At 39.3% G+C, this 576716-nt stretch overlaps 1 protein-coding gene and 1 non-coding gene across 6 annotated transcripts; both read right to left on the bottom strand.

Annotated features, from left to right (window-relative positions):
• Positions 1-38209: 38209 nt before the first annotated feature.
• On the bottom strand, positions 38210-431548 carry LOC126184979 (protein tramtrack, beta isoform-like). Of its 5 annotated transcripts, XM_049927690.1 has the most exons (7): positions 431257-431533; positions 430390-430946; positions 419362-419556; positions 328954-329089; positions 283299-283352; positions 131175-131442; positions 111261-111411 (listed from the first exon to the last, which is right to left on the bottom strand). In XM_049927690.1, exons 2-7 carry the CDS (start codon positions 430918-430920, stop codon positions 111390-111392), a joined length of 1206 nt encoding a protein of 401 aa, XP_049783647.1. In that variant the 5' UTR covers positions 430921-430946; positions 431257-431533; the 3' UTR covers positions 111261-111389. The 5 variants fall into 5 exon arrangements, with proteins under 5 accessions (XP_049783640.1, XP_049783665.1, XP_049783647.1 ...); XM_049927708.1 differs by lacking the exons at positions 111261-111411; positions 131175-131442 and adding an exon at positions 94671-95570 and having other exon boundaries at positions 283267-283352; positions 431257-431526; XM_049927699.1 differs by lacking the exons at positions 111261-111411; positions 283299-283352 and adding an exon at positions 119244-119313 and having other exon boundaries at positions 431257-431532.
• Trnat-ugu (transfer RNA threonine (anticodon UGU)) lies at positions 237339-237412 on the bottom strand. Its single transcript has one exon. It is a non-coding gene; the product is annotated as a tRNA-Thr (tRNA).
• Positions 431549-576716: the final 145168 nt, after the last annotated feature.

Genomic DNA, 576716 nt, shown 5'->3' on the forward strand with positions numbered 1-576716 from the left:
TGACAGTTCCTTAAAATTTTATAACTAAGCTACCATGCTGATTTCTGTCTTTGATCATTATTCATTATTTTTCAAAATTTAATGTTGCTCTCATTATGTCACACTTGTGACCATCTGTGATGCCCTTCTTTGTGTGCACCTATATGGTGTGGTAGTCCTACTGGTTGTGCTTCCCACACACTTCAACAATATTCTAAGATATTATGTTCAAGTATTTTCTGGGCAGTCTATTTGAAAAGTGACTGAATTTTGCAGATATCCTACTAATAAACCAAATTCTGCCCAGTGCTTTACCTACAACAGTACCTCTGTTATCATCGTATTTCTCATCCATAAAAATTGTTACACTCAGGTATTTGTACAAGTTAACTGATCCCAGCTGTGTGTCATTAATATTGTAGTCATAGAATGTGTTTTATGAGGTGCAAAATTTTACATTTTTGTAAAGTTAAAGTGGGAGTTTGTATGATTTGCAGTTGTGAATTACTGATATTTTGGTCACAGGATATCATGCTTATGCATTTATAAATTCTGTAACTTTATATTTCTAGCATTTAAAACACCTCTTTGTGATCTTATTGAGATCTGACTGGATATTTGTGAAGAGTTTTTTCAGGCAATACTTTATTATAGATAAATACATCATCTCCAAAAAATCTGTAGCTGCTATCAATAGAGCCATTCAGGTCATTAATGTATAACATGAAGAATAATGGTCCTGCAGCACTTCCCTGCAGCACCCTTAAAGATAATTCTATGTCTGCCAATGACTCTCCATCCAAGATGACAGGCTGTGTCTTCCCTACCAATAAAATGAACAACCCAGTCACAATTTAAGCATCTACCTGCCTTCATTGATCCATTTTTTCATGACGTCATGTGGGAAAAGTATGAGTATATCCAATGCACAGGGTGATTGTAATTAAGATTCTAGTTTGAAAAAACTGTAACAAAGGAACCACTGTTCGGAATGACATCAAATTTAAGTGGAATATTATCAGGAAAGGAGAAAACATAATAAGAACAAAAAAATATATAAAGAACATTTTAACACTAGACAGCACTGCAAGCTGCAGTGACATAACTAAAACTATGCAAAATAAAAGACACAGGAGAACACAGCTATTCCTCAATTTGTGGCTTAGACACTTAGCCGAACTGTCTCAATGCAGGACTGTGTGCTGCTTGTAAAACTCTTTCACAAAACAGAGATTGTGTGCCTGCCAGCAGCTTTGTGGAAGTTCTGGACACTCAAGATCTGAAAAAAGTAATTGGCCCAGTGACTGCCAAGGATCTGGAGAAAAAGATCATAAAATCAGAAAAAACAAGTTCTCTTGAAGTTAAATCTGGTCAAGGAAGGAAAACACTTGATCTGATGTCAGTAGAGGATATGCCCACTGCATTTCAGGTGGTGGTGCATGAACATGCAGAGCACGAGAAATCACTTGAACTTTATACATGCCAATGAGCACAGTGCATAAAATTCTATGAAACATCATGCATTACTATCCACACAAAATTACCTACATTCAAGAGTTGCTTCATACTGACATGCAAGTAATACAAATGTTTGCATTAGAATTTCTTGCTTGTGTAGAAGTAGACAGCGAATGGCCGTGGAATATTCTGTGAGCAGACAAAATCCATTTCCATCTTTCGTGACATGTCAATAGACAGAACTGCAGAATACAGGCAAAACAAAATCTGCTCACACATCAGCTGGTACTGCTTCATTCTGAAAAAGTGACTGTGTGGTGTGTGTTGGTGGCATCTTTTATCATTGGGCCATACTTTTTTTGTAGAGATGGGTCTTGTGTTCATATTACCTGTAGTGTAACTGGTAAACATTATGAGAGCCTTTTGTGCACCAACATCTTTCCAACTCTTCACCAGACCAGATGTGTGGGTAGGACCACTTTTATGCACTCTGCACAAGAATGAGGATTGGGCAGCTTGGCTCTGAGTCCAAATCACCAGGATATCATCAATGAACCTGAAACAGATCAGTGGTTTAGGGTTCTGCTAGGCTAGCAAGGTTTCCTCTGTATGGCCCAAAAACAGGTTGGCATTAGAGAACGCCACGTGTGACCGAGCGAGGTGGCGCAGTGGCTAGCACACTGGACTCGCATTCGGGAGGACGACGGTTCAATCCCGCGTCCGGCCATCCTGATTTAGGTTTTCCGTGATTTCCCTAAATCGCTCCAGGCAAATGCCGGGATGGTTCCTTTGAAAGGGCACGGCCGACTTCCTTCCCCGTCCTTCCCTAACCCGATGAGACCGATGACCTCGCTGTCTGGTCTCCTTCCCCAAAAACAACAACAACAACAACAGAACGCCATGTGGGTACCCATGGCTGTGCTGTGGATTTGATTGTATACCTTCCCTCCAAAGAGAAGTAATGAACTATGTCCTAACTCCTCCTTTGAGGGGAAGGTATACAAACAAATCTGTGGCACTGCCATAGGTGTCTGCTTGGCACCCTATTATGCTGACCTGTTTATGAGTCATTTACAAGACACCTTCCTTGCCTTGCAAAATGAGAAATCCCTGCTCCGATTTAGGTTTGTTGATGATTTCTTCATGATTTGGACTCAATGTCAGAACATCTGATCGTCATTCCTTCACAAACAACAAAACCTTCTTTCTCATCCACTGCAACTGGTTCTCCATAGCCCAGCATGTCATCTTCCTGGACGTTAACCTCTTCCTCTCTGATGCCTCCATCAACAACTCTGTCCACGTTACACACACACACCAACTACCAACATTACCTGCATTTCAACAGCTGCCATCACTTCCACACCAAAAATTCCCTCTCATATAGCCTGGTCACCTTTGTATGGTGTTTCTGCAATGACAAGAACTCCCATTCCCAGTATATTGAGGGTCTCACCAAGGCATTCACAGACAGGCACTATCCATCAGACCTATTCTGCAAACACATTTCTCATGTCATATCCCCACACACCACCAATCCTTCCACCACCCTCAAGAACCAGGCATAAAGGAATGCACCTTCAACACCCAGTACCACTCTCAACAGGAACAACTAAACCAATCCTTAATCAGGGCTTTGTATATCTATCACTGTGCCCTGAAGTGAGGGACATCCTACCCAAGATCTTTCCTACCCATCCTAAAGTGTTCTGTCACCCACCCAAACTCCACAGGATGCTAGTCCATCCTTATGCCATTCTCAGTCCCAGCCCCTTGCTACTCGGATCATATTGCTGTGGAAGACCCAGGTGCAAGACCTGCCCAATCCACCCACCCAGCATGTTGTATTCCAGCCTTGTCACAGGCTTCTCTTCTCCATCAGAGTATGTGCCACATGCAAAAGCGGCCATATCGTATAGCAGCCCTGCTGCAATCATTGCACAACTTTTTATATTGGTATGACCACCAATCAGCTGTCCACAAAGATGAATGGCCACTGTCAAATTGTTGGCCAAGAGTGAAGTTGACCACTCTGTGGCACAACATGCTGCCAAACGTAGCAAGCTTCCTTCTAATGGCTACTTCAGAGTCCGGGCCACCTGGATTCTCACCCCCACCAACAGCTTTTCTGAAGTACATGTTTCACAGTTATCCTTGCAACACATTCCCCAATGCCAAAATTTTCCTGACCTGAACCCTTTGTAAGTTACTGTCCCCAAACCCTCCACCCAACAGTTTCCGCACCTTCTGTTCTATAACCTCCTTCCAATTTGCATCCCCTCACCCTCATTGTGCTCACTCTCTGCAAGTACACCAGCTAGTTTGTTGCCCTCTCTGCTCCTATCCTTTTCAATTCATTGTTCCCCCTCCCCTCCCTCCCCAATAGCCTCCAGTGCTACCCCTTGCAGCCTTATCCTGACATCTTCTGTCCCTGTGCACCTTTTGTTCCTTCAAATTTCACCAAACAATGCTCTTCTCTTCCCCAACCTGTACCTGTACTCTGCTATCCCTCCCCCTTTCCTCCCTCACTCTCAATGGCTGCTTTCATTCAATGCACCAGCTACAGTCTGGCTGGAGTGGCTTGAGACGTGGTCATGTGTCTTGAGATGTGCCTGTTTGTGTGAATGTGTGTGTATTTCTCTTCTTTTCTAAAGAAGGCTTTGGAAAAAAGCTTCATGTATAACAGTCTTTTCATTTTGTCTGTCTCCTGCATAACATGGTATCATCTTTACAGTGAGTAGCAATCTATCCTTTTCATAATTGTTGATATTTATAAATACAGCTTTCTTGAAGTTTTCATGTGTACAAGATGTGTGTATAAAGTAACCAGACTGACAACACTGTGAGTGATCTGGCAACATTATGTTGTTCTACTTGTGTAGACCAGTGTGTTCACCCCTTCCAGATCCTCAGTCAGAGTTGCAGTTCTGTACAGCCGTCACAAGATTTTTGAGAGTGCCAGCAATGAAGTTGTGTTGTTGTTGCATTTATGAAAATGGAACAGCAGAATTTACAGCAATGTTACCCCATCAATGTTTTATGTTATACTTGGGGAATCCATGACTGTGATCTTCGAAAAGTCAAACAGGACTAGGGGGTACATTCTGTCAGAACAGCACAAGTTTTTCACTGTCACAACACATTTTGGAAGCCCAGGAACACAGTGAAGATGAACATCACTCAGGGAGACCTTTCACATCAAAAACCAATGAATATGACTATATGTGCTTGCCCTTGTGAAATTAGACTGATGTTTAAAAATAAGGACAATGTGTGACCTGTTACACTTAAACACTTTCTCTGTATAGTAGATATATTATTGATTACCATTGAGTTGTCTTCATATATTTTCATAGGCATGTCAGGCTTTAATATTCAAAACACCTAGAGTTAACTCAATTTTAGTGACAGCTTCTGACAGTGCTACATACTCAGTAAAAGCAGAAGATTTTGTAACACTTTCAAAATATTGTACCTCCTATAATCTAATTACATAGCCTAATGGGGGTTTACAATATACAGAGTTGCATATCCAATCTGTATCTGCAAAACAATCTAAGAAATCAATATCTTTAGACCTTTCATATGTTAACTGTAGACCTTTTGTTGAATATAAATATTCCAGTACTCACAAGGCATTCATAACGTATCATTCTTAAAGTTTTGATATTTACTCAAATTATTCAGACTGTAACTTCTCTCTGGCAGTGTTCCTGACCTAATGTACAGGAAAGCCCCTATCAAGTTCTGGTACTGAATATCATGACTTTGACTGTTTGCTACTTATAGTTTCAAGTTTACTCTCATTGGAATGATCTAGAACTAACAAATGTCCAATGTGATATTTCTAAGCTAGTGATCCAATACAGCTCTCCTGATTCAGAGTTATTACATTCTTTGTATAATTATAATTAATATTTATACCAAGATAGTTCTTTACTTTCCCTAAGCCTTTCATTTGAAATCATTTGGATAACGTAATATTCATTTCTTGTATTTTCCCTTACTTTTACAACAAATTATCAACAAAACAGATAAGTAGATCACATAATTTGTAATCATGACTACATGTAGGCAATAATCATTTTTACTTCTTTTAAAACCATTTTGTTTATGATTGTTTGGACGCCCTTTGATACACCATTTCCTCCATTTGTTTATTTACTGATTCACTGAACTGATAATAAAATTAATAAAAAGTCTACACTTTTGCACTTAGAATCACTAAAATGATCACTTTCTGAATCACAGTCCTTAATATCACTATATCTGACATCTTCTGCAATATCAACATTTCTGGCAATGTTAACTTAATTGTTAATCATCACTCTGTGTCCAGCTTCACTGTACTCTTCTTCTAGAATTCCCAAGTCTGCTTTATGATCACACTTTGACTTTTTAAGCTGTTACAGCACACATACAAAAAGACTACTTCCATACAACTTTAAATGTTTAATATTAGATTTCTTCCCAAACAATATCTTCTCATGAATTTTCCTTTCAATAGTATTAGCTTAAGTTCTGTTTTAAGGTATGCAGCTGCACAAACTGCTTCAGGCCAAAATTCCTATCTATATCTATCTCTGCTTCAGCTACAAGTATCTTGATATATCCATAGTTGACCTATTGTATCTTGCGGCTATACCATTAATTCATGTACGTATGGAGGACATGCATTTAAAATGATTCCTTTCAGTCTTATAAATTGATAACATTTAAATTTAAATATTCTTTCCCATTGTCACAGCTCAATTTCTTAATAGTTTTACCAGCTGAATTTTTGGTTTCATTAACATTTTCCTCAAAACAATTGTAAACTTAATTTTTAGGTCTGTGTGTGTAGACTCTAGTTGCTTTACTATAATCATCAACAAAACTGAGAAAATATCTTTCCCCAAGCAAACCATGATTTGAGTGAGGCCCTTCAAGTCGGTATGAATAATTCTTTGCTTATGTTGTTTCCAAAAGGTAAATTATGCACTTAAGTTTTAAAAACAGACTTTACATTTAATGAATTATGATTTTAAATTTGTTAGTCTGCTAACTGATGTTTACACAGTGTGTGATGAAGCAAGCTTGGATATTTTTACTTCCCCTTTTGTTTTGCCATCTGCCTCCTTGCAGTTTATTTTTTTTTTTTTTCATTTTTGAATTAATTACCATTAACATACATGAATATAATCTGCATTTTCGTAAAAGAGAAAGGCTGGTTCTCAGTTTTAAAGAATATACCACCAGATCCAAGTTTGTGCTTAGTTTTATGTGTGTAATTGTTTTTGTAATTTATTTTGATTATGCCTAGTTAGTATCTTTTGTTATTGGGTGAAACCAGTAATTGTTCTGTAACTTAAATTCTATTGTTGACTTATAAACAAATATAAATTCTATAATAATTGTAAAAATTTGGAAGATGAAATGCTAGTAACCTTTAAGTATCCATTTGCCTCTATTTGACACCATGTTAGCAAAGCCAGCCCTTAATTAATTCCAAAGGGTGTATACGTGTACAAGGAAAAAAAAACTCCCAGATTTATCCTGGATCTCCCTGTTAAAAATACACTTTCTCCTGGGTAAAAATACACTTTTTCCGTGTTAAGTGACAGTATACTTTCCCTCAGAACTGTAAAATTTGTCAATAATTTGAATGGTTATGGTTTTATACAGCCACTTAGTATTTCCCGGCACTTTAGAAAACGAAACACAGGACAGAAAAAACATGTTTTGGAATGTTCTCTGATGTGCAGCAACATCTACGCCGCATATTTTCGTATTACGAAAGTATAAATTCGCATTCCACCAGACACCGCATGTTACTTTCCGTAGCATTGAAATCCAGATTGTGATGCAGTTTTTAAGCCAGTCGTAGCTCATGTCACATGATCCTGCCAACCGATAACAGCAGATATTCAGAGCATAGGACATGTGTGTAGTCAGCCAATAGCAACATCACTGTTAAGTAGCGCAAACACACGGACAGGAAAAGTTAATGGTTTTTAATTAATAATATACATAGTGTTGCTGCAAGAAAAGCAATGCTTTCATGTATAATATTTGTCTCTAAGATTAATAAGCTACAAGAGAAGCTAAGCTTTCACATATAATGTTGATCTTTTTTGCGGATTTTACACTTTAAAATACAGCACACAAATCTGCCAGTAAAATGTTTAATACTGACATAAATCTGTGATCTGGGCTCGAAATTCTTCTGAATGCCTTGTCATCAAAGAGTTGATTTTTAAATGAGAGTCAAGAGCTCTGTGATTTAAGATATTCATCGCACATTCTTGAACATAGTTAATCTTGCCTGAAAGGAAATTTACTTCAAAAATAATGCTTTTCAAAACACAATTCGAAATATTTTCCCGCGAACTGTTAGAAATATGTTCGTTCCAGCAGTTGCCAGAGAGTGCCAGATGAGAGGCGTCACTACGCTTGCGCAGCTATGGTGACGTAGGAACCCCTTATGTTCGTATGTGTAAAACATTGAAAGATCTTAAATTACGTCATAAAAGAAACAAGACATCAGAGGTTACTCCAAGAGCATCGGAATTTCATGAACCATACTAAAATGAATAAGTCACCTTAAAGTGCACATTCAAATATCCAGATTCCCAACGAAGTACGCCTCGACCTGATATTAAGCTTTTCAGTGAGTTTTTCGGGATTTAAATTTTTCTTGGAGCACCAGTACTGTATTATCTCATGTTTGGTTCTTTATTATGGCATAATGCCATACGTGCTAGCAGATGAAAACGTGCACTTGAAATGCAGCGAACAGTTGAAACTAGCCAATAGCGTGGAATTAAACACTTAGTTTCAAATAAATTGGCTGGCATAGTGGAAGAGATAAATAAAAGCCGAATTTCTTTAGCAAAGTGACAAAACTAACTTCATTGTTCTGCAAGGCGATTAATGCTTGACTGTCAGAAAGGTGGAAATAAAATACAATCTGAAACTAATGACGTATTTTAGCCCTCTGTCATTATGTGAATGTATTTTAATTCACTTGATAGCTCCCAGCCACAGAAATACCTTTTTTTCCATTTGACGTGAGAGCAGTAAACGAAGAGAAAACAGCAAAATCACTAAATGTAAACATGGATCACATGGAGACTATCCCCTAACCCGCCCCCCCCCCCCCCCCCACCCCCCTCCACACTGTCACTCAGACTGCCCTGTGCAATAGCCCCGGATCTACAATAATACTAGATGGTGACGTCCCCCTCCCCTCCCACCCCCACCCCCTGTCCTCTGCCCGACAAACCCTGCCAGAATCACCAATTTAGTTATCCAGCAATTATTCTCCGGTTAGGCATTATTACATGTTCGTACAATGCTTGTTCTGCGCTACTCTCAGAATAGAACTTCTGTAGCTGCTAGCTGGGAACTGTACAACTTTCCCTGTCTACTGTAGCAACCTGGCCAAAAATTTTCTGTCAGAATTTAATTTTCTTGTTTACACCAAGAAGATAATATGTAATCTTTCTTACCTGTTAGTCATTTAATTCCACTCTGGTAGTCTGAATCTATGGACTTCACTAGTAATTATAACAACGCTGGTCATTCGCATAACCAATCAATCGCATAAACAAACAGCAGTTGTCACCCGTTCGGCTTTATTCTGCTCAGCTCGTATAACCCCATCCCCTTTTGTCTGCAGGAAAGTTTATTTCTAGATGGATTCCCCTGGCAGAGACAGAATGTACACTACGCACGCATTCAGATACCAACTTATGATTCATTCATAAATCAACTTAGAATGTGTTCAAAAACCAATAGGGATGTTTTTCAAAATCATCTTAATAATCAATAGACCAATGTGCGCTTTGTGAAACAAGATTTTTCTCCTCAAGAATATGAATTGCTCCCCGGTTCAGATACCCCGGTTTGCTGCTTACACAGCCAACAGCGACATTTCTGTAGCCAGAAGCGGGAGAAGGTACTACTGAACTCATACACGATTCAACTGCGCATGCGCATGAGCTCGCTCGTAACTGCTTAAATGAATCTAATGTAAACAATTGTGACGTCACGCTCATAGAAGGTAATTTGTTCTTAAGAAGCACTGCATAATCTTCCTAAAGCCTTTCACACATTTTGCTGTTGGAAATGCTCTGTGCTCTGTGCTCATTCATATGGCGCTTTTCCTTTGCAATTTAAGTTGTATTCTCTCATTCATGTTTTGTTGCTGCAGTATTATTCTACAGCAGCGGGATACAGAAATAGACATTGTTAGAGTATCAGTTCTTACCAGTCAAAATTACAAAAAAAAAATAACTGAAAACTAAAACAATGAAAAATTCCCAGAATTCTAAAAACTTCCCAGGCTTTTCCCAGTTTTCTCCCAGATGAAAAAATTCATGGGTCTTTCCCGGAGCTCCCAGTTGTCCTGGGTTGTATACACCATTAATTAACAATTTTTTTTTAAAAAAAGTGTCCGATTCCAACTGTCTGCTTTGACCCATGACGTCGTCAATATGGCGGAAATAGCTATCTTAAGCGTCCCCAATATGACGTCTATGATGAAACTACATACAACAGTAACAAACACAAAAATACATGTAAATAAGACAATAACATGTCCCTCCAAAAATTCAATCAAATTAATGTGACAACCGAGCGAAATTGGGGGGTTAGGTTGAGGACAAGCTATACCAATAACTACAACTAAAACTACAAAAATTGGAATTGGACATTTTCCTTGAGCTATGCAGGTCAACCACAGATGACGATACCAAAACATTGTCACCAACACCAACTATGAAAATGGGAATTGGTCATTTCCTGTGACTTATGTAGGACACCCACAACGATTGATACCAAGAAACCAACACCCACAACAACGAAAAATAAAACCTCAAAACTGTAACCTCAAAAATCCACAAATAAAACATCCTTACATAAACTAAAACACATTCAATACACCATAAAACACAAAACATCACAACTCGAGAAGAATAGGGGAAAAAAACTATTACTTACCACCAACAAATTCCGGCGCTGCAAACTAGGTTGGCCAGCCCAAACCCCCACCTCCCCCCCCCCCCCCCCACCCTTCACACACACAAAAATTAAATGCCTTACTACACTGCAAATGACAAACCAATAACACTGAACAAAAATGACAAACACATAAACAAAACAAAATTGATAATTCATTGAAAAAACTTCCAAACCTTACAACTTCACACATCCAGCACCAAGGCTCATATGAACCCAATACAACACACACACACACACACACACACACACACACACACACACACACACACACCAGAGGGCACCATGAAACACAACTACATCTATAAACACAACCAATTCATAAACACCATGCCATAATGACATCACACACCACAACACCCTTACGTCACGGGTCATAGAAGGTGGGTGGAATTGGACGCTTCCATTATACGGGTTAAATTGGACATTCCCATTGACACATGTTAATTTTATGATATAAACAAATAACTCTGCTTAACCCTTGTACTAGAAGAAACTGTTAAAAAGAACCTATTTTTCGATGTATTCAATTAATGTAGTGAGTTACATTTTAATTGTAATTTCTGTAAATTTAACTTTGAACAATGTGTAAGTTCAGTACCTATTATTGTGAGGATATATAAGGTTTTTGGTTATGAGACAGTCAGTCGATGGCTGAGTTTCAGACGAGGAACCTGTGCTGATTAGAACGTCAACAATACATCAACTTAACTGTGAAATAAGTGTTACACAATTAGGTCATGTGTTAAGACAATGACAGTGTCTGCTTCATACATACCTTTTTTATTCTTCAAGAAATGTGAACTATGTGGTTAGGTTTTTTATTGGTTATAGATATTCAAGAAATGGTTCAAATGGCTCTGAGCACTATGAGACTTAACATCTGAGGTCATCAGTCCCCTAGAACTTAGAACTACTTAAACCTAACTAACATAAGGACATCACACACATCCATGCCTGAGGCAGGACTCGAACCTGCGACCATAGCTATTGCGCCATTCCAGACTGAAATGCCTAGAACTGCTCAGCCACACCGGCTGGAGATATTCAACAGTAAACTATTGTAGCAGTATGTGGATGTTCACCTGAAAACTATTAATGAGGCTTATCAAAAGTTAAGTTGCATGTTCAAGATTGCTCTGTATATAAATTTCATTACAGTCAGATTTTCTTAATCCCAATTATCTGCCTTGGGTGTATTTGTTGTCACTATTGTAGCCACTGTATAACATTTCTTCATTTTCAGATACATTTCCTTTCTCTGTTTCCAGTTCCAATAGTCTTCTCCATTACACACTGATATCTTAATTTCAGCTCTGTCCAATTTCACAAAGCATACTTTTTGGATAACAATCTTCTTTTTAGTTCACAACCAATCACAACTTTTCCAAATAACACTCTTCCTTTTTTTAGTTTACAATGGCCGACTGCTACCATATTAAAAATATTTATTTAGAAAAAAGGTAAATACATGTACATCTGTCTCTACACAGTGAATACAGCATGGAACTAACTGATTATCTGCTGTGCAGTAAAATTATAATACTCATTGTTGAGATCTCTGTTGACACAGTCAATACTATTGAGATAAATGTACCACATTCCAACTGTTTATATTATTCTCCAATTTCTCTCACATATTTCTCAGTTGGATTGCTTAAAGGATATGAACAGACATTAGAATGTGATTGACTTCCTCTGTTTCAATAAAGTTTTTCCAGGACTTAGAAGTAAATTGGTTTGCATTATCCGATAATATTGCCTTTTCTATTCCAGCGTTTTGAAAGCAATCTCTCACAGTTTTTTAAATTATGGTCTTACTGGAATCTTTCTTAATTTGGTCTAGTTCTACAAATTTTGTAAATAAATGCAACGGGAGGCCCCCCTCCAGTCTTTTGGTAATGGCTCATAAATATCCACTGCTCCTAAATCCATTTGTTTCTTTGGAATTATGTTTTACATGAACCTTCTACTAATTTAGTTGAAAACTTTAACTCTCTGACACCTATCATGGGATACACATTTCCTCCATACTCCTGGCAATTACAGATATACATATTTTCCTTAACCTTTTTGATTCATTTTAAAGCCCCATCAGGACCAAACTTCTCATGTACATATTTAATCAAAAGATCTGTAAACTGATGTGGAAAAAATAATTCCCAGCTTTCACTATCAATATTAGTTCTTCTGAAGGGAATTCCCTTATGTACTTTGAACTACTGATCATCTTTTTCATCCTTTTCATGTCCTTTCTTTCCCACGTTACTCTTTACTAATGTCCAATTTAAGTAATGGTTTTTATTTCTCCTCATATTATTTCAGTTACTTTATACTATTGATCAACCTTTTCATGTCCTTTCTTTCCCATATAACCTTTTACTATTTTTAAATTTTGTAATGGTTTGATTTCTCCTTACATATTCCAAATATTTATAATTTCATTCTCTTAATTAATAATTTTCAAGTACATTATTTGAAGGGTTTAAAATAGATTATATAAGGGTAAGACAGAGATTTAGAAACCAGGTTATAAATTGTAAGATATTTCCAGGGGCAGATGTGGACTCTGACCACAATTTGTTGGTTATGAACTGTAGATTAAAATTGAAAAAATTGCAAAAAGGTAAGAAATTAAGGAAATGGGACCTGGATAAACTGAAAGAACCAGAGGTTGCAGAGAGTTTCAGAGGGAGCATTAGGAAATGGTTGACAAGAACAGGGGAAAAGAATACCGAAGAAGAATGGGTAGCTTTAAGAGATGAAATAGTGAAGGCAGCAGAGGATCAAGTAAGTAAAAAGACAAGGGCTGGTAGAAATCCTTGGGTAACAGAAGAGATATTGAATTTAATTGATGAAAGAAGAAAATATAAAAATGCAGTAACTGAAGCAGGTGAAAAAGAATATGAACGTCTCAAAAATGAGATTGACAGGAAGTGCAAAATGCCTAAGCAGGAATGGCTAGAGGACAAATGTAAGGATGTTGAAGCATATATGACTAGGTATAAGATAGATACTGGCTGCAGGAAAATTAAAGATACCTTTGAGGAAAAGAGAACCACCTGTATGAAAATCAAGAGCTCAGGATGAGATTTTCACTCTGCAGTGGAATGTGTGCTGAAATGAAACTTCCTGGCAGATTAATACTGTGTGCCGGACCAAGACTCGAACTTGGCACACAGTTTTAATCTGCCAGGAAGTTTCATATCAATTGCACACTCTGCTTCAGAGTGAAAATCTCATTCTGGAAACATCCCCCAGGCTGTGACAAATCCATGTCTCCACAATATCCTTTCTTTCAGGAGTGCTAGTTCTGCAAGGTTCGCAGGAGAGCTTCTGTAAAATTTGGAAGATAGGAGACGAGGTACTGGCAGAAGTAAAGCTGTGAGGATGGGGTGTGAGTTGTGCTTGGGTAGCTCAGTTGGTAGAGCACTTGCCTGCGAAAGGCAAAGGTCCCGGGTTCGAGTCTTGGTCTGGTACACAGTTTTAATCTGCCAGGAAGGATCATCAAGAGCTCAGGTGGAAAACTAGTCCTAAGCAAAAAGGTGGAAGGAGCATATAGAGGGTACTTCAGGGCAACATTATGCTTATGGAAGAGCATGTAGATGAAGATGAGATGGGAGATATCATACTGCATGAAGAATCTGACAGAGCACTGTAAGATCTAAGTCAAAACAAGGCCCAGGAGTAGAGAACATACCATTAGAACTACTCATAGCCTTGGGAGAGCCAGCCATCACAAAACTCTTCCATATGGTGAGCAAGATGTATGAGACAGACGAAATACCTTTAGACTTCAAGAAGACTTCAATAAGTTCAGTCCCAAACAAAGCAGGTGTTGTTAGGTGTGAAAATTATTGAACTATCTGTTTAATAAGTCATGGTTGCAAAGTACTGATACAGATTCTTTACAAACAAATGGGAAAATGGGTAGAAGCTGACCTTGGGGAAGATCAGTTTGAATTCTATAGAAATGTTGGAACACAGGAGGCAATACTCACCCTATGACCTACATTAGAAGATAGGTTAAGGAAAGGCAAACCTATGTTTCTAGTATTTACAGACTTAGAAAAAGCTTTTGACAATGTTGAATGGAATACTCTCTTTCAAATTCTGAAGGTGGCAGAGGTCAAATACAGGGAGCAAAAGGCTATTTACACTTTGTAGAGAAATCAGATGGCATTTATAAGAGTTGATGGCATGGAAGGGAAGCAGAGATTGAGAAAGGAGTGAGACAGGGTTGTAGCCTATCCCCAATGTTATTCAATCTGTGTATTGAACAAGCAGTAAAGGAAACAAAAGAAAAATTTGCAGTAGGAATTAAAATCCATGGAGAAGAAATAAAAACTTTGAGGTTTGCTGAGGAGATTGTAATTCTGTCAGAGACAGCAAAGGTACCTGGAAGGGCAGCTGAACAGAATGGACACGATCTTGAAGGGAGGCTATAGGATGAACATCAACAAAATCAAAATGAGGATAATTGAATGTAGTTGAATTAAATCAAGTGATGCTTAGGAAATTAGGTTAAGAATGAGATACTTAAAGTAGTAAATGTGTTTTGCTATTTGGGGAGCAAAATAACTGATGACAGTCAAAGCAGAGAGGATATAAAATGTAAACCGCATAAGGGCAAGGAAAGTGTTTCTGAGGAAGAGAAATTTGTTAACATCAAGTATAGATTTAAGAGTGAGGAAGTCTTTTCTGAAAGTATTTGTATGGAGTGTAGCCATGTATGGAAATGATACATAGATGATAAACACTGTCGACAAGAAGGGAATATAAGCACTCAAAATGTGTTGCTACAGAAGAATGCTGAAGATTATATGGGTAGATCCTGTAGCTAATGAGGTGGTACTGAATAGAATTGCGGAGAAGAGGAATTTGTGGCACAGCTTGACTAGAAGAAGTGATCAGTTGGTAGAACATGTTCTGAGGCATCAAGGGATCACCCATTTATTAATGTAGATAAGTGTAGAGGGTAAAAATTGTAGAAGGAGACCAAGAGATGAATACACTAAGTAGATTCAGAAGGACATAGGTTGCAGTAGTTACATGAAGATGAAGAGGCTTGAACAGGATAGAGTAGCATGAAGAGCTGCATCAAAACAGTCTCTGCACTGAAGACCACTCAGCAACAACAATTTTGAATTTGTTTTCACAACCCTCACTGCTATCTTGTAATTCATACCCACACATTACCTCAGTAAGGCATATGTAATTAAGTTTTATTTCCTTTTTATATACTTAACAGAGTAATTAAATTGTCAGAGGAATAATGGCCCTCTAGTAAGTCTGCTATGATACAATCCACCCTCCTGAAGGCAGTGCCATTTGATCTGAGCAGACAAAACTTTGAGACTCAATAAGCAATCCTTAAAGTTGCTGAGAGTCGAGCATATAGCTAAAAGGTCTTCTTCTGTATTATTGTAGGCCTGCCTTATTTCATATCTCTCAAAGTTATATGTATAAATGTGAAATAAATGTTTTCCCTTGCCTGTTCCACATCTGTTAGTTATAAGGCGAAAGGTAATTGATAAATGTAATCTGTATAAAGTTATATTTTTACAAATTTATTTCTTAACCTCCAGGAAAGCCTCCTGGTAACTATTACTGCAAACCCAGATAGAATTTTTTTTTAATTATTCAGATGTGGTGCATTTAAAGCCAGAGTATTACCAAATTTTCTATTGAATCCACAAAGTCCAAGGAATGGTTTTCAATGCTTCTTAATTATTGGAAGTGGAAATTTTTCATTTTCTTCAGTTTTATCTTTTTTGGGAAAAATTATGTCCTCTGAAATGATGGATCACTGAAATTCTAATTTTTTCACACTTCTTTCATTTAAAAGTTTGATGAACTCCTTCCTTTAATTTTTTACAAATTTTGCTTAACAAACCAAAATGTTTCTCACACTTTTTCCCTCTAATTAAAATATTATCAACATTCACCACCTGTTGAAAACTTGCAAGACTAATTTTATTCTTGATATATAAGCATCATTACCATGGCCACTTCAGTGGCAGCATGAACTAAAAACTGCAAATGACATGTGCATTTGATCAGTCAGTTGTGATCAGGCAGTGATAAGTAGTGGACATACACCTGTAGATAATCAGCATTGTTGCGTCATAAATCACAATGGAGCAACATCTTTAAATCAAGTGTCCAAGACATGTGCGTTTGAGTTGAACAACAGCCCAAAGAAGAACTTTTATGACCATTTCAGATAGTTGTATGAATGTTCTGTACATTGTTCTCAAGTGCCAGGAGACAGTGCAGAGTACCTGAAGTATTAAAATCACAGCCTCAACATTTCTCTATTTTTTTTATTAATCCAGTCTTTTAACTTTGGACTGATGGGGTAAATTGCTAATTTAGCAAGCAAATATTTTCCCAAGAGAAATTCAAAAGCAAGAAAAAATTAAGCAACATATAGATTAACTGCAAAGGTTACTAGATAATTTTGCTAACATTTACCTCATGAAGGAAAGTAGTGTATTTTCTGGAATCATGCTCAGAGGAATTTAGTGAAGCTATGGTGCATGATCCAATCTAGTCATGGATTTAATTGGTTCAGATTTGTGTAATAATTCATCAGTATCTTCAGGCTGCTCTGTTTCTCTCTGAAAAAATTTACTGAGATGTCTAGAGTCAAGAAAAAGTCTTACACCTACATTTTTTTGGAGACAACTGGAGGATTTTTGCAATAACCACAGCTCCTTCCTATTATCCTCATGATTTCCACTTTTTGTGACTCTCTCCCAACTGCTTCTCTTTTTGCAAAAGTAATACCATATGCTTTCATAAAGAAAGGTTGATAAGGCTTTCACTGTAACCTGGATTCATAGCTTCTAGTATTTACTGGTTTTTCTCCACAGACATCATAATATTCCCATAGCGGTTCTCTCTGTTTTAATTTCTGCTCTAATTATAAGCTTACTGCCTCTTCTAGTTTGGAGTTATTATATCTTTATATTGCTCAATGAATAGTTCATCCCATGTTGAACCAACACAATCAAAATATCTCCTTTCAATAGCTCAAGTCTCTCCCCCCCCTCCCCCTGAAAACAGTCATAATTAATGCTATTTCCACAATTTTGAAAAAAAAAATATTTTTGTCTACCAATAAATTCTGCTTGTAGATCAGTAAACATTAATTCTTTGTTGAACCAGTCAAACAGACCTCCAAAATAATACCATGATTTAAATCTGGAATTACTGGACAACCTTGTGAGAACTTTCTCCCCTCAACAATAAATGATAATAGTAAATATCTTTTCACAATTTTCCTATGTCTCCCAGTAGCTACTCTAAGTCCAGCACCCATTACTGTCATTTCTAAAAAATCTTTGTTTAATTTTATCCCTTAAATTTTGAGAAATTTCCCAAATTGAACTACAAGTATTTACCAAGCACCTACCTCCATTATAATCAATTAGAACATAAATATCTGGTCATCCCACTAGTTCACAATCTTTTCCAATGTTACCATCATTTTTTATTTCTTTCAGATTTATATTTTTACCCTTGGACTCTTCTACCAGTTTCTCCTCATTTCTATGTAGTGCACTCATTGCAGTACCAGATTTCACCTGATTTCCACAAACTGCAGTAACAGAGTGATCGTCATATAGATGCCTTCTCAACATCCAACTTATTCTTTATTTTCTTCCATCAGTCAGAATACATTTTCGTACAATTTTTCTCAAATCCAGCCCAAAATTTATGGTCTCTGTTGGCAAAACACTGCAATTATTCCACACTGATTCAAAAATTTTATTAGCTTTATTTCTTCCATTTTGTTCATTAACACAATTAACATGTTGGTGATCAACCCTGAGTATAGCTTGGGCCACAATGATGTGTTCAAAAGACTACACCTGAGTACAGCTCAAGCCATGGTTTTCTCAATGTGCAAGTCACCAGTCACTCGGAAACTAGATTCATTTCAAATGCGAACATACCTAACCTTGACAGGTGCTGCCTTCTATTGCCAGTTTCTAGAATTACTATGAAAGAAACAGTAGAGAACAAAAGAGCTGTTGTCATGACCAGTTGAGCCAATGTGTACTCACACTGTCATGAGTTTTGTGTGTGTGCTCGTTAGGTTTTGCAGTTTGCTATAATTCTGTTATGAAAGCTCAAGAGGAAGAATTTAATGTTTCTACATCAAAGAGAGTAATATCTCTGTAGTAACAGGCTAAAGAAAATTTATAATCAGGTAAGCTGCATTCCGCTACAATTATTCATCATTAATATTATTGCTACAGATTATTTTGCTGTAATTGCAATTCATGTAAGTCCTTATCAGTAGTTCAACTTTCCCTATAATCTTCAGCACCCTACTTCAAACCATTATCCTCTATTGCTCCTTTCTTAATTTCTATACTAATCATACCATCTGTCTCCTCAGTATAATCAATTTCATCAGTAACAACATTATTCTTATCAACATCAGTATCAATAGTAACACTATCATCACATGACAAACCCCCTCCCCACAGTATATGATTTTCACAACCCACCGGTTACCAATTCAGAGTCAGGTAGGTCACATCATACCTTTGCTTGCTCTTTATTCATCAATTCATTCCTCCAAAATTTGCTTCAAACTGACACTCTCCCATTGGAATAATCATTTCCTTTGTTATCTGATCTCCTACTACCATATAAATTTCATTTCATTTATTATCATCCTTTGCATCATTTACATAGTATAGGAGTTGTTATAATACTGCCCAGAATATGCACAGCAGAATATTACAAATTTCTATCAAATATAAAATTAACATTATATAATATGTTGAAAATTAAAACATTGAATTAATGGGCTGTTCTTTTACATGCTCTTATAAGATGTACCACATGCGATGGGTTTATATATATTTAGTATATTTTGGAAAACACATATTACACATAATTTAGAGTTAAAAGAGTGTAAATGAGACATAGAACTGACATTGAGAACAACGTGATATTGACAATACAAGTATCAGTTAGTGATTTAAGGATTCAAAATATTCCTAAATGGTATGAAAACATTTATTTATCACACACTTTTTTAATTCTGACTTAAATTTTGCTTCATCTTCTGTTTCCCTGATACAGAGTGGCAGAGCATTATAAATATTCCATAGTGGCTCACATGTTTTTGAGTTTTTGTTTTTCTTGTTCTTTCTACATGCAGATTCTTACTGATATGTGTATTGTAGTCATGAAGATCTGAAATTACACATAAACTACTCAAGTGTGTTCTTGTATGCAGTATGCTTTTTAATATGTAAAAAGATGGTACTGTAAGTATGTTTAGCTGCATGAACAAGGGCTTGCAGTGTGTTTGTGGAGAGCTCTGCATAATAATTCTAATGGCCCTTTTCTGTAATTTAAAAACCTCTCTCAAGTGACATTTAGTTGCACCCCTGAATGTTATTCCATTGGATATAATAGAATTGAACTAAGCCATATACACTAATCTTGTACACTCTGCACAGCAAACTCTAGAAATTATTCTCAGTGCAAAACATGCTGAATTGAGTTTTCTGGATATGTTTGTGTCATGGTCTTTCCTGCTGAAGTGCTGATCAATGTATATGCCCAAAAATTTTGTAGAACAGACTTTCTCTATTTCATGACCACTCAATCATAAATGGTGATCATCCTTATCATTTACTATACTATACTGTATGTAATTTGTTTTATTTAAATTGAGTGTTAACTTATTAGCTAAAGCCACTGTTGCACACTCTTTAGAACTTTTTCAGCCATAGTGAATAAGGATTTGCTGTCAAATAATTATGCTTGTATCATCTGCAAATAACATAATTTTTGATGATCTGCTGGGCCTTTCAATGTCATTTATATAGATTAGAAATAATACAGGACCAAGAACACTACCCTGAGGGACACCTACCACCACTTTCCTAGCATCACATACCCACTTTATTTTTTGCTTATTCTGAGATGAGGTGAGTTCCACAAGTTGAGTTCTATCTTGGAGATAGGATTCGAACCATTTCCTCCCAATTCCTCTGATGCCTATTGCCTCCAGTTTGTCAAGGAGAATTATTGAAGGCCTTGGAAAGACCTAGGTTGATTCCTACCACACATTTGTTATTGTCTAAATTTCTAATAATTTCTTCCGTATAGGTCTGTGTAGCTGTTTCTGTGCTGTGACCTGTATGAAAACTGTGCTGATTACAATTTAGAAGATTGAGGGTGTCAAGGTAGCTCATGAGTCTAATTTTCATCAGTTTTTCAAAAAATTTTGATAAAGATGGAAGGAGGAAGGAATATAGGTCTATAGTTTTCTATCTTATGTGTATCCCCATTTTTGAATATAGGTTTAACCCTAGCCTTTGGGGGAACACACCTTCATTGAATGTTAAACTGGCAATATGAACCAGTGATTCCAAGATTTGTGTGAGGTGACTTTTTTTTATTATTGCCACTGGTGCTTCATCCAGTCCTGGAGACATTTTGGGTTTCATACTGTTAATTACTTTCAATATTTCATATTTATTAGTGGGACTTATCATCACGCTACTGACTACTTTTGGTGCTGTTGTTTTCTCTTCTTTGGTAAAGCTCTTGCTTAGTTTATCAGGCACACTTAGAAAGTACTTGTTAATATAATTGGGTAATACTTCCCTCTTTATTTCAATGTTATCACTAGATTTAAGTACAATATGCTGGTCTTTGGAGCTTTTTCCTATTTCTCTTTTAACAATTTCCCATGTGGTCCTTGATTTATTGTCTGACTTCCTTATTAGTCTATCATTACTTAATAATTTTGCTAGATTAATTACCCTTCTATATACCTTTCTGTAGTTACTAACATATTTTTTTAAAATTAGGGCTAGTATTAGTTTTCATTTCAGAGTTTAGTCTTTTCATAGTCTTGGAAGAGTTTTTAATGCCAGACGTGGGCCAAGAATTTTTGGGTCCATGGCTAGAAGAGTTGATTTTAACTAATCTTTTTGGAAAGCACATTTGCAGTTTTTGGGAGAGATAATTCTCTATTACATATGATGTACTGTTTTTGCACGTATTGGAACTGTGATCACTTTTATAATAAGTGTGTTATGATCAGATATTCCTAGGCCAATATTCAAAACTTCTGTATCTGGGCTTTCTATCTTTGAAAATATAATATTAGCTATAAGACTTTTTGAAGTGTTTGTCACCCTTGTAGGACTGTTTATATTAGAATATAGGTTGAAACTGCATAGAATATTGAGGAATTTAATTTTAAATTAACTATTACCAACATATTGACATTTAAGTCCCCATATACAATTATTGATGACTTCTCATCATGTAAGATGCTCAGCAGTTCTTCAATCTTATTTTAAAAAATTTATGGGTCACCACATGGTGATCTATACACTGGCACAACTGTAATTTTCCTATTTTTTTTTTTTTTTTTACATTCATTTGCACTGCTGTTGCCTCAAAATGTTTTTCTATGCTCAGGGTTCAGCTTCAGGCCTGTTTTTCACTTTAATATCTGATTTTACATAGATGCAAACTCCCCCATTCTTGGCTTCCTTCCTAGAAAAATGACTAACCTATGTATATGGGGAAATATTAATTACTCACTTCCCAATGTAGTTTTCTGTTCTCAGATTCTCTCTTTCCATTCCTACCTCATTCATTTCAATCAAAATCTCTTCTATTCCCTCCTCCACCTTTCCACTTTCATTCTTTAATCATCATCACATCTTCTCCCCCAATTTCCACAATTCAAGTTTCCACCCTCAATACCCATAACCACCAAGTTTCAAATATCTCTGTGGGGCTCTATGCAACAGATCAACATATTTCACAAATTGTACGATTGAGTTATAAGGATCATATACTATTCTCATTATATAACTTTTAGTAATCTCCCTTTTAATGCATCAATCTGAGTCAGTTAATCAAAAGATTTAGCTAAATAAACTAATCTTCTAAGTTGTTTTCTGCATCAATCCTTTGTGCTACCACTTTGCTCTCTAAAATTTGGCCAGTTTAAAAATTCACATTTTACTCTTCCGTGTTCTGACTCTGAAGAAAATTTTCACAAAAAACGCTGTCAAACTGACTATAAAACAATTCTGAACCTTTTGATTTGATTACAATAGTGCTTTCCCATACAAAAACTTACTTCCAAACTTAATCTGAAACATATAAATCATTTCAGTATCAAAGTTGGTATTTGTTGCTGCTACCTGATAACTTAGATTTTAGCCTGATTTGTCAGACGTGTCTGCTAACCAGTGACGTAGCATGGTTGTAAAGGTTGGGGAGACTCTACAGTTATTATAGGGAGACAAAATAGTACAATAAACAATAATTTAAACAAATGAAACAAAATGCATCAAATAAAACAATAACAACAACAACAACTACCACTACTACTTCCTACTACCACTACCACTACCACCACCAATAATAATAATAATAACTAACTTGATCAAGAAATTATGACAAATTTGTAGAACTCCAGCAGCAAGAGAAGAAGCACTTATATTTTCTTGTACACAAGTGCAATGCGCCAGTCTTTTCTTTCCATGACCAAGTCTGTAACTCGGCCTACAAAGATCTGGTCACTGGATAGCTCTCCAAGTGGTGTCTTTTCTATTGCTAATGTGTTCAAACATGACAGCTAGGTGTTGAACATCGAATTCCTTAAATAATTCTTCACTCATTTAAGGGTACTCATGCTTTGTTCACTGCTTGCTGTAGTTGCGGGCAGGGTCAAACCCAAATGCAGGAACTTCATTGTTTATTCATAAACAGAGTCTAAATAATTGTTGACAATGTACTTTAAAATGATTCTTGGAGATAAGTGTTTTTTCTCATCAGCATACATGTTACACATTTCATTTTAAAGTAGTTCTTGTTTGAAAAAAGGGTGCTGTTCTAATAACTGAGGCAGTTTCAACTTTGGGAATTCTTTTTGATAGTTCGGGAAACACTTTTCATTCAAAAGTTCAACAAACTGAATTTGGGGAAAGTCTTGAAATCTTCTTTCCATCTGAACATTTTGCAAATCCAGTATCTCGTAAGTTAGTGCCCTGAGAGATGTCTTTTGACTGTCACAGAACAATAAGTTGCCATTCAAACACAAGCTGCATTTAATGCATTCATCAGCGAATGTTTCTGTTCTTAATTGCTGTAGGTTTTTCAAAACAGTTCTTATTTCATCATGGCAAGCAGTTACACTGACAGATTTGACTGAAGTACATTAAAGAGATGATCAACATAAACAAAGCACCCTCGGTAGAAGCAAAGCAAGTAGACAAACGCAGGATCATCCATCCGTCATTTCATTTCCACAGTACAGCTCAAAGATTCTGGGTCCCACTGAGAGTCTGTATCATCAATTATATAATTAAAAACACTATATAGCTCTGAGAAATAACTAGGTATTGTTGAAACTGCTCTGGAATGAAAGTTTCAGTGAGTGTTGCTTCCATGTGGCAGTTTAAATCCTTTCTCAGTTAGCAATACAGTTCGTTTTGATGATTTGGTGAAAAACGAATGGAATGCATTAAGATCACTTACAAACATGCATAGTCTACTTGTCGTATGATTTTGGAGGCATAGAACAGTACCAAATTCAGTTGGTGTTCATAACAATGAAAAAACAGTGCATAGGGACAGAACTACTTCACCAATTGTTGTAGTCCTCTTTCTCTGCCCGCCATTACTGAAGTGCGATCATATGTTTGACTAACCACTTTTCCTTCCACATTCCATTCTTTCAATACTGCATGAATAATGTTTGACAAACCTTCAGCAGTTTTATCTCCAGAAACATCGTAAAATCCAACAAATCTTTCCTCAATTTTGTCTCTACAGTACCTGAATATTATACTCATTTGACTCTTGCATGACACGTGTAATGTTTCATCAGCCGGAATCGAAATGAAATTGCAGTTTTGAATTTCAGATTTTATTTTCTCATTAACTGCCAGAGTTATGAAATCTGTTACATCATTCTGCATATCTGGAGAAGTTCCTTTAAAGGTTGAAGATGATGACAGACGGCCTTGGATTAACTACTCTCCTTGTGCCACTAAATCCAACATTTCCACATAGTTACCTTTGTTGCTGTACGATTCGTCTTCTTGACGGCCACGAAAGGTTAGTTCTTGTTTAAAAAGAAATACAATGGCCTGAATAAGAAGAGTCAACACTTTCCTGTTGGATGCAACTTGTTCATTGTATTTTATTACTCTCAGATGAGCGGCTTCGGAAAGGGTGTGCTCAATTCCACTTTTGCCTAAAAACTGTAATGAATCTTTGTTCTGCAGGTGACGTTTTGATATCTAATGCTTTTATGCTTTCCTGTCAAAGTTCTTTATTGTACAAATGCCCCCATTGCAACTTTCCTTTTCTCCACCAAACAGGAGACATATATAACAATATAATCTGTTATTAACTGCATTCGCAGTCAGTCAGGTATACTTTTCATACCAGGCTGTCTGAAAAGTGCGCTTTTGTTTGGCTTCACTTAAAATTACACTGAGTATAGGAGTAGGTCGTTTGTCCTTCAATTCGACTTTTTTCCATATGTTAATGTACAAAAAGGCATTTTTAATAATTAATTTTTTCCGTTGCTGGCTCACTCACGTTGGTGACACAACGAAAATATGCACTAAATCACAGAAAAATGACTATGAACACACACTGCGCAACTGTTCACTTCCTTGTTAAAAGCCAGCATAGAAGTGGGAAAGACTAGTCTCGATACCTACTAGCAAGTGCAGCGCACCAGCCTTTGTGGAAGAGGGGACGTGGAGGGGAGCCGAGAATGCCACTAATGCGCAGGTGCATACAGCCAGGTAAGGCAAGGGAGGCAGGGACTGAGAGCATTCAAGTCTCAAGTAGGCAAATACGCCAATACTCAGGTGCGGCGCGGGCTACAAAACTGATGTCTTCACACATTTAGAGCTCTTAGTAGAAAGTTGTTTATATTTTTGTTATGAATTACTATTGCATCTTTTTTAATCATGAATACAGGGGAGACTAAGTCTCAAAGTCTCCCCTCACACTACGCCACTGCTGCTAACTCACAACTCAGTTCACTTTCCAGTCATTTTAGACCTTGAAATTTTGTCTATAATTTTGTCATTCATAGTTCTCAGATCCCTCATAAGCTGTTCCCACAGAATGTTTGTTGATTTAATCATAACCCAAATCTGACCCCTTGGAATTCTCTTTTATTTATTTGATTGTTAATTTCTGCATTCATGTTTTTCATTCCTCTTTACTTTCTATGATGAAAATAATGGAACTCCATACACAATTCTTCCCCATAAGGTACCTTTTCACTGAATACAAAAGCAATAAAAAATTAATTTTGACTACCTATCTTTTTAATTATTAGTAAGGCAGTAAACAATTTGGTACAAAACACTTATGGAACTCCAGTACATAGTGGTGGTGAATGATAGGTAACACAGCAGTACCAAGTAAACAACACACTTTATTTTATAGAAACTCAGTATGTACAAGAATACATGACATAACACACTCAACTCAGTTGACATAGTCAACTGACTTGCTACCATCAACCATCAGAGAAAGACTGCCAGTCATTTTCTCTGGCCAGTGATGCTAACATTCCCACACACACATCCAGTCTTTTTGTTTGAGACCAAATACTTAGTAATCCAAATCACATTCCATTTCAGTCTTTCATATTATCTGGAAATTCAGAAGGTACGCATTACAATGCTACTTCTAAACACCAATCCCAGCTCCTCCATCACTCGTAATATTTATATTCTCATTTAGGTGTCATTTATTTTTGGAAATCAGTTTATACATTGCTTTGTACTCTAAGATATTAATGAGTGATTGCAACAATTAGGATTTTTTTAGGATACATTAGTATCTTGGTACTTAGCTTGATGAGCTGAGCAAGTTCATTGTTGAACAAATTAGATCATCTTTATCATCCGTTGTACTTCCATCTTTTGGAATTGGACTATATTCATATGAAAATCATTTACTTTTTGAAATGAAAGTTCAGCATACATGGTACTTCAATTACCCTTTTTCAACAGAAATAAGAATGGGTGGTTTGCTCTACTGATATTTGAAGGCTGGTTCTGTGCAATAGCTTTTCCCTATTAGAAGAATCAAAATGGACCAACAGTGATGACTAGGGACAGCTTATCCAGTCATGTGTCATTGAGGAGTGTGAAGTGAATAATATTTCAATCATTCTCCTTCCCTCTAATAGCACTTGCCTCCTCCAGCAGCTGGATGTAAGATCCTTCAGACCAGTGAAAGCAGTGTGGTGAGCTGTACTAACTGAATATAAGAAGTACACTCATGGGACCACTTCTAATGATGCTTTCTATCTTTTTTGAAGTAGACACTGACTAAGATTTCAGCAAACTCCACTGAAAACATAGAGTGGATATCATACCACAGGCCTAATCCCACTTGTCCAGATCATGTCTCACAGAAACTGCCTGACAATGTGAGTGCCAGCAAAGCAACACAGAGGCATAGACTTCCAGTTATGAAGACATGTTCAAAGAAGTTCATTATCCTGCAATTAAGCCCAGTAGTTCCCACTGTTGCATACTAAATATTCCTCCTCAGAAATTAATTATGGGACATGACTTCAAGGAAGATGAAAACAGCATGGAAACAAGAGATGGTGCTTCTAGCAGTAGTGAAAGTGAAAATGACCCATCACCCAATCAAGTTTTACTGCTGAAGGGAGAGGCTTTCTTGTTGGAAGTATAAATACTCATCCAGAAACAAGGAGCTTATGAGGCAGTATTTTGGAGTGGCTACAAATATTGGTGCAAGGGATGTATGTCTGAAATTCTTGCACCTACAGAACAACAGTAGTAATGTATTTGTGTTTCTTAATATCCCTGATGAAGACACAACACAAAAAGAACTAGCTTTGTGAGTATTTTTTACACTAGTTGACCAGAGAAGGATGTTTATTTTTACTGAAGATGTGAATTATTCATAGGCCATCGTAACTTTACATCCAATGTTTGAAATGATTGCAACTTAATTTTGAATGTGGAATAAGAAAACTGATTTTGATATTTTAATAGAATTTCTTTGTTTTCTTTCTATTTTTAATACATAGATATAGAACTTCAAAAATCTATGATTTAATTAATTAGAAAATAAATTATCTGAATCTTTATCATTTATTCATAATTTAAAGTGTGTTAAGAGTCACTAAAGTCAAATACGAATAATGTAATGTCAGTTTATGTTCAAGTCTACCTCCTCCCTAACATCTGATAGAGACTTAAAAAAATATGTGTGTCTAAAATCACCTGAAAGCACACTGTTTGATAGTATTTTTAATGTCAATTTAGTTATGTAACTAACATCCAATTTTAACATATGATGACGTCAACCACCATTGTTGATGTCAGCCAACATAGTGACCACAGCAGTTATGAGCATGGTTTATTTGTAGCCTAAGTTTGTGATCTCTGATCACCAGTTCCCACTTGTCTCTCAAACAGTGCACATTGCAATACCATTTCTTTTACATCTTTGTTTTATGTTCAATTCAATAATGTGTGGAATACTTTGTCAAGGTGTCTGTACATCATTCTGCTCAACACTGGTTGCCTGTTATTCCTATATTGGTGTCAGCAGACCACAGAACATCTGTTGCACACTTACCAGACACACAGATCACCACCAGGACAATGAATACCATGACCAACAGGGAATTTTCAGACCACTTGTTCAGCTTGATAGTGTTCTTCACAGACTACATTGTGCAACAAGCAATTTGGGACAAGCAAAACAGGAAACTGTGAGCAAACATGACTTATTCTTCTCTCCCAGTTGTGCTCTCAGATACTTCATCCCCACATGCCACTAGCTCCAGTGGGTCACATCAACCCACATTTGGATCCAGAATGGGCTGCTGCAAACCTCTGTCACTGGATCTAATTAGATCTTAATCAATGGACACCTTCCCTACAACTCCTCAACAGTGCCACGTACATCTTACACTGTCTCCACTCACAGCAGATGAACCTCTTACCTTGTTTGCTACTGCTAAATCAGTATTTACTGCACCCAACATGTTTGATGAAGCATTTTTTTGTGTCATTTAGGTGAACATGCCACCATGAACAGTGACATCATGTCTCCACCTGACTTAACAAGTTTGAGGCAGCCAAAACAGTGTTACTTCTGAGATTACACAAGAACCCCAAACAACAAGGACTGGAAGCCATCCACATGGAACTATTAAATGGATGTCCATCTTCACAGGCACGGTGTCTTTTATGCGCCACAGTGGACTCCTCAATAATGCCCAATATTTCACGGTTGGCCATATGGTTGAGCAAATTGCTACACAAACTCCAAGCTGTGCTAATATGCTATATGAATTACTCCCACTGCACCATAAATTACAATTAGCAGATTGCATACTCACTTTGCAAAATGACCACCTACACTATCCAGCAGTCACCAATGGCAGCAATGTTGCACAGGGAGTTGGCAGATGGTTTCCAAATGACACCGACTCTTTCTGAGGTTACCCAGAGTATTGAGCATGGAGCAGCTGCAGCCATCTTGCCCTTTCCATGATGCCACCACTGATCAGTACTGACCTCACACAAGGTTTTCTGGCACATCATACATGGAGCAGTGGCAACATTTTACCTCCCTAGCAGCAGGCCATGACCAACTGCTATCAGACCTACCCAAAGCCATCACTGCCAGTCGTCAGCACTGGCCGGCCCCAGCCACACTGCACCCTCCACAGCTGATGTCAACAGACAACATAATGCCACCTGTGCTGCAGGATATAGGCAACAAACAACAGGCTGTGCAGTGGTGCTAGTTTGAAGCACACTTTGGCAACACCACATGCAAGTTTCCCCAGCCCTGTCAATAACCATAAGCCTCCCACGACCTTCACTAGACATCAGAGGCTGCAATATCAGCAAAGTTTGCCACACACGCTACCCAGGTGAACCAAACCAGTTTGTCTCACCCACCCATTGGCAACAACTTCAGGCTCTATATGCAAGATCATCACACCAAAGAGTACTTTTCGGTGGACTTGGGGCTGTAAATCAGTACAATTCCAAATACCACCCTACCCCTTCTCACACCTGACTCTGCACCCATACCACAAGCAGCAAACTGATTGATCATTACCACTTAAGGAATGTCACCTGCAACACTAACCTCAGTAACACTTCACATGGACATTTCTTCACATCACTGTCAAGCATCCACTGGTCTGGGCCAATTTCCTACAGCAGTTCCATCTCTGCCCAGATTTACAGGAAGAAATATTACTCTGCAGACCAAATAATGTCACCACCATGGATGCCATTGGATGACCACTGACTTCAGCTACATCACAATACAAGGATCCAGGAAATTCACAAGAACACAATAAACACTTACTTGAACTCTTAGATAACCTCAACACACGCCTTTAACTAGAACAAATAAAGCTCTCTGACTCTCACATTAAAGTTTTGTGTCACACCAAACACATCAGCGAAGACCTTGACCACTGACCCCAACCCACTGACAAAATCAGTTTTTGACAGCATTCATATCCTGTCACATCCTATTTGCTGCACTATGAGGCTGATACAGTATATGTTTCATTTGGATGGGGGTTAAAGCAGACTGTAGGAAATGGGTGAGGGCATGTGTCCCATGCCAGCACAGCAAGACCAGATGGTATGCATCCCCACCACAAGACACATTCAGGGTACATAAATGATGCTTTTGGCACATACAGTCCCCTACCTGAGTCCAAAGGCATCTTATCTACCATTGTCCACATGACCCACTGCGTAAAAGTGAAGCCCTTACACGACATAATAGCTGAATCAGTGGCATGGGCGTTAATTAACTGCTGGATTTTGCATTTTGGTTGCCCCCTATCCATCACAACCAACCATGGCCTGCAATTTGAATCTAATCTCTTTGCTGAGCTGTGCAAACAGTCTATCACCCACAGAGCAATAGGTTAGTGGAAAGATGACACCAGACTTTAAAGGTCTCCTTAATGTGTCACAACACACACTGAGCCTGCCCAGTTAGCTGTGCAGTCTAACACACTGCTTTCCGGGCGGGATTAGTGATGAGGTCCAGTGTGCTGGCCATTCTGTGCATGGTTTTTAAGGTGGTTTTCCATCTCCCTCAGTGAATGCAGGCTAGTTCCCCTTATTCCACCTCAGTTACACTATGTCGGCAATTGCTGCGCAAACACTTCCTCCACATGTGTGTACACCATAATTATTCTACCACACAAACACTGGGGTTACACACACGTCTTGTGTGAGACATTCCCAGGGGGGGGGGGGGGGGGGGGTCCACTGGGGGCCAAAATGCACAGTAACCCTGGGTTCAGTGTAGGGTGGTGGTGGGGTGAGTGGACTGCTGGAGCCTGTTGTGGGGTTGTGAACCACTGAGGGCTACGGCGGGAACAAAGCCTCTCCATCATTTCTAGGTCCACAGTTCCATACAATACAGTACAATACACACATTGGACAGGCACTCTGCCATGGTTTCTGCTAGGTACCTGGGCACCATACAAGGATGACCTCAAGACATCACTCATGGAGGTTTTGTGTGACGAATGCCTTATGCCTTACCCTCACAGTAGACATTCTCTTGCTGCACCCCCCACTTATAACCACAGAGCTAACTGTCTTAGTACAGAATGTCTCACAGCATGTTAACAATTCCGTCATAGCTCTACCATATGCCCATGTCTTACAACCAACCTTCATCCACGAGGGGCTAAGTAAGTGCTCTCATGTGACGCTACATGATGACACAGTCCATGCCACACTCCAGCAACCATACACCAGCATCTACAACAAAATCTGATGAATCAAACATGCTCAATAATGCAAAAGGGCAAACCCACTGGCTTAAACTGGCCTGGGTTCTAACAACAGAGGAGATCACTGACATTTCCAACTCTCCGAGCTCCCCCAACCCCAGCCATCCTGACATAGAGCTTTGCCCTGATACAACAACATTGACACCAGGACAAGAGATGCTTCCACATGTCGCAAACATTGCTGGTGGTGACACTCCATATTCCTGCTATGGTACACCTCCTCCACCACCTCCACAGTTTCCACAGGACTATGAATGAGGGTGAAGACTGTCGCCTTTTCCACTACACACAGCTCCATGCTGGAAGGAGGGGGGGAGGAGGAAGGGGTGGGGGGGCTCTGTGGTGACATCAACCATCAGTGTAGGCACTAGCCAACATATCAACTGCAGCAACTACTGACAAGGCTTATCTGTAGCCTACGTGCATGACCTTTGATTGACAGTTATTGCTTGTTTCTGGAACAGTGTGTATTGTGATAACATTACTTGTACATGTTAAGCTTTTGCTGATGGAAGGTGTCATAAATGGTCTTTTTTTCCACCCAGAAGCTAACTACATTTCCATAATCACAATGGAATTATTTAAATACTGAATAATAAATTGTAGTCTAGAGCAGCTTAAAAAAATTTCATCATTTAGCCAACTGTGGTGATATTTGCTAAATATTTTTAAATTTACGTTCCCATCAAACCTTTTTTATTTTATAGTGAAATTTTAACAGGATGACTACTTTTGTAAAATATTATGTTTTCAAACTTGAAATGACAGGAATGTTCTTATTATTCATAAACCTCAAATACAATTGTTAAGGGACTGATAACCCAGCAGTAGTCCCTTTCCTCCCCAAACCAACAACTGTTATTATTAAAAAAGCTCCAGCATATTCAGCACTTCATCAAAAGCTAAGCACTGTGCCTTTCAAAACTAAAATGGCATCTAAAACTTCAAATCCAAGAGTGGTATCAAACAGTTCATTTCAGTAAACTGGTGTAAATCTTGGTTCTTTGTTTCCAAGATGCAGCTTGACACGTCACTCATAACAGTACAAAATTAAATATGTAAAGGTAATTTCATGAGTATCTCAAGGATAGGGCAGTTACTGTTTGCAATACATAAACAAACTAGTGGACAATGTTGGAAGCTTCATTAGACTGTTAGCAGGTTATGTTGTTGTCTATAAGAAGGTACCAATGCAGGAACACTGTAGTGAGCTGCAGGAAGAGACGTACAGGATTGATGAACATTGCAGGGTTTGACAGTTGATGCTAAACATAAATATATGTGACACATAGTGCAGAAGTAGGTGAACAAATCCACTACTGTATAATTACACTGTTGTCAACATATTGATGGAAACAGTAATTCCCATAAAATACCTAGTAGTAACCAATCAGAGTGACTTAAAGTGGAATGACCACATAAAACCACACAAGAGTGAGATGACCAGTGAGGTCCATAGGAAGAATCTTAAGAAAAAGTAATTCATCCAGAAAAGAATTGGCTTACAAAACACTTTGTGGAAAGTTCTTGAGTATTACTAATCATCTGGGACTCATACCAGGATATATTAGTAGAAGAGTTAGGCCAGATACAATGAAGAGCAGCATGTTTCATCACAGGATTGTTTAGTAGATGTGAGAACATTATCGGTCTGCTCAACAAATTCCAGGGGCAGACACTACAAGAGAGGCATTGTGCATCATTGACTGATTTACTATTGAAATTCTGAAAGAGTACATTCCAGGAGTCAGGCAACATATTACTTCCTCCCACATACACCTCATAAACCAACCACATAGAATAAATCTATGAAATTGGAGCTAATATGGAGATTTACTTACAGTCATTCTTCCTGAGCACCACTCACAAGTAGAATAGGGAATGAGTACCCTCACCACACACCACATGGCGGATTTTATAGTATCTATGTAGATGTAGATCAGATTGGATATAGTTGTGCTTGTCAGTTCTGCAATGTTGGAGCATTTTGGTTTTTCAGCATTTAATCTTTGTATTAAGTTATTCATTTTAAAATAGCCACTAAATACTGAAAAACTGTACAGTTGATAGTGTTCTTTTGTTTACAATTAACTGATGTCGTTTAAAACCTCTGTTCACTAGGTAAATGGAATATTCTGTTATTTTTTCTTTTTCTTTTCAGAAGGAAGCATGGCAATTTCTGTGCACACGACACTTCACTTCTCTAAGCATTAAATTATTAATTACACCACTTAATATTTTTTGTATTATATGTGTTTGTCTGAGCAACTTTTCTTGAGACATTTTGTCATTGTCAAGACCCAAGTGTTTGTCAAAATCAATCTGTTGTTTCTTTGTAATGAAATAAATTTTCTCTATTGATTATAGAACATTCATTACTTGTATTTATTGTTTGGTTTGTTAATTTGAAAATAATTTTATTTTGTATTTTATGTCCAACAAACTGAGATTTTTAGTGACAGCATATCACACAAGATTTGAATCTCGAGTCAGTCAATTAACAGTCTAGCATTAAACTGTTTTTCATAAAATTTCATGTTGTTTTCTATAAAAATAATGTGGGGTGCATCATTATATTGACCATGTGCACATGATTTGTTTCTATGCTTGGTTACATGCTCCCATTTACAAAATATTACATAAATGAGATTTAAATGCAATTACAAAAATGAACGTCATAATCTATAGCAGTCCGCCCCAGTAGCTGAGTGGTCAGCGTGACGGATTGCCGTCCTCCGGGCCCGGGTTCGATTCCCGGCTGGGTCGGAGATTTTCTCCGCTCAGGGACTGGGTGTTGTGTTGTGTTCATCATCATTTCATCCCCATCCGGCGTGCAGGTCGCCCAATGTGGCGCCGAATGTAATAAGACCTGCGCCAAGGCGGCCGGACCTGCCCCGCGAGGGGCCTCCCGGCCAATGACGCCAAACGCTCATTTCCATTTCCATCTATAGCAGTGCCCATGCAGTGAGTGAAATATATTTAAAATAACTAACAAAAGTAGATACTTATCTTTTATACTGCCTGTTGCAATAGTTCTCAATTAAAAAATAGCCTAAAGAATACCTTAAAAAGAGTATGAAGAAATTTCCATCAAATATGAATTAACTGCAAATTTAAAATATGCTTAGGTATCTGTCAAATTTTTTTATGTTATAAGGATAAGATAGATAGCTACTCATCATAAAGATGACATGTTGAGTTGCAGACAGGCACAACAAAAAGGCACTTAGACATTAGCTTCTGGCCAGAGCTTTCTTAAAAATGGATACACACACGCACACATTCATTCACACATGGAAGCACATCTCACACACATGCAGCAGCTTGGACCAGAATGTGACTCTCCTTTAGAATGGAAGCAGCAATGTGGTGGATGGAGAAAGGGAAAGCAAATCATGCAAGTACTGCTAATCTGGCAGTGAGCACAGTGTTGGTAACATGTGGGGTATGGAAGTGGGGAGGGAAGAAGGGGCGGGGGGGGTGGGGGTGGGGGGGGGTTGGGACCGAAATAGGAGCGGAGCAGGATAGGGGTAAAAAGGGAAAGATGGGTGGGTGCATTAGCAGACACTTCATACCAGCATACAACCAGACTTCCCCCCTCCCCCAGAAGCATACAACCAGACTTCCCCCACCCCCTGCCCCCCCCCCCCACCCTCCCTTCCCAGCGTACCATCCCTCAGTCACTATCCAGGAATTCCTACCCTTACTCAGGTGCTTTCCTCACAACACCAGCCTTTCAGCAGAAGAAAGGACAGCCACATACAACCTTAAAACAAATCCTGATGTAATCAACCTACTGGCAGACGAAGGTTCCACCACTGTTGCACTATTGTTATGAACTGCAGTAGCTACCTGGCAGAAGACCTCCGCCAGTTACCTGACTCCTCCTCCTATAAATTCTGCCAGAATAATCACATCCCAAAAGTTCTACATTACCTCCAATCCCTGCTTAAATCCTTAGGCCCTTCCCAGAACTTCTCCCCTGAATCCACATCCCTCCTCATCCCTATGTCACTCCACAAACTTGCCTTCTATATGCTCTCCAGAATCTGAAAACCCAAAAATCATGGATGCCCCATCGTAGCTGGTTATTGTTACCTGCTGAAGGAATTTCAGCCCTCATTGTCCAACACCTCCAATCAACTGCCATAACCTAGCCTCCCACATCCTTCACCAGCTCTCCACCATCCTCATCCTGTTACCCCCTGAATCCCTATGCATCACTGTCGAAACCATTTGCCTGTACACAAACATTCCTCATGTTCATGTTCTTGAACATTACCGTTAAAATGCTCTTCAAACTCCTAATCCACTATCTCACTCTTACTGACTTTGTACTAACTCATAACTACTCCTTTGAAGGGAAAGTATACAAACAAATCTGGAGCTCAGCCATGGGCACTCACATGGCATTCTCTCATGACAGCCTGTTTATGGATCATCTAAAGGAGACCATCCTAGTCTCCCACCACTTGAAACCCCTTGTCTAGCTCAGGTTCACTGACAACATCTTCTTGATCTGGACTCAGGGTCAGGACACCCTACCCTTATTCCTCACAACCTCAACACCTTCTTTCCCACTGGGATGAAAATAAAAACTGATTGTTGAGGACTGCACTGAATGAGAGTTGAAAACCTGAGAGCTTAAAGGTAGAAGACAAGGTATATGCAAGATAGAGATAACTGCTAAAACATAATGCACAAGTTAATAAGAGTGAAAGGTTAAGAGCACTGCATGTTATAGAGGTGGGAGGGTGACAGTGGAAAATAGACAGGTCAGAAAATGAAAGAAGTAGGAAACTCAAAAGGAAGTGAAGAAAGGAATAGTTGCTGTGAAGAAATGCCGAGACCAAAGAAATTAACATAAATTATGGCCAGGTGGGTGTCAATCAAGAACCAAGGACACATTGTAGCACCAGTTCCCAGCTGTGGAGTTGTGAGAAACTGGTATCTTGGGGGAGAATCCAGTTGGTACATGTGGTGAAACACGCACTTAGGTCACAACTGTCATGTTGTAAAGCATGCTCTGCAACAGGATATTGTGTGTTGCCAGCATAAACCCTCTGCCTATGCTCACTAATTCTAACTAATAATTTGGTGGTAGTCATGCTGATGTAGAACACTCAACAGTGTTTACATAACAGCTGGTATATGACATGTGTCATTTCACTTTGATAGTATATGTTTCCCCAGTTACAGGGCTGATATAGGTGGTGGTAAGAGGGTGCATAGGGCAAGTCTTGCAGTGGGGATAGTCCCAGGGGTGGGAGCCATAGGACAGGGAGATGGGTTTAGAAGGACCATAGGATCTGACAATGATATTGCAGAGATTAGAAGGGCAACAAGAAGCTGTTCTGGATGTGGTGAGCAAAATCTCTGGCAGGATGGACCTCACTTCAGGGCATGATTTTAAGAGGTCATCGTCTTTCCAAAGTAGCTGATTAATACACTCAAGAACAAGATAGTATTGAGCGACCAAAGGTGAACTCCTAAGTTATTTTTTGGAGGGATCAGCAGTACCAGGATTGGATGTGATGGCCCAGGGAACCTGCTTTTGAACTAGTCTGGTGGTGTAATTATGTCTAGTGGACCATGACATGAAAATGGTGCTGTATTTCTGTAAAGTGTCTGCATCTGAGCAAATATGTTTGCCTTGAATGCCAAGGTTGTGTGTGAAGAATGGCAACTATCAAAACGTAAGTACTGTTGTTTGTTGGTAAACTTAATGTGAACAGAAGAGTGTAGCGCTGACCTTTGGTGAGGATGAGATCAACATCAAGGAAAGTGGCATGGGATTCAGAATAGGATCTACACAATTCCTTTTATATTAACAGCACACCCTGCTATAGAGGGCAAAAAGGAAGCCAGCAGAAAAATGCTCCCATCAGAGTAATGGTGAAAGAGAGAGGAGACAGTGCCAGTGAGAGGGAAAGAGAGAGGAGACAGTGGTTGTGGGAGAGAGAAAGTGGCAGTAAAAAAGAAAAAGAGATGGACCAAGATAGAAACAGTCAGAGCAAAAGAGAGAGGAGGCAGTGGAAATGAATAGTACAGATGCCTGAGCACTATACTATGCTTGGGGCTTCAGATCCTCCCTCACTGGCGAACTTTAACATGTAGGTATAGAAAATGGTGAATTTTGGACTGAAATGTTAAACACATGGTGTAGAGGGAAAAATAAATTGGATCCCCCAGAATTTTTGAGCTTCTGGGGTATGGTGTAGGCAGTGTCAATGGGAAAGAAACACAAAAGCAAATAGTGTAAGTGAAAGAGCAAATGGTGGCAGTGAGATATATTATAAATCAATGGGAGTATGAATGCTTAACTACAAAGAGAGGCTAGGTAAAAGAATTTAGAGTGATCTGTGTTGAAAGAGAGTGAATATTTTCCCACGTCAAACATTTGCGGTGAGGAGGCAGAATGAGGATTGAGGCAGCTAGTTCCCTACTTTTTTGTCAGAGTCTTTTAAAGAGGAACATACACACCTTTATTGTGCTCCAACAGGAGCACTTTTTCCATTGGCATAAATATGTATGTGTGTGTACATGTATTTTAGCTCAAAAAAGGATTTATTTGAAAGCTAGTGATGTTTTGAGTACTGTTTGTGTGCCTATCAACAATTCAGTGCCTCTACTACTAAGTGAGTTGTTTAAGTATCAGTAAATAATAATTCACTAATAGCCTGTTCCAATGTGTATCACACAAAACACTGCACTAGACAGTGGCTACAGCCAGAACTGTTTATGTGTGCTTCTTCCACACTTTCCAGTTCAAGGGCTGGTCCCTGTTTCTGCCACTGGCATTGATTTTTCACACAAGTTATACATAGAGAATTTTATTTGTTAATTTGTTTTGTTTTCTTATTGTTTATAATTATTTAGGATAGTAATTACATACGCCACATCAAATACTACAATGAATAGTATCTAAAATTAAAAGATCACACTGCAAAGTATAACAACTTTGATAGTAATTCTTCATTAACTGCTGAACATTATCCATCTCCTTACTGTATACATTTCTGAAACTTACAGTTTTGTATTTATTCAAAGCAAAATAAAAATTCTAATTTAGTTCTAATAGACTTCGTTTACTTTCTTTAAAATTACCAACATAACATGCTCGACCAGGATTTGAAAGATGAACTGTCAAGTACGCTTGTCTTGAAAAGACTTTGTTACAAGTGGAACACTGATATTTAGTCACATGGAATTTGTTATTATGTCGAGATAAAGATGCCTGAAATTTAAATACTTTTCCACAGATATTACAGTGAAAATTGTGCCTGATATTCATTGAGCAGTCTGAAGTTTCATATTCTTTGTCCAGAAGTTCTTCCTCTGTGTTATTTTGCATGTTGGTGGAAATAACAGCAATTTCATTATTTCTATCAGACTCATGCATTACTCCAACTTTTGAGATGTAGTTTGAATCTCCGTCACATCTGTCTGCACTAATTGTACTCATACCACAAGTGGAAAAATTCATAAATTCATTTCTTCTTCCCTTTTTTGTGGATTTTATTGTATCTTGATCTTGATTTTGAGGATCTTCAAGTAATGTGCAATACCTGATATTTTCTGAATTCAGAGAAGCCTTGTCTAAAGGTGAATTCATCAGTTTGGCTTTCTGGCACACTGAATTATATTTTGGTTCAGACACTTGCAGCTGATCATTGTAGTTGCTGTCATTGTTATAATATTCACTCTGGGATTCGTTAATTGGAGGAGAATAGTCTGAAACAGATAAAGATGAAGAAAAATCAAAGGTAATCATGTAACAATACGAAACACTGTATCTGATTCCATAGTGATGACATTGTAAAATACATGGAAACTCATCATATCTGGATATACATCATTCTATGAGCACTTTGTTAGATAATAAAAATTACATCAATTGTTATAAGCTGTGTCATGTGACAATTTATATTAGAGAATTCTGATCATAAAAATCATTTCGCATAATTAAATTTGTACTTAAGAAATATTTTAAAAAAACATTGTAGATTATTAAAAATGTATAATGTGTGTTGTTAGCAACTAATGTCTTTTTACTTACTATGCACATTTAGTATAGTAGGAGGCATAATTAATTAAAATTTTAGAGAATTTGGATGGTCACAGGGCACCAAATTTATTACACAGAGCTGCCATCTCTGCCAGCAACAACAGCTCTATCTCAGTTGGGCATTGAGTCTGACCAACCTTGGATGACAACTGCAAGTACCTCATTCCATACCACTTTAACTTTGTGCCATAATTCATTGCTTGTAGTATCTTGCAAATGGTGTTCCTGATGCCAGTGACCAAATGTTTTCAATAGATGGGAGATCTGAAGAACTTGTTTACCATGAATACTGCACAACACACTCGGTATCAAGTTCGATCAGGACAGCATGGGCAACATATAGTCTTGCATTATTTTGTTGAAGGGCAATATCACAGAGGCACTGATGACAAGGTGAAGACACTGGCCTTAGGGTGTCAGACATGTAGCAGATCCTGTCCAAATTACCAGCTATACAAACCAGAGATTATCATATAGCATATCAGCAGTACCCTGCATCATTACACAAGGTGTGTGGATCCATATAACAATGAAGAATGAAGAATGCAATATGGGAATGTTCATTCTCCTCAGAGCCTCAGCTCACAGCTATATCTATTGTGATGCTGTACACAGAACTGGGAATCATCTGGAAAGATGATGTGGTGCCCCTCATCTGTCCAGTCATCATTTGGTGTGCAACTGTCGGTGCATCTGTCTCTGTGTTACATTTTCAATTGATACCATGACAATTGGTTGCTGCACTTACAGTTCATAGTGTTCCAAGTGTCATCACACAACCATGTGGATATTTGTCTTACAGCAAAAAAGCTCATTTCCTGACTCAAAGTATATGACATGGATGTATGATTCTGCAATGCCATGCAAACTATATGTTTGTCCTTGCCAGCACTGAATCCTGCATGCCATTGAATATGACCTTCCTAAACCCACCAATCCCATATTTGCATGACAAATTATGGGATCCCTATCAACACAAGATGCAATACTGTGGAACAATACACTGCAGACTTGACTGACCACAATGTTGCTGTTGTCAGATTCAAACATGTGGTAGTAGACATTTCTCCTACTTAAATGAGGAACAAGACAATCTTCTCACAAACAACCAACATATAAATGAAGTTTCTGAATGAGAAACCCATTGCTTATTCTTTCCTTGTCTATGGAATTGAGATGATGTTTCTCTCACCTACTTTGGATAGTTTTCCTTAAATACTAATAATCTACATATTCAAGCATGTTGCATGCTCTTCATGCCAATTTGACATTTGTTGCATGCTATCTTCATGGTGCTACAGCCATGGTCAGCAGTGTGGTATCTTTCCCATCATGGATTACATACAACTCAGTCATTGTAAATATTTATTCTGCATCTAAATCTGTACTCTACAAACCTCTATGACGTACATGGTAGAGAGCAGATGTGGCTTGGCAGTAAAGGCTCTGAGGCAGAGCTGCCCCAAAACATGCATTAAAATAAATTTCTCAGTAATGTATTTCAAAATTTAAATAATCAGAAAGCATTTCACATATTTCCTACACAGATTTAAGTAATGCCAGTCAACATTTTTAGAACTGTTGATGTCTGATTTCACATGATGTTTTTCGAATAGGTAGTAGCTAGTCTTACAGCTGTGTCTTGAATTCCTGCTTAGCTCTATATAGTAGAGGTTTGGGGGTGCGGTTTCCTCAGAGTGCAGCTCTTCTGGGCGTCTGGTGTTTCGGCCTAAGTGTGCCCTACCAACCTGCACTCAATTTTCACCTTCCACTGCTTGCATTAAAAGGAAATGAACAGAGTTCCTGAAACTTCGCTATCAAATCACTTTCTCTGCATCCCTATTATGAGTTGATACATCTTTAATCAACATTTAGTATTATTGTTTTGATAGTTTTAGACAGTTTTTCTGTTTCTGCCATTAGCAATTCTATCCAATGTTGGAATATGTTTGCCAATGTCTCACCAGAGTGCACTATAGTATGGTAACAGAAGTATCACCACCTAGTGAGAATTTCATGAATGATTAAAGGAAAAAGCATCCAAAATATACCCCTTGTATGAAATATGTCCCATTACCTTAGTTTCCTTGCTTTCTGACTGCAGGTAACATGCATTTTGTAAGTGTATTATGCATGAGTTTAGAGAGTCTTCTTTCTTGTGAATAACAGCAGCATACCAACTGTTTGAAAATGACAGATTATGAATTCAATATGTAATTTACCATGCAAAATTTTGTGACATGTCATTAGGATGAAAGTGAAAGAACTTTCTGCAGCCAGATTCGATATAGACATTAATTGAGAACAAAAATAGTGTAAATCCAAGCAAGGGTACACACGCAATTTTAACAGAGCAACATACAATGCAGCTGAGTGGTTGTGTGCACTGTATGATTTAAAATGCATATTTTTGTGATACACAAGTGTAAATATGACAAATATAGTCTGCACATTTGCATGGAAATTGTTCAGGTTGGTCATGTCAACCAATCAATCAAAAGTTCAATGACATCATGGAAACATCACTGTTACATCACACAAAGTCATAAACACTGTGGTTTGAGTGTACAAAACATTAAACATCTGAAGTTTAGAAATGAAAATACCAAAAACTACAAGCATGCAATGAAGCTAATATATGCCACATTAAAGATTTCTCCAAAATTTGCCTTTTATTATGATTTGTTGTGGTAAACCATTGGGAAATGTGCCACTGGGGGATAAATAAGCTACATTACCTATAGATTTTATTTTGGAGTTAGCTTTTTATGTTACTCAGATATTGATTATGAAACAGAAAGAAGATACAGTATGTAAACATTTGGTTAGTGTGATATTGCCACCCCCATTCTGCTGAATTCATGGTTGTGGTGACAGACTGCTCCATAGCATAACCTGACGTTTAGGTTACTTCTGTCCAGTAAATGTCACAGCCTTCCCCACTAGGGAGACCACAAGCTCTACCTGGTAGAGATTATGCCATATTGTACCAATTATTAGGGCATTTTGCCATTCCATTCACATATGGAACATGAGATGAATGATTGAATGAATGCCACTGTGCATGCTATAATTAATCTAATCTTGTCCTCTCGATCCCTGATAGAGTGAGAAGTAGAGGGTTGTAGCATATTCCTAGAGTATCATTTAAAGCAAGCACTTGAAATTTTGTAAGTGGGATTTCTCAGTATAGTTTATATCTATCTTCAAGAGTCTGCCAATTCTGTTCTTTCCACATCTCTGGAACACTCTCCCAGGGATGGAACAAATCTGTGATGATTCATGCTGCCCTTCTCTGTATACACTCAATGTCCCCTGTCAGTCCTATTTGGTATGGGCTCCACACACTTGATCAATATTCTAGGATGGTCCACACGAGCAATTTTTAATCCATCTCCTTTGTAAACTGATTGCATTTCCCTAGTATTCTACCAATAAAACAAAGCCTGTCACCCACATTACCCTCAACTGAGCCTCTATGACTGTTCTATTTCATAGCTCTACAGTGTTACACCCAGGTATCTGTATGAATTGACTGATTACAGCTGTGACTCATTAATCCTATAGTCATAGGATGCTACGTTCTTCTCATTTTGTGAAGTGTACAGTTTTACATTTCTGAAAATTTACAGCAAGTTGCTAATCTTTGCATCACTTTGTAATCCTTTCAAGCTCTGATTGACTGTTTGTGGAGTTTCTTTCTGACTGCACTTTATTACAGATAACTGCATTGCCTGTGAAAAGTCTGAGGTTACTTTTAATTTTGACCACAAGACAGTTAATACGTAACATGAACAGCAAGAACCCAACGTCTTCTCCAGGGCAGACCCAAAGTTACATCTACATCATTGCTGACTCTCCATCCAAGGTAACATGACATGTCTTTACCAGGAAATTCTGAACCCACTTACAAATTTCACTTGGTACCCCATACAATGGTACTTTGAAAATAAGCATAGATGTGACATTGAGTCAAATGCTGTTTGTAAACTGAGAAATACTGCATTTACCTGACTGCCGTGACCAATGGCTTTCATTATGTCATGTGAGAGAAATGAGGATCAGTTTTATATGATCGATGTTGGTAAAACCCTGCTGGCTGGCACATAGTAGGTCAAGCTCTTCAAGGTACCTAATCATGCTTAAACTCAGTATGTTCTAACAATCTACAACAAATGAATTTCAAGGATGTTGGATAGTAATTTCATGAGTAACTTCTGCTATCCTTCTTGTAGACATGTGTGACCTGTGCTTTCTTCCAACAACTGGGCATGGTTTTTTATTTGAGGGATCTACAGCAGGTTGTAGTTAGAGAAGGTGCAAACTATTTCAGGATAGAAACTCATAGAGAATCCATTGGGCCCTGGAGTTTTGTTCGTTTTTAACAATCTCAACTGTTTCTCAACACCACTGACATTAATATTTATTTTACTCATCCTGTCAGTGTTCTGAGAATTAAATTTGAAAAATTCTCCTTGGGTTTCCTTTTGTAAAGGAAGTTTGAAAACAGAGTTAATCATTACTTCTTTCAAAGTACTACCCACAGTTTTGGTTCCTGTCTCAACTCTGAGTAACAGGACATTAACTGTGGTGCAACTAGTAGCCTTTACGCATGACGAGAATTTCTTTTGGTTTTGCAAGAGATCTTTCGACAGTATTCTGTTTTGGTAGTCAGTGAAGGCTTCATGTATTGCTTTCTTGAGAGTCAAATGTGTTTCATTAAGCATCTCCCTATCTATAACCCAATGACTTGTTTCACACCAATTATGCAGCACTCTCTGCTTTTTCAGAAGTTTCTTTATGCTCATTGTCACCATGGAAGCTCCCCCTCCATGATTAACTGTTTTATTTGGTACATATCAATCCCGTGCATGATCAATTATTCTTTTAAATGTGTGTGATAGGTAATTTAAATGACAACTTCCTCAATTGTCACTGATATCAGTTTCAATGTGAGCATCCTCAAAGAGGTCTGGTCTATTTGTTGCCATTAGAGCTAATACATTTCTATCATGGGTGCGCTTCGAAACTACCTGTTCTAAGTAGTTTTCAGAGAAGATATTTAGTAATGTTTCACAGGATGTCTTGTGATACCCCACCACTAAGAAAACTGCAATTATCCCACTTGATTGTTGGATAATTAAAGACATCTTCAGTGATTACAGTATAATCGGGGAACATATATACAAGAGAGCTGAGGGTTTCTCTAAAGTTTTCAGTGACATTAAGAGGTGAGTCTGGTGGACAACAAAAGGATCCAGTTATAATTTTATGGCACCCCTGATACTGAGACTTGCCTAACCAATTTCACATGTGGCTTCAATTTCTATCTTGGTAGATTTGAGTTCTTTGTCTACTGCAATAAATATACCACCTGTTTTCCAGTTGCCTATCCTTTTGATATACAATTCAATTTTTCCCAAAAATCCCACTGATGCCAGCTTCAAGTTTTAATCAGCTTTCTATACCTAGTATTTTGTTTGCTTTACTGCTTTTTAGGAGTGATTCAAATTCTGGAACATTATTGTGAATACTTCAGCTGTTAGCCACTAGAATTTTAATACTCTCTCCTGTGGAGGACATTTTTTTGAATCTTACACTGCTACTTCTGGGTCTGCTCTACAACTATCATTATCTGGACTGGATGGTTCATTCAAACCCTGAGGGCAATGATCATTTTGGGAGACAAATGCTGCAGCAACTGAGCTTTGTTGAAACTGAGCAATACCTCTCTGCCAGTCATAAGAACGATCCAAGTGTGACTTTGGAACCCAGATGACAGGCATCATTTGATCCAATGTGCTCTGCAATATGTAGTAGGTTACACTCAGTTCCCCTAATGGTTGGCTGAACAGCCTCTTCAACAAGCTGAATGAGTCCCCAGGCATATACACTGAGTGCACATAGTGTTCTTTCCCGCCCTTTGCTGCCATTGTTCCCTCAGTGACTCTCACAAAATTGCCTTTTCATCCCATTGAATGAGGCCCACAGGCATAGACAATGAGTGCACATGCTGTTCCTTCCCACCCTTTGCTGCCATTTTGCTGATGGGTAACGTCATGTTTGAACTGCTGACAACTAGCCCCTTTGTGTTTACCTCCCCTTGGTGCAGGACACAGCACTTTTGCCAATATGTAAAGTAAGTCTCACTGAATCTGTTTTAGTTTTGGTGAAAGAGGTCTCCTTGGACTTGTTGGTTAAGGGGTTGGATATAACATTCTGAGACCTCCCTTGTCCCTATTACTCCTTCACAGGCTACCTGGACCTACCATTGACACATCACTTGTGGTCAAGTAGATAAGTAATGATAGTTCCTGTGCTTCCTGTATAGGACACAGTATTTACAGGATGGGCACTGATAACCATGCAGTTGAACACCCCACAAACCAAACATCATCATCAGTATTTACAGGAGAGGATAGTATATGAGGTACCATTGGTGTCTCTGGTACATGACTATCAGTAGCCCTTCCAACACACCCATTCATAACAGCTTCCAGTTGCTTTATAGTAGTCAGGTTGATGTTCAGCTGGTTACGAACAGAAACTAACTCATCCCATGTCTGAAAACAGAAAATACAGTTGGGCTACATTGTACCTGGGGTAATATTTGACAGAACAGTAATTAAATAACTGTAAATTAGTCTCATTGATTCTTTTTTAATTAACAAATTCTATAATAGATTTAATTTACTATAAACATGCCTGTTGAAAGAGAAGACCAATGTGACATGATGTGTCAGTTAACTGCAGTGACAGTAAATCACAAATGATGATTTACTACAAAGTAGGTTATGCCCAATGCTCTTAAATTTTAAAAATATTTGTTTGCAAGAATCACAAAATTCTCAGAAGTATATCTTTTTCAAATAAATATATAATTAAATTAAGGAACTATTAACTTTGAATGAGGATATTGTAGCCAAAGGTTTCTAAAACACACAAGTAATATCTAGGATTGATATAATACACAATATATCAAGACACAAGCACAATTTTGATACAATAAACATAACACAAGTGAGAATTTTGTTACAGCCAACACAAAAAAATGTTTAATTTTTATGTCAAACTTTGGACCTAAGTTTTCAAGACAGTTTTATCTGATACACATGATTTTACTCAGACACAATGGAAGCCAGAAGCTGGCTTATATACGTAAGTATAAGTAAATAAATGTGTGAAAAATATATATATATATATATATATATATATATATATATATAAAAAGAAAGATGATGAGACTTACCAAACAAAAGCGCTGGCAGATCGATACACACACAAACAAACACAAACATACACACAAAATTCTAGCTTTCGCAACCAACGGCTGCTTCGTCAGGAAAGAGGGAAGGAGAGGGAAAGACGAAAGGATGTGGGTTTTAAGGGAGAGTGTAAGGAGTCATTCCAATCTTGGGAGCGGAAAGACTTATCTTAGGGGGAAAAAAGGACGGGTATGCACTCGCACACACAGACATATCCCAATTTACAATATGTGTGTGTGTACGAGTGTATACCCGTCCTTTTTTCCCCCTAAGGTAAGTCTTTCCGCTCCCGGGATTGGAATGACTCCTTACCCTCTCCCTTAAAACCCACATCCTTTCGTCTTTCCCTCTCCTTCCCTCTTTCCTGACGAAGCAGCCGTTGGTTGTGAAAGCTAGAATTTTGTGTGTATGTTTGTGTTTGTTTATGTGTCTATCGACCTGCCAGCACTTTTGTTTGGTAAGTCTCATCACCTTTCTTTATATATATAATAGAGGGAAACATTCCACGTGGGAAAAAATATATCTAAAAACAAAGATGATGTGATTTACCAAACGAAGGCGCTGGCACGTCGGTAGACACACAAACAAACCCAAACATACACACAAAATTCTAGCTTTCGCAACCAACGGTTGCCTCATCAGGAAAGAGGGAAGGAGAGGGAAAGATGAAAGGATTTGGGTTTTAAGGGAAAGGGTAAGGAGTCATTCCAATCCTGGGAGCGGAAAGACTTACCTTAGGGGGAAAAAAGGACGGGTATACACTCGCACACACACACACACATATCCATCCACACATATACAGACACAAGCAGACATATATGTCTGCTTGTGTCTGTATATGTGTGGATGGTGGGTATGTATCAATATTTTATACCATTAAGAAAAAAGTTATTGTATAGACACCAAACATACTATCTTTACAAGTACTTCAGTAAATTTAAAATGCACATTATTAGTGCAAAGCACACTTCTGAGGCCTGAAACATTAATTCCTTATGTAACTCAGAAATGCAGTAAATAATGTAATCAGATGACAAACTAGAGAAATGTTATGCATATCTTGTACCATGTAGAACAATGGATACTGTAGAGAGAAAGAGAGAGAGAGAGAGAGAGAGAGAGAGAGAGAGAGAGAGAGAGAGAGAGAATGTATGAATGTGTGAATGCAAGAAAATTGTGGTAATGAATGTTTGAGTGTGTGTTTGTCAACTCTCTTAAGAATGACTAACACTGCTTTCTGATGCTCAATGCATTTCAGATTCAATGAGCAGCAAACTGTCATCACACAATTAGTTGTGTTTCTGTATAAAAAATGGTTGTCAAGGATGGTTGAACTGATTGCCTTTTACCAACAATCGATACAAGAGTAAAAATGTAGCTCCGATTTAAAATTACCATTATCAGAAACATGAAAGTCATTAATAAACTGCATGCAGTGTACTTTTATAACCAGCATTGAATGTAATTATTTTCATAACTGATACATGATACAGAAACATTCTAATAGTATGATTTCAATTAAAACTGGATAATTATCGTGACCCTCCCTCCAGGAAGCATACCCCTGAATGTAGTGGCATGGTGTGTAGGCTTGATAGCACAGATGGTTAAGAATGTGTTCTGTGTATGTTTGTTAACTTTCTTAAGAATCACTGATGTTGTTGTCAGCTGCTGACTGCTCAATGCCTTTCCAATTCAATGAGCAGCAAACTTTCTTCATACTGTTAGCTGTCTTCTTATATGGAAAATAATTGCTGAGGGTGACTGGATTGATTGCTGTTACTTCTGTGTATGAAATCACATTGGAGAGATCCTGTTGAGAGGCTGGAGTCTTGAAGAAGGGCAGGAGACTTGTCAGTAGATATATGGGCAACAGTGCTGTCAAAGCAGAGCTACTAAACACAGCCTTCTGAAATGCCTTCACAAAAGAAGATGAAGCAAATATTCCAGAATTTGAATTGAGAACAGCTGCCAACATGAGTAACATAGAAGTAAATATCAAATATCCTTGGAGTTGTGAAGCAACTTAAATCACTTACTAAAAACAAGTCATCTGGTCCAGACTGTATACCATTTAGGTTCCTTTTGGAGTATGCTGATGCATTAGCTCCATACTTAACAATCATATACAACCATTCGCTCGATGAAAGATCTGTACCCATAGACTGGAAAGTTGCACAGGTCACACCAATATTCAAGAAAGGTGGTAGGATTAATCCACTAAATTATAGGCCCATATTATTAACGTCATTATGCAGCAGGATTCTGGAACATATGTTGTGTTTGAACATTATGAATTACCTCAAAGAAAATGGTCTATTGACACACAGTCAACATGGGTTTAGAAAACATCATTCATGTGAAACACAACTAGCTCTTTATTCACATGAAGTGGTGAGTGCTATTGACAAGGGATTTCAGATTGATTCTGTATTTCTGTATTTCTGGAAGGCTTTTGACATGGTTCCACACAAGCGGCTCATAGTGAAATTGTGTGCTTATGGAATATCGTCTCAGTTATGTGACTTGATTTGTGATTTCCTGTCAGAGAGTTCACAGTTTGTAGTAAATCTGCATCTACATTTATACTCCGCAAGGCTCCCAATGGTGTGTGGGGGAGGGAAAGTTGCACAGGTCGCACCAATATTCAAGAAAGGTAGTAGGATTAATCTACTAAATTACTGTGCAACTGTAATTGATTGAAAGTCATCGAGTAAAACAGAAGTGATTTCTGGCATTCCACAAGGTTAGTGTTACAGGCCCTTTGCTGTTTCTTATCTATATAAATGTCTGCCCCCGGTAGCTGAGTGGTCAGTGCAACAGACTGTCAATCCAATGGGCCCGAGTTCGATTCCCGGCTGGGTCGGAGATTTTCTCCACTCAGGGACTGGGTGTTGTTTTGTCCTAATCATCATCATTTCATTCCGATCGACGCGCAAGTCACCGAAGTGGCATCAAATTGAAAGACTTTGACCAGGCGAATGGTCTACCTGATGGGAGGCCCTCATCACATGACATTTCATTTCATCTATATAAATGATTTGGGAGACAATCTGAAGAGCGGTCTTCGGTTGTTTGCAGATGACGTTATCGTTTATTGACTATAAAGTCATCAGAAGATTAAAACAAACTGCAAAATGATTTAGAAAAGATATCTGAATGGTGTGAAAAGTGGCAGTTGACCCTAAATAACAAAAAGTGTGAGGTCATCCACATGAGTGCTAAAAGGAACTCGTTAAACTTCGGTTACACAATAAATCAGTCTAATCTAAAAGCTGAAAATTCAATGAAATACCTATGTATTACAATTACAAACAACTTAAATTAGAAGGAACGCATAGAAAATGTATTGGGAAGGCTGACCAAAGACTGTGTTTTATTGGCAGGACACTTAGAAAATGTAACAGATCTACTAAGGAGACTGCCTACACTACACTTGTCCGTCCTCCTTTAGAATACAGCTGCGCGGTGTGGGATCCTTACCAGATAGGGCTGACGGAATACATCAAAAAAGATCAAAGAAAGGCAGCATGTTTTGTATTATTGCAAAATGTGGGAGAGAGTGTCACTGAAATGATACACGATTTGGGCTGGACATCATTAAAAGAAAGTCGTTTTTTGTTGCAACGGAATCTTCTCATGAAATTCCAGTCACCAACTTTCTCCTCCAAATGCAAAAATATTTTGTTGACACCAACCTACATAGGGAGGAATGATCACCACAATAAAATTAGAGAAATCAGAGCTGGTACGGAAAGTTATAGGTGTTCATTCTTTCCGCCCGCTATACGAGATTGGAATAATAGAGAATTGTGAAGGTGGTTTGATGAACTCTCTGCCAGGCACTTAAATGTGATTTGCAGAGTATCCAGTAGATGTAGATGTAGAACAGTCAGGATATTCGTCTGATGAGGGCCTTATAACATTAGCCAATATGGACGTCCGATGTTGGTACTATGAATGGCCAACTGCAATGAGAATACAGCCATTATATTTCCCAATGTCATGTGGCTGTCCCATATCATTTAATAATGATACCATCCACCTGGGGTAAATTATCTTGGAGATAAAATAGTTTTCACTTTGAATCACCAGGGAGGGAATATTTAGGAAGATGTTTTCATTCTGGTGTTTTATGGGTCAGAGTATGAAATGTTAGATCCCTCAATCATGTAGATGCAATGCAGAATTTGAAAAGAGAAATGTATAGATTGAAGTTATATGCAGCAGGAATCTGTGAAGTGCAATGGTAGAATGAAAAGAATTTCTGGTCAGCTGAATTCCAAGTTGTCAACACAAAATTAAATACGAGTAATGCGTGGCGGGCGGCGTGGGCGGGGGGGGGGGGGGGGGGGGGGGGGGGGGGGGGGGGGGGCAGAAAATCAATCTCAGACATCCCCCCCCCCATTCAGACATGAACCCCAAAAACCTAGGGCAATGTCAAGGAGGAGCTTCATGTGCACAACATCAGCAGTTCCATTAGCACCTGGAACTTGCCAAAAAAAGCTATGGTGAAATTTATTAAGTGAAAGGGTTCTGGAGAATGTCAAAGAGGAACCTGCCATGGGATTTCATCTACTGTACATGACATGGAAGGCACTAAATTAATTGAGAACGTGAGTGTCACAATGCAAGCTGAACCTTAGAAAGTAGCATTTCATGAATAAAGATGAATCCTGTGAGCATGCTGACCAGCAGGGCCCACAACATCTCCTATTCTGCAGAAACCTGCCTAATCCTTGGACCCCACAAGACCTATATGCATCAAGTGATAAGGTGGACTTACAGTCCATCTAATTCCTGCAAAATTGTTATTATTTTATATTACTGTATTGTAGTTTTATCTGTTGTTTTGGGTGCCCACAATTAAAGTTCCAATTTCAGACTGCTGTAGAAAAAGAACCACAGCTCAGTATGATGTTAGATTGAACAGTATATAATTGATGCAGGGAGAAACATCATGGAACAAAAAAATTATCAATAATTTGACCAATGCTTTAAGCATAAGAATATGTACACTAACAGATGTATGGAACATTACTGTTCCTCAATTTGCATCCGAGATGCCCAACATGACTGTCTCCATGAACAAGAATTGTGTGCCAGTAGTCCCACAGAAGTTCTGGGCACTCAAGAGTATGAAAAAAGTCATTGATATGATGTCTGCTAAGGTTCTGGAGAAAATAATTACAAAATTTGAAAAGACAGGTTCTTTTGAAGTTCAATGTGGCGGAGGAAGAAAAACAATTTATTGAATGACTCTTGAAGATATGGCCACAGCATTGCAGGAGGGGCCAAGCAGTGGTGTACAAACATACTGTGCACAGGAAATTGCCCAAATATTGGACATTCCTCTGAGCATGGTGCATAAAATCGTACTGCAAAACATCCTACATTGCTATCCATACAAAATCACCAAGGTTCAGAAGTTGCTTACTGCTCACCTGCCAACAAGACAAACATTCACTCTGGAATTTCTTGCTCATATGGAAGTGGACAATCAATGGTCATGGAAAATTCTGTGGAGAGATGAAGCCTATTTTCACCTCCAAGGACACATCAACAAGCAGAATTGCAGAATATGGGCCACAGAAAATCGGCACACACATCAGATTGTACCACTTCATTCTGCAAAAGTGACTGTGTAGAGTGGGTTGACAACATCATTTATCATAGGTCCATATATTTTTCATGGAGAAGAATCCTGTGGGTCCTGTTACCTGTACCACTGATGGTAAATGCTATGAGAGTCTTGTGCACCAATGTCATTCCAACCTTACAGCAGCATGGATGTGTGGATAAGACCACTTTTATGGAAGATGACACTCCTCCACAAATTGCACTGCCAATGAAGGAGCTGTTGCAGAGGCATTTGAGAAATGCTAAAATTATCAGTGATCATTTCCCTAAAGGTTGATCTTGCAGATTACCTGATCTTAATCTGTGTGATTTCTGACTGTGGCTTTATCTGGAAGATGTTGTGTTCAGTTCTCCAATAACGAACACTGTAGTACTGGGTCACACACTGCACAACACACTCTGAATGTGACCCCTGAGACACTCTGATCTGTTGTGGAACATGCTGTTTCTTGATTTCAGCTTAGGGAAAAAAACAGGAAATGGTGGACAGTAAACTGAACATATTTTACACTAGTATGACAACAGTTAGAAACCAATGTCGTTTTGTTTTTTGTGCAGTTTTTGGCTGCAGGAAAATTAAAAATTGATGTTATTTTGCTTTGCATGTAGATTTTGGCCTCAGGACAGTTAAAAGCTGATTTTTCCTATCTTATGTGGTATGACCTTGCCAGGGCAGATGGGCTAACCTAAGAAGCAGTGCCACAGTCAAAACATAATGATTTCATGCTCACTGCAACCAAGACTGTTGATATAATTAGGGCAACATGAGAACACACAGAGATTGTCTCCAGTGGAGTTTCATGTTCAACATTGTGCACTGAATGGTGTGTTCTGTAACACCTATGCCTGAACCAGCATTGTACTCTGTTACCAGATCTGGCACAGATCTATCCTGCTGTACGGAGCAGGAAAGCCTCCAACGTGCACTTACTGTGATTGGGCATCGACATCCAACACCTTGCTGCCTGATTGCAGTTTCACCAGCTTCAACCACATCCCCTAGTACTCACAGTAGCACTACTTAATCACCTAAACAGCCAGCTTCATGATTTTCAAGGTGCTCCCCCATGTGCTAGGCCATAACAGCCTGCCCTTTATCAAAATCACTTACGTGAATGGATTTTTCCCAATTACAGCCCATATTGTTGCTGGAATCATTCCCCATTCACATCTACTCCACTTCTATACTTTCCTCACTGCATCACATGCTTGCAACACCACCAGCTGGGATTCAATCTTGTGACTCTCCACACCAAGTAGCTGCTCATGTTAAAGTACCCTGAACACAAGAAGGCACCCCAGGGCATTAATGGTGAGGGCCAGTGTGCTGGGCAGTCCAGATGTTATTTCTAGGCAGTTTCCCCCGCCTCTCCCCCAATCCCCCCTCCCAATCGTGCCCCCCCCCCCTCCCCCCCCAAATGGGTGAATACTGTGTTGGTACCCAACTCCCACCTCAGATAGTTGCTTCACAAACACCTTTATTACATATATGCATCCAGTTTACTGTAAATGCAGACAGATGGGGTCCATTGATTCCATTCATGAGTGTGAATGGGAAGCTCTTGACCTTAAATTTTTAGTCTCCTTTGCCCCACAATCAGCAGCAGTTGTCAGTCTTGTGGTGGGCAGTGGTCATAATGTTTTGGCTCATCGGTGCAACTAAATTAAAGAAACCCCTGAAGAAAAGAGAATCAATTTTATGAACATGAAGACCTCAAATGAGAGGCCAGTACTAAGCTAAGAAGGGAAGCCTGAAATGTGAGATTAATATAATGATCAGTCAAATGAAAATGAGACAGATGGAAAAAAGTAAGTAAAATGTTTGTTATTTCAAATGTAATCACCATAACTGTTAACACATTTATCCCCTGTGCAATAAGGTGGTTGATACATTCACGGAAAAATATCTGCTGTTGCCTGAAGAACTATAATTGTACCCACATGTGTTCTTCTTCATCTTAAACAACTGATGGCCATGAATGTCTTTCTTAAGGGCTTCAAAAATATGGAAATCACATGGGGAGAGATTGGGACTGCATGGAGGTCTTCCCAGGGAAACTTCTACCACAGTTGTTTTCTGTAAGCAGTGGAAGTTTTGCTGGGAAGCCCTTAACAGCCTCTGTATAGTCCAAATCTCTCAACATGTGATTTCCATATTTTTGGAGCTCTGAAGAAAAATACTTGTGGCTGTTGATTGCGTTGGATGAAAATGTGCATGCCTCGATAAAGTTGTGTTTCCATAGGAAAATGTAAATATTTTTCCATGAAGGCATTGATAATTTTGTCTCACAGTGGGATAAGTGTATTAACAGTTATGGTGATTATTTTGAAATAATGAACAGTTTACTTATTTTGTTGACATTTGTCTCATTTTCATTTAACTTCTCTTTATATACAGAAGCACTATATAAACAAAAGAAACTGGCAGAGAACATTATGGCCAAGAAAGAGCAAATTGATGAAGACGGTATATGAGATACTGTAAAGGTTTAAGGTACAAGAGATCATTTTAATTGGTATGATTATATTAATAACAGTTATGTGTGTCACCCTGTTACACTGAAAAAACAGCTACTAGAAAATTTTATTTGCCTTTCCCCGTTACAATATATAATAAAAAAATATTTCGGAATAATTATTTCAGTTCACAGAATTATTTTTCATACTCTCAAATTATTGTAGCAATTACACAAAAGAAACTGAAAATGATTAATTGCAGTAGTTAACAAGAAGAATGCATTTTTCATGCTGCATATTAACTTTTTATTTTTTTTCTGCACCCAGAAGCATTTTACACTTTAAAAAAGCCATCTTCAGTTTTTTATATAAAAATACTTCCATGAACTGTATTAAATTATGACTTACACATGATAGTGAAATTGTGTGAACACTACTTCATGAGGTAACATTTCTGGTGATCAACTTCGCTCCAGAGCAAAAGACTCTTTTAAAGGATAGCTGGTCTGATGACATCACTCTGATCAGAAGCTTGTATGCCCGTATCATTAAAAAATATTGTTCTTCAGAGAACCAGGATCATGTTGTTATTCATTTTAATCATCTCTTATACCCTTTGGATCTACATTGGTGATGCCCAATGATCATGGTCAAATATAAATTCAACATATCTGACTACTGCAGGACGACAATGCTTCTGTAGTGTCCAAATTGAGCTGTGCAGTTTTCACTGTCAGTCTCTATGGATATCACCTTGCATGCAACTTGAATGATAAAAAGTGACAGTGACACCCTCTTGGATGGTGCTACATTAGTGTGCAACAGTGCAGAACAATGAAGTGTGCCACTCAATGTACTTTGTGATTTTGCTCAGAACCGTAGAACTACACCTGAGCCGTAACAATACAATCTGTTGGACACATGTTTAATTGCTTTTGATCAGACAGCTGTGGAACATGTAAATATGATCATTCAGGAACTCATGCAGCCAGCTGCATCACCTACCATGCCACCCTCTGTGCACTGTATCATGCTGCTTACAGATTATATGTGCTCAGCTGTATTCCCCCTGTCAACATCATCATGGTGATCTATCAACTACAGGTTACATATCAAACTGCCACCTTCCCAGCTGGGGTAACCTATTTTGTAGAATGTCATTGCAGACAATATCCTCACATCGAATGGTGCAATCGGTGATTCCACCAAGTTCATCATGCTAGTAACCGGCTTGGGGGAAAATATAGATACAACAAGTGATATAAAACTAGGCCCTCCAACAGGCAATAAATATGAATCTGCAAAAACTGCTCTACTCTGCCATCTGAGCTGCTCCCTGGAAGAGCAAATTCACCACGTCATTTATGACGAAGTGTCAAGCGACAAAACCCCATTATAATTTTGGTGTCATCTTCATACACAGATTGACATCCATCTCATGCCAGACAACATGTTATGAACTCTGTGGATTGTCAAGCTCCTCATGCAAGTACAGATGGCAGTGGTTACCCACAACCAGGAAACCTTAGACACTCACCTTAAACGTATGGATTGAATACATTAAATCAAACAACACAGTCAATGCATTAATAATGTTCACAACAATGGAGGCAGGCATAATGTAACTTATGCAACATGGCAACTTATGCAACAGCCTGCCAAGCACCAGCTGAGCTGTCTTCCACCAACTCTGATGTTACTGCACCCAGCCAACAAGATGACCTACATGTTACATCAACAAACCCTCACCTGACTGCCATCCGTGTTGTGCCCACACTTGTTCAGAACACTGCCAATGGCTATGCCTCTGCACATATGTGACATGCCACTGACCTCACCAAATGCATGTCTGCAAAGATTAGATTAGATTAGATTAGATTAGATTAGATTAGATTAATACTAGTTCCATGGATCATGAATACGATACTTCGTAATGATGTGGAACGAGTCAAATTTTCCAATACATGACATAATTAAGTTAATTTAACAACATACTTAAGTTAATATAACAACTCTTTCATTTTTTGTGTTTTTTATTTTATTTTTTTTTTATATTTTTTTGTTTTTTTTTTTAATATTTTTTTTTTTTAATTTATATATAAAAATTCCTCTATGGAGTAGAAGGAGTTGTCATTCAGAAACTCTTTTAATTTCTTCTTAAATACTCGTTGGTTGTCTGTCAGACTTTTGATATTATTTGGTAAGGGACCAAAGACTTTAGTGCCAGTATAATTCACCCCTTTCTGTGCCAAAGTTAGATTTAATCTTGAATAGTGAAGATCATCCTTTCTCCTAGTATTGTAGTTATGCACACTGCTATTACTTTTGAATTGGGTTTGGTTGTTAATCACAAATTTCATAAGAGAGTATATATACTGAGAAGCTACTGTGAATATCCCTAGATCCTTAAATAAATGTCTGCAGGATGATCTTGGGTGGACTCCAGCTATTATTCTGATTACACGCTTTTGTGCAATAAATACTTTATTCCTCAGTGATGAATTACCCCAAAATATGATGCCATATGAAAGCAACGAGTGAAAATAGGCATAGTAAGCTAATTTACTAAGATGTTTATCACCAAAATTTGCAATGACCCTTATTGCATAAGTAGCTGAACTCAAACGTTTCAGCAGATCATCAATGTGTTTCTTCCAATTTAATCTCTCATCAATGGACACACCTAAAAATTTGGAATATTCTACCTTAGCTATATGCTTCTGATTAAGGTCTATATTTATTAATGGCGTCATACCATTCACTGTACGGAACTGTATGTACTGTGTCTTATCAAAATTCAGTGAGAGTCCGTTTACAAGGAACCACTTAGTAATTTTCTGAAAGACAGTATTGACAATTTCATCAGTTAATTCTTGTTTGTCAGGTGTGATTACTATACTTGTATCATCAGCAAAGAGAACTAACTTTGCCTCTTCATGAATATAGAATGGCAAGTCATTAATATATATTAAGAACAACAAAGGACCCAAGACTGACCCTTGTGGAACCCCATTCTTGATAGTTCCCCAGTTTGAGGAATGTGCTGATCTTTGCATATTATGAGGACTACTTATTTCAACTTTCTGCACTCTTCCAGTTAGGTACGAATTAAACCATTTGTGCACTGTCCCACTCATGCCACAATACTTGAGCTTGTCTAGCAGAATTTCATGATTTACACAATCAAAAGCCTTTGAGAGGTCACAAAAAATCCCAATGGGTGGTGTTCGGTTATTCAGATCATTCAAAATTTGATTGGTGAAAGCATATATGGCATTTTCTGTTGATAAACCTTTCTGGAAACCAAACTGACATTTTGTTAGTACTTCATTGTTACAGATATGTGAAGCTACTCTTGAATACATTACTTTCTCAAAAACTTTGGATAAAGCTGTTAGAAGGGAGATTGGACGGTAATTGTTGACATCAGATCTATCCCCCTTTTTATGCAAAGGTATAACAATAGCATATTTCAGTCTATCAGGGAAAATGCCCTGTTCCAGAGAGCTATTACACAGGTGGCTGAGAATCTTACTTATCTGTTGAGAACAAGCTTTTAGTATTTTGCTGGAAATGCCATCAATTCCATGTGAGTTTTTGGTTTTAAGCAAGTTTATTATTTTCCTTATTTCAGAGGGAGAAGTGGGTGAGATTTCAATTGTATCAAATTGCATAGGTATTAACAGCCTAGCATCTTCTAATGAACACCTGGATCCTACTATATCCACAACATTTAGAAAATGATTATTAAAAATATTTTCAACTTCTGATTTTTTGTTCGTAAAGTCTTCATTCAATTTGATGGTAATACTGTCTTCCTGTGTTCTTGGTTGACCTGTTTCTCTTTTAATAATATTCCAAATTGTTTTAATTTTATTATCATAGTTGCTGATTTCAGACATGATACACATACTTCTGGATTTTTTAATAACTTTTCTTAATATAACACAGTAGTTTTTATAATGTTTGATAGTTTCTGGGTCACTACTCTTTCTTGCTGTCAGATACATTTCCCTTTTCCGGTTACAAGATATTTTTATACCCTTAGTAAGCCATGGTTTGTTACGAGGTTTCTTACGAGTATATTTAACTATTTTCTTGGGGAAGCAGTTTTCAACCTCATTTGGTCTGCACAACTGCAACACATGGTGACCATATCACACCCCAGTGAAACTGTTTCTGCTAGTAACATGCAACATACACTGTCACTGCTCACAGCTGCAGGCCACCATGTAATTTCACAAACTAAACACATGAAATGTATGATGAGATAAAAAAAATATTCAGATGGTGAAGGGAGATGAAAATTTAATAGTCATTAGTGACTGGAATTCAATAGTAGGAAAATGGAGAGAAGGAAACATAGTAGGTGAATATGGATTGGGGTGAAGAAATGAAAGAGGAAGCCACCTGGTAGAATTTTGCACAAAGCATAACTTAATTATAGCTAACACTTGGTTCAACAATCATAAAAGAAGGTTGTATACATGGAAGAAACCTGGAGATACTGACAGGTTTCAGATAGACTATATAATGGTAAGACAGAGATTCAGGAACCAGGTTTTAAATTGTAAGACTTTTCCAGGGGCAGATGTGGACTCTGACCACAATCTATTGGTTATGAACTGTAGATAAAAACTGAAGAAACTGCAAAAAGGTGGGAATTTGAGGAGATGGGACCTGGATAAACTGAAAGAACCAGAAGTTGTAGAGAGCATTAGGGAACGATTGACAAGAATGGGGGGAAGAAATACAGTAGAAGAAGAATGGGTAGCTTTGAGAGATGTAATAGTGAAGACAGAAGAGGATCAAGTAGGTAAAAAGATGAGGGCTAATAGAAATCCTTGGGTAACAGAAGAGATACTGAATTTAATTGATGAAAGGAGAAAATATAAAAACTCAGTAAATGAAGCAGGCAAAAAGGAATACAAACATCTCAAAAATGAGATCGACAGGAAGTGCAAAATGGCTACACAGGGATGGCTAAATGTAAGGATGTAGAGGCTTATATCAGTAGGGGTAGTATAGATACTGCCTACAGGAAAATTAAAGAGACCTTTGGAGAAAAGAGAATCACTTGCATGAATATCAAGAGCTCAGATGGAAACCCAGTTCTAAGCAAAGAAGGGAAAGCAGAAAGGTGGAAGGAGTATATAGAGGGTCTATACAAAGGCGATGTTCTTGAGGATTAAATGGGAGATATGATACAGCGTGAAGAGTTTGACAGAGCACTGAAAGACCTAAGTTGAAAAAATGCCCCAGGAGTAGACAACATTCCATTAGAACTACTGACAGCCTTGCGAGAGCCAGGTCTGACAAAATTCTACGATCTGGTGAACAAGATGTGTGAGACAGGCGAAATACCCACAGACTTCAAGAAGAATATAATAATTCCAATCCCAAAGAAATCAGGTGTTGACAGATATGAAAATTACTGAACTATCAGTTTAATAAGCCACTGCTGCAAAATACTAACACAAATTCTTTACAGACGAATGTAAAAACTGGTAGAAGCCGACCTTGGGGAATATCAGTTAGGATTCTGTAGAAATGTTGGAACACATGAGGCAATACTAACCCAACAACTTATCTTAGAAAATAGATTAAGGAAAGGCAAACCTACATTTCTAGCATTTGTAGACTTAGAGAAAGCTTTTGATAATGTTGACTGGAATACTCTCTTTCAAATTCTGAAGGTGGCAGGGGTAAAACACAGGGAGCAAAAGGCTATTTACAATTTGTACAGAAACCAGATGGCAGTTATAAAAGTCAAGGAACATGAAAAGGAATCAGTGGTTGGGAAGGGAGTGAGACAGGGTTGTAGCCTATCCCCAATGTTATTCAATCTGTATATTGAGCAAGCAGTAAAGGAAACAAAAGAAAAGTTCGGAGTAGGAATTAAAATCCATGGAGAAGAAATAACAACTTTGAGATTCGCCAATGACATTGTAATTCTGTCAGAGACAGCAAAGGACTTGGAAGAGCAGCTGAACGGAATGGACAGTGTCTTGAAAGGAGGGTATACGAGGGAGATCAACAAAAGCAAAACAAGGATAATGGAACGTAGTCGAATTAAGTCGGGTGATGCTGAGGGAATCAGATTAGGAAATGAGACACTTAAAGTAGTGAAGTAGTTTTGCTATTTGGGGAGCAAAATAACTGATGATGGTCGAAGTAGAGAGGATATAAAATGTAGACTGGCAATGGCAAGGAAAGCATTTCTGAAGAAGAGAAATTTGTTAACATCGAATATAGATTTAAGTGTCAGGAAGTCATTTATGAAAGTATTTTTATGGAGTCTAGCCATGTATGGAAGTGAAACATGGATGATAAATAGTTTAGACAAGAAGAGAATAGAAGCTTTTGAAATGTGGTGCTACAGAAGAATGTTGAAGATTAGATGGGTAGATCACATAACTAATGAGGAGGTATTGAATAGAATTGGAGAGAAGAGAAATTTGTGGCACAACTAGACTAGAAGAAGGGACTGGTTGGTGGGGCATATTCTGAGGCATCAAGGGATCACCAATTAAGTATTGGAAGGCAACGTGGAGTGTAAAAATTGCAGTGGGAGACCAAGAGATGAATATGCTAAACAGATTCAGAAGGATGTAGGTTGCAGTAGGTACTGGGAGATGAAGAACCTTGCTCAGGATAGAGTAGCATGGAGAGCTGCATCAAACCAGTGTCTGGACTGAAGACCACAACAACAAACAACAACAACAAACACATGGTTTGCAATTGAGTGAGGTGGCACAATGGTTAGCAAACTGGACTCACATTCAGGAGGATGATGGTTCAAATCTGCATCCAGCCATCCTAATTTAGATTTTCCATTATTCCCCTAAATCACTTCAGCAAAAGCCAGGATGATTACGTTTGTAGGGCATGGCTGATATCCTTCCCTAATCTGAAGGGACCAATGACCTTGGTGTTTGGTCCCTTCCCCCAAATCAGCCAACCAATCAGCATGATTTACATGAGGCACACCAGATATTTAAGTCACCTTGAGACTCATGGAGACAATAGTGGATCAAACCCATCCCACTTACATTACAATAACAGTTTTTTTTGTGTGTGATCGCACCAGCAGCCAATTATATCTTATCAACACAGGCTCTGAGGTCAGCATTTTGCTGCCTTCTTCATCAGGTGCAACACTCATCTACAGACCTGTTCATCTCCACATGGTGAACGATTTGACAGTCTGAGTACATGGCTCACAGGTTCATACACTCAACCTAGGCCTCATTGAACAATTCAACTGGACGTTTATCATTGCGGATGTGGCAGAACACATTATGACTGCTGATCTTCTCTGAACTTCAGCTTGATCACAGATCACTCCAGCAACAGTCTCATTCACAAGATCAGTGGCCTCTCCATGGATCCCTTGAAGAGGAGTCCCTAGGATGTGGAAAGAGTCAAAAGTTTTTTTTTTCCCACTCAGATACATGGATATTGTACAATTCTAATGCAGACAGAGCTATGAGCTATAATCCTTGTGAAGATACTCATCAATGGAGTAGAAGGAGTTGGCCAACAGGAAGTTTTTTAATTCACTCTGAAACCAATCTTTATCACTTACAAGACATTTGACATGCTCTGGTAAGTTATTGAATATATGAGTACCCATGTATTTGACTCATTTTTGTACTAATGTTAAGCTTTTATTGTCCTTATACAGACTGTTTTTGGTTCTGGTATTATAATCATGTTTTGTACTATTTTGTGTAAAAAGAGACATGTTGGAAATGACAAAGGACTTCAATGAGTATATGTACTGAGAAGTAGTAGTTAGAATACCAAGTTTCTTAAAGAGATCTCTGCATGATGATCTAGGACTGGCACCATATATAATTCTAATGACTCGTTTCTGAATTTTGAAAATGTTCTCTTTGTGAGAGGAGTTTCCCCAAAAGATGATTCCATAGCTCATTAGTGAATGGAAGTAGGCCAAATAAACTAACCTCTTCATTTTTAAATCACCTATTTCTGCTATCATTGAGTCTAGAAAGTGAGTTTTCCAATTTAGGTTGTGGTCAATTTGTAGCCCTAAAAATTTGACACTGTCTGCAGCTTTAATTTCATTGTTTGAATACATTATACTTTTAGGGTCAGGTATTCTTTGTGAGGTACTAAACTGTATGTACTGGGTCTTGTCAAAATTCAGTAACAATCCATTTGCTGTGAACCACCCATTGATACTTACAAACATTTCATTAGCTGATTGCTCAGTGAGATCATGGGTACTGTTTTTTATACAAATACTTGTACCATCTGCAAATTAGACAAAATTTGCATTTTGCGACACTGCATCTGGAAGGTCATTAATACATAATAGGAACAACAAGGAACCTAAAATAGAGCCTTGAGGCACCCCTTGTCTGATGGTTTCATATTTTGAATGACTATTGTTATGTGGTAAGCCTGAAACAGACATACACTGTTTCCTATTAAAAAGATAGGATGAGAACCATGAGCCTGCTACTCCTGTTATCCCATAATATTTTAACTTTTGTATAAGGATAACATGCTTAACACAGTCAAAAGCTGTAGCGATATCACAGAATATTCCAAGTGGTGATAACTTTGATTTATCGATTCTAATATATCATTTGTAAAACTGAATATAGCTTGATCAGTTGACAATCCTTTCCAAAATCCAAACTGATTGTGAATGAGAATGTTTTTCTACACTAAGTGTGTATAAAGTCTGTTGTACATAACCCTTCCAAACACTTTTGAAAATATTGCCAATAATGAAATGTGACGAAAGTTTTCCACAGGTGATTTGTCTCCTTTTTTGTGTAATGGTTTGACAATAGCATATTTAAGCCTATCTGGAAAAGTACCACTGTGGAGGGATTCATTACATAAGTAACTCAGTATGTCACAAAGTTCTGAGGAGCAACTTTTAATTATGGTAGTGCTGATTTCATTAAGAGAGCTAATAATATTAGAAATCTCTTTCAGTGAGGTAGGATATAGCTGAATTTTGTCAGACTTCTGCAGAAATGCATTTTTAAAATATTTTAAGCTGTCTTCTTAGGAACTATGCAAACCTAAGTTGTCTTCTACTGAAAGGAAAAATTTGTTGAAAGGTCTGCAATTTAGGAGGTATCTCTAATCAACTCATTATTTACATTTAACATAATTTCCTCATTTGCCTGATTAATTTTCCCTGATTCACTTTTTATTATGTTCCATACAGTTTTTATCTTGTTATTAGAGGCCTTTATTTTTTCTTGAAAATAAATACATTTTGAGGTTCTCATTACTTTGTTTAAATTTTTACAATATAATTTGTAATGTGATTTAGTTCTGTAGTCATTGTTTTCCCTTGACATTAAGTACAGTTTTCTTTTGTTTTGCAAGATACTTTTATTCCATTTGTAATACAAGGATTTGAAACATTTAATCTATTTGCTTTGATTACTCTCTTAGGGCAGCAGTTTTCAATGTGACCTATGACTGTATTAGAGAAACAGTTATACTTTTCATTTATCCCGGGTGAATTGTATACATCTATCCAGTCTGTATTCCTCAAACAGTTTTTTATACCTTCAATTCCTGTTTCATTTATTATTCATATAGTTTCCCAGTTCCTGTTATTAGTTGAATCAGACCCCACTATATTAAATGTAAGCAACTGGGCATCATGATCTGAAAGGCCATTAAATATTGGATTTATACGATTATTTGCTAGTGTGGTAGTATCTATGAAAATGTTATCAGTAGCAGTGCTGCTGGTACCTGTAACCCTGGCTTTGAACTGTACTAAGGGAATGAGATTATAAGAAGTGGTAAGAGACTTTAGTATGGATCTTGAGTAACTATCCTCCAGAAAATTGAAATTAAAATCTCCTCTTAGTATGAGTTAATTATTTTTAGAAGTTAAGAAATTTAAAATTGCACAAGCTGTATAGTGAATACTGTATCTGGAAATTACCAGTAGGAGCCCTGTATATTGTGATTATAAGTATTTTTCTTTTGTGTGTTTCTATTTGTGTGGCACATGCTACAAAATGCTGAGCACTACAGAATTTAAGAATGTCAATGTTTTTATAATTGTGACCCTTTCTAATGTAAGTGGCAACTCCCCTTTCTCCGTCTCTTTTCTACAATACTTTGAAGCTAAGGTATACCCTTCCAAATTAAGCATTTCAGTTTCACTACCTAAATGATGTTCAGAAATACAGACAATATCAACAGGATTTGTAGACTGTAGCTCATCTAAACAGATCTGAAGTTCATTAATTTTGTTTTTTAAACCTCTGATATTTTGACGTAGTAAATTTACTGTTACTTTTTTTGTCTTCACAAGTATTATGCCTAACATTTTCAGATACAGCTTATTTCAATATTGAATGTTTAGATAATGAGCTTAACCTAAAAAAGTATTACTTCCATGAGTTGCAGTGTCCCCTCTTAAAGAATTTGCTATCAACCTAGGCAGCATATCCTTCCCTATTCTATTGAGATGCAGGCCACGCATCTGTCATCAGTTCCTTCAGAAGTGCCTCTGCTTGTCAGACATATGTGAAGTAAACTGTCAACTATGTCACAACAGCAACACTATCAGAAACAAAATTCAGAAATCAAACATGAACTCCTCATGACATAGCAGTATCTCAACTGACTCACCAACCACATCCACTCATCACCTCTTCCTCATTGACATACCCAAAACACACTGACATGACACCTTTTTGCCACCCACAGAGATGACCACAACATTGCTTGCAGCAGTAACTTCAAAGAACAGCACAGCACCACCCATTTACTCACTCACCACTGAGATTTTAATGTTACCTTGCAAGTGTGTGTTAGACAGTGTGTCATTAAGATCACAACAGTCCATAAAATTATCACCACATCTGGCTCCACAGTACGCACAGACCATGCTGATTACCACCTGACCAACTAATCATTGCCAAAGCATCAGCGAGTGAACTCTTACAATGATGCACATTCCATCCCTTCAAGACTATCTGGGCTTCACCCATAAAACTGGCCCCAAGGAAGAGGGTTTTGTCAGGATGTCTGGTGACTATAGAACTCTCAATCAGATTTATGCAGAAAATAGTCAAAGTTGCAAAATTCAGTAAGTTTGTATGTTTGTCCTGCCAATGGTCACTGGAAAACATGAGTTAGACACATGTATGTACAATATTAACATTGTTTGAATGTTATCTCAGAATGCACCATCTTTTTCTGTTTGGATAGTTTGAGAATCAGTTCTGGTACCCCAAACTCATCACTAATTTAAACTGAATTGAATTTCACAACTATGGCTGTTTTCTACATCAAATTAGTTAATATATGTTGCTGTCCTGTTATTAGCCCTGCATGCTGGAATCTGAAATGCTTGCACTGTCATAGACAACTACCCTGTTCCAAACACAGAGGCGATCGCCTACTATTTAGAGAACACCTCAATTTTTAGTATCATTGATTGTAAAGTGGGATATCTACAGACACTTATGTGCATGAATGACATTCCAAAAACAGCCATAGTCACATCATTTAATCTATTTGATTTTATGTTCATGCTGTATGGACTTAAAAACGTGGCACAAACAGTGCAATACTTCATCAGTGGGTTACTCTTCAAGTTCCCATTTTCTTGTGCCCACCTGAATGAGGTCTTAATTTTCTCACCTAACAAGTTACTGCACAATAACAACCTCAAACAAGTTTTTGACACCCTCTCTCACAACAGTATCATAATAAACAAAGGCAAAAGTCTGTCTCAAAAAATCCTTGCACACATTGTAAATGCATCAGTAAGAAGACCCACACCACACTGCGTCAAGGTTTCCAGACAACTGCCTGCACCACAAGACTTCCAAGAACCACACATTCATAGACACGACAAGTTTCTGCAGAAGACATCTTCCACAAGCAGCATCTTTGCAAGCACCACTAACTCAAGCCCATGCTGGCAAACATATGAGTGGCAAATGTAAAATCATGTGGACAGACCATATGTAGTCAGGATTTGAATGCCTCGAAGACTGCCTCACCCAGGTCATCTCACTGGCACACCACCTCCCCAATACACAGCTCATCATAACAGCAGACATGAGATACATTCAGGGCTGTGTTACAACAAGAAATTCATCCTACAGTTGCTCCAGTTCTTCTCTCGCAAACTCACTCTGTCCCAAAGCAACTATTCCACCAACAACATGGAGATCCTGGCACTCTACCAGGCAGTATGATATCTCAGGCAATATTCTGAAGAACATCCCCTGATTATTTACACTGATCATTGCTCCTTGGTGTACTCTATTTACAACTCACCCAAAGAGCCCTGATCTCAATGGTATTGGCACTTGGACTATATAGCCCAGTTTAACATGGATGTCTGCCACCTCAAAGGCACAGAGTATGTCATAGCAGACTATTTTATGTGCATCAGCACTTTGTCATCTACCATTGATGACAATCAGTTCACTGACATGCAACAAAATGACTAACAGTTATAAGCACCCACCCATGATCTGGGCACAAACCTAAGAATCAAATTTTGTCATATCGCAGGTGTGACCCATCCCATATAATTCATATTTCTCAAAATAAGATACGTGCTCTTGTACCTCAATACATCTTTGAACAGCTTCACAATCTGGTGCACCTCAGAATTTGCCCTCCATTCAATTAGGGACAGATCACTCACTTTGTGACTGATAGGTTCATTTGGCCTAACATAAAAATGACTGCAGCCTTTGGGCTCATGCACATATAACATATCAAAGAAGTAGTCTATGTCATGGGCAAAAACCACTAATAGGTCAGTTTGATACCCTAAAGGATGCTTCCAAAACGTTTATATTGACCTCTCTGGCCCACTACCAGCCTCCAATGGCTATCTCTATATCATCTCAGACACCAACTAAGTCACACAAAGGACAGAAACAACCCCACTTTAACAAGTCAAGACCAAAGCATTCACTGAAATATGGATATAAAGATTCAGCTGTCTAGTGTCAATCAGGACAGACAGTTTGAGTCAGCACTCTTCTTTAAATTATGCAATTTTCAGGTACTATGTGATCAAGTGATGGCACTACACATTAAAAACAGCCCTCATGTGCCACTTTCCAGCACTCCTTTGTATCATGCACACAGTGGGTTGTTGTTGTTGTGGTCTTCAGTCCTGAGACTGGTTTGATGCAGCTCTCCATGCTACTCTATACTGTGCAAGCTTCTTCATCTCCCAGTACCTACTGCAGCCTACATCCTTCTGAATCTGCTTAGTGTATTCATCTTTTGGTCTCCCTCTACGATTTTTATGCTCCACGCTGCCCTCCAGTACTAAATTGGTGATCCCTTGATGCCTCAGAACATGTCCTACCAACTGATCTCTTCTTCTGGTCAAGTTGTGCCACAAACTCCTCTTCTCCCTAATTCTATTCAATACCTCCTCATTAGTTATGTTATCTACCCATCTAATCTTCAGTATCCTTCTGTAGCACCACATTTCAAAAGCTTCTATTTTCTTCTTGCCTAAACTATTTATCATCCATGTTTCACTTCCATACATGGCTAGACTCCATACAAATACTTTCAGAAATGACTTCCTGACATTTAAATCTATACTCAATGTTAACAAATTTCTCTTCTTCAAAAATGCTTTCCTTGCCATTGCCAGACTACATTTTATATCCTCTCTACTTCAACCATCATCAGTTATTTTGCTCCCCAAATAGCAAAACTACTTCACTACTTTAAGTGTCTCATTTCCTAATCTGATTCCCTCAGCATCACCCGACTTAATTCGACTACGTTCCATTATCCTTGGTTTGCTTTTGTTGATCTTCATCTTATACCCTCCTTTCAAGACACTGTCCATTCCGTTCAGCTGCTCTTCCAAGTCCTTTGCTGTCTCTGACAGAATTACAATGTCATTGGCGAATCTCAAAGTTGTTATTTCTTCTCCATGGATTTTAATTCCTACTCCGAACTTTTCTTTTGTTTCCTTTACTGCTTGCTCAATATACAGATTGAATAACATTGGGGATAGGCTACAACCCTGTCTCACTCCCTTCCCAACCACTGATTCCTTTTCATGTTCCTTGACTTTTATAACTGCCATCTGGTTTCTGTACAAATTGTAAATAGCCTTTTGCTCCCTGTGTTTTACCCCTGCCACCTTCAGAATTTGAAAGAGAGTATTCCAGTCAACATTATCAAAAGCTTTCTCTAAGTCTACAAATGCTAGAAATGTAGGTTTGCCTTTCCTTAATCTATTTTCTAAGATAAGTTGTTGGGTTAGTATTGCCTCATGTGTTCCAACATTTCTACAGAATCCTAACTGATATTCCCCAAGGTCGGCTTCTACCAGTTTTTACATTCGTCTGTAAAGAATTTGTGTTAGTATTTTGCAGCAGTGGCTTATTAAACTGATAGTTCAGTAATTTTCATATCTGTCAACACCTGCTTTCCTTGGGATTGGAATTATTATATTCTTCTTGAAGTCTGAGGGAATTTCACCTGTCCCATACATCTTGTTCACCAGATGGTAGAGTTTTGTCAGGACTGGCTCTCCCAAGGCTGTCAGTAGTAGTAGAGTGGGTTCAGCACATAAACATGATCTTGGATCATCACTGGCTGAACTGCTATAGGATGAGACACTGTCCCTCCTGGCAGATTTTGTACTTCAAGGTCTGACAGCTACACCCACCGATCTATCACACCTAGTCACTCATGTCAAAAAACACATAGCACACCTCTTAATACCACCACCTCTTCCACTCTCAGTGCAAAAAATGTTCATCCACAAAACTCTTGCAGATTGTGACTTTATCATGTTGAGAGACAACACAGTATGTCCTGCATTATCATCCCCTCCCAACCTCCCATCCCACCCACCACTACCCACTGCACAGGATCTCACAAAGTGCTTCAATGAGACAACCTGAACCTCCTTCATCCTATAAAATGGAAAACTAATAACTGTGTTTAATAACAGAGTGAAACCTGCATGGACATTAAACGATGCCACATTGGATGAAGATGCCTGCTGAGCACCCAATGCCCAATGACCTTCACATTACTAAGGCTATATCACTGACTCTTTTCTGAGGATCTCACCACCAACGTTATAGACAATGAGCTCCTCTTCAAAGGACAGGGCATGGACTGTCAGACTACAGATGGCTCCATTATGCAGCACTTTCATTAAGACCCTCGCATTGTCTCATGACACTGATACAGCAGCCCTAACTTCCCACTTCTCCAGTGATGGCATCCTCACAGTCACAGGTCCATGTCCACTTCTATCCTTTCCAGTATGACTCATACATGATGATGCACTGCCCACTCTCCCTTCTCCTAATGCCACCACACATTCATACTACGGCTGGGTCCACTGAATGCTGGCCCAGCTCCACAATTTTCACCCGTATGCTTTCCAGCATACCTCACCACCTGACATCCTCAACACTGCAGCTGATAACATACACAGGAGGCCTACTCGACTCTGCAGTTGATGTGGCTCCAGCACAATAGACTCTTCGAAGGACAGTCCATTCAATTACTTCACTGCACTCAGAGGTTTGTCTGCTCGTATCATAAATAAATTTTGTTTTTCAGAGTATTGGGATCTTATGGCTATTTGTCATAATCATCTCTTGTAGCATGTGAATCTACAAAACAATTACATAATATTCCAGGACATGCACTGAAGATGCCTTCCTAAAAACAGAAAAACATCAAGGTGCACAAATAAAAAAAAGATATGCAGCATGCAAAAGGCATTTTCTTGTAAACTACTGCATTTAAATACAGCTGCTGTTAAAATGGTTACAAACTATAAACTCAAGAATGATTACTGTTTGTCAACTTCTAAATATCTTTGTATTGCATTTTCTGTGAGTGTAAAAATATCTTTGTTTTCTACTTCGTGGCTGGAGTTTTGGCATAATATGCTGTTGTAACCCAGTTCTTGTTTGGCAAGCAGTCTGTATAGTCATGACAGGTGGGGTTGAAGACATTAAAGTATGACTACCATTAAAAGATGTCGTGGATGAGTAAACGGAGTAGAAAGATGTGTTTTAAATAACATGTATTCAAGCAAATGCGAATAAATATGAATTTATATCTAAAAACAAAGATGATGAGACTTACCAAACAAAAGCGCTGGCAGGTCGATAGACACACAAACAAACACAAACATACACACAAAATTCAAGCTTTCGCAACAAACGGTTGCTTCATCAGGAAAGAGGGAAGGAGAGGGAAAGACGAAAGGATGTGTGTTTTAAGGGAGAGGGTAAAGAGTCATTCCAATCCCGGAAGTGGAAAGACTTACCTTAGGGGGGAAAAAGGACAGGTATACACTCGCACACACAGACATATCCATCCGCACATACACAGACACAAGCAGACATTTGGCCTTTACAAATGTCTGCTTGTGTCTGTGTATGTGCGGATGGATATGTGTGTGTGTGTGTGTGTGCGCGCGAGTGTATACAATTAATTCAACAAAGATAAAGTATGTTGGTTGACTTTCACCACATATACTATATACAATTTGTGAATTGACAGTTCTTTGTTTGCTACTCATCACCCAAAGTATATTTTTTTTTTCTGTGATGTCACTCTATTTTATTAATTCTGTAGCAGAGGACACAACCATTTCATTATTATTTTGACATTGGCTTACCAATTATTTTAGTCTATTTAACTTCTGAAGATGGCAGTTTAAGCTGTTTTTAGTATTGAAGTGAACCAAATAAAGGTTTTCGTGTGCAATTGATGAATGACTTCTTATCTCTGTTGAAATAATATGCAGTTGCTGAATTACATCTATGAACAAAACCACTGCTAAGTGCGTTGCAGAAACTATGTCCCACTGTACCAGGTATTAGGGCTCCCTCCCATCCCATTCATGTATGGAACACTGCAGTAATGACTGTTTAAGTGCTTCTGTACACATTGTATTTAGTTTGATCTTGTTCTCACAGTCCCTGTGAGAGTAATATGTAGATCATTGTAGTATATTCCTAGAAACATCATTTAATTCTGGTTCCTGAAACTTTGTACATAGACTTTCTCAGAATAGTTTACATCTATTCTCAAGAGTCCACCAGTTCAGTTCTTTCAACATCTCTGTGACACTCTCCCTCTCATCAAAGAAACCTCTGACCATTTTTGCTGCTCTTCTCTGTATATGTTCAATATCCCCTGACAGTCCTATATTGTACAGGTTCCACACAGTCGAGCAGTATTCTAGGAAGAGTTGCACAAGACATTTGTAAGCAATCTCCTCCATACACTGATCACATATTCATAGTATTCTGCCAATTAATGGAAGTCTACCACCTGCTTCACCCACACTTGAGCCTCTATGATCATTCCATTTTGTATTGCTACAAAGTGTTAAACCCAGGTATTTGTTTGTTTGAGTTGACTGATTCCAATTGAGACTCATTGATATTATAGTCATATAATACTTCTTTTTTCATTTTGTGAAATGCACAGTTTTACAGTAAATCAAATTGTCAGTCTTTGCACCAATTTGAAATCCTGCCAAGATTTGTGCAATTTCTTTCCAACTCTAGTTCACTATAGATACCTGCATCATATGTGAAAAGTCTGTCATTACTATCAGTGTTGCCTACAAGCTCATTAATTCATAACATGAGTAGCAAGGGACCCAACACACTTCCTCGGGGAAGACCTGAAGTTACCTCTACATCCATAGACGATCTCCATCCATCCTGTGTCCCATCCATCCTGTGTGCCATCCATCCTGTGTCCCATCTTCCAAAAAAATCCTTAACCTTTTCACAGCTAATGGCATACATATATGCCCAGCAGGTAGAAAGGCCAGATAGCTACAGGCGTATATGTACGCCCAACGGGTAGAAAGGTCAGACGGCTATGGGCATTCATGTATGCCCGGCAGGCGGAAAGTCCAGATGGCTAATGGCATTCATAAACGCCCAAGCTCAGGAGCAGGTAAACATACACAATACAATGGCTACTTGCTGTTGTCCACGTTTCTGACAACAGTGCCATTATCTAGTCTTCTCTGTAATGTAGGAAAGCGCTTTAGTTTTCACTTTCCCTGGGCCCTTTCTGCTTATGAGTCTAATATTCAGTCAGTCCTCTTTTCACTTCTGGTGAGATGAAAGTGTTCACGTGTGTAGCCTTTGCCATGTCAGGACACAATTTATCAGACAAGGAAATCATGAATATTCTTTTGAATAGTAGCAACATACATTGTAGTGACACTTCTTAGCTTTCTTGGATGCGTCTGGATATATTGTTGAATCCTTGACGTCATGAAGACGTCATGACGGAAGATTCTTCCTCTGAAGACCAAAAAGAAGATGAAGTAAGTATGATGGAGAATCATCCAGTGACAAAATGACACTGGAATATAAAGCCAGCAGAATTTTATTGCTTCCTAGTGTGTTCTCTGCTTATGACTAGAAGTAAAAAGTTAGAAGTGAATGAATATTGGTAGACAGATTCTTTGCTTCAAACACCAATATTTTCTAACATAATGGCCAGGGACCAGTACAAGTTTATCCTGCATTTATTGCACTTCAGTGACAATTTCACCACATCTCCAGATATTCTTGTAAAAATAGGTCTCACTGTATATCACACAAAAAATAAATTGCATGAGGCAGTAGCACCCTTTGAAAACCTACTGATTGATGAAAGTCTGCTACTTTTCAAAGGAAGGCTCCGATTTAAGCAGTACATACCAAATAAACAAAGCTGTTTTGGCATTAAAATTTTCGTGCTTTGGGACGTACAAACCAATTATATTGTCTACAACAGTGCCACCATGGAAATAGAATCCGGGAATGCTGATAGGGTGTTTTAGTAACTGTGTACTTTCAAGTAAAGGAAAGCAAAAAATAAAAATAAAAAAGTCAATAAAAGTAAACAAAAAATGGTTTTTAACTCAGCCAGTGGCAGTCCGAAGGCTGTGTCACAAATGAGGCTTGGAAACCATTAAAGTAAACTGTATTGAATGTGATGAGCTGAAAAAGAAAACAGCGAGCAAGAAGAAGGTATACATTTACTGTCTGATTTCTTACTGTGGAGAATCAACTTTAGGCTTTAGTTACAAACGAAGCCATGGGTCTATCACAAAATGAGTTATCCAGAGATATTCTTTGTTTAACTTTGAGTCTGGATACATGACACAATTTAGTTTTAAATTTCTGTAAATATTTTTTTATTTATGATAGTAGCAAGGATTGTCTGAGATTTGGGTGTTTTTGCTATGCACTACTCACTTTAAAATTATATGTCTTGAAACACATTCGTTTGATGTTAATGAAATTTTAATTTGTTGTAGATGAATCCATAGATTGGTGTAAGTCTCAAGTTGCAGGAATTACTGTTATAAAAGTTCCCATCATTTTTCTAAGCCAACTGTTTTTCTGCCCATAATAAACATATAACTGAAAGTGTTGGTTAATTTCAAAGCTCTCTTTCATGGTTTTCAGAAACTGTAACTACTGTGACCACACCAGATATACTGTTTTTAGGAAGAACATTACTGAACAGTGGTTCTTTGCACACGGGAACATGTGGGAAGCCTGCAGTGGCTGTAGCCTCCAGCGACCACAGGGCTGGGTCTGCTGCCCGTCAGCCAGGCAGACACTGCATTTCCTCCCATCAGCCAGGTGGGCAGCCAGGATGCTCAGTCCTTGTAGCCGCAAAAGGGTTAATCCAGTCACAAATTTTTGTTTAATATACCATATGATACTACTTTTGATAATAGCATAGGTATGGTACTGAGTCAATTGCTTTTCAGAAACTGAGAAATACTATACCTGTTTGACTGCCTTGATCCATGGATTTCAATATGCCATGTGAGAAAAGTGTGAGTTGGGTTTCACATGAAAGATGTTTTCAAAATCTGAGCTGATTGGCATGTAGGAGATCCATCTGTTCAGCATAATTCATTGTGTTTGGACTCAATATATTCTAAAATTCTGCAACAAATCAATGTTAGTTGATGTTGGAAGACAGTTTTGTGGATTGCTTCTGCTGTCCTACTTGTAGACAGGTATCACTTGCGCTTTCTTCCTACTACTGGGCATGGTTTCTTGTTCAAGGGCTCTATGATAGTTTGTAGTTAACTGAGAGGCTACCGCAGCTACAAATCTGGTACATAAATTAATAGGTATTCACTGGGCCCTGGAGTTTTGATCAGTTTTAAAGATTTCAACTGTTTCTTAACAAATTTGACACCAATATCTATTGTACTCATGAAACATCCTGGCAGATTAAAACTGTGTGCCCGACCGAGACTTGAACTCGGGACCTTTGCCTTTCGCGGGCAAGTGCTCTACCATCTGAGCTACCGAAGCACGACTCACGCCCGGCACTCACAGCTTTACTTCTGCCAGTACCTTGTCTCCTACCTTCCAAACTTTACAGAAGCTCTCCTGCAAACCTTGCAGAACTAGCACTCCTGAAAGAAAGGATATTGCGGAGACATGGCTTAGCCACAGCCTGGGGGATGTTTCCAGAATGAGATTTTCACTCTGCAGCAGAGTGTGTGCTGATATGAAACTTCCTGGCAGAGTAAAACTGTGTGCCCGACCGAGACTCGAACTCGGGACCTTTGCCTTTCACGGGCAAGTGCTCTACCATCTGAGCTACCGAAGCACGACTCATGCCCGGTACTCATCTTTTCAGTGCTCCAAGAATTAAAATGCGGGAATACTCCTGGATTTTCCTTTTGTAAATGAACATTTGAAAGCAGAGGTAATCATTTCTTCTTTTGATTTGCTACTCTCAAATTTAGTTCCTGTCTCGCCTGTGAGTTACAGAGCGTTGGTGCCACTAGCCTTTACATACAAAAAGAATTTCATTGGGTTTTGCGAGAGATGTTTTGAAAATATCGTGCTAAGGTAATCAATGAAGGCTTTGCACATTGCTCTCTTGGCAGCTAAACTTATTGCATTCAGCACCTCTCTATCTATAGCCCTTTGATATGTTTCACTTCAGTCATGCAGTAGTCTCTGTGTCTTTAGAAGTTTCTTTACATTAACTATATACCATGAAGGGTCCCTCCCATCATTAACTGTTCTAATGGGCACGTATATGTCCAGTGCATGATCAACTACTCTTTTAAACTTGAGCCATAGTTCCTTTATTGCTCTTGACTTGCACTAAAAATTTTATTTTCCTCATTAAGATGAGAGACTATTGCTTCTTTGTCTAGTTTACCAAACATACAAATATTTCTACTTGTTTCATTTGCCCTTTGTACTTCAGTATTCATTGTTGCTATAGCTACCTCATGATCATTTATACCAGATTCAGTGTAGAGATGCTCAAAGAGGTCTGGTGTATTTGTTGCCATTAGCTCTAATATATTTCCATCGAGAGAGAGGTTCTGAACTATCTGTTCTAAGCCTTTTTCAGCGAAGGCATTTAGTACCTCATCTTTTCTCGGTTATTTCAATGTACAGAACATAATGAACTATTTAGGGGGACAGCTCCAACAGCCAGTATGTTAAGAACATATCTGCTATATACATGCTCAACACCTGTCCTCAATTTCCATAAAGCAGCCCCTGCACTCACTACACAACTTAATCTCAACAGTCAGTCAGTGTTTGTCTTGCACAAAGTAAATGCAATAAGTTTTGCAAAGTAGTGTGTTTGTAATACTAAACTCCATCCAAACATGCCTTGAAAGGCCAATTGGTACCGACCGGCTGCCATATCATTTTTAGCTCACGGGCGTCATTGGATGCAGATATGGAGGGGCATGAGGTCAGCACACCACTCTCCCCTGGCCGTATGTCAGTTTACAAGACTGGAACCACTACTTCTCAGTCAAGGAGCTCCTCAGTTTGCCTCACAAGGGCTGAGCACACCCCGCTTGCCAACAGCACTCGGCAGACTGGATGGTCACCCGTCCGAGTGCTAGCACAGCCTGACAGCATTTAACTTCGGTGATCTGACAGGAACCGTTGTTACCACTGCAACAAGGTCATTGGCCATGACTGTAATAGAGGTGGGAAAGACAGTCATGGTACACTGTATATGTATGTATCTACACTTCATTTATGGTCTCAAAAGCAAGATTATTACAATTTTATGTGCTGGGAGAGAGGAGAATAAAGGTGAAATATCAAAATCTAAAAGATGTTGGGGCCTTGTTAAAAGAGCATATGGGGGTGCAATCTATCATGACTTGCAGCTGCAGACATATGAGTACCCAGCCCAGTTCCTATGGCTATGCAACTACATGTAAAACCTTTTTTGTTCAGTCCTAAGCTGTCAACAGTTGATCTACCAACCAACTTTATGGTTGTTTTAAAAGGTTTCTTTTGCCCACATTCATTGTAATAACAAAAAAAGAGGCATTTTGGATATACTAATAGAATAGTCTTTCCTCTAAGGTATAACATTAATCTACCTTTAAAAAATATTGGCTGGATAACCTGCAGTTAAATAAGTTACAGTGACTTTGTGTGTTTCCTATCAAATTTATGTCTTGAGGTAGGCCTGTTTCTCAGACTCAGCAAAGGTATAAGCAAAGGGCACTTTTTTAATCATGCCTCCTCTTGTACAAATTTCTGTGGTCACCCATGCCCACAAGTGTTGTAACCGATTCTTGATATCCTGGATATTGGCACTGGGATAAACCTGGCAGTCAAGATGGTCCTGCACACATTCTATTGAGGGCAGATCTGTGTATCTTGCTGGTCGCAGTAGTACCTCAACATCATTTAGACAGTTCATAGAGACATGTGCCGTATATGGATTGGCATTGTCCTATTCAAAAAGGCACCGCAAAGCTGACACGTGAGAAGTAACACATGATGACACATGATACCTGTGACATACCTCTCTTCTGTCACAGTTCCCTCAAGGATTACCGGCTGTGACCTCAAGTCATACCCAATGGCCCCTCACACCATGACACCAGAAGAAACACCACTCCGCCTCTCCAAAAGACTGGAAGAATGGAACCTCCCCACCCCATTGCTGCCTTACTCACTGTTTATGGTCATCCAGGATATTTCAGAACCTTGATACATTGCTGACTACAGTGTGATGCCATCCATCTTCAGTCCATCCTTCTTGGGCACGGCACCACTCCAAATGTAGCCATTTGTGTTGTGGTGTTAACAGCAGCCTATACATGGGGCAGTAATTACATAATCCAGCTGCTGCCATACTCATTGAGGATAGTCATCAAGGATATTCCAAAACCTTGATTTATTTCTGTACAGAATGCAATACAATTCATCAGCAGTCCCTGTTTGTTCATCACAGCACCACTCCAAATACAGCTCTTTGTGTTGTGGTGTTAATAGCAGCCTGTACATAGGACAGTAATTCACTAATCCAGCTGATGGCTAGGTTGCAGCCAGTGGTGCAGGATGGCTTAGAATGTTGCAAGGAGTCCATTACTTGTACTTGGTGCACAATATGGTGAGCTTCCCTTTGGGTGATCAAATGTGTTTAATCAGAACCTCCCTTCATGTTCCTGTGCAGTCCAACATTGGGCTGTTGCCACATGCAAATGTCCCACAAATCTGGATACTGTGTGATTCATCCAAGTGTCCAAATGGAGATCCACAATGAGACCCCTTTCAAACTTTGTCAGGTCTAATAACACTGTCTCACGTGAGTATGCAGCATATCTATCTCCTTCACAGTGATCACTTAACATCTGAGGCTGTTCACACCACTTACATACCCTACCAGGCATCATAACAACACTAAACATGAATAGCATTAATGTACTCTGGTGGCTATTTGAGCTGTCACAGAGAACTGCAATTCTAATCACAGTAATCATGAACATACCTGCTGATGGTGTGAACACACACAAAGTTTCATTGATAACTGACCATGTCTTTTGGGCATTTACTTTTTTGCCAGGCAATGTATTTATGTAATATTTTGAAGAACGAATCTTCAAGTACACAGTTTGAAAAACTTCTTTAGGCATGTAAATGATACCTTTGTTATCTGGCCTCACTGCAGGGACAATTTTTGTATGATTCTGCAATGATATAACTCAATCAACTCAAACATTTACTTAATGATGGGGATAGAGAAATATGGTTGCCTCCCTGCTCTTGATGTCATGATCAGAAGGAAAGATGATGAGACACTGCAGCATGCAGTTTATAGGAAGCTTACTCACACTGACTTATACCTCTAGCTGTATACCTTTTGCAGGAATGTATACAGTGAGGAACAGATAGAACACACTTTGCACTGTTGACTTGCTGTAAGTGCAGATGGTAAAGAGAGTGAGAAGTCAATAGCTTTTCTGCCAGTTGCAGGCTGAATTTCAATAAAACACTCATTATATCTTAAAGAAATATAATGTTCAGTGTGTTTTCAGACTTCCTTAAAGGTCACAATTCTTTTATGGTCCATGGAGGATGATCTAGCTCTGTGGAAGAAAGGTAGGTAGTTGTCCTTTCAAATTCCTTGCAGTTGTGGTTTGAATTATATTAGAACGTAAGTGTAGAACATAAGTGCTAAACATGTTTACAACTGCCAAACAGATTGGTGATTGCAGAATACTGCCTCAATATTAGCCATTGCATTGAGTAAAAAAATGCAAATATTTTGACCTCAACTTCTAACTCTTGCAACAACATTGTAAAGGAATCCATTGAAACAAAATTAGCATTGGACATATTAATAGGGACAAATGGTTTTGTCCAAATTTTGCATTGGTTCCTGTTCTTTCCCTAGCAATACAGTATAGGGATAAAGTGAGAATCATTCCTTCATCTGTATGCTAGTGTTTACTATTGACACATCTTGGAAATAGCAGTCCATTTCTGGCATTGATGCTATTGTTGATTTGTTTACTCTATCCTTCTCTGTTTCATTTGAGCTTGCACAGCCTGTTCACCATGGGTTTATATTCTTGGGCATCAGCAGGTTAGTCTACAGTTTATGTTTTGAGATGATATGGGACGAGGGAGAGGAGTGTCACCAGTTGAAATATTAACGGTTTTTGATAAATTTGCTGTGTTTCCTTCTTGTGAGTTATGTGACCATTGTACATTCCAGATAAAGCTTAAAGTTCATATTTATTTTAATGTCAGTAAATAGCTGTTCCAACAGAACAGCCAGCTAGGAATCCAAATTCTGATTAGCTAAGTACCCCATTATTACAAAGGCAGTTAATTAGCTTTTGACAGTATCATTAGCCATTATATCATCATTGCTGTGTAGATTAATAATGAGTTTATACTGTACTTCTTAATTTTTTGTATTATATCAATTCCTCCTCTTTCCAATAATTTATTTGATTGTCTACCAAACCTTTTTTTACTTGCCTTAATGTTGAAGGCCACCATTTGAAGGTCACTTTGCTCTTTAGTGTATATTAAACTCAACATTTCCATTGTTCTCTTTTTTTTTAAGTAACTGAGTGTTGCAAATGGCCTTAATTTTTAGGACAAAAGCTCTCTCAATATATATGCTAGCAATTTTATAAATTCTGTGATATTCTAATGCAACCAATATTTTGTGTACTAAGGCCAAACAGAACAGAGTAATTCCCAATCAAATATGAAAAAAATTCACATAATCACACAATATTTGGATGTAAAGGCCACAGTTCATGCCACAGTTATAAATTTTCAAAGTCGTGCCTCAAAGTGAAATTAACACAGTTTAAAACTCTGCTAACCATCTCTAGAGTGACATTCAACCAAAACACCCAAATTATAATATCAAATTACCCCATGGCTTTACATGTAAAGACATCACTGTAAAACCTGCACTCATGACATCTACAGCAGCAGATTTTTTGTCATACCACAGCCCTTGCATAATTTATCATGAGGAGATAACTTTTGCAAATATACATTTTGTTATGAACTGGTTCACACATTTCATTTAGAATGTTACACTGTCAGTCAGATTCTGCCTTTCTAGCAATGCTCAATACCATGTTGCTGAGTGTCCTAGAGTTGATAAACAATAGGATGCTGTCCAGGCCTACCATTTTTTCTTTTCCTTTTTTACCCACATGGGGCACTTGGTTTCTCATGCTCATCAAAAATGCTTCCAGACTCCAGAGGGCAACTGGCTCTTGAACATTATAGTGTCTCTTGTCAGCCACTGGGCCATAAGTTAAGCTAGTCTCTATTTCCCTTGTTTACTTCTTTCTTAATACTTTAACTTTTCTTACCTTTTGCATTATTTTACCTGTTTTTATTTTTATTTTAAACCTAAATTTTTCATTTATTTATTTATTTCAAATTTAAGTTGTATGTTTGATTTATCTGCCATTGCTCATTCTCAGAAGTATCTTGGAATATGAATTTGGACTGTCAGTCTAGTATTAGTTGATACCAGTTTTATCCTGGTGAAGGAATTTAAGAAAATTCTAAAATATGTTATTGAGTCATAAATATCTGTTACTGTCTTGGGATCATTTTTATTGTTTAACTCATTTAAAAAATTTACTTTAAAATGACAATTAAATTATAAACAATAGAGCACGGCAATCAGTTGTCCTTTCTTTTTCAGGTTTTATAATGCAAATCCAGATTTTGGCTAGTGCCTTGCCATTATCAGCACACTATTTTTTAATCTTGATGCATGTTAGTTCCCTGTTATTTGGGTGTCAGTCACAGTTCTTAAAAATAGAGCACTGATAATGAATAATGGCTAGGCATGCTAGCCGAAATCTAGATTTACATAATAACACCTGCAAAAAAAGGATGACTGATTGCTGCACTCTATCATTTATAAATTACATAAGAGTCACAGATTGCACCTACTTTCCTAAAGTGAGGTAACCTGATGACAATTAAATTAGTTGCAGTTATTGCCATTAAATTTTCATGTATTTCTAAAAAGTCATATATAAAGAATGAAGTATTTGAGATATGTGTAGTTTTGATGAATGCATCAGCCACTCCTTTGACTGTTCCTGTCTGTTACATGGTATTATTATTCATAAAAGTACTTGTCAGTCATTTCCCATTTCTCACCCATATCTGTAATCATGTGCCCACAGTACAGGTTGTATGTATCATTAGCAGATGGAAATCAGATGTTAAAGCTGAGCAGGTAGTCACACAGTCTCAGAGGGACTTCGTCCTTCTCCTTACCATTTATGTAGCAGGTGTGGTCACTATTATGATTTCTACATGTAGCCCTCCAGGCCTTTCCCCATCTCTGTACTTGCCAGTACCATTTGGGGCTATGGAACCATAGTTCTACAGCATTCTATCACAGGACCTCTCTGAAAGATGTTGCACGAAGTTCTCACAGCGTCTTAGTGTTGTGATCGTTTATTCCTACACAATCCCCAATATTGTTTCTTAAAATTCCCAAATTGAGACTAATGTTGTTGTGGCCAGCTCCTAGAAAGCATTTTCCCATGTTTGTATTGCAACTGTCCAAGTTGTTCTAAAATAGGTGGTGTGTGAGAAAAGTAATGAGACTGACAACACTGTGAGCAGTCGGGCAATGTTGTGTAGTTCTACTTGTGTAGACTGGTGTGTTTATCCTGTTGACATGCTCAGTCTGAGTTTCAGCTCAGTACAGCCGTTATGTGATCCCTGGAGCACCATCAGTGAAGTTGTGTTTTTGTTGTGTTTTATAAAAATGGAACAGGAGAATTTAAAGCAAAGTTATGCCATGAAGTTTTAAGTAAAACTTGGGGAATCCATGAGTGTGACCTTTGAAAAGTTAAAACAGACCTATGAGGAGCAATCCTTGTGAAGAGCACAAGTTTTTCACTGGCACAAATCACTTTTGGAAGACCAAGACCATGTTTAAGATGAACCTCGCTCAGGGAGACCTTCTTAATCTGATTAAAAGTGTCAAATGTATGTGTGCTCTTGTGAGCACACACTGTTGTTTAACAATAAGTATGATGGATGACCTGTTAAACTTAAACACTTTCACTGTACATAAAATGTTAACTAAAATTTTGCTTATGTGAAAGGTTTGTGCCAAAATGATACTATAAAACCCCACAACTGAGCAGAAGAACAATCAAAGAAACATGTGCATCGATCTTCTTGAGCGGACTGCCAATGAAAATGAATGGTTCAGCCATGTGGTCACAGCTGATTAATCCTGAGTAAAATCCTGAGACAAAGTGTCAAAGACCAAAGAAAACTCAAATGAGAAAATCAAAGAACAAAACCATGCTGATTTGATTTTTTGACAGTAAGGGTATCATGCATAAAGAACTTGTTTCTCCAGAACAAACTGTCAATCAAGCATTTTACAAAGATGTCCTCGAAAGGTTCAGGAAGATGGTGAATTGAGTGAGACAGGACACTGAAGATAAGTTGATGCTGCATCATGACAATGCCCTATGTCACCTAGTCACTTTCATTATGGAATTTTTGACCTCAAAACATATTCCTGTTGTTACACAGGCCCTCTGTTTATTGGAACTGAATCCTTGTGAATTTTTTCTTTCCTGAAATTGAAAAATGTCTTAGAAGGACATTATTTTGGGGCTCTGGAGAACATTCAAAAGAATGTGACTCATATATTAAAGGCCCTACCAGTTAAAACCACTTTGGAGGGTACAGTACTGATATTTGAGGAAAATAAAAACTTTGGTAGATAAGAAATTGGTCCCTTTATTTTTCTCAAACATCTCATATAAGCTGATTTCTAGGTCATTTTAAGAAACCTTGTGAATAATTGTATTCAGTTTGTACAATGCACTTCCTTTTCTCACTTTCATGGTCTATTTTATTCTGGAGAAATTTCTGTTAGCATCTGTTGCAAATGACAGCCTTTTATCCTAGCATACCACATGATCCAGATTTCCTGCGTAGCTATTATCTCTGTCTTTATCATTTACTAGCAGTTCATATATGGGCAATACATTCTCCTATTCATCTGAATGCATTTTGAACTAATCTGTTGCTTCACATTTGGAAAAAAATTGTAAACTCTTCTACATGTTATTGTAGTGTCCATGAACATTGCCAACCTTATGGGAGTCACATTTCAGTGTTCTCTTTGGTGGACACTTATTTTCTTGTGGTCTCCTTTGTCTTTGACTCTCCCTCTTGTTTAACCATTACTCTGTACTCTTCCCTAAAATTGTAAACCAGAAGTTGTGTTGGTTTCACCAGTTACAGCCTACGTGCCCCAAACAACTTCTTCATATCTTGCCGTAGTTGTTAGAATAACCTCATAGTATATTATGACAGTATGTAATGGGAGTTTGAACATATTCTGCCTAATTTTCACTAAATTGTGAAGTCATTTGTAAAGACATATTGGATCTAAGAAAAGTTTTGTCTCTTGTCCATTACCAGTAGCCTGTGGGAACATCCACTGCAATATACATTGCTGATGTACAATAAGTGGAATATCTATGACTTGACCAAAGACAACAGTGTGTTCTGCCTCAAGATGACTGGGTGTTTGTGTTGTCCTCATCATTTCATCATCATTCATGAAAGTAGCAAGATTGGACTGAGCAATGCCTGCACAGAACATCACCATCTGTAGGGCATGCTGTGCACACATCTGTACAGAATACTGCCAACTGACTTGTGCCTCCACAGCTGCAATATGTGAACAAGTATGCAACACCTGAACCATTTCTACAGGTATCAGGCAAAACATAAATCACTGCCACCACTCAGCACATTGATCTCCACCCAGCCAACACAAACGACCAAGCACTGAACTACCACACCCCAGGGCCTGCCACATCCATATTGAACAGTTTGATGACATTGCAAGTGACTGTTGCTTGTCTTGTGGCTCCTCAATAGTGCATGCAACAAGTTCATCTGCTCAAGAAGACTATACTAGTCACCTCAGTGCTCTGCATGGCAGTGAATCTTCTATTGCACACTCCGATTGCAGACGTGAACATGATCTTTTCATCGACTTGCACTCTGAAAAAGTGTTCCACGAGGCTTCCACCTCCACTGGTCCCACAATGGGAACCATGTTTTCAACTGTGCTCCTTGCCTCCTTCCATCTGAAGAATCACATTTTGGCAGACACGAGATCTGACATCAACTCTCTACCACTCAATCAAGGATGGCCTTAAAATCACATTTGGGTACCAGTTCACTGTTCGCAACACACAGAGCCGTGACCCAGACACTTGTCACTGTCTTGCCTCCTCTCAAGTACATTCTCTTTTATGGACTAGGCCTTAGTATGGAATTTTTATGGCTGTTCCACCTCTCCTTGGTCGTACAACACACTGTGCTCCTGCACATCGACACAGGCTGCAGCATCCCATGACCTTTGGCCCTAGCACCATCACCCCTACCTGGAACATCAACCATTCAAGACAAACAGCAGGAAAACAATCACACACCTGTCAACACACTAAGGGGGTTTGGCTCCACAGGTGATGAGCTTCCAGAGGTTCACCTGCACTCCATACAAAGAACATGTGCTCCTGTAACATATTTACAATGTATCTGCTACTCTCACCCTGGCACGTGAGGAGCTCATGGCCTTGCAACACAAGTGTCATGGCAACAAGAGTGGGAGCACACATGTGGCAGTGGGTCCACTAACAGGTCATGATCACCTGATGTCCAGCTACAGCCTCCTCCTGCTCTACATAGTTCACACACACCATCAACCCCGGACATACAGCTAAGCACAAAAATTAGTGCACCATCCCCTGTCTCGCCACACAGATAACCTACAGCTGGTATCATCATGAACAACCCTCCAGCTGTACAGCACACCATCACCACATCTCTTCCACATGATTCATGACCATGTAGCTCGACTGCTGCCTAATGCTGATCTTCACACAACTATACCAACCTCACTGTCTATGTTCACATAGTTCCATGTTTGATTACCACACACTGATAATTGGTTGAATGTGCTCTACAATGCCACATTCAGAACACATCAGGGGGAAATGAATGCAACACGACACCTTTTAAACCACTTTTAATCATACAATTCACTTTCATCTGTCACTTACAATTTCAGCACATCTACACAACACTAGTTCACCACAAAAATGCTGGATTCTGTGATTGCATCTCTGTCCATACCAACTTTAAATATGATCCAAAACTAGTTGCTACTGTGTGTTCCTGCTTCTCCACAGCCCTCACTCTGCCACAGATAGTCATTCCACAGACCACATCCATTGAATTTTGTGCCAGTAATCAAATTACCAGCTCACATGAGCCACATTTCCTCTCAAAATATGCCATAAGTCTCTCTGTCTCACCAGGATGTCAACATCCTGGCCACCTACACCCTTCTCCCACCTCTTTGGTTGTACCACTGGTATACTGTGTGGACTCACTGGACACTTCCCACATCTTCACAGCCATACCACCTATTCAGCATCATACAATGCCCACGACAACTTTGAGAAGTAGTGCAGTTGTGTCTCGTGAAAGCATCAGCCATGACATGACTGGTCAAATTCATAAATTTTTGGACAACACAGTTGTATGGAGATAAACAGCAATTAATTTACTTATAATCAATTATTCAAAATTACAGTCACAATCACATTATTTATTTTGCTGCCAACCAGTTTCAGCCCGCGATGGGGTCATCTTCAGGGCAATTTACACTGTAAAGTTATAATATTAGTAAGTAATCATGTATGTAATCTACAAGTAATTAGTCAAAGTTACATAAATAAACAGATTTTTATCCCCATTTGTTCACTCACTGGAGTCATCACCCTACCTGTGCGTGGTTGGTAACTATGCATGGTTGGCTCTCTGCATGAGCTTAAATAACTGCCAACAATTTCACCTGCACAGCATCACCTCAAGAAACAGTCCAGTCTTTTCTTGCACAAGTGCCAGCCACGGTATGACTGGTCATGTGCATCTGTGTAGAATTACTTTTGGAAATGGTTCAGTGATGTCTGACAATACTGCCACCCACGGCTCTACCAGTCATTAACATCGCTGTTCACCACTCAATCAGTCACTGACACTACTCTCACCTTCCCTTCAGTGCTCCAAACTACAGGAAAGGGGGTGGGGGGGTGGAGGTAGTTTGGTGGGGGGACTTTGTCAGGGGCTCTATGGGAGCATCCACTGTGATATACGTTGCTGAAATGTAACAAGTGGAAAATCTGTGACTTGACCACAGATAATAGTGCATTCTTAGCTTACAAACAGAAAAGACATGTACCTTTCACTGTGTAAATATTTGTGCAATAAAAATGTGAACTGTACTGTGCTGTACTTTAGTACCATCGTACCTGCAACATATAACTTCTACAAACCTTTATGTGCAAGATTTTTGTCTATATAGCTGTTTTGAACAAAGTGAGTTGAGATTTACATTACAGGAACCCAGTAAACCATCCAGTGTATGGCCAACTGGAGGCTGTACATGCATCTTGCAGTTCACATGACATGTAATTGCAGTTGTCTTGTAGTTTGTACCTCAACTATCCGCAATAAATTGTATCTGTCTACACAGTATAACCTCTCATTTGACTTGTTCCAAACTTTTCCATGATGGGTCAGAGACCATGTCCCATAAGACTGAGTTGATATCCTGTCATTAATTTTCTTCTAGGATATGTTTGTGTTTTTCTAAACATGAAAAAATATTCTGACAATTTATAATATCTAACAGTCTTCCTTTAACATGTCTGTCTGCTACTTAGTGCCTCCTCTTTGCAGATGACACAAATGTGTTAATAAAAGGAAGGAACAGAGAAGAATGACTGCATGAGATTAAAAAGTGTAACAACCACATTACAAACTGGTTTTCTGGGACCAATTTAGTAACTAACACAGAAAAACATTTACAATGCACTTACACACAGTGAAAAATAAATTTCCACTAACACCAGATGCACAATTGTTCACCAGAACCCCTGAAAATGTAAGCTCTACAAAATTTCTTGGAATAGGATCCAAGAAGATCTAAGATGGATCCAACATCCAAAATGCATTACAAATAAACTGAATACCATTTGTTATACTATTAAAATTCTTTATGCTTGCACATCAAAAGAGACGCTCAAATGTATACTTGACCCAGGCAGAACCTTACTGTAATATGGCATAATCTTTTGGATAAATGGACCTGCCAGCAAAAGTTGTTTTATATGCCAAAAGAGAATTGTAGGAGCCATAGAAAATGCTGCCTCAAGAAGCTCATGCAAGCCCTTATGTAAGGAACTCCACATCCTTCCACTATCATGTCTATATATCTTACAAGTAAAAATATTTGTTAGGAAAATCTTAGAAAATAGCAACAATCTTATATCAACTGACCAGAGCATCCATCTGTATAATACAAGGAGAAAGCAGGATATACATGTTCAGCACGCATACACAACACTAAAACAGAATGGACCACTGTAAACAGGAAAGAGACTATACAATAAGCTACCTAATAATCTTAAAACAATAAAAGACACTTCAAAATTTAAAATGGCTGTCCATAAATATTTATTGCAAAAGTGTTGTTATTGTATAGATGAATACCTTAAAAAATAAAAATTTGCTGTCAAATATTTAAAAAATGATATATGAAATGTTAATCAAAAGTTTTATGTAGAAAAACTGAATTACTTGTGTTAAGCATTATGTATGAAAGCTGAATTTTCAGTTGTGATAATATTGAGCTTAAATCAATGTAAATATTCTTGTATAATTTAAAAATGTGTATTGTAGAGCACAATGACTTGTCCAGAATCATGTTGTATTATGTGTTACCATTACACAAAAAAAAATTAACAGTGTTTTCTGTTTTTATTTTACGTTTTCTTTCATTTCATTTAAAAAAGTCTGTTATCAATATTAAAGTTCACTTACCACAATGTGAAACAATTCTTGAAACTTTATAACACAATAAAAGTATGAGCCGATACAGGTTGCAACAATGTATATTGCAGAAGTGAAGCAATGTGTTCTGACAACAGTAGTGATCCCATAACAAACAGAAACTGATTGTTATAGCAGTGTAATACAACAAGATGTCATGCACACACAGTAATGGTAAGATATATTCCCAAAAGCTTTGGAACACCCCTAAGTTGGTTTGCAGCTGTCAGTCTGTCTTTGATTACTGCCACAGGTTCAATGTAAGTGCAAGATATTGTCTCTCATAGCATAATACTGTTCCCACCAGCCTGCATCCACAGTGTGCTGCATATTATGAGCTGACATTCACCTAAATGACTGTGTTTGTGGAGACAACCATTGACCTAGAATAGTAAAAATGTGATTCACATGAAAAGACAACACATTTCAATTGATCAATGGTCAAATCCTGATGGTCCCATGCCCACTGCAAACATAATTGATGATGTCATTGGGTCAACATGTGAACATGTTGGGGGTGTCCACTGCAGAGCTCCATGTTCAACAGTGTACAATGAACAGTGTGTTTCAAAACACTTGTGCATGCATCACCATTGTGCTCTTTTAGCAGGGATGCCACAGATCACCATCTATCCTACTTTATAGAGCAGACAAGCCTCTGAACCCCATGCTCAGTGAAGAGTCATGGACATCCAACCATTTAGTGTCTAGAGGTAGTTTCACTGTCCTTCTACCTCTTTTCATAGATGTTCATGACAGTAGCGTGTGAACAATAAACCAGCTTTGTGTTTTTGAGACACTCATTCAGAGGCTCCATGTAATAATAATTTGCCTTTTGTTAGAGTCACTTATCTCAATGGATTTCACCATTTGCAGCCTGTATCTTCGCTAGGGTGATCCCCCATTCATGTCTGCTCCACTTACATATTTTTGTTGCAGCACCACGTATCTACAATGCCACCAAGCAGCATCCAATGTTGCGCTGGGCAGTGGTCATAATGTTTTGACTTATCAGTGTAATCTGCACTGTAAAATTTTATACTGGATGATTAAAAAATATGAATGTTCATGTCTCATGTTCAAAATTAGAACACTGGACATGTGATTAAAAGTTTGCAACTTACCCAGGACAAAAGCTGAAAATTCCACATTGTTCCAGCTAAAATTGTATGCCTGGCAACCCATGTTTAGCTATTAGTGCTGGAACATGTATGTTTAATTTTAGACTCTGCAGATATATACCTAATTTTTTAAAGGAATGATCATCTTGTTGATTTTGGTGGGACATGTGGAAGTTCGTGCTTACACATTTTTCATTGTTTTATAAGCCTTTTTTTCAAACCAGTATGCTAGTGCCATCAGTGAAGTGTCTTTTGATGACTGAAGGCCTTATCTGTCTCACCCTGTAATCAAAATTCTGGTCTCATCTGCAAATGGGATTTTCTGTTTCACATGAACAGTGTCACTCAGCTCATTTATAAGCATGGATCCTCCCATTCTATGGCCATGATGCAGCAACTGTGACATATTTTCAGTAAAAAGAACAGTGTAGGTTGCAATGGTGTCAGAAGATTTATTGTCATGTATTGCCTTTTTGAGGCATCTTCAGAAAATTTTTAGGAACTGCAGGTAACATAGTGGTCATAAATAGCCAAATATTTTTGTACACACTTTTGGCCAAGGTATGCAACTATGCCAAGATAGGGACATACATCTAATCTTGACATTTGTTGCATAACAGCAAACACATTGGAAAAGTACAGAAATATTCTGGTAGCCAATTCCTTTCCATCTATAGTTTTTAGGACAGCATGTAGGTAATTATAGGTAGCAATCATTATGAAACTATCTTGCCTAAAGCAAGCTGATGATTTAATAGCAATAAGTTTTATTTATAAACTCAGGCAGCCTATTATGAAAGAGATTCTCAAAGTTAATTGAGAAACTACTATGCTGTGCTACAGCCTGTAATTGTTAACATTATCTGCTGCTCGCTTTTTGTGCAAAGGGGTGTCTGTTGCTCCCTTTTTGTGTGATGTGGTGACCGTGACACCCAACAGCAGCTTTGGAAAAGTTCCTAAAGTAAAGGAGTGATTAATTATATGCCTCAGAGATTCTATATTATAATGTATTATTCTTTTTATAATAGAGTGTGAAATGTCACCAAATCCACAACGCCAATATGAGCTCATCATCTGTGTGAGAATCATTGGTTCCGTTGGTATGTCGGAGGGGGAGGGGGGGGGGGGGGGGGGGCAGGGTTGCCATTTCCAGTTTGTTAACTGTTAAGAGTGTGAAAATTATTTAGTGTAAGAGCATTTGTTAGTTTCCCAGAGTACGCTTAGAAGAATATCTGCAACTGAGCTGCTATCAGATATTTGTCCATTTTCTAGCTTCAGACTGATACATTCTGTCATTGGTTTTTTCTGCAGACCTGATGATGCTCCATGTGTTCTGGGCCTTGTTTTTCTTTATTTACATCTTTATTCATCTCTATTCATGCTTGATATCTTCTCCAACAGTGATGTCATCCACAGCAGTACAATTGTCAACAATTCATTGCAAGCCATCATGTATTTTATGTTTTAGAACTGATTTCTTTGTGGAAGTGTGTTTTTAAAATGGATGGTAATGTGATAAGTCCCATGAATGGTAAATTAGATATACTACCAGCACACCCTGTAGTAGAAGACTGCAAGTGTTTCATCAGTTTGTGAAAAATAATTTCCGAGATTGCGGTCAGTTCCAGGAAACACATATAAAGCAAGGTGTGTTGTCTGTGCTGAAAAAGCTAGATAGGGATTTTCGATTTCACATGGCAGCATAACTGATGTTGGACATCATTATGACAGTATTAACCACAAATGCAGATGCTTAACATCAATACAATCTATGCTGATGAAATACTCTACAAGGCGGACTCAGTCAAAGCAGACAATGAATGTAGTAGATGCATGCAATTTCAACATTTCTGATTTTCAAGGTAATAATAGGACTGTTTAGAAAATTATAGAAAGGCACTTTTAATAGTGCTTTATTTTTCATTTCAGATAACTATGTCTGAGCTTATATTCATATTTCACAGAGTTAAACATCTTCTTAGCTGTGTCAGCACAAAGTGCAATGTGAAAATACCACCTTAGTTATTCCTGGATTTGACAATTGCAAATAAAATAATGTGTGGTGATATCAAACATTAATCACTGGTGTTTTGGGACCAAATAGCATCAATAATTTAATGCCAAAGTTTAGGAGTTCCTGCCAAAGTTTAGGGGTTTCTGGTTTTTTTTGGTGTGGGATTTGACACATCTGACATAGGTAATGAAAATCAAGCAATGGAAAATCCAGGAAAGAACGTAACAATGTAATGAAAAGGAAAATTTCTACTCATCATATAGTGGACATGTTGAGTCACAGATAGGCACACCAAAAAGATTGTCACAAATGAAGTTTGTTCATCAGAAATAGATGACAGTTGCCTGAGACTGCAGTCATGTATGTGAGTTACATTTGTGTGTGTGTGTGTGTGTGTGTGTGTGTGTGTGTGTGTGTGTGTGTGTGTATTGTCTATTTTTGATTAAAGTCTTACTAGATGAAAGCTTTATTTATGACAGTCTTCATGTTGTGCCTACCTGAGATTCAGCATCTCCACTATATGGTGAGTAGCAACTTTCCTTTTCATAATACAGGTAATGAAAAGTGTTATCCTATTTATGTACAGTAGTTTGATGTCCAAGCATGTCCCCCAGAATTCTAGATTTCTATGCAGGCTCTGGTGAACTTGCATCAGCAATGTCTGAGCAGATCTTAAAAAGGATCACAAAACATGAGTTGAAATTGTCCCAGGTTTAAAGTTTTCTACATCTACATCTATACTCTGCAAATCACGGCAGAGGGTACACCCCAATGTACTTATTATTATGGTTTCTTCCTGCTCCATTCACACATGGAGTGTGGAAAGAATGACTGTCTGAATGCCTCTGTGCTTGCAGTAATTATTCTAACATTGTCCTCAGGATTCCTATGTGAGTAACACTTGGGGGGTTGTAGTATATAACTGCAGTAATTGTTTAAAGGCAGTTCTGCATGCAGCATGTGGCACATCCCAGAACCAACACCACAGAGAAAGTGGTGGATGCTTATTTTGTGCAGCCTTCGATCAAGGAAGATTAGCAGACTTGGTCAGGTGCTTGTATCCAGTGCCAATGCAGCAAAGTGGATCACCATGTGCATGCTCCAATGGGCCATTTCCCAATATCTACATCACAATTTGGACATCTCCACATCGATTTTGTTGGGTCCCTCCTCCCTCCAATGGCTATAGGTACTTATTTAACCTCATTTACAGCAGAAGACCATTACACTTGATGGGGGGTTATAAAAAATCTATCCAGAGATGCCAATTCGAATCACCACTTTTCCAGAAATTGTCAAGATTATGTGAATTTCAGTGCAGTCAAACCACAAGCTACCACTTGGCAAGCAACGGCATGTTCGAAAAGGGGCACAGCATCTTAAAGGTTGTACTGATATGTACCAAGAATATTCCCGCAAGCATGTATTGCCACTGGTGCTTTTAGGTCTACATAACACACTAAAGACTGACACTGGTTGCTTGTCAGTGGCATTGGTATACAGAGTATCACTACATGTCCCAGCTGAATTTGTAACACCAGATCCACTCCCTGATGAAGTGTAGTTATCCAACCAGGCGCAACAGCTTTTGAAACACATTGCAGAACTTTGGGCTACTCTAGCATCACAGCATGGTATTCAGCCAGTTTTAGTGCACAAGTCTCCCAAAAACTGTTCCAACATCAAGATTTGCATGGACATTGTATGCTCCCCATTATAGTCTCTATACAGTGGCCCATACCTTGTTTTATGACAAGACACACACACACACACACACACACACACACACACACACACACACAATGGACATTCTTCTCCAGGGAAAGCCAACCAAGGTTTCCATCAAGTGAGTCAAACCCACTTGGGTGCTTCCGACATCTTCCAGCACTTCCCCAACATCCTCACATGCCCCTGCGACAGGAACTGTAACACTGGTGTCTCCACTCAGCTGTGACATGCCTGAGCTTCATACCAAAGGACTGCAGGCATTGTCAGAGTTATTCACCAGCCCAACTCGCCATGTGCACGCCGCGAGGTCAAATTTAAATCATGACATCCATGGGGCTCTACATTTTGAGAAGTGAGGGGTGAGGAGGGTAGTGCCTTGTGGGAGTGATCCAATAAATAACTGACAATGCACCATTTGCAGGGTATCTTTATAAAACTCCATTCTTTGATTATGGAAAATCCAGGATGGAATGTAACAATATTGTGAAAAGGAAAGTTGCTACTCACCATATAGCGGAGAAACTGAGTCGCACATAGGCACAACAAAAATCTCTCACAAATAAAGCTTTCGGCCAGCAAGGCTTTTGTCAAAAATAGATGGCAGGCACACACACTGCTGTCTATTTTTGATTAAGGTCTTACTGGCTGAAAGCTTTATTTGTGACATTGTTTGATGGTGTTTTCAGTTGACATTTACTCATGATTCATATATGCTTTTGTATTGATTGGGCTAATAAAGTCAGTTTTTGCTTTACAATATGTGTGTACACATTTTTTATGTTGTAGGAGTGGTCCTACACATACAATATGCATAATGGTGTACTAACAGTGAAAACTTCAGACTCGGATACTGAAAACTACTCTGGGAAAACCTTAAATTATAATGGTGTCAATACATGCTCAATTCTGTGGTTACTTAAATTTCCATTTGAAATTTTGATTTGGCGTTTTAAAGATCATTGTTTGAAGCATCCAAATAATTTCAGAGAGCACCTTTACAAATAATCTAGAAAAGCACAGTACAATAACAGTACTTTGCAAAGAACAGGGTATGCAAGAAAACATTTTGTGTAGGAATTATCAAATGGCACATATTAGTAACTACTATGAAATGAACTGTTTAAGTTGTAAAAAGAGCAAAATACATAATTTCCAATCATTTTCGGCACATTTTGTACATATTACATTAAAGTAAACATGCTTATTTAGGAACTCATATGTTGGAAATATCATGTCAGATATTGTCAATGTAATTTTTAAATACTTTTATTATAGCAAACTACATGTACATATTCAAAGACAGTTTAACACAGATCTTGTTTTTATGGTTAGTCACTTCAATTTGATAAATATATTATGTATTGGCACTATCAAAACTATAAAGATTGTAATACAGACGAAATTTTCCAATCAAAAGACTACATCATCTATCATACATCAACTTTGTTAATTATAGTCTCATTGTCAATATAAAACTTGTGAAGTAATTAATACACAATCAGTTAAAACACTACCACACAAAAAGAGAATGCAATTACTGTTAGTACTACTTGTCATTTTCAAACATCTTTTTTTAATATTGCAATACAAAATGACATACATCAATGATCTATTGATACAGTTATGATACTTCATGTCCAGTAACGTTATACAGTTAAAGACTCATCATTTGCACCAGTACTGCATTTGCCTAAGTACTGTCCACAATTTAGAACAATGGTGTCCTATTAATGTAAATCATCTACATCAGTAACACTAAATAGTACTCAGTTTTTAAAAATATCACAGACATTTCAGATATTCCTCATTCGAGTATTCAAATATGTGGCAGAAAAAGTACAGGTCATAGATTGCATAATGTTGAGATATAATGATAATTATATTTCAAGAAATTAATAGAAATACAAGTTATGTGCACATTTGTTATGAGGCTAGATTACAGTATTCACTTGACTTTTGGTCTATAATGTCTCTGTGCTTCTGACGGATATGGCTTCGTAATGTGTCAATGCGACTATATGATGCAGAACAATAAGGACAAAGTGATCTTTGAATTCCATGACTGTGATAGTGATGCCATCGATTTGTAACTTCCTTCCCACAGAGTTGACATTTCCACAGATTAAAGTGATTTGGGACAGCTTCATATATACTGTGATACAAGGGAAGCTGATGACCTGCATGTGGAAAGAGAGACATTTACATATGTCAGAATTTTTTGTGGTGAAGTATCGTCTAAAGCATGAAAAAATAACTATTTTACAAAAATTTAATAAGACACCAGCAGTCAATTACAGATTGTTATTAATGTAAGGAGTTGAATCTCAAACTTTTCTGTACAAATCATATAATACAAAAACACAATTATTGTTTTGAAAGTAACAGCCTTATGCAGAAATATGATAGCTTAAGAGATATCTAACAGATCTTATTACTCTTTATTTTTCATCTAATTTTTGAATCTGGTGAGTTTGTAAGCACACTATCTGAAATCATATCAGATGATGAATGTTGTATATTTCTCAGTTCAGCGTAACTATGTTCTCCTTTAATAGTTATGCATATATGTATATATGTGTGCCTACTGCAAAATAATATAAGTGTTTAAATTGCAAGTTACTCTGTAACTGTAAACTGGAAGTATACATTGATGTGTCCAATATTCCACTCAACAGTGATCAAAGAATGAATAAATAAATAAAAACATATGCATTGTTATCTCAATGATCAATTATGTAAATAACAGTGTTATGATAATGGCAGTTCCAGGAGGGAAATAACATGCAAAAAAAAAGAAAATGATAGGCAACAGACAGTTCATCCTTCATATAAAATAAGAACAGTTCAGGGATAAATGTAAAAACAAGATAATTACCAGTTTCAAGATCTCTCTCTCTCTCTCTCTCTCTTTCTGTGTGTGTGTTTTTGCAAATTAAGTCAAGGAAATAAAAAGAATAAAAATTTGAAAACTAATGATTATTTTATCTTTGTGTATGTTGATTCACCACCAAAGTTTCATCTGCAGGTGAGTGAATGCCAGTGCCAACTATGCACATCACACGTGGGATAGTTGGAGAGCTATTACATGTTTCAAATTCAGATGAAAGAGTTATATCAATAATAAGAGAAAACAATAAGTATACTTAGCCATTAACGTTGTACAGTTCTTGCAATTACATCTGATCCACAATTTATCCGTGGTGTTGAAATGAGACTAACTAGTTATGGATAGCAATGACAGTACTGAAAATTATTGTAATGTGTCATGAGTCTGAATTTTTAACATTGTCACATATACTGTCAATATTTGTGCTTGGATCCATGTAATGAATTTGCTTACATGGCACTCTTTTTTACATTTTTCTGTTTTCCTCCACATCCTCTCTCTCCTCCTCCCTCCCCCTCCCCCCCCCCCCCTCTCTCTCTCTCTGTCATCACTGCCATGTAAAAAGAAATTCATATATTTCACACTATTATTTTCTTCATAGAATAAAGTATTGTTGTGAATGTGGTGAGGTAACATCTTGGAGTCTGTAAATAAGGATCGCTGCCCCGCAAGGCAGTGGGAATTAGTATGCTCTGTATGCTCATAATACTTCCACATGTTTTGTATATGTGCTTACTGATAAATAGTGTGGAAGACATATCTCTATGCTATGTCAGTATACTGCTATATGTATGCACTTTAAGTGTTCATTGCACATTTTAGACATCTTCGGAAATGCCATTTTTGACTGTGTTATGATGATTTGAAAATGGGTGTCAGCCCAAATCTAGTCAGAAAGTGAATAAAAAGTAAAAATTTGCAACCAACTTTGGACTGGTTTTTTGTTCTACTGATTAACGTTAAGTTGACCAAGCTACTCTAGCATACTAGAAGTTCATGAATACGAAATTGCCGAGACACTACTTGCTACAATGACTAACACGCACGCCTGAGCAGCAGCTACATCTCTTCATCATTGAGACTACCTTGGGCAACAGCATGCCATATTCACTCTGGCACTGCTTGCAAGTTCTAATTGACCCAATGCTCCTACCTGATCATGTGTTGTGGACACTTTGGCTCCTAAAAAGGCCAGAGAACATCCAAAAAGCGATTTTAGCACATGAGGAGGCACCATTGGAGTTTAAACTTCAGCTCGCTGACAGAATGCAGGGACCATCACAACACCACATTCTAATCAACTGCTAACAGTGTTACACTGCAGTCTACACTCAGTATGCCTACACTGAAGCCAATTTTGCATGATCCTGGTCAAGCTGCCCCATATTTTGCACAGCTGAAAACTGTCCGATGATGGCTAGACTGACTTGAACCAGGCTGTGCCACCTGCCTCTACCATGCTAAGTCCCTTTCATGGCTCCAGTGGACAACAGTCATCTACCAAGACAGCCCAGGTTGTCACCATCCCAGCTGGCCACTGCCCCGACTCTGAGTATAAACAAAAGCCGTGCCAATCAAGTGCATTGCTTGCTTCTGTGCCCAACACACAATAATGTTACTGCAGTTTGTGACATGATGTAGGTGCACAAGGCTACTTTTCATTAACAAGACACCTCTGCACACCACAACAAAACAGCACCGACAGAGTGTTTCAATGGGCAGATGGTCCACAACTATTTGTCCACTGACACCAGGGCCAATTTGAGCACTCAACCTTCTGCTCTCACACCTACTACACTGTCACCATCACTACTGGAACTGTGCGCTACCAATGACTCTGTAATCACAGTTTCTGGAACTCCACACATCACGCTTGACCTTGGCACAGATACACAAATACTTTGGAGAGTCCTAGTGGCGGTGATGTTGAACCAGTCCTGGGAGCTAACTTCCTCTGGAACTACCAATTATTACCAAATTTAAATCTCATGCCCCTATTACAACTGGATGGCCATTAGTTGGTCTGTGGTGTGGTCAGTGATACACTACCTGCTGGCACTGCAATGACTTTGGTCATGCTGCCATCACTCAACACACCATTTGTCCTGAAACTACAAAGTGAAGCACTTTTCAACCTGATGTGCTTAAAGGCAGCCAAATTTTCACCACTACACCATGAAAATGAGGTCATGTGCCTCACTAACAAACAACTACAGAGACAAATCGTGGATGCCACAGCATCACTACATGCAGCTCAACAGCATCTTGATGAGATTTATCATCTCAATACTGATTACTAGCATCTGCCGATACTACGGACACTTCTCAGGATGGTGAAGCATTACAACCCTCACTCAAGTACACTTATGAAACAGTGCTGTGTGACACTAACAGTGACGGCAAATCATGTCATGCCTCACTTCCTGGACTCGCTCCATGCTCCCCCATTATGCTTCCTGGACTTGTTCCATGCTCCCCCATTAGATCACACACCATTTGTACCATGCGGGATGGTGCAGTCCTCCACATTACAACCACACCAGATCCCCTGTCCTTCATCACCCACGTTGTCTGGCTTCCCACAAACTTAGAGCAGCAAAAGCTGTGTCTGATGAGCTTTTGCAAGCTGGCATAGTCAGGACATCAGATAGTGCTTGGGCCTCCCCAATTAAACTAGTTCCTAAAACAAATGGTACTTGGCACCTATGCAGTGACTACCACTACCTCAATGCCTGTATAATCATTAACAGCTACCCCATTCTGAAGTTGCTTGATTTTTCCCAAATAGTAGCCTGGTGAAAAAAAATTTTAGTGTTGTCGATTGCAAAACAGCATATCTGCAAATTCCAATTGCAGATGAACACACATAAAAAACTGTTTAACTGTTTCAATCATGCCATGAAGTCTCTTCAAGTTCCTCTACATGGGGTATGGACTAAAAACGTGGCACAGAGATGGCAAAGGTTTATTGGTAGTGTACTGTTGAATATGCTTTTTTTGTTATGACTATCTAGATGACATCGTAACCTTTCACAAAATGAACTAGACCACCAGCATATCGTCCTTGATAAGCCGGCCTTTCATGGGGCTGTGATAAACAGTGACATGCACCAACTTCTGCAACCCCATGTGACCTCTGTCAGACACCCTGTTGATGCATCCGGGGTGTGTCCTACTCCTGAGAAAACTGACTAGATACACCTCCTCCCACTTCCCAACAACTATCTAGAGCTGTGTAGGTCTTTGGGGGTCATAACTTTCTACAGGAATCAATTGTCACACACTGATGAGACTTTGCTACCACACCCCTAAGCATTGCATGACAAGACTACATCTGGTAAAAGATACCTAAATTGGGCACTGCAAATGCAGGTGGCCTTTGAAAAAATAAAAGAGCACCTGTTGCACACTATGACCCTCACCTATGCATCACCTGATGCAAATCTAATTATCGTATCTGATGCTAGCGACCTTTTGATCATGACTGCTTTACAGCAAGAGATCAGTGGAATCACTGAGCTGCTCATGGTTTTTCTTACGCAAACTTACTGACAACCACAAAAAATGGTCTACATTTGACTGTGAATTACTAGCCATATATGAAGCAGTCTGTCGCTTTTAAGATGACTCTGAAGGGACACTCGTTACCACACATATAGACCAATGCCCACTGGCAGATGCATTCCACAACCCTTCAGCGGATTCTGCACCCAAGAGATTCCTCCACCAAGATTTCATACCACAGCTCACTACCAACTTGTGATATGTTAAATGTGCTGATAATATTGTGGTAGACTGTCTTTGCCATATCGCAGCTACCTCTGCCCAGCTAGACTTCAATAGAATCACTGATGCAGAAGTGACAGATGATGAGCTCAACAGCTTGTTTAACAAACCAGACAGCAGACCCCAATTGCAACACACTACCTGACATGACCAAACAAATTTGGTGTGATGTGTCAGACAGACAGATCCGACCAGTTGTCCCAGAGCCATATTGCAGAACAATATTTGACTTTCTCCTCAACCTTGCACATCCGGCTTTGTGCCCTGCTGTATGCCTCATCATGGAATTGTTTGTGTGGCCTAATATTAAAGAGGACCGTGCCACATGAACAAGGACTTGCATTCCACGCCAATGGGCAAAAACTGGCTGCCACACAAAGACCCCATTGGCTAAATTCCTGATTCCAAATGAGCAGTTCCACCACATCCACATTGACATCACAGGGCCACTCCTGGAACTGCATGGCTACCATTACATTCTATGAGTGATAGATCGTGTGACACAATGGGTGGAGGCCACACCCATTTCTGGCATATCAGCAGAGACAGTAGCAAAACTTTTTGTCAACAGTTGCAGAGCCAGATTCAGCTCCCTGGCCTCCTTAACAGTACACCAGGATCAGAAGTTCCAATCCCAACAGTTCAATGACTTATGCCCCCATGCGGATGCCACCAGTACCATGCAACTGCCTACTACCCCAATCCAATGGCCTTGGGTACAGTGTCATCGGACAACGAAAGATGCTCTTATGTGCCACTCAGAGTCATGGGTGGAGGCTCCTTCCATTGGTTCTCCTGGTCATTCGCTTGGCACATAAAAATGACCTTGACATGTCACTTGTCAAAATACTATACAAGGAGCCCCTCACTCTTCCAGCTGAATTCGTAGCACAAGGAACAGTCCTCACAGACAAGGATGTACTAGACTTTGTTGCGCACATGTGCACACATATACAAACCATCCATGTGCCACCCCCCTCCCATCATATGAAACAACGACTTTTCATTTGTAAAGACCTGGCCACATGTTCTCATGTGATAATACGTACAAACACAGTGAAACATACCCTACAATTGCCATTTACAGGACCACACTGAATGTTGAAATATGATACAAACACTTTTAATATAGTAATTGCTGGAAAACAAACAACAGTGTTGGTGAACTGGCTTAAACCAATGTGACTTACTGGATTTGTCACAACCGACACTTCCCAGCCCACCACCTCCTGCGCACATGCTAGTCAATTTACAAGTGTGTGCGAATCACCATGATTTTCTACCTGATGGCATATCCGTCACATTATTTGATACTGATCTTGTAGTTATCGCTACCTACGAGAACGTGCACTCAGGTGCAAGCACTGTCATACACTGTTTCATCCACACACTCTTGTCCCACCAGAAGTTGACATGTCAGGACTCACCTCCCATTTCTCAGCAGACGGTACACTCATTGTCACTGCACCAGTTACACTGCCACCAGCTCCGCAATGTGTCCTCTGTATGCAACAATGCAAGACAATGCCATCAACATGCATCACTCTTTAAAGGCCGCCACTGAGTCACCAACTATAAAAGACACCACCGAGGCTACTTCCTTATCTGCTAATGCTGCTGGTGGCAACCTGTTAATCACACCACTGACGTCGCGATTTGGGTGTGTCCTGCACCCTCCGGTGCACCTTGCTGACTATGATGTGCCTCCCATCACATTCACCATAACACAGCTGCCTACATCACTTACAACAGACGATGCCCCACCACAGTTTCTCCTCACATGAAATGAAGATCGTTGCCCTGCGAGGAAGTGGGAGTTAGTATGCTCTGTTTGCTTGTAATGTTTACACGCTTTATGTACATGTGCTTACTGACAAATAGTGTGGAAATTGTACAACTACACTGTGTCACTAATCTACTATCACACCACTGGTACCCCACATCTCACAAATGCATTGAGTCACATTGTGTATGTAATATCAATATCATGAAAAGGAAAGTTGCTTTTCACCATACAGTGAAGATACTGATTCACATATAGCCACAACAAAAAGACTGTTCCAAATAAGGCTTTCAGCCCGTAAGGCCTTTGTCAAAAATAGACGACACACACACACACACACACACACACACACACACACACACACACAAATGCACAACTAACACACATGACTGCAGTCTAAGGCAACTGTAGCCACTCTGTGAGCAGCAGCAGTACATGATGGGAGTGGTGGCTGGGTGGGGATAAGGTGGAGCCTAGGGTGGGGAGGGGGAGGGATAGTAGGGTAGGGGTGGCAGACAGTGCAGTGCTACTAGGGAGCATGCAGAGATGAGGTGGAGGGGGTAGGGCAGCTATATGCAGTTGGGAGGTTAGACGGAGGGCAGGGGAGAGGTGGGGAGATGGGGGTAGCAGAGAAGGAGAGAAGTAAAAAGACTAGGTGCGATGATGGAATGAGGGCTGTATATGAGGGGCGTTTGAAAAGTCCATGCAAAGTCTGAGAGATAGCATCAACAGCACGTATCGAGGTCATGTTTAGTTAGTAGCATCTTTGGAAAGAACACAAGCCAAGTTTCAGCCATATTGGTCGATTTCTTTGTGTTTGGCATTCTTGTGAATCAAGGAAGTCAAGTAATTGTCAAAAAATGGATGAACAATAATTTTGTGTGGTGATTAAACATTACTTTATGAAAGGCAAAACGCCTCAGGAGACTAAAGAGACAAACATTACGGTGACTCTGCACCTTCAATTAGAACAGGTTATAAGTGGTTTCAAAATTTCTGGAGTGGCCATATGGGCACAAGTGATGCTGAATTTTCTGGACGCCCTGTGGAGGTTACAAGGATTATAAGGTTGGGATCAGATTGTAAATGGTGGACTGCAATTCTTGCTGCGGATGTAAGGTCAGTTTGCACATTGAAGGACTTGGGGAATAATAGTGAGGCAAGGTTCGAGGATAAGAAATTCTGGAAAGTTGACAGGGGATGGTTTGGGGGCCTTGCGGGTGGATCATGGTTAGATGGAGGAGTGAACTGAGTTAGGCACTCGCTACTCCCATCATGAGCTGGTACTACTGATTTGTGTGTGTGTGTGTGTGTGTGTGTGAGTTCTGTTTTTGACGAAAGCTTTATTTAGAACAGACATTTTGTTGTACCTATCTGTGACTCAGGATTGTTGCTATATGGTGAGTACTAATTTTCCTTTTCATAATATTGTTACATTCCATCCCTGGATTTTCCATTGTTTAATATCAATACCTTCATTAGGTATGCAATAACAGATTAAACAAATTTTAGTTCATAAAAATAAAATTAGAATAAAGCAAGTCATCAGTCATTTATAATATCTTTTCTGGATATTTTATTTACCTGTTAAACTTACTGGTGAACTTCTGCTAAGTATGAGAAGTGCATTGCTACCCTATCTCAGAGTTTTGCTAGCCCAAAATGGCAACTAATAGGATTGTTGGAGGTAGCCAATCGCACAAGTGCTGGCTTCTAATGTGTCTCAAATAGGAGAGCCTGAGATTAACAGTGCCTACCATGCAGCATCATATGTTTTCTGGAATTCCCAAAAAATGGGATACACGTGCATCAATGCAGTGTTTATGTCATGAAATTAATGGATCAGCTTAAATCAGACATTGTAAGCCCATCCAATAACTGCAGTGGAACTAAAATTCATTTCACAATAAAAATCTTGTGTGCTCAATGTACTACACATATAGCTTTGCTTCATGTGAAAAGATTTGTAATAACCTTCAAGTATCATTTTTGATTGCCATTTTAAAATATATGTAACCTCAGTCACTCCAAATTTTCTCCCAGTAATTAATGCTCTTCCTGCACTTAGTTTAACAGTATGTACCTATTAAATTTGTTTCAATTTCAAGATTTTTCTGGAGTACATGCGTACCATTGACAAAACAGAAATAAAAGCACTATGTCTATCAGAGACAGCAAAGGAGTTGGAAGAGCAGTTGAACGGAATGAACAGTGTCTTGAAAAGAGGGTATAAGACGAACATCAACAAAAGCAAAATGAGGATAATGGGATGTAGTCGAATTAAATCGGGTGAAGCTGAGGGAATTAGATTAGGAAATGAGACACTTAGAGTAGTAAATGAGTTTTGCTATTTGGGGAGCAAAATAACTGATGATGGTTGAAGTAGAGAGGATATAAAATGTAGACTGGCAATGGCAAGGAAAGCGTTTCTGAAGAAGAGAAATTTGTTAACATCGAGTATTGATATAAGTGTCAGGAAGTCATTTCTGAAAGTATTTGTATGGAGTGTAGTCATGTATGGAAGTGAAACATGGACGATAAATAGTTTAGACAAGAAGAGAATAGAAGCTTTTGAAATGTGGTACTACAGAAGAAAGCTGAAGATTAGATGGGTAGATCACATAACTAATGAGGAGGTACTGAATAGAATTGGGGAGAAGAGGAGTTTGTGGCACAACTTGACTAGAAGAAGGGATCGGTTGGTAGGAAATGTTCTGAGGCATCAAGGGATCACCAATTTGGTACTGGAGGGCAGCGTGGAGGGTAAAAATCGTAGAGGGAGACCAAAAGATGAATACACTAAGCAGATTCAGAAGGATGTAGGCTGCAGTAGGTACTGGGAGATGAAGAAGCTTGTACAGGATAGAGTAGCATGGAGAGCTGCATCAAACCAGTCTCTGGACTGAAGACCACAACAACAACAACATGTCATACAGAGGCAGAAGCACTCAAATGTACACATTCACTTTTTTAGTGAGATAAATCTATATTTAGTTGGCTTCATTACTATAAAACATTTAATGATCACTTTATTTTTCTCATTTAAATAAGTGGTTTAGAGTCAGTTGTTCTGAGTGAACTGATTCTTAATATGCCACATGAAAAATTCTTTCAAAAATAAATACCAATTCCTGAATAGCAGTAGCTGCTACTGAAGAATGATCTAAGATGATATCTGCTGCACTTGCCCACCATCTGAAGAGTTGATCACTGCATGTCTCTTGAAGTCTCACACATTGGGCTTCATGTCAGATGGATTTTCAATTAGTACATACAATATTATTGAATACAGTGGCAGAATTCTCAGCACTTTGAACTTCTGTCAGTGAGTAACAGAGAAACTTGGAAATATGCTACTTCTTCTTAAATCACTCTTGGCATCAATGTTATTTTTTCCCTACTTGTCTGTTCCTGTTTTGTTAACAGTACACATATAACACTCATTCAAAATATCTTTATTACTTATTTAAGTGATGATATTCAGAACTTTCTTATTTCGTTTGTAATTTCTCAGTTAGTGAAGATAATCTTGTTTCCAAAAAAATATTCATGTTTTACTACATTTGCAAACCATGTGAATGTGAAATATTCTATAAGCAAGTAGTTGTTTGTTTCTAAATTAGTACAGATTATTTGAAAGTGTCCATTCTCCTATTTGTTACTCTTTCCAAAAATTTTGTATTTCAAAAATTATTTGTATTTGGAAGTTCCAGAACATTAATATCTTAAAATTTACTTCTTTTCATCACAATTCACTACCATAGTTCCATAACCCCAATTTCTGTTTGTCCAAAAATGCAAATTTGCATAAAAATAACTTGTCGGTTAGTTAATTATTCCAATCAGAAAATTTCACGTTGTCTAAACTTTTTGGTGGGTTTGAAAATCCTTGTGTATCTTAAAATCAACCTCATAAATAGTACCTATTATTTTTAGCGTTTTCTGGATATCCTCTATTAGTTAAACAAACTTACATCACTGACTGTCGTCTCTGTTTCTTTTCATTTTCCTGAGTTTTATGTTACTACCTATGTAACATGTTACAAGCTTGTATTTCAGGAAATTGTTATTTTCAATATTATGCTCATGTATAAAGAGGCATAACATATAAAATCTTAGACAGTCGAATCCTGCCTCGGGCATGGATGTGTGTGATGTCCTTAGGTTAGTTAGGTTTAATTAGTTCTAAGTTCTAGGCGACTGATGACCTCAGAAGTTAAGTCGCATAGTGCTCAGAGCCATTTGAACCATTTTTTTTTAGACAGTCGAAATTCAGCATTTAATACATTAATATCATTTGATTACTTATTATTACATTGAAATCATGTAGTTATGAGTAAGACCTCACTATGTAACTTTTCAGCCCTGGACTACTAGTGTAACTGCAAACTTCACTTGTTTCTCAATCAGTTAACTCCATGCTGTTAAAATGTGAAGTCAGTATGTTTATCAGAGTCATGTAAAGGAATATGTTAATTTGCCACTAATGAACTTCGTGAATGTTTTTCAATTAGTGTAATTTGCTGATCTGGTTCAAATACAGAGACTCACATATATCACAGAGTTGAACATCAGAAAAGGAATATTATGTGGCATAAATATGGAAAAAGTGAAAATCATTTGCTACTGTGTTGTGTATTTAATTTAACGAATGTCCACTAGGACTATTTATAGCAGGAGGATGACCTAAAATGGTAGGTTACGTTGCACCAGGTCCATGTCAGTTGAGTTACAGGTGGATTGTTAATAAATTTAATTCTGACTTGTCAAAATTGATATACACCATTCTACTTGTGCTAAAATGCGGCTACAATAATAGTACACAGGTACAGAGTTGTTCATACATTTATTTCTCCTGTAATGATTATCATCCAACAAAAGTTACGTGAGCAAGAAATATGCACAAAGGAATGCCATGCACATCTTCACTGCAGATGAACACAATGATATTAACAGAAAATTTGCTATACTGAAAGAAGACCTCCCAATATTTTCAAAAGAATGTAGTGTTTCCAAGATGTAATCACTCAAAATCATACATTTCTTACTCCATCTTTGACCCAATCTTGGCATACATGTTTGTTATATTGCCTTCAGTAGGAAAAGAAGTCATGTATGATTCCTGCTTTGAATTTCTGGATGTGGCAGTATCTGACTATGAAATATTCCTGAAAAACCTTCCCATAATAGTGAAGTCTTCAGTAATTAGTTCAACAGGACACACCGGTACAACCAAATTGGAGAAGAGATACTGTGATTTATAAAGGTGAGTTTCTGAAAAAGTAAGAAATTGCACTTTTTGTCAGTGATCTCAAATACAAATACCTGACATTTAGTTATAGATTTTAATGTTAATATGACTAATAAATCAGACCATTGGCCCCATTCATGTAGTAAACAGACAATGAGTTGAACTGCAGTGTGAGTTGGTGTGTCTGTCATGATTCTGATGTAAATTCTTGATATTTCTTTTTTAATGTCAATCACCCACGGTGAGTTCTTATGAAAGGTGCACTGAAAGAAACGGATGGGAAAAAGAGTTTTTCTGATGTCTGTTACACCAAGACTTCTAAAAATTACTCAGTTTTTGTACCAGAAGCATAGAAACTGGATAAATTTAGTGGACATGTCAGCATCAGATGTTTTTATGTTGACGTTTTTCAAAACACTTCTGTTATGTCTTGACAGTACATACAGTATATACAGGGTGTTTCAAAAATGACCAGTATATTTGAAACGGCAATAAAAACTAAACGAGCAGCGATAGAAATACACCGTTTGTTGCAATATGCTTGGGACAACAGTACATTTTCAGGCAGACAAACTTTCAAAATTACAGTAGTTACAATTTTCAACAACAGATGGCGCTGCAAGTGATGTGAACGATATAGAAGACAACGCAGTCTGTGGGTGCGCCATTCTGTACGTCGTCTTTCTGCTGTAAGCGTGTGCTGTTCACAACATGCAAGTGTGCTGTAGACAACATGGTTTATTCCTTAGAACAGAGGATTTTTCTGGTGTTGGAATTCCACCGCCTAGAACACAGTGTTGTTGCAACAAGACGAAGTTTTCAACGGAGGTTTAATGTAACCAAAGGACCGAAAAGCAATACAGTAAAGGATCTGTTTGACAAATTTCAACGGACTGGGAATGTGACGGATGAACGTGCTGGAAAGGTAGGGCGACCACGTACAGCAACCACAGAGGGCAACGTGCAGCTAGTGCAGCAGGTGATCCAACAGCGGCCTCGGGTTTCCATTCGCCGTGTTGCAGCTGCAGTCCAAATGACGCCAATGTCCACGTATCGTCTCATGCGCCAGAGTTTACACCTCTATCCATACAAAATGCAAACGCGGCAACCCCTCAGCGCCGCTACCATTGCTGCATGAGAGACATTCGCTAACGATATAGTGCACAGGATTGATGACGGCGATATGCATGTGGGCAGCATTTGGTTTACTGACGAAGCTTATTTTTACCTGGATGGCTTCGTCAATAAACAGAACTGGCGCATATGGAGAACCGAAAAGCCCTATGTTGCAGTCCCATCGTCCATGCATCCTCAAAAAGTACTGGTCTGGGCCGCCATTTCTTCCAAAGGAACCATTGGCCCATTTTTCAGATCCGAAACGATTACTGCATCACACTATCTGGACACTCTTCGTGAATTTGTGGCGGTACAAACTGCCTTAGACGACACTGCGAACACCTCGTGGTTTATGCAAGATGGTGCCCGGCCACATCGCACGGCTGACGTCTTTAATTTCCTGAATGAATATTTCGATGATCGTGTGATTGCTTTGGGCTATCCGAAACATACAGGAGGCGGCGTGGATTGGCCCACCTATTCGCCAGACATGAACCCCTGTGACTTCTTTCTGTGGGGACACTTGAAAGACCAGGTGTACCGCCAGAATCCAGAAACAATTGAACAGCTGAAGCAGTACATCTCATCTGCATGTGAAGCCATTCCGTCAGACACGTTGTCAAAGGTTTTGGGTAATTTCATTCAGAGACTACGCCATATTATTGCTACGCATGGTGGATATGTGGAAAATATTGTACTAGAGAGTTTCCCAGACCGCAGCGCCATCTGTTGTTGACAATTGTAACTACTGTAATTTCGAAAGTTTGTCTGCCTGAAAATGTACTGTTGTCCCAAGCATATTGCAACAAACGGTGTATTTCTATCGCTGCTCGTTTAGTTTTTATTGCCGTTTCAAATATACCGGTCATTTTTGAAACACCCTGTACGAGGTACTAGTGGCTTAATATAATAGGTACCATAATAAAGATGCACAATCATATACTACTTGAGTTTGATGAAAACCTTACCAATTTTTTTTTGAAATTCATTAACTTTTACATTAGCCATTACAGACAAGACTTCAAAGTCAATTATGAAAGGCACAAAACTAAAACTTCAGGCACACAGATGAAATTTCTCACTTTTGAAGTTGCAGAGAAACATGCAAAATGTGTACTCATGTGGTATATTCAGTTTATCATGACATATATCATCAGAAAACTTCTACAATTCATATATTGTATAGGAAAAATATTAGCTCGTTTGCTGCATGTGAACCATCATGTTTCCTATTGCACCATTCAGAATATGTGCAGATTAACAGAGACATTGTAAAAATAGAAAAAAAATTAATGCAAAACACAAAATCCACAACAATGATGCATTTTTATAGGGAAAGAAACAATACTATCTTCCCAGCATACTGTTATTTTAGGAAGGTAAAGGAGGAGGTGTATAATGTAAGGACGGTACACTTAAATGAATGCACAATGCATGCTCTCTGACATATGAAAATGAATGTCTAGAAAGAATAAAGTGTTGTTGTCTGCCAGAATAAATTATGTTAATGGGAACAAAACATGATTAGGAATGTCAATAACAATAAAACAGAGAGACTTCAATATGAAAACACCCTAGCACTCCTGAACAAATGTGCAGTGTCATTAATTGATTACTATATTGTAAAACAAGAGTAACAGTTTTACAGTAAAAAGTGCTACCATCCGTTGGCAGTATTCTGTTAATGCTCAGAACTGGAGAGAGCTACATGAATATAAAGTGTACTTCAAAAAGATTTCAGAGATGTGAGGAGGAAAGTAACTTTTCTTCTGCACTATACATGACTGGGTGATTTTGTGATAAGAAAAGTAACTTTTCTCTTGTACAATATGTGACGGGATACTAATTAATGAGAGGTAGAGAATTAGGATGTCTGCCTCTGTAGCTGAGTGGTCAGCTTAGCAGACTGCCATGCAGAGATCCCAGGTTCGATCCCCAGTACTGCCAAGGATTTTTCCTTGGTGAAAGGACTGGTACGGGGTGCACTCACCCTCGTGATGCCAATTGAGGAGTTACTTGACTGTACAGTAGTGACTCCACAGTCTGGAAAGTCTGCAAAGCAGTCAGGAGAGTGATTTACTGACCACATGCCCCTCCATACTACATGACATGCCAGCTGGTTGACGACCCTTGGGCCTTCACAGCCTGGATGAGGAGCTCATTTATAGAATTAGGATATGGATGCACAACTGGATCTCCATCATAAGATTGTTGCTTTTCCTTCTTTTGCTTTAAGGTGTGAAAAACTCAGATAGAAATTAAGCACTTTAAAAGACAGTTCAGAATAAGATACAACTGTAGTGCAGATACATTATTATTGATAGTACCAGCTGGCACAGAAATGGCCACTACTCTAACTCTGCTTGTGTTGAATAATTTATGCACTAGGTGACTCACTAAACAAACTATGTTAAGGTACTCTCATTAGGTACTTCAATTACTGACTGACTCATAAACTGATGATCTTATTCTAATCAAATTACTGCAACACTGGAGACCCAGAAATGAACACTGATTAATTAAATGTAACTGAAAGTAAAGCAAATGTTTCTTTTTTATGTAACAAATATTTACAAAAAGCAATTCTAATAGTGATATAAACAGCAACAAAGATAATTTTAGTAAAGTGTCATCATTAAATAAACATAAATTTTTGAGCTAGGCCAGCAAATAAAAATTAGATAATGCTACAATGTTTTTGGTACTTTGTGAACTATTTTGGCTTATATAACAAGACTTTTTTCTTTAAAAACATCTGATATTTGTACAAATGATATTCTTTAATTTATAAAAAGTCATAATGGTGGCCACACATTAGCCTCCAGGTCATGAACTGATTACATTTAAAGGAACAAGATAACACAGTGACTCCACACAAAACATACATTTATGACAAAGATTTTTACATCGGTTCCCTGCAGACACTCAAAAACAGAAAGTATTTATTGTTCAGAGATGATAACTAGACACTTGTAAAGTGCGCAGGGAATGTCAGGTGCTTTGTCCGGTAGTGGTAGCGAAGCGAGTCACTCCGTGAAAACACACTGGGGCAGTGTGCACAACGATATTGGCCAGGAAAGTGAACATGATAGTGATTCCACAGATGTGACACAGCTTTACCACACAATTTACACGTGTGAGTGATACTGCCTGCCACTTGCTCAAACAAATTCCTATAGTTCCAAGCCCTTATTCCTGCAATGAGGAAACACTATTTCAGACAGGTCAAAATGTATTTCTCTTCCATGAAAATGCATCCAGTTTGTATAACTACAATCCATGAAGCAGCATAGAAATTACCAAATTACAGTATCTGTTTTATAATCATATAGGCACAAATTAGATAAGAAATTACACATAATAATAATAATAACATGAAAATTAGTGTCTCTATGTTATTAGGAAACTGATAGGAGCTATTTACACTTCATACTACAGATATAATACTAGGATGAAAGAAAAACCTGAATGTTACTACCAAGAGGGAAGAAAGCATCAAAAATACATGAAAGACACATTAGTTATACTATACAAACAACATACAGGGATTCTTTTATTGGGGCAGAATTGGAAAACTGTCACTCTTCACAAGGTATCAGCTTGTAGATCTAAAACCTCTAAAATTTTGAAAAATATGATTATGAAATGAGAGTGTTGTTTTTTGCTGGTGTTGACAGCATAATCACAGAATGTTCATTCATTTATAAGTTTATAAGGAATGTGCCCCATACCGTCCCCCCCGCCTACCCACTATTATTTTACACAAGTAGCACTAAGTGCCTACAGCCAGTGGCTATTCTGTATATGAATGGATATGGACAAACACCTCACTAGTTCAATGTGGGATGGCGACTGCAGTATTACCATGAGTTGCAGTAACAGCCAGGCATTGCATTTATTTCATGCTTCAGTGTTGCTTGGAGAAGCAGGGTGCAATGCTGAGTAAAGAGCATATCACGACAATACTGATGACATCACAGTGAACAAAAGATGTACAAAGATATGTCAAAAACAGATTATTCTCTTGTTGTGCTGTCATATGTCACCATAAAATTTACACTGAGATTGAGACTCAAGTAATCATTGCAACATTCCTGGAGAAAGTACTGTTCATGATGAAGATATTTGTATAATAGTGCAAGAACATGCATCACAATGAATGGAAAAGTATCGTATTTATTTATGTATTTACAGAGTATGCTAAGTTCTGTGCTTCCAATGCCTACTGCAAAATATGAAGAAGAAATCTGAGTTTTTTTAGAATACATGGTCATGAAGAAATAAAACAGTGCAACCTACTACATAATATCAGCTAGTCAGAGCTAGCAGACAAATTAGTTACTAACATCAGTGATATTTACATTACTGTGTTCTAGGAAAATCATCCAGAACAATTACTGCTGGAAGTTAATTAAATTGATGAATAAAAATAAACTGAATTATTGAAGAAGATTTAAGATTTTTAATCAGAGATTTACAGGAAATTGTCACTTTTGCCACTGATAATTGATTCAGTAGTGAAGGCCCAAGTAATCACAAGCATTACAAGTGTTGAAACTAGAAATAGTTTGTCAACTGAAATTAAATAAATTAAATAAAAATATAAATGTTGCCAAATAATTTAATAAAGCTGTAACTTGGGAGACTGTTGGCCAGAACTACAAAGGACTATGACTGTGTCATCAGATCCTATGCCACAGCAAGCAGCAGCAATATCAGGAGATTAGTTGAAAATTTATTATCTTTTAAGTGGCATGCCAGTAACAACTCAGAAAAAGGAGGAAATTTTTAAAGCCACATCTGAGATGAATACTTGACTAGAAAATGTAGATTTAAAAGCAGATTTAAAGGCTCAAAGAGATGAATTAAAAGTCAAATTACAAGTAACTAACTAGAAATTTGATTAATATACGAGGATAATCCCAATAGTAAGGTCTCCTGTTTTCTTATAAGTACATAGACCTGTTTATTTCTACAATGGTTTACATCAGTTTACAGCTTGAATATTTAGCTATTTTTTGACATAATCACCATCTCTGTCAATGCATTTTTGTAGATGCTGTGGCAGTTTTTGTATGCCCATGACATACCAGCTCACTGCCATGCTGTTCATAAAGTTATGAACCTCTTCTTTCACCTTGTAGAAATAAACTGGTCTATGTATTTATTAAAAAACAGGAGACCTCATTTTTGGGATTACCCCTGGATCACAGAGTCTCATAAAGAAAACTTAGAAATAATAATAAAATATTGAATTGGAAAATACCATCTTAAATAAAGCAGGAGAGTTACATTCTGATGTATCTGCACAGTCTGATTTGATCATAGATCCATCAAACATATATGCTATTGATTTAAATACAGTATTAATAAAAATCGTACAGTGGAAATGTTGAGTAACAAAGCACAACAAAAAGACTGCTAATTGTCCACTTTGTCAACTTTAGAGGTAACAATTAACACACCTCTTTTGTCAGACTTTGTAGCTGATAACCCTATTTGGGAAAGATTATTTGATTTTAATGCCTGGTGGAAATCAAACTGGTGGAACATTTATGTGGCAGATTTTAGTCAACAGTTTGGAAATAATTGATTTTAGTTGTCTACTAGCATTTGGCTGACTGCCATGTGGGGGACCTAGGTCTGATTCTGCCAGGAATTTTTTCTTGGCGAGGAAATTGGTGTTGGATGCACTTAGCCTCGTGGCACCAACTGAGGAACAACTTGACTGATTAATAACAGTTCCAAGGTCAAGAAATCTGACAATGTCTGGAAGAGCAGTGTGCTGACCACATGCCACTCCATACCATATCTGATTACACCTTTGGCAGAGGATGACATGGTAGTGGGTTGGGTCCGATTGATCTATCCATGGCTAAAATGTAAAACTTTACCAAAAAAAAAGAGAAGCAATTGGAGTTAATTTAAATGATATAAGACTAAGTTCAAATGACTTAGTGTTAACATTTAGTGAAATGATTACATACAAAAAGGACAGAGTCAGGTTTGGCTATACATCTATGTTTGAATGCGAAGTTACAAGGGGCGACTGAAAAGTTTCTGTTTGAATACTGCACAGTCCATAATCAGTATGCCAATCAGGAAAAGTGCTGCCAAAGCAGAGTTACCAAACACTTCTTCTTCTTCTTCTTCTTCTTCTTCTTCTTCTTCTTTCTTGGCTCTAAAGCTCATGATGAGCCTTGGCCTCTTCTACAATTTACTTCCATCTCTCTCAGTCCTTTGCCAATACTCTCCACTTTCTATAGCCCATCTTCCTAAGATCTTCAATTACTCCATCTTCCCATCTGGCTCTTGGTCAACCACGTCCTCTCTGCCCTCCTGGCTTTCCTTGTAATATTCTTTTTGGTACTTCTGTATCATTCATGCGACCCACATGTCCTGCCCACCTCAGTCTGGATGATTTCACTATCCTTCTGATGGGTTGGTCTTTGTATATGGTATACAACCCATGGTTGTATCTCCTCCTCCATCTTCCTCTTTCACAGATTGGGCTGATAATTCGTCTAAGTACCTTTCTTTCAAATGCATCAAGTGTTTCAATATCTTTAGCTGTTAATGTCCAGAGTTACTAAACTCAGCCTTCCAAACTGCCTTCAAAAAAGAAGATAAAGTAAATATTCCAGAACTTGAATCAAGAACAGCTGCCAACATGAGTAACACAGAAGTAAATATCCTCAGAGTAGTGAAGCAACTTAAATCACTAAATAAAAGCAAGTCTTCTGGTCCAGACTGTATGCCAGTTAGGTTCCTTTCAGAGTATGCTGGTGCAGTCGGCCCATAATCATATACAATTGTTCGCTCACCGAAAGATATGTACCAAGACTGGAAAGTTGCAGAGGTCACACCAATATTCAAGAAAGGTAGTAGGAGTAATCCGCTAAATTACGGGCCCATATCGTTAACATCGATATGCAGCAGGATTCTAGAACATATATTGTGTTCGAACATTATGAATTACCTTGAAGAAATCAGTCTATTGACACACAGTCAACATGGGTTCAGAAAGCATCATTCCTGTGAAACACAACTAGCTCTTTATTCACATGAAGTGTTGAGTGCTATTGACAAGGGATTTCTGGTTGATTCTGTATTTCAGGATTTCTGGAAGGCTTTTGATGCTGTACCACACAAGCAGTTTGTAGTGAAATTGCGTGTTTATGGAATATCATCTCAGTTATGTAACTGGATTTGTGATTTCCTGTCAGAGAGGTCACAGTTTGTAATAATTGATGGAAAGTCATCGAGTAAAACAGACGTGATTTCTGGTGTTCCCCAATGTAGTGTTATAGGCCCTTTGCTGTTCCTTATCTATATAAACGATTTTGGAGACAATCTGAGCAGCTGTCTTCGGTTGTTTGCAGATGATGCTGTCCTTTATTGACTAATAAAAGCATCATAAGATCAAAACAAACTGTAAAGCGATTTAGAAAAGATATCTGAATGGTGCGAAAAGTGGCAATTGACCCTAAATAACAAAAAGTGTGAGGTCATCCACATCAGTGCTAAAAGGAATTCATTAAACTTCGGTTACACGATAAATCAGTCTAATCTAAAAGCCGTAAATTCAACTAAATACCTAGGTATTACAATTACGAACAACTTAAATTGGAAGGAACACAAAGAAAATGTTGTGGGGAAGGCTAACCGTTTTATTGGCAGGACACTTAGAAAATGTAACAGACCTACTAAGGAGACTGCCTGCACTACACTTCTCCATCCTCTTTTAGAATACTGCTCCACAGTGTGGGATTTCTACCAGGTAGGACTGACAGAGTACATCGAAAAAGTTCAAAAAAAGGCAGCACGTTTTGTATTATCGCGAAATATGGGAGAGAATGTCACAGAAATGATACAGAATTTGGGCTGGAAATCATTAAAAGAAAGGTGTTTTTCGTTGCAATGGAATCTTCTCACGAAATTCCAATCACCAACCTTCTCCTCCAAATGCAAAAATATTTTGTTGACACCGACCTACATAGGGAGAAATGATCACCACGATAAAATAAGGTAAGTCAGACCTCGTACAGAAAGATATAGGTGTTCATTCTTTCCATGCGCTGTATGAAATTGGAATAATAGAGAATTGTTAAGGTGGTTTGATGGCACTTGAGTATGATTTGCAGAGTATCCATGTAGATGTAGATGAAAATCACCAAGAGCATGGAGAAAATCATCCCACCAATGCACCAGGTTGAAGACAGGCACTTGGTAAAACACCGTGTTCTGCTGTGTGAAGAGGTCCATAATTGTCTGCTGCACATCCTCATCTGACAGGAATTATTGACTCTTCAAGGCCTGTTTTAAGGGACTGAAGGTGAGATAATCGCATGGGGAGAGATCAGGATTGTAGGGTGGATGCTCGAGTGTCTCCAACTTGAGTTGGCATAATTTCTGTGTTACAAAATTTGCAGAATAGAGACATGCATTATTCTTAAGCAGCAGCATGGAAGCTAGCACACCATTCCATAATACTGGATTGACAGACATGCTGCCTCATACATATTCTTCATTGTCCTGTGAATGTCTACTGGCATCTGTCTTTCAGCAGCAAAGAAAAGAATAACAGTATGTTGCCCCTGTTTGGATTCGTTGGGTTATAATGTCACCGTACTTCATTTTCCCCACTTATCGTATGCACATTGGAAACACATAATGCCACAATAATCCCTTACCTACATATTGATGTTTACATACTCACTTCAGAGTCATGCTAAGTTGCATATATGCTGCAGCAACATCCTCAAATGAGAACTTTTTGGTCACCCCTTACACATCAAATAGTGATTTTAAATATTTGTGGAAAATCAAAAAGAAATAAAAAGGGAAGTTTGAAGTGGAACGTTGACAGCCTCATACATATACTAAGCAAACTAAGGTACATGGTTTACAAAATCGTTTGTCAGAATACTCTCTTCGATCCCACAGTCATGCACTGATTACAATTACATGTCATTAATCTCAGTGGGTTCTCAGTCTGTTTGAACTATGTAGAGCAATGTTTACAACACTGTAGTTGGTCATTATAGTACTTCATATTTTAATTTATGTATAGTAATTCTTCACCTTTTACTATTCTATCTCCTATAGTTTCTTCTACTATTGTTATTATGCTAGAACTATAAGGTACTAGGATATGGTTTAGTTACAACCGGGAAAATGTTTTCTCTCAGAGGCACTGTTCACAACTTCTGAGTAGAAATAATTAAGCAAGGGCAACTTTAAACTGCCACTTTTTGGTTTAAAAGCAACTGTTAATACTAGTTTTTGGTGTAGTATTTTGTGTGATGTGTTATGTCATAAGTGCAGTAAGACTGTAGTACACTCTTTCAAAAGTGCCACACGCTGTTCAGGAAACAATAGTTCACATCCACAAAATAACCTACACTAAAATTCTGTACAGGGTTCGGAAACTTTGGGGTCCTCACAACTCAAGTCTGTATTCCTGTGCCCTGAAGACCACAGCACTTTGGCTCCACACTGTCCCTCCACATCCAAATGTGGCAGGTTCTATTTTGTCATACTAGTAGACATACTCTTTGCACAACTTCCAACACATGCTTATGTTGCAAGAGAGTCATAATTACCAGAGTATTGAGTATTTTGGAGCCCTGTATGTTCATTTTATATTGGCAGAGTCATACCTATCAGTGGTCTGAGTGTTTTTGCAGTCAAATATGCTTACATTATGTTGACAGCGTCATACTTATTGGATGTACTATTTTATCTGTTCATAAATGCTTGTAACATAAGGATTGTTTTGGCAACAGGTAGTTGCTTTTATCATATGAAGGGGTCATACATAAATATGCAGAGGAAATTATTTGCTGCAAAATATATTGTCAAGCGTTCTGTTCCGCTGGTTGTACTTTGAAGTGTGAATGGAAATATTTCCTGCACCACACATACACATGACTTACGATACACCAACAATGTGAATAAGATTTACTTATATAGCCGCAAGAATGCTACCCTCTAACCGGGTTTCCTAGCCAATTATGAGTACAAATAACTCATACAACCATAAAATAAACACAAACAATACAGTTATAACATAGATATTGCTCTGCTCTTGCTGATACTTATTTTAGTGCTTTTTTATTTGAGTGAGATGAAAATAGATGTTACTGCAAAGCCACAGCCACACAGACCCAGCATTATAATGTGCAGATATTAGTGACATAATGTTGAGGAGAGAAAGAAAGGGTGGAAACTAATACATTTAGATTAAGTCCAATGATGTGCTAACATCCAGATTAGATCCAAATGAGACCATTAATGTCCATATCACACAGTTGGTGTCATTTTTGACAAACCAATTGAATTCCGTAAATAGGGATGGGAAGTTGCCAATCAGGTATTGGTTCTCAATGGTGCAGGAGTAAGTAATCTCAAAATAAATTAGTAAAGGGAAGGGAAGAGAAGTATATACTTACAAGCAGGATGTGCACCCTTTTATAGATTTATGGAGTGAATAAGGTAGCTGTATCAATGAAGGATGATCTGCACCCTGAATATGTGTGTGTGTGTGTGTAACGTTATAAGGTGTGTGAGTGTACGTCTGCAGAAGGGGGTGTCACCGCTAGTTCCAATAGAGTTCGAATACTGCTGCATTTGAGGTTTACTCAAGGGGCGAGGGGTGGGGGGGGTGGGGGGGGTGGGGAGGGGGGAGGGACGACCTACCTGAGTTGTAGTAGACAAAGACATGTACTGCATTAGAAAATAATTAACAAAGATATAAGTGCCTGAACTTCACAGCAGACATAATTTGTTGATATGAACTGTGACAGAGATTCCAAAAATCATTGGGTCATTGACAAGTAATAACTCTTTGGTTATGATGTTATTGCCACCAAAGTATTAAAGTCTGGTGTTGACTTGGTACCATCTCCTTTGAGTTACTTTTGTAATCAATGAGTCAATGCATATTTACTCAATGATCCCTAATGGATTCTCCACAGATCAGATGAATTTGGTGGCCAAGACATCCATGTGAGTTCACTATCATCCTCTTCAAACCACTATAGAATGATTCTGGCCTTGTGCCACAGACAGTTATCCTGCTGGAAGGTTCCATCGCTGTCGGCAAAGACATCAAGTCATCAAACAATGGAAAATCCAGGATGGAATGTAACAATATGAGAGAAGGAAAGTTGCTACTCACCATATAGCGGAGATGCTAAGTCATGATAGGCACAACAAAAGAGATTCACACAATCATAGCTTTCGGCCATTAAGACCTTTGTCAGCAGTAGACACACATACACACATGCACACACACACTCATGCAAGCACAACTTGCACACACGTCTGCAGTCTCAGAGAGCTGAAACTACACTGCGAGCAGCAGCACCAGTGCATGATGGGAGTGGCGACTGGGTGGCGATAAGGAGGAGGCTTGGGCGGGGAGGGGGAGGGATAGTATGGTGGGAGTGACGTACAGTGAAGTGTTGCAGGTTAGGCGAAGGGTAGGAGAGAAGGTGCGCAGGAGGGAGGAGGTAAGTAGCGGAAAGGAGAGAAATAAAAATAAAAATAAATTAAAAGACTGGGTATGGTGGTGAAATGATGGCTGTGTAGTGCTGGAATGGGAACAGGGAGGGGGTTGTATGGGTGAGGACAGTGACTAACAAAGGTTGAGGCCAGGAGGGTTACAGGAACATAGGATGTATTGCAGGGAAAGTTCCCACATGTGCAATTCAGAAAAGCTGGTGTTGGTGGGAAGGATCCATATGGCACAGGCTGTGAAGCAGTCATTGAGGTGAGGGGTATCATGTTTGGCAGTGTGTTCAGCTACAGGGTGGTCCACTTGTTTTTTGACCAGTTTGTCGGTGGTCATTCATGCGGACAGACAGCTTCTTGGTTGTCATGCCTACATAGAATGCAGCACAGTAGTTGCAACTTAGGTTGTAAATCACATGACTGGTTTCACAGGTAGCCCTGCCTTTGATGGGACAGGTGATGTTAGTGACCGGACTGGAGTAGGTAGTGGTAGGAGGATGTATGGGACAGGTCTTGCATCTAGGTCTGTTACAGGGGTATGAGCCATGAGGTAAGGTATTGGGAGCAGGGGTTGTGTAAGGATGGACGAGTATATTGTGTATATTCGTGGACGGCGGAATACCACAGTAGGAGGGGTGGGAAGGATAGTGGGTAGGACACTTCTCATTTCAGGGCACGACGAGAGATATTTTTTCCCATTTTTGCACCACCATGGATCCTTGCTCCTTCCATCTGCGTCAATACAGAAAAGTTTCCTTATCCTTAGCCAGATCCCAGTCCCACATACTGTTCCTGTGTTGTTGCTTGGCTCATGAAATCCCTGCTAATGGCCTCACCATCAAATTACCCATCTCTGGTGCCACCCCTCCTTCCACAATGACCTCCACCTGTTCAGATTCTGCCAATCCTTAGCCCTCACCAACAAAGTCCTGCAAAACCATATCAACCAAGCCCAATCCTTCTTGCAGTACCTTCTTTCCACCCACAAAATTCTCCTGCTATGTAATCCCAAATTCCTGGAACCCATAACACACATTGAAACTCTTGCCCTGCAGGAACCTGAGCAACATGCACAACGCCACCTCTAAAAGCTCTCCATCCTGCTCACTTCCTACTCCCGCCTTGGAGTACCACTGTCCACCACTTCTACAACAACCTCCAAACCTCCCCCATGCCCCCTCATAGTTGACAAACCTTGTCTTGCAGACCTACTACACTTACCCATCCCTCCAAAACTCCCTCTCACCACCACACAGAACTCAAAACCCAAACAGACCTGCAACACAGTCATGAACCTTTCCTCTAGAAGCCTTAGTCCCACAGAAATATCAGTCCTTTCTAAAGGCCTCACCTTTTCCCCACTCCTAAATTCAACCATGCAGGACTAGTTAAAGACCTTGTTTCTTTCTCCCGGTCCCTACAGACCTGTCCTCCTACCACTACCTACTCCAGTCCAGTCACTAACATCACCTATCCCATCAAAGGCAGGGCTACCTGTGAAACCAGTCAAGTGATTTACAAGCTAAGCTGCAACCACTGCGCTGCATTCTATGTAGGCATGACAACCAAGAAGCTGTCTGTCCGCATGAATGACCACCGACAAACTGGTCAAAAAACAAGTGGACCACCCTGTAGCTGAACACACTGCCAAACATGATACCCCTCATCTCAATGACTGCTTCACAGCCTGTGCCATATGGATCCTTCCCACCAACACCAGCTTTTCTGAATTGCACATGTGGGAACTTTCCCTGCAATACATCCTATGTTCCTGTAACCCTCCTGGCCTCAACCTTTGTTAGTCACTGTCCTCACCCATGCAGCCCCCTCCCTGTTCCCATTCCAGCACTACACAGCCGTCATTTCACCACCACACCCAGTCTTTTAATTTATTTTTATTTTTTTTTCTCTCCTTTCCGCTACTTACCCCCTCCCCCCTCTGCACCTTCTCTCCTACCCTCCGTCTAAACTGCAACACTTCACTGTCCGTCACTCCCACCATACTATCCCTCCCCCTCCCTGCCCCAGCCTCCTCCTTTCCCCCACCCAGTCGTCACTCCCATCATGCACTGGTGCTCCTGCTTGCAGTGTAGTTTCAGCTCTCTGAGACTGCAGACGTGTGTGCAAGTTGTGCTTGCATGAGTGTGTGTGTGCGTGTGTGTATGTGTGTCTACTGCTGACAAAGGCCTTAATGGCCAAATGCTATGATTGTGTGAATCTTTTTATTGTGCCTATCGTGACTCAGCATCTCCATTATATGGTGAGTAGCAACTTTCCTTCTCTCATATTGTTACATCAAGTCATCAAGTATATAGGGATGTAGATGGTCTACAGTAATGTTCACATAGTCCACAACTGTCTCAATGCCTTCTGTTACTACAATAGGGCCCCATGAGAGCTCAGGCAACTGCCCCCATAATCAGTACTGCCACCACATGTCTGCCTCTGTGGCACATTGCATATTTTGAGCAGCTGTTTATGTATCTGGACATGACAACCAAGCTGGTGTAACAAGAAATCTGAGTCATCTGAAATGCAACATGTTTCCATTGATCTACAGTCAAATCTTGAGGATCCTGTGCTCAAAGCCATCATAATCGATGATGCTGTTGGGTTACTGCAGGAAGACATAGTGTTTGTCTAATGTGGAGCCACATGTTCAGCAGCGTACAATGAATGGTTGGCACTCAAAACACTTACGCCTGTGCCAGTATTGTACTTCATCATCATATCTTCCAAAAATCACTACCCATCCTGCTTTATACAGTGGACAAGCTAATGACCTCCATGTTCTTTGATGAGGCTCATGGTTTCACTGTCCTTCAATCACTTTCCATAGGTGGTCATGACAGCAGCAGCTGACCAGTTTCACTGTTTACAACGTGCTTGTTCCCAGGTGCCAGACCATAACAATTTACCCTTTGTCAAAGTCAGTGAGTTTTCCAATCTGCTGCCTGTATCATCCCTAGAAAGATTCTTCATATGTCTCTGCTCCTCTTATATACTTTCCTACTGCATCATGTGTCTGGAACACCAACAGGTGGCACTGAATCTCACAGTGGACAGTGATCATGTTGTTTTGGCTTATAAGCATTTTGTGTGAAAATCATAAAGAACAACTTGGAAAAACCTCTTTGAGGATCTAGGGATGTTTACTTTACTTCCCAATACATTTATATCCTAATGGTATTTACAGTTAATAGCAAGAATGAATTTATTTATGCATTTGTTTCATCTCACAAGGTTAAGGTCTTCACGTAATCCCTTACATCCAGCCAGATATCTTTAGTAAGTCACATACAATTCACATGCTACAACATAAATTTAAGACTAACTATACAATTTTCAACTGTAACACTGTAAAGAAATTTATAAATAAACAGAGTCTACTGCATGTTGGGTGTAAAACAAAGCAAAGGGCTATAAGTACATAGACAGAGAGATGCTAAATGACATGCATTTGGCTGTCAAGAGTGAAGTGTGTGAAGCCTTCAGTTACTACCATATCAAAATGCTGTCAAATGATGTTTAACATAAACCACAGGAATTCTGGTCATATGTAAAGGCTGTCAGTGGCACCAAAGTTAGCATCTAGTGGATGAGACAGGAACTGAAACTGCGGGTTGCAAAGCAAATGCATAAATGTTTAACTCAAGTTTCAAATACAACTTGCAAAAGATAAAACAAGAGAACTGCCCCAATTTAACCCTTGTACCACTGAACAGATGAGTGAAATCAGTTGTAGTGCCAGTGGCATTGCGATACAGCTCAAATCATTAAAACCGAACAAAGCTCCAGGGCCCGATGGAACCCCTGTCAAATTCTGTACTGGATTTACTGAACTTGGGACTGAGTTAGCCCCTGTGTTAACTATAATCAATCATCAATTCTTCAAACAAAAAAACCATTCCCAGTATTTGAAGGAAGTACAGGTCACACATTTACAAGAAGGGAAGTGGAACTAATGCACAAATCTATCATCCAAGATCCTCAGTATCCATTTGTTGTAGACTGCTCATAACCTTATGGACAATATTAATGGTAACCTCAGAATTTTTGCAGAGTATGCAGCTGTCTACAATGAAGTAATGCCTGAATGAAGCTATATAAATATTCATCCAAATCTTGATAAGTTTTCAAAGATGCAAAGATTGGAAATTTGATTTAAACGTTTAGAAATGTAAAGCTGAACAATGAAACACCCAGGATGGAATGAAACAATATTATAAAAAGGATAGTTGCTACTCATCATATAGTGGAGATGCTGATTTGTTGATAGGCACAACAAAAACACTGTCCGAAAGGGAGTTTTCAGCTAACAAGACCTTTGTCAAAATTCGACAACACACACACACACACACACACACACACACACACACACACATGTAAATGCAACTCACACACATATGACCACAGTCTCTGGCAGTTGCCTATTTTTGACAAAGGCCTTGTTGGATGAAAGCTCACTTTCTGACAGTATATTTGTTGTCCTATTTGTGACTCAGCATCTCCACTATATGACGTGCAGAAACTACCCTTTTCATAATATTGAAATGTAAAATTGTGCACTCCCAAAAACAAAAAAAACATATTACCCTATGACAATAACATCAATGAGTCAGTTGGAATCGGTTAGAGTCACATGTGGAACCAGTTAATTTATTATAATACCTGGGTGTGTTACTTTGTAGGAATATGAAATAATATGAGCACATACCAGGTGCAGAAGTATGAAACCAGAATTTGGTTGCAATAATTAGAAGTCTGTTGTCTGAAACTGATAAACCATATTTTATTCAAAATAATCTCCATTGCTATTTATACATTACTCCCACCTCTACAGCAGGCTATGAATGCCATGCCAAAGAAACAGTTCTTCTTTAGAAGCGAACCAGACAGCAAGCCATTTTCGTACATTTTCATATAAATTGAAGTGTTGTTCAGTGGGAGCATGTCCCAGCATTGCAAATAGATGATAATTGGATGGAGCCAAGTCTAGAGATTAAGCCGCATGCCCTAGTGCTTTCCAACTCAACACCCAAATGGTTTCCCTGACCTGTTTTCTTGTGTGTGATGGGGCGTTATCATGGGGCAATATGACTTTGTATTGCCTTTTCCATATTCTGATCATTTTTCAAATAATGCTCAACTTAAATCAATCATTTGTTGCTGGTAGCGATCAGTCTTAACTGTTTCACCAGTTTTAAGCAGCTCATAATAGATGACATACTTCTGATCCCACCAAACACAGAGCTTTGTCGTCTTTCCAAAGTGATTTGGTCTAGCAGTGAATGTTGATGGTTTTCCTGGATTCAACCAAGATTTACAATGCTTAGGATTCTCAAAATATATCCATTTTTCATCACGTGTCACTATTCGATGGAGAAATGACTTTCTGTTATATCTAGTGAGCAGCATTTCACAAGTGTGCTTTCGATTTGCTTGCTGTCTTTCATTCACTTCATGCAGAACCCATTTTACCACTTTCTGCACCTTACCCATAGCTTTCAACGAAAGAGAAATGGCTTTCTTCATCACATTCAATTGTTCTGTGAGTTCCTGTTGAGTCTGAGTACCATCTTCATCCAATAAAGCCTGCAATTTGTTGTCTTCAAACTTTTTTGGTGGTTTCCCACACTCGTCGTTTCTCACGCCAAAATCACCACCTTTGAATTTGTTGAAATACTCAAGCCACTTCTATTTTCCCAAGAGCATGTTCACCAAAAGCTTTGACAAGCATTTGATGCAATTCTGCAGCAGTTTTCTTCAAATGACAACAAAAACCAAATGCTGTCTGCAAATCATAGTTCACAGGCACAAAACTCAACATGTTTATGGGTTTGAAACACATACCAATGTATGGAACTTGCGTTACCACATGTTGACATTCGTCATCAGCTGTTACAGGTGACAGGTGGCACTGTAGACGTGGTCTCACAGGCCCTACACTGATGGCTAGCACCATCTATAGGGAAATTCTGGTTTCATACTTCTACACCTGGTAGGCTTAGTCATGGGTAAAATAGGCAATAGACTTCCATTTATTGTTAAAATACTGGGTAAACACAATCAGTCTGTAAAGGAAATTGCTTACAAAACACACATGCAACCCATCCTAGAATATTGCTCAAGTGTTGGGACCCGTACAAAATAGGACTAATAGGGGATATTGAATGTATACAGAGAAGGGCACCACAAATGGTCACACGTATGATTCATGGGAAAGTGTTACAGAGATGCTGAAGAAACTGAACTGGAAGAATCCTCCAGGTAAACATAAACTATCCCAATAAATCCTACTTACAAAGTTTCAAGGTCAACCTTTAAATGATGGCTCCAGGAACATACTATAACCCAGTAAACATCACTGCTGCAGGGATCGTGACAAAAAGATTAGATTAATTACAGAATACATGGAGGCATTTAAACAATCATTTTTCCTGCATACTATACTTGAATGGAATGGATAAAAGCCCTAATAACTAATACAACACAACATACCCTCTTCCATGCACTTCACAGTAGTTAGCAGATGACAGGCAAGGATGAAGAAGGAAAAATAATTTACATGTAGACTATGCATCCATACCAACAGTTGATAATCAGGATTTATATTCTGGTGAAAAGTCCTACAGTATAACATGTTGCTCATAGAGATCAGGCAGGAAACTGGAAATCCCAAATATTCCAAGAACTGAGAGATCGCAGATATAAGCTCTGCTTAACACTAACGTTCATATTAAACAGGTCCTGATTTTACTGGTATATGTTGTTGTTGTGGTCTTCAGTCCAGAGATTGGTCAGATGCAGCTCTCCATGCTACTCTATCCTGTGCAAGCCTCTTCATCTCCGAATAACTGCTGCAATCCACATCCTTCTGAATCTACTAAGCGTATTCATCTCTTGGTCTATCTCTACAATTTTTACCCTGTACACTTCCCTCCAATACTAAATTGGTGATCCCTCAATGCCTCAGAACATGTCCTACCAACCAATCCCTTCTTCTAGTCAAATTGTGCCACCGATTCCTCTTCTCCCCAATTCTATTCAATACCTCCTCATTAGTTATGTGATCCACCCATCTAATCTTCACCATTTTCTGCAGAGCACCACATTTCAAAAGTGTCTATTCCCTTCTTGTCTAAATTAGTTACCATCCATGTTTCACTTCCAAACATGACTCACTCCATGCAAATACTTTTTGGAAAGGACTTCCTGATATAAATCTATACTTGATGTTAACAAGTTTCTCTTCTTCAGAAACGCTTTCCTTTCCATAGCAGGCTACATTTTATATTCCCCCTACATCAACAGTCATCAGTAATTTTGCTCCCCAAATAGCAAAACTCATATACTACTTTAAGTGTCTCACTTCCGAATCTAATTCCCTCAGCATCACCTGATTTAATTTGACTACATTGTATTATCCTTGTTTTGCTTTTGTTGATGTTCATCTTATATCCTCCTTTCAAGACACTGTCTATTCCTTTCAGCTGCTGTTCCAGGTACTTTGCTGTCTCTGACAGAATTACAATGTCGTCAGCAAAACTCAAAGTGTTTATTTTTTCACTGGGGATTAATTCCTACCCCAAATTTTTATTTTTATTTCCTTTACTGCTTGCTCAATATACAGATTGAATAACATCAGAGATAGGCTACAACCCTGTCTCATTTGCTTCTCAACCACTGCTTTCCTTTCATGTCCCTTGACTCTAATAGCTGCCATCTTGTTTCTGTACGACTTGTATTTTATCCCTACCACCTTCAGAATTTGAAAGAGAGTATTCCAGTCAACATTGTCAAAAGCTTTCTCTAAGTCTACAAATGCTACACGTAGGTTTGCCTGTTATATAGGCAGCTGATATTTGTCTCTATAAAATTACATAAATTATTTGTTGAAATATTAGATAACAACAGCAGCTGAGTATTATATAAGAAGTCTTTTTTATTTTATTTTTTCAAAATTACTATTTTCCTCTAATAAAAAACTTAAGTTAATGACGAAGTAATTCCTGTAATTTTATTACGAGTGTGGGTAGATAAGTACTAGTCATAATTTTGTAGTTCTTTTTATACTTTATAGAGGTAGTCTGCAGTGGTTGCTTCCGCCATTTAATGGGAGACTCATTCCCCGCCTGCAAAGGCTCTTCTTCAAGTTGAGATTTACTGAACAGGACAAGTGAGTGAATGAATGAATGAATGAGTGCACTTGAATTTTTTTTACTTGCCCTCCAGCTGTCATTTTCACTACTCTACAGTATAAGATCACTTACTTTTGCATAAATTCCAGCACAGATACATGAAGCTAAAATAATCATATTGTCCTCATGCTACTGCAGTATGGTATAAGATGAAGGAAATCTGTTTACAGAGAACTGCAAGAAAACTAAGCAAGGTGGATTTTCTAACAGACATGGCATGGAACTTATAAGAATTTATGATTTCTGAATACATCATTCACTTTCATCTGTATTTACATGTACATCTATATCTCTACTGCAAATGCCACTCTACATCTCTATTGCAAATGCCACATTTCAGTGTGTGTCAGACAGTACTTCTGATGCGTATCAGCTTTACCCCCTTTGCTCTTCCAATCATGAATGGCGGACATGAATGAAAACTACAGCTAAGTCTATATATGAGCACAAATTTCTCTGATTTCTGTGTCATTTTGCAAAATGTTAATATGAAATTTAAGTCTTTGTAATCAAGTTACATAATTCTTATAAAAAAGGACAATTCATGTTATGAATTGGAGAAGGACATTTAAGATTAGACATAATTATGCTGTCTTACACATCACAACAATTATGAAGCAATTCTGACTATATTATAAGTGAATGAGTGGCAAAGAGCTGCAAGAGACCAAGTCCCTTGGTGCTCTGTGCTGTTCTTTGTATTAAAAAATTCTTGTTTGTCATAATAAGAAAAAAAAAGGACAGTTACGGAGGTGGTGTGGTTTTTTTTCCCCAGCTAGGCCATTATTGTTGGCCTCCCACCATGTTTAATTTCAGATTTATTTGAAGTTTTCTGAAGTAGTACGACATTATTAAGTGTAGAACGTGTAAATACAAAGTGATTTAAGGTGACTTTTTCACTGAACATGTCATTCTGTGATATTCAACACAGAACAGACTACTGCCTGGACAGTTGGATTCCGAATGGACTGATTACCAACATGAACCTGCTTGTGGTCTGGCTTTCCAAACTAAGAAATGTTTCCCCAGCATAGTCATTATTTTCAAGATTCATTTTACTGTCTTTAGTATCAATAATCATCCAAATAAGGGACAAGCTACATACACTTGTTGTCTCCAAATAGCCATTGCCTTTCTGCAGAATCTATGTCAAGTTTTATATTGTTCAAGCAGCGTTTAGCTGCAGTGTTGTGGAGCCTCAAGGGATTAAGGCTATCGGATTATTTATTTGAAGCTCTATGCGACTTTCAGCAGCATGTCATTCAGGCACACTAAGAAAACAACTACCATTGACCATCCTTTTTTGTGGAAAGAACATTACTAGAGAAACTTCGATTCAGTATTAGGATTAATATTTTTTTACAACCAGTGACATTTTCTATTCACACCAAACAACAGGTTTTTTTTTCTTGAGCTCCAAGTGTATTTAGTAATATCTCTTCTGCAAAGCCCACAGTTCTATGTCTGTCAGACAGTACTTCTGATGCCTATCAGGTTTACCCTCTTTCCTCTTCCAGTCATGAATGGTGGACAGGAACAAAAACTGAAGATAAGTCTCAATATCAGCACAAATTTCTCTGACCTGTGTCATTTCACAAAATGTAAATATAAAATTTAAGTCTAATTTATGTAATAGACCATTTGCCATGCCGTTCAAAGGTTAGACTATAACTTTAAAGTTGGTAGTTGAGAGACTCCCTCAGTTATGAGTGATTTCCAGCACAGCAATTATCTGTTCTAGTCAGATATATATATTATTACATTTGAAATTGATTAATCTCATAGATCCATTTCAGTTAATAATTACTAAGAAGTAATTACTAAGAAGAATATCTTATTTAGCTTCTGATTGCCCTGGATGATGATACCAGAATGAACTTCCCATTACGCATCCTCACCCTGCAACCACATACGTGCAGGAGAAGCTTGTCCTCTCCATTCCTCCATCTTTTAGGACTCCAGAAAAAGTGCAAGGACAGTAACTCTGAGGATTTTTTCCTTTACCTTTTAAGCATCTTTACTTTTACTGGGATTATTACGGACATTTTTGTTCATATTTGGAGCATTGCCTTTCTTCCTGTCATTAGCTGACATTTTGAAGAATAATAATAATAATAATAATAATAATAATAATTTTATTGTCATTCGGCCATTACAGCAATAGACAACGTCATATACATACTAAAATACAATTAATAATTTGAAAGAAACAACAGGTTTCTTGTTAACATTATAGTATTATATTACAGTTGATAAATTCTCTTATGTCATAGAATGGGTGGAGGACTAGCCAGTCATGAATTGTTTGTTTGAATAATTGTTCAGGTAATTCTTGAACAGATTGAGGAAGATTATTAAATAATTTGTACCCCATGATTTCGTAGCTGTTGAGTGACTTTGACAATCTGTGGTAGGGAATATAGAGGCACCTATTCCTTCTTGTATTGTGGCTGTGTACATTTTCTCTGGTTTTTGTTTCTGGTAATTTCTTCTTCGTATAAATTAGAACATAGTATATGTACAAGTTTATAACAGTCATGATTTTCTGTTCACAAAACAGTGGTTTGCAGTGTGCCTTATATGCAGAACCAGTAATTATCCTAATAGCTTTTTTTTGCAGTATTAATATGTCATGTACACTGCTAGAGTTCCCCCACAAAATAATTCCATATGTTATTATACTTTGAAAGAAGGAAAAGTAGGATGTTCTAACATATTTTTCAGGAACACAATCCATAAGTCGCCTTAACAGGTAAATAACTCTTGACAATTTACCACTAATATATTGTACATGTTGACCCCAAGATAATTTATCATCAATGTATACCCCCAAAAATTTGACATAACTTGGATCATCTGACAGGTGATCAATAGAGACATAATTTTTTGTGCTGTTCAACTTCTCTATCCACAAATAGTACATAGTAGATATCAAAATTATTTCAGAGTGAGAGGCATGCAATGGAAATGTTATGCCTTGTAGTACACATTTTCTATATAATTTATTAAACATGATAACACTATTGTGTTAATCTTTACTTAACAAGTCAGTTAATCAATAACTGCTGTGTATTAAACATATCATATTACCTAAAAACATGGCTTTCATTAAGACTTCTAATTGCAAATATTACATTACAAATTTCTTCATTAACTATCAAACAGGCAATGTAATTTCACCCAGTAGAAACAAAAACTAATCAATGATGAAGACAAAGTGCAAATCAGGGTACTGCTAACCTTTCTCCATGGGTCATGTTGTGCTTTACTTTCATGTGTGTTTTTAGGTGATCTCTCCGGTTGTGAACTGTTTTACACAACAAACATTTGAAGTATTTTGGGTTGTGGTAATGATAATGGTGCCACTTGTTAGAAACAATTTTACCACATAACTGACACTGGTGAAGAGATGCGCTATTATAACCGTCCCCAGGTAATGTCCTGAAGATGGAGTTAGTAGTTCCTCTTTTATTATAACTTGAGTTTTCGAAGTCTTCTGGATAATTTCCTGAAATGTAGAAAGCAACGAAATGATACCAGTTGCTGATGGTGAGAACAAAGGACAACACTCATATTCTCTGGCAAGATTACAATTCTATAACTGAAGTGCCAATACCTGATTTTCTTTTCTTTCACGAAATTTTGTGAAAACCATTACCATTGACCCACCAGCTACCAGGTTTTATGAAGAAATTTTTGTTATTTACATGAGTATGCAAGCAACAGCTTTTACTATTCTGTTTCATTAATGGGTAATCTAAAGGGGTATGTCCTAATGATTTTATAGATTGCAAAGGGTATGATGAAAACACTACATTAAGCAAAAATTACAGCTGGATGTTAAAGCAATTTTTTTCTTAAGGACAGTGAAATTAAGTGATTGTGCATCACAAAGGGAAGCACAAAAGGTACAGGACTGATGGGAAGAAGATGCACTACACAAGCTTAACAATGAGTGCAAGAATATATGTATATCAAACTAAATATCGATCTCAGTTTTTGTCTCAGCAAAATAAAGTTAAACAAAAAGTCTTCTTTGTGGCATGATGGCTACCTCAGTCCAATGTTGACAAATTTGATAAGTGAGTCTTTGAACTCTGAAAACACAATATTGCTCTGTAGAGGAGAAAAAAGAAGAATATGTGCAACTTTTAAATTATTAAATCAAAGAGTTACCCAAGATGCATGATGGTAGGGAACTCCCAATAGAGGACCATAAATCTTAATGTACCATTCAAAATAGTTGACAGTAGTGGACAATGGAAAATAGTAGACTACTATTTTGGTATTGCTGGCAAGTATGTCTATTACTACAGCCAAACTCATCAATAACTTTCAAAATCTATCTTAACTATCCAAAACTTGGATGAATCTCCTAAAAAGCACTAAAGATACATTCCTTTCACAATACCCTCCATCCAAGATTTTAGTCCCCTTCTGGCTGTTCATTCATTGGTTATCTTAATAAACATACTGTCACTGTTAAGTGTTGTATTTGTCAGATTTGGACGTGATTCTGGTGACAATGTGAGAATGGTAGAGTGCCGGGTACTTCAAAACATCTGCATCACCATGGCACCAATTATTCAACGTAAAAACCATCACCTACATGGACAGGAACCAGAATACAAGCAGTACACCATTCCTAAACAGCAGTAAGTCAGTTGTGCATCATGCATCCATCAGTGTTCTTTGCAGATGCTGGTCACAACCTGATGAAATGGCTGAAAGGATTTACAACCGAGTCACCAGGTATAACAGATGTAATGACATGTGTTTGGCGAATGTGATCTTTTACTTGGATGGTACAGCTCTGCAGTAGTGTGAGAACAATGAGAAGCTCAGTAACTAAGATAAGATTTGATGACAACTAACAACATGTCCACTCAGCAGAAGAATAATTGAAGAACTGGGCCCAATGTCACATGAAACAACACAGTCCCACATACAGAATGTTTTAGCTCTATGCCACATTGTGGATCTGAAAATGACAGGAGCTGAGAAAATTTTGGTGAAAGAGGTCACAGAAGGCATGTACCAAGCCCTCCTGTCAGCAACTGCTCATATCAGTATCTGTGTTTGTATGTTTGTGTCTATGTTCTCAATGGTGTGATATCTCAGATTCTAACCATACCAATTTCTTGGCCTGTTGGTTGGCACATGTTTCATCCTAGTGTCAATGGTGACACTGTACATCTTGTAAGAGCCTGCTCTCAGTGTGCCACACAACAAGTGGCACTCTCTCAGTGGTCTGCACCACAGTCTCCATGGGAACATGTTTATGTTGATTTTGTGGTATCCTTCCTAAATTCTTACTGGTTGTTGGTTGTTAATGGTTCCTCTAAATTGCCATACATAATCTGCTGTCCTTCAGTGTCATGCTTGGTAATGATTCTGGCTCCCACCAAATTTTGTTTTATTGACGGATTTCTTTATAGGCTTGTGACAGATAATGGTCCACATTTTGTGTCTGAGGCCTTTCACAGTTTCTACATCCATTAAGGCATTCGCCATATGACTGCTACTCATTTTCACCCCCCCCCCCCCCAATCTAACATTGAGGTGGAACATCTCATCCACACATTTAGCATTGAAATGAAGAAGTACATCACAGACTTCTGCATGGACGACACCTTTACATGCATATTGAGTTCCTACAGGTTTACGTCGGTGAGGATCAGAGTCCAGCAAAAATGCTCCATAGTTGCTAGCAACACACCCCCTCCTACATCTGCTCATGTGCCCCACCAACACCCATTAGCATGGCTCTTATTGCGGTTCGCTCCTGGCTCTGCAGTCTGGGCTCAGGAGTTCAGCTGCTGACCAAAGAGGATTCCAACCAAGGTCCACAGCTAACGAGGCAGCCACCTCCGTAGGGCGTGTGCTAGTGATGGGCTGCTGGCACACCATCACAGCAATGGCTGTGGGTGTGCCGGCACTGCCTATGCCTGCGTCCCTACCCTAAGTGCGGATCTGCCCTCTTATTCAATGTCACCACCTCCTACCTCTCCTCTGGTGTCCAGCCCCCGATGTCTACTGCCAGACCTTCCCACAACGCTTTGCTGCCACCAGCTGGGCTGTCACCTTTGGATCCTGTGACACCAGCATCCCTTGTGACACTGACAGATGACTGGCACCATCAATGTCAGTGCTGTTCCATCATGTCGGATAACCAGATATCTAGATACTACTAGCACTTTTTTCACTGATCCTTTCTTATGATAATTCACATTGGAGCAGCTGCAACATGATTCCTCAGCCATGCCACATCTACTCCTCTTCACTGGTTCTGGCCTGGAACCGCCTTCTGCTGCTACTGTCATTGCCTAAGGCAGCCACCACAGAAGCTACGAATGTCTCAGTAGTTGCCTTGATGCCCACATTGGTGGAGCAGCCTTTCCACTATGTGGAGGGGTGCTATAATCTTGTATGTAATACTTTGGGTATATGCTGTGGCACCAGACTGTTGGGGCATTACACTGTGAATATTCAAGCAACGGGATCTGCACAGGCTGCAACCAGTGGTCAACCGCAGTGGACAACATGACTTTCGCACCACTGTGCCATCATATTGTGTTGATACTTACTGACAGCAACTGCTTGTATCATTACCTACATTGTTTCTGTGCTGTTGTGTATGTTCTCAAGTGTTGTTTGCTTGTAGGTGGAAGGAGAATAAACTTTGGTTCATTGTGGCCATGCTGTTGCTTGTGTCTTACAGTACAACAGTGATGTTGTAGGTGAAAAAGCTGGAATTTCTTCATCTACTTTAATGCTTTAACTGTGGTTGCAGCAACATCATTGGAAACTCTGCTTACTCTGTCCTTGTTTAAAGCAGTGGGCTTGAACTGGTGATTTTCTCTCATCCCAGAAATGGTGTGGCCTTTGGCAAATCTTATTTCCTGATCACACTGTATTTGTTCAGTTTCTTTCTGTGCAACGCAAAAAAAAAAAAAAAAAAAAAAAAAGATGATGCCTGAAATGTTATCATTGCAGAACTTAAATAGATCATGGGGTGTCTACATTCGTTTATCTAAAGGCTTCTACTACCTACCATGAGCTCCCAGTTTTTTAGCTGTTCCTCCAATTCCCCAACAAGTAAATTTTCTATGGCTGGTTCCAAAGAAATTTCATTCAGCAGAGATACCAAAGTCCTTTTCATGCAGGCCTAAATTCACAAAATTCTTAAACATTTTGTTTGGGGCGGCAAATCTATCACTAAAGTTGTGGGTGTGCTTGATTTCTCCTATCATTATCCTCAAATATTTAATCAGACTCATTATGAATGCATGAACTGTAGTAAATTCATGATGAAGGCAGCCACTAGGGCCACAGATGCTCATATTCTTTACTACCAAAGTAAACCACAAAGAGATGTAATGTGGCCTGGCTGTTCTCCCAATGAAAACCTTGAACAGCTTCATGAATAACAGATGAATAATTCTCAGCAAAATCCATCAAAATGATCACTTCACCATTTGCAAGATTTTCTTTCAGGTGGCTCAGATATGAACTTTTTTTTAATGAAATAGTTGCTTGTCAGGCCATGAATTTTTAGAACCAGTACCTCTAAATGCTCTTCTACAGTTGCATGATAAAGTTCTAGTCATCCGTCTCAGTATCAACCCATTGTTTGTATTCTATAATTTCAGTTATAACCGATTTTATTATCTGTTTACTCATTAATGTCACATTCAAACAAATACACTGTATATGGAAAATAATAAATTCAAGCAATTATTTTCTGCCACAAGTGGGCAGGGGTCAAAAATTAAACAATATAGCTTCTGAATCTTGAAGAATTCTAATTAAGAATATAGCAAGATAAAAAAGATCAAAGAACATAGAGTTGAGATAAGGGATCCCAAAACTATGCAAAATTTGTCACTCAAAACTTTTTCATCATATTTGTTGGTGCATATATTTTTATAGAAAAGGAGAGAGGCTATGGTACAAAAATCACAAGGAGGCAGTATGGCTGTGTGCAATATTACCAATTTCTTGGCTGAATCCCTCCATAAAATTATCATTTACAGCTGGTTAAAGAAAAACCCTGCAAGTTGTACAATGAATTATCTGCTGTTTTTCAATAAGTACAGCTATCACCAGATGTATTTACAAATCTTATCAGTAAGGACTCCTTATTCAGCACAAAAGTTGTTTAAGTATACAAAAGCAGGAGCTTCTAAGGTAGGAGTAACTTTCATGAGAATTATGCAAAGTTGGTTCTTTGGACTGCACATACATTGTGAAAATTTTGGGCCTCTACCCATGAGAGGCTGTGGAATGGAACCATATGAGGTATCAAGCAGAAACTTTGTACACATCATTCCCATACAATTTCATTAAATTTGGAAATGGTCAAGTGGGAATCCTTGGTTCACTTGACATGCAATGACCTGTTGTATAGTCTACTTAAGAAAACCAATGTATTTTAATATAGAAGAAAGCAGACATGTTCCTGAAGAGACAACTAGGATAAAACATTGCAATATTATAATCCAATAAATTAACTTATGTTTGTGTGAAGATACTCTTCAATGGAGTAGGAGGAATTACCCAAGAGAAAGCTTTTTAATTCAATCTTAAACTCAATCACATGTTCCATAAAATATTTGACAAGCCAAGTGCATGGTCAGTGATTGAGGGCCAGTTAACAGCAGCTGCCTCCAACTCATTTCCCCCAATCAAGAAAAAAAATCTCTGGCAATCAAACTAGCATCCTGTCCCATTAAACATACAGTATCAGTTTTAAGAAAACCAGAACATATAAAACACAATGTCTGGTACAAGTGTATCCATGAGCTACTACTCCCTGCCTCACTCCAACCTTCTCCTTACTTCAGACCCTGATATGTTCTTGTAACATGGTATAAAAGATTGTTGAATATGTGTAAATGAGTATATCCAATTCCTTTCTATAGCAATTTTGAGTCCTTGAATCTTTGTACAGGTTATTTTTGCCTCTAGTAGTATATAATGTTTTTCACTATTATTTAGAAAAAAGGGGATGTTGAAAAGATGAAGGATATTAAAAGTATTTGTGTAATGTGAAACAGTTGTAAATCACAAAACACTTTGGAAAGGGAGCTGAGTCTTGTCAAAATTTGATGTAAACCCATTCGTCTTGAACCATCGATTGTCGTTTTAAAATATTTCATCTGGTACCTTTTGTTAAGATAAATGGTATTACTTTTTATTTCTGTGCTTTTATCATCTGCAAAGGGGGAACAATTTGCATCTCCTGACAATGCAAGAGGAAGATCATTTACACAGTGTCCCAGGAAGAATGGTCAGTATTGATGGACTTGACAGGAATGCCCATTTGACACAAAATGCTTCATAAGGGCATATGCTCTATTCTGCATAGTTTCTGAGATAGAGTGCTTTTAATGTGTATTTGTTTTGGGGCTGGTCATTTTAAAAGCACGAATCATGAGACAGAATTATATGCATGTCTTGGGAAATTTGTTTATTGAACACCTTGAGGACATTCCGCTGGCCACACGGTCTGCAATACACTTTCAGCATGATGGAGCCCCTCCACATTTTACATGATGTACGAGGGAACATCTTAACTGCACTTACCTAATTGTGGTATTGGTTGTGGTAGTACCATTAATTGGTTACCAGGAACACCAGACCCTAAATCATTAGACTTTTGTTTATGGGATTAATTGAAATATATGGTGTACAAATGAAAGGTGAATATGCAAGATGAATTGCTCAGTCACATCATGGATGCCACTGCCCTCATTAGGGAACATGCAGATACACTCAAACAAGCAACACAGCATGTTCTCCCAAGAGTGCACAAGGGCATTGGGATAGCTGAACATTTATTGCTGTAATGTGGCATGTTCAATAATGCTTAGAGGTGAATGTGTTAAAAATATGTAGTTTTCAATTGATACCCCGTAAAACACAAACTGTAATGTTTACTATGCATTGTACATGTGTAAGTCTCACAATGTACTGAATAATATACAAAAAAATAACATATATTAAATGTGTTCTATATTAGGAACTGTTCAGAAAATGGCATATGCCCATATAAGGGTTTTTTTCTTTGCTTCAGATTCCTGAAAATGATAATTCATCCAGGTACAGCCTGTACAGATCAGAAACAACAGTGAACCCAAAATAGAACACTGTGGTACACCGTGCCTGATTGCTTCAAATTTCATGTGCCTATTGCTGTACGATTGATATGGAATTGACCTTTTGTCAAGCAGATAAGATGAAAAACATGAATCTGCTTCATCTATTATTCAATAACAGTATAACTCTAGGATGAAGATACAGTAGTTCACATAATCAAAAGTCTTTGGTAAGTCACAAAATATTCTCCATGGTAATAATTTCCATACAGAGAATCCAATAATGGTCACTTCTGTATACTGAAATATTCCAGCATAAATGCAGTATTACTTGGGCACAGAGTTTTGAGGGTCAGTAAAACTATGGCATCTTTCAAAATTATCACGTCTTCCATAGCCTTAAAAAAAAAAAACTGGTTTTACTGAAAATTCAACCCTGCCATTAACAGATTGCAGCCCTTTTCACTGTCAGTACGTTCTAACACCACCAAGAGCCAACTTGGCATTCAGAATAAATTAAAATGATGACCAAAATGTATACAGTTCATTTCTACAACAATATAAAGAAGCAGAATTTTTCCTAATACATCAATATTCTCAAAGGACCACATTTATACAGATATTTAGAATGAAAATCATAATATAGTTTTCCACCCAATCTAAATAAATTAACCCCATAAGACATATGAGAAATAAATAAATTCTTATTAAAATAGTTACCTTTGGCTAAGCTTTTCATTAGAAATCTGCACATCAGTAGGTTGGGAAAACTTTGGGACAAGCTGATGCGTTAATGACACTGAAACTGGATAGTCTAAATTCAAAGATGTAGTTAAGAACACTGCTGCATAATAGATAGGACTCAGAGGTATTAAATAAGAGAAGAAATCTCTTCACATTTGGAACAAGGAACATGAGGAAGCAACACAAAAGAAGAAACAGTTTTGTTAACATGCGAGCCAGGCAAAAATTGGAGGACTGGGAAGAGTACAAAACATATGCAAGAACAGTGAAAAAGCATGTGAAGAAACTCCATAGAGTGTCTAGAGGAGTACACTATATGCAATTATTAAGCCTGAACTTGATATGCATGGGAGACAAAAAATCAACAAATAAGATGATGAAATATGACAGTAAGGAGGAAACAAATGCCTTAAATCTCATTTAGTTTAATCCAGTAGCTTGGAGTTGATTCTGTAAAGAACTCTTGTGTCTGAGGCTGACAAAGTTACATGGGGATGGGGGGAGTTTTAGTATGAGAAATATAAATAGTACTGAAGACAAAGAACTGCAGAAAGCACTAAAGGGAAGATGACTTCCTGAAACTGATAATATGGATATGGTACTATAATACATATTTGAAGAAGCAAAGCAAGGATTGTTGGAAATCATCAGTTAGTGATGGATGCAAGTGATGATTCCAAATCAGTGTAAAGATGATGTATTAGTTCCCATACTCAAGACAGAAATCACAATAACAACTGAGGGATCAGCCTTCTAATTAAGGCAGTGAAACTTGTGTCCAAGCCACAAAAAATAACAAAACATAGAATTCACCAATGAACCGTAGAAAATGTATTCTAAAACATGATGGAAGACAAATAAAAAGGAGTCACAGTGCAGGAAAGCCAAATGCATGGTGTACTAAGTTAAATCTGTGGTTGGTTTTGGTTTGCAGCCACAGGACACAAACAATATAAATAAAAGGAAAAATAAAGGAACACCCACTGAGGATGTCACAATTGTGGTGAAACATATTTGGGTATTAAAGCACAACAATAATTGCGTACTTGCAAAAAGGCATAAAATTCCAATATGATAGTCTTTAAACTTTGTATGTTAGCTTTAAAACAGGATGGTCAAACCTTCATCCTGCCAATGAATCACACAGTTTCTGTAAAGGTACATGCTACTTTGAATTTTTTAAATGAATCCTTCCAAAAAGGAGAGAATGGAACCACAGCACCTGTGTAGTATTTGTTAATGATGTTAAAGCTTTTTGTACAGTAAGGAGCAGTAAGTTGTAGGACAGGTTGGGAATCCCAAACTACCTTGCAGGGGAATGTAAAATCTTCATGACAAGATTTAAATATGTGTGATCATAGTCCAGATAAAAAATAATCGCAGTGTGTAACTGTGAGTGTATCACAAGGCTGTGCTATGTCACTGATTTTATTCTAATTGTACACTGAAAACAGTATACAAGAACTGAAGACAAAACTTTTAAAATTAGGTTTTAATATGAATAATGACCATTTTGATCTGACGATCCAGATTGTAGATGATCAAGTAACAGTTTCAAGCACTGAAGACATTGCAGCAAACTCTCCTTGAATCAAGAGACTAATGAAAAAGAGTAATTTTGAAATATTGCTGAATCTATAGCATTTTATGGTCCACCCAAAGACTGCTGTAAGTTAATTATTAATAAAATAAATCTATTTAGTTGGTTGAAACATTCAGATTCAGTTTCTTGGAAAAGAATTTTTCTTAAAATTATGTGTTTCTTTTTCTCAGTCATATCAATGTCTGTTTTCCTGTTCAAAATCAGTGTTTCTTATCCATAGAGGCATTCTGGTCTAATTACTGTATCATAACATTTTAATTTTATGTCTTTGCAGATACATTTCTTGTTGTAGTTATTTTGAGTAAGTCCATATGTAGTTTCCATGGCATCTAATTTCATTTGCTTTTTGTTTCAGCTCCATTTTCCTAAATGGTTTTACCAAGATATTTAAATAGTGGGACTCATTTTAATTTTGGTCTTTGAAATTTGGTTCTTGTTTGTTTGAGATCATGTACCCTTTCTTTTGAAAAAACCTCTAGAGATTACTTTTCCTGCTTTTTTTTCATGATTGCAAGTGTTTACAGATCGATACCTCATTCTTTTAATTTTTGGAAGAGCAATTTACAGTCAACTGGGTCAAATGTCTTTCTGAAATCAACAAATGTGCAGACTAATTTATTTTTTACAGATTCTCTAAGTCTTTAGGTTCAGGATCTGCTTTGGACATGAACGGCCTGGTCTGAATGCTGACAGATCTCCAAATTTTGGTTGAAGTTGTTTCTGTGCACCATCAAGAAGATATTGTGATAGAATTTTGTATGCTACTGATATTAAACTACATTAATAATCAACTATTGTTAAACTACTGTAAAAAGCAAAACTAAGTTACCAAACAAAGTAAAATTGTAACTTGGAAAAATGTGCACTTTCTCAGTTACATGAAATAGCTGCTGTTTATCTCCTGAATACATTGACATTCATCATAGTAAAAAGAGTTCTCTGTTTGCCCTAAGAATGGAGGCCTGTTTATGGTGATAAATGATACTTTCTGTTCGTATAACATGAACATGTGTTGTTATTTATTTTATTAATATGGACTCTCAATTTCTTGCTTCATATTAAATGGGAGATTGTTACAGATCTTCAGTCTAGACTAACCTCAAACCTTAAACCAATCTACGTGAAGATTATTTTTTGCCTTTTGTTTGGCAGTGTGTGTCAGAATTCATGTGAGATTTTTTTTATTATTAGCAACAATCACCATTAATAAGTCAATGTACTTGGGAGTGAGTGCAAGAATTTGAATAACTTTGAAGACACCTGCTAGATGTGCAGGTATACAATTTATACAGTGTTCCCATTGTTTGCTTTGTTGAATGAATACTTTCTTTAGTTTGAGTGCATTGCAGCAGAAACTGATTTAATAATGATTTGGATTTCAACTCCTGACAGATATTGAGAATTTTGAATATAAATACTGTATTATGGAACATGTTCTGTGAAATATTAATGATTGGTAGTGATCAGTTCAGTGTTGATTTTTTCCATTAAGTGGAATTTGTTAGTGTCTCCTATACATACAAAAATTATGATCACAGGTGAACAATGTTATAGAAATCTTCCAGAAAATATCTCCTAAGGTATTTATGGAAATAGCTGCATTTTATTCAGCACTGACAAACTTAAATTTGTTATTCCACAACATGAGGTACATCTTAGAATCACAGCTCAGCAGTAAACTGTGGAAAGTAGTTTCTCAATAGCTTTTGAAAATATCTGTAAAGAATACTTCCCCACGTTTGTGTTAGATACGGCTTTTTTTAAATGTTTGACTGTTCTCAAATGTCATCTGTCAACAGATTTAAATTAGTTATTAAATGCATTGTTTTGTAATAAAAATCACGTAAAGCTTAGAGGCACTGTAATAACAAACTATAAATTACTGCACATTTTGGCTTACATAACAAGACCCATTTCAGTTTCTGCCTGTCAAATCACATATTGCCATATAAAATACTTTATTAGAAGTACGGCTGAAACACGCATGACTGTTTACAAAGAGGAGGAGAGAACCAATGACTTTATCAGAATTTTTTTATTAATCATTGTATTAAAATTGTTACAAAAATTTTTATCTTTAGAAACATGTTATTGCACATTTATCAATATTAGCACCCATCCAGGATTATCACATTCTTGCACATTTATATGTGCAGAAATTCAACAAGACAAAACAGTTTTAAGAAATAAATTCTGCATTAAACCATGTAATCTGAAATATCACAAAATCTGGCCCATTCAAAATGGAACATTCAGTAAGACACCAGTCCAACAGTTAAACTGTCTCTTTCTTTTACAAAAAATCTTACCATATCAATTTAAGTGATATAAAACACAACCTTGAAATCAAAGCTCATTCTCATATCTATAGGTACAGATAAAATAAAACTATAAAGCTGAAATAACCAAAATAAACATTGAATATGAACTGTCAAAAACAGATACAAAACTTAGGTACAACTCAGTACTGGCAGAACAGAGTACATAAATATGATTCATAAATAATCATACAGTAAGTATAATTGTATCAATCATGAAATAGATTTTTGCACTTATCTATTTATGCTGTCTGTGACAACAGTAAGCTGGCACAAAATAAACAATTACGATCTATGAAACAACAATTCTCTGCACCATAAAGATAATAACACAAACATAATACTGAAACAGAGAGATTTATTTACCCCTCAACAGTTCAACTTGCTAAAGACCAGATGACTGAGCAATTTGTAAAATGTACTGAAAATTGAATAGTAAATCGCCCTTTCACAAAATTAATTTTACTGTTAGTGTCTTCCTCCAAAATCAGTCAATGGTTTTGATTTATTTAAATAAAAGATACTGTGACTGAAGACACATCTTCAATGCATAAATATAAGTATGTAAGATCTGACAAACAAGAGCTTTTGCTGTTAAAAAATTAACATAGATAATTTTACAGTTGTGGAACAACACTACAGGAAGAAATTTGAAGTTAGAGTCATTAGATGTAATATACTGTGTGATTCTGTCATTAGTATTGCTCATTATTTCAAATCAAACAGAAGGAGTGAAATAACAAGTGGTAAATAGTGGTGCTTTTCTATGTATCTGAGGACCTGTCACTGTATACATATTTTTTTCAACTTCTATACTGCAATAGTTTCACTTTGGTCTGCTCTTTTATGAACATTGTCTTGAATGTTTTCATTCATCAGCTCACAATTTTTAAGTGAGTAATGTGTTCAGGTAATATTTATTCTCAAGTTTATTTTTTTCAGTTACAAGTATAAAGTGTGGATTATGCAGTGTTGAGAAGCCACTTCCAGTGCAAGGGGACAGACATATATCATAAAATAATTCTGCTAACAAACAATATTGTATAATAATCAGTCACTGGGCTGCTTCCTGGGCAAGTTGAACAGTACACTGTAGCACACTGCCATTCCAAGAAAGAAATGAAGGAAAGAAAATTAGGGTTTAATATCTCATTGATAGTTAAGTAATTACATATGGAGCACAATCTCAGATTGCAGAATGATGGAGCAGAAATCAGCTACTTCCTTTTATATAGGAACCATCTGGTATGCACCATAAGTGATTTATTAAAACCATGGAAAACACAAATGTTGATGGACAGGAAGGGATTTGAACTGTCATCCTCATAAATGCAAGTCCAGTGTCTCTCCACTGTGCCACCTCACTTGCTTCTGTTGTTCCTGTGTTGCAATTTTATGAATGTAATTTTCTTACGATATTCAGTGAGAATACTAAGGAAACTGTGGTACAACAAGAACAGCCTGACCCATCAAAAACTAACTATACAGAAAAATAGTACAATTATGTATGGTGCCTAGCAATTCTGTCTCACATTATATAAGTAATCTCTCTTTGTATACAAATTGTATGAATTATGGTAGATTGGTACTCACCACATAAAAGAGGTATTAAGCAGTAGACAGACAAATCTCAAAGTGGATTGTTGGATATTATTAAGCCATCAGACAAAGTCTTTCACCAGATACAGAAACACACACATATTCATACGTATGCAACTGACACATATGACCACTGTCATCTCATGCACTGTAGGTCTTGACTGGTGACAACAGTGGCCACATATTTATGAGTTATGAATTGTATGCATGCATGTGCATGTGTGTGTTCTTCATCTGATGAAGGACTTCGTCTGGTAGCTAAATAATAATCAACGGTCTACTTCAAAATGTGACACTCTTGTCACTTAATACCTCTCTCTCTGTCATGTGTGGCAATCTATCCTAATTCTTATCATTATTCCTCCTCATATTTTTGCTGTTTGTCTGCACTCACCCCAACTACACATGAGACCCTCATACTGGATTCTGACTGACATACCTTTTCTTTTTAATGCTCCTCAATCTCTCTCTCTCCTACCTGTGAAAGTAACAAATAGTTCCGATAGCCACCAGTTTAGTGACACGTTTAACAGGGAGAGCAAAACACAAAGAATGATCAGTACTCCAGCAGCTGCATGGGGCAGGGCAGTACATGAGACTAGGCAAGTTTGTCAAGTACTGCTGCTGGGGTACTAGTTAATCTTCATGTTTTACAATCCCTTTTAATAAATATAGATAAAACAAATATTGCTTTGGACTAATTTGGGACCAAGAGCACACACAGGCGACTGTTAAAACTAAGATTTCAACAACAGCCACAAGTTGCACTTTATATTTTTTTATTACAACTGGTTTCACTCTTAAAACGAACAAGAGCATCATCAGAATATACAGTTTAAAGTTGTCTGACAGCATTAAAGATTGCCTTTACAGCTGTCTGACTGCTCTAAAGATTAATCTGACTGTACTAGAGTACTTAAACTTATGTTTAAAGTACTTTTGAAATACAGCAGTAAATGATGACATTTACATTAATAGCACCAAATATGAAATTACTACTGTACTTTAAACGTAAATTTAAGTGCTATAGTACAGCCAAATTAATCTTTAGAGCTGTCAGCCAACCGTAAAGGCAATCTTTAATGTGTCAGACAACTTTAAACTGTACATTCTGATGATGCTCTTGTTTATTTGAAGAGCAAAACTGGTCATAATAAAAACACAAAGTGCGACTTGTGGCTGTTGTCGAAAATTCAATTTGAGACTGCTTTATTGAATGAACTCCACTTAAAAATCATTTTGATTGTAACCAGAAACAAACTAATGTTTTCCATTAATGCTGGGAACACCTTGAAAAATGTGATAAGCAGTATTTATTTAGGACGACTTCAGCTACACATTACAAAAAACGAGTTGCAAATATTTTGTAAAACCCCAGAGAAAACATGCCTGATGACTTCTGGTAGATACACTCTGTGTGTGTGTGTGTGTGTGTGTGTGTGTGTGTGTGTGTGTTTTTCTTTCTTTCTTCTAGCTGTTAGTGTCCTCATAAGTAGTGTCAACAGAACACTTCCATATTAATGTTGTGTGATAACAAGCACTGGGTGCAGCTAGGCAATAAAATCAATCTTAACAGCTCAATTGCAACAGTAACAAAAGATAAGCCATAACAGGCTGATTTTAATGGAAGTCAGGACACTTCAGGCATCAAAGAATATGCACAAGCAATGTACGCTAAAGCCTCTTTCAGGAAGGCATATAAACAATAGGTTCCTAATTTTGCACTGTAAATCAAGCTATAAAATGTGTAAGCAAACTGGCAAAATATATCTTCACAAAGTTTTTGTTAAAACTATCTGAGAAATGTCTGATAATACAGATACTGCTTAGTAAACAATGTTCAAGAGAAACTTTTAAAATGACAGAATATAATATAAAATTTACCACATTATGTTATGAAATAATAACAGCAATTACCTTCATTAGGTGAACATCTCAACATCAACAATGAAGGAAAGAGGCAAAATGTCATAACATATTTGATGCTACTAGGGCTACAGCAAAACATGAAACATATGACTGGAAGATAAGAGCTAAAATATGTTGAGTATGCTAATTATTATATAGTTTTCATTTGCAATAAAGCACAGTGCCTACACTGTCACCATATAATGTCGTGTAAAGGTGTTTCTGTTACAACACAAACAAAACATGAATGTATATTCTTATGCAAAGATTTTCAAAGTCAAGTGTGGTAGTGAGATGATATAGTTAACAGTGAGAATGCTGAATGTAATTTACCCTTTTCTTTTACTATTAAGTGCAAACACTTATTTTAATTAACACTCTCTGCAGTTATCACAACAAAAACATTATTTATAGAACACTTTACTAATGGCATGATTTTTATGTTTCGATAAACTCATATTTCATTAATAAACATCGCCGTTATAAAGACAAAAATATTATTTAAGGAATGGAATACTAACTGGACATATTTTTATGTTTCTGTACAATCTATTAAAAATATATCTAATGTAGTACAGTGTAAATGGTAACATAACATAAAAATCAATTTTCACTGTACTATTACAATAAATATATCTCCATAAAATAACAACTGTTGACATAAAACATGAATAGAAGTTTCTATCAACTTCATAAAAAAACATATTCTTAGGAGCTCTTATAAATCTCATCATTGTCACATAGTATTGACACTTACTGCTTGCATGTTGTGTATATTACTTTCACAGTTTTTACATGACATGCAAGACTGAATATGGTTGTAGTATGAGTACAACGATTTTCTGGCACTTTCATACATTTCTCTCACAACAATAATTAATACGGATCAACTTTAAGTCCCAACCAACATGCTGAGAAGATATGCAAACTTACACCAGCAACAACAGGCACATAATTATTTTCATACAATGTTATCATGTACTTGTGTTAACGTTCAAAAGACATACAGATAAAATAAAACAACTTACTGAATCAGAAATGAATACACATTAAGTCTGAGTTTACCAGTAAGAACTTACACAATCAGATACACTATTTGTAAACATAATGGTTATCACAAATATTAGCTGAACTTTCAGGCTGGAAATCCCACATTGTTCACGAAATGAATGATCGACCTTCTATTCGTACCACCAAGTACAATGGGCCAAAACATTAGGATGAAATGTAACTGAATGATCTAAGTAGCATAAAGTAATATTAGTTCTGCTAAGTTTTACAACCTGATGATAAGACTATTGTCTCTTGCAATGTATTGTTGTATTGTGTATAGGACAAAAATTATGGCTGAGTGCTACCAATTATTACTGTAGTACCAAGATTATCAAAAAGGGAATTCCTGCAGAGATACACAGATGAAATCAAGCAGTAAGAGAATGTAAGTAGCATGAGGACCCTGAAAACAGTGGCATTATTAGCCAGAAAGATGAGAAAGACCAGTCCTCATCAATACACAGGAAAAAAAAATTGCATGTGTACTTATGCAATTTAAATATGGTGCAAAACAAAAAGTTTGTAGTCATCTAGAACATGAAGCACAAAGCATCAAGAACATGTCTAGGCAAATATAATTCATAACAAGTGAACAGATAACTAATATGTTGCATTCTTAACACTATTTACTTTTGTGGTACAAACAATCCTCCTGAAACTATCCAGAGTGTGTGGGACTCAGATTCAAAACTTGAAAAAAGTGGCAAGATGACATTTATGAAATGCATTATAATAATCCCTTATCCACTGAGGATGAATATGCAGGAAGATCAGAAGGGTTTTGTATGTGAAATAATCTATCAATTATTTGTCTTGCGAGAGATTCCACTTGTGCTCTTTGTGGTACCATAAAACATGCTGATGCATATTGGTACAGTTGTACTATTCATTAATTAATGATACCATCTGAGTAATGGAGGTAATCACCACCAAAATAGGGACAGCTGACATATGAAAAGTTATGCTATGATAACCTGCATTTTACTAGAATGGCAATATAATAAATAAAATATTTTTTGCATTGTTACTTTCTGAAGTATTGCTAGCTCTTAACCTTATCTGCAATAATATTTGTTTGTGCCAAAATTTTAAAATAATAAATTCATTTTTCTGTTGATGAGCACTATGAGAATGGATAAACAACAGTGTTTGATACATCCGTAATAGGAATATGGGAATGCCTCCATTTAATATGTTGTTTAAGGTGGTCTGGTCGTGACAAGACACTTAAACAAATTGGGCACTGATACCTAGCAGGATTATGGTAGAGGTAGTGATTCTTCATATTATTCACAACTTTACCACAGACTTTGCATTGTCTTGCAGTTCCTGTTAGTTTCACAAACAACATCTTATAGTTGGTTATTTCATTCATAAGCACCGACTCTGCTCTCCCTGGAAGAAGAAAAATGAAATGAAAATCACTACCTCTACTCTTTTACTGTACACTAACTCTCTCAGCTTTAAATAAAAATAAAGAACATTTAAAATATAAATAAATCATTTCACATTTTTGCAATGCTGTTATTCACATATCATTCATTACTTCTCTGTTTTCATAGAAATTTCTTAAAACTTTTGCAGACATAAAATTCACATAAAGTGAGATAGTAAACTGAAGCATGAAATAGGCTTCTGTAAGGACCAATCATGGTTTCTCAGTGCTTCTGTTTAACGGGGCAGCTTTTAGATCAGAACTGCAAGGTGGTGACTCAAACTTTCTAGAGTCTGGATTAAACATTGGATGTTTAAATCGGCAATGAGTACGTAGGTTATCACTGCGTGTGTAAGTGGCTTGGCACAGAGGGCACTCAAACCTCCCTGGGAAGTGAACATGATAATGGTTGCGAATGTGTGTAACAACTTTGCCACAAAGTTTACAGCGATGGAGGTTGGAGTAGCCAGGGATCTTGTCAAACGTTAGCCTCATGTGCCAGGCTTTTGATCCTGCAAAAGGAAAAAAATAGTGTGTGTCACTTAATGTAAAACAGAAGTCTAAAACTGAGACAATTTTCTGATTAACAGAAAATACTGGTTACGAGCTCTTTACTGTAAATATTTTTAGTTTATGTCCTCTGATGCACATTCATGTGACTGCAGTTATATTTAAAGTAACATATTGCTTATAAATAATGTGACACATACTACTTTACAGTACTGCTTTACACTAAGTTTGCAATATACTGGTTTTGGCACTTTTTACATTAATGCAAATATGGTTTTTACAACATAGTACTGTTTATAGTCTAGACAGAAAACTAATAGTAACTGATTTATAGTACAATATTATGAAAAGGAAAGTTGCTACTCACCATATACAGAAGATTCTGAGTCACAGATAGACACAACAAAAGACTGTCACAATATAAGCTTTTGACCAAAAAGGCCTTTGTTGAAAACACACACACACACACACACACACACACACACACACACACACACACACACGACTGAAGCCTCTGGTAGCTGCCAGAGGATGCTGTCGTGTGTGTGTGTGTGTGTGTGTGTGTGTGTGTGTCATCTATTTCAACAAAGGCCTTGTTGGCCAAAAGCTTATATTGTGACAGTCTTTTTGTTGTGCCTATCTGTAACTCAGCATCTCCACTATATGGTGAGTAGTAACTTTCCTTTTCATAATATTGTTACATTCCATCCTGGATTTTCCATTGTTTGATTTATTGTACAACATTTACTTGAACATTTCACACAAAATATCTTTAACATTCACTTTTAGGACTGTATAAAGCTGTCAATACACAAATAAAACAACTGCTTTTTTGACAGGAAAGTGAGAGAACAAAGTGGTGTAAAAGATATAAACTACGGAAGACACTGAATAATAGTTGATTGCTATGGATAACTATGTCAGTAGGAATATGTAACTTGGTAGCCAGGCACTTGCATTTATTAATAAACATGTGACACCATATGATTATCTTATAGTGAAGATTAAGTGCAGTACTTTCATGAAAGAAAGCACCAGTTTTTATCATTATTCTGGCCTACAGTAATAATTGAGGCATCTAGCACCAAAGTCTAAAATTTACAAAAATGAATTCAAGTACCAATTTAGAGTAGAAGTATAACACTATCAGGTGAAACAGTCTTTTGCACTAATATCTGCATTCACAGGCTTCTTACTGTGATCGGCAACAAAGGAATCCTATTTCCTGTGAGTTTGTATTTTGTCATTATTGTGAGAGTAACACGTATATTATTCCGAATAGTGAACTGAAAAATTGACTTTTGTGCTTCTGATTGGGTTACAGAAATACAGATACTTTTCCCAGTTGCAGGTCTTCATTTTTTACTCCTGACTGTGCTTTTGAAAACTGAAAAAGAAGTGGGAGGGGGTGGGTGTGGCTTGTAAGTTGAATGGTTGGAAATCTCAGGCTGCTCATGTGTCAAAACCTTCTTATCAACAGAATTTTCATTACCTAAGACTAAAAGAAATATTATGAAGAAAACAGAGAAGCCACAAAATTCTGTCCACATAAAAAATGAGGTTCCACAATAATGATATTGGGAAGTTCCAAAGTCTGTGTGAAACAGGAAAATCACTGACTCAAATGACTTCTCAAATAGTAATAAAACACATTACTCTCCCCATCTCTAAAACAAAAGAAAAAAAATCTCCTGTAGAAACACTTTGGTCCAGCAAGGGAAGAGTTTCAGTCACTGCTGTTTTATAAAGCAATAATATTAGCTAGTTAAACAGCTTGCACTGGTAATAAGAGTTCTCATACAGTCTCTGAAGTCTGCTTTAAAGGTTCACGTAAAATCTCTGATACTGTAATCTAAATGAGAGCAAACCGAAGACTTAAAACAATGAAATTATTCAGCATGTCTAAAGCTGGGCCTGGTGGTTGAACGGTAAAGTGCTTGCCTGGAAACCGAGAGGTCATGGGACTGAATCCCGGTCAATCCATGAATTTTTCAGTCTTCGTTCTAACCTAGCCTTCACCTCTCAACAATGTGAAGAGTCACCAGAAAGGACAAGTGGTTCAGATTCTCTGTAGAACTGTGGGTCCCCTTTCCCCAGCTAGATAGCTGGGATAGGTTTGGGACACGTTAGTCGCTGAAGTGGTAACGATTCTATTAACATAATATATTGATTTCTTGCAGTCCGCCCCAGTAGCTGAGTGGTCAGCGTGACGGATTGCCGTCCTCCGGGCCCGGGTTCGATTCCCGGCTGGGTCGGAGATTTTCTCCGCTCAGGGACTGGGTGTTGTGTTGTGTTCATCATCATTTCATCCCCATCCGGCGTGCAGGTCGCCCAATGTGGCGCCGAATGTAATAAGACCTGCGCCAAGGCGGCCGGACCTGCCCCGCGAGGGGCCTCCCGGCCACTGACGCCAAACGCTCATTTCCATTTCCATTGATTTCTTGCAGATCAATCTCTTCTAATTGTGTTCAGGATCTAAGTGAACAAGCTTCTAGTGAAATAAATCCTATTTTGCATTCTCTTCAGTTTGCAAATGTTCGTCTTTATATGTTGTTATACAATTTATGCTGAAACACTTTTTTATTAGTATAAAGAAAAGTAATTACAATGTCTCTTGATTTTCTTTACTTGCATTACTCACGATGTTTAGGAATTTAAAAACAGCAAAATTATATAAAATTGCAACAAAAAGGCCAAGTCAAAACATAAACTAACAAAAAAATGGATTCATTATGAATGAAAGCTCACTGAACAAGAGAACTTAAATAATAAACCATTAAGGATGGAACTATGAAATAAAATCATTTGTGACCATCACTGTTTTGTCTCTAGAGGTTTTTCATCAAGATTGAAAAATATCCCTTCAGTAATGTGGCTAGTTTTGATACTAGATGCCTCAATTATCCACAGCTTTTTGTTCACAATATTAGACTCTTAATTTACTAAGCAGGCATAAAAGAAAAAAGTACTTGAAATCCATGGGCCTCAATTCTTTATCAGGAACACTTCTAAGAATTGTTGGACACAACATCGGACTCTACCACTTTATAACAAATAAGATTGGGTAGTTCACAAAGAAGTTTACAGAGGTCATGAAACTGGAAATAATAACTCAAATACTCCACCACAGCCAACAAGTGAGTGAGAGATGTTTTAACAAACAGTTTAAAAATTTAATTTATGAAAGTTACTGATTAAAACTATGGCTGAACCAGGACTCAAACCCAGACCCTTGCCTTTCATGGAAAATTCTCTTACTGAGTGAGCTATCCAGGCATGATTCACGGCCCACACTTATATCTCCAATTTTTTCAGCACCTCTCGCCTACTGCCCAAACTTCACTGAAGCTCCCCTGCATAACTTGCATGGCTAGCAATCCTGGATGGAAGGATATTGTGGAGAAATGGCTTAGCCACAGCCTTGGGGAATTTACCCAAAATGATTTTTCACTGTACAGTGGAGTGTATACAGACTGAATTTGAGCCCCACACTGGCACTAAGGTTTAATCTGCTGGTCAGTTTTAAAGGAGCACACACTCTGTCGCAGAGTAAAATTAATTCTTAAGATTAAAACTGTTTTCCAGACTGGGACTCAAACATTTAGGGATTTGCATTTCCCACAAGATTTCCAGAGAGCTTTCATGAAGTTAGAAAAGTAGGAGAGATGTGAGTGTGGGTAGTGACTCTTGTTTGAGTACCTCAGTCAACAAGAGCACTATCCATGAAAGGTAAGGTTCTGGGTTCAAGTCTGTCAATGTTTTGAAACAGCACACACTCTCCTGCAGACTGGAAGTTTCATTCAGCAATTTGATTTATATTTCTTATCAGATTCAGTTATCCTCTGAGGCATAAAGTGTAGAAACAAGATAGATAATGACAGTCAGGCGATGTAGGAATTCATCATTATGTACAACTATATATCTGATTACAATTAAAAACATATTTTGATATACAGGTCCTGCAATATACTTATGTGATCCATGTCTGGACAGTTAAATACCCTAACAATGTAAATTTCTGTTAATATAATAATCAAGAAAGCTGTAGCTGGTTATATGCCCAAAAACATCCAACATAGTTCCCCCCCCCCCAACTCTGAATATGAAAAATGTTTACTGAATCGCAGCAACAAAATTACATTTCAAAATTGTACAAATATGAAATGTTTACTTTGAATTACATATGATGGTTTTATAAATGATATCCCAGATTTTGTACAGGAAAAGAAGGTCATACACATTTTATGACATCATACACAATAAACATGTCTAACTATGAATTACTCTCCCTGCAACTACTGTGCTTTTAGTCTGCAATCCCATACCACATATAAGAGGGGCAACAACTGCAATACATGAAATGCTTTTCATGACAAGCAAGGGTCAACTGAGATGAATACTCCTTTGGAACAAGAATATGGACTCCCTGAATATGTAAGGAGTGAACGTGTGTTCTGCGTACTTGCCATCTTATTCTGTGTGCACTGTAGCTAAAACGATAATCATTTCATTTCATTCTCAGTTGTTTCAGGTCACAGTATTGGTCACATGCATATAGAGCACACATATCCTCTCTGGAAGGTAATATAAGAATGGTTTGTCTGATATTCATACACATAAATAATCCCTAATTTATAAAACTTACACAAGAAAAAAATAAGAAAGAAAAATAATAATGTCAGGATTTGCAGAAAATAACAATGAAAAAGTGAGAATTTAATGTATTTTTAAGAATATGTCTTACTTCAAATTGATACAAGGGTTAAACGATTTTATTCTGTTCATTTTACTAACTCAACTTTTCATCTAGTCAATAGAAAAAGCATCGAAATAACTTCAAGTTATAGATAAAAAAGGAATATTTCTCTCAGAAATATTTATATCTGCAGTACTGCTACAATAATGAAATACTGCTATAATATTGCTGTCACCTACTTAAGAAGAAAAAGTGCCATATTGTATACAGATGTAGGCAACTGCCAAATTGAGATAACTTTTTACTAGGGGTTACGATCAACCTGACCATTCAATTTTGTACTCTACATCTGGGATGCATTGTGGAAGCAAATGGCAGCCCAGAGGCAGCTGCCTGTCTCTAACAGACCTCCATACAGGTGAAAGCCTGTCTTCAAATATCTTGACCTGCATCATCATAGAGAGAACATTATTCTGATGTCAAGCATGTGTGACAGCTGTGTGTTGGTGTGTGGAGTGGATTAGTGTAGTTTACTTATTTGCATGTTCCATGGGTCATAACTGTAACCTTTCACTTTCATGTGGAATGAGGCTGTTTTACAAACACAATACACTAGCTCGTAAAAAAAAAAAAAAACAACGGGGGCAACATTTGAACATTCAATGATTGTCTTAAGTTACACTTTTGTTTTCTACATACAGTGACTTCTCCCACACACACACACACACACACACACACACATATATATGTCTGCTTGTGTCTGTGTATATGCGGATGGATATGTGTGTGTGTGCGAGTGTATACCTGTCCTTTTTTCCCCCTAAGGTAAGTCTTTCCGCTCCCGGGATTGGAATGACTCCTTACCCTCTCCCTCAAAACCCTCATCCTTTCGTCTTTCCCTCTCCTTCCCTCTTTCCTGATGAAGCAGCCGTTGGTTGGGAAAGCTAGAATTTTGTGTGTATGTTTGTGTGTCTATCGACCTGCCAGCGCTTTTGTTTGGTAAGTCTCATCACCTTTCTTTTTAGATATATTTTTCCCACGTGGAATGTTTCCCTGATGAGACTTACCAAACAAAAGCGCTGGCAGGTCGATAGACACACAAACAAACACAAACATACACACAAAATTCAAGCTTTCGCAACAAACGGTTGCTTCGTCAGGAAAGAGGGAAGGAGAGGGAAAGACGAAAGGATGTGGGTTTTAAGGGAGAGGGTAAGGAGTCATTCCAATCCCAGGAGCGGAAAGACTTACCTTAGGGGGAAAAAAGGACAGGTATACACTTGCACACACACACACATATCCATCCGCACATACACAGCAACATCTTTGTTTTTAGACATATTTTACCCACGTGGAATGTTTCCCTCTATTCTTCTATGTTCTATGGAGTAGAAGGAGTTATGAAGCTTGCAGTTAATTTTATTATGTATTAAATTCTTTAGATAATTGGGTACGCAGTCAAAGATTTATATGAGAGAATATCTTACTCTTTTCTACATTAAGTCTGACTAATTGAAGGTCAAAGTCATTGTCACTGTTGTTTTCTGTTATTGATTGTTGACAACTAACTTCATAAAGTGCCAAATGTACTGTGAAGCTGTTGTCAATATGTCCAACTGTTCAAAGCAATCTACAAGAGGCTCTAAAATGGACACCACATATAATCTTTATTACATGCTTCTGTGCAGTGAAAATCTATTTTACTCAATGAAATTTTACCCCAGAATACTATGCTGTTACAGTGATGCATTTTGGCACTTGTGTGTTTTGGATGAAACAGGACTTATTGGAAACTTGGAAGAGGCAGGTTATAATATCAATTCTGAACATTGGAAAAGACCCAGATATTTCCTCTAACTATCCACTAATTGTGTTGTCATATTCTGCAGCAAAACCACTTGAGCAAATGTTTGAAATGAGATTAGAATGGTAGTTGAAAAGTGTAATTTAATGTATTCGCTTGCTGTGGGCATCACAACAGCCTTTCGAATGGGGACAGGGAGGAAAGGGAGGGAAACTGGTGTGACCACTTTTCTTGAACAAGCTGATGGATTTTGGTATTCCTTCGAGGATGGTATAAAGCATCAGTTGCATCGTCACTCAAAGAACAGTCTATATAAGATTTAAAGGAAACAACCTTGGTCCATTTCTCGTCTCTCAGGGCCTGCCCCAGTGTGCATTTTTAAGCCCCCTCTTGCATGTTCTCTTTACTTATGATTTAGTGTGAATAATCACCCTCTGGACAAAAATTTTTCAATATGCAGACAATGTTTATTCAATTACAGACTCATATCTTCAGACTAAAACAGAATTACTCATCGCTACAGAACAAATTGAGGAATAGCTATTTAACAGTGGGTTGGAGATCTCGGCTGAGAAACCGGTGACTGCACCTATCTACAAATTGAACACTGCTCGCATCACTGATCATGCCACATGCAAAAAGTATGCTTTCCAGATAAAATCTTATGCTTGCCTCCTTGAAATGATATTTGATTCTTGGCTCAGCTGGGTGCCTCACATAAAATCTATCATTAATAAAAATGAAAAAGGATTTAATGTAATTCGCTCTCTCCGCCATATAATGTGGTGAACATTCTGCTTACAATGTACCAAAAGATTATTCAATCTAGACTGGACTATGGTTGTATGCTGTATCACAACATGCCTAAGAGTTACCTCTCAAAATTAGATATTCTTCAGCAGATGCCCTTAAGCATTAGACATCAAATACTGCACGGACAAATTTTTCATTCAAGGAATGGCCTTCATGAACGTCCTGTCTATACGAGTAGAGACTGCAGTTACCAATTATGGAATGCCTCCAACAGAAGAACTAAAATTCCGCCCGTCTGCACAAGCTTTGACTCTTGGCATCCAACCAAACATTATATGTAAGCTTCTTCACCTGTGCCTTTATTTGAATATGATCTTGACAGACTCAGCTGCTAGATTTCAGTCTATTCTTATAATACGGCAGGCTCACAGAGTGTTAACATAAACTGAAGATTTAACTGTCTCAATGAAGCTGAGTGGCCTGGTTATGTCTGAATATATACCGAAAGATCTAAAATTCCGCACAAGGAGTATACTGGATATGTTTTCATATACCATCACATCCAAATCAGTAAAGCCTACAAACTGCCTAAAAGTGCTCCAGTTTTTACAGCGGAGACTGTGGAAATTTTGGAAACAATTAAGTTTGAATCTTCAGCTTCCTCCTTACAGACATTAGTCATATCCAACTCCAAAAACTAAATTAAACTCCGCCTGAAAAGGCCATGAAGGCCCAACGGTACTGACCGGCCGCAATGTCATCCTCAGTCCACAGGCATCACTGGATGTGGATATGAAGGGGCATGTGGTCAGCACACTGCTCTGCCGGCCGTATGTCAGTTTACGAGACCGGAGCCGATACTTCTCAATCAAGTAGCCCCTGAGTTTGCCTCACAAGGGCTGAGTGCACCCTGCTTGCCAACAGCACTTGGCAGACTGGATGGTCACCCATCCAAGGGCTAATACACATCGACAGCACGTCACTTCAGTGACTTGATGGGAACCGGTGTTACCACTGTGGTAAGGCCATTGGCATATCCATCTCCAGAGTGTTCTTATAGTATTCAACATCAAAGGTGGAATAAAACAACCAATCATTATATTTTGGAGGTTGTATTGAAATATATTCACTGTAAATGGAGAGTTCAGGCGATCACTCTGCTGTGTGTGCATTCCCACACTAGCATATTCTATACTGAGGAAGCTGATGTCTTAGCAAAGTAAGCTGCATCTATAGGAACTATTGTTGATTTAAAATTACCATATACAGGCTATTTATGTGAAGTCAAGAGCCATGGAAAACAGCAAAGGCAAGAGTTGTGGAATGTGTCCCAACAAACGAAAGGTAGGTATTATGTGGCATTACAACCTCAAAGTCCTACGAGACCATAGGTTATGAGGACACATTTGGACCAGTCTACAATTTACACCATCATTCAACTCCACTTTAACCATGTCCCATTTCCCGTACATCTGCAGAATCAACATTTATGGTTCCCCTACCCATGAGTGTGATTCTGAGTCAGAAGCTGATGTGAACCACATCTTGTTTTCATGTTCCAAATTTTACACTGAATGATCAGAATTTCCGAAGACTATGATCAGTACGGATTTCCTCCCTCCTCAACTAGCATCTACTCTTTTGGTTTCTAAAGACATTTTCCTGTATAAAGTGATTGTCAATTTTCTTAAGAGTATAGGGAAAAATCTCTAGGACTCATGTTTTCATTTACCTGTATTAGTTACTACAGAATTCAAGAAGTAGTGTGAACTGATAAAATAAATATGTCTAGTTTACTTATCACTCTAATTTGTTAAACATTTGCTGCGGGAAAAATTGATGGCTGGAATTTTTCAATTCTCTAAATATTCTTTTATGTATTTTCTCTGTACAATTATGAACTCTACGTAAACATGTGTTCTTGATGGTTAAGTAAAACAGAAACTCTGGAGGCCAAATAAAACAAACAAACAAAAATGAACAACATGCACATTTGTTATCTTTTATGCACTTTTTTTTCTTTTCCATACTATTGTAAGTTCAGTGCTTTTCATTATTCTTCTTTACTGACTGCTCTTGTACATTTTTGTTGGAGAATAAAAGGTTAATTCCATAAGTTTAAAAGCACCTATCAGCCCACACAATTAGTGACCCATTTTTAGAACATTTGTGCCTTGCCAAGAATGGTATTCTTGACAAATGGCTGAAATACCCATGGAGACATTGGATAAAAATGACAGGATATTCCATGACATCACTGACAATATTAACAAACTCCACAATGACATACATGTTTTGGAGGTTGCTTTCCTGTCAAATTCGTACATGAAAACAATGCAGTGCAACATAAATGGCATTAATTCTGCAACAACCACAGACCACAGTGCAGTGAACAATTCTGCTGAAAGGGAAGACAATTTTAAACTGAACATAAATAGTCTGTAAGCTCAGGTAAATTCTTCCGTATTGTAACCATATGTCATGATAAACCCTACAACAGAACTGCGAATGCAGACAAAACAGCCAGAGCAACAAAATGATGGAGTGAATTTGCCCACTAAGACTGAGAATGTGGTTATACCAGACTCAGAAACTTTAATGGTAGTGGTGACCTAGTAGGTACCATTACCAATGTCCATACAAGTGAAAACTTGGCTTGTAATAATGGAAAACATGTTTTGACAACAATAAATAGTTGAGCTTACAAGAGACTAAAAGTTGAGCAATTTCTCACTGTACAAAATCCATCGACTCAGAAACAGACAAGCGATATATCAAGAGAAATGTGGTGACAAGACATCATCAGTGTTCTGGTACTTTAGTAGAGAGCTCCACAATACCCAACGATTTGTTACTACATGTTTGGCAGCAATAACTACCAGCACAAGTAGAGAAAGCATTGGCAGTATATGACAATAAATCTCATGACAAATTACTGTGAGTCAGGGTCTATGTCACACAAGTCACCTGCAACAGTTGCCATGACAACATTGCCAGACTAGCTGGCCAAACCGACCAGTGTCTACTGAGCTCACCCTCGACGACTACGGACTGTGCAGCCATCATGTCACATTGTCCGCGCAGTGTTCCCGAAAAAATTCAAAGCATAAAAACCTCAATGGAAGTGCTGGCAGCATATGCATGTGCTGCAGAAATGATGGAACAACTGGACCAGTTCAACCTGGCACACCACCACAAGAACTACAGTGCCAGCAGAGCATCACCCATGGTGTACGCTGGTATCACAGAAGTTTTGGCTGACACACTGCAAAGTGTACTTCACTGTGCAGCTACACAAATAGCCCCTGCATCCATAGCAGCAGCGCAGTGACTACACACTGTCCTCAGCAGTCGTCTGCATGCACACATTCCACTGCATCAAAACAACTTGTGTCAGAAAGGCACACTTTACAATGTTCCTCATATACATTGGCTCTGAAGTCAGCGTGCTTCCTATCAGCTATGCACCAGACAACAAACAGGATGTTTAAGCAAGCTGAAAGAGGTTAACAACTTTGCAATCAATGGCCACAAAGCATCTGCCTTCAATGTCAGTCCCTCCGATCCTTTTACTTGGTCATTTATAGTGACCAACATCTCCAAACCTATATTTTAGGTGTCAAATTCCTCACACACTTTGTGCTAACAGTTGACCAGCATGGAACACTTTTATTGATGACAACTGACAACAGTGTAGTATCAGGGACCTGAGGCCGCCTTGCTGACAGTGTATTACAGAGAATCAACAACGCATATGTCTCCAAGCGACACATCACAGCTTTAACATGGAAGCCTTCCAAGAAACACACAATTAGATCATCAAGTGAATTACATGTTCATCACAATGGCACCCAGCACAATAAAAAGCACCACATCCACACACCACCCACACAATCCATTTCACGACGCATATGGGAATTGAACCTGAGTGGCTAAAAGAGATAAAGGCAATTTTTAAAGATGTTGCAGTCTGGAATCAATCATCGGTCCACAGCCCATGATCTTAACCCCCACACCTTGTCTACAAGAAAGATGCCTCATGGAGACCACAAGATCATTACCATTTCTTAAATGCAAGAACAATTCCAGCAGTTATTTGGTACCCAACATACAGAATTTCACATGAGAGCTAGCACTTGCAAACAGTTTTTGCATCCTTGGCTCTTGAAAAGCATATAACCAGATACCAGTAGCAAATAGCAACATCCCACGGAGGCTGCGGTAATCACACCACTTGGTTTATTCGAATTTTTATTTATACCTTTTGAACTCAAAATGCTGTACAGACTTGGCAACGTTTTGTGGGTGAGATACTCAAAAAAGACCTGTTTTGATCAATTTACTTGGACATCAATTTGGTGTTTTCCCCTAATGCTCAAGAACGCAAACAACATGTGTGCCATGTGCGACAATAGCTATTTGACCATGGAATAGTCTTAAGCGACAACAAATGCATCTTTGGGAAGATGCAAGTCACTTTCCTTGGCTGTACAGTTTTGGCCAACAGCATTTGCCTATTGGCAGAGAAGATTACAACACTACAATATCTGCTGAAACCAGCACATTACTAGCAACTGAGACTCTTTTTTGGTATAATAAATTTCTATCGCCATCACCTCCGACAATGGTGGCTCTACAAACATCGCTCACAGATGCAAGTGTCAGTTGCGACACCACAGGGTCAGCGACCTGTTAACAGACATAGCATTTTGCGGCCACTGGGTGAGGTGAAGTTAGGAAGTGCTCCTCGCCATTTGTTACCTTATGCTCACTTGTCTATAGTTGTTGATTAAGGCAGCAACTGATGGAGCAGTCCACCAACAGGTAGATGAAGACTGGAAACCACTGAAATTTTTCTATAAAAAGTTGTAAAGAGCCAAACAAAAGTGAAGTGCATTCGATGGAGAGCTGTTGGCAATCTACAAGGAAATCTGATAGTTCCAACCTCAAATCAAAGTTCAAGGAACGAGTATTTTTACAGACCACACACTAATTACTTCCACATTGAAGAACATTAATTAGAAGTGCTGACCTAAGCATTTCTGACATAATGAGTTCATAACCCAGTTCACAAGACACATTCACTACATAAAATGTGCTCAAAATTTAGTAGTTGACTACATATCTTGTATCTGTGGTTTGGTGTAGGCTATAAAATACAGAGAACTCACAGTCCTCTTCCACCCTCAGATGGATACAGGTACTTGCTCACAGCCATGGAGAGATGTACATGGTGAGCAGAGTCAATCCATGTTGCTGACATCTCAGCTGGAATTACGACAAGAACATTTATTTGTCTATGGATTGCACACTGCAGTGCCACTGCACTGCATCAATAGCCACTGCCTGCACATCTCTCGTCACAGCAACCGTCAGATGTTTGTTCACAATGACACAACTGTTCGTATGTGATGCTGAATATGGAATCAGTCAGAATGCCCCTACAGCCACCATACACTGATCCCTTTCTAGTGTTGAGTAGAGGGGGTCACAACATAAGACATCCTATACAATGGCTTGCCCTTGAAAGCATACACCGAATGTGCCAAACCAGCATGGATTTTGTCTGCAACTGTCCCAGACACCACACAGATGCATCACACCACAATCAGTCCAGATCACACTTTCTGGACACTGACCAACCATGCCTCACAGCCTGGACATCGTCGCCACCATGAATTTGACCCACGTGAGCCAGTCAATGCATCAAGTGTATTACCGAGACATTCCAGGTGCTCAGCACTACTGGGGAGGGAGGGGTGAGGCTATGCGGCAGTGATACATTTTGGCATTTGTGTGTCGTGAGGATAACAGTGCGTAATTGTGAAGTCTGAAAGAGCTGTGAAACATCAATGAATGAAAATAGTCAAAGTAAGTCAAGTTTCTGATATTTTCATCTCCAATAACTTACTATCCATAACACCAAAGTTACAGAACTTAGATGCTGAAGAAGATCTTTAACACATGACTTCCAGTCCACATTCTTATCAATATAAACAACCAAGAATTTAGAATAATCCATTTCATCCACTGATAACTCCTCATGCATTATTTCCATAAACGTGCTCAAGCCTTGCGCACTACTTATTTGCATGTGTTGTGTTTTATCTAAACTCAGTGATAGTTCAGTTACAGAGGACAAGTGATTAAATTTCAAGAGAATATTTTTGTGTACTGAACTGAAGTTCTAAAGTTATTCCATTAGGCTTGATTATAACACATGCACCATCAGTAGAGAGAACTACTGTATTTCTGTTTCTTGGATAAATGATGGTAAGTCATTTATAGTATTGGCCATTAAAGTTGCAAAACCATGCAACATAGCAAACAGCAAGTACACACATTAAATTTGTAGGTGATCCTGCATGGTTGAGATAACAATATGTCTGTCCTCTAGACACTAGTTGATAGGGTCTGTTGAGATCCTATACAGCAATGAACCCATCAATTGCACATTATTATGACAGTCCCGGGATACCAATAAATGAAAGCAGCAACATTGTGAAACGATAAAACCCAGTCTCAATAAGCCATGATCCTGCCACATCCAAATTTTGACACATGCTGGTAATGTTCCTCCTTCCTAAACAAGGTCTAATGTGTTCTTCTCACAAACAAACAAAATTCAAATTCAATTTCTGAATGACAGACCTGCTACTTCTCTTATATACAGAACTCAGATAGTGATACACCTACCTATTTTGCACAGTTGTGCTTAAGTGATAATCATTTCCATAACCAAGCATACAGTACCATTTGTCTCAGTTTGACCTTCTTTACGTGTCTGCTTCATTGCCACATTGTCATATAATTTTAATAACCACCAGTGTACAAGAAAAGGATGGACCCAATATCTACCCATGTTGTACATCTGTAATGACTTTTCCCCATTCTGAAGATATGTTTCATTGTGTTCATTCCCTGAATTTCTCAGTAAAGAACTCTGCATTTTTTTATAGGAAGATAAGATGACAACCAGTTACCAATACCATAATATTTGGACTTCTTTCTGCAGGAGAATAATGCGAACTGTGCGATCAAATACTTTTGACAAGTAATAGAATGTATCAATTTGCAGCATTTTGTCATTCAGACTTCGTTTAATCTGATTTGTGAATTAAAAAATAGTATATTCTGTTGAGAAAGGCTTTTGAAATCCAAAATGAGAAACTGATTAAATATTTTATTTTGAGAAAGGTGTCTTATGGTTCTTGCATACATAATCATAACCACCACCACCACCACCACCACCATCATCACTAGGTGGCAGATCCAGTTTCCTGGGCACTGGTGACAAGCCTCTTCCACATTTTTCTGTCCTTGTAGAACTCTTCCTCTTGGATCCTATCCTAAAGGAAACAATTTTTGGTGATATCCTTTTTAACTACGTCAACCCATCTTCTCCTTGCTGCCCAACAAATATTTTCCTATTTACAGTCATTTCAAGGAATTTCTTGGCTATCATGGTTTCTTCCCCCCATTTCACATGATCACATCAACCAACATACACTATAGACATGCACCAAGAGACAGTTAATTACATCGCTCACACAGTGGAGTTTCAATTTGATGAGATTAACGAAAATGAAATAACTGAGATACATTAAAAGAACTAACATTGAGCTGGATGGGATGGTATGTCAAGTGTTGTAGTTAAAAAATGCAAAAAAGAATTAGTTAAATCACTAGACTACCTTATAAACCATAGTATTAGGGAAAACACTTATTCTAATAGTATAAAAGATAAGCAATGTTAAACTGGTGTATAAGGAGGGAAGTACAATGAAGTCTTCAAATAACCATCCGATATATAGGGTTTTGAAATGATTATCCTTCCTCAGCTCTCTGCTTATTTTACAAAAAACAAATTCTTAACAAGATTATAGAATGGCTTTAGGAAAGATTGCTGTGCAACAATTGCAGGTACTGAATTTCTCCATAAAGTGCACACCCTCCTAGAAAAAGGAAAGAAGACAATGGGCAAATTCTTAGGTCTTTCTAAAGGCTGTGTCTCAGTCAACCATTGGCTACCCATTAAGAATTTGAAGGCTTACAATAGCAAAGACTCATCTAAGAATTAACTGTCCACATACTTAACAAATTGTAAGTTGTGTACTAAACTTTCATGCAGAATAGATACTAATGTCATAGCTTTCCAGTCTTCTAGAGAAAGAATAATCCAGGAGGGGTGCTGTAGGAGTCAAATATTGGTCTCTTCCTCTTCTTGATTTACATCGTTGACATGAAACAACACTTTAAATCGCATCTGGTAAGTTTTGATGAAGACACCTCCCTCTTATTTTAAAGAAAGACTTTGAGGCATTATAGTCAGTCGAAACTAAGGGTGTAATGGCAGAAACAACATATTTTCTACACCAAGGCCTAAATATTAACATCAGCTAATAATACTTAAAACAACTGGCTCTCACGAGGTTCAAATAAACAATAAATGTGGTATTACATCAGTAGAAACAGAGAACATTAAATTTCTGGTGTCCATCTGGGCAGAAATATTCAATGGGTAAACCATATTCATTCTGTTTATGAGAAAATCAGCAGTAGCTTTTATCTGATAAGCCACCTGGCAAAAATAGTTCCACATCAAACCTCAAAAATAGTTTACTATGTAACATTCATCCATTTCTTAACTACAGTATTGAACTGTGAGGCTACATGGCAGACCTGCACCTGAATAGAATATTAGTATTACAGAAAAGAGCAATTAGGCTAAAGCATGGACTCAGACCCAGATAGTTCTGTCGTGAAACTTTCATTCCAAACAAATATTTAATGATATATTGCTCATATTTGTATAAAATTATTACATTTTTGTGAATTGTAGGAACACCATACGCAAGTGCAGTGATACACATAATTATGGGACTAGAAGTAAGGGTAAATATTTCAGGCAGACAAAAAAATTAAAAATAACGACAATAGTCCTTATATTAATGGGCAGATATCATTCAACAAGCTTCCACCTACTTTAAAAATTTGTGAAGCAAAGTTGTTTCACAGGGAGTTAAAAGCTTTTCTAGTAAATAAGCATTTGTATTCACTCAGCGAATTGTAAGTTACATGTCCTCTGTTGTAACATATACTATACTTAGAATGTTAAGATGAGTGTACCACTACTATTTGTAAGTGTTATTTAGATTAATTTACTACACAACCCATGCATGTCACTTGGAAAAGTCATCAGGTTGATGGCTAAATGCAAAAAAATATAAAGAAATAAATAGTCCACTGGTGGAATTTTTTCCAGTACACTGAGCTTTAAACCTGTCTCTATTCTATTCTTATCATTCCTTATCTTATCCTTTTTGGTTTGTTTCAACATATATCTAATGAACTTCATTTCAGATAAGCAATCAAGTAATGAGAACAGACTAATTATTATCATCTGTCTTACTACCATTCTTGTGGATGGGTCTTATGGTAGTACATTTCAGTCTGTCTAAAAATACTGGCTATGTAACTGAATACTTTGTGTGTGTATATGTGAATTCCAGGATTTGAATTGGTAGAGTATGGAGTAATTATGATTTTTGTGAATGATTATGACAACGGTTCTTGCACTATTGCTGTTGTTTTATCCCCTTCTGAGCTTGTTCATGGAAGTGATTAATGAATATGTTTAATATCTGACTGCTGTCATGTATTTTGATTGTTTTCTTTAATGACATGATAATTACATTCATTAACTGATTTTCTAGTTTATCTTTTAACTATTACCCATACAGATTTAATTTTATTACCTGGACCCTTAATTCCAGACATTGTAAGGTGGCTTCCTTTAGTTTTAATCTGTCCTTAACATTAAATCAGTCTTATTCTGTTTCCCTTTTTCCTTGCACATCATATTTTGATTCATTTGGTAATTCACAGCTTTTCGATGTTTTACTAGTACCATATTTTGTTTTCTTGGCAAAGCAGCTGCCAAAGATTGATAGAAACCCATCTACAATAAAATTAAATTTTTAACTGATGTATATTACAGACTCCTTCCAGCCAGCATCCTGTAAGTTTGCCTTGAAATGTTATGTTGTCTCTTCTTTAATTACCTTGTTTTCCATGATATAACTCCACTATAGTCTGGTAAATTACTTGTATGGCAGCTGGCCAGAGAGGCCATTCGATGCTAGATAAACACTGATTAAGTGTTTGCCTGCAAAAATGTTTTCTATTAGTATACTGATCTACTATGTAATTTTGGTGGGAAAACTAACAACAGAACTCATGTTATGAGAGTTATGTACCACTTCTAATTTTTTTAAATTTTAGCTTAACCTTCAGAACATTAATATTAAACTTTGCACAATTATCATTTTTTTCTTTTATCCTGTTAGGCGGCATAATAATAACTAATATTTTTCTAAGAATATCTGAAAGTTTCCCAGTGGGGATCCATATACTGTAACAATAATATTTAAGTGCCTTTTCCACTAGCAGTAGTTCACAACCACAAGCTTTCAACTGAGGTGTTCTCTGCAACAATGACTTAACTGAAATCCAAATCAGTCAGTAATATATTACACTATCATTTCATATATTCTGAAACTAAAATATTTCATTTGTTTGCTGACTGATATTTAGTCCATGTGTGGGAGCTAAAAAGAATAAAAAACTATTTAAGAAGTTTGATGCTCTGTATCTCGATCTCAATATATTTCAGTTAACTTGTTGTTCCAAAGAATGCCTCAGTTGTTGAACTACTGGTTTCAGTAGATTTGAGCTTGATGTTATTTTTAAAATATATGACAACACTTCCATTCTCTATATTTTTCCTATCACTTTTATTCTTCACATTTTTCCTACAGGAATAGTTGCTAATTTATAGTACTGTAAGTTCAACATATAGATTCCTGTATTTACAAGGTCTCAAACAGACATAATACAACTTCATTTTGATATTCCAGATTAATAACACCAAAGACAACCACACGTTAGAGTACACAATATTTGGAAGAGTGTCCTGTGAAGCTGGGCACTGAATGTTCACAAAGAATGTTCGTTTGTAATATTTATTAGGTGATAGTGAACCATATTTGGATTTAATGCTGAGGGGGGCGTGTTGACGCAAATGAAAGAAATGCAGTTATAGCTTGTATAGTTCTAACAGATCATCTGAGAAATCACATAGAAATTTAATGAAATAAAAAAGTTGTTGGAGAAAATTATGATTTATTGTCATTATGATTATTAACTGTAATATTAGAGTACCCCTGCAAGCTTGTGTTAAGTCATATTCATAACAGTTAGTATGGTTTTGTATAAATAATTATTACATTAGTGTGACTCATCCAATAGTTTGTTTCACAATAGAAACAGTGATTTTGTGTTTTATGTGTATATCTGTAGAAGGCAAAACACATTTTTTTATTTGTCAGAATGAAAGCCACTGTAAAGGAAATGAAACTGTATGACTGAGACTTTTTCTAACGGTAATAACATATTGCTCGTGAAATGTGAAATTTGATGCTTGTGCTTTGGTCAATTACATAAGCCTCAATATGCTTGACAGTAGAAGATATCCACAGAAAGTTTTGGTATAACTAGTACAGAACCATTGTGGTCAGTAAGTGTAACGTGTACCCATTGAATTCTGACATCTTTTTATGATAAATTTTGTGTCTTAGAGAGAAAAATAAAAATATAGGAAGAAAATGGAAATAAGAAAGAAAAGCGGCAAATAGGAAATTAAATTAATAGCTAGAAACTTTGTAAGTGGGGGTAAGACTATAGTAATTGTACAGGTTAAGAGAGAGAATGGCAGAAAGAGGTTTACAATTTCAAAAAGAATGGAAAGATAAGTTTGGGCCGAAATTAATGCTGCTAAAGAGGTTATAAATCTCAGAGACAAATGGGTGTGTAAGGTGATGAGATACACCGAAGCTGACTAAAATGGTGATTCAATGAAGGACCAGATATTGAATCATACATTTTCACAGGCTTGTTGTATAAGTAAGAGACTGTATTAAACAAGTTAGATGCAACTGTGCCAACAGGCCCATTTGGGCTTTTTGTTGGGCAGAACAGGCATGACAGAGTCAGTTTACATATGTCCAGAGGCTTTTTCAGGAGCACAGAGCAAGATCTGTTCTGTATGTCACAAAACCACTACAGTTTAGTGAAAAGTGTGATGATCAAATCAGAAACAAGTATTCAAGACTAGTTGCTGTACGTATAGTTAATAATAAGCAATAAGAAAGATAACCGGTATTGCAATTATGCTTTGAGGAAAATAATTGCGCAAGTTAAATAAAATTCAAGAACATGATGAGGACAGAGGTGACCTCTGATAGTAAGAGGTAGATGACACTGTACTATCAGAGGCACTTTGACATCAAGTGGAAATAAGTGGAGATGGTAATTGGGTGTAATTATATCAGCTCTGCCTAGTGTGTATAGTAATTACATTTTCAATCCAAGACATTATGAAAATAGGGCTTAGGTGAGCTCGAATCAGCACAAGTCTGGTGAAAACGTCAAAATGATGTCACATGTACTTTACAGTTATAAGAATTGCATCACTTCTCTCTGTAAAATATTGTAATTGTTTTACTGTAAATCAGTTATTATTCTGAACCACTGAGTGCTTAGTGGCAATGCAGTGTTCCCTTCCACATGTAGGGTGTAATGATCTGCACCACTTGCAATGTGGGCTGTGCACTACTCTTCTGAACTCTCACACCTAAAATACATTTATGATGAGCCCACAAACAATTTTACTTTTACTTTGCCACATACTTTGAGTACATGGCTGTCTTTCATATTCTGTGGATGTCACATCAAACAGGTAAGGGGCCAAAAACATTCAATCACTTGTGGTGTGGTGATGGAAGTTCCTTGATTGTGGCATTCACCATGGAAGAATGTTGAATTTGTGGAGTCTGTCAAGAATGTCAATATGACAGCAAATATAAGAAATTTACTGAATTATAGAGGATCAGCACAAGTTCGGTCGGGGGGGGAACCAGAGTTGGTTGCTGTATTGTGATGAATAATGAACATAACAGGATAATATAACAGAAACAATTAACTAACTTATAGGTGTTTCCTTTTAAATCTAGACTAAATGCAAAATAAATAAAAGAAAGAGTGTTAAACATCTGACTCATGTAACAGCACTGCAGAAAACAGTCAAGAGATTGTGATTGTAAGAACTTCATGGGGAATTATACTTCAAGTAAGTGATAAGAACAGTTTTACACAGAAAAACTGCATCACCATAAATGTTATAACAGAGAAGAATGCATATTCATCTGCAACTCCAGAATCACAATGTGAGGTTTCAAGCTAGATGTATACTTACTTGAAGTGTCATTGAATTGAGAAAAGTTTTGGAGAACATTTTTTGCTTAAAGAAATATGAAGGTTATCATGTTGACACAATCAAAATACTAGACTTTGGTTTGAAAGGAAAGAAAAAGTATTTATTGTCTACAGCAAGTTCCCCATTGTTGGGACAGAAAATTCAGCATTAATGTAGATACTGAATTCAGCCTTTAGGTTGATGATGGCCTGAAGCAGTTAACACCGAGTATGAAATGTGCATATGCATTAATGTTTTGATGACAGAATCCCAAATCATTTCAAAGACAATGTCATTTTTCTTTTGGCTGGAAAATCTGTAAAAAGATAATGGGTCTACACAGGTCAGCCAGAGTCACTGGGTGAAGAAAAAATCAGAGCACTTTCATAAGTGTGACAGCCATAGTGTGAAGAATTGAATCATTGAGAACAAAAGTACTGCAGAGAAATTGTCTGAGCATCTTACATTACTGATGTATGACACCAGACATAATTCAGTACACGGAATAGTAGAAGTTGCAGTGTCATTGAGTACCAAGAGGAGTGCAAGACGTCTCAACCACTGCAGAGATATGGCACAGTAAAGTGGTACCACGAGGTGCCAATGAGATGCTAGAAAGAAGCCGTGCCTCCCGTAGTTCCAAGGCCTTTTCTGCCATGGAACAGTGTCACCAGAGGCCAGTTCTGTTCGTGGTAGAATCCTGTCAACTTCTAAGGAGTTCCTGTCAGAGTAACTTCATTACGCTTCTTACTCACCATAACACAGCCCATGTCAGCTGCCGGGGAGTGAAGAGACTTTTGTCTCCTGTGAACTGAGCCTATGCACCGAAGCTATAGAACTGTGTCAACAAGTGTCTATGACTTTGGGTTTATTAGTGACTGTAGTGAGGCCATAGCACAGTCATTCTGAACTTGTATTGATTCACCACTCAATAATCACAGCTCATTTACTGTGATCAGAACAGCAAGTATGCATGTGAAGTTTCATAGCTACAGCCGAGCCCGGTGAGCAAAGATAAGTTTTGTGGTAATTAACAAAGTATTACTTATTCAGAGTGTCCTAATTAACTGTATTATTACTAGTCACCTCAGTGTCTCAGAAGTCAGACACAACAAGTAAATTGATGACGATAATGCAACTCAGGAATAGATCACTGTGGTGTATTGTGTAACTAACCTTCTCTTGCAGCAGCACTACTTTTCTGTCTGTGTGTGTTGCCATACTGAGCGTTCACAATATCTCTTCTGGATGTGTCTGTAATGCAAGCTATGCAATTTTAGGGACAAAGGATTGAACAGTTATTACAAGTACTGCAAGGAATTGTGGCACCACGACAAAAAATTGCTAGCCCAGCCTGTTCAATTGCAAACAACTCTACAAATGGTTCAAGTGCCTAAATTCAGAGTGTTTCTGCGGCAAAGCGAAGACTGGACTGATTATGCTGCGCAGTTGATGGCACATTTCAATGCCTATGGCATAATAAGTAAGCAGCATATTTACCATTTTCTCTCCCCCATAGGATCAGATGTATTCTGGTTGGTAGTAAAACTGTTTCCAGATTGCCAACGTCATGAGGTCCCCTACAACGAGTTAGGTGATGAACTGTCAAATCATTTTAAATCACAGGTGCATGAGCGGCTGCTCAGTATAAGCTTTTCAGATTAAAACAGCAGGCAAGACAGTCCTACAAACAATAGGTAACTGAACTTCGTGTTTATTTGGATTAAGTTACAGAGGCACTATTTTGAGAGATGTGATTACTCAGAACATGACTGATTCTTGAATTCATGCTGCCATACTAAATCATCCAAACCCTGACTTCAGTACAGTATTATTAATTATTAAGTTATAGGAAACTGTTGATGAAACTGAGCACAATTTTCAAGCACCTGTTGTCAAGAGTAAGACAATTCAGGGGTCAATACCCCACACTCATGTCAGACATTGCCCAATGTCTAGGTCATGTGTGAACCAGTCACACCATCAGGCCACGGTGCAGCCTGCACAGTCGCAAAAATCCTGTCTGTGTTGCTTTCAAACACATAACAGGGCACAGTGCCCATGACACAAACCATGTGTTTCGCATGTGGCAAACAATACCACAGACAACTGATACGTTTAATTGCAGATGGTGCTGGGCAGCTTTCAAATTCCATTAGAGACAGTGATTCTAATGAGGTGGATGTTTTGTCAAAGTACAACGAACAACCTATCCAGTGCTTGGAATGTGCAGTTTACCAGCCGCATTCCATGCTACAACTAAAACAGTGTTATTTCATGTGTTGTGCTCTCACGAATCTACTAATTTTTGGCATGTGTAGCTCTGACTTTTTCAGATGGTCTGTTCACGGGAAAGTGTCACAAATTAATTCATCTGGGTTTCTGGGCAATATTAGTGCATTATGTGACATGTACAGTTTCTGATAGTTTAGGCGGGGCCCAAGGGTTCGTGGCCCACGTGACAATAAAGGACAATGTGCACCCGAAGTTTTTTCATACTCGTCCTATCCCTTATGCCTTACAAGACCAGACTGCCACATAGTTGTAGTGGTTGCAGGACAGTGATGTCACCAGACCTTAGTCGCCCAGCTAATGGGCATCACCCCTGGTGGTTATTACTAAACCATCGGGCGAGTTGAGACTCTGTGAAAACTTTTAAGTCAACCGTCAATCCACAACCTGTTGTTGATTCTTTTCCGTTGCCCCGTCCTGATGATCTGATGGACAGATTAGGTCAGGGTCATTTCTTTTCAAAAACTCATCCTCAGGTGGCCTACCTGCAAGAGCCTATAGAAGAAAAGCCAAGGAAGGATTTTGTGATCAACACACATGAAGGATTATTCAAGTTTCAGCAGTTACCATCCAGTAGCGTTCCACTCCATCTATTTTCCACAGGCACCTTGAGCAACTTATGTTACAAGTATCTTCTTGTTCTAACTATTTGGATGACCCAGTTGTCTCTGGTCATAAACCAGCAGAACACTTTCAGAAGCATTGTTTCAAGTGTTGTCCAAATCAGGACTGATGTGCAACTGTTCTAAGTGTTCCTTCTTTCTCACTGAAATTGAGTATCTTGTCAAGTGATTAGTGCACACGGCATCCATCTGTCACAGTCGCACTTAGTGACCATTTGCGAATTGCCTGCACCAACAAATGTATCAGAATTGCAGTCTGTAACAGGGAAGCCAACCTATTACACCTGTTTTATCCTGAATGCTGCTCAGATCATGGAACCTCTAAATTGGCTGCAGCGCAAGGGTGTTCCATTCATATGGTCAGCTGATTGTCAGACCACTTTCCAGCAGCTGAAAGATGCACTACTAAGTGATTGGTGCTTGGTCCACTTCAATCCCAGGAAGCTTGTCTTTCTTGCAGTAGATGCCTCACCTTGTGGCACTGGTGTGGTGTTGTCACTCCGAGTGAGCTCCAATGACAGGCCAATTGCATTTGTGTCAAAGGCATTTACCAAGGCCCCACACATCTATGGACAACTTAAAAAGAAGGCGTTGGTTATCATTTATGGGATCATGCACTTCCATCAGTACATGTACAGCAGCCATTTTTATCTAGTTACGGACCACAGACCACTGATGGCTCTGTTTGGATCCTCCCAGCCTGTCCCAGCCATACAGCACAGAAATTGCAATGGTGGGCCCTTCTCTTGTCCAGTTAGCTTATCAGTCCATTACCAAACACTCCAGTGCCGACCTCCTGTCGAAGCTCCCTACTGGCTCTGATGCTGAGATTGATTCTTCCAAGGACTCCTGTCATTTAAATTTACCCATGCTATATGGATGTTGTTCGAGGTCTTTGACTGTATTATAACATTATGTGGAACAATTTTATACTACTGCAGTCACTTTTTACTAATACTTTATTAGCACAATGCATTTCGGCAGCATGCTGCCATCATCAGGTGCATTACACAGTTACTTATTAGTTGTGTGTGCCAGTGGGGTTAAGAACTGAAAAATAAACATTTTTGTTGGCGATTTCATTTTCTGGTACACAGAGCACAGTAACATGTCAAACACGTTCATTCAGAAGAAATCTGGTTTTCGCAGGATTTTCTGGTCACCTCCTGCCATGTGGCACTGGAGTTATCAGACCCAGTGTTGCAGATGGTGCTCACGCTTGTTTGTCATGGGTGGCTGCAGAGTCTGAAAGAACCACTGGCCATCCAGTGGTTTGTTGCTACTTTACTCAATGGTGTATGATCCCTGTACTGATGGGTGTCCTGATGCACACTGAAAGTCACAATGCAAGCGTCATTGTACTTCAGTACCTCCAGCAGGAAGTTCTTCAGTTGTTACACCAAGGACATTGGGGTGTTGTCCACACCAAGCAGTAGACAAGGCGCCACTGTACACAGCAAGGAATGAATGTGCAAACAGATGATGTGACTTCACAGTGTGCGCAGAGTATCAGTCCACTCCACAAGAGTGATACTTTGACTGGCCACATCCTGACGGACCTTGACAATGCGTGTGCACAGGTTTTGCTGGGCCATACTGGAATATATGCTGGCTAGCAGTTGTCGATGCATGCAGCAAGTTTCCTTTCAACGTTCCTATGAAATCTACCACATCAGTCGATCTTGTGCACTGAAGGCTTACCTCAGGTGATAGTGTCAGATAGTGGGGTTCAGTTCATGTATCAAGAGTTTGAACAGTTTTGTGCAGACAATGGTATTCAGCATGTCAGTCAAATGCTGAAGCCAAACACCTCGTAAGAACATCCAAATCACAGATGGACAAGTTGTGAGCCATCCACACATGGGGACCTGGCTTTGAAATTTTTTCTGTCATCGTATCACTCCCTGCCCAAAGATGCGAAGTCACCAGTTGAGCCTTCTGTATGGTCAATGCCATAGGATTCAGCTCCATTTTCAACATCTGCTGCAAACACCTTATTTTCCTTCGTCCAAGTTACAGTTTTGGCCTAAGTAACCAATGTTCTCTGATGTGTTTGGCGGGGTCACAGATGGGAACAAGGAGTGGTGTCTGAGGTGTTGTCCTGTTCCACCTACATCATCGATGGTCCGATAGGGTTGCTCAGGTGGCATCAGAACCAGCTTCGGCCAATCCATCCACTCAGGAGATTCTACCGTCCCCTTTTTGTTCACAAATTCAGCATGCAGCCAGGGCATGTAGCAGCCACTGTCACAGTCACAGACGTCACCTCTGGCAGCACGGTCTTCTCCACACTGGGAGATGCTCATGGAAGTCAACCTGGCACCACTGCCATCACCGCAGTTGTGCTGGCAGCCCATGATGCAGCCAGCAACAGGGCATGCCCAGTCACCCGGTTGAACACCCCAGAGGGATGAGACATCATGTCCAGTGGCCCGCCAGTCACATCATCTGCCTCTACACCTACAGTCGCCAACATGCATCCTGTTGTGGGTTTCCCGATTAGTGTTTCTAGCCAACGTGCGTGGTGGATCACGGGGTGTGAATAGGTGTTCAGCGCTGACTGAAGTTACAGCACTTAAGGCTGAAAGTGCATTGATGCTCCATCCTCCCCTCTGCCATCATGTCCCATCTTCATAAACAACACTGGGGTGGATGTTTGGCAGGGAAGCATACAGTGTCTTCACTTATCAGGAGCAGAGTAAGAAGCATTGGCCACCACAATGAATCTGCCCAGCAAAGTGGTATCATAAGGTGCCAATGAGATGGTAGGAAGAAGCCATGCTTCCTTTAGTTTTGACAAGCCACCATTGCACCTCTGTCCTGAAGTAGTGTTGCTAGAGCCCTGGAGGGCAGTTCTGTTCGAGGTCGGTTCCTGCCAACTTCCAGGAAGTTCCTGTCAGAGTAACGTCATCAAGCTGCCTGTTCACCATGACGCAGCTTGTGTTGACTGTAGGGGAGTGAAGAGACTGTCATCTCCTGTGAACTGTGCCTACATGCTAACAACTACAAAACTGTGTAGGTACGACCATTCTGAATTTGTATCAATTCACCATTCTGTAATCGTAGCTCATTTAGTGTGTTCTGAATCATAAGTCCACATGTGCAATTTCATAGCTATAACTGAGCCTGGGGTGAGCGAAGATAAGCTTATTCTACCTTGATTAGTCAATGATAAACTTCAGTTTCAATTTCAACAGTGCAGGAGAGATGGGTGCAATTAGAGAAGCAGCTGTGGAAAGTTTCTGGACCAAAAATCTCCTGACTGAGCAAAATCACCTGGCTGTAGTGTCTGATCCATAAGTTGAGAAAGTAGCTGCTGTTTGCTTCATCGTGAGTTCTTTGAAAGGTCAAAAGCCTTAGTAAAAATAGATTTCTCTCTTCATGAAGTAGAACTATTGGAGAACTTACAATACCAAAGAGTGGATTTAGATAAATTACATGCAATATACTTGACTAAATGATAGTTGCCACTCCACTGCAGCAGTTTGTAAGTTATTAAATACATGAGTGTGTTCAAGTTGGGCCACATTTATTCTATGTAATATCATGGCCAAGTATTGCTAAAATTACATTTTACGCATGTAATTAAATTACTACTTCATAAAAAGAAGTTGTGTCTTCTGCACAAACATCTTACTTAGACTACGTGATCTGAAAATGAATATGTATTGAAATGTCTTGTTAAGTAGACACACTACTTTTTATCTGGCTATCCGCTACCTGGCACTTCATCTTAAAGTGAGTATTTAAGAAAGAAGAAGCTATAAGAGAGGCCCTTGCACATAAGACATTATAAGATAATTTAAAATCAACAACCACATATTGAGTTAATTATACCTCTACATTGTCAAACACTGCACTGACAACAGCTGAATTTAATGTCTGCAAAATAGGACATAAAATGTAAAAAGAGTCATATTATCAGATGCAGTGAGATTTACATGAAAAAAGATTACTTGCATGTAAGGTTATTAAATGATCTGTGATCTGTCTGTGGATTAACAAGACAATTTATAAATGAATGTGAAAATCAGTTTGAAGTTATTTTGTTTTCTCTACATTCAGGGGGAAAATGCCATTATGAGAAAAATATGACCAGAAATTTGGGTGTTCTTGAAATTATACTATCTTAGACTTTGTGCTTCGGGCTAGTAAATTTAGCCTACAACATTTTTTCCTATATATCTCTTAAACTTATTCTGTGACCTTTACAGGCAATGTAGATGTAAACTCCTTCCACAGGCCTGGCGGGCCCAGCGGTACTGCCTGAGCACAGTGTCATTCTCTGTCAATAGTGTCATTGGATTCAGTATGGAGGGGTGTTGGAGCAGCACACAGCACTCCGAGTTGTCAGTTTTCATGATCTGGACTATTTGGTCAAGTAGCTTCTCCCTCAGATATAGACGAACTGCAAAAGTACTTCTAATTTTATTTTATTAACAATTTTTCTTTAACCAAAACTATTTATCTCAAAGCACTTTTCTACCACTTTTTGGTATCTTCAAACAGTATTTGCATATCTGTTACATTGTCATCACTTCATTTGCAACAAGCAAGATACACTCCATTGTGTGTTGATTAATTATTCCTTAATTTTTTTAATGTGGCAACTATCATCATTTACAAGACAGGAAACATACATTCACATTGTCACTCAGCACTAATGACATGAACTGACTATTCTTTTCTTGCAGCTACAGATCTAAGTAACTCTAGTTCATTGAGAAAACGAATGTGAAATAAGTCATATGTTGTTATTTACTCCATCCATCAAAATGTCAGAATAATATTGGAGGCAGAATTTTCATCCTCTAACTTGCAACACAAATTAAATGAATATGTGACTTGCATATGTTCTTCGGTAATTATACTGCAGTAGATGACAGAAAGAACAAAATCTGTGGATTGTGCCTGTAACACCGATTTTCACCTAACATTGCGCCTGTTTGTAAACAGGCATCACAAACAAGAATATTATATATCTTCATTATATTGTAGCAGATTTGATCCTTTGGATATATATTAAAAACAAATATAACTCAGCTCCAAAGTTACCACCCCAAGTGAGTAGACATTAGTGACAGATGCCATCCTGAGGCCCCACACCAAACACTAGTGGAAGAGGCAAATTGCTATTGTTTACAAAGCAATGTGGCAATCCTGGCTGCCATGAATGCTACCTGCTCCAGGACTCCAATGGACATGCAGGTTGAATAGGGTATTTCAGTGGTTCAAAGCTTTTGTCTTCATATATTTGCAGTTGCTTGTGCTTGTAGCGAGTGAAAAAAGATGTGTCAGTAGCTTTCCATTGTTGCATTCGTTGGTGGTTATTGTGTTTGTTGGTGTCGTCCATTCATGATTAACATATCATTTCAGTTGATTGTGCAGTATTTGGGAACATGTTTCAAAGGATCATCCAGAGAAACTTAATGATATCGCACCATGTCTGAAGCAACAGAAACCTTTTGTGTACAGCTATCAAATATGTGGTAAGAATTTTAATTACGAATACAGTTTTAAATGACATCAGTGAGATCAATACAGTGAGCAATGACATAACTATGAAATTGTGACAGAGCATAATAATTTCGAAGACTTAAGATTGGGACACCATACACAAGTAAAGTCAAAAGAGCTGCACTTTTCAACATTTGATTCTTTTAGAAAAAGGAAAGTAGAAACTGAGAAGTCTACACAGGTGATGTTTGTAAAATACCACAGCCCACATTCTTCTGCTGACAACAGTATAAGACACTATTATGCATGTCATTGGTCAGGAAATTTTGTGTCTAAAAGTAAAGACATTAAACTTCTCAAATTACAAGGCAACAGTAAAAGGTCCAGCAAAAATAAAAGTCAGTCAGGCCACACACGAATCATGCCATACCAAATTTGTGTCTACTCATGTCGATCACACACAATTTAAGTCAGCTGGGACTGACTGAAACAGAAAATGAAAGTATAGCTGCAGATATTGCAAATCAAATCCATTTCCACACTGTACTAAATCAAGTACAAGACCAGCGACTCTCAAATTGGAAGAATAACGAGGCAAGACTTATATATCACTAACTGTTGCTATAACCTGTGCTCTACAACAGTTCAGCATCACAATGAAGCTAGCAGTATAGAGGTGTGTGTGCATAAAGTTAATGAAGGTGTATTATTTTATAAATTGCAGGACACAGTTAAGGAGCCACACCTGGAGCTGAAAAGTGCAGATTTTGTGTCAATTATCATCAACAATATTCTGGGAAGATTCTGAAGACGTATGGGAATGACTGCATTTCTATAGATGGGACACAAGGACTCAATAATTACGATTTTGAGCTGACGACACTACTGGTGTTGGATAATATGAGATAAGGGCTGCCTTGTGTTTTCCTCATATCAAACAGATACGATCAAAAAGTACTGCTCCCATTCTTCAACTACATAAAAGCTGAGGTTGGAGTCACCTAACTGAAAGTTGTCATGTCAGACATGACAGAAACTTTCTTTAATTTGTGTGGAAGGCTTCAATGGAAGCCCCAAAAAGGAGTTCTATTGAAGGTGGGACATAGGCAAGGCCTGGAGGAAAAACAAACATTACATTAAGAGGCTGAGGGAAACAAGCAGAAGTGTGCAAGATCCTGAGGACATTGGTCCAGGAAACAGATGCTGCTGTATTTGCAATTATGCTGCTTGCTCCAGTAGCAAACTTAAACATGTGATTCTGATACAGCAGTTTGAGACTTTCTTTCTGGAGAACAATTTTAATAACACGCTGGGCACTGCCAGACTGCGCAACTTGCCACTCTCCGGTGCGGTCTGGGACTCGAGCCCCAGGAAAGCAACATCACTAAGGGTACATTCCCAGGTACGCCACTAGTGTGGAATCAAAATATTTGTCTTTGTCAGCTATGCACCAATACTACATTGAAGAACTACAACTCATGTTGAATACGAAAAATGTAAAATGTGATGATAAATTGAAGCAATTCAAAAAATTCTTACAAAAAAAAAGGTAAAGCACACTGAAGACATGGTGAGATGTCAATATTACTTTGTACACATACACATTATCAGCAGGTATGTAAATGATTTGAGCTGTAATTCACTTGACATGTAGAATGGCCATTAGAGTACATTGGTGTTGTTCATGTTTAGAGTTGTTACCAGGCCTGCTAGGATATATAAGAGGCATGAGCAGTGTCAGATGTTGAGTGATCACCATGAAGGATATGGAAGTGCAAGATACTTGCGTGAGATAGTATTAGCAGCACCTGACAGAGTTTTGAAGTACCCTCATTTTGTGTCTAAATGTGGCTGGGCATTCAAATTGTGCAGTGTCCAGATTTGTTGGGTACTTGGATGTGACTAGTCATCAAGGTTCTAGTAGACCACATCTGACCACCACAACAATGGATCAACTTATTGTCCAATGAGCATATCTAGCCTCTTCAAATTTTCATTGGCCATCTGAGAATGAGTAATGGACTTCCTGAAACATTCTGTGAGATACTGCATCACTGATCAGAGACTAGCAGCTGCTGGAGTAGGGAATTACCACACATAGGCTGTCATCAACACCACAACACAAACAGCTCCATTTGGAGAGGTGCCGTGACTGGGAAGCAGGGACTGCTGATGAATGGCAGTGCATTATGTTCACTGATGAATCACCGTTCTGCACTGTCCTGAATGACCACCATCGGCAAGTATGTGAGCTCAAACTTCCAAGTTATTTGTAAATCTGACTTGATTTTGTAATCACTGAAATAGCATCACAAACCCTCTCACCCATGAAGTTTCATTTTGTTTCCTCCTCCCTTCCAAGTGCTTCACTTTTTGTCAGGTAGTGTAGTCTTATGGATTATGTACCATCCTCAGCAATTACAAGCTACTGATATTAATGGAACCAACCTACAACTATGAGTCGCAGCATCAAAACATTTCCTTGTACAAAAATATCCTAATTCAGCATTGTGCGCTTGAGAACAACCTGCAATATTCTTAGCCAAAAATTTAAAACCTGATTCCAAAGTAATTTTGTTTCTAAAATAGTTGTGCTTAAGTTTATCACAGGAATGCACAAAAGCCATCGGTATCCCCTTGAATTGATATCCAAATGGGGAAGCAAGCTATTGAACAACAGATGTCATAAACTTTTCATTTGAAGAGGGCTACTGACTGACGAGAAATAAATTGAATAATGTAAAGAAACCATTGTCAATGAAAGCTGCATAATTCCAGAAGGCTAAATAATTCAACAATTCACAAAAACAATCTATTAATTATGGCATTATTAAAAACTTCCTTTGCCATCCACACTGAATTAATGATAAATGGTTCTCATAACACTATTCTCCAAAAGATAATACAGGTAGATCGCCTATTTTGTATGAATTGTTTACATTTTGCACTCTTTAACATAATGTACAGATTTTTCTGAAATAACAAGGTCCTCGGTTATTCCATACATTTTGATTTATTGCAATATTGCAATATTTTGCTACTGACCAATGATTTATGTTATTCTTATACTTATGAGTGTTTTTAAGGTTGTGACAAAATTTACATCAAGAGCTCAGTTTTCAACTTTAGGAAAATATAACATGAAATTAAAGCTATCGCTTATTTGACAAATCATTACTGATGGCAGTGACTGAAACCAATCATGCAAGCTGTGATGTGCCAGTGGGAGGAGGAAGGAATGCTGTATATACTGCAGGGCTGAGTGGCATACCACAATTTCTGTTTGCTAAACACTGCAAGATTTATAAATAAAATTTATTTATCTTGATCACAAATATATGTGGGCATTGCTGGTTCTGACTGATCAGAGAAACATCTTCACATCCTTAAAACCTCATTACAATGAGTAGCTCATCACATATAATATTTGCACATACTGAAGTAAGTTTTAACAACACAGTATATGGTTCTACTTGCCAAGTTTCTCTCCATAATGAGGGTTAAATGATACGAAGAAGATTGCCTGACCAATTAAAATAGGGCATCTTTGTATAAATTTCTTATGAAGAAAAATAACTTTTGAAATGCAAATTGAGGTCATGCCTTATAAGAGTATGCATAGTGTTCAATTAAAATCATCATGGTACCAGTCTAAATGCCTAGTGTTCAGATCCAGTCAATACCTATCACTTATTCAATCACTTATCGCACCTCTCACCTCTGGCAGTAAGTTATTAATGTGGACAAAATATGCCAATTTGCACCTTCATTCAGAGTCCAGGTTAAAACCTGGGTCTCTATACACCTGGATGGGTAAAGCAGTTCAAAAGTCAGAAGAAGGTATCCACCTCTTATAAGACCACTGCAGTGTTCAAGCCCAACTTCTAGTTAATAAGTTACACTTTGGTTGTAATAGATAACAGCCACATGAGATGAATGCTTATCTTTCATCCAGCTTCAATGATTGAACACCACCACTTTCTCAGTAATCAGCACATTTCTATGTCAACAACATCAAAGCACTTACGTTCACCAAAAAAGACTACTTCTCCACATGGTATAAATACTGACAAATTTTTATGACTATATCTCTTTATAATACATTTTTTTACTGTATGATCACTAATTTTAAAAATGGCTAAGAACACAGATAAACCATGTGCTGCTGTAAATGATCTAGAAAAAAATCATTTGTTTGGTGGCTCTGCCACTTAGGATTTGGGCCAACCATGTTTCAGACCACAAATGAAAATCTTTAATACAAGACAGCTTTGAGTGCACTTTACATGCTCATGCAGAGTAAGTACAGAACAACATATGAACTACAGAAAAGCTACAGCTTTCCACAGAGTCTATATGTACAGTCTCTTCAATGATGGAAATATAAGCTTTGGTGACAATGATGTACTATTTTCATTGTGTATTTTCATGCATGCTACCATTCCTGGAACTAAATAATATCAATGTCTGTTTTTAGCACATAATAATGCACAAAGCAGCTCTTGCAGATTTATCATCAGTTAACTGCAATGTGTGTCACAGCCAACTGATACTTGAGAAAATATCAAAGAATCTAAAACACATAATTAATTTTATTACGATACTGAAAAAGTGGTTTATAAATGTATCAAGACACATTTACACGCTGATTCATTTTTCAGTGTGGCTGCACATATGCCTATTAAAAGGTCACCCTGCTTGCTGATTTTTGCTACAAATAGATCAATGACTACCAAACTTTAGATCTTTGAACTCCTGAAAATTTATTTTTGCGATGGATTGAGTATGTACCAGGAAATGTTTACTACAAATCTTTCTATACTTTTACATGGTCCTCAATGCCAAAAAAATGTGGACTCACTTAATGCTGAACCTGTACATTATGTTTAAGAACCTGAATCAAGAAGATGCCACAAAAGTATTTTGATATCATACAACATAACTAAATTTTTATTGAAAAAAAAAAAAAAAAGGCTTGAGAACATGATGCCTATACATACAAACTTCTGATATTTAAAAAAAGAAATTGTAATATTTCAATTACACTCTTTAGTCAAGCAAGCTTATGAGAATGATTTCATCATTAACATCAACATGGTTATTCTCTTTGTTATCGCCTTTTCTAGAAAATATGTCTATCACTCATGCTGAGATGAGATTTGGGCTCAATGGATATTTAATGGATGACAGTGCATTTTACATACAGACAATCTGTCTAAGTATAAGTACAAACTACTAAAAAACAAAAACTGAAGATGTATGATTAATGGTGTTTTAATCACTCACAATATTAATATTTTCTCAGTCTACATTAAGACACTGAAATTTACTTCAGTCTCACTATACACATATAGTGTACTTTCAAAGAGTACAAAAAGATTATGATACATCATTAGTAAAAGTATTTGCTACTGGCTGGACGTAAAGGGACTTGGTTATATGACACAGCGACATTGCATCTGCATTGTGCTTCCATTTGAGATGTGCTTTCATATTGTCTTTCCTGGTGAATATTTGATGGCACAATGGGCATTTGAGGTTTTGAGGCTTATGACTCCTCAAATGATGCCATCTATTGCTCACAGTTTTGCCACAGAAACGACACATATAGAGAGATGGGTTATTAGGAAGTCTATAATACATGTACTCGTAACTTGGATCCGACTGCACATCCTTGAATCCTGAATCTTTCTTATGTTCCCGTTTTGCTGGAACAGAGAGATGAGGAACTACTTAAACAGCCACATATAAAGTGGATAACATACCAAGTTTCACAGCTGTAGAAAATGCTGCTGTAAATTCAAATAACACTTCTGATATGATCATACATTGCAAAACTTCTCTATATCAAAATAATTTTAACATGTAGAATGCTTGCTTAATGTAAATAAAACCAATGAAGTGTACTTTCTGGAACAGTTAGTTCTTCTCTTAGTGTAAAAATGGAAGCAACAGATGTTACCTACAAATGCAAAGTTGTAGCCTCTAGTTGGAATATGAGTCAAATTTCTATATTAATAATGAAAATGATGATGACAATAATAACAATGGGTGGCTTTAAATGTAGCCTTTTACAACAAATAATTTATAATCTACTTCTGGAATAAGTAAGCACACTCGGCTTACAGTGCATTTTCAGTACTTCAGAAGACAAACTGAAGCTATCAAGTCGTATGTCATATAATTATCACACATTAATTAAATGGATAGCAATATTTTTATCAAGAAAGTCCAGCCAAATATTCGTGACTGTGAATTTTGAGCTGTTCTATTCAGCAAAAAGAGAAGACTTTTCAATATGGCAGTTTACATAACATGTCACTTTGCTTTTAACACAATGCACTGTTAAGTGTGACTCACTAATGTAATGTATAGAGAAGGCTGCAGACTAGACATTTTAGAGACAGAGATGAAATTGACTGTGCAGCATTGTGCCACTTTGGTGTCCATTATTACCTTTGTGCCAGTAAGCTAATACAATATGTTATTCACAAGAACTTCGATTACAATATCTGAATTAGTATTTCTGTGAAGGATTTTCACTGTAGCTCCTTCTTAACAAATGATGGGAGGCATGGATGTTAAAGTTATATAATTTGTTTGCTGCCATTAACTGGAAACACCATTTTTTCTGACGTGATTTTTTTAATGTAATGATGGTGCAGCACTAGAATACCTGTGCACAAAAAGATTTCTGTGGAAGATCTTGAATTACACACCCAAAAATGAATCTCTTGTTACCATTTTGTAACTACAGCATCAGAGAATAAATAAAACATGGCAGCCACAGACCAACAGGTCAAACCAATGAGAAAAAGTAAGAGATAATAACAAGTGTACCACCAATGGAAAAATTAGCACTTTTGTTGCATATAACAACCACAAAATAAATTTTAGGTTAGGATTCAGCATTCTGCCAAAAAAGAATTATGAACTGGTTTTGGCTAAACTAAAAGACTTGTTTTAGCATTTGTCAGTGGTGGTTTTGTAAACCAGTGAAGCTATTTTTAGCATGTCCACAGTCTAATGTTAACACTTTTGTCACAAACATGCAACCACAATGCTTCAGCCATATTGTTGGAATCTCTGTAAGAAAAAACTAAACATTCACCATGATATACATGATTTATATTGTTATTCCACAACAGACTGGATTCCATCCCCCCCCCCCCCTTCCAAATGCAATACCTCTTACATGAATTTTGTCAGTTAGGAGAAAAACATTACTTCCAACTCACTCTCTTTTTCTTTTATTCTATGGTGTGAAATGTAATAACATTTGTTAATTTTGCAAGACAGAAAATACTCTTCTTGCTAATATTCCTCCTTATAATGAACAAGATATTTGAATTCCTATAGAGGTAGTAGTGTTTTCTTCTAGAATGTCATGTGCCAGCAACTTTCCTATCCCTCTCTATCTATCCAAGGTTAATAACAAATTGTTTCACATACATAAACAATGAACTATTCACTGATTATTGTACAACAAAATTATCATCCTCCATTTCATAACTACAATAGTATGAAAAATGATAGACTGCTGCTTACTATACAGAGAAAACACTGAGCTGCAGACAGGCACAACAAAAAGACGGCCATAAATTTTAGCTTTTGACCAAGCTTTCGTTTCTTCATATCATTATCTACAGAAATGGTCAGACTGTTTCCAACACTCCCCCCCCCCCCCCCTCCTCCTCCTCCTGTATTCTGTGCACAATTCAAAGCATATCATAATAAACAGCAGATTATAACACATTTTGTTTTTTGTAAGAACCAATTTATATATGTCTGTTATCCGAGTGATTTTCAGACTATGGTACCTATAATTTCTGTCCTTTTTAACGTTCTCTCTTACACAGTTGATTTTTTTAAAGAATGTGAGTAATTTGTTCCAAACAATAAGAGAAAAACTATCAAGGAAGATGGCTCATACATGGCTAATGAGGGTATAACAAGTCAATAAGGTACATCTTTATAGGTCCACAGCTATTACAGCTTCCAATATATTTAATTCACGCATGTAACTGTTAAATGCACAATTTACTATGGACTTTTCTTGCCATGACTTTTTTATGAAGCTTATTTGGATGGAGTCAGCTCACTTATAATACAGTTACATTTATTTGAGCATGACATTACATCAGAATTATATAAACTGAAAACATCACTAAACTGCTTAACATCTTTGTGATCTTTTGATATTATTGTGTACTTATAAGAGAAATTACAAAGTTTTAATTTATCTCATAATGCCAACATTACAAATGATACAAATCATGAGAAAAAAGGCCGTAAGTTTAATGTTATAAAGGCACTAATTACATTCCACATTAGTACAATCAGAAAAGTTTGATGTTATGATGCGCAGCTGAACAGAAGCCTCTAACATCCCTTGAACTTGTCTAATTTTCATAATAATTTTGACTGTCTATTACAGTAGTATATACGACTGTTAACCATTAGCTGAAAGCTATACAATAAATCAAGGAAACAGGTAATGGGATTGATATGATGTGATGCTGATATTCAATAAATATATAAGATATTATCGTGTCCTACATCAAACAAATGGTCCCTCCAGATAGTCATGCGTGTGTATGTCCCCCTCCCCCCCCCCTCTCTCTCTCTCTCTCTCTCTCTCTCTCTCTCTCTCTCTCACAAACACACACACACACACACACACACACACACACACACACACACACACACACACACACCTCCAATGCAATGCAATGAAGTAGCCATTGTTTAATGAGCAATGCTGGTTCACATTACTTTCGTAGTACTGATCAGTTACTTGTCTATACCATATTACTGCAAGACTCATCAGAATGTTTCATTCGTATATGACGACGTAAATTATCTGCTCTTGTAGTAGTTGCAAAGCAAATGGGGCACTGATGCCTTTCAGGCCTGTGTTTTAAATAGTGGTTTCTCAAGTTTGAAACAATTTTTCCACATACAGTACACAGTGACAAACCATTCTGCAGTCTATGAAATATAGAACCAAATGTTTTAATTCCATTCTCAGCATCTGGAAAAGACATTCCTGCAAAAGAAAGGAGGTACCACTGTGATACATTATCTTTAAAAGTCCTCAAATGCTATCAAGATCTACAACACATTTGATTGTTCTAATGAATGTATTTTTTTAAGTGTATATTTTTGCTTTTATCTTGAATAAGCAATAAATGTGTGTGTGTGTGTGTGTGTGTGTGTGTGTGTGTGTGAGAGAGAGAGAGAGAGAGAGAGAGAGAGAGAGAGAGAGAGAGCAGGGAGGAAGAGAGAGAGAGAGAGAGAGAGTGAGAGAGGGGGGAGGTGAGAGATAGGGAGAGAGAAGTAGGGTGCAAAGGTGAGAAGAAAGGAGAGGCGGCAAGTTTCTAAGAGTCAGCTATTGTTCACTTCTCATAACAGTTAAGGTATAAGGAAAGCTATCTATGCTCACTGCAAAATTGTGTTAGAACACCTACCAACATATAATACTACATTTACACACTTTCAATGTTTTTCCTAATTATCCTGATATGATTTAAACACTGACAATATTAATCATAGCAAAAGATTAATATGTTTCCTTCTGGCCAAATGGCTACAACCCACTTATTATTGTTTTTGTACATTTCAGAAACTGTGTGTAAAAACAAAGTAACCAATATTTACATGTAAAAGTAAGAAATTAAATTTATGTACTATGGTAAACTTATATATGTTGAAATATGTGTCAATGAAAGACAACATTTGAGTACAGAAGTCAGCAACATAAAACAAGTAACAATGAAGATTTCAAAGCAACAGGAAAACAAAATGGGAGTAGATATGTTGCATTAGTGAAAATGATAAACCAGTTAGCGGTATGAACTTCAAGGGAGCTGTAAGGAGAGGAACAGCATGGGAAGTATGTAGTTTTTCCTTTATCCATTTGTTGCTTTTTTGTGATGTTTTCCACCAAAGTTTAACTTCTTTCACATTTTCCAGCCAACGGCTTTACTTCAATGTCTCCTTTTACATGTGAATTTTTTTGGTGATGTTCATCCAATAAACATTTTAATTTCTCTGCAATCTGAATTTTGGTTGTTGCATTCCACTGTTTATTTGTTACCCTTTCAGTAAATGTATCACAATTTAAGATATTTTGGAATCCATCACTATGTATTTTCAACCCTTCTTCAGTTCTTGATGTCACTGAGTACAAACTCAGAGCTCACTGTAGTGTTTCGAGAATTTCCGCATAAATTCTAGAACTACTCGGCCTTCTACCATCTCGAACACATGATATTTTAAATATGAGTGTGAGAGAGCCTATCCACTATGCGTTGCCTGCCTGTGTGTGCAGGTCCAAAGTGTGTAGTAAGAAAACTGTAGACACAGCGGTCAAACGGCACTGACAACTGTTTTCCAGCCACGCCATGGAAGCCGTAGTAAAGGAACAAGGTATGTGTATGTATTCTGTGGTGTTTTATAACTTTGACTATTGAAGTGGAAAAAAGAGAACAGTTGAAATATTGTTAAATCAATGCTCGTCTTGGACTTGGAGAGGATAAGACGTGTATTCGGATTCAGGATGAGAATGGACTTGGTTTTTAAACCAACTTACTCTTACGTGTAAATGAACTTTGTTTCTAACCTTTGGATACGTGAAGAGACTTGCTTGACAGTGTTTGTTCATGTTGAGAATGAGATTTGTAAAAGTTTGATGTTTAAATATATATAATTAAGTGAAGCAAAAGAAACTGTGTATGTCTGCTTCTTTTTATAAGTAGAAAGAGTCTTGAGAAATTACTGTTCCTAGCAAATATATTTCAGAGAAGAAGAGAAAAGGAGGTTGCAGCAGCAAGCTAACCTGCAAGGAAAAGTTGGCTGACAATCTGAAGTAAGTTGTATTATTAAAGGAGTGGGAGTTGGCACACATACTTCACCATTTTAAGTCATCCAAAGCGTTAGAACTTGGAGGCCTGTGTGAAAGGACAGAAGAAAACAGGAATTTTTAGACAAAAATGAGATAAGAAGATATTATGTGTTGCCATACCAACCGAGTATAACAAGACAAGAGAACCATCATGAGAAACTGGACTAAGCCTAAAAATCAAATGGAGAAAATTAGTAAATGTAACAAAGGGGAAGACATAAGAAAGTCATAACGTTAAAAGAAAAGTGATAAGATGAGACCAATTCAACTAAGAAGATCTGATGAGGGGAGTAGACAGCTCTAACATGCATCGCATGGATGCAGACACGGAAAACAACATCTGACGCCACCGGCACCAGTTGCTGTTCATCGGTGCTGACCTGCTTCCACATCTGCTCACCGATGTCGGTGCGGAAACCTACGTCTAATGCCACCGGCACCAGTTGTTGCTCACCAGTGCTGATTCCACATCCGCTCGCTGACGCAGCCTAAACTCTATGCCGGGTGAGTGTAAAACAGTACTTTATTGTTTGAGTGTAAAGTTGGATAATCTGTTCAGTGAATTGTATTCGTGTAGTTTAGAGTGAATTTTTTAAGTGATTACTAGATCTAAAGCTCATAAGAATATGGATAACGTGAAACAAATCGAAGAAACTCAAGAACCAGCTATGGCTATGAGAGTCAGTAGAGAAATGCCAGACTGGACTGAGTTAGCAAATTTAATCAAAGCACAAAGTGCAGCTTCAAATGCTCAAATTGTGACTTAAAAAACTAGAAGCCCAGAGTTTACAATTAAATGAAACTTTAAATTCTTGATTAAATGCTCATAATGAAACTCTAAGGAAAGAAATAGGTTTGCTACATTCTAGTTTAAATGCTGAAAGTGAAGTTCTAAATGACAAGAGTGAAACCTTGAATAGTCAAGCGACAAATACAGGTTTACTAAAGACTGAATTTGACACACTAAATAGTAAAGTTGAAAATTTGAAATTAGATTTAAAGAATGAACTAACTAGTTCTTTGAACATTCACATAAATCAGCTGTTCACTGACCTTAGTCATAAAACAGAATGATCAAATTCAGGACTTGACAAAAAAGTGAGAATATGATATTGAAGATAAAGGTAATAATGTGGAATCTGAACTTTGTGGAAAGTTAGGATCATTTGAAAATGTATGTAATGTTAAGTTTGATGCTATAAAGCAGAGACTGCATACCTCAAATGGGAGCGACAATAAGAATAGCGAATTAATACCAATAATCCAATCAAAAATTACAAGCATTAATACATGAATAGAAAATGTAGAAAGAAATTTCCAAGAGAGGATAGCTAACTTTGATACATTAAATATAAGTAGTTTGGAGGAGCAGGTAGAGGAAATTATAGATCAAAAAGTCACTGAGAGAATAACATCCGGGAATGCTTCACCTATGGCTTCTTCCAAATTTACTGATACCAGGAGGGGCATAGATGAACTCTGGAGAGAAGTCAAACTTATCCAGGAACAAGTAGAAAAAGAGAGTATCTTCACCTAATGCTGTGTTTACTAGGGAAGTGGTGACTGATTTGCAGTGGGGAGACATTCAAAAGAAGTTTAAAGAGAAATACTGGTCTGCCAGTGCACAAGAAAAGTTAATATCAGATCCATGGGACACAGACAGAGTCATATGTCCCCCAGGGATGTTAACATTCTGAGTTAACGGGCTGAGTGACGACTGTCAGATCCCGAGTTGTTTTCGGTGTTTCTTCCAAAATAGTTTTCCCACACCGAATTGCCTTCAAATCTTAAAACTATTCAGTCATCTATTCCTACAATCTTAAATTATCCTATAATCTTATAACCTAGAAAACTGGATATGGCTACAGCTTAGGAGAATCACAGAATAAGAAAGAAAGTGATCTCTAGGCATGAAATAAAATGAATAGAATATTATATTAGTAAAGTGTAATATGATAGTACTATTTAAACAGAGTGATATCTTGACAATTTAAACTGAATGGGATATTATAATCCTAGAAAAATACAATATCAGGTGAATATCTGAACAACTGCTATACTGTAGTGTATAGATTTTCTATTTTGAACAGAGTATTTTATACCTTTTATGAGATGTGATGTAAATGGGAGGTTTTGTATCAGTTTTGGAAAGGGGTGGGTATTGTGGATAAAAGCATGGTTTATGAAAACACACGAACCATGACTAACACAAAACACACACACCACACCTTTCAGATAACCCTCACAAACAAGTGTGCCTGGTTATTCACCATTTGCCATTTCCATAGGTTTGCTAAGATTTCCTTCAGGGATTTCAAGGGTGAAGGTGGGAACGTCCGTTCTGTAGGGACAATTTAACACCAAACCTCCTCCGGCTTCTCACTCAAGTACTGCAAGTTAGGGATCCTGGGAAATGGGGGAGGGGGGGGGGGGAAGGGTTTCCTGTCTTTGGGGGTATCTTCTTTCTCTTCTTTGACCTTAGGAACAATTTATATTTATTTCCTTTCTTGCTTTCCATTTGAGGACCTATCTATTTTTTCTCTCTTTCCATATTCATCTACTTCTATCGCAGAAGTCCTTCCTTGTTTCCGTGGTTTCCAATAACCTACATCTTATCTTCAGATAAGAAGGCCGTACAAGAATAAGGGGGCGTACCCGGCATCTACTGACTATAAAGGGCAAGCATACCTGCATGGAGATAGGATGGCCTTTAGCCTAATGAATAGGGATGTTGTATAAAGGGGCTTTTAACTACCAGAACAGAAAGAGGAAGTGCACTCGTATGGTCAACCCACAGGAAGGTACAGGTACTCATCCTAGGGGAAAAGATCAGCATCGTGACAGAAGTCACACATTTTATAGGGATTATTCTGGTAAGTTTGAATTCTATACACAACGAGCATTATTAAACGCTACGTAAGTTTACAAGTGTCAAAAGGAACACTTTCATGTTGCCCAGGGTTCCTCCAAACTACATAAAATATTAGAAGTAATAAATACTTAGGAAAGGTACTATTAAAGATGAAAACAGAAAATAGATTATTCAAGTGTCACAAACACCTGTAGTTCACGATTGAAAATAAAAATAGTCTCGCGTTTCCTAAGCAATAGTCAGTCTTACTGGATCACTAATGAATACTCAGATCTTGATATCAAAGAATCGCTCAATGCATGCTGTTAAAATGTGAATTGTCATTATGTGTGATATTAATGTATATTATGATTATGTATAAAATATCACATGTTTGATCTGCGGAGGTAGATATGTAGTTTCGAGGATTTCCACGTAAATTCTAGGACCACTCAGCCTTCTACCATCCTGAACACATGATATTTTAAATATAAGTGAGAGAGAGCCTATCTACTGCGTGTCGCCTGCCTGTGTGTGCAGTCCAAAGTGTGTAGTAAGAAGACTGTAGACAAAGTGGTCAAACGGCACCGACAAGTGTTTGCCGGTCGCACCATGGAAGCCATAGTGAAGGAACAAGGTGTGTGTATGTACTCTCTGCTGTTTTATAACTTTGACTATTGAAGTGGAAAAAAGAGAACAGTTGAAATATTATTAAATGAATGCTCGTCTTGGACTTGGAGAGGATAAGATGTGTATTCAGATTCAGGATGAGAATGGACTTGGTTTTTATACCAACTTACTCTTATGTGTAAATGAACTTCGTTTCTAACCTTTGGATACATGAAGAGACTTGCTTGACAGTGTTTGTTTATGTTGAGAATGAGATTTGTAAAAGTTTGATGTTAAAAAATATGCATTAAGTGAAGCAAAAGAAACTGCATACGTCTGTGTATTTTTATAAGTAGAAAGAGTCTTGAGAAATTCCTGTTCCTAGCAAATATATTTCAGAGAAGAAGAGAAAAGGAGGTTGCAGCAGCAAGCTAACCAGCAAGGAAAAGTCGGCTGACAATCTCAAGTAAGTCGTATTGTTAAAGGAGTGGGAGTTGACACACATACTTCACCACTTTAAGTCATCCAAAGAGTTAGATCACGTGAGCACATTTCACTGCTTTCATGTTTACTGTTAGCATTACAGGTTTAGAAACATTTGGATGCATTTATTTTACAAGGACTATTCACAAATTAGGCTCTGACTGAATGTTCAATATAAATAAATGCTTGTAATTTATGGCACTTGCATGGCTTGAAAAGGAGACTGTGAAGGTCATATTGCATCAGTCAGCTCTCTGTTGCGCTCAACAGAGAGTAAGCGGCAAGTGATTGAAATGGATGATGTTATACCATCTTCCATCAGTTGCAACGTTTGTTTTGTCATTTGCCACCTGCAAGAAGAAGGAGTGCATGTCATCAAGTTCATTGTTGATAGTGTCATATGTATGGGATGGGGTTATGAGGGATGCCGTTGTGAGGGGGCTAGTGCAGAAAATACATGGCTAGGCACATAAATATGCAAGATTAAAGTCAAGGAAGACATTTAGATTTGATTGGTGAATGTGTGCAACATATGCAATTATACATGCAAAATGTTGAATAACAGTTTCTGATATTTCTGAAGATGCACCTCAAGTTTCAAGAACAATCTTTTTTATCATTGTCAAATGATTTGATTACCACAAGTTTTGTGCATGGTTACTACCAAAATATCTAACTTATGTCCACAAAACTGAAAGAATAGCTTCGGCCTTGGCATTCCTTCAGCGTTACCACTAAGATGGGGACTAATTTCTGAACACATCAGTGACTGGGTGCAGTATGTGAACTCTGAAACTAAGGAACAGTCCAACCAGTGGAAGTGGCCTCATACCCCAACAAGCTCAAAAAAATTCCACATGCCAGACCACAGAATGATGTTTACAGTATTTTGGGATCCTAAAAAACTTTGAATACAGATCTCATGAGAGTAACACTACAAATACTGTGGAATAACAAGTTTATTGTGAGACTCTTAAGAAACTCTGAAGGTCAATGCAAAACAGTCTGTGGTAATTAATGAAAGAATCATTCTCCTTCAGCAATCCATACCGTGAATCGAATGAAGGAAAAACTTAGGACTTTTTGGCTGAGAGGTTTTTCAACATCCTCTGTATAGTCCAGACTTGGCACTAAGCAACTTTTCTCTCTTCCTCAAGGCTACTACTCAGCACTTCATAACTGACAATGAGCTCAAGGATGCTGTCAGCAGCTAGCTGAAGCACTAGGCAGCATAGGCAGCACCATTATTTGATGAAGGTATAAAGAATCTAGTGGTGCGGTATGACAAATATTTCACTTTGAGGGGTGACTATGTGGGGGATTATTGTTAACATGTAATTACAGACAGTATATAATATTTTATCTATTTTTTTTTAACAGCCAATCTGAGATTAATTTATGAACAGCACTTGTATTAAGCATGTGCTTAGTGTTAGTTTTCCGCATTTTTGTTAGTGTGCAACCCATTCACTGTCCACTAGTACCTACTAGATGACTACATTAAAATAAATATTTCCAACAGCAGGTCACAGTCTCATGTCCAACCAATCTATGTAAAGCACTGATGTCTGCAGATAGTATTACAATAAACACCTGTGACAAATACTGACAGTGAATTGAACAACTTTGACTATGGAATTGTAGATACTTGACTTTAGTCTGGTTTTTCTACTTCATGGTATTAATACACTCATGCTCATTTGTAGTGTTTTAGTGAGACAGTGAATAATTTTGTTACATGGACACACATTTTTATGTCTACCTCTGCTGATTATAGTACCAGAAACCCACACTCTTTTGCTAGACATATCTGATTTATACAAAGAATTGTTAGTCAGCCAAGAACAAACTAATAACTGAGAAAATATATTACACATTATATATGTATAAGAGTTATTTTGAGTGTTGTTGTGTCTATTTCTAGAAGAGGGATATAGTGACAGCCCCCAGTTACTCTAACACTGCAAGTTTCAACAGCAAGTATCCCTACAATCACGCTTTGCATATAATTTGGTCACAAATAGCAATGAATGAGGGCTATTTTTGTGCCATAATTTTCAAACAGGTTTGAATACATATCAATGCTTCGAGCAACTGCATAGGTTTTGAACACTCTTCTAACTCCGTGACTATGGCCTTGTGCTGCTTCAAAGAATTTAAATATAAAAGGAAATCTCTTGAAGACAACAAACACAGTCACAATGTCCCACAACTGTAACTTTTTAAGCAGTCACACTATCAGGAGGATGAAAGAGAATGCCTGCTGCAACTGCCAGTGTCCTCATTGACCTCTAGGAATCAAACATGCCACCCAACCCACTAACAGGGGGCTCATTATTTAATATTCTATCCACAGACGCTTAATATGTTGATATCTAGGTTGGTAAAAATTTATATAACCTCATAATTGGTGACAAAAGCTTGGTGAACAGTATTACATAGATGGTGGTAACTGAACGAATCACTTTTGGTTGCCTGCTGTGTCACGTTGTGAAATGAAATGAAGTAAAATAGAGGTTGACATTTTGAGTGCCTTGAAACAGTTTTCTCTAGAGCATTCAAACTACTGACCAGATGCATGAAAGAGGATCACTGCTAATTAGTTATCCAAAACAGCGACTTTTATTTTACAATCAGACTTGAAATAGTATCCATAATAATTTTATTCGAGGCTATTATTCCAATCCTAGGAGCGATCACATATCCGAAAATTTCTCATTTATGTCAGTCCGACAAAAGTGAAATCGGCAAGAAGAGAGGGCAGTAAAATAATGAGTGCAATTTCTTCACTGCAACTCAAAGATTACCACAATCATATTTAAAGAAGACACAGCAGTAGTTGCAGATAGTTATGGTGACCACGTCTTTGATGGCGATTGAAAACAAGAGAAATCTGGATAAGATTTGAAAGGTAGCACCAGAATGGTAATGTGTCAATTTCATTCAGCCAATTTGAGGATAGTTTTAGGCAATCAATGAAGGTCAGAAAACAGGTAGTGGGTGTTCGGTGCAGAAACCGAGAGCTTTCAATATTGTTCAGTATTCAGTTTGCTCTTTCAAAATTTCTAAAATCATCAATAGAAATGGCAACCAAATGATTATTAAAGTTAGTGTGTAGAAACAGAGATGGAAGACATGTCATCTGACTTTCAGAAGAATGTCATCCACTCAATCCGGTTGTTATCAAAGGCAGAGAACTATGAGAATTATCGCTCAATCAATTTAACAGGTAATATATATATATAAGCTGCTAACAAGAACGACATAAAGAAAAATGAAAAGAATATTGATGACCTATTAGATGGTAATATATGGCTTTAGGAAAGGTGAAGGCACCAAGAGGCTGTTCTGACAGAGAGAAGACTTAAGGAAGATCAAGCACCTTTATGGGATTTGTACACCTAGAAGAAGCGTGCAACAACACAAAATATTGCAAGACGTCTGAAATTCTCAAAAAAAGTAAGTATAAACTAATAAACTATAAACAAAGATAAGACACACACACACACACACACACAGAGCACACACAGTGCACAACAGGTCGAATCACCAGACTGATGTACAAATTTGCACTCAGGGTGCATGGAATAACCACAACAGGGCTCCTGCTGTCATACAAAATCAAACCTCAGACTACTGGTGTAGGTCCAGTGTGTCTAGCATACAAACAGACTGGTTGCAGGCCCTAAACTGGCTTTCTCCTAACCTACATACAGCCATCACTGGCACCGAGTTAGAACCAAATTTCATCAAAAAACACAACAGACCTCCACTCTGCCCTCCAATGAGCTCTCACTTGACACCACTGAATGGCAGTGATTTGGTTTCAGTGGAATACATGCTACAGGGCATCTGCTCAGATCTGTCCTTGAAGTAACTGGTTTGTAATGGTTCACTGAGTCACTGTGGTGGCTACTGCTGCTGCACACGCAGTACAATGCACCAGAGCCATATGCTGAATGTGATGGTCTTCCCTTTTGGTAGTGCCAGTGGCTGTCCGAAGCCCGGTCTTCTTGAGACTGTACACATTTTCACGACCATCGCTGCCCTCAGTCGTGTACAGTGGATAAATCTCTGCCGAGTTTTTTTGCAATATCATAGAAGGAACATTCGGCTTCTTGTAGCCTTTTACACAGCCTTGTTGAAACTAAGTGAGGTGCTGATAATGCCATATTTGTTACCTTAAAGTCATTCGTGTCCAACAACAAGTCACCACATCCGATCTCAAAGGTAACCAATGCTCATGAGCATTACAGTGTGTATTTAAAGCTAACCTGATTTGCATCTTCATAGTAGCACTATTAGCGCCACTCTTATGTGACTGGTGCAAAATTTAAATAGACATCATCTTTCAGATTTAGAAACAAATGTCATAACTTTCATTTTTTGATATGGCTCCTTCTTGGTGCTGCAGTTTTTGTCCATCTGTGTGTGTGTGTGTGTGTGTGTGTGTGTGTGTGTGTGTGTGTGTGTCTGGAATATCCTCCCAAATCCCTGGATTGACTACAACCAAATTTGACACACTAACAGAAAACTTCTTGAGTATCGGCACTGTAGGGCTCGTAACATTTTAGTTCCAATAGAAGTGGAGTTAAGGACAAAAACATGTTTTTGTCAGTCCCTGTCATATAAGCTGCCCAGCACAAAAGGAGTACTGTGTAGTAGTAATATCAGCCTGCCTTATCAATTTGCTTTGCAGGGACACAAACAGTATTCCAGCCACAGATATATAGGCTGTCCTGCACAACAAGAGTTGTGCCGGCGTAGTATTCGCCTCCTTTATCAACCTTCTTAACACGGCAGACTATATCTCAGGGGCAGAAAACATTTTTCAGGCACCTAAGTGTAGGCTGCCTTGCATGATAGGTGTTTTGTGGGAGTAGTATTGGCATACTTTAAAATCTGTTTTGCCGGGGCTACAGGTACGCACAGTTGGAGAAAGGCTGAGGTGGATGGATGTGGGGGTGGATAGAGAGGTGGGACAAGAGAGGGTTGATCAGGAGAGAGGTTGGCAGGAGATGATGGACAAAAAAGGAGGAAGGATGGGAGGGAGAGAGAAATATGGACAGGGAGAGGAGATACATATGGGGTGGGACAGGAGGAAAGGAATTGGAAGAGAAGGGGACAGGGAGAGGGGGCAGGAAGAGATAGACACAGTGTTAGCGGGGAAGAGGAGATGGACAGGGAGAGATTGGGGGAAAGGAGATGGCCAGAGAGATAGGAGGGGAAGAAAGAGAAGGGCAGAGAGATAGGGTGGAGGAGGAGTTGGACACAGAGGAGAGAAGGAGATGTACAGATGGGGGGAGGAGAGGATGGTCAGAGAAAGGGATATGAGGAGACAGTCGAAGAGAAAGACAGGAGATGGACAGAGAGAGGTGGGTGATGCGGAAGGCAGGTGGAAGGTGTAGAGCATAGGTGAGCAACTGGCACCCTGTGGTCCAGATCAGGCCTCTTATTGGCTTCTGTTGGACCCATAAAAGAAATTTGTGGGAGAGCAAGGAGCTCACATTGTACTCTGCCTATGAAGAAGTTTTGAATAGTTGCATGTCTGTTGTTCATGTTATTCTAGTTTGACTTCTGCATAATACAGTTGATACATACTAAGTTCATGCAATTTAGACTTTTAAACTCTTTAAATGAATGAAGAAGTGACACCTTCACTTTATTTACTGAAAGTCACGCCTAACTGCTTCTCGACTGAGACTGGCTGTCTCATCGCCACTGTGGCTGCATTACAACACTGCATAAGTTGAAACTGAAGGTTATTTATAATAAATTAGCTGCAACCAGTTGCTTTTATAAGCATTTATTTTTCCATGATGACATATCGTGATGTCTGGCACCCCATATTAAGACATTTACATTTATTTACGTCTCTAAGAGAGTTGTAGAACTTTTCTATATAAGTTGTTAAGATAGCTATTGTAAAATGTGGTAAGTAAAGAAAGGATGTCCATGACACATAAATAAATGTAAGCATCTGAAGACAGAGTAAAGATAAAATGAATTTTGAGACATAATTTGTTGGTGTAGCATATTGGAAAAGGGATGCTGTTCATATTGGTGCGTTACCCTACAAAAATTAACGCCCCAGGTGCTATAGTTTTGCCTTTATGAGAAAGTGCACTGCTGTCACATCACGTGACAGCTTGGCCCATGAGCTTAAGTATGTGAATCAGGCCCATGGGTTACCAAAGTCTGCCCATGCCTCATGTGGAGGGTTACTGGGTAGGGGAAAAAGGAAGAATGAGGAGGACAAGATCAACACAGAATGAGAGTGGAGGAATCAACAAAGAGACTGAGGGAGGATATGAATGGAGGGAGGGAGGAGGAAAATGTGGCCGGAGAGAGGAGGTGGAGGACATGAACAAAGAGAGGGGGGAGGAGGAGAAAGTCAGATAAATGTCCTAAGATGGGGTGGGCAGAGATGGGAGGGGGAAGAGGTGGGCACACAGAATAGGAAGGAGGAGATGTGTGCAATATGTGTCAAACACATAAAAGATCGAAATTGTGGGGAAAAGGCTAGTATACAACCAATGTTCATGAGACATAATTAAATGAGTGCATTGGCCCCTTAGTTAGGTTGCATTTAATGTGAATCTCTTGCCCATTGCAAAGTCCCAATTGAATGGAAAAAGGTGCAGACAATTACGGTGTAAAAGGAAGGTAAAAGAACGGACCTGCAAAATTACCGACCAATACATTTAACATCAGTTTGCTGCAAAATTCCTGAATGCGTTCTCAGTTCAAATACAATAAATTTCTTTCAGACCAAAAAGCTTCTGTCCACAAATCTGCATAGTTTTAGAAACCATTGCTCGTACAAAACTTAACCTGTCCTTTTCTGACACGATATACTGCAAACTACAGGTTTACAGCAACAAGAATATTCCATATTTCTGAAAACATTTGAGGCTGTGCCCCACTAAAGACTGTTAACAATGGTACGAGCATATGGTATAGGTTCCCAGATATGCGTGTGGCCCCAAGACTCCTTAAATAACAGAACCCAGCACATTTTTCTCGGCGGTGAGTGTTCATCAAAGACAAGAATATCGCCAAGAGTGCCCCAGGGAAATGTGACGGGACCACTACAATTTTCTATATACATAAACGATCCAACAGGCAAAGTGGGCAGCAATCTGCAATTGTTTGTAGATGATGCTGTGGTGTATGGGAAGGTGTCATCATTGTGTGACTGTAGGAGGATACAAGTTGCCTTAGACAGCTCATGTACTTTTAGCACCCCCACCACATCAGATTGTAGGAGGGCACCAAAGTAATTGAGAGACAGGCTGCTAGATCTGTCACCAGTAGGTTAGAACAATGCACAAGTATTACAGAAATGCTTCGAGAAATCAAATGGGAATTGCTGAAGGGAATACAATGTTCTTTTCAAGGAGGCATTATTGAGACAATTTAAAGAACAAAAATTTGAAGCATTTGAAGCTGACTGCAAAATGATTATACTGCTGCCAACATACATTTTGCACAAGGACTACAAAGATAAGATATGAGAAAGTTGTTTTTCCCTTGCTCTATTTGCAGGTGGAACAGGAAAGGAAATGACTAGCAGCAGTACAGGGTACCCTCCACCATGCACCACACGGTGACTTGTGGAATATGTATGTGTATGTAGATAGAATATGTAGAAGAACAAAGAGGGAAAAGTAAGAATATAAAACCAACAGATAAATGTTTGAGTTAAAAAGCCTGGTTGGGAAAGGAGGTGAAAGGGGGGGGGGGGGGGGGTAAGTAAAACCTCATTAAAAAACCTTGGTTCACCTGATCTGGGTGATAGTACCTTGTGAGGGCCCCTCGCCAGGGTAACAGTGAAGACTTCAACAGCACTGAAGATGGAGAAGAAGATTCTCTGTTGGTCCATTATGGCCAGGGGACATTGGCTGGTATGTACTTTTCAAAAAAAATATTGGTGGAACAGCCAGAAGAGGCAACCCTCCAAACACATGTACATGTCATAGGTGGTAGGCAGCTGATGAACTGGGTAGGCTGGTACTGGGTAGCAGCAGGCACCAATATTGACTTGATGCACAGAGAAACTGATGCTTTAGGTGGATAACGATCAAAGATTCATGGGCAGAACCAATCACAGTTTGGTTCTTCAGCTGTAATAGTGTGACATGGAAAGGAAATGAAAAGACTACCACATTATTATATTTCCTGAACATCGGAAGACAGGTAAACAACTCACCTGTTTGTATCTCCCGGTGGGGAGTACATCAAGGGATGTCACCAAAAGAGATAACCATTTTAATTTCAGGTTCATGACGTGGACCATAAGAACACTTCAAAGTGGAGGGAAAACTGGGAAATATGAAGAGAGAAATGGACAAATAAAGATGTGAACATAATAGGTTTAAGAGACATGAGTCGAACAGATAGTGGTGAAATAGTGTTAGGTAATTATGCAGTGTTTTATTCTCGTAGAGAAAGTTTTGAATGTGGTGTGGTAATAGTGATGGAAAACCAAATAATTCAAGGTGTGACTAAAGTGGTGTGCTGTAGTGATTGTTTGATGTCTGTGAAAAAAGTACAAAATCAGTGAACATTCTGATAATTCAAGTGTGCATGTACAATGGAATATAAGAAATCATCCATTCTGAAGGCAGAGGAAGAGTAAACACCATAATCATGGACATCTAATAGTGTGGCAGGACTAGGTGGTGAAGCAAACATCGTGGAACAACATGATTTAGGAAGAAGAAACAAAAGAGGAGGGATGCTAGTGGAATCCTGTTAGTGACACAACTTGGTGGTGATGAACACTTGTTTCAAGCAAAGGAAGAGTAAACTGTATACATGTAAGAGCCCAGCAGACATTAACAGATATCAGATATACTATGTACTCATCAAACAAAGGTATAGGAACAGTGTGAAAGATACCACAATGATGCCAGCTACTGATGTTGGCTCAGATCACTCATCAAACAAAGGTATAGGGGCAGCGTGAAAGATACCACAATGATGACAGCTACTGATGTTGGCTCAGATCACAACCTTTAGGGTGCAGACAGGAGTGCAAGGCTGAAGAAGATCTGAGAGTGTCAGAGGAGAAAGCCAAGATGGGACCTGGAAAAGCTAAGAGAGAACAATGAGACAGTGAGAGAATCATTGGAGCAAGATTTTAGTGAAGTGAGAGGTGAAAATGCAAGTGCAGATGTTTAGGTGGCAAAATGTTACATTGGTTTTGTTGAATATTTCAAAAAGTGAAGTTGGAAGAGAAGGAAAGAGAGCAAGGAAACCGTGGATCATCAATGAGATGCTGGAAAAGATGGAGGAAAGGAGGAACTTAAAAAATGTTATGAATACAGAAGACATAGCAACACACTCAGGGGAGAAACAGACAAAATGAAGACAAAGTACACAGAACAAATGTGCTACAAAATTAAGGAACTATGAAGAAGATGAAGGTATGACCTCATGTACCAGAAAATGGAGGAGCTGAGATGGAGCAAGAACAAAGCAGTAAGGGCCTTTGGAACAGAAGACTCCAGAGGACAAATGGTTGGTGGACAAGTGGAGGTGTTGAAAACACAGGGAGAATACGTAAAGGAACTCTATGATAAGGAGCATCATCATCGAGACAGGGGAGGATGAAGATGAAAAAGGGCTCAGCATACTGACAATGGAAGTACAGGAGATGATTAAGGACATGAAGAAGAGGAGAGCTATAGGTGATGACAATGTACCAGTGGATTTGCTGAAAGAAATCCAAAACAGAGGTTTGGAAGTGCTGATGCAACTCATCAACACAATCTACAATACCGGAGAATGGCCTAATGACTTTTTGAATGTCACAATGGTTGCTCTTGAGAAAAAACAACAAGCCAAGAACTATAGTGATTACAAAACAATTAGTCTCATCTCACACATGGCAAAGACCATCACAAGAGTACTGAACAAACAGCTTGAATACAAAACTGAAGAAGTAATGGGAGAGGAAAAGGGACCACAGAAGCCACTGGCATGGCGAGAATTTTGTCTAAGAGAGTTTTGGCTGTTAATGATGAAGTTTGTGATTGTTTTATAGACTGACAGAAGGTTTTTGACAGGATAAACTGGAGAAACCCGAGACTAATTCCCAGCTTGTATGTAGGACAAAGAGTAAAGGTGTGACTGAACTATGGAGAAACACACAGTTGGAAATATGAAGAGAAGTGAGATAAGCATGTCGTCTATCACTGAGTCTCTTCAACCTGTATGGAGAATGACTGGTAAGAGAAACTTTGAAGGGATGCAGGAACTTCACAATAGTAGGAAAACTCATCAACACCTTCAAGTATGCAATGACCTGGTAGTGCTTGCAAAAAATCAAAGACAATCACAACACATGATGAACCGGTTGGTGGAAACTGGAAGGAAATGTGGCATGCAAATGACACCGAGAAATTAAAAGTAAGGCTGATAACAAAATGATAAAAACCTTTGAGGATAAATGTTGACAATCGAGAACTATAGAGTGTAATGCAGGTCAAGTACTTGGTAAGCTTGCTGACAAAAGATGCCCACTGCATGAATGAAATTTTAGCAAGACTCGCAGTGGCCAATCGCATTCATCATTTCCTGTCTTGTGGAATTATCTTCTGGGACAATGCAAGTAAATACAACATTTATCCAGCAGAAGTGAGACTTAATAACATTGCCTGAAATAGATGATTATATGTCTTTCAGGGGTTACACTCACTTCCCAGTGCAGTTACTCCTTAATAATTTATGTTGCTGACAACAAAAATTGGGTTCAACTGGACCTTGATGTACAGTATTACTATACATGACAGAAAAATAATTAGCCTATAGATTTTACCTCTCTGTCTAGAATACTTTTGCCTCTGTGTCTGGGATCCAGAGTGAAGTTATATAATTTTGTGTAGCAGTATTCAGTAAGCTTGTAACTAATGTAAAGATAAAAACTGGGAATTTATAACAATCCAAAAGAAAATCAGAAACATATCTCATTAGCCCCAACTTCTACACACTATCTGGTTGTCTAGATTCAAGTATGAAAATTCCTGTTAGCTAAATGGTAAGTATCAGTGCTCATCTAAAGCAGTTTGACAAGAACAGTGCAATGCAAACAGGCCTTTCTTGTTACGGATGAAGATAACTATTTTATCTGAAAAAATATCATTGTGATGAAGGAAATATCAGTTTACCAATAGAAGATAAACACAGTAGCTATTTAATATAAGTGAGAAACACTATCATTTTTTCAATGTAGTGGCTTTCCTTCCAATTTATTAGTTTGGTTGGCATAAACACAAATAGTTATAAGCAGCATATTGATAAATTATCTTTTAGTCTAGTCTCGCTGACCCTAGATCGCAGGGTTCTGGGTTCAATTTCTTGTCGAGTCAGACATTTACTTCGCTCGGGGTTTGGATGTTTGTGTTGTCCATATAAATAAAAAACAAAAAAGGGACCTGCACCAGGTGGACAAACACCCCACACAGGGTCTCCCAGCCAGTAATGCCATATGAGAATATTTTCTCATCTTATTAAAACTGAATAAAGTTTGTAACTAATAATTATAATTCACCTTGCAGACAGGCAAAATTAAAAGACACTCACATAAAAGTTTTGGCCACAGCGTTCATCAGTAAAAGTCACTCACATATAGCTTTTGGCCACAGCTTTCATCAGGAAAAACACACACACACACACACACACACACACACACACACACACACACACTCTCTCCTCATGCACACGACTGACAACTCCGTCATCTCGGTCCGGAATGCAACATCACATGAGATAAGCAGCAATCTGGACGGGGCACGGAAGGGAAAGGGATAGTAGTGTACAGGTAGGGAGAGAGACGAACGCTGTCTGGTGAAGTGTGCAAGGACAAGACTGCTAACAGGTAACAGGTGCAGTGTCAGGAGGTTGTGGGGCAAGGAGGTGGGGGAAAAAAGGAACAAAAAAGGAGAGGAGTAGGTAAAGATGAATGGATGCATTGTCAGAGAGCTGCAAATAAACAGGGTGGGAGACGAGAATGGGGAAGAGATGATGGAAGAGGGGATGGAAACTGTAGGGTGGAGGGTGTGGGGACAGTATATTACCATATGTTGAGGCCGGGATAATTATGGGAGTGGAGAATGTATTAGAAGGATAACTTCCATCTGTGCAGTTCAGAAAATCTGGTGGTGGAGGGAAGGATTGAAATGGCTCAGATAGTGAAGTAGCCATTGAAATCAAGTGTGTTATGTTCAGATGCATGTTGTGCCACAGGGTGGTCTACTTTAGTCTTGGCCACAGTTTGGCTGTTCATGCTGGTGGACAGCTGATTGGTAGTCATACCAATATCAAAAGCTGTGCAATGATTGCAGCAGAGCTGGTAAATGACATGGCTGCTTTCACAGGTGGCCTGGCTCCTGATGGGGTAGGATAAACCTGTGACAGGACTGGATTGGCAAGTGCTGAGAGGGTAGACTGGGCAGGTTTTGCACCTGGGTCTTCCATAGGGATATGATCCTTGTGGCAAGGGGTTGGGATTGAGAGTGGCATAGGGATGGATTAGGATGTTGAGGAGATTGGGTGGACAATGGATAACACTTTAGGAGGGGTGGGAGGTATCTCAGGCAGAATGTCCCTCATTTCTGGGCACGATGATGGGCACTCAAAGCCCTGATGAAGGATGTGGTTCAGTTGTTCCAATTCGGGGTGGTACTGAGTGATGAAGGGGACACTCCTTTGTGGCTGGTTCTTGTGGATGATGAGATGATTGGGGGTGTGAGGGGAAATGGCATTGGAGTGGTGTTTGTGGACTTGGTCTATGAAGGCCTTGGCAAGACTCTCAACATACTGAGCAAGGGAATTTTCGTCACTGCAGATATGCCATTCCCAGGTGGCCAGTCTATATTGGGGGGGGGGGGGGGGGGGGGTGGAGTTTTTGTTGAGAAAGGGATGACAGCTGTCAAAATTGAGGTACAGTTGGTGGTTGGTGGGTTCAATGTGGACAGATGAGAGGAGGAAGTCAACATCTAGGAACGTGGCACTCTGGATTAGGGAGGACCACACGAAGCGGATGGGAGAGAAAATGTTGAGGTTGTGAAGGAACAAAGAGAAAGGGCATCTTGGCCCTGAATCCAGATCATGAAGATATCATCAATGAACCTGAACCAGATTAGGAGCTTGGTGTTTTGTGGGGTTGGGAATGTCTCCTCTAGATGGCCCATAAAAAGTTTGGTGTAGGAGGGTGCCATGCAGATGTCCATGGCTGTGCCATGAATTTGTTTATATACCTTCCCTTCAAATGAGGCGTAGTTCTGGGTTAGGATAAAGTTAGTATGGTGTTTGAGGAATGAGGTAGTGGGTTTGGAGTCTAAAGGACATGGGGGCAGTCTTCAACAGTGGTAAGACAATGGGCATGCCAATGTTGGTGTATAGAGAGATGGCTTCAACAGTGATTAGTAGGGATCCAGGAGGCAAAGGGACAGGGTTGTGGGGAGTCTGTTAAGGAAGTGGTCAGTATCTTTGATGTGGGAGGCTAGATTATAGGCAATTGGTTGGAGGCCTTGGTCAATGACGGCCGAAATTCTTTCAGTGGGGGCACAAAACCTGCCATAATGGGGTGTCCAGGAATATTGGGTTTGTGCATTTTGGGGAACATGTAAAATGTGGGTGCGTGGGGTGTCATAGCGACAAGAGAGGAAAATGGATTCAGGGGAGATGTTCTGCGAAGGGCCAAGGCCTTAAGCAGAGATTAAAGTTTGTGTTGGACCTATTGGATGGGATCACTCTGGTAGAGTTTGTAGGTGGAGGAATGAGATAAATGGCGGAGACATTTTGCCAGGTAGTAACTGCAATTCATAACAACTGTGGTGGAACCTTCGTCTGGAAGTAGGATGATTAGATCAGGATTTGTTTTTAGATTTGTATGGATGTTCTTTCCCGTACTGAAAGATTGGTGTTCTGAGGAAGAGACTTGGGGCAGGATGGTGAGGTTAAGTTGGAGATAAGGAACTCCTGGAAGGCCACCAGTGGTTGGTTAGGTGGGAGAGGGCACAATCACAGTTGGATGGTAGTATGAACTGGAAGAGGCATGTCCAGTGTTGGAAATAGGGCCGGTTTGGTTGGAGGGATTGGTGGTAAAGAACTGCTTCCATTGCAGGGATTGGCAGGAGAGTAGGTCTTCATCCAAATCCCTAGTCTGGTTTAGGTTCATTGATGATATCTTCGTGATCTGGGCTCAGGGCCAAGACACCCTATCTTCATTCCTTCACAAACTAAACACCTTCCCTCCCACCTGCTTCATGTGGCCCTCCTCAAGCCAGCATGCCACCTTCTTACATGTTGACCTCCTCCTCCCTGATGGCTTCATCTACACCTCTGTCCACATTAAAACCACCAACCATCAACAGTACCTGTGTTTTGACAGCTGCCATCCCCTCCTCACCAAAAAATCCCTCCCACATACCCTCGCCACCCGGGGCTGGCGTATCAGGGGTGACAAACATTCCCTTGCTCAGTATGCTGAGTGTCTCCCCAAGGCCTTCACGGACAGACACTATCCTGCAGACCTAGTCCACAGACAGATATCCTGTGCCATTTCCCCTCACACTCCCCAATCCTCCCACCACCCACAGAGGAGTGTCTCCTTCATCACCCAGTACCACCCCAGACTGGAACAACTGAACAACATCCTTCGCCAGGGCTTTGAGTAGAGTACCTATCATCATACCCTGAAATGAGGGACATTCTGCCCAAGATACTTTCCACCCCTCCAAAAGTGATGTTCTATTGCCCATTCAAGCTCCACAACATCCTACTCAATCCCTATGCCATTCTCATACTAGTCAATCCCTATGCCACTCCCAATCCCATCCCCTTGCCACAAGGATCATATCCCTGTGGAAGACCCAGGTGCAAAACCTGTCAAATTCACCCACCCAGCACTTTCCATCCCAGTCATGTCACAGGTCTATCCTACCCCATCAGGGGCCAGGCCACCTGTGAAAGCAGCCATGTCATTTACCAGCTCTGTGCACAACTTTTTATACTGGTATGACTACCAATCAGCTTTCCACCAGCATGAATGGCCACTGCCAAACTGGCCAAGACCAAGGCACACCACCCTGTAGCACAGCTTGCGTCTGAACGTAACACACTTGATTTCAATGGCTGCTTCACTACCCTGAACCATCTCGATCCTTCTCTCCACCACCAGCTTTTCTGAACTGCGCAGATGGGAGTTATCCTTCCAACACAGTATCCACTCCCGTAATTATCCCGGCCTCAACACACAGTAATATACTGTCCCCACACCCTCCACCCAACAGCTTCCACCCCCTCTGTCCTATCATCTCCTCCCCATTATCATTTCCCACCCTGTTTACTTGCAGCCCTCTGCCAACACATCCACTCAGCTTTCTCTCTACTCTCTGTTTCTGCTCTTTTTTTTTTTTCTCCACCTCCCTGCCTCACAACCTAATAATGCTGCACCTGTTTGCAGTCTAGTCCCCATGCACTCCACCAGACAGTGTTCGTCTCTCTCCCTACCCATACATTACCTTCCCTTTCCTTTCCCTGTCCCTTCCCCTCCAGATTGCTGCTTGAATCCCATGTGATATTTCACTCCGGCCTGAGACGCTGGAGTTGGTGGTTGTGTGTGCATGAGGTGTGCTTGCTTTTTTGTGTGTGTGTGTGTGTGTGTGTGTGTGTGTGTGTGCATGGGCCAAAAGCTTGATGTGAGTGTATTTTAATTGTGCCTGCCTGCAACTGACATGCCTTGTATTATGATATTCCTATCTGGAGTTTCCATTGTTTGATATAATTCGCCTTGTTAGATAACCAAATTATATTAATACAAATCACATTTTATCCTCATTGGCAATATGTTGCCATGAAGACAAAGTTACATTTGACATTTGTTGACATTTTATTATAGTCTGCTGCCTTGAACATTCATTTACATAATAGTAGTGTGTTCTTGATAAGTTTTCCATCTAACCATAGTGAGAGATTAATTTCATAATGAATCAGATATTATTTTAAGTACAATGTATAAATAAGGATTTACAAACAGAAGAAAATAAAGTCAGTCAACCATTGCCACTGTTTATCAATGTATTACTGAGACAGTATCTGTAGCGTCACAATAGTGGATCAATATGGACCAGGATTTGGCCCTATGCCTGATAAAGAAAAATGGTTTCTGCAGGATGCTCAAGAAGATCCCTGTACAAGTACACTAAACATTAGTGTAATATGTGTTACATTTCATGGTGTCATATAGGAAGTAATTCATGGATAGCTCATGTATCTGTTGCCACGTGCTGCCAATTACTGACCATGGGAGAATATTTGTTAACGGTTTGCTGGGAAAACTGCTAATCCGTTGCTTCTATCTTCAGTCCCATCTGAGGTGTCATTTGGAAGAGATCTGTGGCATCTCTGGTACAGTGCGCCCTATATTTGACACTTTTCTTCTTTGGACTAGTATGTCTACTTTCGGCATGTAAAATGTGTAACAGCCATAATTATCATATTACAAGTGATCAATAAATGTATATTTCATATCGAAGTGAGTTATCTCTCGACTAATTTTCCGTGATAACCATAGTGGTGACCCTGACACCATCGACATCTCATCCAGCGTAATTTATGCTTGTTTTCATCACTCACTCACATGACGTGCCAGACTGCAATGCTTACGCCACAATGGATCTACCTGTAACTTTCAGTGCCAGTGTAACGGGCCCCTTAACTATGCCGTTCACGACCATGAGTGGACAAGTGTACCTCCTTCGAACTTGATTAACAGTGAACAATTATTTACACCCGGCCATGCCGGTGGCCACCTAACCTTACCCAGTTCAACATGGCTGCTGCCTAGTGTGGCAGCAGAACAACAGCCACAACATAGACAGGGCCCGCCGCCTAACCGCAACATGGAGGATATTCCAATTAAGAACACTGCCATTTATCCTTCATGTACATCGTTACCTTCGAGAATGGCTTGATGTGTCAGCAAATTTCCATTCTCATTTACATAGTGTCACAGCAACCCCATCGCACGCCGTTTCGGTGATGCTGGTCGCCTCAACTGCGCTGGTTTCCGCGACCGTCGCACCCTGGTTGCACCACAACCGCCTTCCACTCGCTTTCGTAATGGCACCGGCCATTCCACCTGCACTGGTTACCGGATCCCCCACCTCATGGCTCCACCATGACCGCACCCCACCTGCTGTTGCAACGGCTCCAGCTGTTACACCCGCACCGCATTCATCATTGGGTTTGCGACTGAACACAGTTTCCTGGTTTATATGCCAGCCGTCTCCTCCACTCCCTCCGCACCATGTGCTGCATGCGGCCACCACCCCACCAAGACCTCGGGCGATGCACCGTTCACCGCTACCGCACTTTTGGCGTCGGAGGTATTCTGCTCTGCCCGCACCAGTCTCCATCTGTCGGTGCTGACTCAACATGTGTTACCAGGTAGGTTCCCTAAGTTACCTGCATTGCAAAAAAGACAATCCAAAAACTTGGTTCACTTCAATGGACCACCTCCTGGACATACACGGCATTTCCAACGACGGCACCCGTTTTGTCTGCCTGGTGAGCCATCTCCACATACATATGGACCTCATCAGCGACTTGCTCCTCTCACCGCCTGCCTCACACAAGTATTCGATGGACAAATGACTGCTTATCAAGTGCCTTTCCCACCCTCCGGCAGAGGCTTTAATTGACAACTACGCATTGCCTGTTGCTGCTCTTTGGACATTGTGGAAGTTCAAAATGCCTTCGGATCTGCAACTTATCTGCTGTCTCATGTTGCTGACCCACTCAAAGTTTGATTACACATGGCAGATCAGGCTTACCCCATCACTCGTCACTGACACCACCTGTCATGAACGACATCTCCATCAGTCTACTCAGTTGGCACACCTGCACCTCTAGTTCCATGCCCAGTCGACAGAGGCCAGCATGCTCGCCTCGGTGCCTCAGCTGCCCATCAGAAGCTGCCACCTAGCAGCCAACAGGATGTACTGCCAGCGGGCTCCCGACAGCCACCGACCTCACCTGAGCAGCGGCCCGATCGGCTACCAGGGACACCAGTCTCAGTCACAACCCCCACCCGCACTGCACCGGCCCACCAACTGGCCTACCCACTGTGCAGGTTTCACGCTCCTTGTAGGGATGCTGTCTGCAATTGCCATGCGCCCTGTGCCTACCAAAATGAGACTGGCGGGCACATTTAGGTGCCACATCCTGCCAAATACCTTCACGGCCCCTATCTTCCAACGCTGCACCATCTGCTTCAGCGACACGACGCCCCTATGCCACAGATATCTTGACCGGCACCTGCTATCTCGACGACATTGGTGCCAATGTTAGCGTCATCCTGGCCAAGCAAGATGTTGACACGCTATCCCCCACTACCCTTGCCTTGATCGTCACAAACCGTTCTCCCATTGCGGACCACGGCTCAATCAAGATGTCGCTTCACCTCTCTCCTGTTCACAGTTTCCCTTGGATCTTCCACACTGCATACATGGATGAATCTGTGATCAGGTTGGATTTTCTACACCATTACGAATTTTCACCTGACCTGCAGCCCACCACACTCTGCCACGCATCAGGGTCTACAGTTCTGTGCATTCCCGAGTTCAGCACCACTTTGCTCTCCACCTCCTTAGCAGCTCTTTCCATGTGTGCTTCCCTGGTCGAGCACATAACCACACAGCTCTCTGATGTGTTGTATGTGCACTCGTAGGTCAACAATCTCTGCACCCAGAACAATGACGTACGCACCCGCATCACCTCTGCCTCTGTAAAATTGTCACATGCATGGCATACCACACATCGTCTATCTACAGTCTGCAGTGAGACGACCCAGCACATACCTCTAGAGAGTCTTCTCGCCAACTTGCTCCAGTGTTGAGCATTTCATTGCCTGCTGTTTTTTTTTCACATTGCCACGGACGAATCTCCAAGACACACCTGCATGCGCCTCTCCAGATTCTTTGTGCCACTTCACTCCTGCATCGCGCCCCTTCCATTGCCGACTACAGCTGACACCCCGCCTACGTCGCCCTAGTTCATCAAGGGTCAGTAAACCAACGTTGCCTGTGGATACCTTCTTGACCCCTCATGCCAACTTCTCTACACGATTATCGGCCATCAGTAATGGCACTTGCTATAAGATTCGCACCACCAATAACCCACCTGTTTGTTATAGGGCCAGGTGCCTTAAGGCCTCCAAACTTCTGTGCACCAAGGAGATCGTTCAGGATCTGTTGGCTTTGGGTGTCCTCTGCCCCTCCAATAGCAACTGATCTTCCCCTATTCACCTTGTTCCCAAAAAGGACGGCACCTTACGCATATGCGAGGACTACAGGTCCCTTAATGCCCACACCATTATTGATAACTACCCCACACCACATATCCAAGATTTCATACAATTGCTTCATGGTTCTATATTTTTCTGAGTATTAGATTGTTCCAAAGCGTATCACCAGATTCCTACACAACCACTGGATATTCCGAAGATGGTCATCATCACACCCTTCGGGATATTTGAATACTGTTACATACCTCATGGATTGAAAAATGCTGCGAAAACATGGCAGCGGTTCATTGATTCCATTCTTCTCCCTCTGCCTTTTGCTTACGCTTACTTAGACGATATCCTTATCTTTACTTCCTCTGCTGAGGAGCATCAAGTCCACCTCGCTTCAGTCCATTCGATCTCGCTGCCTACGGTGGGGTGATCAACCATGATAAAACTCGACTATGTTCCACATCTGTTACCTTCCTCAGCCATTCCGTCTCTGCCAACAGCCTCTGACTGACGAGTTCTCATGTCGAAATCAAACTTTTACAACCCCCATATTCCTCAAGCTGCCTCCGTCCATATGGCTCTCACCAATGCTCTCTCCGGCAAGAACACCACTGGAAAATGGAAGTTAGAGTGGACCCACACAATGCTCGATGCTTTTGCTAACCTTAAAACTGCCCTAGCCAAAGTCATCACTCTCGCCCACCCTGACCCTGAGGCCCTCGTTGATCACGACTGATGCCAGTGGTTCAGGATGTGGGCGCCGTTTTACAGCAGCACAACGTCGACTCCACCCAGGCCTCTCCGCTTATTTTCCAAGAAACTGAGTAAGAGCCAGCGCAAGTGGTTGGCATTTGACTGTGTGCTGCTCACAGTATATGAGGCGATTAAACATTTTTGTAGTGAGCTCAAGAGGCGACCATTCACGATCTATACCGATCACAAGCCACTCATGGATGCTATTCATAATCCCGCTAAAGACCAATCGCCCAGAGGTGTTTCCTCCATAGGTACTACATCTGTCATCACTCTTCCGATGCATGCTATAACTGAGGTGTGGAGAACATTGTGGCAGACGCACTGTTGAATCTGGAGGAGCTTGCCCAACTACAAGCCAACGACATCAATATACAGCAACTAAGATCAGACAATGGCTCATTGCTCTCGGTCCAGCCCCATACACTATCTGGTTTGGCAATCCCTGTCCTTTGTGACATCTCTATGGGCACACTTTGCCCCATGGTCCCTGCCGCCATAGGGCTTTACTGCCTTGCATGGCTTGGCTCACCCTGGGACACAAGCCACAATGCGGCTGGTTATGGAGCATTTTGTCTGGCTGGGTGTGAAGCATGACTGTCACACTTGGAGCCGTGTATGCATTTCATGGCACCACAGCAAGGTCTGCAGGCACATCCAACCCCCTCTGAGTAAGTTTGACATCCCTAAGGCGTGTTTCCAGCACATCCATATCGCCATTGTTGGTCCCCTAGGGCTACAGATATCTCTTATCGGTCATTGACTGTGTGACCCGCTGGGTCGAGGCGGTCCCCCTTACTGACATCACGGTTGAGATCATCGCCTGTTCCTTCATCTCGACATGGGTTGCTCACTTTGGCTACCCCCCATCTCTCACCACTGACCAGGGACGCCAATTGGAGTCCGCACTCTTCGCACAACTCTGCAAACTCTGCGGTGTCGCCAAGTTTCATACCACAGCTTACCACCTGCAGGCAAACAGTCTTATCGAGCGGTGGCACCACACGCTCAATGCCGCTCTAATGCAGAGCCATTCATTTCTGATGTTAAAAGTGATGATATTCTACACAAAATCACAGTATATTCCAGTTTTTCCTTGAAGAAGCATAATACCAATTATGAAAAACTGTTGCTGTTTTTAATTTCTGTTCAGTATATAAATTGCTCTTTTTACCTCTATTTCACTCTGGAATAAAGTGAGACACGGTCAAGCAGACATATCATATGGCCACACTTTAGAGTGACAGCTTCATTTCCTAGCAGATTTTATGTTTTCATTAACAGTTACAAATATAATGAATATAATATATATCCCAATTAGGTTTTTTTACTCTGAGCTCCATGCTATCATTTCATGGGATTATAATATTGAGATAGTGTGGCAATACTCATATGGAAAATATACGTCCTACAGAATGCCTGCCTAGAAGATTTAAATTTCAGAGCAGTTATGGACAAGTTGTAGCAAAAATGAGGTATTTGAGAAGTCAGTACTCAAATAAGAAGTGGAAGTGTAGGTGATGGAGATGGCAGGGGACGGGTGTAAAAAGAGTAAAGGACAAAAATATGAAGATTAAAATGAAAAAAAAGAATGGATTACACAAATTAAATAGTAGAAGAGGAAAACAACAGACTGTTACGTAATTGTCCAGTTTAGCCTTGCATATCTTGTTAATTCGGAGATGATGTGTGTAAGTGGTTGAGGTTCTATAAATTAACACAGTTTTGTCACAGTATAATTTTTGGTGGTGGAAGTACAAAATTATGCATATTCATAAAAAGCACTTAGCGTTTTTAATGTTTCTAGATGTGCAGTCAGTTTGAGAAGATTTTGGATAACAACATTCTTGGAGAGGTCAAGACAATTGTTTATAAAAATAAATGTAAGTAAAACAAAATCCTAATTCCAAAATAGTGAGTAACTGAAACATATTACTACATAAAAATAGCAAAACCTTGTAGCATTTATGAGTCAACATTGTAATAAGGTGTACTTTTGAATTACTTTATTTGTTTTGGTCTCATCACCTTCAAGGTGTCAGTCTGTATTAAACTCTTGTTCTTAGTTATTAGTAGTTGTTGACACAGTTGAAAATCAGATGCAAGTAAAATGAGATGTGATGAAAGTTTGGAAATTACAATGCGAATAAGAGAGAGAACAACAGGCAAATGAAAGGAAAAATTAATCTATAAACAAAAACAATGGAAAAGGAAACCAATTTATATTCAAAAAGACATTAGAAAAACAAGCATTGGTAAATAAGGATAATCACTTATTTCACACTAGAGCTGTATGGTTGTTACATTCACTTCTCACAATACATGTAAAATTCATCACAATGAAATACAGAATTCAACATTGCACAATTATCCCACCAGTCTCATTACCAAATAGAGTCTGTATGCTACCCCAGCCTATGCAAAGTGGATTGCATGACGTTAATGTATCATAAATATAGTGCATAATCCACACATTTGTTACCAACCCATTGCAGAAATTTCACAAACTGCTCTTTCACCATAATAATCCAGGCCCATCACTAGTGAACCTCATTTGGTTCCATTTTAGACTGAAATGACAACCACGGAGGTTTTTTTAACGAACAATGCTGGCAATTGTGCATTTCTGTGACACTTATTTCTTGTGTTTCAGGATGTCATCATAGTCTGCTGTTTCCAACAGCACTTCTTAAACCTCTGACTCATCATGCGACCTGTCTACATTGCATATGCACAGTAACTGGCAGAGTTAAATCCATGCAGCTAGGGACACAAGACAGGGTGTTACCCTCACACTGTCAAGTAGATATCCAGGATGCAGAGAGTAGTCATTAAGAAAAAGGCCACTATGTCCAAATACACACCGCGCTTTAAGATCTGGATGTGGCTGGGCATTTGCACAGCTCGTTAGCTCAAAGCGATCCATTTTTTGTCTCCTTGCATTGGGTAACGGGGTTGACAATTTCCCTGCCCGTTCTCTCAACTGGCAAGACTGAGCTGATGGGACAAAGAAAGGGGGGGTTGTGAGATTTGGAGAGGTGGTTCCACTCTCATCCTACATTTGGGTCAAGTCTCCTTTTGTAGGGACCACCTAGGTTAGACGCAACTGTGTGTGTGTACAATAACACATTTCCGAAGTTTAAACCAGCATAAGTTAAGAACCTGAAGTAACCTGGGATGGCTCAGGCTTCACACTGGGTGAGTCTAGTCAACTAGGACCTTTGGCTTTACAGTAATTGTGTGAATGCTTTTTGGCACTGTCTTTGGGTAGTGCTTGGTGTGTTCCAGTCAACCATTTTATCAGTGTCTGTCGGCGGTTAAGGACACCCATTTTTATGTGGTTTGTCATTTTTTGAATCACAATTTCCAGTGTCATTGTATGGCCAGTGAATTGACCAGCTGAGACATGATTATTACCTACAATGCAAGCAGCTGACAGTCACAACAGCTGTATACTTACTGAACAGTGGCACATCAGACATTAAAATTCTTAATGTCATCAGCTGCACCCCTACTGCCTTATTTTCATTCCAGTTTCTTAATTTTATATTGCTCAACCATATTTCACTTCACTTTTTCATTATTTTTGATATAGCCTCCCCTTAACAACTTCCTAACTCTCTTTTAGCTCTGGAAGAAGGAATTCCAAAGTCTGAAAAGTTTTGCAATCTTTGTGTATGTCCACTGTGTTGCTTTATCTGGCCTTAGTAAGAGCTCAATAATATTTTTTTAAAAATATAATCTTAGAACTATACCTTATCACTAAACTTCCACGATTATTATTATCATACTTGAATGTCACATGTCACTAGATTGGCTGTGTACACACTGTAAATGATACACAGCTCCTCTAACCAAAAAACATTCTGTAAAAACAGACTACACTCTCTGCTACAGATTGCAAGGTGTTCATTTAGATCACTGCACTGATGCTGCTTCTATAGTCTGAATATATTTCATTACCATTTACACAAATTGTAATCTATATTACTGCATAAAGACAAGTTGTTATTTAACATTTTTATCAAAAATCTCAAAAAGTACTTCAGTGATTTACTTTGTCACATAATACTCCAACAAACATTCGGACGAAAATGTTATTACCAAAAAAAGAAAATCTCTAAAAGTTCGTGACCGGTAACATAAAATTTTTACATGGTACTCTAATAAACATTCAGACAGGCATAGTCTATATATTTTTAACATGTGTAATATGTAAATATATATGTAATATAAATGGGAAGCAGTGTTACCAAAAATCTTCCAAAGCTCTTGACTAACTTACTTAAAATTTTTATATGAGAGACTAATAAGGGAAACATTGCTACCAAAAATCATCACAATAATTTCTTGACAAGTTTACATCAAACTTTTACACGACACTGTAATGAATATTTGGATGGACATGGGCTACCTTAAAACTAATTAAATGAAAAAGTAGAAGTTTAAATGTCAAAAATCTTGAAGAACGGAAAGAGGAATTTCAAGAAAGAATTAAGAGAAAATTAAAAGAATGTGAAGCAGAAGAAGTATCAAAGGTACTAATTACGACAGCTGAAGAAGTGGGTGGCTTCTGTAAATCTCAAAACCAATCCAAGAAACTGACAAATAAAACAACAGGTGTGATGGACAAGAGAAGACAAATGAAAGCTGATATAGACAAAGATAAGATACAATATGCAGAGCTGTGCAAAGCTCTGAGAAAGAGCATGAAAGATGACATCAGGAAGAATGAAGAACACACGCTAAAAGCCAGTCTTGAGAATAAAACTAGTTTAAACAAAGCCAAGTGAATGCTTATGATTGGAAGGAATCAGCTAATAGCACTAGACACAGATCAAGACCGAATTACAGACAAGGAAAAAATACTTGAATATATTGGAAATTTCTATAATAACCTATACAGTAATATCAACGATGATACCTTGATCCTAGACGAATTGGATGCTTCTGTCTCTCACATTCAGAAATACTTCAATCAGAAGTCAAACATGCAATAGACAATATGAAAAAAAGGGTCTGCTCCAGGTAGCGATGACCTCCCAGTCGATGTTCTAAAACTGATGGATGAGGAATCCATAAAGCATTTAGCTGAGATATTTTGAGGTTGTTTGCACAGTAGAATATTACCAAGAGACTGGAATAAAGCCAAAATCATTCTAATACATAGTACTGAAGGTAGCACCAAAGATATAAAGAACTATCGCCCTATCAGCTTACTCTCCACAGTGTACAAAGTTTTCGCTAGGATACTGACAACCAGATTGAGCACTACACTCAACCAAGCTCAACCCATTGAGCAAGCTGGTTTCTGATCAGGATTTAGCACAGTTGACCATATCTTCATGCTACGGGAAATCATTAGTAGAACAAATGAGTAGCATCTACCTCTTTGCCTTGCTTTTATAGAGTTTGAAAAGGCCTTTGATTCAATCAGTCGCCCAGCTATGTTTGCAGCTCTAAAAGAACAAGGAGTAGAACAGTGCTATATAAAAATCCTACATAACATTTACAAAACCTCCACAGCCTTTGTGAGTGTTGCCGAAGATACTGATGAATTTTGCTATTGAAAAGGGTGTAAAGCAAGGTGATTCTATATCTCCCAAACTATTTTCAGTAGTCTTAGAAAAAGTCATGTGTAAATTGAATTGGGTAGAAAAGGGAATTCAAGTTCTCAGAAAAAGACTGAACAACTTGAGGTTTGCTGATGATATTGTCCTATTTGCAAATGACATAGAAGAACTTCAAGTATTAGTTAACAATTACTCTGCTCTGAAGTTGGACTGACAATGAAAATTGATAAAACCTAGAAAATGATCAATGAATGGACACCTGAGGGAAGTATATCAGTTGCAAGTACAAAACTCCAAAGAGTCTCAGAATATATCTATCTGGGTCAACTGATAAACATGAAAGGATATTTAAAACGAGAAATATTATTACAAATTCAATTGTGCTGGCAAGCTCTTCGATTTTGAAATCTAAGATGTCGGTTGAGCTGAAGAAATCTATTTCTGACCAATGTATATTGGCAGTAATAACTTATGGCTGTGAAACATGGATATTAAATGAGTTCATTGTTAGGAAGCTAACAGTAGCCCAAAGAGGAATGGAAAGATCAATGTTGGGTAACATGAAAAACGACAGGAAGAGAGCAGTTGAAATAAGGTGAACAACGAAGGTCACCAACATAATGGAAAGAGCGAACAGACTGAAATGGCAGTGGGCTGGTCATATTACTTGAAAAAAAAGATGGGAGATGGTCTAAACAAGTCCTAGACTGGAGACCAATTTACCAAAAAAGACCTAGAGGAAGACCACCAGACAGATGGGACAGAGATATAAGGAAGACAGTGGCAATGGGAAGCTCGGGATCGGATGAAATGGACGATCTTACTGGGAAGCTTTGTTACCCACCGACTCGAAGAGGCCACATCGTTAAGTGATAGAACTGGCTGATGATGATGAATATATAAACATATATGTAATATATGAAGACCAAATGTTACCAAAAGTTTTGAAATGTTCTCAACTGATTTACTTCACATTTTACATGATAATCTAATGAATATTTGGATGGACATTTAAAAAAAAAGCTGAGTTGTGCTCTGTTGTAAAAATGTATGGTTTTTTTTTTCCTTTCTCACAGTCAGTTATAACCGTAATAGCAGGGCATTTAAACCAGTAGTCAAACTAGTACTTCCCCACATATTATTTCTCATAATGCACTGCCAGAAAAAAAAATAGTAGTCAATTTTAGAGGTTTCCAATTCACTCAAGATTTATTATTTTAACAGTGCATATGATGCACATGAAATGATTACATTTACAGATCAACAGAACTAGCAGTTCTGAGGCACCAGGTATCAACCCACGTTAAACACCCATAATAGTATGTGGTGTAGACTCCACGGGTGGCATTGCAGGCAAAGACTCTTACATCCAGTAGGTTGTACAGATGAGGAATAGCGTCGTGGGATATGTTATGCCAAGCCTGCTTGACCTGTTTGTGTAATTCTGTAAGAGCTGTTGGTTCTCATCCCATCATAACCAACACATGCTCGATTGGAGACAAATCTGGAGATTGTACTGACCAGAGAAGTTGCTGCACGTCTTGCAGACTATGCTGAGTTTCATGGGCAGTGTTTGTGCAAGTATTATGGTCAAGATTGGCAAAAGAATGGGTCTAACAACATTCTGACTGTACTGAGCTCCAATTAGCATCCCTTCCAGAAGCATCAAAGGTGAATGACAGTTGTAGTTTATTGCACCCAACACTATAATGCCTGGGGTAGTACATGCATGTAATCAATGAACGCACTCAATGAGAGAGCAGTCAGCAGGTCTATGTTGCATGTGCACACAGCCATCCTTGTCTGTAGGCATAATTCGCTTTCATCACTGAAGACCAAGATGCATCATTTCATCTTCCAAGTAATTCTCTGATGGCACCAGCTGAGCCAAGCATGTCAATGCTGTGGCGTAAGTAGAAGATAAGCTGTAGTCCCACTGCTAACAACCAGTTCACAACAGTTCATGTTGACATGTCTGGGCTCACAAGCCCTGTGATCTGTACTATGGTAGCTGTACAATCTGCCACTGCAGCCCTTACAATACGATGATCCTGGTGGGCATCTGTGCCACTTGGACATCCAAAAACTCATCAACGGGTGTGAGAGTGTTCACGTGACCATTAATACCAGCACTGTTGTGCAACTGACTCAGCATGTCCAACTTGTGTGGCAATTCCCCAAAAGTACCATCCTGTGACTTGCAAGGCCACAATTTGACCCCTTTTAAACTCACACAATTGGCTGTAGGAAACACGTTGTAGGAGCATATTTTGAGGCTTAAAACGAACAAGATATGAACAATCTTTACTGCAGCTACAAAAAAATAAAGTAAATAAATAAAAAGATTATTGTAAAAATTGGAAAACCATGTGGAATATTTTCCCAATATAAATGAAGTAATATTTGCTGTGTAGTGTGTTATTTAAAAATTGGGCTACACATGCAGAAAGTCAAGGAAAACCTACGTTGACGAAAAAAGTCAAACCGCAGGGGAAAATGTATGGGTTCCTACAGAAAAACAGGATGTATTTGAAACATGTGGAAGCACTATTTATTACAGTTAGGAGATTTAGCATGACACAAACAGCTGCAGAAAACTTAGATGGTGGGGGCACATATTCCTGAAACTTTAAGAAATGAATATGATTATCACAAGGGAAACTTGAAAGACTGTAATCGGACTGTATAATTAACACATCATCCAGTTCTGAAAAGACTGTTACACATTAAAACAGTCATAGACATTGATTTGACAATTCAAATTTGTGTCAAAAAAAGGTTTTTTGCAAACACAAAACGTGTTTCCAAACAGTGTCCTCATCATATAACAAGTGTAAGTAGTTCATAAGTATTTGTATACTCCTTGTCTTGTCTCAGAGACAGACAGTTGTCAGTTTTGGTTGGTTGGTTGGTTGGTTGTTTCGGGGAAGGAGACCAGACAGCGAGGTCATCGGTCTCATCGGATTAGGGAAGGACGGGGAAGGAAGTCGGCCGTGCCCTTTGAAAGGAACCATCCCGGCATTTGCCTGGAGCGATTTAGGGAAATCACGGAAAACCTAAATCAGGATGGCCGGACGCGGGATTGAACCGTCGCCCTCCCGAATGCGAGTCCAGTGTCTAACCACTGCGCCACCTCGCTCGGTTGTCAGTTTTGAACTTATGTACTGAAGTCATGTAAATATATTTATTTTGAAGCAACCTTTGTAGAAATAAGGACAATTTTTACATTATTGATTTCTTTTACATACCAGTTCTATTACTGTACAATGGAGAAGTATATAATATTTTATTTGTACATTTCAATCTGGGAGTTATCTTCAGAAGTACTCACACAAAAGTTATTTTATCAGAACAGGTTGCTTATGAAAGTAATGGCATCTCTCAAAGTGAGATTTTGAAACATTTGTTGTAAGTTGGTCACAATTTGTACTTTGCAAAGAGACATTGGAGTAAATAAAGAAAATGTTTACATCTACTGAATGTAGATGTCTACTGAATGTAGAATACGGTGATTCTCTAATTATGCAGCAACTGGAGATCTCACGTATTGCGTAGAGATTTAACAATTTTATTACATAATCCTCACAAATAAAATAAAAGAAGACATACCCCAAATTTGTTGAGGTGACATACAGGTGCTCGTTCTGCTACACGGACACATGATGAACTCACAGTGAAGAGATAAATCATCACGAAATCGATAACAAACTGTCACATTAAAATTAGATGAAATTTTCAATAATGTGATGAATGTGGATAACAGAAGCCAAGAGGGAAAACATAGCAAACCTCAGAGGTTAAAGCAAAGCACACAAGGTATAAGGAAAGCAAAAGATGAAACACAATAGTAAGCAGAAACAGATAGTATAGTGCAGGTACAATACATGAACAGGGTAGACTGGAGGTACTGTGTATGTCCACGTAGAATGAATGAGCAAATGAATTAAAGAAAATAAATTTATGTTTTCTGTGACTTGAAAGAAGGGTAGGGAACAAATGGTTAAACCAAGAGGGCAACATATAAATAAAGATTATAAAAATGACACAATGCACCAAATAAGCAGCACTAACAGGCATTGCATAAAGAAGAGGACAAGACATGCAGGAAAAGACTACATACAGTGGAGAGAAAAATTAAGTTTGGGAGGAGTGAAAAGGCGTGGGGATAAAAGGGGTTAAAGTATATGCAAGGATAACTGTTGACAGTATTCATAGGAAACATACAGTGCTAGCATATAAAAATATGGGTTGGGTTATATTCGTGACTGATTAATAACATCACTCTCTCTGACAGTGGGGTTGACATTAATGTCTACTTAAACCATTCTCTGTTGCCTTCAAAACTTCTTACCTCAGTTTCCTCTTCTGCTGAGTCTTCCTTCCAAAAATGTGTATTACAAACTGCATATCATGTTGTCAATGTTTCTTCAACAAAAATGTTGTTGGTATGACCAAATAACAGTTCAACATAATGTTCATTTGGCCAAATTGTCCTTTGGCCTCATTAATGAAGACATTAACCATGTAAAAAAAAAGGAATATTGGGTTTAAGGTCTCGTCAACACTGAGGTCACTAGAGGTGGAGCACATGCTCAAATTACGACAAGGATGGGGAAGGAAATTGGCTGTGCACTTTCAAAGGAGCCATCCTGGCATTTGACTGGATTGATTAAGGGAAGTTACCGAAAACCCAAATCTGGATGGCCAGACGCAGGTTTGAACCGTTGTCCTCCCATATAAAAGTCCTGTGTGCTAACCACTCACTTGGTTTTAACTATGTAAGTCACTGTCTTCATTTGAGTAGCTTATTATTCAGTTTCAAACAGAATTTTCTTTGTACATTAGCAAAAGAACCCTTCATGCATGTGCTTTCTTAGCTGTAAGATATCTGTAGGCTTCTTCACTAAAATTCAATTCCCACCCTTGGTAATTTCAGCAGAAGAGAATAATTTCTGACTGAAAAAAAAACTGCAATTCACCTTAAAAAGTTATCTGGCAATTATCTGTCCCCACCTCATCCTAAAAATATCCCATGAATACTTCCAATCCTGAACCTAATAGGACCCTCTCATCATGGAGACCTTGTATAAATTCCTCAGATCTACTGAGGTTTTCATGTCTTCCTTAAGGGACTCTTTAATTATCTTGAGCCTTCAGTTTCAATCTGGGAAAAATTTTTTTACTCATGACAGCACCATCCATATTTTTTAAATAAAAAGCTATTCACAACACTACAGTATCAGTACTAACAGTTTATGACTATTCCACAGGTTTTCAGTCTGTCTTTCACGAATAACTATAGCTGAATCTCTCAATAAATTGGTTCCCTTTACTAATACTGTCATAATTAATATACTTCTTAATTACTCTGTACCCTGGAAATACAATTCCCCTTTCTCATCAAGCAATGTGAATATATAGACCCTTTGAAGCACTAACATTACTGTGTGTACATCACAACTTCCAGAAATGGGTCCTGAAATGAGATCCTCCTTATCTGCTATTCTTCCACATAATCTAGTATCACTCATGGTCAGCTGCTCAACCATTACAACTGCTTCAACATGCCTGTGATGTCACTAAACATACAAACAGTAATATTGCATCCTGCTGCAGCCCCATCAGTGAAATAAATTTAAATATCATTTTTGAAATCCACCATGCTATTGAATTAGTTCATGCGACAACAAAACAGAATGTACCGTATTTACTCGAATCTAAGCCGCACCTGAAAAATGAGACTCGAAATAAAGGAAAAAATAATTTCCCAAATCTAAGCCGCAGCTGGAATTTGAGACTCGAAATTCAAGGGGAGAGAAAAGTTTTAGGCCGCACCTCCAAATCGAAACAAAGTTGGTCCATTGTAATATGAGACACAATTCAGGTCGAATGAATGACGATACAGCTACAGTAGTTTGGTTCGAGCTGTAAGCTTAGCAGTTAAGCTTTACCAGGTAGCAATTGCTATGCGTCAGGCGCTCCGTCCTTATTTATGCGGGTACCCTCCGTTTTTCACGTGCTTCGTCTGGTTTGAATTGATTGCTTATTTTTCTTTGGTCTGATAATTGCCGTTCTCTTTGTTATAGGTGTTTTCGTCACTCTAAGCTGAAAATGCATTACTGTACTGTGTCATGCATTGTTTGTCGCATTCCGATAATGAATGTTCACGACCTATCGCCGCTCGCGGCATGGTTTGCTTTTGTGCGTGCTACCGCCGCTTACAATAAAAAAAAAAGAGAGTAATTGTCTCAGTAGAAAACAATGGCAAGAGACTGCTATTTGTTGTTATTTACACTGCTGCTTTCTTTGATAATGATCAACAAGGACCAAATAATAAAGTGCGTATGATAGAAGATGTTCTGAACGAGAGTTTAGCGAAAATTTTTCTCCGTTTGAAAATCTTTGCAGACGCCTCTTTAGTACATTATTTTCTGCACAGAAGTTAGTCATCTTAGATTTAAAAATCTAGTCAATTGCCGTGCTTCATTTCTGACTGTATTACTATTAGGCATAAGAATAATACGAATATGAACATGACATATGTGTATACTTCCGCGTTTGTGTTGTCTCACTCTAGTTTCGTAGTTTATTAGGCAGACAGGATTTAAATGAGATAGCAGCAAACACGAAAGAATACATGGCAAAATGTTTATATTCGTATTATTCTTATGGTGAAGAGAATACTGCACGTGATTCAGAATTCACAAAAGTTCCCATTAGCCGTTCTCTTCTCACAGGTAGAAAAAAAAATCAGAACGTAGAATTGGCCATACTGACAAACATCGCAAACGGTCTTGCCAGTCGGATTTTCGTAGTACATTTAAAAGCTGCTACATTCGAAGATGAACAATACGGAATTTGTATTTACTTCGTTGGATAATGTATGAAAATGCAGTGGTCGAAACTCGGGCGGAGAAAAAAGCTCGTCTTCCACCTTTTTTTTTTAATTTATTTACTGACGCAGAGGTTTTGGCGCCAGTATTTATCTTTGTGCCTGTAAAGCATGCCTGTGTAGCGCTACATATATTCTACGGCAGAAGTTAAATGTGGCGGCACCTACCAACATATTTCAGAACTTCCGCTTACTTTGCACTCGATTCTAAGCCGCAGGCGGTTTTTTGGATTACAAAAACAGGAAAAAAAGTGCGGCTTAGATTCGAGTAAATTCGGTAATGATCCCAGAAAAACTACTACATATATTGCTGTGTCATCCAAACAAGACACAGTCAGGGCAAAAGCACCACAGTCGCAAAGGTGTGAGCTGGTGCCAGTGCCATAGAGACTCGCCACTGGCACTAGTTCCACCAGCACCACGGGCGGCACTGAGGATGAAGATATCGACTTCGTCTCAGCCAATTGCCAACTGAGTACAATTCGCCAATGACTAGCCGACAATGGAAAGAAGCCTACTCAGAAAAAAGAAAAGCAGCTGTCACCCTCTTGGCTATAGATCATCATCCAGGGCTGACTTAAGACAGGAAACATTGTTTAATGAACTCTTAAAAGTGAACAGACAGTTGTAAACTGCATTGTTATGTACTGTGAAGTTTCCCTATGATTATTTGCACTTATGTAACAATCCTGGGTTTTCCATTGTTTGATTATTTGCAGTTAGCCACTGAGGGCCTTTTTGTGTTACATTACATGCTGTGTTGCAGACTTAATCATTCAACAAGTCACAAAGATAAGTAAACCTTTTTTACTCATTTGTGTGACTTTGTTACTAATTTGTTGGAGTGTTGTAGAACCTTCATTTTCCTATCCTGGTACCTGACCCTGGGGCATAGCTGTGTAATAGTGGCAGGGAGAAATTTTCCTAGTGGTGTAATGCACCAGAAGCCATTTCACAAGCTCACAAACTCGGCCTACCATAACAGTGGCAACTTGACCTTCACACAAGGCCTTTACAAAACTGACGACGAGGGTATACAAAATATCTTAAGTGTGCTACAAATTAACTGTCTATACAGACACTGTCAAACATAACATGCTCTGAAATAAGACAGGAGAAGCCCATTAGACATCGATGTGTGAAAAATGAAAGAGGAAGAAAGTGAATAGTTTTTGGAGGAAAATAATGACTAACTGAGCACAAATATCAGTTAATGTGATGTAAATGCAATGAAATAAGATGGAGCACAAGATCGGAATTATTCAAGAATAGGGAAGGAAATTGGCCTGCTCTTTCAAATAAACCATGGATGGAGCGATTTAGGGGAGTCACGGAAAACGTAAATCAGGATGGCTGGACATGGATTTGACCTGCTGACCTCTTGAATGCGAGTCCAGTGTGCTAACCACTACCCACCGCATCACCTCACTCGGTATATAATGAAGATGGAAGGGGGCTTGGGAGATTGAGATGAACCAGGTGTATGTAGTGTATGACAAACTGTGAGAATTCCAGAATGGAATAACAACAATATGGAAAGGATAGATCACTATTTTTTGAAATGGGAGTAGACAACATTCCATTAGAACTACTGACAGCCTTGTTGGAAACTCTGCCATCTGGTGAGCAAGATGTACGAGACAGGCGAAATACCCTCAGACTTCAGGAAGAATATAATAATTCCAATCCCAAAGAAAGTAGGTGTTGACAAATGTGAAAATTACCGAACTATCAGTTTAATAAGTCACAGCTGCAAAATACTAACGCGGATTCTTTACAGACGAATGGAAAAACTAGTAGAAGCTGACCTCGGGGAAAATCAATTTGGATTCCGTAGAAATGTTGGGGACATGTGAGGCAATACTGACCATGACTTATCTTAGAAGCTAGATTAAGGAAAAGCAAACCTACGTTTCTAGCATTTGTAGACTTAGAGAAAGCTTTTTACAATGTTGACTGGAATACGCTCTTTCAAATTCTGAAGGTGGCAGGGGTAAAATACAGGGAGCAAAAGGCTATTTACAATTTGTACAGAAACCAGATGGCTCTTATAAAGAGTCAAGGGATATGAAAGGGAAGCAGTGGTTGGGAAGGGAGTGACACAGGGTTTTAACCTCTCCCTGATGCTATTCAATCTGTATATTGAGCAAGCAGTGAAGGAAACAAAAGAAAAATTCGGAGTAGGTATTAAAATCCATGGAGAAGAAATAAAAACTTTGAGGTTCGCCGATGACATTGTAATTCTGTCAGAGACAGCAAAGGACTTGGAAGAGCAGTTGAATGGAGTGGATAGTGTCTTGGAAGGAGGGTATAAGATGAACATCAACAAAAGCAAAACAAGGATAATGGAATGTAGTCAAATTAAGTCAGGTGATGCTGAGGGAATTAGATTAGGAAATGAGACACTTAAAGTAGTAAATGAGTTTTGCTATCTGGGGAGCAAAATAACTGATGATGGTCAAAGTAGAGAGGATATAAAATGTAGACTGGCAATGGCAAGGAAAGCGTTTCTGAAGAAGAGAAATTTGTTAACATTGAGTATAGATTTAAGTGTCAGGAAGTCGTTTCTGAAAGTATTTGCATGGAGTGTAGGCACGTATGGAAGTGAAACATGGACGATAAATAGTTTGGACAAGAAGAGAATAGAAGCTTTTGAAATGTTGTGCTACAGAAGAATGCTGAAGATTAGATGGGTAGATCACATAACTAATGAGGAAGTATTGAATAGGATTGGGGAGAAGAGAAGTTTGTGGCACAACTTGACTAGAAGAAGGGATCGGTTGGTAGGACATGTTCTGAGGCATGGAGGGATCACAAATTTAGCATTGGAGGGCAGCGTGGAGGGTAAAAATCGTAGAGGGAGACCAAGAGATGAATACACTAAGCAGATTCAGAAGGATGTAGGTTGCAGTAGGTACTGGGAGATGAAGAAGCTTGCACAGGATAGAGTAGCATGGAGAGCTGCATCAAACCAGTCTCAGGACTGAAGACCACAACAACAACAACAACAGATCACTATTTATCACATAGAGGAGGCATTGAATCAGCTCCTCTATGTGGTAAGTAGCAACACAGTGCATGTTTCAGACATATTTTTACTTGATGGGACTATCTACAAATGTAAGTGAAACAATAGCTGATAACTATGCTCAAGTTCAAATATGAGATTGTGGCAATTGCCTCTAATTCTGTTTTGTACATTCCAGGCTGGTGATGATGTGGCAGTAGTTGAACGAAGACTATAGCCCCCCCCCCCCCACGTTTTCCATTTACTTGCTTCCTGCGTATCCTCAAACAACAGGAATCGTCGACCCTTCAAGGTCTTTTTGAGGAACCAAAAGCATGATAATCACTTGGGGAGAGATCAAGACTATAGGGCAAGTACTAGAGTGTCTCCCACTTCCATTGGTGTAACTACCGTGTTGCATCATTTGCGATAAGGGGACATGTGTCAAAATGTGAACCCGGGAAAAAACGGATTTCCCGGTTACAAAATACATTTTTATCAGGTGAAAATACATTGTTTCCATGTTAAGTGAGTGACAGTACACTTTCTCTCGGAACTGTAAACCTTATCGCTGCGCAGGATTAGCCGAGGATTAGCCGAGCGGTCTCTGGCGCTGCCGTCATGGACTGTGCGGCTGGTCCCAGCGGAGGTTCAAATCCTCCCTCGGGCATGGGTGTGTGTGTTTGTCCTTAGGATAATTTAGGTTAAGTAGTGTGTAAGCTTAGGTACTGATGACCTTAGCAGTTAAGTCCCATAAGATTTCACACACATTTTATGGAAGTACACACTTGAATTCCACAAAACAGAGCACGTTGATTTCCAAAGCATTGAAATTAGACTGTGATGTGCTTTTGTAAGCTAATCATGGCTTTTAACACTAGGACCGCCGAGTGGTTAATTTGACCACTTTTTATATTTTAACATGTTATTATTCGGTCAGTTTCTAATCTATGCTGTTGTGAGTTAATGACTTTTCTTAAATGTTTATATAGATCATATAAATAGTCCAATATTTATTTTATCTGCATTAGTTTTCTTTGAATGACCACTTATACTTAAAACTGCCGAGTGGTCACTTTGACCACATTACATGTATATTTGAAAACAGATTATTTAAGGATTGCTGTGCGTCACTCCCCGGATTTATTCTTAGCATTCGTCAACAATGTACTAAATATATTGGTTACTGAAGTTTATTTGCATGGTTTGAATTTAAAAGCTCAACAATGCAATATGTAATTTATTGTTTACTATTGGGTTTTGCATAAAGAAGACTGATTATTTGAGTACTGGTCCCAGAGCAGTAGACATGGCTCAGATGTCACAGCGATACAAACCATGGCCACGGCCACTTTCAGATGAATAAATTGTCACACTTTTTTATGAATCGGATGCTGAAAATGATCCTGAAGTTGAGGACCTTGTGGAAGATTCTACAGATGAAGATTACCAACCTGTCACTAATGTGGAGAGTGACAGTTCCGGGACTGAAGATGACGGTAATTTACATTAACTTATATTATTATTATTATTGTTACTATATGAATAATGATCACTATTATAATAGAGCTGACACTTCTACTGCTACTTCAGTTACTGCTATTTTATTGTGTGGTATGTTATCTTTATAATGAGTTGTAGCTTTCTAATTGTCTCTGTCCTCATGCAGTTGCTGAACCAGGACCAAGCAGTAATATAAACAATGCTAGAGAAGGACCTACCCTGGGTAAAAAAAGAACTGCACCTCCTGTAAGCGGACCCATACAGAATCGGCGTAGAAGAGGAGAACGAAGTGAGGGTTCGCTTCCAGAACCTGGTTCAAAACTCCTGGGGAAGGACGGGATCACGGAGTGGACTGTAGCAGACTTCGGTGTTACTACTCCAGGTAGGATAGGTCAACAGAATATACTGAAAGAAACACGGGGACCTACTCCACACGCAAGTGATATTGCATGATGTACTTGGACATTTTATCATTTGTGTGTAGGAGATGTATAGAAGAGATGGCTCCAGGAGAGAGTTTCTTTACATTCTGGAGATCAGTTTACTATTTTGGTACTTGCATAATGAACTAAAAAGTACCCCTTATGGCAAGGAACACTGTTTTTGTTGAAAATGACTTCAAGAGCCAATGCTATTGGCAATTATCAATGTCGTTAGTAATGTTGAAAAGAAGCATAAATCTTTCCTGGGTCTCCCTCCCAAGCAAGTCATGTTCTGGGGCTACAATCTCTTCCCTAAAATCATGTCCAAAATTCATGTCCCCTTACATAAAGAAATACACAGGAGCAGAGGCACAATGGCTTGTTGGAAATGATTCCTGGAGTTTGCATTTAGAGGAATTAGATGGCATTTGTTGTCCCCCCAGATGACTTCTGGTCTATTTTACAAATATCAAATGTATTTATGTAGTATTACTATTCTGTATTTGTAAAATGAAAAGGACAAAAGTCACAGCAAGTTTACTCACGCCCATTAACCGAGGTGATATATGTTTATGGACTGCTGGTGCATAACACCCTCACAACCTCTTGAAGTTTCTTTCAGGCAATTTGTCAGTCTAATAATAGATAGCTGTCAGGTACATCAAGACATCTGACATTTGAATCAGCAATTTCTTCACCATTAACTGTAATAACTGACTTGGAACTTTTGATGAAGTTCTCATTATCATTTTATACAATAACTTTAATTAACTCAATCAGCAAGAAATTACAGGAATTCGCTTATGACAAACTTAAAGCTGTACATTAACTATAGTTATAAAAAAAGGAGAACAACCTTATGTTTAGGTCACACTGAAAGAAGACGCTTTGATCTGTTGCTTAAAAAAGACTGAGGATCTAGCAAACAAGGTGTTTTATACATGAAAAAGAAAGGCATTTGTATGTGATTGTTTATGTAGTTTTATACATTTTATAGATGTAGAAATTAGTTATGTTCACTCACTTATTGGGGTGGTAGGTGAAAGAGTGCACAAAACTTAAAAACCTGAGATACATATGAATGTATCGTGCTAAAATTTCTGCTCCCTTGATGACGTATATGAATGAGTACATGTGTAGGGTTATAGCAGTATTCTTATATTGATTTGTGTTAAATGACATTCTGCAAACAAAAGTTTCACTTCTGTATTGTAGATATTTGTCTCTGTTTGGTTTTGTGCACCATCTGTTTGCAGTATTTGTTGGGCTATGGGTAGCACTGGGGCACAGGAGCTGATGCTGTGACATCAGAACAAGTGCAGAAAAATCTCATTGTCAATTGCAGCTCCAAAGAATATGCCAGAGAGAAAGTGCACAGAAACCTCATCATCATCAACTGCAACTCCAAGGAATACGCCAGAAGGAGATTCCACGAACCCAAAATGAACAGAATAACAAGTTTGGATGTATATTTTTTGGCAGTCTCTTGCTGGAAGTCTACGGATAGAGCTCTCTTATGACGGCATTGCAAGAGACATGGTACTGGTTTTTGCATAACTGAGTCTGCAAATAAAGTAATTTATTAATGAGAACTCCAATCTACCAATTTAATAAGAAAGGCTAAATAACTGTTTTGTGTGATGTACTGCAGTTCAAGAATTGTATGAGAGTGTCTCATGATTGGCACGTTCACAGATCAATAGAGTATCACTAAAGGTGCATTTACACTTGTGTGTCTGTGCCTAGTCGCTGTGCAGCTATGTTTGCCCCATACACAAATATAGGCATGTGTGTAGGCGTGTGCTTCTTCCTCAAAAATGTGCATATGATTGATTCCATTCATACCTGTGTTCACACTAGGTGCATCTACTTCCATGTAGGGCAAGCTACAGCCATACGGCCACTAGCCACAAGGCGCACAGGTGTAAATGCAACTAAACACAAATTTGTGTGGCATCCCCACAAGTTTCCCTAATATTTAATGGATGGACAGATTGAAAATTGTTTGGCACCAAACAGTGTCATCATCAGTGATTGGTTGCTTGGTTGGTTTGGGGAAGGAGACCAGACAGCGTGGTCATCGGTCTCATCGGATTAGGGAACGATTGGGAAGGAAGTCGGCCGTGCCCTTTCAGAGGAACCATCCCGGCATTTGCCTGGAGTGATTTAGGGAAATCACAGAAAACCTAAATCAGGATGGCCGGACGCGGGATTGAACCGTCGTCCTCCCGAATGCGAGTCCAGTGTCTAACCACTGCGCCACCCCGCTCGGTCATCATCAGTGATCTTTCATAAGATTGTGGTACTGGTAAATGTGAGTACTCTTGTTAAAATGAGAAGCAAGAGCCATATAACGATAGTCACAGTAACGTAAGAAGTCATATACAATTTCCAGTACATATAGTCACGCCGTTGCCACATGTAAAATGAATAAATAAAACAGCGGAAGTCATTCAGAAGGCTAAAAGGATGAGTCATCCACTACAAAAGCCTTCATTCAGTTAAATTAAGCAGATCTTCTAATACCATACAAAATATCAGTTTTCTTGCCATTATTTTGCCTCAGCAGACCAAATGCTCCCTCTCATCAGCATAAAACACACATGACATCAAAATATGGTGCACCGTGAGTATGACAGGCAAACACTGCATTCCTGTGGGTCTTCTTGCCACATGAAATATGCAAGCATCATTGGGTGGTGTCCGTTATGGAGGTAAGTGAGGATTACTTTGTCCCTTCATAAAGTCTGAAAGGAAGTGCATCATGGGCAAATATTCAATTTGACCAGATGCAGCTTGTTTTTAGGCACTGTCAGCCACTGCCTTTCCCACTCAGCCAACACTGTCTTTGTTATCCACAACGTGGCAGCCTGTAGGGGGATGCATCAACGAAGTGTGGTATTTTCCTGGCAAGCTGCTTTCCTGCTCTGTCATCTTCCTCATTCCTCTTGATTCCCTTTCATCCCTGGACTGAGCAGCAGGTCACATTTTTCTTTTGCTGGTGCAGGAGGTGGATAGTGTCCTGTATCATCTGAACTATCCTATCTGCTGAGAACATTTTCTGAATAGCCTGCAGAGAACTAAGAGTGTCCATGCAGAGAAGAAACTTCCCTTCACCAAGAAGATGCATATGCTCCAGTGCCTTCTACATTTACATCTACATACATACTCTGCAAGCCACCACACGATGCACGGCACAGGGTACCTTGTACCACTACTAGCCACTTCCTTTTGTGTTCCACCCGCAAACGGAGCCAGGGAAAAACAACTGTTCACATGCCACCACACGAGCCCTAAATTCTCTTATCTTATATTTGTGGCCCTTATGTTAAATTTATGTTGACAGCAGTAGAATCATTCTGCAGCCAGCTTCAAATGCTGGTTCTCTAACTTTTCTCAACAGTGTTCCTTGAAAAGAATGTTGTCATCTTCCCTCCAGGAATTCCCATTAGAACTCCCACGTAAATGCATAATACTGCATGCTGATTGAACCTATCAGTAATAAATCTAGCAGGCTGCCTCTGAATTGCTTTGATGTCTTCCTTTAATTGGATCTCGTGGGGATCCAACACAACTAACGAGTACCCAAGAATGAGTTGCACCAGTGTTCTATGCACGGTAACCTTCACAAATGACCCACAGTTTCCCAATATTCTCGAAATAAACTGAAGCCCTCCCTACTACTATCTTAACATGTCCATTTTATTTCATGGCGCTCTGCAATGTTACATCTATACGTTTAATCAACATGATTGTGTCTAGCAGCACATTACTAACACTGTATTCGAACTTCACATTGTTTCTCCTACTCATCTGAATTAACTCACATTTTTCACATTTAGAGCTAGCTGCCATTCACCACACCAACTAAAAATTTTGTGTAAGTCATCTTGTATCCTCCTACACTCATTACACAATGACACCTTCCCATACAGAGCAGTATCATCAGTAAACAGCTGTAGATTGCTGGTCACCATGACCATCATATCATTTATGTATACAGAGAATAATAGCACCCCTATCACACTTCCCAAGGATACGCCTGATAATACCCTTGTCTCTGATGAACACTCACCATTGAGGGCAATATACTGGGTTACTTAAGACATCTTTGAGCCACTCCCATACCTAGTAACCTGCTCGGTATACTCATACCTTCTTTAACTGTCTGTAGTGTGGTGCAGTGTCAAATGTTTGTAGTATATCAAGTGAGAAAAGAACAAATTTCCTACATGAGATGCTTTCTTCATCCATGCTCATTTCTGGAGAAAAACTTTTCTGTCTCATGGAAATTTTATAATATTTGAACTGAGAATAACTTCAATGATGCTGCAGAAAGCCAATGTTTAGGGTACTTTTGTGGGTCTGTCCTTTTACCCTTCTTATATACAGGAGTCACCTGCACTTTTTCCAGTCACTTGGGACTTTGCACTGGGTAAGAGATTCATGATAAGTGCAAGCTAAGTATGGAGCCAATGCCACACAGTACTCTTTATAAAATCAAGTGTGGTCTCAGCTCTCTGAGACTACGTGTGTGTGTGTGTGTGTGTGTGTGTGTGTGAGTGCGCGCACACACACGTACCTGTGTGTGTATGTGTGTCTACTGCTGACAAAGGCCTTAATGGCCGAAAGCTTTAATTGTGTGAATCTTTTTATTGTGCCTCTCGCAACTCCGCTATATGGTGAGTAGCAACTTTCCTTCTCTGGTATTGTTACATTCCATCCTGCATTTTTTATTGTTTGATTTGAGTCTCTACTAACTTTTGCCTATTGTCATTTGTGCATTCTCTTTTGAAATGAGAGTGCAACAGTCTTTGCTTCCTCAGCATCTTTTCTGAATTTTGTTATTAACCCACAGTGGATCTTTAAGCCACAGTGGGTCTTTTCCAACCTTAATCTGCTTACTTGACTTATTTTTCTCCAGAGTGCAATTTATGTTCTGCTTAAACTTTGCCCATAATTTCTCTACATCCATCAAACTGATTGGTTTATTAACTGTAGCTATGATGACATCATGACTGCTAATCCCTGTTTCTATACTGATGCCATCAATAAGGTCAGGCCTGTTTGTAGCTACAGTGTGTAAAATATTTACATTGCATGTGGATTGTCTAACTACCTGTTCAATACAGATTTTGGAAGATATGTTCAAAAGTACTTCACAAGACTGCCTGTCCGCATCACCTGCAATGAATCCATATATGTCCCAGTATACACAGTTCGCTTAAGTTGCCGCCAACTGATACTGCGTGAGATGGAGACTTTCTATGATTGACTCTAAAACTGTCACGGCAGAATTGGCTGGCTGGTCAAGGCATCCAACAACTAGCTAGATTTCACACAGATTTGTTACATGCATTCAGACAGCTTCAGTGTCATATCAAATTCAGCCTCAATAGAGACAATATTTTCTATTGACTGCAATGAACATTCGTCCTCCTAAGCTGTCTAATCTGTCTTTCTGATACATATTCGATGAGTTGCTAAATATTTCAGAGTTTTCTACTTCTATAACCAACTGCAGCCGTGCATGTTACATTGAGAAATGGCTTGATGGGCAGTGTTTAAGTAACAAAATGTGAGAAGATAACAGATAACCTGAATTGTCCCCTTCCTTTGATACCTTCAGTAAAAGCCACCATGTGCCTACAATACTCTGATAAAATGCCACTAAAAACCTATTTTAAAACAAAAGGTAGAGTGGTGAGCTTCTTGTATGGCATCATGCCCAAATTAAGGGTGAGACTAAGTTTTCTTCTTCAAATCTGAATCACACTGCTTCTCAATTACTTCAATTTGCATTTGAATATGTACCGATTCTACATTTATTCTACAAATACAAGGAAGCAAAGAAAACTTGTTTTTCAACTATTTAAAATGTGCAAATTTTGATTCAAACTCATTTCTGAGGCTCAAGATTTTTTTCTATATATATTTTGTGTGACACTAAATCTGACTTAGATTTGTTCATGCTGTATGCTTGTGTGTTTAATCATCATTTTTCAACTACTTTTCCCATAAATCTAGCTTACATTTGAATTCTTTAGCTTGATCACATATTTGTTATGATCTGACCAGTTCCTTGAAATTTCAGATTCAATTGCTTTGTTATTTCAATCATAAAGAATGAATATTGTAACTATATTTGTCATAAAAAGAGTCTTGCATTTTGAATTTTGATTGTTAAGAACCCACTACACAAATCAATTCATACAAGACAATAATCTGTTGGACACAGATGTGTCATATGAGGTGGCAACAGGAGAAAGCAAATTTTGGCTACTGCGAGGTGTTGGAGGGTGACACAGGGGAATGTTTTTCTTTTTATGCTGCATTGCATGGTAGAACTGGCACATGGATAGAACAATGTTTCGTGAAAACATATTACAGGAATGTTCATGTTCAAATGTATTACTTATTTGTAGTATGGCAAGAAATAATTTCATTATTAATTGTGTTATTAATTATTACTGGGCACCTGTTCACCAAATGTGACACAGTTATGTCAACAGACTGCTCTGATGAAGACTATGGTCAAGATTGGTCTATTGTTTGTACTTGAATGTGCACCAGTATACTCTTTTGCTTGTTAATGCAAACACAACTACCTCACAGGTCCGTCTGCAGCACATTCTGAAGGGAGCAGTCTACAAAACACCCGAGTGAAATCTCCTATTATGCTCTGTTGGTCTGTTATGTGATAATCACTTACCATAATATTAACTGCTAGTTGTGTTTTGTGTGTCTGCACATAAGGTGACTCAATATTTATGTACCATTATACTGGCATAGCAGGCAACGTAAATAATGAAATTACAATGAAATGAACACCCTTAGCTGCTTACAGGCGTTGACATACGTCAACAGGGACAGATGAAAATGTGTGTGCCCCGACCGGGACTCGAACCCGGGATCTCCTGCTTACATGGCAGATGCTCTATCCATCTGAGCCACCAAGGACACAGAGGAAGCAGGGATTTATCTCTGGCATGCCTCCTGCGAAACCCACATTCTCAAAGTATTGTCCCGCACTACATTCGTGGTGCCCCCACCCATTATACTCATTACTCATGGCACATTGCTGATTCCCGTAAGAGTTCGGGCACTGTATGTGCATTCGCACAGAAGAAGAAGATGGTCAAGTGGCCGGTGAGCCTTAACTATATATATATATATATATACTCACCGGCCACTAGACCATCTTCTTCTTCTGTGCGAATGCACATACAGTGCCCTAATTCTTACGGGAATCGGAAACGCGCCGCGAGTAATGAGTATAATGGGCGGGGGCACCGCAAATGTAGTGCGGGACAATACGTTGAGAATGTGGGTTTCGCGGGAGGCATGCCAGAGATAAATCCCTGCCGTCGCGCTATCCTCTGTGTCCTTGGTGGCTCAGATGGATAGAGTGTCTGCCATGTAAGCAGGAGATCCCAGGTTCGAGTCCCGGTTGGGGCACACATTTTCATTTGTCCCCCTTGACATATGTCAATACCTTTAAGCAACTTAGGGTGTTCATTTCATTGTAATTTCATTCTGACGAGCTGCATGGTCACCGATGGTATCTGTTCTTTCGGACGTGTCCAAAAGAACAGATACCATCTTCGTATAAACATAAATAATGTTGCGAGTTTGAAACCTTTGCCATTGATCAATGGTAGCAAACATGCTTAAATAGGAGAATGTAGCTGAATAATGTGTTAATGAGCTATTCACAATATCAGGCAGCTGAAATGTTGGAAGAGATGCCTCCTGTCACCAGGCAAATGGAACAGTTCTGTGCATGTCATGTGACTGGGATGTTGTGAGATAATATACTGGCCACCAGCAAGGCAAGAGAGTACATGTTACCCACAACAGCAGTTCAGCACCAGAAGGGAAACAAACACAAAATCAGCACATTTGATGGTGGCCATTTTATGGGTGTTCAATGAAAGCACTGGACTTTTTACTTGCCAATGTATCAAGAGCGTAAGACAAGTACTACAATTTGGGGAAAGCCAGCACCACCATCAGAGTCTATAGCTATGGGCAACAATAAGTAGACAAGAAAGACCATCATCAACTGTTACATAAGGAACAGTGGTCACACACTCACAATGCAGTAAATAATTTTCCAATGGAAAGCTGCTAACCAGCTGTACCGTCCAGAATCAACTTTTCTCTATAGAGTATACACGTCAAGCACCTACTTTTTTTACAGAACACAAATATAAGCAGATCACCAACTTTGGATGCTTGAGCTATGGAAAAAGTCAATGGACTTATGAGTCATTATACATTACTGAGAAAGTGCGACTAATTCAACTGCTCAAGACTGATAAACATATTATAGGATAAAATAAAATTTCATTTCCATTACTATATGCTTACTTAGAGAAAATATTTCAACAAATTAATAAAGAGTTTTATGAAAGAGGGGCTGCATAGACATCATTATGTTAATACCGCTGCTCAAATCTCACAGTATCCTTCCCCATTTTCCAATGATGGGTACTGTCTGGATGAAGAATGCAAGTTCAAGTTTTAAAGCTGAGCTACTGTGTTCAGTGTTTTGTTCACATGTCTATCTACTGCTCAATGTTTTCTTTATATATTGTGGGATTGTCTTTCCTCACACCACTGCTTCCATTCCATCCAGAATTTGCCAAAAAATTAATAAATAAGACTTGTGGGAAACATACCTTGTCATTCACAAACAAGAAGCTATAGTGTAATTTGGAAATATATAGCAGCACTGATGGTTTCTTCGATTAATACAGTCACAATATATCTCATCCATTTAGTCTCATCTTTAAAAGACAAAATTTATATCACTCTAATATCTGTCTGATAATTTTAAAATTATTTCTACATGTCTTCTAAGTATCACACACTATAACACATTATCCTGTGTGCAGCCAGTATGTTGACTGAGAAACTGACAACAGGAAAAAATATTGAGTAAACAAAACCTCTATTTTGATGAGCAGATATCTCTTTCCAAATCTAATAAAATCTCACATGATGAGGGTTTGTTATGATAGTGAGATCTACAGAATTTTCTTGCAGTAAGATTAATAAGGTCCAGGCACATAATTTGTCAAGGATTTTAGGTTATTTCATATCTAAGGGCAATTAAGTTATAATGTAAAGCATCCAGTACTTCTAATTGTAGGTCACCACTATTAAGTTCCCTTGTAAATAATGGTTTTTGTAATAACCCAAAACTGGCCAGTGCTAATAAAATTTCTCACGAGCAATTCTGTTGCCAAATAATTTACAAAAAGTAAGAAAACTTTGAGGTAATAAACTAGTTTCAGAAAAAGTCGAACTTTAAAGTGAACATATATTTTACTACAATAGCAGTCTAAATGCCATTATCAAAGATCTGTATTTTTAACTTTACTTTCTTTTGCACTGTTATTTATATGAGTATAAGCATAACAAGGAAAAAGAAAAAAGTGGAAAGAGAAACTGAAAGTATTTATTGTACATGACCATCAAGTTTTTCCGACAAACTAGAACTGTGCTATCAATATAGGATACAAATACTCCTTGCGTTGAAGAGGCATGTGGTACACAGATAAACAAAAACATTGCTTTACATCTAATGTTGTTGATCATGTTGGAACTTTTGGCATGAGATTACAATTTAATGTCGCAGATAGGATGGTTGACTGTTATTTGCAAGCCAGAGTCCTCAGACATCTCACAACAGGTCAAACAAACAACTTTGGTGTCAGCAATACTGACTGGCAACAAAGTGTCATTTCAAGGTTTTGGTAATGTTTCTGGCAGCGGGACACCATTTCATCATTATGGAAAACATCTTACAGTTTTGCAATAACTGAACTATGTACCTAACAATAAATATCATTATAGGTAACTGTTAATTAACAAGAAACTTCATTCAACTTCCATTAAATTAAATAAATGAATAGTTTAGCCACTCTTAACTCGCAATAATGAATGACGCTTATGAAGCACAAACACATGTAACATCCCCCCCCCCCCCCTCTCTCTCTCTCTCTCTGCAATATTTCCAGTGCTGTTTAAACCATCCTCATGCTCCTTCCATTTCACCCCCACCGCCCTTCCCGCGCGCGCGCGCCCGCCCACCCACCCACCCACCCACCCACCCACCCACCCACACACACACACACACACACACACACACACAGAGAGAGAGAAAAGAAAATAACTACTGCTTTTGGTGCAATGAAAACGCTATATTCTCAAATGCTGAACGATGGATAACTACTGACTGGATTGAATCATCTGCCACAACAAGCCAGGGACAGTTCTGCACAAGCCTCCTTCATAAGACAGTGTCGAACTATGTACAGTTGTTTGTTTATTTGACAAAGAAGACATGTTTAGTTTTGAAGTCTCTGAACTCTTGTTTCTCACCAGTGTCACATGGAAAATGTCACTACGTTCACTGTCATTTCTTCCCAAAATCACTTCAATCAGAGAACACTAAAGCCGTTCTCTCAGGAGCCATTCCCTTAATACAGCTACAAATTTTCTACCTCAAGGATCCTCAGCATGCTTCTTTTTTAATCCTGACTCTTACCAGATATCTTCAATCTTTATTTTATCTATGTAAACGGGGTAATTTCATTTCTGGTGCTTGTGAGCAACTCTTAGTAGGTAGAGTAATTTAGGTGCCTCTAATCAAGTATGAACAGAGGATAGTACAGTTTGATTTTGCTACAGAGTGCTGGTGTTTCATTCCAAAGCAATTGGCATTTTACATGGTATATAAAGAAGCTCTTTGTATTATGTTGCAGATCTCTTTGTGAACAGTATTACTTGAAGAGATTATGCTACCTGCTTGCTGCATTTCTCAATAACGTCTTCCATTCTGACTCTTAAATGAAGTGTTGGAAAAATTCTTCTCGACATTAAACCCACTATATTTCTTTTGCTGATTTTGAGAATCGTTATCACAAGTTCTTCGTTTATGTGAGCTTGTTTAATGGAAATAACTCCGCTGTATATCTGGTAGTACATCATTAATTCATTAATGAACTTTCTCTCCTTTTTGTCCCATATATTGCATTACTGTTAGATACTATAACATTACGTGTTGAATCCATCCTTCTGACTGTTTTACACCTTCATGCACTATGATAATTTTATCCATATTGGGTGCTGTTGAGTTCTGTGACTGTTCCTTGAAAGGATAATGTTGAAGAAAATCCTCTACAAGTCACAACTGAAGGCGACCGATTTACAACATGACCAGTTTTGTGTTTGTGTCCATCGTCAGTTGACTACATTCTGTTTCACCTTTAGACATTTGATGTTGGAGATCACTGATTAACATAAAAGGCAAACTGTGTGATGTAAAACATATTTTAACTAGATATTTTTCAATTTTTTTGATATTGCAATATCGAAAGGCTTAGTATGTCTCATAAGTCTTTTATGCCAAACAGTTAATTCCAACACTAAATGTGAAAAGCTGAATCTGTATGTAATCACCTGAAGATGGGCATAAACCCAAAACCGGTCGCTTTTTAAATAATCCATCATCAACTGTGACTGGTAAAGGATTTTCTTCAACAATAACTGACCTATTTTGAGGACATCATGAGAAGATATGATCCAGTGGAAAAGATGTTAATGCCGGGCAAGATTCAATGCATATGGGGAAGAGGGTGAGAAAGGATGAAATGGGTGGATGGATGGGTGGACCACAGAAGTAATGGATTCCAGCCTGGAAAGTCTGCAGGAGACAGTGAAAAACATAAGAAATTGATGTGCTTCAGTTCATGAGGTCACAGAGAGTTGGAATTGACAAAACAATGAGAGAGAGAGAGAGAGAGAGAGAGAGAGAGAGGCTTTTATTCAACATTACCATCCATGCACTATGGTGACTAATAAGAGTGGCGAGGGGCGAGAGATGACTTCCTCATTGAACATGCCTTTTTGTTTTCAATAAATCTGATCTTCTGTTTTTGGTCTGTTTAAAGTTCTTGGTCTAGTCATATAACCGTCAAACTCTCATTTTGATGTTTTCTGGCATTTTCTGTCACCACAAACATTTCCTTACATGCCTAAGTGTTAAATAATCACAGAAAGGGAATACTTAATTTTTCTCCCACATTATCTTATAAAGCATTTGTGCATCAAAAGTAGATCAATATTACGTCATGTTGTACTTCCTTGAGTGCTGATTCCATCACATTCAGCATTTCAGTTAGTTGTCCCCAGTTTTAGCAAGCAAAGATGTACTATATGCAAAATAGAGCATTTTTATTCTTCTTCCTACACCTAGCTACACATATACTTTCAACTGTTCTCAAAATTTGCCGTAACACTGAAAATACACTGCAAATAAGGAACGTGAAAGTAACTCTACCTGTGCAACTGGTATTTTATTATTACTTCTTCCAGTATCCTGCACAATAAAACATAGTCAAATCTGCCAAATGCTTTATCAAAGCCAATGAAAGATATGAACATACATAACCGTATTTAATGTAATGCTGAAGACCTGCCAGGGTAGCCAGGAGCACTAATGTGCTGCTTCCCAGACTCGGGTAGATGCGCCAGCCTGGATGTAGTTTTTAGGTGGTTTTCCACATCCGCTGGGTGAATATCGGGCTTGTCCCCACGTTCTGCCTCAGTTACACGACTAGCAGACATTTGAAACATGTTCGCACTGTTCCATTGATTACACTAGACGCAGACAGTTGGGGTACATTAATTCTGTCCTGGGGGGGGGGGGGGGGGGGGGGGCTAGGGGTGGCAGCAGAAAGGGCATCCGACCACCATCTGCAACTTACAATGCCAAATCAACAGTAACAAGGCCGACACCGCATTTCAGCGGGAATAAGGCCTCAAGACGACGATGATAATAATGATGATGATGATGATGATTTAATATAATGCTGACCTCATCTGAATTCTATTTGATCCTCAAACAGTATACCTGCAACTCTAACTTAACCTCTTCCAAAAACTATCATTGTTATAACTTTTGATGCATCTGACAAGTCTCAGGTTTTGTAACAGTAGCATTTCTGCTGATTGTTGATTTCAAGAAAGGATATTTTATTGACACAAATAAATAATAAAATGACACTCAAATAAAAACCTAACATCGCATTTCCTTTTGGTTTCAAAATAACTCTGTTGATGACAAAGAGACAATAAACGAACTGCTAAAGATAGTAAAAAGGAGCATCAGGAAAGAGATCATCAGTAGTTCCGGAATTTAATTTATTTGTAATTTTTTTTTTAATATCATCACTCATTCACATGAAACTTTTACCACCAGAGAAATAGAAATAGGGAGAAATATTCAGCTACTGCATTATATATTCATAAAACAGAAAACTCAAGTAAAACATTGAATATTTTTTATGGAAATAAAGCATCAAATGCAGCATGCTTGGTTTCCAAATCTAATCAACAAACCTTACAGTAAAAAAAGAAATAAATGTAATCTACAATAACAAACTTTACAGCATTTTCCATCCAGTCTCTAAAATTTGTAACTGTTTCTTTCCCTAAACATTATTTTGTCCTAGTTATATTTGTCATGATACTGCTTCTCATTTGCTTATATTATTATGAACTGCTCATTCCAGGAAAAACATCTAATTAATGGTCTGTTTTTGATTTACAGACCAATTGTTGAACATTAGCATAACAATGAGATTAACCTTTTACATCTCAGTCTATACTTTCTTTTGTATATTAAAGGAAACAGACTGCAGCAATTTGTTTGTATTTACTCACTGTCAAATAGTAAATCAAGGATGAAATCTATGGCTACAGTCATATGTAAAAGCCAGTGACATAATAAAATAATGTAATTATAGCAAACCAAATACTGAAACTCACAAACAAAAAAAGTAAACTGCATATTGTTTCCGCCAATACCACGAGTCAGCAAGACAATGTTGCAACACAAATACTTTATATCAACTGTTGGAGACCACTCAAGAAAACCTTGCTCTTTACTCTTGTAGAGATGGAATCAATCCACAATTGAGAGGGTTATAGGCCTATTTGAAAGTTTCCATATTTTTTTTCTTTTTTGGTTAAAATTTTCTCTGGGATATCTATTTTGTTGTAGTGTTCATCCCAAATTCATCAGAAACGCCATTATCAAGTTACAAGGCAATATGTGAAAAAATATCTCTGAAAACCGTCCACAGCAAGAAATAAGTAGCTGACAAGTAATTTCTACAATGACCTAACAGGCATTATCAAAATTAAGAATGTGCTTGAACTTCAAATTGGACCAGCTTGCTACAACTTCAGCACAAAAGTGGAGACGAAAAGCAAGTTGAGCAAGTAGAGCAGCAGGTGTCAGAAGCTGCAACAAAAAAAGCCTGCAGGACCACCATGGATATGTTGACAATGATGGAGGAACTCATATTGGGTCTGGTAGAATTGCTGTACAGTCCAGGGACTGTACAGCAGGTGAGCAGTGAGGTGTGTTTAACTTAACTACAAAAATGTAACACAAAATTTTAAATGTGTTTTTCTCAAAACAGGATTTTTGAAATTGGTGGAAAATGTAACTAGAGAAAAGTAAATGCGATTATGATCGGTATTTGATGCCAGCATTCTAAATTGAACTTTCTATCAATGTATATACCTGTTTTGCAATATCTTCAAAAGCCTAATTTTGGTGCACATTTTTGTCTTGATTTTGTGGGCAAAAAAAATGACAATTGTTAAAACTTAGTATTTTTCAATTATCCTACATATACTGACAGAAAATGTATTGAAAATGACTAATACAAAATTATTTTGTTAGGTCCAATAGGAGAACATTGGGAATTCCAGTCAATGGCCAATATTCTGGCTGCAAGGGGCCCTGAAGACAAAAGTGTCTGGAAAAACAATATCATCAGATTTAGCTTTACTTTTATTTTGCCTGGAAAAATATCACAAGAAGCACCTATTTTTCATGTGTTCAAAGGGGGCTACCTGCTTAAGGAGATATTTATTATCTCGCAATACTGTGAAAAGGAAAGTTGCGACTCACCGTATAGCAGAGATGCTACATACCCTCCTATATAAGAGATACCAACCATTCCCTCCACTGACTCTCCACACTTCTTCTCCCTTTACCACACGGTGCCCTGCTTGTCACTACTGATACCACCTCCCTCTACTCTAACATTTCTAATGTCCATGGCTGTACACTACCTTTCCCAATGCCCAACAGATTCCAAACCAACTACCACCTTCCTAGTCACTATGACTAACTATTTCCTCACCCACAATTACTTCTCCTTTGAAGCCATTACCTACAAACAAATCCGCAGTACGGTTACAGGCACCAGTGTGGCACCATTCTTTGCCAATCTATTCATGCACCATCTAGTGGAATCCTTCATAAACACCCAGAATCCTAAACCCCTTGCCTGGTTCAGATTCACTGATGACATCTTTGTGATTTGGATTGAGGGTGAGGACACTCTATCCATATTCCTCCAGAACCTCAACAACTTCTCCTCCATTTGCTTCAACTTCTCCTCCATTTGCTTCACCTGGTCCTAATCTACCCAACAAGCCACCTTTCTAGATGCTGACCTCCACCTCAAAGATGGCTACATCAGTACCTCTGTCCATATCAAACCTACAAACCATCAACAATAACTACACTTTGACAGCTGCACCCATTCCATACCAAGAAGTTCCTTCCATACAGCCTAGTCACCCATGGTCGTTGCATCTACAGTGACGAGCAGTCCTTCTTGAAATATACTGAGGGTCTCACTGAAGCCTTCACAAACCATAATTATCCTCCCAACCTTGTACAAAAACAAATCTCCTGTGCCTTATCTTTCCAATCTCCCACCACTTCACAAATTCCCACTGTCCAGTCATAGAGGAGAATTCCCCTCGTAACTCAGAACCACCTAGCAGTGGACCAACTGAATTACATTCTCCGCTAGTGTTTCTACTACCTCTTGTTGTGCCCTGAAATGAGAAATGTCCTGCCCACTATCATTCCCACTTCTTCCACAGTGGTATTCCGCCATCCACCGAACCTACACAATACACTCTTCCATCCCTACACAACCCCTGCCCCCAACCCCTTGCCTCATGGCTCAGACCCCCGTAATAGGCCTAGATGCAAGACCTGTCCTACACATCCTCCCACCACCACCTACTGCAGTCCGGTCATAAATATCACCTATCCCATCAAAGGTATGGCTACATGTGAAATGAGTCATGTGATCCACAAGTTAATCTGTAACCACTGCGCTGCACTCTTATGTGGGCATGACAACCAACAAGCTGCCTGTCTGCATGAATGGCCACTGACAAACGGTGGCCAAGAAACAAGTGGACCACCCTGTTGCTGAGCACACTACCAGCCAAACATGACATCCTTCATTTCAATGACTGCGTAACAGCCTGTGCCATGTGGATCCTTCCCACCAACACCAGCTTTTCTGAATTGTGCAGTGGGGGAACTCTCCCTGCAATATATCCTAGATTCCCGTAACCACCCTGGCCTCAATCTTCATTAGTCATTGTCCTCTCCCATCCAGCCCCTTCTCTGTTCCCATTCCAGCACTACACAGCCCTCATTCCTCCATTGCACCCAGTCTTTTTACTTCTCTCCCCTTTACTGCTACCCCCCCCCCCCTCAGTCTGTCGAACCTCCCGACTGCACATAGCTGCCCTACACTCTTTCCACCTCGTCCCTCCGTGCTCCCAACGAGTACCCTACTAACCCTCCCCCTCCCTGCCCCAGCCTCCTCCTTATCCCCACCCAGTCGCCACTCCCATCATGCACCAGTGCTGCTGCTCCAAGTGTGGCCTCAGTTGCCTGTGGCTGCAAACGTGTGTGTGAGTTGCATTTGTGTGAGTGTGCATGTGTGTGTGCGCTGTCTAATTCTGACGAAGGCCTTACTGGCCGAAAGCTATATTTGTGACAGTCTTTTGATTGTGCCTATCTGCGACTCAGCATCTCCGTTATATGGTGAGTAGCAACTTTCCTTTTTACAATATTGTTACATTCCATCCTGGATTCTCCATTGTTTCATTTGTTATCTAAGTATTTTTTTAAAAAACAGCTTTAGACATACAAACCCATAAAACATTCAAAATACAACAAGCATAACTAACCAACTACAAGTTTCTATGTCCAGTTACATGCTTAAATGAATATTAGTATGCAAGATGAGTCATGTAAGATATAACACCCTTTTATTTTGTTAACAGTTTCAGGTACCAAACTAAAGTTTTTGAAAAATGATAGTATGCTAAGTAGCATATACTTCAGTATGTGATAATGTGTCTTAACTCTTGTATCAATCAAGATACTGAAGGAAATATGATTTTTTTTAAATAGGACGCCACACTTTTTTGAAAACCATCCTAAAGCGCTTGTAAAGACAAGTACAGTGACATAATGCTTCTTAATGCTGAGGTTGAAACTCTTTCCAAAAGGAAGAAATGTACTGAAACTGGAAAGCAATGTGACCACAGTCAGCTACTGCAGTGTAAACACCGCCACATAGAGCTCTCACGTGGGACTCCACAATTATATGCAGGAAGACAGGTCTAAGAATATCCTTGCTTGCATAGCTCAAAAGGAGACTGCATATAAGGATTAATGGTAGTATCACAACATACACCTTAGCCATATAGCTCAAGAGCAGATTGCAATCATATACCATTATGAATAGTGTATGCATCAATAATAAATTATAAGAGTTGTGACAAGAAGAATTTTAATTACTTATCAGAAAGAAATCAAATCAAGTGTTGTAGAGAGGCTTCTGCAGCTGTAATGAGCATCAAAGTACAAAGTACATAAAAATAGTAGTTAGCATGTAAAAATAACTCAAGAGGAGATTGCAACACACAGTTTCGAATGTATGTACTTTCAGTAGTAAATCAAAAATGGTTTGACAAGAAACACTTTACCTATTTGTTGGAAAGACACTGACTCAAGTAATGCAAAAACAACTGTAGTGGAAATCACAATACATACCAAGAAAGAAAAAAAAAAAAAAATTATCATACACGAGCTGACACTAGTATCGAAAATACATATTAAGCTCACGTGGAGGCTGAGATACAGTTACAAACGTCTGTATGTATGTATAAGTAGTAAACAGAAACAGTTATCATACAAGAACTTAAAATATTTATTGGAATAAAAACGAACCAAGCATCATAAGAAAACATTTCAGTTGTAGCAGATACCACTATGAACAGTATGAATTAAAAAGAAAATCTTAAAGAAAAAAAAGACTGATAACAAACTAAATATTATTAATCTGTATGAAACAGAACAGACAGTATTTTGTTTCTCACACATAGCAGAGATTAAAAATACAACTTCCCTCATAACCACTGAAAATATGACAACCAATGGTACTATGAAGAACTGCAAATCAAAATGGACACCAAGATGTGACATCGCAGCAGCAATTACTACTACGTCACTGGTTGAAGCTCAAAATTAGTACTGTGCATTACTCTTGGCCCTTCTATAATGTCGAGCTACTGTTGGAATCAGTTACAACTGTCACACTTTATCAAAACTTTAACCGCCAACTCACCTCTCCTACCATGTTGATAAAACAACATATGTTGTTTTCAAAATAAAATAGTTCTTTTAAAAACTAAAAGGTACAACAATATTGAAAAACTATCAAACATTCAAAGCACAAGTACAACTGACTAATTAAAAGTTTCTATAATGTCAAGTCATGACCTTCAAATGACATTGAAAACACAATTATTTTCACAATAGCAATGTCGTAATTGGTGAGATGAAGGTTGCAGCTGGCACCTGCTGAAATGAGTACAGTTTAACTAATCATACTGATCATGGAATTCAAACATTTTACACAAACTTTGACTTGCTAAATACAAGTGATTTTACAATGAATGTTTAAAACTGAAAAGAACTTAAAAGAGGGCTATAAACAGGAATAAAACCAACAGACAGACAGTGATATGATGTGTATCTGAATTAATCATGTGATGCAGACACACTGTGCTTAGTTTCGCTGACTTTGTTCCAGGGAGGACTGTTCTGTAATGTGCAAATGGGAAAGCAACTGCTGCACTAATACAAGGCACACCATGAATTTGCCAAATTGTAAGCACCAACAAATTCCAGACAGAAATGTAACGTCCCTCTCACCAATTTGCTGATTGCAATGCTCCTCTGTGAGCTATTGCACCTTTACTGCAATGCTGTATTTGCCATAATGAGGATTCTGTGTGAGATACAGTTCTTGTACAAGATAAGCATACGTATTTAAGAAAACCATTATTAATAAACATAATTATTTGTGGTTCATGGTGTGGGTTCCTGTAGTCATGTCCTAGTTCATGAACCACGGGCAACGTATGAGTGGCCAAGTAAGTGGTCCCGACAGTCGGGATACCAGTTACTTTGGAATAAGGCTGGGCATCTCGGACATATTCTGAGTCGTGGTCACCTTTGTGCTCATACGGCAAAGACTACCAAATCCACCGTTTAGTCCCTCAGTCGTTAGGGGTAAAACCCAATGGGACTTGGGGCAAGTAAGGCTAGCAACCTGCTTCCTTGGTACTCTAAATATGATGCTGGCAATAATCAGAGCAAAATGCCTCGGACCTTTGGAGGTGACGGAGTCCCACCTCTAACTGACAAACCAGGGACTCCTAAGATACGACTTGGCAAACAAATGGTAATGAGATGGGGAGCTATTAATATCAATGGGGGCTACTCTGGGAAGAAGGTAGAGCTGGCAGAGGCTGCAAGTAAGATGGGGCTGGACGTTTTAGCTGTTAGTGACATTCGGGTGAGGGGTGAGAAAGAAGAGGAAGTGGGAGAATACAAGGTCTACCTGTCAGGCATCAAAGCAGGAATAGCACAATGGGGTGTAGGGCTTTACATCAGGAAAGAAATGGAACCCAGCGTAGTTGCAATAAGGTATGTAAACGAACGACTGATGTGGATAGATTTGTCAGTGTCTAGCAAGAAAATTAGGATTGTGTCAGTATATTCGTATTGTGAAGGGACAGATCAAGATAAGATGGATAGTTTTTATGAGGCACTCAGTGATATAGTTGTTAGAGTAAAGGACAAGGACAGTGTTCTGCTCATGGGTGATTTTAACGCCAGGATTGGAAATCGAACAGAAGGGTATGAAAAGGTTATGGGTAAATTTGGAGAGGATATGGAGGCCAACAGGAACGGGAAACAGCGCTTAGATTTCTGTGCCAGTATGGGCTTAGTAATCACAAACCCCTTTTTTAAACATAAGAACATTCACCGGTATACTTGGGAAGGCAGGGGAACCAGATCTGTCATTGACTATATAATAACAGATCAGGAATTCAGGAAGGCTGTGAGGGACACACGTGTATTCAGGGGATTCTTTGATGACACTGATCATTATTTAATCTGCAGTGAAATTGGGATTGTGAGGCCGAAAGTGCAGGAGGTCAGGTCCATATGTAGGAGGATAAGAGTGGAGAAACTTCAGGATAAGGAAATCAGGCACAAGTACATAACAGCGATCTCAGAAAGGTACCAGTTAGTTGAATGTAGTCAATTACAGTCATTGGAAAAGGAATGGACAAGGTACAGGGACACAGTACTAGAAGTGGCTAAAGAATGTCTTGGAACAGTAGTGTGTAAAAGTAGGATGAAGCAAACAGCTTGGTGGAATGATACAGTCAAGGCAGCCTGTAAAAGGAAAAAGAAGGCATTTCAAAAATGGCTACATACAAGAACCCAGGTAGACAGAGAAAGTTATGTTGAAGAAAGAAACAAAGCCAAACAGATAATTGCAGCATCCAAGAAGAAATCGTGGCAAGACTTTGGAAACAGGTTGGAGACTATGGGTCAAGCTGCTGCAAAACCATTCTGGAGTGTAATTAGCAGTCTTCAAAAGGGAGGTAAGAAGGAAATGACAAGTATTTTGGACAGGTCAGGAAAACTGCTGGTGAATCCTGTGGATGCCTTATGCAGATGGAGGGAATATTTTGAAGAGTTGCTCAATGTAGGTGAAAATGTGATCAGTTATGTTTCAGATTTCGAGGTAGAAAGGGATAGGAATGATGATGGAAATAGGATCACATTTGAGGAAGTGGAAAAAATGGTCAATAGATTGCAGTGCAATAAAGCGGCTGGGGTGGATGAAATTAAGTCGGAACTCATCAAATACAGTGGAATGTCAGGTCTTAAATGGCTACACAGGATAATTGAAATGGCCTGGGAGTCGGGACAGGTTCCATCAGACTGGACAAAAGCAGTAATCACACCAATCTTTAAACATGGAAACAGAAAAGATTGTAACAACTACAGAGGTATCTCTTTAATCAGCGTTGTGGGTAAAATCTTCTCAGGTATTGTTGAAAGGAAAGTGCGAGTATTAGTTGAGGACCAATTGGATGAAAATCAGTGTGGGTTTAGGCCTCTTAGAGGTTGTCAGGACCAGATCTTTAGCTTACGGCAAATAATGGAGAAGTGTTATGAGTGGAACAGGGAATTGTATCTATGCTTTACAGATCTAGAAAAGGCATATGACCGGGTTCCTAGGAGGAAGTTATTGTATGTTCTACAAGATTATGGAATAAGAGGCAAACTTTTGCAAGCAATTAAAGGTCTTTACATGGATAGTCAGGCAGCAGTTAAGAGTTGACGGTAAATTGAGTTCGTGGTTCAGAGTAGTTTCAGGGGTAAGACAAGGCTGCAACCTGTCTCCACTGTTGTTCATATTATTTATGGATCATATGTTGAAAACAATAGGCTGGCTGGGTGAGATTAAGATATGTGAACACAAAATAAGCAGTCTCGCATATGCGGATGACTTAGTTGTGATGGCAGATTCGATTGAAAGTTTGCAAAGTAATATTTCAGAGCTAGATCAGAAATGTAAGGACTATGGTATGAAGATTAGCATCTCCAAAACGAAAGTAATGTCAGTGGGAAAGAAATATAAACGGATTGAGTGCCAAATAGGAGGAACAAAGTTAGAACAGGTGGACGGTTTCAAGTACTTAGGATGCATATTCTCACAGGATGGCAACATAGTGAAAGAACTGGAAGCGAGGTGTAGCAAAGCTAATGCAGTGAGTGCTCAGCTACGATCTACTCTCTTCTGCAAGAAGGAAGTCAGTACCAAGACTAAGTTATCTGTGCACCATTCAATCTTTCGACCAACTTTGTTGTATGGGAGCGAAAGCTGGGTGGATTCAGGTTACCTTATGAACAAGGTTGAGGTTACGGATATGAAAGTAGCTAGGATGATTGCAGGTACTAGTAGATGGGAACAATGGCAGGAGGGTGTCCACAATGAGGAAATCAAAGAAAAACTGGGAATGAACTCTATTGATGCAGCAGTCAGGGCGAACAGGCTTAGATGGTGGGGTCATGTTACACGCATGGGAGAAGCAAGGTTACCCAAGAGACTCATGGATTCAGCAGTAGAGGGTAGGAGGAGTCGGGGCAGACCGAGGAGAAGGTACCTGGATTCGGTTAAGAATGATTTTGAAGTAATAGGTTTAACATCAGAAGAGGCACCAATGTTAGCACTGAATAGGGGATCATGGAGGAACTGTATAAGGGGGGCTATGCTCCAGACTGAATGCTGAAAGGCATAATCAGTCTTAAATGATGATGATGATTATTATTATTATTATTTGCTAAATACTGCCTGGTTAGCCAAGATATGCAGATATCTGAGGTACATTACAAAAGCAATTTAGATCTAAACCCTATCCAAACCCGTCCAGCAGACAGTTTCTTAAATAAACTACCACATGATTGAGACTATCCAAAGAATCCAGCTCCCCCATACTTATTATTAGATTGTGACACACACAAGGAACACCACGAAATTGTATGTTGGATGCATGGATTAGTATGTTTCACCAATAATTCTGGTGATACCCTGAGATGATGAGTCACCGCCATCATCAAGGAGAATGGGGTGCTACAGACTGTCAGTTATTCATTAGTGTAAAACCATTAACAAGTAAGACCCTCTCACCACATTTTACTGTGAAAAGAAAAACAAATTACTTGAGAAATGTGGCAGTGACGTATTTTTCACAAACTAATAATGTACCAATCATTACATCAGTGTTCTGAATTAAAGACATGAAAAGCAATTCTACCACATTAGAAGCAATATCATAAAGCATTAAACGGAAACAAAATCATGTTAAATTAACTAATATTGTTAACAAAAAACATTGTTAAGACCAGACAGAAAAAGAGGGAGAGTAGGAGGTAGAGAGCAAAAGAGAGAAGAGAGAGAAAGAGAGAGAGATGCTACAAAGATCACTTGAGCACTATTCATTTGCCTTGCCTTGCTTGTCCTGTTCTTACTAGACACAGCTATGTTGTTTAACTTATTCCTGTCACCACATACTTGTATCTCAGTGTCTCTTATTTATGTTATTTTCCCTGTTTTTGAGGTATACATGATAGTAATTGTGGTTTGAACTGTGTAGTGATTACACGGGAAAGGTAAGTTTCCGTGTTCTGTGTAATCTACTGAAATGAACACTCATAAAACTACACACAAATTATTGAGGAGGCAGAGACACCATCTAACACATAATACTAAAAATTTGGCCAACCTTTAGCATCACTTCATAAGACACAACTTTTGTTTATGAAGCTCAGAGGACATTACACTCATACTAAAAATATTTCTGTATTATTATTATTACTGAGGAGTTTTTAACCATGATTAATTAAACCAACTACATTTAATGCAGCACGCAAAAGTTTTACTTCATTGAAATGTATTTGTTAATGTTTGTAATAATTTTCTGACAGATATATGAACATACAATTGCATTGTCAGATAATTTGCATCATTTTTCTGTTAGATTTAGGAAAGGTCTTTAGACCAAAGTGTGATTGACTGTATGAGGTTAAAAGGTGATTTTTCTAGACAAAATTGGCCCTTTCCTTTAGTTACAAATATCACAAGAATAATACATATCATTCTAACAATATTACAAGAAGGACAGTTGCCACTCACCATATAATGGAGGTGCTAAGTCACAGACAGGAACAACAAAAGACTCTCTCAATTTTAGCTTTCGACCATTACAGCCTTCATCAACAATAGACACACATGTGCGCGCATGAATTCACACACACACACACACACACACACACACACACACACACACACACAAACTGCAACTCACACACACGTATGTGGCAACTTTCCTTCTCATAATACTGTTACATTCCATCCTGGATTTTACACTGTTTGACTTATCATTTTATTCTAATTAGGAAATCCTCTCACTTGAAGCATTCTCCATTCTTTCCTACTTTTCCTTTTAATGAGCTATTGCAACGACATTTATGACAAGAGATTACTCTGCACTGTATGGGACTCCTGTCTTAAATAAAAATTCCATGTGTGTAATAACAGCAGCTATCAAACAATATTCAACAGGAACCTATAATGTATTACCATAATTTTTGAGATGGATGTTTTAAAGCAGATAGTCTCACTTTCAACTCTTCAATTGTAATCTATTTGAGGGTAATACCCAAAATTAAGACTGCAGAATTGTAGACAATAATTTGAAAGAGACATTAATTTACATAAATGCTTTATGTATTTTTTATATTTAGTGTAACAGTTCTGTTCGATGTTCTGATGCACCAACTATCAAAACAAAAATACTATTAATTCAATGGTTTCTGTCTCACAAAAAGAAATACATAATTTGTCAAACAAATAAGCTTCAAATTCAAACGGGTATAGATAAAAAGCTGTGCTTCCTAGGAGAATAGGTTAGTAAAGAGCCAAAAGCAATATAAAATGTCAACAAAGAACATCCAGTTTTTGGAATCAACTACTTCCTAGAAGATGTGGTTATCAGTTACCTGCTTGAGTCAAAAGCTTCTCAGATTCCTTAATTACATTTCCTGTTTCAGTTAGTGGGCAGATTCTTATTTTCAGAAAGCACAGCCTTTTTACTTAACAACGACTTATATCCTTGGAAAAAAGTGCAGAAAGTTGAGCTGAAATAATTACCCTGTGATACATATGTTTGTTGTATTACAACAGCACTCGAAGTGTCTCTCTTCTGATTCAAAATTTTAATGTCAATATTAAGCACAGGAAAAAAAGAGGGGGGGAACCAGACATGGAATGGCAATGCAGAGGAGACAGATACCATAATCAATGTAGATTAGTATATCCACTTAAAATTAGGAGAGATCTGATAAAGTTTAATGTTTTCTGTATTTCAACCAAGTTCTCCACAATACATGAAAAATATTAAACATTAACAACATTTTAAAAGTCACAATATACATGAATGAACTGCATTTGAAAATGTCTTGAGCACTGTTAAAACTAACAGTTCACATAGCCTGGCACAAAATATTTATGTGTGATTTTAGAGAGGTGGAGGCTCAACAGAATGTAGTTTTCTGACATGGAGTCGAAAGTTATCATATCGAGAAATAAATTTATGGCAAACTGGGCACTCAAACCTCTCTGGGTAATGTTTTAGATAATGATTTCTTGTGTTTATTACTCTCTTATTACAAAATACACATAAATGAAGATTCTTTTCAAGTCTCACAAATATTGATGACCGCAAGTCAGTGTGTGTTCCTGTAAAAAAGAGAGTAATAAGTATTAGGGACTTCAGAGTGTTTGACGAAACTCAAAACTCAACAGTATTATAGATGGAATGTGATGAAAATCAATGTTATAATGTATGATGAAACATCCCTTACAAATGGAGGATGTGATATCAAAAAAACCTTACAGGATAGTTACCAAAGAATAATGGTAGTGGTAATAATCTTATATCTTTCACTTTTCAAATAATGTTTCAACTGTTAGTCATTTATCTGTCTCCTTTATATATCTCCTATATTAGACGGTGTCCTGAATATGCATATTATCATTTTATACAATTATATCTGCTAACTGTGCTTTGACTCCAAATTGTGTATGGCTCTTACATGACTTTCTGTATATTATAAAGCTGCTTCTTAGTAATTTTTTACAGTTACATTATTCTTGTTGAATTTAATAATATTTCTTATAAAAGTAGGGCTTAAGTGACCTTTAATTTTTGACCCACCACCGACATTCCTGCATTCTAAAATATCTTTTAGAAGATAGGTTATAACTGAAGAATAAATTATTTTTCTGACAGCAACTGCTCCGTTTGTCTTCCATAACAGACACAGTCAGTACTTCCTTTACCCTTGCCAAGGCCTTCAGTTAAACAGGAAATAAAATTTTACAAAGGAACCTACATGGAATGATGCCAAAAGACATCCCCATTCGAAGGCAGGAGTCATAGCTTAAAAACAGAAAACAGAGGGTAACCTTACCTAATGACACAACTGGAATAAAACTAATTTCAGAACATTGTGTTCTCAAAATATTAATACTTGGTCCATTTGTTTTCATAATCTACATAAATTATATACCAAAGACACAGGAGGGCTCTTCAAAAACTGAGCTGTTTTGATGTTAGAAGTATGCCAATACAAAGCCTAAACACACCCATACAAGATACTGTTGGGGGAATAGTGGAAAAGGTATCCAACTGTTTCAAAGCAAACAGTTTATTCTTATTCTTACAAAAACTCCTATTTTGCTAATTCCATACAAATCAAAATTACTTTAAATACTAGAAGTATAGACAATTGGGAACACACTAAATGCAGCTCTGTGTGTGAAATTACTACACATCCAAAGGCTAACAGAAATTGCTACAGCATATGGATAAGCTAACTGGAAAGCTCAGTTCTGCCTGCTTTGCACTTAGTACCTACATCGATGAGTTGACCTACAGATTGGAGTGCTAGCACATCTGTATAGGGTTCAGAAAGGAATTTCACATTATGGTGCAAAAGTATTTTACCATTATCATCCAACTGAGGCCCATCATTGGATAAAGGCCTCCTCCACTAGGCTCCCACACATTATGGTCTTCAGTTATTTGCTTCCGTTTTGATTCTACTTGTTTTTTAAAGTCATCTATCCATCTTCCATTACCCTGCTCTCTCAATCTTTCCTTATTTTCTGGAATGAAGTAATGAACTTCTTTGGTCCAACTACTATCAATTCTCTGGGGTCTATGTTCCATCTTCTTCAATTTCATTTTCATCACAATCATAACATTCCCCCCCCCCCCCCCCCCTATTTTGCAACATATACAGGGCTATTACAAATGATTGAAGCGATTTCATAAATTCACTGTAGCTCCATTCATTGACATATGGTCACGACATGCTACGATACGTAGAAAAACTCATAAAGTTTTGTTCGGCTGAAGCCGTGCTTCAGGTTTCTGCCATCAGAGCGTTCGAGAGCGCAGTGAGACAAAATGGCGACAGGAGCTGAGAAAGCGTATGTCATGCTTGAAATGCACTCACATCAGTCAGTCATAACAGTGCAACAACACTTTATGACGAAGTTCAACAAAGATCCACCAACTGCTAAGTCCATTCGGCAATGGTATGCGCAGTTTAAAGCTTCTGGATGCCTCTGTAAGGGGAAATCAGCGGGTCAGCCTGCAGTGAGCGAAGAAACGGTTGAACGCGTGCGGGCAAGTTTCACGTGTAGCCCGCGGAAAATTGGCTCATGCCACAACTGGAGACCGACAGCGCCGACTTCATCTTTCAGCAGGATGGTGCTCCACCACACTTCCATCATGATGTTCGGCATTTCTTAAACAGGAGATTGGAAAACCGATGGATCGGTCGTGGTGGAGATCATGATCAGCAGTTCATGTCATGGCCTCCACGCTCTCCCGACTTAACCCCATGCGATTTCTTTCTGTGGGGTTATGTGAAAGATTCAGTGTTTAAACCTCCTCTACCAAGAAACGTGCCAGAACTGCGAGCTCGCATCAACGATGCTTTCGAATTCATTGATGGGGACATGCTGCGCGGAGTGTAGGAGGAACTTGATTATCGGCTTGATGTCTGCCGAATCACTAAAGGGGCACATATCGAACATTTGTGAATGCCTAAAAAAACTTTTTGAGTTTTTGTATGTGTGTGCAAAGCATTTTGAAAATATCTTAAATAATAAAGTTATTGTAGAGCTGTGAAATCGCTTCAATCATTTGTAATAACCCTGTATATTTCTAGCTCAGTTTTTCGAAGGTTTTTCACTCATTTAATCATCATCTTCAACTGCTCATAAGAGTAAAAACACATCAAATGATTCTATGACTTCCTTAGTAATCTGTATTATTTTATTTTTTTATATAAACTTATACATTACATCTGTCTTGATATAACTCAATGTATAACCTTAATTTTCTAAGATAATGAAATTGTTGTTAATTTAGTCACACACAGTCTTAAACAAGTTCTCAAAATAGTCTTCCATCCTGATGGGTCTTGTTTCTTTCTATCTTCGTGTCTGTTTTTAACTGCACCTTGTGAGTTTATGATCACATGCAGTCTAAAAGTCATTTAAAACTGCCACATCCTGTTCAGTTTTTTTTTATTATCTAGTAAAATATAGTCAATTTAATTATTACCTACATCTGGTTCTGGCTAAGTCAATTTTCAATTTATTTTCTTCTGGAAGACTATGGACATGTTATTTTCATCAGGTTCTACTAATGAATAAATTCCGTCACATGATCCAGGGATAATCTTACAATGATATATGATCTGTCATCATAATACAGTAAAGTAGGTGGCTCAAAGTATGCTCTTTTGAGGATAGGACAGGCATTTGGCTATGGCCTTGATGAAGGAACCATCCCAACGCTTACCTGAAATGATTAAGGAAAACTACATAAAATCTAAATCAGGGTGGACGAACAGAGCAAACTCTATCCTACTGAAAAGGAGGTCAATTAGGCTTGCTGAGCTTGTCTGAGATTGTAACTGTATTTTAAGTTTTATATTCACTGATGATGTCTCCTGCATTGGAAGACAAAACATTATGCAGAGAAATTTGCCTTGGACGACGGCCTAATGTCTATAAAATAAAAATCACCAAAACGCAAATACCAATGCGAAAGCATGCACTGTATGACACGAATGTGCTGCTATACTCCTTTCACAAAATACAGCCTACAGAATGATTCTAGGTCTGTAAACAAGTCACTATGACCCAAATATGCCTTGATGACCTCCCCAAGTCCACCTCAAAAACGGAGTCAGCAATCCTCCATGATGAGACAGAAGTTGAACTCAGGAAAACAACATCACATCCACAGTTTTTCACTGAATAATTGTCCATTAGTTTTTGCTGCTTTTGCATTACCCTCTCGTCCTCCTCCATTGTCAATTTATAATGGAATATCTGCTTCTCCATTTGCAGAGGTTTCCGCCACCTTAACAATATGTGAGCACAAATTACACAATGGATTTCCATCTGAATTTTCACAGTCAAAGAAGAGTGAGAAATGGACAAATTGGATATCAGAGAAAGGCTGAATTGTTTGAAAGTAATAACAGTAACTAAGAGAAACTTAATTAGTGATTCCAGGGAAATTTGAAATATTTCATGAACAGATCCTGCTAGCTGCGTAAATGAAGTTTCAAGTAGTTTAGCTCTTCAAGGCCTAATTATTTTGCACACAAAAAGTTACATTGGTGTGATATTTAACTATCAATATTTAAGAAAGGGTCAAATGTTTTATTAAGTGAGTTGTTTAAAAATAAGAGATAAAATATATTACAGAAACAAAATAGGATTAAACAGCCAACATGTTAAAAGCTGTAATATTACAGAAACATTTGACATGCATTTGAAGTATGCTCAAAATCGTGTACAGCAAATGAAGTGCTGGTTATGAATTTAAAGTTTAATGGTTAATTTAGAATTTTAAAATTTTAAAGAGTGCTTGAGTATATTTGGTGGATTACATAGACTGTGCAGTCTCATTTACTGTACATGATTTCGAGAATAATTCAAAATTGCATGAAATATTTTTCTGATCTACTTTTACACGTATCATTTCACAAAACATTTGATCTTTTATTTTCAATGTTTTTTTTATTTTTTATTTTCTTGTTTAGAATAAAACCTAGCATACATTGTATGATGTTTCTTCATTCCTGAATGCACTCCATCATGGTAGCTATTATGGAACAAGGTGTGTGAATGAATGAATCTTTGCTGGCAAAGCTCTACTTATACTCATGAGAATAGGAGATATATAAAAAGTATTTCTTTTCATCTATATTCACATTTTTTTATTATTTACTTTGACTACTGGCTTTCAGTTTCAATACACAGAGGACCTACCATCAACAGACAACTCTTTGGTACACCATCATTACAGTCGATTCCCAAATAGGTGTCTCAGATGATACATCTGTAATAAATAAATGAACATGATGACTGCTTACTGCAAACAGTCACCATGCACTATTCCCAAATAGGCGTTTCAAATAATATAATAAATATTTAACAGACCTTGGGAAATGAGTGCAATAACTGCTTACTGGCACACAGTCACCAAGCTCAGTTTCCAAATAGGTTTGACAAATAATATAAACATTTGACAGACGTATCTCAGAAATTAGCATGACAACTATGTACCACAGGATGGCCTGAGATGGTACTGTCTACAGAAACTGGTAGCCAGCAGGCAAAATAAAAAAAAAGTAGAAAATGACATTAGACTTAAACGAATAGTTTTCTGATTGTGTTGGTCACTGTTCTAATTGGCAGTATGCCAAAAATATGTAAAATAAAGAGCTCTTTGAAAAAATTATTTTGAAGTTCGATAGAAATCAAGACTTGTAATCATAAAAGACACAAAAAACGAAAAAGAGTTGTGGGTAACAGGGTATCATTTACACTCATCAACAGAACAGCTCTAATTAATCATAGGCTAATAATTATCTCTGAAAATTCAGATTAAACGATTCTGCACATTTAGTTTGTAAGTTGTTCCATAGAGAAAAATCACAATACATGCTGTGATGTGGAACATTTTAACAGAACAGACACAGAACACTTATATACAACTATCTGCTATCTATCAAAAATCTTATTTCCATGGGTAGATTGTGAAAAGAGTTTTATAGCTGATACTTCACCCCTTTCTGTGCCAAAGTTAGATTCAATAATGGGTAAGACAGATCATTTAGTGTTGTACATGTGAATATCTCTTGTTACTCACAAACTTAGATGAATTGTTGATAACAAATTTTGTAGGTGAATAAACATACTGTCAGGCTGTGATTAACATTCCTAGTTACTTAGTGAGACAACTGCATGATGTACGTAGGTGAACTCCACACATAATTATAATTACTTTCCATTGTGCCATGAATAACTTTTGCCTAAGCAAGGAGTTACCCAGGAATATTAACTCTTAAGACATCAAAGAATGAAAATGTGCATAATATGTTAACATACTGACTTCTGTATCCCCAACAATGGCAATTATTTTTCTGGAAAAAGTAGCTGAACCTAAAATATTTCAGCATTTCTACTTTACGGTTTTCCAATTACCGAACCCAAATGTTTCAGCAGCTCTGCTATCAGTTTTTCAAGTTTAAGTTTTCACTAATATGTTCATCTAAGAATTCACAATTTTCTACCCTGTTTATTATTTCTTGCTAGTATATCATATTAATAGGTGGTGGGACATTTCCAACAGTACAATACTGGATGAACTGCATTTTTTCAAAGTTTAAAGCTCATTTGTGCAAAACCAGTTAAGTCTCACAAAAACATCATTTACTATTTTCTATGTGCATGCTTCAATGCTTTGTTTCACAACACTTGTATCATCTGCAAACAGAGCTAATTTTGCCTATTGATGCAAAAAATAAATAAATAAATAAAAATCAGATCATTAACATAAAATGATTGAACTCTGTGAGACTCTCATTGCAATTTCTCCCCATGCCGTTAGTGTGGCGTTTCTTGTTGTACTACTTGAACAGCCTAAGGTAGGTTTCTGCATATGTTTCTTAAACAGGAATTATACTACGCAGTTGCTGAACTATGTATTCCATAAAACCTAACTTATTTAATGAATTATTATGATTGACTCAATCAAATATCTTCGATAAGTCAAAGATTTTCCCAACTGGTAATGTTTACCACTCAAAGATTTTATTATTTGCTCAGTAAATCTATAAATAGCCAACTCAATGCAGAGGATCTTTTGAAACCCATACCATGACTGGCTAAATATCTCAATAGCTCTGATTATATGGAGAGCAATTTTCAGCAAAAAGTTGGAATAGTGCAATGGATCTGTATAGATCATATACAAGAAAATCAGTATAGCAATACCTGAAGATACTTGTATCAAAAATGCCAGTTTGCCCAATTCACTCACTGTTTAATACTGAAGTTATGCATACAGATTGGTCTCTGGTAGGTATTCATAGTCAGTCTTTTGATGTGAGTGATATTAATATATATTTAACATTGAAAATGCAAGACCGTCAACTTATCAATCAGTATAGTTTTGCATAATTGTTTGGGCTTTGTGCATCCATATCAAAATATGTATTAGACTACGGTATAGCCCATGTGTGCTTCTGTGTTGAACTAGTTAATTTGTTCATTCTTGGCAATGAGAAAGAGCTTAATGCACATAAATTGTCTAGAAAGATAGGCATACCGGTAGCCAGTAAAAAACTGAAATCATATGCAGAAACCTTCTGATTATTTTCTAAAAGCATTACATACCAACTACAATCTTTTCATTAATTGTTTCTCGATAAGATGATCCCATGCTGAGATCCTTGAATTTTTATATTAAAACCCCACAAAATTTCAACTTTACCAATAAACGGAAGAACACTTAAATGTTTACTTTTAAAGTAGGAAGGCATGTTGAAAAGTAATGCCTCCAAACTTTTTATTCTGTTCCGAAAATTTTTTGAAAAAAGTTTGGTCATTTCGAAACTCTTTTTTCACAGCACAGCATGCTTCCCTGGCTTGTTTTTGTTCAGTCAGCAGTCCTGGCATGAATTTGGCAGCTACCTTTTTCATTCCAAAATCTTCTATCACAATTCACTCCATTGAACTCCAAGTCAATCCCAACAGCCCCACAATTTCTTCAATGTTTCCAACATTTGCCTGTGTTTGGGTCATGGAAGGATGACCAGAATGAGGTTTGTCATCAATAGACATTTCACCATTTTTGAAACTGGAAAATCACTCAAACACTTGAGTTTTCCCCACAGCATCGTACTTGTACCCTGTTTTTAACATTCAGAGTTCCTGTTCCACTTTTGCTGAGCAAAAATCAGAATTTCCCCACCACACGCTGTTTATGAAAATCAGCCGTTGCAAAAACAATAATCATACAAAACAGTTGTCTCCATAAGCTCCGTTGAAAGTAGTCTCAATTTTCCTCAGTGATGAAACTCGGTTTATTGAATGATCGCTCTGTGCGCTCCTAGTGGCAAAATGTAGTACGGTACTGATAAGGTTGCCCACAAAAGCATTAGTTAAGTTTCTTTTGTGTACTACTCTTTTGCATATATATCCAAAATACTGAGTCTAAAAAATACATAACCACAATAGGAAAGAGACGAGTAACAACCTATTTTCAAAAAAAACATATAAACTGATCGAACGCTTTAAGATGGGCCCCCAGGGCTCAAAATGTTTCATGTATTGGAATAAAAATTATAATTTTTAACTGAAGGCAGTTTTTTTATATTTGTAGGCTGCAGAAAAGAAATGAGATTCAAGTTTTGAACAGTTCTTTGCCATAAGAAATACAAACACTCAGAGTGCTGGCTTTTGAAAATTAGTGTGGGTGCTCTAAACTACAGTTCAAAAAGGTTCAAAACTAACACTTTTTTTATTAGGTTCTTTTTCTGCACAAAAAGTAATCAACAATCCACATAAAATTGTTTTATTTATTTTCAAATTGCTGTAGAATTTCTAGTTCTCACTCATACAGAATGTGTTCTTACGAACAGAACAGTGTATCATTAAATGAAAATATTTTAATGAAATGTCAAGTTTTTTTTAAGAAAAAAAAGGGCATGCATGGCAGCATTTGCACTCAATTTCACTTGCGTCATGGTGTTGCGCATTTGAATTTTTAATCTTCTAAGGGCGAAGAAAGAACATTCTGCTGTACATGTAGAAACTAGTTTAGTTAAAGCTATCTTTATTCGTTTCATTATATCTGGTACAAAATTTGCAGACCAGTTTATTTGTAGAAAAGAAACACAACAAGTCTTCTGTACATCCAACAAAATAATTTTTGATTTACAAAATCTAACATCACATTTCTGTGCTAATTTAATCTTTCTGCATCAAATTCATCTTTGCATAACTGAAATCTTTAGTTTTGGAGAGAAGAAATGTTTCTATTTTTCTTAAGGAAGTCATAGCAGCTTCAGAAAATCAGTCCTCGAAACACAGGATCACAGTATCTAAAACTTCAAAATAAATTCTCTGGCAATAATCGTCAAGTGAGAAACCTCTTGAATATTTGGAAGTTTCGGATCTCTGACAACAAATTTTTGGATTAGTTCCAAGAAGAAGCTCCACACTTCATCAAAACTATCATCAGTTCAAGATCACTTTACAACATCCAGGAAACTACTAATGTTGTCTGAGGCTTTTTGGAGCTGTAGAGAGGTATTTTGAAGAAAAGCATTCAAAATTTCAACTGGCTCTAAAATTTTAATATGAAGAGTTGTGAAAAAAATAAATTCAAAAGAACATAGCGAATTTAAGAAATCTTTTCCAGCAATGAATTTTTCTGAGCTTGAGTTCCTCAAAGAACAAAACTAACTGTTGTAATTCTGGAAATTAGTTTTGACGAACTCATTCTACAACACTGACAGTGCGAAAAGGCTGAGGAGCTACAATATGAATAAAGCTAGCACCTTGCAGAGACTCACATATAGCTTATCACCTGGGGGACTGGCATTAAAAAAATCAGTCCTTTTTTCACACTTGAAAGACAGTCGGCTCATCATGATTTAAATTTGCATTGCCTCTTAGGTCACATGGTTCAAAGAATGCGCCAAACAGTGAACATGCAGCTCAATTTCTCTGACTTTGGATTGCAACCTAGAAAAACCACTGGTCATATTTTACGCTCCATCAGTAGCAATACTTCTGCATAACTTGATATCTAGAGAAAAATGAGTGGGAACATCCTTCAAAACTATCAACAATATTGCAACTGTAGTTGATTCATTATTATAGAAACCAAAAATTAATACATTAATTTGAAAATAATTGCCACTGACACATAGAAAGCACACACAAAATTCCTCGTGTTGACATATGTCACTAGTTTCATCCACAATCGTTGAATGGTATTGGGAATATTTTACAAACTTTATCAATGTGTATAACATTTTGTTAGCCATAAGAGAACCTACTTCATTCACTATGTCATATAAAAGCCATCTGTATTTTGTATGCCAATGACAAGAGTGCAAATTGCAGTTATCTTCAGCAACCACAGACATTAGTATGTCTGTCAGCAACTAACTGGAATATGTCCTAGACGAATCACTTTTCTTCACCAATGAAGAAACCATAGATTTATGTATTACAAAACCCTACAACAAAAAGTAAACTCAGCAAAATGTGGGTATTATGTTACGCAATAAAAAATGTAAACTAAATCTTAAGGCAGCCACACATATAACTGCATGCTTGACAATCACGCTTGTGGAAGTGTGGTTGAGAGTATGGAGGATAAATGTGTGCAAACATCAGAACTGTACAAGCAGCTTGATGCTTCATCGAATTTCGATTATGCACGCTTGTGCAAGCGGTAAAGCGTGTGTAAACTTGAGTGGGTGTGTACCAAAAATAGGGAGGCTTTTGGAAGCATTTGCCAGTGGTCTGGCTTAATTTAATTCTCATTTGGTTCTTTTAAAATACATTATTTACAAAGGTTGTACTGTATTGTCGGTAAAGTCAAAGAAAATCAACAGTACTGTGAGATACTGTCTGTTCACGATAACTTGACGTTTGGCGCCAGGACTGTCGGGAACGGATGTACCAACGCGTTATGGATGCGAGAGGTGAGGGTATGAGTGGAAGGCAGCGTCGACAGTTTGCAGCTGTGCTGGAATCACTACACGCGTTTTGCGCTTAACGCAAAATGGGACGCGGCACTCGCGAATTATTGCCCGCTTAAGTGGCAATTCCGTCGGATCGGAAATCAACAAATTTGTTGACATATTCATGCCGAGAGGTTTACCTACAACTTATGTATTATTTATTTATCCCAAATAATGACAAAGCAAGTAGATGACTGTACAACTTACGACACTATAAACCGAAAGTCATAATCTGATTTTTGGAATCTGTCTGCACACTGTATTTATTAAAGACAGCACAGCAGTAACGTTTACACAGTGCAATTAACTGCGATTGAAAGAACTGTTAAAATGAAGTTCGATAAAGATCGCTGTCATTCGCGTTTGATTCAAGATCATCACCATCATCGTAGCTTGAGGGCGTGGTATTGATATTAACTTAATCGACGACCATTCCCACCATCATTCCATCTCGTGTCCAATGCTGTTTGCTTCAACTTGTGCACTTTCCTGTAGTAACCCTGCCAACTCTGTGCAGTAACTGAAATGAAAACATCATTAACAAGATTCTGCAATCTTTCCTTTGGCATGTCACCAGTGACAGTGTTCTTCCTGAAATTATGGTGTGTGTGTGTGTGTGTTCCCTTATGCCAATTCTATCGGATTTACATCGCTGTTATAGGGCGGTAAACGGACCATTTTATGACCTTTGCTCTCAGCGGTTTGTTTTCCTTTTATCATTATCCTGAAATCATATTTATGATGCATTCTGTCGAACTCCTTGCCGCATTATCCACACAATCACAGAACTGGGTAGAATATTACGAACGGCCGTACCTGCAACACCCCCCCCCCTCCCCTACATAAACACCTACATCCACTAGTTTAGTCAAATTTAGGAACTTCGTAAACTAGTGAACAGTTTCTTGCATGTAACTTCCTCACAAACTAAAACTGTGTGCCAGATCTGGTTCCCAAGTTCGAGTCCTGATCTCCACTGCAGGGTGAAGATTAGTTCAGGTTTCTTGCATACTGCTCAGCCCCAGATCTACGATATTTCCGAAACGGGGCAAAAACTTCATAGTGGAGCTCCCCCCCCCCCCCCCCCCCCACCCGTGCGGTTGAGAAAGGACCTCAAAATTTGTTTTAAATCTATTTTTCACATTTTTTTTATACAAAGTGTACAACTTTGCTTCCGCCGGTTTTTCCCCAACATTTGAGGCTTTAATAAAACAAATTGGTTACACATGTATCATTCAAAGTATCTGCCATCGCTGGCCACTACTTTCTGCCATCTTTCGGGCAGTGTACGAATCCCGCGTCGAAAAAATTTTTAATCTCCTGAAGCGATCCACGAATCGATCCAATTTGTGACTTCTTAATAAGATCGAAGTGTTGGTCAGCCAGGCCATGCTCCATTGATCTAAACAGAAGATAGTCAGAAGGAGCAATGTCTGGAGAATACTGCGGGTGGGGTAGGACATCCCATTTTAACGTTTCCAAGTACGTTTTAACTTCTTTTGGAACGTGGGGTCGAGCGTTGTCGTGCTGCAAAATCACTTTATCGTGTCTCTCGCTGTATTGCGGCCGTTTGTCTTTTAATGCTCTGCTCAAACGCATTAATTGCATAACGAGCGCCTGTGATTGCTTCACTTGGTTTTAACACCCCATAGTACAAGACGCCGAGCTGGTCCCACCAAATGCAGAGCATGACCTTGGATCCGTGAATATTCGGTTTGGCCGTCGACGTGGAAGCATGGCCGGGTTATCCCCATGATTTTTTGCGTTTAGGGTTATCGTAATGAACCCACTTTTCGTCCCCCGTCACAATGCGATGCAGAAATCCCTTCCGTTTTTGCCTCTGAAGCAACTGTTCACGAACACACAAACATCGTTCGTCTCTTGGTTTCAGCTCACACGGGACCCAAGTTCCTTCTTTATGAATCATGCCCATAGCCTTGAGACGTTTTGAAATGGCTTGCTGTGTCACTCCCACTAAACGTGGCAATTCTTTTTGAGTTTGAAGCTAGTCTTCACTCAGCTATGTCTCCAATTCTTCATCTTCGAAAACATTCTTTCTTCCACCACTTTGCCGGTCTACGACGTTAAAACCACCGTTCTTGAAACGTTGAAATCACTCACGACACGTCCTTTCACTAATAGCGTCCTCGCCATACGTACTTGAGAGCACTGGATGAGACTCAGCCGCTGTTTTTGCATAGTGAAACAAAACAGTAACACCTCCCGTAAATGACGAGAATTAGGCTCGTAAACTGGCATTTTCAATCAAGATCAACTTCATGATGCAGACACAAATCGAGTAATGCTTGAATGAGGTTATGTTGACCGAGATCCAAGGTAACTGCCTGACGTCTGTGATCTGTTTCTTTCGACTGCTACTTACCGTTGTCGCCACCTACCGGGAAACGGCGGAAGCAGAGTTGTACACCTTTTATAAAACGTATACGTTCGAGGAAATGTAAGAATTTATTCTTAAGTGTGCGAATTGCAGTGCCACGCCTCTTCGCACAGCATTCTTCTATCGCACGTCATGTATTTCGCTCTGTGGAATTCAGCCGTATATATTTTGTAATGGAAGCTATCAAACCTACATTCAGGACAATGGAAACTAAAATGTCTTGTGGTGCCTCTCCTGCTCCCAGTCGGCTGGTTTGACATCCTACTCCTATTTTAAATAATAATAATAATACTGGGTGATGGAATTATTTGTGACCGGGAGAATAACAACGCTACAGAAAATTTGCACTCTTTATTGCCTATTAGCTAATAACTTTCTCTTTTGTGTAACATAAAATTAAACATAGGAAACATAAAATCAGTAAAGACAAGAGACTAACAATACAGTACACATCTCTTCAATCCTTAGGTCCTAGCAGTTTTTTCCCTCTAATCTTGCTACAGCTTTACACGACGTGCTTTCCTCTCTGCGAAACAATCTATTATCTCATCAAAGTTGGTCAAACGTTTTGTTACATGAAAATACAGATTGCCTCTTACCGTAAATAAGACACGTCAAATTGCAGACAGGCGCAATTAAAAGACACTCCGGCCCGAGATGTGTGCGTGTGTGTGTTAATTGTGCTTTTCTTCAACTTCACGTGTCGTCTTTTCGGTACGTAGCGGTCCGACTTTTCCTACATTGTTGATAACCCTACTTGGCTAATACTGAGAAAGTTGTTAATACGAGTAGTGACCACGAATGGTGTGGTTTCTCGATGTGATTACATCTATTTTGTCACTGTGTACTAGATAGAACGAAATAGGCCTTCCTAATATAGCGGCAGTTGTAACATGCGCCATATAAGCCAGACTGTTTTGGCACTGTCATATTTATGTAAATGAGGTACATAAAAATGACGAATGATACACACAATTCACGACGTACCAATATAAAATGTTTATTAGGACCACTAATAGCAAAAAATCTTGTGTCAGTGAGTAGTTTCACATTTCATTCATGCGCTCCAGTTTCTCAAGCATGAGATCGAAAAGTAGTAGTAGGAAATCTTAACATAAATTTGAAATCGTCATATTCTTTCAAATAAATTGTGTGATGTCCCCGTTTTTTTCTCCTTTCTTGTTCTAGCAGACAATCTTGTCATCATTAATAAGGTAATTATCCCTGTCATTGACAAAACTTATTCTCTGGTTGCCTTCACTAACCCTACCAGAATCACAAGTTCAGTTATCCCCCATTTATTCTCCAGTTAGGCGTTTTCTGCACTATTCCGAGAATAGAACGTAAGGGGGGAAACCACATCAGGAGGTTCAAAAAAATCCGATTTTTTATTGCATAAATCGTTAGCTTAACTATCCAAGAATACGCTGTCAAAATTTCAAAGCGAAATTCGCATTCGTTTAGATGTTATGAGCATGGAACCGAGTGCACATCAGGTACAGCGAATGTTTCGATCACGTCCAGAAGAGAATGGGAACTCGACTTCGAAACATTCGAAAAACTAAAAAGTCAATACTGAAAAAGTTCGGCATTTATTATAGACTAACAGCAACTGGTGCGAATAGCAGAAACGAATAGCCCTTGGAATGGAACATCAACCGAGCCCTACTCCATTGCATCCCTACGCAAAGCAGGAAATTCTTCCAGTATATGAAGATTTATCAAGGGATGAATTACTGGAGAGATGCTTAGGTGGCTACACACAAAATGCGAAGGAAAATTTTAATTTCACTATTTGGCGATTAGCTCCTAACACCTGCACTCCGGACTACAAGTCGTTGAATTGACATTGTATTTACCAGCGGGCTTATTCAATGAGGGAAATTCATTCTTTCTTATGGTCAGGAACGAGGCAGGAATTGTAGTAGGCACGCAAAGATTCAGTTACGGGAATACCAGCGCGTGAACCGGCAGAATCGACGTAGTTCATTGGAATCGGAGGAGGTCGGAAAGCAATGCTGCAAGCGCAAAACAGAGCCTATGAGGAAGAAGGAGGATTACTATATTTTACATTATTATTAACTTCCTTGAATTTCTAGTTTCCGAGAATTTATTTTTCAAACGCGTTGATCTCGAAATTACTTTTTTCACATTTGTTCGCAGTTTAACTCAAAAGGTATAGAACCGATCATTATGAAAATTGATAGTATGATTCTTCATAAAATTTCTAATTATTCGAACCAACTTGTGAGATGATATAATGATTTTAAGCATTTCTTTTTTGCATAATATGAGAAAAATTGTGAAAATCGAAGTATATTGTTCCAACGCCTGCAAAATTTTTAATTTTCATTATTTGCATCTGGACTGAGGTTCATATTCTTAGAAAATAAGTTATTAATGTAAAATCGAAACCTTTCTGATTTCGGGTGAAAATCGGAATAGCTCCACTGCACGCAATTGGAGAACTATACTCACAACCTTCAGCGGACACCACAGCGTAACTTTGTAATTTTTTCATAACTTTGTTATTTTTGCCTGAAATTATTTAAAAAACTTCACAAAAATTGTTCGAAATATGAATGAAATAATGTCAAACTTTAATTAAATTTTAAAATTCTAATTAATTCTTCAGAGTCAACAAATCAGTGTCAAATAGCCTCCTAATGTAGTTTCCCCCCTTAAAGCGGCTGCTAACTGGGGACTATACAACTAGTTGTGTAACGACCTGGCAAAAATTTTCTGTCAAAATTTCATCTTCTTGTATACACCGAGAAGATAATATGTGATCTTTCTTACCTGTTACTCCAGTTACTCGTTTAGTTTCGCTCTGGTGGTCTGCATCTATGGATTTCTCTAATAATTGATTGGCATTCACCTTTCGGGTTTATTTGACTCAGGTCGTATAGCCCTTTCACCTTTTGTCCTATAATCAACTTAAGATTCGTTCAAAAATGTAAGTACTTACCGAATTTGTCATTTTGTGAAGTTTGTCTCAAATGTACAGAAGTTGTGTGTGTTCGGTACCTATGTGAAAATGCCATTGTCGAAACTGAGAACGGCACAAAGACAGATGGGTCGAAACAAATGTACCATTAGAACCCTTGAATACACATAATTGGCACCACCAATCAAGAAAGTGCGAAATGAGTTTACCAATGAATTTCTGTCATCAAACGGGAAAGCAGAATGAGAGTAGAGACGCCATTAAATTTTAGCTGATTTCTGAATGTTACCGTAAAAATAAATGCATCACTTCTATGATGAAGGTAGCAAGCAGTGCTTGCAAAAATCGAAGAGTAATTAAAAGACAGTCTCTGGGTGGGATACCGCGCCACACTTTTGTTTCCTTTTATCGAACATTTGATTATACAATAGACGAGAGAAGTTCGAAATTTGCGTACACTGATTTTAATTAACTGAATATTGGTTCTTGGAAGCATCAATATGTACTCCTCTACCCTTTTTTCCTACTTTTTCATTTTTATGTTTCGTCACGATTTTTATTCATTAATAATAACGCAACGGTGGCGGCTACTGCCTCGGGTTTTAAGAATACCTGCAACAAGTACTTGCAACACTTCAGCGACTTGAAGCAGCAATCTTGAGCAAGTTTTTGCTTTAACATAAACACCTCAGCAAGTGCTTACAGAAGTTAATTGATAGTGGGCAGAAGCCTTTCGTAATACTTCGCCTCTACGGGCGGCTTGACGTTGGAAGTGCTCGGAGACAAATGAATTCCTTTCGAGTTGTGCCAATTTTCTCCACTTCTGACAGCACTAGCGCAATCGTCAAGTTATCGTGGGCAAAAAAAGTAATTTCCATAGCGTGTCTACCGCGAATAGTTAACATGGGAATAATGTTTAGGTTTATTTAAGTACTCTTTACTCCACATTTAATGTTATCTTTTGGTTTTTTTTTCGTAACTCAAGGAAAAAGGTTGCCAAAGCCAGCGCATCGTCTGAGTTCGCCATTTTCTGATAAACAAACTAATGCTTGAATAAGACTGCTTGAACCGTGTGGTGTTGTTGTTGTGGTCTTCAGTCCTGACACTGATTTGATGCAGCTCTCCATGCTACTCTATCTTGTGCAACCTTCTTCATTTCCTAGTACCTACTGCAGCCTACATCTTTCTGAATCTGCTTGGTGTATTCATCTCTTGGTCTCACTCTTCGATTTTTACCCTCCAATACTAAATTGGTGATCCCTCGATGTCTCAGAACATGTCCTACCAACCGATCCCTTCTTCTAGTCAAGTTGTGCCACAAGCTCCTCTTCTCCCCAATTCTATTCAATACCTCCTCATTAGTTATGTGATCTACCCATCTAATCCTTCAGCATTTTTCTGTAGCACCACATTTCGAAAGCTTCTATTCTCTTCTTGTCTAAACTATTTATCGTCCACGTTTCACTTCCCTACATGGCTACACTCCATACAAATACTTTCAGAAACGACTTCCTGACATTTAAATCCATACTCGATGTTAACAAATTTTTCTTCTTCAGAAATGCTTTCCTTGCCATTGCCAGTCTACCGTGTGTAGATTCCAGGAATTTGTGCATCCTTGCTCATGCACACTGTTACGTGTGTGGCCGCCTTAATTGCTCCACAAAGAATGCTACGGAGTGGGTGAAGATTTATTAATACAAAGCAGCCAGTTTAAATCTCTGCCAGCCGCTGCCCGTAGGGCGGAATGTTCAAAGCATTTCATAATGTTTCCGTGAGAGGACGCTGAACGGTTATCACATTTTTCTGGAAGAGTGAGCAACACTTTAGTCGAGACGGTGTAAAACGATCCCTGACCGCTTGCAGCGTTGTTGCCAGCTTTCAACTGCTAATGGCTACAGCCGAAAACAGTAGCCATCTACGGAGCCGTCACAACAATGTGGCGTTGCCACAGAGTTGTTAACAAAATCGCGTTATGTTGAGGCGGGAATCGCGTTACGTTGAGGCAGGCCCGCGAAGGTCCCGCACCCAGCCCACTGTAGCTGTCAGGCATCAAATTATACGCTGACTCAAAAATGCTCAGACGTATGGGCCAATACAAAAGCACGACGTCAAAACTGAAATAACTGGCAGACTGAATTTCTCCCCAACTTTTATGTTTTCATTTTGTGTTGGTACTGAGAGCCCCAGAAAAATTAGAGGAAGCACCCACAGAGTCGGCATCCCAGCAAACATTAACCTACAAAACGCTCTCTTTTCTATGGTGAGAACACGTTCATGAGCATGAAGGGAAATATCGAGAATAACAAAATTGGAACTGATACTTGATCCTCTGTGCCACAAAACCAACTCTGTCCATGTGAGGTGCAACTATGCATGCCGTATCATTACTAGCTACCGACTCAGTGAACTGAGACTTAAGGAATTGCTGGATTAAGGAAACGACTCATACTGATACCTGGGTGTTAATAATTTGTAAGGATATGAAATGTAATTCTTTCATAGGCCCGATGTAGGTAAAACAGGTGCTAGACTGTGTGTAATTGGTAGGATACTGGGAAAACGTAGCACAGCTACAAAAGAGATTGCTTACAAAACACTCATGTAACACAGCCTAGAATATTGCTTATAATAATAATAATAATGTAACATTGAAAAATAGGTAATATAGCAGGTCTTAGATACACAACCGTGTAGAATCATAGTGCCTAAATCAATATGTCTCTGTTACAGAGGACATTCCATAAGCATATAATATTCACAAGTCCTTAAACTAACCACTATGCAACAATAACAAAAAATACGAACATGTAAAATCCAGTTTAGTAGTAAGGGTAACAACTCATCAAATTGTAGAGCCACTGAGTCGCGTGAAAGGCGCACACACGCACACGCACACGCACACGCACACACACACACACACACACACACACCTATGCACCTACCTGATACCTTCTACATACAGGATGTTTCAAAACCCAACAGCAAAACTTCAGGAATGGATTCCTCTGTTCATCATCTCATTGAATTCTATAGGTGATCATAAGTTCTTGGTTCAGTTCACACTGTCTGAGAAGTCACACAAAGATTAGGTTCATCCACAACAGCAATTGAATACATAAGAGACTTTCTGTGTCCCCACAGGTGAAAGTCCAGAGGGTTTAAGTCAGTTGAACAGGGTGGCCAAGCAATTGGTCCATCTCTACCTATCCAGCACTCAGGAAAATGTGCATGCAGATGCCTCCAGGCACATAGACTGAAATGCGTGAATGAAACGTTGTGCATGAAATACATTTGTCGACAGGATCCAAGTGGCATGTCTTCTAAGTACTCAGGAAACACAGTACATAAGAAATCTGTGTAGTTAGGTCCAATAAGTCTCCCTGGGGGTCACAGCATCCCAACAAGGAATTGTCAAGAATGGCTGTCCATATGTTAATGGGGAACTTCTGCTGGAGAGACGACTGGAAGTTGCATGGCGATTTGAGTCCACCCACATTTGCTGGTTATGCAAAATCTGGAGTCCAGCCCTTATGAATGTCAGCAAGTAAAGCAACAGCTGCAAAGTTGGGCATCATAATACTTTGCTGCAGAAACCACTGGCAGAACGTTACCTTTGGAGTATAATCTGCAGGAGACAAGACTAGTACATGCTGCAGATGGTATGGATGGAGCACATTTTCACATAAACATCTCCAGTTTGTCATGTACGGCACATTCCTCTGCAAGCCTAACCACCTTGTACTGATCCCAGGACTTTCCTCCACAGCATTGAGTAGATCTTCCTCATCCTCTGGCATTTTACATCCAAGCCGAGCCCCACTGCCTGTGGACACGTGAAACTCCCTTGTTCACAGAGGCCAAGATCATCAAATGTCTTTCGGTCTGGTAATCTGCACAATGGGTAGCATTCCTGGTACAAGTGACATGCCTTTAATACATTGTCATCTGCCAAACCATACATGTAATGCATGGTCACCAACTCTTGGTTGGTTTATATTTCCTGAATATAAACCACAGGCACAGGCTATCACAAACCTACCCATATGCACTTTGCAAAGGGCTGCAGATAAATTTAAAGCCTACTACTTACGAATCACTTCAGAGCATACTGCATACTGCAATTGCAAACTACAGATCTGCCAACACCTACATATTTAACTAGCGATAACTGTACTTCGTCTGCACTGGATATTCAGGCCCATATCACATTGATTCACAACTTGTTTACTTGTGTAACACTTGTAAGTGGCATCACACATTTTCCTGTGACAAACAGCATTTGTCAACATGCATTGCGTAACAGCAACATGCTCAAATAAGTTGGTAACTATGCAGTTCTGGGCCCATATTGACATAGTCATTTTTATTTTTCTTCTTCTTCTCCTTTTTATATAAGGAATCCATTCTTGAAGTTTTGCCATCAAGTTTTGAAACACCCTGCATTTACACTGTTGAATTCATTTGATTTTGTGATATTCTGTCTCAATGAACTTTGAACTGGTTTGTTGCAAATCATGTATTCTGTCTTTTTCAAAAGATATCTGGAGACTGATTTTTTCTGCAGCATCTATCACGAATTTAATCTGATTCTGGACTCATCGAATGTTGTGAGTGAAGGTTGCTGAATTGTCTGCAAATGTGAAGCAATCTATAGATAACTTACCTCTGTCTAAAATGTCTGACTGTTGAGGATTGTTTTCTGTTTGTGTCATTTATGAGGGTAACCTCAAAAGTAAGGTCTCCTATTTTTTCATATGTACATAGACCTGTTTATTTCTACATTGGCTTACATCAGTTTACAGCTTGAACATTTAGCTATTTTTCAACATAATCACCATTTCTGTCGATGCATTTTTGTAGACACTGTGGCAGTTGTTGTATGCCCATGTCATACCAACTCACTGCCATGCTGTTCAGAATGTTATGAACCTCTTCTTTCACCTCATTGTCAGAGCTGAATTGCTTTCCGGCCAAATCTTCTTTTAACCTAGGGAAAAGGTGATAATCACTGGGTGCCAAGACAGGACTATAGGGTGGGTGGGTGGGTGGGCGATTATGTTCTACTGAAATTGTTGCAGGAGAGCAATGGTTCGCCAAGCGATGTGTGGGCGAGTGTTGTCATGGAGAATGTGTACGCCCTTGCTCAATATTCCTCTTCTCAGGGTCTGAATTGCCCGTTTGAGTTTTTTTTCGAAGTCTCACAGTACCTGTTAGCATTGATTGTGGCCCCAGCGATTCAGCTCCATCAACAAGGTACAAAGAAGAGGTTCATAATTTTCTGAACAGCATGGCAGTGAGCTGGTATGATGTGGGCATACAAAAACTGCCACAGCATCTACAAAAATGCATCGACATAAATGGTGATTATGTTGAAAAATAGCTAAATGTTCAAGCTGTAAACTGATGTAAACCATTGTAGAAATAAACAGCTCTATGTACTTATAAAAACGTAGGAGACCTTACTTTTGGGATGTATCACTTCTCCAAGGACACAGTTGAAAAGTATTGGAGGTAACCCATGTGGTAGTCTTAATTCCATTTTGATTTCTACAGGCTCTGAAATGTCCCCTATATTTTTAATTTGGAATTTGTGTCTTTCAGTGTCTGTTTTATGACTGGAAGTGCTTTCAGATCTACACAGTGTTCTTTTAATGTTTGGAAGAGTGGTTCGCAGACAGCTAAGTCATACGTTTCTTTAACTAAACTCCTCCCGAACAGGCCATGAAGGCTCAATGGTACTGATCGGCCTCCATGTCATCCTCAGCCCATAGGTGTCACTGGATGTGGATATGGTGGGGCACATGGTCAACACACCGCTCTCCTGGCCATATGTCAGTTTCCAAGACCGAACTACTACTTCTCCTCAGTTTGCCTCACAAGGACTGCATGCACCCTACCTGCCAACAGCACTCGGCACACCGAATGGTCACCTATCTGGATGCTAGCCCAGCATGACGTGCTTAACTTTGGTGATCTGACAGGAACCAGTATTACCATTGTGGCGAGGCCGTTGGCTCATATGTTTCTTTGGAATCAACAAATGTGCAGACCAAATTTTTGCTGTAAATCCTTTGATTTGAGAATTAGTTTTAGGTTGCAAGATTTTCTCTGGTCACAAATGACCTGATACACCTCAATTTTTTGTTTATTTCTTTGCTATGTCAAGAAGACACTGGGATAGAATTCTGTGTGCAACTGATATTAACGAGATTCCCCTGCAGTTATTTACACATTTTCTGCCTCCCTTCTTGTGTAATGGACAAATTAATGCATTTTTTGAATCTTCTGGAATTTGTTCTGTTTTCTAAATGTCTTTCAATATTTTGTTGATTTCTTTATGGTGTTTGAGCCTGTTGATTTGAACATTTTTGCTATGATTTAATCTCTCCTCTTCCTCTGATGCTTTATTGTTTTTGAGTCTTTTGATCTGACTGGCAATTTCTTCTTCATCTGGAGGCAATGAACTTGAATTAGTGTCCTCAAGGTTCTTGTGGTGGGAACCTCTTTGTTGGTTTTGAGCAGTTATGTAATTCTTTGAAATATCTGGCAAGCTCCTTGCAATGTTCAACATTGTTTAGAGCCCATTGCCTATTTTCTTTTTTGAAATAGGGACTTTATGGTTGATATCCTATTAACTTTGTTCTAAGTGGCAGACAATCACAATAAAAAAAAGGCTGTTAAATATTTCAGCTTTTGGACAGAAAACACGTACACAAGCACAAATACACACAGGCTACCATTTCTGAACAGTTGGGGGCTGGACTGTGACTGCTTCTGACATGAGCTGGGGTGGGTGGAGGGGATGCGGAGGCAGGGGAAGGGATAGCAAGGTAGTGGTGGGGGAAGATGCTATACTGCAAGTGGGAGCATGCAGGAATGTGATGGGGAGACAGTATGGGCTGCTAGGTGCAGAGTTGAAAGGCTGTAATGAGGAGGGGGGCCACGAATATGGGTGATGGGAGAGGAAACAAGTAGGGAAGGAGTACAGTCTAGTAGGTACATTGGACAGTCTAGTAGGAACATTGGTGGATTGGAAGGTGTGTATAGTGCTAAAGTGGCAGCAGTAAAGGGTATAGGTGGTAGAGGGCATGGACTAGCGCAGATTGAGGCCAGAGGGTTTACAGGAATGAATTATATTTTATAGGTTACTGGATTCTTCCTACCAACACCAGCTATGCTCATTTGTGCAGGTGGGAACTCTTCCGACAACATACCTTCTATTCCCGCAAGCCACAACCTTTGCTTTTCCTTGTTCTCCACATATTCATCCCCTTCCTTACTCCCCCTTCAGCACAGCCTCCCGACTCTGCACCTAGCAGCCCACCCTGTGGCCATGATGACACTGCATGTTCCCACAGGAGCAAAGCACTTTCCTCCAGTTGTACCCTGCTGCCTCATCTCTTCTCTGCCCCATACGTCTTCCTTACCCCAACATCCACTTCAGCAGAATGGTGCTAATGTCAGATGCAGTCGCACTCCGCAGTCAGGCCCCATTTGCTAAAGACAGTGGCCAAGTGTATGGTTGGGATGTGTGTGTGTGTGTGTGTGTGTGTGTGTGTGTGTGTGTTTTCATCCTGGACTTTCCACTGTCTGAGTTTAAGTTTTCAAGATCTTATGGAAAGTTTGTGTGTTGCTGTTTTTGAAGTCTTTCTCAATTTCAACTGGTAGATCCTTTTTGCATTTCCTTTTGGTCTTCCCATTTAATTTCGCTGTCTCTTTCCTCCCAGCAACGAATATTTTGCAGTTGTCCTCTGTCACATTGCTGTTCACCAGTTGTATGCATCCTGTCGAGATTGGACTGTATGATCACATCCTCTTGCCATCTCATTCTGTAGAGCAATTAGTGTCTGTGCTGTTTCAATTGATCTGCTTCTGAGTTGCTGCCCACTGTTTGACCACTATTTCTCTAATTTTTCCATGAAAGGTGTTTAGATCCTGCTTGTTTCAAACATAATTCTTTTCTTATCATACTCTAATGAGGATGCACATGCCTTCCCCTACACTGTCTCTCAGTTCCTCCCTCATTTCTACCACTGCCCACATTCTGATACAATCTCTCACCCCCCCCCCCCCTCCCTTCAGTCAACCTGCAGTAGTGGCATTGTGTATTTAGCCTGTGCAATGTAGGTGTGTGTGTGTGTGTGTGTGTGTGTGTAGCTCACAAACCAATTCATACAAAAGCTAACAAAATTTTCAGTCCTGTTTATGTGTCTGTCAACAACTCCGTGCCTCTACTACCCAGTGTCATGTCATCTACACTTTAACATAATTTACAGTCAGCTATAACATTTCATAACATATGAAATACACATTTGTGTATACGGTAATATCAATGACAAAAGAGAGGGTCCTTTTTTCACTTGACCAAGCCCTAAGATGAAAACTGTGCACAATTTCCACTGATCCAAGAGGATTTAAAAATTCAAAGTTTTGCAGTGTAAGCAAAGATACTGAAGCAATGTTTTCAACCTATCCAGAAGTCATAGAACCACAAATGTGTTTTGCAGTAGATGATAGGCGTTTCATGCAGTTTTTATCATAAATGGTATGTTATGGAAATGTTTATGACCAGTTTATTTTATGATTTACTTTTTGTTGTCATTGCTAATGTAATTTTACAACGGAAGTGTGTATCTCAAAATTAAAATCCTTGTGCTGTTTTTTCTTCACATAAAATTAATGATCTATAATACAGAGTTTCCAGTTTTACAAATCCATTCATTTTGTGACAATTGGCGTTTTTTTTGAAGGCTTTGGCAGTAACAATTGTAGAACTATTAGCATAATTAAATGGTGAGCCATATTAACAGGTCATCTCGTTTGGCTTGCAGTTAGCACGTTTCCAAATACTTGAGGACAAGTATCAGTTCGTATCAGTTTCAAATTAAACTTTATTTCACCAATTCAAAATTTGTAATTTGGCTCTCTTGGCTGCATTAGATAGTTGTGATCCAACTAATATCAGATTTCAGAGAGTGGAATTTGGTTGAATTCATCTCTTTGAAACGTATACTACAAATAAACAAAAACTTCTACAGCTCCATTTAAAAGAGTGAAGCTAATAACAATACATTTGCAATTAATATAGGTTTAATAAAGACTGTGCATCATTTAGTACAAATTTTCTCACAGTCAGTCTCCGTGAAAACAGGATATTACGATATCTCAACTGGTTTTGAGACTACCTGAGGTAAACAGCTTCGCTGAATAACCCTCTATATGCAACTGAAAGCTCTGACTCATTATGAAATATACGATTTTAATGGGAAACTGTTGTTGTCTGTTACCAAAAGACCTAGAACACTGACATTAACTCTGGTGGTAGTATGGTCAGAGCAGAAGAGATCAAAACAGACACATTCTCAGTAACTTCTCCATTGAAAATTAACCGATGTTATTGCTCACAGTAAAAGCATTGTTAGTAATTTTAGTCCAAAAATATTCAGTGACATCTCACACAGACTGAATGACAGGGTAACAGATAACACATCCCATATTACAATCATTCGATGTTCGTTGTCAAATATGATACATACCACTGTAGTAGTGCTATCTCTTATTTGTGCGCAATGAAATCAAAACGGAATGGAAAAGACAATGGACGTTACAGCAATATGTAAGTTAAGTGGACAATAAGAACTCCACAAACTTGCAAAAATTTGTAAGCCAGTTGCATTAATGCTACAATTCACTATCTTTAAACAGTGGTCTAAGACGTTATCTTTATCCACTATATTTGACATAATGAGATAGCAGATAAAATTCTAATTGTGATCTACTTATTCCAAGATGGAAATTACAGTTTCCTCATTTCAGTAACCATAGTACACAACAATTGATTGCATTTACACTGACTGCCTGCAATATGTTAACTAACTATTATAAAATTAGTTAAAAAACAGCACCAAACCGCAAATCAGCTTCAACTTCTTACTTAAAGATATAGAACAACTGATGGTGGATTTGCAATATCCATCTTCATATAGCTTTCCCATACTTGTCTACTGATATCCGACAGTGCATTACCAAACACTGGAAGAACACGTGGTCTTAAAAGTTATAAAGCCTAATGAACACCTGTATTTCCTTTTTTAATTTCATTTCTTGTATGTTATATTACATATGTCGTTATCAAGATGTTTGTTTACAGAAAATTTTCATCAATACATTATTTTATACGATGCAGCAGTTTTATATGAAAGATGAGTCTTGTCTTCCCCCACAAGAATATATTCAGTGCAATGGCTTTTGCTTATTAGCCTGAAAGCAAAACCTTCTATTTAACTAAATGTTAAATCAAATCCCAAAATATTTATAAAGATGAAAGATTTATTTTAAAGGTATTTCAGATTTAAAATTACATTTGGATTGAACTGCTTTCCACAGTCCACTGAGGCTCTCCTGGGGGTGTGAATATTACACAGTAAGTATCATGATGTTTCATACGCATGTGTGTATTTAATTCAAAAAACTAAATAAAAATTTTTAATGCAGACAAACATATTATCCAGCAACATGGCGAATGTTGTGCTGCAACAGTGCTTGTGTAAATAAAATTGTCTGTTATGTACATAAATCTGAGGTAAACGTTACAAGATGCAAAGTAAAAGCTCATTGCATAATTAAATGTGTATAAAAGGGGGCTGGTTGCTGTATTTTTTCATGCAGTAAGAATAAAACATAGACTCTTTTTGAGAGGTGCAGGGCAAGTGGAGTATGAGTAGCATCAAGTGTGCTCCATGCTTCTTCATATGCATTTCTCTATCAGAAGGAGCCTACAATAAATTCAATTTAACTGTAGCATTTTCCATATGGTTTTAATAGTTTCTCTTGAGTTTTGATTGGTATTCTCAAAAAGTTACTTTGTAACAGAGACATAAAAATGTAAAACCGTGATAGATTTGGTCAGTATATTACAACCAGTGTTTATTATCTACATAAATAACACGGATAATGTTAACTTCTAAAATGTCATTTTATTTACTCTACGTATACTAAAACTGCACAACTTTAATGTATGTATATTTTAAACGCTCTTCTTTAATCAGGTAAGATGCTGCAAACAGTCTTTGGTCGGTTCTCTTCTTAAGTTTTCCCTAACTTTCACAATACCAGAACACTCAAATGAGACAGTTGACTAACAAAAACTATTCAAACCCCTCTATCAACATGGACATACACACACTCACAATGTATCACAAATTATACACTGCCTTAGAAAACTACTGAAAAAGCATTATGTACAAAAGGCATTACACATTATATTTACTGTAGTTCACTGCATTTTATCTATTACAGGATGTGACAATGTGCTCAGAGAAACTTGATCCCCAGCGGATATATTTCTGGATTTCTACATTATGTACACTTCGCAAGTGGGCTTTTAGTTTGTCAATTCGTGTGTAAACGGCTGCACAATAACAACAACGATGATCTCCAGGGAAGTGCGAATTAAGGTGGTGCCATTTGTTACGAACCACTTTGCAGCACAATTTACAGCGATAAGCACCTGCAACTATGGGATCTGGGCAGAATTTGTCTTCGTATTGTGTGCGCACTCGGCCTGGAAGAAAAAGAGGTTAACTTTCAGTCCTCTGCTTCCAGACCTAATGCTGTGTCCAGTCAATAATGTTGTTATTTTTTTATGCAACTGTGCAATTATCAGCTAATGCTTTTACTTCTTTTGGAAGCAAGTGTGCATATAGACAGATGTTAAATTAAGTATACTGAAGTTATATAAGAATTACAGTGTTATAAACAAAAATACTAGGACATATGTGTAATGGTATTAGATAACATTGCAGTTCAAGATCATGTAGATTACGTAGTGTACACAAAGAAGGGGAAAAGAGCATAAGAGCTGCTTCTTATGCCTTGTACATTGTTTTTCATACATACTGTACTACTTTTCTCCATTCAATTGAATTGTATTGGATGGAAACCCTGTATGATATAAAGCCTTTGGATCAAGATAGAAAGTTACAGTCACATATAATAAGTAAATGAGCCCATGATTGAAGTGGCCATCAGCTGGGGGGATTATACAAGAAGCAGGTCAATAATAATAATAATTATTATTATTATTATTACTACTACTACTAATATTTTTTCTTGAGGGCACTGACAATACATTTACACATTAATACAGGGTGTCCCATTTATTTTGACAACCCCAGGAGTAAAACAAAAATTTACTAAGCAAATAATATTTAGCTACCATAAGGACATTAACCAGCACGACTGCATTTCTTGTAAGTTTGTTCGTTACAAACATATGAACAGCAGTATGTCTTTTTTAAAAAGCACTCCAAATTTTTGATTTGGTAATCCACTTCCTATCCTTAACACCTGTTCAAAAACACATTGCAATGTACCAGTCACGTAAGTATGACACTATTAAAAATGTAAAACAGGACTGACTTTGACACTCCTGTACTATCATATACACTAGCACTCATCCACTTGCTGACTGTCAGTGCACAAATGGAAACACACTGGCCATTCAGTCAACATCTTCAGTTGAAGGTTTGTGTCAGCTCAATGTATAGCAAGGAAGAGAAGATAAAAATGCTACTCATGAATGGACAATGTAAGCTGGCAGAATAGTAATTCCAATAATATTTTCTTATATACAATATGAGTACATGTAGTACAGTACATTAGTACTTTTCAATGATATGGCATGTAAGTAAAGGCAACCACTGATAAAAACTAAATCACCATTACTTTTCTTTTATTGTGGCCGAAGGTAAGCATAATGCTACTCAGGCAGAGGAACCCTATACACAGCAATATTCTGAGAAGAACCACTCTTTATAATTTTTTTTACACTTCAGACAATGAGGTTTTATAACAAAAGGCTTTACAATTTCATAGAACTCGTGCACACACGAAGCAGCCAAAAGTACTTTAAGATCGTACTACTTGTACCTGTGTTGTACACATGAAAACATTATTGCAACTACTGTTCTGTTAACTTTTTATGTTATCCATACATGAGTAGCATCTCTGTCTTGCCTTCATTGGTGTACATTTGTAATGCCTCGAGAATTTCGGTGAAAGTTCTATAGACACTCAGCTTTCCACTGTCTCGAACACACAATATTTTAAGTATGAGGGTGAGAGTGTGGAGATGTGTCTACTCCGCCACCAGTTTCAGTGATTGCAGGATGGACGTGTATCGGGAGGATACTGCAATTCTGACAGCCGATCGGCGTGGACACGTGTTTGCCGCTCGCGCCATAGAAGCTGTATGTCCAGTACAAGGAGCAAGCACGTTTTATTCCTTGATTGTGTAACAACTTTATTTGTTGTGAACAAATGAATTATGTATTGAACTAAAGAAACTTACATTTGATTTTCTGGTGTTGGACTTTCTAGAAGCAAGAACTGGTTTTATAGTAGTTATTAAACCAAACATATTGTAATCGTATCTGTTACTATCTAATGGTCCAAGACAGGGTTGACTTGCGAGAGTTGAACGCTATGTGAAACTTGTGAAGTTGTTTTACTGTGCAGATGAAAATACAACAGAGTTGAACAAAAAGTATCCTGAGAGTGCAGAATAATATCAAGAGTAGAAAAGTAGTCTATTTTGAAATTCCTTTAACCAGCTATAGTCTTCGGAGAAGAAGAGTTTGTGAAGATTGACGCAGCCATCTGACCCGAGAAGTAGATCGTCTGCACACAATACATAAGTCAACTGCAAGAGACATGAGAGTATTGCACCCCAGTACCACACTGTCTCATGCCATCAGAAACCATTAGAATGTGGCAATCCAAGTGACAGGACACGAAGAAAACAGGAATTTTAAGACAGAAACGGGAAGAAGATATCATGACTTGCCATAGCAACTAGGCCTAACAAGATGTGAGAACTGTTTCCAGTAATTGTATCGAGTTCAATAAACCAATGGAAGAAAGAGGCGAGTGCAACATAGTAAAAGACGTGAGAAAGTTTAGCGAAAAAGAAAAAACTGGAGAGAAGACCTCAACCTTTCGACGAAGAAGATTGGGTGTGGACAGGAAGCAGTTTTCACACAAGTACAATGCACCGACGCCGATGCAGTAACCAGCCACCGACGCCGACTGCACCAGCTGCTGCTGCCGCCGCCGACACTGAAACCAACATTTGATGCTGCTGGTGTCAGTGCTGTCAACTGGCGCTGATTACACATCCGCTTACCAATGCAGCTAGAAATCTACGTTGGGTGAGCAAAAACAATAATTGTTTGGTAAACACGAAGAAAATGTTGAATGATCAACTGGTAGTGTAGTTATTGTACTCAGTGGTGAATTTTCTTTTAGATGATTAATACGCCTAAAATTAATAAAGTTATGCATCAAGAACAGCAACTAGCAAAACCAGCCATAGCTATGACAGTGAATAAGGAAATGCCAGAGTGGGCTGAAGTAGCAAATTTAATCAAAGAACTAAGTCTAAAGTTAGAATCAGTGAGAAAAGAGTCAAATGCTCAAATTACTACTCTAAGTAAAAATTTAGAAGCTCAAAATACTCAATTTTATCCATTGTTTTCCAGTGTTTTGTCTGCGACTGTTTTATTTTCAGAAAATGAAGAACAAACCGCCTTCAGTTACAAGTTGTGTTTATTTACTGCACTATGCGTTTCGAGCCCTGGAGGCTCATCTTCAGGTGCTTTTTAGTGATTTACATCAGGTTTTTTTTTTTTTTTTTTTTTTTTTTTGCCTGTTGATATTACATCATTTTAGTGTTACAACATGGTATATTGTAGATATAAGTTTAACAGCGTTACTAATATGAAACTAACTTATAGTTTAACATTGTATAATGTCTGCTTCTGTTGTGCAGTTGGTATACACAATACACATCTTTAATTTTGCAGTACATACATAGTCACACACTTTTTCGTACACTGTAGTAGCAGAACGTAAACATGTCAAAGATTCTCATTTATACAGATGTTCTACTTCTGAATATAATCGATTTTCTTGTTTCACAGAAACATGTCAAGTTTCCTAGCTGACATTTTCATCAACCACTTAGAGAATAAGTTCTTCAAAGGAGAAAATAAACTTGTTCAAAAAATTGTGTATTACAAGAGATATGTAGATGACACACTACCCTTATTTGATGGCACTAAAGATGAACTTGAAGAACTCCTCACATCATTCAACTCACTCCACAATAAAATAAAGTTCACAATAGAACATGAAACAAATCAATCCACAAATTTCTTAGACCTCACAATTGTGAATGAACAACAAGAATATAACTTGTACATTTACCGATAACCAACCTACACTGACAGTACAATACATGAATTTTCATACCACCTGAACACACATAAGTATGCTGCATTTAGATCAATGTTGAACAGGGCACATACATTACCTTTAAAACCCAAAGCACTAACACAAGAAATAGATAGTATCAAAACAATTGCAGTAAATAATGGTTACTCTGTAAAATCAATTGATAAACTATCTAGAAAAATTCAGACCAACATCACTCACAAAAACACTGGAAAGAAAACTACTGACACAAAACAAATCTTCACAAGCTTTCCATACTTAGGCACAGTATCACAAAAATTAGCTAACTTATTCAAAAAAACCAATATTAAAATATCTTTCTCCACAAACAGCAAACTTGGATACCACTTACCTCACACAGTGAACACAAACAAACCAATAACACAACACAGTGGAATATATAAATTACAATGTAACAGTTGCCCTGCATTTTACATCGGAAAAACTGGAAGAACGTTCCACACACAGGTATAAAGAACACACCGACGCCTTTCGACTAAACCATTTTGAAAAATCTACAATAGCTAACCACATGTATATTAATAAACACAGACTTGATGACATCCACAACAGCCTAACTGTACTTCATACAGAACCTAACAGTAGAAAACTTAATCTACTAGAACCGTTAGAAATAATGCTACACAAAGAAAAATATTCCAAAAACTTGTTGAATGAACAAACAGAGTTTAACAGCCACAATTTTTTCTACACCTTTAAAAGTTTATTTTTTCCTGAGAAATCAAATCTATAATAGTACAAACAGCTGACAACCTACAACATGGTGCCAAATAATTATTTTAATAATACATGTGTACTAGTAATACTATATCATATTATCTTCTGTGAAACAAGAAAATCAATTATACTTAGAAGTAGAACATCTGTATGAATGAGAATCTTTGGCATGTTTACTTTCTGCTACTACAGTGTGCGGAAAAGTGTGTGATATATGTACTGTAAAATTAAAGATGTGTGTTGTGTATACCAACTGCACAACAGAAGCAGACATCATACAATGTTAAACTATAAGTTAGTTTCATCAAAATACTCAGCTGAATGTTAAGTTGGATGACCAGATGGCTGATTCAGCCACTCTTAAGTGAAAAATTAGATGCCCAGAGTGAAATTTTAAGTAATCAAAGTGAAACCTTGAACAGTCAAGCAGCAAATATAGTTTTGTTTAAGACTGAATGTGGCTCTTTAAATAATAAGGTAGAAAATCTGTAGTTAAATTTAAAGAGTGAACTCACTAGTTCTTTGAATACTCATGTTAATCAACTATTTACTGAATTTAACCAGAGACAGGATGAGCAACTTCAAGATTTAATTAAAAAATTAGAATTTGACATTGAAGATAAATATAATAATGTAGAATCTGAATTTAGAGAAAAATTAAAATTTTGTACAAATGTATGTAATGTTAAATTTAATTCCGTAAGACAGGAAATGAATACTTTGAAAGAGTGCACAGATCGACCTAAGGAAGTAATGTTGATTATTCAGTCGAAAATCCCAGGTGTTACAACACGCGTTGTTAGCTCATGAGTAGATAATATAGGATGAAGCTTTAAAGGAAAAATAGCGAACTTTGACATTATAAATGCAAGTAGTTTGGCGGGACCATCTGAACTAATTAAAGATTGAGAAGTTACTGAGAGTATAATCTCCGGAAACATTTCAACGATTGCTGTTTACAAACTTAATGACGCTAGCAAGGTTATGGACGACTTGTGTAAAGAATTCAAACTTGTCCATGACAAAGTAGAAAATAGAATAACTTTACCTAATGTTGTGTTTCCTAGTAAAGTGGTGATTCTTTTGTCACGGGGAGACTATCGCAGAAAATTTAACGAGAAGTACTCAATTGCACTTGCTCAAGTCGGGTTAATGTCAGATCCATGGGATCTGGGCGGAGTCACATCTGTCTCCCAGGGATGTTAACGTTCTGTGTTAACTGGCAGAGTGGCGACCGTTGGATCCCTAGCTGTTTTTGGTGTTTCTTCTGTATTATTTTTCCTGCACCGAATTCCCTTCAAATCTTAAACTATTCTGTAATCTATTCTTGAATTCTTAAACTATCCTATCTTATTAGTAATTAGACTAACATAGTTAGTAATGACTACAGGAGTGAGACCAATTTAAGAGAATCACGGATGAACAGTGATCGCTAGACATGAAGTGAAACGAATAGAATGTTATATTAGGGGGAAGTATAATACGATGGTACTATTTAAACACAGTGATGCCGAGACATAAACTAAATAGAGGATTTTATGTGTGTATAAGAGTATAGTGTAAACTGAATGACTAAACAACTATGTTATCGTAGTGTATAATTTTCTATTTTTTATAAAACATTTCATGCCTTTTATAAAATGTGATGTATAGGGGAGCATTTATATTAATTTTGGAAGGGGTGGGTAATTTACGTACAAGCATGACTAACACTAAACACACACCACACCTTTCAGACAACCCTCGCAGACAAGTGTGACTGGTTCTTCACCATTTGCCATTCCATAGGGGTTGTTAAGATTTTTCTTCTGGGACTTCAAAGGTGAAGGTGAGAATGTCCGTTCTGTAGGAGATGTTTAACATCATACCTCCTACGGCTTCTCACCCAAGTCCCAGCGAAGTAGGGATCCTGGGGAGGGGGATGGGAAGGGTTTCCTGTCTTTGGGGCTATCTGCTTTCTCTTCTTTGATCTTAGCAACCATTTCTACTTTTTCCTTTCTTACTTCTCATCTGAGTACCTAACTATCTTTCCCTCTTCCCATATTCATATACTTCTATTGCAGAAGTCCTTCTCTTTTTCCGTGGTTACAAAGAACCTACAACGTATTTCACATAAGTAGGCCGAAGAATGAGGCTGCACAAACACACATAGACATACACACAAAGAGAAACTTATACACAAACATGAAAATTACAGATTAGAAAACTGAAGTGATGTCCAGATTGCCAAGGGATGTAGGGGAATAAAGTCATATGTACATCTGAGTAGATGCACACATTACATTGTTGATATGTGATGGTTTTACATCGTTATTTTTTTATCACTCTCATATATATATTTACATGTATATAAAGATAGGAGAATAACAATGAACGCATGTGCCTAGAGAAGCAGGAGCAGGAGCAGGAGAACTGGGGCAATAAGTGTAAAACAGGGATAAGTCAATTGAAGTTAGTCATGCTAGTCTTTTGAGAAAAGGCATAGTATCTACTGGGAGTTGGTAAATACAGGTAGACATGGCATCTACTATGTGTAGGCATAATACCTGTTTATATAGTAGAAGTGAGGATTGAAAGAGGACTGTAGGGTCTTGGATGGAGTTTTGGAAAGTGGAGTTGAGGTGTAAAGTAGATTTGTAATTTTATCAGAGAATATTTAAGAATAGTATACATAAAGATGTATGCTAGGGCAATGAACCAGGAGGCCTACTCAAGAAGGATATGGAGAGCGCACTCAACATTTATTGGATGAGAAAAAGGGCAGATAGGCAGGCCTATGAAAGGCTGACATATATTGTGCAGACAGGGGCACCAAGAAGGGGCTGATCTGTACCGTAGAAGGATAGGAATAAGAAAGGGGCATACCTACCAAAACGGAAGGAGAAAGGGTACTCCTAATATCAGCCTAGGTAAGATATAGGTACTGTTCCTAAAGGGAAAAAGGGCAGTATCGTGACAGAAATCACATGTTTAAAGAAATGAGTCTGGTAGGTTTGAATTCTATGCAGCACTAGCATTTTTACATTTTAGATTTACAAGTGTCAGAAGAAAGGAACACTTTTATTTTATCCAGAGTTCCTCCAGATTACAATAAGTAATGAATAAGTACACACTTTAGGAAAAGTAGTACGGGAAATAAGACCAAAGCAGTAGAGTATTCATGAGTTAGGTAAACCTGGAATTTATGATTGGAAAAAGGCAGAAAACAAAAATTGGTAACTCACGAATTGTCAGAGAATTGAAAAGAGCTAACTCCAACAGGGATTGAAAGAGTCATGTATTAAATTGAAGTAAGAGAGAGAGAGAGAGAGAGAGAGAGAGAGAGAGAGAGAGAGAGAGAGAGAGGAGAATAAGTAATGAGAACAGGCATATTCACTATTATTGACAGAAAAGGTATATTGTTGAAAGATGAAGTGTTATCCTATGTCTCCTTACTGTACATGATAATTATGTATAAAATATCGTGTGTTTGAGCTAAGGGGAGGGATCTGTAGTGCCTCGAGAATTTTGGTGTAAGTTCTAGAGACACTCGGCTTCCCACCGTCTCAAACACCCAATATTTTAAGTATGAGGGTGAGAGAGAGGAGATGTGTCTACCTCACCACTGGTTTCTGTGTGTGCAGGATGGACATGTATCAGAAGAATACTGCAATTCTGACAGTCGATCGGCGTGGACAAGTGTTTGCCGCTCATCCCACAGAAGTTGCATGTCCAGTACAAGGAGCAAGCACGATTTATTCCTTGATTGTGTAACAACTGTATCTGTTGTGAACAAATGAATTATGTATTGAACTAAAGACACTTACATTTGATTTTCTGGTGTTGGACTTGCTAGAAGCAAGAACTGGTTTTATAGTGGTTATTAAACCAAAGATATTGTAATTGTATCTGTTAGCATCTAATTGTCCAAGACAGGGTTGACTTGTGAGAGTTGAACGCTATGTGAAACTTGTGAAGTTGTTTTACTGTGCAGATGAAAATACAACAGAGATGAACAAAAAGTATCCTGAGAGTGCAGAATAATTTTAAGAGTAGAAAAGAAGTCTATTTTGAAATTCTTTTAACCAGCTATAGTCTTCGGAGAAGAAGAGTTCGTGGTGATCGACACAGCGTCTGACCCAAGAAGAAGATTGGCTGCACACAATACGTAAGTCAACTGCGAGAGAAGTGCGAGTCTTGCATCCCAGTACCACACTGTCTCATCTCGTCAGAAGCCATTAGACATTACACTCACACTTCAAGTGTAGATGGTTGACTGAATGACCAGTGTGCATTTACCTTATGTTTCCATTTGTTTAAAGTCAACTGCAACAAGTGGACGAGTTACGATACCCTGGGTACTTGCACCGTGCACTAGTGCAGCACATTCAAAGTCAATTTATTGTTATGTTTCCAATAATACCAAGTTTACTTGAATAGTACAGTGTGTGATAAGTTTTTGAACAGGTCGTCTTTTTTTTTTAAAAAAAAAGAGGTTCTGCTGTTCATATTTTCGTAACAAATAAAGTTATAAGAAAGGCATCATGCTGATTGATGTCCCCCTGAGAGCTAAACAACTTTTGCTTGATATAATTTTTTATTTTGCGCCTGGACATAAAAGTTATTAGAACTACCCCATACACTTGGAATGCAAGAGTACACTGCATCACACTGAGATTGTAAACAATACTAAGATGAAAACACATCACAGTGACGGTGTTTGCAGTTATGTGTAGAGAATGCAACAGACAGCGTTCTAGCTTTTGTGACTGGCATAACATGGGGGCTTGTACAACACAGTTAATTGTCACTCTGAAAATTCCAGACATAACATGGACGCCTCCTGTGAAATAGCGGAATAGATACTCAACAGGCAGATAAGAAACTAAAAACATATTAACACAGGTAAGTAAACTACACTGTTTTAATGTTGGGTATGTTAACAATGCATTCTGAAACATTGATGTTTTATGAGTTACTGAAGATCAATATTTTGTTTTACATACTTTACGGTTTTAAACAGCGTAATATTGTTCTTAAATGACTGTGACTTGATAGCTCATTACATGAAGTTCCAGGCTACAGATTTACAGGTCTGAGTCCAAGCCCAAGTCGAACTAAGGATTTTCTGTCACTTAGTTCTTCCTTCACTTCTGGCAATGATTTTTTAATGTGAATATTGCCAAGACGAATCGTGGTCTAATATCAACATTAATCTGGTTGACTAAGTCAGTTCAAAGGATGCAGCAAGGCAAGGGCATACCACCTCAAATTGGACCATACCTAGTAAAGCACTACAATATTCAATCCAAAAGGCAATTAAGCAAGAAAAATGCAAGATATCAGGGTGAAATGAAAATATGGCTGTTGAAAGATGGAGAAATATTGCTGAATAAAATAAAAACAAAGTCTGTCTAAAATAAAGATGAAATGCATGACCTAATCAACATGAGCAATGTAGCTGACTTTAGTAACAATATGATACTGCCTTAACAGTTTGTTTCTAACTTGAGTGATCAAAACTCTCCTGTGAAATATTTTCAGGGTGAAACAGAATAGGCAAATTTCAAGAAGAGAGAACCAAAATATGAATGCATACGAGAAAGCAGCTAATCAGACTCTTTAAACTGGAATACTTCTATTCATTGTCCTCAACACATATGACTCGAGAAATAGTGTGCAGTAAAGGCAGTTGGAAATTTAAATGAAACAGTAGCCAATACAGTAGTACAAAAGTGAATCACTAGCAAATAAAGTGTATTGCATCCATGGGATGAGGAAATCTCTAATACTTAACAGTGTCACACTCCATATATTAAAACTGTAATAACTGAGCACAAGGCTCTCTCTTATTATCACACAGTAAAATAATAATTTTAGATAAACTTCCAATAGATTGAATACCAGCAATTACGACATCGTGATTAGAAAATATTAAAAACCACATACAAAATAGTGTGTGAAACAAATGCCTTTACTTCAAAATGTGATACAATACATAAACACACAACAGAATTATCAATCTATTCTCTGAAATACAAAAAAGTATATACTAAAATTATCACCAACCCGCAAAGAAAAAAATTCAGATTTTAATCAGACAAAAGAATCAGCTGGTTTTAAAAGAGGACCAGCTGGAAGTCATGAACAAGATTACTGAACATTGCAATGAGACTGAAACATCACTTTCTCTGGGATTTACATATTCTGAAATACGTTTTGAGTCAGTCTCAACAAAATCTGTAGTAACAGCCCTTGCGAAACATGGTACCAATTCAGCCTACATAGTATAATGTGTGACATACATATGCCAATGTTACAGCTTCCATTAGACTTCATAAGGATAGTGATAAACTAGAAAAATGAAAATGGAATGTGTGTTAAGGGAACGTATATAAAGCACATTCATTGTGTCGATGACATTATATGTCTGCATCTAGTGAAGACAACCTTCAACAATGAATAGAAGAAATTAACAGAGCTACTTTGTTTGTAGACCTGAAAATTAATCATGATAATACTAAAACTGTATGTAACTAAACACGCTGAAAAGAAACAGCAGAAATTAACAATGACATCGTAGAACCAGCTGATAAATTTATTGCATCTAGGAAAGTGTAAAACTTCAATTGGATGAACAGCAAAAGAAATAAACAGAAATGTTCAGCATTTTCATGATTTTTCCCCGATACTTCATCATTATTGACTGTCTTAAACAGTGGCTGACAGTGAGAAAAAGTTTTCTAAATGTTTGAAATTATGTGTAAGTTTGTTGGAAATTGTTAAGTGCTCTCATTCTCAAATACTGGATGCATAAAGTAATAAAGTACAGGTATCTGCACACCATCAGTTATTCGCCTCAAGACACACACACAGTTTCTAGTACTTGTTTTATTGTGTTAAATTTTTAACACAAGATAATACCTCTTAATGAGTAGACTATGAGATCATTTTAATTTTTTTAATTCAGTGAATAACTATGTGAAATACTGAAAATCAATTTTGTTATCACTGTAAATCATTCAATAGGCAACTTGCAAATGATACCGGGTTCCAGGATAGTCACTTAGTAATACGGAAAGTGTGAAGAGCAGTTAATAAATGACACTGCTGAATCATTTGCATATCTATCCTACCGAAAGAATATTTTTCCGGTCTATGTTACTACCAATGTTGACTTTTCAATGTGTATAGAAATCTTGCCTGCGGAAGAAAGCACATACAATTTGTAGAAAGACATTACACTTCCATTATTTGTTTGTCCAATGGTTCACTCATGGTTACCGTCGCAGTGTTTTGTTTGTAATAATAACCTTTGAAAAATGCCAGTGGCTGAAACAGGCAGCTGCGTGCAAATGTCAGAACAAGTTCCTGGTTCGTGTTGACGAAACATGAGAGGTACATGGAACTCTTGACTACATGACATTAACCAAGCTGACTACATGATATTAACCAAGTAACACTGCAGGCCAAAACTAAAACATGTATAGTAAGTTTCCTAAGTTATGCCTCTTTTTTATCTGGTTCCCTCCTAAGACTATTTGTGAATTTTGCGACCAATGTCTTTCATTTAGACAAACAGCTTCATTAAATATTTATAATGAAATCATTTTATGTTTTAATTAGTCAGTTTTGTATTCCTTCAATTTGTCGTTTGTAAGCTACAGGAAAATAGTTTTTCATTTTATAAACAATGGTTTGCAAGAAAAAAATAGTATATCACTTTTTGATTCTTTTCAGCATTATTTTCCGTGCACATAAAAGAGTCAACCTGGCTACAACTTACCTCAGCTAATGATTGAAGAAACAAAAAACAAAAAATATCAAGAACAGGATAGTGAAAACTTGTCCATTACAAGGCTCATGGAAAAAAAGAGTGGAAGTGAATATGAGTTTCATTGTACATGCCAAATAATCCAGATGGTTTTATAATTAACCATACCATTCTAGATAAGAATATGTGATGATATGGACAACAAAAAAATGTCCCTGTGGAAAAAGCTGTATGTTTACACGCATGACCTGGACCTCTTTGGCAGAAAGACCAAACATACACATCAGCAAATGATTTCAAAACCACTGCCAACTATTCCATATAATAAATGTATGCCTGGAAATTTTAAGTACAACAAATGCAGTCATATTATTTATGGATGTACAAGCATTGTCACATTGTGTAAAAGTGGGAAACAACTCATGAGAAAATGAAAATCATCAGTTAAGTGTCCAAACAAAACTTTTTGTCATAACAGGAGTGGTCATTATATTCTATTCTTTCATGTGTATAATGTTTCACTTTTTTTTTAAAACATTTGACAACTATTTTGATGTTCCTAAATCATAATGTTTATCATTTGCTGGAGATGTATGTTTGTGCACTGCATTCAATGTGCACAGAAAATACATTGGTATTAAATTGGAAGTGTTGCCAAATTTGTTTGTAATAACACATACAACACTCAACACTTATAAGCACCAGACAAGTTAGGTTCATTTTGTGTATCAACTTGATGCTTAAAACTGCTTTTCGATTCAGCACTCCATCATGTTCAGAAATTTTACTAGCTGTCAATATCATATAAGTTTAGACCGTTAGCTTCAGGATTTACCTAGAATGCCATCATGTTCAGAAATTACATTAGATGTCAATATCAGATAAGTTTAGAACACGTTTCAAGATTTTACTTAAGTATGACTTCAGTTAATATGTTACACACACTCAGTCAGCATGAGCTGTGTGGGCTCATGATGCACACTGGTGCTTGCACGAACAACACAACATATTTTACTATTGCATCATTTGCTTGCTTTATTCAGTCACAGATCTATTTTCTCTATTTGAAATATTTATACTGCACCATTTTATGAGCAAGTACTAACAGATGTCAGTGGACAACCTCACAGCACAAGTCACTTAAGCCAACCAAACTGGCTTTTAACTCTGGGCTGATACTGTTTCATATTTCATTTTTACAAGTTTGTATCTCTCACAATGCTTCTGAAAGACTTCTACTGTACAGACCAACCAAAGTAATTTCATTCCTAAAAAAGAATAAAGGATACCTTGCTCACGCTTATGAAATCCACTGACAACTTTTAGTACAAGCTCAGTTCAAGGGTCAAATCAAGCTTTGATGGTGAGGGTAGAAGAATGACACATAATTGTGATGTTGCTGTTTCACTGTGTTTATTGTTCCTAAATCACCTATTACTTGTCCCACACACTTCTTTGGATTTATATACTTAGTTGGTCTTCTTACAAGGGAAACTCCACATTGCACCCCTCTCAGATTTAGTGGTAAGATGCACTGGAGGATATCCCATCAAAAACTGATCACAGTTCACGCATGAAAACAGGAAAGTGTACCGAGCTGCGGAAAAAGAAGCAAAGTAGAAGCAGTAAGGGGCCAAGTGCAAGAAGTACAGCATCAAGCAAATTTGAAGATCAACAGCATCATGTTTGTGTGGTCACAGTGTCGGACTGCAAAGTGAGAGATCCCTGTTCAAATCCCCTTGTACCGCCCCCCCCCCCCCCCCCTTACACACAAAATTGTGAACTGTTCATCCCGTCACTGATGTGTCTGTTCTCCTTCTGTAGTTTTGGCAATTGTCATACTATACAATGGTTATAGGATATGAGTCATGTGATAGGAATATATTATCGTCGCAAGTAAATGTCATGAATAGTGAGTGCAGGTGAGATGCTGCAAAATATCTCGCGTAGAAGTGAAGACAACAAATAATGTGGTGTGCACCATGTTGCAACAAAACATCCAAAACAGAATGCAAGAGACATAACGTGGGATAAGCAAGAGTCAAAACGTGGTACTTGGGTAGAACAAATAGGAGGCATGTATGAGGGTGAGTCAAATGAAAACCTTAAATATTTTTTTAAAATATTATTTATTGTGCAGAAAAGGTACAAAGCTGTATAACTTTTCAACATAATCTCCCCCATGCTCAATGCAAGTCCTCCAGTGCTTACAAAGTGCATAAATTCCTTTAGAAAAAAATTCTTTTGTTAGTCCGCACAACCACTCATGCAACGCGTGACGTACCTCTTAATCAGAACAGAATTTCTTTCCTCCCATTGCATCTTTGAGTGGTCCAAACAAATGGAAATCACTTGGGGCAAGGTTTGGTGAGTATGGTGGATGAGGAAGACACTCAAAATGCACGTCTGTGATTGTTGCAACTGTTGTACAGGCAGTGTGGGGCCTTGCATTGCCATGTTGCAAAAGGACACCTTCTGACAGCAATCCACATCACTTTGATTTGATTTCAGGCCATAGATGATTTTTCAGGAGATCTGTGTATGATGCATTCATGACAGTGGTCCCTCAAGGCATGTAATGCTCCAAAATGATGCCTTTTTCGAACCAAAAGAGAGCCAGTATAACTTTCCCTGCTGATGGTTCTGTTCAAAACTTCTTTGGTTTTGGTGATGAGGAATGGCGCTATTCCTTGCTCGCTCTCTTCGTTTCCGGTTTGTGGAAGTAACCCAGGTTTTGTCCCCAGTAACGATTCTTGCAAGGAAGCCATCACCTTCTCGTTCAAAGCACCAAAGAAGTTCTTCACAAGCACCAACACGTCGTTCTCTCATGTCAGGAGTCTGCCGCCATGGCACCCATCTTACAGACACTTTGTGAAACTGGAGCACAGTGTGGTATGCTGACCCATGACTAATCTGTAAACAAGCTGCAATGTGATTCAATGTCACTCAACAGTTCTCCTTCACTATGGCTTCAATTGCTGCAATGTTCTGTGGAGTCACAACTCATTGAGTCTGACCTGGACGAGGAGTATCTTCCACTGAAGTCACACCATTTGCAAACTTCTTACTCCATTCGTAGACTTACTGCTGTGACAAACACACATCACCGTACTGAACCTTCATTCCTCGATGAATTTCAATAGGTTTCACACCTTCGCTACACAAAAACCGAATAACAGAACACTCTTCTTCCCTGGTGCACGTTGCATGTGGGGCGGCCATCTTTATACTGATACTGCGACGGTAAATGTGCATCTACACTATGCTGCTACCTACAGGCCATTCTGCACGCTGTTTGTAGCATGCTTACCAACTTACGGGATAACGGCGCGAAATTTCGATTTGCTACTACAAATTTAAGGTTTTCATTTGACCCAGCCTCGTACGTCTGGAGGTCCCTTCCTTACATCTCGCTGTTGCAAACAGATGTTACACCACGACAGACACAAATTTGAATACAGCGAACAGTCACGTCAATAACCAGAAGGACAGTTCATAATTTTGCACGAGAAAAAAAAACGTGGACTCGATGGAGGTTTGAACACAGATCTCCCCATTCACAGTCCAACACAACCGTGAGGCCATGCTCTTCAAACCCGCTCGATGTTGCATGTCTTAAACAGAAACCATTCATTGTTTCTATTTTACTTCTTTTTTCCTAGTTCAGAACAACTTCTTCCTGTTTTTGTGTTTGAAATGTGTTCAGTTTTTGACGGGCTATCCACTGAGACATCTTGCAACTAAATCTGAGGGAGGGGGGGGTGCAATGGGGAGTTTCCCTTGTTAGTAATTTCACAATCATTGCATAGTTAACAAAATGGTGTGTACCCATGAAGTTCTCAAGACTGAAAATGTGTTAATCCTATGCAGGTTTGATATGTTTGACAGTACAATGTATGAGGCATGTTTTTAAAGTAAGTACCATTTTGAAATTTTTAAAAAAAGTGCTAAGATATCTCAATAATTTTATTCTTACATACAAGCCTGTACCTTAATCTACTTTTCTACATAATTTCCGTCAATATTGGGGCACTTGTCATAGCGTTGTACTAGTTTTTGAATGCCCTCCTCATAGAAGTCTGCCGCCTGAGTTGTTAACCTCTGCATCACCACTGTTTTGACTTCTTCATCGTCTTGAAGACGCTGACCACCCAGGTGTTTCTTCAAGTGCAGGAACAGATGGTAGTCACTGGGCGCAAGATAGGGGCTGTACGGAGGATGATCTAAAGTTTCCCATCGAAAAGATGTGATGAGACCTCTGGTCCGATTCGCCACATGCGGATGGGCATTGTCTTGCAGCAAAACGATGCCCTTGCTCAACTTGCCACGTCTTTTGTTCTGAACTGAACGGTACAGATTGTGCAACATCTTAACAGTAAGCTGATGCATTGACTGTCTCATTACGAGGCAGAAATTCCACAAACAGTACTCCTTTCCTGTCCCACAGAACTGTGCACATGATTTTCTGGGCAGAAATTGTTTGCTTAAACTTCACTTTTCTGGTTGAATCTGAATGCCGCCATTCCATGGACAGTTGCTTTGATTCTGGTATGACATAGGCCACCCATGTTTCATCGCCTGTAACAATTTGGCTTAAGAAATCATCACCGTCGTCGTGGTACCGCTCAAGGAAAGTCAATGCACTGTCTAAACATTTGGTTTTGTGCACATCCGTCAACATTTTTGGTACCCAACGTGCGCACAATTTTCTGTAATTCAAGTGCTCGGTAACAATGCCATAAAAAACACTACAAGAAGCAGGAAAGTCATTCTGCAAGGAGAAAATCATAAAGCATCTGTTTTCTCTCACCTTATCATCCACTTCCTGCATCAAACTTTCATTAACGACTGAGGGACGCCTACTCCATTGTCCATCATGCACATTTGTGCGGCCATCTTTAAATGCTCTCACCCACTTTCTTACCATTCCATCACTCATAATGTTTTCTCCGAAAACTGCACAGATCTCACGATTAATATCGATAGCTTTTAGGTCTTTAGCAATAAGAAATCTTATAACAGCCCGTACTTCACAGTCGGCGGGACTCACGATTATTGGAGGCATCTTAAACACTCAGTACACAGCATAAACAAGGAAGAATCAGATTGTAATGGCGTCAGTGCGTAGACAACAGATGTAGGTACCCAGCGTGCATGCACAGAACGCCGACCACAGTACTGCGTCTGCGGTGCGGCAAAACTGTACTTACTTAAAAAACATGCCTCGTATCAAGATCATGAAAGTGAGTGGGGACAGAGGGGCAGGGCCTGGAGGTGAGAGTAGGGAGTGATACTATGAAATAGTAGATGAAGGCATAAAGGTGCAATATTGTAATCAAAACTTCAGTGGGGATACAGAAACAAAATAACACCAATCCCAACTTGTTATGAAGTAGAATATCCCATGGTCATTCTCTCTACCTTGTGACTCATTTTTTCTTATTACCTTGAACTTTTATTGGTGCTTTGAAATTTGCCATTTTGTCAGTCTTAGTCAATTTTATATTCTATATAATGCTTTGGCTCGATAAATAAAGCTCACGGTCTGATAATCACTGTAAACTCAAAAGCTAAATGAACATATAGTTAGAGGAAAGAAGGCCCTATACTTTAATCCATTAACAATATTCTTCTGACTGAGCGAGGTGGCACAGTGGTTAGACACTGGACTCGCATTCGGGAGGACGATGGTTCAATCCCGCAACCGGCCATCCTGATTTAGGTTTTCCGTGATTTCCCTAAATCACTCCAGGCCAATGCCAGGATGGTTCCTCTGAAAGGGCACGGCCGACTTCCTTCCCCATCCTTCCCTAATCCGATGAGACCGATGACCACGCTGTCTGGCCTCCTTCCCCAAACCATCAAACCAATATTCTTCTGAAGAGTGAATTAACCTTTAAGAAACATCTGAACGTGCAATAATTTCATATTCTTGGGCAAATCTTTCGGCTGCTTGGCATTTTAAATGAGAAGTAAGCTTCATATTTGAACACATAGGGAGAATAAAGCATACTCAATTCATTACTCACACTCATAATCTTGTACAATTGAAACGAGTATCACTTAACTCAGAAATAAGAAATGATGCGGACAGCACAGAGTAACGTCAAATATTTTTCAGAAAATATTGCACATAGCTTTAACTGGTGTGTAAGCTCTTTATAATAAAATGCACATCTGGAGTACTTGCTTCTGAAATTCCTCAAAGAAAGCACAACTGCAAATGTAGGTATAAAGAACGACTTGAAAAAGTACTGGGCTCAAAAGAACATCATGAGAGAACAAGGAACCTAGTCACACTAAACCTAGTTTGTAGTTCAAGAAATTGTTTTAGCATTATAAATGTAAATAACAATAAAAGTTCTTGAAACAATAGGTATAAATAAAACATAAATAACATTTTTATAATACAATCTTCACTGCTAATTTGTCTGTCATTAAAGAGATGAAAACATAACTGCAACTGAGATGCACAAAGATGACATAAATGAGCTTCAAAAACAAATTTGTCAAGCACAAGCTGACGCTGAAGGAAAAATACAATCTGGAAAAAGAGGCCCTCTACACAGAAAGACAGATAGCAAAGTGTCTGATGTCTAGGCTGATTTTTATGGTAAAAATAGTCATGCTTTCAATTGCTTGACACAGAATACATCTAAAAATACAAACAAGCTCAGTTTCAATGGTAAGAGAGAAGTGTGACTGTCACTGTCTGCCTATTATGATTTTATGTAAAATGGTTGCGAAGTACAGTGTTCTACCTGCATTAATGTGGGCAAAAAGAGAACTGAAAGAAAGGAAATAAAGAGATGAAACTCCATGAGAAAAAGTAGCGGATTTCCCTTGAAGAGTCGCTAAGTATAATGTTAAAGTATCATACAATGCCAGAGAAGGAAAGTTGCTACTCACCATATAGCGGGGATGCTGAGTCGCGATAGGCACAACAAAAAGATTCACACAAAGATTTGTTGTGAACGAGCCTTAATTTTTTGTTTGTTTGGTTGGTATGACATCTGTCAAAGATATTTAGTATACATCAAGTCACGGAACAAACAACATCATATGTTTTCATTGAGTTAACAATGTCGAATTTTGTACCAGAAAGTGATGATTTGCGGAAAGCATTAATTTTTTGTTTTCTTTTGAAAAAAAAGTGCTGCAGAGTCACATCGAATGCTTGTCAAGGCATATGGTGATCGTGCTCTATCAGAAGCAACATGCAAATGATGGTTTCAATGGTTCAGAAATGATGACGCCGAGTTGCAAGCAATATTGGATGAAGATGATACTTTGAATCAGAAGCAAATGGCAGCAGTGCTAAATGTTGCACAACAAACAATTTCTGACCGTTTGAAAGCTATGGGAAAGATCCAAAAGTGTGGAAAATGGGTGCCACATGAATTGAATGAAAGACAGATGGAAAACCGAAAAACCATTTTGCCTCAAAGACATGAAAGAAAATCAATTTTGCATCGAATTGTTACTGCCGATGAAAAATTGATTATTTTAAGAATCCTAAACAGGAAAAATCATGGGTTAATCCGGGACAACCATCAACATTAACTGCAAAACCAGATCGATGTGGCAAGAAGACAATGCTCTGTGTTTGGTGGGATCAGAAAGGTGTGGTGTATCATGAGCTTCTAAAACCCAGTGAAACTGTGAATATTAATCACTACAGGCAACAAATGATCAATTTGAACTATGCATTGATCGAAAAAAGACCAGAATAGGCCAAGAAGACATGGCAAAGTAATGTTTTTACACAACAATGCACCTGCACACAAAGCAAAACTGGTTCAGGATACAATCAAAACACTTGGCTGGGAGCTGCTACCCCACCCACCGTATTCACCAGACTTGGCCCCTTCCGACTACCATTTGTTTTCATCAATGGGCCACGCATTGGCTGAGGAACACTTTGATTCTACGAAGAAGTCGAAAATTGGGCGTCTGGTTTGCTTCAAAAGATGAACCTTTCTATTGGCGGGGTGTCCACAAATTGCCAGAAAGGTGGTCAAAATGTATAGAAAGCAATGGTCAGTACTTTGAATAAAATGTTTGTACTTTTCAATTCAAAATTAGTGTTTCATTTTCACAATAAAACACTCATTTCATACCGGCACACCTGGTATGTGTGTCTACTGCTAGCAAATGCCTTAATGGCTGAAAGCTATGATTGTATGAATCTTTTTACCGTGCCTATTGCGTCTCAACATCTCCGCTATATGGTGAGTAGCAACTTTCCTTCTCTGCTATTGTTAAATTCCATCCTGGATTTTCCATTGTTTGTTAAAGTATCATATGCGCATAATCACTCCACAAAACCATGAACACATGGATTTCCAGGATGGAATGATGACAATATTATAGAAAGGATATACTGCTACTCATCACATAGGGAATATGTTGAGTTGCATATAGGTGCAACAAAAAGACTGCTACGCATTTGGACTTTCAGGCAAAGTTTTCTTCTAAAACAGAAAAAGAAAACACACACACACACACACACACACACACACACATGACCACTGTCTTTGGCCACTGATGCTGAGTCCGGCATCAGTAGCCTGAGACAGTAGTCATATGGGTGTGTGTGTGTGTGTGTGTGTGTGTGTGTGTGTGTGTGTGCGCGCGCGCGCTGGTGCGCGTGGGCCTCTGCAGCTAGGGGCAGTACTTGTGTGCGCGAGTTGTACTTGTGCGAAAGTGTGCATGTTTTCTACATTGGAAGAAGGCCTTTTGGCCAAAAGCTCAAATGTATAGCAGCCCTTTTGTTGTGTCCATCTGTGACTCAACAGCTCATCTTTATGGTGAGCAGCAATTTATCTTTTTCATAATATTGTTGAACACATTGACTTTTGAGGCAAAAAAAACTAAAACTGACAAATTATGAAAAGTGAACCTGGAGAGTAAAATCTCCTTAACTAGGAAGACATTTTAGCTGAAGAATTAAACTACTAGATTCTACAACAGTATACTCCTGATTATTGGGGGTAATCTAGAGGAGAAGAGGCACAATATTTCCAAACATGTATTCTTTCTCCAGAAGTTTATACAAGTTCTGTGTATTGGTACTGTAGGCCTATTTATTTCACAAAATAGTCTGTATATTGCTCTGCTTCTGAGATGAGTTGACTGTTTTCACGCAGAATTACAAATTTTTCTTGCAGCAGTAACGTCACTCTTGTCCTTATAATCTAGAAGAGTATCAACACATTGAAATGCAGTACAATGGCTGATGAGGTCACTGTCCTCTACTTGGTTTTGTCATGAAACAGCAGTCACAATTTCAGCATCACTTACATACAGGAAGCCAGGTTCACATGTGCTGATCTTTAGCCACTCATTAAAGTTTTCTTCATCGAAATCTAGTTCATCATTTGTGCAGTTATTATTTCTTAATCAGTGAAAACTCGAAAATCATTTTCTCCTATATCTGGAGGAATTTCCCTCCATGATCGAACTAGTGTATGTGGCTTAACTTCCTGACAGGACATTTTATGTATGGCATCTAGAACTGTCAACTTCTTCCAGAACGCTACAAAATCATCCTTGTCAACTACCATTCTCAGTAGACCAGCCCGATAGCACCTTTTTACCAATGCAGTTATGCCTTGGTCCATTGACCATATAATGAAAGTTATGTTAGGAGGTAAAAAATTAGTCAAAATGAGACTATCATACAAGAATCCTCTCACGAGATGTGAAGGGGCATTATCAAGTAATAGAACATCCTTTTGTGGGAATCCTTTCTCTTCTAGAAATCATCAAATTTGTGGTACAAAATGTGTGTGGAATCAGTTTTTGAAAATTTCAACATCCATCTATTCTGCTTTTTGGATGTAAAAAGTGAAGGAAGATCCTTAGCTGTGACATCCTTGAATGCTTTGTGGAATCCCCCCCCTCTACGCCCCGCCCAAAAAAAAAAAAAAAAAAAGTGTCACTAGTTGTTTCACTCTGTGGTTCCCAGAAGCATTAGCTATGCACAAAACTGTAATGCATCCTTTAGATGACTTATATTCAGAAGAATGAACTTAATTCTTAAAAGCAAGGGTTTTGGTTGGCAGACATTTCCAATAAACATCTTTCATCTGCAATATAAATTAATTTGGTCTCGTGTGAAACTCTCTTCTTACAGAAATTTCTGGAACTCTTCCCAAAAGGAATATCTCTATATTTGAATACGCATGCCTATACCAGTTTCTTTGGCACTTCAGTGTAGTTTAGTCACAAACCTTTCAATTAATTCGAATTTTTATTTTAGCATCAATACATGTGTGTGCCGTTCCTCCATCTTTTTTACAAATCTCTTTTAACTTGTTTCATTGACACTTAGATGCTGATTAACATTAGAAAACTAAGGTTTGTTTTGGATTTACATGGAACAGGCTGCCTGATAACAAAAGGAAATGGTACTCTGTTGTTACCCAGCAGTAATTTAAACAATGGAAATAGAACTTTTTGACGCATGTGGGTTGTTCATAGCTGTTCACCAGGGAAAAATTATTGCACTTTTTTCTTTTTTTTTCAGATGCACAAATAATCTACCAACTGGACAATTCACACATGAATAATCAGGAGTACACTGTATCTGATGATAGAATGGGTGGCAAAATCAATTATATGTACATATAAAATCAAATTTATTCTAATGTGAGGATTGGTTTCCATTATATACATTAAGGGCCATGAGCAAAACGCCATGTAAAGGTAACTCTTCATGACATCTCCAACTGAATGCAATATGGCTTTAGAGGGAAAATTCAGAGACTTGTTAAGACTTGAATGACACATTTTTTTTAAAAAAAAAAAAAAAGGACATTCACCTGAAAAGTAAGATGAGAGAAGCACACAAAGAAGATCAAAAGCTTAGTGCACCAAAAAAGAAAATTCATATTTTCAGGGCCCTCAAGATTATTAGATACAAGATGATTCCACAGTTAGTTAGCTGTCTTCTGCAATCAGCTATGCACTACTGGCAACAGATTTAATTACTCTAAAGTAGCAATTATCTACATCACCTCTTTGTAATAGTTCTGTCATTGCTTGTGATCCTGTACTCAAGGGAGGCTCCAACTCTAAACTGGTTTTAAAAGTAATGGACACAGAACTCTATTGATGAAACGTAGAGTGATATCATCTGTGATGGCAATTGCAAATCTGACATTTAATCTATAACAATGCTAGAAACTCCACTGACAGGACATGGAACAAATGAAACACTGTGAAAAGAGAAATTTTAACACCATTTCAACTATCATCAAGTCACATAATGATACTAGTGATAAGATGTTGCTGTGTCCATTTTACTTGACAATGTCATAGTGCATGTTAAGAGAAGCAGTGACTGCTCATAAGATCAAGTGTGTTTATGATACTTCTTGTAACAATTACATAAAAAAATCTACTCACCAAGTGGTGGCAGGGGAACACACATACAGATGGACTTAACTTTTACAAGCTTTCAGAGCCAGTGGTTCCTTCTTCTGGCAGAAGAGTTGAAGAGGAAGGAAGAGGGGTGAAGGAAAAGAACTGCAGATGTTTAGGGAAAGGCGTAGAGTTCAGAAATGTCACCCAGAACTCTGAGTCAGGGGAGACTTACCGGTGAGGATGAGAAGGAAAGACTGACTGTTGGGAACTGCAACAGACGAGATTTGAAAACCTGAGAACTTAAAGGTGGAAGACTTGGTAATATGCAAGACAGAGATTAGTACTAAACATTGTGAATGAGTTAATAAGAGTGAAAGAGTGAAAAGCCAAGTGCAGTGTATGTAACTGAGGTGGGAGGAGGGACGGCAAAAAATAGACAAGTCAGAAAATGGAAGATGTAAAAAACTAAAATGGAGTGAGGAAAGAAGTAGTTACTGTGAAGAAATGCTGAGACAGAAGGAATTAACATAAATTAAGGCCAGGTGGGTGGCAAGTACTAAGGACATGTTGTAGTGCTAGTTTTCACCTGTGGAGTTCTGAGAAACAGGTGTCTTGGGCAAGAACCCAGATGGCACATGTGGTGAAAACGGGCAGTGAGGTAGTGACTGTCATGTTGTACAGCATGCTCTGCAATGGGATATTGTGTGATCACCTGTATACACCTTCTGCCTATGCCTGTTCATCCTGACTGATAATTGGATGGTAGTCACGCTGATGTAAAAGGCCAAACTGTTTACATGACAGCTGGTATATGACATGTCATTTCACAGGTGGCTCTCCCTTTGATAGTTTATGTTTTGTTAGTTACAGAGCTGGAATAGGTGGTGGTAGGAGGGTGCATAGGGCAAGTCATGCAGTGGCCTGTAACTGGCAATACAAATGCTGTCAAAAGGAGAGCCACCTGTGAAACGACACGCCATATACCAGCTGTTATGTAAACACTGTTTGGCCTTTTACATTGGTGTGACTACCACCCAGTTATCAGTCAGGATGAATGGGCATAGACAGAGGGTATATACAGGCAACACACAGTATCCTGTTGCAGAGCATGCTGCACAACATGACAGTCGTGACCTCGGTGCCTGTTTTACCACACGCGCCATTTGGATTCTTCTGAACTGTGACTTTTCTGAACTGTACCCCTCTCCATAAACCTCTCCAGTCCTCTCCCTTCACCCCTTTTCCTTTCCCTTCAACTCTTCTGCCAGAAGAAGGAGCCACTGGCTCCAAATGCTTGTAAAAGTTAAATCCTTTTGTGTGTGTGTGTGTGTTCCCCTGTCACTGCCTGGTAAGTAGATTTTTTATCTATCCATTGGTATTATATTATCAATAATTGATTATTTTCATTCTTGTAACAATTATTGGATAAGAACTGATATATTGAGTTCAATGTTTATCACATTTAAATGAGGTGTAAGGTGAATTATCTCAAGATTGTTCTATCCTAAAGTTAGAGGAAATTGTTTACTCTCAGTCTGTAGCAAGACTATAGAGACTCAGAAAGCACAACAATAATGGAAAGTCTATTGACACTTACAAAATATGTAACTGTAACAATCTCAGTGAAATGTTCTGTCCTTCGGGATGCAAAGAATTGCAGTTTTATTGGGACATGGCACCACATTAAATCAAGAATGGTATTTTAACATTTCAAAGAAGCTTCAATGTTACCCGCAACACATTTGTCAACGGGACAACTGACCCTTTTGTACAGGTGCACAAGATCTTTTATGCATCTAAACACAAAGGAGGACCGAAAATTTCAGTGGCAGATTTTTGCCACTTACGTTACATGCCCAGATGTAAAACGTCTGTTGCTTGTCTCTCTCTGAATCAAATAAAAGTGAGACTTAAGCGATTGAAACTGTAGAATGACAATCAATTGAAACACACGAAGCAGAATAAGACTTTTTTGACTGCAAGGATACATGTTTCAGCTCAGTGGTAACATTGTAAATGACTGATGTATAATGCAGTGAAAATAAGGTATAACAATATTGTTTGTAAACTTATCCTAGTTTTTCAGGCGAGTATGGGAGATAAAATATGTGATGGATTATTTATGGCTAACCTTAGTATGGCCACAAAGGTTGGAATTAAATCAATTACTTCCAGGTCAAAGTACTATGTCTCTTGGGAAACACCATTAGAAATAATATGTTTTATGTATTATATATTTTTAATCATAGCATACATCTGATTATCACAAAACTGACAGCGTATGTGACAAAACACTGTTGTAACCACACAAAAAATAATCATAAGCAAGTCAGAACTACTGGCAATTCCTGCAATCTGTAGCCAAAAATAATAGTAGAAGTAAAGGTGTTGTTGTATCCTTCACTCTGAAGATTGGTTTGATGCAGTGCTCCACGCTACCCTAACCTGTGCAAGCCTCTTCATCTCCGAATAACTACTAAACCTGCATTCTTCTGAATCTGTTTACTACTCAATACTGAGATTTAAAATTTCGAGTTAGCTTCACACTGTCCTTGTGGATCTACTAAAGCAGCAGAAAACAGCTGTCATGAAACATTCTGAAGGAACACGTACGATGCAGGCATACCAGTAACATGCTAATCACGATGAGCTATCTGTGAGTAAAAGGATGCAAGTTGGAACTCTGAGGCCACCTATTACAGATAAGAAGTGAATACCATTTATTTATTTAAAATTAATGATATTTTAAACAGCAAGATGGAAAGCACTGTGATAAAAATTGAATAATGTATTCAATTCTATCCAAAAATAAATCATATGCTCCAGCGTGGCTGTATTATTTGCTTGATTAGACACAACTCAGCATCAGCATTATTTTCAAAGTTTATTAAATATTACCCATCTCTATATATCTGTGTAGTATACAAAAACAGTTATAGTACAACAGATTTAACAAGAATATGATACAGAGGGCCACAATTCTAAACCTAGCTTTCAAAAACTCGTTTAAGGTAGAAGACTGCAGCACCACTTCCCCTTTTAAATATCAAGCAAACGTAAGGATGGCTGACATAGTGTTTAATGTATCAGGGATTGTAAAACAGTTAAGATCCTTAGACGCCAGGAAGGCATCTGGCCCAGACAATATCCCCGTAAGATTATATGTTGACTATGCTACAAATATAGCACCATTCTTATCCATCATCTATCAGAGATCATTGGAACAGTGGAAAGTTCCATGGGACTGGAGAAAGGCCCAGGTCACAGCAATCTATAAAAAAAGTAGAAAATCAGATGCACATAATTACCGGCCAATTTCGCTGACATCGATTTGTTGTAGAATCATGGAACATATTTTGTGTTCAGACATAATGGCCTTTCTAGACTCTGAGAAGCTCATCTGCAGAAACCAGCACGGTTTTAGGAAACAGTGGTCATGCGAGACACAGCTGGCCCTCTTTGTGCATGATATACAACAGGCTCTAGATACTGGCTCCCAGGTTGATGCCATATTTCTCGACTTTTGAAAGGAGTTCGACTCAGTTCCGCACTATCGCTTGCTCCAAAAAGCGCGTGCTTACGGTCTATCCGATGACATATGCAGTTGGATAGAAAGTTTTCTAATAGACAGAGAGCAGTATGTTGTCCTGAATGGGGTGACTTCAACAGGAACAGGTGTGCCCCAGGGCAGCGTAATAGATCCACTACTTTTTACAATTTACATAAATAATCTGGTTGATGGTATTGACAGCGGAATTAGACTGTTTGCTGATGATGCTGTAGTCTACAGGAAAGTAGTATCACAAGAAAGTTGTGAACAAATCAATGATGATTTGTACAAAATAAATGTGTGGTGTAATGACTGACAATTATCTTTCGATACTAGTAAGTGTAACCTACTGCGTATAACAAGACAAAAATCCCCATTAATGTATGAGTACAAAATAAGTGCCCAGTCTTTAGAAGTGGTAACATCCATCAAGTATCTGGCTGTGACTATTCGAAATGATTTCAAATGTCAGATTACACAAGTAACAGGCAAGGCGAACTCTAGACTGCGGTTTATTGGTAAAATCCTGAAGCGATGCAGTCCTTCAACAAAGAAAATTGCTTCCAATATGTTAGTTCGTCCAGTATTAGAGTATTGTTCATCTGTATGGGACCCTTACCAGTTGGGTCTGATTCAAGAGATTGAGAAGGTCCAAAGAAGAGTGGCAAGATTCATAACTGGTACACTTAGCCATAGCGAGAGCATTACAAATCTCATAAAACGTTTGAATGGGACACACTTGCAGATAGACGACGCACTAACCAGAAGGGGCTGCTCACTAAATTCTGAAATCCGATCTTCGCCAAGGATGTAGAGCATATATTATTACCACCAACTTTCAAATCACGCAATGTTCACCATTCAAAGATAAGGGAAATTAGAGCTCATACTGAGGCGTTCAGACAATCGTTTTTCCCTCGCGCGATCCGCGTGTGGAACAGAGGGGGGGGGGAGGGGGGGCGGATTTGACTTTGGAGCAAATTGTGCCCTCCACTACACACCAACTGGTGGCTAGCGGAGTATATATGTAGATGTAGATACACAAGCACACACACGTGTGCACCTCTTCCTTCCCTTGACCCTCCCCCCCCCCCCTCCACACACACACACACACACACACACACACACACACACACACACACACGGTGCTTGACAAACTATGTAAAAATTACAGGGTACAGATACATTAAGTCAGCACACCAGTGTTCAACACCTGCTGCTGCTTCCTTTGTGTAATCATACACAGGATGAACCAAAATTTGTGCACTCTGATGCCACAGTGTGATTCTACACATAATAGTAACAGTACAAAAACATTTCTTACTAAATTTAGTCACATGCATATTTTCAGTAGAAAATGGACGTCAAAGGAAGACAATTTAGCAACACCATAATCATATGTATGATAAGTATCTTCATTCAATTGTGTGTTAATATGTTGCCCAGTTGGTGCAATGGGTAGAGTTTTCTGTTAGAATACTTAAGTTTGCAAATTTGATTACAGGTCTAGGTATAAATTTCTTATTTCCTTATTTTACACTGTGTCTGGGTTCTTAATCATTACACATAAATTACAGCAGATCTTATACAAAATACATGCAATTATTCAGTACTGACACAGAAATGAGAATACAACTGCTTTCACTGTTCCATTTTTAAAGATATATTTTGGTTTAAACATTTCCTCTGTTTTCCATATGCATTATACCCCTCTACGCGTTTTGGTCCATTAGGAGCATTGCTTCCCTTTTCTTCAGTTATATTCTTCCCTGAAAATTAAAAAAAAAATGAAAGAAAGATAACCGCTCCCCCTCTCTTCTCCTTGGTCTTTAATGCTACACGGTTCATCTGCAACCATGGAAATCACGTAACCACTTCTTGTAAGTATATTTCCCCCCTACCACAACAACAACATTCGACCCTGGTGTAACACCAATTATCATCTGCGCATATGAGAAAATGTACTTAATTCATAAGACAATAATTTACAAGTAACTGGTATATTTTGTGATGTGTCAAAGGAATTTGACTGTGTAAATCACACAATCTTTTAAGAAATCAGAGTAGTACAGTGTATTGCAACATGATTCAAATCCCATATCTCTCACAGGAAACGAAGAGTTTCATTAGGAAAGAGACCTTTATTAAGCTATCAGGAATCATCCAACTAGGAACTAATTACATGTGGTGTACCCACAAGGTTCCATTCCAGAGCCCTTACTTTTTGTTGTCTATATCAATGCCTTTCATTAGTAACATCACCAGATGCCAAGTTTGTTTTTTGCAGATGATAAAAACACTGCAATCAACGATTTCAATTAATGATATCCAGCATTGGCAGTATACGATATGTTAAAATGTAAGATGCAATAGATAATGGCAGGTAGTAATTCCATGGAATTCTGGATGGTAACATACCTTACAAATGGACGACTTCATTAGCCAAATGGGAGCAATAGAAAATCCCACCACTTGTGAGGTCCTTCTGTGACTAGGTTTTTATTGGCAAAAAACTGAAAAATCAATTGAAATTTATCGCTACCTTTGTAATGCATACAGAAAAGGAACAATGAGTGAAAGACAAGTGGGGCATAACAGTGCATTGATTTTAAAAATGGCCCTATCAATGTTGATGTTGAGGACCACAGTGGTAGCCCTAGCCTTGTGACTGATAAACTAGTGATGAAAATCAATGACAAAATTAATGAAAATCATCTTTTGATGATTACAGGACTTTCACAATATTTTCTCCAAATTGCATGGAGTTTGGTGCATGAAATTGTGGTGGAGAAGCTTGATTACCACAAATTTTGTGCTAGTTGGGTTTCCAAAATCTTAACAGAAGACCACAAGAAACAGAGACTGGCTGCAGCACTAACCTTCCTCAAAGATTATGAGAAAAAAGTTTTTGATCATATCATAACTGATGAAAATGTATATAATAACATTTGATTTTTCAATATTGTTAATTTTTTTCGAAATGTCTGTTACTTTTTGGATAACCTTCATAGAACTCTTCACGTATATTCCTGAAACATTCAGTCAATAACTGTTATGTTCAAGTTTAAAAATCTGTAGCTGTAAGATACGTATTATTTAAGAAATAGCGTATGTTGCAGTATTATTGAGCACATCAAAATTAGAAAATAAAGACTAAAATATACCTACACTTAGAGTAGATCTCAAACACATGAGGATTCAAATGCAAATCTTCACCCACTACGCTAATTAGGCAGCACAGATATACAGTCTTGAATAAAGATTTATGTCACAGAGCTGATTACAGTGTTGCCAAGTCACCTTACTTTGACAGGCATTTTCTACGAAAAACATGCACAGTATGGAATTTTGTAAGAGACATTTTTTGTACTGTTAGTATGCAAGGAATTGTGCTGAGACATCAGAGCGCACGGATTTTGGTCCAACCTGTATAAGATGTGGATTAACTCAGTGCATAATTATATCTATTATCAAATACAACAGCATAAAACAAAATGAATCATTATGTAAATGGAATAAATGATGATGTTAGTGCAACATAAAGTTAACATTTTGCGTGCCATGCCTGTAAACACTACATTGTCTTCCATGTTGGAACAAATGCTACACCCCTAATATTAATGACACAATTTTCTTAGTGATAACTTCATAGATTATGTTTTATATATCTTCTAACTATGACCATTCAACCCCCTCTCCATCTTCAGCTACGATTAGCTTCTTCTTCTTCTTCTTCTGTAGTGGTCAATCCAAGGATTGGTTTGCAACAGCTACAATGGAAGCTTGTTTCCATTCTGTGCTTCTTTCAGCTTTTTCTCTTCATTTCTTTATAGGTGTTACATCCCACATCTTTCACGATTTGATCCATGTACCTCAGCTGTGGTCTTCCTCTTGGTCTTTCTCCCTCGACATATCCCTCTATAATTGTGTTCAGGAGTCCTTTATGTCTTAATAGATGGCCTGTAAATTGCACTCTTCTTTTAACAATGAAACTCTAGAAGCTTCTCTTCTCACCTGCTCTTTGCAGAACCACTTTGTTTGTGACCTTGTTGATACATTTTATTTTGAGCATGTGTCTATAGCACCACATTTCAAAAGAATTTAGCTTCTGGTCTTCCTCTGTCTCGAGAGTCCATGTTTCACACCCATAGCATGCCGCACTCCACACATATGCTTTCAAAAATCTTTTCCTGAATTCAAGGCTGATGTTCTTAGCTGTTAAGATGATTAGCTAAAACAGTCAAAATTTGCAGATTCTCTCATTCATTCCTAATTTCCCAACAAAAAGCAAACAAAAAACAAACAGCAGCAGTATTTAATGCTGCTTTATTAGAGCATTAATACTATTAGCTGCTCCCCTTCTTCTGTTCAGGACTAACATTGCAGAAAAACAGAGCACAGGAAATATGTTTCTGATGAAGAAAATAATTTGTATGATGAAGCTATAACCATTCTAAGGGTAATAGTTTGGCGATTTATAAGCAGTTAAGATACAGTTTCAGAAAGATACTAATTTGCAATTAAAGGAAACTAATTTCATGTAATGCAAATATATTACTTCACGGTAACACAAAATCAATACAGAAAGAAAGTGTTTTACACTATTTAAGTTATCAAACAAGCTTTGTTATTGTAATTTAACTTTGTTCGATAACCACTTTAGTGGCTGTAAAGTCACAGTTTTGATCAACTTCCAAACTTGATAATCTCTCCCAGCCAGGCAATTTAAGTGCTACACGCATTATATAGTTGATCATAATCATCAACAATTTTATGAAAAGGATAGTTGCTACTCACAATACTGCAGAGAGGCTGAGTCATAGATAGGCACCCCGAAACGACTGTCAACCAAAACTTTCAGCCAAACAATTCTGATGAGGACCTGTTTGTACCAACTATACTTTTCATAATGTTGTCATCATTCCATCCTGGATTTTCTATTATCATCATCATTGATGTAAATACTAATGTTATTGCATAATATTCAGTTCTTCATTCAGAAATTACTCATAATAAATACAATCATGTAATTACAGAACAACTATATTCCAGAAGGAACAGTAACAAAATTGTGTCTTTTGTAAGTCCTTATATTTGGAATGATACCGGTTTGCATACAACATTTATCCAGCAATCTATTTTGCATGCATGGCCTTATAAAGCTTCCATTCTTTTAAAAAATTATACTGTCACAAGATTTTGTAAACTGAATGCCACTGAAGTTTATGTCCCAGAACAAACCACTGTGTATTCTCCCTGTTGTGCGCAATCTTTGGTCAAATTTATGTTACACTCGAGGAAGAATAACTTACTTTCCTTCTTCGATTGAGAAATTGTTCTACTGCATCTCCTTAGTTGGAGAAAAAGACTATGCCTTGCAGATAATGCCAAGATCAGAAAAAGAAATAACGAGAAATGTTTTACCACTGCTTATATTGTAGTTTCCGACAAAATAACACATTCACAGAAGCTAAAAAAATTAGAAAGTCAACGTAAAATATAATTCATCTTGAGTTACACATGTGTCCAAAAACATAAGTAAAATGAAACATGAACATGCAATGATTATATCTGTAGCAAATAATTCTTTACAAATAACTTATTAAAGTTATAAATGATGCTGAAGGGCAATTAAATGTAAACACAAAACAATTGTTCTGTATATTTTATTTATAGCATATGTTTATACAACTGAAATTTAAATGTGTGTCTAATCATTGCATGTACAGAGAATACGTCAAAAGCATTTCCTTCAACAAGTTTAATTCTACAATGCAACAACTACCAAAGTCTTACAAATCATGCTAACACAGCTATCATGCAGGAATTTTTTACTTACCTTAATCAGGAAGAAAATGTGTAGAACATTTATTTGTGCAGATTATTTTAATTTGCAATAGTACACTTCACTTCAGAAATGAATGGAGACATAACCCCAATTTTTTTTTTTAAGTGATTTTGGTATTAACGATTTTCTGAAGCGTAAGAGACTGACAGGTCTTAATTCTGGAAGTCTTGTGACAGTGTCAATAACATTTTATGGCCAATTGCCAAGCTGTTACCCATACAGCACACACACTCTTTTATAACTCATAAAACCCACTTATATGTTCATGGACTGTGGTTATAATTAATCTGTCCTTAGTTACTTGTCTGGTAGCAATAGGGAATTCTAGTTTTGATGTGTCATGTGTGATGCTTGGACATAATCGTAGAACACTATACATTATGATTTGTGCCATTAACGAATTAAAAAAAAATATATGAAAAATTACAAGTTTTGGTATGAATCATACTATTTTCATAATAATATCTGTTTAATGAATGATAAGATTACGAAGAAGTAATACTGTGCATCACATATGATTTTCAAAATTGCACTGGACAAGCAAATCCAATTCGAATTAAAATCAGTACATAGGTATTATTACAAACAAAAAGGAAACTGTATCTGTCAATCAGAAACAGCTCTGATGCTGGTGCTATAACACACTGCGAGACATACAGCAAAATATTAAAGGTAGTAATACGGACATCGAAGCAATGCATTACGAGAAAAAGTAATGATGTCATGTAACAAAGTGAAGACAACATGGGATAGAGGGAGGGAGGAGATTGGTAGAATAAGACATGAAGAGATCCAGTTAGCATTAATTGTAAATTATGCATAGTAACATATGTGTGCAGTGTTACAAAATTTTTTAACAAACATTTCATACCTACTACTGGAATACTCTTTTTGAAATTTCGAAGGTTGTAGAGTAAATGCAGAGCAAAAGGCTATAGACAACGTATACAGAAACCTGATGGCAATTATAACGGTTGAGGGGCATGAAAGGGAAGCAATAGTTGAGAAGGGTTGTATCCTATTCCCAGTGTTATTCAACTGTACACTGAGTAGATAGTAAAGGAAACCAAAGACAATTTGTAGTAGGAATTACAGTCGAGGGAGAAGAAATAAAAAATCATTTACGAAAAGAGAGAAAGAAATACCATCAAATTTCACTTTAGACAGCATTCTGAAAATATTAAAAAAGGTAATATACAGTCATGTTCTTAACCATATTGTCAAAGTCAGACTTCACATTTCCAAAAGGTTCTCATATTGATAAGGTTATCTACATGTAAACTAAAAATGTACATAATTCATCAGACAATAATTTACAGGTTACTGGTGTATTTTGTGATGTGTGAAAAATCTCAAAATAATTTAGACTAAATCAGAATATTACGGTGTAGGAGGAAATGCTGCAATGTGGTTCAAATTCTGTATCTTTGACAGGAAACAAAGAATGTCATTAGGAAATAAACCCTTATTAAGCTATTAGGAATTGTCCAACTAGGAACTAATTACATGTGGTGTACCTACAAGGTTTCATCTCATAGCCCTTACTTTTTCTTGTCTATATCAACAACTTTCATCAGCAACATTACCAGATGCCAAGTTTGTTCTGTTTGCAGATGATAAAAACACTGCAATAAATAGAAATTCAAGGTTCTTCTTAGAAAGATGAATTAATGAAATTTTCATGGACATTAATAAATGTAAATAATAGATTTCAGCTATCAGTAGTCCTTTGGAATTTTTATTGGCAGATCTAGATTTCTGCTAGAAACTAGCCATTCTCAATGCACTATCATTTTTGGGCAATGCATGTAATGCCTGTTGGTTGGACTTTGTCCACAGTTCATTCAACAGTTCAATGAAATGCCAATAAAAATTCCAAAGGACGACTGATAGATGAAATCCATTATTTACAAATCAAAATAACGGTCGCTGCATGCAACAGCCTCTGAATGGAGGGTAACCGGATCATTAATAAATAGTTCCTAGTATATTCTTTGTCACAAAACTTTGAAAAAACTCACAACATGCAGTTCAGGACTCATAGGAGGTGGTGCCCTCCAGTATATGCCTAAAATATAAGGGCAAACAGGTACAAGAAAATGACAGTACTAAATTCTTGGGACTGTAACTTGATAAGAAGTTCAACTGGTAGGAGCACACCACAGAACTGCAGCAGCATCAGAAAAAATCTGTTTGAAATGCAAATGTTGTAAGACATAAACACTATAAAAATAAAAAAAAAACTGGTATCCTATGCTATTTTCATTCCCTAATGTCCCACACAATTATTTTTTGGGGTAATTCATCAAGCCAAGCTAAAGTTTTCCAGATCAAAATATGTAGTAAGAATTATTTGTGGTGTCAACCCACGAACATTCTGCACAGGCCTGTTTAGAGAACTACGGTATTAACTATGCTTCCCAACGTAATTACTAGTTAATGAAATTTGTCATTAAAAATATTTCTATTTTTCAAACGAACAGCTCAGCTCATGGAATCAATACTAGAAATAAGAATAATCTTTACAAAGCTTTAAAGGCACTTACTTTAGTCCATAAAATGTGTCCACTACTGATAAATTTCTTATTAGAACCAACTGATGCATACAGGTTACCAATAATATCAAATGATGCGAGTATTAGTACAGTCTGGCCTCTACACAAATAAAGTGAAGCAATGCGACCATTGTAAATAAGTATTTTAAAATGAGTTTTTTGTTTCATGATTTATTCCACATCCATGATGATTATTTCACTTGGGATCAGTGGAAGGTACATTATCTTTTTTTTTTTAAATTTATCCATGTTATATGGGTGTTGTTTGAGGTCTGTGACTGTATTATAAGATTATGTCGAATAATTTTATACTGCTGCCATCACTTTTTGCTAATATTTTATTAGCACAATGCATTTCAGCAGCATGCTGCCATCATCAGGTGCATTATACAGTTACTTATACATCAGCTGGTAGGTTATGTACGTTAGCTGTGTGTGCCAGTGGGGTTAAAAATTGAAAAATAAACCTGTGTGGAAGGATAAATGTGTTACAGTGTGTACATTATGTGAATAGTATGATTAGGTAATATATATTAATACGTTTACTAGCATTTTTGTTGGCGATTTCATTTTCTGGCACACACAGCACAGTAACAGGTCAAACACAGCTTAGCATTTTCACAAACGTCTGTTTACAACTTTCCAAAGAGTTTTAAAATCTAAGATAAACTACTTCCAATTTCAGAGACAGTAATATATACCTGTAGTGAAGATGAAAACTTTTATCTAAATGTATTGGAAATATGGAGAATGTTACATGAATACTTAATGAAAACTTTTCTGTCAATGGAACAAAAATTTAATGCTGGAGAAGTTTTTGAAGACGTTAACATTATTACTTTCAAGCTTTAATAACACATCTCCATGTGCTGTGCCATGAATGAAGATTTCCAGTTCTTCATATAAGTCCATTTAGTGCCCTTTTCCTTTTTATGTAATATATTAAGATCATTCGCAATATCATGGAATGGGTGGCCTGTGTCTTCTATATGGGTGGCTATTGCTGATCTATTGTGATTGTTAGTGTGGTAAGCATTTGTGTGCTCTTGTTTGGAAGACTCTCCCAGTTTGGCCTATATAAATGGATCTGCAAGTATAACATACTATTTTATAGATGCCTGATTGTGAGTGTTTATCAGTGTGTGTGTGTGTGTGTGTGTGTGTGTGTGTGTGTGTGTGTATTGGGCCTCGGTGTGTGTTAAGTTTGTTGTGTGTTGCAAAGGCAAGTTTAATGTCTTGTGGTCTGAGAATGTTTGCTATTTTGTAGGAGAGTTTGCCTGTGAAAAGTATGCAAGTCAGTTTCTTTTTCATTTCATGTATGAATGGTGGTTTACCATTGCTCTGTATGCAACAAGTTTGTGTTTTGTGGGATGACAGGATGAACTGTGCATGGTGGTACCTGTTACTGTTGCCTTCCTGCAATGAAAAAGAAACCCACGGTGTGCATACCTTTCACAGGCAAACTCTCCTACAAAATAGCAAACATTCTCAGACCACACAACATTAACATTGCCTTTACAACATACAACAAACTGCAACACACAGTGAGACACAATACACACACACACACACAGACTGATGATCATCCACAATCAGGCATCTATAAAATAGTATGTAATACCTGAAGATCCCTTTATTTAGGCCAAACTGGGAGAGACTGCCAAACTTAATGACAAGATGGCCGCGAGAGTAGAGTGTGTGATTCTAACTTGAGAAATAGTTACTGTTATGCAGTTTAAAAAAGGAGTTTGTAAGAATTGTAATGCTGAAATAACAACGATAAAAGAATGAATTGCAAGCTTACAATTCATAGTCAGTGCTTTAAGAAGCGATACTGATTCACTCAAGAAAGAAAATTGGGATCTAGGATCGAAACCAACACCAAATGAAGTGACGCACGTCAAAAGTAGTAAATCGTCCGAGTGGGTAAAAGTGTTGTATAAAGATAGGTTTCCAACTGCAAAAAGAACAACAAACTCTGCTAAAACTGTCACATTTTCTGATAAAAACAAATATCATGTTTTGCAAACAAGAAACTGTGATAACAACTCTTCAAATGATCGTGAACTTGTAAAAATCAGTGAGCTGAAAATGAATAGTGTTTTTGCAAGAAATGTAAACAACAATCACAGATCATCACAGAAAAAGTGTATTGCACTATTATTAACAGACAGTCATGGCAAAAATCGAACCAGCATGCTCCATGAGAAAAATCGCGACATAGCAGTGACTAGTGTAGTGAAACCAGGAGCGGGATGTAAAAATGTTGTAGACACTAACTACCAGACGAAATTAATGCAGGAAAATGACTTTATCGCCTATATAATTGGTTCAAATGACGTGGCAAAAAATGAAGCAGAGGCTTGCGTCAAAATGCTGCAGAATTTTCTACAAGCTAACAAATGCAGAAACACTAGTTGCCACACTGCCTCACAGGCACGACTAATTTATAGTTAATGTGTAAACAAAGAAATTTGGAAAACAAACATTAAAATACGGAATCCGTGTTCTCAATACGCTACGTGCTATGTACTGGATATATGTAAGCTGCATCAAAATCTGCACACGAAGCATGGAATGCATTTGAACTATGAAGGGAAAAGGTTTATTTGTGATTGTGTTAGTGAAATAATTAAAGTAAGACTTCTAAGGAATAGGACAATCTATCAGCTTCCTGTACATCCTTCCAACAACAGTGAGGGGACACAACCTGCTAGAGCAAGGTAACCACCATCAAGAAGTGAGGATTTTTGTTGGCCACAGATGACAACAGCACCTCAATAGTTCATCCCAGAAGCATTCTTCAGACTAAAACGGAAGGAAGGCAGAGACAAATAAAGGTAAGTGATGAATCAGATATGCCAAGCAGAAACCCCAAGTTTATAACTGTCCCTCAAAATGTGCAGTCATTGCGAAACAAAATTTATGAGCTAGAGGTATTACTGTCACATCAATTAAAAGAAGTATCTGTAATGTGTTTCAATGAACATTGACTAACTGATGAGATGTTAGCAAATCACAAGTATACAGGGTTATGTTATGACATCTCGTTTCTGTAGAAAAATATCTACACATGGAGGAACAAGTATATTTGTGAAAGACAGTATCAGCTATTGCTGCCTAAAATCTCTCGAAAATTTAGAAAAAGAAGGTGATTTTGAAATCTCTGCTGTAGAACTAACCTCAATAAAAACGACCATCATTTGCCTGTACGGAAGTACAAACTCAAACATAAAAATATTCTTTAAGCAAGTTGAAGGTAGTCTTGACAGTATCAGGGACCTAAACAAAACAGTTATAATATTGGAGAATTTAACACAAAGTTTAAAAAGATAGAGATGATCTTATGGCTATTTGTGCAACACACAACCTGCTCCCAATTATAAATTCCCCTACCAGAGTTACAAGGGTATCCAGCATCACTATTGATAAGATACTGATAAACAATGATGGCCATGAATAAGCAGCTAGAAACTTCAACACAGGCTTCAGTGACCACTTGCACAGCTTCTTCAAATATCTTCAATGCAGAACTTAATTAAACAAACAGAAACAATAAAAATAGGAAGAACCTTCAGCCATCAAAACATTGAATAATTTAGGAATTAACTAAAGAAGGAAACATGGACTGAAATGTACAGATACGAAAACACACGAGGAGTTCACCATATTTATGGATATATTTACATATTATTTTAACATGTCATTTCCAGCTAAAAATCATAAAATCAAGTGTAGTAGGCTTAACAGAAAAAACTGCTGGTTGACAACAGGTATAAAAACGTCATGTGCTGAAAAACGAAGACTATATGAGATCTCCAAGTCTTCCATAGTATCCAATTAATTCCTTGCATTTCAAGAATTATAAAATGATACTTCAAAGTGATCAAAGAAGCTAAAGTAATGGCAAATGACTGCTATATAAATAATTCCAATAACAAAATGAAAGCTATGTGGAGTATAGTGAAACACAATGTTGCTCCTAAAAATTCCAGTATTAAATTGAATTGTAATGGCAAAGAAATTCATGATCCTACAGAAATAGTAAATGTGTTCAATACTTATTTTAGCAATATAATTTGCAATTAATTGCTGAAATCAAACCTTGCAATATAAACGGCCCAGTATCATCCGTAAATACCAACATAACTCCTACTTCACTGTTTCTCTTTCCAACAACCCAGAAAGAAGTCCTGTCAGTTATCAGAACTTTAAAAGTGAATCATTCCACTGGAATAGATGGCATCCCAGACAGCCTTATCAAAACATGTAGAGACCTAATTAGTGAACCATTAGCTCACCTTTATAATAGTTCCTTTCAAACCAGAATTTTCCCATCATGCTTGAAAACAGCTAAGCTCAAACAACTATTCAAAAAAGGTAAAAAGGATGAAGTGGCTAACTGCAGGCCCACTGCTCTACTATCTGTATTCTCAAAAATCATAGAAAAAATTTTTCAAAGAAGAATAGTAGATTTTCTGGAAGAGCACAGAATACTATCCACAGCACAATATGGGTTCAGGAAAGGCCAATCAACTGATACAGCAATTTTTGAACTATTAAGTGAAGTACTTCAGAGACTAGATAATGGGGAAAATGTTATTGGTATATGTCTAAATCTCTATAAGGCTTTTGATATCATAGATCACACAAAACTATTGCCTAAGCTTGACAACATGGGGTTACAGGAACATCTAACAACTGGATAAAATCATACTGAAGTGGTCGAAAACAAGTGGTTGAAGTGCGACATCAAAATTTCATCAAACTCACTCAACACTATTCGAACTATAAAACTATTAAATTAGAATTATGAAACCATTAAATATGGAGAGCCAAAAGGTTCAGTTCTGGGACCTCTTCCATTTCTGTTATATGTGAATGACCTAAACAACTTCTGCGGGAATGTCATCCAGTTTGCTGACGAAACAAGTGTGCTAGTGAGTGGGAAAGAAATCAAAATGCTTCAGAAGTCTACAAAAGAGACACTCAACAATATTGAAAGCTGGTTCAGTCACAACAAATTGCTAATAAATGCAAGTAAGACAGTGGCACTAAATTTCTTTAATGTGAAAAAAGGTGAGCAAAGTGTTCAGATTCAGATATCTGACAAAGACCTTCAGAATGTAGACAACATTAAATTCTTAGGAGTATGGCTCCAAGCTAATCTTAAATGGAGGATGCAAACTGAAAAAGTTTGTAAGAAATTAAGCACTACATGCTACTTAATGAGAATATTAGAGGGATGCTGCAACAAAGATTCTTTGAAAACTGTGTATTATGCCTATATATATAAATATGGAATTATATTCTGGGGTAACTCCCCTCTCAGCCAAAAGCTCTTTAGGCTACAATAAAGAATTATAAGAATAAGGAAAGGTGTAAAATGAAACAAAACCTGTAGACCACTCTTTAAAAAGCTAGAAATCCTCCCACTTCCATGTATGTATGTGTAAGAGATAACCGGGTTTGTGAAAAAATATTCAATGGAAAATCCCATTCTCTTCCAGAAAAATGAAAATATCCATTCCTTTAACAGCAAGTAAAAAGGAGATTTTCATCTAGAGCCCACCAACATCACCCTGAATAAAAAAGGAACCCCGTATTATGGGAAAGTTATTTATAATAAACTTCCCCCACATATTAAATCAATAAATGACCTGGTAAATTTCAAGTCAACTGCTAAGGCATATTTGACTTATCACTGCTTCTATAGCCTCCATGTGTTCTTTCAACAAGTTCACTAATGATTTGTCTCTTTGCCTTAATGATGAATCATATAAATGTTACTAGAACTTTAATGATTTACTAAGTAAATATTAATGTAATACAAATATTAATCTGCCAGTACAGTAAATGCTCTTTCTGCTTTAAAATATATACTCTTTATTTTTGTATGACATTTGCACTGTGATCATTTAATGTATAAATAATAACATTAATGCAAATTTAATATTATATTTTGCTGTACACTGACTTGTCCTACATCAGAATGTACTATTTATGTACTACATGATTGCCAGGACTCTACTCTACTCTACAAGATATAATGAACACATAAATGCTTACCACACTAACAATCACAATAGATCAGCAATAGCCACCCACATAAAAGACGCAGGCCACCCATTCCATGATATTGCGAATGATCTTTATATATTACATAAAAAGGATAAGGGACACCAAATGGACTTATATGAAGAAATGGAAATCTTCATTCATGGCACAGCACATGGAGATGTATTATTAAATGATAAGCTTGAAAGTAATAATGTTAACTTCTTCAAAAACTAATCCAACATTAAATTTTTGTTCCATTGACAGAAAAGTTTTCATTAAGTATTCATGTAACATAACCCATATTGCCAATACATCTAGATAAAAGTTTTCATCTTCACTACAGGTATATATTACTGTCTCTGAAATTGGAAGTAGTTTATCTTAGATTTTAAAACTCTTTGGAAAGTTGTAAACAGACGTTTGTGAAAATGCTAAGCTGTGTTTGACCTGTTACTGTGCTGTGTGTGCCAGAAAATGAAATCGCCAACAAAAATGCCAGTAAACGTATTAATATATATTACCTAATCATACTATTCACATAATGTACACACTGTAACACATTTATCCTTCCACACAGGTTTATTTTTCAATTTTTAACCCCACTGGTACACACAGCTAACGTACATAACCTACCAGCTGATGTATAAGTAACTGTATAATGCACCTGATGATGGCAGCATGCTGCTGAAATGCATTGTGCTAATAAAATATTAATAAAAAGTGATTGCAGCAGTATAAAATTAGTCCACATAATATTATCATTTTTTGTTTGCCTTGTAAATATTTATTGTGAATTCTTGTTTTTCTGACATGTTCTACATCCTGGAGGATCTCCTCACTAATAGGTGTATTGGAATGAACATCAAAGAAATTCAGACGTAGGGTTTACTGTTAACAAAAAGATCAAAAACAAAACTGGAGATACTAAATGAATCTCATACATGGAGCACGACTTGTTTTAAAAATAAACAAAATATATTTGATGTAATTTACTCAAATCTACACATCACAATGCTCTTATTCTGATGGGGAGGTAGAAGAATTTTAAAAGATTAACAGAAAGTGTTAACATTCATCAAATCCCATTAAAAGATGATAATGGGGAATTGTAATGTAAAGGATAAAAATAACGTAACAAAACTTAAATTGGAAATGTTGTGTACAATGTCAAAAATAACAGAGGTCATAGGTTAGTGAATTTCTCAAGAACAACAAACACATTCTTCCAAAATAAAATAAACTGGATACGGGTTTGTCAAGAATTAAATAAGACTAAAGGTGAAATTGATTACTTATTATCAAACAATATGAAAACTGTAGAAAATGTTGGTGGTCCTAACTATTTTCCAATTGGAAGAGATCACTGACTTTTGAGGTGCATAGTAAGAAAAGATAGTGCGCTAAAAAGGAACAAACTCTTCAGGAAGGCAGAAAAGTAGGTTATGAGACACTATTTAACAACAGGGAGGTATAAATGATTAAATTAAATAGGCTCAGCATCATGGATAAAGAAGGTTATACCAACACATTGAAAGGTGAAATTCTTCAAAAAAATGATTTATGCAAACAGTAAAAAGTATGAAGCGAGCCAAACAACAGAAAATCTCAAACGAAGCATCCAAAACAAACTATAACACAAAAATGATGGAATATGGTGAATTAAACAAAACTATTCAGAAATGTCTTTGAGAAGACTTAAGACGATACACTGAAATACTGTAGAAAAAGTATAAGAATATGAATAAGACACGGGGCGTGAGTCATGCTTGGGTAGCTCAGTTGGTAGAGCACATGCCTGCGAAAGGCAAAGGTCCCGAGTTCAAGTCTCAGTCCGGCACACAGTTTTAATCCGCCAGGAAGTTTCATATCAGCGCACACTCCGCTGCAGAGTGAAAATCTCATTCTCGAATATTATACTTGTCAGGAATCACATTTTGTAAGTTAAATTGGCACATGGCACAATAACTAACACAGAGACAGACTTGTACAAACATTCCCTGACTCCTTTAAATGTTTCTCTAGGTCAAGAGTTGAATCAAAAAGATGTATAGTTAGTAATCAAAATAGTGGCTTTCTCGAAGAAATGTCAGTGTTACAATAAAAATCATTAAATCTGGAGGCAAGGTAATACAAAAAGAACTTACAAGATAGTTAGCAGTATGTGTGTAAAGAGTACTACTATCCAGAACTGCAACAATACTGAAATTATTTTATTTCACAAGGAAGGAAACAGAAAACCATACAAAAATATTATATTTTCAAAGGAATAAATTGGTTTTAGAATAGGACCAATTGCAAGTTGTAGGTAAAATTATTAAACATTGCAATGAGTACGAAATATCACTTTGACTGGGATTCATAGATTTTGAGTCAATTTCAACAAACAACTGATTCAGCTTATAGTAGCATAATGTATGAGATACATACACCAATGTTGCAGCTTTCATTAGACTTTATAAGGATAGTAATAAACCAGGAAAATGAAAAATGTGTAAAGGAAGCATGCAAGAAGCACATTCATTATGTGGATGACAATACATTGTTTGCCTCTAGTGCAGATTACTTTCAAGTAGAAGGAAGTAATAGAGTTAGTTTGCATGTAGACCTGATAATAAATAATGATAATACCAAAGCAGTCTACAACTAACATACTGAAAAGGAAATAGTAGAGATTAACAATGAAGTCATAGAACAAATTGACAAGTTTATTGTATCTACAATAGTGGCAAACATGGACAGCAAAAGAACTAAACAGAAGAGTAATAAAAATGGCCTCCTGTACTTTTCCTAAACAGTTTTCAAAACTAAATTTCTGATGTCTGGAAATAATAGTCTGCAGTCAGTGTGTAATGATGGCAAAGACATGGACTTGTGTGAAAAGCATCCAAGAACTGCCAGTCACTCAGCAATCAATTGAGAACTAAATACTGTATGTGAGACTTTAAATATTCAAAGAACTTTGAGATTTATGATGGATTTATTTGTCTGGTGCATTAATATTATGGAGAAAATATAGAAAATTTGAATGGGAGGTACTTTGCAAGAAAGGTACAGAATGGCAGGTAAAAGGTAACATCATGTGTCCACAAAAGAAAACCCTTAAGTTATAACATTAAAGAGAATATATTTACAGAACCGTACAGCAGTATGATCTATAAACATAACTGCTGAAAAAAGAAGCTAAGTGTAAACATAACTTCAGGTATAAAAAAATACGGGTTGTGAATAGAGTCAGGAAGAGTTGGTATGAGGTTGAGTCCATATGTTCCCTAGAGGTATACCTCACAAACAAAATACATATAGAAGAGTGAAGGACAACAAGCAAAAAATTAGACAATTAAACTATTTAAGAGACTAGAGATGGATGAACTGAGCTAGTGAATATACTTGTGTGGTTAGCAATGCAGTAAAATTATGAATACTTCTAAAGATGATGGGGTTATTTACTACTCTAGAAATGGAGTGAGAAATAGCCTGAGACTGACAAATTTGACAGAATAGGATTCTGCAGCAAAATACTGCATTCGCTCCAATACTGCATAAGTTGTCTAACAGTCTAGGAATGCCACCCATTATACCATTCCAGCTATTCAGCACTCTTTATATGATTGTATCACGTTTTGGAACCTGTCAGCAACAAAGGACTTGCAAGCAGTAAGTAACTCGAAGCTGTGAAGCTATACATATTTAAAACTATGGACATCCAAAAAAAGGACAACAATATGAAGAGCAGGAACAGATTACTGTGTATGACAACAGAGTGACATTGTTAATTACCACCCCTAGTTAATTACATCATACTCGGGTACTTAACACTGTGCTTTGCTCCAATGGTATGGCACTGAATACATTTTGTAGTTCTCTGAAGATGATTTCTAAATAGAGCTAACTTCTCTTATTGTACAATGTATTATAATGAACAGTATGAAGGTCAATAATATGCCTCTAACAAGGAAATGCTTCAGACATGTTAAAAATGTAGTAATGGTGCCTCACCATCAAGTCCATCCATGGTATCTTGAGAGGAGGGACCCTGCTCATGCTCACTTCCATCCGACTGACCTGCACCTCCTGCACTGGGGGGAGCCTGCAGTGACAGATCGTCATGATGGCTCAAAACGGTTGGCAGAACCTGGCAACAGAAATGGAAGTTGATTACTCTAAGCACTCGCTTCTGGACAAGGGAAGGTGCGCCAGCCCTGCACTGAATCCACTTCACAGATTAACAGAGGGGGTTGAGGTACCGGGCAGCCTGGATGTGGTATTTGGAGAGTTTTCCACATCTAATGAAATAAATACTGGGCTGGTTCCCTCATCATGCATCCAATACATGATGCACAAATACTTTGAAAAATGATGTCACATTTAACCATGAAATTGCACCTACACATAAACAGAAGGGGTACACAGATTGCTCCCCAAGGGGAGGTGGTAGTAGTTAAAAAATGCGTTTGGGAGTGGTGACCCTGCCATCATAATAGCCTAAATACAGGTATGGTTGATTCTCCATGAAATTGTAAAGGTACCATACCAGTCCTAGCTCTGCACTGGCTGGATAAAGGGGCATGGGAAAGGAAAGAAGGAAGGATTTATACAGAGATCTTACACTGAAGTTTTATAGAAACTAAACAAAAATTTGTAGCCGCAAGTGAAGTTTGCAACTTGAAGAATTTTTGCACCCTAACATCAAATTTTTCTAACAGTTAATTCATTAGTGTAAGAAAATAATTTTTAAAGCATGTCCACTGACAAGAATTTAAAAATACTGTATAAACCAGAACTCCACGTACAAACTTGCAGAAGTTGTTCACAGATACCTTCTAAGTATTTTGGTACAAGTGACCCATGGTCTCCAGTGGTTCGTTACAGAGAAATAACCATGTAATTACGATTTATTTGGTTTCTTGCCCCAGTTACATTTATGTGAAAATGCTGGCACAATACTGGAAAAGGGGTAATATGCAGTCACCAAAATGTACAAAACCAAAGACAAAGTAATCCAACAACCCTCTAACAGATACAAAGGAAGTGTGATCTTATTGCCACTGTTGCGGGAACAGCTCAGCATAGCATCATTATGCTGCTCTTCCATTGCATCTAGTGAACAATACACAAAGCGCATACTGGCCAACTCTTCATCAATAATCCTATCCTTAGTACTACAGTGTACCACTGTTAATGCACAACTAACTGTGCTGGATAACAAAAGCCCAGACAAAACCTAACAGTACTGAATACAAACTTCAGGACAATAAGTTAAAGAAGGCATTACTGTTGTCAACAGGATGTACCGTGAGCGAATGGAAACAAGACATACTGTGCATATCATTGACATTTACATTTTCAGTTTAATACAGATATAATACCTGAACAACCTCTGAAAGTTAGCTGGAGGAGTTCTGATTTGCCCTGTATATAGCACTTTACAATTTGTTATAATGCACAGAAAGGAACTATAAAGAAGAAATCATGGAATATATTCTTGTAGGCAATACCTGAGACAGATTTGACAAACATGTTTCCTCTGAAAGACTTTGTGAATGAGAAATGTGTAGAGAAAATGAGAACACACATAAAGGGAACTAAAAATACCACATATCTTTACAATAAATATCAATGAATAAATTTCAGCGAAATGCTTGCACAGCTTTTCAAATATAATTGAATTACCTAATTACATTATTGTTCATGAACAGGGAAGATACCCTCTAAAACAGTGCTTGCAAAACAGGAGGCAATTACCCAATGAAGGGAAAAATGAAATTTTCTGAGGGGTAAAAACAATAGGTTTCAGTTGTGTTTTGGTCATGTAACTAATTTCTAAAAGATCATTACTCTTATCACTATTTCATAAGACTGTAATACAGATTACATAGGTTACCAATAATTACACTTTTCAATTGTTTTTCCCATTAATGCGTGGCCAATGCGACGGATGTTACAGCTTGAGAAATGAATGTATGAACATCTTCCTCATTCAGTCTACCCACTACAAACATAATTCCTACCATTCATCTGTGACAGTAAAATTGCTATTATTATTATTATTATTATTATTAGTGGCAGTGGTCAGAGGCAAAGCACTGGCAGCCTGAAGTCTTCCATTTTTCTGTTATTTCAAAAATAAGACGACCAGCAATGAAATGATTTACAAACAGTAAGTACTGTGTACACCTTCTAATTTAGTCAATTTTAAATGGGGATGTGGGCAAAGCAAGTATTGCTAGAAAGAGGAGTGGTGCAGAGAAAGCCTGTTTTGTAATAACTGTCTACATTTAGAACATTTGTAGCACTTCAAAATGGTCTAAGGCTGAAATCTAGGTAATGTAATATAGCTTATCATACAGTCAAATGACAGTTATATGAGTGTGGCTACAGTTGCCTTGGACTGCAGTCATGTGTGTGTGAGTTGAAGTTTGTGCATTTTGGCCTTACAGGCCGAAAGTTTTATTTGGAACAGTCTTTTTGTTGTGCCTATCTGCAACTCAGCATCTCCGCTATATGGCATGTAACAGCTTTCCTTTTCGTAATATGGTTATATCTTTCTGTATGTTTTATATGACCATGGCTCCACATGAAGAAAAAATCGTCAATTGTCTCATTGACTCCTTATTTCATGGTTTAATAAATCATCTACAAAAACTAAATAACATATATCATTAGTCATTTTAAAAATAAAAATGTTGTAAGAAAATTCTTTCTCACTCTAATGTTTAGTTAAGCACTGGTGAAGAAGGTTACTGAATTTTATCTGCTGTGTGCGTACAGTATAGTAGGCAGAATATATAATTCAGTTTGTAAGTGATTGAGGGTATCCAGTGTGTGAAATTAATTACACCGATCTGCCAGCTCTGGCAGATCTGACAGCAGGAATTAACCTAGCTGGGCATCAAGTCGAACCAAGATTGGCTGACAGATAAGGGCATGTCCTGCCTGCTGCTTCAATTCTATACCATAGTTTACCAATCATAGTGGCTTATGAGTGCTAGTGTGGAGTGTCAGATGTTTTCAATGGATTGGAGAGACCTAGAGCTTGGGCTGGCAATGGATACACTTTAACCACCTCTGCATTAAGGTAGGTCAGGACAGCACTAGCAAAATGTAGTCTTTTTTAAAGATAATGTTACACTGACCTCAAAGATATGGCACAGACATCAGCCACAACACATATCTGGCGTCCAAAACGTGTTGTGTACCCAACTGCACCCCAACCATCACACCAGGTGGTGGGTCTACACGGTGGTAATGAATGGTATGTCACATTGTCCGTGTGGATATATCTTCCTGCAAACGAGGCAAATTCCGACTCAAGACACATGATGTGGGTGTAAAATCCTGTGCATCTGGACAAATAATATGCCTAATCTCTCAGGCGTTGGTTAAGTGGGGGCTGTTGCGATGCTGTATGTCACTGACTATAGACCTCCTGACTTCGTTGGTTCTACGTGCATAGTCACATTGGAGTCATGGTATCCTGACCAACACAAGAAGCAATACTGACGAACAATAAAAATGTACTCTTGATAGGCCACCGTCATCAAATTCTGGCACGTGCTGGCTGACATTTACCCTTCTTACAAGAGACATAACAATACCTCCCCAGTTGTAACTAACATTTAAATTTACTGAAGGTCCACAAAGATGGGATGCCATTCCGCCTCACTGTATCCACCACTGGTTCATCAACAAACAAGCTGGTGAATTACAGTTTCTTACTTTCTTAACAGCCAGTATTATAATCAGAGGGATGGTGTTGCAACGGACAGCCTGTTGGCTCCAGCTGTTGCAAAACACTTCATGGAGAATTTTGAGGATACTGCCGTAGACATGGCACTGTTAAACCCTAGTTGTTTGCTTTGATGCATTGAGGACACACTTGTCATTTGGTCCCATGGATGTGAGAAACTTGATGAGTTACTGGAATGCCGCAATGGCATTAACAGTAGCATCCAGTTCACCATGGAGGTAGAGAATAGCAATGCATTGCCCTTCCTCGACATCCTCATCTGCCAAAAACGAAAGGGATGCCTCAGCCACAGAATCTACAGAAACCCCAGCCACACTGATATATGCTAGGCACACCATAAGTTAACATCTTCTAACACAGAAGTAAACAGTGTTACAAACATTGGTGCATCATGCAAGAATGATAACAGACAGTGATAACCTATACTATGAGCTGAGCCACATATTCAGTGTCTTCAGGAACAATGGCTACATTCATCAAATAAATGAAATGATTTCAAGCAGGAATCACAATGAGACCATTGATGAGTAGCTTGAAAAGAAACTTTTTTTTGTCATTCTGTGGATCCATGTTGGGCAAAACAAGTTGGCTGCTGAAAAGACACTGTATCAAATTGATCTTCAGCCCTCCGACAAAAATCCTTCAATTACTGAGACCAGTTCAAGATCCAGTTGATCACCTGGGGTCTACAAGATATCTTGTGAATGTGGCCTGTAATACACCAGACAAACAGTACACACTGTGGAACAACACAGGATGGAACCCCAAGAAATGTACTTTAGCTGAGCACTGAATTAAATTTGATGAAACATCTGTCATGGCTTGCACTATGGCTTCTGGGACTGTGTAATTAAAGAAGCCATTGAAATAAGAATCACTGATAACACCCTAAATAGAGACAGAGGCCTGTAGCTTAGCATAGCTCAGGATCCAGCGATCATGCAGTTGAAGTGGGCATATGAAAGGCAGGGTCAACGTATCCCCATATATGATGATGCTGCAGCCAACGGTGACATCACAGTTGGCAGCTACCATGTGTAAGGTGGCATACCAGCAGCCCAGTGGCAGTCATACCACTTGACAATGGCCAAGGAGTGCTTGGCCGAAAGAATGTGTAATTTTAATCACCAGATGCAGCTGGAATCCTATGACCTTTTTATTCAATGTACTGGTGTGAGACTCTGTTTTCTTCAATATTCAAATGTGAGATCTGAATGACAATCCTGCTAATTAAACTTTGCCTGTACTCAGAATCTGGATGGCATTGCATCTACCTACTCTGTATGGTTGTGTTGAAATACCAACACTTGCACATTCAAAAATGAAGTACAGCTCATAGCAATTTGACATTTGTTGCATGGAATTGCAATTTTAGTGCTCAGTAGTGTAATTTCATTCAAGCTGAAGCTTTTTTCCTGGACACCTCAAAACTCTAACCAAGCTATGTAATTGTCATAGCTCTTCCTAACTGGTGTGACCTGAAAAGAAGTCACCTGAAATGCCCACAAGTACAAACATACTGAAGGAAAATATAATGTGCTGTTGTTCAGAACACTGCCATCTGACTCTGTATAAGCAGTTGTAAGCCATTTTGCAAATAATGCTGCCAGTTACTGGTTAATGTAATTTTGTCTAACTTGTAGACGTAGGCTTCCACGGCCGTTGTCACAGTCAATAAAATTCTTCTGGGTTTGAGGCCACATTGTCATCTGTAAAATTCTGACATTTTGGCGACTGTTGCAAGGCGCCTTCCTCAAGATGTATTGCTAACGGCTGAGTGAGCACTAATTTAGACACTTATATACTATGGAGGAGTCCTGTCATTGGATGTGAGGGTGAGGAGGAAGGGTATTAGGAGTTCATTTTATTGGTCTTTGCATTGCGTGTTGTCATTGGCGGAAATGGGCGCTTTCCATTGTAGTTTCCTTTACTGCTTGCCATTGGTGAAAATCGGCGAATAGGAGGCTGAGTGGCGATTACAGCATGACATTGTTTACTATCTGCCTAGTATCAACTAGGCCACGTCAGCACTCTGTTTACCCTCCACTGCTGTGGCCTACCGCGCGCCTGTTGTTTTGCAAGAGCTGCACTTCCGCAAATCTGTCACAGCTGGCAGCCAAGACGCTGGAAGTCGGTACCTGTCTTCTCTATTCATATTGTCGGGTCGCTTGGCTATTTCTATAGCCTCTCTAATCTTCCTCCTCAAACTAAACGGTTGTTTCGCTAGTACGCAGGCCTCTCAAAATTCGATCTTCATCCTGCACTCTTCCTGATGTACTGACATCACTGATTTGTTGTACTGTTTGAGGTGGATATATCTCTTGTGTTCAGTTAACCTTGTGCTTATTGGACACCCAGTCTCACCTACATACACCAGTCCACATTCACACCTGATTTCATGAACTCCGGACCCAGACATGAAAATGATGATAAAATTGTAAGAAATTGCTCTGTGACAAAAATAAGTTTATCCTGACTTTTAAAAATGTAGCAGTAACCAAGGATGGTATGGAACAGGTACCTGTGCAACATAAGAATTTGTGTCACAATACTTCCAAACACAAGCTTTTGCATTAAATGCATGTTCAATGGTGCTTACAATATTAGTAATAATGATAATATTACTGTGAATGTAAATATACTTTCAAAAATGTTGAAAATGTCAATGAAATTAAAAAATTTCAACTATTTATATGGTACTGAAGTTTGTAAGAGTAAATCCATCACTAAAAATCTAGGCAGTACAGCAGTGGTTGTAATCTGTGCCATTTTCTTATTAAGAAACAAGAACAAGGCATCTGGTTATTAAGAACTCAACATTATGGACTACATATTTCTCTTTCATAAGCTATGACACACTGGAAAAGGGAGAAACACAGCTTAAGCTTCCTGTGTACTGATGGATCTTACCCACCATATAAATTAGAAAAATGTAACGATGTATCATCTAACTCTTAACTGAGATAAATGACTCTGCAATGAAAAATGCACCAAAGTACGTGTTGGATATGATGGATAGTGGCAGAAGAGAGATCATACCTCTGTAAACTAAGCTGCTGAAAGTCTTAGTCACATTTCTATAAACTGGAAAAGTTGGGGTCTTTGTATGTTTATCAAAACACTGGCCAGGTAATGTGAATAGAACAGTGACATTCACTTCTTTGTAAAGAAATTTGATGAAACCAATGACAATATGAACGAAAGTGTCATAAATACCTTCAGAAATTCTAAAGCCAGAAGCAATGTATAGTGCGTAGCTATATTCAGAAATGAGAGACTGTAAATGCTCTACAGAATTAATATATACAGGATGTGTGAGAACAGTTATGACACTGACAACACTGCGAGCTATCTGACAATGCTGTGTCATTGTACTTGTGTAGACTAGTGTGTTCATCCCTTCCAGATGTTCAGTCTCAGTTTCAACCATCACATGATTTTTGAGAGTGACATCACTGAAGTTGTGTTTTTGCTGAGTGTTACAAAAAAGGAACAGTGGAATTTAGAGCAATGTTAAGCCATCAAGTTTCGTGTTGAATGAATGTGACCTCTTGAAAAGTTGAAACAGACGTATGGGTGACATTTCTTATCAAGAGCACAAGTTTCTCACTGGCACCCATCATTTTTGGAAGGCCGCGAACATGCTGAAGAAGAACCTCACTCTGGAAGACCTCCAACTTAAAAAACTTATGAAAGTATTGAATGAGTGCATGTCTTGTGAGTTCAGACTGACATTTAACAATAAGGATGATGGGTACATATTAAACACATTCACTATTTATCAAAAATTTTACCAAAGTTCTGCACATGTGAAAGGTTTGTGCCAAACTGAGACTGAAAAACCTCTCACAACTAAGCAGAAGGACAATTGAAGAAATGTGTGCATTGATGTTCTTGAGATTTTGCCAATGACCAGGAATTGTTCAGTCACGTGATCACAGGTGATGAATCCTGCATTTTTTAGTACAACCCTGAGACAAAGCAGCAAAGTGCAGAGTAGCACACTGAGACATGATCAAAAGTGTCTCAAATGAGCAAATCAAAGATCAAAACACTGCTAATTTTGCTTTTTGGACACTAGGAGTACCATGCATAAAGAATTTGTTCTTTCACAACAAATTGCCAACCAAGTGTTCTTGAACGGCTCAAGAAAAGGGTGAATCAAGTGAGACTGGACATTGCGTTCAAGTGGATACTGCATCATGTCACATGGCCACTTCCATCACAGATGTTTTTCACTTCAAAAGGCATTCCTGTTGTTCCACAATCCTCCTGTTCAACTGATCTGTGTCTTTGTGACTTTTTTCTTCTTCCAAATTTGGAAAATGTCTTAAAAGGATGACTTTTGGAACTCTGGAGAACATTCCAAAGAATGTGACTGACATGTTAAAGGCTCTAGCAGTGAAGCCTTTCCCAAGACTGGGAACGATGATGCCACCAGTGTATGGCTGCTGAAGGGAACTACTTTGAAGGGAACAATATTGTTGTTTCGAAAAAAAAGGCTGTGCTAGAAAGAAAACAACAAAGAAATAAACAGTCTCATTACTTTTCTCACACACCTCATAAGTATTGTCTTTGATAGATGACAGTAAATACTTAAGTTTTTCTTTCCAACAAGGATAATCTCTGCTTTTACCACACCCCTTTTACACAGTCTTTATGATAGTATCCAATGTCTGACCCATCAGTCAGCAACACTCATGGAACCAATAGCACTTCTGAGGGTGTCTAACACAGCTCTGGAGGAAATGTTGAGAACAGAAACTTTCATGGACCACAACCACACAACCTGTAAGAATCAACAGAAGCTAAGACATCTGGTCATGAAAGCCATCTTTGACTGAAAGTTGTATTATAATTTATCAATTAGAAAAAGATTGTAATAATTAAACAATCATACATAATTTGATGACCTTCTTAAGATAATTACATGATTTTCCTACTCGTGCTTTGGCTAATAACATACAATGACGGAACAAAATCACAACTTCCTCAACTTTCTAGATTAACAGTAATGCATTTTTAAAGTAAGGGATGAAACATGTACAGGTCTCTTTAAAGCCCGATGTGTATGCTTAGGAAGAAAATCAGTTTTCTAGCTGAAATTTTAGAACCAATGTTTTCCATCAAATACTATAAGCACTTAAGCACTTGCTTGTAATTGACATGACAAGTTTAAAGATTAGTAGAAGATCAGATTAATGGACACAAAACATTCTTCACAGCACAGTGAAATCCTAGCCAAAATATTCTGACTCTGTGTCTTCCAAAATATTCTGACTGTGTCACACCAAAATATTCTGTGTGTCATCAGCTTTAAACTTACATCTGAGAAAGCCAAAGTATTGAGATGGGAAAGTCTACCTGGAACCTATAAACAGGAAACCACGGAATTATGAGGAGATTTCACAACTACAAGAGGCACCACAAACCTTTCCAGTATGTAAACAAGCCATCTGAGAAGTCTGTGTAGGGAAGTCCCCTATATAGACTTCTCATAGGGCAATATGCCATCCATATTTCATCTAAGATAAACTCTTAAATTACATTTCCCAGATTTCTGAATTATTGTTGTTGTTGTGGTCTGCAGTACTGAGACTAGTTTGATGCAGCTCTCCATGCTACTCTATCCTGTCCAAGCTTCTTCATCTCCCAATACTTACTGCAACCTACATCTTTCTGAATCTGCTTACTGTATTATCTCTTGATCTCCCTCTATGACTTTTTCCCTCCACGCTGCCCTCCAATACTAAATTTGTGATCTCTTGATGCCTCAGAACATGTCCTACCAACCGGCTCCTTCTTCTTGTCAAGTTGTGCCACAAACTCCTCTTCTCCCTAATTCTATTCATTACCTCCTCATTAGTTATGTGATCTACAAATCTAATCTTCAGCATTCTTCTGTAGCACCACATTTCGAAAGCTTCTATTCTCTTCTTGTCCAAACTATTTATCGTACATGTTTCATTTCCATACATGGCTACACTCCATACAAATACTTTCAGAAACGACTTCCTGACACTTAAATCTATATTCGATATCAACAAATTTCTCTTCTTCAGAAATGCTTTCCTTGCCATTGCCAGTCTACATTTTATATCCTCTCTACTTCGACCATCATCAGTTATTTTGCTCCCCAAATAGCAAAACTCCTTTACTACTTTAAGTGTCTCATTTCCTAATCTAATTCCCTCAGTATCACCCAACTTAATTCGACTACATTCCATTCTCCTCATTTTGCTTTTGTTGATGTTCATCTTATATACTCCTTTCAAGACACTGTCCATTCCGTTCAACTGCTCTTCCAAGTCCTTTGCTGTCTCTGACAGAATTACAATGTCATCAGCGAATGTCAAAGTTTTTATTTCTTCTCCCTGGATTTCAATACCTACTTCGAATTTTTCTTTTGTTTCCTTTACTGCTTGCTCAATATACAGACTGAATAACATTGGGGAGAAGCTATAGCCCTGTCTCAATCCCTTCCCAACCGCTGCTTCCCTTTCACGCCCCTCGACTCTTATAACTGCCATCTGGTTTCTGTACAAATTGTAAACAGCCTTTCGCTCCCTGTATTTTACCCCTGCCACCTTTAGAATTTGAAAGAGAGTATTCCAGTCAACATTTTGAAAAGCTTTTTCTAAATCTACAAATGCTAGAAACATAGGTTTGCCTTTCTTTGATCTTTCTTCTAAGATAAGTCGTAAGGTCAGTATTGCCTCACGTGTTCCAGTATTTCTGCGGAATCCAAACTGATCTTCCCCGAGGTCGGCTTCTACCAGTTTTTCCATTCATCTGTAAAGAATTTGCGTTAGTATTTTTCAGCTAAGACTTATTAAACTGATAGTTCAGTAATTTTCACATCTGTCAACACCTGCTTTCTTTAGGATTGGAATTATTATATTCTTCTTGAAGTCTGAGGGTATTTCGCCTGTTTCATACATCTTGCTCATCAGATGGTAGAGTTTTGTCAGGACTAACTCTCCCAAGGCTGTCAGTACTTCTAATGGAACTTTGACTACTCCCGGGGCTTTGTTTCGACTCAGGTCTTTCAGTGCTCTGTCAAACTCTTCATTCAGTATCGTATCTACCATTGCATCTTCATCTACATACTCTTCCATTTCCATGATATTGTCCTCAAGTACATCGCCCTTATATAGATCCTCTATATACTCCTTCCACCTTTCTGCTTTCCCTTCTTTGCTTAGAACTGATTTCCATCTGAGCTCTTGATATTCATATATGTGGCTCTATTTTCTCCAAAGGTTTCTTTAATTTTCCTGTAGGCAGTATCCATTTTACCCCTAGTGAGATAAGCCTCTACATCCTTACATTTGTCTTCTAGCCATCCCTGCTTAGCCATTTTGCACTTCCTGTTGATCTCATTTTTTAGACTTTTTATTCCTTTTTGCTTCCTTCATTTACTGCATTTTTATATTTTCTCCTTTCATCAATTAAATTCAATATTTCTTCTGTTCTCCAAGGATTTCTACTAGCCCTCGTCTTTTTACCTACTTGATCCTCTGCTGCCGTCACTACTTCATCTCTCAGAGCTACCCATTCTTCTTCTACTGTATTTCTTTCCCCCATTCTTGTCAATTGTTCCCTTATGCTCTCCCTGTAACTCTGTACAACCTCTGGTTTAGTCAATTTATCCGGGTCCCATCTCCTTAAATGCCCACCTTTTTGCAGTTTCTTCAGTTTTAATCTACAGTTCATAACCAATAGATTGTGGTCAGTGTCCACACCTGCCCCTGGAAATGTCTTACAATTTAAAACCTGTTTCCTAAATCTCTGTCTTACCATTATATAATCTATCTGATACCTTCTAATACCTCCAGGATTCTTCCATGTATACAACCTTCTTTTATGATTCTTGAACCAAGTGTTAGCTATCATTAAGTTATACTCTGTGCAAAAATCTACCAGACTGCTTCCTCTTTCATTTCTTACCCCTAATCCATATTCACCTACTATGTTTCCTTCTCTCCCTTTTCCTACTCTCGAATTCCAGTCACACATGACTATTAAATTTTCATCTCCCTTCACTATCTGAATAATTTCTTTTATCTCATCATACATTTCATCAATCTCATCATCATCTGCGCAGCTAGTTGGCATATAAACTTGTACTATTGTGGTAGGCAAGGGCTTCATGTCTATCTTGGCCACAATAATGCGTTCACTATGCTGTTTGTAGTAGCTTACCCGCAATCCTATTTTTTTTATTCATTATTAAACCTACTTCTGCATTACCCCTATTTGATTTTGTATTTATAACCCTGTATTCACCTGACCAGATGTCTTGTTCCTCCTGCCACCGAACGTCACTAATTCCCGCTATATCTAACTTTAATCTATCCATTTCCCTTTTTAAATTTCCTGAAAAAGAGCTAAAATGACTTCTTCCTACCAATTCAAAAATATTCCTGCCAACAAAAGTTATTTTAAAGTTCTGTTTGCTTTGCCATGCCCTACAATGTGTTCTAACATTGCCCATATTGATGCATTGTGGTCCAATGAGTTTATAAGAGGCAAGATTTAATTAAGTCTCTTATGGAGAAGTGAATGTTGAAACTTTTGCTTCACCAACAGTGAGACTCATAATTGCTGCTCTCAGCATTGCTTCTCTTGAAACAGGAAATAATTAACTTTGGTAACATTTATTGAGTAACCTCTCTTGTTTGAATGGAGCCCTTCATTATTCATTTGACCCAGAGAATGTCATCAGTATCTAATCAAAATCTCATCAGTCTCCCCATTCTTGTACACCGTGAAACTGATTTATTGTACCATGCCAATAACGAGGAGTGGAAAGGAGTTCATTACCAAACCATCTACACTCAGTGGTGTCAAATAAACAAAGAAAATGACTGATAATGAAACTAAAGTGGGAAATAGTAATCAAAACAGCAGCAGAAAGTACATGCAGGCTGATACTGAACTTACAGGTTAAACAAATGAACAAAATCACTGAAAACAAACCCTTAAAAAGAAAGAATGTACAATTTGTGTTTCAAAACAATGAGGGACCTACGTAATATATATGTGGAGGCACAGTGAAATCAATAAGTAATAATGTAGAACAACAAATGTTTACTCAATTGACTATCATACCTTGTTTAAGCAATATGAAATGTCATATATTATACTGAAACTGTATTTATTTTGTCTTGAATATTTTTATTTATAAATTCATTTTGTCTCTGTATGTGATTTTTTAAATGTGAATTTCCTTTTCCAAGCAAATATTTAAAAATTAGAACCAGAGTAATAACAATTAGTTCCACGTATTTCTTGAATTTCTCTGGAACTACAGCAATGTTATGAACATTTTCATGAGATAAATCACAGTTTTGTTTGTCAGTCAACATTACAAATTAGCTGTGTAGCATTTTTTATTTTCTGTACACAAAAATGTTGACCATGTCCAGAACAGATTTAGTTTGCATTTCCAGTTTCTTCACTCTCTTCTACCAAATACTGCCTCCTTGGAACAAATAGAAAAGTTAACTATCATTGGAAATATCACTGTTCATTTTGTTGGGTCTATGCTTCTCACACACCATCAAAACAGTAGATTAAGTATGACAGCAAGAGAAGTGACTTCAAGGCACTCATCCTGAACTATCATTTGTTTAGTCTCATACTACATGAATTTTAGCCTTTTATTTTGCTTAGAACTTAAACTTCACCAAATATGGCAGTAAAAATTGAGTCTGGCAACATTATGTTGTTCTACTTGTGTAGACTGGTGCATTCAGCCCTTCCAGATGCTCAGTCTGACTTTCAGTTCAGTACAGCCATCATGTGATTTCTGAGAGAGCAATCAGTGAAGTTGTGTGTTACGAAAATGGAATAGTGGAATTTAAAACAATGTTGTACCAACAAGTTTTGTGTTAAACTTGCAGAATCTATGAGTGTGACCTTTGAAAAGTTGAAACAGGCCTATGAGATCAAGAGCACAAGTTTTATGCTGGCACACATAATTTTTGGAAGGCCAAGCACACGATGAAGATAAACCTTGCTTAGGGAGACCTGAACTTCAAAAACTGACAAAAATGTCAAATGTGTGCATGCTCTTGTCAGATCAGACTAAGGATAAAAAGTGAACTGCTAAATTTAACCACTTTCACCGTACATTAAATTCTGACCAAAGTTTTGCACACGTGAAAGGTTTGTGCCAAAATAGTGCTGACAAACCTCACAAGAGAGCAGAAGGACAATTGAAGAAATGTGTGCACTGATCCCTGAAGAGTGCTGCCGATGACCACGAGTGGTTGTCATTTGATCACAGCTGATGAATCCTTGATTTTTTTAGTACGATCCTGAGACAACGCAGCAAAAAGAGGAGTAGCACACCGAGACATCTCCTTGACCAAAAAAAGCTCCAATGAGCAAATCAGAGATTAAAACAATGCTAATTTGCTTTTTTGAAGTAGCAGTATCATGCATAAAGAATTTGTTCTTCAGGACAAATTGTCAACCAAGTGTTTTATAAGGATGTCCTTGAAAGGCTCAGGAAAAGGGTGAACTGAGTGAGAGCAGACAATGCGCCCTAAAGGATGCAAGGATACAGCATCATGACTACGCCCCCACGTCACCTGGCCACTTCCATCATGGAATTTTTCACCTCATAAGACATTCTGGTCGTTCCACAACCCTCTTATTCACCTGATCTGAGTCCTTGTGACTATTTTCTGTTCCAAAAATTGAGAAATGTCATAACAGGATGTCATTTTGGGACTGTAGAGAACAGTCCAAGGAATGTGACTGACATGTTACAGGCCTTACCAGTTGACTACTTTGAATGGGACAATATTTTTGTTTGAAAACAATAAAAACTTTGATAGACAAAAAATCACTCTCGTTACTTTTCTCACACAACTCATACTGTTGAAACAGAGCAATAAATACATTATCATTTCGTATGATTTTAAAGACTAAACTATCAAGTAGGTTGAGAATATTTTTGTGGAAACCTTCACATTAACAGCAAGGGTTATATTCATCAGTATGGATATTAATCATCTCACATGTAGATAAAAAAATTTCATTATAATTACAAGGCTGCAGCAAAAAATTTACACTGTATTTTGCAATTACACATGGTACAACAAGTTTGGGACCTAGGAAATGTTTGTAGCCATCAGAATTTACTCCAGTAAATTATATTGTTGATATTCACCTAGCTCCTATATCGGCAGATTTTCAAGAGACAAGACTCACTGTCTATGACTGGTTGGTTGGTTGGCTGTTTCGGGGAAGGAGACCAGACAGCGTGGTCATCAGTCTCATCGGATTAGGGAAGGATGGGGAAGGAAGTCGGCCGTGCCCTTTCAGAGGAACCATCCCGGCATTTGCCTGGAGTGATTTAGGGAAATCACGGAAAACCTAAATCAGGATGGCCGGACGTGGGATTGAACCGTCTATGACTGGTTTCTGAAGTATGGCTCCCTTGGCAACACCATCCTTGACTGTTGGATGTATGTGCCTCAACCACAATACATTTCTATATACCATTTTTAAGAACATCAATCTCATTGCTATACTGCACACCTCCAACATTTGAACATATTGAATTATAGTATTTCTGTTTTATGCTGAACATTCACACAAGTCATGAACAAACACATACAAAGTCTCTGGCACTACGTCTTATTTAGCAAAAATAACATCTGGACCATGTCAACTAAACAACTTCATGCACTGTACAAATTAACATCTTACGCAACATACTCCCCTCTGCTTTTCATATTTACCATGCTACCACAAAACAGTATTCTATACCATTCAATTGGTGTGGTGCAGTAGTAAAGTGCTTAACAATTAATCCAAACTTCTCAGGTTTGATTCCTATTCTGTTCTATGACATTTATATGTCATTTATCACTTCTTTCACCCCTGGAGAGTTTGGTTTGAAGTCCGTGTAAACTGCAAGTCACCTATAACTGTCTAAGTACATCAGTTGAAAGGTCGGAGTACACCACCTCCAACAGAATCACATCTTGTACACACTTGGGTATTAACCACCTGTCTGTTATGATAATAACATCACTTTCTTTACAACTTTCTATATCTGAAGCTCCTAACAACCTGTAACCTCTATATTATCAATGAAAGAGTAATTTATTCAAGTAATAGTATTATATACAAAAGTAGGTTTCAAATCAATAAAGCCACCTCATTTCTTCTTTTATTCCATTTTTACCAACCCTTTATTACTTTACCACAACTGTTTATAAATTTCTTACATATACACTGACGTAGAATTTCCTGGCACTTCTAGAAAACGAAACTTGGGGGGGAGGGGGGCACGTTTCGGAAAATTTTTTAATTTGCAGCAACATGTACGCTGTATATTTTCGTGTTACGAAGTTAAAAATTCGAATTCCACCAAATACCGCATGTTACTTTTCGAAGCACTGAAATCGAGATTGCGACGCGCTTTTCTAAGCCAGTCATAGCCCATGTCACGTGATCTCGCCAGCTGATGACAGCACAGGACACGTGGTGTAGTCAGCCAATAGCAAGATCAGTCTTAAGTAGCGCGAAAACACAAATAAGAAAAATTAATGGTTTAAATTAATATACATAGTGTTGCTACAAGAAAAACAAAGCTTTCCAATATAATATTGGTCTTCAAGATTAAATATAATGTTAATCTTTTTTGCACATGTTACACTTTAAGATACATCACACAAATGTGCCAGTAAAATTTTTAATGACGAAGTAAATGTCTGATCTTCTGGGCTCAAAATTCTTCTAGATGATCGTCCTCAAAGAGTTGATTTTTAAATGAGAGTCAAATGCTGTGTAATTTAAGAAATTCATCGTACATTCTCGCACATAGTTCATCTTGCGCAAAAGGAAATTTACTCTGAAAGTAACGCTTTTCAAACCACCATTCGCAATATTTTCCCGTGACCTGTTAGAAATTGGTTCGTTTGAGCAGTTGCCAGAGAGCGCAAGATAACAGGCGTCACTGCGCTTGCGCAGCTACGATGACGCAGGAAGCCCGATGTTCGTATGTGTAAAATATTAAAAGATCTTGCATTATGTCATAAAAGAAACAAGACATCAAATGATACTTCAAGAGCATCGGAATTTCGTTAACCATACTAAAATGCAAAATTCGTCTTGAAGTGCACCTTGATATGTCCAGATTCGGATGTAAATTTTCTTGCGTGACTGTACTGTATTATCTCATGTTTGGTTCTTTATTTTGGCATAATGCCATACGAGCTAGAAGATAGAAAATGTGCACTTGAAATGCAGCGAACAATTTAAACTAGCCAACAGTGTGAAATTAAACACTTCGTTTCACGTAAATTGACTGCCTCGGCGGAAAAGATGAATAAAAGCCAAATCTCTTTAGCAAATCGACAAAAATAACTTCATTATGCTGCAAGGCGATTAATGCTTGACGGTCAGAAAGGTGGAAATAAAACTTGAAACTAATAACATATTTTAGCCTTCCGTAGCTATGCGAACGTATTTTAATTCATTTGATAGCTTCCGACCACAGAAATGCGTTTTGTTTTGATTTAATTTGAGAGCAATAAATGACGAGGAAACACCAAAATCACTAAACGTAAACACATGTCACGTGGAGACTACCCACCTCCCCACTACATCTCAGACTGCTCTGGCATCAGCCCCGGATCTATGATATTTCCGAACCGGGGCAATATTAGGTAGTGGCGCCCAGCCACACATCTGTAGCCAGAAGCGGGAGAAGGCACTGCTTCATATGCGACTCAACTGCGCATGCACAGGAGCCCGCCCGCAACTGCTAGAACGAATCTAATGTAAACCACTTTCACGTCACGCTCATCGGAGGAAATTTGTTGTTAGGAAGCACTGCATAGTCTTCCTAAAGCCTTTGACACATTTTGCTGTTGGCATACGCTAGTATGAACACTGTGTTTTGTTGTGTATCTACATCTACATCCATACTCCGCAAGCCACATGACGGTGTGTGGTGTGTGGTGGAGGGTACCTTGAGTACCTCTATCGGTTCTCCCTTCTATTCCAGTCTCGTATTGTTCGTGGAAAGGATTGTCGGTATGCCTCTGTGTGGGCTCTAATCTCTCTGATTTTATCCTCATGGTCTCTTCGTGAGATATACGTAGGAGGGAGCAATATACTGCTTGCCTCCTCGGTGAAGGTATGTTCTCGAAACTTCAACAAAAGCCCGTACCGAGCTACTGAGCGTCTCTCCTGCAGAGTCTTCCTTTGCGACTTAAGTTTTATTTTCGTTTTTTTACTGTTATTCATGTTTTGTTGCTGCAGTATTATTCTGCAGAAGTGGGATACAATAATATCCTGTGTTAGAGTATTGGTTCTTTAACTGAAAACTAAAACAATGAAAAATTCCCAGAATTCTAAAAAATTCCCGGGTTTTTCCCGCATGAAAAAATTCCCGGTTGTTAACTACTGCAAACGGGATACATGTACATTTTTTTTTTTTTTTTTTGGGGGGGGGGGGGGGGGGGGAGGAGGAGGCGGGGTATATCTTCTGAGCAATAAGGGAGGGAAAGAGAAACACTGGACACTGCTTTGGTCAACATTTGACAATGCAGTTGAGAGAACTGTAATACAAAGTGCTGTTATAGTGGATGGGTAATAGAGTGGGTTTTGACATGGTCCTTCCCCTTCACAGGCAATGTGCTAGCAAAAATGCTACCCGAACATGCTCCTAGGACTGCCTCAAATCTCCAGCTTGTCACAGGCTCCTCTCCTTTCCTTCCACTCTCTAAAACTCTCTTACAGTGCTACAGGAATAACGCTTTCAAAAGAAGGGATATCAATGGGAGTTCGGCTTATCCATAGTCTCAGTTGCTGGGAACAAATACTCTATGTGGATTATATGCTGCACTGATTATATAAGACAATTTAAAACAGTATGCTGGACAAGGATTCAAAATTTGGACCCCTAACTTTAAAAGACTGCATTTCCAATTATGCCATCCGACCAAGACTCACAGATGGACTTAAACCTTCACCTTCTTGTGGGTTCGTCCCCTTTATTTCCAAACTATACAGAGGCTTTTCCACAGTGCTGTAGCATTAGTATCTTTGAGAGAAACAATATAATAGGGCATCTAACTTATACATACACTGGCTGACTGAGAAAGGGAAGCATCCAGAAGGAGACCTGAGGAGAGGTCCCATTCTTCCAATGTTTTGGAGGTGCACAGAGGTGTTACTCCTGTTGTCATGGTGTGAGGAGTCATTGGGTATGATCTGAGGTCACTGTCAACAATGATCATCTAGGGTAATGCACAACCGTGAGCCATTGTTGAACACAATGTGATGCCATGCATCGACAGGCCATGTTTCCTTGTCACAGTGCCACTTCAAATACAACTGTTTGTGTTGTGGCATTAACAGCAGCCTACACATGGGACAGTGATTCTCTAGTCTAGCTGTTGCTCGTCTCTGACCAATTGTGCTGGATGACACAGAATGTTGCACGAGTCCAACAATTATTTTCCCCTGGCAGGGACAGATGTCCAGGGGTTACAATAGGGTTGGTGCACAATACAAGGATATTCCCTTGTGGTGGTCACACATGATCAACTGGAACCTTGACAACGAGTACGCCTGCCATGATGTTCTTACATAGTCCAGTACCGGATCACTGTCGCATCCGAATGCTCCATAAATATTGCATGATTTCCACATCAAGTCAAATGGAGACCCACAATGAGGTTGAACTATGTCACAAGCTGATATGCCGTCTCACACGAGTATGCGGCATCTCCATGTCCTTCAAAGTGATAACTTAATATCTGACATTGTTGTTGCTACTTATACACCCCAACAAGGCTGGTAAGAACAATGCTGAACTCTGGTGGTCATTCTATAAGTCACAGAGAATTGCAGCAATAAATCATTTCTGTATGAAGTTACACTGACATTCTACTAGGTTTTCTGGGTGCTTCAAGTAGTTTTTCTTTGTCAGGTATGGTATAATTAGTGCAGCATATACTTCGCACATATTCAGCAAAGTCATTATCAATGACAGCACTGAGACAGTAGATAAGCCACTCTCATTGGTGTGCCAAGCTTTTTTTTATTTTTTTATTATTTTTTTAATTGGTAGGTTATTTCAAGAATAGGGAATTACAGACTGTTTGAACTATGGTACAACAGGATTATTTGAGTTCATAACACACAAAATGTAGAACAAAGACAATTTCAGTACACTGTAAAGGTGAAGAGATTCACCGAATTAGTTTTATGGTACAAGTTTGCTCTCAGACTCTGTTTTTTCAATAGCCTATTTCAGCTCAGTCACAACTTTGATAGATTACTTCCACGTTCCTTTTCAGTGAGTGTATCTGCAAAACCAAAGTTATTTTAGATAACTGTGTAAATAATCTAATATAATGTATGCCATCATACATTGATCTAATGTGGTAAAAGAAAGCTGAAAAATAGGTATAGAGGTCGACGAAAAGATAAGCCATACAGGAACACGAGCTGCAGCATATGACATACAAACCATAAGATTCCATCCTACAGATTCTGATATTAGCACTGTACGGCGCAGTGCAGAATAGAGAAGAGACATACTTGAACCCCATTTTGGCTAACTGGATATATGTTTTCCTAAGTGAATGCTAGGATGTTTCCTTGACAAAGCCCAAAATCAATTTCATCTCCTATTTCTGTCAACTCAGAGGTTTTGATGCATTTCTAATGACCTAGATGTCAACAGAGCAACAAATCCTAAATTTATTTCCTTCAAGCTGACACGGATTTGATGATGAAACTAAAAACAACCTTGGAGATTTTTTTTCCCAGAATTTACCATGTTTCATAAAATTTCTTAAAATATAAGAGTTACACATAAGCCTACTGTGATACAGTAGATCTTTGCAAGCTATAAAAAATAACACATGATCTCTTAACACCTTGGAGATCAAGCCCGGGCATAGCTCGGGACGAAACTTCGTGTTAAAACGACCATGCCTGATTATAGAGAAGGTTGTGATTTTTCTCAAGGAATGAGCTATCTATTACTCAAAAACTGGACTCATTTCATATGAGAACGATATGCAGGTGTCTTTTGATCTGCCCCTTGAATGGTGCTACCTTCCCTTGTCAATTTACAGAATTATTTCAAAAGAAACGTTAGCAAATGTAGCACCTGCTTTCATGAATGGTTGAGCCAATATGATCCCATTGACGAAATTTTGTGTGTGTACTCATTAGGTTTCACAGTTTGCTGTAACTCTGCTACAAATACATCACATTTGTAGAGTAAGCAAGAAATTTTGAAAGCTCAAGAGGAAGACATGGCTCAATAAGTCATAATCTCACGTTTTTCTTTGGAGGATAATTGTACTTTCTGTCATCATTATTTTAAAATTTGTACTCTACCAGTGAACTAAGTAAATATCAAAAATAAATCTCTATGCTTGGCCCTTTTTTGGTATATATTACTCCTCAAGATACACTGATTACATACATGCCTGGGACAATTTGAAAACTAGCATAAATTGCCTGTTTCCTAGGCCCAAAATTCCTCTAAATGCTCGGTCTCCAACACGTTAAGTTTCATATTACCAATAGGATATCAGATGTTCCAACCATTCAATATAAGATTAGGATGAAGGGAAAAATTTACAAAAACTGTTGACTACCGTAAGCAATGAAATATACTGCCAGACAGAGAAAACATCCCATGATGAATAAATCATCAAAAAACTATGAACTCTATGACAAGTACAGCTAACAGAAAAAGAAAGAATCCATGATGACAATGTTGTTATAAAGTGTCAAATTGCTGCCATATTGTGATCCATATCTGTGTTTGTGCACTGACTGCACCCTGAGTTTTCTGTGTCGCACATTAATCTCTCAGCAAGTGTGATGATGTCTTCATAAATCTTTAACAGAGTCTGCACATAGTTTAACATACAGCCAATATGATGCAACAGTAAAGGTTACCTGAAATAATTCTTCAGAAGTTGAACCCTATGTCTTAAAAAATGTTAAATGCTTTCTCGAGAACTGTTCAGGGCATATTATTTTTTCCCAGATAGATAAGAGCATAAATCCAGCAGGGAAATAAAAACTAGCATTAATAACCATAAATTATCACTGCTGAAAACATTAACAAAGATCACACCATTTTTGTTAGATCCTATATTGAATTTGTAACAATATGAATTAATTCATGATGTAAAGCTGACATGGAGGGAACAAATATCTTTAAAGGCTAGAGGAATGGACAACAGACATCATTTAAATGAAACCCACGGAGTAACTATCTCATTTCAGTGTGGTATATTGTGAACAGAAATTAAAATTTGGACGTAATGCCCAATATCGAGCAAGACAGCCTAATGCAAGGTAATCAACATCTTAAAACACTTATCAAATTATACTTGACTCATATTGTTTCCATTATACGCTACAGAACTAGAATATTTGTTCACAACTTATCTATCACCTTCCACTTTTAAAAACTCACTCATTCACTGCCACATCAACATCATATTCCTTGTGGTATTCCAACAGCATTTATAGTTTCTTCAGAGGTACAATATAGAAACGAAATTGCTATTTACTCACATATAGTTTACAGAGATATGTAACTTTGTTCTTGAGTAATATAAATGTAGTAGAACAAAAACATAAATTCCAGAAAAAAATTGATATGTTATAGAATTTGTGATATAGGGTAAATTAGGGTCAATCCAAATGAAGTTGTCCAATAAAAATTAAGTTGGTTGCTTGACCGTTTTTAAATATTTTAATGCTTTGTATGTGATTACCGTATAATTGACAAGTTCAAAACAGTTTTTAAAAAAATTTTACCTTTCACCTTTACTGAATGGCGGCCATTTTAGTCTGTAAGCGCACGATGATGTTTCAGTTTAGAGACGTTAGCAAACATACGAATCTCTCTGCACTGGGTTAAGTTACAACATTGCAATTGACATGACTGTTTTTAGAAAAGCGTCCTTTACAACATTGTCTATTACACAAAATACCCTAAATTCAAAAATAACCAGTCAAAATGACATCCAAAGTTTGGTATCCAAATTTTCAAAAATCCAGTTTTTAGGACCAAAAATAACAAACAAGGAGTGAATTACGAGAGTCTATTTTTTCCTATAGTTAAATATCATACACTACTAACCTCATATAGAGCAAGAACACTTACAAATGTTTCCTTAATTTTTTATTAATTTTTGAAATTTGAAAATTTTTATTTTTTGTAAAGTTTGGGGCTAATTATCTAAGGTGGGACTGAATATAAAAATATGATTTTTGCACAGCTTGTACCCCTATATGAGAGCAACGTACTGTAAAAATTTCAACATTGATATCTGACTGTGAACGAAGATATGAATTTTTGAAAATGAGGAAATAGTTCACATTACTCTACAACTGATCTTATGGCTGTTGCCTATTCATGTGTGATATTGGTGGGATATTATCAATTATTATTGAAGTAAGGTGCTGAATTATATACAAAAAGTAGAAACATCACTGAAATTAACATTTATATTATTTTGACACACTTAAAATAAATGTTTACAATTAATATCCTTCGAGATGCAACTGTTCCTAAACCTGGTGGTGAATGTTAAGAGCACTTATTTCTTCAGACAGCTTGTGTGGTATAGAATAAGACCTCCCAGTTGTTGTGGTAAGTTCAAGCACTGAAAGTTTCCTTAAAACATTTTTCACTGTTATCCAAACTTTGCCACTAGTAGATTTCTTGAATGATGTTCTTAGGCCAGCAAGGGTGGTAAAAATGCACAAAAACATCTTTTTTTCCAAACTTATTCTTTCAACCTCTGCAAGTCACCACTGTCCATCATACACACAAGCCACTATGTCATTCAACGTTAAAGACAGAGATGTAATTTTACTGACACAATGATCCCCATAAATTTCAGTTTCTGATGTCACATAGCATTGCGCTAAGTTTTCTGCAATGCCAAGGAATTTGTGGAAATGCCTTGTTCCTTTTATTGCTATAGTTTTCAAATCTGGTTTGAAGTGCTGTTTTCATATGCACAACCACTTCGTCTTTCTTCATCAGAAAATAGGTAATGCCTTTAATATTATCCTTGCAAAAGACACACATGTACTGTACTGTGAGAATTTGGTCTGTGGTTGGTCTTTGTAGGCTGGCTTTACTTGCTTCACATTTTGTTGTATCTCCTACTCCACCTGCATTTTTACCATGGCACGATGCAAAAAAGTGCCATTCAGCCTCCAACCCAAAGTCTACTTTGACTACCACTTCCATCTGAAATGTATATCAGCTTCTGTACCTTGGGAAAATTTTCTTTTATGTAATTTATTACACACTTTTGAAACACATGTACAGCCAAACTGTTATGCTCCAAGTAATCGCTTAGAATGCAGATTGAAGAACAGCAAACTTCATCTTTCTCATTTTTAAAGCAGAGATTAATGGATGCACTGTTGCCTGATCACTGACCCAGTGGTATCCCTGTATTGCATGCTGAATCACAAATGTAAAATTTTCAGCAAAATCAGCTAGCACTATACATTCAGTTACATGAGGTTGTGCTTCTCTGTCCTTCAAAAACTTACTTTGGATTTTAGGAACATAGTGGTGACTTTTGAGTTTTTGGAAGTTATCAATGAATGAGTCCAAGTACTCTTCCTGAAATTTAACCACTGTTATCATTTCTGCCCTGTCAGTTGTGACCCACTGTTTGAAGGTAATACTGTATGGCATTTCCTCATCATATTTGTGAAACAATTCAATAACAGTTTCCTCACGGGGGCATTTATTACACAAACTCATCATGCAGTCATAACTGTTAGTATCACAGACCATTAAATCTAGTAACTCTCTGTAGTTAAGATCACTGAGTTTTGCACTCACAATCATCAGTTTGACATTGTGACGATATAAACAAACACATACGGAGTGTGTCCCTGAGGATCCAGCCAAAATACACCATTTAGGGAAGAGGTCACAAAATTTTGACCTTCCAATTTTGCATTCAGGATGAGAATTTTTGAAAGCTACATAAAGTTCACTTAAATTTGACAGCACTAGTCGTTTCTATTTTGTTACTTTAACTCCAGTCATTTCTACTTTGTTACTTTAACTCCATTTATAACAACTCTTTTGCTATCTTTGCAACCTGGGCACATTCTACTGTTTACATCATCTTCAAAAAACTGCTGGATCTTTCAAATTGTTTCTTCACCTATAACTACTCCTTTCTTCTTTTCTAAAACTGGAAGAATGCCTTACTCTTTCACTCATTTTTGGGCTAGTTTAACCAAATGATGAGAAACACTGAATTCATGAACTATCTTTTCTCCTGACCATGAGTCATGGAGCAAACTTAAAATTTTAACTTTTTCCTCTTTAGATGTCACTGAACATTTAATTTTTAATTTCTCTATTAATCCCAAATATTCAGTTTCAGATGATGCTGGAGGTAGGTTTTCTTCTTCTTTGGAAATAATGTTGGTATCTGTATTTTTAAAGCATGATTCCAAGTCTTTTCTAATTTTGTCTGAAATTTGTTGTACCTTATTTTCAATAGCTGCTTTTCTTTTTCTGCTACTTAATTTTATTATTTTCGAAGCAGGAGATACGTCTAACTTAGAACAAGCAAAATCCAATATGCTAACAGCTTCCTCATTAGGAATACAGACAGTCACCACAACCTGGTCCTGATGAGAAGTTCATTCAGACTCAATGCCTGAAGAAAATGACAGTAAAACAGAAATGGGAAATAAAAACACTGAAAATTGAAGTGCTGGCAAGTTATTATGCACAGAAACACACAATCTAGCTTCATCGTAGAGTAAAAAAAAGACAAGGAACAATTTAAATCTGTTATACAGAGAGTGATCTGAAACACTCTGGAGAGCTTGTAAGGGCATTGCTGTATAGGTTGCACTGAGAAATAACTGTTAAGGAAAAAAGTTCAATATGTTGATGTTTCAGAGTTAATTAGCACTGATGTTAGCCAATCAGGCTGTTGTGTGTGCAAATTCTAGCAGTCAATGAAATGTAATTAGTGTTAGTTGTTCCCATTGCATAATTGATAGCACAAAAGAGTGTTCAGCTTTTGGCTCAGGTTCGATCCTCACTACCATCCCATGTCCAATTTTTATTATCACTCTCTTGTTTGGTCAAATCAAAAACACCTTTGGTGACACAGTCTCTGGTGGATTGCTTGAATTTGCATGCGCAGCTTCGAATTAACTTGAAAACAGTGCAATGTAAGGAACATATTTCTTAACAATTTATTCTCAGCACAACCTACAATGGGACATCCTCACAAGTTTTTCAGACTGTTTCTGACCACACTGTAAAAAGCAGCAGAAAAGACTGTTGGGAAAACTAAACCCAAAGACAAGAGACAATGAATTACAGCATATACTGTATTATTCACCTTACTGAAAATAGAACAACGAGCAAAGATGCAAGTGACGAACAAGCAGAAGCCGAGTGCAGACAACTCAGGATTTTAGTCAATAGAGAAGCTAGGAGAGTATAGGAAAGTTTTATTGAGGAATAGTGCAGACAAGATGAAGAAAATATTTATAGTGGAAGAAAATATTTGCTCTACAGAACAGCAAATAATTTTCTTAACAAACACAAAACAACAATTCCAGGTAAAGTAGAAGACAGAGGGGAAAATGCTGTTAGTTGAAGACATGGTGAGGAGATGGAAAGAATGTAGTGAGGAGTTGTATAACTAACACCTTTATCAGAGAATGTAATCGGAAAAGAAGATGAAGCAGATGAAGATGACGAAGGATACAAGATTCTGCAACAAGAATTAAAAAAACTCTTAAAAGATCTACAGGAGAACAGACCAATGGGTATTCATGTCATTTCTGTACAACTACTAATGAAGAATTTTGGTGCCAGTGTGAAAATGCTGCTGCTGAAAGTAATTGGGTTTATGTACAACAAAGGAAAATATGCCGTTAACCTCCAGAAATGCATCATGCTTCCTGTACTGAAGATGGCAGCAGCTACAAAGTGTTAATAATACCGAACCTTAAACATAATAATGCATGCATCAAAAAATCTCATGAAAATAATTCTGAGGAGAAATGAAGAGAAGGTGGAGAATATGCTGAGTGAAGATCAGTTTGGATGCAGAATAACATAACAAACATGAGAGCCAATTCTGGCACTGGGGCTTCTTATTGAAAAGCAAATAAAGAAAAATAAACCAATTTATGTTGCCTTTGTATACCTGGTAAAGGCATTTTATAATGTTATCTGCCACGAGATGCTCAGAGTGCTTAAAAAAGTAGGTCTAAAACACAAAGATATGTGAGTGACACTCAGCTTCTATAAGAACAAAGCAGCTGTGATTAGGAATTTTCATCAGGAACAAGAAGGAAAGATTGGAAAAGGCATGAAACAAAGATGCACTCTCTCTCCTCTCATATTCAATCCTTATATCCAGGAAACCACAGATCACGTTCACGAAACTACTGAAATGGGTTACACAGACAATACTGCTGCAACCACAAAGACAAAGTAAGATCTAGACAATGTCCTTGGCACTATGGGAAGGATTTTCTATAATCAATACACTATGAGAGTAACCAAGTGAAAATTAATGTGATGGTAAGCAGTACTGAAGAAGAATATGAGCCTTTGAGAATGTGAATTGTAAGAAACGAGCTACATGTGGTACAGCAATTTACCTCCGTGGGAAGAAGGACCATGAAGGATAGTAGAAACCAGAAAGAAATTGTGAGCAGAATCAAGCACACACAAACTGCATTTAATCTGAGAAATAACTTAGTCATCTGCTAGAACACCAGTCTGGAAATAAGAAAACAGATCATGAAAGCAATTGTTTGATTATGGCCCTATACGGCTGTGAAACTTGGACAATAAGAAAACAACAGTGAGGATGATTGGAAGCCCTGGAGATTCTATGCTACAGAAGGATGAAGAAGATCAACTGGAGAGACAGAGTTACCAATGAAGAGTTGCTTGGAAGAGTACAAGAAAGCAGTTATCTTTTTAGGCACATCGAGGATCATTTTACAACACAGCACCACTGGAATAATAGCAGAAGGAGCTACTGAGGGAAGGAATCACCAGGGACGTCTAAGGATATCATACATGCAAGATATCATGACTGACGTGGGATGTACTACATATGCGGATGTGAAGAGGAAGACATATAGAAGAGGGGAATAATGTACTGCTGAGCGAAAAGAGACACACAGTTTACATTTGCAAAAGCCATCGTGTTGACTCTACACAAAAACTCTATATAAATAGATAAATAACAAAATAAATAAATCACTAAACAGCCACATTCGTAGGTGTAAAATTAGGAACAATGTTAAGTTAATTGTCGTCTATATGAGAAATGTGAAGCACACTGACCAAAATGTTTATATAAACTTTGTTCCAAAGAATCAATGGAATAATGAAAATGAACTGAAACATGTGCGTATGTCAACAGTTACTGTAAGGCTTGTAAATATAGGGATTATCAATATTAAGTAAAAAGTTCAGTCTACAGAACCTCAGCCTTTGCAAATGTTCATTGCATAACATATCTATCAATATTAAGATGTGCCATTATTCCATGGCTGGGACACTTTACAAATATACATTAATACAATTCTATTTATCTGAATTCAAAATGTCATTACTGATGGTATAGGATGGCTACATATTCATCCCATCAGGAGTAAATGACAATGACAATAGTAGCAATGGGCCTGAGACCAAATTGATTATCTTCTCGAATGTGGTGTATGATAGTGATATTGTTAACAGAATGTGATGAAAATGTTTAGTAGCACAATGCTACATAATTACATTCTATAGGTAATATATACCATGTATTTCATAAATAGTATATATTTTAAAAATAATTATTCTATATGCATTAGTTATTTATTATTTTTGTGTACATTTTGTAATGTTATTTTCAATCCCATTATTCATTTGTGCACAGTCTTGCAGCAGATTTTAAAATCAGTAGTTACTTTGAATAATATTGAGTCTACTATAATTTTCCAAATTCAATATCAGTTACTAGATCGACATACGCTAATTAAATACAACCACAGTATAATCAACAAAAATAGTAGTTACATCTCGGAGACATTCAACAAAATCACTACTAGTTATGCTCCAATATATAACAGACATCAGTTGCATAGTATTAGTATGATCTGTGGATTATACAAATGCTTAACAAAAAACACCTGTAAGAAGGCTAAATGTGCACCAACTGAACCTGTTATACCAATGTCTGTTGTAGAAAATGCCAAGTATCTTTAAATGCTGAAAATTTAGATTTCAGTTTGCTAAATATAACAATTTAGAACAGTTTGACTGAATGACATAACAGCAGTAGAACAAATTATACTGCATGAGTACTTAGGGCTAGTGCGTAAGAAGAGAAGCCAACTGAAATTCCTGTATGAATGGAGCAACAAATGAACATTTTAAGCATTAATATTTGCAATAATGTCTATTATGTTATTCTCATGGTCCTACATGAGATACACGTCTACTTCTAACATTGGTTCTCTAAATTTAACTAGGTCAGTCTTGTAACTATACTGTCTTTCATTCATGGATTTTCATTTACATTCTCTGAGTACCTATGGCACACTTTTGTGTAGACTATGAGGGCCTATTACAGCACAGCATCTCTGAATTACTTCGCTGTCACTCTTATTTCATAAGGGCTCAAACATTAGAACAGAACAGAACATGCCTCACTAAGAGTTTGATACGTGATTTATTTCATAAATGTACCAATTTTCACAGAATTCTCCCAACAAATCAAAGTTTGCGATTTGCATTCCCTACAGCTGATTTCGTGTTCATTCCTGTCATATCACTATCCTAGTATTATCTCAAGATATTTAAATGCTGTAATTTGGCTAAATAAATTAACTAGCAAATATTTTAAACTGATACAAGATACTTCACTTTGTTATGGACATGGTATTACATTTATCCCCATTTAAAGAGAGCTGTCATTCTTAAAGGGTGCTGTCATTCTACACACCAAAAGTAGCTACAATATGCTCTAGTATCCTTAATGGATGGTTGCAATTGATATTGGTCTCTGTGTTTGTGCAAACATTGTTTTTCTCTTACACAAGGTGTCTTTAAACAATTTGGGTCAAAGTGGAACAGGTGATAGTGGGTCCACAACCGATTATATTGATGGGGAACCAATGGTCAGAAACGCATATTTATTGAATTATGGTCATACACAGTGTACACGACATAACAACATAGCTCGTATAATTGTTCAAAGCGATGACTATCGGTCTCAGTACATGCATGGCAACAGATCATGAAGTTCTGCAGCACTCTCTCAAATATCCCTTGTCTTTTGTACCAGGTGACATTCATCTGTCTCTATGGGGATCTCACAAACCAAGATCTTCACACTGCCCCAGGATATAAAGCCTAAGGGTATTACATCTGGCCCTTCCAATCCACAATCCAACGATGAGGGTACATGTCGTAGAGGTGCTCATGGCCATTAACACCTAAATGGGTTGGTGCACCATCGTGTTGCAACTACATTCTTTTGCAGATGGCAAGGGGTGCAGTATCCGCGAACTGCGGTAGCATATCTCACAGTAACACCAGGTAATCTGGACCTGTCAAACAGAGAGGCAGCAAATAAAGTCCTATTATGTGATCTTGGAGAATGCCTACCCATATATTGACAGAGATCTGTTACTGGTGGCCACTGACGTGGGTGGCATGGGACCTGTCCTCATTCTAGACACGACTGTTGAGATTTTGAAAACACCATCACCGGTGGCTGTTGAAAACGCCATCACAAGGGAATGAAGCCTGATCCGTGAACAATACAAACTGTACAAAGTTCACCACTGCAATGTAGATACTTCACTGACAGCAATGAATGCAGGGCTCAAAATCCGTTGGTCCTGGTGCTCAAACATGTCCTTTACAATAGGGGTGTAATAGCTGTTCTACCAGTACTCTCCACACTATATTCTTTGAAATGTGTCTTTCATGGACAAGTTGGCAGCCACAGGACCTGGCAACATCTCAAAGTCTGGTGTCCAGACATGTAATTAGTGGGAACCTTGCCAGATCTTTGTGGCGTGAATGACCATGTCTCTCATAAGTTGGTATCTGTGGAGATAAATTTCTTCCAATTAAGATGACACTTGTTGGGAAAGCATTCTCTGTACATGTGTCCTGTTTTGCTAGCACTACATCCTGCCGCACCATACAATAACTCCAACACCATACAATAACGCCAACTCTCGCGATGAGTAACATTCCATCTCTGACTACATGTCATGCACTGTAAACAGTAACACACCTCACCATGGATACATCACAAGCTGTCTGGTGCAATGGACAACTGACACAAGGAACAATAGTGTGCATGTGGCACAAGTTAATGGACTGGTGTGATGCATGTGGTCATCACATGACACACATACTATGAGATAAGTTGTGTACAGTGTGTCTGGTGGTCAGGGCTGTATGCTGTTTACCATCCATCGTCTGTTCCATTGTACAACAGACACTCGGGATCTCAGTGAGAGCATGGCAGAATTGCATGCACTGTTGCAATACATGCATTAAGACAGGCTGTCATCACTTGAACAATTACTATTAGGTACATTGTTCTTGGTTAGTATACGCCATCAACGTCCATAACACAATAAATATGCATTTCCGGCTACTGGTTCCCTATCTCAATATAATCAGTTGTGGACCCAGTATCACCTGTTTCAATTTGATCCAAAGACACCCAGTATGAACAGGAATGACTTTTATTTTTTGCTGCTATAAAAGAACTGTTTGCTGCACAAGAGATACTCAATAAATAAGGGGTCGAATTAAAGAACACAACATACACGAAATCTATCAGGAATTCCATCAGGATCTGGTGCTTTGTTCCCTTTGAGCAGTCTTTCAATAGCAGTAGTGGTTATTTCAACATCATCAATTTGTGAATTCATGAAGCATTCAACGCTTAGAACTGTTTCATTTACAGTAACAGAAATATCCCCCCCCTCCCCCCAATCCCCCCCACATACAAATACATGTGTTTAAAATTGACCAACATGTACTAAGGCATTAAGTACAAGAAGAGGTTCACCACAGATTTCAATGAATGCATTTACACCAACATTCTACGTCAATAACATGGTTTGAAATGCTGGCAACTCTTGTACATACAGGGTGTCGCAGGAGAAATGGCCAAAATCTAAGGAATACAACAACAACTATCATTCAAAACAAGAACGTCCAGGAAAGATGGGCTCTAAAACACATACTGTAAGAGCTATGAGCCAATCTTCATCTTCAATATTGTGAAACAAATCTCTTCTACTGCAAACTCTTTGGTTTCCAGATTCCACAAGGAGGCAGTATGGTCCAAAACAAGGAATATTTGTCTCTAAACATGGGCTTTAAAATGCATACCTTAAGATCTATGAACAGTTATTCACTACAAGAGATGTGTTAGACATTAGCAAAGGTGAACAAGGGCTCTTAGGTCTTAAGGTATGTACTTTTAGAGCTCATGTTTACTAGACCTTTTTTTTCTTGTTTTGGTCCATTCTACCACCTTCCAAAATATGGAAAGAACAAGCTTGCAGTAGAAGAGATTTGCTTCACAGTACTGGCAATGAAGGAGTCCTCATAGCTCTGAAGGCATGCATTTTTAAGCCTATTTTTACCCAACTTTTTTGCTTCAAATGATTGTTCCTGTCATATCCCTGAATACTGATCATTCTTCCAGGGACACCCAGAATATTCTACTTACACAGAGAATCATGAGTACCAATACACAGCACATCCTGAAAAATTTCATCATCATGTATTGTCATTCCAAATACTGGCACATATTCTCCAAAGATATCTTACAATATGTAGTTTTTACTATAATCCCTTACCATAAGGCATTTTTGCACATCACATCATGTCTGGCACAATAACTACATTTTATTGATAATGGAGTGTCCATTCACACTTACTTTAAGTGAGTAACTTCCAGTCTATACTTTTCCCCTTCAATGGTCTATGTTATGTGTAAGAAAGGTGACCTATTGAATATGAATAAAGCCTAATGACGAACATCGCAAAATTTTTGTAATGTCCTCATCAGTTGCATGTCTCTTCTCAATTCAACAATCAAATTTTTTTACTGATGATATATCTTCCGAGACAAATGAAAATGTTTTTTCAGCAAATATTTCCTTTAATCTGAAATAAATATGTGCCATGTGATCAAAAGTAGTTGGACCCCCCAAAAACATATGCTTTTCATATTGGGTGCATTGTGTTGACACCTACTGCCAGCTACTCCATATCAACGACCTCAGTAGTCATTAGACATCGTGAGAGAAAAGAATGGAGCACTCCGTGGAACTTACGGATTTCGAATGTGGTCAGGTGATTGGGTGTCACTTGTGTCATACGTCTCTACGGGAGATTTCCACACTCCTAAACATCTCTAGATCCACTGTTTCCAATGTGATACTGCAGCTGAAACATGAAGGGACATGAACAGCACAAAAGCGTACAGGCCGGCCTTGTCTGTTGACTGACAGAGCCTGCTGACAACTGAAGAGGGTCATAATGTGTAATAGGTAGACATCTATCCAGACAATCGCACAGGAATTCCAAACTGCATCAGGATACACTGCAAGTACTTTGACAGTTATGATGGGAGGTGAATAAACTTGGATTTCATGGTCGAGCGACTGCTCATAAGCCACACACCACACCGGTAAATGCCAAACGATGCCTCGCTTGGTCTAAGGAGTGTGTTTAACAACTGAACAGCAGAAAAACGTTGTGTGGAGTGACGAATCATGGTACACAATGTGGAGATCCGATGGCAGGGTGTGGGTGTGGTGAATGCCCAGTGATCATCATCTGCCAACATGTGTTGTGCCAACAGTAAAATTTGAAGGCGGTGGTGTTATGGTGTGGTTGTGTTTTTCATGAAGGGGGCTTGCACCCCTAGTTGTTTTACGTGGCACTATCACAGCACAGGCCTACATTGATGTTTTAAGCACCTTCTTGCTTCCCGCTGTTGAAGAGCAATTCGGAGAGGGTGATTGCATCTTCCAACAAGATCGAGCACCTGTTCATAATGCACGGCCTGTGCGGAGTGGTTGCATGACAATAACATCCCAGTAATGGACTGGCATGCACAGAGTCCTGACCTGAATCCTACAGAACACCTTTGGGATGTTTTGGAGTGCCGACTTCGTGCCAGGCCTCACTGACCGACATTGATACCTCTCCTCAGTGGAGCACTCCATGAAGAATGGGCTGCCGTTCCCAAAGAAACCTTCCAGCAACTGACTGAACATATGCTTGCGAGAGTGGAAGCTGTTATCAAGGTTAAGGGTGGGACAACACCATATGGAATTCCAGCATTACCGATGGAGGACGCCACAAACTTTTAAGTCATTTTCAGCCAGGTGTCCAGTTACTTTCGATCACATAGTGTATCTGTGCACTGAATGCTCTGCACAATATGCTGTACAGTTTTAGTCAGACCAGAAAATAATTAAATAATAGTATTTATCCCATTTACAGCCAAATTTCTTTCCAAGCAGCTTCTGTTCAAAACTGCAACAGAATGAAGCGGCACTAGCTCATACATGTACAGGAATCCTTTCATACTTGATTTTATGCAACTGTTTCTATAAAACAGGAAACTAGTGTGTTGCAACAATATCACACAAAAATGTCAATTTAAACACAGTGTATCCTCTTGATTTCCATTTCCAAATATTGTAACCCAACCTACAATATTTCATGTATCAATTTTACCCTTTTTCAAGTAGTGGTTTCTATATGGTAATACAGAAAATGAATTACAGTATACCACCAAACATAACATTTCGTACGTCATTAGAATCTTTCAGTCTAGTTCAGTGGATGTCAACAGTGTCCTTACGGCTCACTAGTGGGCATTCCAGCTTTCGAAAAGGAGGAGGGGGAGGAACAGGAAGATTGAATACCCGTGGTATAGTGCTTTGACAGTTTCTTTTTTAGGTCAGTCTACCACTCTACTGATTTTTTTAGTACAGAGATACCATGAATTTTCTTTCTTTACATTTAAAACTTTTAAAGTATGTTACCGAAACAATCGTTCTCATACCTCCAGTGACAATGAGCAAGCATTGCAAACAACATGTGTCGAATTCAGTTTCCACACTATGCAAGTTTTAGTCAGCCAGTGTTCCTCAGTGAAAATGATCACTATCCCTTGTTTGAACTCAGCAGTTTCCTAGCATAAATTAAATATGATTCACTGCCAATCTGCGCACAGTTTGCCAGTTTTTTTCTCCTGAAATTATCACCTTTAGTCAATTTTGAAGGTAGGTAATAATAGCAAGTAGACAACTTCCTGCAATGCTATTAATATAAGGGTAATCCCAAAAGTAAGGTCTCCTATTTTTTTTTATAAGTACAGAACTCTGTGTGGCAGTTGGTCACACTATTATGAAGAGTGCTTCACGCGCTGTGTGCAAACATGCGCACGTCACGCTGAGGCGTTCAGTCTTGGCTTGCGAGCCGTTGAGAATGGAGCTCCCGTTGGATGTTACCGCCAAGTGCGAATTGCCCGCAGTTATTCGGTTTTTGAATGCAAAGGGCACTGCGCCCATTGAAATCCACCATCAACTGACTGAAGTGTAAGGAGAGTTGTGTATGGATGTCAAAAATGTTCGTAAGTGGTGTAGAGAGTTTGCAGCTGGTCGGACCAAAATTCACAACGAACAAACGAGCGAGAGACCATCAATTTCTGAGGAGACAGTATTGAAGGTTGAGCAAAGCATGCATGGAGATCAGCGGATCACCCTGGATGATCTCTGCATGCTGGTTCCTGAGGTTTCCCGAAGCACTGCTCACAGAATTTTAACGGAAACATTGAACTACCAGAAGGTGTGCGCAAGATGGGTACCACGCATGCTGACTGAGGACACATGTGGCAACGAGCTGATGCTTCCACGCATTTCTTCACCGCCCTGCAGCTGAACAGGACAACTTTCTGGACTCTGTCACAGGTGACGAAACCTGGGCATAGCACTTTACACCTGAGACCAAGCAACAATCACGCCAGTGGCGGCATCCTTCTTCGCCAAAGCTCCGGAAATTCAAACAAACACAGTCTGCCGGTTAAGTCATGACAATCGTTTTTTGGGATCAGAAAGGGGTATTGTCGGTCAACTTTATACACACTGGGACCACGGGACACTGACAGGTACTGTGAGACTCTGAAAAAACTCAAATGGGCATTTCAGAACTGGAAAAGAGGAATGTTGAGCAAGGGGGTACACATTCTCCGTGACAACGCTTGCCCACACATCGCTCGGCAAATCATTGCTCTCCTGCAACAGTTTCAGTGGAACATAATCACTCACCCACCCTATAGTTCTGACTTGGTGCAAAGTGACTATCACCTGTTCCCTAGGTTAAAAGAACATTTGGCCGGAAAGTAATTCAGCTCCAGCGAAGAGGTGAAAGAAGAGGTTCATAACTTTCTGAACAGCATGGCAGTGAGTTGGTATGACATGAGCATACAAAAACTCCACAGCATCTACAAAAATGCATTGACAGAAATGGTGATTATGTGGAAAAATAGCTAAATGTTCAAGCTGTACACTGATGTAAACCACTGAAGAAATGAACAGGTCTATGTACTTATAAAAAAAATAGGAGACCCTACTTTTGGAAGTACCCTTGTAGTAGTCAGCAAAAGAAGACAGCTGGCAGCAGTATTGCCAAATTTCAACTGCAAAGCACAAACTGCTACAGGTGGAAAACAATAGCCGTCACTATAACTGTGAAAACACAAGAGCATTACCACAGAGATGCATATAAAATAGGTTACATGCCTGGTTACGGTAGACACATAAAGAAGCTACAGTACCAAATCTACTCCAAGTGTTAGGGATCTTCTTTCGCCATCTATTGTTCTGGCTGATGTAGCACTGCCATTATTATCCTACCCTATCTCCTTCAGAGTGGAAGTGAATGAACTATTCATTCTGAATAACAAAATGTCAAGGTTTATTTTTAAAAAGCAGTCAGTTTTACCTGAGTTTCCTCTTTAATGATCATGCCAGTGTTCTAAAATATTACATAGTTCTAAGGGAAGTCCAGGATCAGGTTTCATAACATACAAAGATATTGACTACACTATCATTGTAAAAAGATACCTCGATGTAACACTAATATTGGAAAACAATCAGTTTCTGTGTATAACATAAAACATGAGATGTGATACTTAATTTGTGATACAGGGCAAACTGACAGTTCACACACTGACAGGGACTTCAGATACTAAATGAGACATAACTAGAAGTACAGAGGAAAACAGAGGTGATAATATTCCAAATGGTTCATAAAAACAGTGAAATACCAGAGAGTTCATATGTTAAACAATAGCGCCTTTATTGTGACTCACAAATTTGTTATGACATCCAGCAGCACACGTGAATAAAATGTACATGTAATTACAGGCACAAAGTCTGATGAGAACGTAAAGATTTGTCTGCAAACACATCCACAACTATAATTATAGCAATAAAAGAAGTAATGTAAACAAAAACAAAGATTTTTGTAATCAGTGTGCCATTAACTCCAACTTCATTTAAACTTCAGAGTAACGTATGTTACCACATAGACAAAAGCAGTATTATAATGAAATTTCAAAACCAAGAACATATATCTGTAAAAGAGAAATAACAATATTTTCTCCAGTTATCTTGCACATAAACAGGTATAACTGACAAAATATATCATGCTCAATATCTTACACAAGGGAAACTAATGAAATATTGTTCATTCCTAAATACATTATAAAAGTTTCGTTGTCCAATTAAATTTGTTTTAATCATCTTTCACTTTAGAAATGACTGATCAAAATAACAAATACTTAATTTTCCAATCGGTATTTCTTGTCACAGCCCTCAACTTTTTTTTCTTTCCTTCTTTAAGAAAATTTCATTCATCAGATTCTGAGTGTACTATAATGGACGAGAGGCCATGTGGCTTAATTAGCTCTGACAATATCTTACAGAAAGATATTCTAAAATGAGAAACTATACGAGTAGATCGACTCCATAAGAATTTCACCTCTAAGAAACCAAGATGACTTGTTTAGATGTAACACAACACAAAATTTTGTGCTGAATCTCAGCAACACCTTTTTTTGTTATAGACTTCTGTAGTGAAGAAACTTGTCGCATTGCCACATGGTCCTTTTTTCAATCACCCAAAAACTTACAATTTATCTCTGGGAAGATTAGAGACAGAAAAGAAGTCTATCTCAGTAACTCTAAGATATATAGAAGTTTACACTCATTCTTAAAACGTGAAAATGTCATCAAAACAAATTCTCTCTACTTCAGCATATTTGTCATACACATGTGGCACCACCACAACATAATTTTTGTGACATAGGGGCGAGGGTGGAGTGGGTGCAATTCCACAGTGCTGATTATAGCTTTCTTTTTTTGATGTGCGGGAAGGGAGAGGAAGAAAAAGCAAGACAGTAGTGCAGTCTGCAAGACAGTAGTACAGTCTGCCCATTAAATAAATTAAAAATGTTATTCAGCCAACAGGCAAATATCCTGCAAACAAAAAAGTCCCAGAAAAATATCATATTTTTATTCAGGTTACCATCACAGATATAAACTGCAAAATTTGAACTATCACAATTACTAACAAGACACAGCAATACACAGCACTGGTTTCCACTTCATGCAAAACGTCTTTGATCATGTGTTGTGCAAGAAAGGCCTGCTCTTCATGCTGAATATTTGTACAAGCTATATACTAAAGGTAACTGATAAAATCCAATATGTAATATATTTATCTATGTCTAAGCATAGAATAGGAATGCCTTAAAATATATGGAGAATCTGTAGCAGGTACTTCAATAATATTATGTTAATTCTGTGTAAGATACTAATAGCATTATACCTTCCTTGACAATTTACAGCAACATGCTTCATAGTTTTATTAGATGTGCTAAACACTTAAAATAGTTAAACAATAAAAGCAAGCACCAACCATAAAGTACCAAGGTCTAATGAAAAGGGGAACTAGGAAATCAAATATGTCAATTACTCTACTTCTGAGACATTTCAACATAAATAAAGGATAATAGTTCAGGGCAATGCAATATAAAAAATTATATCTAATAAACATAAAACTCTTCAATATACATAATGGTTTCAAGCTATAAGTAGGCAAGAGAGAGTTATATCACATAAAAGTCATAAGCAAGATAGGAGACCATTTTCGAAGGGTCAAAAAAATTCTTCTCAATATGAGAAATCATACAAAGACAGAAAGCTTGCTTATGTGCATTAAATGAAAGACATTACTTCGGAAATCTATTTCCATATTATAGATGTTTTCTAAACCTAACTATAACCTCTGTACTGTTTCAATAAAAAATTGCCAAAACTGCGGATTTTTTTTTTTTACTCAAAAAATCTTTGTAGTACAGTAGTGGTGTAACAAGTTCACTATAACAATTTTAAAAAATTCAAATATAAATTGTCTATGATCACTTTCAAAATGAACACTACGAATTATTGCAATCTTCCTTTAGTCCTCAATACTTCATTTGCATACAATGTACACCTTATTTTACATTACTGTTTGAAGCATATAGAGATCCTAACACTGCAATTTAAGGGACTGAAGTGAAGAAACTGACATATCACATATGGAATAGGAAATGCAGAGTAACTCTCTAGGGTGAAACCCTTGCAAATGTAGTAACACTGCACAGTTAAACATGAAATAAGATCAGACTAAAATGAAGCATAATATTTAATGACTGGACCAGAAACCCATCAAGAAATGGAATTTAATATATGAGATTACATCTCCAATTGCCAGTTGCACAAAGAGGTGAAAATGCACACTAACTGAGGAGCAAAATATATGAAAGCAATTTAAAAGAGAAATTCTTCTAATAGTATACCACTACGGATGAAAGTTTTGCTATGTAAGAAGATTGCTGATCACCATCACAGAATGCTCAATTTAAAAAGGTCTGATATTCTATTTACACCTGAAAAAGTTCATAACTGACAGATATCACAGTTTGACTGCTCATCATATGTGGAACTTATAAGAGGACAAAGAATTTATTCACATTTAAATTTGGTAATGAATTGATCACTACGGCGGTATTTATTTATGATGATTAATGTAAAAGTCTCCCTCCTCGAATACTGTTTCTACATTGTAACTTGAACATCTGAGTTAAATAAACACAAATTTCTTAGAAAATCTGTAGATGAGAAACTACACATTTTAAACAACCACAGTAATTGTTTAAGGCTCACTGAACATATTTCAGATATATACAAATACAAATTCTACATTTGTCATATCACTTCACACTCCCAGCCAATATTTAAAATACCAATCTGAATGCAGTTCTCTAAAAATCCCAACAACACTGATGTCTGTAGAATACAACCAAGAATCAAACACTTTTGGCTGATTCTGTAAAACTTCCTAAGTTGTCACTAGCAATTAGATATACATCACTGTACAGTAAAGTTTCTTTGTACTTTAACCATTTTCATCAGCTGAATGTATCACATACCATCAAATACTGAGCAATTACTCGATAATCACTTACAGCCAAAGCATTATAATAGAAAAATAACAATTCTGAGGATCAGATTCAGTTATTCTATCATATAACAGGTACACACAATGTTCAGTGATGGTGCCATCAAGATATCACTCTACAACCATATGAACAACTGGCAACTACATATAGTTAAAAGCAAGATTCCTATATACATTATGTAATGAGGTTTCCAAGCAAGAACGTACTGCTTTTCAACTGTGGAACAGACCTACAAAGGCACAAACAGAAGTATCAATAAGTTCTAGCTAAAACGCAGAACCAGTGGTGAAAAGAGAAACCACATACACAAAATAGGATAGAAAGGTTATCTAACACTGTAAAATATTGAAGTTCTATCATACTCATATAATTTACTGTCAGCACCTGTATTTCAACAAACACTTCTGCAATGGAATCAAGAATCATGTTTCAGCAAAACTGAATTTAGATAGTTACTTAGTAGTAAATAATTGTACTAAAACTTGAAAAGAACGTACCAACTTTCAACAAATTTATAAAATCTACCCCTCTATAAGTTCTACACATACACACTTCTGCAAACATAGCCATGTGCCTTAAGATCCTACTGTGGAACAATATGACTGAAGGAATTCCACTACACATCTAGCAAAGTATATTGAATTTGTAGTAAATGCCTACTTCATATGGTCCCTGACTTGCAAAAGACTGCATGCACATAATATGCAACAGTGTCAACTGCAGCTGTTGAAAAGTGGCAAAGAAAATAAAAACATTATTAATGTAGATACGAACTCTTCTACAAGTGGTATGTATTATGAAGTATAGTTATATTAAACAGCTCCAGCTGTTGTAATTACGACCTTTCAGTATTACAGCAATATTAATACTGGAGAAACTATTTGTTGAGAAATTCGACCTAAACAAGTGATTGATAACTTAGGACCAAACTTTTGTTTTATAGCCTGAGTAAAAAAAAATCATTGCTGAAAAGATTAAGTTTGCCTACAAGAAAATAACTATGGAGTCTGTGTCATTTAGAAGACACCTTAAATTCAAGACAGTCATACTTTCTCTAGATTTCAATCTCTCTCTCATTCATTCATCATTTAACTAATTTCATAAAACTCCTGGCTTTCTCATTCTGTGTAAGAGAGTGGCCCCAAAAAACTATCAAACTGATTCAAATTATAATTGCATATCTGATATTTAATATTATCTCCTCCTGCTTCTGATGCAAATTCTATTTTACTCCTAAAAATACAATAAAATATACCAAAGAAAGAAACAAGACATGAGAGGATGAAGTAATTACAACTCTGCTAATTTTCACCATGAAGAATTTTGCATTATGAAAAATAACTGGAGTGAGTGCTGAAGAACTCCAGTAATGACTCAAACTTTAGCTATAAAATAGCTGCTAAATGAAAACCATATTGACATTTGTTGGGGGACAAACCAGAAGAATAATCTGAAAACACAGTACAGAAATACGTATCAGTTCAGTGAATATAGCAACAGTATGATAGTATTGCTACAGTGCATATTAAATGACAATATGAACAAAATAGATTCAGTAACTTAATAGGATACACCAAGTACAAAACACCAAAGATATTTTCTCCGAAGTAGTAAGCAGTACAACTGAAGATGCTACACTACACACCAACATTACAATGATCTTCATCAGTTTATAACAGTATTTGTGTAATGTACAAAAACTATCCAAATCAGATCAGCACAAAAATATATTTCCAAATAACACATTCTTTCAATTTTAATCTCAATTTTTTTACACCAACCCCAATAAAATATTTTGGGCAAAAACTTAATGTATGTGTATATATTATGACAAAATAGTGACTAAGACTTCTTCAAATTGTAATAGTAATATCACTGTAATATAAATTAAACTTTCATAACAGACACAACATTTTAATTATAGAATAACAAACTTTATAAAAACAGCGGCTAACAGGACAATAACTCTGCTCTATTATCTTTTAACTACGATTAGAACTTCTGTCAGAAAAATATCTATTTTATAATATTTGTATATAGGTAATGTATTAACAATTACTTGCACTCACAACCTGAGTTTTGTATGCGCTCACTACATTAATTGTTACCACAGCCAAATATCTGTTGAAAAAGAAACCACCTACCAAAGATTTTAAAACAAACACACACACACAATAATGTACAAATTATGTGAGATTTCTTGGTTCTTAAAAGGATTGTTATCAAAATGTTACTCTAAAACAATTTCTGACTGTAATGAACTTTTGACAGACTAACATTTCACAGACACCAGAGACCAGCACTGTTAAATCCTGCGAGCTATTAGTGTCATTATCTTCAATTGGTAGTATCTTTCTTGCAGTAAACGGCCAGAGAATGGATTGGCATCTTTACTGCACTTACATTTTGTTTACATGGCACATCACAACTGTGACCAGCAGTCATCCTTGCACCATTTATGATATACCTTCCTCTTTTTCTGCTATAACAGTTGAATTGTTGACGTGTTTTTAGATTTCAACAATCTCTCAACCTACACAAGTGCATTAATTGTCGGTTTCAGCCACAAGTTGAATATTGATTAAATTTATGATATATTGGCCATCACTTAAGGCACACTTCACAACAGCAACTCACTTAATATTTTTCCTTATCTGTACAATCTTTTGTGCCGAAGAATCAAGTATTTTTATGTAGTCTCATAATTTTGAAACAATTTTTCCTCATACGCACTTACCTGAGGAAGCTAAACATTTGAATGATGGCATGTGTTACAACAGCCCAATTATAGAGCACATCAATAGTACAGGCAAAAAAACAAAAACAAAAAAAAAAAAAAAAAAAAAACCTTTTGAAATTGATGGATAAGAAGTAGACCATGAGCATGTAACATCTATTTTAACAACACAAAGTTGGCCACTGACGTAGTTCTTTGTTTAAGGAGACAACTGGAACTTACAAGAACATCACGTTCATCAACAGAAATGAAGGAAGCTTGAAATTTACTTGAATTAAGTGTGCCAACTTGCCTTATCTGCACAGCTGACAATGTTTCCCAATTAGTTCGCAAGAGTTTATTCAATATCCTCAATATCTGGAACTACTTTTTTATCTAGATCTTAATTTGTACTGTGTTTATTTAATTTTATTTTGTTACTTCTGAAAAAATATTTGTAGCATTTATTATTTGAACAACAACTGAAAAAGCTGATATAGAGAGGCAGAGAGAAGAATTTTAGTTTTCTACCTGCAAATACATAAACTGTCAGCACAGACAGCTAAGATCAGACGAAGACCAGGAGAAAAATGAAGAGGACAAAGAGAAAGGGCAACTGGGGAGAGGGGAGGACTATAAACATCAAACAGCTGTTTAACTTAAAAATAAAGTAAAAAAAATTCTACTGGATTTAACATTATCTACACAGTATCTCTTTCAAAACTTCCCGTAATTGTATGTACAGAAACTATCACGAATGAGGTTAGTTACAGGACATACATTCAGTTTAATTCGGTGACTATGCTCTGCATAAACGAGTATGTTCCATACTTGCTAACGTTTCTAGACACATACGGCTGAGTTTCATGAGGTGTTCAACAGATCTTGACTGTGGTTCACAACGTAGCATGCTCTCATAAATGACTGTTTTCAACATAATATCACAAGCTCACTACTCTCATTCAAAACTATTTGTATGAGACGTTTCAATCTTCACATTAGAATCTACTTCTTTTTCCATACACAGCCTATGCGCCTTGCACTTGTCATGGTGATTGACAATCTCAAGTCTGAAATTACTATTTCCTTCAGCAAACGAAGTTCGTATGTCAGGAACTGCACTGCTCCACTTCCGACAATACTTGCAGAACATGGTATTGAGTTGTTCATCATACTGAAGCCACACAAAAGTCTCCATCCAACCATGGCGGAAACGACCTCCTTTGCGAGGCTGTGGTGTGCCAGAATTACAGATCGTACTTCCACTGGTGGACCACCCCTTTTGTGATTTGGTGGACACCGATTGTATTACAGATATTTCTTGCCCAGCTGTTGTTGCAGCTGTACTCTGACCTACCCTTGAACTAGCAGCACGTGATTTACTATTTCCCTGGCTTGTGCCAGGTGACGCCTTCACAGAAGAACCTGCAAGCAAATTTGGATTCTTCCATACTCTCAGACTCTGTTTGACTCGAGGTGATTGAGTTGTGCTTCCTTGTTGCTGCGAAGAAAATTCACCTGTTGTTGGTGTTGCCAGTTTTGGTAAATCCAATTTCTGATTGACGAGATACTGTTTCAGTGTTTCATGTGGGTGAAGGTAATTAATAGGAGAATGCTGATGATAGCTTGCCGTCTGATCATCACTCCTGTGTGGAGGTTCCAAATTGTGGACAGATTCTGAGAAAGGTGTTATGCCAATGGTTTCATCTGTTTCTCCTCTTCCAAACGCCACATTCGTCTGTCAACAGAGAAGGAAAGTATTTGTCAGTGCCTTGATTTAGTCATATCTCCTTAATTTTTTTGTCTTGCTCACAAAATATTTTATAATGTGTAGTAATCATCCAAATATGAGGCACTATGTGTCCACCAAAACGATTAAACTTATATTTGACAGCATTTTTTCTCTCTTTTCTAGATCAAATCTGGCTTTCATCTCTCTTCTGAAGATTAAATTCATTGCATGCAGCATTCTTCACTCAATATTTTACGTTTTGTTCTAAATCTTCTGACTAAACATGTTTCATGTGATTTCTGAAGCCACATCTAGAGTCACTTTTTCAATTGCAAACTACCTTGTAGATAGGGCAACAATAGCTGTGAGTAATCACCATCGGTAACAATAAACTACTTCAACTGTATTTAATCCTTTATTTTAGATCACTACTGGTTTCATAACACTAGGAACCAGACCTCCAGGTGAAGATTGCCTAACAGTGAATCATGAAGGAATAACAGCCGTGAGACATCCACCGATATATGTCATTGAATAAAACAGTCATATGCTTGGATTCCAATCCAATACAGCGGATGGGGGCTAAGCACATTATATCATAGTGATTCACTGGTAAGGTGAAAATATTTGACAAAGTATTAAGACCTAACATGCAGCATGAGAAATCAAGGAATGGTTGCAGTAAATGGAGGGATGTTCTAAGCAACCTGGACAAAATGTATCAAATAAATAGCTAATTGACAGAAAAATAGAACATGAAAAACACACTTACCGTTTCTCTGGTCTACATGCAAAATATATAATGCTGTAACACATATACCCAGTGGTCTTCTTAAGTCACTAAATGCCCTCAGTTGAAGAGTTTCCTTTCGGTTGTTAATTAAAGTAATGTCCAGCATCACTTATATTCCACATTTTTTTTCTTATTGTATTTAGATATCCCAATATTCTTTGTTCTCATTCACTGTTGATGCAGTTCCCCAAAATACCAACTAAATTCAGTTACGCATGTGCATCTTCAGCACATGCGTGAGCCATCTGTAGGCTACCTGTTTACTTTCATAGAGTCAGTAAGAGATATCAAGTGGTCACATACCCAGTTCCATAATTGCATATAAACCAGAGAAGCAGTAAGTGTATTTTCCATGTTATATTTTTCCATCTATAAGGTATTTACTTGACGCATTTTATACAAGTTTACTTAGAATATTCCTCCATTCACTGCAACCAGTCCCTAATTTTTCAAAGTAGACGCATATTAAACCCGAACAATTTGTCATATATTTTCATCTTACCTTTGAATCCCACTGATATAATTTGTTTGGACCCTATCCGATGTATTGGATTGGAATTCAGGTAGCTGTTTTATTCAATGATGGATTGCATTTTAGGGGTGCTTTATTTTGATGGACAACAAATATCACTAAGTTCTGAGGTTTTTTAGTTCTAATGTTTTAATTATGTCAGAACAAGTATTTTAATATTCTTATGTAAAAACTTTTAAAGTCTTACAATAAATTAAAAAATTACCAATCAGGATTTTTATTCCTTCTTGATTTATTGTTATTCAGATGTTCACCTGATGATGTGGCTCCTAGTGCCAAGAAAATAGTAGAGATATAAAACTAAGGATTAAATACAGCTGAAGCAGTTCATTAATACCCAAGATGACTTTTTCAATTCTTCTGACAAAACAAATGTAATATTACTACAAAGAATAATGTGTGTTTAAAGGTGGATCCTCGATGAATATTACAATAAAATTCATAACCCTTCACAAAGATATAAACAAAGAACTTCATTGTAAAAAAATAAGCAAGCTAAAAGTTGTGTTCAATTGCAGCAGAGAAAGAGAGAGAGAGAGAGAGAGAGAGAGAGAGAGAGAGTTTAACCCCTCAAGTGCCACATCAAACGAGACACAATGAAGAACTTGTAAAATACCAAACAGCTATTTTCAACACAACTACTTTTTTCTCCTCCACAAAAGATGGGACCTTAATCACTTTAGAAAGATCATTCTATGGACACAAAAATACCTTCACATTTTATCACTGCCTCCCCCCCCCCCCCCCCCCCGCCCCTCCAAAAAAATAAAAAAGGCTTCACAGAATCAAAAAGTGAGACTTAAGCAAAGTCTGTGGTAGCATTTCCCATATTCCCTCCGTCACAGAAACATTAACAAATCATTAGCTCATCACAGAGCATTTTACGTATCACAAATTTTAATGACTGTGTACTGTTAGTCACATGCTACAGAAATACTGAACCTCTTGATAACACTTGTAGGGTTTGACCCACAAAATAATTAGAATGGTGTGTATTAACTATTCATTGAAATGTGCAACATACTTGCCATAACAAGAATAACAGTTCTTCTTCTCATGACATTACATTCACTGGCTTCCCAACTTGAAACCAAACTATCACCTCTCAACCTAACCTTTATCACAGACTACAAAACATATCAATAGGTCATCACTATTAAGACATAAAGGGTGTCCAGAAAAGGACTCCCTTATTTCAAAATTAAATATCTCGAAAACAAAGATCGGTCTGTTTATTGTGAAAGCTGTAAGAAGTTTATACAGCAGTTTGAAATAATAGTTACAAAAGCTGCTAACAGAGGCGCTGTAATCGCCATACGTAATGCCTAGTATAAATAGTGATCCGAAGCCCAGAGCGATCAGTTCCACGATTAAAACATGTAAGGAGGTTAGCGTACCGAAGGAAGATATTAAAACCATGTACTCCATTGAACAACGCGTTTTTCTGGTGCTAGAGTACCACAGGTTAGAAGAGAGTTCTATGGCAACAAGACGAAGTTTTCAAGCACGATTTAATGTTCCAAAAGGACCCAATGCGAAAACTATTCGTACGCTCTTCGCAAAATTTCAACGAACAGGCAGCGTAACTGATGATATAGTGGGGCACGTTGGCCGCAAGCAAACCGCAGTTACGCCTGAAAATATCACCACAGTTTCTGGAATTATTCAGCGAAATCCAATGTAATCCATCTGTAGAATTGCATCTGAGACTGGTTTGAAGCGTTCCAGCACACAGAAAATACTGAGAAAGAGCCTACACATGTTTCCATTCAAAATTCAAACGCACCAGGCCATACCCGTACGAGCTGTGCAACAAAGGGTTGCCTTTGCTAATCAGATGCTCACAATGATTGATAGTGAAGGATTTGATGTAGGCTGCATCTGGTTTACAGATGAAGCACACTTCCACCTGAATGGATACGTGAATAAGCAGAACTGATGATTCTGGGGTTCCGAAAAGCCATATTGGTGTGAAGCGAAACCCCTGTATTCTCCTAAAGTTACTGTGTGGGCTGCAGTATGCAGCAGAGGCATTATTGGCCCTTTTTTCATTCAAGAAACGGTCACTGGTGCACGTTACGTTGCAATTTTGGAACAATTTGTCGCCACACAGCAAGCGTTAGAGGATCGACCAGGTACCGAATGGTTTATGCAAGATGGAGCCTGACCACATCGGACCGAGCGAGTGTTTCGCTTTCTTGAGGAATACTTCAGGAATCGAGTCATTGCTTTGGAATATCCCAAATTTACTGGTGCAGGCACGGATTGACCTCCATATTCGCCGGATTTGACTCCCTGTGACTTTTTTTTGTGGGGTACAGTGAAAGACATGGTCTACCCGAAGCATCCCACCACGCTGGACGAGCTTGAATCGGCGATCTCTGTGGCATGTGAATCCATTTCGGTTGAGACACTACGAATTGTGATGGCGAATTTAATTCTTCGTTTGCGCCACCTCTGTAGTGCCAATGGTGAACATTTTGAAAACATTGTGATGTGATTGTTTGCAAAGATTGTTTTCATATGATTATTTCACTTATGTATGCTAATATGAGCTGTACAGTGTACGGCGCCATCTGTTAGCAGCTTTTGTAACTATTATTTCTTACTGCTGTATAAACTTCTTACAGCTTTCACAATAAACATACCGTTTACTGCATTCCTCTATCGATCTTTGTTTTCGAGATATTTAATTTTGAAATCAGGGAGCCCTTTTCTGGACACCCTGTATCACATTTGCTGGTTCTGCTATCTCACAACAGACTTTCACCTTGGAATCCAATTTCTGGATTAAAAATACAATCAATGTTCTATCTCTGTTTGTGCAAGTACCTATCTATCTTTCTTTTTTCTTTTTTTTTTTTTTTTTTTTTTTTGTCTGAGCTCACTCTTCCTGTAGTCCTCCTATTGATCTTTGTTTGTAGTACGGTTTGTGTGTCAGTATTCTGGTTTTCACTGCTTTGCTTTTTTATCATATACCGTTATTTGGTTGTTAATTTCTGTGATCCATTTAATGTTGCTCTTACTATTCCACAATTTTTCTATTATTTTCTTACTAAATCTGCTTTCTGATGTTCTCATCAGACGTCAGCAGGAAGAGATGTGTTTTTCCCTGAAAGTGCTTGTCATTGGTCCTATTTCACTGTATACTGTTACATTCATAGTTATTCTCGAAAGCCCATTTGCTTGATACTGTTTATTTATGCATGTCCTAATTACTCTTATTTCTACCTTTAATGTTTTGTCAAATTCTGCAGTATTTGTGGTTTTCAAGATGGTTTCAGCTGCATATGCTATTTCTGGCTATGTTTTTTTGTTGTATGTGTTTTTGGTAATGTAATTTCCTTTGTTCAGTTTTTTTATTCTATTTTGCTGTGTTGGCTTCTCATTTTGACTGTATATTCCAATTTCAGTTAAACACTTAAATTCATTAACAATTTTGATTTTCTGTTCTTCTACTGTAATTGTTTGCAACTGGTGGATCAATTAGCATAATATCTACCTTTGAAATGATATTCCCAGGCCACTTTTCTGTGCTATTTCTTCTAGTCATTTAACTTCTTTGGTTCCTTCAACATTGATGGCCTAGGGAAGCAAGATCAGCAGCAAATCATAACCAGTTTAAAATTATATCTTTTTGCACTTCCAATTCCTACGTTTTTGAGCCATCCTTTTACCATTCTCTCAGTATGTATTTCAGTGTATTGTTGAACAGCAATGATGATAGGCAAGTCACCCTGTCTTAACCCTGATTTGATGGAGATTGACTGAGAAATTTCTCCTCTAAATCTGATTTTCTATTTGGTGTTCTTTAGAGTAAGTTCTATTAGTTTAATTAGTTTTGTATGGCATCCTAGATTCTCAAAAATTTTTAATGCTGGAGTCTATGGAGACAGTTACATGTTTTCTTAAAGTCTTTAAGTGTTACTGCCAGAGGTTCGTTCAGTTTCCTGTAGTATCCTATAATGAATTTTAAACTAACAATCTGCTCTGCACAACTTCATGGTCTGAAACTTCCCTGGTATTCCTGAACACTGCACACGAGACGCCCACGCGCACACGCGTGCGCACTGGGAAAGCTGTGCTGCCAGATGGGGATGGGAGTGGGGTGGGAGGGGAGAGGGCCAAGAAGAGAGAAACAGGGAAAGGAGTAGGCAGATCAGTCAGGGGGATAAAACGTGAGGTTAAAGTGGGAGCGGGGAAGACGATAGAGGAAGGTTGAAGGGAGGGAGGGAGGGAGTTACAAGAACAAAAGATATGCTTTAGGGAGAGCTACTACCTGCTCAATTAAGAAAAGTTGATGTGGGAAGGATACAGATGGCATGGACTGTGAAGCAGCCACTGAAACTACACATGCCATGTTGCTTGGCATGCTCAGCAACTGGTTGTTCTAGCTGTCTCATTGACACAGTCAAGTAATGCATAGGAATGTTTATGCACAGGAATAGTTTGTTAGAGGATACCCACAAAGAATACTGTACTGTAGTTGCAGCTAAGTTGGCAGACTACAGGGGTGCATTCATACTAGGCCCTGGCTCGGATAGGGTAGAAAATGGCTGTTCCAGGACTGGAGTAAGTGGTAGTGAGAGGATGTATGAGACAGGCCTTGCCTCTAGGTCTTCTATATGCATGTATAAGCATGAGGCACGAAGTTGGGAGCAGGAGTGGAATTGTGATGGAAATTGATATTGCATAGATTGGGTGAGTGATAGAATACCACTGTGGCTGAGGTAGAGAAGACATTTCTCATGTCAAGGGACAATGAGAAATCGTGGATGTTACTGAGTCACAAGAGGGGCACCCCCTTTGTGGTCATTCAGTGGGTATTTGATACCGAGAGCTGCACTCATTTGTGGCTTGTCAGTGGCTATGTGGGGGATGGTAGGTGGGAGACAAAGTGCTGGAGATCTGTTCTGGACAACATGAGGAGGGTGATTTCACTCTGTGCAGGTCTCAGCATCATCATTAACACATTTGAAGAGGGACTGCTTGCCACTGCAGATGAAACAACTATTGGTATGGTAGGGATTTCTTAGTATGGAAACTAAGATTTGGTTAAAAACAGCTTGGGAGCTGATGATGCATGTCTACTGGCTGGTTAATTTGTCACTCTATGTCTAAATATTTTCTTCTCATCTTTAAGTATGTGGTATTCATACAAACTATTAATGCTACATATGTTGTATGTGTATCTTCTCTTTGCTCTTCGGCTTCTTATTCCTCTAAAAGTAGAAACAAGAAAATTTGAAGTGGATAGTATGTCTACATAAACATCTAATGAATCTTCGCAGTAAATCAACATTTCAATACTGTCATAATTACTCTACAATGATCAGACACCTATGTTTAATTTAATTTGTACTAATACATGTATCTTTATCTGCATTTACTAGTTTATAATCCAATTTAAATTTTGATAAAATTGAACCTTTATAGACATTCCACACTAAACACAAATATTTTAATCAATTTTCGATGCTAAAACCACTTCCATCACTTTTTTTAACAGTTCAACCCTGTGATTGTTCCATGCCTGAGGTTTAATTGTACTGTGACATCTACACTCCTTTTGTTAATTCCATGCCTTCTACACTCAGGGCTGGTACACAAAAAAGCTTGTTTGTCTTATGCTATACTTCATGGTAATTTCTTACAGTATCACAGTCCCTCCACTTGTTCTAATGTACATGCATCATGTACGGTAATCACTAAGTATTTTCATCATCATTCAATACTCCATATTGCATTTTCTGGTCAGAAACCTGAATTCTGTTACTGATTTGGAGACCAACACGTTGATAAATGAATGTATCAAAAAGTCTTTTTATGTTAAGAGAGATTTCTGGATGATTATGGCAATTATTATTTCCCACTTTTTAAAACTTAAATCAGGTTTATGTGCAGAGATAGCATCAAATGTGTTTTGCTTTGTATTCGAAATAATTCCTTTTTCCACAACACTTACTTACGTCTTGTCAGACAGAAGTGGAGGAATAATGACAAGTACTTAGAATGAGATTAACATGCTTGAGACACTGGGACATGATGACTGCAAACAGGTTAAAACTCAGTCTTAACCAGTCAATAGTTCCTGATCTGCAACCACAACGAAAAATGTGGCATGGAGTGAACGCAAATGACTGGACTGAATTGTCCAACCTAGTTCACAATGAGAAGTGATACACTGAGCAATTAAATAAAGAGGATGCGAACACCACAGCTACAAGAGACCACTCCCCTTTACAATCTCAGCTCTTACGAGAAATGAACTTGTGATGATAACACAGAGCCAATAACAACTTCAGTTGTGTTCAATCACTAACAAGGGAAGTTCATTAGCTTGAATGTTCAGAACTGCATGAAAATGTGCTTAGAATGTAAATCTTTCATCTAATAAAACAGTGGTACGAGTCACTCACATGCATAGTCATTCACATGCACAGGAAAAAAAAAAAAAAAAAAAAAAAAAAATGTGTTCAAGGAAAAATGTGTTTAAAACAGGAGGTAAGTGCAAGTCTTCATTCTGAATCCATTGGAACATGAACAGCCTCAGCGCAACATACACAGGATAAAACCACGAAAATTGACGACCTTCAAATTATTCTCTCAGAAGGAAGAAATATCAAAGTCATTTGCCTAAATGAACACTGCCTTAAGAAAGATTCAGTCACAGTTTTAAACAAATTAGAAAACAGAATCCATGGTGCCTCCTGTATACTGATTAACAACTCGTTAGAACAGAGAGAGATGATTTTAATCTTCTTAACGAAGATCTTATATTTGAAAGTTGCTGTGTAGAACTAGAACAACATAATATTATCATCATCTCAAAATATAGGATTCCAGGTAGTGATGTGGCTAAATTATTTTTTGAGACATTCCAGTGTCTCCTACAGAAACTCACAAAAGAAAAGGAGAAAAAATACTAATTGCTGCTGATTTTAACATAAATACGGCAAGTGAAACAAACTTGTCAACCAAGTTAGTTGACTTTATTCAAGAATATGGCTTTAGACCAAATTTCACCAGAGTAAATGAGTGAACTGCAATGTATATAGACAATATTTTAACAAATTATATATTTAATGACATTGCCAAATTCTTTTTAGACTTTGGTATCTCAGATCACTCTGCTTTGCTTATTGAATTACTGAAAGTAAATAAAGAAAATGGAAAATGTTTCATGAAAAGATAGTTCAGTGAAGAAAACATACACTTGTTCTGTTGTAGACTGAGAGAGGTGAACTGGTCACTACAACATGAAACCTCATGTTCAAAAAATTTTGATACATTCTTAAAAAGCCTTTTATGTGTCTTCAATGAAACTTTTTCAAGAAATAAATCCAAGGCAGATGGACAGTTGTCAAATCTGAACTTGGAATCAATCCTACGACCCAGGAAACTTCTAAAATAGAGATACAAGACAAAATAATTGTAAATCCTGCTCCAATATAAGAAAATTTTAATTTTTTTTTTATAACAGTAACAAAATCTGGTGATGTAAATGTAGACTCTTATCAAGATAACGTACATTTATTTGCGATGTAAATGTTGACTCGTATCAAGATAATGTACATTTATTTGGGTCAAGTCAGAGCAAGAGAATCTTGTCAGCCACTATTAAGAGACGTGAACATACTACGTGCTCCCTCAGTGTACTTATATGAAATAATTCTTTTCACAAATAATAATCCAGAATTATTTGCCCCAAATAACTTCCAGCAAGGATATGAAACCAGTAACAAAGAAAGTTTCATGTTTCCTACATGTAGACTCAACCTTTTTTGCACAGATCCCACAATATATGGGGAAGAAAATATACAATAACTTAAAAAAGACAAATTTTCAAAAGATTGAAACTGATTCAGTAAAAAGAAAACTATATAGCACTCTGGCACAAAAATGCCATTACCCTACTGACGAATTTTTTAACAATGATCTGACCATTTCAGCAGGATAAAAATTAACAGTATATACAGGGTGTACATAAAGTCCAGGAACACTTTCAATTATTTATTACACAAGAACTAAACATTGTACAGATGTCGTATATATTGCATTTTGAAGAGAAACTCTGAAAGTTTTTTTTTTTATAAACATTCGATATGCGAACCATGAGTGAACCAGCAGACGTCAATACAGTAATCGAAATCTTGCCACACCCATCCCAACATGGCATTGTCGACTGTGGCAGTTGCTTCCTGTATTCTCTACTGAAGTTCTGTTACATCAAGTGGCAGATGGGGTACATACACCAGATCTTTAATGTGTCCTCACAGAAAAAAGTCACATGGAGTGAGATCTGGTGATTGGTGCAACTGCAAACAAAACTCAAAACGCTTGTCTTTGTCATTGTCAATGAGCTTCTGCACTAGCTCCAATTTGAATGGTTTCATAGACAGCTTCTGTCGCAGGACTTTCCACACTGTAATTGGAGCCATTTTGAGTTCATGGGTTTGCACAACGCACTGGTTTCTTTGGACTCCTTATGAAAGTCTCTCATACGCACTCCACATTCACTTCACTCACACTGGGACGTCCACTTCATTCTGCCGGGCACAAGCAACCCATCATAACGAATTGTGGTGTCAGTGGTAAATGGCCTTCCTTGTTGGTGGCTTCTTACCATACTTGGCTCTAAACATCTGCTGAACAGCTGAAGCATACTTGTTTTTGTCGAAATCCAACACACAGAAAGCTCGCTCCACACCTGAACTTGCCATGTTTGCGACTAGCGCTGACTATTGGCAATTACCAAACTATGCTGTGGCCTGTGGCGGTATACATGGGTGGGGTGGGGGGGGGGGGGGGGGGGCTTTCTGGGTTTCTCTTCAAAATGACATGTGTATGATATCTGTACAATGTTTGGTTCTTGTTCAACAAATAATTGAAAGTTTTCCCAGACATTATTTATACACCTTGTATATTCAGATATTTTATAGTAATAGTAAATGATGTATTCCATATACAACCTATTATAGTTACAAGCTTGACGACTGTAAAATAAATCAATGATTTGACACATTTGTTATGAGACAATAAAATTCTGATTCTGCATGTCTTACTACAAGAGACATTAGAATGATAACCTACTCAGGGTCTAAGAAAGGAACTCTAGTAACATGAGGAAACAAAATATTGCTATAACAGGATCAAAAACAGACATTTTTCAATGTTGTTACCTACAGCACGATTTCCCTCTGCTTAAAATATTTACGCTATCTGAACAAGAAACATCTCTATTGACCTTTTAGTGTTGCACAGCTATTATGCTTCAATAATCGGGCATGGGATTTCAATGAAATGGTCAAAGCAAAGTGGAAAAGAATAATACGCACATCTAACTAAAGTCACGTTTTCACATTCAACAACACTTTTGCATTCACGCACTCCAATATCAAACACCACACTAATTAGGCTACATTTTCAAATGATGTCATTGGTATGTGAATGTCCTAACCTGCCTTCTGCCACGCACATTGTAAGACAGGCTTTCACTTCGCTGCAGAAAACTGATTTTATAGTGCAGATTGAAATCTGATGATTAAATGACAATCTTGTAACTCTACTTGTGGTTTTTCACACTGAAGCCTTACAAAGTCAATCATCATTATTGTGTGGAGATTATATTGTCTAAAGAAGTACACATCAAATGGTTAGCATTATATTGCTATCTTCAGTGGTAACATCTTGGGTTTAACATCCTTGAACAGACTCTTTGCATCATTTCTACATTTACATCTACTCTCACATTTATACTCTGCAAACCACCATGAGGTACATGGCAGAGGGTACATCCCATTGTACCTGCTATTAGGGTTTCTTCCTGTTACATTCATGTATGGAGCATGGGGAGAATGATGCCTTTGTGCATGCAGTAATTACTCTAATCTTTTCCTCAGGACTGAAATGTGAGCAACGCAAGGGGATTGTAGTATATTCCTAGAGTAATCATTTAAAGCTGGCTCTTGAAACTTTGTTAATACTCTTTCTAGGGATAGTTTAAGTCTCTCTTCAACAGTCTTCCAGTCTAGTTCCTTCAGTATCTCTGCGACACTCTCCAAGAATTAAACATATCTGTAGTCATTCCTCCTGCCCTTCTCTGTATGTGTTCAATATCAATCCGGTATGGGTCCCATGTACTTGAGCAATATTCTAGAACTGGTCACAAGATTGATTTTTATGCAATCTCCTTTGTGGACTGACAAGCAATATTCTAGAACTGGTTGCAAGATTGATTTTTATGCAATCTCCTTTGTGGGCTGACTGTACTTCCCCAGTATTCTATCAATAAACCAAAGTCTATGACCTGTTTTACCCACAACAATCTATGTGATCATTCCATTTCATGTCCAAACAAAGTGTTACACCCAGGTATTTGCACAAGTTGGACAATTCCAACAGTGACACATTGATATTATAGTCATAGGGTATTAAGTTTCTTCATTTTGTGAAGTGACAAATTTTACATTTCTGAACATTTACAGAAAGCTGCCAATCTCTGCACCACTTTAAAATCTTATAAAGATCTGACTGAATATTTACGCAGCTTCTTTCAGATAGTACTTCATTATAGATAACTGCATCTTATGCAAAAAGGCTGATTTTACTATTAATCCATCCATCCAAGATAACATGCTGTGCGCTCCCTAACAAAAAGTCCTCAATCCAGTCACAATTTTCATTTGATACCCCCTATGACCATATTTTTGACAGTAAACATAGATGTGGTACTGAGTCAAATGTTTTCGGAAATCAAGAAATACTGCACCTACCTAATTGTCTCGATTTAAAGCTTCCAGTATGTTGTGAGAAAAGTGCGAGTTGGGTTTCACATGACTGATATTTTCGAAATCCATGGTGGTTGGTATTGAGGAGGTCATTCTGTTAAAGATACCTCCTCATTATATTTGAGCTCAGAATATCTACAACAAATCGATGTCACTGGGCATGGTGTTTTGTTCAAGCGACCTATGATAAATTATAATTAGAAGAGGGGTAACTCGTAAAACTACAAATTCAGTACAGTATCTGACAGGGATTCCATCAGGGCCTGGAGCTTTCTTCAATTTTGACTTCAGCTTTTTCTCAACATCACTAACACCAATACTTAGTTCATTCATCTTTTCAGCGGTATGAGGATTAAATTGGGGCAATTATCCTGGGTTTTCCTTTGTAAAGAAACATTTGAAAACAGAGTTATGCATTTCAGCTTTTGCTTTGTTACCCTCAATTTAGGTTCCTGTCTCATTCGTTAGGGACTGGACACTAACTTTGGTGCCACTAAACAGCCTTTACATACAGCCAGAATTTCTTTGGGTTCTGTGAAAGGGTCACTTGGCAATATTTTTCTACGGTAGTCATTGAAGACATCACACATTGCACTCTTGACAGCCAAACATGTATCATTTAGCATCTCTCTATCTATAGCCCTATGCTTTGTTTCACACCTATCATGCAGTAATCTCTGTCTCCCTAGAAAGTTTCTTTACAGTAACACCATACCATTGAGATGCTCTCTCATTATGAACTGCTCTACTGGGTACATGTCTATCCAGTGCATGATCAACTATTCTTTTAAACCTGAGCCAGAGTTCCTCTACATGCTCCTGCCCTGTGTTCAAAGTTTCAGGTTCCTCATTGAGATATGACACTAACGATTTTTTTTATCTAGTTTACTGAACATATACATCTTTCAGCTTGTTTTAGTTGTCATTTGTTCTTTGATTATCACTGTCGCCACTGCATCATGGTCACTGATACCAGTTTCAATACAGACATCCTTGAAGAAGTCAGGTCTATTTGTTCTCATTGATCCAGTATATTTCCATCATGAGTGGGGTTCCTAACAATCCGTTCTAGGTAGTTTTCAGAGAAAGCATTTAGACAAGTTTTACGTAATGTCTTATCAGACCCACCACTAACAAAACTGTCATTTTCGCAATTGATTGTTGGATGCTTAAAGCCTTCACCAATGATTACAGTATAATTGGAGAACTCAAGTACAAGTGAACTCAGGTTTTCTCTGAAGTTTTCAGTTACTTCAGGAGATGAGTCTGTGAGCAATAAAAGAATACAATCATCATATTATGCCCACCCCTGGTACTGCATCTCGCCCAAATAATCTCACATGCAGCTTAAATTTCTATCTCAGTGGATTTGAGTTTCTCGTCTACTGTGACAAATACACCACTTCCATTTCCCATTTGCCTATCCTTTTGATATACACTTAAATTTTTCCCAAAAATCTACTGCTGTCAATTTCAGGATTCAAACAGCTTTCTGAACCTAATATTATGTGAGCTTCACTGCTTCTCACTGGCACTTCAAACACATACATGTTCACCAAGGACTGTAGTCAGAAACCTTTTAATGTGCTCTTTTGCCAAATTTTCCGCTTTTGTTTGCTTCCTCCAGAATGTTTCATAGGCATGTTACTTGAAGTTTCTTTTAATTCTTTGGGCCAAAAGTGCCCTTGTGGCTCTTGAAAACAGTTATAGAGCTTGTTATCTAATCTACCATACACTGATAAAGCCATATCAATTTTATAGCTGTTTGTAGAGCTATGCACAGACTATAACACACCAGCTGTAGTTTTCTGTCCTCTGAAAGACATTGTTGACATTGAAGATAGTTCATAATAAGACTTTGGTTACTATTCCGGACATTTTTGTTGTCCACACTACAGCCGTTAAAATTTTTGTATTTCCTCCAACAATCCTTGTGCCTTCTGATGAATACTGTGATCTTCTCATATGTTTTTCTGTGTGATGAATGTAGCAATATTCTGGAAGAAATGCCATTAAGAATTAAATTTTTTGGTAAAAGTAGCTGAAGCTGTGAAATTGTCCAGGCCAATGACTTTGGACACTTCTAGTTCCCACATTTGCAGATGCCAACAGTGAACAGCAGATCTCTACCCTCTTGCCGTATGAAATTGTGATATTAAGTACCTTTTTCAAGTTTTTAACTGTGACAGCCTGTTTTCCCTTCAGTGATCTCAATCTCGCATTTTGCTGATCAATCTAATATTACCTTGTAATCAGATTTATTTTGGAGGCACTTACAGTGCCTCGTAAGTTTGCCATAGGAATTGAAACCACAACTGTAATAATCTTCATAAATGTTGTCCTGTATGTTGTCATCAATCTCTTGTAATATGCTGGTCCCTGAAATTTTAAGTGGAGATGGCTCATACTCACTTCCACTTGATGGTTCCTGTTGGCCTGGATGAGCCATCTTCAGGTTCAGGGTTTTACTTTTCTTCAATGTCACAATACCTATCCTGTGCATCATCTTACATTTCTGTATTATCCCCTTCGTGTCTCTGAATTATTATTATGTGTAACACAATTGTGAACTATATACCTTTGACTCTGTTTATGTTTCACTATCCGATATGTCACAGTTTTGTGTCTAATATTTTGACAACATTCATGGTACTAATTTGCTTCTGATACCAATGTACACTATTTACACTCTAACCCACAACTTAACACTCCAAAAGATTGATCTCCTATTGCAGCTATGCTATTCACACAACCAGAGTAAGTACTTGTTTGTGCAGGTACAACATGCACCTGATGGTAGCACTAGCAGACAACAGCTGTAATTTGCATAAGAATCGCTCATAATACTGTTTTTGGAATGAGCAGTTTATATTCCACACACATTTTCATGCGGTTCTGAGCACTCAAGGTCACCCACTTCCCTTGCAAGATCCACATACTGAGTAATGTAAAATGGCTCTGAGCACTATGGGACTTAACATCTATGGTCATCAGTCCCCTAGAACTTAGAACTACTTAAACCTAACTAACCTAAGGACATCACACAACACCCAGTCATCACGAGGCAGAGAAAATCCCTGACCCCGCCGGGAATCGAACCCGGGAACCCGGGCGTGGGAAGCAACTGAGTAATGTAAACTGTGAAAGTGATTGAAAACAATTACAGAGTACACAATTTTATGCATGAAAAGATGTTTTTGCACTCTTCATCTTTTTTTTTAATTTCATTACCTCCCAGCAGAACTTAAGATATTTTTCTGCTGTACCAACTATGAAGATAGCAAAATTAAGCAAAAATACTATACATATAAAAAGTTACAAAATAATAAAAATAATTTCCCCGAATGAGTTAAAATTATTTATTAGAAAGCTGGGTCCAAAATTACATAATATATGGTCTGAATCAGTGCGCTATATCGATGCATTACCGGGAAATTAAGGACCTCAGTTTGCAGATTTACAGCAGCATGTAGAAAACAGATGTTAATAGTTGTGTGATGTGCACGGAACACAAACAAATGCATGGGAGGATTACAGTACACAGGGCTGAACGTAAGGGTTCAGGTGACTGAAGTACTGCAGTCTGACAACCAAGAAACAGATACACAATATATTCAGATGATGATGAGACAAGTGTCAGATTACATATATGTTGTAGCATTTTTCTTTTATATTCATCATCAGTATTCTGAGATCCTACTAGCAGAAAAGGGCCTCCTCCAGGCTTCTCTATAACTATGTTCTTCAGCTGTTCACACTCAAATTGCTCTGCCTGTTTTCTTGCCTCTGGTCTTCCGTTAGATAGGAGACTCTCTTTTCTCATCACTTCAAGTGTGCAAAATTATACCTTCAGTCCTCTACTATCCACGCAACTGGTTACGTGTCCTATCCATTTCCATTTAATCGCTGCTACAGTCATAATCATGTTTTCATTACAATTTATTCTCTGATTCATTTGATTGTTTCCCTCTCTCTTCCAGGAATTTCCAACATGAATCTCTCGACTGCTCACTGAGAAAGTATTAGTGTATAAATAGTTTTCACTTTGGGAGTCAATGTCTCATCGTTATAAGTAAAATTTTTCATATTCACTGCAAGCTTAGTTTTTAAACTCTTGAGATTCACCTAGTATGCCCAGCTACTTACATGCTTCTGCTTGTTTCCTTTACTGTCCAATCAGTTGTTATCTACATGTGTCCCAGACACAAATCTCTTCATCTTGCTCTATGACTTAATTTTTAATACGCAGTTTTCTTTTTGGTATTTCCCTTTATATTATTTTAGTGTTATTAAAAGTGATTTCACCTCTACTTACAGACTTCCTCTGTTAAGTTCTTCCATTACACACTACAATTATCTGCAATGCAGAGTACATCACCATCAGTGAAGCAATGGTGGTTCCAATACGTTCCACTGACATATTTTCCGTCTTGTTTTGACCAACCAGCTTAAGGACCTACAGATTCACTTCTAGTTGCTGAGAACACTTTTGGTGGTATGCACTACCCTTACCACACAAATCGTTCTATTCTAAATGTGTAACTGGAACTAGCAGCACTGACATACACACTCTTCCGTACACTAGCACAGGTTGAATCAGTATCTTTTTTCTCAAAATCTGTTAATAAAGATTTTATTGAAACTGACTTAAAAAGCTTTCTCAAAATTTGCGATACTACACAAAGTGCTAAGTCATACTCCCTACTCTGTTCCATGATTTCATTCACATGCTGTTCAGTATCCATTATGCTATATTCATTCCTGAAGACAGCTTTGTGCCCACTTGAATAACCTTCTTTTTTTCAGTTTGTAACGGTTGTAATAAATATTTTGTTCATTGAAAAGAAGAAGCTGATGGCTGTATAGTTATTTAATATCTTACCCGACTCCTTTCTCATGACGCAGAAAGAAATGAAGTACTGTTCCAGTTTTTAATAATTGTCCTCTGCAGCACATATTCTGCATATAATTTTGCAAGTTTCCTTTTTATTACTTTTCCTCTAGGTTTACATTTCAACTGAACAGTCACTGTCTCCCAGATCTTTCCCTTTCTTGATACCCTGAATGATTTTCTGTACATTATTTAGCATTACTTACAGAATGCCACAATTTTCATAATCAATTAACAGTGTTTCTGAATCATTTCTTAAATTATACAAACTTTTAATGAAATCTTTGTAAAACTTTTCAATTTCCTCCCTGTTTTTAGTCACTAAGCCATCTGCTACCCTAACTGATGTAATATTCTCTGTATTGCTTGCTTAAAATATTAACTTGATTCAACTGCTTTTCCTATTAAGCATTTATTGTACATCACTATGCACATAGTCCATCCCACTGACTATGTTTGACATCAATGTGCAATAGTCAGTCACAGATGGCAGCACTTGTAGTGGATGGTATAAAAATGTGTTTTTGAGGGGTGGGGGTAGAAGTGGAGGGGGGGGGGGGGGAGAGATAATAGAGCAGTCACCATCATAATGCAGAAATAGCGTGATTTGTCTGATGTTCAAAAGGGCATCGTCAATGGCTTTAGGGCCAAGGATGAAATAATTTCCGAAATGGCTAAGTTTGTGAATTGTTTGTGTGCTGCTGTGGCTAAAGCATACTGTGCATGGCAAAATATCACTTTCGAAACCAGCACTGAGGTAACAGTGGTTCACCATGGGCCATAGATGACAGGGGTAGTGGCAGCTGTGGAGATGTGGACAAGTAAACAGATGTGCAACTACTGAGCAACTGACCACCCACATGAACTAAGGGGCTGCCAAGAGTGTCTCCTCGACAGCTCTTCAGCAAACGTTGCTGTGTATGGGCCCTCACAGCTGGTGTCTAGTTCATGCAGGTAAGCCACATGCTGAACATTGTTGACAATGGCTGGAATTTGCATACCAATACTGCAACTGGACATCCAGTGAGTGGCATTAGATGGCCTTTTCAAGTGAACCATGTTTTACACTTCATCGTACAATGGCCATTGGTGCGTACAGTGTGAAATGTTTGAAAGCAAATACCTTGCAACAATCGTCAGAAGGATCCAAGCCAAAGGAAAAAGAACATTGTGGTCTGGGGAATGTCTTCACAGCATTCCCTGGCAGGGTGTATACGCGTGCACAAAAGATGAAATCCCAGATTTTCTTTATCCCGGGTGAAAATGCACTGCTTTTATTTTAAGTGAAAGTACACTTTCCCCTGGACCTGTAAAATTTATCAATGCTTTGAATGGTAAAGATTTTATACACCGGCATTGAACTTCCCGGCACTTTATAAAACGAAATACAGCAAGAAAACAATATTTTGGAAAGATCTTTCATGTGCAGTAACATGTACACTGCGTATTTTCTTACTATGAAAGTATAAATACGAATTCCAGCAAATACAGCACACTAGTTTCTGAAGTACTGAAATCAAAATTGTGATGCACTTTTTTCAGCCAAACATAGCTCATGTCACATAATCTCACAAGCCGATGATACCACATATTCAGAGCATAGCACATGTTAAGTAGTCATCCAATAGCAGTATCACCTTAAGAAGCACAAACACACAAATAGAAAAAGTTAATCGTTTAAATTAATATACGTATAGCATAGCTTCCATATTAATACTGGTGCTCTTTTGCACATGTTACCCTTCAAGATCTATCAAGCATATATATGTATGTAAAATTTTAAGTAACGACATGAAGGGCAAAATTTTTATCAGTGGCTGGTTTTCAAAGTGTAAAGTTTCCAATGAGAGTAGAATGCTCTGTAATTTAAGAAATTCATCCCACATTCTCACTTTCAACATAATTAATCCTGAGTAAAAGGAAATCTACTCTGAACGTAATGCTTCTCAAAAGCAGAGCGCCAGAGAAGAGGCGTTACTGCGCATGCACAGATACAATGATCAAGGAAGCCCAGGCTTGGTGCTTGCTCTGCTCATTGGCACTTCATTGCATTTCTGTTTGGAATTTCACGTGGACTGAGGCATCACGCGGCCAAGTACAGCACTGCAGAATGTTGTTCAGAGAGGACATACAAAGTTATTGTACTTAGGGCAACTGTTTTTATCATATCCTATCTAGATAAGACACAAAATAAGAAAGCAGTCCTTGGCACAATTTCACTTCAAAACTAGACTCTACAAATTGAAGTAACCTAATATTTTTCTATGCGGTAACTTTAACCTAGATTTTTTTTATTCATACTCTGCAATATTGTTATCTAGCATTTCCAATCAGGTTTACATCCACACAGCACTGCGGAAACCTAGTAAGAAGGAATACAAATTTCGTGCGCTAAACACAGTTGTTTGCGTATGCCAGAACCAAGAATGATAAGTTTTTCATTATTTTTTTCAAATGGTATAAAAAATTAACAAGGTTTTCTGTGGAACCAATGAACTGTATAGCTGGCAGTTCATATTCTACTCCAGAAGTAAACATAAAGCCTTGTGGTAAGTTATGACAATAAATCATGGTCACTGCCAGCCAAAAATTTACCGAAAAATGCCATTCTGTAAATTTAAGACATAAACTACAAACATTAACAACACACTTGAATCTAGTAGCTTGGGTGCACCAGAAATTTTTTTCTGGCTAGTATTTGGCTGCTTGCTACTACTGCTTATACAGCTAAAACTTGAAGTAGCCAGAAGTGGGAGAAGGCGCTGCTCATACGTGACTTCAGCTCTTCGCAAGCACAGGATCCCACTGGCAACTGATCAAATGAAACTAATGTAAACAGCTGTAACACTCACCCCAAAGCAGGTTTTTGTTACTAAGGATTGCGTAAATATAGTACTAAAGCCTTTGACACGTTACTGTTGGCAGACGCTTGTGTGTGCACTGCATTTTTTTGTTGCAAATGGCGCATTTTCTTTGCAATTAAAGTTTTATTTTCGTGTTTTCTCTCATTTGTTTTATTGCTGCAATATTATTCTGTAGTAATGGGCTAAAGTAAAATTCTTTGTTAGGGTAGCACTTTTTATTAATAAAAATTACAAAAAATTATTGGAAAACTAAAAAAATCCCTGAATTCTAAAAAATTCCCAGGTTTTTCCCAGTTTTCTCACTGCTGAAAAAGACCTGGGTTTTTCCCAGATTTCCCGGGGCGTATACACCCTGCCTGGGTGATACTGTCACACTGGATCAACAGAAGTATGCCTCTACCCTTGATGACAATGTGCAACTCTACAAGCAGGACAATGTAACATGTCACACAGCTTGCAGTGTATGTGCATGGTTTGAAGAGCACCAGGATGAGTCTCCGTATTCCCATGACCACCAATTCCACTGATTCAAACCTATTAATGATCTGTGGAGACCGCCTCCATCATACTTTCACACCATGGATTTTCAAATACAAAATCTAGCACAGCTGGCAATGGCAGTGGAGTCGGCATGGCTCCAAATCCCTGCCGGTACCTTCCAGAACCTCACAGACACACTTCCTGCATGGATCGCAGCACTTCGCGCTATAAAAGGTGGTTATTCAGGCTTCTGACAGGTGGTCACATTTATGTGATTGGACAGTGTATAACTTCCAAGGATAATTAATACATGGTTTTGTTTAGTTCAGAATATTATCCAAGTTTTTAAAACATCTGCTTGAAACTCTTGCCTTCTCTTTAACATTTGCCTGTCCGGCCCCGGTAGCTGAGTGGTCAGCGTGACGGAATGTCAATCCTAAGGTCCCGGGTTCGATTCCCGGCTGGGTCGGAGATTTTCTCCGCTCACGGACTGGGTGTTGTGTTGTCCTAATCATAATCATTTCATCCACATCGACGCGCAGGTCGCCTAAGTGGCGTCAACTCGAAAGACCTGCACCAGGTGAATGGTCTACCCGACGGGAGGCCCTAGCCACACGACATTTCGTTTCAACATTTGCCTTGTACCATTCATGCTTTTCTCTTCTTTTGCCTCCTCTAGATACAAAATAGCTCATAAATCACTTTTAGTTTTTCTATTACTTTTGCACTAAAATGTACTATTATAATCTCTTAAAGACATTTGCTGTCATTAGTCATGTCTGTAATTCTTTCTTCTTATCAGAATACAAACACAGATACAGTGATCTGAATGATTTCTTTGGAATACCTTCATTTATTTTTACTAGAACTCTTGCTGCTCTATCTAAGATACTTTCAATATCCGTAATATTATTCTTGATTTTCGTTTCTGCAACCTACAGCTGAATTTCCTCCCTTCCCTGTTCCTCTGAAGTAAAATATATGTCTCAGTCTTTAACTCCACTTGACATCCACTTTTTGCTACACTTCAGATGACCTTCCTAGATCCCATTTTTACGACACTTCATTTTTACGTCACTTCACATAGCCCTATGTACATTCCATGTGATCTTACCTAACTTCACTTTTGAATTGCACTGAGCTACATCAGATATAAAAGTTCAGCAATTTAATATCCCTAAACAAATATTAATAGTAACAATACTGTAGCGATTCGAGAATTTCTGTGTAAATTCTAAAACCACTCAGCATTCTACCATCTCGAACACACGATATTCTAGATACGAGTGTGGGATGGTAAAATTCTATCTACTGCGCATCACATGTTTGTGTGTGCAGGTTTAAAATCAGTTGCGGGTAGTAAGTAGATGCGGCGGTCAAACAGCACCAACAAGTACCTGTCCGGCAATCCATAGGTTAGTGAATGTGTATGAAAGAACCATGGAATCTATATGCAGCTTTGTGCTTATTGTGTCACTGATTACTGTTATGTGAAACAAGAACAGTTGAAAAAGTACTCACGTAGACTACTGACTCAGCCTTGTTAGACGCAAGACTTTTTCTCAATATCCTTTTCTGAAAGCCAAGGTGTCTAAGCAGACCTTCTTTGGAATGTAAATCAATTTGTTTCTAACATACGGCTGTACGAGAACCTACTGAAGATACATACGAGGGCAGTTCAATAAGTAATGCAACACATTTTTTTTCTGAAACAGGGGTTGTTTTATTCAGCATTGAAATACACCAGGTTATTCCCCAATCTTTTAGCTACACAACACTATTTTTCAACGTAATCTCCATTCAATGCTACGGCCTTACGCCACCTTGAAATGAGGGCCTGTATGCCTGCACGGTACCATTCCACTGGTCGATGTCGGAGCCAACGTCGTACTGCATCAATAACTTCTTCATCATCCGCGTAGTGCCTCCCACGGATTGCGTCCTTCATTGGGCCAAACATATGGAAATCCGACGGTGCGAGATCGGGGCTGTAGGGTGCATGAGGAAGAACAGTCCACTGAAGTTTTGTGAGCTCCTCTCAGGTGCGAAGACTTGTGTGACTTGTGAGATCTTGCGTTGTCATGAAGAAGGAGAAGTTCGTTCAGATTTTTGTGCCTACGAACACGCTCAAGTCGTTTCTTCAATTTCTGAAGAGTAGCACAATACACTTCAGAGTTGATCGTTTGACCATGGGGAAGGACGCTCCACCATTGCAGGAGTCACAGCTGTGCACGGCCGGCCCGCACGCGGGAGATCAGACAGTCTTGCTTGACCTTGCGGCGATGATGACACACGCTTTGCCCAACGACTCACCGTGCTTTTGTCCACTGCCAGATCACCGTAGACATTCTGCAAGCGCCTATGAATATCTGAGATGCCCTGGTTTTCCGCCAAAAGAAACTCGATCACTGCCCGTTGTTTGCAACGCACATCCGTTACAGACGCCATTTTAACAGCTCCGTACAGCGCTGCCACCTGTCGGAAGTCAATAAATGGAAATGTCGTGTGGCTAGGGCCTCCCGTTGAGTAGACCGTTCGCCTGGTGCAGGTCTTTCGATTTGACACCACTTCGGCGACCTGCGCGTCGATGGGGATGAAATGATGATGATGATTAGGACAACACAACACCCAGTCCCTAAGCGGAGAAAATCTACGACCCAGCCGGGAATCGAACCCGGGCCCTTAGGATTGACAGTCTGTCATGCTGACCACTCAGCTACCGGGGCGGACTCGGAAGTCAATGAAACTATACGAGACAAAGCGGGAATGTTTGAAAATATTCCACAAGAAATTTCCGGTTTTTTCAACCAAAATTGGCCGAGAAAAAAAATGTGTTGCATTACTTACTGAACTGCCCTCGTATTATGTTGAAAGTGAGAATTTGTATTGTGCTATAAAGTCAAATACATCGTTGACTGACGAAATGTGACGTATGTATGGCTACTTATTTCACCAGTAGAAAGAGGCTTGGAAGTTTCTGAACCCAGCATTATTCAACAGAGAAGAAGTCAAGAGAGTTTCCAGCAGCCGGCTATCCAGTAAAGGAAGTTGTGGGGATCCATGAGCTTGCTATCACTATCTCCCTCCTGCCCCATCATCACAAACCCAGCACACTGTCTAGCCTATAAAGTGTCACTGCAGTCTAGGGAACTTAAATAAATGTGATGTGTGTTATCAGTAATAGTACAATATTTTTGTTAGTAGCTAGTTTTGTAATGGAAGAAAATGAGCGATACTCATATGTTACGGGCTATAAACTGAAAGCAATAGCATATGCAGAGGAACAGGGAAAGAGAGCATCTGAGCAGCATTTCGGCCCTCCACCAACAGAAAAAAAAAAAAACATTCACGATTGATGAGCTAGTAATGAAGAACTGAAAAAAATGAGGAAGACTGTATGTGCAAATAGAAGACTGAATGCAAAATGGCCAAAATTAAAAGATGGCATATTAAAACATATTCAAGGGCACTGTCAAAATGGCATTGGAATATATACAAAAATGATTTAAATACACACTCATGAGACTTTACAGACTTTAAGGGTGGAGCTGCTTGGTGCTACAAGTTTATGAAGTGTCATGAACTTAGCATGCAAATTAAAACCAAAACATCTCTGAAAATGCCACAAGAGCATGAAAAGAAAATATTGTCTTTCCATTATGTAATTATTCAACTTCAAAAGCAAACCAGTGCGAAACTAAGCCAAACAGTGAATATGGACAAATTTTGCTGACAATCGATGCGCCAATGTGCCAAGTAACAGAACTGTTGCCATGAAAGGTGCTAAGACTGTAAATACGAGGTGCATTCAAGTTATAAGGCCTCCGATTTTTTTTTCTCCAGACTGGAAAGAGATAGAAACATGCGCACTGTTTTAAAATGAGGCCGCATTCATTGTCAATACGTCCCAGAGATGGCAGCACCGTACGGCAGATGGAATTTTACCACCAGCGGCGAGAATGAGAACTGTTTTAAATACTTAAAATGGCGACGTTTTCCTTACTTGAACAGCGTGCAATCATTCATTTTCTGAATTTGCTTGGTGTGAAACCAATTGTAATTCATCGACAGTTGAAGGAGACATGTGGTGATGGAGTTATGGATGTGTCGAAAGTGCGTTCGTGGGTGCGACAGTTTAATGAAGGCAGAACATCGTGTGACATCAAACCGAAACAACCTCGGGCTCGCACAAGCCGGTCTGACGACATGATCGAGAAAGTGGAGAGAATTGTGTTGGGGGATCACCAAATGACTGTTGAACAGATTGCCTCCAGAGTTGGCATTTCTGTGGGTTCTGTGCACACAATCCTGCATGACGACCTGAAAATGCGAAAAGTGTCATCCAGGCGGGTGCCACAAATGCTGACGGACGACCACATGGCTGCCCGCGTGGCATGTTGCCAAGCAATGTTGACGCGCAACAACAGCATGAATGGGACTTTCTTTTCGTCGGTTGTGACAATGGATGAGATGTGGATGCCATTTTTCAATCCAGAAACAAAGCGCCAGTCAGCTCAATGGAAGCACACAGATTCACCGCCACCAAAAAAATTTCGGGTAACCGCCAGTGCTGAAAAAATGATGGTGTCCATGTTCTGGGACAGCGAGGGTGTAATCCTTACCCACTGCGTTCCAAAGGGCACTACGGTAACAGGTGTATCCTACTAAAATGTTTTGAAGAACAAATTCCTTCCTGCACTGCAACAAAAACGTCCGGGAAGGGCTGCGCGTGTGCTGTTTCACCAAGACAACGTACCCGCACATCGAGCTAACGTTACGCAACAGTTTCTTCGTGATAACAACTCTGAAGTGATTCCTCATGCTCCCTACTCACCTGACCTGGCTCCTAGTGACTTTTGGCCGCACATTCACCAGCCGTGCTGCTATTGCCTCAGCGATTTTCCAGTGGTCAAAACAGACTCCTAAAGAAGCCTTCGCCGCTGACATGGAATAATGGCGTCAGCATTGTGAAAAATGTGTATATCTGCAGGGCGATTACGTCGAGAAGTAACGCCAGTTTCATCGATTTCGGGTGAGTAGTTAATTAGAAAAAAAAATCGGAGGCCTCAGAACTTGAATGCACCTCGTACAAAAACAAGAGGACATGGAAAAATGCACTACACTGTTGTCCTTTCTAACGGTACTAAACTTAATCCAACAATCATTTTCAAGTGCAAAACAATGCCAAAACTGTCTGAAATACCACTAGGTTGTGCTGTTCAAGTACATGACAAGGGTTGGATGGACAAGGCCGGTATTAAATTATGGACTAACAGGGTATGGGGGAGCAGGGAAGGTGCTTTATTGAAGAAGAGTTCTCTTCTTGTGCTAGATCATCTTAGTAGTCATTTGAACAATTCTGTGAAAGAGAAACTGAGGCAGGGAAATACAGAGCTTGCTGTTATTCCAGGAGGACTTACTTCACAATTGCAACTTTTTGACGTCTCAATATATAAACCATTTAAAGACCATAAAATAAAGAGGAATGGAACAAATGGATGATGGGTGAAACCCAACATGCATTCACACCAATGGGAGCTTTAAAACAAACTACAATCAAACAAGTGTGTCAGTGGGTACTCCAGTTGTGGTCTGAAGTGAGAGAAGACATTATTGTTAATTTTCCCAAGAATTGCAGCATTAGTAACGCTCTTGATGGCAGTGAAGAGGAAAACTATGATGATAAAGAGGTAAAGGAAAAGGAAGAAAATGAAGAAGAAGAAAGTTCATATGATGATATTTTGGGATTTTAAAGGTCAATTCAGTTTCACAAACCAAGAATTTTTTTTTAGTTTAGCTTTGCAATCTAATAATAAAATGGTAAAAATGGTATTTTTTTTTAGACTGCTGAATAATTAAGAGGCGTCTTATAGTCTGTAGCATCTTAATAGTTCGTAAAATATGCTAGCTGTTCCGAGTTTTGCTACATGGGCAGCACAAAAGTTGAAGATGGGGGGGGGGGGGGGGGGTGGAATATGTCAACATAAAATATAAATTGATGTGTTACGAAGTCTTTTATGAAGATATTTGTCTGATGTGTAGTCTTGTACAGGATTGACACAGATGACAAATGGTTGAGACAAGAAGAGAACAGAAGATTTCAAATGTGGTGGCACAGAGGAATGCTGAAGCCTATATGGGTACATCAAATAACTACAAAGATGGCAATGGACGAAAGCAAAGAGCAAAAGCTGTAGGAGGAGACTAAGGCTTGAATACAGTAAACAGGTTCAAATGGGTGTACGTTGTAGAGATAAAAGAAACCTGCATGGGATAGGCCAGCACGGTGAGCCGCGTCTGACTAGTCTTTGGATTGTGTCACAAACAGCTCATAGAGCAAGAGCATGTAAAATGTACTGGAATACAAATCCACATGAAAACAATGTTAACCAAAAAAAACTATATTCATAAACAAGAATAAAATTGGCCCCTCTTTGAAATGTGGCCCCTCTCTTTTCTATAATAAAGCAAAGGATACATTTACATTGTCTTGCTGGCCACTTCTAAATTTGGATCTGCCTCTCAAAGACAACTAGGTTCTCTAATGTGTGTTTCTGGTTTGTGTAGTCACAATGTGTATTTACAACATTATCTCTGCATACAAACACAATTCCCAAAAACACTAAAGTTATAACAACACACTGATTATGAAATGTGTGACTGGTGCAACCTTATCAATCAGCCTCCCCGCCCAAGTTCTTTGCATCACTGTGCTCAATGTAGCAATATAATATCTGCAGTATTTTTGTTTTCCTCTTTTAAGAAGTTTTATTTGGCTAATACCAACACAAACAGCCAGTCAAGATCTTACACTGCTTATTTATGATTTGTGCAATAGTAATTCCATTGGTGATGCAGTCCTCCTTCATCACATACTCTATGTCAAATTGTGGCAGCTTGATCTATAGCAGTCAGTAACTGTCATGTCCAGGACACTGTTCAGAATTACGTAAGTGGATTCCTTCCAGTTCATTATTTGCAGTAAGAAAATAGACCATGTGTGCAGCAACATTTCAAATAATACTTTTTTGCAATATTTAGCATCTGTGAAACTAATTTCTATTTCTTAATGTTTATTCAATTGTCAAAAATTACATACCTTGATTATTGTGCTATAACATTGGATATGGTTGTCAGAGCAATCATCATCATCAGAAGATATTAGTGCCACAATAATGTTTAGTAAATTTTCAGATGTTCAAATAAGTGCACTACCTGTTTCAAATAAGCAAGTACTTGAATGTGCAATAATTGTATACTACTGCCATGAGAGGAATTTACTCTGAAGATTATTGCTGTGACAACCAAAACCCTTTAAAATAGAAAAAAATTATGGAAGACTTCTCTATCACAACACACTGTTGCAATTTACATTAATTTTTAATCAAGCAATTTACAGCTTATGTGTATCAGGTACTGACAGTCAACAAAAATTTCACACTATATTGCCTGTGCACAAGGTACTCTTCTTCTGCACTGACACTTAGCAGCAATAAAAATAAAAGTATGAAACACACAAAGACACTTACACATTCTGTTCTGCTCTTTTGCTAAAGATATGCTGGGAGATGGGAACAGACAGGGGACTAGGAAGCAGGGACACTGCGAAGAAAATGCAACAGAGGATCCTAACTCAACAGATAAACGAAGTGCTAAATGACATATTTCTCATTTGTAAACAATTTATTAAAGTTTTCAACAGTTGTAAAATGGACTGAAGGACTATGTGTATAGGGAATGTTAGCCTCATCTATTTCTGTCACTCTTGCATTTCATTTCAATGTTCTTATTCTAAAATGTTATTTAAGCTCCTTCATCAAATAACAATGTGGCATACCTTAAGCTCATGTCGAGAAGTGATTTCAAAGCACAGACATACAGTACATAGGTACATAGGCTACTAAGCTGTACATACACAGCGTTTCCATTACTTGAAATCGTAATATTTACCATATTGTGTTAGAAATACTTTTTAAAGAAAAATACAAAAAATGCAAGAGAGCAGTGGGTAATGGGTTAAAACCATCTGAACACATACAAGGACAAAATCAATGACAGAACTGCATTCTATGTACATCTTCATGACATTATGAGTTTGATGATACGAAACTACAGTAGTTCTATTCTGTATTCTGCAATAATTTGCTTAAAGCAACTTATCAGACTGGTTGTAATGTGGCTAGGAGTGAAGCCATGAAAATTTTGCAGAACAAAATCAATCAGATTTGTTTATTCTCTATCACAGCAAATGAATCAGAGGCAGTAACAGCACACTGAAAAAGAAAAATTGTACTTACGAGGGATGTTTGAAAAGTTCATGCAAAGTCCAAGAGATGGCACCATCGGCACGTATCAAGGTCATGTTTAGTTAGTAGCATTTTTGGAAAGAAACACACACCAAGTTTCAGCCATATTGGTCTATTTCTTTGCGTTTGGCATTTGTGTGAATCAAGGAAGTCTAGTAATTGTCAAAAAATGGACAAAAAAGAATTTTGTGTGGTGATTAAACATTACTTTATGAAAGGCAAAACACCTCAGGAGAATCAGGAGAAGCTTGATAAACATTATGGTGCCTCTGCACCTTTGATTAGAACAGTTTATAAGTGGTTTCAAAAATTTCGGAGTGGTCATGTGGGCACAAGTGTTGATGAACATTCTGGGTGCCCTGTGGAGGTTACGACTCCAGAAATCATTGATAAAATCCATGATATGGTGATGGATGACAGAAGAGTTAAGGTGTGTGAGATTGCTAGTGCTGTGAGCATCTCGAATGAATGGGTACATAATATTTTGCATAAACATTTGGACATGAGAAAGCTATCTGCAAGATGGGTTCTGCGATTGCTCACGCTTGACGAAAAACAGAATCGTGTGAAGTGTTGCAAGGACAGTTTGCATCTGTTCAGGAAGAATCCGCAGGACTTCAAGCGTCATTTCGTCACTGTGGATGAAACATGGATACATTACTATAATCCTGAGACCAAACAATAATCTAAACAATGGGTTACAAAGAGAGAATCTGCACCAAAAAAAGGCGAAGACCATTCCTTCAGCCGGAAAGGTTATAGCGACTGTCTTTTGGTATTCGTAAGAGATAATCATCATCGACTATCTGGGAGAGGGTAAAACTATTACAGGTGCATATTACTCATCATTATTGGACCATTTGAAAACTGAAGGTGCAACAACAACGCTGGCGATTGGACCGCAAAAATGTCCTTTTCCATCAAGACAATGCACCAGCACACACCTCAGCAGTTGTGGTTGCACAATTAATAGAAATTGGATTCCAACTCTTTTCACATCCCCCCTATTCTCCAGACTTGGCTCCCTCAGACTACTACTATTTGTTCCCCAATTTGAAGAAATGGCTGGAGGGACAAAGATTTTACTCAAATGAGGAGGTGATTGCAGCAACTAATAGCTATTTTTCAGACTTGGACAATTCCTATTATATGGAAGGGATCAACAAATTAGAACAACATTGGACGAAGTGTATAAGTCTAAAAGGAGACTATGTCAAAAAAAGAAAAAAGGTTTATCCCAAACACATAAGTAGTTTTTATTTTTGCACGGACTTTTTAAACGCCCCTCGTATGTGGACAATTTATTTAGCAAAGTACTAAAATAATGTTACAAATTTATTAACTAAATACTCGGTCACATTATTTAGTGAATAACTAAACTAAGGAACTGTACCTGATAGATTCAAATATGCAACTGATAAATGTTTTGATGGCCAAATCTTTCTAGTAATAAACATTTCTTAAGTGCTTGAGAAGCTCATGTGTAGTTGGATTACAGAACACTGTAAGAACCACAAAATTAGTATTCACTGAAAAAAAGAGCTACAAAAGAACAGGCAGTATTGCAATTTGAAAATACGTTTTCGAGGAAGGTTATGGAACGAAAAAAGTACTCATATGCCAAATACAATTACTTACGGTACCAATTTGCACTCACTTAAACTCAAATTACAAAAACTGACAATTCCAATTACATTACTAACAAGAGACTGAATGTTATTGAGAGCATGATGTTAAGTAGGGTTTTTACCGTATTTACTCGAATCTAAGCCGCACTCGAATCTAAGCCGCACCTGAAATTTGAGACTCGAAATTCAAGGGGCGAGAAAAGTTTTAGGCCGCACCTCCAAATCGAAACAAAGTTGGTCCATTGTAATATGAGACACAATTTAGGTCGAATGAATGACGATACAGCTACAGTAGTTTGGTTTGAGTCGTAAGCTTAGCAGTTAAGCTTTATCAGGTAGCCATTGCTATGCGTCAGGCGCTCCGTCCGTATTTATACGGGTACCCCTCCTTTTTCACGTGCTTCGGCTGGTATGAATCGATTGTTTATTTTGCTTTGATTTGATAAGTGCCGTTTTCTTTGTTATAGGTGTTTGCGTCACTCTTAAGCTGAAAATGCATTACTGCACTGTGTCATGCATTGTTTGTCGCATTCTGATAGTGCATGTTTACGGCCTGTCGCGGCTCGCGGCATGGCTTGCTTTTGCGCGCGCTACCGCCGTGTACAAAAAAGAGAGAGGGAGAGGAATCGTCTCATTAGTGAAACAATGGCAAGAGACGTTACTTACACTGCTGCTTTCTTTGATAATGATCAACAAGAATCAAATAATAGACTGCGTATGATGGAACATGTTCTGAACGAGAGATAGGCGAAAATTTTCTCCGTTTGAAAATCTTTGCGGCCGCTTCTTTATTACATCAAATTCTGCACAGAAATTTGAGTCATCTTAGATTTAAAAATCTAGTCACTTGCCGTGCTTCATTTCTGACTGTATCACTATTAGGCATAAGAATAATACGAATATAAACATGACACGATACGTATATTCTTCCGCGTTTGCTGTTGTCTCACTCTAGTTTCGTAGTTTATTAGGCAGAAGGATTTAAATGAGATAGCAGCAAACACGAAAGAATACATGGCAAAATGTTTAATTCGTATTATTCTTATGGTGAAGAGAATACTGTATGTGATACAAATTTCATCAGGTTCCTATTAGCAACCATCTCTTCTCACAGATAGGAAAAAATTCAGAACATAGAGTTGGCCATATTGACAAACATCCCAAACAGTCTTGCCAGTCAGATTTTCGTAGTACACTGAAATTGTGCTACATTCGAAGATGAACAACACGGAATTTGTATTTACTTTGTTGGATAATGTATGAAAATGCAGTGGTCGAAACTCGCAGCGGAGAAAAAAAGCTTGTCTTCCACTTAAAAAAAAAAAAAAAAATTATTTACTGACGCAGAGGTTTTGGCGCCAGTATTTATCTTTGTGCCTACAAAGCATGCCCGCGTAGCGCTACATATATTCAACGGCAGAAGTTAGTTGTGGTGGCACGTACCAACATTTTTCATAACTTCCGCTTGCTTTGCACTCGATTCTAAGCCGCAGGCGGTTTTTTGGATTACGAAAACCGGAAAAAAAGTGCGGCTTAGATTCGAGTAAATACGGTTAATAGGCACATTTCACTGAAGTTTGTCACTACAGGTTTAATCAGACGTTGCTAATTCATGTCTTCAATGGAAGGCCACAAATGGACTTTTTCCCTCTCAAAACCATCAGCAACCCTCAAACAACAGATATTCAACAAATGCTTGTCTGAGAAGTGGTGACTGGGACTTAACAATTCTGACAGTATACAGACCAAATGCAGTGTCGCATCCAGCTGTATCTTTTCGTCAAGCTGAAAGAGCACCTAGGGGATGGGGCATCTCTGTTTATAGTGTCATGGTGACCAAACTAAAAAATAGTGTTACGTATCTGTGTCACTTTGAAGTGCAGTGCAGCAGTTAGAAGTTACTTGGTCTGGCATAATAACGTGAAATTTACATTTTGAAGTCCCCCTCACAGGTCTGTAACATGCTCCAATACAGAATCTCATTGCAAGCGTTTCATATTTGGAATGCATTTTCCTTACAATATGATTACAGTACAAATGAATGCCTTTTCTTTATTTCTTAATAACTATTCAAATGAAAGTGGCTGGAATTGGTGGTCATGTGTGCATGAGGTTTGCTTGCTCGTGTGTATGAACAGTGCATATTTCTCTTTTGCTGATGAAGGCTGTAGCCAAAAGCTTCACGTGTGTGTCTTAATTGTGCCTACCTGCAACTTAATGTGTCTTCTTTACAGTCAGTAGCAATCTATCTTTTCCTACACTGTTAACTATCAAATTGGACATTATTATTAGTTTACTGCCTCAACTAGTGTACTTTAGGATCTAACTTGTCATGGCTAAACCAGGCATAGCTCTTCCAAACCAGTGCTCAAGGTAAGTTACACTTCCACATTTTTTTTTTCTTTTTTAGTTTCTGAACAAAGATTGCAGGGCAGAAATTCTGATTTTACTAACTTCACAGATCATTGTGTGTGTCTTCCACCAGATGACAGTTGAAGGTTAAATCATCTATATGTGAGTACATAGGCTTTCTCAGCGTAGGGAAGTGTAGGGATATACTGCAACCCTCTATGTATCGTCCACATGTGAGGATGAGATTAGCGTAATTACCGCACGCAAAGAGGCATTCAAACAATCATTCTTCCAACACTACAGCTGTGAATGTAGCAGGAAGTATCCTAATAACTGATACAATGGGATGTATCCTGAGCCATGCACCTCATGGTGGTTTGCATAGTATAGACGTAAATATAACAACTTAAATTTTATTGGATCTGCAGCCGGAACATGAAGTCCCCTGAACACAATATTTCCATAGTCCACCTGGCCACCATCTTCAGGTGAGTGCACAAACTCGCTGGTTCGTGCAGCAGCAGCATACCTGAAGATGGTGGTCATGTGGACTGCAGAAATATTGTGTCATGGTGACTTCATGATCCGGTTGCAAACCAAAGAAGAAGATTATTAAAATCATCTAAAATCTAATGTGAAAAGCTGTAGTCTCACTCATGTGAATTTTTTTGCTTTCATTTAGCAACATGAGAGACCTTGTTCAGAAGAATCATTTCCAGAAGCTTCTTTTGCAGCACAAATGTGTTGTATCCTGTCTCTGGCTGCCTGCCTTCACTCTTCTGTCTAGTCACTGTCCTGCTTCTGCTCTTTGTGGAACCCCTTAAAGTAGTTGATCACAATCTGTACTTTAATTGGTTAGACACATCTTCCTGATTCAGTTCAGTGCTCTTGATGTCCTTCCTTCCTAGAACCATCTATCGGACATTTTAGGTCCCTTGTTTAGCACATTAAAAATTGTTTCATCAGTCGGGCTGCAACAATCGTGAACAAAAGTCAGTAGAACTTTTGTTGCCATTTCCTTATTGACTCCATCAGCCATTCATTATTCCTGTATAGCTCCTCTCACTGTCAGTCTTTACTGCCCATCTATTATCGTACAATCCACTGTCTTCCGAAGCATTTTGCTCTCAAACTTTTTGGGCTCTTTCAGTACAGGCTTTCCTGCCATTCACTTTTGTATAGACATTCATTTGCCTTGTATAGAACATGTGTCCTATGAAAAGCAGCAAACATCTTTGATCTTCTGCCATCACTGGCTTCTCTTTACAAGTTTTCATATGTTCTATTTCACCAAGCTACCTGAAACTGTCCTCTTTTTCCATCTTACCATACTCTGTTACTAGTTCATGAGACATTGTTCATATGTTGGGTACAAACTTTGCTTTCTTGAAAGAAGTACAGAGGTTAGCTTTTTCTGCTTGTTGCTTCAGTGTGTTTATCTGTTCCACAGGTTTGTTTACCTTTCTTGATAGGATTGCCAGATCAAGTTTGAATGCAAAACAGTTCTTCTTCCCATTCTCAGATGGTCCTATCTAAAATAAAATTGAAGACAACTAGGGATACTCCATCACCCCATTGAGCCTCAATTTTCTTTAGAAAGTTTTTGGAGAGTTCTCTCATTAATCTTACTTTTGTATGTGTCTATGTTAACAGTTTGTTTGATAATTTCTACTGTTTTTGGGTCCACTCAAAGCTGCATTAAGATATCAAACAATACCTCTCCGTCAACAGAATTGTAGGCTTCTTAAAGTCAATGAAGACCACTATCAGTGCCTCAGAGATGTTTTCTTTCCAGACTCAGAATCTACTCAACACAGGATCTCCCATTTCCTGAATCCAGCTTGATATTTGTCAATTTGATGACCTACTTGCTCCACATGCCTTGCCTGTAGCACCTTGAAGAGTAACTTTTGAGTTTTAGGTACAACACAAATACTACCGTAAAGGTGACATTAGTTCTATCTCCCTTTTTTGTATAGAGGGTGAGAATCGGCGCTGTTTTCTATTCACCATGTACGAGGGTGAGTCAAATGAAAACCTTAAATATTTTTTTAAATATTATTTATTGTGCAGAAGTGGTACAAAGCTGTATCACTTTTCAACATTTATCTCCCCCTCGCTCAATGCAAATCCTCCAGCGCTTACAAAGTGCATAAATTCCTTTAGAAAAAAATTCTTTTGGTGGTTCACGCAACCACTCATGCACCACATGGCATACCTCTTCATCAGAACAGAACTTCTTTCCTCCCATTGCATTATAACCTTTTAAAATTGTATGACCAATCATTCACAAATAAAACCAACATACGTGAATTTTGCCACAGCTAGATGCTACATTTTCAGGTCCCTAGTCACAGGGATTGTTGTTCTGCCCCTATGTTATTGGGGATTTTCTTCTTCTGCAGTCGAGAGGCCATTCCGTGGTGTCCTTTTAGTCTCAGTTGATCTGTGGGGTGCTTGTCTGACTAGACCTTCTTTGAATCCCTCCCTGTATGACTGTGGCTTGGTAAGTTTGGGGGGGGAAAAAAAAGCAAGAACAAATGTTTGTTTCGTAAACAATCCACCTCACTTCTAGAGACAGTCTCCTTTGAGGGATACACACTCGGTCAAGTGATCCTCTCATTTATTCAGCCTATAAGAAAAATATGTTCTGTCAATCTGGCAATCTCTGCAAAATACTCGTTGACTGCAACTATCACTTCCTCATTTGATGAAAATTTTTTTCCAGCAAGCCAATGTTTCAAGTTACAGAACAGGAAGAAGTCACCTGGGACTACTGTATTTACTCGAATCTAAGCCACACTTTTTTCCAGTTTTTGTAATCCAAAGAACTGTTTGTGGCTTAGAATCAAGTGCAAAGTAAGCAGGAGTTCTGAAAAATGTTGGTAGGTGCCGCCATAAATAACTTCTGCCATCGAGTATATGTAGCGCTGCACAAGCATGCTTTGCGGGCACGAAGATAAACACTGGCGCCAAAACCTCTGCGTCAGTAAATAAATTTTAAAAAAAGGTAGAAGACAAGCTTTTTTCTCCGCCCCGAGTTTCGACCACTGCATCTTCAAACACTATCCAACGAAGTAAATAGAAATTCCATATTGTTCATCTTCGAATGTAGCAGCCTTTCAAATATTCATAGCAACAAAAATAAATTTCTTTACACAAAAACACCAACAATGCACAAGGCTTTAGGATTGCTTGCGGAATTTTGTGAAGTGCTTGTTGGTTTAATGAACCATAATGAAGCGCTTCCATTATAGTGCCAAATTCAAGAGGGGAACAAAGTTCTAATCTTTCTGCAAGTCTTCAATGCGGGACTGATGAGAGCAACGTCATGCGATGGCGACTGCAGAGAAACATATCACTTGAATGTTCAAGTAGCAGGAAAGCATTTAGTGGGCCAAAGTGTGGCCGATATCATGCACTAGAAGTGATTTTAAATGAATTTGTTAAGGAAAAGCATCAGACATTCCCACCTGTGATCACCGAAATTTTAAAAATTAAAGCACATGAAATTGCTAGAGAGCAAAAAATCTAAAATTTTAAGGCTAGTTGCAGCTGCATTGATCCGTTTATGAAGTGCTGGGGTTTTTAACTTCGGAGGCGAACTTCAGTTCCACAGAAGCTGCCGAAAAATTATAAAGAAATACTTGCGGAATTTCAGTGCTTCATAATTAGCTGGCGCACAGAAAAGCAATACCTTCTTGATCAGATAGGAAATGCTGACCAAACTCCCGTGTATTCTGACATGTCGTCAAATTATACGGTTGATGCCAAAGGAAAGAAAGACAGAAGTGTTCTTACATCAGGGGGTGTAAAACAGCAGATGTTCGGTATGCTTGCTTGCACAGCAGATGGACACAAATTACTCCCATTCATAGTTTCCAAGTGAAAGACTTTACCAAAATCGGAAGTGTTTCCAAAACTGTAATTGCATGAGCAAACGAAACTGGGCGGTTTACGGAGGACATGGTGCTGGAATGGATTAAGCATGTGTGGAATCGTCATCCTGGCGCAATGCTTGGTTTACGCAGTCTGTTGGTATTAGATGATACACAGGCCATACAACACCTGCAGTAAAACAAACATTAGAGGAAAGCAAAACGAACTTGGCAGTAATTCCAGATGGGATGACGTCAATTCTGCAACCACTTGACGTCTGTTTGAATAAACCATTTAAGGACAAGCTTAAACGCATGTACACACACTGGCTTTCGAAAAGCGACAGACAACTGACACCAACAGGACATGTAAAACGCACAAGTTTGTCGCAAGTGTGCCAATGGATTTATGATGCATGAAATTGTGTTCCAAATCAGACTGTGCAACAAGCATTTAAAAAATGTTCGATATCCAATGCACTAGATGGTATGGAGGACGATGCTCTGTATGAAGAAATGAGCAACATAGAATCGAGAGATAGTGATTCAGAATCATGACTGATATTTTAAACATTTCGTATGAGATGTATTACAAACCTAACAAAATTTTGTTTTAAATTTCAGTGTTTAATTTCTAACTTATTTTTATTCTTATTTTATAAGTGTTGCTACTCTGCACTGCACAGGATAGAAAAGCGTGGAGAGCTGCATCAAACCAGTCTACGGACTGAAGTCGACAACAACATACTCTGCATTTGAAGTAATCACAAAAAATCTACTACGAAAATCTGAGTGGCAAGACTGTTTGGGATGTATGTCAATATGACCAACTCTACGTTCTGAATTTTTTCCTACCTGTGACAAGAGATGGTTGCTAACAGGAACCTTTATGAATCGTGAAATCACATGCAGTATTCTCTTCACCATAAGAATAATACGAATGTAAACATTATGCCATGTATCTTTACATGTTTGCTGCTATCTCATTTAAATCCTGTCTGCCTAATAAACTACGAAACTAGAGTGAGACAACAGCAAACGCGGAAGAATATACATACCATGCCATGTTTATATTCATACTATTCTCAGGCTGAATAGTGATACAGAAAGTAATGAAGCACAGCAACTGACTAGATTTTTAAATCTAAGATGACTAATTTCTGTGCAGAACGTAATTTACTAAAGAGGTGTCTGCAATGATTTTCAAATGGAGAAAAATTTTCGCGAAACTCTCTTTCCGAACATCTTCTATCATATGCAGTCTATTATTTGGTTCTTGTTGATCATTATCAAAGAAAGCAGCAGTGTAAGTAAGAACAAATAGCAGTCTCTTGCCATTGTTTTGCTAATGAGACAATTCCTCTCTTTTTTTATTGTAAGCGGCGGTAGCGCGCACAAAAGCAAGCCATGCCGCGAGCAGCGACAGGTCGTAAACACTCATCATCAGAATGCGACAAACAATGCATGTCAGTACAATAACGCATTTTCGGCTTAGAAAGACGTAAACACCAATAACAAACAGAACGGCACTTATCAGATCAAAGCAAAATAAGCAATCGATTCAAACCAGACGAAGCATGCGGAAAAGGAAGGGTACCCATATAAATACAGATGGAGCGCCTGACGCATAGCAATGGCTACTTGGTAAAGCTTAACTGCTAAGCTTACGACTTGAACCAAACTACTGTAGCTGCATCTTCATCCATTCGACCTAAATTGTGTCTCATGTTACAGTGGACCAATTTTGTTTCAATTTGGAGGTGTGGCCTAAAACTTTTCTCTCCCCTTAAATTTTGAGTCTCAAATTTTTTTTGATCTTTGATTCGGGAATTTTTTTTTTTTCCCTTGATTTCAAGTCTCATTTTTCAGGTGCGGCTTAGATTCGAGTGTGGCGTACATTCGAGTAAATATGATAAGTCTGGTGAATAGGGTGGATGTAGAACCAATTCACAGCCCAATTCATGCACTTCCTCCACTGTCATCACTGATGTATGGGGATGGTACATTATCCTGGCAGAGGAGCACTTTTTTGCGTGCCAGCCTTGTTCTTTATAATCCAACAACTAAGCATGATATGGTCCAGTTACGGTTTTGTCTTTTTCCAAGTAATCTATGAGGATTATTCCTTGAGAATCCCAAAACACTGTGGCCTGGCTGCCATTTTGCCTCTGATTTGTAACGATGGACCCAAGTTTCATCAACAGTCAAAAATTGGCACAAAAAGTCTTGCGGACTGATTTAAATATCGCCAGACATAAGTGTTGAAATGTTGTACTCGATGCGCTTTTGGTCGACTGTGAGCAATCACAGCACCCACTCAGGGGAGATGCCCACAGCTTCAGCAATCTCACAAATTTCTATGAATTTCTATTTGGTGGTTTGCATTACCATATTGTGGATTTTGTCAGTGATTTCCTTTGGGGTACTGTCAACTGGAGAGCTGGAGCACATTTCGTTTTGTGTGTCTGTCCGACCATGTTTAAATTCATTAATCCAAAAGTAAATGGTCTTCAATAATAGTGCAAAGTACATATGAACTTCATCTAATTCTATTTTGATTTGTGCAACAATCCAACTATTCAAATGAAAATGTTTAATTACTGCACAAAACTTGGCATTGCCTATTTTCGATCTCAGTCGACACACTGACCATTTAAGACAGCTGTCAACAATGAACTCACTCCACATTATTGAAATTCTTTATACGATTCTTGGAATAATTAAGCTTACCAACCATGAAGGCACAACAAAAACGTTCCATACTTTCATGAAAATTTACCCGACTTATGAAATCAATCGCATATGTACAGAAACGTTCCTAGTCAGCCACCAAGACATATTGTGTCGGGGTTGAAGACCTCCATCCCAGTGTCTCTAAAAGTGTTCAGTTAGCCCTTACTTAGTTCAGAGCTAAACCTCCATGACCCAATTATGAAGTGTAAACAAAGTATCAAGTACATTTGGAGCAGACGTAGAACAAAATGATTACCTATTCATTCTCTGAATTCCTGTTTATGCAGAACCTAAATTCTTGTCACAAAAGTCACGATTTGGAACAGAGCATTTCTATGAAAATCCAGTTTTAATTAAAACATCTTACATACTGCTGATGTTTCAACTTCCTTAAATACTTTTTTTTTTTACCAGAGCTTTCTAATATATGGGACAAGATAGTAGTTTTCCAAATAACCATTTCATTAAAAAAAAGAAGGCAAGAAAAACTTTTATTGACATTTAGATGGAAATGATAAAGAAAACATAAATGCTCACTACAGTATTTAGTAAAACAGAAGGCTCAGTGGAATAGTAGTAAATACAACCATAAAAAGCTTGCTGCTAGAAACGAAGCACAATTAATGCACAAATGAGTCTTGCACAAGACCTCTGAGATTGAAAACACCATCTTTTGGTAACTCATGATACTGTTAGTAACAAATAAGGAGATGGCTGTGGTTTCATAGTTCAATACCACCCCCATCGTTGCCTGACTGCTGGTAATAGAAACATACTTTTCCAACAGACACCAATAGCACTCACACGTCGACCGGTGGATCCAATGAGGTGCACCCACTGAGCCATGCCTTCAGTAGCTCAGACTACAAGTGCCCTCTGCCGCTGCAATGTAGAGTGGCCGGCACCAGCTACACGGTCCAGTCTCAGTCACAGTCTTCATTCTTAGTCAGCCTTTGATAGTTTGCACATGTTAGGAGCAGGAATCTGACACCGAACAATGCTCTTTAGTTTTCCTCTCAGAACAGCTGGAATTTACTGCTATTTGTTCTCTTGTTAAGTTTCTTCACAATGATTGGGGAAAGCTACAAGCTAAGCAAAACTTCTGGTTACTGTATTTACGTGTTCACTAATTACTTCTACTCCCAGCCAGCTTCTCTACAACAACAGCTGCTGCTGTAACATTCCATAGCCCACCTTTCTTTACCATTGTGAACAAACCAGCATTAGATATTAGTCCCAAGAGCACCTGATAGCCTCCTAAAACATGCTGAAGTTTCCATACTTTGGGTGATAGCAGTAAATTGAATGGCAACAGCAATCTGTAATACTGAATGTACAGAAAATTGCCTAAAATCCCAATAATGTAGACAATAAGATTTTTTGTGATTCTGCTAATAGAATGTACAAAATTAATATGTTGTGCCACTACAACTCAGAAGTTCACATTATGCAGTGACAAATTATAGCAAGCCACAAAAGCCACATTTAATGGCGAAACACTAACATCATATGTTTTCAATTTCTTAGATAATTATCCATTAAAAGTTAATCATATCCATGTTACTAAAGAAGAAGGTGCCACTGTTTATGAACCAATGGCTGAGAATAATTAAATCTGACGAAAGTGTCAAGTTTCTGGAAGATGATTTCCATCAACACTTCTGAACCATCTTATTAATCACTGGAATATATCTCCAATATATCATTAACAGATATTTTTCTTTTGTTACGCGTATACAAAGACAATGCAGAGGTAGACATATAAGCAGATTTACCAAAGTCTTTATTTGCAAGTTCAGCCATATGATAGGTACGGTAGGCAATAATGTCTCTGCCTACAAAACTTTCAAGTCCAGGAACATTAGGTACTCCTGTACCTCCTCGTACAATAGCTACAGTAAGCCATCCATTACCATGAGTAAAGGAATCAATGTCAATGCTAAAGTTAAGTCAAATGAGCCACCCCAGCATTAACTTACATTTATGTAAAGAAATGCATAAACCTTCAATCAGGACAGCAAGATAGCACTTTGAATGCTGACCCCCTACCCCACAAGAAAGAGTAAAGCTATTTCATTAAATTATTTAGGCCTACCTAAAGCCTAATTCAAAGCTTCACTCGGGCATTACATCTGTCAATCTTTCTCTCTTCCACTAAGGCACCTTGCTTGGACACTGAGAATCTGACACAGTTTCATTTACAAGGGTCATTAAAAAATAAACGAGTCAAAGACTGCAAACTGAAAACTGTTGAAGGGAATATAATGCCATTGCCACTGTGGTCTTTATAAAGAGTGCTGAGGACCCATACTCACCTCTATCAGTGACGTGGGCATGACATGTAACGGAAGAGTGAGCATGTGCGCATTGACCATCTACCACACTCAGCTGGCTGAAAACGGAGAAATGGAAGCTACAAAAGAAGAGCAAAGGGGTGTAGTGCATTTCCTTTCAGCAGCAGGAGTGCAGGTAATGGAAGTTCATCACAGAATGGCATAAGTGTACAATGAGTACTCCATGTCCATTACGAGGCCCAAGGTGGGGCACAAGCGATACGAGGAAGGACAGATGTCACTGGCCGATGATGCATGAACTGGAATGCTACATCTCTTTATCAATACTCTTGTCCAGCAGGTGGTTGCCCTCATTACGAGAACTAGCAAGCTATGATGACAGCCTCTGCCCCATAGTCAGATTGAGCACTCGAATTGCAATGGACATTCAATGTTCTCCATACATTTGCGTCATTCTTCAATGAATTTCTGTTCCCTGGACTTCTTCCACTATAAGGAAATGCATCACCCTCATTTGCTCTTCTTTTGAAGCCCTATTTCCCTGTTTCCAGCACTATTAAGTGCAGTGGACGGTCAACGTGTGCATGTGCTCACTCTGCCATCTCACTGGCATGCACCCCTGTCCCTCTAGGGCAGGTATGGAGCCTCAGCACTGTTATAGAGAGCACATCTTGTTCTGTGTAGGCAATGGCATTCTGATACCATTAGAGGTTTTTCTTTTACAGTCTTTGGCTCATTTCTTTTTGAATGGTCCTACCTCAACTGTAAGATTTTCAGTGTCCAATGTAGGAGTTGTCTGTTACCTACTTTGACAGAAACTGCTTGATAGTGTGTGGGGGAAGGTGGAGGAGAGGAGGAGAGAGGAGGGGAGGGAAAGGTGGAGGGGGAAAGGGGAGGGCGGAAAGGGGGAGAGAGAGAGAGAGAGAGAGAGAGAGAGAGAGAGAGAGAGAGAGAGAGAGAGGAGGGAGGGAGGGAGGGAGGGAGGGAGGGGACAGACAGAGAGAGATATTATTTACAATTGGCTTCTTAGTCAATGCAAGTATGTGCCCCTAACTGCAGCATGTTACTTACTGTGTACACAGTCTTAGTGGAAAATTATGTACGTACATGGAGAGGAAACAGGAAAAAGCAAGCTTTATCCTACTCTTTGATTGCCATGGCAAGAGGTACAATGCAGAGTGTCACAGGATGACAGATACTACATGGCCCAAGAAGTCCTCTAATCCTTGATTTGCTACAGCTGCACCCATCAGCAGTGACACCTCCATAGCGTCTGATCTTTATCGTGGAAGCACTAGGCTGGGTGCAAACTTGCAGTGGGTGTGTCTGCCAGATGTATGTGGTCACTGCAAATTGTAATACATTACTCACTACAAAATTTGGTTGCAAGCTCATCACCTTCTGGCTGCTTGGACCCAAACTGGTGTTCCTGTCATCCACTGTTTATGTGCCAGAGGCTCAACAACTGTAGTACAAACATTATCTTTTCCCTGCCTAACCACAATTACTGATGTGTGCTGACCTGACATCCAGGTTATTATGAGTCCCACTGGGCATGGACCCTCAAAAAGGGCAGTCACCACAAGTTACCACACAGCCTCTTTGAGAAGGTCAGCAAAGTTGATTTTTGCGCAGCCCATGATTAGTCAGGTATAAGCCAGAGGTGGCAACAGATTATAGGAAGGTTACAGAGGTCGAACCACTTCAGTCAGCTGCTGGGAATCCCATTCCCACCAGAAGAACACACCCCTAAGTACCTGTCCCCTTCACCAATCGCCACTGAGCCATCGGCACAGATGCCCAATTCTCCTGCCCCTTCAGCACCTCCCCTACAATGCCACTCCCAGTTTAACCTCTGATGAAAATGTTCCGTTCGGCTGGTTGAAGAGGGCAGTAAACATGTCACATTCGTATGCATGCCAGTTAGTCCACTGCATGACATACACACTCAGTCCAACAGCTGGGCAGTAGTTATGTCATTACTGAAGCTTCTGCACACTGGTGTTAACATACAACAGTTAAGTTACTTATTGGACCACAGAATTGAACTGGAACACTGTGTGTGTGTGTGTGTGTGTGTGTGTGTGTGTGTGTTTAAAATGATTTTGACTCACTCATTAGTTCTGATTTGAGCTCCCATTACTTCTACCCCTACACTTACACCTACAAACACACTACACAAGCCACTGTATGTTGCATGGCAGAGGGTAACCTGTATCGGTATTAATAATTTCTGTTACCAAATAGAGTGAGGAAAACAACTGTCTACATGCCTCCACATTAACCCTAATCTTATCTTCGTGGTCCTTACGTGAAATTTATGCTGGCAACAATAGAATCATTCTACGATCAACCTCAAATTCCAGTTCTCTAAATTTTCTCAATAGTGCTTGTCGAAAAGAATATCGCCTTCCCTCCAGTGTTCAAACCTACAGGTAAGCAGCCCACCTCTGAACTGCTTCAATGTCATTCTTTAATGCAACCTGGTGTGGATCCCAAGACAAGAACTCAAACAGTCGACAATGTGTCACACTAATGTCTTATATGTGGTCTCCTTTACAGGTGAACCACACTTTCCCAAAATTTTTCCAATAAACCTAAGTCAACCATTTGCCTTCCCTACTACAATCCTTACACGCTCATTCCATTTCATATTGCTTTGCCTATATATTTAACTGATGTGACTGTGTCAAGCAGCACACTACTAATGCTGTACACTCAAAGATTATGGATTCATTTTTCCAATAATCTGCATTAACTTAAATTTTTCTACATTTAGAGCTTCCATTCATCACAACCAATTTGAATTTTAAACTAAGTCATCTTGTATCCTCCTACAGTCACACTTAATGACAACATCTTCCCTTACATCACGGCATCATCAGTAAACAGCCGCAAAATGCTGCTTGCTCCATTCGCCCTATCATTTATGTATATAGAAAATAACAGTGGTCCTATCACACTCCCTTGGGGCACTCCTGATGATATCCTCATGTCTGATGAACACTCACTGTTCAGGACAAATACTGGGCTCTGTTACTAAAGAAGTCATCAAGCCACTCACACAGCTGGGAACCTAATCCGTACGTTTGCACATTCGTTAACAGTGGCAGTGGGGCATTTTTCAAATGCCTGACTGAAATCTAGGAATGTGAAATCACCTACTGCCCTTCATCCATGGTTCACAGGCTCTCGTGCGAAAAAAGGGCAAAAAGGTGAAGCCGAGTTTGACACGAGCGATACTTTTTAAAACTGTCCTGTTTTGTGGGCAAAAGCTTGTCCCTCTGAAGGAAATTTATTCTATTTGAACTGAGAATACATTCAAGTATTCTGCAGCAAATCAATGTTAAAGATACTGGTCTGTAATTTTGCAGGTCCGTTCTATTACCCTTCATACATACAGGAGTCACCTATGCTCTTTTCCAGTCACTTGGGACTTTACACTGGGTGGGAGATTTGCAATAAATCCAAGTTAAGTATGGGGTCCATGCTGTAAAGAACTCTTTGTGAAACCAAACCAGGATTGCATCCGGATGTGGTGATTTATTTGCTTTCAGTTGTTCCTCTACACAAGCGATGCATATTTGATGAGAAAAAAATGTGGTGCATTACATATTGAATGTCCCTCATAATTCTCTTACCTTTCAGGAAAGAGTCAGGTAGAGCCTGAGTGTAGTCTTAGGAGGTTAAACAGTTTACTGATGAAATCTGTTTTCTTCTCAAATGTAGATCCTAGTCCACCGTATTTTCAAACTAATATAATGTGTTACAACAGAGTTAACATTCACATAAAATGAAAATATAAATATTAAACCTTTTTTCTACTACATACATTTAGCACATATCATAATCATTCTTTCAAATCTCTATCACTGCATCAACTGTCTCATACACCATAAAGTCCAATGAATATCCTATTACAGTAAAAGTAAATTAATGAATCACAGCTTGCTTGCAGAATCATTACAAAGAAATTGCACACAAATAATATACTTACAGGAGGTGGTTTTATGTCTCCAGCATTATGGAAAGACTCCTTAAAATCAGGTTGTGGACTTGAATCAACTTCTTCCTTGATTGGTGGAGGTGATGATGCAATATCCACAACTTCATCTACTTCTGATGATATGGGGTGGAGTTTAGGTAGAGGAGCTGGCGCACTGCTCGTTTTGTAACTACACTGTGGGGGCATCTGCATTTTTCACAAAAGATGAAAAATAATTAGCACTCAAGTTTTAGAAACACAGTAACGGCCTATTATAAAATGGAATTTATTATTTAAAATTATATTTCTTGTTTGTACTTGAAGATCAGGTGGCATATCAACCTGAAAACAATAACTTACTTTAGAGGCATATGAGTTGACCGAACGAAGTTTAACTACAAAATTATATCACGCACAGTAACTTATGGCTTCTGCCTGTGTCACATTATTACATATGGCAAATGCCTTTATCTCCCTAATATAGTAGTAAGGTACAGAAAAGCTTTAAACATCACAGGTACAGAAAAGTTTCAGACAGATAGGTGCTTGAAAAATTTCTTAAGTTCTAAATGTACCACATTGTTTTTCACACCCAAATGGGGAAAAGGCCTTAAAAGTTAGGAAACTTTAAGAATAGTTACACACATAAAACTGCAGGATTTCCCCCCCCCCCTCCTTTCTCCTCCTTTTTTCATTTCCACATTTTTATTTTGTTACAAATTCCATTAGCTTTAAAGAACATGTCTTGGTGAATCCTGAATGCACCCACGAGTATTCTTAACTCTTTATTATGAATGACAGCAAAATAACTCAAATTGGACAATGATGCATCTTCATTCTGGCACAGACGGCTGAAAAAGAAAACTGAAATCAAAAGGCAATTAACTTGCAACTAACTGGGGTATTGCAGCTTTTGACTTTCTTTGAGGTTCCATACTTGGACACATTTCTTTTCTAATACATGGTGGTCAGAAAGAGTCTGAGAAGCTTGTAAGGATGTTGCAGGGGAGGTTGTGCTGTGAAATAATTTGTTGAGAAAAAATGTCTATCTTCAAGAGTCTTCCAGTATCTCTGCGACACTCCCAAGGATCAAACAAACCTGTGACCTTCGATACGGCCTCCGGAAAAATTTATTATTCCAACAGATCAATAAACCTGTGGCCATTCATTTTGCCCTTCTGTATATGTTCAATATCACCTGTTAGCCCTATTTGGTACAAGTCCCACACAATTCAACAATATTCTAGAATTGGTCGCACTAGTGATTTGTAAGCCATCTCCTTTGTAGACTGATTGTGCTTCCCCAATATTCTACCAATAAACCGAACTCTAACACCTACTTTACCCACAACTGATCCTATGTGATCATTCCATTTCATATCCCTATAAAATGTTAGACATAGTTATTTGCATTAGTTAGACGATTCCAACAGTGAGTCCCTGATGTCATAGTGACATAAGACATCATTTCTTCATTTTGCGAAGTGCACAATTTTATATTTCTGAACATTTAAAGCAAGTTGTCAATCTTTTGTACCATTTTGAAATCTTATCAAGATCTGAATGTTTATGCAGCTCCACTCAAGACAGTGCTTCATTACAAATAACTGCATTGTCTTCAAAAAAATCTGAGGTTACTATTAACATGCTCACAGAGGTCATTAATATACAACATGAACAGCAAGGATCCCATCACATTTCCATGTAGTACACCTGAAGTTGCTTCTACATCTGACAATGACTCTCCATCTGAGATAATATGCTGTGTCCTCCCTACCAAAAAGTCCACAATCCAGTCACAAATTTCACATATGATCGTGCTTTCCACAATAAGGGTAAGTGCGGCAATGAATCAAATGATTTTTAGTCCAGTAAGGGGTACTTTTTGCTTACAAAAAATGACGTAGAAGATTTTTTTTTTTCTTTCTTATGCATATAGTTGAGAGTATGTTAAATCCAAGTTTTCGACCTATAAAACCCTCAGGAAAATTTTATGTATCAAAAAACCAAGAAATTGACATTTTCTCAAGGTTTCGCCTATTACTCGGAATTAAGCACCCTAATGAATATTTTACTATTAGCAGAATTAAAGATCATTAAATTTTGTGTTGAATGACCTACTTACATGTCAAGATCAGCACAGCCACCTGGCCACAATCAGCTGTCAAAGTTTGTTCATTTTTACCAACTTGGCTAAAAGTCATCTCCAACACCTATAACTCAAAAAATGGCTACTCCAAATATAAAATGTCAAGTTGTTGTTGTTGTTGTTGTTGTTGTAGAGCATGAAATTTCATGTCACAAAATATCTAGTGTTCAGATTCAGGCACTATTAAAGCGTTCACACACTTGAAAGCCAAAGTAATTCCATTTTGTCATTTTTAAAGTTAAAGTTATTCAATGAAATGAAATTTAAAGTGGGAAGATGGCTCTCTAATGAGCACTTATGTGTATTCTATGTATATCTTTTTATTTTTCTTCATTCATATGTATTTTTATACATTTTTATCAATGCCTTAATTGGTATGAGTGGGCTGCTAAAATGAAAACCATGTACATACTAATGACCAATATGTATTTACTATGAGTAATAAAAAAATTTGTACAAACGAACAAATAAAAGGGCATGGCAATACAAAGAAAAACAATTATGTAGCAGAGATTCGCATTTTATCAAATTTCAATTCCATCGACGTCGTTTGGAAGACTGCAGCAGGTAACAGTCCTGCAAACCAATCTTCATAATCCATTGCAGCATGTTCACCAACTTCCCCATCCTGGAACATATCTTTGATCTCTTCCTCATCCTTGTCAAGCTCAATTTCGGAGGTTTTCTCGCAAGATAAGCCATAACAGTGTTTGCGCGCCAAGGAGCAATTCAGTCCACATTTGCAACATCCACATCCTGCTGCGCATCCTGCTTTGCATGTGCAGGAAACCACCTTCACCGACGTGTGGTGCCGCATTTTTAGTCATACCCACAGGAAACAAACCTGCTAAGTTTTTCTTCCAACCCAGCTGGCATGGATCAATTTTCTTCCCAGTTAAGATTGCATCTGGCAGAAACCTTTCAAGTCTTAAACATTTTCTCGTGGCAGGCTTTACACTACGCTCATACGAAGTCACAGATTTGGAACTCCCATACAGTGATAACATCAGCTGTTCTTCTGCCTGGGCTATTACATATTGAGAGACTGAGGGTTTAGCAAGTTCAGCAGCTTGCACTGAGGTGTGGCTGTTGCTCTGTAAGGTTTAGTAATATTCCTTTTCCTTGGCCAAAAAAAAAAAAAGAGGACGTGGTACCACATCCTGTACGGCAAGACTAAATAGGGCAAATGCAGTATCAAAACTGAAGGAATTACTGGAATGTCGCAATCTTGCTCATTTCTCTTTTCCCAGTTTATGGAAGTACAAGTTGTTGTTTCCTCGACCCATTAGGAGAACAAGCATGTCAATGTCCTCGCTCACATTGTCAGACTCAGCAACTTGGGAAACAGCTGTTTCCACAATTAATGAATCCCCATCTTCCTCTGCCTTAGCACTTTTAAAACTTCCATCCTCAAATTTTCACATGAGCATCAATATCAGGTGGTTCTTGTTGCTCTCATTTGTGAGAAATTTCTTCTGTGTGACTGCAGCATTTTTATTTTCATCAAAAATGATATCTGATGAAGAACCTTGTATTGATAAACGGCGTGATCTTTCAGAGCGCTTTGTTCCCCTTTGTTAAGCATCACTTTGGTAGCCATAGAATATAACTTATTTTGGATCCATTGTGCTTTCTCAAAGAGGTTTCATATTCCATCCAGATGGTTCCAAACTTTTCTTTGATGTGTCATACAACCTTATGGAGAAGGTGACTACTATCCACCACACAGCTTTTTATTTTGGGTACTTAATTCTGCTGGAGAGGTGTGAAAGCGCTTCTGTGAATAGCGCTGTGGGAAAGTTCAAATGAGAAACAGAATTTCAAGTCTGTATCAAACTGCTTGATAACACACAGTCTGTGAAGCAATGTCAATTGGTTTATGGTCGGAATCCTCTTCTTCCCTATCTTGAGAGCCGTAGTACAGGATGCAAGTGTTAGAACCTTGGAATCATGTTTAAATGAGACATTTTTAAAGTTCTCTCCTTTAATTGTGCTGATCCCTTTAATTCCTTCTACTAATGCTTCATGACAATCTACAATTCATCACCAATCACATCACTGCTTACAAACATAAGGTTTAAATTTTGAAAAATGTCAGTCTAACTTAGGTTAGAGACTGACGAGTCACCAATGTTCTCAATCGAATGATTGTATAAAAACATGTTATGTGACAATAAAGTATCTTATCTTATCTTTCAACTTCCAATCATTCAGTTTGTCACTGTCTGCTATATTTCGATCTCTGCATGAAGCTCATAAACCCATATGCTGCTCGCTTGTTCCTGATGATACACCACAGAATTCTTCAGTTTTCTGACAAATATCATGTAAGGATGCCATCCTGAAGCCCACTTTGTGAGCAAAGAATCTGAAAACCATGTCTGTGAGTCAAGCCACCTAGTGTTTTCATTGTCTTCATGAAAGTTAGCTCTGTTTTGATATCAGACCATAAGCCACTTCAAAATTTATCACTTCGCCTAGTGGTGAAGTAGCCTTCAGCTGTAAATGTGTTGAATTCAGCAGCACCCTTTCAATCTTCCCATGTGAGCATCTCTTGTAAGTAAAGGTGCAGGGCCTTTTGTTTATTTATATTTTCAAAGACAGTCTAATCAGTTTTGAGTTATTGTACTACTTCTGACAAGTACTGTGCACTTCAACTTCCCATCTTCGATCATACAAGAATGAATTTGATTTTAATAAACACTGCTTCTGTTGTGGTGAGAAAATTAAAGCTAATTGGGAGAAACTTAGCAGACTTCCCTATAAAAAGTGAAACCGATTAAATTTGAGTTAAGAGACACTGAACTAGAAAGACTACATGCTGCTAGCGTACTGAGATGCCAGCTGCACTTAATCCTTATAAAAGAGATACTATTGTTGCGTTTGAACCCCAATACGCTAAACAGTGCCTGAAACAGAAAAACAAAATTTCAAGCTCTACACCTTTGATAACTTGCAATTTTTAACTTGAAGCAGCTGTGTTTTAGCTAAGGGCATTCGAGCAAATTTTTTTAGCCAAGTCAGGAAAAAAATGATGGATTTTTGCAAACTGATTCCAACCCAACGGCTGCACCGCCTGAGATTTAAGTAGCGATTCAACACAAAATTTAACACTCTTTTATTTTGGTAATGGTAACGTTTTCAGTAGGATGCATGATTTCCAAGTAAAAGATGACAATCTGAAAAAGAGTGCCAATCCCCCCCCCCCCCCCCCCACACACACACAAATTTGTCATGAGGCTTTAATGGATTCTACACACCCTCAACTATATCAAAAAATAAAATCTTCTACCGCACTTTCTGCAAGCAAAGGGCCTTTTTTGTGACATCATTACTGGACTATTTCTGAAATCAAGAAACACTGATACCTGACTGCCTTGATCCAAAGCTTTTGGTTATTGTCATGTGAGAAAAGTATACCTTGGGTTTCACATAATGTTTTCGGTTCAAATGGCTCTGAGCACTATGGGACTTAACATCTTAGGTCATCAGTCCCCTAGAACTTAGAACTACTTAAACCTAACTAACCTAAGGACATCACACACATCCAAGCACGAGGCAGGATTCGAACCTGCGACCGTAGCAGTCCCGCAGTTCTGGACTGTAGCGCCCACAACCGCACCACCACCGCGGCCGGCTAATGTTTTCGGAATCAATACAACTATACATACAGCAACATAAGAAATAGGAAACAATGTTCTTAACAGTGTCATAAATTCATTTTCTGTAAATAGTCTCACTCAAAGAAAAAAGAAACAACACATTCAGTTCTGCACAGCTAGAAGTACTAAACCAATAAGTGTAACACACAGCAAGGAAATAATAAACAGGGTGAGAACTTAAAATTTTTAAGTGTTCATACTCATGAGAATTTAAACTGGGGAAAGACCAGTTTGGAACATCAACAATTAAGAAAAATACAGAATGCTACTCATCATAAATGTAACACACTGTATTGCAGACAGGTACATTGAAAAGACTATACAAATTGAGCTTTCATCCAAAGCCTTCTTCAGAATAGGCATTGAATGAAAGCAGCACAGGGAACAGAGAGGGATAGCAGGGTACCAGTAGTGAGAGGGAAGACCTTTCTGTCTGGTGGAGCATACAGGACTAGAAGGCAGCAGGACAAGGCCAGGCACGACAATTCAGAGAGGCTGGTGGTAGACGGGAGGATCCAAATGGGCCACAATGTGAAACAGCCATTGAAATCAAGCATGCCACTGGGTGGTCTACTTTGCTCTTGGCCACAGTTTGACAGTGGCCGTCCTGGTGGATAGCTGGTTGGTAGTTGTACCAACATAAAAAGCTTTACAATAATGATTGCAACAGAGCTAGTAAACGACATGGCTGCTTTCAAGGGTGGCCCAGCCTCTGATGAGGTAGAAAAAGACTGTGACAGGACTGGAAGAGGTAGTGCTGGGTGAGTTGAATGGGCAGGTCTTGCACCTGGGTCTTCCACATGGATACGATCCCTGTGGCAAGGGGTGGGGATTGGGAGTGTCGTAGGGATGGACTAGGATATTGTGGAGACTGGAACACAACTTTAGGAGGAGTGGAAAGGATCCCGAGTAGGATGCCAATGCCAAGGCATTAAACAAAGGTATGAAAATTTATGGACCACAGTCTTCAGTATCTTATAAGTAATGAACTCTTCAGTAATGGACAGTAAAATGTTGCCGCAGCATTTTGATAAGTTTAGCCAAGTTTGAAGTGCTGTATGCGAGTGAATAGCTGTGGTAAAGCTGTGAAACTTGGCAAGATGGTTTAACAGTTTGCACTGTGCATATTCTGTAAGAATTACGTCATTCAATTCTCTAGCTATAGTCCAAGCGGCACTCAACGCAGTCTGTAAATTTTTAGGGACAAAATAAAATTACTGCCAAGTTTAAGCATCATGATCCCTTCACACTGTTGGCTTAGCAAGCTCCCCTTTGCTGACCGTGTCTAGAAGCTTGCTTCCATCCGAGCAAGTTTTGTTACTTTTGTCTTTGTCGCTTAGTTTTTGTGATACAGGGGGCTAAAGCTATGGGGGGGGGGGGGGGGAAGTACATGAATTTAAAAACTTGTATCTCAAAAGGGATGCTTCATTCTTCACCTATTAACCATTTAAAAGAGCACTGTTTCCCCCACAAAATATTTTCTATGACGCACTATGAAGGACGTGTCCAAATGGGACAGAAATAAGCAGATGTGATGTACACCTAGACATAAAAATGATGACAATTTCAGAAAAACTGGATAACTTAATCACGAGAAAGAGCTTTACAAATTGAACAAGTTAATAAAGCATTTGTTCACATCTGGTCCTTATGCAAGCAGTTATGAGGTTCGGCACTGATTGAGAGAATTGTTGGATGTCCTCCAGAGGGATATCATGCCAAATCCTGTCCAACTGTGTATTATTTCATCAAAATCCTGAGCTAGTTGAAGAGCTCTGCTCATAATGCTCAAAACATTCTCAGCTAAGGAGAAATCCCACGACCTCACTGGCCAAGGCAGGATTTGGAAAGCACAAGGACTAGCAGCAGAAACTCTCGCCATGTGTGGGCAGGCATTAGCTTGCGGAAATGCAAGTCCAGGATGGCTTGTCATTAAGGGCAACTAAACAGTGTAGAATACCATCAACGTAACACTGTGCTGTACATGTGTCACAGACAAGAATCAAAGGGTCTTGCTGCGAAAAGAAATGGCACCTTGTTGTCACGGCATATGGCTGGCAACAGTCAGATTGGTACCCCGCCACTATCTGGGGCGTCTCCAGACATATTTTCAGCTTGGAATCTCATTGACTAGGGTAGAACTGGTGTGTCTCACTTAACCCTGATTAACAGCGAAGACGTTTCTGGAGATGCTCCGAACTACAATAGGATATCAAGCTGACTGTTGCCCATAGTACAGACCAACAACCAAGGATGATAGTCTTGTATGCTATTTCTTTTGACAGGACCCCTTTTGACTGTCATCTGTGGCACCCTCACAGCACAGCAGTACGTCAACAATATTCTACACCCCACTGTGTTGCCATTCATAGCAAACCATCTTGGGCTTACATTTCAGCAATATAATGCCTGCCTGCATGTGATGAGTGTTTCTACTGCTTGCCAAACACTACCCAGGCCAACAAGGTTGCCTGATCAATGTTTGGAGAAATATGGGCAGGGCCCTCCAACAAGTTTAGGATTTTGAGATCTAACATGACAACTGGACAGAATTAGGCATGATATCCTTCAGCAAGGCATCGAACAACTCTATCAATCATTGTCAAGCTGTATAACTGCTTGCATAAGGGTCAGAGATTGATCACTGCATTACTGACTTGCTCAATATGTGAAGGTATTTCTCTTGGATAAATCATCCAATTTTCTGAAATCGTAATCATTTGTTTGTCTGTACATGTATATCACTTATTTTGTCTTTGAATGTAAATAAAACAAGTTGTTCTTCTGTAAAGGTTCAATAGTGTTGTTGTTTTTCGTCTAAAGACTAGTTTGATGCAGCTGTCCATGATCGTCTATCCTGTCCAGGCCGTCTCATCTCTGCAGTTTTCATAACCACAAATTCATTCTGTTAGTCAAGTTGTATCATAATTTTCTTTTCTCTCTGATTTGATTCAAGAACTCTTAATTACTATTCTAATCTACTTATCGAACTGAAGTGTCCTGGGAGATTAGAACTGTGTGCCGGACAAAGACTTGAACCCAAAACCTTTAGCTTTTGTGCGCTATTGCTCTACTGATTGAGCTGTCCAGGTGTGAGTCACAGCCCTCCCATACTCTTCCACCTACCTCTTCTTAACTTCACTTTTGTTAACTCGAGCCCCCTATATCTCAAAAACTATAAACCCAAAAGTGATAAAATTTTTATGTTTTATAAACAATTTACTGGCTGGCAAAGTTACTAAAGCACAGCCTATTAAGCAAACTACATGAAAAGATCAAGATATTTAAAACTTGTGAGAAATTTTACCATCACAAAATTTGTCCATTAATTAGTGCTGCTTGGAGCAAAAACAGAGACTCAAATGACATAAGCCTTACAGAATATGAACAATGACAACTGTTAAAATCACTTGCCAATTTACACAGTTTTGCCACAATCATTCACTGCAATTTTTGAAATGTTGCCAGGACTTTTTTCTTGTTTGTTATAAGAGACTATTATTTATAATGTATCACATAGCCTGGGCCAAATATTTGTATAACTACATTTAATCTTTTAACAATCCAGCACACAAAATCTGAATGAAATTTGAGGTGATCAAGTGGAGAACATGTCCAAAACCAGACCAGTTGCATTGGGCTGGCCCAATTATAAACTACAAAAATACATTATCAGTTTATGTAGTAAAAATTTCAATTTACAATTTCTGTGTTTCATAATCCAAGAATTCTTTTACTGGTTAATACCAATGTTCCATCTGACATTGTATGAGAAGTTTATTCTTAAAGGAAATTTTATTTCACTTCAATTTTAAATGGCCATGTCGGTTATGTAATGAGTAGAAATATGTAATTAACCCATACCACCAGGTTATTCAATAAATGGTTTTACTGAATTCCCCCATACAACTACGTCTACTTTGGCCCACGATGCCAGCAATGTGGCAGACATAAACCAAATTTTTTTTTTTTTGGGGGGGGGGGGGTTGGAAGGGGGGGAGAATGTACGTGTAAAATATGTCATAACAAGAACTGCAATGTTCTCATGGCATTACATTCACTGTCTTCATCAACTCCCATCCAAATTAATACCTTCCCACCTAACAAAGACCACAGACTTCAATACAGATTAGAACTTACAGTTCAAATTATGACACAGAAGGAAAATAAATGTTATGTCAGTGTCCTGTTCTCTCTCTCTCTCTCTCTTTGCACTTATGATGTCACAGTCCACATGATTATTTCATGATAAAATCCTATGTCCAATATTGGAGGTTCAATTAAATTAAACTGTTTAACTGTAAAAGTATGTGTGAAACACTTTTCTGATATCGTGCTATTCAACAATGAGACGTATCCTTTGCAAACAGGATAGAGCTTCATGTCAACCTATCAATACCAGATGTCAGTTTCTTCCAATGATTGTGTGATGCTGTACACGTGCAAGGAGGAAGAGAATGCGTCACTGACGACACTTATTTTTTGGAATAGATTGATCTGTACTGTAGCCAGAAGTAGGCTATAGTTTGAAAGCTGACAATTTAGTTGTAGCTGGGAAAACCAAAGACTGTGAAAATGAAATCTTAGCTGTGGCGACATTGATCTGCAATGTATCCCAAGGCTCATGTTACGCTGAAAGGTGACAATGTGGTTATGAGATGGTGAAGTGATATCAAAGATTTCATGCAATCTGCTATATTTCTAAGTACTTAAGTTCCAGTAACTGACTTCTATCATGTAGGCAACTTTTAGGACTCATTAACGTATTTGTCAAAGTGGCAGTGGGTATTCTTTGTTTATTATTATCTTATCCAATTGAAAAGTAACAACATGCACAGAAGTGTCTACTGCTGATGCCATGTACATTCCTCAAGTCTCACTCACACTTCCCACTGTAGGCCCACCTGCCATGTTAACAGTTATGCACGAGTTATTAAAAGCAATTTTAACATTATTTTTACATTTGACAATATGCCACCAAAAGCTCGGATGTTAAACAGATTACTTCCCCTCAAATGGTAAATTTACCTCCAAAAGAAATGTGTCATCTCCATAAAAGGAACAAGAGGGGAAAGAAGAATAGAGTTCTAGCAAAACCAGATAAAATAACAAACTACTATCATTAAACAAAGCTCTAACATGACACACCTATAACTAATATTGTAAACAAAACATATTTGTAACTATAAATCCAAGAGTAACTATTATTAAATAAATTAAGTTACTCACCTGTGTATCTCCCAGGAACCGTTCATTATTGTTCCCAGTCATGGGAACTTCACAACTTCCAGAAGTCTTTCTTTTCCTTTTCTCTGGTGGTGGACTAGCGGCACTACTTCGTTCTTCGATCGTTGTTCTTGCTGGAGAGACGGCGGGAGTGGGACTTGTCCTGTCTTCGGGTTTCTTTACTGCACCTTGCGTCAAACCGCTAATTTCCAAAGCTTCGGCAGTTTTTAAAAACATCGGTAACAAACTCTGACTAACGTTCACTTCTCCCTTATACATGAACTGCAATAAGGCCCTCATTTCTGTGTAATGGACATCCCTCAGAAATATTATTGGATGAGGATGAGTATTCTGTAGGAAAATTCTTTCAAAGTAAGGGCTGCAGGCTGATAGGATTGTCTGATGCGCTTTAAACGTTTCACCCTCACAGGCCAGGGTAACATCAACAAGAGCCTGTCTATGTAGCAAATTGCTCAATACGTCTGTAAGATTAGTTGGATGATTGTTCCATCGCAGGCAGAATTGTTGATCCATGATTTCTAACAAAAGCTGGTTGGAATCTGGAAATAAGCATTGACTGTCAGTGTATCATTATACTTTTGTTCCAAGTGCCTACATAGTGAACGGAATTGGAATTTAGAAAGTTACTATCAATCATGAAAATGCTACGCTTATGGGGTTAATAGCTCCTAGCATAATGTGAAACCGCCATTAAAGAGTTCCAAGAAATCTTAATAATCAAAACATCACATTGTACGACGACTAGTCAAAGTCAATCGAAAATCTAAGTCTTTTTCTAAGTACTATTAGCTTATGAGTACTTGACAAGTGTTTTCTTAGCTTCCTTCGTATTTACAAACAATTACTTACCTCCTGCAAACTTTTTGCAATAACATCACCACTCTTCCTGAAGGTCACTGCCCCCTATATTCTGGGCACACTGCCGCACGTCGAGAAGTCAAATAATTCATTTTCGATTATATGGGCAATTAAGTCATTACAGAAACAGTAAACGAGAAAGCTTACTTCATTTCTTTCCTCCGTATAAGACGCTGAAGAAAACAAAATTCAAGTCACTTTCTGTAGCAACACAGTTACCGTTGATATGATCCACAACACTGTCATTCAATTTTCGTTTCAACATGTTTGTAAAAATCCAAATTGACAAAACCATAAAAACACAACAAAAAGTCTGAGCAATTATTTTATCTCACAACTGGGTTGTGTATATATAAAAAAATATAATTATCTTTAAAATGAAGTTTATACGGCACTTAAAGGAAGCAGAAAAACGACTTGCTCCAACCTCAGGAGTAGAGCGTAATAGCCTTTAAAGTAGGTCACTTTTCTAGCATCACACTTCGATTAATTTCTTTTATTTTCTAGTAATTCGGTAAAGAAAATATCCTCAACCATTTTGCTGACATTAACGTGACGTCGTACGGTACACATAAAATTAAGTACTTGTTCGTTATGGCACACGTCTGAAACTGTTTATTGTACACCAGTGTGGAACCATTTAGCTTATAGATACTAAGAGGCATTTCTTGACAATATTTTCGCATTGTGATGATATAATAATACGAAAAATGTGCAGTATTGTTGACACTGAGAAAATTGCGGATTTTGTCCATTTTGCAGTGCAAATTTGGTTTCAATTTCATTTTAACATTCATTTCAAATATAATCTTACATTCTCATAATTTATTTTGTAGTGTTTTCTTCAGTTATTAATCTTTCAATGTCTCCAATTATTTTGATATGTTCTAAATAAACAGTAAAGTAATTTACATTAATGAATACCAGTATATCTTTTTCATATTTGGGACTATGTTGGTGCTGGTTTCATTTCATTTCATATAGATCACAGATATAATACAAGCGAAAGATAAAATTTTATCGCCTCCTCATCACTCTATCGTTGCACACTTCGAAGTATGTGGATAATAACTGACAGGAAGATTTTCTCTTTCTGCAACTTTTATCTGCCGAGTGCGTATGTTGCTGTTGTGGTCTTCAATCTGAAGACAGGCTTAATGCAGCTCTTCACGCTACTTTCTCCAGCGTAAGCCTTTTCATTCCTGAATAACTACTGGAACTCATATCTATTTGAACCTGTTTGCTGTACTCGTCTCTTTATCTCTCATTACAATGTTTACCTCCTGCATTTCGCTCCAGCATTTAATTGACGATTCATTGATGTCTCAGAACACATACAATCAAGTTATGTAAAAAAAAATTTCTCTCCAATTCGGTTCAGTACGTCCTTATTAATTACACGGTTTATCCATCTAATCTTCAGCATTCTTCTGCAGTGACACATTACAAAACCCTCTATTTGCTTTTTATCTGAACTGCTTATAATTCGTGGTTCACTTCTGTACATGACTACACTCCACACTAATGTCTTCAGATAAGAATTCATAATATTTAAATTTATATTCAATGTTAACAAATTTCTCTTCTTCTGAAATGTTTTTCTTACCATTGCCATTCTTCATTTTATATCCTCTCTGCTTGAGCCATCGTTAGTTATTTTACTGCCCAAATAGTAAAACGCATCTACTACTTTTACTTTTTCATTTCCTAATATAATTTCTGTAGCATCACCTGGTTTAATTCGACTATATTTCATTATCTTAGTTTTGCTTTTGCTAATGTTCATCAGATATCCTCCTTTCAAGAAACAATCAATTCTTTTCAATGCTATTTCCAACTCCTTTGTTGTCTCTGGCAGAATAACAATGACATCGGTAAACCACAAAGTTTTTATTTCATCTCCCTGAATTTTAATGTCCTTTCCAAATTTATCCTTGCTTTCCTTCACAGGCTGCTCAATGTACAGGGTAAACAACATTGAGGATAAGCTACAATTCTTGGCTCACTTCCATCTTAACCACTGCTTTCCTCTCATGCCCTCCAACTCTTATAATTGCAGTCTGATTTGTTTAAAAGTTGTACTTTAACTCTCACTCCCTGTAGTTTACTCCTGCTACGACCATAATTTTAAAGGGATTTTCCAGTCACCACAGTCAAAAGCTTTCCCCAAACCTACAGAAGCTATAAACATAGGTTTGCCTTTCCTTAACTTATCTTCTAAGAGAAGTTGTAGCATCAGTATTGCCTTGTGTGTTCCTAGATTTCTCTGAAATCCAAACTGATCTTCCCCAAGGTTGGCTTCCATTCTTCTGTAAATAATTCATGTTAATATTTTGTAACCATGACTTGTTAAACTGATAGTTCCGTAATATTCACATCTATCAGCACCTGATTTCTCTGGAATTGGGATTATTATATTCTCCCTGAAGTCTGAGGTTATTTTGCCAATCTCATACATCCCGCACACGAGTTGGAATGGTTTTGCCATGGCTGGCTGTCCCAGAGATATCAGTAATCCTGACAGAATGCCATCCATTCGAGAAGCCTTGTTTCAACTTCGGTCTTTCAGTAACCTGTCAAATTTTTATCACAGTATCATATATCCTATTTCATCTTCATCTACTTCCTCTTTGCTTTTTTCGAATTTATTTCTCTCATATAGCCACACTCTATATTCCTTCCATCTTCAGCTTTCCCTTCTTCGTTTAGTACTTGTTTTCCATCTAAGTTCTTGATATTCATACAGCTGCTTCTCTTTTCGTCAAAGGGCTCTTCAGTTTCCCTGTAGGTGGTGTCTATCTTTCCTCTAGTTACACATGTGTCTATAGATTTACATTCGTTCTCTAGCCACTACTGCTTAGCCTTTTCGCACTTTCTGCCAGTCTCATTCTTTAGACATTCATATTCCCTTTCACCTGCTTATTTGTTACATTTTTGTATCTTCTCTTTTTGTCATTTAAATTCAATATATCCTGCACTATCCAAGGATTTATGATAGGCCATGTCCTTTTTCCACATTTGATGTACTGCTGTCTTTGCTCAAAGTGACCAGTTTATTTTCGGCTGTATTCCTTTCCCGTGCTTCAATCAATTGTTGCCCAATACTCCCTTTGACACTCTCAACAGAATTTGTTTTTTTTTTATTTTTTTTCAATTTATCCAGGTACCATTTCCTTAATTTCCTTTTTTCTTTTTTTGCAAAGTCTTCATTCTTAATTTACAACATTTAAATTTTGTAACAAATTGTGGACAGACTTCGCATCTGCCCCTCGAAATGTCTTACAGTTTAATATCTGGTTCCAAAATCTCTATCTTTCCATTATATAATCAATCTGAAACCTTCCAATTTCTCCAGGTCATTTCCATGTATGCTACTTTTTTCATGATTCTTAAACCAAGTGTTGGCGATGATTAAATTATACTCCATGCTAAATTCTACCAAGCGACTTCATTCCCTCAGGTCTATACTCACTTACAATTTTTCTTTCTCTTCCTTTTTCCTACTATCGAATTCCAGTTCCCCATCAAAATTAAATTTTCGTCTTCCTTAACTATCTGAAAAATTCATTTTATCTCATCATACAGTTCTTCAATCTCTTCGCCATCTGTGGCAGTAGTTGGCATTTAATTTGTTCTAACTTTATGCAGGTACAGTTGCCAAATTTTCATTAACACCTAATTTCCGCTTCAGTTGCTCAGTCTAAATTAGATGTTTCATTATTTAAGAATTCTGATAAAATTCTCTTGAGTTTTCATCAGTGTTGACTGGTTTAAAATCCATGAGCTTTCAGCTGAGTACCCCTCAGCTATTGTCAAGTGGTGACTGTCCTTTGGATGCTACTACTGTCCTTATGTAGCAGAGCTCGCTCCAGCGCCATATAAGGTCATATTTTCGTTGTGCACTCACTGCGCCTACATCATCCTTCCGATGGCCAAGTTCCAAGCTGTGCCTAGCGGTAGGCGGCCGTCTTTATTGACAGTGTTGACACAAATTTTTATGTTGATTGCCGGCCAGAGTGGCCGAGAGGTTCTAGGCGTTACAGTCTGGAACCGCGCAGCCGCTATGGTCGCAGGTTCGAATCCTGCCTCGGGCATGGATGTGTGTGATGTCTTTAGGCCAGTTAGGTTTAAGTAGTTCTAAGCTCTAGGGGACTGATGACCTCCGAAGTTAAGTCTCATAGTGCTCAGAGCCATTTTTATCTTGATTGCTTCTTTTATTATACTATCATAGAAACTGTTAGTCAGTGTAATAACAGATGTCTCCCTGAATTTAGTATGGTGTCTTTTCCAGAGCATGCTCTGCTACCACTGATTTCTCAGGGTACCAGAGGAAAAAACCTCTCTTGTATTCTACACAGCATTGTTCAATAATACGCACAGTCTATCCAACGTAAAACTGTCCTCATCCACATGATACTTTACATACTCTTGGCGTCCTGAGGCCTACATTGTGTTTCACAGGCCTCATGAGTTGCCGAATTTTTGCTGGAACCTTGAAGACTGAATGAGTTTTATGCCTCTTTAACAGCCAGATCATCTTTCCCACTACTGAGACACAAAACAACAAAAACGCAAGTTTCTTCAGTCCTTCTGAGGGTCCTTCTGCTTATTAGTTTTCGGAAAGATGGCTTGCAAAATCTAATGTTTGTTGCAGCCTTTCCTCTTGAATACTTTACATAAGTGGCTCAGTTCCTTCGACAAGTTTTCAGTGTCTGAGATGGCTTTTGCTCGATGACTAAGGTCCTCAGGACAGAACGTTTGTGTGATGGATGGTGATAGATGTTAGTGTGTAGATATACGTCGATGTGGGTGGGTCCCTGGTTTGTAACTACTGTGGCTGAGTTACTCATTTTCTTTACAGAGTTCGTGGACATCAAGGAATGGCAAGGCACCATGTGTCTGTACTTCTATCGTATCATGGATACTGTTGATGTGGTCCAAAAATTCCCCAGTTTTTCACGTCCATGAGGAGCAGCTAGGCTTCGCAGGAGCCATGTCCATGGCAATGTCCTTAAAGTACTGCATAAACAGGTTGGCTGCAACTGAAGCTAATAGGCTGCCCATCATGTTGCTGTCCATCTGGTTAAAATATTCTCCATTATACAAAAAATATGATGACATCAGATGTGCTCAAATAAATCCACAACAGAACCGTCAAATAACTGAGAGATCAGATCTCCAGACTCTTTGATTGGACTAATGAAACCACATCAGAGGTGACCATAATATGTCCTTCTCCAAGATACACACATTTAATTTGATTGATGAGGTGGGTCATCATGCAAAATTAATTCCCTTCTTAAGAGCCTACATGGCACCCACAAGCTGATGTGAGACCTGGTCATCAGAAGTTTGAACTCGACCTGGCGGGCACACAACGAAAATGTTATCTTATAAGGCGCTGGAGCGAGTACCGGTGACATTGCAGAAGGCAGTGTGGCTATATACAGATGGCAGCAGCAACCAAAAGATTGTCGCCCCTTGACAATGGCTGAGAAGTACTTGGCTGAGAGCTCATGGATTTTAAGCTGTTTGAAATGGCTGGAAGCTTGAGAGAAAAAATATTTATTCAAGAAGATTTTGTGAACAGCTTATGAAAAATCTTGAAGCGAAAAAAAATTTTATACTTGTTCATCATTCTCTACTTTTTTTAAAGTAACACCTCTTCACTGTAGTAACTAACTTCTTGCTTCAGGCAAAGTGGATACAGAAAAACCTTATGATCATAGAGTCACATTTAACATATTCTAAGAAGATTTAATGTGATTGGAAAAGTTTGTCGCTCAAAGACTTGAATAAGTCACAATTTCCTTTCCATGCAATATCATCTGGAGTGACAACAATTTGTAACTTAGTTTTTCAGCCAATTGTACATCAGTGGAGGAGTTCTGTTAAAAATGTAGCTATGTTATCTCATGTGATTACTACGTTTCAAATCTTCCTTAGATGATTATAAGTTACTGTAACAATTCTGTAATACAGTTTAATATACTGCATTTTCGTCACTACAACAATAAAATCAAAGTCCAACAGCACTGTTTCAAGATTTTAAGACTTTTTGGTATTTGTAGTAGACAACCATGAATCAAGAAATTTTATGTAACATAGCAGTATGAAGATTATCTGGGTAGCCTATACTACTCGGTGATAAAGTCAGTCAAAAAATGATCCTCTAGATGAAATTGTTTTTACATGAAATATTGAAAATATTTTAGCAGTTGCAATGATCGTTTAAATTTGTCATTAGGATTTTGTTTATTAGCTGACTTGAAATACCCCCTTATTTTTTTCCATTTATAACTGTCAGATGGAGTAGAGAAGTAACAAGCTGAACACTGTAATATCCAAACCCATTCTAACTTTAATCACTTATTTGAGACAGAACTGAACACACAATCTTACTAAGATTTCAGGCCATTTTGAATAGTTTTATGGTTATCAATACCACATTACCCTAAAACTGGATTTAAAGTAATTTTGCGAGATTGCTGTTTTCTCCAATTGAAACTGCCTATCATATATAACTGTCCCTCTGAATCAGAGTGTATACAGTCAATAAATTTTCCCATCAGAATTTTGCTCTGAAGAGCTAAAGAAACTGGTACACCTGCCTAATATCGTGTAGGGGTCTGCGAGCATGCAGATGTGCCTCAACAGGACTTGGCATGGACTCGACTATTGTCTGAAGTAGTGCAGGAGGGAACTGACGCCATGAATCCTGCAGGGCTCTCCATAAATCCGTAAGAGAACGAGGGGATGGAGATCTCTTCTAAATAGCACATTGCAAGACATCCCAGATATGTTCAATAATGCTTATGTCTGGGGAGGTTGATGACCAGCAGAAGTGTTTAAACTCAGAAGAGTGTTCCTGGAGCAACTCTGTAGCAATTATGGATGAGTGGGGTGTCGCATTGTCCTGCTGGAACTGCCCAAGTCCGTCGGAATGCACACTGGACATGAATGGATACAGGTGATCAGACAGGATCTTACATATGTGTCACCTGCTGGAGTCGATTCTAGACATATCAAGGGTCCCACATTACTTCAACTGCACACACCCCAAACCATCACAGAGCTTCTACAAGCTTGAACAGTCTCCTGACAGCCAGGATCCATGTATTCACGAAGCTGTCTCCATACCCGTACACATCCATCCCCTCAATGCATTTTGAAATGATACTCGTCCAACCAGGCAATATGTTTCCAGTCATCAACAGTCCAATGTCTGTGTTGACAGGTCCAGGCGAGGTGTAGAGCTTTGTGTCATTCAGTCATCACGGATAAACGAGAGGGCCTTCGACTCCAAAAGCTCATATTGATAATGTTTCACTGAATGGCTCGTATGCTGACATTTGTTGATGCTCCAGTACTGAAAACTGCAGCAATTTGCGCAAGAGTTGCACTGCTGTCACATTGAACGATTCTGTTCAGTCATCGTTAGTCCCGTTCTTGCAGGATCTTTGTCTGGCCGCAACGATATGGGAGATTCGATGTTTTACCAGATCCCTGATGTTCACAATAAACTCATGAAATCATCGTACAGGAAAATCCCCGCTTCATCACTACCTCAGAGATGCTGTGTCCCATCGCTCGTGCTCCGACTATAACACGATGTTCAAATTCACTTAAAACTTGATAACCTGCCATTGTAGCAGCAGTAAACGATCGGACAATTGTGCCAGACACTTGTTATCTTATAGGGGCGTTGTCGACCACAGCGTTGTATTCTGTGTTTTTACATATCTCTGTATCTGAATATGCATGCCTATATCAGTTTCTTTAGCGCTTCAGTGTATGTTCATATCACTGGCTCTGCAACAACATAAAATAATGTGTCTCATTTGTTTAAGTAATTTGATATTAAAAATTATGATCTAAATTATGATCTAAGTTCAGAGAAATAATTCTAAAGAATCTCATAAATATTTACAAACTCAAATACGTATTGACAAAAAATACTGGCTTAGGAACTTTCCATTGATGTTAAGCCACCAGCGCTGATAATTTGATCATAATAATTTCGTACTAATATACAGGGTGAGTCACTAACTATTTCCACCAAGAATAACACCAAAAGTATGATAGGAGCCGAAAAGTTTGTGGGACAATAGTTGCATGGGACAATGGGGGCCATAATATGATGTTAGTTTTTTGTTGCTAGGTGGGATCGCTTGAGAGATATGAAGGTCAACTTCATATGTTTAAAATGGGATGCTATAGTTTGGTACTCATTTTCTGATAGTGGCTATCGAGACAAATCCAGTGATGTGTAACAGTAAGGTCTTTGAAGGTCAATGAAGGTCAAAAAGGTGGCATGAACGTCCATTCACAGAGGGTGTTACAAGTGATGACCATTGGTATCAAAGCAGTGCTGCAATCTTCTTATCATAGATTGAGTGCTATTCGTTAGATCGGTACTTATCGAAGCACATGCTCTTACAATTCTCTCTCGCATATCTTCAGCTGCAGTTGGAACAACTTTATAAACAATGTCTTTTACGAATCCCCACAAGAAAACATCCAGAAGCGCCAAGTCTGCCGAATGAGCCAGCTATGACACATCTCCTCTGCATCCAGTCCAATGATTTGAGAAATGTCTCTGCAACTCATTTCTAGCCATCATCGAAAAATGTGCCAGACGCCCATCGTGTTGATACCACATTCTGTTACTTGTTCCCAAAGGTATTTCTTCCAATAACAGATCTAATGTTTCTTGTAGGAATGTCGCGTACTTCCTTCAATGTAATATGGGCCTATAATTCTGTCCTCCAGAATCCCACGCCATACATTCAGTGACCTCAGTCTTTGGTGTGCAACTTGGAGCAGCTAGCATGTATTCTCAGTTGCCCAATGATGCATGTTATACAAATTAATATTACCATGGTTCATGAATGTAGCCTCATCAGTAAATAAAATCAAATTAATAAATGTGTCATCCCTTTGAATCTGAAGTGGAGTCCATTGTCAGAATTCAATGTGATGCATACAATCTTTACCAGTTAATTCTTGGAGGAGACTGACACGGTAAAAATGATATTTATGGCGATGCAGAACATGAACAATACTACTCTGGCTCATACCAGATTCCCTTGCGATCTGATGCAAACTAACACAAGGATCTCGAACCACAGTGGTAAGAGTACCAACTTTGGTTTCCTAGTTAGTAGCTTTCCTTCGCTGGATATGCCTCTGGTGCGTTAAAGATCCAGTTGTTCTCAATATCAAACACATATTTAAATGTACGACGTGTAGGATGAGTATGTTGAGGATATCTCTCAGCATATAAGTCTCTAGCTCTCACTGAGTTTCGTTGGCATTCTCTGTAAATGAGAAGAATATCGACTTGTTCTTCAAAGGAATACATCATTCACATTCGCTTGATTCGATGATACTAGTCCTACCGTTCCTATTAGTATTGTATTGCAAAACTGTCGAATGGTGTTTGCATGTCAATGGCACGTTAGATGGATACGCTGTATTCAGCGAATATTTACTATTAGCATGATATATGAGAGAGAATTGCCAGAACATGTGCTTCGATAAGTGCTGAAGAGATAAGGAATACTATCAATCCATGATCAGAAGATTGCAGCACTGCATTGATACCACTGGTCATCACTTCTAACACCTTCTGTAAATGGACGTTCATGCCACCTTTTTGACCTTCATTGACCTTCAAAGTCCTTACTGTTACACATCACTGCATTTGTCTCACTAGCCACTATCAGAAAATGAGTACCAAACTATAGCATCCCATTTTAAAAAAATGACCTTCATACCTCTGAAGCGATCCCACCTAGCAACAAAAAAACAATGCCATATTATGGCTCCCATTGTCCCATGTAACTTTTTTCCCCACAAACGTTTCAGCTCCTATCATACTTTCGGAGTTATTCTGGTGGAAATAGTTAGTCACTCACCCTGTGTAGATACTGAGAAAATGGAGTTGTTAAAAAAAATCATTATAGTAAATCGTTTTTAAAACTTTAGATCTCTGTGACTTCTAGTCAGCCTATATTATATGGACACTGTTGATCACAAAAGTTTCCTTAGTAATCTGGAACACTGCAAAATGTGTAATATTCTGTAACAAGTGAAGTATTCCAGCCTTGCTAACTGACAATAGTTATTTTCAATTATACCCACTTATCAGAACTGCTATGAAACCACTAAAGTTATATCTTGTGAAGGCACATTTATGGGACCTCTTTTTTGCCCACATAAGTCCGTGGTATATGTTTAAATTAGATGCACATCAGTATATCTTATTTGCTGATGACACAACAATTCTATAAAATGATGAGAGCAGTGTGTCAGTGCAGCAATCTCTAAACTGTGTCACAAATTAAATTAGAAATTGGACAATAAATAACAGTGACTTACAACATGCTCTTTTATTCAAATTGATGCAATAATCCATATGAACTTGTTTTGTCCAATAGAGATGTACAAGTCTAAGCAGCATAGAAACTAAATTCTCAGGTTAATAGTTACACAAAAGCGTAAAATTGGTTGTGCATATTGAAGGTGTTAATAGTAAGCTAAACAGAGGGCACTATGGAGTAAGGGCTCTGAACTCCTTCCCCAGCTTTAATATAGTTATGAGAGTAGGGCCTAAAATGCTTACATCTATTTCTCCTAAATTATGGAACAGTATTCTGAGGAAACTCCCCAACATCACTCATTGCATTTAGACTAGGATAGTGAATGGGATGTAAACTAGGGGACTCACCAACAGCCTTGTCTTGTTATATACACCCATTCCCATCAGATCACCTGAAGTTAAACAATGCCAGGTGTGGCCAGTACTTAAATGGTCAACTGCTTGGGGATGTCACACACTGTTGCAAATTTTTCCTTTGTCTTACCACCAGAGGGGAAAACTGATGGTGGCAAAAAGTTCTTGATAATCAGATGTTACACCAGTGTTTGGGATTAAATTTCAAACCTTTTTAAGCAGTATCTCATAAAGTGAGGCCATATGACACAGTTTACGGTAATCCATCCATCAGATGGGGACATTAAGTTCAGCAGGCCTATTGGTGCTATTCGAGAGGAGTATGCTATGTGCCAGCACTAAGTTGCACTCTCTCCCTTCTGAGTGAGATGGCGCAGTGGCTAGCACATTGGACTCACGTTCAGGAGGACGATGGTTCAAACCTACATCTGGCCATCCTGATTCAGGTTTTCTGTGATTTCCCTAAATCGCTCCAGGCAAATGCCAGGATGGTTCCTTTGAAAAGGGCACGGCCAACTTCCTTCCCTGTCCTTCCCTAATCCGATGAGACCAATGACCTCACTGGCTGGTCTCCTCCCCCAAACAACCCAACCCCAACCCTCTCTCCCTTCTCTCCTCATCCTACAATGCAAACATGATACCACACCACACACACCACAAAGACAAACAGACAGACAGACACTCTCTCTCTCTCTCTCTCTCTCTCTCTCTCTCTCTCTCTCTCTCTCTCTCTCTCTCTCTACAGTCATCTACACATATCAATTACACTTAGCACACAAATTTCACACTTAGCAATAGAGAAGTGCTAGTGTGTATGAACGACACAAAAAAAAACTCTCCAGTTAGGTGGCTAAGCCTGCCCCTCAGGTCTCCCAGCCAATCGAACCATCCAACATTACTTCTTTTAACTAGAGGGCTCATTAAACTAACTTTAACAGTATCTAATGCATATCCCTTTCTATGTACAGGGTGATTATATGATGCTTTTACCAACTTTCAGGGACAGTGGAGAAGGCCAAATGTATCAGTCTGAGGTATGGGACCTTGATCTGGAAACGACTGAGTCGAAAGTTATAAGCGAAAACTATTTTGAAACTTCTAACAGTGGAATACATGTACTGGTACTATTGTTGCTAAGATTGTAGGGCAGCAACTTTTAAAGGCTGTAACAATGACCAGAACAAGAAAAAAATGGCTCTGAGCACTATGGGACTTAACATCTGAGGTCATCAGTCCCCTAGAACTTAGAACTACTTAAACCTAACTAACCTAAGGACATCACAAACATCCATGCCCGAGGCAGGATTCGAACCTGCGACCATAGCGGTCGCGCGGTTTCAGACTGAAGCGCCTAGAACCCATTTGGCCACTCCGTCCGGCAAAACAAGAAAAAGTATCTAGTAAACATGGACTATAAAATTCGTACCTTAGGAGCTATGAGCACTTTTTCATCTTCAGTACTATATTGTGAAACATCTCTCTTCTATTCCGCTTTACGAACCCTTACAACACAAGAGTGAACAAGTAATGCACTCAGGAATCGTTTTGGTGGTCCAGGTGAGGCATGTTTTTGCATGGACATAATGACACTTTGAACATGGTACATTCACCAGTCAACGTTATTGTGACATCAAACTCTTTCCTCATATCTACCTTTTCAGGAGTGCATTTGGTCCTGACTTCATTTTTAAGAATGACAATGTGTGACCGCATCGAAATGTGAAGATGGAGAAGCTCCTGGAGCAAAATGATATTTTGTGAATAGATTGGGCTGCCCATTTCCCCAGCTTCAATCACATCGAGCACATGTGGGATGCATTGAGGAGATATATTGCAGCATATAGACGTGCAGCAATGACCATTCAGCAGTTGTCAACCACACTGGTGGAGGAACAGAACTTTTTGTCAACCTTGTGGGCAGCATGGAAGCCTGTTGCAGAATTGTCACTGCTGTCTATGATTATCAAGCACCCTATTAAGCACAATGTCATACCTTTTTTAATGTCCAGGGGACCATCATAAATAACAATGACTTCCGCATAATTACTGTCTTTGAATAAAAGTGTCATTTATATTTGGCTCTTTGCGCATTTCTTTCAGTTGCCTTCTACTATATTGTAGTAATTCTTTCTCTGTGTAGTTCATGTTTCATCAAGCTTCTTTATTTGGCAGTGATACATAATGCAAAAGTTACACTCATCCCTAGGTTTTGCACACAAGTTTTTATATATATGCTTGTTGTTCAAAGGCAATCTGCATCATTAAGAATATGGAGACAAGGCATATCAAATTAAATCATAATCGTCCTGTATAAAAACGACTGGAGTTAGGAAATTAATGTAAATGATTTGCTTCTCCAGTATGGCTCTGAAGCTACTGAATGAAAGTAAATAAAGAGATGAGTTTTATTTCAACTATTTTAATGAATGTTTCATTCAGTATTTTCAGTAATAGATGCTTGGTTAATAAACACAGACCACAAGCTGAAAAACTGAAAGATCAATAGTAGTGGTTGAAGGTCCCTTTTATATACTGGAATAAAATACATATGTATGTCGTTAGATGGCAGATTTTGCCAAAAGAAAAGACATTAGCTTAGCGCCAGAACAAAAGTGTAATGATAAAAACTAGTAACTCTTATTACATCAAATATACATGGCTCCTTATTGTACCATCATCAAGACATAGAGCAGTATATAATAACTGACTGCTTCTAACAACTAAACACTGAAACCATCAACACTGAAATGAATTCCAGTAATATCAGTGTACATATGAAGATTGGTGAGTCCTCATCTACTGTCACTCCTCATCAAAGAGGGTATGTTGGAGATTTGGGCAGTGACAACAGTAATTGTTGATACAAAATAAATGATAAAATGAGGAAATCTAGAGAACTGGATATGAAAATAATCACTTAATTTGGCTTGTGATATCAAAGACCTTCAGATCAGCAAGTGTGAAAGCAAAGTAAATTGGATGTATGTATTGTTACAATTGACAATTCCAGTCTACCACTCCCACACACAAGAAATGTTTTATTTAGTTTATCACAGCTATACTCAATATCTGAATTCAGTTGCCTTTAACTACAATAGTTCAGAAGCCAAGAATGAATCTTAGAAAGACAAATTGGGAATTTTATAGAAAAGAAATTACGGTCGCTTCCTAGGGGTACATCAGAAACATATATCCGTTGAGGATACAGAAAGGCATATGGTTCCTGTTGGAACCAAAAGACAGGGAATATATGCACAGATTATCAACAAACAATGGACGGCAAGAAATGACTGGAAATCTAGACTTCACCCAGCAACTGAATGCTTAGTCTCTTTTGCAACAACTGGGATCAGCAACATTAATATGAAGGTAAGCATCTAAAGTTACTCCCTCTGAGGTAGACCACCATTTCAAAATCTGTACAGAAAGGAAGCCCTTTAAAAATAGCATTAAATCAGACCTAGGAGATACTAAGGAGAAGCTAATGGAGGATAAAAATTTTGTTGTACCTTTACTGAAGACAAGATTAATACAGCAATTAAAAGGCTCAAACGGAGGAAGATGGCAGGAAATAATGGAATTAATTCAGAGTCTATTAAATATACAAGCCTTCAAGCTAGAAAGTGACTCTTGCAATTCTACTATTATGGTCTCAGCACTGGAAGAATTCCACAACAATTTAAAATATGCCAAAACCAGCTACTCTGGCTAGGGATATCTAACAATGACCACAGAAATTATTGATTCATCGCATTATGCACTAATGTTACCAGCAGAATATCCATCGACTGGAAAAAAAACCGCAGCATCACGAAGGAGTTGTGCAACATACACGAAAGTTGGTAGGCGTGTATCTACATCTGAAAGATGATATCTACTCAGATTTCGCTACAGTCGCGTAAGAGTGGCGCTGGTAGTGCCAATATGAAGATGCAAATCAGGTTTGCTTTAAGTACACAATCTAACGGCCGTGAGCGCTATTTATCTTTGAAACTGGACGTAGTGAGCTGATGTTACACAAGAATGTCTTTAAGGCAACAAATACGCCATTATCAACACCTCACTGAGTTTGAACAATGTCGTGTAACAGGGATTACGAGAATCTGGACGTTTCTTCTGCAGTATTGCAGAAATACTTAGCAGAAATGTAGCCACTGTATATGATTTCTGACAGCGGTGGTCACGAAAATGTGTGGTTACGAGAAGACTCGGCTCCAGATGGCCATGTGGCACTCCAGGGGTGGAAGATGACTGTGTTCAGTGTACGGCATACTGCATCTGTAACAGCAATCTTAGCAGCAGTTGGCACCACTGTGACACAACAAACTGTTACAAATGGTTTACTTCAAGAACGCTTCGAAGCCAGAATTGTGCATTCCACTGACCAGAGACCATTGCCATTTGCAACTTCAGTGGTGTAAAGCGAAAGCTCATTGGAGGGTAGAGTGGATATCTACTGTGTTTTCTGATGAAGACTGGTTCCACCTCAGTGCCCTTGATGGCCATGTGTTTGTTAGGAGGCCAGTCGAGTGCTTGCAACCAACCTGTCTGCATGCCAGACACAATGGGCCTGCATCAGGAGCTATGGTCAGGGGTGTGACTTTGTATGACAGCAGAACACTGTCGTGGTTACCCCACACACACTGACAGCAAAATTGTACGTCAGTCTGGTGATTCGACTTGTTGTGCTGCCATTTACGAACAGCATTGCAGGGGATGTTTTCCAGCAAGATACCGAACGCACGCATATCGCTGTGGTAACCCAACATACTCTGCAGAGGGTTGACATGTTGCCTTGGCCTGCTCAGTAACTAGATCAGCTCCAACTGACCACATATCGGACATCAGCAGATGAGGACTCCAGCGTCATCCAAAAACAGTGTTAACCATCCCTGTATTGACCGACCAAGTGCGGCAGTCATGGAACTCCAACACACAAACTGACATCCAGCACCTGTACAACACAATGCATGCACGTTTTCATGTTTGCATTCAACATTCCAGCTAGTTCACTGGTTATTAATGTATCATCAACTCACATTTGCAGTGGTTTATCTTGCACTTACATTAACCTGTGATCTTGCATTTAAATGTGTTACCTAGACGAATATATTTCCGAAACTTCATTACTCTGCATTAATTATTTTTTGGTGGTGCGATTTTTTCTATCAGTGTGTATTGGTGTAGACAGCATAATATTCCCAGGTGATGGCGGATTCAGGTCAAAATGAAGTTGTTGTTATCAGGTATTACTATAACTTCCTTTATAGAAATGATGTTCCAGAGAGGCTTGAAAGTATCAATACTTTTGTTGATTTAACTGCAGCATATCATACAGAATTTGTAAACAGACCACTGCATAAGCTGAAATGAACTATATATTGTGATAAGATCATTACGCTACTAGAGGTGATGCTTAAAAATTGCCCAGTCACTGCAATAATATATTCAAGCAAATAGTATAAGATGAAAAATCGAATACCTCAAGATTCAATGTTAGTTCCCCTTTCATTTAACTTACATACAAGTTTCATGCTAGCAACAGCATCTAAAAAATTTTGCATTACAGCTGATATAACTCTGGCAACATAAAGGACAGTTTTTTCAGAGACAAAAGAAACCCTCTCAGAGACTCTACACACACTAAGGAGATATTGAAAATGGAGGAGATTCTGCGCCAGTCCCAGTAAAACAGAGGTGCATGTGCATTCCACTTAAATTAGAAGCTTGAGTGACATAAAATTAAAATCAGTTTCTGTGGATCACAGTTAAACCACAATGTACATCCTAAATTTCTTGGCACCATACTGTACTATTCTTTAGCACTCAGGAAACATTTTGAAATCACAGGGCAAAAAAAATTGTAACTCGAAATAACATTATCAGAAAGTTGACAGCCACAAGCTGTGGAGTACAAGCAGACACTTTACATAAAGCAGCATTCTGTCGGCGAATAATGGATCTGTGCATGAGCTAGAGGCAGTCATGTCTGCGAGATTGATGTCAAGCTAGATGACACTATGAGAACTGTGACTGATATGCTGAAAACAACACAAGTTCTTTCGCTTCTTGTTTAGAGCAGTACCTTCACATATGTGACAATCAAAGGCAGAGGACTGAGAATGTAGTAAGATACGCAATTGATCAATTTCTAAAAAACCTTCAAGCAACAAAATACTTCCTCATTGTCCATGTAGCACACGTAAATCTGGAAGACCTGGAATCTCAACAATTTCCACCAGCTTACTATTTTCAGTATAGAAGAACTCAGGAGAACTATCTGGGCACTGGTTTTTGGGCAAGACCTGGCAAATGAAACTGGGCCAGCTGTACTGTTGACAGCCATAGAGCTCCCAAGAAAAATCTGGAGTTGACTCAGCCTCATCAGAACCAGACATCAAGAGACTAAACACCCCTCATAAGTGGGAAGACTGCACTCACTCCTAAATGTGGTTGTGGCACAATAGGGAAAGTGGGCAAAGCAACAGATCACATTGTTCACGAATCATCAAATAGGGAATTTCAAGGAAACTGAAACGACATCACAAATGCTGTTACTTTGTTGAGTTTTTCAAATCAGAGAACTGAAGGGACTGAGAAACTAATAAAATCTCTAATGTTTACTTGCTATTATTGAAGACTTCAACTGTTAACAATGGTAACAAACAATAAATGAGAAACAGAGTTACTGCATGTAAAATGTGTTAAGTGATGTGTTTTATCCGTATTAGTTAACAGTTCCACTACAAATGGAGAGATAGAAGCTAATCTCTAATTTTGTAGTAGATTGTCGCTAATGGCAGCTATGACAGATTGTATGCATGCCAAAATCATGGCTACCAGGTGTAGTAAGGAATGCAGGGTTCGTTCCAGAAAAATGCATTTCAGGGATTATCCAACGAATGTTGGATTGGAAGTTGACTGAGCCATCCGCAAGCCCATTAGTCCTTTACTGGTTGTCCTAAACCAGAGATCAGAGTTCGACTAGTTTTGGACCCAAGACAGGTAAATAAGATTATAGTTCCTGTCGCACTCATCCAGAAAATATCGATGAGCTTATACAGAAGTTTCATGGGAAGAAATTCTTTTCAACTTGTGATCTTAGTAATTCTTACTGGAAGATAACGCTAAGTCCTGAATCGAGGAAGTACACAACATTTGTTTGTGAAGGGAGATGGATCAATTGGTTACATTGTGTATCAAAACCCCACACATATGGATTTATATCAGCAGGCCAGCAGCTGTCACCACCCTGAGCAGAAGAATGGGGTTTTTAAGACATTGGTCCATAGAGCACATATCCTGTCAGATCAAGAGAGTCTACCAATGGAAATACAGCATCTTAAAACAGTGTTCTGTAAAATGAGTAGACTACGAAACAAATTGAGATCGCATTCAAACCAGTCATTTCACCAGAGGTTCCAGAAGCAGAGCAAGATGAAGCAAGGAAGATGGCGTATCTGCCCTATGCTTGTTCTATTTCTGCCAGAATCAGTAGGATCCTCCGTAAACACATCAAGTGTGTTTTCTGTCCATCCAGCATGATCAGGGGACTGGTGGGAAATGTTAAAGATGACCTGGTGTTACAGAAACCAGGCATTTACAATATACCTTGTCAATGTGGCATGTCCTACATTGGCCAGACGACAAGAACAGTGGATATCAGGTGCAAGGAACATCAAAGGCACACCCAGTTAAGACAGGAGACGAAATTAACCATTGCTGAACACTGTCTAGAACTAGATCATGCAATGGATTACGATGAAACCAAGATTCTAGCACAGACACCCAGATTCTGGGACAGTGTCATAAGGGAATCGATAGAGATAAAAGTAACTGACAATCTCATGAACTGCATACCAGCTAAGCAGAGCCTGCGATCCTGCTCTGGAATTGTTAAAGGAGCCATGGAGACAGCTGCAGCGCTCCACGAATAGAAGAACTGAAGGCGTGGATATAGCAAGCTATTCCCAGACAGAGTGCCAGGCTCTCCGGACCGAAGATGGAACGTCCGGGAGCGTGTCCGATGGGCGCAGACCACGGAGGGAACACCCAGAAGTGCAGCGGACCGAAAATGGTACTGCGACGCTCCAGAAGATCGTAGTGAGCAGGAGAGGAACGCAGGGAGAATGCCTAGCAACCCAGACAGAACTCCAAACGCACTAGGCCGAAGATATAACACCTGGGAGCGGATCTGGTGGGCGCAGACCACAGTGGGAACGCCCAGAACCGCAGCGGACGGAAAACGGAAAGGCACCGCTCCCAGAAGGTCGCAGCGAGCGGGCGCGGACTGCAGAGGGAACGCCTGCAACCGCCGGTGGAGGGGGAAGCCATAGACGTAATTACTGGACCAGATCCGCTCGAGGAGCAGTCTCAGGTCTCACCTGATGAAGGTTATGAGCAACATTACCAAAGTATCGTGCACGATCGACACTGATATACGGCAGAACACCCGACAACCCAAGATGGCATTAGATCGCCGGGAAAGGCTGAAGAGTTACAGTGATGTTGTGTTAGGCAGACTATTGTTACTAGGCAACGACAGTGATCCATCCTGCTCAGTCGCTAGTACACATGTGACTGTTTGCACTTATCTTCTCTTAAGATTTCTAGTGTCATTTTTGAATGTAACTGTGGATACTCTGGACACGAATCTGGTGTTGCGAAGATATCTTGGTGTACTTTGTTTTCACCATGCTATGACTGTTTTTTTTTTGTTTCTTTGTTGGTTGCTGGACATTCTTGCGTGCAAGTAGAAACACTAACCGAAGTGGACTGTAAGTACATAAGAGCGAGTTGGCTACACTTGAACGCTAACCCGTTTTATTTCAGATAGGCGCTGTAGTTAGCTGTTATGTCCGTGCTCATTCTTTTATATCTTGTTGTATGTTGCCAGAACTTCTGTCTTTGTGCTTTGAGGGCTTAGCAGTTCCATCCCAGCCTCCAGTCCTTCACTAACAGCTTTCCATCTAACCACCTGACCAGCCATCACCACCGACCACCATTTCATCCCGATGTCTTGCAGCTTCTCACCATCCTGCTGTACCATCGGCATCGCACCGTCGACATCGTACCATTATCACCGCATCGTCGATATAATACACAGAACATGATTGCCAATAGACAATGCATCTTGTATTGTGTGAGTAATTCCGGTTTAAGTATTATAAACAGTTCTACAATCATGTTTTTGTTCTATACAAACTCAGTAACGTATTTTATTCAATATTCATGCTGTTGATTCAAAGTTCCGGTGGTTTTGCTGTCAGTTGTAATATATGGTGTAATGCTTTTAGTGACCAGGAGACACCATGTAATATCCGTACATAATGTAATGTTATTGTAATATTCCGGCTGCGAGTACCAACGATGATGCGCTACCGTAATTGAGATGACAACGCTTTTTGCTATGAAAAAAAGAGCATCTATGCATTTTGTAAGTGTTATAGAGATAAGGAATGCTGGTTGGACCTTGTGTTTTTTGACGTCAGATAAATTTGCATATAGAAGAAAGTTGAAGTGCAGAGGAATACAACGTGTCATCGCAATTATCAAGAATAAAAAAAATCTCTTATAAAAAAGAAGATAAATATCGTTTACGAACTTTTATTCGATGTTGGATCCCCGGACCTTGATAAAACGATTTGTGTGTTCAGCAATCCAGGGCAGATTGATGTCTTCGCAAATTAATAATACTAGGCGAATCTGCTACTATCTCGCTCCGAACGACGCGCAATATTTCGTCGTCAGCTTGTGTGTCAAAGACGTTCTCTAAGCGACCAGTTTGTTGGTCAGAAGATACCACACTGCCACTGTTGTTCAACCCTCTCATTCTGAAAGTGTTTCCAGAAAATCTTACTGCGACTATGAGTAATTTATCTGTCACGAGAGACGGAGTCTTCATCGCGAGTTGTAGCAGTTTTATCCGACTTTGCCTGGCGTTCTCTGAGAACAGGAGAAACGGAAACCTCCGACCGCCAACTCATCCTGTACCTAAACCGTTCTCTACTTACATGAGCCACGAAAAATTCATATTCATCTATAGCCAAATTTTTTCGCAGATTTTTATATTAGACAGGTAAAAAAATTAAAATGTATTCATCTAGGCAAAAGATGAAAAGAGAGTTTAAATGCAGTGACTTGTCTTATCTGTGTCAAAGTCAAAGGTCAAGTTAAATAATCTTTCTTTAGACATGGCAGTTAATTATAGCTTGTTTCGTGCTGAAAGTAGACCCCAAGCAGGTATATGGCAGGGAATTCCGTGTCCTGTCTCCACACAGCAGGTGTGTTGAGAACGGCCTGCACTCCACAAAAACTGTATAGTGCAAAACACTAGGAGGAAACCATTTTAGAGAGACAAAAATCGAGAAAGTCAGGTGAAGCACTGAGAAATTGAGGCGATGGGAATGGCCGTTGTCCATAGCCACAACTTGAAGGAATGTTTCTTTAAATCCAAGTAACTGATAGCCTGATTAAATCACAATACATATTTTGGTAGACGGCGCACTTCCCTGCATATATCCATGAGCAAGCCTTTTGGTTGACTGGGATTGAGAACCTGACGTGTTGTATGAATGAATTTCTGCCTCCCTTCCCACACCACAGCACTGTTGGTTAACCACAATAAAATCCGTGAGAGTAGAAATTTGTTAAACTTCTTTATAACAACTCAAGAGGTCTGCTACAGTTAGCCAGCGAGATGCCTATGCTGGGAGATCAAGCCAAGTTTTAACGGAGAAGCCAGCTCGTTGCTACCATCGTGCACTTTGGCGATTCTGTTGGTGTTCATACTTACTTTTGTGGTGTTCTTTCCTTAAATCACTTAAAATTTTTGCAGTCATTGGTTGTGATATAGTTCCATGATATGTGTCATGTTCAACCTGCCTGTGCCAAGGCTATATTTCATAATTACAACATTTTGTTTACTTATTAAATGTTTAAATACTTCACTCAGTGGATAATTCATTGTTTCAACGTATTGTGCCAATAAAGCAAAACCAAACTGTTATAGTAATCGCTAGTTTCCTATTGTAGTTAGATGAACCCTTAATTAATATATCTATGAGAGGCGAAGAACCCATACTTTCGTGCTTAATTGGGCTATGCCTAGCAATTTTCCGTCAGTAAGATGTTATCCATTCTGTGACATTGTTCCTACTGAATTTGCCCGACCTTATGTGTAGCTTCCCTTCCCTATAAGACAGTGGTGATCAAACTTCTAGCATTCTTAGAGGCATGCTGAACAACTCAACCGACTCTTCACATAGGAGTTTGTTGACCCTCAGCCAGTTTTACGAAGAATGATTTACATTGTCAAATTTTTGATCGACGACTGTTACTATTTGAATCACTTCTGGTCCATCGCATTTTTAACCAGAAAAGTATGGACAAACATCATGATAATCAAAGAAGTTCGAGAATTTAAAGTAATCATATCCTCAAACTTCCTGGCAGATTAAAACTGTGTGCCGGACCGAGACTCGAACTCGGGACCTTTGCCTTTCGCGGGCAAGTGCTCTATGAATGAAGTTTGGAAGGTAGGAGACGAGATACTGGCAGAAGTAAAGCTGTGAGGACGGGGCGTGAGTCGTGCTTGGGCAGCTCAGTTGGTAGAGCACTTGCCCACGAAAGGAAAAGGTCCCGAGTTCGAGTCTCGGTCCAGCACACAGTTTTAATCTACCAGGATGTTTCATATCAGCGCACACTCCGCTACAGAGTGAATATCTCATTCTAATCATATCCTACTTGCGCTGAACTAATTTGTATTTTCCTTACAGCAAAGGTTGGTGAATGGAGTTCATCACTGTGCTCAGCTTAGATGCTGCAGTCTTGACTCTGAGCACTATGGGACTTAACATCTATGGTCATCAGTCCCCTAGAACTTAGAACTACTTAAACCTAACTAACCTAAGGACATCACACAACACCCAGTCAGCTGCAGTCTTGTGGCAAATATTTTAATATTTTTGTATTTTTGGCAGTATTTCATTGTGTTTCGTGGCATGCCTAAGTTATGAATCTGGCTATTAAGGGGAAAAATTCATACTGCATAGATGTTTGATTATGCCAAGGTTAACTCATGCTCGTGCGCATAGTATAGAGAAGATGTGTACAACTGATAGGGAAAAGTGAGTTCATCTGTAACTGGAAAGTGTGAACTCAATGTGAAGCTCGAACAAGCAGTTCACAGTGTGCTGAGTTTAGATATTAAACTCTAATTCTCCTCCGTCGATGTTAGAGAAAGTCGAGAGAGTAATTTGGAATGATCGGTAGTGACAGTTGGTGAATTAAATATCTTGCAAATTAACAGAGAAAAATCCGAGGCTGAGTTGCTAGGTGAGGAGAACGTGATAGTGTCGCTGGCAACTGAAAACTCTGTGGCCGCTGGATGCAAGGACGTGGCACAGACTTTTACAGATCACGCGCCAGCTCCTTGTTCATCGTCATCTTTTGATCTCCAGGGATTCTTAATTGAAATGGCGTTGGAAAACAAGCATCATTATGAGAAGAACGACCAGCGTTGCAAAAGGACAGAAGAACAACCAAAAAAGCGGAAGAACATTCCAAAAATGCAGATGAGTTACATGAAAAGGAGGAAGAGGTCAAGAGAATTTCAGAAGAGCTTCATATACAGTCCAAACAGCAGAAAAAAAGCAGAAGAGTTTTTCAAAAGGTCGGATGAGAGTTACAAACAGAAGGAAGGATTCTTCAAAAAGATGGAAGAGAACTTCACGGCACTCATGCTCATTAACGAACAGCAAGAGGAGATGAATGATGCACGATTCAAAAAGCCTGACGAACAATTCAAGAAGCATACTCAAACATCTCAGGAGATTAGAAGAACAGTTAAAGGGTCATATGCAATGTGTGACGGAAATATTGTAGCATTAGATAAAAAGATAGGGGAAGAAACTAAGAAACCCGAAGACAAGACGAAACTATTAACTGAGGAACAAATCAGCATTTGCGAAAATAAATTATGCACGGTACCTCAAGAAAGCAAGAGCACAATCGATGGATTTCGCAAGGATATTGACGTCATTAAAGAGTGGAAAGACAAAGTGAAGACAACGTATCGCAAGTATGGAAACAGATAGATTAGTTATTGTTACCTAGTGTTGTGGGTTCCGATAAGACCGTTCCTCTAGACTTGAAATATCAAGAGGAGGTAGGGCTGTAATTCAAATTTGAAGAAATAGGGGCAGACATCAGCTGTCACACCCGTGAAGCACTGGTACAATTGTTTAAGAAGAGATAACAGTTTGCATTAAAAAATTAGAGTCGAACCGTTACAGGATGGACTTCTGAGGTCATAGTTTCCTGGTCATAAAATTAATTTCATTTGTGTGCAGCTTTGGGAAGAAGCAACTGGAAAAATGCAAATAATCACGGCAAAGGGCAGAACTTACGAGGAATTTAAACAGGTCTTTCTGCACGAATTTCGGGTGCAAACTAGGCTTGTCAAACTAGGCATTTTGGTGATGGGGGCTTGTGCAGAATCGCAATTTCGTAGTCCAAAGCAGTATTTTATAGAATTGGTCCAAAGAAACCAGCACATGGATGCATCATTTGAGCAGGAAGAGCTAATATGGACCTGCCAAACAAAATTATGTAACATAATTCAGAGGGATACCACGTTAGAAGGTCATAGAATGAATGACAAGAACATTCTTGCATTTACCTGACGAGTTTGGTTATGATCATGAAGTCGATGTCAGAGGAGCAATGCACTTTGTGCAAATGCACTATGAGCCACCACAATGTGGACCACCTAACACAAAATGGAGGTTGAGGCATCAGCCCCACAAAAATCGAAACAGATGGAATAACGACAATACTCATGGCTGATTGGTGCCTCCGGATAGGTTAAATGAGAGACGAAATTACGGAGGACGAGATGATCAGAGACGAGAGGATGCAAAACTGTAGGCATACGTAACCCTGATCCATGAAGGAATCCACGATAAAATGGCAGTGAGAGAAATTGTGGAGAAGATAGACTAGCGGCCGACTTCACCATTAGATGGAAGTCAACATACACAAACCTTATTTGTCAATTATGAAGACTCAAAAGAAGAAACTTTCAGAAGGTGTCGCTCAGTTTGACAACAGGACGGAAGACTTATGTACCCAGTGATCGGTGTGATGTTATAAGATGTAACATTATAATGTATTTTGGATTCAGGCAGCCAAATCTCGGTACTTGATAAGGCTGTGTATGCTATGTTTGATAAGAAGTAGCAGATGTTCAGGAAGCAAGGGCTGAGAGTACGAGGTGCAATACCCAGAAAGCTCGCGGAAGTAAAGGAGCAGTGCCAGTTTTATGATTACGTGGAACCTGACTGTGACGGTGATTCTTGATCTTCGCTTTCCCAAGCTCTACAGAGTGGTGCTGCCCTTGAAACAGAGGTATGTATCAATGTGTTTATATGGGGAATAATTTAAATTAACTTTTAAGGACAGTGAGAGCGGCTCATGCAGCGAGGCGTTAGTCATCGTTTTGGGTAGTGAAGTACATTCCACGAAATAACATAATAGTAATGGAAGTAGGCGTAGAGGAATTAGGAATAGAAGGAGGAGAGACTCAGCTACCTATTTCTGCAAAAGTTCCGAGGACACAGGCAACGTCTGAAGTATTCATGGAAGATAATGAGTCAGGGTACAAAGAATATTATACGAACAATAATGAATAGGAAGATGTTTGTTCTGGCGATTCCGCGGATGAAAAAATCGGTTATTAATACTCAGCATAGGCTGGGAAAACTTTTGATATATTTCTCCAGGCAGAAGACTGGATAAACGCGACGTTAGAATTACAGGAGGAAGATGATGATTCCAATGGAGATAAATTTTAATCTGTGAACTGCAAACGAAGAATAAAACAACGAACGAAAAGTAATGCTCCAGATACAGGAAGTCCGGCAATTCTGTTGATAGAAACAGAGCAGAAGGCAATAGAGAAACTGAACAGCGTTCAAATAATGGTTCAAATGGCTCTAAGTACTACGGGACTTAACATCTGAGGTCATCAGTCTCCTAGACTTAGAACTACTTAAACCTAATTAATCTAAGGACAACACACACATCCATTCCCGAGGCAGGATTCGAAACTGCGACCGTAGCAGCAGCGCGGTTCCGGACTGGAGCGCCTAGAACCGCTCGGCTACAGCGGCCGGCTGAACAACGTTGATGAGGACGACCCAGGGCATGTTATTCGACATCAAAGATGAACATTGTCAATAGTTACTGGAAATGCGAAAGAATAGATAAGGAGTTACTAATAGGAGTTTGGACATATATGTGCAGCAGTTAGTCGACAGCATTGTAATGAATAATAAAAATCGCCATAAAAACTGTGAAGTTTTCAATTGGTGAGAGATCTGGAGAATGTGCTGGCCAGGGTAGTAGTCGAACATTTACTGTATCCAGAAAGGCCCGTACAGGACCTGCAACATGCGGTCGTGCATTATCCTGCTGAAATGTAGGGTTTCCCAGGAATAGAATGAAGGATAGGGCCACGGGTCGTAACACATCTGAAATGTAACGTCCACTGTTCAAAGTGCCGTCAATGCGAACAAGAGGTGACAGAGACGTGTAACCAATGGCACCCCATACCACCACGCCAGGTGATATGCAAGTATGGCGATGATGAATACATGCTTCCAATGTTCATTCACCGCGTTGTCGCTAAACACGGATGCGACCATCATGATGCTGTAAACAGAACCTGGATTCATCCGAAAAAATGACGTTTTGCCATTCGTGCACCCAGGTTCGTCGTTGAGTACACCATCACAGGCGCTCCTGTCTGTGATGCAGCGCCAAGGGTAACTGCAGCCATGGTCTCCAAGCTGATAGTCCATGCTGCTGCAAACGTCGTCGAACTGTTCGTGCAGGTGGTTGTTGTCTTGTAAACGTCCCCTTCTGTTGACTCAGGGATCGAGACGTGGCTGCACGATCCGTTACAGCTATGCGGATAAGATGCCTGTCATCTCGACTGCTAGCGATACGAGGCCGTTGAGATCCAGCACGGCGTTCCGTATCACCCTCCTGAACCCACCGATTCCATATTCTGCTAACAGTCATTCGATCACGACCAATGAGAGCAGCAATGTCGCGATACGATAAACCGCAATCGTGATAGGCTACAATCCGATCTTTATCAAAGTCGGAAACGTGATGGTAGGCATTTCACCTCCTTGCACGAGGCATCACAACAACGTTTCACTAGGCAACGCCGGTCAACTGCTGTTTGTGTATGAGAAATCGTTTGGAAACTTTCCTCCTGTCAGCACGTTGTAGGTGTCGCCACCGGCGCCAACCTTGTGTGAATGCTGTGAAAAGCTAATCATTTGCATATCACAGCATCTTCTTCCTGTCGGCTAAATTTCGCATCTGTAACACGTCATCTTCGTGGTGTAGCAATTTTAATGGCCAGTAGTGCATATAATATATCAATACTGTACATATGTAACATATAAATGGAAAGCGTTGTAATTGAAAATCTCGATAAGTTCTTGATCGATTTACAACAAAGTTTACACGACATTCTAACAAACAACCGGACGTATATATGCTATATATTTTTGTAATATATACATGCATAATATGTATACTATATAAAGGAGAAGCGTAATTACCACAAACCTCGAAAAGTTCGTGATGGATTTACTTCTAATTTTTGTATGATACTCTAATGAACATTCGGATGGACACAGGCTATGTATTTTTGTAATATATTACATACATAAATATATATGTAGTATATATATGTAGTATATAATGGTGGGTTACCAGAAATCTCGAGAAGATCTTCGCAGATTTGCTTCAAATTTTTACACAGTACTCTACTGCACATTTATATGGAAAAGGACATAGAGAGGGGTGAGGAGCAGATGGACAGAGAGATGGGGAAGGAGATTATGCACACAGAGATGGAGGAAGGAGATGTATGGACAGAGAGGGGGGATGAGAAGATGGGCAGAGAGAGGGAGGCAAGGACTTTAGAAATTATATTCATTTCCTGTACATTTTTATAATTTGTGAAGCATTGCTGGATTTGCTAGTAAGTCATAAATTTTGTTACAGAGTGAAGAAAATTCTACCCAATAACGTTGATGGGACTGAGAACCTCAGTAGTCGCAAATAGAAAGGTCTTTGACATATATTGCACCTCAAGAGGTTCACTGAATAAGCTCTGTTGGAGGACAAACAACCAATCTCATACCCATGGGCGAATATACATGGAAGAAGATAAGAGGATGATATGGAGGGGTTTTGTTATGAATTGCATATGAACGACTTCTCAGTAAGATTTGAATCATCGAGACTGCAATGAAAGATGGCAATGATAAATTTTTTTATTGTGTTTAAGCACACCATTAGGGCGAGGCATTGAGCGGTTATGTAGAGAGAATAGATTACTTACACGCCATGTACATGATGTGCAGGTATACGAGTCCAATCAACTGGAACTGCAGGATTTGCTTGATTTTGTGAATGCTGCTCACTGGGGATGAGACTGTCACCTGGAAGATGTCCATTACTGTGATGTTAAATATCTTATAGTAAGACAAATACTACTCACGAATGTAACGATTTGGTGAAGAATATTCTGAACTGAAAATAGAGGTAATGTGTGGTAACATTGTAATGATTGTCATGGTAGAGTGTTTTGTGCTCTCTTGTGTTATCAGCTATATGTTATGATTTTATGTCTTACATGTGTTTCAGAACAGTCATCCAGTATGTGGAATGACCAGTTGTTTTCATGATTTGAGTATTGTAAAGAGAAGCAAGGATCCAAGAGAGTGAAGAAAACGCTTCATGATACTCAAGGAGTATGTCAGTGCGTGCTGCGGCACAGTAGTTAGCTGTAGGCTGTGCCAATAATTAAAGCAAGTTGCATGCTCAACTAAGTAGCGAGGATTCCATTTAGCATCTGAGGATACCTAAAAAACTATAACCTGAATTGTATGTGAGGTACACTGATCAGCCAGAACGTAATGACTGCCTACCTAATAGCCGGTGTGTCCACCTGTTGCGGCGATTCGCTATGAGATGAAAGTAATGAGGCCATGACAGGTCGCAGAAGGGATTTGGCATCACATCTGCGCACGCAAGTCACTTATTTCCTGTAAATTCCGGGGAGGGGATGATGAGCTCTGACACTGTGTTCAGTCACATCCCAGATGTGTTCGATGGGCTTCAGATATAACGAACTAGGGTGGGTCCGAGCACATAAACTGAAAATCGCTGCTGTGTGCCTCGAACCACTCCATCACACTCCTGGCCTTGTAACATGTCGCATTTCTTGCTGAAAAGTGCCACTGCGGTCGGGGAACATGATCATTATGAAAGGGTGTACATAGTCTGGAACGAGCGTAGGATACTCCTTGGTCATCATGGTATCTTCCAGGAGCTTCACTGGACACGTAGAAGCCCACATGAATGTTCCAAAGAGCGTAATGGATCCGCCGCTAGCTTGTCTCCATCCCGCAGTGCAGGTGTAACGAGCTGTTTTCCAGGAAGACGACGGATTCGCGCCCTCTCATCGGCATGATGAAGAAGGTATCAGGATTCGTCACTGCGAATATGTCCAGCGCCAATGGCCACGTTCCGATTACAGTCGTAGTTGTCGATGTCGTGGTGTTAACATTGACACATGCGTTGGTCGTCAAGCTGCAGAGGCTCATCATTAGGAGCGCACTGTGTGTTCAGACACACTGTGCACTGTGTGTTCAGACACACTGTGCACTCTGTTTTCAGACAAACATTAAAGTCTGATGTTAGTTGGGCCACGGTTCTCCGCCTCTCCAACCTATGATATCAAACATCTGCAATGAGATGTGGCTGCCCAACCCGATGAAGTCTGGATGCGGTTTCTTTATGTTTCTTTATATCTCATATTCCCAAAAAAACTCTGCCTGAGGGCAATACAATCGACACAAGCAGTATAATCCAGTGATGATGATGATGATGTTTGGTTTGTGGGGCGCTCAACAGCGTGGTTATCAGCGCCCGTACAATTACCCAATCTTTGCTCAGTCCAATTGCGCCACTTTCCTGGATGATGATGAAATGATGAGGACAACACAAACACCCAGTCATCTTGAGGCAGGTGAAAATCCCTGACCCCGCCGGGAATCGAACCCGGGACCCCGTGCTCGGGAAGCGAGAACGCTACCGCGAGACCACGAGCGGCGGACAGTATAATCCACATAAGATGGCGTGGTATACATCTAACCACATAGGTACCTGTGTGGGAAAGTGATGCAGCCTTGGCACAGTGGTGAGACAAGGAAACAGTTCCTGCAGAGTGGCTCCTGTCAAGGGAGCACTGCCTTTTCCACCCAAGACGGGCCTGTTTTCGAGCACGACTTACCTGTCAGCGTGTGCCCACTGCATCTCCACTCCAACACAATACACCTACTTACTGATTGCCGCCACTAGAGATTATGCTATGCTGACTGGCTTAAGAAAACTGTGCCATTAGCCAATGAACTGATCACGTAGCAATGCAGCGGAGGACATCCAATCTGAGTCTACAGCATTAATTATCAGGGAGGCTGTAAGTCGACCTGAGTTATTAACAAACCTGTGTGGGAAGATTGCACAAGGAACGGTCTCTGAACTTGTTATTATGTTGCCAACATGGTCGTGCTGCGCAGTAAACAATTCTCATCTGACAATTGCTACGAACTCTTACCTGGTTATCCACTTGAACTTTGAGTCTTGGGATTCGGTTGAATTCATTGTTCAGGTAGCAGATGGCCACATTTCTTCGTTGCTTGTGTATGAGAATGAGCATTATTGTGACACTCTCCACAACATCAGATAATTTGTGAGTAAAGGAAACAAACTTTTGCTGTTGCTAACTAACTATCTGAAGACTGATCAGATATTAGAGTAGGAAACTCGTGAAGTTCATTATGATAGACACTGTACATAATGTGAGAAGGAACCAAATGTTGCCAGGAACAGGCTATGGACTTGAACTTTTAAACTAGGAGCCCATTAACTAGAGCTGGTATGTCTCATCGGTTACTTGGACGAGCAACTAACTTCATCTTACGAGCTGCGTCAGGCTTCCATGAGTAGAACCACAAAAACTCCATGGTGGGGAAATTTGTAAAGGTGGCCTAGAGAACAGAGTTCCAGGCTACAAAGAAACACAGCAGAGGAAAGGAAATACAATACTAACCTGATTATAGTAGAGGTTGAAAGTAATTCTTTTGGCACTTTTGGGCACTGGTCAGCAAGTTGCTCAAGCTGGATAGAAGCTGATCTGCTGGAATTGCCACATTCTCATCCAAAATGTGCTGCTGCTGTTCTTGAAGACTATGAGGGTTGTTGAAAAACACCTTACATTTGAGGGCTTCCGAAACAAAATAACCACACATTGACAGATCAGGTGACTCGGTTGGCCAGATAGGGCAGCGACCAAACTGATCTCTGCTAACAACTCTGTCAGGTGTGAAGCTTGCGTAAATGTGCTCCAAGGTTCAGCTGGTTGTATGGGCAGTTGCCCTATCCTGTTGGAAGCAACTGCATGTCTTTTCCTCCTCCACTAATGCTGTCACAAAGGGTTTCAAAATGTTGGATAAAAATGTTTGATAAAAGAAGATGGGACCAATAATGCAGCGTGCAGATACTGCACATCAGATCCCAACCTTCTATCATGCAGTGGTGTTTCACAGAGATTATGCAGATACTATGCTGCCCAGAACCTGTGATTCTGTGAGTTGACATAACCACTCAGGTGAAACCAGGCTTTATTAGATATAAAGAATAGATCCATGTCCAAGCCATCCAATGTTATCTCAGTGAACAACCACTCTCAAAACTGGAGGCGCAGAGGAGCATCTGCTGATTTTAAGTAATGAACAACAGACCCTCGGTAGGAATTCATGTGCAGGTCCTGGTGGAATATTCGTCCACATAATCGATGTGATATGCGACCGACGTCAGTTTGACTTGGTAGAACTCTGAAGAATTTTTTGATGAAGTGCCACATTTTCTTGTGTGAGGGCAAGTTTCGGAATGTGTTTTGACTTGTTCAAAACAGATCCTGTCTGACGCCATTTTCGGACCAAGCATTACATAGCACTCTTTACTGGCACTTTGACACCACTAAACTTTCCGGCAAACAATTGACCAAATCGTTTCCGCGACCTTGTTGTCATGTAACTTTCCACAACGAACACCAGCTGCTCCATTGAGAGTACCATCGTCCCCTTTGCACTTTTTCACTCACACTGACACAGCTGCACTATGTCCTGAACTATTGTGGATCACGTGGCGGAAGTTCATGTGGACTTCACTTTATGGGGTGTGGTTATATGCATACTTTCACATCTAGTTGTATCCACCCAACCAGGCCACTTTTATTTTCCCCACCCTGTATAAACAATTCTTTCAGTTTCGTGTCATTTTGTGCAGAATTTTCGTAACAATAATTTGTGTGGTGAACGGCGTGTTTTCCTGAGAGCTGTGAAATGTATTCGTGCACGTATGCTTGTTTTGTGCTTTTATTTTTCGTTCAGGGATAGCCACATGGCAAGCCTCCACTGGCATGGAGGCTTGGCTAAGAATTACGAGTATTCACTAAAGTGATAATTTTGATGCACGCCATCAGTGGTGCTGCAAATTGTGGTTATTTGTAATCTAACGTTATCTAATTGATTAAATACGGCACTTTCACTATAATCCTGATGCATACCGTCAGTGATGTCTAATTTGTGCATATTTGTAATCTTATGATTTTTATTGTCAAAATATGCTGTAATTTTGCTACAAATTTGTTTGATTCTGTTAGAGCTCGATCTCGCAATCACGAACCTTATTTGCCAATATGTACCTCAATCTGTTGACACAGTGACTCAAGTGTTTGTATGTGGGAGTTTGTTTACTACTTTAATAGTCACGATATTTTATTTGCATTTACACATATTGAATTTGTTATGAGTATCTGTTTCAAGAATTTAAAAATTTATAGTTCCACATAATTATGCAACAAAACAAGTGTGGACAATTTGCTTTTATTATATTTTGGTTGTCATGTACATCTTGTGATTCAGTGAGATAGACCACGTGGTAGGATGTGATTCTAATGATACGAGTGATTTAGTATTGAGAGATAGTAGGTATGGATGTAGTAACAAATGGTAAATTGATTTCGAGTATGTATGGATTTTGGACAGGAGCCTTTCATGTGTTTGTGAACTTATAAGGCACTGCCTTCTTTCATGAACATTGTAAAAGTAATTGGTATACATGTGTAGTTTTGAATTAGCTGGTATTTCTCCTTCTGATTATATGTATTCCAAATAAATATACTCTTGCATCAGTGTATACAAGCGAGTGTGAGGAGGCTTGTGAGTAAGTGTGTTTGTATATTTTCATGTTATCACGTTGGCACCATGCTAACCTTTTCCACCCATGGCATGAAACTCATCAGTTCGATGATCATGCAGAAGAAAGTACCCACACCTCAACAAAAATGTCTTCGATGAACTTGTGACAACACAATGTCATTGGAATCCATTTTGTAAATGATGGGGAGGTGATGTTACGTTTCTGTTTATGCCCAAACTGTCACAACAGCAGTTTTATAGTGTAATACAGACACCTTAGTTGTCACTATAGTTGATTCTTCAACGTTGCGTCATAACTGCAGATAATATTCACTACTGCTAATGACTGCATATCTAATTACTTCTTCTTCTCCTTTTCTTTTATTGCAGCGAGGAGGACTTGTCAGTTTCTGCAGCCTTGGGGCCTTCATAGCTGGCTCGTGACGTGGGAGAACATGTTTGACACTGAACACAGCCCTCCAACTGGTACAGGACAGGGAATTCACTGTCTCCTGTATACGCACAGCAGGCGCTGGGGGCAGCCAGCATTCTGTACAAACTGAATTGTGTGAAACACTAGGAGTAAGCATTTTTAGAGAGATAAATATCTCAAAAGCAAGGTGTGGCACTCAGAACTTGAAGCTATGGAAACAGACATCATCCATAACCATGCCTCGAAGGAATGTCCATTTAAATATAATAACAGAGACAATGATTGGTTTACAATAATTATTTCGGTAAAAGAGACACTTTCCTGCATGTGTGTATGTGGAAGCCTTTGTGCTAATCAGGGCCAGAAACCTGTCAGGTGATGGGAGAGATTTTCTGTCTTCCTTCCTGCACCACAGCACTGTGTGTTAACCACAATAAAATTTGTGATATTAGGAAATTGTTAAACTTCTTTATAAAAGCTCTCAAGGACTGCTGCAGTTAGGCTGTGGGATTCCTGTACTGGAAGACCGAGCTAAGGTTCTGAGAGAATTGCTGCCAGGATGTCAAACAGTTGAGACTTGCTTGAGGGGCGCCATCGAGAACAGAGAACACACACTACTGCAGGCAGCTGCTTAGGGAGGTGTCTCCATCTTAGCGCCAAGAACAGTGGTCGAGCTGGACTCAGTATTTCCAGCCACTAATGCCCACCATCTTCCACACTCGCACTGTTTAGGACTGTCAAGCATGGGCCGTCAGTGTAATTACCCAGCCAAGTCAGAAGTATAGCTTGTTAATTTACATCAGGTTTCATCTGTGCAGTTTTAATGTTTGCAGACAGTTAGTTGTTACCATGATGCACTATGGTTATTCTATGAGAATTTGTTCTTGTTCTTCCAGTGTTCTTTTCTTAAATCACTTAACTTTTTCACAGTAGTTGGCTGTATCCAGATTATGGTTTCACGAAATGCTTACATGTTCCACCCTCCTGTGTCATGGCTGTAATTCGTAATTACATAGTTTTATTTATTTATTAAATACTTACATCCTTAATTCAGTGGGTAAATCACTGTTTAAATGTCTTTTACTGATAAACCAAATTGTTATAGTGACTGCTAGTTGCTCTTTGTTGTTAGATGTGCCCCTTCATTAATATATCCACATGAGGTGTGGTACCCATACTTTCGCGCTTAATTGGGCCACCCCTAGTAGTTTTCTCTCAATAAGACATTGTGTGACATTGTATGTAATAAGTATTTAGAAGTACAGATAGCACATCAGATGAGATACCTTAGGTATTGGTTGTTTCTCCAATGGGGTTCTGCTTTCGAGGCACCTCGTAGTGCATCCACCATGGTGGACCCAAAGTCACATCAGGGTGAGTGGCGGATGGTAACACTTTTACGTCGATTGTGGAGACTAGCCACCTGGTCTTGCCCATTCACCCTGAGAAGGAACATGTGACCGCTCCTTCAGCAGTGTCCAAGCAGGCACATGGGGAAGGGGTTTCCTAGCTATCGGAAGCTCCAACATTAGGCGCTTTTGGAGCCCCTTAGGCAAATAGCGTTCAGAGCTGGAAAGAAGGCCAATGTGCATTCAGTATTCTGCCAGAGGCCTCAAAGACGCCTGTTGCATTCTGAGGCCATCCTCAGTTCATACAGGCGGCTGGCGAAGGTGTTTAAGAATGCTGGCCACACGTGTGAGTTGCAAGCAAAAATTGCAATTTGCAACATTATTCCCAGAATTGATCAGGGTCCTTTGGTTTGGAGTCGAGTGGAGGTTCTCAATCAAAGACTTCATCGACTCTGTGATGGTCATGGCGGCAAATTTTTAGACCCGCTTTATCATGTGGGGATTTGTAGGACTCCCCTTGATAGGTCAGGAGTGCACTGCAAAAGGAAACAGCTACTCAGGTAGAAGAGGACTTGTGGAGTGCGCACGAGGGTTTTTTAGGCTATTTGGTTGTTTGAAGTGCTCTGATGAACACTTGCCAGTCAATACGCAGCAAGGGAAGTGAGACGGCGTTCAGAGTAAATACACTTCGACTGCCAAAATTTTATCAGCAAGCTGTCGAAGTATTCGTAATAAAGTCTATGGATTCATATAGACAGACAGTAATGCGAAATACTTTTCGACACGTTTTCTCAAAACTGCCTTGAGCAGCTAGCTCGGCATCCCAAACGCAATGGTAGTCTCACTTAGACAGTGAACTGATATCACTTAGTTCCAGTAAAATGGACATAGAGGAATTATGGGCAAAGTTTAAAAAGCTTGTAAATTGTGGTCGGGAGAGTTATGTGCCTAGTAAGAGGATAAGGGATGTAAAAGACCCACCATGGTTTAATAACGAAATTCAGAAGATGCTGAAGAAGCAGAGTCTGTTGCAGTCTCAGTTCAAAAGAGAACACACAAATGGCGATAAGCAAAGGTTAGTAGAGTTTGGTGCATCTTGAGAAGATCTGTGCGCGAAGCATACAACAACTACCACCGTCAAAGCTTAGCAAAAGATCTGGCAAAGAACCCGAGAAAATTCTGGTCCTATATAAAATCGCTAAGCTGGTCTAAGGCTTCCATTTAGTCCTTTCTTGACCAGTCTGATGTTTCAGTTGAAGAAAGCGAAACGAAAGCCGAAGTTTTAAATTTTACGGTCAAGAAATCCTTCAAACTGGAGAATCGTACAAACATACTGTCTTTTGACCATCGGACAGATACAGTAACAAGTATCCCTTGCGTACAGAAACGTCTGAAAGAGTTGAAAGAAAATAAATCACCAGGTCCTGATGAAATACCAATTCTGTTTTACAAGGAGTAGTCTATGGCTTTATCCCCTTACCTAGCTTGCTTTTAACGTGACTCTCTCACCCAGCACAAAGTCCCAAGCGACTGGAAAGAAACACAGGTGACTCCAATATATAAGAAGGGTAAAAGAGTGGAACCTGGTTTGATGAATGTCAGCTAGCTCTAAATGTAGAAAAATATAAGTTAATGCGGATGAGTAGGAAGAACAAACCCATAATGTTCGGTTACAGAATTACTAGTGTCCTGCTTGACACAGTCAAGTCATTTAAATATCTCAGCATAGCGTTGCAAAGTGATTTAAAATGGAACAAACATGTGAGAACTGTGTTACGGGAGACGAATAGGTTGACTTCTGTTTATTGGGAGAATTTTAGGAAAGAATGGTTCACCTGTAAAGGGGAACACATGTAGGAAGCCAGTGTGACATATTCTTGAGTACTGCTCAGGTGTTTGGGATCCATATCATGTCGGATTGAAGGAAGATATTGAATCAGTCCAGAGATTTCTTACCGCTAGTTTCAAACAACATGTAACTGTTATTGATGTGCGTCAGCAACTGAAATGGGAATCCCTGGAGGTAAGGTGATGTTCTTCTCGAGAAACACTATTGAGAAAATTTAGAGGTATGGTATTCGAATCATATGCATATACATGTATACATACAAAAATTATATATATATATAACAAAATGCGAAAAATATTTGTTTATGAACCTTCATTTTACAGAAGTTACCATGTTTGAATAACTGAGTGTTCTTTCAGTAAGATTTTTCAATAGAGCAATCATTTGGTTGTTTCTGCAACCAGGACCTACTATGATTGCTGAAACGATTGTTGAGATGTTACACAATTTTTTGTGCCTTAAAACTTCTACTTCTGTAATCGATTCCATCTCCATTGTAGGCACTGAAATTGAGTAGCCTTCTAACAAACTCTCTTACATATTATAGACTAGCTGTCACCAGTGGCTGCAATTGCATATCAGTAAAATGAAATGAAATGTGTGTGGCTTTATTGGCTGAGAGACCCCATTCTGAAAGTTCAAGTGCTTGGTGCAAGTCTTTTTCTTTGACACCACTTTGGATACTTGTTTGTCAATGATGGTGAAATTATGATGAGCACAACACACACACACACACACACACATAGCTAGTAGTGAGCAGAATAAATTAGACCCAATCAGGAATCTATTACAGAAGTCCATCAACGATGGTCGGAAAAGATAACCACAAGACTGCCAAAGGAGGACACATGTTAGCAAGCGTCTTAATAGTTATAAGCAATGCTTGACACTCAGCGACTATATTGCAATGAGTTTATGACTGATATTAGTATGGAAGTAGAGATTAAACATATAGAGTATTTTATAAGCATTGCATTAATTATATTGAATCCAATTATATGGAGCATACCAAACAATAAAAGCTTTCCCATAAATATAATGAAGTTCGAAAGTCAAAGAGTATACAGCGTTATCGGAATCAAATCAAATACAAACTTTTTAAAGTAGTCTGTGTTCTTCCTCAGCATTCAAGCTATCTCCATATCAAATTTCATCAAAATCGGTTCTGCGGTTTAGTCATGAAAGTGTAACAGGCACAGTTACTTTTGTGTTTATACTGTTAGTATGGCTGATATCTGTCACCTTCTTCTTGTAATGTATTTATACTAATACAGTAACTTTAAGTATATGTCACAGATGAAAACATTCTTCAACACTGCTGTTTTCTCTGGAACTGTGTAAGTTACTCTTTGCAGTATTTTGTTAGTGTAAGTAGAGGAAACCAGTTGTAGCAGCTGCCAACATTTATTTTTCTTCACTGCTCTCATTACTTCAGAAATTTTATGTATTGGGCCAAGTACTGTAAAAGTTGTGCACTCTTTATTACAGTACTATTTATGGATAGGGGCAATTCATTAAAGTCAGTACAATGAACTGTTGGATAGAAATCAATAGATATTTCTAAAACTTTTAGAGAGAAGCCTTATGACAAATTGTATAATTCATTTGAAACATATATTACTAAAACCTCAAATTCTGTTTAAAGACAAATAATACACTGGTGATTCCATAAAATATTTTGGTACTACAACTGTCTTTTTGGTTCACACATAATGTGGTGCTCCTCTTTCTCTCATAGAAACTAATGATTTCAATGTTCATAATGTAGATTATTTGAACTTACTTCCAGTAGTGTCTGCCCTGCAGAGGTTCTAAAAATACAATAGAATACAAGAATTTCTCATTTTGGTACGTATTACATATGGGATATGGTACTTTTAAACTTTTCTGTGATCACTGTATGAATTTACTTAAAATGGTGAGAAGGTGCCACATGTTATGTATTTCTTTGAGCTGAGTTCCACAAGTCTTTGTACACCTTTCGCAATTAATCACTGAATGCTGTGGAAAATTGAAACAGTGCTGTTGACATCATCCTTTGACACCATGTCAATAGGTAAATGAGCCTATTGTTTATATAGACGTATTAAGAAAGTAAATATTTAAAGCTATGTTGTTTCTTTTTCTCATTTCATGTAACATTTTACTTATTTATCCTCTTCTTGTTAAGTCTTTTTACACTGCTCTATTACAATGACCTTTTAACAAGTAAGGTCAACAAAAAATAGTTTCGTTTTTAGTATATTTCCTGATGTAATGACAACGAAAATCACATAGATATTATTATTTTGTAAGAAATTTAAAAACTCTAAGACATCTAGTTTATATTTATAGCCAGTTATCAACTGGAGTTTCTTATCTTTTCTGATTAAAAAATATTAACTTTGGCAGTTTCCAGTAATACGATATTTATGTTATGATTCCTAAGCCAATGAACTTCAGTTAAAAACTTTAGCTAAAATCTTATAGTGGATGTTATAATCTTTCTGAATTTCTATTAATTAAATTCATTTCTTTGAGAAAATATTGTTTGTAGATACACTGTCTTAAATTGCTGAAATACTATGAGAAAAAATAATTTTGTTTCATTCTCCACATTTAGGCAAAATTTAGTGATGGAATTGTAGGTATTTAATATCCATTTTGACTTAAATGAAGTTCTTGTTGTCATGCACCATATTGCCACTCAATTGTTATGTCTTCTTTTTCTTCTACTGATTAAAATATTTAAATAACTGTTTCACTAACATATATACTGATATATACAGTATTATTATTTGATTACAGATGCAGCTTCCCTCTCAAGTGATAACGCTTTCCATGCAGTAAAATCCTCATTTTGCACTTTTGAATTGTAATTCAGTTTTAAGATCTAATGTTCACAGTTGACAAAAATTTATAGAACATGTTTTTCTCTTTGACGTTTCATTTTAAAAGATTCTTCACTGAATGGGTCACATTTGAGTCTCTGCCATTGTATATAGTATTAATGAACAGTATTATGAGTCTTCTCCTTACAGTTTATGTTAACTGACGTTGACACCTTAACTTCAGCTTATTTTACTACAAATGAAGTTTTCTTGTTAACAGACTGGTAAATGCTTTTCATGCATAAATATTTAATTTGGTTCTTTTCTACCAGAATTTCATTTTTAGGTCTGAAGTTTCAAGTTAAAAAAAAGAGGATGGAAGTTTTCCTTTCTGTTTTGGTTTCCAAAAATTTTCTCACTGGTTTCGTTTTGTTTTGGTCTCTTAACTCTGTATGAAATTCATTATTTCTGCGAGGACACTTTATCATTCTATTTTTCAGTAGCACACATTCATTCCCAAAAATGAATCAATAATGTCACACAACATGTGTAAATCTTTTTTACACATCTATCTCATTTCTGTATTTATTATCTGTGGATACTGGTGTATATTTCTTAGCATTGTTAACAATTTCCCATTTTTCCATTTTGTTTTAAAAAATTTTACGTCCTTTACTTATGCTTCATGTTTTGTAAGGATTAATTGATTTTGTAGGAAGATAATTCTAAGTTGACTGTTCATTTTGTTGTCTCATTGCAGTCATGTTGCCTCCCTCCTGTAACGAAATATATTTATTTTTGTTTTTGGTATATTGTGTCCATTCTTCACTGCTTCAGTTTCTCTGTTCCCGCTTCACATTGTTTTCTGAAATCTAAAGCCATACGTTGAGGTGAGTTCAAAAATTCGTTAGAGCACAGTAAAAACAAAACTATGTTCATTTATCAGAAAGGAGCAGTTCAATAGCTCCTTGACAAGTTATATTGCCATTCCAACCCTGCACAAACATCTGAATGTTCACGCCCTCAACAGAATTATGTAAAACTGAGTAAATTATATTTCAGGTGAATGCAAAGGACCAAAAGAATGGCATGTTACGCAACTCTTTTAATTTTGTTTGTTATTTTATTTTGATAAATGAACATGTCTTTGTTCTGTACAGGAAGCTTAATTACTAAGAGTTTAAATACGTGAAAAGTAAAATTGTGCAACTCTACTGGAAAAACATACACATTACTTCGCATTAGTCATTATTTTTTAGATTCAGTTACATCCATAAATGTTAATATAATTTTATATTAATAATAGAGTAGAAAATCATTTTAAACTGTCTCTGAATTGAGTACTTAGAATAATCAGGACAGTGAAAGCGAATAACGAGAATGCTAAACCAACATTCCACATTTCTGTGCTTGAGTATTTGAGAAAAAATCTTCATTCATATTTACAAAATATTCCAGAATAAGTGATCTGGTTTTCTTCCAAATTTAAAACACATCTGAAAATACTAAAAGTCAAATAAAACAGCTGTAGGTAAGGACGTTGCTAAAATATAATGAATTATATACAGATATTATTAAAAATGCTTCATAATAAAACAATGTACCTCTATTGAAAACTGAGCACATAACAGTGAAGTAAAAATGTGTGGCAGTAATAGAGAGAATAGATCTTCTCACCATGACAAAGACTGTATTCTTATTGAAATAATACAGCTGTTTCCAACAGTGTTATAATAATTCACTAGAGTATTGTATGGAAATTAATGTCTGTACAATGTTGTGCTTGTGAAAAACTTCTTATGCTAAAAATACACATACATAAAACACATAATGCATGTAAAACGTGTTCGTACTTGGCAGCACATCATGTTACTAAAGCTGTAATAGAAACATAAGGAAAATTATATAAGAAGTCATATGAGAAGGGACAAATACATGTTAAGAGTGTGGAAAGAGATCTTCTCTGTTTGGAGGAATTTTTTCATTTATAGGATCATGCTTTCTGCATTTAGTAAAATACTGGCAACTGAATACTTAAATGAATTACCATATTCTAAATAATACATGGTGCAACACCAAAACGACTTTCACCTAATGTCTTAGAAAAACGCTAACAAACAGTCAGTTGTTAGGTGATGAACCGGTTTAACAATATCTATATTTTATGATTAGAGACATGCCAGGTGCTATAAATGATCATGTACTATGATAAGAGAAACCTTATATATGTCATGTAACTGAGCAGCAACAGTTGTGATACAGAAATAAGAAAGATACCTAGTCCAAAATATTAAATCAAAAAACAGAAAAAAATGTTATATAGAAAAGTAAGGCAATTCTTTCTGCCCTCGTTGCTTTGAGAACTCAAATGGGAATTTCTGGAGGGAAGTTCTTTTCCCAAAACACTGTTGAGAAAATCTAGAACACCTGGATTTGCAGCTGACGTAGAGCATCTCTAATGCTGGCCATGTCCATTTTGTTTAAGGGCCATGAAGGTTGGATATGAGATATAGAGTCATATACACAGTCGTTTTTCCCTCGTTCTGTTTGTGAGTGAATAGGAAAGGAAATGTCTATTAGTGGTACAAGGTACCTTCCTCCATGTACCATACAGTGGCTTGTAGAGTATATATGCAGATGTAGATGTAGATACTCATTGCCAGACGATTCCAAAAGCTGGTGGGTGATCAAAATGGTAGTAAATGACAAATACTTTAATTGATACCTAGATATAGAAACATTAAAAGAACGTTATTCAAAGGCAGAGACTTTAAGGAAATGGTCACAATTAACATTTCCTGATGTATGGTTGTAAACCGGTACTGTAAACACAAGACCTTGGGTCCATATGAGCAGTTGTCTGAAACTGCCAAGTGTGTAAACTCTACGAAAAACAGATTCTAGGAGTGCCAATGACTACTGTTAATTGTGTCTGACATACAATTAAGTGTTAAAGCAGTGGCAGTAAATCAAAAATGGACTTGCAACTGTCAGTACTAGTCTGAGGATTATCTTCAGGCTGCTTCAAACTTCCAGTTTGGAAGATAAATGTAGCTGATATTTCGACCTATGTATTGCCTTTGTTTACTGCTTATAGTTAGTTTTGTATCTGTATAGGATTCTTTCAGAGAAAGTAATTCTCAACTTATTTGTTTTCAGAATTCTTCTCTTTGTTATTAACACAGATTCTATCATGAAGATCATTCTTTAAAGTACATTAAAACAACTATAACACTGTGGCATTCATGTGAAGAAAATATGAACTGTTTTGAAGAAGTTACATCTGTTACAAGAAGGAAAAAAAAACATTAATCATTTTCTGACATTTATATGTAGACTAATCCTGAAATATTTGCCAACAGTACACATAAGAAAAGTTTACTGTCTATAAGGTAGGGTTTAGTAAGATAAATTATATTCTCATCCTTTTTTACTTGGTAAATATCTTCTGCTTGTCAAAATATCCACGGGTATGCTGCCGGTCTATAGTGTCCAACGGGCACAATATTTCGGCGATCAAACATGTCGCCATCATCAGGTGAACTGACGGACTGAGCTCCTGTGAACGTACCGGCACGGAGATCCGTACGCTATGGCTGCTCAGAGGGAACTGGGTTCGGTCGCGGCGGCGGCCGATTTAAATACCCTCCGCCCGCGGCGCGCTCCCTCCGCCGTCCGCGCCCAGCGCCACGGTCGCGCGGTGGAACAGATTGCGACGGCGTCTGAGATGACGTCGGTGTGATGGCTCTGTCCGCCGTGGTCGTCACAACTATACGTCTGCTCGATTTACTCTTGATTAACCCGATCGCTGGTTCCCAAGCCTTGCTAAGATTATAGCCACAGTCCCGGTTTATGAGGTCGTCATTGGTGCGAATTTCGATGGCCTCTCTAACAACGCTGTCCCAGTATCTCGACGTCTGTACCAGAATCCTCGTGCGGTCATACTCCATGGCGTGATTTTCCGACAAACAATGTTCAGCGACCGCCGACTTGCTCGGATACATCAGTCGAGTGTGCCTCTGGTGTTCACGGCATCGATCCTCGACGGTACGCATCGTCTGGCCAATATACGACTTGCCACATTGACACGGAATCTGGTACACGCCGGCCTTCCTCAAACCGAGGTCATCTTTGGCGCTCCCCACCAGTGCACGAGTTTTATTTGGAGGACAAAACACAGTTCCGACCCGGTGTTTCTTCAGAATGCGGGCGATTTTCCCCGAGAGTGCGCCTGTGTATGGAATAAATGCAGTGCCTACCTCCTCCCTCGTGACTTCATCCATCTCAACAGGTTGTGCTGCAGTGGTTGGGCGGAGAGCACGTTGAATCTGCCACTCTGAGTACCCATTTTTTCGAAATACAGTTCTCAGATGTTCCAATTCCTGGGGTAGACTCTCTGCGTCAGAGATAGTGCGCGCCCTATGTACTAGAGTTTTAAGTACCCCATTCCTCTGTGAAGGGTGGTGGCAGCTGTCTGCATGCAAATACAGATCAGTGTGCGTAGCCTTCCGATACACCCCATGACCTAGGGTGCCGTCAGCCCTTCTCTTGACCAAGACGTCAAGGAAAGGTAATTTACCCTCCGTTTCAGTCTCCATAGTGAATTTGATGTTGGGGTGTATGGAGTTTAGATGTGTAAGGAAGTCAAGGAGTTTATCCATACCATGTGGCCAGATGACGAACGTGTCGTCCACGTAACGGAAAAAGCAAGTAGGTTTCCATACGGATGACGACAGGGCTTCCTCCTCGAAGTTCTCCATGTACAAATTCGCTACCACCGGTGAGAGTGGGCTACCCATGGCGACTCCCTCCGTTTGTTCGTAGTATTCTCCATTAAAAAGAAAATACGTGGAAGTCAAGACATGCCTAAAAAGTTCAGTGGTCTTCTCATCAAACTTCTGACTAATCAATTCTAGTGACTCTCGCAGGGGTACCCTCGTAAACAAGGAAACGACATCAAAACTCACCATGATATCTGACTCATCCAACCTGAAGCTATCAAGGCGTTTAACAAAATCCACGGAATTACGGATGTGATGAGGGCATTTACCCACATAAGGACTTAATATTCCCGTCAGGTATTTGGCCAACAAATATGTAGGTGCCCTGATGTTGCTGACAATGGGGCGTAATGGTACCCCCTCTTTGTGAACCTTCGGGAGTCCATATAGTCTAGGCGGTACCGGACCTTGGGGTAACAATTTCTTAGCGTCACCCTCCGGTAAATCTGCGTCTTTGAGGAGCGCCCTCGTCTTGTTCTCCACCTTCTTTGTAGGGTCAACGCTGATCTTCCGGTAGGAATCGTCATTTAGCAGGCTCTGCATCTTATCAGTGTAGTCCTTATGGGAGACAACAACTGTAGCATTGCCTTTGTCAGCTGGTAAGACAACAATTTCAGAGCGCTCCCTCAGATCACGAATGGCCGCCCTCTCTTTACTGCTGATATTTGACTTCATCGGCTTGGATTTCGTCAACGCACAACAAGTTTCACGACGTATTTCCTCGGCTGATTCTGGCGGAAGTCGAGTTGCAACCTGTTCAACAGCACTAACAATTTCTGCGACCGGAGTGAACTTGGGGGTGGGAGCGAAGTTGAGACCTCTCTGCAAAACCGAGACCGCATCATCACTCAACACCATGCCACTCAAATTGATGACAGTCTTGCACGGAACCTGCAGGGATGGTTTGTCAAGGAGACGTGAGAACTTAGCTGTTTGACGTCCTGTAGCCTTCTTATGGGTGGAATCAGCTGACACCCAGGTGAAATATTGTGCCCGTTGGACACTATAGACCGGCAGCATACCCGTGGATATTTTGATTATCAAATACGCCGGGAGAAACTCAAGAATCACATCATACACCTTTACGGGGAGGAGATGTATCGCAGCATGAAGAAATTTGAAAAGTTGCGCCACCGTAGATGTCGTTTGCTAAGTACTCTTGCCTTTCTAAAGAGATGTCGTTCCGAGAATGTTGTTCCAAATTTTGCTAAGGTTATGCATCACATCGATTCTGCAGCAGCTAAAAGAATCAAGAAACGAGCCAGCCTCGCATTGGTACGTGAGAGAGTGCAATTCACCCGCCGGAGCCTTGAGTTTATCTCACAGGAATTACTCAAACTACATTTGCAACTGGCTAGTAAGTTTACTTCTTGTTCCTGGGATTGGGTGTCAGCTGATTCCACCCATAAGAAGGCTACAGGACGTCAAACAGCTAAGTTCTCACGTCTCCTTGACAAACCATCCCTGCAGGTTCCGTGCAAGACTGTCATCAATTTGAGTGGCATGGTGTTGAGTGATGATGCGGTCTCGGTTTTGCAGAGAGGTCTCAACTTCGCTCCCACCCCCAAGTTCACTCCGGTCGCAGAAATTGTTAGTGCTGTTGAACAGGTTGCAGCTCGACTTCCGCCAGAATCAGCCGAGGAAATACGTCGTGAAACTTGTCGTGCGTTGACGAAATCCAAGCCGATGAAGTCAAATATCAGCAGTAAAGAGAGGGCGGCCATTCGTGATCTGAGGGAGCGCTCTGAAATTGTTGTCTTACCAGCTGACAAAGGCAATGCTACAGTTGTTGTCTCCCATAAGGACTACACTGATAAGATGCAGAGCCTGCTAAATGACGATTCCTACCGGAAGATCAGCGTTGACCCTACAAAGAAGGTGGAGAACAAGACGAGGGCGCTCCTCAAAGACGCAGATTTACCGGAGGGTGACGCTAAGAAATTGTTACCCCAAGGTCCGGTACCGCCTAGACTATATGGACTCCCGAAGGTTCACAAAGAGGGGGTACCATTACGCCCCATTGTCAGCAACATCAGGGCACCTACATATTTGTTGGCCAAATACCTGACGGGAATATTAAGTCCTTATGTGGGTTAATGCCCTCATCACATCCGTAATTCCGTGGATTTTGTTAAACGCCTTGATAGCTTCAGGTTGGATGAGTCAGATATCATGGTGAGTTTTGATGTCGTTTCCTTGTTTACGAGGGTACCCCTGCGAGAGTCACTAGAATTGATTAGTCAGAAGTTTGATGAGAAGACCACTGAACTTTTTAGGCATGTCTTGACTTCCACGTATTTTCTTTTTAATGGAGAATACTACGAACAAACGGAGGGAGTCGCCATGGGTAGCCCACTCTCACCGGTGGTAGCGAATTTGTACATGGAGAACTTCGAGGAGGAAGCCCTGTCGTCATCCGTATGGAAACCTACTTGCTTTTTCCGTTACGTGGACGACACGTTCGTCATCTGGCCACATGGTATGGATAAACTCCTTGACTTCCTTACACATCTAAACTCCATACACCCCAACATCAAATTCACTATGGAGACTGAAACGGAGGGTAAATTACCTTTCCTTGACGTCTTGGTCAAGAGAAGGGCTGACGGCACCCTAGGTCATGGGGTGTATCGGAAGGCTACGCACACTGATCTGTATTTGCATGCAGACAGCTGCCACCACCCTTCACAGAGGAATGGGGTACTTAAAACTCTAGTACATAGGGCGCGCACTATCTCTGACGCAGAGAGTCTACCCCAGGAATTGGAACATCTGAGAACTGTATTTCGAAAAAATGGGTACTCAGAGTGGCAGATTCAACGTGCTCTCCGCCCAACCACTGCAGCACAACCTGTTGAGATGGATGAAGTCACGAGGGAGGAGGTAGGCACTGCATTTATTCCATACACAGGCGCACTCTCGGGGAAAATCGCCCGCATTCTGAAGAAACACCGGGTCGGAACTGTGTTTTGTCCTCCAAATAAAACTCGTGCACTGGTGGGGAGCGCCAAAGATGACCTCGGTTTGAGGAAGGCCGGCGTGTACCAGATTCCGTGTCAATGTGGCAAGTCGTATATTGGCCAGACGATGCGTACCGTCGAGGATCGATGCCGTGAACACCAGAGGCACACTCGACTGATGTATCCGAGCAAGTCGGCGGTCGCTGAACATTGTTTGTCGGAAAATCACGCCATGGAGTATGACCGCACGAGGATTCTGGTACAGACGTCGAGATACTGGGACAGCGTTGTTAGAGAGGCCATCGAAATTCGCACCAATGACGACCTCATAAACCGGGACTGTGGCTATAATCTTAGCAAGGCTTGGGAACCAGCGATCGGGTTAATCAAGAGTAAATCGAGCAGACGTATAGTTGTGACGACCACGGCGGACAGAGCCATCACACCGACGTCATCTCAGACGCCGTCGCAATCTGTTCCACCGCGCGACCGTGGCGCTGGGCGCGGACGGCGGAGGGAGCGCGCCGCGGGCGGAGGGTATTTAAATCGGCCGCCGCCGCGACCGAACCCAGTTCCCTCTGAGCAGCCATAGCGTACGGATCTCCGTGCCGGTACGTTCACAGGAGCTCAGTCCGTCAGTTCACCTGATGATGGCGACATGTTTGATCGCCGAAATATTGTGCCCGTTGGACACTATAGACCGGCAGCATACCCGTGGATATTTTGATTATCAAATACGCCGGGAGAAACTCAAGAATCACATCTTCTGCTTGGTTAATTGCAAAAATCTGCCTTTATTAATTGTTATGTGGCAGTCATTTTTAGATAATATCATAATTTTGCTTGGTGTCACTGTCTCTGAGTACATGTGGGTTGTTATAAAATGAATAATTGTTAACTCAAGCACTACTTGTTGCAGGTTCTAAATGCATTTCTTGTGCAGATTAGTGTAGCACAATGCACATCTCTGTGGAAACATGCTCATTAGTGTCTCAGAGATCAAGCTAACAACAATTTTCTTTTTTCAATGTAGGTGCAAAGTATACCTTGTGTTCACTTTTCCATTAAGTCGACCTCTTTGGCTGCACCAATACTGTGTAAACTGAGTATAAATAAGTTCTGTGACATAACACTAATAAAAAATTAGAAATTTATCAAATTAATAGCAACAAATGCTTATTTGTGAATGGTCTCCCTTCAGTCATTTCTATTTAATGAAGATGTATACTAAGTGTGTGGATTGTGATGGCGAAGATAAATTCAGTTGGGAAGTAGGACTCAAATACGCATGAAAAAATCTCCAGTAAGGCACATGTCGTTTCTCTCGGAAGCTCACCCACTGTGATCGTCTCTCTGCCTTAAATTGTTTTTAAACTTTGATCAGAAATAGCAGAAAAGGTAAATCTTTAGCCTAGCAGCCAAGTACGAAGTTTGGCTCGAACACATATCTACAAGGTGGTTACACTTCACTCCATTTATCGCCCTTTGACCAGCTTGGCTGTTGAGTCATTAGATTTTTTCTGAATTTTCTAGAAATTGATGTGAGTTGCAAATTGCAGCAAAATTTACAAATAAAATAAAAAAATAGGATAATTAAGCAACATCAAATGATTCAATTTGAACATCATTTATTTTAGCAAATAGAATTAAATTCATTTGCAAATAATGGTGGCCTCATAACAAAAGAAACAAAATTTAAAAAAAACTGTTTTGATATGAACAATTTGCCAGTAAGATTTGTATATGCAAGCAGTAAAACCAGCAGTACATGAGATATAAATATAGTGAAGTTCTACACAAAGCAACTATCATATGTGGGCACTTAATTTCAAAGTACAAAAGAGTCATAAATTCACGCAAAATTGGGAATTACAGCTATATAACTGATCCTGCAGTTATTGAAAAGTGGTAATAGAACAGAGAAATAATGAGCATTTAGTTTCTCAATAGCTCTACTAGTTTGTGAGTCCACTAGGATTTAGCATAAATGTGCTTATTTCACTGTAGCACATCGCAACATACCGCAAATCATAATAATTGAGTTTGCTTCAGTGTCTAAAACTTATAGAAAGTAAAAGTTTTTGCAGTCAGTGAACATCTATCACTTGTGAAGAATGAGCTAAGATAAAGTGCAACACACAGGGTAAAATTTAAATTCTTTCACAATCGGTAGAGGCAATAGTCCACACAAAAATGTCCCCGCAGTTCTGCCTATTGCCAAACTTATGCCTGAGATAATGACCGCAATTGCAACAAAAAAGACACTGTGGCACTGGTGTGTCTTACTTATAAAGCATTGCTGATGTCACACTACTTCCTGTGTTACAACAAAAACTAGTTTAATGACCGCCATTAAAATTTTGCAAATAAAACACTGAACTTTACATGTATAAAGACAGTTCTCTTATCTGTGGCAATTTGCCATCTACAGACTACAAAATATATTAGGTTGCCTTGTTATTGACAAAATGTGTAATGAAATTTTTTTCTACACTAGTTTATACAAAGAAACTTGCATCAAATTAACATAAAAATTAGGAGGTTATTATACCGAATAGGCTTTCGACGAGCTTTAACCTAATGCTTTTAGAATCTACTATACATGCACCATATCCATTAGCAAATCTCTTATTAATGGCTGATTTACATAAATTTAATATTCCTATCAAATCACCGAATATCATAAAATCACTAAGGGGTGAAGTAGTGACGATGTTCCCATATTTTGCCCGGCCATTTTGGTTTATTTGCAGTGCAAGTAATGTAAAAATTGAATATAAAACAGCTCTCCACACAGGGACTTGGACCCAAGACCCTTGGACTACCGATCTGAACTCTTTTTCGTTGTGATAACCGCTAAATGCAAACCGCCATAATACACTCCTGGAAATTGAAATAAGAACACCGTGAATTCATTGTCCCAGGAAGGGGAAACTTTATTGACACATTCCTGGGGTCAGATACATCACATGATCACACTGACAGAACCACAGGCACATAGACACAGGCAACAGAGCATGCACAATGTCGGCAGTAGTACAGTGTATATCCACCTTTCGCAGCAATGCAGGCTGCTATTCGCCCATGGAGACGATCGTAGAGATGCTGGATGTAGTCCTGTGGAACGGCTTGCCATGCCATTTCCACCTGGCGCCTCAGTTGGACCAGCGTTCGTGCTGGACGTGCAGACCGCGTGAGACGACGCTTCATCCAGTCCCAAACATGCTCAATGGGGGACAGATCCGGAGATCTTGCTGGCCAGGGTAGTTGACTTACACCTTCTAGAGCACGTTGGGTGGCACGGGATACATGCGGACGTGCATTGTCCTGTTGGAACAGCAAGTTCCCTTGCCGGTCTAGGAATGGTAGAACGATGGGTTCGATGACGGTTTGGATGTACCGTGCACTATTCAGTGTCCCCTCGACGATCACCAGTGGTGTACGGCCAGTGTAGGAGATCGCTCCCCACACCATGATGCCAGGTGTTGGCCCTGTGTGCCTCGGTCGTATGCAGTCCTGATTGTGGCGCTCACCTGCACGGCGCCAAACACGCATACGACCATCATTGGCACCAAGGCAGAAGCGACTCTCATCGCTGAAGACGACACGTCTCCATTCGTCCCTCCATTCACGCCTGTCGCGACACCACTGGAGGCGGGCTGCACGATGTTGGGGCGTGAGCGGAAGACGGCCTAACGGTGTGCGGGACCGTAGCCCAGCTTCATGGAGACGGTTGCGAATGGTTCTCGCCGATACCCCAGGAGCAACAGTGTCCCTAATTTGCTGGGAAGTGGCGGTGCGGTCCCCTACGGCACTGCGTAGGATCCTACGGTCTTGGCGTGCATCCGTGCGTCGCTGCGGTCCGGTCCCAGGTCGACGGGCACGTGCACCTTCCGCCGACCACTGGCGACAACATCGATGTACTGTGGAGACCTCACGCCCCACGTGTTGAGCAATTCGGCGGTACGTCCACCCGGCCTCCCGCATGCCCACTATACGCCCTCGCTCAAAGTCCGTCAACTGCACATACGGTTCACGTCCACGCTGTCACGGCATGCTGCCAGTGTTAAAGACTGCGATGGAGCTCCGTATGCCACGGCAAACTGGCTGACACTGACGGCGGCGGTGCACAAATGCTGCGCAGCTAGCGCCATTCGACGGCCAACACCGCGGTTCCTGGTGTGTCCGCTGTGCCGTGCGTGTGATCATTGCTTGCACAGCCCTCTCGTAGTGTCCGGAGCAAGTATGGTGGGTCTGACACACCGGTGTCAATGTGTTCTTTTTTCCATTTCCAGGAGTGTATAAATGACTCATGCCTCATCCGACCAGCGCCAAAACTACTACCTTTTTCCAAATGCTGGCCACTTCGAGCTCCCACTTCTGTCACTTTAACTCTATACTATGAAATCGGACAAAGTCGGTGATGACTAGTAGTGACAGTTCCCTTGTCAGTTATTTGAAAACTGCGAAATTGGTCTTTCATGGTTCATTGTGAATTTCGGTGTTGGTGTTTGCGTTTGAGCTATGGAGGCTGAGAGAAAATTCGATTCCAGTTCTGCCAGTTTTGCATTTTCTTGTTCGAAATATTTTTGAGGAATTCGAGTGCCATTTTCCGATTATGTTGTTGTTTCGTGAGTGGGAATGGGGGGGACGGGGGTTCTGGCATCGCTGTGCTCGTTTGAAAACCGCGTTATTCGATTCCAATTTTGTGTTTTCTCTATTTCTTTGTTTTATTTACTATAGAGAAATTGTTGAGCTTGATTTTTTGGTTGCTTTGCAATCATCTTGGTTTTATTAACAAAATCCCTGATTCCCGCAGTTGTGCCGTTAATTTAATTTATCAACTCATTGAAATGTTTCGCATGTTTTTTGTTTGTTTTCGATCATAATTGTCTAAATTTTGGTGCCCATTTTGAAGGATGTAATCGGCTCACTACCATGAATTATCTGTGGCTGGACAAAATAGGAAATAACTCGTGCAGATTATGCTCTTTAACCGAAACAAGCTGAAATCCAAAGAAACTGGTACACATGCTTGATATCGTGTGAGGCCCGCGCGAGCACGCAGAAATGCCGCAGCACGACTTGGCATGGACTCTACTAATATCTGAAGTAGTGCTGGAGGGAACACATCATGAATCCTGCAGGGCTGTCCATAAAACCGTAACAGTACGAGGGGGTGGAGATCTCTTCTAAATAGCACGTTGCAAGGCATCCCAGATATGCTCAATAATGTTCATGTCTGGGGAGTTCGGTGCCCAGCGGAAGTGTTTAAATTCAGGAGAGTGTTCTTGCAGCCACTCTGTAGCAGTTCTGGACGTGTGGGGTGTCGCCTTGTCCTGCTGAAATTGCCCAAGTCAGTCGGAATGCACAATGGACACGAATGGCTGAAGGTGATCAGGCAGGATGCTTACGTATGTGTCACCTGTTTGAATTGTATATAGACGTAGTAGGGGTCCCATATCACTCCAACTGCACACGTCCTACACCACTGCAGAGCCTCCACCAGCTTGAACAGTACCATGCTGACATGCAGGGTCCATGGATTCATGAGGTTGTCCCCATACTCGTACACGTCCATCCGCTCGATACAATTTGAAAAGAGACTCGTCCAACTAGGCAACACGTCTTCAGCCATCAACGACCCACTGTCGATGTTGACAGGCCCAGGCGAGGCGTAAAACTTTGTGACGTGCTGCGATCAAGGGTACAAGAGTGGCCCATATTGGTGATGTTTCGTTGAATGGTTTGCACGTTGACACTTGTCGATGGCCCAGCATTGACATCTGCAGCAATTTGTAGAAGGATTGCACTTGTGTCACGTTGAACGATTCTCTTCAGTCGCCGTTGGTCCTGTTCTTGCAGGATTTTTTTCCGGCCGCAGCGATATTGGAGATTTGATGGTTTATGGGATTCCTGATATTCATGGCATACTCGCGAAACAATCATTGGGAAAATCCCCACTTCATCACTGCCTCAGAGATGCTGTGTCCCATCGTTCGTTCACCGACTATAACGCCACGTTGAAATGCACTTAAATACTGATAACCTGCCATTGTAGAAGTAGTAAACGATCTAACTACTGCGCTAGACACTTGTCTCATACAGGATAGAGGAAAACAGTGTAACTAAATTTTAACCCTGGATACTTCAGCCAGTAGGGTCCAAAATTATCAGTCTCGTGTGAGTTGACAACGCACCATTTTTAAACTACGGGAACTTGGCGCCCCGCTCTCCGATTTGCCGTGGGATTGCTCTGTCGCCGTTCGTCGGTTGACGGGCAGGGCTTTGGTTGTTGGCTCACACATAGAAACGTCTCTCGCCCCGTCACTGCCCCGACGTGATAAGTACACGTGTTGAATAGGTCTTGCCTCCACCTCACGTCAGAGGCATTCACACTTAAGCTTCGCTTCGGAACACACACACATCACCTGCGATTTAGTCATACAGTAAGCATGGTGGCACAGTATTTGTTTGAAGAACAAAGAGATATGGTCTTTGTTTATGGGCTAGCCGACAGTAATGCGCATGAAGCTCGACCGTTGTACACGGAACGGTACCCAGCAAGACACCACCCACTCCGGCAAACGTTTGCGTCAATTCACCGGCAACTTGGCGAAACAGGCGCGTTAGCGGGATATCGTGGTGATGCTTAGAAGACCTCGGACACGACGGGATGCTGCATTTGAAGAGACTGTTCTGGAGCTCTACGACAAGTAGTCGAGTGGTTGGACACGACATGGGGGTGACTCATCGGTTAATCTGGGTGGTTTTGAGGGATGACGGCCAGCATCCATTTAGTCCAAGATCTAAATCCTGTGGCGGACTATGAACACACTTTAAGGTTTTGCCGATGGCTTCTGCGACGTGTTGCAGAAGATCCCGACTTCACCGCCATTGTGTTGTTTACCGACAAGTGCACCTTCCATCGGGATGGCCTTTACAACAAGCGAAACGTTCATTACTGGGCAAGGGGAAATCCTCACGTCATGTACGTCCACGGACACCGGGAACGATTTTAGCTCAACATTTGGGCAAGTATTGTGGGTGACCATCTGATTGGGCCAGTCCGTCTACCTCTTAGAATTACTGGTGCAAATTACCTTCACATTTTGCAAGAAACTCTACCCGACCTGCTGGAAGATGTTGCCCTGGACATACGGCTACGCATGTGGTTGTAGCAGTATGGGGCGCCCGGACATAACAGTCGTGCTGTGCGCGGATATTTAAATGAACTCTTCGACGACCGGGTAATTGGCAGAGGTGCTCGTAGGACATGGCCCTCACGATAACCAGATCTCACGCCACCGGACTTTTCCTATGGAAAATCTTCAAGGTTCTAGTTCACCCACCCGGACGCGAACCACCTAGAAACGAAGAGAAATTAATGGATCGCATTCAACATGCCGCCTATCACATCAAGGCAATGCCAGGAATCTTCGAAAGAGTTCGGCAAAACACCGTTCGACGATACCAAGCTTGGGTCGAGTCAGAGAGTCGCCAGTTCGAGCACCTGATTTAAGTAAACAATGTCCTAGCTACAGAAAAGATCGACGCAATTTGTAAAAGATTTTCTGTACGCGAACTAACAGCCGTTGACGGGTTCGTTCCCGGTACATCTTATCATGAAACAATGGGTGTGTATGGCCCCAGCGGATTCGCCCCCAGGCCCCCAGAGTGGAAGGCTGGGGCGCTACCACTGAGCGTGCGGGCCGCCTTCGATACATCGCGATCTCCAGCAGGCAAAGCATTCGCGGTCATGCGTTGTCCAGAGCATTCGGCATCAGGGCAATCCCGAGGCCAATCGAAGCGTGTGGCTCCAAGTTCCCGTAGTTTAAACCTTGTGCGTTGTCGACTAATACAACATCAGTAATTTTAATTCCACTGGCATCATTAGCCGGGTTAAAATTTTGTGACACAATTTTTCTCCACCCTGTAGAGGCATTGCGGACCGCAGTGCCGTCTTCTGCCTGTTTACATATGTCTGTATTTGAATATGCATGCCTATAGCAGTTTCTTTGGCGTTTCTGTGCATATTGCTCCAAGCAGACGGGTAAAATCGGACTTCGCTTTATTCCCATAAATTTTTATGTAACAAATACAAGTGTGTTGGAAGGCCAAGTGTGTAGGTTTATGAAAAGTACATTGACATCTCTTGTAATAAGTAAAAAATATTCTGAAGTGAATACAATCTTCTCGGTTTTCAAGGCACGTCAATTTGAATAAAATTCTCGAGCTTTCGACGGCTATCACCGCCGTCGTCGTCAGGAGTAAAAACTACTGACTGCCGCGGCTGCCACGATTTTCCGCTTATGTAGCAATGAATATGACCGCTGTCACCAATCAGACAGCCGGCCGGTGTGGGCGAGCGTTCTAGACGCTACAGTCTGGAACCGCGCGACCGCTACGGTCGCAGGTTCGAATCCTGCCTCGGGCATGGATGTGTGTGATGTCCTTAGGTTAGTTAGGTTTAAGTAGCTCTAAGTTCTAGGCGACTGATGACCTCAGCAGTTATGTCCCATAGTTCTCAGAGCTACCAGTCAGACAGGACAGAAACGATGCGTATGCGTAGGGTGAGATGGGCTGTACATACCTGCTCCGGACCGCCGCAGGACCGCGTGACGTCAGGTGGCGGGGGGGGGGGGGGGGAGGGCGCCACGTTTGAAAATGCCGATCCCGCCTTCCTACCAGCGTTAAGCATCCGTCTTTGCTTCCTTTCGACATCCATAAGCAGAAAATCGTATCAGCCTTGGCAGTCAGTAGTTTCACTCCAGACGACGACGGTGGAGATAACCATTGAAAGCTCGAGAATTTGATTGGAATTGACGTGGCTTGAAAACGGAGAAGATTTTATTGAGACATTCTGCTGAGAAAGACTCCGAGGACACATTGTGAAGTGAATAACTGCCGTGGTTATGCCATAAGGTGTACTGGGAAGGGAAGAAAAGGAGTCCATTATTCTATGATAAGATGGATCTCCCATTGTCACCTGTCAAATTTGAGGGTTCTGCACAAAGGCCTAGCGTGAGTCAGTGAAGCATCTATACTGAGGGCAACGAAAGAAACTGCAAAAACTTGTCAATATTGTTGCTGAATTAGACGGTCTCTGGCAGAAGGCAGGCTATATATTTCTCAATGGAGATGTCACAGTTACCTCTGTAAACATGGGTAATGTGCTGGACTATGAATATCTGACAAAACACTGCCAAGGTTGTGTGAATAAAGTAAATGAACACAAATGTGGTGAAATCTTTCAGGGATGCTGTGGCGGTGTGGAAGCCGAGGGGTCAGTCGGAATTTTTGATAGGCCAGTTGCTAGACGTGGTGTGCAATACACTCAGTACCTTGGTAGTAGGGACTCTAAAGTCTTCAGTAGTGATATGGCTGCTAAAACACAGGGAGAATCTGAAATTTAGGAAACCGAATGCATAGGACATTTGCAGAAGAGAATGGGGGCAAGACTTAGGAAACTCTGCAAGGACTAGACATAAAATAAACTCTCTGGTAGGAAAGGCAGATTAACCAAATCAGAAACAGAAAACTTCACAGAATATTGTGGTCTGTCCATTAGGAGAAACAGTGAAAATGCCATTGAGATGAGAGAACCTATCTGGACAACTCTATGTCACAGAATATCCACTGACGAGCACCCACAGCATGGCCTCTACCCATAAGGAAATACTACCCATGCTGCAAGTACGATAAGTATGAAGCAAAGGTACGAAAACATACACATGCACACCCGGTGAAAGAAACTGTTGTGGTAGAAGTAAATCCAGTGTATAGAGGTATTTCAGACTCTAAACTCCTGGAAGAATGTTCACATGGCAAAACGTAGAACACAAATGAAAGTTTCAATAGCTGCATTTGGGAGTACTTGCTAAAAACTATTTCTGCTGGCATATCAGCATTACGGGCTAAAACTGCTGTTGGGATGGTATATCCATACTCTTGTGGAAGTGCACCAGCTTGATTTCGTCTACAGAAAAATGCTGTAGTGGGACAAGTCGCTTACTAGGTCGCAACCAGGCTCATGTCTACGATAACAGTGTAATACAACAATTTTGACTCGTTCCACATCATTACGAAATATCGTATTCATGATCCATCTAATCTAATCTAATCTAATCTACCCATCTGCATACGAGACTTCAAGGCAGATGCACGGTTTGTGTACTCGTGCTAACGAACGAACTGCTGCTTATTAGTGATGCTTAGCCTCCTCCAATGAGTAACGTCTCCTGCTGCGTACAGCTGATGAACAGCATCAATCCCAAGAAGAACGACAGAAATCGCGCATTCTGAAACTATTGCTGGGGGTCACAAAGAAGTGGGTGAGCATTTTGATCTTTGAAACATTTGGTGTGTTCCCGTAGGATAATTGAAGGGGTCGGTGGAAGAAAGAGCTAACTCTTAATTTATTAATGATTACACTGATCACTTGATCGGTTGTGTTTCCGAATGTACTACATGGCGGAAAGTAATAGTTTCCCATGTATCGCTATAAAAAATAATCTACTACGCAGATGGTTTTGTCTTGGCCTAGTTGTGTTGTCTTTGAATATACAAAAACGTGTAACATGCAGTATCCTTAAATCACCTCTTCCGGCTTAGCACACTTTCTTCCAACGACCCCTTCATTTCATCCATATGGGAGCTGTCCTTGACCGAAAGGACACCATCGTCCATCACATTCTGCGCTAGTCAACAGAGATACTTTGGAAAAGGTCGCATCCTTCAGAAAGATACACTTTGCCATTGGACAATAAGTGTCTAAAAATGTCTGGAAGGACAGACTCAGAATTTCAAAAATACTCTCAGGATCTGAAGCCGACTGAATGTGGTAAAAGTGGTAAAAAAAAAAGTAGTATCGTAGATTGATAATCGGGCGGGCTGCTGGGCGAATGCTCGCAACCCCTCATGACTTACAATTTTTTTTCGGTTTGAATATTTAAATCATTTAAATATGAAATTTATCAAGTATGTGTTAATTAACTAATACTTAACCATCATTTTTCAAGAAAAATGCACGTCTTCTAGATTCTAATTACATACCACCCACAGAATTCTGGTTTTCATTGTAAACACTCATTCTTAGTTATCGATATATTATAATAATTGTTAAAGATTTTGAAGTTAAGAAAACATTCACAATTAAATTTTTTGGAGAAAAATCAAATACTCTTTGTTTGAATATGTCCATTTTTTTGTAGGACAGATGTCTCATACGAGCCAGTGATAAGTGTCGTAGAACCACGGAAAAAGTTTTTAATTCGTGGAGCACACTGTCACTGTATAAATGATGCATTTTTACAGTTGTCACCTTAACACTGCAATCTGAACCCAATAAAACTGATCTGGAGCCAAGTTAAGGGATTTGTCGCGAGGAATAACAAGACATTTAAGCTGCCAAACTTACTGGAACTAATGCACGAAGCTTTGTGAAACGTCATTGCCAAACGACGGTGAAATGCAGAACAGCACGTCATAAAAGAGGAGGAGGAGATGTGGACTTTTTGGTGGCTTGGGATTCTGTTGCTGATCGCCTCGTTATCAACGTAGCAGTACTGAAATGCACCGCACTCCTCGGAGTCCGATACGGAAGTAGTTCAGAGGTTACCAGACGACTGATTGTAATACCTCCAGTGGCTTCAGTATTTAGCCACATGGTGAAATCCCAGCAGTGCGCTCTTACGCCGCACGTAACTCATGCACTAAAATTACCCTTGTTAAAGTCATGAATTTTCATCACTTTTGTTTTTAATTTCAGTACTACGTTAGCTAAAAACAAGAGCATGTTATGTTTTCCATCAACTCATCTAAGAAGCGTATCGCCTCAGTTTTACAATGATTTCCTTCGGTTAAAAATTAAATGGCATTCAAGGCTATACTCTTCACCACTCGTCTCTTTTTACGTATTTGCTACAGCTGTTCTATTCACTTCAGGTGAACTGGATCAGGTGGCTGGCCAGTGCTTTCCAAGTTAAATGCGCCGGTAAAGCTGTTGACCGTATTACCGCTGAGTCGATGTACGCGTAACACACAGCATAAAACATATCCTCATTATCGTACTTGACTGTACTACGGTCAGCTTGGCTTCTGCTCCACATGAACCGAAATCCAATGAGATTGCAGTAAACGCGGAAGAATACATGAGGTTTATTCTTACGATGAACGGAGTATAGTCGAGTCCGTGACACGTCGAGTCGTTGCACTGCACCGGATAGGAGGTCCGACACGATCCAAGTGGTGTACGGATTTTGCAAAATCGATGGGTCTTACGGAAGAAAACTTCAGAAAAAGTGAAAGTTCGCTTAAAGGGTCGACTTGCGGCCAAAGGACATGTAAAAGACAAGCAACTGACTATGACGAAACATTCAGCCCTGCCATGTGTTGTGATGCAATTCAAACTCTGTTGACAGTGGCTGCTGCAGAGAAATTGAAGCTTGACCAGCTTGATGTCAAAATAACTTTTCTAAATGGTGTACTCGAAGAAGATGTATAAATGTAACAACCAGAAGGTTTTGAAGATGGTACTGGGCGTGTTTGTTTGCTGAAGAAAAGTCTGTATGGTCTCAAACGTTCCCTATACTTCCTGATCAAGGCTGGGTTTAAAACAGTGATGCTGATCTGTGTATCTGCTACCATCAGAGCAACTAGAACTGTCAATATGTTGCAATCTCTGTTGATGATGGTTTAGCTGTAGGCAGCAACAGAGCAGATACTGAAGACATCATGAAAATGTTTAAGCTGGAATTTCATACAACTAGAGGGTCTCCCTACAATTTTTTGGGTATGAAGATACAACAAAATGAAGAAGGGTCAATAGCAGTGAACCAAGAAGACTACGTAAAGGAAAATCTGAAAATATTTGGAATGGCTGAGTCTAATGGAGTTTCTACTCCAACTGGACGTGAAGAAAATAGTGTGAAAGAGAAGATCACAGCCAAAGTTCCATATCGAGAGGCAGTGGGTTGTCTGATGTATTTGACTACAGTCTCACGTCCGTACATTGCTTTTTCTGTGAACAAAACATCTATAACTATGGAAGATCCTACAGTTCAAGACTGAAATCAAGTAAAACGAATTTTTAGGTACTTGAAGAAGTACAAAAACAAAGAGAGGTTGAAAGTCTACAGTGATGCTGATTATGCAGGTGACAAGGACACGAGGCGTTCAATGACAGGTGTCATCTTAACTATTAGTCATGGGGCTGTATCATGGGTCAGTCGGTTACAAAAGACAGTGCCAACATCTACTATGAAAGCAGAAATAATATCAGCCAGTAAAGGAGCAAAGGAGCTAATCTGGTTAAAAAGGCTGTTGTATGAATTGATTGGAAGTTCCAAACGAGCGAAATCTCCGACACTGTATGTTGACTATGCAAGTACAGTAAAGCTGGCCAAAAATCCAACATACAATCGAAAATCGAAGCACATAGAAGTCTGTCACTTCTATGTCACGGAACGATTCTTGAATGAAGATCCTGAATTAGAACACATTGACATGACCAACCAGTTAACTGATCTACTAACCAAGCCACTGGAAAGAGTTTGACTCGAGATGCTGTGTGAAAGAATTGGAATGCAGAATATTAAAGTCATGTTATATTCAGTACTCATCTTTTATTTTTCTTTGGAGGAAGTGCCAATATTAAAAGAAAAATGAAATGTAGTGTAACATCTGTGTGACGCGAGTTTTTCATATCTTTTTTATATGTGTACCATTGAATCTTTGGACGGTAGAACGGAGGGTGCTCGTCTTTGTCACAAAACTGAACCTTTTCGTGCGTGCGTGTGTGCGTGTGTGCGCGCGCGCGCGCGTGTGTGTGTGTGTGTGTGTGTGTAAAACAGTCACAAAACAGAAGCCGGCCGACGTGGGCCGAGTGGTTCTGGGCGCTACAGTCTGGAACCGCGCGACCGTTACGGTTGCAGGTTCGAATCCTGCCTCGGGCATGGATGTGTGTGATGTCCTTAGGTCAGTTATGTTTAAGTATTTCTGAGTTCTAGGGGACTGATGACCTCAGCAGTTAAGTCCCATAGTTCTCAGAGCCATTTGAACCACAAAACTGAATCTGTGTGTGTGTGTGTGTGTGTGTGTGTGTGTGTGACGGTTATCTGTGAGGAACCACGTTTTTGTAAATCTTCGTAGTCTGTTTTAAATAAATAATCTTAACAAATTCTACAGTTCATCTCTAAATCAATCTTGTTATGAACCACATACCGTATGAGGACGTAAAACGCGTGTCCCTGGAGACTCTGTTTCAAGATGTTTCAGTATCGGCTTAACGCAATATTCTGGCAGCATTCTTCTTTAGAGCAAATAGGACCTACTTTTTTTGTCACATAAAATTAAAAAAAAGTTTAAGAGAAGCCTAAAGGATTTATTGGTGGCCAACTCCTTCTACTCCATTAATGAATTTCTCAGTAGAACCAACTGATTTGTGTGTGTATATATATAAGTACAATATAACTTCTGCACAATTTCAGTGCAGTAATGTGTTCATTATAAATAAGTGTGTGTGTGTGTGTGTGTGTGTGTGTAAGTACAATCTAACTTCTGCACCAGTTTGTAACGGCGGAAATGCATCTCCTCCTATTTCCATCTATTGTACTATAATTTTTTTTCCTTGTTTTGTTACCTCAAGATATGACATTTCTGTGTCTTTATATATCGTAATTGTTTTACTATTTGCATATATATATATATATATATATATATATATATATATTTATGCATTTATGTCGATGTATAATTTTGTAAATATTATTTGTATTTTTACGCTGGGTCTTGCCTAGGGAAAACTATGCTATCGAACGAATACATCGATAGGTCATGTGGAGAACCAGAGTGTTTAGGATCTTTGGTAGTGTGAACTCTGCCGCGTGGAGAGCGGGGAGAGCAGTGAGAGTCTGGCTGGAGTAGTGCGGTTGAGCAGGTGTATTGTGTGACGCTCCCGCGTGTTGCCGCGCTTTCGGGGTTGGGCAGCATGTAATTGCGCTCGACTTGCTATGATAGTTTCTGACACGGTGTCGCGGACGGGAAGCATTAGCTGGCGCACATCAAGAGCCCGTTTCGCCTGGTGACCGTGTCGAGAAGAAGGCGCGCCAACATCATCCAGCTTCTGCAACAGCGACGGCCGACAATGAGTGACTGTCGCCACCTCCTCGATCGACGGCTTCAAACCTTCAATCAACCAACAAGGAAGACTGGTAGCACGTAAAGTTTTAAAACTGTATGGCAGACCTCAGCTTTTCAAACTGTTAAATTTTTTTTCACTAAATTACTGCAACGTAGCATGAACCTTTGTTGCTCATTGTCCCAATTGCATTACCAAGCAGGGTCCCTTCCTTTTCCGGAATGAACCCGAGTGTCGTTGAAATTCAAACGCCAGCATTAAAGTAATATCATTTGATTTCACTGCTTTAATTTCAAAGTTCAGTTAAGGTATTCATAGCTGGCTACAATATTTAGATTACACCAGCACAAATTAAAAGTGCGAGTTTTGTTACCGTATTTTAGCTTACCTGTGACTGCAGCTCAGCTTGGTACGTACTAAATTTTACTATTGTTAATTGTTCAGAATCATTTAATTCAAGTTCAAAGTTAAATCTCTTATTTCTAAATTGCGTAGATTCAAGTAGCTTTTAGAGATTGTTGAGGTAGCCCAAGACTAACTGTATTTTACTGAATTTCGATGTGCTTCAGAAACAAAGCTCACTATTAATTTCAGTCACTAAATTAACTTTCAATTTTCCGGTTTTATTAATTCTTTTGCTAAATTAAGTCAGAGTGTAGCGGAATTTATTACTTCTGACAAACTTTCAGTTTTCACACAACACGTGTCAACCTTCAGTTGCCACGCTTCTAGTGCTAATTATATGTGTAATAACCTTTCTTTTTCAGTTACTATAGTAATTGTCCTTAGGACTGGCGACCGTAATTTCCCCCAAATCTCAAATATCTAATTACCGCTAGTTAATTGTTAACGTAACGGCCGCACATTTACTTCCTTGATTAACTTTACCCCTTTTCAAAATTAATTTCCACCAGTTTCATTTGCATTTTTCCTTTGATTTAGATGTAACCCTTTCCTCCCTCTTTACCGACAAATTAACTTCGGTGACGATTGCTTTTCCCAAATTTCCATTAGGTACACGCGTTTTAATTTTTCACTGTCATTAAGGTCGACAAGCGAGAGGGAGGTTACAAGTTCAATGCAGTAATGTGTTCATTGTAAATAAGTATTTAGTAGTTGTATTACACGTTTATTACCTTATAAATAAATGAAAAAAACTTTTTTATTTTAACTTCAGTGCATTAGTATTTGTAAAATGATTCTACATCTACATCTACATTTATACTCCGCAAGCCACCCAACGGTGTGTGACGGAGGGCACTTTACGTGCCACTGTCATTACCTCCCTTTCCTGTTCCACTCGCGTATGGTTCGCGGGAAGAACGACTGTCTGAAAGCCTCCGTGCGCGCTCGAATCTCTCTAATTTTACATTCGTGATCTGCTCGGGAGGTATAAGTAGGGGGAAGCAATATATTCGATACCTCATCCAGAAACGCACCCTCTCGAAACCTGGCGAGCAAGCTACACCGCGATGCAGAGCGCCTCTCTTGCAGAGTCTGCCACTTGAGTTTGTTAAACATCTCCATAACGCTATCATGGTTACCAAATAACCCTGTGACGAAACGCGCCGCTCTTCTTTGGATCTTCTCTATCTCCTCCGTCAACCCGACCTGGTACGGATCCCACACTGATGAGCAATACTCAAGTATAGGTCGAACGAGTGATTTGTAAGCCACCTCCTTTGTTGATGGACTACATTTTCTAAGGACTCTCCCAATGAATCTCAACCTGGTACCCGCCTTACCAACAATTAATTTTATATGATCATTCCACTTCAAATCGTTCCGCACGCATACTCCCAGATATTTTACAGAAGTAACTGCTACCAGTGTTTGTTCCGCTATCATATAATCATACAATAAAGGACCCTTCTTTCTATGTATTCGCAATACATTACATTTGTCTATGTTAAGGGTCAGTTGCCACTCCCTGCACCAAGTGCCTATCTGCTGCAGATCTTCCTGCATTTCGCTACAATTTTCTAATGCTGCAACTTCTCTGTATACTACAGCCTCATCCGCGAAAAGCCGCATGGAACTTCCGACACTATCTACTAGGTCATTTATATATATTGTGAAAAGCAATGGTCCCATAACACTCCCCTATGGCACGCCAGAGGTTACTTTAACGTCTGCAGACGTCTCTCCATTGATAACAACATGCTGTGTTCTGTTTGGTAAAAACTCTTCAATCCAGTCACACAGCTGGTCTGATATTCCGTAGGCTCTTACTTTGTTTATCAGGCGACAGTGCGGAACTGTATCGAACGCCTTCCGGAAGTCAAGAAAAATAGCATCTACCTGGGAGCCTTTCATATAGCGTTGGTACGTTAGCTTATTTCTTTGAGTTGTAAATATTTGTCATGTATTGTTGTTTTTCTGACATGTTCTACATCCTGGAGGACCTCCTCACTACGGATCAATTGGAATGAAAGTAAATCTAATCTAATCACTAGGAGATATCTCATGACTTGTCTTGTTGTGGAAACTGTGGCCCTGCGCAAAATTCCATCTTTTTGAAAACGTATGGCCCACATTTTGTGTGATGTAAGATGGTTCAAATGGCTCTGAGCACTATGGAACTTAACTTCTGAGGTCATCAGTCCCCTAGAACTTCTTAAACCTAACTAACCTAAGGACATCACACACATCCATGCCCAACACAGGATTCGAACCTGCGACCGTAGCGGTCGCGCGGTTCCAGGATGTAGCAGCGCCAGAACCGCTCGGCCACTCCGGCCGGTGGGGGAGGGAGGGGGGGGTGTAAGAAACATTTTTTCTGCTGACTACCTATCAAAGAGTGAAAAACTAACTAGCGGATATACCTAGACAGGGCCTTGGATTGCGGAAGCAAAATTCATCTTTAACCACGCTAGTGAAAGACACTTTTACAGCAGGAAAAATTAGATATTTGAAGTACGATTTGTTGGAATATCCACATTATTCATCATATTAAGGACCCTATTAGTTTTATCTGTTCGCACATTTAAAGAAGTTGTGTGTCCAAAAATCTTTTCGGGATAAATGAAGGCAGAGACCTCAGAGTTTTCTGGTTGCCGATACCACTCGTCTGCTTTGACTCATGATGTGATCATAACGGTCGACCTAAACCACTAATCGAAATGCAATCAACACTGCATAACAAGAACTGCAGTTATTCTTACAATATCACATTCACTGGAATAGACAGCTCGCACCCAAACAGTTAACTTTAATCGTAGCCTAGATCTAAGGCTACTCTACATATCAGTATATCACCGTAACCTACTTGCCAAAAAATAACTTAGAACAGGCACTGACCATATTTATTTTTCTTCTGTCTCTGTTAGCGTCACAACATGATTACACGGCATGACACTTCTGATAACCCACATCGGTAGGTTCAGTCCCAGGCAGTTTCAGACTGGAAACTCGTTGGAGAACGTGCAATAACCTGAAAGAGGACTACGTCGAGAAGCTGTGTGGTAAGAAACTCAGTATTTCACTCTCGATCTGAGGAAATTTCACTTGAAACTTCCTCAGGGATTAAAACTGTGTGACGGACCAGAATCCAGACGTGAACCCTTCACCATTCGCGAGCAAATACTCTAACGACTGAGCTAGCCAGGCATGTCATCTCCTACCACGCAAACTTGACAGAAGTTCTCTCGCATAGCCAGCTGGCGTAGACCTGCTGGAAGGGCTGTGAGGGAGAGTCGTGAATCGTTTCTGGGTAGCTCAGTCGTTGGAGCATTTGCCAGCGAATGGCAAAGCGTCCGGGTCCCGGTTCGGCAAGCAGTTTTAATCTACCAGGAAGATTCAAATGAGCGTACACTGCGCTGCTATATGGAAGTTGATCTGAAAACGTTTCAACTGCCTCTACCAGAAGTCGTTTAGCACCAGGGCCGTGCCAACATTATCAGGAGCCCCTGGAAGTTTTGTCAGAGCTGTGGTCCCTACCCCAGCTCTCGTAAAACTACCTTTATGAAGTTATTTCTAAACAAACTTAGGAAAATTTTATAGCTATGCAAGTAGGTTTAAGGAACATTAAATACTATTGAATAGTATTACTGAAACTAACTATATTGACGATAATATTCCATACAACAAATTAAATGTTTCATACAGTTTATTAACTAAATGTTCAATACAGTCTACAAATTATAAATCGTACAACATTTCTAAAAAACGAAACTAAAACAAAATTTATATTAATGTTTATTGGAGCTGCAGTACATTAGTTTTAGTATGAAGTATAATAATGAACAGATTTATTTACCAATCATAAATTATGGATAACGCATCAATTATTAATTAGAAGTAAGGAAAAAGAGGTATAATTAAGAGATGAGAAAATATTCCTTTTCAGGAAGTGTATTTTTATTGTATGTCCCATTTCCACGCTTTGCACGAAGCAAACATCCTTGATTACTTCATTGTTGTAAAGTTTAGCTGTTGTGTCGCATTCTGCTGGCTGTCTGGAACGACAGGGTCAGTTGAAAAATGGGATACAGCCCGTCGAATTTAACCAATGACGTCATAGCTTATAGATGTTAATGTCTTTATTTTCGAGCTGCAGGTAATAAATCGGTTAACCGCCGTGGTGAGGCGTCATCATTGTAAATTGAAATAAATGAACGTGTTTTAAAAGAAAGGGCTAGACATTTTGTATCATTTTTGTCACTTGTACTTATTTAAATCATTTGTTCTTTACAATCCATTCCGTGCTTATTTTCGTTATTAGTGAATATGAGATATCCTGGAAGAATTTCTTTTCATTCTGGACAATTTTTAGGTTGGTTGGTCGGTTTGTTTAAAAGAGGGAGGGTGGGGGGGGGGGGACCAAACAGCGACCACATCGGTCCCTTGTTCCCGGTAAAATAATTGCACAAGGGAAAGAAGAAACGAAAGGAGACGTACAGCATAATAACAGGAGAAAGGAAGAGCCAGAAGAACAACAGAAGGACAACCAAAACTACTATGGACAAAACAGGAAAAGAAAACCACAGAGAGAAGCAAGAAACAGGTAGAAGGGGTAAAAACAAGAGAGCAGATGACCGTGGCTGGCCGACCACGAGAATAAAAAGGAAAAGCCAGCCACTCTGCGACAGATTAAAACATCCACCCTAAAAGCATGAGAGTGGGGAACACAAAGGGACAAAGGACATGCACTAAAACTTATATAGAATGATAAAACACACCGTCATGTATAAAACGTAAAACTAAATTAGCCGATGAGGCGTTGTCAGCTAAAATTAATGGCAACGAGTCCGGTAACTGAAGAGTCCGTCGCAGGGCAGCCAAAGAAGGGCAGCTCACCAAGATATGGGCCACTGTCAGCCGGGCGCCGCACCGACACTGAGGTGGGTCACCACGGCGCAGCAGGTAGCCGCGTGTCACCCAAGCGTGGCCAATGCGGAGCCGGCAGAGAACCACAGAGTCCCTGCGACAGGCCCGCATGGAGGACTACCATACATTCGTAGTCTCCTTAAAGGCACGCAGTTTGTTGTGCTTGCTGAGGTTATGCCATTTCGTTCCCAAAGCCACTAAACCCTGCGGCGTAGTACTGAACGCAGGTCAGCTGCAGAGAAGCCCATCTCCATAAGCGGTTTCCGCGTAGCCTGTTTGGCCAGCCTCTCGGCAAGTTCGTTGCCTGGGATTCCGACGTGACCTGGGGTCAGACAAACACCACTGAACGATGGGACCGTTTCGGGGCGTAGGTGGACTCCTGGATGGTCGCTACCAAAGGATGACGAGGGTAGTACTGGTCAATAGCTTGTAGGATGCTCAAGGAGTCAGTACACAGAAGAAACGACTCCCCAGGGCATGAACGGATGTGCTCAAGAGCACGAGATATAGCCACCAGCTCGGCAGAGAAAACACTGCAGCCATTGGGCAAGGAATGTTGTTCAATATGTCCTCCATGGACATACGAGAAACCGACTTGAGCATCAGCCATCGAGCTCAGTACAAGTCAAGAATAGAGAGGAAGTGGCAGCGGACAGCTGTGGGGTTAACTGCGTACTTAGAGCCATGTGAAAGGTCCAGGCGAAGCCGTGCCAGTGTGGCCGTGCGGTTCTAGGCGCTTCAGTCTGGAACCGCGTGACCGCTACGGTCGCAGGTACGAATCCTGCCTCGGGCATGGATGTGTGTGATGTCCTTAGGTTGGTTAGGTTTAAGTAGTTCTAAGTTCTAGGGGACTGATGACCACACAAGGTAAGTCCCATAGTGCTCAGAGCCGAGCGAAGCCGCGGCCTAGGTGCACACCATGGAGGTGCACGTGAATGGGCCTCACGTATAGGTGGTAAAGGCAAGGACTCCAGTTCGGAAAGAAGGGATCGGACACGAACTGCAATTGGAAGCCCTGACTTGGGCCGCCGATGCGGAAGAAGAAAAGCCGTGGATGGGAAAAGGAGAGGTGATTTGGATGCGCAGGAGAACTACGAACGTGTGCAACGTAACTGGCCAGCAGTTGTGCACCTCCACAAGGACGCTGGTCACTGGACTCGTCCTAAAAGCTCCCGTCGCTAGGCTAACGTCACAATGGTGCATTGGATCGAGTAAAACCAACGCTGAGGGCGCCGCCGAACCATAAACCCGACTCCCATAGTCAAGGCGGGATTGAACAAGGGTTCTGTAGAGCTGCAGCAGCGTAGAGCGATCTGCACCCCAGTTGGTGTTGCTCAGGCAGGGGAGGGCATTGAGGAGCTGCCAGCACTTCAGCTTAAGCTGACGAAGGTGAGGAAGCCAAGTCAGCCAGTCGTCGAAAACCAGTCCTAAGAATCGATATGCCTTCACTACAGTGAGTGGATCATCATTAAAGTGAAGTGTGGGTTTCGGATGAAAGGTACAACGCCGATAGTAGTGCATAACACACGACTTCGCGGCCGAAAATTGGAAACCGTGGGCTAGACCCCATGACTGCACCTTGTGGATGGCTCCCTGTAGGCAGCGCTCAGCAACACCAGTAGTGGTGGAGCGGTACAAAATGCAGAAGTCGTTTGCATACAGAGAAGGTGAGATGGACGGACCTACAGCTTCTGCTAGACCATTAATGGCCACTAAAATTAGAAAGACAATGCAGAGCCCTGCAGGACCCCTTTCTCCTGGATATGGGGGAGCTATGGGAGGCACCAACTTGGACACAGAAAGTACAAAGCTACAGGAAATTATGGATAAAAATCGGGAGTGGGCCTCAGAGACCCCACTCGTATAATGTGGCAAGGATATGATGTCGCCACGTGGTGTCATATGCTGTTCATAAATCAAAAGAGATGGCAACCAAGTGCTGGCTTCTGGAAAAGGCTGTTCAGATGGCAGACTCCAGGGACACAAGATCATCAGTGGTAGAGCGACCCTGGTGGAAGCTGCCCTGACATGGAGCCAGTAGGCCCCGTGACTCCAGGACCCAACCCAATTGCCGACACACCATACGTTCCAGCCTCTTACAAAGGACGTTGGTGAGGCTGATGCGCCGATAGCTATCCACATCAAGCGGGTTTTTACAGGGTTTGAGCACCAGAATGGTGGTGCTCTCCCGCCATTGCGATGAAACGACGCCATCGCACCAGGTCCGATTGAAGGCGACGAGGAGATGTCGCTTGTAGTCAGATGAGAGATGTTTAATCATCTGACTGTGGATCCGATCTGGCCCGAGAGCTGAGTCTGGGCAATGTGCAAAGGCACTGAGGAGCTCCCACTCTGTAAATGGGGCGTTATAGGATTCACTGTGGCGTGTAGTGAACGAGATGATTTTCCCTTCCAGCCGCCGTTTGAGAGTGCGAAAGGCTAGGGTGTAAGTCTCCGACACAGAGGCTCGAGCATAGTGCTCAGCAAAGTGCTCGGCAATTTACGTTGACACTAGGAATGCCTGTTAGGGTCTGATACCCCAAAACACGTTTGATCTTTGCCCAGATTTGGGAAGGTGACGTATTGCACCCAGTGGTCGAGACATATCTCTCTCAACACTCCTGCTTCCGTCGTCTGTTAAGTTGGCTAACGCGAGCACGGAGCTGTTTAGAGGATGTGAGGTGATGCAGAGAAGGGTGCCATTTATGCCGCTGTAGAGCTCGCCGACGCTCCTTAAGTACTTCAGCGACTTTCGGCGACCACCAAGGGACTGCTTTTCGCCGGGGGCACCTTAAAGAACGAGGGATCGTATTTTCTGCCACAGAAACGATTGTTTTAGTCACCTGCTCAACCATCACATCGATGTTACCGTGTGGGGGATTTTCAACGGTGACAGCAGAGGTGGAAGTTTCCCAGTAAGTTTACCAGTCCGCCTCGTTTAAAGTCCATCTGGGCAGGCGTCCGTGGGCCTGACGCCAGGGCAGTGACAGGAAGACGGGGAAGTGGTCAGTATCACACAGGTCGTCATGTGTTCTCCAATGGGTAGATGAGAGAAGTCCTGGGCTGCAAATTACTAAATCAATGGCCGAGTAATTACCATTAGCCACAATGAAATGTGTGGTGGCCCCATTATTTAAGAGGCAGAAGTCGAACTGAGACAGTAAAGTTTCGACATCTCTGCTTCAGCCAGTAAGCACGTGCCACCCCACAAGGGGTTATGGGCGTTAAAATCTCCCAAAAGTTGGAAAGGTTTTGGGACTTGGTCAATCAGTGCAGTTAATACATTTTGGGATACTGCAACACCTGGAGGAAGATATATGTTGCAGACAGTTATTTCTTGCGTCGTCCTTATTCTGACAGCCACAGCTTCAAGAGGTGTTTGAAGGGGCACAGGTTCACTACAGACTGAGTTTAGGACATAAACGCAAACTCCTCCTGACACTCGATTATAGTCGCTACCGTTCCTTTGGTATCCATTATAGCCGCGGAGGGCAGAGGTCCATATTGCCGGGAACCAGCTTTCTTGGAGGGCAATGCAGAATGCAGGTGTAAAGCTTAAGAGTTGCTGTAGCTCGGCCAGGCGGTGGAAGAAACCGCCGCAATTCCACTGGAGGACGACATCGTGAGACTGGGAAAGCATGTAACACTCAGTGAGTCAGTTCACGCCTCAGGGTCACCTGCTGCCATCGACTTTTTGCCTGAGCAATCTATATACATTGTGTCTGAGAGTCTGGCGAGATCTAAGTCCTCAGCTGACGCCTGAATCTCCACCTCATCCGCAGATGCAGAGTTCGTAGTTAGCGGTGGTGTGGGTGCCACCGCAATTTCTTTCGTCTTGGGAACCTTTTTGGATTTCTGTCGCTGCTCCTTTGGTTTCCCTGGCTGTGAGGATTTCACTGATTCGTTCTCTGGAACTGAGAATGAGCGTGAAACCCTACAAACAGCTGCTTTTGGGCTCTTCAGCCACTGGTGGGTGTCATCTTTCCCACTAACAGAAACCTGGGAAGGGAGTGACCCAAGAGACCCCTTCCTAGCGAGAGGAGCCGAAGAAGACTTACGTTTCTCGACCTCAGAAGTGGTGACTGATATCCCTGATGGTTGGGGGGGGGGGGGGTGTTGCTCCTGAAGTAGGTGATGTGGGTGCAACAGGGAGGGTGGTGGCCCCCACCGTCAAGGGGCAGGTGTAGTCTACTGGTTCTGAGACAAAATGCGAGGAACTTATGGGGCAACAAATGTCCTCATAGCGGCCACGTAAGAGGAGGTCATAGCCACAGGATGTAGGTCCACAAATTTCCTCTTAGCCTCAGTGTGCGTCAGTCGGTCTAGGGTCTTACATTCCACGATTTTCCTCTCTTCCTGCAGTCTGCCAAGCATGGCGAAAGATGCTCTCCACAGTTGACACAGATAGGAGGCGTGGCACATGGAATATTGGGATGAGATGGCCATCCACAATCGCGACTTGTGACGCTGGAAGCACAGTAGGAAGACATATGGCCGAACTTCCAGCACTTAAAGCACCGCATCAGGGAAGGGATATATGGTTGACATCACAGCAGTAGACCATCACCTTGATCTTCTTGGGCAAAGTGTCACCCTCGAAGGCCAAGATAAAGGAACCGGTGGCAACCTGATTATCCCTCAGACGCTGATGGTCGCGCCGGACGAAATAAACATCTCGTCGCTCTAAATTGGAGTGCAGCTAGTCGTCAGACTGCAAAAGAAGGTCCCTGTGGAATATAATACCACGGGCAATATTTAAGTTCTTGTGGGGCGTGGTGGTAACAGAAACATACCCCAACTCGTCACAAGCGAGTAATGCCGGTGAATGGGCAAAGGATACTGTTTTTATCAAGACTGACCCAGAGCGCAGTTTGGACAAGCCCTCCACCTCCCCAAACTTGGCCTCCAAATGCTCTACAAAAAACTGAGGCTTCATTGACATGGAAGTTTCCCTATCAACTCTCGTAATACGAGATACCGGGGTGAATAAGCTTCACTGCCATCCTTAGCCTGGGATTCCTCCCCTGGTGTGGCCTGGGAGGTGAACGATTTGGGGTCATATTTCCTAGCACTGAAGTTAGACTTTGCCCACTTAGAGACTGCTGGTGTCGGACCACCAGCAAGAGATGATGTACTACGCTTCATGGCTTGTCATCTGCCCTGATGCCACTCACTCCGACCAGGGTCCTCCCCACAGGCGCCACCCAGCCTCAGCAAGGGCCACCTGGCAGGATGACCATTGCTGGGAGTCCCAATGTCCCAGGGAGATGGGCATCTACTCCATGGCATATGTGGGAAGTTAACGGCGCAGACATCAGCAGAGCGATCCCTGTGTTGTCAGGGGACTACAACTAACAGAGTACATGGCGGCACCACCACAACGGACTGGCTACTGCGGTGGATATTAGGTGCTAAGAAGTTCATGTTCATCGTCGGCGCAGAAAGTGACAATGCATAGTGCATGGTGGAAAACGCACCCAGGAAGGTGTCGTCGCCTAAGAGATGGAGAATAAGCAGGACTGCAATACGACGACGAGAAAGTGGGCTAAAGATCTCAATGTACGATGGACACGATGTACCATTTAAGGCGCCCTTCCCCAGTTGGCTCGCTCTTATTGAAAATTTAGAAAGATGGATGTTAAACCCGACAGGGCACCATCACATAAAGGTCGAAACGTGTGAGACTGCTTTCAGTCGCCTCTTACGACAGGCAGGAATACCTTGGGTCTACTCTAACCCCCGTACCCGCAGCGGGGAATTTTTACGTTTTGATTTCCATATTTAGGTATGGATTTATCTATTCCTGTGAATATGGAAGACTTGAAGAAGGTTTTGGGCATACAATTGACGTCAACGATCCGGTTTTTGCAGTTATGTGGTCTTATTCCTGATTATGGTCTATGTCGTGAGTGCAGCGAACAAATGCCTCTGATAAGTGTGTCAGAGTGTCGTACGCATGGTTTATTCATACGGAGGTGTACGAAAGGTCGAGTATGGCGTTCAATTCGGAGAGGAACATAGTTTGAGAAATGGGAGCTGACTTGAGGACTATAATAAAAATTACATACTGTTGGTGTTTGGGGTATCCCGTGTGATTGTGTGGGATGAAGAGGAGTCTTCGATACAACTCGTTGGCTTTGGCGAGTGACGTAAAAAGCATGTGACAAACTTCGTAAATATTATGCCCAAAGTGATGTCATATCAATGTGGATGTCTTCATTATAATAGATAGAAACATTGCGCAAAAAAGAGAAAAATAAACAACGTCGCAGAACAAACCCTTCGTATTAAGAATATTGTAATGAAAGAAATAGTTTTTAGAACGAAAAAGAAATGGAGTAGGTCCGGTTGTAAAAAACACGATCTACCGCTATAATGGACGCCGGAACGTAAAATATGAAAGTGGAAAGATATGAATCTGGTAAATATAGAAAGTATTCGTACTATAGATGAACTACTGGACACTAAATCGAATCATAAACGAGACCTACAACTACCGGTGTCTGTTGAATATGCCACAAACTACCAAAGTAAGAAATTCACATTAACCTTCTCAAAATATGGCCCGTGGCCCGTGTAACTGAGAAAAAAAAAAACATGCTACTAAACGTTAGAGTCAAACCTGTAATACCAAAAAGCAAACTAGAAATACACTTAGAGACTCAACTTCTTTTTCTAAGTCTACTACTGTTGATAATGGTCCCCATAACATTGCTTCACGAATACCATTAGTTCATATTACACTCGAAAACAACGAAATATTTCTAATAAGTAATTTCTTGTAAATCGAGTCATATTCGGAAATAAGTCAAATAAGCACCACAAGGAACAAACTGATAACGTGAAATCCTTAGTATGTCCTCAGACAATGAGATACTCATTCGTAGATAATATCAGTTGTTTTCTGCTAATATCTCGTAACTGAACCAAATTGTCCAAATATTCGGCAAAATCGTAGATACAAGTAGGATACTGCGTATAGCGTCATATATCACGACAGGCGATACAGATCAAACAGGCACCGTACACTCGTGTTGGCATTCGGTTCCTTCGACACCGCAACGAAATTGCAGCATACACCTAACACAGGTCTCTTGATACACTACAGGTGAATCGCTTAACACATGTAGTTTTCTTGGTTTTAACGAGAAAATTGTTGAACTATAGCCTAACGTAGACCTTAGACTACGCTGCAGATCAGTCTGCCGCCACAGACAGCTTTCCCGCTGTCAGATTCGTTGCCAACTCACAACCAGACTGTTGCATTCCAACCTAACTTAGACCTCGAGCTGCACTGCACATCAGTCACTCACCACAGAAAACTTTTCCGCTGTCACAATGTTTGGCTTTTTCCAACTCACAACCAAACTGTTCCTTTCCAACGTAACCTAAACCTCGGGCTACGTCACCGATCAGTCTGTCACCATAGAAATTTTTTCCGCTGTCATATTCGTTGGTTTTGCCAACTCACAATTAAACTGTTGCTTTGCAACCTAGCATAGACCTCGAGCTACACTACAGATCGGTGTGTTACCACAGGAATCGTTTCCGCAGTCAGGGTCGTTGGCTTTGCCAACTCACTTCCAAATTATCACATTCCATCCTAATCTAGACCTTCGCTGAATCAATCCATTATCGTGACTTTAAGTTGTTTTACTGACTCAAGAGGTAAATTCGGAACATCTTCAAAAATTCAAAAAGTTACATCTCTCTTTAATTTCCAACTACTCCTCGACATGTACTCAATTGCTGTCTACAAGTTCGCTAATACCAACATCAAGCAACTGCCAATACCAGCACACAATGCAAGAACCGCCACACAGCAAGTCAATGTTAGACAAAAGTAGTGTAGAAGTGAAAATTTCAGTAATTGGATACGCAACAGTTCTTATCAACAACACATTCGTGTGCCAAATAGGTTGACGTCGAAGAAGTCAAGGTTATCTATGAATTACTAAAAAAAAAAACCTAGTAGTTCAAAACCAAAGATGAAACAAGTTTAATGAGACAAAAGTAATTGCCAAAAATCAAAATAAAAAGAAACGAAAAATGCACCTCCATTCCAAAACAGAAACTTAACTCTCTCTTTTTGGCACATACATCCTCCCCAGGCCTTCCAAAAAAACCTCAAACCAGCACCGATTCTGTGGAACATTCTTCCTCCAAATATTATCATCTAAATGACCCTGTAGTACTGAAATTTTCCTTTTCCTACGCCCAATAACAGTTTTTATTGCCCACCAATACCGTTCAATTGTGTTTGTACGTGCACCTGCTTTTTTGTCCCTAAATTCACCGAAATGATTCACAACCAAATGCATGTACCCAGTTTCGTCTAATCCATTATAACTACCCCATCCGTCTAACATTATTATTGACGCATGTGCTATACAACTTTTTACTAATTAAAACGTAGTACAAGCTGTCCTATCTTTAATTACCTTAAAAACCATTTCTAGAGAAGAGTGATTCCCTGAAACAACCGCCACCCACATCCATGGCCCACCAACATCGTGGCCTCAACACCTTCCTTTTTTTTCAAATTGCGATTCGTCAATTTCTATAATAACCACAGCTCAGCAATTTTGCCCCTTCTCATGAAAAAAATTCGAACAGACTTCCCGGCAAAACGAATACCAGTCTATAACAGTTATGGTCTATTTCTGTCTCATGAACAGCAAGTCAAAGAGGAAATCTTAATCAAACAAAAAAAGGAAGTAATAAAATACTTTTCATGGGAATCCTTGATGTCTCAAACCATGTCCCTCTACGAATAGACCGCCACACACGATCTTTTCTCAGCGCTACGTATACTAGTACAAATCGCTAATGCGTTTCTTCGAACCCTTGCAGAATGTCATCTCGTTGCCACAAACAATACACAGTTAAATTGTACTGCCTGGAAAAAACTGATAACATTCATTGGTTCCCACTATTCATCGCCAATTTCACAGTAGTGAAAAGAACGTGAGGAATATGTTGTTCCCCATTCCCACTATTTTCCACATCTTCAAAATCAGGAACAGGACTTGTCCCCGCACTTGCCTCCATATTCCGTGATGCTGCTAATACCTAAAAAGCAATTTCAAATCCCGCGCAAAGATTAACAAATTACTTTCTGTAAAAGTCAACGAGATTATTGTCGACAGAAAGTAAGGCACACAGAAATTCAATTCAAAATACGCACCAAAACGTAACGTCACAGCAGCCATTATGTCACAGGTCAAAGCCGACGACTAGTATCGAACATTCCTCGAGACCCGGTTGTGCGTACATAAATGTCGATGTCGTGTGAGTGAACATACGGTTCTAGATTGCTGCTCTTATTGTAGGAGAGAAGTCTTCCGAAGTAAGAGTGATTTCAGGTATGCCGCAGGGGAGTGTCGTAGGACCGTTGCTATTCACAATATACATAAATGACCTTGTGGATAACATCGGAAGTTCGTTGAGGCTTTTTGCGGATGGTGCTGTGGTATATCGAGAGGTTGTAACAATGGAAAATTGTACTGAAATGCAGGAGGATCTGCAGCGAATTGGCGCATGGTGCAGGGAATGGCAATTGAATCTCAATGTAGACAAGTGTAATGTGCTGCGAATACATAGAAAGAAAGATCCCTTATCATTTAGCTAGCATATAGCAGGTCAGCAACTGGAAGCAGTTAATTCCATAAATTATCTGGGAGTAGGCATTAGAAGTGATTTAAAATGGAATGATCATAAAACAAAGGAAATAGGTTACAGTACACTTGTTCGCCCACCGCTTGAATACTGCTCACCAGTGTGGGATCCGTACCAGATAGGGTTGATAGAAGAGAGAGAGAAGATCCAACGGAGAGCAGCGCACTTCGTTACAGGATCATTTAGTAATCGCGAAAGCGTTATGGAGATGATAGATAAATTCCAGTGGAAAACTCTGCAGGAGAGACGCTCAGTAGCTCGCTATGGGCTTTTGTCGAAGTTTCGAGAACATACCTTCACCGAGGAGTCAAGCAGTATATTGCTCCCTCGTACGTATATCTCGCGAAGAGACCATGAGGATAAAATCAGAGAGATTAGAGCCCACACAGAGGCATACCGACAGTCCTTCTTTCCACGAACAATACGAGACTGAAATAGTAGGGAGAACCGATAGAGGTACTGAAGGTACTCTCCGCTTGCGGAGTATGGATGTAGATGTAGATATAGATGTAGAAACCTATGGGGAATATATGAATTGTAGGGAGCCTTTTTGGGCCGAGTGTCATTGTCGAAACAGATGAGTCCGCTTTTGGCAAAACCAAGTACAAAAGGGGGAACCTGCGGTGGGATCAGGGGTTTGGGCGATTGCAATTTGATGTGGTTCGTAATAGAATGAAGAAAGTGTTGATGCGGTTAATTGAGGATCATAAGGCCGAGAATTTTATTCAATTTGTTAATTGGGGAATAGGAGTTGTCAGCATATTGTCGTGAATCGTAACACTGAATTCAGAAGTTCAACTACTGGGGCTTGTACCAATAGTATAGAGGGTCATTGGACAGCCATAAAATCTCTTGTAGGGAGGGGGAAACGTCGCATTTCGACACTAGAGAGCCATTTACATGAATGCTCTTCGAGGCTGGTGTACCCCATACGTACTGCCCATTTAAGTGTTTTCTTAAACGTGTTGGGCAAATGTATCCTCCAAAATTTGTTAGCTAATTTCATGTTGGGAGGGGGGGGGGGTAAATGATAATTAAGGAAAAGGGTGGGTTAGGTCGGGATGGTTAAGGTATTGATTTGGAGTTTTTGGGTTTGGTGAATCATTCTTCATTTTCTTATGTTAGGTAATGTTTTCTCTGTGGTTATCTTTTTTAGTATTTTAGTTCATTTTGTTGATGTGAACTTCTGGGTTTACACACTATGTGATCAAAAGTATACGTACACCCCCAAAAACATATGTTTTTCTTATTATGTGCATTGTGCTGCCACCTACTGCCAGGTATTCCATATCAGCAACCTCAGTAGTCATTAGACATCGTGAGAGAGCAGAATGAGGAGCTCCGTGGAACTCATGGATTTCGAATGTGGTCAGGTGATCGGGTGTCACTTGTGTCATACGTCTGTACGCGACATTTCCACACTCCTAAATATCCCTAGGTCCACTGTTTCCGATGTGATAGTGAAGTGGAAACGTGAAGGGATACGTACAGCACAAAAGCGCACAAGCCGACCTCGTCTGTTGGTTGACGGAGACCGCCGACAGTTGAAGAGGGTCGTAATGTGTAACAGGCAGACATCTATCCAGATCATCACACAGGAATTCCAAACTGCATCAGGATCCACTGCAAGTACGGTGACAATTAGGCGGGAGATGAGAAAACTTGGATTTCATGGTCGAGCGGCTGCTTATAAGCCACACATAACGCCGGTAAATGCCTCGCTTGGTGTAAGGAGCGTAAAAATTGTACGATTGAACAGTGGGAAAACGTTGTGTGGAGTGACGAATCACGGTACACAATGTGGCGATCCGATGGCAGGGTGTCGGTATGGTGAATGCGCGGTGAACGTCATCTGCCAGCATGTGTAGTGCCGACAGTAAAATTCGGAAGCAGTGGTGTTATGGTGTGTTCGTGGTTTTTCAAGGAGGGGGCTTGCACACCTTTTTGTTTTGCGCGGCACTATCACAGCACAGACCTACATTGATGTTTTAAGCACCTTATTGCTTCCCACTGGTGAAGAGCAATTCGGGGATGGCGACTGCATCTTTCAACACGATCGAGTACCTGCCAGAGTGGAAGCTATCATCAAGGCTTAACCCTAGTTAACACGACATTGGGTTGCGCCACTCTTTGCGTGGATTGAGCTGCTCGCAAGTGGTTTCATACATGACTGTAGACACGGCGACACCAGTATACACTTCAGTTTCGTCGTTTTGTGGGTCCCTTAGTCGTGACTAAAATGAAAATTTTGGCAGCTGCACGTCACACGAGTTGTGATGGAGTTAAAGCTTGTTGCGTGGAATCGCTGCATAAGAAAAAAATAAAAAACGTGTTTCGATTCGTGACTGAATGAAGAAAAGACCTCAGCTTCGTTGCTCAGCATCCTTGCTGAAATAATTTATAACGGAAGATCCAAGAATTTCTTTTAATTATCTTAGAATGAAACCAGAACTGTTCAAGTTTCTTCTAAATAGAGTTAATTATGCGGTAAGTAATAAAAGGTACTGTAATGCATGAAGCACTATCGCCAGAACTGACATTACATATCATATTACGTGCATTACAATCGAGAACACTAGGCATGCTATAAGATACGGTTTTAGTTGGTGATGACGCTATTTCATTAACACCAATTTTTATTAACAATAATAATTATTAACGTTAGCAACAATAATTATTCGAAGCAATCTACTCTCTTGAAGATAGATCTGTACAGTGGCAATATTTCAATATTCTAACATATGTGAATGGCGAGTACTGCAGAGACGTTTTAAATAGATGAATATTGAACAAAGAATGCAGCTTCTTGAATTGGTATAGCCTTCCCTCCTGTCAACTATATTCCTTAACAAAGAGTTGGCCAACTTGGCCGTCTTGTAGACGAGAGCATTACCACAGCTAGAATTACACTTGGTTGTATCTTTCTTAATTCAGTTGTATATGTGCTGCTAACTCAATAAATTTTGCCCTGCACCTCACATATTGTCAAAGCATCTATTTTATGATCGCACATGACGGTCTCAGTGGCAGCAATATGTTGCTTATATTTGTAATCGGCATCACAGAAATCCCACAAACACCTATGCAAAGCATAGATATCCAAAAAGCGTACATTATTCTCCGTTCCCCACTTCATATTTCAGTTTGGCTAGACTCTACGAACACACATAATCTCAAAACTCATACAACTAGTGTCGCCAAAGTTGGAACACGCCGAAAGTGTTTAGTTTCACCAACGAGTTGAGCAAACGCGCGGCGTGCATGCGCATTGGCCGGTAGCGCAGTTGCCTGCAACCTAGTGTCGTCTTGTAAACTAAGCTTTATGGTGGACCAACACCATATTGAATTCCAGCATTACCGATGGAGGATGCCACGAACTTGTAAGTCATTCCGGATACTTTTGATCACATAGCGTATATTTGCATGTGTGTTTTTTTGGGATGTTATTTTCTTGCGTATTTGTATGTGGATATGTGATTTCTGTTACCGTCTCTCAAGGCCAGCTTTGGTTTTTTCCGGAGGAGTTTGTGTATGCTAAACTTAGGGTCTTATTTTTATGTTGCATTGAATGTCTCTTTTAATGTTTTTCTTTGTCGTATTATTATGTTATTCTCAGTTGTGTTTGGGTTCGTCAACTGCAGTACGGAATACAAATTTTACAGTTGTTGCTTTTTTTCGCGTTTGCTACCTCTGGTATCCTATTCTTCAGTTGATTTATATCGGTCAACTGACGTATGAGATACAGATTTTTCGTATGTCACTTTTTTTTCGACTTTGCTAGCATTAATTGACTTATATGGCTGAATTGGAGGACAGGATACTATATTCGCAGTTAAAATGAGCTACAGGATGCCAGTGTTACGTACGTTGGATTTTCCTTCTTCGCTAGCAGTAGTATCCTATTACTCGGATGACCTATATAGGTCAACTGCTGAAGTACTGGATACAAATTTTACGTATGTCAAGTTTTTCGCCTTCGCTAACACTAGTACCCTATTGTTCAGTTGACCTACGTAGATCAGCTAAAGTACGGGATACAAATTTTACTGTCGTCGCTTTTGTCTCCGTTGCTAGTAGGCCCTACTACTATGATAATTTTCAGTCGATACTATTAATTACGTCATTGTTGTCTAGTTTAGCTGTTGTGTCGACTGTTTGGAACGACACGTCCATGGGAACACGACTGGCATCGAAACCGACTGTTCGGTGAGGTTTAATTCATGCACCATGTAAGTTTTAACATTTACCACAATGGTCAGCAAAGAAACTTAAGACTTTCGGTGCTTGAGCGCTTACCACCGTTTCTCTCACGCTAGAATAACAACGAAATATCTAGTATATTACATACGTAACACCTACCGCCTGCGGCCTTACGACACCAGATGCTTGAGCTGTGCAGCCGATTACCAGTGGCGGAAATACTTTTCACTAGAGTACCGTAATCAGCCGCAGAAGGTTTACACAGCGGGTCGTATCAACAGACACTTGAGAGCATCAAAAGTACTGGCTGAAGGGTCGCCTCAGCTGTCGCGTCGCGTCTTAACTTTAGTCCTCAGACGGTATAAATCGTCAAACATCGGAAGCTTTCGGTCAAATAGCGTATTTGATTCACAACACCCCTGGCGACCTTTGAGATCTTGCAATATTTACGTCTACGTTTTATACTCCGCAAGCCACCTGACGGTCTGTGGTGGAGGATATTTTCTCAGCTTTTCCTATTCCATACACCAATGGCGCATGGAAAAAAATAACTGTCGGTAAAGGTCCGTGAGACACCTAATGTCCTTAATTTTGCCGTTGTGATCGTTTCGCAGGAAATATTTAGAAGTAAAATGCTATTCCACTCTCCTAGGAACGTAAGATCTCGAGGCCTCTCTCTGATCTACAACGCCTCTTTTGTAGCGCCTGCCACTGGTGTTTGTTGGCCATCTTTGTAACGTTCTCCCGCCCAGTAAACTGTGCTGTGGCGAAAGGCGCCGTTCTTCATTGGATATCCTCTATTTCTTCTGTTAATACTACTTGTTATGGACAGCATTAAGAACTCCACTAATGAACATGATCGAGCTGCAAAAACCATGCTAGCGACAGACATCTGTTTGATACTGTAGTTGAGTCGCTGGTAATCGGCAGCACAGCTGCACTGGGATAGGCGCAGCAGCTTCGCACACCTACTGCAACCAATCACGTTATAGGAATTTGTAAATGTCTCTACAGTAACGCCTCATTGTTGTCGGAGCTCCATAGGCGGCTACTGTTCCCACCGGCAGCCGTTTGAGCTTTGTAGTTGCAATCTGGCAACAGCACTGCCAACTGTCAGGAATTAACTTATGCCTAACTACTAACAGTCTACTAGACGAATACCAATCACGTTTCCGTAAACATCGAAGCACAACATCTGCACTGATAAAGGTGACAGATGACCTGAAACTTGCCATGGACAGACAAGAAGCGACTATCATTTGCTTCTTAGATTTCAGCAAAGCATTTGATACTGGTGACTTCGATATCTTACTAGCTAAACTTAGCGGTCTAAATTTCTCACCAAGTGCAGTGCAATGGTTTCGCTCATACATGACGTCTCGTCAGCTACGCGTCCTATCTGGGAATATAAAATCACAATGGCGGCAGGTAGTGTCAGGCGTTCCCCAAGGCTCAGTATTAGGTCCTATACTCTTCTCTCTTTATGTCAATGATGTGTCATCGGTTCTGACCTATTGCAAAATATCATATGTATGCTGATGACCTTCAGTTGTATCTAAGTGCGAAACCAAGCAATCTTAAGAAAGCTATTGAAAATTTCATTACTGACCTCGATGCACTATCAAAATGGGCACAGGACATAGGACTAAAACTAAACCCATCTAAAACCCAAGCAGTGCTTGTTGGTCACTCTAAGCTCATTAGCCCAAAACATCGAGAATCCGTACCATCTCTTATCCTAAATGGAACAAATATTAACTTCTCTCCCTCAGCAAAGAGTTTGGGAGTAATAATAGATGAAAATCTAAATTGGACAGAGCAAGTAACTGCAGTGTGCAAAGAAGCATCAGCATCCCTTCATGTCCTACAAAAATATAAAAAACTCTTCCCTTTCGATCTGAAAAAGAAATTAGTACAAGCGCTTATACTCCCAATCATTGACTACAGCGATATTATCCTACAAGGCCTCTCTCAGGAAAATTCGCGACGTCTAGAACTGGTCATGAATGCCTGCGTCCGATATATCTGTGACGTTCGACTTTTTTATCACATTTCACCAGCATATGCAAAATTGTCCTGGCTGCGTGCAGACAAACGCAGAGATTTCCATACACTCTGTCTCATCTACTGCCTTATAAATGTACACTGTCCCTCATATCTCTCCTCGTCCTTAACGCTTATGTCGGAACAACATGACAGGAACACAGGTTCCCATCATAATAAAATCCTCTCTGTTCCACTGCATCGCTCAGTCATCTTCTCCAAGTCCTTTACAGTAGCGGGAATCCGACTCTGGAATAACCTCCCTCGTTATGTTAGAGAACTTAAGAACATGTCCGGCTTCAAAAAACAGTTAATGACGTATCTACTTAAGGAACAGTAATGCCTTCCTCTGTACATGAATGCACTTCACCTCATTACTTCCCTCTTTCCCCCTCCTTAAATATCCCTTCCCCAAAACTCGCTATACTAGTAAACATTTTACACACCAAGCTATGAATGTACATCTGCACAAATCTTCATTACTATTGCCAATTTTTCTCATGTTTATCATTATTATTTGATTTTTTTTACTGTTATTATTATTGCTTTTTCATAATCCGTATGTATAGCACCTGTTGTAAAAATACTGCCAGAATTTACTTTATTAGGTCTTAGTCATTAGTCTTTATTCATATTGTCATTAGAGTAATCTAATTTTCTTATTTAACCTATTGTCATGATGTAACTCTGATGTGTGAAATGCTGCATGTGTGGAACACTGGTCCGATGTAAGAGAGGGCCTGATGGCCTTAATCTGATCAGTCTAAATAAATAAATAAATAAAATACAGTCGTTTCTTTCTGTTGTTGTTTCGACACTGCAGAAATATTGATTGATTGATTGATTTTTATTGTTGTAGAGACCTCAGAGATCATCTGAGGCATTACAAAAGTCAATATTACACAGTATAAATGTTACACAAATAATTACAAAAACAAGAAAAATATTACACAATATAAATATTATACAAATAATTATGGTACCTTCACACAAATACAAAACAGAGAAACGTCTGGTACAAATTGATATTGCATAGTAAATATAGCCAATTACAGACTTACTCATATATAGAAGCATATAAAAACTGATCACAAAGTGTAGTCGTACCATATTCTTTGCCTCCATTAAAAATTCATCAGTTTTATAAATGCTGAGCTAAAGAAGAAATTCTTTTACTTTTTTTTCAATTGTTGAATTGGAAGATCCCTGATATGTTGGGGTATCGCATTAAAAATATTATGGACTTGTAAAAGAAGCACTTTTGTGTTTTTTTTATAGTTATATCGGAAAGAAACTAGGTCCTGCTTGTTTCTTGTGTTATAATTATGTCGCATGTGATACTGTTGATAACTCGGATAGTTTTCCTTAATATGCATTACACACTGTAGTATAAATATTGACGGCAGAGTCATAATCTGACTACAGCATGCGTTAGCGTTCGCGAATCGAGAGATAAGCATCTTCAAACATTTTCTCGTAGATGGAGGATAGGAACACGAGGGTTAAAAGATGTACCTCACCCGGTAAATTCTTAAACTGTCTCTCTTTCTCGTATGGTTTTCGGTCGGATTTTGCATCTTGTCTGTGCCTGCACGGCGAATCTCGCCACCCGCAAGGTAATGCCGCGGATAAATGGTTCAAATGGCTCTGAGCACTATGGGACTTAACTGCTGAGGTCATCAGTCCCCTAGAACTTAGAAGCACTTAAACCTAACTAACCTAAGGACATCACACACATCCACGCCCGAGGCAGGATTCGAACCTGCGACCGTAGCGGTCGCGCGGTTCCACACTGTAGAGCCTAGAACCGCTTGGCCACTCCGGCCGGCAATGCCGCGGATAACACGCAGACGAATCACAGCTCGTCTAATTGCTGTGTGTACAGCATATGGCGAATTCTCTGGACGCGGTCGCAATAGTGCGTCTGTGTAGCGTGGTGGTGACGTCGACTAGTGACAAGTCACTTGGTCACAAAATTAAACTGGAGCTAAAAATACTGGTTGCTGTGACATGCTGGACGAGCAAGGCGGGCAGCCGGGCGGCCAGGGGCGCTGGGGCTGCCTGCAGGCGGCGCTGCGCGCGCAGCTCTGCCCCGCGGCCTCTCCCTGCGCCCTCCGCCCTTAACCTGGTTCCGCAGCCACGCGCAGACCAGACCGCCCTCCCCCCCTCTGGCGCCGCCGCCCCCGCGAAACCCTGTCTGCGCGGCACGTGTCACACAGTGACGCCGCCGGAGCTTTCCCAAGGTCGGCGCTGTGCCACACCCAGATTTTTTTTACACTGCCCTCTGCACAGAATACCACAAATTTTCAAGAAAACCCCTCGTCACACAGTTTAATATATACTGTCACGACACTCTCTGCTGCGGAAGTTGCTGCCGTTTGACAACTGTCGGGACACCAGTGCTCCAAACGGTGAGAAAGCACAATTATGTGCGTCGTAAGGATAATCTTCGTTTCTCGTCTCTTTTGTGCGTAATTTACGAAATACGTATTATATATTTTTCCTCCAATTGTTTGTCTAATATCAGAAGACAGGAATGATTACGAAATAAATGTAGAAAATTTCGAATCTCACTGATTCAGTGACGTAAGCTGTAACTTACTCATGAAGAAGTACACTACTGCCCATTAAAATTGCTACACCACGAAGGTGAATACCTAATCAATGTTTGTTTGTTTGCAAGGAATTTGTTTGTTTGCAAGGAAAGTTCCTGCAGTCCCACTACACACTGAAATACTTGGACCACTGTGAGGTAGCACGTTGCTATAGCAGCCTAAAAATGATGCAAATCAACTCCATTTTGCACCAACAAACAACAAGCAAAATTAAGTAACATTATTTTGTTGACGTGATAATTAAGGTTCTATTATTACCCATTGAAAAGTCCCAAGAGCTGATTATATTGTGTCGACCCACGTGCGTAAATGGATGATTCTTCACTACAAGAACTATTGAACTCATTGAAAATGGCTACTGGTCTTTATTTTACATGTGGCACTTAATATGCGACGCCAGGAGTGGACAGTGCGCAGTGACTCTCTCTTTACCGACTTTTTTCTGTTTAGTCTGAGGCTATTTCATTACAGGATGAGGGACACCGGCTTGAAAATTAACAGTCGTCTCCCGTTCGAGACGGCCTCTGTATTGCGTGATATACACTGACATGACACAAGTCATAGGATAGCGATATGCACAAATACACTACTGCCCATTAAAATTGCTACACCACGAAGATGACGTGTTAAAGACGCGAAATTTAACCGACAGGAAGAAGATGATGTGATATGCAAATGATTAGCTTTCCAGAGCATTCACACAAGGTTGGCGCCGGTGGCGCCATCTACAACGTGCTGACAGGAGGAAAGTTTCCAAACGATTTCTCATACACAAACAGCTGTTGACCGGCGTTGCCTGGTGAAACGTTGTTGTGATGACTCGTGTAAGGAGGAGTAATGCGTGCCATCACGTTTCTGACTTTGATAAATGTCGGATTGTAGCCTATCGCCATTGCGGTTTATCGATCGCGACATTGCTGCTCGCGTTGTTCGAGATCCAATGACTGTTGGCAGAATATGGAATCGGTGGGTTTAGGAGGTTAATACTGAACGCCGTGCTCGATCCCAACGGCCTCGTATCACTAGCAGTCGAGATGACAGGCATCTTATCCGCATGGATGTAACGGATCGTGCAGCCACGTCTCGATCCCTCAGTCAACAGATGGGGACGTTTGCAAGACAACAACCATCTGCACGAACAGTTCGACGACGTTTGCAGCTGCATGGACTATCAGCTCGGAGACCACGGCTGCATCACAGACAGGAGCGTCTGCCATGGTGTACTCAACGACGAACCTGGGTGCACGAATGGCAAAACGTCATTTTTTCGGATGAATCCAGGTTCTGTTTACAGCATGATGACGGTCGCATCCGTGTCTGGCGACATCGCGGTCAACGCACATTGTAAGCGTGTATTCGTCATCGCCATACTGGCGCATCACCCGGCATGATGGTATGGGGTGCCAATGGTTACACGTCTCGGTCACCTCGTGTTCGCATTGGCGGCACTTTGAATAGTGGACGTCACATTTCAGATGTGTTACGACCCGTGGGTCTACCCTTCATCTGATCCCTGCGAAACCCTACATTTCAGCAGGATAATGCGCGACCGCATGTTGCAGGTCTTGTACGGGCCTTTCTGGATACAGGAAATGTTCGACTGCTGCCCTGGACAGCACATTCTCCAGATCTCTCATCAATTGAAAACGTCTGGTCAATGGTGGCCGAGAAACTGGATCGTCACAATACGCCAGTCACTACTCTTGATGAACTGTGGTATCGTGTTGAAGATGCATGGGCACGCCATCCAAGCTCTGTTCGACTCAATGCCCAGGCGTATCAAGGGCGTTATTACGGACAGAGGTGGTTGTTCTGGGTACTGATTTCTCAGGATCTATGCACCCAAATTGAGTGAAAATGTAATCACATGTCAGTTCTAGTATAATATATTTGTCCAATGAATACCCGTTTATCATCTACACTTCTTCTTGGTGTACCAATTGTAATGGCCAGTGGTGTATTTACGAATGTTTGTATAATGGCAGCTTATTCTGCTGAAAGCATGACAATATAACACACATTTTAGGCAGGAGAAGCATATAATTCAGTTTTTAACTGTTCTTATTATGACAGACACTTTGTTTGCCACGTAAAGAAAGTTTATGGAGTCTAATGATTCACCCATTGTTTCACTTCACTCAATTTTGTAATATACAAATAGTTTTTTAAACGTAACTGCGTTATCTTCAAAAGAGAATGTATTGAAGATTCTTGCCATTTGTGGCTTAGATGCAGCAACAGTTGTGGAATTGGTTTCTTCTGTGTTGGGGAGCAGTTTTATTGCTTTTGACGTTTTATCATCACGTCTGTGGGTTTGCCATCAGCTACATGTGTGATGGCTTATTTAGAACGCTAGATAATGTAGGTATTACATTCCAAACTTGATTTCTACGTTACAAATTCACTGATTTGACTAAAAATGTAGCTAACAAAGCTTCACGTTGTTGGCAACATATACAACGTCTTTTTGCGAAAGATCAGATCTTCTGATGTTTACTAGTAATTTTTTGTTATTAAAGAAAAATAACTTTCTTCAGTAAATATCTATACGTTCAAGAGAAACGTAAATAAATTGTACTGTAATGTTCCGCTTCATGCTACCCAGGATGCTTAGGAAACTACAGAATTACAAATTTGGCGTCATTTTTGAGTTACTGCCTATTTTTATGGCACTACACACACTCCCTACTATATTCTAGAGCTCCGCCCGAACAGGCCGTGAAGGCCCAATGGTACCGACCGGCCGTCGTGTCATCCTCATCCCACAGGCGTCACTGTTTAAGGAGGGGCATGTGTTCAGCACACCGCTCTCCCGGTCCTATGTCAGTTTACGAGACGGGAGCCGCTACTTCCAAATCAAGTAGCTCCTCAGTTTGCCTCACAACGGCTGAGTGCACCCCGCTTCCCAAAGGTGCTCGGCAGAACGGATGGTCACCCATCGAAGTGCTAGCCCAGCCCGACAGCGCTTAACTCGGGTGATCTGATGGGAACCGGTGTTACCACTACGGCAAGGCCGTTGGATTCCCTATTATATTATGTTACAAATTAGTGTAAACGATTGTATTAGCACTCATCTGCTTCCGTACTCAGAAGTGTCGCTTGCTGGCGGCTTGGCGCGCTGCTGTCGCTGTGAGTAACAAAAAAGAGCCGCATTGTCGTGACTGTTATGTTAAATTGTGCCTACGTTCTGAACTGCCCATTATAATTATCCGGGCTGTTATTCTGTGGTCAGTTGATGAATTCTGTGTCAATTCCCAACGTTTCATCCCCATCTGCGGGGGACATCTTCAAGGGGGTCTGTAGCTCGATGGAAGGTGCAACACACCCACTGGCTCGCTACTGACTGCCGCTAAATTCCGTGTCCGTGCGCTCCCGCGCCGTGGCGTGACGTCACGTGTTCTGAAATCGTCAATGCAATTGGCCGCTGTCCGCTGCCGTCGATCGCCGTTGCCATCACGGACGGACGGTGGACGGGTAGTACACACCTTCTTCACCACCGGCATCCATATACCGTTTAATTTCACGCCCTCCTCCTTTCGACTGAAATTATTAGGATGTTTGGCGATTTCGATTGCCTCTCTGTAGAGCCTTTCGTAATATCCGCTTGTGGCCGCTAGTACTTGCGTCTCCTCAAAATGAATACGGTGGTTACCTGTTTGGAAAGCATGCTCCGCAACAGGCTCTATATAACGAATAGCTGAACACCAATAATATCGACAACCATGTTAAACTTCAACTGCTCCCCGACATGCTAAGAGCAGCGGGCATCGACATCGCCTTACTACAGGAACAGAGGGCAGCAACTTGGTCCACGTCTTATGGATACGACACGTACGCTGCCTCGGCGGATATGGAACACACAGGCGCAGCCATCCTCCTCCGAGAAGGGATTGCGCTTTCCGATGTCGTACACCTCCCAACGGCAAGAGGAGTAGCCATAACAGTTGAGGGAATCAGAATCATAAATCTCTACATCCCATCGGGCAAAGATAAACAAAGGGATCGCTTCCAGTTCTACGTAGAAGAGATCACGCCTTTATTTCTCGGCAGACACGATTAGCTCATCGTGGGTGGAGATTGCAACGGTGTTATTGAGCGTACAGACCAATACCCATATTTCACCACATGTCCGGAACTTCGCTACCTCGTCCGTCGCCTTCGTCTCGTTGACAATTGGATTGTGGCAGCCGGCCGGTGTGGCCGTGCGGTTCTACGCGCTTCAGTTTGGAACCGCGTGACTGCTACGGTCTCATGTTCGAATCCTGCCTCGGGCATGGATGTGTGTGATGTCCTTGGGTTAGTTAGGTTTAAGTAGTTCTAAGTTATAGGGAACTGATGACCTCAGATGTTGAGTCCCATACTGCTCAGAGCCATTGGAACCATTGGATTGTGGTATACGGTGACCACCCGGGGCATACACACATCACGAGCCACTCTGCCAACCGGCTCGATAGAATCTATATCCATGACGGTCTAAAACCTGTTCTTTTTTATGCGGGACGTTGACCGTCTGCCCTTTCGTACCATGACATCTAAATCTGTGCCATCGACCTACGTAGACAATCTACATGGCGCAGTGCAGGACCTTCGAAACTCAACGTCACGCTATGCAGGACCCCGAATGTCGACAGCAGGTCACAGACACGTGGTATGCTCGTGTTAAACGGATCATGCCTTACGAGACCACACTGCAATGGTGGTTAGTGCGAGCCAAACCGGCCATCCAGTGCACCTTGACACATTATGGCAGAGCCAAAGCCAGGTGGAATCACCATGCAACAGATTTCTACTATAGCGCTATACGCGAGCACACCATCTAAAAGAAGCTCAGCGCATAAAGGCAGAAATTTTAACCTTGACCAGGTGCGACTGGAAAGAGCCGTTATACGAGCACGCAACCGAGACAGGATTAACGGCGAACAATCTTCCAAGCGTCATATCGTTCAAAATGTTCGCCAATGCCGGCAGGTCTTAATGTCAACTTTACAGCAAGCTGAAGGACGACAGCTGACTCGCAAGTTCTCATTGCCGATGCCTTAACGCACTATAGACGCCTCTATCAAGAAGAACCGGCTGGTGCAGTGGCTATTGCTGAGTGTCCCCAGGAGATCCAATGTACACTCGACGCCGCGACATCAACCTTCCTTCCTGTGGAAATGGCCACCCACGATGCCCTTGGCGCTGTGGCCAAAGGATCACTGAATCGGTCTTCCGGCCCGGATGGTTTAGCGCTCGAATTTTACAGAACCTTCCAAGATTTGATGTTGCCACGATGGAGAGTCATGCACTGGGGACTTTTCTCCCGCGCGGCACTCCCGCCACCAAACTTCATGGAAGGCTCAATCATACCAGTCCCGAAACCTGCAGGAGGAACACGATTCGATAGTTATCGGCCGGTCACGTTTCTCAATTCCGATTTCAAGATTTTCGCACGCGTTCTAGCTGTGCAACTCAAACATGCATGTTTCACGTGAAATTGCTTCCATACGGAACCAACACGGATCGAAAGCCCAGTACAAAAGGATTGCTCACTGTTAACGATATTTTATGCCATTACGGGACCATGTGTTTCGCTGCCGAGCCTACCTGGACGACTTGGCCCGCGTCGTAAGTTCAGCGGGCGACGTACAAGTTACGATGCAATGGATTACCCGTTACAGTGCAGGGAGCGCAATGAATGTCGGAAAATCATGCACCATGAAGATCCGCCGTGGCCTTCCCACAGACAGCGTAGCCCCTCATTCAACTGATGGATTATCTCGGATTGGTGTACACTCTAGACATTCGACGCATCTCTACGATCAATTTTCGGGCACCACCGCAACGCACCCGGGCAAACATACAGAATCACCTACTACGCCTGCTGAATATCAGCCAGAGAGTCACCTTCGTCAATACTCATCTAGCCTGGCTACCCCACATCGCTCAGATTCTGCTCGTCACTGTGACAATGGCGGCTTTCGGGAATGTTATATGTTCCGGACACATCTCCAAAGTCCAGTATGATGCCCTCACCTTACCGAAGCGGTATGGTGGCCCCGATCTGGTTAACAGCCAAGACCAATACTATGCTCTGGTTATGGAACAGCCAAAATACTAGTTTCACTGGAATGCTGACCACCGAGTTCGCACTTTGTTTCCAGACGCCCGCCGACGTCTTTGACACACATTCCACCTCCGAAGTCGCACACCGGCTGCTTCTTTTTATACATATGCACCGAGCTCCCCAGGACCAGGAAGACGACCACCCGAGATACTTAACGCCTTCTCCGACCGTTCCCACCCCGAAACCTGTCGAAGCACGTCACCCCCAGGTTTCATTGCCTACAGTTTGGAAAACCATCCATCAACCATACCACACTACTGACAACAGCGCGACATGATGCCTTCTCGTCAACGGAAAGTGTACTAAAAGACAGAAACCGCACCGCATTGCGCTGGCGGACTCACCCCTGTACCTCAACTGCAATGTCGAAGATACAGACTTACACCGTTTTGAGTGTGGGCAGTAGCAGCAGTGTGGACTCTCGTGCAGAAGGTCGTGGCTTTCTACCTCCGAGTACCCCTACATCACGTCTCTCGTACCATGCTGATATATCCCGACACGACCTACTTTCCATCATCTAAGTGGTATTGTTATCAGCTATCTCTTCCCGGACGACATCATCGATCCGGCGGACTTCCGGACGTGTCTCCAATCACAGCACCACACCCTTCGCCGACATCGAAACTATTGGGCCACTTTTGCGAACTATTCGCAGAGTATTTTCGCCAACCCACCTCGGAGCAGGAATCTCGACGAAACGTGCCAACCAAGACTGGACGATCTCACGTTCCCCTTCCAACGACAGAATAGTTGTTCTGACGGCGGGACTATGTGGCGCGCCGCAGCTCGTGGTCGTGCGGTAGGGTTCTCGCTTCCCACGCCCGGGTTCCCGGGTTCGATTCCCGGCGGGGTCAGGGATTTTCTCTGCCTCGTGATGACTGGGTGTTGTGTGCTGTCCTTAGGTTAGTTAGGTTTAAGTAGTTCTAAGTTCTAGGGGACTGATGACCATAGATGTTAAGTCCCATAGTGCTCAGAGCCACTATGTGGCGCATGGTGCAGCAAGTCTTCCTAATTTCTTTCACTTCCCTTTTCTCTCCATCTTCTAAATTTTTTTCCTTACAGATGTTTATTCACGGATGGCTCTGTATCTGCAGCCTATTTGTTTTTATTTCTCAAGCACTCTGCTTAAAAAAAGCAAAAAAACCACAGGTGATGTTGAGAAAGTATACTTATTTACGTTTTCAAAAATATTGTTTATTTTATGAAGATAGTCGTCTTTTATTTACGAACAATAGAGATTTTTATTTGTAAAAAAAAAGTAAGGCGTTCGCTCGCGATAAGCGGGCAATCCAGATTCGAGTCTATTTGGAAGAACGGCAAAAGGCCATTTTGTTGTTGTGAAGGACATATCCTTTTTAATTCACCAATTATGAGTTTTCTACATGAGACGATCAAACGTTCTGAGAATAAATTTCAATTGTATATAGAGTCATCATCTTCATGATGGTTTTTTAGTCAGTTTCGTTGAAATGGAAATCCAAGATATAGTTAAACATTTTATTTTGTTACAGATGCTGAGACATTCGACCTTAATCATCATTATATGCTGGACTACTTCACAGCAATGGGCGTCCAATCCTGTCGAAGATAACAGGAGAGTGTTTCATTTTGTGAAACAGTCACGGTCCTGGGGTGACCGGTGTAATGTACACCTCACTCTTGTCATGGCCCCAAATAAAACAGTTCAACGGGAGTTAATCGGGCGACTGAGGTGCTCACTCAACACATCTCGCACGATCTCACCAACATTTCCACAGCCGACGTTCACAGGGCTGAGTCATCATTTCTGAATACCATACCCAGAGGTTGGTGTAGAAAGGAATTGGTAACCTCTCCATCAGATCCGTAAAGTGCAGAATACAAAAACCTATGGTAAGCTGCACAAGTCAAGTATAGTAGTGGAAGTCGGGGTCCCAAAATATGATTATCAACGATGATAGTCGATATGTTCACGGAAAGTTTGTTGCATGAAATCTGACAGCAATCGCATGTGGGTTGTCATAGTCCCAGGTGCGTCTGTTAAAATAAAATTTGTAAGTAGGCTGTTTATGTTTTCTTATTGGCAATGTTACGTAGCGCTCTGTATGAAAATCACTGGCTGTGCTGTGTGCAGTCTGTGGTTAGTTTGCATTGTTGTCTGCCATTGTAGTGTTGGGCAGCTGGATGTTAACAGCGTGTAGCGTTGTGCAGTTGGAGGTGAGCCGTGAGCAGTGGTGGATGTGGGGAGAGAGATGGTGGAGTTTTGAAATTTGTAAGACTGGATGTTATGAACTGCTATATATATTATGACTATTAAGGTAAATACATTGTTTGTTCTCTATTAAAATCTTTCATTTGCTAACTATGCCTATCAGTAGTTAGTGCCTTCAGTAGTTTGAATCTTTTATTTAGCTGGCAGTAGTGGCGCTCACTGTATTGCAGTAGTTCGAGTAACGAAGATTTTTGGTGAAGTAAGTGATTTGTGAAAGGTACAGGTTAATGTTAGTCAGGGCCATTCCTTTGTAGGGATTTCTGAAAGTCAGATTGCGTTGCGCTAAAAAATATTGTGTGTCAGTTTAAGCACTATCATGTACAATTTTTGTAAGGGGACGTTTCATATGGCGACCCTGCCAGGATACGAACCTGGAAAAACAAAGGTTTTCCGGTATACATTTCATTCCATTGCTGTAATCTGTAACACCTAAGGGTATAATTACATTAATCCTCAGGGGGGTACATGCTTACTTTGTGTACCATGTGTTTGGCAAGCACAAGGAGCCCTAGCTAATATGGTATTTGCTTATACAACTTTACACATCGGTACCATATTCCTCTAACACATAAATTACATAGCTATCTGATCATTTAACTGAGAGAGACAAACTTTTTTACTATGGCAGTGACAGATGTTGACGTAATTACACCGTTGGATAACTTCACACTTACGAAATTGTATTTTGTCTATACTTTGTGAACTGTTCATATTTTTTCAGACCCATTGTGATATTATGAGAGCTTTGAATGACATATTTGGTGTGGGATCACGATTTTTAAAGTACGTTTGAGGCAGATGACACTTGTGACATGAGCAGAAAATTTTTTTAACTATTGGAGGAAGCTACGATGATTTTGAGAGTTGACTGAGGTGTTATGATGTTATTATTACGATGACGATGTGTATTATGCTGTTGAGGTATGTTTATGATTAATAAGCTGACGCTAAATGAGGAATTTGATTATGCTACGTATCTGTTATGATGAAATATTGAAGAAGTGTCGTCGCAAGATTGACGTGTCGACGAATATATAAATGTGTAATAAGGTAAGGAGTAAGGAATAGTGGTTAGGGACTCTGACTTGTGAAAAAGGATGTTGGAAACCAAGAATCGTACTTTAAGAGTTATGAAATGTGTGTAAATGCGTGAATGTATCACAATACCGGCGAAAATTTTTTGGACACTGTTATATTCATAAGATTTTGTTTCTACACATTTGCAACGCAAATTCTCGACCCGTGAAATTTTGTATATGAGACTGTCACTGTAGCGGAAACTGCTGTCGTAAATATTTCCGTAAGAAAGTTAAGTGACCACCTGCACATAATGCGTCGTGGGCACCCAGCTGCGTCAGATGCCTGGAGAAAAAGCCATTAGTGTGTGTGTTTTCAGAGGCACAGGTAGAAAAAAAAAGGGAGGCCCTTATCCTCGCTATTGACATTCCTTTGTAGAAAGAATCGCAAATACGACATGCTCAAACTCGAAAACATATGATTATACTGTGGAGCTCTTAATTTATGATATTTACTAAAATGCCTAATGAAATGATGAGAAACATTTCATGGCTATTGTCTTGCTAGTTCAGAAAAATGCCATATGGCTTGCTTTATGTATTTATTTACTCGTTTTGTTTAATATCAAGTTTCTAGCTGCAGCAGCATTGGTTAAAATAAAATTTTATAGGTGTACTAATATAAATATTTTATGCCGACAGATCCAGTAAAAAAATAACTGTATGATGTACTTAAAAAAAGAAAATGAAGGAGCACAAAAACATTTCACAGGAATTGCATACAGAATTTTCTTTTCAACTACTTGGTAATTTTTTTTGTAGAATAACTTCTTGTGGTGCACCACTTTAATTACATAGACATTAAGATGTGAATATACATTTCCCTTGTCTGCATTATTGTCTTTAGTGTAATATTTTTTTCTGCTTGAGCTATGTCATGTTTAGATATAACTTATTACATTTGCTGCTGCTGTTTGCCAGGCATAGTGCTACTGAATTTCACTTTGTATTACTCTGTTAAGCTAGTTTTACTACTGATTTATTTTTCTTGTTTGCTGCACAGTGCCTTATATTAGTTGTAATATTGCAATTGCTTTGCCTATTTAAATTTTTTGTCATTGATGTTTGTGTTAATTGTTTTGTGCTGCTGCATAGCCTCGTCCCTTAGTTTAGCATCTAAGAGAATGAGTTGCGATGAATTTGAAGAAATGCACTGAGAGGTTATACGAGAAAAATACAGAAAGCATGCTTGGATAGGATTTTTTTGGTGGAAACAAAGGTTGAAATAAGACGAAAGATCTATGGAATGAAGTTTTGGGTTGGACTGCAGTACCAAATGTTACACTGAAAACAAACCCTGTCCTTTCCTTTTGTGTTATCCCACTATGTGTTTGTGTACCCTTGTGTATTTGTTTTCTTCCTGTCTCTGTGTAGTTTCATAGAATTTTTTTTCTTCTAATACTAAGCTACATTCACTATGATGAGGAATATTGTTATCCTCAAATATAGTTGGCATTAATAATATATTATTTACCTTGTAAATATGCTTAGACATTATTTATTCTGTTTTGTTTTAATGCTCATGTGTTTAGTTGATGTTTCAAAAGTTATTCTGATCTTTTATGTATTTACTTATGTCAGAATTCCTGTAACACTGATGTATATGTTAATTCGATTCTTTTGTAAAGCCTGTACTACAAATGTTATCTGTATTGTTATGTTCTTTAATGATGTATTTTGTACCTTTGAAATCGTATTCTTATGTTATAAAATTGTAATTGACACCAGTTCATCATATTATTAACTTGTAAGTTACATTTCACTGCACACGTTACTGTTGGTCATAGTATATGGACAATATGTGAGAAGTAGGGACTGTTAGTGTTTGCACGTGTGTTAATAATTCAGCAAAGGACTGGATAACAGCATAGCTGGTTCTAAGAACAATTCCAAAAACTTTGTGAGTGTACAAGTGGTGGTTTATGGACTTGCTATATTCAATGCAAGACTCTTTGATGGTGATTGTGCACCTACACAGTCGCAACAGATGGCTGCTAGCTATCTCTACAAGGACTGAAGTGGTCTGCACCTTTGATGACCCACCAATACCATTATTTCTGCAAGGACTGCAGTGGGTCTGCACCCTGGTGGCCCACCAATACCGTAATCTCTACCAGGACTACAGTGGGTCTACTCTGTGATGACCTACCTACCAATATTCTTCAAAACTTTGACTGACTCTGCTGTGGGTTTGCTCTGTTGTGACCTGTTACCTGTCAGCATGTCAAGAGTCAGCACTGTCTTTCCGTTGGAAGGACAACACTACTTCTTCAAAATGGCATGGAAATCCACTACTTCCGTGTGCATTCTCTTTTACTACTCAGACTTTGAGAAAAAAAAACACTGTAGTTTTACTGTGATGAATGATCAGGACTGTCTTTATGGGACAGTGCGAAAATTTTAGCTTTTGACCAACATTGTATTAATAAGTGTGTGCATTTGATATCTTTGTTATTGTAATTATGAAAAATTTTATCAAATCATTATTGGCCACTGCCCTAAACAATTTGTAAAATTTTTTGTGGGGACCATGGGGGCTATGTAAGTAGGCTGTTTATGTTTTCTTATTGGCAACGTTACGTAGCGCTCTGTATGAAAATCACTGGCTGTGCTGTGTGCAGTCTGTGGTTAGTTTGCATTGTTGTCTGCCATTGTAGTGTTGGGCAGCTGGATGTTAACAGCGCGTAGCGTTGCGCAGTTGGAGGTGAGCCGCCAGCAGTGGTGGATGTGGGGAGAGAGATGGTGGAGTTTTGAAATTTGTAAGACTGGATGTTATGAACTGCTATATATATTATGACTATTAAGGTAAATACATTGTTTGTTCTCTATTAAAATCTTTCATTTGCTAACTATGCCAATCAGTAGTTAGTGCCTTCAGTAGTTTGAATCTTTTATTTAGCTGGCAGTAGTGACGCTCGCTGTATTGCAGTAGTTCGAGTAACGAAGATTTTTGGTGAGGTAAGTGATTTGTGAAAGGTACAGGTTAATGTTAGTCAGGGCCATTCCTTTGTAGGGATTTCTGAAAGTCAGATTGCGTTGCGCTAAAAAATATTGTGTGTCAGTTTAAGCACAATCATGTACAATTTTTCTAAGGGGACGTTTCAAATTGACTAGATATAACGAGTGTGTGTGTGTGTGTGTGTGTGTGTGTGTGTGTGTGTGTAAGACAGTATTATCAGCATTTTGTACGTAATCATGTCATGAGCTCAAACAACTCATATCCATGCTGAATATTAAAGCTCACGTCCTATGTTCGACTGTTTTAAGCCTGTCCATTTTTGTACACAACAATGTTCTCACTTTGTTCATAAAGAGATGACTGTAATTAATTTGGGGTCAGGATGAGAACAGGACGAAATAAAAGAATGGGTGAACTTGAACCTTGGAACCGAGACAAGTGAGGATCATTGGAACACGCAGTATACTATAAACTACAACATTAATTTCATACATCGTCTGGAAACGACCTTGACTGCTAAAATAGATACAATGTTTATTTTTTTTTTTTAATTTTTCGACAAAATTTCAACCATCCTTACAGATGATCGGCCGTAATTCACATCCAATCTTTATAATTGTGATTGTGTCGGAGATTAAAAAGAAAGCGAAGGTGGCTGCCTTCTACGACGAGAGTTCTGGAAAACTGGTACAAAGCTGCGACAAATGTCTAAGTCGAAACGATGACTAGGTACGCAAGTAGCTGGAAGGTGTAGCTGACTATCGCAAAGTAAATATTTCTGATTTTTGCTGTGGTTTCCATTTCGCAACCGATTGAAATTTACTTTCTGGACAACCCTCGTACACTGCATTTCAGTATGCTTAAATCAGTATACATAAATGGTAATTCCATTTACTAGCTGCGAAAAATACCTAGGGTTTGCACTATCAAATGGAATGAATTCAAAAAATCAGTAATGGAAACAGGCGAATGGAAGATACAGATATTTTGGAAGGATTCTAGGAGCATTTGTCGAGGAAACTGCATAAAACGGCTCTTGTGTGACTTATTTAAAATTATTCTGCAGTGTTTGGGGCCCTTATCAAGTTTTCCTGATATCACGTGGTGGAAGAATTCATGAACGCAACAGCAGGACTGTACGGGCAGTTACAGCCCATACCCACGTGTATCGGAAAAAATGAACATTTTTGTAAGACAAGTGTCGTTGTTTGCATGAAATACGGACGAGTGGAAAACATATTGAAACACGTGGTTAAACCGCAGGACAGGACAGGTAGTTGGAATTGTGGAAACGTGCCAAAAATGAGCGGCTGTCAGTTAAACTCTAACACATAACTTTATTTAGTTGTCCAGACATGATTTAAAAACAGAAATACAATAAATTTTCAAAGGCAGAAGGCCCAAACAAATAAAAAAAAGATTGAAATGAGGCTGAAGGCCCAAACAAGGCAAAACTTGAGAAGTAGGGAACTTTCAATTTTAAAACGGCTGAAGGCCCATTATTTAAAACCCAACTAAAAGCATACAAATTGAAACCATCAGCTATGAACCATTAAAATACACAGTCAAACATCAATACGAAAAGGCAGTACAGCCAGCGGCGTTCAGAAGTTTCCGGGGGTCGATCTGCACTTGAAATATTAACGTTCACTTGGGGGAGACAGGTAGTCGGCCCAACTATATTCGATCCGCCGGGAACCCAACCAAAAGACAGTCAACAGACCCACCGACAAGACGACTTGCTTTCCACCCGACCAGCACACAAGGAACTCCAAAGCCAAAACGTAAAAGGCGTAGCCGCCCACCAACCAAGTATGCATAAGCAGTCAAAACTACACACACGAATTGGACAGCGACAACACGGTGAGGAACGGACACTGCCTGAATTTTACGTCAGCGGCCAGGGCAAGTAACCGGAACGCTAACAGCCACAAGGCAGAAAATTCCGCTGGTGCATTTGGACTAAAAAAAAAAAAAAAAAAAAAAAAACTGTTGCTCACGGGAATAGCCCCAACAGCCAACCATGAAAACCAACGGCGCAATGTGAACAGATTGGCTTCGGTAATTAAATCACCACTGAACCTTGATGTCCTGGCTCGGTGAGCCACGAACCTCGTAGCAATCGGAACAGCTCCCACACACTCCGCACTGCGAGCCCCGGCCAAACTACGCCCCACCCAGAACTCCTCACTGCTCCACGTCAGCCGACCGACTCCTCAACTCCAATACGCCTATAACATTTAAAGTAACTTGTCAATTAAAATGACACAAACTACACACAGCTTCACGAACACTTGCACGAAGAACCAGACAATGCTAACGGCAGTGACTGTACAATAACAGGGACGAATCACGAGTCGGCATACACAGCCAACCCTTTAGCATTCGCCGGTCAAATACACGTCGTCCGGGAAGACGACCGACCGACGACCAAGCAAAGTTGCTGCCACTCCAATCATGTGTGTCGGCAACCGTCGGGCGAGTCATGGCGGTCCGGACCTCACTGCTGCCGCGGCCCGACTGAACTTGTGCCGCATGCCAACTCAAACACTGCCAGGTTCGAACTCATGCCTGGCACGTTCCAACCGACTGCACATCACACGACGACCGGGAAGTAATATCAGTCCAGCAAAGATAATACGGCAGGGCCTATATCGATCATCACTGCTGCTGCCGCTCACGGGCAGGCAAGGCAGCAACTCGGTGACACCAGTAATTGAAAATTAACATAACTAGGCGGCAGTACGGTAAAAACACAAGATGTAAAATAAGAAATGGTACGAAAACGAGCCATGCACGGCTCACATACATTCAAGCTAGACCTTGCTACATTTCTACTGCATCCGTTAAATATCGCCAAAAGTAATCACGAGGATAGCGCAGGCGAGGCCGTGGCGTGTACGCTGGCACATAAACAAAATGTGTCCTCTCTCTGTGTACGGGGCGGGGAGTGACTGACGCTCGTACGAAGCAACCTCCGTTGGACATTAAACAACAGTGCGTGTTGTATGATGTGTCTGTTGATGGGGGACAACACAAAGCGGGAGAACTAATTCTTGAAATACTGAAGTTCAGCAAATAAACTGATTTCTTATATAGGTCCCTTCCTTTGTTAAGAGAGTCACCTTATGTTAGTGCTCATATTTTAATCGAGACCATGCCATACGTATATACCCAACCCCCACCCCCCACCCCCCGGAAAAATATAGTACGCTTGGCAAGATTGTAGAATTTTAGAACATGTTTTTTGCTCGCGTATCATGTCGTTTCTGGAAACCCAGAATCTACTCTGTAGGAATCAACACGGATTCCGGAAACAGTGATCGTGTGAGACCCAACTCGCATTTGTTCATGAGACCCAGAAAAAATTAGATACAGGTTCCCAGGTAGATGCCATTTTCCTTGACTTCCGGAAGGCGTTCGACACAGTTCCGCACTGTCGCCTGATAAACAAAGTAAGAGCCTACAGAATATCAGATCAGCTGTGTGGTGGATTGAAGAGTTTTTAGCAAACGGAACACAGCATATTGTTCTTAAATAGAGAGACGTCTACAAACGTTAAAGTAACCTCTGACGTGCCACAGGGGAGTGTTATGGGACCATTGCTTTTCACAATATATACAAATGACTTAGTAGATAGTGTCGGAAGTTCCATGCGGCTTTTCGCGGATGCTGCTGTAGTATACAGAGAAGTTGCAGCATCAGAAAATTGCAGCGACATGCAGGAAGATCTGTAGCGGATAGGCACTTGGTGCAGGGAGTGGCAACTGACCCTTAACATAGACAAATCTAATGTATTGCGAATACATAGAAAGAAGGATCCTTTATTGTATGATTATATGATAGCGGAACAAACACTGGTAGCAGTTACTTCTGTAAAATATCTGGGAGTATGCGTGTGGAACGATTTGAAGTGGAATGATCATACAAAATTAATTGTTGGTAAAGCGGGCACCAGGTTGAGATTCATTGGGAGAGTCCTTAGAAAATGTAGTCCATCAACAAAGGAGGTGGCTTACAAAACACTCGTTCGACCTATATTGAGTATTGCTCATCAGTGTGGGATCCGTACCAGGTCGGGTTTGTCAGAGGAGCTAGAGAAGATCCAAAGAAGAGCGGCGCGTTTCCAAAAAATTGGTTCAAATGGCTCTGAGCAGTATGGGACTTAACTTCTGAGGTCATCAGTCCCCTAGAACTTAAAACTATTTAAACCTAACTAACCTAAGGACACCACACACATCCATGCCCGAGGCAGGATTCGAACCTGCGACCGTAGCGGTCGCGCGGTTCCAGACTGTAGCGCCTAGAACCGCTTGGCCACACCGGCCGGCGGCGCGTTTCGTCACAGGGTTATTTGGTAGGCGTGACAGCATTACGGAGATGTTTAGCAAACTCAAGTAGCAGACTCTGCAAGAGAGGCGCTCTGCATCGCGGTGTAGCTTGCTGTCCAGGTTTCGAGAGGGGGCGTTTCTGGATGAGGTATCGAATATATTGCTTCCCCCTACTTATACCTCCCGAGGAGATCACGAATGTAAAATTAGAGAGATTCGAGCGCGCTCGGAGGCTTTCCGGCAGTCGTTCTTCCCGCGAACCATACGTGACTGGAACAGGAAAGGGAGGTAATGACAGTGGCACGTAAAGTGCCCTCCGCCACACACCGTTGGGGTGGCTTGAGGAGTATAAATGTAGATGAAGATGACGTAGATTTTGATTCGATGTGGAATATGCCTGGGATTAGCAGATGTATTGATAATGGTTTGACCGTCGTCCGCCAGCAGATAGCGTAGTGACATACCTACCAGAGCGCCAACTGTGTCTGTCCTTTAATAGAGAATGCTCAAAGCGAGAAGACTCAGTGTGGTGCAAACGTGTGAAGCAAGCAGGCAACTGTGCGATGAAAATAGACTTGTGCTTCTCCAGCTGACTGAGCGCGTTTGAAAGGCGTCAAATTGTGGCATTCCTAGTGGCGGGATGGTCCTTTCGGAGAATTGCCACACCAGTTGGACGTGCTGCGTTAGTTGTGGGACGATGCTGGTATCAGTTGTCACGTGAACATTCTCACACCCGTAGACGAGGTTACGGACGTGATCGCAGCTCAGACGCCCGCCAGGATCGCTACCACAGCACAGATAAGAGGGCTTGTAAGCTCAGAGCAGTCAACACGAATCGTGAGACTACGGGCACGCGCACCCCTAGCCCTTCTTCCACTCACGCCGCATCGTCGATGCGCACAGCTCGACTGGTATCGTCAGAGGATCACTTTGGAAGATGGAATGGCGCGCCGTGGTCTTCAGCGATGAAAGCAGATTTTGCCTGCACGCAAGTGATGGTCGTTTGTGCGTACGACATAGGCCCTGTGAGAGCTTTCTCGTTGACCGCATTCTTCCAAGTCACATTGTCCCCACCCCAGGCAATAAGGTCTGCGGTGGGATAAACTAGTACTCTCGTTCATCTTTGGTGTTTCTGGAATGGATGCTAGCTAGCACCCGGTAATAGTAGAATGGTGTTATGTCTGTTCTTTTTCTGTTCTTAGAACAGGAAGTTGATGCGCTGTTCCAACAGGATAACGCTCGACCACACACTGCCAGTGAAACTCAACGTGCTCTGCAAGGCGTGCAGCAAATTCCATGCCGGATTCGTCTCCAATCGAGCACTTGTGGGATATAATAGGAAGAGAAGTGACTCGTACGGCTCGTCAACCAACTCTTACGGAACTACATGAAAAAGTGGAACAGGCGCGGAATAACGTTTCCCACGGCGGTATTCTCCATCTGACGACCGCCTGTATGCCAGAGTCAGTGCCTGCATTGCCGCCTGTGGATGCCAGATCACAAACATATGAACGTTTCAGAAGGGCCGATAACTAGTACCTCAGAACCGCTTGTGCTATTGATTTGTAAATGGTGGTGGTTAGTGTTTAACGTCCCGTCGACAACGAGGTCATTAGAGACGGAGCGCAAGCTCGGGTTAGGGAAGGATTGGGAAGGAAATCGCCGTGCCCTTTCAAAGGAACCATCCCGGCATCTGCCTGAAACGATTTAGGGAAATCACGGAAAACCTAAATTAGGATGGCTGGAGACGGGATTGAACCGTCGTCCTCCTGAATGCGAGTCCAGTGTGCTAACCACTGCACCACGTCGCTCGGTATTTGTAAATGTAATCATTTGATGTACTCCTTATGCACTGTTGCAACAATAAATCTTGAGCGAATTGGAATCCTCTGAAGGGATACACAAATTTTTTTCTGTACATTTAGGAAAACCAACTGGGCTGTTTCAGATCTCTGTCTTAGCGTACCTTCAGAAGCACTTGGAGTTCTGAAAAAGTATCATTGAATTACTGACAACTCTTTTGCAGGAAGCTTGAGATGTTTGTCTTATGGAACGGTTTTAAGGAAACTTTGCTTTTACAGCGACGGACTATTCTACAGAAAGATGAGAAGAGCTCGTATCATCGCAGCTGTGATGAGCGAAGGAATTTTGTCCCCTTTTCTGTAAACTCGTGTTGCGTTATCTTATTACCGACGAATTAATGAGAAGCTTAGAATGGAGTGGAGGGGAAGACCTTTGGAGAGATTGCCTTTCGCGACAAACATCCGGGAGCCAAAGAGCATAAGATGCTTAGTTACAGCAAATAATTAACAGGACTCTAAGACACTTTAAAAACGGTTTACGCCTGTTGGACTTAAATTGCTCTTTTATACTACTGAATCCTAAACAGCTTTGTTATTTACTGAGACTGGAGTATATGTTTTCGTATACATTGCAAGGGAGCGCTTGGCGGTTACTGTGTTGCTTGCGCTTTTTTAAGCCCGCTTAAGACACTGCTAACGAAATAATCTGTTTTTCAAACATTTTATATTTCCATTTTTAGCTATGAAGTGATACATGTAAAAAAATAGTTAATTTTACACCAGAAAGCTCCCAGATATAAATGCAGGTAGTTTGGAATCTATGTGTGTATACTGGTGCTACTTCTTGTAGGTTTACCATTTTTTGACTCTGAAGAACCGGTATCGAAATCATTGTTAGAGCAAATATTTCAAAATTTGACTCCTAGTGAAAGAAATTACAAGAAGCGCTACGTAACAATCGCACTGTCTGGTCAAAAGTATCTGGACGCCGTATGTAATGCGGAATCGACCACTAGCAGATGTCACGAGAGATAGTCCCACCAGAGTAAAGGAGACGAGGAGTATTGTGTTGTCAGTAGAGAGGCAGTAAGAGCAGAATGGCTCTCTCTGGAGAGCTCAGTAGCCGGCCAGAGTGGCCGAGCGGTTCTAGGCGCTACAGTTTGGAACCGCGCGACCGCTACGGTGTGATGTCCTTAGGTTAGTAAGGTTTAAGTAGTTCTAAGTTCTAGGGGACTGATGACCTGAGAAATTAAGTCCCATAGTGCTCAGAGCCATTTGAACCATTTGGAGAGCTCAGTAACTTCTAACGAGGAGTAATCATCCGAGTAATCAATGCGTTGGCGCAGTGGTTAGTACACTCCAGTCCCATTCGGAAGGACGACGGTTCAAACCCTCGTCCTGCCATACAGGTATAGGTTTTCCGTGGCGTCCCTAAAACGATCCAGGCAAGTAACGGGGAGGTTTCTTTGCAAATGAAACGGCAGATTTCTTTCCCCATCCTTTCATAATCCGAGTTTGACTCAGAAGATAGAGTTCCTGAATAGTTCAAAGAAAACTTGAGTCTCATTTCAAATGGGTACCCCACTCATACAATTGTAGTCGGTGATGATTTCAATCTACCCTCGATATGCTGAAAAAATTATACGTTTAAAGCCAGCGGCAGGCATAAAACATCATCCGAAATTGTACTGAATGTTTCCTCAGAAAATTATTTTGAACGATTAGTTCATGAGCCCACTCGAGCGTAAATGGTTGCGAAAGTATACTTGACCTCTTGGCATCAAATAATCCTGGACAACTAATGAGTATCATGACGAATACAGGGATTAGTGACCACAAGGCAGTTGCTGCTAGGTTGAATACCATAACACTTACAAACATCAAAAAGAAACGCAAGATACATCTATTTAAAAATGTCGATAACAATGCACTTAATGCCTTTTTAAGAGACAGTCTGCACTCGTTCCGATCTGATTACGTCAGATCGCTGTTGCAGAAGCAACGAAAACAGCATGCCAAATTTAAAAGACGCAAAGTCCCCAAGGTTGGCAAAATTTCGCAGAAGTTCGAAATATAGCGCGTACTTCAACGCGAGATGCTTATAATAATTTCCACAACGAAACTCTGTCTCGAAATCTGGCAGAAAACCCAAAGAGATTCTGGTCGTACATAAAGCACAATAGTGGCAAGACGCAATCAATATCTTCACTGCACGATAACGATGGTGAAGTCACTGATGGCAGTGCCACTGCCGGCCGCGGTGGCCGAACGGTTCTAGGCGCTTCAGTTTTGAACCGCGCGACTGCTACGGTGCAGGTTCGAATCCTGCTTCGGGCATGGATGTGTGTGATGTCCTTAGGTTAGTTAGATTTAAGTAGTTCAAAGTTCTAGGGGATTGATGACCTCAGATGTTAAGTCCCATAGTGCTCAGAGTCATTTGAACCATTTTTTACAGTGCCACTAAAGCAGAGTTATTAAACATGGTTTTCAGAAACTCCTTCACCAAAGAAGACGAAGTAAATATTCCTGAATTCCAATCAAGAACAACTGCCAAGATGAGAAACATTGAAGTAAATATCATCGGTGTAGCAAAGCAGCTTAAATCACTTAATAAAGGAAAGGCCTCTGGTGCAGATTGTATACCAGTTAGGTTCCTTTCAGAGTATCCTGATACCATAGCTCCATATTTAGCAGTTATATACAACCGCTTGCTCACAGAAAGATTCGCACCTAAAGACTGGAAAATTACTCGACTCACACCAATACCCAAATAGGGAAACAGGAGTAATCACTAACGTCGAGTTGCTGTAGGGTTTTGGATCATATATTGTGTTCGAACGTTAAGTACTACCTAGAAGAACAGTGCAACAAGAGGTGTTTTTTTATTTACAAAAAAAAATATTTTTTGTGTTTGCTGCGAAGAACGGCCACGCAAACAAATTCGTTAAGCTTCATAGTTTTCAAGAACTGGAACAGAACATTTCTGATGAGATTGCAGTAATTCCCACAATACAGCTTCAATCCGCCTTCAGCAAGTTGCTGACCAGGCCCAGAAGTGCCACGAGATGAATGGTGGTCGCCTTCAACATGTGCTATAGTCAGGTTAGTACTGTATTTCCTTTCCTCTTCTGTGTTTTTTTGTACCCTGAACTATGTTTTCTGTGCCTCTTTTATTTGCACCACCCTGTGTATGGAAACATATGGAAATCCTTATTTATACTACCATAGGCACGAGAAATCCTTTTTGAGTGCCAATACTGATCATTTAACAAAGAATTCAACAAATAAAAATATTTCAGTAATATATGCGAAGTTCTCAATATATGGTCCAAATAAAAATATGGGAAACACATGTTATTAAGTACAGAAACGACAAAGTAGTTCTGTTCCTCTTCTACTCTGGAACATTGTTAATGAGCTCAGTCACGACAAGATAAGCAATGGATCCATCATCCCTTTGATAACTAGTCTGAATATAGACCATTGCAAAATATACATGCTTCGTCTGGGTCTTCTCCGTCTGATGAAGTTGGAGAATCATGCTTTTTGAATTTTTTTGAGCTGGTTTAATCTTTCCAACTTGCATTTTCTGCTACTTCACCTTCGTTACAGCGTGACTCTTTTGTTTCTTCTCCATACAAAAGTTTTAGTTTTGGTTCTTCTCTGTGTTTCCTCACTTTTTCTTCAACTCCCAAATCATTTTTGTATGAAGAGCAACTCAGTATTACTACTTTGCCCTTTCTCCTATTGGTTACTTTCTTTGTAGTTTCTATCAGGTCAGAGTATGGAGGAAGCATTAGCAACTTTTTCCAACCTAGTTTTGTCCCATCTGGAGTATCCGATTTTGCCCCACTGTGCAAGACAGAACAAAACATGGTGTTAGAAACCTGGCATTAATATTATTTGCAACATACGAACATTGAATCAACTTATTCGAAATAGTTACTTAACTATTTTATTAGGTAATGTTTCTCTTCAAGACACTGCACCAAGAAGTGCCAACATCGAATAAAATTTCAGCCAAAACTGTAAATGGTCTAGAAGGAAAGCAACAGGCGGCCGCTGATGGCGGTTATTTACAACTACCCGAGTGACGGTTGCTAGTAATTCAGAGTGGTATCAGACGGTTGGCAGCACTAGTCACATAAATGTGAAGCTACTCGGTTTGACCTGCATACCCAGTTTTACCTTGATTTCCCCTATAACATCCTTACGGCTGATGACTTCTACATCTGCATATACATCCGTACTCTGAAACTAACGTGATATAGGTGGCATCGGACATATCCCATAGCAGCACAGTTTAGGGTTTATTCCTTTCTATACTGTGTGATTGTTTAAATTCCACTGTGTTGTCGGTAGTAAGTCTATTTTCTCTTCGAGGACCCTACGTAGACTCCACCAAGGTGATGTAGTATGTTCCAAAATTCTTCACTTCCCACCTGTTCTTGGAACTCTGTAAATAGGCTTTCGTTGGATAGTTGACATCTATCTTCAATCGTCTGCCAGTTCAACATTTCTGTGACGCCCTTCCGAGAGGCTCAGCATTTGTTACGCTCTTCTTTTTTACGTTCAGCAACCCCTGTTAGTTATTTTCAAAATGGGCCACGCGATGGAACAACATTCTAGGATAGAACTCACGGCTGTGTTTTGACTTTTGTAGACCGACAGAATTTTTCCAACGAACTTTCCAACGAAGCGGAGTCTACCATTTCCTTTACCTACGATTGAACCCATGTCATCGTTTCATATCCCCATAAATTGTTACACTCAGGTATATGATCTGATCGATTCAAATCATGAGTCATTGATATTGTAGTCATCGGACACTGTTTTTTGTGTTTCGTGAATTTCAGAATATGACTATGGTTTGTTTACAAATAACTTTTGTGCTACGAGTCACGATTTTATTTTGTTTATATTTTACATGACGCATTTTGGGAAATGATACCCATTTTGAAGTGCTTTTTCTTTGTTTATGCCATTTTTTCGTAATGTTTTTGAAGTGTGAGGCTCTGCTTTGTTCTGTTGACCACACTGCAATATGTAAAAAAAACACATAATTTTAAGCTGATTATCGAACTTTGTATGTGATTAGAGGCAAAATTTGGAAGCTATACTTGGGGTTTTCTTATGGCCGATTTTTGCAATCTCACAGTTGTTAATCATAACACACACTTTTATGTGAACAGTACACATCGAGAATAACAAACTTACGTAAACAAACAGTTACAAAGCTGTTCTTCAGATGCAGCCAACAGAGATAATGTTGTAAGTCGATCACAGAGTATGATATGTTTTGTACAGAGGGTAGTTATCTTAACAGTCTGGGTCACATTATTCTTATATATATTTACAATGGCGCTTATTTCCATTTTTATTTTAAATATGCTGTCGAAGCATCTGAATGATTTACTTGCAAGTTTTCCGTTTCATATTTTATCTCCATATTTTCTGTAACGTGAATTACACACTACAGGACATCCATTTGGAAAAGTAAAGCAAAACGCAAAAGTACCCCAGCGTCTAAATATAGATGTGTATCGGAAGAAAATTCACACTCGCTTGTACTTGCACGCAGACAGCTACCACCAACTTAGGTAGAGTAATGGAATACTAAAACTCTAGTACACAGGGTACGCACCGTCTCAGACGCAGAGAATCTTTCGTAGGAACAGGAACACCTCAAACGTATGTTCCGAAAAAAATTGATACTAGGAATGGCAGAAGAGGCGCGCTCTGCGACTGTCCATCACAGTACCCATCTGTAGAGACAGATTAAGTCATGCAGGAAGAGGCAGCCACTGCCTATTTACAGTACACGGCGTGGTAGTGGGAAAAATTGGGCGCACACTGATGAAGCATCAAGTAAGAACTGTTTTTTGCCCACTCAGTAAAACACAGGCATTACAGGGGAGCGGCAAACATGACCTTTGTTTACAGAAGGCAGGGGTATATCAGTCTGCGTGCCAACGGGGCAAGACAAATGTATTGGACAAATAGAGCGCAACTATCGAAGCTCTATGCCGATAACATCAGTGACACACTCGACTAATGTATACCAACAACTTGGCGGCCACAGAGCACTGTTTGTCCGAGACTCGTGCGATAGAATTCGAACGTACCAGTGTTTTTGGACAAGTTTCGAAATACTGGGACAGCGTCGTTCGAGAAACTAGAGAAATACGCATCGGGGATAACACCATCCACAGGACCGGCGGCACGGCTTGGAAACCTGCACTAGGCCTAACTAAGCAGACGTTCTGCAAGCACACGGGTCTGGCGGCCAGGGCAGGCAGAGTAACCACACTCACGCTGTCGCAACTGGGCGCCATGCTCGGCGTCGCTGGTCACAAACATACACTACTGACCATTAAAATTGCTACACCACGAAGATGATGTGCTACAGACGCGAAATTTAGCCGACAGGAAGAAGATGCTGTGATATGCAAATGATTAGCTTTTCACAGCATTCACACAAGGTTGGCGCCGGTGGCGACACCTACAACATGCTGACATGAGGGAGGTTCCAACCGATTTCTCATACACAAACAGCAGTTGACCAACGTTGCCTGGTTAAACGTTGTTGTAATGCCTCGGGTAAGGAGGAGAAATGCGTACCATCACGTTTACGACTTTGATAAATGTCGGATTGTAGCCTATCGCGATTGCGGTTTAGCGTATCGCGACATTGCTGCTCGCGTTGGTCGAGATCCAATGACTGTTAGCAGAATATGGAATCGGTGGGTTCAGGAGGGTAATACGGAACGCCGTGCTGGATCCCAACGGCCTCGTATCACTAGCAGTCGAGATGACAGGCATCTTATCCGCATGACTGTAACGGATCGTGCAGCCATGTCTCGATTCCTGAGCCAACAGATGGGGACGTTTGCAAGACAACAACCATCTGCACGAACAGTTCGAAGACGTTTGCTGCAGCATGGATTATCATCTCGAAGACCATGACTGCGGTTACCCTTGACGCTGCATCACAGACAGGAGCGCCTGCGATGGTGTACTCAACGACGAACCTGGGTGCACGAATGGCAAAACGTCATTTTTCCGGATGAATCCAGGTTCTGCTTACAGCATCATGATGGTCGCATCCGTGTTTGGCGACATCGCGGTGAACGCACATTGGAAGCGTGTATTCGTCATCGCCATACTGGCTATCAGCCGGCGTGATGGTATGGGGTGCCATTGGTTACACGTTTCGATCACCTCATGTTCGCATTGAAGGCACGTTGAACAGTGGACGTTACATTTGAGGGGTCTTACGACCCGTGGCTCCACCCTTCTTTCGATCCCTGCGAAACCCTACATTTCAGCAGGATAATGCACGACCGCATGTTGCAGGTCCTGTACGGGCCTTTCTGGATACAGAAAATGTTCAGACTGGTGCCCTGGCCAGCACATTCTCCAGAGCTCTCACCAATTGTAAACGTCTGGTCAATGGTGGCCGAGCAACTGGCTCGTCACAATACGCCAGTCACTACTCTTGATGAACTGTGGTATCGTGTTGAAGCTGCATGGGCAGCTGTACCTGTACACGCCATCCAAGCTCTGTTTGACTCAATGCCCAGGCGTATCAAGGCCGTTATTACGGCCAGAGGTGGTTCTTCTGGGTACTGATTCTCAGTAATCACATGTCAGTTCTAGTATAATATATTTGTCCAATGAATAACCGTTTATCATCTACATTTCTTCTTGGTGTAGAAATGTTAATGGCCAGTAGTGTAGAACGTTCGCCTGCGCAGCCGCCGACGTGCCCTCGGCCGCGGACGCATACAAGACAGCTCGCGGTTTGAGGGTATGTTAAGTCGGCCGTGAGCCCCCATCGGGCACCTCGTCAGCACACCTGGCGATGCCAACATTTCTGATAGGCTAAATATTATGATTGTTGGATACTATGAACCGGCATCACAACTACTGGTCAGACATGTCAAAAATATTCATAACCAGTTCAAAATACACTGAAGCGCCAAAGAAACTGGTATAAGCATGCGTATTCAAATATAGAGATATGTAAACATGCAGAACACGACGCTCCTGTCGACAACGCCTATGTACGACAACAAGTGTACAAATACAGCACAGTCGTTAGATCGGTTACTGCTGCTACAATGGCATGTCATCACGATTTAAGTACGTCGGCACACGATCGGTGGGTCACAGCAGCCCCGAGACAGCGATGAAGTGGGGATCTTCCCGTACCACCATTTCGCGAGTGTACCGTGCATATCAGGAATCAGGTAAAACATCAAATCTCTGACATCGCTGCGTCCGGAAAAAGATCCTGCAAGAACGGGACCAACGACGACTGAAGAGAATCGTTCAAAGTGACAGAAGTGCAACCCTTCCGCAAATTGCTGCAGATTTCAATTCCGGACCATCAACAAGTGTCAGCGTGCGAACCATTCAACGAAGCATCATCGATATGGGCTTTCGGAGCCGAATCCCCTGTCGTGTACCCTTGACTTGATGACTGCACGACACAAAGCTATATGCCTCGCCTGGGCCCGTCAACATCGACCTTGTACTTTTGATGACTGGAAAGATAATGCCTGGTCGGACGAATCTCGTTTCAAATTGTATCGAGCGGATGGAGACAACCACATGAATTCATTGACCCTGCATGTCAGCATGGGACTGCTAAAGCTGTGGAAGGCGTGCAGTTATGTGGGACCCCTGATACGTCTAGATAAGACTCTGACAGGTGACACGCACTTATGCATCCTGTGTGATCACCTGCATCCATTCGTATCCATTGTGCATTCCGACGGACTTGGGCTATTCCAGCAGGACAATGTGACACCCCACACGTCCAGAATTGCTACAGAGTGGCTCCAGCAACACTCTTCTGTGTTCAAACACTTCCGCTGGCCATCATGCTTCCCAGACATGAACATTATTGAGCATATATGGGATGCCTTGCAACCAGCTCTTCAGAAGAGATATCTACCCCCTCATACTCTTACGAAATTAAGGACAGCCTTGCGGGATTCATGGTGTCAGTTCCCTCCAGCATTACTTCAGAGATTAGTCGAGTCCATGCCACGTCGTGTTGTAGCATTTCTGCGCGCTCGCGGGGTCTCTACACGATATTAAGCAGGTGTAACAGTTTATGTTGCTCTTCGGTGTAAATTACGTGTCAGAAGGCAGAAATCGATGCATTTAAACATGCATAAAGTATTTCGTCAGTGCGGTCAGTACTTTTTTTCACTTCACATGGAGGGGTATAACTAAAAAGGAAGTAGTGCTGACAATGGAACAGAAACCATGGAGGTGTGTAAGTGTGTGTAAGAAAACAGAGTAAATGTGCAAACGGAAAATATGCCCTTACGAGTGAAATAATAAAAAAAATTGTACTCTCATTTCTATGTTAGTATAAAATAACTGCATGTGTCTTGTATAACTCCTGCTGTAAAGCTGCAGAAGGATTAGAAAGTCAGATACAATTTCAAGCAGCCTAAAATTAGAAAATAATAAAAAAAGTTGGCACCTAGACCCGGAATCGAACACTCGAACTCTAGTATCCTAATGCAGAACTCTACTTACCACCAACTTTGGCAGCATACCTGTAGTAAACTGAACGAAGACACCTGTCTCTCGTGTGATTACAGTGTTCAAAAATGGCTTACTTTCGCGTCCATTTTCAGCCAAAAATATGCACGGGACGAAATTTTCTCACAGGCGTTTTTGTGCTATTAGTACAGAAGGAATCGCGTCGCGGCATCCGTCTGCACGAATTTTGATATAACTTGTTAAAAACCAGTGATAATAGAGTTTATCTGGCTGTTAAAAAATGTATAATTTTGTATTTCGCGTAATTTACTTTCATGTTTACTAGGCCGCTACGCGTTTGAGCAGCGAGTTTTCAAGCGACAGTTAACAAATGACATTATTACGCTTATAACTTTGGTTTATTAACGCATTCTGAATGTGAGGCTTTCCCACTGCTGGTGGTCTTGTGGTTGTTATGTGTGAGGGAAATTAATTTCCAGGGGTCTCTTCTGCGCAATGTCGTGTTGGGATCTTTAATTATCAGTTAAGCCATACACTAATTTACGCACTTCAGTGAAATAACATTGTTTACAACACAGGACAATTCACTTCACCTGATACTCAGGAACCACATTCAAGTCTAACAATAACAAAATTGCGTGAAATTTATTATCTATCAACGGGAAGAAATGTGTATGTGCAGTACTACGTTAGTGACTGACTGACTGACTGGCTGGCGTGGGCGAATGACAGTAGCTTTGACCAGAAAAATCCGGTGTACCTATTCGCCAATGTGCAGTAAAGGCACTTGGAAAAGGAATTGTCTCACTTGCACACAACAGCCAGTACAACACGTAGTGACGTAGTAAATACAACAATGACGTACACATGACACAAACTTAAGCATTTTTTGTGACTTTTGTCGGGTTATGAAACTGTAACTGGATCGCAGCTAATAGAAAGGTACATTTGAGATTCGTACTATTATCTCTTAATCAGAAAGCAGAAACATACTATCCTTTAGTTACTAAGATGATGAGACCAATAAGTTACACGTTCCTGTATCTCTATCACCTATCGTTCAACGCCTCTGTCTCTACAGTTCCGACTCCATTCCCGAGTTTGAATAATTTCACACTGAGTTCATTTTCTTCCTTTTTGTCACATAGTCTCAGTGCTGCATCTAAATCAAGGAAATATATTTTACAGCAGCGCTAAAAATTCTCACGCTGTCAGGCAGTAAGGTGTTATCAGCTTCCATTTGAATCCGTTTTGATACGTGCATATCAAATGTCGAAAATAAAATATAGAACGGGCAGAGGATTGGTGCCCTTCAATCCAGTCAATACTACGCTGTGATCCAACCGGGAAGGAAGGTTAGAGTTTAGCGTCGACTGCGAAGTCATTAGAGACGCAGCACAAGATCGGATAACGAAAGGATGGGGAAGGATTTCGGCAATGCTTCTTTCAAAGGAACCATCCGAGTATTTGCCTGGATAGGTTTATGGAAATCACGGACAACATAATCAGGAGACCCGGACGCGGATTTGGATCGTCGTCCTCCCGAATATGTGTCCAGTGCGCTGAGCAGTGTATCACCTCCCTCGGTACGTAACAAGGAGCTCCCCCTGGTTTCGAAGACTTCTAGCGAGCAGAAAGCTGGTACCTCCCTCGGTACGAATTCGTACAAACTATAGTTCAACATGTTCACACTTATGTCGGATAGGCATGAATTTAACCCTTTCTGCAACTGTCAGAAGAAAGAAGAAGAATATGTAAACCACTAGCTTTTTTCCTGCAGAGTCTTCGAAGTAGAAGAAAATAATTTACTGCAAAACCTTGTGAAATTGAAAGTTCCATTTACAACAAGGGCTTCTGCTCTATTCCGTCATAAAGATCCTCAAATATCTTGTACATAAAACTCTTTTTTGTTTTATACTAGATCGTAACGTGTGTATACGAAATTTTGTGTTCCATTTGTGGTTGTATAGTTACTTTACTCTCCAGGTTGTGCTTCTCAATCTCTCTTGAGTTCTCTCTTTATTTTCTATTCTGTCTACAGTAGATATGTCAAGTAGACTGTTGAACCTAAGTGTGAAATTGTAAAATAAGTTAAAATTATAGCTCAAACTATTTGTAATGCGAATCTCTGCATGTACGATTTTATATATGTACCAAGCTATTGGCATTGTGGTTAGACAAATCCAAATAAACAAATGAAAAACTTCTCGGTGTTAATAGATTGTAAATAGGGGAATAAATTGATAACAGGTACTCATGTCCGGAAGCAAAATATATAGGATCGGAGATGTGCTGATCAACGCTTCCCGAACAGCACTTGTCGGTGTTCATGTCCAACTATACATTTTACCTAAATATTGGTCCTAATAACCCAGAGTGACATGACTGCAAGCACCGCTCGAACTTGAGAATGCACGAATTGAATCTCCTGAAATACAGGGCTATTACAAATGATTGAAGCGCTTTCATAAATCCACTGTAGCTCCATTCATTGACACATCGTCACGACACACTGCAGATACGTAGAAAAACTCATAAAGTTTTGTTCGGCTGAAGCCGCACTTCAGGTTTCTGCCGCCAGAGCGCTCGAGAGCGCAGTGAGGCAAAATGGCGACAGGAGCCGAGAAAGCGTATGTCGTGCTTGAAATGCACTCACATCAGTCAGTCATAACAGTGCAACGACACTTCAGGACGAAGTTCAACAAAGATCCACCAACTGCTAACTCCAATCGGCGATGGTATGTGCAGTTTAAAGCTTCTGGATGCCTCTGTAAGGGGAAATCAACGGGTCGGCCTGTAGTGAGCGAAGAAACGGTTGAACGCGTGAGGGCAAGTTTCACGCATAGTGATGTGAAAGATTCAGTGTTTAAACCTCCTCTACCAAGAAACGTGCCAGAACTGAGAGCTCGCATCAACAGTGCTTTCGAACTCTTTGATGGGGACATGCTGCGCCGAGTGTGGGAGGAACTTGATTCTACATCTACATCTACATCTACATTTATACTCCGCAAGCCACCCAACGGTGTGTGGCGGAGGGCACTTTACGTGCCACTGTCATTACCTCCCTTTCCTGTTCCAGTCGCGTATGGTTCGCGGGAAGAACGACTGTCTGAAAGCCTCTGTGCGCGCTCTAATCTCTCTAATTTTACATTCGTGATCTCCTCGGGAGGTATAAGTAGGGGGAAGCAATATATTCGATACCTCATCCAGAAACGCACCCTCTCGAAACCTGGCGAGCAAGCTACACCGCGAAGCAGAGCGCCTCTCTTGCAGAGTCCGCCACTTGAGTTTGTTAAACATCTCCGTAACGCTATCACGGTTACCAAATAACCCTGTGACGAAACGCGCCGCTCTTCTTTGAATCTTCTCTATCTCCTCCGTCAACCCGATCTGGTACGGATCCCACACTGATGAGCAATACTCAAGTATAGGTCGAACGAGTGTTTTGTAAGCCACCTCCTTTGTTGATGGACTACATTTTCTAAGGACTCTCCCAATGAATCTCAACCTGGTACCCGCCTTACCAACAATTAATTTTATATGATCATTCCACTTCAAATCGTTCCGCACGCATACTCCCAGATATTTTACAGAAGTAACTGTTACCAGTGTTTGTTCCGCTATCATATAATCATACAATAAAGGATCCTTTTTTCTATGTATTCGCAATACATTACATTTGTCTATGTTAAGGGTCAGTTGCCACTCCCTGCACCAAGTGCCTATCCGCTGCAGATCTTCCTGCATTTCGCTACAATTTTCTAATGCTGCAACTTCTCTGTATACTACAGCATCATCCGCGAAAAGCCGCATGGAACTTCCGACACTATCTACTAGGTCATTTATATATATTGTGAAAAGCAATGGTCCCATAACACTCCCCTGTGGCACACCAGAGGTTACTTTAACGTCTGTAGACGTCTCTCCGGCTTGATGTCTGCCGAATCACCAAAGGGGCACATATAGAACATTTGTGAATGCCTAAAAAAACTTTTTGAGTTTTTGTATGTGTGTGCAAAGCATTGTGAAAATATCTCAAATAATAAAGTTATTGTAGAGCTGTGAAATCGCTTCAATCATTTGTAATAACCCTGTAATGTCCAGCACAGCAATGCAACAGTTTCGAGTGCTTCGCTGTGCGGTATTTGGCACCCATAATCCTTTAACTTTGCGATTCCTTCTTTAGTTCTGTTTCATCCGTTATCATTGCGTCTTTTCAACAATTGCAATGAGGTTACTTGTAGTTTAAATTTATTTACTTAATTTTCATTTCCGGGTCACCAACTACCTTCAAATAATCAGCCACGTGAATGACTGTTTTTTACTATAGGGTCTGCCACTGTGCAAGTTTTACCTGTTTTTGGGCACATCATTAGATTTTGACGATCTTTTATTGCACCATACTCTCAGGAATCGCTCTCTTTATATCCCCATTTTCTCAGGTTGGTATTCTCCTATGTGACGCCATTTCTTTAGCGTTTAAACACCCTCCATGTCGTGAATGGTCGATGATCCCCAGCAGTCAGCTGTTCTCTAGTTTTTATTACTCGTCTATAAGGCTGGCCGTTCCCACAAAACGTCGCTGGCACTTAAGTCGTCTGTGGTTTATTTGGTAGCAGTAGAATTGGTGCCTGTGATCGTCAGACTGTTTCCTCCTTTGGGACTCAACTACAACTTGCTTTCTGATTGTGGATAGAGCTATGCCGACAATGGAGTAAATTTCTTGAACTATCGTTGGTTTTAGGGGGCCACACACTACATTAAGTTGCCAGTACTGTAGAGGCTGCCTATATTAACACTTTCTACATTAGAAGGTCGGCAAGTAGTTTGTTGTTGGATGTCACAGTAAGGAATGACCCAGTGTTAATAATGCCACAAATTCAAAATAATCGTGTTTTTAACTATCTGACGAGGTTTGCAGACGTAAATTTCCTTCTCTTAGTCATTTGGTGTTATGAAGCATGAATGGGTGTTCCGTCTACAACCGTCTGAATGTCCGTTAAGTGATGAGTGCAAAGCAGAATAAGAATAAGACACAAAGCATCTACTAATTTCATAGCCGGCCGAAGTGGCCGAGCGGTTAAAGGCGCTACAGTCGGGAACCGCACGACCGCTACGGTCGCAGGTTCGAATCCTGCCTCGGGCATGGATGTGTGTGGTGTCCTTAGGTTAGTTAGGTTTAAGTAGTTCTAAGTTCTAGGGGACTTATGACCACAGCAGTTGAGTCCCATAGTGCGCAGAGCCATTTGAACCATTTTGAACTAATTTCATACACCACTCCACAACAGACAACAAAAATATTTTATAAGACCATTGGTTAAGGCAGAAATTACCCTTGCAACATCAGCTGCGGTCTTCCTATCAACCCGAAAGGGTGGAGTTGTACTAAACAAGATGTTCAAGTACTTAAATGTACGTGATGTAACTGTCCATAGGTACTATGAACATAATATTTAGATATTTTGTGTGGTAATTACGTGCGTTTTTATTTATGATACAATAATTTTTTGCATAGTTTTGCGTTTCTTTCGTTGGTGTCATACTTGAAGGATTTACTCACGTCTTTATTTTGTTTATTTTTTTTGCAAATGTCAGTTAAAGAAACGCACACTAGAATAATACTTGAAAGTGATATTATGTAGACATGACGGATAGCTGCATAGCGATGACCAAATAAACACATAGGTAAAAGTCCTGAGTATCAAATTGGCATATATATCGTGTGGAGCACAGCATATAGAAATAACACTGGAGAAGTCCTTGCAGTCGTTGGAGTGTACAGGAAGGAGAATGTTCAATCCAGCAGAAAGTTAAAAGAAAGAAAATGTACAGATACAAAACTACCATATAAATTATTTTTGATACACCAAAGAATGCCTCAAAGAACGAAAAGATAACATATCTTGACATTTTTCGAGATCCCTTTGACGGGTCCGTCCGCTCTCATAGTTGTATGGACATGACAGACAGACGGATACATACATAGAGAGAGAGAGAGAGAGAGAGAGAGAGAGAGAGAGAGAGAGAGAAACTGTCTTCATTGAGAGCTGTTTTTCATTCGCGTTTTTGTTTGTGTTTGTTTGTGAATTATTTGTTTTGATAAATGTCATATTACCGCCTTGAGCTGCTGGCAAAATTCTTTATTTACATAAACAGTTTCAAATGGCTCTGAGCACTATGGGACTTAACATCTGTGGTCATCAGTCCCCTAGAACTTAGAACTACTTAAACCTAACTAACCTAAGGACATCACACACATCCATGCCCGAGGCAGGATTCGAACCTGCGACCGTAGCGGCCGCGCGGTTCCAGACTGAAGCGCGTAGAACCGCACGGCCACACCGGCCGGCCTAAACAGTTTCGATCGACTGACTACCATCAGGTTCATAAAAGTATTCACAGCTTCATGTTAGCAAAATATAAAATTATTATCGTCAAAATGAATTACTCACCGTTATCATATCGTAATATAAATAAAATTGTCAATTTATAAAAACCGTGCAAGGTAGTGTACCCATTCATGTTGTAACAATAATCGGGATTAATGCTGTCTTAGACTGACGATGTAATTTATATTACGATATGATAACAGCGTCTAATTCATGGTTTTAGCTTTAGATGGTAATGATTTTATGTTTGGACTAGCTTGAAGCTGTGAATACTTTTACGAACTTGATGACGGTCAGTCGACCGAAACTGGTAGTGTAAGCAAAGAATTTTACCAGTAGCCTCAGGTGGTACTATTATATTTTTTCAAATATACACTAGATGTGGGACACCAGCTGCTGACAATAAAATTATTGCTTTGCCGTGAAAATTTTCTTCCCTTCAGTTACTGCATTTTCTGTGAAAGAGTCTTTATTAGAGCTTGCGTGGTTTTAATGCTCTGGTCCACCCTCTACCTACCCTCTTTTCCCACACACGCACTACTCCGAGACGTACTTTAGCCCTGCAACGTACTTCTCCGCTGTTATTTCCACGTACTCTGCTTTACTAGTCTGCACGCGTCGTTGTTGGCCTGTAATTCCCTTCGCTCCCCGTCGAACGGTACGGAATAATTACGGCAGGGCCCGCGCCGCAGCTGTCTGTTTTCCACGCGACGAGCGCGACGCCGCGCCGGTCTGCAGAGCGCGCCCGACCTTGCCTACGGCTGCGGCGGCGCCGCAGGTCAGCGCCTCGGCTTAAAGCGGCGCGAGCCGTCTGCCACAACACGCAGCGGCCGCTCCACGTCTCAGCACTGCTCTACCCTTCACAAGCAACATCGGAAACACAACTGCTTATCTCATTTCAACTGTATTACTTCCCATTCCCGATAACAAACTGTCTTATACTTTTATTGCATCGTTAAAATACACTGGTAAACAAAACTTAAGATTCAAATGGCTCTGAGCACTATGGGATTTAACTTCTGAGGTCATCAGTCCCCTAGAACTTAGAACTACTTAAACCTAACTAACCTCAGGACATCACACACATCCATGCCCGAGGCAGGATTCGAACCTGCGACCGTAGCGGTTGCGCGGTTCCAGACTGTAGCGCCTATAACCGCTCGGCCACTCCGGCCGGCAAAACTTAAAAACGAATGTAATTTTCGCATGATGTGTCACTACGGATGACATTGGAACTATACACAGAAAGAACTGCTACAGTTTAATACGCAAGGTAACTGAAAGAAATATGCTATGAGACTAACAGAAATGACACTTTTATTCAAAGAAAAGAATTACACTAAAGTCACCGCCATATATGATTGTCCCTTGTACATCACAAAAGACGGGACGTGGTTCTTAACAGGGTGTGTGATCACCGTGGAAGGCAATCCACCCCGCACAACGTGAGCCCAAGCAGGCCACGAGACTGACAAGAAGTTCTTGTTATAAAGCGTTCCATTCCTCCGCCAGCGTGGTTGACAATTGCTGGATGGTCGTTGCTGCATGTAGACATGGTGCAGTATCTATCCCCAACGCCTCACAAACGTGCTTCAGTCGTGAGAACGGGCAGGCCGATTCATTTGCAGAATATTCTTTCGTTCCAAGAGCTCTTTGGAATTGGAATTTGTGGTAAGGACTATGGGCCCAAACTGTGCAGGTCATCGGTCCCTCGGCTTACGCACTACTTAATCGAACTTAAACTAACTTATCCTAAGGACAACACACAGACCCATGCCCGAGGGAGGACTCGAACCTCCGACGGGGGGAGCCGCGCGAACCGTGACAAGACGCCTAGACCGCACTGCTACCCCGCGCGGCTTCAAGAGCTCTTTCACCCCCACAGTGCAATGCCGTCGCGCATTATGATCTGTAGGAGTGAAGTCAGGGCCGAATGCAACCCTGAAAAGACTCACATCTGGGCAGTATCACAGTAACATTGAACACCATGTGTACTGTGCTCAAAGATTTGGAGGTCAGTACGCCCACGCAACTTTATACATCCCCAAGCCATCACACCTGTACCACCAAAACGACTGTGTTCGATAGGGCTAGACATACCCTCATAGTCGAGAGGTGGGTGGTGCAGGTGTGATTGTGTGTTGCGGCATAGTGTTCCATAGGCGAACTCTTTTACTGTGATACTGTACTCCTTCGCCATATGTTTTTCACGGGTGCATTTGGCCCTGGCTTAATTTTTGTGGTTGACAATGAGCGACCCTATGGAACAGCGGAGGTGGAGAGTTCTCCGAACGAGAGGATACCCGGCGAAGGGACAGACGTGTCCCTCTGACGCCGCCCCGACCTAAAACCCAAAGAGCACTTGTAGGATGCGTTGTGGAGACACATGACAGCTTGTCCATGTGTACCAACTACGATGCGGTGTCTTAGCAATGCGGTTTTCAGGAATGTGTGGTGTCGCATGTCCCTTGTAAAGTAAGTGAACTGTCACAGTGCGAAGCAACAAGTAACACTGTGTAAGCTAACAGTTAGGATTACTACTGTAGAATACTCAATTTAACTGCTCAGCTAATATGATAGCCCCAACTGAATGGTTAAGATTACGGTCTACGCTATAATTTGTAGTCTGCAGAGCGGTAGAACGAAATTTAAATCTCAGCCGTCTTGTAAAGAGGTCGAGACTCACAACTTCTTGTTATCAAACTGTACCAGCTAAAATCCTTCTATTAATATAAGCTTACTTTCAGCAATGATGTCCAGTTTAGGCCTATACGACCATCTTCTCTTCTCTAATTGTCAAGATGTGATACATTATAGTAGGAGCGACACTGCTTGATCATAACCACTGTACAGTGTGCACGCTTCATACAGTGATGAGCCAGAACATTATGACCACCTGCTTAATAGCTTGTTTGTCTGTCTGTGGAACCAAATACATCACTGATTCTGCGTATCAGGAATCCGACAGTTTGTTGGTAGGTTTGTGGCATTAAATGCCTACTCACAGATCATGTTATTCGCGTAAATAACGGGCCACTGATTTGCGTACACGGTTATAGCGTAAAAAATTATTCCGAGTTATTATTTTGCATTGAAAGCGTAGCTTGCCGTGGATCTAGGCACAGCTACATCTACATCTACATCTACATCCATACTCCGCAAGCCACCTGACGGTGTGTGGCGGAGGGTACCTTGAGTACCTCTATCGGTTCTCCCTTCTATTCCAGTCTCGTATTGTTCGTGGAAAGAAGGATTGTCAGTATGCCTCTGTGTGGGCTCTAATCTCTCTTATTTTATCATGGTCTCTTCGCGAGATATACGTAGGAGGGAGCAATATACTGCTTGACTCTTCGGTGAAGGTATGTTCTCGAAACTTTGAGAAAAGCCCGTACCGAGCTACTGAGCGTCTCTCCTGCAGAGTCTTCCACTGGAGTTTATCTATCATCTCCGTAACGCTTTCGCGATTACTAAACGATCCTGCAACGAAGCGCGCTGCTCTCCGTTGGATCTTCTCTATATCTTCTATCAACCCTATCTGGTACGGATCCCACACTGCTGACCAGTATTCAAGCAGTGGGCTGGCTGCTGGGCTGAGCGACCGTTTACTTGACTAACACTGCGTGCAACACATACATATACTCTCTATGAAATTTCAACACGTACCGTTAAATATTAATCGATCTTTTTCATAGTTAGTATACCAAATTCTATGTGTAACGCAACCATACTGTTAAAATTTCAAATAAATAACTTGAGTACTTTCGGAGGTATAATCTTTTGCCTAAAACACATAATAACCGAGTTGTCATTGTGAAACTGAGTTAGGGACTGTAATGTATTCATCTATCGTATCAATTGAAACTACAACCAAGAAGACAGGTTCATATAATCTAATTTTATGGAATTTTCTTTAGTTTCATTACCACAGATTTATGACGTAATTAAAAGTTCTTTGGAAAATTATTATTTTATCGCGTTTTGGTTGTGTGAGTGTTTTGTAGCGACTGAGAGAGTGAGCGGAAGACATACGCAAATTGAGAATGCGATATTTTATTAGAATTGTGTGAATGTACGCGTGAGAAAGTTGTGCAATAGGGGAATTTGTGATGTATGTCCGAGTGAGCTTGATTTTGTAAAAGGCAGCCAGAAGGGGTATTGAGTATTAAATCTATTAGTAATTTATTTCGTGGAAAGGAATCGTATTTTGTTTTCATTAAATGTTATTTGGTTTCGGAATTACGAGATTTCCAATCTAAATAACTTGTGGTAGACTGGCTGACATTAGAAGCGCTAAGAGTATAGAAGTGCTCGAGATGATGTGATAGTCCGCTTAACATACTAGCCAATAGGAATTTAGCATTTCCCGCCCGTTTGAGTAGGTCTTTGTGTCTCAGATCTATGAGTAGAGAGAGAGACTCGATCGGAAGCCGTGTTTTGGCAACACCCATGTAAAACCGCGCTGATCAGATTTACAACAAAATGCAGAAAATCGCGAGTTTGATCGGTTCTCATGTCGTTGGCAAAAAACATTGAGTATTTTGTGAAAAACTGAGCTTTGTGAGTGGTTTATTTTACGAGATATTCGCATGTGAACATTTCTTGTCGTCCATAAAATCCGAGTGGTGTGTTTCGTGCAGATTAAGAGACATGATGGTGAGAATGTCTTTACAGGAAGCTTACTAAACGCCTGAATGTGTTAACTTGCAAGTATTCGTGGGTCAGTGACTGTTTAGGAAGTTCAAAATATCGGGCCGAACTAAATATCTTCCGGCTGCTCTCGGGGATGAATTGTAACATACAGTAACATTGCATAACTGATGTCGGGATATTAAATATGGACTTCACAGCCATTTTATGAGTTTGAAATACAATAAACAAACTTAAAGGAAATTTTAGACTTTTTTAAAAAGGAGTCATGCAAGAAAGCAGAACGCTCGATAGTTTAACTAACTTTCAGCTACTGCCCGTGAACTGGAGCTGCGTGGCCTTTGCGTGGTGGGCATTTAACCGAATTTTCGTCAATGCTGCTTCTGTCGGCTAAACCAGTATCTACCATCGAAGAGTGAAGGGTCAGACAAACTGAAACCTACACAGGTAGGTGGACTGATTGTTTAATGAATAGAGAGAGACCAACCCGCCCCACCGCAGGTACCATATCATTTACATCAAGCGCATTGGGTAGCCGAGACGGCGTTCATTACAATGCTCCTCAAATCTCTGTTCTGGCTCCGAGATACGGATAACTATACTGTTGAAAGATGACATCGCCGTCGGCGACGATATCACGCATGAAGGGATGCAGCTGGTTCACAGCTGTCAGCGTATCTTCGATTACTACCACCGGTCCCCTGCAAGCGCAGAAGAAGGTCTCTTATAGCATAATACTGCTTTCACCAGTCAGAGTCCAGGCGCGCTGCAGGTTTCGAGCCGCCGTTCACCTCGATGACGGCGTTTATGGAGATGACCATCGACCTAGTGAGGCAAAAACGTTATTCACCGGAAGAGCCGACACGTTTCCATTGATCGACGGTCGAATGCCGATGGTGTCGTTCCCACTGCAATCGTAACTGACGATGTGGTTGGGTCAACATGTGAGCACGTAGGGGTGTCTGCTGTGGAGGTCCACGTACGATGAGCGGCGTGATCTGAAACACTTGTGCGTGCACCAGCTTTGTGCTCTTTCGGCAGAGGTGCCACAGAACATCGTCTATCCTAGTTTACAGAGCAGACAAGCCTCCGAACCTGCCGTGCGGGATTAGCCCAGCGGTCTAAGGCGCTGCAGTCATGCGGCTGGTCCCGGCGGAGGCTCGAGTGCTCAATCGGGTATGGGTGTGTGTGTGTTTGTCCTTGGGATAGTTTAGGTTAAGTAGTGTGTAAGCTTAGGGACTGATGACCTTAGCAGTTAAGTCCCATAAGATTTCACACACATTTGAACATTAGAACCTCCGAACCCCACATTCCGTGGAGAGTCCTGGCGTCCAACCATTTAGCGCATAGTGGTAGTTTCACTGCCCTACCTCTTTCCGCAGATGCTCAAGACAGTAGTACATGAACATTCGAGACATGCGTTCTCAGGCTCTGCGTAATACACTACTGGCCATTAAAATTGCTACACCACGAAGATGACGTGCTACAGACGCGACAGAAAGAAGATGCTGTGATATGCAAATGATTAGCTTTTCAGAGCATTCACACAAGGTTGGCGCCGGTGGCGACCCCTACAACGTGCTGACATGAGGAAAGTTTCCAACCGATTTCTCATACACAAACAGCAGTTGACCTGTGTTGCCTGGTGAAACGTTGTTCTGATGCCTCGTGTAAGGAGGAGAAATGCGTACCATCACGTTTCTGACTTTGATGATGGTCGGATTGTAGCCTATCGCCATTGCGGTTTATCGCATCGCGACATTGCTGCTCGCGTTGTTCGAGATCCAATGACTGTTGCAGAATATGGAATCGGTGGGTTTAGGAGGTTAATACGGAACGCCGTGCTCGATCCCAACGGCCTCGTATCACTAGCAGTCGAGATGACAGGCATCTTATCCGCATGGCTGTAACGGATCGTGCAGCCACGTCTCGATCCCTCAGTCAACAGATGGGGACGTTTGCAAGACAACAACCATCTACACGAACAGTTCGACGACGTTTGCAGCTGCATGGACTATCAGCTCGGAGACCACGGCTGCATCACAGACAGGAGCGTCTGCGATGCTGTACTCAACGACGAACCTGGGTGCACGAATGGCAAAACGTCATTTTTTCGGATGAATACAGGTTATGTTTACAGCATGATGACGATCGCATCCGTGTCTGGCGACATCGCGGTGAACGCATATTGGAAACGTGTATTCGTCATCGCCATACTGGCGTATCACCCAGCGTGATGGTATGGGGTGCCATTGGTCACACATCTCGGTCACCAGTTGTTCGCATTGACGGCACTTTGAACAGTGGACGTTACATTTCAGATGTGTTACGACCCGCGGCTCTACCCTTCATTCGATTCCTGCGAAACCCTACATTTCAGCAGGATAATGCACGAACGCATGTTGCAGGTCCTGTACGGGCCTTTCTGGATACAGAAAATGTTCGACTGCTGCCCTGGCCAGCACATTCTCGAGATCTGTCACCAACTGAATACGTCTGGTCAATGGTGGCTGAGCAACTGGCTCGTCACAATACGCCAGTCACTACTCTTGATACCGAGCGAGGTGGCGCAGTGGTTAGCACACTGGACTCGCATTCGGGAGGACGACGGTTCAATCCCGTCTCCGGCCATCCTGATTTAGGTTTTCCGTGATTTCCCTAAATCGTTTCCGGCAAATGCCGGGATGGTTCCTTTGAAAGGGCACGGCCGATTTCCTTCCCAATCCTTCCCTCACCCGAGCTTGCGCTCCGTCTCTAATGACCTCGTTGTCGACGGGACGTTAAACACTAACCACCACCACCACTACTCTTGATGAACTGTGGTAACGTGTTGAAGCTGCATGGGCAGCTGTACCTATACACGCCATCCAAGCTCCGTTTGACTCAATGCCCAGGCGTATCAAGGCCGTTATTACGGACAGAGGTGGTTGTTCTGGGTGCTGATTTCTCAGGATCTATGCACTCAAATTGCGTGAAAATGTAATCACGTGTCAGTTCTAGTATAATATATTTTGCACAATGAATACCCGTTTATCATCTGCAATTTTAATGGGCAGTAGTGTAATAGTCTACCATTTGTCAAAGTCTCTTATCTGAAAGGATTTCTCCGTTCGCAGCCCATATCTTCACGAGGGTGATCCTCATCCGTGTCGGCTCCGCTTTTATACTTTTGTTACCGCGTCACGTGGCCGCAGCGCTACCAGATGGTATCCAACGTCGCAGTGCGCAGTGGTCATAATGTTTTGGCTGATCAGTGTAACTTGGCACTGTCTGCAGTGAATGTTGGAAGCGAAGGTATCGGTGGAATGTTGCCGGTGGTAAACTTTGTTAGCAAATGGTACTGCGCCAGTAGCACCGCTAAGTAGAAATTTGTAATTTGAGGCACCAGATTTTCGTTTGAGCTACGTGAAATCCCTTAAACGATCGCTATCTCCATGGGTCTTCTCTGCCATCTTAGGGACATTGGCACGCATTTGTTTTTTAAATACTGCCTGCTGTGCGAGAGTTGTGTTTAGGACGTCAGTGATCCCTCACATCCGCTCGCATCACCCTTTGCATAAACTTCCAGGTTACATTGCTCATGCAGAAAGCTATAATCAACGGTTGATACCTATCTCTCAACAATACCTATTATACGAGCAAACTACTTTCAATTTGCAAGTCTGATTTCATCGTTCAAATCGCACTTAAATATTCAGAACGAGAGCATTTAATTTCGGTTCCTCCATACAAAACAGCTACTCAATTCAAATTCGTGCATGTAAAAATTATTCATCACTTCAAGCTTTACAACCTAAAATAAAAGTAAATACACATTAAATACTCATCGACAGATACCTCAGAAAGGAAAGCTTTCACTTAACACACATACCACGGTACAACAACAGAGGCCACAGCACCAACGACAGTCAAGAAAAGAATATAGAGCAGGATCAGTCAAGAATTTGACAGTATTGCCATCCTGCTCACTAGTTAGCCAAGGTGCGTATATCTCCCTACCGCCAAGGCACGCTGTCTGATCGTGAGGAGGAGAAAGAAGGGGAAACTGCGAACGGTCCGCATTTAAGTGGCAATGCACTCGCACTGCATATGACTTGATTTTATATCTCACATTTCTCAACAACATAGACCATAAACAAAGCAAATTTTCAGTATTATGTAATTACTTTTTTCATACTGAAGATGTAATGTAATTTTATCTGGTACAAACTACAGACACACGGACTGATGCAAACAATTTCACTGATTTTAGCACTTAGCTTCCCACGTAATCATGACGTATTTAGTTTCATAGTCGTAAAAAAAAAATCTTTCACAGACATATATTTATCGAAACATTGTATCAGTTATGCAACCTCATTATGAAGATGTGGAGACTTTACTTGAAGAAGATAATGAAAATGACATGGGTAGTGTTAACTCAAAAGGATTTGTCTTTAAAATGGGACTTACGTTGCAGATCACTCAGTTACGTCTGCACGTGGACGGTGGCGCTTTCAACTGAAGCGGCAAACGGTTTCGAGAACTGTTCGAAAACAGATACGACAGTGGGAGTGTCCTCAAGACGTTTAGAAAAGTATGCTTGTAATTCTTTCAAGGCCTCAATGAATTCTTCAAAGCAGGGGATTTTCTTTACCATCAATGAACTTAGGGAGCTGGATTGTCTTTGTGAGAATTTGTCCTTTATCCAATGCAATTTTCTTTTGGAATGCATCCTCATCACATAAGAAATTTTTGTGCAAACAGCCACTGGACCTTTAAATGCGAGGTCTGCAATTCATTCTGAATGTCCTAGTTTTCGTTCCTGCACTCATTCGTTAATAATTTCTACGATACAATAAATCGAAAAGTTCCATGCTAGATCCTTGACTTTCCCAACGTGCTTTGCAGCAATGTGTGTACCTGCCATTCGCCTAAAGGGCTCGGCAAACCCTCAGACACTGAAGCGTCACGGGTTTGCTGTATGTGCTAAGTGGTGCCTGCCTGAACTGAGTCGATCACAACCAGGACGACAAACGCCAAGCCAACGGAGGTCGTCCGTGACAGGGACCTAATACCTCCGCCGCGACACATGTGCGGAACTGGATCGGCAAGAATTCCTTCGCGCCCGGCTGTGCAGGGCAACCTACGTCAACACGTCGGGAGCTCTGGGTCAATTCATGCGCCGAAGCCACCGCAGCGGGACGCATGACTTTCCAGCGATATCCAGAGACCTACCTGTCAGCCACCTCCACCGGGCGCTCTATCTGCATTGTTAGGGATTATCAGTGGCATAGTCTTCACGTCCCACTACGTTTATTCAGTGTATGTTCCAGACGTATGCCTGTTAGTGCCTGAAAAGTTATTATTTTTTTTATTGAGAAGACCTTTCTTTGTTATTAACTCTCTGTAATGTGGTCGTAACAAACCCTTGTTCCAGTTTACTTGTGCCTTGTTATTTCTTATGAAGCGTCTCTCCGAGCGAGCTACAGCGCTTTTCATCCAGTTCCCACGAAAACTGTTCAGCTGACAGTGGAACACCGCGTGCGACTTCAGAAATTTTATTATTCGCACCACCAGTTTCTTCACTTTGCTCCAAGCTTGCATATTTAGGAGAAAGTGGTCTTGATGTTAAGAACAATGAATCATTGTAGTTTTTTGCTCTCTCATTGTCAACGGCGTCTTTAAATTCTTTCTGCGTGTTTTTATAAGATCGTACTATAGCAAATTTGTAGTTGGTACCCATCGATTATGCGACTGCATAATAGATACTGAAAATTCTCATCCCACTCTTCTGTCATTCCCACTCAATTGTAAAGGCTTGTGTCGATCGATCCCTATACTGCCTCTTTTTGTGCAAACGGCCACTGGACCTTTAAACGCCCTTTATATCACGAACAAATAATGAAGGGTAAATTGGGCTGACCCCACGATTCTGCCGAATTGAAGAGAGGTGGCCGAGGGAAAAATTCCATATCGCAGTAGTAAATTAAATGTAGTGCTGTACCGGGTACTTCCGAGAGGTACCGAGTAAAGCCAAGACAGACCGGGCCTCCATCCACACGCCGCACGCACGATGGTCCTGATAAAGGTAAAAGCTGGTACAAAATCACACTTAAACGTGTACCTTCACTGTACGAAGTTCACACTCAAGGGAAACAGTAAATAGATACGACTCTCTAATGAAATGTTGTGTTCCTAGCCCCAGCCTCACACTGTCGATCAACATTGAGGTGGCAAGTCATAGCACAGCGATATGTACATCCACAGTGTCAAGAGTGTGTCGAGAACGCCACATTTCAGGCATTGCCTCTCACCACGGACAACGCAGTGGCCGTTGGCCTTCACTTAACGATCGAGAGCAGATGCGTTTGCGTCGATTTGTCAGTGCTAACAGACAAGAAACACTGAGTGAAATAACCGCAGAAATCAATGCGGGACGAGCTTCGAACGTATTCATTAGGACAGTGTGGCGAAATTTGGCGTTAATGGGCTATGGCAGCAGATGCCCGACGGGAGTGCCTTTCCTAGCAGCACAACATCGTCTACAGCGCCTCTCCTGGGCTCGTGACCATATTGATTGGACCATAGACGACTGGAAAACGGTGGCCTGGTCAGATGAGTGCCAATTACAATAGGTAAGAGCTAATGGTGCGATTCGAGTGTGGCGCAGAGCCGGCAAGCCGTGGAGCCAAGTTGTTAACAAGGCACTTTGGAAGCTGGTGGTGTCTCCGTAATAGTGTGGGGGCTGTTTATATGCAATGGACTGAGCCCTCTGGTCCAATTGAACCGACCATTGGCTGGAAATGGTTATTTTCGGCTGCTCCGAGACCATTTGCGGCCATTCAGGCACTTCACGTCCCCACACAAGGAAGGTATATTTAGGGATAGAATGTGCCATGTCACCGGGCCACAACAGTTCGCGACTGGTTGGAAGAACACTCTGGAGAATTCGAGCGACTGATTTGGCCACCCACATCGCTCGACGTGAATCCCGTTGAACATTTATGTGACATAATCGGGATGTCACTTCGTGCACAAAATCCTGCCAACTTTCGCTATCATGACCAGGTATAGAGGCAGCATGGCTCACTACTTCCGCAGAGGACTTCCACGACTCGTTGAGTCCATGCCACGTCGAGGTGCTGCACTACGCCGGGAAAAAGAGGTACGACACGATATTGGGAGGTATCCCATTACTTTTGTCAACCCAGTGTACATTGTATTGTATTGTATGTTAACCGGGGATCTAGAAACGACGGGGAGCCTCCGTCCCCGCCGCAGCCGCAGTGGTCCGCAACCCCACGACGACTACCGCAGTCCACTTCACCCCTCCGCCGCCCACACCAAACCCAGGGTTATTGTGCGGTTCGGCCCCCGGTCGACCCCCCCAAGAAACGTCTCACACCAGACGAATGTAACCCCTATGTTTGCGTGGTAGAGTAATGGTGCTGTACGCGTGCGTGGAGAACTTGTTTGCGCAGCTATCGCCGACATAGTGTAACTGAGGCGGAATAAGGGGGACTAGCCCGCATTCGCCGAGACAGATGGAAAACCGCCTAAAATCCATCCACAGACTGGCCGGTTCACCGGTTCACCGGATCTCGACACAAATCCGCCGGGCGGATTCGTGCCGGGGACCAGGCGCTCCTTCCCGCCCCGAAAGCCGTGCGTTAGACCACACGGCCAACCGGGCGGGCTCAGTGTATATTTACTAAATGGCTATCCAGAACTACGACAACTTTTCCCAGTTACAGGCTGTCTATCCAATGGCTTGTAGGGGCAACCAAAATTTGATTTTTAACATTTCGTATAATTATTCACCAAATTTAAAAATATACAATGGTGTCATAATCTACTCATTAAGAGTCATAATCTTATGTTAAAGGCTTAACCCAGTAAGGCAACTACAAGTATTATAGTGAGAAACTGAGTACCTTGAGGCAGAGTAATCCACCGCGCGCGAATTTCCAGACTATATTCATCCAGCATTTGAGAGCGAGAGCACTCGGTTACGAAACTTTTGTAGCCGACACTCCCCACAAAATGCTAGGAAAACTTTTATAGCTTATTACATGCTCGCTGTTCATGCAGTAATATTGTCGTATCAGACATGACGTTTTAACTTATTCTTTGCCGTAAATTCTACTCGGTTGCGTTTTGCAGAAAGTATCCACATGAACCACTAAATGTACCTGCAAAGTTATATCATTGCACGACATGTTTCAGGAGATATGACGTCATAAACACTTGACGTCATAAACATTGAGATGCGTAAAAAACTAACTTTTCTTTAAAACTGAGCGCAAATTATCAATAGTATACTCATCCAGTTTTTTCTTATTTCTTTCTTTCTTTTTTTTTAACAAAAAGGGAGCATTTAGCGAAATTCAACAAACTTTAAACATAACTCCAAACCTTGTCCAAACTTTTTTGCTCTTACATGCTTAACGTCAAATTTTTACCGCATTAACGTACCTGTAAAGCAATCAGAAATCTAATGCTGTTTTATACATGAGAGTTCGGTTCTTTAAAGAACTGCGGTTTTACTGCATTAAAGAAATTGCTGCACTGAGTGTGTGGTTTACTGCGATCTTCGGTAGTGAAGTGGTCAACCTATCCTGCAACTGTTTAACAAAGGAATTCGCCAAACAGCCGTGAAAATTGAGAAGTTGTTTTATTTTCGCCTCCAGTTTCGGCAATTCAATATGCCATCGTCAGATCCCATGTGTACCTCCCAAAAATTATCGGTATTGGCATACTGGGGCACGACATCTAGATATCCAGAATCAGATGGCCCCATTATGCCAATATCGATTATTTCTGAGAGGTTCATATGGGGCCCGAAGATGCACATTGAACTGACAAAACTGGTGACGAAAATAAATTAACTTCTCAGTTTTCACGGCTGTTTAGCGGGTTTCTTTGTTAAATACTTGACCACCCGCTGTCCGGCTTCCATACTGGATCAACAGATAACCTGCAGCTTTCTCGCTTCCCCGGTGCTAGGTTTGTTCTTCTGCACTTGCAGCGTGTTAGGTACGTTTTTCTTGCTGGTACGATATCTCTACTTTTGGCAGTTATTGGGCTATATTGACCGAACCTCAGCGCTTTTGGCGCCAAGCAGGGTACGAAAAACCGATTACGAGAACACTTTGGCAGAGTAGGAATCAGAGATCGAAATTTCACAGTAAATGGCAGCTCTGGGGTATGTAGCATCCACTTGTAGGGCAATGTTGTGTCTCTGGGGTATGAAGCACGAATTAAAACAACTAAATGGCGGAACCGTGTTAGGTATGTAAAACTATCACATTTTTAGGAAGTCTGTACGAGACAGCATTGGACTCACGGTAGTGACAGCTTGTGCTCGTCTGGTGCTGGAGTCGAACGGCACTATACGTATCTCCTAGACTTGTAGAGTATTCCTGTCGGTGCTGACACAGTTTTCACCTTGAAATGCAATGCACAACTATGTTTTCCATCACTACTCTCATAATGTGTCGTTCCTTTCACCACCTGTACTTGCGACGTTTTGATGGCCACAACTCATCTTGTCCCTTCATATTGCCGTGTGTCACTCCGAAATACAGATTGGCAAGGATGCGCTGAAAACTATTTAGAGGAAACATAAAGAACCTGTGGCTAAACGATATGAAGTGCAATTGACTGACGTTGAAATTGTTTTACTGGTGGATAAGCTACCTGGGATATTTCAGCAACTCCGTGTAAATGACTATTATCTTATGGACTGGATATAACGCAACATTTTGCGGGTTGACAAAATGATGTGTGATTCCTTAACACCGCACCCCAACTCCTCTCTGCAAGAACTACAAAGAAAACAGCAATATGATTTTGAAATACGGTAAGACGGTTGGAATAGACTATTTAAGGTGGATGAGCTACAAGTGTAGTATAGAGACATATAAAAAGTTTGTATGTCAAATCACAAGCCCAGAAGTGAACAGAGATATTGGTAACCAACTCATCGATTTCATGAAGTGCCCCGACATGCATCTACAAGAAACTTTTATATCTTTCTTGGCCAAAGGATAAGGTATTACTAGACAAGAAGCTATGATTTATAACTACGGAATAGATGGTGTGTTTGAATCTGTGGAAGAGTGGCAAAGTGTATTGAACACTAATAAATATACTCTGTGCCAGTCACATGTATGTGGTGTAAACTACCATTTGCTGTGTTGTGTTTAACAGTACTTTAAAATTTTTATACTGAGGCACTACAAATAGACGAAAGTTTACTGGTGTAGAAGTAAATCTTACAGACGATCAAGACCGAGGAAATATTATCAGCTATGCTTTTCTAGCTATAGTTTTAATTGTTTACCTGTAAACTATGTGGAAATTACTGACACAGATTCCAACAAAGAGCCAAAAAAACTGATACATCCGCTTAATATCATGTAGGGTCTCTGCGAACAGGTAGAAGTGCCCCAACACGACGTGGCATGGACTCGATTAATGTCTGAAGTAGTGCTGTAGGGACCGACACCATGAATACTGCAGGGCTGTCCACAAGTCCGTAAGGTACGAGAGGGTGCAGATACCTTCCGAACAGCATGTTGCATGGCATCCCAGATATGCTCAATAATGTTCATATTTGGGGAGTTTGGTGGCCAGCGGAACTGTTTAAACTCAGAAGAGCGTTCCTGGAGCAACTCCGTAGCAGTTCTGAACGTGTACGGTGTCGCATTGTCCTGCTGGAATTACCCAAGTCCGTCGGAATACACAATGGGCATGAATGGATGCAGGTGATCAGACTGGATGCTTACGTACGTGTCATGTATCAGAGTCGTACCTAGACGTATCAAGGGTCCCGTATCACTCCAAATGCATACGCCCCTCACCATTACAGAGCTTCCACCAACTTGAACAGCCACCTGCAGAAATGCAGGGTCCATGGATTCATGAGGTTGTATCCATACATGTACACGTTCGTGCGCTCGATACCTTTTGAAACGAGATTCGTCAAACCGGGCAATATCTTTCCAGTCATCAACAGTCCAATGTCGGTGTTGACGGGCCCAGGCGAGGCGTAAGGCTTTGCGTCGTGGTGTGATCAAGGGTATACGAATGGGCCTTTGGCTCCGAACGCCCAAATCGATGATGTTTCGTTAAAGGGTTCTTAGGCTGACACTTAATGGTGGCCCAGCATTGAAATCTGCAGCAATTTGAGGAAGGGTTGCACTTCCGTCACGTTGAACGATTCTCTTAAGTCGTCGTTGGTCCCATTTCTTGCAGGATCTTTTTTCGGCCGCAGCGATTTCGGATATTTGATATTTTACCGTATTCCTGATATTCACGGTACATCCGTGAAGTGGTCGTACGGGAAGATCCCCACTTCATCTTTACCTCGGAGATGCTGTGTCCCATCGCTCGTGCGCCGACCATAACACCACGTTCGAACTCACTTAAATCTTGGTAACCTTCCATTATAGTAGCAGTAACCGATCTAACAACTACGCCTGCACTTGTTGTCTTGGATAGGCGTTTCCGACCACAGCACCGTATTCTTCCTGTTTACATATCTCTGTATTTGAACACGCATGCCTAAACTAGTTTATTTGGCGTTTCATTGTATTATTCGTGTTATATTAAAACTGGAGAAACATATTTTTCTCAGTCTAGGTCACTTTTCTCTACGATACCACAAAACATTGGACTTGTCGAATTATAGTACTGGGACCCATGAGTAATATTAATCTGCAGGGCTTAAGAAGAAGAACAAATTGGGCACTCAGACTTAAACAGTTCCCTATTAAAGAAATGACTTCTTTAAGTGTAGTTAATGTATTATGTTCACATGAAAGAAAAGTGGAAAAGGAAGAGGTCAAAATCAAAAAACACAAAGCAGGAATGTAAGCTCCACATTTAAAAGAACAAGCCATTGCACATATGCAAGCAAGGCTTACAAATTACCTCAAACACACTATATGGAAAAATCTGGATACAACTGAGGAATATGAGATATCAGCATTTACTCTAAATATCAATGGAAGGTGACCACACGTTGCAGTTCTCACAGAAAACAGTGGATTCGAGGATGTTTGCTATACAAGAGGGTATACGAAAAATCTGTGTATATACCTACGTACCCCCTTGGATCTGCTCAAAAAGGATAGTTACATGATATATAAATGTGGGGGCCCCAGAATGTGTTTCTAGCAACAGAAAACCTTAACAGTGTTTAAAACTGCTGGAGAAATTACATTTAATAGCTATTCGTTTGGTAAAATGATGAAATTCTATCGGAAATTCCGCTAGCATATGGGGAAGACCTGCCCTCTTGCACCCAAGAGGATATGGCATGGCTCAACAGTATTGCTGTACAGGAAATAAAAGACAAAATTAATATGCCCGATAGCCTTTAGCTAAAAAAATACAAGAAGGAATAGAGGTACACAGTAGATAGTGCACTGGAAAAGAAACTAGACGTGTGATAGAGTTTCAGAACGTACCCTCTTTCCTTTGTCTAATTATTGGCTACAGGAAAACTGAGCGGCGCGCTGGCTCCTATCGATGCCTGATGAGAGCAGTGAAGGACCGCGCTGTTGTAATACGGCGCCATGGTCTTCACCGCAGACCGGCGGGAAACCTCGTGAATAGGGAAAGTGGGGGTTTTAACCCGGCACGGCGGGAGAAAGAGGGTCTTCCTCATGAGGTCTTGCGCTAGAGCTCTTGTTTGCTACTACGGGTGTGGACGGGTGCAGAGGTGCCACAGATTGCAATGGGCGGGTTGTACCGGTAGTTTATTGAGGTGTGGTGTCAGTGAGGAACGGTGTTAATGCGCAGTGCCGTCCGACAGCGTGTTACATCGCTTATATTCAAGATTTCCTCGAGGGAAGGTTTAGAATTGACTGCAGGTTGCTGTGACATATTCACTGTCGATTTAAGACCATCTCATCGGTGCAGCAGGATTGTGTTGAATCTCTTGAGGTTTCATTTGTTAATCTGAGCCGGTCGGTGTGGCCGTGCGGTTTTAGGCGCTTCAGTTTGGAACCGCGCGACCGCTACGGTCGCAGGTTCGAATCCTGCCTCGGGCATGGATGTGTGTGATGTCCTTAGGTTAGTTAGGTTTAGTAGTTCTAAGTTCTAGGGGACTGATGACCTCAGATGTTAAGTCCCATAGTGCTCAGAGCCATTTGAACCATTTGTTAATCTGAGCCAGCGCGTTTCGTTCTGTGACGAACTTGTTTTTATTATACTGCCCCTGACAGCGCTTTGGCGATATTAGAAGTATTTCTGTTAAAGATTGTTTTAAGTGGATTTTCTTGTGGTGAAACGATTTTGTATTCTGGATAGTTTCTCGAAGTATATTGACGGAAAGTACGACGGTACAAGGTACTGGTGATACGTCTGCTCCAGTGCACTGCCAAGCACAGCTTAACTACTAATCGGACAGCCTTGTAGGTAGGGCAGCCACAGTTATGAGTATTCATCTTGCGTATTAATAAAACACTTCAACTGTATTTGGTCCTTTATTATTGGATAATTACCGGTTTCATGGACTAAAAGCCACATCCTCAGATGAACATACGACTAAAACATTAGAGCGGAAAGTTCCGAGCTATAGCTGAAGAGGTTTATTAATATCCAAGATAACTAGTAATAATTCTAGTTGGCACATATTTCATGTTTTAATGACCATTGAGTGGTTGTATTTCTTACGTGTTATAGTGTATGGCGTGTGTGTAATTTTCCTTTCTGTATGTGGTAGTCGAGTGGCCCATTGGTGCTGGTGCTATTCGTTGCTTGTAAGGCACACACGACCTATATGGACCCGAAATTATTTGGTATGTTCATTGGGTGTCTTTGCAATAGAAGAGCTGATTAGGAATTGTTACTTCTTTTGAAATCTTTCAGTTTTGATTGTAACCAAGTATTTAAAGCTGCAATTGAGATGTGTTATTTTATGCTTTTATTAGTTTTAAAACTGATTTGATAATTTTAATTGTTTAGTTCAGCTGTAACCTTAATGGTCACGATTTTTGAAATAATTTTTTGATTTCAATTTGTGGATGGTTCAGAGTGCTTTGTTTAAACAGTGTTAAATTAAGTGGAATATGCTTTTTAAATGATTGTGCCCAATTTCCTTTGTGGAGATCTCTAAAAAATAAGCGTAAGTATTGTATTAAAACCATACTCTACTAGAGCCCAGACATGCCAGTGCCCTGCTCCATGCAGTTGCTACCATGGTAAATATCCTTCACCATATCAAAAGCATTTGATGATTTGCATGTAGTTTTAAATCATAAGTTAAAAATTTATCCGGAGGTTATTAAAATGAGTCCATCAAACAAACATAAAGAAACAGTATACTCGTCACTTTTTCTGTTTTCCTTCTTTCTTTAGTTGCTTTAAATTCGTGGAGGTGTGTTCCGTCTATGCAACTAATTGAAGGCAGTTTTGTTTATAGCCACACCCGTTTCCCTTCCTTCATTTGGAACGATCACTGAAAATGCTTCCCAAATAAAAGAAACGAAACGCGTATGGCAATAAACAAAACTACCTTCAATTAGTTGCATAGACAGAACATTCCGCCACGAAAGATTGTATTATATATGTCTGGTATATGTTCTATCAGACATGTCCGAAATATCAGACACCACTGGTCTCTTGGTATAGCAGTTGTAAATATCAATATTTTGAAGGAGGTGCCAACGTCAGTCACAATTGGGCACTGAAATAATTAAATGGCCAAAGATGAAAATTTGTTCTGTGCTGGGACTCAAACCCGGATTTCCCGCTTTACGTAAGCAGTCGCCTTAACTGCTTTGCCTGTCCGTGCACACTTTCTGTCTGACCCAAATCTGTAGGCTTGTCTGCTGTGATATCCTCAGTGCAGATGCACAATGGGGTCAGAACCTCTTGTGGGAACGCAGGCACCGCTGCGGGTTAATGAGGTAACTGGAGAGGGACGCTACTTTATAGTGTGTGGTAAGTTGAGAATGTCGGTCAGGCAGAAAGCACGCTCCGACAGCCACACTAAGTAAGGCGACTGCTCACTGAAGTGGAAAACTCAGGTTAGAGTCCCGCTCTGGCACAAATTTTCAATTTTTGGCACTAAATTGTTTCAGTGCTCAGTTGCAGTGACGTCTTAGCTTCCTCAATATAAAAAAAATCTGTGTGTAAATTGCACAAGTTCATAAAAGTTTTTTTACAAGAGTATTTGTTTCTTTATTTGTTACCCTGCCAGAAATTCCAAAAACTCCTGTTTGTGATAATCTACACCTAGGTAGTCTCCCTTGGCACTATCCAAACTATTCGACTGATACACAAGAAAAGTACATCCGCCCAGCCAGGGGAGGGTGAGAGATGTTAGTCCTTTAATAACGGTAGTTCATTCTTCGTACCCCCCTTGGTATCAAAAACACTCAAGTTCGATCTATGTACCTGCCAGGATTAGGGGTATCAGGTCTGGCAAGAAAAATATGTCTAAACTCTCTGCAAATATGAATTACCCTTGCAGCTTCTCACTTATCTCCGGCAATTGTAACGTTGCACATATGTAGGCAAGCGATTAGGCCACCTGGAAGTAGTATGTGGAGATGTGACAGTGTTGCACGGCAACTGTCTTTGCTTCCTGAGCATTCTCCCAATTGCTCTGTTAAACCACGGTGAGTCTTTTCCGTCCGTAACCCACTTTTTCGGCACTTACTTGTCCAATGCGTGATTTACAATGTGTTTAAAATTTGCCCATAATTCTTCCACGTCCATCGTACCGGAAGTAAATGAAGTCGATTCATTTACTAAGTGGGAGTTTACACAATAACTCAGAAAAAGCCGCCTTGTCTGGATTGTACTTCGCGTATTTTCGATTTCGTGATCTTAGTTAGTGATGTGGTCAACCTAAACTGCGACCCTCTCGCTTCTCCTGTGATAGATCTGTTCTCCACAAATCCACTGTGCGAAAGTACCTAACAGTTAGTGCTGCGTGTAGTTGCTCTTGCAAACAGCATGTCACATGAGCAAACCATTTGCACCTTTACTTGAGGCTATTCGTACTTCAAGTACTTGGGCTACCCGCGGTACTCTTTAAAATGAATATCTCGATGTAGTTTTCATTCTCTGCAGCTAATTCGCTGCAAATAATAAACTGCAGTTGTGATCCTGCAGTCAAGTAGTCTGTGCATTAGCCCACTGCGAATTAATAGACTACACAGAAATACAAAATAAAAGTTAAATGAATGATGTAGTAACAAGGGTTCTATTCCAACGTCTATAATTGATGTAGACGACAGAAAATTAGGTTGGATAATGTTTACTAAATGGTTCAAATGGCTCTGAGCACTATGGGACTCAACATCTTAGGTCATAAGTCCCCTAGAACTTAGAACTACTTAAACCTAACTAACCTAAGGACATCACGCACATCCATGCCCGAGGCAGGATTCGAACCTGCGACCGTAGCAGTCCCGCGGTTCCGGACTGCAGCGCCAGAACCGCACGGCCACCGCGGCCGGCGATAATGTTTACTCATGAAAGTGCGTCTCAAATGAGCGGAATGTGGTTCTATGATACTCAGTTAAACAGATAGAAAATACCATTATCAAACGCGGTAAAGTTACGTTGAGAGCGTTACGAGAATGCTAGCAAAATCCCCAAACCAAATAGTCACCAATGATACGCGAAAACCATTTCGTAATCACAAGACACAAAATATTCACCAGCTCAAAGCAGCTCAAACCTCAGCGTGATTTGCAAACTGATGCACAGGAGATGAACGAGTAGGAACTCACAGTCGCTTTATCCTGAGTTCCGTAATACAAGCAGACGTCCAGGCCTCTCGAAATATCAAGTTCCTTCAGAAGTTATAGTAGTGTACCAGCCGTTCACTGTACAGAATCAGTCACCCACACGATCAAATACTACTCTTTGTCAGAGACAGCTCTGCCTCCTTCAAGCACAAACGCGAAAGTCTTCTTAAAAGTTAGTCTCTCAGCAGCCACTGAGTCTCATAACAGCCGTTCACTGTCCAGAATCTGTCACCCACTCGGGCAAACATCGTCCAATAGCACATGCAACTCTACCTTCTACCAGAATGAACACCCAAGTGTAGCATATGCTTGACTATTGTAATTTTCAGCTATTGTCTCCTTTTCCCTTGGCTGAAGGCTGTCCCAAAGGGCCGGCCGGTGTGGCCGTGCGTTTCTAGGCGCTTCAGTCTGGAACCGCGTGACCGCTACGGTCGCAGGTTCGAATCCTGCCTCGGGCATGGATGTGTGTGATGTCCTTAGGTTAGTTAGGTTTAAGTAGTTCTAAGTTCTAGGGGACTGATGACCTCAGATGTTAAGTCCCATAGTGCTCAGAGCCACTTGTCCCAAAGGAAAATACATCGCTCTTACTTTCTACAGACATGATTTGACTCAATCTGTCCACTTCTCAGACTAAGCTAATATATTACAACAATATTTAAATAAAGAAATGTTATAAATATATGGTCACACTCAGATCATTCACAATAGTTACAAATGAAGGTTTGTTCATACGTAAATAAACTACTATTCTTGCGCAAATGCACTCTACATCTGCATATATACTCCGCTAGCCACCAAGCGGTGTGTGGCGGAGGGCACTATTCGCGTCAAAGTTATATTCCCCCCCCCCCCCCTCCACCCGCCCCCCTGTTCCACTCGCGCGCGCGCGAGGGAAAAATGACTGTGTGAACGCCTCAGTACGACCTCTATTTTCCCTTATCTTTGAATGGTGTCACATTAAGCGACAATATATTCCCATTAAATATGTCATATATCGAAACTAAATATTGTTTAAACAATTATTTAGGTCCGCTTGTCAGAAGTGTCTTTTACCACTCTTCTGAATAGTGGTGTCAACTAACACGTGCAACTGACCCCGTCTTAAATTACCATGATTTCTTAATAGCACTTACAATTATCATTCAGATAAAGTTACTGGCAAAATAGTAAACTGTTCATTAAGTAATAGATGATAACACTGCACGATAGCTATCATCACAGAAAGCCATTCATCTGTATCTGTTTTATTTATTCACTTATGACGTCCTTTATATCTTTTTTAGTACGCAAATGTTTGTCAGAAAATTCTATTCTCCACAATTACACAGCATATGAATTCAGTATGAATACCTCATATCTTAACATACTTCAATAATTATTTAATGAACAGTTTACTATTTTGCCAGTAACTTTATCTGAATGATAATTGTAAGTGCTATTAAGAAATCATGGTAATTTAAGACGGGGTCAGTTGCACGTGTTAGTTGACACCACTATTCAGAAGAGTGGTAAAAGACACTTCTGACAAGCGGACCTAAATAATTGTTTAAACAATATTTAGTTTCGATATATGACATATTTAATGGGAATATATTGTCGCTTAATGTGACACCATTCAAAGATAAGGGAAAATAGAGGTCGTACTGAGGCGTTCACACAGTCATTTTTCCCTCGCGCGCGCGCGAGTGGAACAGGGGGGCGGGTGGAGGGGGGGGGAATATAACTTTGACGCGAATAGTGCCCTCCGCCACACACCGCTTGGTGGCTAGCGGAGTATATATGCAGATGTAGAGTGCATTTGCGCAAGAATAGTAGTTTATTTACGTATGAACAAACCTTCATTTGTAACTATTGTGAATGATCTGAGTGTGACCATATATTTATAACATTTCTTTATTTAAATATTGTTGTAATATATTAGCTTAGTCTGAGAAGTGGACAGATTGAGTCAAATCATGTCTGTAGAAAGTAAGAGCGATGTATTTTCCTTTGGGACAAGTGGCTCTGAGCACTATGGGACTTAACATCTGAGGTCATCAGTCCCCTAGAACTTAGAACTACTTAAACCTAACTAACCTAAGGACATCACACACATCCATGCCCGAGGCAGGATTCGAACCTGCGACCGTAGCGGTCACGCGGTTCCAGACTGAAGCGCCTAGAAACGCACGGCCACACCGGCCGGCCCTTTGGGACAGCCTTCAGCCAAGGGAAAAGGAGACAATAGCTGAAAATTACAATAGTCAAGCATATGCTACACTTGGGTGTTCATTCTGGTAGAAGGTAGAGTTGCATGTGCTATTGGACGATGTTTGCCCGAGTGGGTGACAGATTCTGGACAGTGAACGGCTGTTATGAGACTCAGTGGCTGCTGAGAGACTAACTTTTAAGAAGACTTTCGCGTTTGTGCTTGAAGGAGGCAGAGCTGTCTCTGACAAAGAGTAGTATTTGATCGTGTGGGTGACTGATTCTGTACAGTGAACGGCTGGTACACTACTATAACTTCTGAAGGAACTTGATATTTCGAGAGGCCTGGACGTCTGCTTGTATTACGGAACTCAGGATAAAGCGACTGTGAGTTCCTACTCGTTCATCTCCTGTGCATCAGTTTGCAAATCACGCTGAGGTTTGAGCTGCTTTGAGCTGGTGAATATTTTGTGTCTTGTGATTACGAAATGGTTTTCGCGTATCATTGGTGACTATTTGGTTTGGGGATTTTGCTAGCATTCTCGTAACGCTCTCAACGTAACTTTACCGCGTTTGATAATGGTATTTTCTATCTGTTTAACTGAGTATCATAGAACCACATTCCGCTCATTTGAGACGCACTTTCATGAGTAAACATTATCGCCGGCCGCGGTGGCCGTGCGGTTCTGGCGCTGCAGTCCGGAACCGCGGGACTGCTACGGTCGCAGGTTCGAATCCTGCCTCGGGCATGGATGTGCGTGATGTCCTTAGGTTAGTTAGGTTTAAGTAGTTCTAAGTTCTAGGGGACTTATGACCTAAGATGTTGAGTCCCATAGTGCTCAGAGCCATTTGAACCATTTAGTAAACATTATCCAACCTAATTTTCTGTCGTCTACATCAATTATAGACGTTGGAATAGAACCCTTGTTACTACATCATTCATTTAACTTTTATTTTGTATTTCTGTGTAGTCTATTAATTCGCAGTGGGCTAATGCACAGACTACTTGACTGCAGGATCACAACTGCAGTTTATTATTTGCAGCGAATTAGCTGCAGAGAATGAAAACTACATCGAGATATTCATTTTAAAGAGTACCGCGGGTAGCCCAAGTACTTGAAGTACGAATAGCCTCAAGTAAAG

The sequence above is a fragment of the Schistocerca cancellata genome, chromosome 1 (assembly GCF_023864275.1).
Source record: "Schistocerca cancellata isolate TAMUIC-IGC-003103 chromosome 1, iqSchCanc2.1, whole genome shotgun sequence".
Lineage (NCBI taxonomy): Eukaryota > Metazoa > Arthropoda > Insecta > Orthoptera > Acrididae > Schistocerca > Schistocerca cancellata.

What these genes read in the sequence shown, in the direction of transcription:
- LOC126184979 (XM_049927683.1), bottom strand. Translation starts at nt 430,920, where the DNA reads ATGGATCAACAATTCTGCCTGCGATGGAACAATCATCCAACTAATCTT. An exon ending in GGTTCCTGGGAGATACACAG is followed by an intron (nt 419,557 to 430,389) that starts GTGAGTAACTTA and finishes TGAAAAATGCAG; the next exon opens with ATGCCCCCACAGTGTAGTTA. An exon ending in GAGACATAAAACCACCTCCT is followed by an intron (nt 329,090 to 419,361) that starts GTAAGTATATTA and finishes TTCTGTTGCCAG; the next exon opens with GTTCTGCCAACCGTTTTGAG.